Source organism: Hippopotamus amphibius, chromosome 3 (genome assembly GCF_030028045.1).
Source record: "Hippopotamus amphibius kiboko isolate mHipAmp2 chromosome 3, mHipAmp2.hap2, whole genome shotgun sequence".
NCBI classification, from domain to species: domain Eukaryota; kingdom Metazoa; phylum Chordata; class Mammalia; order Artiodactyla; family Hippopotamidae; genus Hippopotamus; species Hippopotamus amphibius.
The window spans coordinates 206,997-783,712 of NC_080188.1; the positions used below are offsets into that span (position 1 = coordinate 206,997).

The 576,716-nt window shown below is 41.2% G+C and overlaps 6 protein-coding genes across 20 annotated transcripts; 3 read left to right on the top strand and 3 right to left on the bottom strand.

Moving 5' to 3' along the window:
• Positions 1-2,705: 2,705 nt before the first annotated feature.
• LAP3 (leucine aminopeptidase 3) lies at positions 2,706-28,860 on the top strand. Its single transcript, XM_057728411.1, has 13 exons — positions 2,706-2,879; positions 5,201-5,316; positions 6,588-6,642; positions 7,074-7,179; positions 8,277-8,436; positions 9,752-9,916; positions 12,635-12,793; positions 17,019-17,143; positions 18,301-18,389; positions 20,321-20,423; positions 25,369-25,448; positions 27,724-27,833; positions 28,294-28,860. The coding sequence occupies exons 1-13, from the start codon at positions 2,778-2,780 to the stop codon at positions 28,481-28,483; spliced, it is 1,560 nt and encodes a 519-aa protein (XP_057584394.1). The 5' UTR covers positions 2,706-2,777; the 3' UTR covers positions 28,484-28,860.
• Positions 28,861-31,902: 3,042 nt separating this feature from the next.
• On the top strand, positions 31,903-44,216 carry MED28 (mediator complex subunit 28). Its single transcript, XM_057726514.1, has 4 exons — positions 31,903-32,093; positions 36,523-36,589; positions 37,203-37,315; positions 38,589-44,216. The coding sequence occupies exons 1-4, from the start codon at positions 31,935-31,937 to the stop codon at positions 38,784-38,786; spliced, it is 537 nt and encodes a 178-aa protein (XP_057582497.1). The 5' UTR covers positions 31,903-31,934; the 3' UTR covers positions 38,787-44,216.
• Positions 44,163-141,176, bottom strand: FAM184B (family with sequence similarity 184 member B). Its single transcript, XM_057725817.1, has 19 exons — positions 141,158-141,176; positions 138,805-139,490; positions 99,677-100,192; positions 98,735-98,870; positions 97,448-97,587; positions 96,689-96,895; positions 88,674-88,784; positions 86,745-86,852; positions 77,017-77,123; positions 67,802-67,928; positions 66,785-66,997; positions 59,648-59,801; positions 56,185-56,348; positions 53,374-53,513; positions 51,560-51,817; positions 49,661-49,778; positions 48,229-48,333; positions 47,183-47,382; positions 44,163-45,332 (listed from the first exon to the last, which is right to left on the bottom strand). The coding sequence occupies exons 1-19, from the start codon at positions 141,174-141,176 to the stop codon at positions 45,239-45,241; spliced, it is 3,603 nt and encodes a 1,200-aa protein (XP_057581800.1). The 3' UTR covers positions 44,163-45,238.
• Positions 141,177-156,754: 15,578 nt separating this feature from the next.
• DCAF16 (DDB1 and CUL4 associated factor 16) lies at positions 156,755-170,752 on the bottom strand. 2 transcript variants are annotated; one of them, XM_057728112.1, is made up of 2 exons: positions 170,575-170,752; positions 156,755-159,821 (listed from the first exon to the last, which is right to left on the bottom strand). In XM_057728112.1, exon 2 carries the CDS (start codon positions 159,194-159,196, stop codon positions 158,504-158,506), a length of 693 nt encoding a protein of 230 aa, XP_057584095.1. In that variant the 5' UTR covers positions 159,197-159,821; positions 170,575-170,752; the 3' UTR covers positions 156,755-158,503. The 2 variants fall into 2 exon arrangements, with proteins under 2 accessions (XP_057584095.1, XP_057584096.1); XM_057728113.1 differs by having other exon boundaries at positions 156,755-159,836.
• A 118-nt stretch (positions 170,753-170,870) lies between these two features.
• Positions 170,871-207,294, top strand: NCAPG (non-SMC condensin I complex subunit G). 2 transcript variants are annotated; one of them, XM_057726714.1, is made up of 21 exons: positions 170,871-171,139; positions 172,062-172,265; positions 173,080-173,308; positions 175,060-175,205; positions 175,486-175,570; positions 176,531-176,723; positions 177,199-177,348; positions 179,995-180,135; positions 180,726-180,849; positions 182,044-182,133; positions 182,831-183,010; positions 185,808-185,918; positions 188,675-188,794; positions 194,076-194,303; positions 201,182-201,363; positions 201,647-201,821; positions 203,606-203,770; positions 203,996-204,134; positions 204,520-204,603; positions 206,182-206,233; positions 207,159-207,294. In XM_057726714.1, exons 1-21 carry the CDS (start codon positions 171,029-171,031, stop codon positions 207,265-207,267), a joined length of 3,018 nt encoding a protein of 1,005 aa, XP_057582697.1. In that variant the 5' UTR covers positions 170,871-171,028; the 3' UTR covers positions 207,268-207,294. The 2 variants fall into 2 exon arrangements, with proteins under 2 accessions (XP_057582697.1, XP_057582698.1); XM_057726715.1 differs by lacking the exon at positions 170,871-171,139 and adding an exon at positions 171,389-171,622.
• A 485-nt stretch (positions 207,295-207,779) lies between these two features.
• LCORL (ligand dependent nuclear receptor corepressor like) lies at positions 207,780-386,782 on the bottom strand. Of its 13 annotated transcripts, none has more exons than XM_057726699.1 (8): positions 386,387-386,535; positions 337,967-338,032; positions 325,627-325,706; positions 324,594-324,723; positions 260,651-260,902; positions 239,104-239,197; positions 226,307-231,102; positions 209,649-209,799 (listed from the first exon to the last, which is right to left on the bottom strand). In XM_057726699.1, exons 1-8 carry the CDS (start codon positions 386,526-386,528, stop codon positions 209,786-209,788), a joined length of 5,574 nt encoding a protein of 1,857 aa, XP_057582682.1. In that variant the 5' UTR covers positions 386,529-386,535; the 3' UTR covers positions 209,649-209,785. The 13 variants fall into 13 exon arrangements, with proteins under 13 accessions (XP_057582689.1, XP_057582682.1, XP_057582683.1 ...); XM_057726700.1 differs by having other exon boundaries at positions 386,391-386,509; XM_057726701.1 differs by lacking the exon at positions 386,387-386,535 and adding an exon at positions 373,252-373,264.
• Positions 386,783-576,716: the final 189,934 nt, after the last annotated feature.

A 576,716-nucleotide genomic window follows, 5' to 3' on the forward strand; every position in this document is an offset into this window, starting at 1 on the left:
ACCTTTATTCCAAGCAAGTCTGACCCCTACATCCTAAGCCAAGCCAATGCCCTCCCACACACTCCTCTATATCCTGATGTCCTCCTCAACCATCTATATCCTTTTCATTCTACTGGCTCCTTTCAAGCTTTTCCTGTTCTATATGTATTATTTGAAGGCCACAAGTGGGAACTATCCTGTCCTTTATTTTTATTTATGTATGTATGTATGTATGCATGTATGTATGTGGGCTTTCCAGTGTGGGCTTTCTCTAGTTGCGGCCAGCAGGGGCTACTCTTCGTTGTGGTGCATGGGCTTCTCATTGGTGTGGCTTCTCTTACTGTGGAGCACGGGCTCCAGGTGCGTGGGCTTCAGTAGTTGTGGCACACAGGCCTAGCTGCTCTGTGGCATGTGGGATCTTCCTGGACCAAGGATCAAACCCGTGTCCCCTGCATTGGCAGGTGGCTTCTTAACCACTGAGCCACCAGGGAAGCCCTATCCTGTTCTTTAATTAACAATGCCACATTCAGTAGACCTTGATCATGCATTCATTCAAATATTTTATGAACACCTTGTATATGTGGCAGCCACAGTCTAAACTCTAGATCTAGGCACTGGGAGTTCAGAGATGAAAGCCATGGCTCCTAAGATACCTAGAGGAAACGTGGGTAAAACAGGGGTCAACATTTTGAGACAGGCTGCTTTGGAGCAAAGGGAGAACACATAACCCAAATGTGGAATGTCAGCGACGGTTTCCAGGAAGACATGGCCCCAGATCAAAGTCTTGGTCAAGCAAAGAAGGGGACTGGAATGGAATGGAAAAGGAATGGAAGCATATGCACTTATAACTGTATGAAACAGTGTCTATTTTTATATCTTTACAGTCATGATATATCTTGTTTCTACTAGATAAATGAAGTCTTTGAGGCCAGGTGTAACAGGGAAGAGCTAAAGCAGAATCCACACTGGATCTGTTTCTTTGACTTTAACCTTTGCTTTTTATTGCTTTTGTTATATAATCATACACAATGGCCTGCCCCAGGGAACCCTGCCCCTCTGCTATTCAGCTCACAGGGAGACAATCTGACCCTGCCCACCTGCGAATGGCTGCAAGAAAGAAGAAACTAATACAGCCCCTCAACGAGGCTGGTCATTCCGGGAGATGTTTGCAAGGCTGATGGCCCTTTTACTTTACTTCCACACAGCATCTCCCTCTCTATTCTGCCTTTTTAATTTATTTCCTCACTGCCTCTCCCTCTCTGATTCTATAAAAGAAACTGGCATCCAGACCCTGAAAAGATGGTTTTTTGGAGACACTAGTCTGCCATCGTCTTGGTCCGCTGGTTTTCTGAATAAAGTCATATTCCTTGCCTCAGCTCCTCGTCTCCAATTCATTGGCCTGTCATGCAGTGATCAGAGCAACCCTGGACTCGGTAACACAGGGACCCTCTTAAATTTTGTCGCACCCCATGGTTTCTAACAGAAAAACATAGTAAACACTTTGTTAACTTAGGGTTTGATGGGTGACTAAATCTTGCATCCCAACATGGTCAATAACATTATTCACTGAGGACAAAAGTTATTTGGGATCTATGACATTTATTTCTCCCTTATTCTTTTAGGCATGTGAAAATGTAAATGGTGTTGTCCTTGAAGCAAAGAGAAAAGTAAATGAGGCTATGCCCCGAAGCAAATCCTCCCTGGCAGGAGCAGCAAACAAATAAAGTGAAGGGAACAGAATCTGCTGAAAGGAGATAGTCACCGACGTAACCTACAGCTCTGCAGCACCGTCACCTCTGACGCTCCCAGAGCCCTCCTCCTCGCCACTCACACAGAACGCTGGGGACAGGTTTTAGTACATTTCTGGTTACAGAAACTGCAGCATGAGTTAAAACGAGAAAACACCTCAAAGTGAACAGAAAATTTCTCTTAAACGAACATCGGTGAATTTTGTTGCGTCTCCTCTTCAACTATCTAAAGGAAGCGGAAGTCAAAGAGGACCTACCACACCCCACTTGCCCAACCTTCAAGAATGGACAGTCAGCCCTCTGCTGCGTCCAGCCCCTGTACAGTGAGCTAGACATCCTCTCCGGCCTGCGACTGAGACCAGGACTTCGCCCACTTCAGCTGGTGGACCCCACCCAACCCGCACTTGGCGCTGAAATCAAAGCTCCAGCCAAAACTGGGTTCAGACGCTGATGTAACATTAAGGATGGCTTCCGTATCCCTCTTGGTGCTTCATCATGGTCTCCAAGGTCCATTCAACCGTGTTATCTATTTACAATAAAAACACGTAAGACCCCTCTCAAATATGTGTATTAAAACACTGAGCGCTATTGAAAAAACAGTATTTGGGCTGCCTTACCATGTTGAACGCTTGGACCCGGTGAAGTTCAAAACAGTTTCAAAAAGAGGAAATTAATAAAAATAACTCAGCAGGAGGGTCTTCACGACCCGCTTGGGCGTCGCTGTCGAGCCAACGCAGCGACAGCAGCTTCATCTCACCGCCCCCGCCCCGCCCCGCCCCGCCCCGCCCCGCCCCTCTCCGCCCCGCCCCGCCCCTCTCGGTGCAGCCCCACCGCGACCCCGCCCCTCTCCAGCGCGCGCCGGAAGAGCCCGCCTCCTCGCCTCCGTCCGCCTGTGCACGCCCCGCGGCTCTCCCGGTGCCGCCCCGCCCCCTGGCGCCCGCAGCCCCGCCCCCTGACCCTTCCCCGCCCCCTCAAACGCCGCGCTGCGGGCGCGCGCCCGCCCTCCAGGCGCCACGTGCTCGGCGGGGGGCGGGGAGCCGAGCCGAGAAGATGTTCTGGTCGCCTCTTCCGGCAGCCGCGCGAGTAGCCGCCCGACATCTGAGCGTGAAGCGTTTCTGGGGAGCCGGTGCGGCCGCCGCGGACATGACGAAGGTGAGGGGCCGCGGGCGCCCGGGCTTCTGAGGGGAGGTGCCGACGGCGGCCGCGGGGGGAGGTCCGCGCTGTGCGGGGCTCGGGCCCCGAGGCGGGCGGCGCGGCCCCGCAGAGCCCCCGGTGCGCGCCGGCGGCCGGAGCCGAGGACGCGCCTTGCTTCTCTGGCCGGGCGGCGCGGGGACCCGAGCTCGGCGCGCGGCGTGGCCGCCGCTGCCGCCTCGCCGCCTCCGGACCTTGCCGCGTCCCCGCAGGCGCCCGGGGGGTGGGGGACGGCGCCGGGACTGGTCCCCCCTCAGCCGGGAGGACGGCCGCGTGTGGGGAGGCGAAGCGTCCCCCTGGGCCCCCGAGTCGGCCGGCCCCGGCCCGGGGCTCCGCGCCGGGGCCTCCCTCCCACGCCGAAGCGGGAGGCTGGGAGCACACAGGTCCGCCGGGAGCACGCGGACTGGAAGCGTTTCTAGAGGAGGGTAACGTCTGCCTAGGGGACCGCGCTTTGCCGGGACACCCATCGGTTGGGCACCTTAGAAGGAGACGTGTCCTGCAGAAGAAACGCCGCCTCCAGCTCACTGAGCTCCACGTCGTTGTGAGGAGGGTCCCTGTTCGGTCGTGGGAGGTCTGGGAAAGGGGAGCGACTCGGTGGGAGCAGCACACGTGTGGGAGTCGTGCTTGAGGACCGGAAGCACTGTCCCTGGCCGGGAGTGCTCCAGATGGGGCTTGAGCTCAGGCCCCCCCCCCAGATCACAGATGGCCGAGGGACCGGAGGCCTGTCCCCTGCTCTCGTCAACACTGTGGAGATACATTCTACTCAGGTGACATCCGTGTCCTGTCTGATCAGCTGCCTGCTTGGTTCCCTGGCATCCCAGGCACTGGGCAGTCTTAGGAAAGTGAGAACCTGGCAAGGGTACTAACGCCGAGGAAGCCTGTTTGCTTTGTTGGAAAAGACAGGACGTGATTTGGTCTAAGTACCAGTGGGCTTCTGTAGAAAAGACAGAGGACTGTGAGGGAAGGCATCCAGATTCTTGCCCACTTCTATTGCACGCAGGCTGGTGTCAGACCAGGTTTCAGTTTCCTTATCCATCAGATGGGAAGAAGACTACTTGTTCTTTCCACCTCACAGAGGTACGCTAAGTCAGGACACATTTTTAAAGTCATGAATTGCTGTGCAGAGGGATATAGTGATTCCTAGGTTTACTTCCTTACTTCAGGTGTTTGGGGCCTGGGGCTTAAGGAGATGCAAGGATGAGCCCCTAAGTGCTGGACAGCATGTTCTGCCCCTGCCCCTCCTGGGGAAGGTGCATCCTTTTCCTCTCTTCCAGCCTGTGAGGTGGCCAGAGTACTTGCTTCCTGAAGTGCAGCCACTGGCTTCATTGGGATGGCATCCCAGAGTGTTGCAGGTTTGCATTTGAAGGCTGTAGGGGAGGGAGAACTTACATCTACTCTCCTAGGTTCTAGGGCTGCACCTCAGAATGAAATAGACATAAAACAGATTAACAAGAGAAAGGCATACAAGTTTTATTTCACATTGTTGTGTGTACATGGAAATCTTCAAAAGGGAAACGAAGACCCAAAGAAGCCTATAGGCTCGAAAGCTTATATACCTTTTTAAACAGAGACTGAGAAATTGTGGGGATGTGATAAGGCAAAGGAGTCTGAGGGCAGGCTCCTTTGAGAGACAGAGCTGGGAAATAAGTGGGGGAAACCAAGGGAAGGTAAGGGTTATTTTAGTAGGTTTGTTTGTACAGATCCATTTTGGTGTTGACTCCCAGTCTGATAAGAATGTCCTCTTCCTGGTACAGGGAGGGAAGCTTTCTCGTGGGAAATTTTATGACCAGCTTTTAGATAGAAAGCAAAGGGGGTTTGTGGGGGTGGGGGGTGGTCAGAGAGCCCTTCCTGCGTCTGCTGTTTCTCAGCTGCCTGCACCTCAAAGTAATCAATATGCCACAGTGGCATATTTTGGGGGGGCATGTTCTGAACCCCTTCCAGATCTGACTTGGTTACAAATGGAATTGTTTTCTTAAAGCACTTTTCTGCTTTTCTTTATTTGAAAGTGAAGGCAGCCCTCTAGTTGTGAAAGCTCTAGGGAGAGACCATCAAGACCAGGACAGGGAGTAATTGCACTCTTGCATTGGCAGGAATTTGAAACATTTAGGCAGGATGTGAGTATAGCTGACTGCCCAGCACCTGCTGCTTTTTTGGTCTTGTTCTTCTCTCCTTGAGGGGAACAAGGTTTTGTTGAAATGATTAGCTTTTTCTGGAATTTGGGAACCCTTGAGTCCCTCTCAGGGATCTACTTTAATTATATTCACCTTTTCTCTTGTTTTCAGGGCCTTGTTTTAGGAATCTATAGCAAAGAAAAAGAAGATGATGTGCCCCAGTTTACAAGCGCAGGAGAGAATTTTAATAAGTTGGTGTCTGGAAAGTTGAGAGAAATTTTGAACATGTAAGTATTCATCTGTGGGTTCCAGTTTTTAAAATGCCCTGAAAGTGAAAGAGAATGTCTTTTCTGTGCTTTATTGTTAGTGGACGAAAATGCACAGAAATACACCAGCTGCGACCTTAGTGGAAGTGAAAGTATGTGTCTGTGGAATGTGCACTGCTACTTTGCTGTTGAGTATAGGGTGGGTCCACAATTCTGGGAAGTCAGCTGCTTCAGCTGAATTGCAGACTTACTGTGAGAGGCTGACCCAAAAGGATCTGGAAAGTACCAGATTTCTTCAGCTCCCCCTCCTGGCTCCAGTTCATTTCTCCCCACCCCTTCCCACTGGTCTCTCTATCTCTTTATCTCCCCTTCACTTGCGGGGAACAACCTGGGCTGGTTCAAAATAGCCTGAAGAGGCTGCAAGCCTTGAGCTTCTCATATCTTAAAGGATGTGTGAATCGCCTGGGGGGTGCAGTTAGAATGCACCTTCCAGTTCAGTAAGTCTGGGTGGGGCCTGAGATTCTAACCACTCTTGGATTAGCCAGGGTCTGGGGAAGGTTGGAAGACGTTGGCATTTCCAAGTCCTTCTGAGCTCACGTTGAACAGAAGCAGGTGTCAACGTGGGCAACTGCAACTAGATATTATTTGGATTACAGATAGCCTGTTAGCATCAGATAAGTATCATCTAGTAATTAGAGTAGTTGTCTAATTATTGGATGACAGAATTTGCATCCCCTGTCAATTACCAGTCCTTCACCAGCGGACAGCTCTCTCAAGTGCCTTAATTAATTCGTTAACCCAAAAGCTAACCTACAGAACAGCCTGTCCTCCTGACTGCGTGGTGCCAGGGCATCCAGTCCTCGGGCTGTAATTGTGCATTGCCACCTGCTTTGTTTTAAATTGCCCGGTATCCCACCTGTAGATAAATCCTAAAAAACCTCCAAGTTGAACACACTGCAGTCAAGTCAGCCACTTAGCTTGGTTTCCTGCATCTTTTGTTAGGTTTAAGGTTGAGGTCAGCCTCCATCCAGTGCTCGGCTCTCCTCTGCATTACACATCCATGGCACTGCTTTCTGTAGTTGCTTTAAAGTAAGTTTGCATTAAATCTAATCTGGAAGTTTTTGAGCTAGAATTAGAAGTACTGCCTCTGAGAAGTCTGGCCTGAGAGAATTCTCTATTTGGTAGAAACATAAGTGCAGAAAATTTGCAGAAGCGTCAAGTTTGTTGATGTCACTTTTCAGTGGAGCAGAGGAAACTATAATTCTTAACACAGGTGTTTCTTCTTGTTTAAGATCTGGACCACCCCTGAAGGCAGGCAAAACCCGAACCTTTCATGGTCTGCATGAGGTATGAGATGAAGATAAGGTGTCTTATATGCGCCAAGTTCTGTGGCTGCACAGTCTGCAGAAAATTTTGTATCGGATTATGTGTTAGTTTCATCCCCATATTAAGCCACAAGTATTAGTTAAGATTGTAAAGACGTAAATCCTTGTCAGCTGTTGCATCTCTTGTATTCCTCAATCTGCAGGCTTTCCTGATTCCTCAGTCAGTGGCCCTAGTCTTACACAGCAGGGTTATCCTCGCTCTACCCTTCCAACACACTTATAAAATTTAACCAAGATAACAGGGCTTAAAAAATTAAAACAACCAGATTCCACTGTGAGCTTTGTCCTGTGAGGAGGTTAGGGTGGTTGTGTGCAAGCTCATGTATCATTTCTTGATGCAAATGGATGCTTTAAAGGCGTAATGCAGCTGATTTTGTGTATTTTTTGGACCAGGACTTCCCCAGCGTGGTGGTAGTTGGTCTCGGCAAAAAGACAACCGGAGTTGATGAACAGGAAAATTGGCATGAAGGCAAAGAAAACATCAGAGTCGCCGTTGCAGGTTCTTTAACTTTTGAAATTTAATGTTGATAAAGATTCCTGAGGATCACTCTGTAAGGTTGTGTCCCCCTCCCTTTGTCCTGTTACCATCCCCATCCCTCCCACATTCACACAAATAACTCTCAACAAATATTCCGTTGCCCTAACCCAACATGCTTGGCCTCACTTTAGATACAGAAGGTTGGCTTACGGGATTTTATTTTTATATTTCTTTAGCTTGTGTCTGGGGGTTTGAGGACCATATGTTCCCTCTTGCAGTATTGGCTTAGAGCTCCATTTTGCCAGAAAGTCCTGGGGAGTAGATTTTTTTCCTTTTTGCAGTGCAGCCCTGGTGTTGTCCAACTTTTAAATCACATGGAGTCATCACATTTGCAAATCAGAGAAAACGGATGCCAAGTGCAAGGTGCTTGCTTATCACTAATTATCACAGGTGTGTGCCTGTCCCAGTTTGTCATGTGGACAGTTCGAAAGTTGAAGTAGGTGCCATTGGGTCCCTTCAGAGCTCAGTGGCAGGACGAGGCCCTCACCGTGGAGACTGTGGTTAAAGATGCTTTGAAAAACATTGCTGAGGTGGTGATAAATAGCTTGGTTGATCTTTGGCCCCATGTGTGTCATACGTGCTTGTTAAATGTACTTTCAAAGTTCATGTTGCGTGATTATATCATAACTTTTATTAGGGAGATTTTGCTGACCTGGTATTCATAAACGCTGTGTTAATAATGGACTTTGCTCAGTTCCTTGGATATAATTTCAGTGTCATCACTTCTCTGTCATTTTTAAGCGGGCAAGCTCCTGCTGACTGGGACGCTTTATTAGGAGACCCTTGTGTTTCAGTTTCAGAAGTGATTAGCAATGGCAGCTACGTCCCAAGGGCCCACTTTGTGAGGAACCAGACCAGTCATTTTATCCATCAGTATGTCCTCCCACTACCTGTGAGGTGTGTGCATGTCCTCACTGTACAGGAGGGGAAGTGGAGGCTCCGAAAGGTCAAGTGTCAGGCCTGATGTTTTCTCAGGACACACCCCAGGCCTCTGGCCCTCTGCCCTCCAAGGCGTCCCTGACTGACTCCCGTTTTCTGGTCCCTCTGCCCCTGTGAAGCGGGGTGCAGGCAGGTTCAGGACCTGGAGGTCCCGTCGGTGGAGGTGGACCCCTGTGGAGACGCCCAGGCGGCTGCCGAAGGAGCAGTGCTCGGGCTCTACGAGTATGACGACCTGAAGCAGAAGAAGAAGGTGGCCGTGTCAGCGACGCTTCATGGAAGGTGATGGCTGAAACCAGGACCAGGTCCATTCCCTGTGCGCTGATGGCGGGGCCTTTTGGACCTGCCTGGCAGTGCCTGCCTCTCAGCATCAGGTGCTGCCCAGCAGCTTGTCTGTGGCTCTCCCGGGGCCATAGCCATTTGAGGAGTCTGAGGACTGTGCCTCCGTCTGCTCCCGGCTTTCATCCTGTGCATGTTTCCCCCTGACTCTCCAGGCCCCTCCGTGCTTGCTGGTTCCTAGGAAACCATACCTGGTTGGCCCCCACAGGAGGGGGGATCAAGATGGCAGACAGGTCCCAGCAGGTTTTAATGCAGATCATTTCCACCTACCCAGCGGGTCCTGGGCTAAACGCCAGGGGTGCGCAGATGCAGGGATCCCATCCTTGCCCTCCTGGTCTAGTGGGGAGACTCGTCTTTGAGCAGGTTTATTGAGCACCAGCTACACTCCAGCCCCATCCTGGGTTTCAGAGCAGACAGTGTGAGACCCCCAGGAGACGGTGCTGGGAGGACAGCGTGGGTCTTGGCACAGCCCTGTGGTTGGCAGCTCTGATGTAGTGAGTCAGCATGAGAGCCCTGCAACCAGTCAGCCTGGCTTTGAATCTGGCTCCCGCTTCCTGGCTGGGTGCCCTCAGTGAACGGCCTGAACTTTCTGTGTGCTTCATTTTCCTCATCCGTTGAGTAGAGCTGTGAATCGGATTTCGTGGGGCTCTTAGGATCAGAAGACAAAACCCATCCACGTGTGCGGCACGTGGTGAATTGCATAAACCACGAGTGTCGTTTTGCCCGTCCCTGTGCCGCCCACATTAATTCCTCTCGTGCGCAAGAAGTGCCAGCGTTGTGGAAGCTCCCCCATGCCCTTTATCTTCTGAAGCCGACCCTGCTCTCTGGTGGGTTAAAGTCCAGGGTCCCAGCCCAGGCAGGGGGAAGGCGGGAGGCCTTCAGTTCCCCAGCAGGAGCGAGCAAGGGGAGCTCACTGCAGTCACACTCAGGGGAGGAGGGCGAAGTGGACCTTTCTGTGGAAGCCTCTGCCGTCAGATTGGGGGGCAGATTTAGGGCTCCAGAAGTCCATGAGGCCAACCCCTTTTTCATACAGGTGAGGATTCTAGGTCTCCTCTAGCTCAGCTCAGTGGGGGTTGTGTCCTCCAGCTTTTTATTAACCATAACGGCTGCCTCCCTGGGTCAGATCACAAAGAGTAAATCCGGGTCCCTGTGTCCATCACTTCTCACTGGTTGTCTTCAGTAAGAGCCCTCCTAGCTGAACCACGGTCATTGTTCTGGAGAGGTTGTCTGACGATGACCTTGTGCTTTCTTCTGCCAGTGGGGATCAGGAGGCCTGGCAAAGGGGAGTCCTCTTTGCTTCTGGGCAGAACCTTGCACGCTGCTTGATGGAGACACCCGCCAATGAGATGACGCCAACCAGATTTGCCGAAATTATTGAGAAGAATCTCAAAAGTGCTAGTAGTAAAACTGACGTCCACATCAGGTAATTCAGGATTATGTCATAGACTCATATGATGCTAGAGCCAGACAGAGATCCTAAAATGCAGCTCTCTCAGAGAATTATTACTCAGAGAATTAACTTGAAACTAAAGAGGTGAGGTGACCCACCAGCAGCCACACGCAAGTGGGGGTAAGGGCTCAGTGTGAGGTTTTTTCCCATATATCTTGCCTTGCTTGTGAGAGAATGTTATGACTACACACTACATATTGTGTGTGTGTGTGGGGGGGGGTGGGTAGCAGCTTTATTGAAATACAATTCATGTCACATACAGTTCTCTCATGTAAAGTATGCAATTCAGTAACTTCTAGTATATTCACAGACTTGTGCTACTGTCACCACAACCAATTTTAGAACATTTTCGTTACCTTTGTAAAAAGAACCTTGTACCCATTGGCAGTCACTCCTCGTTTCCCTCTCCCCCAGCCATCAGTTCATGGACATTTGGGTTGTTTATACTTTTTGGATTCTGAATAATGCTGCTGTGAACATTTGTGGAAAAGGTTTCGTGTGGATGTATGTTTTCACATCTCTTGGGCATGTACCAGGGAATTGAATTATTGGATCGAATGGCAACTCTGTTACCTTCTTGAGGAATGTACATGTTGTGTTTTGTTTTGATAAATTCTTTGTCTTTTCTGTTTTTCACATAAGTGAGGAACACAGCACACCCACCTTGGCATGGAAGGAGAATCTCTGCCTGGTAGCTTCCTTTAGCTAGATCAGATACCAGAGCTGGTGTTCCCGGGCTGCCCTGAGGTTTATTGTCAGCAGCCAGGCTGTTGGATGTAGAAGGCTGCCCCTCCAGGCCCCGTTACCCTCCTAGGAACTCCCCGTGACCCTTTAAGCCAACCAAGTCTGAGTATTTGGGGATTTATGATTAAAGTAAATCGACAGATATTTGCTTTACCTAAAGAATCCTTTACTATCAAAGTTGCTTCTCAAGGGCACTTCCATTTAAAAGGATTCTTCACTATTGTGATTAGAGTTCACATTTTTCAGGAAAACCTCTGTGGTCTGGATAGAGAAGAAAATGTGTAATCTATAGAAAATGCAGTATTAGAGCTTGATAAAATTTCTGGAGTGGTTGCTATGTTTAGTCTCCACAAAGGTGTCTTGGTAAAGACTGTAACTTGTTTTATTTAGAGACACCAGAGCTGTGCTGTGTCAGCGGATTGTGGCTGTGCGGCCACACATCGTCAGTAAGGGCCTCTCCTGTGTGCCTAGGAACTTGGCGTACAAAGATGGATGGCGGTGGTTCTTGTCCTTAGACAACTGAGGACCTTGCAGGAAGGACTAGGCAGGGAAATGGCTGTGCAGGGGGTGCTGCAGGAGCAGAAAGCCAGGGAGGATTGTGGAAGAGTCGCAAAGGCTTGCCCATAGAAATGGTGCCTAAGCAGAGACAGGGAGGTGACTTAGAAGTGAATAGATGAGAGAGCCGGGCAGGGCATTTCGGGGCAGGAGCGTGTATGCAGTGGCCTTGGGAAACTGCAAGGCTTGAGGTGGAGCAAAGGGAAGTCGGCCGAAGATGAGGCAGGTCAGGTGGGCAGAATGTAACCCATTAGACTGGGGCAGCTGTATAGAACCTGCTCTAGCATGGGTGGGTGTAAATCCAAGACATACAGGCTGTGCTTCCAGAAGGGCAGGACTTTAATGAAACATCAATACTGGGTTTGTGATTAAAAATGCTCACATTATACAGCCTCGCTTCTTTTGAAGTGTTTTGTCTTTATTGTCATACCTTCCATTTTTATATTCTTTTCCCTCTGAAGTTGGATGGCTGTCTCTCTGTGATGAAGTCCTAGCTTAATAGTTTCAACAAATGGCTAGACGGGTGCCGGAGGAGCGTTCCTTGAATGAGGTTGTTTCTGGTCCGTCTGTAGGAGAGTAGGATTTCTCCCTTGGCCTAGTTACTGTGGCCAGAAAGCAATACAAAGCCCTTTTGTGTCCCCAGCCTAGGGGGAATAGTGATGTGGCATCTGTTTTCTGGTTGGCACTAAGGACTACTCTCATTAAATTACCCCCATTGATCCCGTGTTTATTAAGTAATAACTAGTTTTCCTACTTTAGTCAGACATCTCAAACTGTGAGAAGTAGTAGTGTGACAGCATTAAAAAGATTGAATTCCAGCAATTCTATAAAAGCAAAGAAATAGGTAGTTTAATCAATGGAGTGTAGCTTTGTTGGTTCTTTGTTTGTTGATTGGTTGGTTGTTGCTTTGGTTTTTTCAGAAATACCAAAAATAAAGCAGTGGACCCGTTAGCTGTCTTTAAGCACCCTTTGTGGTCTCAGAGCCTTGCTAATTTCATCTTAAATTAAAACTAGAATTATGTGAGTGGGTCGGGGAAAAATCAAGTAATGATTGCTTATCGACTCTGCACTATTACCTGACATTGTGCTGCATACCATACATGAATTCTCTTAGTCATTCTATGGCTAACCGTTTGATGGAGGTGTCATTGATCTCATTTTATAGATGAGGAAACAGACACAGGATCAAGTGACTGACCCAAGAATATACAGAAAGCAGATAGGAGGTGATAATTGAAGTGTTGTATAGTATATATTATATATTGTATATAGTCGAAGTGTATATTGTAAGAGCTTGTATGGTATACTTTTTTACACACAGATGAGTTTATTCTAAGTTGTTGAAATAGAAATAGCAACGTGTAGTTACTTTTTTCCTTTTCTGCCCTATAGACCCAAGTCTTGGATTGAGGAACAGGAAATGGGATCATTCCTGAGTGTGGCCAGAGGGTCCGAAGAGCCTCCAGTCTTTCTGGAAATTCACTACAAAGGCAGCCCCAACACAAGTGAACCTCCCTTGGTGTTTGTTGGGAAGGGGATTACCTTTGACAGGTACTTCTTCACTGGACCCATGCTTTGTGTTTTGGTGAATGCTGTGTGTGCCGTTGTGTTATTTGGTGTGTAATTTGCTTCAGAAGCATGGTGTTTGGTCACATCTTGTATTAACTTTACATGTACCAGGCTGCCACCTATAAAATGCCTACTGTGTGTCAGGGGCTTTATTAGGCATTTTACCTGTATTAGTCCTGATCTTATCCCTAGGAGCTAGGCGTTGTGCATTCTTCAGGTAAGGAAACCATGACTCAGAAAGATTAAATAATTTGTTCAAAGCCCCATAACTAATAGGATCGGAAGTCAAACTCAGCTGTGTGTTTAAAATGTCTTCAATTATTTCCACCCTACACTTTGATTCTCCTGTGTGGATATTAAGGATTTCCAAATGAATCATGGTGAGGCAGCTGTGTGGGACCATGCTGTCTTCCCTTTGCTTCCTTCAGGTTACTTTTTTTGCTGACTAGTCTAGTTTTCATTAATCCCCTTAAACTGTAAACATTCCTTAGTATCCGAAGCTGTCTCTGGTTATTTCAGCCAGGGAGAAGCTGATTTGGAAAAGATGGTCTGAGTCATTATTTCCCATGGAAAGCATTTTCTACTGAATACTAGTTTCCGGGATGCGAATTAAATGTGAGACTTGAAAAGGCTTACTTGATCAAAAAACTAGGTTAGATAAAACAAATTGAGTTTTTTAATTTTGTTTCAACTATAGGACTTCTTGGGGGTACAAAATATAGCATTTTTTACATTTACTTTTTTTTAACAGTAATTGAAATACAGTTGCCATCCGAATTTCCCTTTGAAGGGAACTTGTATCTCAGGAAATATGGTCCATAGAAGCTGCTTTTGGAAGATGCCGCCAGAGCGCCGTAAGCTCTTGGTGTCCCCTGCTGTGTTTCTGCACCCACTCAGGAACTCCATCTGAAATGTGAATGACTCTCTCACACACACACACACACACACACACCCACCCACCCACGGGCGTTTCTAGGCACTGGGATACCTCTGTCCTGGGCAGATCTGGCCTCCAGGGTGGTCTTCCTTGTACTAGCAGGTTGTAATGCCTGCCGTGTTTTCCATCCACTAGTTCACGTTCTCTCCTTTAAAGCATTGGTCTCCAGATGATCTTCATTATGTAGCCCATCAGTAAAAGATTCAAGCTCGTACCACTCACAGTATGCATATTTATCTGTTACATGCATATGCTGTGGTGTTAAAGTGTGTATTATAAAACACTACAGCCCTGGCGGTCCACTGGTTAGGACTTCGCACGTTCACTGCAGGGGGCCTGGATTCAACCCTTGGTCAGGGAACTAAGATCCTGTAAGCTGCATGGCGCAGCCAAAAAAAAGAGTAAAATAAAATAAAAATAAAATACTCCAGTAAATAAAAACTAGAGAATGAAAGTTGTTTTTAAGTATTTTGCTAATTGTGATGGTTTTATACTATCATGGGCTAATTTCTTAATTGAAACATTTATGCTCAGGGTGAAGTTTATTGTTCCTTTAAATCTGTATTTGAATTTTTTGCTATGGGAATATTTAGCAAGGAGGCCTGACCTAGTCTTTTGGGTTTAGAGAAGGCTTCCTAGAAGGAGTGACAGTTTTGGCCTAAGATGTGAATGATAAGGGAGGTAGTTCTGCAGGGAGTAGGGCTAGGTGAAGGCCGCAAGTGGGACGGAAGAGGAGAAATTCCTGGTACTGAAAGAATGCCAGAGTGGCCGTGACAGAGTGTGACTGCGGCAGGGTGCGAGGCACAGTTGGAGAGAGAGGCAAAAGCCGGGTTGTTCTGGGCCTGGTTAGATTTTGGACTTTGAACAGTTGGAAGTAACTGAAGGGTGTCTAGCAGAAGGAAAGAATGACATGAGGTTTATATATAAAGTTCACCCATTCATTGTTTGGTTCAGTGAGCTTAACAAATGTGTTCACCCTTGCAACAACCACCTCTATCATGAAAACAGAACATTTCCCTCATGCCCCAAAACTCCCTTGGGGAATTTTGGGGAATGCTCTTTTGCAGTCATCCTCTCCCCACGCCCACCTCAGACAACCACTCATCTTTCTGTCTTTGTCAATTAGTTTTGCCTCTTCCAGAAATTCATTTACATGGAATCTTTTATGTCTGGCCTCTTTCTCAGCATATTATCTTTCAGATTTAACCATGTTGTTGGTCATATCAGTAATCTGTTCCTTTATATCACTGAATCATAATCCATTGTATGGAGATACCAAAATTTGTTTATCCAATCACCGTTGAGGGACATTTGGGTTGTTCTAGTTCTGAGTTATTAGTAATAAAGCCAGTATTATCTATAAGTCTTCGTGTGGGTATATGTTTTTCTTTCTCTTGGTTAAATATCTAGGAAAGGAGGGCTGAGTTGTATAATAACTACGTTTAACTTTGTAAGAAACTAGCGAAGTTTCCCAAGGTGGTTATACCATTTTGCATTCCTACCACCAGTGTACAGGTTGTTGTTCTCCACACTCCCCAGTATTTCATGGTGTCTTTCTAGTTCTAGCCACTCAGGGAGTGTGTAGTGGTATTTCTTCGAAATTTGCTTTGCATTTCTCTGACTAATGACGTTTGGCATTTTTTAGGTACTTATTAGCCATTGGCACGTCTGTAGTGAAGTGTCTGTTCAAATCGTTTGCCCTTTATTACAGGAGTGTTTGTCTTACTGAGTTATAAGTTTTTTTAAAATGTATTCTAGATACAAGTCCTTTTTCAGACAGATGTGTTGAAAATATTTTTTTCCACTCTGAGGCTTGCCTTTTCATTTTTTAAGTGGTGCCTTTCAAAGAGCAGTTTTTAATTTTAATGAGGTATAGTTATCAGTTTTTAATGTTATAGCTCATACTTTTTTTTTGCCCTGTTTAAGAAATTATTGCCTATTCTAAGTCTGTGTTTTCTTTGATAAGCCTTATGGTTTTAGCTTTTAAGGCTTGATCCATTTTAAATTTTACTATATGCTTATAAAAAGCATTGAGGTTCTTTGTGGTTTTTTGGTTTTTTTTTTTTCCACCTATTTGTAAAAATTTGGTAGTGGTGTGTATCATGAAGGGGTACGACTGCTATGGGGACACCTGAATATATAGGAAGCAGGCAACCATCTGAACGACTGATGGTGGTAGCCTCAACGAGGATGCGTGCAGGAGAAGAGAAATGGATGGAATGGAGGGGAATCTAAAAGGTGAGCAGAGAGAACTGCTGAGCTTTGACTAGTGGTTATTTAGAACGAGCAGAAGTGGCCTAGGAGTAAATAGAAGGACAACACGCACCAGCGTGCTCTCCTTGCCCCATGGAGTTATCTCCAGACTTCTTGGACCAGGAGTATACTTCTTTTCTTATTCTGAGCTACTGGATAATCTTTAATTCTAGGTGTAAATAACAACCACCTTAACTATCAAGTGCTTTGGAGGTGAGTGAGAATTAGGACCCGATTTCTAAGGTGAGCAGATGTCAGAGCAAGGAGTCGACGCGCTCACCAAGGCGTCAGCAGCAGAATCCACTTAGAACTCAAAGTAGAAACCCCTGGCTCCTCGCCCAGCCTGCGAAGCCAGTCCTTCTGATTCTTATAAACCGAGAGCAGAAAAGTCACTAGCACAAGAAGTCTGTTTGGGGCAGTGACTTCGGTTTTTTGCTAATTGAAATCTTTCTCAGCTCTTCTGTTGGGCACTGTCTTGAGGCTCTGGACGAGCATCTTCTGCCTGTGGGTTGTATTTTGCCACCTGCAGGATCTAGCACACCTTGAGGGCGCCAGAACAAGTTCTCCCTGTTTTCCTAGGAGTTGAAAGGGATCCTTCCAATCTTCCATGAGCTTGTCAGCTTTCCCCAACAGCTTCGGACCTTCAGATTCAATAAGTTGATCAATTTATAAAATTTGCTGAAAAGACAAATCTGTGTGGGTGTCAGGAGTTCAGATGGGATTTGAGCAGCATTGACTGCATGATATAGTAATGTTTCCAGTGACACTGCTGAAATTGCATTCAGGTAGAAATAAAGTGAGCTATGATACCCACCTGTATTTCTGGAATTATTTCGTGTCTTTTATAAAAACCACAATATTATCTTTTTAAATGTTGAAATCATTCATATTCTCAGTTTGGAGATTTCTTGGTGCTTGTATGTGGTAGCTCACCCTCAACTTACACATTCATTTTAGGAAAGTGGTTCTGGCCCCCTTCTTTGCTATGCACATGGTGTATTGTCCTTCTCCCCGCAGCGGTGGCATCTCCATCAAGGCGGCTGCAAACATGGACCTCATGAGGGCTGACATGGGAGGAGCCGCCACTATCTGTTCAGCCATCGTGTCTGCTGCCAAGCTGGACCTGCCTATCAACATCGTAGGTGCGAGGGGGCAAGGGAGGGTGTCTTGGAGAGCTTCTGGAATCCAGTCAAATGGTAGAACGGAAACAACAAACATGGTTTCCTCTAATCTGAAAAGATCAAGAAATGATTTTTAAATAGGTTTTCCTCAAACAGAAGATGTTTGTTTAGCTGAGATAAGTGTTATCTTGTCTGCACTGGTAGAGTTAAATGTATTCTGCACGGTGGGCTATCACTAGAATTGATTTGTTTTGCTCCTGCAAAAAGTGGTTAGCAGTCAGGGGCACATAATGTCAAGTTTGCGGTTTACTCCAACAGAAAACACTCAGTGAGTAGTCAGGGTAGCCGTTACCTCAGTGGGTTGTGGCCGGTTAAATGCCTGGACACACAGAAAGTGCCTGGGACAGAAAAAGTGCTCTGTATACAGGCAGCGGTTTCTGTAGTGCAGGATGCCAGGCGCCGTGCTGGGGGTTTGCCGCGTGACTTGCCCAGTGTCGGCTCCATCGCGTGGGGAGGTGGGACTGCAGTCCAGATCTGTCCGATGCGCCTGCTCCCTCTCCTCCTCCTCTTTTGCTGAACTATTTGAAAGTGAATCACAGACATCATGACACGTCACCCCTGAATACTTCAGCTTGTGTAAGGACATTCTGTGTAATGACAATGCCATTGTCGTTTCCAGGGATTGAGGCAGTAGCCAAACTGCCCAGTTGTCAAAAAAAATGTATGTTTCATGTGTGTCTGTGCACACACACATTTATTTATTCCTGTTTGTTTTTGAAATCGTAGAGCCGCTCAAGGAGTACCCCTTGCCTGTGCTCACCATGTCTCTTTAGTTTTCTTTAATCTAGAACCTTTTCTTGCCCCCTTTTTTTTTCTTTCGTGACACTGACAGTTTTTAAAGGTTCAAGCTTGTCTTGTGATGTTCCACGATTTGGATTTATTTGGTTATTTCTTCATGATAGAATCAGGTTAGACTTATTTGGAAAGAGTGACGTGTACTTCCTGTTGCTGGTGCACATAATGTCACCCAGGTCTTTGGTGATGCTGAACTTGATCACTTGGTCAAAGTGGTGTCTGTGACTGGCATCTTTTGAGGGTCTGCTGGTGACCTCGGTGCCATGGGTGGCGTTTTTGGACCTGGCACAACCCATGTTCCTTCATATATTCTTTTTTAACAGGTTTGGCCCCTCTTTGTGAAAATATGCCCAGCGGGAAGGCCAACAAGCCTGGGGATGTTGTTAGAGCCAAGAATGGGAAGACCATACAGGTTTGTAGGTGTAAGACACAGCCTTCGGGTTCGGCTCTTCCTGAAGGAACCAGCGCAGCCACTGAACTTGCCTCGAGTGGCTACAGAATGCGGGCTCTGTGGGGAGGGCAGTGCCTTTATTACAAGTAGCTTTTCGTGCAGTCAGAAGTATTTCTTTATGGGAATTTTAAGATGGTTTTTTCTGCCTTACTGTTCCTCCTACTTCCTGTGTGCTGTATGCCGAGACCAGCTCGGCGACTCGAGGTGAGTGACGGGTGCCGCAAGCTTGAAGAAGACACAGACACAGACTGAAGAGAAAAGTGGGACCGGGGGGGCTCAAGACCTCTCGGATCAAGAGCCTTGCTGATTGATCCCACGTTGCTTTTATTGAGTTCTCGGCATAGTCTAAGGGTCTGACACTCCCAGGTTAATCCCATAAACAATCAAAGGCCTCACATGACTGGGGGCAATGATCTTTGTTTGCCTCCTGGGTCCTGATTTGAGCTGGGTGTGGAGAGCAAAGCAGCCCTGGGGGCAGGAGACCTCTCTCAGAAGGATTAAGGGTCTGTGCCCCACCCGTGTTGGCCCCTCTGTGACTGTGCCTGTCTTAGGTTGTTCCTCCCTTGAGGAATCTTACCCGTCTCTGGCTAACCAGTCATCCTCCAGGGCCAAACACGGTGATATAAGGAAGGCTCTATGCACCACCCCTGTTGGCCCCTCTGCGGCTGTGCCTGTCTTAGGTTGTTCCTCCTCTGAGGAATCTTACCCGTCTTTGGCTAACCAGCCATCCCTCAGGACCAAACAGGGTGATATTAGTCTCCATGCCCCGCACCCTCAGCTCCTCCACTGCTCAAGCAGGACATTCTGAATCCCATCGATCGGCCCACATACTTCAACATTTTTAATGTTTCAAAAAGGTTCCAGAATGTCTTCCCACAGCTGTACACACAAATTACCATGAATTTGCAGCCAGCCCTGCAAAACAGGGCAAAGCAGTAAAAGTGCAGGCTGTTTTCTGGGTACACCTTCGAGGTGATAACTTTTTCCATTTAGCAGCGTGTTTGAGTGGAAAACACGTTCTGCGTCATGGGCGCTGCACGTGGGGATGTGGCCGCAGGCTGTCCGCTGGGCACGTGTGTGCATGTACATGCTGCCCATGACAGCGGGGACCACTTGAAAGAAGAGGGTATAGTACATACGAAGTTGCTGAAGTTGCAAGAGTTCTTATGTCTGGAGATCTGTGCTGCTGCTTTGGTGTATCTTTCTTAAACTCTTTAGCCTTTTTGTTTTTAGAAATCTTGATATATTTTTCCCTTCCTGTTATAAACTTAATGGTAAAGTGAACCAGACACTTCTCTTTTTTTCAGCCTCCAAAGTCATCAGCATTTGGTCATCAGCTCTGAAACAGGGATTTTTAAATTATATTTGCTCTTCAGATTAAATACATTATTGCCATTCTAATGGTAGTGGTTTTTTAATAAATTTATTTATTTTTATTTATTGGCTTTGTTGGGTCTTCGTTATTGTGCCAGGGCTTCCTCTAGTTGTGGCGAGTAGGGATCACTCTTTGTTGTGCTTCTTATTGTGGTGGCTTCTCTTGTTGCGGAGCACAGGCTCTAGGCGCACGGGCTTCAGTAGTTGCAGTGCGTGGGCTCAGCAGTTGTGGCTCGAAGGCTCTAGAGCGCAGGCTTAGTAGTTGTGGCGCATGGGCTTAGTTGCTCCGCGGCATGTGGGATCTTCCCGCACCAGGGATTGAACCCATGTCCCCTGCACTGGCAGGTGGATTCTTAACTGTGCCACCAGGGAAGTCCGGTAGTATGTTTCTGATACTCAATGACAAACATCACATCAGCGTTTTCCTTGAAGCTGAACACTGCTGTGAGTGCCTAGATTTTATGTTCATTATTTGTAGCATCTTAGCTTTTTTCTTCTTTTGACCTCCCTTTCTGCAGGTGGATAACACTGATGCCGAGGGGAGGCTCATCCTGGCCGACGCGCTCTGCTACGCACACACTTTTAACCCGAAGGTCATCATCAATGCCGCCACCCTCACAGGTCAGACAGCGAGCATGCTTTTCCTGCTTTTGTTTGGAGAAAGTCTCATTTGTTGGCGTCGAGTGCACACATTGTACTCAGCATTATTTTGCTGAAATCTTCATTTGCATTCAGAGATCTTTCACCAAAGGAATTGTTCTGCATTTGTAAACTGCTTCAAATATTAGGTTTGTCATTTTGAGACATCCCAGGCTGTACCTTTAAAAAAAGAAATAGCAAGTGGGTCAGGTCAGCCCATCCACAGTGACATCTAAACATTACACCAAGCGATGTTTTCTATTACGATTGCCATTTGATACAGGTATGAAAAGATGAGTGATAAATTCCAAAGTCAGTAGTTGTTTTTATTAATCATAATGTATGTGATGCCTCTGAGTGTTCTCTGAGCTTTTATACTTGCGGTTACACAGAAATAAAAACACTGGGGGTAAGGGTGGCAAGATCCTCTTGTAGCGGAGGCAGGGCCGTGTAATGTGTTCTGTGAAGCTTGCTGGCTTTAAGGCCAACCCAGGGGTGGCTCCCAGCGGTGCCACGTACTAGTCTGCCAGCCTTGGGCCAGTTCCCTGACACCCTCGAGCATCAGCACCTGGGGACAAGTCTGTTTGCTTTGCAGCACTGTGAAGACTGGAGGGAGTTTCTGGAAAGCCTCTTTAATACCGCGCCTGTGTGGGCCAGGCAACACCACCAGCTCTATAGAGTAGTAATAAATGCCTAAAGGGACGACAGTGGGCGTTGCTTAATTGCAAAAACCCAGTGTTCTTTTATCCAACAGTTCTGTTTTTAAATTCATGCTGTCTTCACCTCTTTAAAGGTTAAAATTCAGATCATTTTTTATCCTTTTAATTCTTCCCCTGGTCATGTGAGCCTTTGCTTTAAGAGAAATTGGTTCATGCTTCTTTTTTATGTAGTTCTAACAATAGTCACAGGTTATCTGCTAAGAATCCAGTATTCAAGCTGGCATTATGGTATTCTTACGGTCGTTTGTCTCCCTGTTCAGTTCAGCAAACATTTCATGCTGCACAGCGAAGGCTCTGGGGCCGGTGTTTGAGGGGCGGTGCTGAGGTGGGGGTAGTGCACCCTTTCTGTAAATGAGGAATCACAGGCCTCCCCCCCCTTTCTCTTCCCCCAAGTCTGAGGGTGTGAGAAGGTGGGAAAGTTGGTTCCAGGTAACTAAGGGCAACCTGATGGGTGAGGCTTCAACTTGCTCTGGCCGTTGTCAGGCGACCAAGGTTCAGTTTAGTTCCCCAGATACTTCCTGAGCCCCTTCTTGAGTTTCAGAAGCTGGGATTCAAAGGGGAGGATGAGAAAGTGGGAAACAGTTTCCAAGCCCAAGTTCATAGCGAGAGGAGGAACATAGTCTTTAGAGGGAGAAGACCTGATTTTAAAATTTGTCCTGAGGTATAATAGCACCTCATTGGCAGGAGGGGTGCCTGTGAAAATTAAATGAGATTATACAGGTTGTTGTGACTGGCAGACACTGGACCAATGTTATTGACCTTTAAAGGACAGGCCTGTAGCAGACTCTAGGAGCAGTGGCTGCTCGAGGGTGCCATTCAGCCATGGTACCTCTCATTTTCTTTTTTCTTTAAGAATGTTTTAAAATTTATTTACTTTTATTTATTGGCTGTGTTGGGTCTTCATTCCTGCACGCAGACTTTCTCTAGTTCTGGCGAGCAGGGGCTACTCTTTGTTGCGGTGCACACGCTTCTCATTGTGGTGGCTTCTCTTGTTGCAGAGCACAGGCTTTAGGTGCGTGGGCTTCAGTAGTTGCAGCACATGGACTCACTAGTTGTGGCTCATGGGCTCTAGAGCCACAGACTAAGTAATTGTGGCACATGGGCTTAGTTGCTCTGTGGCATGTGGGATCATTCCAGACCAAGGCTCGAACCCGTGTCCCCTGCATTGGCAGGCGGATTCTTAACCGCTGTGCAACTAGGGAAGCCCCCTCTCATTTTCTTAATGCCTGTGATTTAAGATGGAACAAGAGTGGTGACATTAGCACCTTCCTTGGCGCTTTGATGTTCCTTCTGTACTCTGAAAAATTCTGGTAACATGGATGAGCTAGCACCTCAATATACAGCATCAAAAGTGCCTTGTAAAAGAAAATGGAAAGAATGCCCCCCAATTGCCGAGACCAGCTCGGCGACTCGAGGTGAGTGATGGGTGCCGCAAGCTTGAAGAAGACACAGACGCAGACTGAAGAGAAAGATGGGACCGGGGGACTCAAGACCTCTAGGATCAAGAGCCTTGCTGATTGATCCCACGTTGCTTTTATTGAGTTCTCGGCATAGCCTAAGGGTCTAACACTCCCAGGTTAATCCCATAAACAATCAAAGGCCTCACATGACTGGGGGCAATGATCTTTGTTTGCCTCCTGGGTCCTGATTTGAGCTGGGCGTGGAGAGCAAAGCAGCCCTGGGGGCAGGAGACCTCTCTCAGAAGGATTAAGGGTCTGTGCCCCACCCGTGTTGGCCCCTCTGCGACTGTGCCTGTCTTAGGTTGTTCCTCCCTTGAGGAATCTTACCCGTCTCTGGCTAACCAGTCATCCTCCAGGGCCAAACACGGTGATATAAGGAAGGCTCTATGCACCACCCCTGTTGGCCCCTCTGCGGCTGTGCCTGTCTTAGGTTGTTCCTCTTCTGAGGAATCTTACCCGTCTTTGGCTAACCAGCCATCCCTCAGGACCAAACAGGGTGATATTAGTCTCCACGCCCCGCACCCTCAGCTCCTCCACTGCTCAAGCAGGACATTCTGAATCCCATCGATCGGCCCACATACTTCAACATTTTCAATGTTTCAAAAAGGTTCCAGAATGTCTTCCCACACCCAATAATGGTAATTCTGACATTGGTGGTGGTACTAGTTCTGTAATTATGTAGGAAGTAGGTTATTTTCTAAAGTATGTAATGAAATCATCTCTAGAGCCATAATCCCTGTTGGATCACAGTAAATATTTATGTCTCCCATCTTCTCTTCCTTTAAGAGAGGCTATCACATCACATTCTTGTTTGCGGTCAGTGCTCATCTTCTCTCTGAGACATTCGAACACTGATGCAAGACTCTTACGGGGCTGATAGGAGTGTTTTGAGGATGAGTGGATAAGTATGGAAGAAGCCACTAACTTGAGATGTAAAGCATTAATGAGTGTGTATGTATCCCCGCAGTCACGTAGACAGACCATGTGCAGTGAGGAACCAGCACCATGAATGGCTGTTGACACCATTCATGTCAGCCTGTGTTTAATGGGGCTGCAGAGGTGGGTCAGGACAGAGGTAAGGTCTGCGTCCCACGGGGCCTGGCAGTCAGCACATCCTCACACTGACCAGCACAGAGGAGGTGAGTTAAAAGGAGTCCACGAGAGCCTGTGTGTCTGGAGATTTGAAAGGTCCGAGAGGTCAGGCATCTTCTCTGAGAAATGCTGCTTGAGCTGGGATCTGAAGGAGAAGGCGTCACCGAATGGAGGAGGGAAGAGCATCCCACAGAAGGCACCCCTCAAGGTGGATATGTGGGGGCAGCGGTGAATGGGACGGAGAGGAGCAGAGTGTGGCTGGGGCAAGGACGCTCGGGACCCACGTGCTGGTAGGCGGCAGTCCCCTGCTGGCCTTGGCTTGTTGCGGGAGTTAGTCTGGAGCCAAGTGCAGCAGGAAGCTAAGAGTGGGGACTGTGAGATCACATCTGCCCTGTGAAAGGGTCCCTGGCCAGCAGTGTGTGCTGAGTGCAATGGAGAAGGGCTGAGGAGACGCTGGCAGGCCAGATGGGCTAGTGAGCGGCGTTTGGTTGTTAACTCCGGCGGATGTGCAAGTGTGTGTGTTGAGGATGAATGTCTGTGTTTGGCTTCAGAACTGTTGGGTCTGGGAGCATAGGTGAAACAAGTTTGCCCGTGACTTGATAACTGTTGATGGAGGTTAATGGGTACCTGTATGTCCATTATAGTATTCTCTTTGCTTTGTGTGTATTTGAAGTTTTTGACAAAAAGTTTTTTTTTTTTTTAAAGTACACTATTACCATAGTCCAGTGGTCATGCTGAAGGGAAGTGAGTAGGTTTGAGAGGTAATTGGGAGGTAGAGTAACCAAACCCCAAGGAACAAATGACCCAGAGTTGCCCAAATGTCACGCGGAATCCCAGGTGTTTACATTTAGGCTACTGTTATGTTTATATGACACTGTGGTCTGTTATGTGTGCAGCAGCATCATGTCTGAAACGCAGTGTGCATACCTTAATTTAAAAATACTTTATTGCTGAAAAATGCTAATTAACCATCATTTAAGCCTTCTGCAAGTGACAGTAGTAACATCAAAGAACGCTGATCATAGATCACCATACCAAATAATGAAAAAGTTTCAGACAATGCAAGAATTACCAAAATGTGACACAGAGACATGAAGTGAACAAATGCTGTTGGAAAAACGGCTCTGATAGGCTTACTTGACACAGGGGTGCCACAGACCTTCAATTTGTGCAAAATGCAGTATCTGCAAAATGCAGTAAAGCGAAGTGTCATAAAACAAGGTATGCCTGTACCTTTACCCAGTGGACTTTTAAAATCATTAAGAATACTTGTAATGAATTTGTTTACAAAAGAATAAACGTTTAAAGCATGAGGACATGTACAGTATGGTCTGAATTATGGTTTTTTTTTAAGTTTAGAAAAATCTGGAAAGAAATGTTAAAAATATGTAGTGGTTATCCCTGAGATGAGATTATTTGTGATATTTGAGGTTTGCTTTTTTTTGCATTTTCCTTAATAATTGAAGGTGAATTCTAGCTTAAGAAACTAGAAAGATATTAAATATATACACTAAGGATTTCCCAACATCATCTATTTTAAAAATGAGGAAGACATTAAAATAGGGTTAAAGGCTAAAGTTTTGGTCTGTGCAGCAGCAGAGAAACCCATCTCTCTGGAAGAGACCGAACGCTGACCTTAAGGGTTGTGTCTTACAGGTGCCATGGACATAGCTTTGGGGTCTGGTGCCACTGGGGTCTTTACCAATTCTTCCTGGCTGTGGAACAAACTATTTGAGGTAAGAATAACACATACAGACCTAAATTATGGAAATGATTTAATTACTCTAGCCTTAGAATGCTATATTTCTTCAACCCTGTGTTAAAGTGATTTTTATGTTGTAGATTTCCCTTTGAAATGAAAACTCAAAGTCAATTCAATGTGGTTTTCTATAAATGTTCCAAAATTATGGGTATGATGCCACATTCCTCCTCTCCTCTAGTAGCTTCAGAATGAAGTGAAAATGACTTAAAAATATCCCTGATCTAGCAAAGGTTACAAGGACAGCTTTGTAGAAGAAGGAATGGCCTTTATATATATATATATATATATATATATATATATATATATATATATATAAATTTATTTATTTATTTATGGCTGTGTTGGGTCTTCGTTGCTGCACATGGGCTTTCTCTAGTTGGGGCGAGTGGGAGCAACTCTTCATTGTGGTGCATGGGCTTCTCTTTGCGGTGGCTTCTCTTGTTGCAGAGCACAGGCTCTAGGCCCATGGGCTTCAGTAGTTGTGGCATGCAGGCTCAGTAGTTGTGGCTTGAGGGCTTTAGAGTGCAGGCTTAGTAGTTGTGGTGCACAGGCACGTGGGATCTGACTGGACCAGGGCTCGAATCCGTGTCCCCTGCATTGGCAGGCGGATGCTTAACCACTGTGCCACCAGGGAAGTGCAGGAATGGCCTCTTAATAAATACGTGTCATGAGTCAAGTAGGAGATCATGAAATAGGATTTGCCTGGGTCCTTTAGCGGGCGGTGAGAAGGATGATTTCTACTGCTGTGCTCTGTGCCTCCTCCGAGCCCTTTCACAGCAGCCTCTTCCAAACAGCAGTTTCCCCGTCACTGCCACCCCCACACTCTCACTGCCGTTAGCTTTCCCCTGCATCACCAGTCTGTTAGCCTCCCTTAGCTTGTCCAGACGCACGTGTACCTCTGGCCTCTTGGTAACACCCTGCTCTTGGCTTCCACGATAATCTTCTCTTCTGGTTTCCTTCCTTGCTGACTTCTGTTTCAGCCTCCTTGGCCAGCTTTTTCCTTTGTCTACCCCTTTGGTTGACTTCAGTCCTGGGCCACATGCTCTTACTCTGCACAGTCCTCACCCAGGAAGCCCACCTATTCCCATGGCTTCAGCTGGCACCTCTGTGCTGATGGCTTCTGTCTCTCCTGAGCCCCAGAGCCTGTGCATCTGCTTCGCTAAGAAACAGCTCCATGTGGCACCTCATTCTTTCAACAAGTAGTTAATGGGAGCTTACTGTGTGCCAGCAGGAACAAATACAGAATGTCCCTGAACACATGCTTGATGTGGTTTAAGGTCCTAACCTTCTCTTCCACCTTAAACTGCTTCCCTTTCACCTGTGTCACCTCGCTGTTTGTGAAGCCTTCCTCTGCATCCCCAGCCTCTGGGAGAAACTCACCCCCCTTGTCTCCTTCTAGGTGTGGTGTGGGGCCTCTCCTCTGTGCCAGGCACCCAGTGTCCCTCTTTGTCACCCACAACATTATTGTTGGTTTTGATTTTTTTTTTTAATTCGAGCTTCTTTAAAAAATTAAAATTATACGTGCATAAATATTGAAATAATAGCAGTCTATACAGCCTCTTTTCCTGGAGGCAGTTACTTTCAACCCTTGGTGGGTTCACCTGATACTCAAGTCTCAAAACACAACAGCTTACATTGCTGCTTCCTGACTTTTCACTTTTGGCTCTTACCTTTGACCACAGTATATTAAAACAACCTTTATCTATTTCCTCTACCATCCCGTGGGCCCTTTGATGGCTCAGTTATTAAGTATTTTTGTATCCCCAGCACCTGTTGGTGCTCAGCAGTTCAGTAGACGATGGATGGATGGATGGATGGATGGATGGATGGATGGATGGATGGATGGATGGATGGATGGATGTGTAAATGATTACGTGAATTGATGAGGTCACCTTAGCTTAGGCGATCTGGCCTTCAGTGATACAGGCACGTGTTTCCCTTGCACACCGAGCCCACAAACATCACGAGGACTAGTTGACCCTAATCAAAACAGCAAAGCCTATCTGTGCGACAGGATACCAGCTTATTCATTTAAACTGAGGCCCATATTAGTTTGATGATTTCAGCAAATGCCCTACAAATTTGTAGGACTGTTTTACAACATTCCTGGCTTCTTTTATAATTCTTAAGTAAACCTTTTAATTAACTGAAATAATTCTGGAGTCTGTTGTATTGTGTCATGTTTTAGAGTAACAGGTCAGAACCTGCTTCATCTACTCTGCCAACTATCATACCTGTTCGTTCTCTAGGCCAGCATTGAAACGGGAGACCGTGTCTGGAGGATGCCTCTCTTTGAACATTACACAAGACAGGTTGTAGATTGCCAGCTTGCTGATGTTAATAACATTGGAAAATATAGGTATGTAAAGTAAGCTACAGAAGTACATTTTACAGTCATCATTCGTTGCCAAAATGACCATTTCCAGTTTTAATCCGCTTTCACAAAAGGCTTAGCTGTCCCGATTTCCTGTTGATGTAGTGCTCATAAGCACTAATATCTCTCTTTTATTTTCAAGGTATTTCCCATCTGGTTCTCAAAATGTTGCATGTTTTCAAATCTAAAGGTCATTTTAAGCAAATGGTAAGGGAAGGAGATGGACAGCGTGGTCATTACCATAGGAAAAGGAATTTATCCTTTATGCTTAAAGCTGTGTCAGAAGATCTTGAAAGTGATTTCTGCATTAACTTCTTAATAGGTCTCATGAGCTTGACGTTGCTGTATGGTCATAGAAGCCACTTAGCAAGAATGGAGGGTCTTAATAGAACGTGCAGTGCACGTTTCCGTGGGGTGGAATGTTGATCCTTGTCTTCCTCTTCAGATCTGCAGGAGCATGTACGGCGGCAGCGTTTCTGAAAGAATTTGTGACTCATCCTAAGTGGGCACATTTAGACATAGCAGGTGTGATGACCAACAAAGACGAGGTTCCTTATCTGCGCAAAGGCATGGCTGGGAGGCCCACGAGGACCCTGATCGAGTTCCTGCTTCGGTTCAGTCAAGACAGTGCTTAGTTCAGATGCTCTAAAATGCCTTCATTCTGTCTTAAACGGGCAGTAGGGCTTCAGAATACTTTTGAATGAATAGATAAAAATCTTTTAAGGGAAACAAAGGATGGTATTTAAAAACAGAACAAAATGAAATTTGTATGCCTTGATTTGGTTTTCATTTTATGCAGAGATTTATAAAGGTAAAGCTAATATCTTCCTTGGCGAAGATTTTTAAGATATTCAATAAAATGCTGATTTTTTAAAAGCTACCTAATCACTTTTCAGAGTATCTGTTTGTAATTGAGGAGCAAAATTGTATTTCAGATTTGTGATGCTGGGAATATGAACAAACTAAAAGTGGCTATGCAATTGTCAGAAACAATAAATCCAACCTTTTGTGCTCCCTGGTGTGGCTCTGGTACTTACTTATATATTACTATAAACTCAGTGTTGCTATAGTATAACTTGCCTCTTCTGGCTGTGTTACATGAAGCAAGTGATGAAGTGGGGACGTGGTGATACTATGTGAGGTGGTACTATTATCCCTACGTTACAGATGACGAAAATGAGGCATAAGAGAGGGTTAGTAACATGCCAACGATGTCACCAAGCTCATAAGTGGGAGAGCAGAAATGTAAACCCAGGCAGTCTGCCTCCAGAGCTGGCATCCTTTCTTTCTTTCTTTTTTTTTTTTTCAGAGCTGACATTCTTAACTGTTCCACAGTAATGCTTTCTTTCAGTTCAGGGACTTGAGTGGATGTGGAATTTATTTGAAATACTGAAAAAAGACCATAAAAGGGACTGTCAATAGGTATACTATTTGCTTACCACCTGGAACTACAACCAATCAAAATTCCATTTGTGCAGATTTAGAAGAAAGCTCTTCTCTTTTCTACATTTGTATTGGGTGAATCAAATGACCCACAAATAGGATCTTTATTTTTTAAGATGTTGAAAATGTTTGACCGTTTTTTTTTTTTTTTGAGTTATTTTTAATATTTGATATTTTAAAAACTTGACATGTAAATGGATATTATGTGTCTAAACTGACTTATAGAGAGGGATTGACAATGGACACACATATCTGTGTTAATAAATAACATGAATTTAAGTTAAATCAGAATTAAAATCAGGCAGGAATAGTGTGTAAATACAGGTTCCTCTGGGTATGCATGTCCAGAAGCTACTTCAGCAGAAAAGATGGAAACGGAGAGGTGGAATTATTGGCTTGCGAAAGGAAACTAAAAACGTTTAGATTTCTTCTGTGTGATTCAGAAGACCAAGTATGAATTTGATAGAAGCCTTTCTATCAAAGGCTTTTTATAAGTAAAAGAACAATAGAACCCTTGTGTTCACCAGAGTGTTGGATACAAGAGGCATGGCGTAGTCCTGGATTCTTGTGCTTATCTAATCTGGTTGAGACAAAACTTGGTTGCCATTGCTGGTGCATCAGACTACCAGGTATTCCCAAAACCTCCGTGGATACTTAGAATGATGGTCCAGAGACAGACAGGTGGTATAATCCGCGTCTGAATCACTACGGACAAGGCATGGCTTCAGAGAGCAGCAAACCCAAAACAGCAGTAGTTTAGAACACAATAGTGTTAAAACATAGCTGAAGTAGGAAATCCAGAATTCAAGCAGCCCTATGGCCATTGGAAACCCAGGAGTAAAATGTAAAGTGGTTCCACTCTATTTTTGGTTGTACATAATACTTAAGTTGGCTTATTTTTACATGAATATATTCTTTAAATTCTCGGTTTTAATATTTACGTATTCTTATTTTTAATTTAATAGGTAAATATTGCCCAACACATCCCACATAAACACATTTGGAGTCCGCAGTAAGTTTTTAGCACTGTAAAGGGATCCAAAAAAGTTTGCAAACTGCTGGAGTACACTAGTTCCCTCATGGCATTCTATTTTTGTTCAGTTAAATATTTATTATGTCTTTTATGCCAAGCACAGTTCTGGGTGGAGGGAATACAAGTGAACAAGACAAGCAGGCCCTGATCACATAGAGGTTGTTTTCCAGCTGGTGTGTTGTGTGCATGTGTGCATATATGCAAGGCAACTTAGTCAATGAAGAAGAAAAATGAACAAGATAATTTCAGGTAAGTGTTTAAGTGCTGTAAAGAAAATTAAACAGGGTGGAGTGGCTGGGAGTGTGGGTCCAATCAGACTGACGCTGGGAAGATGACTTTTGACCTGAGACCTGATTGGCAATGGGAAGCCTCTTTTTTCCCTCTACTTTTGCCTGCATCAATCACTCTGGCCCTGCTGGCCTTTCTGTAGCTTCTTAAATGTGCCAGGCAGGTTCCTTCTTCAATCCCCACCCCCCACCCCCCAGAAACCCTTCCTGATTTAATTTTACTCCAGCCACTCCGTGCAGATCTCAGAGAGGCCCTCTTCAATCATTCATTTCAAACCCTTCACTAGGGCTTCCCTGGTGGCGCAGTGGCTGGGAACCCGCCTGCCAATGCAGGAGACAGCCCCGTGCGCCACAACTACTGAGCCTGTGCTGTAGAGCCCGGAGCCATAACTACTGAGCCCACGTGCTGCAGCTACTGAAGCCTGAGGGCCTGGAGCCAGTGCTCCGCAACAAGAGAGGCCAATGAACTGAGAAGCCCGCGCACCGCTACGAAGAGTAGCCCTAACTCGCCGCGACTACACAAAGCCCGCGTGCAGCAGCCAAATTAATTAAACCATTAAAAAAATCCATCACTAGTCATCCCCTTACTGGGGCTTTCCTTCTTGGCACTCCTCTCTATATGACATCGCTCTGTATATGTATTTTTTATCCGTCTCTCCCACAAAACAATCACAGACTCTTTGAGGGCAGACACTTGGGGTGATCGCCCTACCCTTCAGGTCAGTAAACAGAGCCTGGGACACGGAAGGCTCCACAAACGTGCTGGACGATAACCGTAAAGTTAAAAATAGTGAACAAAACGAAACGATACATAAACGTTAACAAAACAAGATGAGCACAGCGCCTCTCTTGGATGCAACCCGAAGCGTCTAAAGCAGAGCGCTCCCAGCACGCGGACGGGGAGCCTCCGCAACAGGAAGCTGCTTCCGCGACCCGTGCCGCCCGCCCCGGGCAGCACTCGGGGGCCTGTTCCCTGTGCGTCCGCGCTGCCTCCCCAGCGGCCGCACCAGCCACGGGGCGCGGCGGGCCCTCAGCCACCGTCCGCGGGGGAACGGGCGCCGGGAGCGGAGAGGGGCGGCCGCGGGAGCACGCCGACCCGCCGGGGGCCCGCTGCCCCGCGGCCGCTGCCCCTCCCCGCCCCACGGCTGTGTGGAACTCCGCCGAAGCCTTCCGCTCTCCGGTTGAAGAAACAAACGTAAAAGCCAGGGCGCCCGGGCGGCCAGAAGGACGAGGGGGCGGTGGCGCCGCCGCGCGAGCGCGCGTCACGTGGCCCGCGGCCCGGCCCCGCGCAGGCGCAGGCGGCCTCGGCCCGGCCGCTCGGAGATGGCGGCGCCGCTGGGAGGCATGTTCTCGGGGCCGCCGTCCGGGCCGCCGCCGCCCCCGCCGGGGCTGCTGGGCCAGGCTTCGCTTCTCCAGGCCGCGCCAGGCGTCCCCCGGGCTTCCAGCAGCACCCTGGTGGACGAGCTGGAGTCGTCGTTCGAGGTAGGGCGCGACGGGAGCGTCCGCGCTCCCGCGGGGCCAGCCCCCGTCCTCCCCGCGGCGTCTCCCCCGCGCGCTCTGTCCGCGGGGCCCGCGCACGGGACCCCGGCCGGCCTCGGGCTCCACGGCGGGCGCGGCCGGAGCGCTGCCCGGCGGCGGGCCGAGGGGCGTCGCCTTGGCGTCCCTGGGGGCGCGCGGGCTCGGCGCGTGTCCGCCCCCCCGGGGCCCTTCCGCGGCCTCAGCGGGCGGTGCCCGGCGCGCCCCGGCCTCGGCCCGTCCCCGGGCGCCGCGCCCCGCGTGCTTCCCGTCGGGCTGCGCCCTCGCGCGTCGGGCAGGCGCGGGGCCTCTGGAGCCGAGGGGAGCTGCCCGGAAGCTGCTGTGGGGCGGTGGGCCCCGGGGGCCGGGGAGGGAGGAGGGGCCGGGACCCTCGCGCGCTGCTCGAGCGCTGGGCCCCGCCGCGGCGCGGGCGCGGGAGCGGGGAGGACCGGCGCTCGGGGCCGCTGGCTCGGAAGGGACCTCTGGAGCGGGAGATGGGCCGTTACCGCGAGGGAGTGAAACGGCGTGGGGGGGGAGTTACCTTTCCACCTTTCCAACCCTGGTCGTGTGACTTTCACACTGTGTATAGCAGCACAGGCGTCGGTAACTGTAGTTTGTGAACGAACGTGCTGTTGGGACTGCGAGGACTAAATGCTTTCGCTGATGGGCTGTGCTTCAGACGTTTGGAAACAACAGATTTAAAGAACAGAACTCTCTTCCCTCTGGGAGGAGGATGAGTCGCCTTTGGGGTGGGGCTAAACCGTAAAGGAAAGGGACGGGTGAACTTCGTTATTTGTTGGCTGTGTTGGGTCTTCGTTGCTGCACGCGGGCGTTCTCTAGTTGCGGTGAGTGGGGGCTGGTCTTCTTTGTGCGCGGGCTCCTCATTGCCGTGGCTTCTTTTGTTGTGGAGCACGGGCTCTAGGCACGTGGGCTTCGGTAGTTGCAGCACACGGGCTCAGTCGTTGTGGTTCGTGGGCTCTAGAGCGCAGGTTCAGTAGTTGTGGTGCACAGGCTTAGTTGCTCTGCAGCACGTGGGATCTTCCTGGAGCGGGGATTGAACCCGTGTCCCCTGCATTGGCAGGCGGATTCTTAACCACTGTGCCAACCAGGAAGTCCCGGGACAGGTACATTTTAGAGCGGCATCTAGCGTTGAGGTGAGGTGGTTCTCGTCATGAGCTCTTGCTGAAACACTGGCCTTGTAGAAAGAAGTCCAGAGCTGACCACCAGCACCCTAATACTTAAAACCCTTTAGTGGCTACCTGTGCCTGCTGGGCGAAGACCAAGAGGTACAGTGGTCTCACTAGCTCTGCATGTTCAAGTCTCTGCTCCAGACCCATCTCTTCTTACTCTGGCCACAGGAGACTTTTTCTGCATGTGTCCTTTGGCTTCTCTTTGGGCTTCCAGGTCCCTCCCCCAGCTCACGCGTCACTTCCTCATGGACCCTGCCCTGCCCCTCTCCGGTGCATTTATACCACACCAGGCTCCATGAAGTGAGAGACCACTATTTTGCCCTCCTCTCCTCTCACTGTATCAGTAGTGCTAATCCAGTGGTAGCAGATAGCAAGTGCGTGATGAATACCTGTCAAACAGTGAAGGAGCCTGTTATGTGTCAGGACCTGTCCTGGGTGCCAAGAATACACAGAAAACAGTTCCTGCCTTAAAGGAGCTCATGACAGTACAGTGAAAGAAACGTAAATGGCAGGTAGCTGCTGTGCTGTGGGATCAGTGCTCTGATAGAAGAAACCGGGGTTCTCTGAGAGCACATCTGGGCATGGCTGTCAAGGAAGGCTTCCCAGAGAACATGAAACCCAGGCAGGCATTGGGAATTAGCCAGGAGAAAGGGAGGGGGAGAGGTGCTACCTGGATCACCCACCTAGTCCTCTCCCAAGATTCGGCTCAAAGTCTGTTTTCATTTACTGTTTCCTCACGGTCTTTGTGCACCTCTATTCCACAACCTCCAGTAGCTTGTTTTTCGACTTGTTTGCCGACTTTTCATTTCTGTTTGGGTGCTTCCCCTGCGGTTTCTGGCTTTCTAGTTGCTCAGTAAATGCTCTTTGATGGAAAGAGTTTATTGAGACCATGTACATCTCTTGTGGGCGGGAACTTTGGAGACCATCTCCTCTTCTCAAGGGTAGAAAAACTGAGGCTCAGAGAGGAGAATAACTTGCCCTAAGCCAAACTCTTGATTTGTGGAAATGAGGACTAGCGCTGGGGCCTCCTGACGGTCCAATAAAGGCTCTGTTCTGGGCATACTTCTAAAAAGCATTTTCTTTTTATAGATCACCATACATTTTTCTTCTCCATACAACTGTTCAGCTGTCTTGTGTATTTTCTGTATATTTCTGAATAAATATCTCAAAAACTCATTTTCAGTTTGGTTGCATGTGACAAGTTTTAAGTCAGAATAATTATAGTCAGATGGTGCATCACTGAAAACATTGCTCCAAACAGTAACAGTGTAAATACAAAATGTTTTCTCCCTCCCACAGCCATATAGGCTACGACTTAGATGTAGTTGAGGTTATCAGTGTCTCACCAGTCTGGGAGATTTTTCTTTTTTGTTTTATTTTTTTTTTTAATTGAGGTATTATTGACATATACTAGTTTCAAGTGTACAACATAATAATTTGATATTTGTATATATTATAAAATGATTGCCACAGTTCCCCATGACTTACCAACTGGAAGTTTGTACCTTTTGGCCTCCTTTACCCATTTTGCCGACCCCATCCCCAGCCTCTGACAACCACCAATCTGTTCTCTGTATCTGTGAGCTTAGTTTTATTGGTGGTGGTAGTGGTGGTAGTGTTTTTAAGGTCCACATATAATTGAGATCAGATAGTATTTTGTCTTTCTCTGACTGACCTCAAGGTCTATCCATGTCACAGATGGCAAGATTTCATTCCTTTTTTGGCTGAATAATATTCCATTGTGTGTATATATATTGTATGCAGTACACAGACAGACACACAGACACACCCCGACAACTTCTTTATTCATTCATCCGTTGATGGACACTTAGGTTGTCTCGGCTGTCGTGAATAACACTGCGGTGAACATGGGCTGCAGGTATCTTTTGAGTTAGGGTTTTGTTTTCTTCAGCTAAATATTCATATGTATATTATTTATTTATTTTATGTATTTATTTGTATTTTTTTAAACAGAGAAGAGGGAACTAAAATTCCTGCGATCAGGTTTCCTCCCATCCTCTCTGGTGGCCCTGCTGACTCTGGAGAGCGGTCCCAGCTTTCTTTGCCAGTTTGTGACTGGCTGGCTTGCTGGATGAGCTGGTTTCCAGTAGCCACGGGTTTCACAAACCAGGTGCACCTCACCTACATCCCAAATCCAGCAGGAGTCACCTTTCACAGAATGGGCTGCCTGTTTTTCTGATTTCTTGGCTGTTACAGGATTTTCCCTGGAGAAATCCTTTGATATTTCTCTGTAAATCAAGTGGGGGTAACTGCAGTCAAGAGAAGGGCCCTCACATCTGGTTGGTGGCCTAAATTTGGACCTAGACCTGACTGCCTCACACCTAGTGTAGTTTGCTTACTGGCCACCTATGCTTTCTTGAGGTTTGAGGTTTCTCTTCTGACCCCTGCACCCCCATCCAGCTCCTGTCTGATTCTCTCTTTGGCCCTCCTGTTCTGCGATAGCCCTTCTTTGTGCACTTCCTGAGAGTTGCCCATGCACAGAGCTCCTTGGCTGATTCACAGATGAATCCAAGTCCATGACCCTTTATGAGAATCCGTCTCTGGGACTTGTTTGTCCGTGTGACACCACCTTCTCTTAGGCCGTCCAGTCATTCACATGTATTTATTGAGCATCCACTTTGTGTCAAGCAGTAAGACACACAAAATTCCCACCTGCTAGTAGGGCACAGCTAATAACAGACTAAAGGAAGGACAGGGTATCCGTTAACTGAGTGAAGAACAGTGAAGCAGGGCTTGAGGATGGAGCGCGAGCAGGACGGACGTCCTTTTGAAGGAGTAGACAGGGCTGGCCTCTGAGGAGGTGGCGACTGCCCTGAGCTCTGAACGGCGAGGATGCGAGTCGTGGAGGCATCAGAGGGCGGGGCTGCGGGCGGGGCGGGGCGGGGACCCAGGCCCTGGTGGGGCGTGCGAGGGCGTGGGAGGGCGTGCGGGAGCCAGGAGAGGGGCGGCCGCGGGGGAGCGCGGAGCCGGGGGTCGGCAGACACCGGCCGCCTCGGGGGCGGGCCGCACGGGCTCGGTCTACCAAGCTGCTTCTGTGGCGCGGGGTCTTGTCATCTGGTGTGCAAACCCAGAAGCTGTCCCCTCAGTGAGGGGCGTCAAGAGCCGTTATGTCTTACTCTAAAGTAAGGTGGTTGACGTGTGCATAATGACATTGTTTTCTTTTGTGGTATGCTCTGATCACACAGGCTTGTTTTGCTTCTCTGGTGAGTCAGGATTATGTCAACGGCACAGATCAGGAAGAAATTCGAACTGGTAAGAGTGCCCCCGTGGCTGATTTTACGGTTGCTGTGGATGTCTTTCCGTCCCGCTTGTATCCTGAGAACGTTTCCAGGGCATAAGATTTGTACAGTCCATCTAGGTACTGCTGGTTCTTTGTTGAGTTTGTTGACATCTTATGTCGCTCACAATGACCCACTTATAGTGAACGAGCTTTTCATATCGGTACGAAGACAAAGAAGACCAGTAGTGTGTACTGCTTTTTAAAGAACTAAGTTTTGTGCTTCCCCCTCCTCGCCCAAGTTCAGTCCCCAGAGAGGTGCTTCTGACCGCTTCCTACGGTGTTTCAAACGCCTCGTTTTCACTGGAAACTGCGGTGCTAATTGCTGCATCTCTGAATCGTCTTCCTTCAGAAGAACTTTTGCGTCGCAGTTAGTCTCTTATTCACCTGAGGAAGCACAGATTATCTGCTGTTTAATGTTGGTTAACACGTATGGGGTTGGGGTCAATATTATTGCTGTGGGCAGGATTAAAATCCCTGATTACATCTACAAGAAGGTGCTGTTTTGATCATCTGACTCTTGATTTGTGAGCGAGCTATATGTGTGTAGTGTTTTTCTTAATTTAATATTTTGGTTTTTTTTTTAAGGTGTTGATCAGTGTATCCAGAAATTTCTAGATATTGCGAGACAGACAGAATGTTTTTTCCTACAAAAAAGATTGCAGTTATCTGTCCAGAAGCCAGAGCAAGTTATCAAAGAGGTACAAGTTCAGTTTTCTCCCCAAGTTTAAGGAAGAGCAAATGTTGTCAAAACTCCATTTATGCTTTAACTGAGATGCTCCGCTTGCCCCTTAGGTGTCGCGGGGCTTCGTGGCTTGAGTGTGAAATGTTGGTTGTCAGTGCTCATGACAACCTGGACCTGGGGGTCGGGGTGGAAAGCGGTGCTTCAAGCAGAGCAGCCCTCGGCTCTTACTGGTTTCATACACTGGGTTTTTTTTGAGAAAAAAGAAAAAAGGTTCTACTGTTTGAAGAGGTTGAAAAGCCATTAATGTAGATGATAAGCTCATCTTGAACAGGAACTGATCTGTGTGTCCCTGGTGCCTTACACACAGCAAGGGCTCTAGGCAATTTTGGTCAAGGCATCAGAAAGCAAATGTTCTGTCCCAGGCTCCTTGAAACTCAGGATTTCATTTATCTCAGTTGTTTGAAACCAGGGTATTTGCAGCCATGTTGAGGTCATGAGTGGCATTTAGTGGGTTGGGCCAGGGCCTGCCCCCTGCAGTGCGGAAGAGGGAGCATCTTCTTGCACAACACACAGTGATGCTCCCAGTGGGAAACACTAAATTGGGGTGATTATTTTTTTAGAAGTTTTTGAAATAAGTCCTCCCACAAGCTGAGCAATTAGTCAGAAATGTTCTTTTTGTTCTTTGATACCAGCTATTGAGAAGGTGAATGGTAAGAAGTTGATATTCTTACATTTCACCATATTAGATCATTTCCTGATTTGAACAGAGTGGCAGTCTAAGTGTGTTCAAGGTCTGGTCTTAAAAGAGAGCTTTAATACTGTTATTCATAAAAAAAACCTCTGGAAAGTGAGATTTTAACATGTCACAATCTGAATGATAGGACACTGACTATGGATTCTCTTAGGACAGTTAACATGTGTATTAGCTTCTCAGTGTTTTAGATTCTTCTCACAGTAGCCTTTGGATAGAGAGACATACTGGGTGCCTGGAGACCAGGATGGGAACGAGACCGGCTTCTCTTTGGCTGCCCTTTAGTACTTTGGGATTTTGTAACGTGTGTATTACTTATTAAAAGAACATGGATTAAAAGTAAAACCAGTGTTAAGCAGGTATCTTTCATGGGAAGAGTTGCTCTGGGTTATTCAAAATATGCAGCCAAGCCAAGTAACCAGCCTAGTATGGTTTAGTTGGTTCTCTGTTTTGAACTTACTTCTTAGTGCTCTTACCTAATCAGGAACTGTGTTCATTTTTCATGAGTTTGCTCTGATTTCATTGCTTTCGTGTGTAGGATGTCTCGGAACTGAGGAACGAATTACAACGGAAGGATGCTCTGGTCCAGAAGCACTTGACAAAACTGCGACATTGGCAGCAGGTGCTGGAGGACATCAACATGCAGCACAAAAAGCCAGCCGACATCCCTCAGGGTTCCCTGGCCTACCTCGAGCAGGCGTCTGCAAACATCCCTGCACCGATGAAGCAGACCTGAGGAAAAGCCTCCCGAGCACGAGCAGGTGGCTGAGTCGGCCCAGGCCCAGTTTTGCCAAACATCACTTTCTGTAGACACGACGTTCGGGGAGGACTCTTTGCCAGAGAATGAGATGATTTTAGTTTTGTGCTCTCACCTAAAAATTTCCTCCTGTTTTTATAGGCGTTATTTCTGGAGTACTTTATAAAATGCTTATTGCTTTGGTAAACCAAGTATGTTGTCTTGTCTTTACCAAAGTTTGACTGTTAGTGTGATGTTGTGTACAGATTCCTTTTTATGTTTTGGTGTTTTTTTGTTTTGTTTTTTTTGTTGCTTGTTTTTATTATTTTTATTTTTCTATGACTTAATCTCTTTGTGTTTCCGGTTTTAGATTAGTTTGTATGACCTGAGGGGAACAGCTTGTGTGATGTGACCTGCATATCAAAGGGTGAGGATTTTCATTGCAGGCCTTTTATGATAATTTACCCATCGGTGGCAGTATATAAAAATAGGTAAATTTGCTGTTTTTCAAGACTTTGAACTACCTCAAGGAGAGGAGTCTCCTGCGGCAGTGTCATAACACTGCCAGAGCCTCAGCGGGAAGGTGCTTTGTGAACAGGCTGGAAGAGGATTGTAGTATCATAGGTTAGTGTGGTGACTGTTAACTGTATTGCAGGAACCTAGTGCTGCAGGAATCCAGTAGTCTCCTTCAGTTAATGCTGAGTTTGACTTGGGGTAAGTTTCTGTTTTGTGTAGTGTTTACTTACTTTAGGGGGTGCCGGGATCTGCAATGTGCTTGTGATGTTCATTTCTGCAATAATCAGTTTAAGTAACGGAGTGGACGCTGCTCTCAGTAGGGGCATAGGTGAAGTGTGAGGCTTAAAGCTTGCTGTGATCATCTCTGAGTTTTGAGTTTTGTTTGCTCTGCTGTTTGGAGCAGATTTTTCCATTAACGAAGGTTCTTGCTCATGGATGGTGTTGATTCCAAGGGACTGAGGCCTCGAGGTGGGAAGTTGACTGCAGGGTGCATGGGAGACTCTGTGTTTGGGAAGATGTTTTCCCCTCTGTCAGTCACACAGGCCACCTCAGATTCTCTGTTGGACTGCTGTTGAGAAATGCAGACCAGCATTGTGCCTGGTCTCCTTGGATGAGGCTTTGCTTTCTCTGCTGTTTACCTTTCCTCATGAGGTTACACCCCTTCACGCTCAGCCAGTGCTGCACTGTCTTCTGAACAGGCAGTACTTCTGTGACTCAGTGTCTTGGCGCACTTGCTTTTCTCCAGCCTTGAAGGCCCTGCCCCACCCACCTGGACATCCACTCAAGTTCCCGTCTGGCCTGGTCGCCGCCTGCTCTCTGCAGCCTCCAAAGGCCCTCTCTGCCATGACCCCGGGGACACAGGACTGCTTGTCTCTTCTGCCAGCCTTACCAGGTTCTCCCTCTGGGGTTAGTGATCTGTCTCTTTGTTCCTTGTGAGAAATAGGCATTATTCTCCTCTGAATATACAGGGACCACTTACTATTTTTTATACATAATAACTTAGTACTTATTTTTGTTTGTATGTGTATGGTACACAGGCGGAGGCCAACAGATTTGCTCAATCAGGGTATATAGTTATAGCTTTTAAAAGTTGTTTTTAATCACATTATCTAATTTCAAGGTTGTTAACCTGGTCATCTTGTACCAATCAGAAGCTCTGATTGGCAGCTTTAGATTTCTTGATTAAAAACCTAACTAAACTGATTACATTTTAGACATTCTTTCAGTAATAAAGACATTCTTAGTGAAAAATTCAAAAACTATTCTGTTTTGTGCTTGGTAAAAATATTTTGAATTAACATGTGTACCAGTTATATGCCATTTCTTTACTAAATTCAAAAGTTTTCTGCCAAATAAATAACATTTCACTTTTTTCTGTTTGTATATATCCTTTTCCTTTTTAGTAACACTTGGTGGTTGACAAACAGAAGACCCTCTAGGATGCCTTCTCCTTCAAGGAGAAAATAATGAGCCATCTGCTGGGCTTTACCTCACCTTCCCTCTGGGGATGACCCCGCCCCCCACATCTTCAGGGCATCTTTATTCCCGTCCTGTTCCATCTGCTGAACCCTTCCACGAGTGATCTGGCTCCAGGCCCGTTGCCTTCTCCAGGGCTTAACCGCTTGGGAGCCCTCCGCCGCCTGCAGCGCGCAGAATTCTCAGTCTCCCATCCTCAACGTTCACTCTCGGGGTGCCTGAGCGCTGCCCCGCTTCCCGGCCCCTCATTCAGTCTCCAGCTCCTCCGCGTCCACTCCCCCCACAAACCCCAGGCTGTGATGTGTGGCTCCACAGCTCCAGCCGTGCTGGCGACGGCTCCTGCCGCTTCACCGTGACGCTTTGTCGTCATCTTTATTTGAGCTCACTCTTTAACACATCTTCCCTTCCTTTCTCTTTCCTCTTCTGCCCAGTCTCTAAATGTTGATGTTCCTGAGGGTTTGCTCCTGGGCCTCTGGGGGCCACGAAGGAGCCCTGCTCAGTTATCGCAAAGGCCGTGCTCTTCCTAGGTGTAACCAGGCACGGTGGGGATACTGGGGCTGTGCCAGTTCTGCCCAACACGGGCCCCTCTAACGGGCAGTCCTTGCTCTGGAGCTCTTCGGCCTGGCCAAGGCTTTTTCTCCAAGGTCTGCTGCCGTCTCGGCCTCTTGCCCAAACCTCCCTTGGCCCTCTCTGCGGGTGTCAACTCTGCATCAAAATCTGAAGGCTCTTCCTGCCTCCTGCTTCCTCCCCTTTATTCAACACAGGTGTTCCCCCTGAGGAGGGGGGGGAGACCTGCCCTGACATCAGATGCTGACCCAGCACTGCTTGGCCATGGTATTCTCCTGTGGGACAGGAGCAGTCTCAGGGTACCAGCCTCGCAGACAAAGCTGCTCTGAGGCCATGATAAAGCGAGATGGACCAAAACCACTGCACAGCTTTGTCTAAGCACAGGAAAGAAAACAAGGTCACTGTGCCACCCCCCAAATACCAGACATTCTCCTGGCTAAAAAATAATTGACTACTTTTTTTTTTAACCATTTACAGCTTTATTTCTGATCTGCCTCCCTATAGATAAGATTTATTAAGATACTCAGTCATAGAGTTGCCCCTACTTTCTGACAGCACCCAATCTAGAAAGAATCCCTGCTTCTTTAGACCCTCCTTGAAATCACCCAACCAATGCCAAAATCTTACAGTAGGTTCTTTCTAACACCCTCCTAATGAGAATCCCCACCAATCTTTTTTTTTAATAAATTTATTCATTTATTTATTGGCTGCATTGCGTCTTCGTTGCTGCACACGGGCTTTCTCTAGTTGCGGTGAGCAGGGGCTACTCTTCATTGTGGTGCGTGGGCTCCTCATTGCAGTGGCTTCTCTTGTGGAGCACGGGCTCTAGGCGCATAGGCTTCAGTAGTTGTGGCACACAGGCTCCGTAGTTGTGGCTCACGGGCCCTAGAGCACAGGCTCAGTAGTTGTGGCACACGGGCTTAGTTGCCCCACGGCTTGTGGGGTCTTCCTGGAGCAGGGATCGAACCCGCGTGCCCTGCACTGGCAGGCAGATTCGTAACCGCTGCGCCACCAGGGAAGCCCCTCCACCATTCTTCATAACGGACATCTCCCTGTGTCTAACAAGTAATAAACCCAGCTCAGCTATAGGTGGGTTTCTCGTGGTCTGTGCCTCCTGCTGTCTCGAGGTATGCCTCCTGGAGGGCCCGACTGACACGCTGCTATGGACGTGGTCTGAGAGAGCGGGCAGGAGGGTGGGGTTGGGGCTGGCTCCCTCACTGTCCAACTGGCAAGGAAGGCCCATCCTGAGTGGTATGTGAGGTAGTCAGCGGCACAGGAGGGTGGCCCAGTTATTGAAGATTCCACCAGTGGTGCCCTGGGCAGTGTCCCATGGGAGGGAACTTTGTCCGTGCACGGATTCAAACATTTGGAAGGTAAGGGGGAATGTTGCAAGTAAGAATGGTGGAGTTGGCCGGTTATCACTATACTGTCTCAACTCTCAGCAAAGGGACAAAGACAAAATAACTTTAATGCTCAAAGGTGACTATGAGTGCCTGGGGCATCTTTGGTTATCTCCTGCTGGGGGAGAACAGACAGCTGAGGAGCGAGTAGGAGGTATCAAATCAAAGTCAATATTGCATCTTGGGGATGATGGTGGAGACTAGTGCTATTCTGAGAAATCTAAAGGATGCTAGGAAGCTGGTCCCTAGCACAGCTCCATTTACTTCCCCAGCCTTGCCCTTGCAGAATCCAGATAGAGGCTAGAGAGTGAGTATATACCAAGTAGCCTCAGTTGCAACTGCTGTGTTGGATGTTGTACTGATACTAGAGCAGTAATAAGGGCTCAGGTATGCAGTGCACACCTGCTGATTGGGAGAGTTCATTCTTTCCTCCCCAATTTGCAGCAATGTTCCTTTGCAGTTTTGCTCCAGGAATGTGTTAATTCCTCTCCTCTGTCATAACATATATGCCTAAAGAGATTTATCGTCAAATCCTATTGTTTCTACCTCCTGAATCAGTTTTGAATCAGTTCATTTCTCTTCATGTCTGCTGTCACCTCCAAGCCGTACTCATCATCTCTAGACCACTCTGCTCTTGAGAGATGGCTGGAACCAGATTATGCAAAAGAAAACAATGTTTTATCTCTCAAATTTCCATGTCAATATTATCTAGGGTGCAGAGAGGTAGAATTTCATTCACTGCTGGTGAAGGTGTAAATTGCTAGAAACTTTCTGGGAATTTGGTAATGTCACACAAAAAGCCTAGGCATATCCTTTGATGCTTTACTTCGATAAGGAATACATCCTAAAGACAAAATGATAGAAGCGTGCCAAGATTTACTTAAAGATATGATTATTTGTGTATAATGTAGAAATTTAACATGATCTTTCACTTATATGCAACAAGAAAGGAGTCAAAACAGATGTGGGGTCTCAGTAAAATTCTATCCCTGCAGCATGTGTTATGCGGAGTTTCAAGACAGTAGGATAAAGCGCAGCCTCCTTTGTTAGTCATCAGGAGTCGCACAGCGGTGGGAAACTATCTCAACCAACAGAAGTAGAACTGCCTGTATGCAGCCTTTAAAACACAAAACACAAACATTGTCCTCCAGTGCTCACCCTAAGCAGGAAACAAAACTAAAAAATACTTGATACTGAAAAATAACATGGCATGTTACATGGACGGTAACAAGTATTTGCATTTAAAAAATTGTCATTGGGCCACGTGTTTTGATTACGTAGTAAATTTACTTTTAAACTGTGAGTCTGAGTTGTATTTCTCTCAAAATGACATGTGTGTGAGCAGCTACGTTTTATTGAAGATGATCTGGCTGAGGTTAATGTGAACTTCCTATTTCCAGGTTCAGCCTTCATCTAATTTCACCTTTCTTTGGAAAATCAATACAAGTCACACCCATTTTTATTGCTCACTTGTTTAAAGTTTTATTCAAAGAGCAAAGATTTGACTGCATAGAATAGACAACTGTTTATGGGCCACCTGCTGGGCCAGCACCAGAGTGCGGATGTGTTTTGCCCACTAGAAGTTGTATTGAGTCTTGTCAAATCGCACTGCCCCATCAGAGGGTCAGACAACTCAGCACCGTGAATGGCCATTCCCAGTTCCCTTTAATCTACCGAGGGTCCATGCAACGGGGAAGCAACGCACCGTGAGGCAAAACTAGAGGTTCAGTTGATCTTTGACTTCAAAGAACAGATAATCTAGAAACCTTCACCAATGACCAAGGTGATGCTACAGTTGTTGAAACGGAGATATATGACGGGCAAGGCTCACCCACCAAAAAATCTTGCCGAGGCTTAATTCCAGTCCATGATTAGTATCGTTACCCATATTTTGCTTAAACCTCAAAAAGCCCCTTTGAGGTATGTGTTATGCCCTCTCTAATTTTCTTCATGTCCCAGACCTAGGAAGTCAACATACTTGACCCAAGTATGCCAAAGTTGGCTATAGTCCATTCCTAGTAGTTTTGTTCTCTTTGTTTTGTTTTTTAAAATTGGCTGTCCTGGTTATTTTGAGCTTTGTTTTATTCTTCTACCTGTTGAGGTTACATGTGCATTTTGGAATTAAATCATTTACACAGAAATACTTCACCAGCATCCTAGGAAAAATGAAACCACTTTAAAAGCAGACCATGGAAATCACAATGTCTGATATTCCACAAGGCGGAGTGCAGTCTTCTGGACACTGGAAATATCACGTGTAGGCCATCAGTAACAATAATATTTCCCTGTGGGTGCTTTCTGTTAACACTGGATCGTTTTAATGTCACAGTGAAAAGTATGACATGTTAATTGAAGAATTTTTCTTCGCTATATATGTAAATCATATTACAAGCAAGTTATTTGGTTGGTTGGCTTTTTAGTTCATTCCTTCAGTCCGAGGTTTCAAAAGAAATGTTTTCCAAATATCCTCTTTATGATATCCCAAGGATCCGTTTAGAAAGAAAAATATTTGGTAAACCATTCCTGGTGAGCGGGGCCCTGCTTCTGCTGGACTTCTTTGGGTTGGGCTGGTTCATCATCTTGTGTTCTAAAAACAAACAAAAAGTCTTCTTAGATGGTTTTGAAAATTATCCAACAAACAGCTTAACTCCACCATCTTGTCAGGGAAAGGTAAGTGCTTCTTTGCTCTTAAAAAGACCCTAGAACATGATGGGCCCCTGTTAGTAGCTGGAAACAAGCTGTGAGGCGTGGGGATGGGGAGGGAGCATCTGACTGCAGTTTTGAACACAGAAGGTTCTCCACTGTTTCGCGTAACACTGACGAGGCATGCTCCACACCACGTCCTGTGTAATTCTGGGACAAATTCAACAGTAAACTCCCTCCAAAAATGTCACAGAAGAAACGGTTAATCAGGACAGCATTACACTTTATTGCTTCTTCCAAAGTCATCTAATGTGCTCTGGCATTTCAGTGAGGTGGTGAAATTAGCCTAATAAATTGAAAACAGGAGACGGTAAGTAAGAAAGTACAGTGTACACCTGTCTGAATGGTCTCCTCTATCTGCATTTGTGAAGCTTCCTATAAAAGAGTGGGCACACAGCTTTAAACAGAGGTGTGTGATGATGAGAAACGGTGGCCAGAGTCAGGCTGGCTCTGCAGTTAAGACACGTGTGCTTGGGGCTCCAGACCTCAGTGTCCTCAGCGGTGACACAAAGGGCTGGACTCATTCAATGACTGACGGGGTCCTTCCAGCTCCACACTCATATTTGTCCAAATAGCCTTAGGCAGACAGGACCTCTGGAAAAGGAACATTTCAGAAGGGGCCCTTTCTGAAATGCAAACTTCGAAGCCCAGGATTAAAGGTTTTGCTCTGAATGGAAGGCTGGACAAGAAAGAATCACTAAAGAAAGGAACAATCATGCATTTCTAGAAGAGGAGCATGCTGCGAGGGCTTCTGGGAAAATAAGGCAGTGTCAGACACCATCCTACGTGACCAACCAAACCCACCGATAAGAGGCCCTAACATCCCACGATTATACAATGAATCCTGAGAAGTAACCTTGAAAATAATAGTGGAAAATTACTGAATGCCTTTGTGCCAGGTCTTGTGCTAAGCATGTACTACAGAGTAATTCTTTCAGTCTCACATGAGTCTAATGAGGTAGGTGCCGTATTATCTTCACTTTGGAGGTGAGGAAACAGACTCAGAGACGTCAAGTGAGCTGCCCCAAGCCACAAAGCTAAGGACGAGGAGGACCAGGATTTGAATCCAGACTCAAGGCCAGGTGATGAGAGTCCATCTGCTGTGTGACCCTCTCTGAAGTGGTCAGCTGAACGATTCAACGTGCCCTGTCTAATCATCCATGGGGGGGAAAAAGAAGGCTTTCTGGAATTTGGTGTCAGGAATAGTACCTCTTCTATACATGTATTTCTTTTTTTTTAATTATTTTATTGGCTGTGTTGGGTCTTCATTGCTGCACACTGTCTTTCTTTAGTTGCGGCGAGCAGGGGCTACTTTTCACTGTGGTGTGCTGGCTTCTTATTGCCGTGGCTTCTCATGTTGTGGAGCACGGGCTTTAGGCGTGTGGGCTTCAGTAGTTGCAGCACATGGGCTCAGTAGCTGTGGCGCATGGGCTTAGCTGCTCCTTAGCATGTGGGATCTTGCTGGAGCAGGGATCAAACCCATGTCCCCTGCATTGGCAGGCAGATTCCTAACCACTACGCCACTGGGGAAGTCCAGTACCTCTTCTGAAGGATGACCTATTTCCCTTCACTTACACATCTTCCATTTTGGCTGGGCTGTAATTTGTCCAAGGCAGGGCTTGTTTTGTTACTCTTTGTATCGGCCCAAATGCTGGGTTTTTAACAGGTACCAGAAAGGAATTCTAATTTCCCTCCTGTCTATGGGAAAATGGAATCATAGCTTTGGCCCCCTACCTTGTGGCGGTTTTCGCATCTAGAGATGGGCTGGGTTTGTAAGGCCGGCCACAGGTGGGGCCTGGGTCCAAACTGGGTGACTTAGTTATTGGAGGGGCACTGATCCTGGAGCTCAGGTCGCCACTCAGAAAATTCTTGGCATAGGAAGCAAGGTTTGGCACACTGACCACTCGGCTGGGCACTTCCTCCATCACCTTCTTCTGTTGGTATTAAAGGAAAGGCCTGTTAGCATCACCCAAGAGAGTCATTATTGTAAACGTAGATAAGGCCTGCCCAACCGAAATTATATGAGCAAGGAGGCAATACTTTTATTTATATACTTACATGTTATTTTTTAAAGCATGTTTTTTCACAATCCACTTTGTGCTTTAAAAAACATACAGACTCACAATCTCTTATCTAAAACTTCTGGCGACAAATGTGTTTTTTAATTTAAAAATCTTGTTTTAGATTTTAAAAGGCTATATAACACCCCCAGCAGAAGCTGGACGCACCTTGTCCTCAAACACATTAATATTTCTGGAGCGAAACCTACATTTTGCCACACTAAGAGGGATATATAAAAATTATAAATGAGCTCACATGAATTCAGCTTCGGTTAGGTTTACTGTCCTGAGTTACCACAAAATACAAATTTTTAAGCACTTTTAGGATTTTGTGATGGCAGATGAAAAATCTGGACGTGAATATTCTCACTGTAATAAATTCCAAAAATGTGAAAGGAAAAAAAGTTAATGTGAAGGATTCTTGCTCTTCTCTCTCTCCTTCCTGTCACCCAGATATAGCCATTATTAACAGTGACACATTTATATACAAAAAGTTTGGAAAATTCAAAAAACTCATAAAAATAAAAAATGCACATAATCTGCCTAGCCAGATATAAATCCTGTTTGTTAATAATTTGGACTATTTCCTGGGGGTCTTATTTTCAATGAATATTCCTCTAAATGAATACCAGACAACTGGTAAATAAGCTGCCATTACCTTTGGGAAAAACAAAGCCAGCAGAATTACGTAATGCATTGAAACCAGTAGGATCAATTTACCTTCATGGAAGGGGTCAGGTACCCCGGGTGAGGATTGAAAGAGAAGGACCGATTCCGATGGGACACTGCGCTGGGGAAGGCTGTGTAGTGAAATCTTCTCTCCTTCTGGAAAACAATACGACTGAGTCTAAATGAACCTAACTGCACAGCACGTGCAGTGGGGTTTGAAGGAAGATGGCTGTGTGAAAGCAGACCTCAGAGAGGAGGAAAGACCACGGGAGGGAGGGGAGCTCAGCGGGAATCGAGCTGCCATCCACTGAAGCTCTGAGGAAGCACCTTTATCTCTGGGGCCTTTGTGGCCCCAATAAGGGCAAGCTTATCTGGACTGGCTTAGGGAAGCCAGAGATCCAGGTATTCTTAGGATCCGAGAAGAGTCTACTGCAGAAAGTTTATTAGGCAAGGCAAGGAAAAAAACAAACACACACGCAGGCACAACCACCATGTAGCCAGTCTTTACCTGTCTCAGTCTCACTTTTTTCTTTCCTGCTGTATTGTTTTTAAAGCAAGTTCTGGTTGTTGTATAATTTCATCCGTAAAAACACTGATAAGTATTTCTAAGACTCACAGACTCTTTCTAAAAAAACGTAACCACAATACCTTTGTCACACTCAGCAAACACGCAGTTCCTCGTTGGTGCCGCTCCCTAGGCATCAGCTTGTCCCCATCACCTTGACGTGAAGCGATGTGACTGGGGGCAGGAGGGTGCACACACAGGCGTGAGACAGCGTGTGTGTGTCGTGGGAGGACACGTGGCCACTATACGACCATGGATTTTACTCTGAGGACGGGGAGCCGTGGCAGGTGCTGAACAGAGCTGTGCCGTGATCTGACTTACATTTTTATACGATTACTCTGGTTGCTGTGAGGTCGCGTGGGGTGAGGCTGGAGTGAGTGGGGAGGCCAGGGGCCTCTCCATCATGCGTGAGAGGAAGCAGGGCCTGGACCGAGGTGGCGAAGGTAGAGACGGTGGGAAGTGGCTGGGCTTCTGATGTAGCTGACTTGCACAGGCCACGCTGACAGGAGAGAGCGCATCACCCAGTGTCCCCAGAGCTGAAGGTAAGCCACTGGGAGCTGACTTTCAACCAAAGTGTGGAGCACAGGAAGGCTGGGCAAAAGCCCAAAGCAATGGTCAAAGTGTGAGGAGACACAGGTGCGAGGTGCAGACCAGTCTAGATTTTCCCAGATTCTGCAGGTTAAAAACACCAAATCAACACCAACATCAGGCAGATGGTGTGGACCTTAAGAGGACAGCGATTTTTTTTTTTTTTGCCTTCTACTTTCCTGTGTTAATTTTTTTTAGTGAGAATGTACTTTTCATATAATAGGGGAACAATAACCAAGGACCTGTAAAGTGGCTCTAGGGGTATCGGGATTACAGTTTCAGGCACCCAGGGACGTGCCAGGCTGACGCGAACGCCCCTGACAGCCTCACCGTGAGCTGCTTGATGACCTCCTCCCTCTCCTTCAGGCGGGTCTGCAGACGGCCTATGAGCTGAACGTCCTCCGGCATGGACGCCCCCTTCCCAGGCTTCTCTCCAGAATCTTTCCGTCTGTTCCGAGGAGGGAGAAGAGGCGCACGCGATGGGGACGCTGCTGTGTGCTTGGCCTGGCCGGCCACTCTCTGCTCATCAAAGGGGAACCTGAGGCCCACAGAGCTTGCCCAGGGCCACCCAAAGAGCTGGTTGCAGAGCTCCAGCTGGAGCCCAGGACCCCACCTCTCCGTCTGACACGTGTCAGCTCCCCCAGGGCCGCAGGGCCCAGGAACCAAAGGCCTGTGTGTGCGCACAGACGCCCCATTCAGTGGGGCTTCAAGAACCACGGGCGTTTGGGGAAAGAGGCCTCCGCAGGCAGGGAAATGTCCCCGCCCCCGCCGAGGCCCCCCGCAGGTGACGCTCATACAGACGTGCCTGGAGCCACCTGCGAGCGCGGCGGGAGCCAGCTCTGCAGAGCTGCGGGGCAGCTGGTGCCCACAGCCCTTCCGGTGTGACGCTGGAGAGGAAACCCGCGGGATGGTGGGGAGGGTGGGGGAGGGCTGCAGGCGACCCGCTCCCTGCCGCTGATAGGAGGCCCGGCCTCGGGCTCGTATCCCAGCTCTGCTTCCTTCTAGCTATGTAACTTCCGGCATTTTGCCCTTGAACCTCAGTTCCTTCTTTAAAATGGACGTGAAACTGGGTGGTTGTGAGGATTCCGGGAGATAACGCATGCCTGGCACCTGGTAAGTACCCATTAGATGGCAGCGGGTAAAACCTTCCACTCCAGATTTTGGGTGATGTGCTTTTTATTGGAGACAGCAGAGGGCAGTTTTTAAGAGCACAAGTTAAGGGTCAGACAGGTGACACACTTAGGGCTGCCTGACCTCTCCCTGTCACTAACCCTGATCCCCGGGGTCTTTTCTTCTGAGCGGTCAGAAGTGACTCTGTTAAAAGGTAAGTCAGACTGTGTCACCTGTGCGCGAGGCCTCGCGAGGGCTTCCCAGCGCGCGCCATCCGCACACGCCCAAACCCCTGCCCGCGGGGCGGTGTCTCCTCCATCCCCCCGCGACCCCGCCGACCTCCGGTCCTACCATCGCGTTCCCACTTGTTTCACTCACACCTGCTGGCTGTTTGGTCTCGGGAAGCGGGCCTGGGGCCCCTGCACTTGCTGCTCTGTCTGCCTGGAAGGCTCTCTGTCCAGGTGGCTCTCTCCTTTCCTTGCCTCCTTAGGCTTCAATGCCACCTCCTTGCCCGCCCCGGCACTCTAGACACAGGTCCTGTTTTCCTCCTAGCACCTGACAGGAAGTTAAATATTTGCTTATCTCCTTGTCAGAATCCCCACCTAGAGTGTGTGAGTGCTGTGAGAGCACAGTCTTTGCTTTATTCCTGCTGTAACTCCGGAGCCTAAAACAGTGCAAGGTACACAGGAGGCCCTTAACAAATGTTTGCCGAATGAATAAATGAATGCCTGCACGAGGGCGCCTTGATTTCTTAATCTGTCCATGGGAATGACCGTTTCCACCCTGAAGAACCGCTGTGAAGATTAAATAAGATGATGCATACTAGAAAGGGAAATGCTCATAAAAAGTAACCCTGTTCCTTCCGATTTCTCCTGAGTATGAGTGTCAAACCGTGTTCGTTCCTCCCCGACCCCCAGTGCCCTGCACGAGACGGGAATTCACTCTCACAGAATGACGGGTGACCAACCATTCCAGTTTGCCTGGAACCGAGGTGCTTCTGGAACTCTGGACTTGTAGTTTTAAAACTAGGAGAGTCCGAGGGGCTTTGGGATGAGCTGGGCCCCTAATAAAATGGTACATCCACGAGCCCCCCGCCCACGGGGCCGAGGCCGCACTTACTCCGCTTCCAGGGCAGCCAGCCGGGCCTGGAGCCGGGCTTGAGCTCTGCTGAAGTCGGCCACCATGGACTGCACCTCCTGCTGGTGTTGCTGGCACAGCAGCTCCACCTCCCGGGCCCGCTGGGCTTGCTGGCCCTCCTCCAGCAGCCTGCAGGGAGGGGCAGGGGTGTGGAGGCACAGCGGGGCTTGTCCAGGCTCTAGGGTCTGAACCTCCAGCGCACTGGAGTTTCGCCCCGCTCTGCTGGGTGGCCTGTAGAACCTGAGGTCAGGACACAGTGCGAAGGACCGTGGGTCTCTGATGAGTTGCGGGGCCAGGATAGACCCAGCTTGTGGGACCCCGTCTCAGCACGTTCCACCCCAGCACCGCATGAAGGAGAAACCTGAGCTCAAAGGGCAGCCCTCAGGGGGAAGGGGTGGAGGACAGCTAGGCAGAGGGGTCCCAGAAAACACTCCTTTCACTTGGGGCAGGTGGGGAGGCCTGGAGGCTGAGATTCTGCATCAGAGTTACTGAATGCGGGTGCCTCTGAGAGCTGGGAGACCAGCAGTCCAGGGTGGAACGGCAGGATGCGAGAGGGATTCGAACAGCGTTTAGAGGCGGGCTGCCTGCGTCCATCTGCGGTCTCCCCCATCACTTCCGAGCTGTGTGACCTTGGGCAAGCTGCGCTCTGCTCAGTTTCTCCACCTGACAACACGTGGCTACCTTACAGGGTTATTGCAAAGATGAACCACGTTAATCCACGTCCAGAACAGCCCGTGGCACAAAGCGTGTGCTCGACCATCACATCATTTCTCTCACGCCTGGGGTGGGGCCCTAAGGGGCCCTCAGACCAGCCTCAGGGGCCTGACGCCCTCTGAAAGGCCACGCGCGTTCTGCGTGATGGCCTTCGCCAGGAGAGGGACCGCTGCGGTCCTCACCTAGAGGGGCTGCACCCAGACCCAGAAACGGTGAGGAGCCCCTCCTCTGGTCCCGTCTCCTTACTCCAGTGTCGCATGGTGAGTCCTAACTGAAGTTAACGTGCTCCACCTCGGCCAGGCGGCTTCGTGACGGGTTCTCAGGTGAGCCTCAGGCCTACTTTCACTTGAACGTTATGCCCGGGGCTGGGACATTCACACCCTGGGATGAAATGGACACACGCCTTCAAAGATACAAACTACGAAACCTCGCTCAAGAAGAAACAGATACCTTTAAAAGTCCTATATCTATTCATGAAATTAAAGTTGTAGTTATAAACGTTCCAGCGAGGGAAAAAAACCACGAATTCAGGACTTGACAAAGGGCTGTCCGACTCGGATAAGGAAATCAGTTACCAACACAATGTACCAAGTGCCAGGGTCAGTGCTAAACATCTTCATATACCTTTCACAGCATTCTACAACAGCCCTGCGAGGGGGTGGTGTTTTCTACATTTTACAGGGAAGGGCAGTGTCTCGGAGGGGTTAGCAGACGCGCCCAAGGTCACACAGCACTGTCTCAGCTATTCCACTGCACTGTCTCCCTAAGGCTGGTTTTGAGGACACTTTTGGCACCGTTAAGTTTGATTCCATAAATACCCTGATCTGTAGGGAAACAGGGTACCTCCCTGCCCCTCCCCACCCCATTCCAGGGCTAACCCTCTGCAGTTCTGAAATCTAGAATTTCTAGACCACTGATCCACGAATCCTCTGCCCGTGTCAACATCAGTGATGCTGACATGCTAGGGAGTCTTTTCTTTGGGAAGATGCCGAAGGTGCAACCCACTCTTCCATCCCGGAGGCTCCTCAAGGGGCAGAGGAGGGGGTGGGGGGCAGGAGGGGAGCGCAGACCCGCAGACCCACCTGCGCCGGTCGCGGAGCTGCTGCACCTCCGCCTGCAGCAGACGCACGGCCTCCCTGAGCTGCGTGTTCTCCTCCTGGAGGCCACATCCGCCTCCAGGCTGCTGCTCCTGGGCGCCCACGCCCTCCGGGGAGCCGCTCTGCTGGGGAGAGAGCAGCCAGGAGAGCCGTTTGCGGGGAGCGCAGAGGCAGGCGAGGGCACGGGCGTGCCGCGACAAAGACCCAGCCTGGCACCCGCATCGGGCCCCCGATTCAGGGGCTCAAGTCTAGTCTCTCGGTTTTCTGCTCTGAGACTCGGCCAGATCCGGCCCTCAAAGCCTAATGATGCTGGAGAGCCAGGAACGTGGCTTCAATCAAAACAAGCCCAACACTCCACCTGTGTGGTTGGTGGGGATGTCTCCTGTGTCTGCTCCTGTAGGGACACCGATTCGCCGATTACCCCTAAATCCTGTCGCACCGGTGATCGGGGCTTCGGCACGTGAAGCGGGGAGACACCACACGGGGCGGAGGCAGGGCAGCGCGGGCGTTTGCTGAACAGTAACTGTCGGGCCCACCACCTCCCGGGGTTCTGACGGTGGGTCTGGGGACGTCCCAGCCCGTGTCTTCTGAGAACGCCCAGCTGACCGAGGCCCCGCGGCTAGCATCCACTGCCGCGCACGTGTCCTTGCCCAGCTGTTTCCCTAGGGCGCCTCCCACACCCCATCATGCCTGCCTGGGCAGCCTTCTCGGCCCCTCAGGGCAGAGGCGGCAAGCCTTCTCTCCTCTGAGCTCCGTCTGTGTGGAGGGTAAGCTGAAGCGCGCGGACGTGTTGAAATGCTGGTGTCCTGCTCCGGGAAGGAACCATCGCCTCTTCATCCTCCCAGCCTTACAGCACCTGGCACAGTGGCTGGGACTCGGCGGATGCCAAATGAACGCTTGCTGTGAAATGATGCTTGAAGGCCGACGGTTCAGACAGAAATACAAAGGTTCATGTCCAACATTAAACGGGGTCAGGGTTAACCCCCAATGAGTGAATGCAGCAGTTTTCAAATCCACGCAAATGTGCCTGAAGGTCTGTGCATCTGTTCCTTCCACGCAAAGACGGAACAGCATTGCACAGGGAGCGTGTGCGGCCCAGGCCCCGCAGCTCCTGCTTCCAGCCCTGCGGTCTGCGTGGTGTGGGACGCCCATGGGCACCGCCCGGCACGCACACCTGCGTGACCCCAAGAGCCTGGTTAAGCTCCTGTGGGGCCACCCCTGACTAGTGGGAGAGACGCTGATGGATAAGTGCATCCCCTCTGCCCCTGGCTGGGACAGATTTGGGAATTGTTCCATGGGGCTCCTCAGACGATCCCAGCGGATGGAACAACCCTTACCTGCGGCGGCGGCCACCCTGCGAACGCATCCTTACACTGCACCCCCCCCTTCACTCCTGCTGCCTGGGGCTGTGCGTTCTCGTGGATACATTGCTTCTCTGTGTGTGGTATCACCCAGGGCCTTGCTGTTCCTCCCGCAGGGTTCAGGGCTTCCCTCCAGTGAGGTGCAGGTGAGGCCGGCAGGTGGAGGACCAGGTACCGTCTCATCCGCCCAGCCCAGGTTGTATCCACAGCCCTCGGGCAAGCCTGTCATTCGCTGCAGAAGCCCCACCCTGGGGCCGCCAGCCGCCAGCATCCCACACCTCCCACCTCCTGCATTGGCCTAGACCACTTAGTAGGTCCGGTTCTGGTTTCCCTTTGCTAGACTTTCCCAACTGCGCTGAGCTCACTGTGATACACCATTCATTAGTAATTCTCATTAAACACAGAAATTGCCTTCAGGTTCTCAGCACCAGAAAAATCTGGAATGAACGATCCCCACGTTCCTGTGATCTTCAGCGGGGCTGGGACGCCAGCTTATCGTGGCCACGCGCACACCCTGGTGGAGACACCACTGTGCGCAGAGCGGGGCGGGGGGCCGAGGTGAGGCAGACACAGCTTGTTCTCGAAGGAGTCTCAGTCCAGCCCAGGAAACAAGGGCACCCGTGAAGTGACAGCTCCCTAACAGGACAGGCAGTAGATGCCGGCACAGCGCAGATATGGCAACAGGAAGTGCTCCACGAGAGGTCACGGGCGTGCAGGGGAGGCCCCCAGCGTGCAGGGCTCAGCCGGGCCCTGAAGAGGGAGGAAGAGGTCCCAGGCAGGGGCTGGGTACCTGCGAGGGCACGGAAGCAGGAGGCACAGCCCACATTTGGGCAGATGCGGACACGCAGCTGGGGGTGAGGGCTTCTCAACATCAGGCTGACCACGCGGAGCTTATTCCGATGGCAGCAGGGGGCCACAGCGGGCTTTACACGGACGTGCTTTAGATGAACACCTGAAGCATGGTTGGTGGGCTGGGGAGAGATGCCTGGGTTGTTAGGGGGTCCCTGTGTTACCCAGCAAGGCAGGAGTTATGGATGGGCAAGGAGGGGACGGATGGGCCACGTCTGACCAGAAAGGTCAAGGAGAGTCAGCACAGAGCTATGGTGACAAGCAGGCAGCCCCCACTCGCGGGGACAGGGAGGTCTAGACAGGGGGTCTGGGGAGGGGTTCTGAGAAAGGCTGCAGGTGCACAGGCGGGACCCAGACGGGCTGTCGCTAGGGCCTGTCCGGCACCAACACCCTGAGATGCCACTGCATCTGAATTCAAAATCACACACCCTACTTAAAACCTGTTTTTGCTTTTCAAAGGTGGGAGCCTGCAGGTGTCCCCCAGGCCGGCAGAAGGGGAGCGTCTCCCCCACTGCAGACGGGCGTGACCGAGCACCCTGACGCTGCTCCAGCAAGAGTGCGGCGTGGGCGGGGCAGGGGTGCTGACCTCTGCGGGGCCGGTGTGGCCGTCGCTGTGCCCTGGCCTCTGGGTGACGGCCTGTCGCCGGCCCACGCTGCCCTGGGCGTCCAGCTCTGCCGGCAGCACCTCCGGGTCCTCCCGGTGCTCGGAGCAGATGGCTCGCTGCTGCGCCAGCTCCTGCCTCAGGGACTCTGCAGGGGAAGAGCGCCAGGAGGTCAGGGGCACGGTGAAGCCAAGGCTCCCCTGCAGGGACGTCTCGGGGCTGCGCTGGGTGGGGAGCCGCTGCAGGCGTTGGTTCGAGTTCCCCAACTCACGTATGTCAAGAGAACAGCAACACCACCACGTACAGAGCACTGAATGTGCTAAACCCTTGAACACGTCTCAGTTGAGCCCTGCAGCCACCCTATCCAGGGTTACCCCTCCCCTTCTGTGATGCGGGAACAGAGCCTCAGAGGAGCTGAGCACGCAGCCCTGAGCCCTACTGCTAGTAAGCGGTAGTCGGGGTTCAACATTCCCCGCGGTTCTCCTTCCCTTGGGACCACCCGCTTAGCCAGTGCTGATTGGTAAGGATGGGTGGTGGGTCAGGGTGGGACAGCCTGAATCCAGAGCTGAACCCCGAGGCAACACCTGGCCTCAGCACCACGTCAGAAAACTAAGAAGGACAGGGAATGAGCAAACGACCCAGTGGCCTTTCCTGGGGGTGCGGGTGGCAAACAGGAAATGTTGACATTCATGCCAACTCTTAAGGAGACAAAACAGTCTCAGGTTCTGCTTCTCACGGATGCAAGGTCCTGCTGGACTGTGGAGGCAGCAGATGGCAAGTCAGCCCACCAGGATCCTGATTAAAACCAGAGTCACCCAGGAGAAAGGCACACGCCCTCCTTAACTCAGGGACCGTTACAGCCAGAAACTCGAATCCTTCTCTAAGCGTGGCAGGCGATTTCTGATAGTGTAACACTTCCCATCATGATCAAAAGGCAAAGGAAACAATCATTTCAAAAAGAGTATTTTCTGATGGAGTAGACATTATTCAGTGAGCTATTAATTTTTAAAGAGAAGATGATTTTCAAGTGCTAGTAAATTTGATATTTATTTTCTATCAGGAACTTTTGAGACTCTATATTTTAGTTACTGCAAATTACTTTTGAAACATTGTTTCAATAATCCTAGAGGCCATAAGATACCCAGTACAGGCCTTAGTGCAGAACAAGTGCTCAACATATATTTGTAAAATAAATAAATGTTTAGCATGGGAATTAATGATACTGTGAAAGCGTATCAGTTATAAAAGATTTCCCATAAGTTTACTAAGCTTCTCTGAAAAGGCCAGTATTTAAGCACAAATAAAAGTTTAACATATTCTGATGCTATTATGTTGAAAACTTTATTTGATCATCTTCATTCTCCTCCAGGATTTTAATAGAGTGATTTTTATAGCTTAAACACAACCCAATTTCTGAAATCCCCTGTCACAAAATATGTGCAATAAAACCCTTTAGCAACGCGTGAACTACCGATGGTTCATTCATCACCTGCCCCTCGTCTCTCATGCTTTCCAACCATCTATCCACCCACCCAGCCACCCACCCACCCATCCATCCATCCATCTACACACCCATCTATCCATCCATCCACCCACCCATCCATCCACCCATCTACACACCCATCCACCCACCCACCAACCCATCCATCCATCCATTTACACACCTATCTATCCATCCATCCACCCACCCATCCATCCATCCACCCATCCACCCACCCACCAACCCATCCATCCATCCATCTACACACCCATCTATCCATCCATCCATCCATCTACACACCTATCTATCCATCCATCCACCCATCCACCCATCTGCCCATCCATCCACCCACCTGCCCATCCACCTATTCATCCAGCATGTCTGGGCCCCGCCCAGCGTGTCAGGGAATCTGGTGGACACTCACCCCCTTTGCCCCTCACACACTGACCTACGCTGCAGGTCAGGTACGTCACTCCCGGTGATGGAACAGGAGTAACTGGGACCAGGAAGTTCTCATACCACCCTGTGGTGGTCTGTGCTCCCACTTGCCCAATGCCACCCACAAAGTCTACAGTCTGCTGTCATCATACAGAGTCCACACAGACCCTTCTTCCTGGGACTCGTGCTGAGCAACCCAGTCTGTCCCCAGGGTCCCTCCTGAATGTTGCATCTGGCTACGGGCCAGGCTGCTGTGGGGTCAGAGGGGCCACGGAAGGGGCAGCAGGCACTGCTGCCGTGGAGGGTGGGAATCGCCAGGGGACCTCAGTCGGGGGAGTCTTGCTCCCGAGACGTGTGGCGCAACCTGGGCTTTATCTTGTATAATGCGTCTCCTTGAGATGCTGCCAGCTTTAGCACACCTCACGTGGCAACCTCCACTCCAGGGTAGCTGCTAACCGGGAAATCTGTGGGTCTCTCTCTCTCTCTCCTTCATCTGGAAACGTGCAGAGCTGACATGCTGACATGCAGGGAACAGGACATCCTGCATAACTGAATACTCAACCAAGCAGCAGGTAGATCTTCGTCGCTTAAAGAGGTAAAGAAAATGCTCTTCCCAGAATTCTCTTAAGGATAGCCCTGTCTGGGTTTGCAGAAATACTTTAAAAAGATCCGTATGGTCTTTGATGCTAGGCATGAAATAAGGAGTGCACTGGTCTTGCTCTTAAGAGTAAGAGAGAAGATGAGAGTAAAGGAGAAAATGAGAGAGAGAGATGATCTACAAAAATGGAGAGCGGCCCTTAGAGTCAGCCACGCAAAGTTGGAATATTCAGCAATGAGCATTTACATAGCACTTACCGTGTACCAGGCTCCATCCTAAGCACTTCCTATGTATGTCCTCATGTAATTCTAATAACAGCCCGATGAGGTGGATACTATTACTATTCCCACTTTACAGATGAGCGGCGGAGCCCCAGAGCGGTTAAGCAGATTGCCTGAGGTCACACAGCTAATGAGCATTGGAGTCAGGCTTCAAGCCCAGGCAACTTGGCTTTGGAGATCTTCACTGCCTCTGGAAACTTCCAGAATGCTCTGTGTGACAGGTTTTGCTGTGGAAACTGAAGAGGAGGTGAGTTTCACGGTGAGGATAATGTGGGGGCAGGGAAAGGAAGCAGAGGAACACCCAGGAGCCGGGGATCCTAAGTCCCCAAGTTTGCAGAAATCTTCAGAAATGAGCGTTGGAGGCCATCTCATAAAACTGAGGGAGGCTCAGAGGTCTGGCTCGTGTCCAGTGTGTAGGATGATACCTGCACTCACTAGGCTCATGTTATATGCTAAGCATCTTACACTTAATATCTCATCAAAACCATGTAGCATTTCCACGATGGAAGGACACGTGTAACCCCACTTTACAGAACAGGAAAGTGAGGCTGAGGGCGACCTGCGCCACATCTCACAGCTGGGTGGGGGCAGAGCCAGGAGAGTCCCCCTGGCCCTCACCCCTGGGCCCTCACGGCCCCTGGTTTGCATACCTAGCAGCAGCGCCTGCTGAGCCCGCAGCCTCTCCAGCTGCCCCTGGAGCTCTTGCCGGGCCTTTTCCTCCAAGGCCTGCAGCTCCAGCTGGTGTGCCTGGTGCTGGACCTGGAGGCTGTGGCTGGATTCCTTCTTCAAGCGCTCCTCTGTGGCCTGTGCGGGCAAATTGGGAGGGAGGAGGCATGGAAGTGAGCACAGAGGAGAGACCTGTTCCCTCTGCCTAGCTCCTCCTCTGTGGCGGGGTCTCCCCTGAGCACTCACCACTCCCCAGTGGAGGGCTTATCAGGCCACAGGGAATGCTTCCCTAGCCATCTGGAATGACAGTGATGGCCTGGCCACAGCAGCCATTTTGTGCTGTGTGAACCTAACCCCTGTTCACAGCTGACTGGACCAGAGTGGACACCTGTTCCAAACGGGCCAATCGTTGGGAATTTGGTGTTAGGAGGCTGGGGAGAGAGAGAGCAGGAAAGAGACAGGGACAGGTGGGGGCAGGATTGTAGCCCATGGGCGGCAGTGTCCAGGGCCCAAGCCCTACCCACGGCCTCACACAGCCTCCAGGAACCACGAGGAACAGGACTGCACCAAGTGCAGGAGGCGCCCACCAGGGGAGAGCAGACAAGGCAGCTCCCTGAAGGCTGTGCGTCTTCCCTTTGCTGCTCCCGAGATAGGGAGAAAGGGTCTCACTTCTCTCATGGGAAACTCAGTCATCCCCTGGTGAGTTTATTTAATAAGACAGAAAAGTCTCGCACTTTTCAAACTCTCCGATACTCTCCTCCTCTTGCACTTGCTACAAGGTTCAGAGAATTCCAACTGGTGACATTTTTATCCCCAGGAAAATGTGAATGGAGAGCCTGAAGCAAAGGTTTGCAAAAGATGGAGCTGAACTCCCTCACTCTGACCCGGCCTCTTCAGCTCGGCCCGGCCTGCCTTCTGGCTTAGAAGCCCTTGGCAGTGAAGACCCCGCAGGGTTTAGCGGTCAGATTTTTTATCAAGTCAGATACCCGTCTCCGGCAAACTGCCTCAGCCTCTCGTTTGCCTTGCTCTTGCTGGGACTGGTCTGGGCTCTCCTAAGGGGCCCAACTTCACCCCCAACTCTCCACGCTCCATCCTAGATAAAGTCTCCTGGCCCTGTGCTCCTCAAATACCGCGGGCGGCTGTCTCATGGCTCCAACCTGCTGAATTAGAGCAACCTGTCTGAGTGGATGCCTTTCCCCGAGAGGTGAGCCCCATAAAGGCAGACTGTGAATCACCGCCTGAGCCCGGCACGACGGGGCTCACGGTGAGTGCTCGGCGAACCCCTGCGGAATCCGGGAGTGAGTGAGTGAGAAGAGTGACTGAGCTCTGCTGTGGGCTGTATGGTTGTGTTCCCCCGCCCTCAGCGTTTATATGTTGAAACCTACTCCCCAATGCGATGGAAATGGGGGTGGGGAGGATAGGTTCCAAGACATGCATGTTGAACACCTAGGTTTTCCCCTAGGAGGCGGGGCCTCTGGGAGGCGCTTAGGTCGTGATGGCAGAGCCCTCACGAGTGGGATCAGTGCCCTTATACAAGAGACGTCAGAGAGAGATCCCTTCCTCCTCCGCCCGTGAAGGTTATAGTGAGAAGACGGCCATCTATGAGCCTGGAAGCAGGCTCTCGACGGACCCCAAATCTGTCGGAGTCTTAGACTTGGACGCCCAGCCTCTCGAACCGCGGGACATGAGTTCCTGTTGTTTATAAGCCCCTCGGCCCGTGTCACTCTGTTAGAGCAGCCTGAGAGGACTAAGACAAGCTCTCAGTCGTGACCTGTGCTCAGCCCTTTACGTGGACTGCCTCCTTTGATGCCGTCCGCGGTCCCGCACGGTACGTGCCGTTAGCCATCGTTTCATGAACGAGGAACCTGAGGCACAGGGAGGCCTAGGCGCCTGTCCTCGTAAGTGGCACACCCAGGATTGGAGTCCAGGCACCCCACTCCTCATCACGGCCCTGTGTCAGGCACGACCACGTGTCTGCCATCTCCAACGGGGACTGCAACCTGTCTCTCTGGTCTCATTCTGGAACCATCCCACGCAGACTGGAGCCAGCGATGAAGAGCCCGTGAATCTGGGGCAAGGGTTACCAGGGACCGGGGCTTAGACCACAGGGTCACCCCCTTGGGCCGAGCACCCTCCCCCTCTCCCACCACCAGGCCTCAGATCCTCCTTCCTCCAATCAATCGGAGCCCCTGGAACGCCTCCCCCGCAGGGTGGGCCAGGCCCCTGTGCTTCCTCTGCCTCCCGCAGGGGGCTGGGGCCTCCAGCCTGCAGGGGAAAAGCTCAGGCCAACACCAAGGCCAGCACGACTCAGCAGCAAACACCCTGGGAATCTCGGCCGCCTGAGCTCTTGTAGATTGCAAGCCAAGCTGGAAAAAGATTTAAGAGAATAAAAGAAGAAAAGGAATTTCCAAATTTTGAACACCTACGAAGTGCCAAGCAGTCCACATGCATTATCTCATTTCTTTTTTCTTTTCTTTTTTTAAAAAGCCTATTTCATCATTTTTGTTGGGGCAATACATGCACAGAGTATTAGTAATAGAGTATTTCCTGCTGTATCAGCAAACAAAGCATCTCACAGCCACCACGATGGTGAGCTGGTGAGCCCTGAGGGAACTCAGGAAGGAAAGGATCCCTGCCACCCTGCCGCCGTCGGACTGCAGCCACTCCTGACGGTGAGCCCTGAGGAGCTCAGGATGTGGAACCACAGGACACTGGCCCCAGATGGCTGAGGTGCAGATCAAAGCCACGATCTCAGTGAGCCCAGCCTCCTGCACCTTCCCACACACAGCAAAGAGCTACATTCCTTAACTTGGGCTATCTGCTTTTCTTTAAGTTACAATAAGCTTTTGATTTTCCTGACTCCCTGCCCTTTGTTACAAACATCTATATAACCTGGCTCCGCCCCTCGCTTCCTTGGAGCAGTTTTCTTAGGGTTACTTGAGATGCTGCCTCCGGGCTTGAAGTCCTAAAAATTCCTGATGAATAAAACATAACTCTCAGTGTTCAGGTTGTGAATAATTTTTTAAGTTCACAATACAAGGAGCCAAATAATATTTTTGAAAAAGGAAAACCAGCACCTCCTAGCCCTCTTTCTTCATCCTGTCCACTGGAGGCAGCCACTGGCAACTCCTTTAGTTCTTTCTTCTGGTATTTACCACCACTAGCAAGACAGCATCTTCCTTCTGCTCTATCTTGATTATTTTAGAAATTATGAATTGTCTTCCCATTGTGGTAGATGAGGATTCTGGTCTCATACATTCTGCCTCTTCCAGTCCTCCTATATAGTTATATTGCTTTTTAAAATACAGTAAAATATGTTCAATCTTTTCCTTCTTGTGAGTAAACACCATTTACTGCTGAGCTAAATAATCTATAATTATTAAAATCTACCTTATACAAAGTTTTGTTTTTCCTTGCATTAATTACTACTGCATTTTTAACTTGCTTAGTTTTCTTTGGATATTTGGCTAAGTCTTCCTACAACCTCTAAAAGCTCTGTAAAACGCTTCCACTACAATGCACGTGGCCAAATTGATCAGAGACGCCATCAGGTCTATTTGTCCCCGGAGGCAAGTCTTCCAGACTCCTTGGACCTCGTGCTCCAGTCTAGACTGAGTTGTTCCAGTCAGCACTATGGCTGGGCTCCTAAAACCTTCCTTCTCCTGCATCCTAGATTTCTTTTATTTCCTCTTTCTTGATTTGCTCCCTTGTTTTGGTGGGACATTCTTGAAGGAACTTCCTAAGGAAAAGCGTGTGGAAGATGTATGGGTCCAACAGGAGACAGAAACCATACAGTAACTTAAACAAGGGAAATTGAATCTAAAGAACTATTAAGCATCTGATAACGATAAAGATGCAAAGAGAGGGGCTTCCCTAGTGGCGCAGTGGCTGAGAACCCGCCTGCCAACGCAGGGGACACGGGTTCGATCCCTGGTCTGGGAAGATCCCACATGACGTGGAGCAACTAAGCCCGTGTGCCACAACTACTGAGCCCACGTGGTGCAACTACTGAAGCCCATGTGCCTAGAGCCCGTGCTCTGCAATGAGAAGCCACCACAGAGAAGCCTGCGCACAGCAACAAAGAATAACCCCCACTCGCCACAACTGGACGAGAAAAGCCTGCACGCAGCAATGAAGACCCAACTCAGCCAACACAAAAACCAAAAACAGCAAAGAGAACTCTGAGGTATCCTGAGGCTGAGGGAGACCACTCAAGAAAGGGGGGGCGTGGAAGGGGGAGCCCTGCCCCCGCCTGGGATCCAGAGCTTGCTGGAGCAGGGGTGGCGGCAGCTCACTGATGGAGGCGCTCAGGCCAGAGTCCAGCAGGAGCAACCCTCCACAGTGCAGGCGAGCCGCAGACGAGCAGGCGCCCAGGGGCAACGGTGGCACCGAGGCAGGCGTGAGGACTGGCGGGGACAGGGTCTGCCTTGGGAGGGTGGCAGGAAACAGACTTCTGGGGCGCAGGCCACAGCAGCCGACGGGCAGGAGCCCAGAAACAGTCAGGCTGTGCAGGCATGAGGGTGGGGTCTGTGGTGTCCACCCTGGGAGGCCCCGGGGAGGTCGTCACTGGGGCTTGCACCAGGGCTGTGAGATCCCCGTGAGGTCGCCGGGGCAGAGGCTCTCCCGAAGTCCTCGCACACCCAGGACGCTATTCAGCTGTGCAACAGAAGCCAGAAACGGAGCAAAAATGCAACGGCCAGAACCGGGAAGAGAAGCCTCCTTCCTCCTGCCGGGTGCCTCCAGCACCCTCTCCTGACAAGCTTCACACCGCGCTCTCTGTGAAGGAGGAGACGTGCTTAGAGACTCCAGACCATCGACGCAAGCAGGGACTGAGGGCAAACTGAGAGCAGGGAGGCGCAAACTGAGAACAGAAGGTAGCGTTCCTAGTACTTCATAGGTCTGGTAATATTTTCCTCGGCTCTCGCCTCTGTCAGTGGTTTCAGCAGAATCTCCCGGAACTGCTTCATCGCCCTCTAGCTTCCCTGTTCCTGCTGAGATGTCTAATGGCATCTGGATTCAAGTTCTTTGAGGCTGGTACCGATTTTCCTCACTGGGAGCTGAGTTTCTACTGTTTCCCTGGTGTTCTGGAGTCTCAGGACGAGCCTGGGTCGGGCCTTTCTCATTTCCTTCTAGGAATTTCACTCTGTTATTTCTTTGACAATCTCCTCCCCTCCATGACCTCTTTCTGGAACTCTATGTGTTAGATATCAGCCTCCTGGACTGTGTTTCTACACTTCTGTTTCCTTCTCTCCCATCATCCATTTCTTTGTCTTCTCACTTTGCTGTCTGGAAGGTTTCTTCATTTTCTATATTTCAACTCATTTACTGATTTTTAAGATTTCTGCTGTTCTATTTTTTATTTAAAAAGAGCTCTTTCTTGCTCTAATTGCCTCCTCCTTTGCAAATAACATGTTGTCCTTGTTTCCTGGATGCAAATCTAATCTCTTAATTTTAAGGATATCAATCTTCACTGAATTCTTTTTTTCTGTTCCCTGCATTACCCATTTCCTCTGAGTTCATTCTTTTCCCCTTGATTATCTTGGATTCCAACTCTCCCATTAGAGACTTCCTTGAAAGTTCAGTCATCTTCTGCTGTCTCTTCACATTTAAGAGTGGGCACTGAAGGATAATCAGGACCCCCATCGGTGCCTGGGATGGCAGGGCAGGGGGGCATCTGTTGGACGGTGAGTTCCCCTGGGGATCTAGGTTCTAGCTGCCTGCTTTCTGGAGCTGAGCAGAAGCAAGCATCGCTGGGGTGTGATAGAGGTGGCTGCAGCCCATCTAATAGTTCAGTTCACAGATCTTCACCTAAACCCATTCTCAGATCCAAGCCTCATCCCAGCCTCTGTGACTGGTACGTCCTAATTCAGAGTCTCTCTGGCTTAGCTCGCCCAGGGCTCGCGGCCTCCCATCCCCACCCCCACCTCTTGTCCTTAAATAAAAGAGGCTTGATTGTGCTGGGTGAAGTGGGAACCTGGGCTTCTAGGTGTTTTAACTGGTGCCTCCAATCCCTGGCCTCTCTGAGTTCCACTGTCCGCTTGATTCTCATCATTGTCTGTCTTCAGGCACTTTGGTTTGAGCCTCTCCGTTCTGCAAGGTCATATGCTGTATCTCCACTTGTTTCCTGTCCTCATGTATTGTGGTTCCAGGATACAGATGTCTCCCAGCTTCATCTGAACAGAATATGTTTCTGCTGTGTGTCTCTATTGTTTTTTTTAGAGCATTTCCAGCAGGAAAGAATTCAAAAGTCTTTATTCTGCCACCTTAAAACCAGAACTCCCATGTTTTTTCACGTAATCATCTTGATATCTCAAAGACGTGGGTCTCAGTATCCCCAGTTTACAGAAGGGGAAATTAAACTTGAGGTTTTAATGCCTTGACTACCTAGCTACTATGATCTGGGAGAAGATTCAGTAATGAACAGGCAGAGATGGTTCCTGGCCTCACGGGGCTTCCAGTTTGGTGAATTTGATCATATAAAAGATCATATAAAGAAGGAACTCGCACGTGAAGCCCACTGTGACGGAGGAAGGACCGTGTGCTGTCTGTGGCAGTCAGAGGAGGAGCCCATCTCCAGAGAGAGCAGGGAGGGAAGGCCTTCTGAGAGAGCAGAAGACAGAGGGGACAGGTGAAATGTGCCTCCACCTCCCTGCTGACTGCCCATCGCCGTGGGCCTGCCTCATCACTGCTTTCCAAGCCCTCCGGAGGTCTCTTCTGCTGAGCTGGTCCTTCTCAACTCTGGGATGCCCTCCCCTTTGCAGCTGCCAAGCTGAGCCTGACTCCTCAGGACACATCACACGTGACACTGCCCAAGTTGTGAAAGACAGTTGTTCTTATGGTACCAAGGTCACGTGCAGATGGGGAAAAGGAGTATCAGAAGCTCAAGGGACCGGAGTCTAAACCCTTGTCTTGCCACTGACTAGCTGTGTGACCCTGAGCAAGGTACTGAACCTCTCTGAGCCTCTTTCCTCATCCAGAAAAACAGAATATGATAATGACCCTGTAAGGTGATTGTGGGGCCTGGAGGTCCCGTCCAAGAGGCACCTCATAAAGTGCCACGCAGGGGCCTGCACAGCACGTGCTCAGCAGCAGCTGGCGGACGTCATCGGCAGCAAGCTTACCTTGACGTCCTGGTGTCTGGCCTTCTCGAGCACGCGGAGGGCTCGCTGGTGGGCAGACTCAAGCTGAGCTTTCGCCGCCTGATGCTGCTGGATGGTCTCCTGGAGCTCGCGCTGCAGCTGCTCCCGCTCGCGGTCGGAGAACTGCTTGAGCTCCCGCAGGTCCTCCCTGTAGCCGCTGGCGCACTGCTCCAGGGCCTGCTGCAACTGCGAGACCTGCCCGCCAGGGCGTCTGACCTCAGAGTGGGCCCCTCACTTTGCCTGGGATCTTCTTTAAAAATAAAAGCGTTCCGAACGTCTCTGCAGCCCAGCTGAGCCTCCTCTACCCGTGGGAACTCTGAGGGGGGTAGCAGCTGCAAGCTTGAAGAACCTGGGGACAGCCAGCTCTCCTGGGGGCGCCTCAGCTAGAGCCACAGATGCCAGGGAACAGGGGAGAAGGGCTGGGACGTACACCATCCAAGAGAGATCAAGAGGGGACCAGAAAACCCTCCAGAGACCGACACAGCAGCCTCCCTCGTGTGCCCCACGTGCCCAAATCTCGCTTTCTTGCAGAAGCTTTCCTTGACAATCCTATCTGGTGTTACACCCACCCCCTCGTTACCAGACAGCCTCCCAATCTCCTTTATCCTGCTCTGTTTTTTCTTCTCCCTGAAGCCCTGAACATCTTCTAATATACCATGTGCTTCATGTCTTCTTATGTCTAGTATTTATGGTCTGTATCCACCTCCTCTGCTAAAATACAAGCCCTTCCTGCAGGACTTTCGTCTGGTTTGTTCACTGATGGTATCCAAGCACCTAGAAGAGTTCCTGGCTCACAGCAGGCACTCAGGAGCCACAGCAGGTGTTGGATGAATAAATAAACAGGACCAGGAATCCCACTTGCCCTGGACCTAGAGTGCCCTCCCCAGCTTGGACAAGAATCAGGCCCTGCATGCATTTCCAAGGTTGTCTGCAAGAATGAGGAAGAGGCAGGGTCTCACTCAGCATGAGGGTACCTCCCCACCACGGCTGTCCTTCTACCTGGGCTTGCAACTTGGCCTTCTGTCTCTGCCACTCCTCCTGCAGACGCTGGATTTCCGGTGCCTTCTCCTTCTCCTCCTCCAGTGGAGGCTGCAGGTCACTTCCCTCCTTGAGGGGCACTTCGATCCTTTGAAGATATGGAGGCCAAAATCACAAAAGATCCTAGGCTGGAAAGGACACGGTCACCCAGATAACATTTCAGCCACGTGGGCTGGAAGAAGGAAGCTCCGACAGTGGCTAGTGGAATGAGAGACATCTCCCTTGGATTTAAAAAGCCACTTGACATATAAATTCTAAGTGCTATTGCACTTGGGATACTGTCAAGATTCAGCTGGAATCACCCGATGTCTGTTTCAGTGGGTGTTTAATAAATAATGATCATTGTCAGAATGACGGTAAGCTTAGAGTTACTGATATGAGGTCCCTGGGAGCTTCAAAAGACGAGGTCTCTGCGGTCTTATTTCACAACTTTTCCTGTATGTGGAAAAAAAATAACAAAACAATCATGCTTTACTTGAATGCGGTACTTTACACTTTTCAAAGCACACTCACAACTTTTACTGGCTATTCCCAGGTATACATAGGAGGGTTATAAATAGGCCTTTCTGTGTATGTAGCAGGAACAAGACGATGCTGGTTCAAAGCTGCAGTAGTTTCTGCATCCTAGAAGAGATACTGACACATATTTTTGAAGCGGAATTTCCTGTACTCAGTTCTGAGCTTTTAAACCAACTGAGGAATTCAAATGTGATTGGTGAGATTATAAAGTTAAGTATGCAGCCTGTTTAACAGTGTAAAAGGATGCCACACAGTGGGCATCTCTGCGGAGACTGCTGGGATGTCAATGACGTTTTGATTCCTCTGGCAAAGACATCAGGCTAGAGGACCAGAGGTTAGAGAGTCAGGGCCCTGGACTGTGAAGAAAGGCCATGATGAGAAGGACTCTGGCTTGGCAGAGGTGAAAAGGCCCAGCGACATGGACAGAAGGGACCCCTGAAAGGAAGCGCAGTATACGAGGAGCAGCACAGCAAAGGGGTCAAGAGCCTGGACACAAACTCCAGCTCTGCTGCACTGGTCACGTGACTTTGGCTGAGCTCTTTGAATTGTCTGCGTTTCCTCTTCCATAGCGTGGGTTTAATAATAGCACCTTTCACACTGTCTGTTATAAAGATTAATACAGTAAACGTCTTAAAAAATGCTTAACACTGTCTGGCACATAGGAATAATCACATTAAAAATAAATCAAACATTTAATAAAGTGAGAAGATTTCTTTCTCTGCATCCTAATTCTCTTAGGTTATGCTCAAACTTAAGGAAGCGCTGCTAAACACAGCCATGTTTAGGGAACAATTAAAGGGAGATACCCTGGTCTGAGCTCTGGTTAGGAGACAGCCAGAGGCGAGCAACAGCGAAGCAGCTTAAAGCAAGAATGACAAGTGACTGCCAGGCTGGAAGTGTGGAAGAGGTAAACTTTCCCTGGGGAGGGGACCAGACTTTCTCCCAGGGCTCAGTTATTATTTTTGAAAATGTTTTATTGAGGTAAAGTTTACAGTAGTGAAATTCACAGGCCTTATGTGTACAATTCAAGTACACACGACCATAAAAGCAACACCCCAATCAGAATATAGGACGTTTTCATGACCCAGAAACTTCCCTGCACCCTCTTCCAGTCAATCCACCATCCACAGGCAGCCAACACTGACTTCCATCACCACAGATGAGTTCTGCCTGATCTTAAGCATCACACAAACAGAATCACGTGGTATGTACTCTTCTGTGTCTGGCGTCTTTGCTCTACATAAAGTCTCTGGAATTCAACCACACTGTTGCAAGTGTCAGTAGTTCATACTTTTGGATGCTGAGTAGCATTTCATTACATGAATATACCGCGATTTGTTTATCCATTTTCCTGCTGATAGACAACTTTTCAATTGTTTTCACTTCTGGATTAATATGAATAAAAGCTGTTAGAAATATTCTTGTACAAATATTCTTGTGGATATGTGTTTCCATTTCTTTTGCTTAAATACCTAGAATTGGAATTGCTGGTAGGCATATGCTTAATTTTTTTTTAGGAAACTATCAAATGGTTTTCCAAAGTGGTTGCACCATTTTACACTCCCAGGAGAAATGCATGAGCGTTCCAGTCGCTCTACCTCATTGCCAACATTTTGTGCTGTCAGCCCTATAATTTTAGTCATTTTGGTAGGTGGGAAATGATATTTCCTTTTTGTTTTAAGTTGCACTTCATGGATGACGAATGGTATCGAGCACATAATCATGTGCTTACGGGTCATTCACACACCTTTTTTATGGACGTGTCTGCTCAAGCGTGTTCTCCATTTAAAAAATGTGCTTGTCTTTTTGTGGCTCTGTGGTTTGTCTGTTCACTTTCTCAAAGGCATTTTTTAATGAGCATAAATTTTAATTTTGATGAGGACCGAGCTATCAATTGTTTTTGATGATTAGTATTTTCATGTCCTAAGAAATCACTTCCAACCCCAAATTTTCAAAGATATTCTCCTATGTATTATAATTTTAGCTTCTATGTTTAGATCTATGAAACATCTCAAATTAATTTTTATGTCTGGGGTAAAGTAGAGGTTGAAGTTAATTTCTTCTCACGTGTTTATTTCAACAGCATTCGTTGAAAAACTTTTCCTCTCCCTATTGAATTGCCTAGCACCTTTAACAAAAATTAATCTAACATCTTTGTGCAGTTCTATTTCCAGAAGCTTCATTATTTTTCATTGATCTATTTGTCTATCTGTACACTGATACCACATAGTCTTTGTTACTCCAGCTTCATAATGTCTTGAACTCCGAAGCCTGAATCCTCCAGCTATGTTCTTCAAGATTTTTTCTTTTATCTAGGTCTTTTGCTTTTCATATCAATATTCAGAACAGCTTATTTATTCCTACAAACAGGGTTATTGGGATTTTATACAGGATTGAACTGAATCTATAGCTCAGTTCAGAGTAAGTTAAGATCTTAACAACATTGTTTCAATCATGATCATTCTGTCTGTAAATAAAGGCACTTTTATTCTTTCTTTCTAATTTGTAGCTCTTTTTCTTGCTTTATAGGACTGGCTTGGACCTTCAGGACGATGTTAAGTAGTGAGAGCAGAATTTTTGCCTTGTTCCATATTTTAGGAGGAAGCTGTTCAACATTTCACCATTAAGCATGTTTATCATAGTTTATTATAGATGATCTTTTTTCAAGTTGAAGAAGTTCTCTTCTATTCATGGATTGCAGAGCTTTTATCATGATAGGATGTTAACTTTTGTCTAATGCTTTTGTGCAACTATTGATATGATTATTTATTTTTTCCCTTTATTTTTTAATGTGATGAATTACACACTTGCCATTCAAATGTTAAACCAACCATGCATTCCTGAGATAAATTCTACTTGGTCATGATGTATTATTCTTCTTATATATGGCGTGATTTTATTTTCAAACATTTTGTTGAGGATTTTGCACTCAGGAAGAATATTAGTTTGTCTATAGTGGTGAATGTTTCACATGCCTTGAAAAAAAATTCATTCTGCAGTGGTTTAGCTTGTGGTCTATAGGTATCGATGAGATTACGTTAGTTAACAGTGAAGTTCAAATCTTCTCTGTCCTTATTGACATTAGTCTAGTCATTCAGTCAAATACTCAGAAAAGGGTGTCAGAATCTCCAAATGCGACTGTAGATTTCTCCCTTCAGTGTGCTCAGTATCTGCCTCATTATTTTTAAAGCTCCGTTATGAGGTAATACAGATTTAGGATTGTTGTGTCTTCCAGATGAATTGACCCCTTCACCATTATAAAATATCCCATTTTAATCCCTGGTAATACTCCTTGCTCTGACGTCTGCTTTGACATGATGACAGCCACATCAGCTTCCTCATGTGCTGTATTTGCATGGTATATCTACGTCTATCCTTTGACCTTCAAACCTACCTGTGCCTGTGTTAGGACTGCCATACAAAATACCAGACTAGATGGCTTAAAAAGCAGGAATTCATTTTCTCATAATTCTGAAGGCTAGAAGTCCACGATCAAGGTGTCAGCAGGTTTGGTTTCTTCTAAGGCTTCTCTTCTTCTGAAGCTTGCAGACAGCCAACTTCCTTCACCTCATGTCCTCATGTGACTGTCCCTCTGTCTGGGTTACCAGGGTGCTAATCTCAAGGACATATTGGGTGAGGGCCACTCTAATGACCCCATTTAACTCAATCACCTATTTAAAGCCCTATTCACACTCTAACACCTTGGGAGTTAGGGCCTCAACGTATGCATCTGGGAGGCGTGGTGCAATTCAGCCCAAAGCAGTCTCTATTTTATACTTGAGTCTCTCCTGCAGATAGACAGCACGTAGTAATGCCTTCCCTTTTTATTCTCTCTTGCAATCTCTTCAGCTGAAGTCTCTGTTTCATTTACGTGGTAATTACTGAAATGACTGGGTTTAAATCTACATCTTCCTATTTGTTTTCTATTTGCCCAATCCTTTCTCTTATTGTTCTTCTGTTCTTCTTTTTCTATCTTTTTACCTGACAAATATTTTTTAGGTTTCCATTTTAGTTCTTTTATTGGATTTCTTTTAGCTCTTCTTTGTATTAATGTTTAATGTTGCTCCATGGATTACAACTTGTATCCTTAATTTATCACAACCTACTCAGATTTAATACTGTATCTCTTCATGTAAGATATAAATCCCAAATAACACTATAATTCCATTAATCCCTGTTTGTGCTAGAGTGAGCATATATTATTCAACTACATACATTATAAATTTGATAATACAATGTTTTATTATTATTATTATGAAGCAGTTAGATGTCTTTTAAAGAAATCCGGAGAAGGAAAAACAGTAGTTTTATGTTTACCATTTCTGATGCTCTTCGTTTCCTCTTCCAGATCCAAGGTTAAAGTTGGTGCAATTTCCTTTCAGCTTTAATAAGTTCCACTGACGTTTATCATACTGCAGCTCAGCTGGTGAAAAATTCTTTTAACTTTTATATACCTGAAAATGTTCTGTTGCATTCTCATTTTTGAAGGATATTTTCACCGGACTTAAAATTTGGACTTAACAGGCTTTTTGTTTTTTGTTTCCCCTTTTAGTACTTCAATGACATAGCTCCATAGTTTTCTGGCTTTCAGAAGAGAAGAAGGCCGGAAGGCTGATGAGAAGTTGACTGTCATTAGTGTCTATGAAAACCCGACTGTCCCCTGGATGTAATTTGTCTTTTTAACAAGCTGACTGCCTGTAAGATTTTGGAGGAATGTATTTTGTTTTCAGCAGATTTTCTATGATGTATCTAGGTACTGTGATCTCTGAATTTATTCTATGGGGAGTTCACTGAGCTTCTTGAACATGTAAATTAATGTCCCACACCAAGCTGGGGGAATTTTCAGTCATTATTTTTCCAAATATTTTTTCCTGCTCCATTTTTCTTTCCCTTTTCTCTCCTGGGCTCCAAATACATGCATATGAGACCATCTGATATTGTCCCACAAGATCAGATGTCCCACTAAGAATCTCTTCATTTTTAAAAAAGCTTTTCCCCTCATTCTATGAACAAGACAGTTTCTACTGATCTGTCTTCAAGCCACCAACTTTTCTTTTACGGTTTTAATCTGCTGTTAAGCCCATCCAATGAGCTTCTCATTATGGATATTGTACTTTACAGTTTTAGAATTTCCATTTGTTTCAAGGTTTTCATTTCTCTGCTGAAATTCCCTATCTGTTCACTCATTATAACAATCTTTTTCCTCTATGTCCCTGAACATAGCTCATACAGTTGTGTTCATGTCCTTGTCTGCTAATTCCAGTATCTAGGTCCTTTTAGGTTTTATTGGCTGTTTTTTTTCTTGATTACAGGTCACATTGTTCTGTTTCCGTGCATGTCTCAATGTTTTCATCAAATGCTCAATGCAGCGGATAATACAAAGCAGGGAGTCTGTATTATGAATTCCTTTCAAAAGTGTTGAGGTTTGTTATGACAGCCAGTTAAATTACTGAAGGCTCTTTCTGATCCTTTTATGCTTAGATTTGTCCTTTGTTACAGCAGGTATATTTCCACATTATCCTTTGTTCTAGGGTGTGGCCCTTATTCTGCAGGGTATGTTCCTTACTTTTAAAGTGTCACCTTTCTGAGATCTCGACTCAATGCTCAGAGAGCTCAGAAAGGGCTGGGGCTCCAATGTGTGCTCATGCTGTATCTCCGGTGTCTTCACTTTCTCATTACCAGGGCTGCAGCATGCTTCCAGGCCTCGTGGAGTCTCGTCTTGTACATGTTCACTCAAGTCCCTGGCAAGGACCTACAGAAAACGCTCATAGATTTCTGCCCTCATAGGGTCCTCTCTTCTGGCACCCTACCTTACAATTCCAGCTGCTTTAGCAGCCCTGGGCCCCAGTATCTGCCTCCTCAGCTCGGCTTGCCTGCACATGTCTGCACTGTGGTGGACACTGTCCCCAGGAAGAGTGGCAGGAGCAAATGTGGGGTGATTACGGAATTCGACTCGTGTTTCCCTTCTGGAGAACATGGTCCTTCTCTGTATATTGCCCTATTTCTCAAAAGAGCTGTCTCGTGTTCTGTTCAGTTTTCTAGTTGTTTACAGAAAGACAGCAAGTCTAGTACCAGTTACCCCGTCATGGCTGGAAGTGGAAGTTTCACTCCTTATTATTGAGTATTAAAGGAAAAAGTGACCTTGGAAAAGTAGAAACACTGTGGAACTTCATGCAGCACATACGAACAGCTGCCCTAAGGTGAGATGTCGTTAAAAGCATGAGTTCTGGAGCCAAAGAGACTATCATCTGAGTTCTACCATCTACTGGCAGTGTAAGTAGATGGGCAAGTTATCTAACCTCTCTCTCTTTCAGTTTCCCCCATCTTTGAAATGGAGTGCTTCAGTGATGGTATCTACCTAATGAAGATTAAATGGGTTAATCAACACTTGGTAAATATTTTCCCCTCTTACTCCATTCTATGGCCCCAGATTCCCTCACACCCTAAACAGCTGATCCTATCCTACTATCGCGCACAAAGCAAGCCAGAGCTGCCTCTCCTGACTCCCTCTGCTCCCTCTGAAGTCGATTCTGACCTGCTACCCCTCACCTTAAATCAACAGCCAACGGAAAAGCCACCTTCCTTTTAGAGCCACGATGCCAAAGGTCCCCTGACACGCATCAGTCAAGGGGTTCACAACTGAATGTGCAACCTCACCCCTTACAGAAACCAACGCGTTTGCTCTGTCCTGCAGCTTCTAACTTAGATCTCTCTATTCCTTTCTCATTACTGCTTAGTCTTTACACTCCCACTAAAATCCCCAGGAAAGAAGCTCACAGACCCCACACCTCCTCATTTGCTTCTATAGTTGAGGAACCCCCTCACCAACATAGCTACATGGGAGAAAAAGACAAGGCTGTTGTGACCACCACGGCTGTTGATGTGCCCAGCATCTTCTCCTTGGGGATCTCCTCCTTCCATGGTGATCCTGCTGCGTCCACAAGGTTCAGGTGCAGCTAACTCTGCCCTCATCCTTAGCGGGCCCCAGGAAAGGGCATGTGACACACACCTGGCCAATCAGAGCCAGGTATCTCTTTGGCCAGAATGATTGGCTCAGGGATGGACATGTGACCTGAGCTGGGCCCCTTAGAAACCTCTTTGAAATTCCTGTATTTTCACAGGAAAGACTATTTCTTTCCTCTGGAATTGTGAGTTTTAAACAGGACGAGATTTGTGGCTGCCAGGGGTAAGTGACAGTATGAGGATTTAGTCTGCAGGCCTGACTCTAGAGTCTGTGCTCCTTAACTGTGGTTAGCTATGGCTGAACACCTCATCGACCCTGAGACAGAACCTGGAGGCAGCTGTGGAAGTATTATCAGCTGCAGAGTTCACTGGACTACAGGGTACCTGACACTGCCGTTGATATTAGGGGTGTAGGCTCTGCTTCCTCAACGCTATGTTATAAATGCTTCTGTCTCCTCAAAATTCATATTCTGAAGCCTACTGCCCTATATGATGGTACTGAGAGATGAGGCATTTGGAAGGCGATCAGGTGATGAGGGTGAAACACTCATGAACGGGATTAGTGCCTTTATGAAAGAGGCCCTAAGCAGCTCCCTTGCCCTTCTACCTCGTGAAGACATGGTGAAAAGACGACTTCTATAAGCCAGAAAGTGAGCCCTCCCAGACACTGAATCTGCCATCACCTTGACCTTGGACTTTCCAGCCTCCAGAACTGTGAGAAATAAATGTCTGTTATTCATAGGCCACCCAGTCTATGGAATTTTGCTAAGAGACCTAATGGACAGCTAACTACTTGAAGAGCTACCAGATGATTGATGGATTCCATGTCACCTGTCAGGACCCCACACAGCTGTTCATTAGTGCGGGGCAGTGGATTATAACTGTGGGGGCTGAATCACCTGGGAAGCTTTCTCAAAAGACACAGGGCTGGGACGTCCCCAGACCCACTGTCTCAGAACCTTCTGAGGTGCTGGGACAGATCATTATTGTTCAGCAAACGTTCACTCTCCCCTGCCTCTGCCCTGTGTGGTGTCTCCCCGCTTCACATGCTGAAGCCCCAATCACCAGTGGTGGTATCTGGAAATAAGGCCATTGGGAGGTAATTAGCTCATGAGAGTGGAGCCCTCATGGTGAGATTAGTGGCCTTATAAGAAGAGACACAGAACATTAACAGCTGACTCTCAGTCAGGAGCCAAGCTCATATAAGACCAGCAGAGCTTGGCAGAGCCAAGAATAAAGACAGCTGACCTACAAGCTAAAATCATTGGTATTTTGGGAATGGTTGTTACAGCAGCAAAAGTTGACTAATATAGCTGATAAAGGTGGGAGATTTCCTCTCAGTGACTAAGCTCCCTCGTCTCCCTTACTTAGTTAAAGAACACTTGGAAGAACAGGGAACAGAGGTTTGAGGCCAGCAGGTCTATCTGAATTTGGGGCAGTTTATTAATCTTATTGAGTTTCAGGTTCTTGATATATTAAATGGCCCCTCTGGGTTGGTGTGACAATTAAATAAGATAATTCAGGTACAGTCCATAGCTGTGCTGGAGGCATACAAGACATGTCTGTTCCCTCCCTAAGCATCATGCAGGGGACAATGATAAATATGTGAGGACAGAATGAATGAACGAATGAGTCCTTCCAAGTCTGAGTCCTCATTTACTGGAGCCCTTGGAAGCCTGCCCGTCCTCCTGTACCTTTCCTCTTCATCGCTGCTGGTTCCTTCTTCAGCTGCTAACTTATCTTGATACTCTTCTTCTCTGGGCAGAGTCTGAGAAGGTTCATTCGGCCTCAAGCACGGATCCTAAGGCAAAAACAGTTGCAAGATGAGACGAAGTACAGTCTGTGGTTTATCAGACCACAGAGCAGAGGAGAAAGAGCCCCTGGCAACCCACTGTCAGTGCCCAGCTTGCAGGCCCGTGGTGATTCAGTGCTGAGCCCACTGCCTGGCTTAGGAGCAGTGTCAGCCCTTATCCCTCTATCCTGTTTTTCAGTCCACCAAGCATGTCACACGGCTGATGAAACTAAAGCACAAAGAGAGAAAGTCGCTTGTCCAGGGCTCCCATCAGTGAGGAGTGGAAATGAAGTGCAACTCGGGAATGTGACCCTGGGGCTGTTGTGGGGATCAGAGAACAGGGCCAGCAACAGCCACTGGTCTGTAAGTGTGAGAGACGGGTATTATTACTACACCCATTTTACAGGCGGCAGTCTGCTACATCCTATCCCTTAGGATTAGAAAACATGGAACTCGATCAGAAGCCTTGAGAAGTGGGGTATGGCGGGAGGAAAACATGAAACCACGCGTTAACAATGAGGCCTCAGAATTTTCTATGAACATGTTATCATTTCCCCTGTCTGCAGAGAAAGGTGAAGAAAACTTTCATATTGTGATTCTTCTACTTGTTACAGTAATCACTGTCCACGAAAACCAGTGTAAGACAGGCTAGGACAGATTTCTTTGTTGAGAAAATTCATTAAATAATAATAAATTGCAACCTGGGCTTTCTGCTAACTATGTGCCTGGCCTTGAGCTAGTCTTGTGTTTTTTCTGGACCTGAGCGTCATCAGCTGTAAAACAAAGGGGTTGGTTACATCTGTGGTTTTCAAACTGTGCAGCAGGGGCCCTGGGAGATGCCCTCTGTTGGCGGGTGAGAGGAGCAAAGCTGAGGCTGAAAGACGGGGCCTTGCGCTCCCCTCCCCACTCAGCACAGAATGAAACTGCTTTGATTGCCTTCCATGTACTACAATGTCTATGAAAGGCCACCAGTGTCAAGGCCAATGATGTCCTCCATACTGCCAAATCCAATGGTCACTCCCTGGGCCTCAGCTAACTGGACCTCTCTGCAGAACTGGAAATATCTGATCACTTCCCCTCCATGCAGCCCCTTCTCCTGGGTTTCCTCCTCTCTTGCAATTGCTCCTTCTCTGTCTCCTCTGCTAAAGCCTCCTCCTCTCCTGCCCTAGACCTCAGTCCTTGGACTTCTCTTTTCTCTCTCACTCCCCAGTGTCTCATCTAATTCCATGGATCCTGATGACAAAAAAATTCATCTCTATTTCCAAGTTTCTCCCTAAAGTCTGGACTTGTATACCCAATTGCCCTCCAGATATCACTCAGATGCTTAATGAGCTTCTTAAACTGTAACATGTCCAGAACTAAACTCTTGGTCTCACCTTCTCCAAACAATAAGGCAGCATGTTATTACCTGCCTCAGGGCCTTTGCACTGGTTGTTCCCACTGCTTGCAATGCTCTACCCTGTGATATTTACATGCCTTGCTTCCTCACATCACTTACCACAACCAGGAGACCTTCCCTTGTTTAAAGCTTGGGCTCTGGCAGCAGAATGCCTATGTTTAATCCCAGTTCTTCTCATTAATGATGTAACTTTGGGAAAATTACTTAGGTTGTCATGAGGATTAAATGAATGTAAATGTAAATAAACGTAAAGTCCTTGGAACAGTATTAGCTACACAGTAAGCACTCAAAATAATATTCCCCAGGACTATTCTTTGACCACCCTTCTCTAAAATAACACCCCCATCACTTCCTTTTTCCCACCTTGCTGTATGACCTTGCTGTTTGTTTTCCTCTTTGTTGACTTTTTTATTCTATTTCCCTCACTGGAAGGTAAGCCCCAGGAAGGCAGGGACTCTGCTCTGGTTCCTAGAACAGTGTGTGGCACATGATTACGCTCAGTAAACATTATGTAAACAAACCCAAATAACTCACAGGCCGCTTGAGGACAGCAAGAGGACCGTTTTCTCCTACACTCAGCCCACACTCCCGTCATGTTCCTTGGAAGGCAAAGGCTGGGACTAACTGCACTTCTCATGAGAAATCCGCAGGGCACACGGCTGGAGGCTCGAGGTGTAGAGATGGCTGTGGCCCAAAGTCTGGGTGTTTTCCCGCTCTGTTCAGGAGCCCTTAGTGCTTTTATGACTCTTGAGGTCAAAGAACTTTGTGTTGTCTCTACGTGGGGCAAAATATTGATACCATGTGATGCTGGACCCCTCACTTCCAAAGAATCAGGGTGGAGGTGGCATTTGGGAAGTGCCTGCCCAGCTCTGCCCAGAGGGCCTTTCAAGGGTGCCCAGCAGTATGGCTTGTTAGAGACTAACAGGGCACTCTGCCTCCCACAGCCATTCTACCTAAGCCCTTGTCCTCCCTTCGGGGGTGAGGTGTTCTGAGTCAACTTAGTTGTCAGAACTACATTTTCCAGGATTTCCTTCCCTGCATATTCTGGGCCAGCTGACTTTGCGCAAGATCTGGAAGATGGACACAAAGCTGCAGTCTTTATCTTTCTACACCTCTGGATGCATGATGCTAGGCACCAGGTGTGGCCGGAGCACACGCACGCTGTCAGCGATCTGCTGGCTCAGTTCGGTGGACTGGACAGTCTGGAAGCTCTCAGCTCTTCCACCTCCTGTGGACCATCTCTAGGCTTCCCCATGTCCTGAGCCAAGTTGCCTATTTGGCTTTATGATGAAGGATGCTGGACTCTCCCACAGGTCACACGTATTACCAAAGCTGGATCTTCAACAGCCTCAGTTTCAGGGCTGCAATCATCCTTGGTCTTCCCCAGTCCACATCGGTCCTTCTTTCCTTCAGGCTGCCTGCCCTGCTTTAGGCCCACTTTAGGCCCCATGCCAGATTCAGGAGCAACATAAAGTATTTAACTGGCTCCCACAATTATGCCAGGTGAACTATGCCAAAGTGAATTCCATAGTCTATATCATTTCTAGTCATTTGTTCCTCTAATCAAACCCTAATGGATGCACTCTTTAATCTCCAGATCCCACTTATCCTTCGAAACCCTACTCAACGGTCACTTCCTTCATGAAGCCTTCACAATCTCTTTTGTTGCAATTATACTCTTTCTTCTCGAAGTTCCCATAACAATTATTTTGGTACCATAATTTGGTACCAACAAATATTTATTGGTCATTTCCTATGTTCCAGGCACTGTTTCAGGATACAGCAATAAACAAAATAGACAGAAGTTTGTCTGCTTTCTATCAGCTACAGGAGTGTTCTCTCTCTCCCTTCCTGGAATATAAATGAAGGTAAAAGTAATCCCAGACATAGTTTTCAAATTGTTATAAGTCCTAGAGCCGGTCACTGAGAATGTTCAGCATGGCCATTTTCCATTTCCTGGATGCCTTCCCTTCAGTGTTTGTAACTGGACACTGAAGTCTAACTGGGTGACATGTGCTAGCTGCAGGACCCAGTGAGTCTGCTTCATTGCTGTGCACTTTCAAAAATGATGTCACTGACCAGCTTACAACCTTCATGTGGACCTGAAGCTAAAAGGCCCACTTTTGCCTTATACGTTCAGGTATTTTGCGCATTGAAGTATTTTGGAGATCTCCAATTCTTATAAAGCCCAGAAGCAAAGATCAGAGTCTAAGCAAAAGAGCTTTGTGAGACAACTTTTATAAACACATGTTCTGTATAATGTGGGGAAAACTGCACTGTGAATGTGGAACAACAACCAAAAATCAGAATAGCATGCTACTATGCTATAAATATATACATGATGATCAAGGTTAATTAGGTGCAGGTTTCAAAAGGAACACGGAAGGTTACAAAAAAATTTTGGTAAATAGAAAGCACAAAATATGTTGGCCAAAACAGTCCCAATGGTACCAGTAATCACAGTAAACAAGAACTGGCTCAGTTCAACATGAATATCTCTACCTTGGTAAAAGGAATCATTCACTAGAAAGCTCTAATGACAAACTTGTGGGCACCTAACAACAGAGCCTGAAAACAGAAGGTAAAATGCTTGTAAATGTAGGGAGAAATGGCCAAATTTACAATGGGAGATTATAAGGCACACCTCTCAGAGACCCGTATATCAGGTACACAAAATAAGCCAGGATATGGATGATTTGAACAAGATTAATACGCTAAAACAGAACAGAAATCACTGCTGTTTACATGATGCTCAGGGCGCACCAGGCCCTCAACTGTGAGGTGGGAGTCATTCCACTTTAAAGGTGATGAAACTGAAGCAGGAGAGGATATGTACCTTGCCCAAGGTCATACAGTGAACATACAGAATTAGAATTCAAATATATACACTTTAACAACCAAACTGAGAATATACTTTTTTGCTATCACATAGGAAGCATTTAAAAAAACTGACCCCACAGTGGCTACAAAGCAAATCTCAACATAGTTCAGAGTGTTGACATTCTACAGACCCTATTATCTAATGACAATGCAATAACCTTAGAAAACAACAAGAAAGTGGGTTTAAAAAATTAGATAAACTTCACAACCACAATCACGCGGGGACACGGGAGCCAGGCAAGCGGATTAGCACTGGAGCCCACTCAGGCCTCTTCCTCTCACAGCTTCCCTTTATTTAAACATCACCTCCAGTGCTTACTTCCGGCCGAGATGCCCCCTCCATTCTCAAGGCCAGACTCCTGTAACCTAGGCTCCAGAGTTAATTAGAAAAGAGATTCTGAAAAAAAAAGCAAAACAAAACACATATCCATTCCAAAGGGTGGGAATCCCCGAACAGAAAGGATCAGATGCGGGTGATAAAGATTTGCTTTGCCTTGGAACTGACTGTTAAACGGCCTTCATTAAGCTGCAGCTTTTTTCTACCCAGGACCTCTCCGATAAAGCTATTTGAGATCTTAAAAAAAAAAAATTAGATAAACTTCAAAATTCTGGGATACAGCTAAAGACATACACTTAGAGGGAAATGTATAGCCTTAAATATATTTATTAGAGAACATTTAAGAAGTTAGAAAAAGGATAACATAATAAACCCAAAGTAAGTAGAAGGAAAGAGGTATGAAAGACGAAATTAATGACAGAAAAAGATCTGACCAACACATCTGAAAGTTGGCTTTTTGAAAAGACACATCAAACTACTGGTAAGACTGATCAAGGAAGAAGGGAGGAGGAAGTTAAAGCAACATGAACAATGGACAAAGATCTCATGACAGCTTTTATGGAGATGAAAAAAGGATTTCAAGTGTACTCTGAGCCACTGTGAAGACTGCAAAAGAGAACGTGCAGGATGTAATTTCTGGGCCACCTTTATCGACTACTGATACATTTAAAGGCGTCCCGGGCTGGAGTCCAGAAACAGGAGTGAACGGAAAATGCCTGAAAAGGCTGATGATGCGCTCGGGTGACTGCACCGGCTCCCACCACACAGCACTCATCCATGTCCACACGTTAACTTGTGGATGCCTGCGACTCAGCGAGGCAGGCAGGAAAGACACCCCCGTCCTTGTGTTACAGAGGGAGATCTAGGATCAGAGAAGTCCAGCAACTTGTCCCAGGTCACACAGCCACTGGAGAACAGCACAAGAACGGACGCCTGGGTGGTCCCACTCCCACTCGCGTCATTCCACATGACTGCACTGGCACTCGGCTGTGCTGTGTGAGCGTGACCACCAGCTGCCAGCGTCAGGGCCTAACGGGGTGAGTTCAAACTGGTGCAAAAGCACTGCTGAGAAGCATCTGCAAAACAGACACTCAAAACCAAGCCGAGAGATGAAGGCTGTTTCCCAAATCCACAGGGAGATAAACTCAGTACTCCTTCCTACCTCTGTTCACTTGTTTCCAGCCCCCATGACACCAGAGACAAGAGCATCCTTCCCAAAAAAAGCTGAATCCTCTCCTCCCAGCAAGTAACTGAAGGACCCCAGTGTTCTTCTAAATCATCCTCCGGCCAAGGTTAACCTTTGAAGGCGTTCCTAATCTAACTCACAATGCACCCTTAGTCCCACTCATTCAGCTGCCATGTCATGGGGCAACTCAGGCACAGGGAGGCGTGAACATCTGCCACATGCAGGCGTGTCTGCTGCTGGAAAACAGAAAGACTAATAAGACACAGTACTTGATTTCAACAAACTAATGGTTCAGAGGGGACCAACAGACAACATAAGTGGCAAAAACATTCTCCTCCTTCATCCCCTCACCTTCTGTACCTGGTGTTTTGGGGTCAAGGTGTATCACTCAAAAGGAGCTGGGGTGCCATCTGAATATTTCTCAAATGGTCTTGACGGTGGAAATGAACAGCTGGCTGAAAGAGCACCTTCAAGTCCACCAACACTCATTTCTCTGAATTCCAAATGGAGCAGACTCTCTAATGCCCCTTTTCTGTTTGCTTGCGATCCCAGTCAGTCTCTCCCAGCACCAAGCCGCAGCCACTGTGGGTGTATCCTGAGTTAACTGCCCCTAACTCACACTCCTGGGTTCCCCATCAGGCATTTCTCAGGTTCTTCCCAGGGCTTTCTCCTTCACTAAAGTGTGCACAGAGAAATAAATAGCTCTGCTTCTCCTCCAGCCATCCACTGCAAAAGCCTCCTCCCAACTCCTCCCAAGCAAATGGCTGGTTATTTTAAACCCACGCACGGTCACATTAGGTCTTCATCTTTCATCTTCCAGGCAGTGAACCTCGTCTGGATCGCTTCTATTTTAAAGGAACACCCATGCCCAGGAAGTCTCCGGGAGGAAATACTGAAAGTCATTCTCAAGCTCATTTGACAGTCTTTCAAAGGTAGCACTATGTACATCCTAAAATAAATAGAACACCTAATGCAATGGGGTTCTGCTAAAATGATTACAGGGACTGTAACAGACACTACAAAGTCACCTTACATTTACAGACTCTGTAACAGTTTTGAAAAGTGCCTTCACGTGCTTTCTTCCGTTCATTACAAGTCTCTGGGGGATGGGCGGCAGAGAGTGTGTTAGTAAAGTATATGCCACTTTACTAACGAGAAGCGGTATGGAATCTTGGTTTGGGCCCTGGTACTGCTCTTTTGGCCTCAGTTTCCCTATCTATAAAGCGAGGATAATAAGACTTGCATCAGGACTTCCCTGGTGGTCCAGCAGCTAAGACGCCACACCCCCAATGCAGGTGGCCCGGGTTCGATCCCTGATGAGGGAACGAGATCCTGCATGCTGCAAGTAAGAGTTCACATGCCGCAATGAAGATCCCGCATGCCGCAATGAAGATCCCGCATGCTGCAACGAAGACCCAGTGCAGCCAAATAAACAAATAAGTAAATATTAAAAAACATAATAACACTTGCCGCATAAGGTTGCTGTGGGACTGTGTACTGCACTGCGTTCTTGGTACTTGGTCTGTGTTTGCCACTAGGAGTAGTGAGGTAACTGATCTCAGAGAGGTAATTACGTAACATCAACTTCCTGCATTTGAAATGGAGCTCTCCGAGGACCAGGACTGGGCCTTCCTCACCTGGGCATCCAGCCCCGTGGCTCGCATGGGGACGGCACTCAGAAATAGTTGTTGAGGCAAAACAACTTGAATAATAATGACCACAAGTGACCCTCCTTTTTCTCCTGGAGATGGTGCAGGCAGGGATCTATGAAAACCTCCCCCATTCTCTGCCCTCAATTCACTGTGACCCAGACACCAGAATCTTCCAAAGAATAAGTTTCCTTTAGAATTATCAAGACAGACAAGACTTTCTGGAAACCAGTGAAGAACACTGTGACCCTAAGAGAATCATGGAGACTAGACACGAGAGACCGGGACAAAAGGCTCAGTGGAGTCCCAGCTGTCGACGGTGGGGACAGAGCCACACCCAGGGCTGGCAACCCTCCCCCTGCATATTCTGGGAGTGCAGTGAACCGCCTACTCTCCATCGGCCTTGTTATTTACATCTCCCCTGACTCACTGAAACGCCCTGGCAAAAGAGCCAAGCGCAAGCTCTGTCGCGTCCCGCGTGTGCGCAGGGTTCTCCGCGCTGCAGTGTGCTGCTTGCGCGCCGTCCACACGAGCCTGGACTTTGTCTCGGCAAAGCTTCGGCTCACTCGGCTCGTGCAGAATTGGCTTACCGAACATATCTGAACTAAATTATAAATTCTCCCTGACTAAGTTCAGAAAGGCGTGTAATCTGCTGTGCTGGCAAGGCTGTGGGGAAACAGGCACTTGCACAAGCTGCCATGGGGGTACGCGGGCAACCCTGATGGAAGGCAAGGCAGGAAGTCTGCCAAAGTCAAAGCCGTTTCTGCTGCTGGACCCAGGAGATGCTGTGACGCTAAGAGTGAGCCCCGACGGAGCATTTACCCGTGCTGGGTGCCGTTTCCATCACTGCTTATGTGTGAACTCCTTCAGTTAGTCCTCCTAACAACCTGGGGAGGCAGGTCCTAGCATCAGACCCCTTTTACAGGTGAGGAAGCTCAAGCAAAGAGACTAAATCATTTGTCCAAGATTCCCCAGCCAGTAAGAAACCCGGCATCAGGTTCAGAGCTCGCTTACCCACTGTGCCACACTGTAACCCTCTACAGTGTTATCCATTTAAGTATCAACTATAGTGAAAAATCAGGAACAACCTAAAAATCCATCATAAGGGAAACGGTCTATGTGTTACAGTTTTTCTGTTCAAGGGAACACTAGACAGTTGCTCTTTTTTTTAAAAAAATGAAAGTGATATGGACATGTACTGATGTGTTATGATCTCCGAGCTATAAAAATTGAAGTTTAGAAAAAGCAGAGTGCAGGAGAAAACTCTATCATTTGCAGAAAAAAATAATATATTCATAATGATGGCTGCACATGCACAGTACCAAAGGAGATACAAGAAGAGGTAAAACAAAAGAAAGACAGGGAACTGGGGGAGGGGGCATGCTTTTCACCGTATACCTTTGTATGCCTTATGAATTCTGTGCCTTGTAGGTAGGTTATCTTTTTGAAAAGAAAACTCAGTTTAAAAGAACAAACTATACCTGTAAAGTGCATAACAGCTGCCTAATAGAAAACACAGCACTAGATGTTTAATTCTATTACTAAATGTCCACATCGTCTTAAAGCTCTCTTATGCACATTTCTCCCGTCCAGCATCTAGCTCAGAGGCTGGCACTTCTTAGGGATTTCACAGATGACTGCAGAATGAATGAATAAGGTGCATGTTGAGCTGAATCAAGTGGAACTGATACTCATCAAGGTTCCTCCTGCAACTCTATGTAGGAGGGTCTGTACTTCCCCCTGGAACTGAGCTCTCAGAGGGTTCACAGTCTAGACCCAGGAGGGTGGGATGCGAGCCAGGCTTCACGGGGAACCAACCCACGGTTCTCAACACGCACTTGAGGGGACGTTATGATTACTGTTACGCTTCACGGTGGGCAGAACCAAAGACTCCACTCTAGTCCAGGGCCCCTTGATTCCGCTGATAGAGAGGGAGAGAAGATTCAGCTTGACAAGCCTTGTTCTTCTACAAACCATGCAGATAATTACTCAGAAATCTATTTTCTCCGTGGTTTTTGCACATTGATTTTGTAATGATTTTTTTTTTCAGGCATTTTGGCAGCTCTGAGGGGGGGAATAAAAGAGCCCATTAATGCCAGCGTGTGTCAGTGGGGACAACAAAGTGCTGAAAAGGAGAAGAAAAATATCCTTAATTAAAGCAGAAAAAGCTAGAAGTTACCTGGGTCTCTACAATGTTGCAGTGCTGGCAGTCCAGTTCCTGGGCCTTTTCATCACCTCTTGTGGGATGTACCTTATTCTGTTGGATAAATTCTTTCAGCCTTAAAACCTAAAACAGAAGAATAGAAACATTCAGCAATGAAACCACGTCCTATCACCCAGCTGTGGTCATTAATCTGGGACCCTGTTCCCTTGGGCCCATCGGTCCTGGGGACAGTGGGCCACTAGACAAATCCCAGACAGGCTTCTAGAGAGGCCATTTCTAATTAGCTAGTTGCTTAGTCTCTCCAGAAGATAAGTCTGGCAGGTTTACAATATTCCACACTTCCCTTCAAATTTTTCATGTCCACATAACTAAACCAGAGCTGTAGCATGGTTTTCATTGGTTTTCATACCATTCCTGGCAGGCCACCCTATTTCTCTTTCACAAAGTTAGCTGGTAAAAAAAAGGGAACAATCTTTAAGAAGTGCACAGATAACATGAGAGAAGAGTGGCTAAAGGTGCTATCAAAATGTGAAGCCTTAACTATGATGATGATTATTAACCAACTAATTGTAGCAGGTCAGTTAAACAGACTGGTTCCCCTGCTCTAGACTTTGAGAAGAACAAGGCCAATAACCATACGGAAAACCCAGGTGCCGCTAAAATGGATGCTCCTCAGGCATCATGCGGGGTACAGGTGGGGAGGAGAAGGGACAGAGAGAGATAACAAAGTATCTTCCCTGCTTTCAAGGAGCTGTCATCTTACGGGGGAAGCAGATGCATGTTTACAATCACAGCAACATTTAGCAGACACAGGTACAAAATAATAAGAGCATCATTAATGGTGTGTTTGCTCTGTGCCAGGCACAGACCTAAGCATTTTACAGTGTTAACTCCTATAATTCTGCTAACAATTACTAGGAGTAGGTAATACTGCAGAGAACGGACAGCAATAAACTCTGCCCAGGGAATTCTAGCACGGTGTTAAGGGCACAGAGGATGAACAGGAGTCCGTCAGTGGCAAGTTCTTCTCCCCAGTGACACTGTCCACAGCACTTTTAAACTCTGTGAACTTGGTCCCTGGGTGGTTTGGACAAGTGGGCCCAAGAAGAAAACCTCATCATTCAACTGGTTTACATCCAGTCCCTGCCCTGCTCTCCTTCCTGCCTCCAACACGGAGGCCTGATGGCTAAATCCTTGCTTTCCAGGCTGCCACGTAGCACAGATACTACCAATGGAAGCAGGAGTCAGCGGCGGGCTTCTGTGCACGCTTTTGTTTTCCTGATGAAGTGGGTAGGCCTGGTCATCCCTGTCCCTCCTTGTTTCTGGCTCTAACTTTAGACGTGACAACTGGAGCAGTGACAGTCATTCTCACAGCCTAGAGGAATGGGAGCCAACTTCTACGTGCAGTGCCAGGAAACTCTGATACATTTAGGGGCCGTGAAAAGGTTTCCATTTCTTTCAAAATCAGAAGAAACAAAATGCAGCCTGGTCATTTCATCTTTATGGCAGTGCAGTTACAAATTACAATCTTTAATTCTTTTTGATAAAGAAAAGAGCCCAGGAAGGTGGAATTATCTAGTACCCAGGAAACTGATAACACAGCCAGGGACAGGGAGAGGGCGAGACCAAGAGGTCTGCAGATTTTCCGGGCCTGATGTCATTCAGCCACAGAATCAACGCCGACAGCCTCCTGCCTCCTTCTTTTACGCGTGACATTAAGGGCCTCTTTGTTAAGCCTCCACAAATTAGGCTCTCTGTTACTTGCAGCTGAATTTATGCCTCTGAGACAGGCTTCCCGTCAGGCTGAAGTGTTTGTCTTCCTTCCAAAGATGCTATATGTAAGGAAGTCAGGCAAGTTTCCCAAGATTCCTGGCATCTCAGTTAATCAAAGACTCCAGAGCCCAGAGCCATCACCGCCAAGCACAGCTGTTATCTGGGGCTTACCTCCAGCAGTGAGTCCTGCAGCTTCACGCTCAGGGCCGCTTTCTCTTCTTCCAGCTGCTTTATTTCATTTTCTGATTTCTTCTTCACTTCCTCCAACTGTGCTTCTACTTCCTAAATGATGAATGGAGGCATTAACCACACAAGCCACGAAAACACGGACAGGACACACCCTGCCTTACTCCCAAAGGGGTTCAAGGAAACTCACCAGAGTCATAAACTACTATAAGAAAACATAAATTAGAAATACATGAGAAAGTCCAAAGAAAACAGGTGTTACATTCATACCACAAAATCTGATATATATGGGGGGTGGTGTCAAATAAGAAAAGAGAATGCTTGTTACTGATACAACTCTCACAGTTCCACAAATCAAAAAGCCAACTAGATCCAGACGCAGGGAAATGTCAAAAGCAGAATGAAGTTTCCTCTTTGGTCTTCTCGACAGCATCCTCACTTCAGTCAGCATGATGGGATTCACAGGGCTTCTTCCTGCACAGTCCCTCCCCACAGCCTCACAGTCTCAGCACAAAGCAGATCCAGATAAAAGGACATTCTGGAGCCCATGTAAGTGGTGCAGCTGCATTTTAGCTGTGTGATCTTGAGCACATGTCCTAACCTCTCTGTGACTCAATGCATTACTTACATGCTTAGCATGGTTCTAGGTACGTAGTAAGGGATCAATACATGGTACGTAGCACTACTCTTATAGATGCCTACCCTTTCCGATCTAGCTTAGTATCTGGGGAAACTTGGTAAGTGTCTAGAGCAATGGATGAAATATTCTGTTCGTCTTCGCTGAATTTAAGAGATAGTAAGTCATTTATTCCTTCAACAAATATTTATTGAGATCTACCATATGCTTGGCACTGTTCTTGAAGCTGGGGATAAAAATAGACAATATGCTTACTCACCAGGAGCTCACATTTGCGTGAAAGAGGCAGCAAAGTCAACAGCTATAATGCAGTAGATATCATGTTGGATGGTGACAACTGGTTACAGACCTTTATGCTCTAATTGCGAGTAGATGGACATATTAGCAGCTGACATTTACTGGGTGTGTACCATTTTCTAGGTGCTTTTCCCAGATCATCTCGTTGATCCTTATGAAAACCCTATGAGCTAGTAGTATTGTTAAAGCTCATTATACAGATGAAGAAATGAAGCTTGAAGAGGTTAAATGACGTGCCCAAGGTCACACGGCCAGTAAGTGGAAGAGTCAAGATCTGAACCCAGGAAAGGATGACCGCTTGGCTGTGCTTCTTCCCTGCCTGCACGGCTCCAGTTATACATGGACATTCTTCAACAGTAAATACTACAGTACTACACAGTCTGTGGTTGGTTGGACCCAGGGATGTGGAGGAACTGCAGACAGGAAGGGCTTACTACACGTTATACTTGGATTAACTCCCATGTTGTTCAAGAGTCCATGGACGTTATGGCTGATTGAATGTGAGGGATGAGAGAAGTTACGGATTCCTGACTCCTGGATGTCTAACCTGAGCATCTAAAAAGATGCTGCTACTAATCACCTGGGTGACACCTTTACACTTCCTGTGGGGCCGACCCAAGGCCAGACCAGTGGCTCTGGGGTGGCACTTAGCATCGTCCCTGGGGTCGGTCATTTAAAAGAGAAGAAAAGAGGGATGTGATTAGATTGCAATGGTCGCATGATGTGGACACTTAGCCAGCGTATAGTGTCTTCGGTAAATCCAGCGTCTCCTTGTGCGGGGCTTGTTGTTTTGGAGAGTTCATTTTCTAAAGACCGTAGAGAAACTATCTTTTTGTATAAAACAAGTCGAGATAACTTAAGCGACCATCAGAAATAAGGCCTCCCCTCGTCAAAGGTTCTGATGTCTTTGGCTTCACTATTTAGCCGCTCATTCACAGAATCTTCTATTGAACAAAATTTTTGTTTAACGTGCTTATTGGTGCAGACACTCGCTAACTCTGCCCAGTGCAATGAAACCCCCCGCGGGAAAGACTCAGCATAAAGCAGGAGCTATTTCTCATTTGACACAGCCTGATCTCCTAGGGTACACGTGATCAATCACAGCTTCAGCTGTTGCCTTGACAAATGGACCTAAAGGGAAAGAAAATTCCCCACAGATGGAAATAACTGATTTCTGCAGTAATTTCTGGCATCAGTAAGCCACATTTTAGGTGCAGAATAATGTGGTTTACTGTCAGAAAACAAACAGCTGTGGGTCCCCTGCAGAACACAGACTTGAAGGAAGCATGCCCACGTCCAGCTCATTCCAAAGCGACCTTGAGGATTTCAACAGGCAGCATTAACATCCTCTTCCTAACTCAGGTAAAGAGAAAAAACAGCCACAAAGACAAGAACATGAGGAAAGAGATGGAGATGAATGCTTTCAAACATATACACTGCTGCATCCCACCCCGGAAGAAGGCTCCATGGGCTATTAATTTACAGGATCCACAGGGCACTCTGACAAGCTCTGTTCTCATTTAACTCTCAAAACACTCACAGAAAAAGGTTTTACTGCATCCATCTCACATGGCACACATCCAATGGCTGGTAAGAAGCAAAAGCGGGACTCCCATGTCTGGACCGTCCACAGTTACTGGCAATTTAAGAAAATACACATAAAGGAGACACTGTGATGGCAGCAACAAATAAGCCACCAAAGGACATCAAGCAGAGATGTCAGCTGGTATTTCAAAGGGAAACGTTAACTTTTTTCAAGAAGAAAAATTATTATTTGGTATGTATTTATAGTAAAGTTAGTTCATGGTGCAGCTGAAAGAGTAAACCAGTACGAAGTCTGAAATGTCACTCAGAACAGGGAGGCAGAAGAGATAAAGATCTTAAAATTTCCAAACTGCATAAAAACTATAACCCACAGCACAACATTGCAAATAAACTATACCTCAATTAAAAAATATGAATACAGGAAAACACTACAACCTATAGACCCAAGACATCCACTGAACCCCAAACCAGAAAATATAAAGCATATCACATCATGGCATATCACAATCAGATTGTGGAAACCAATGATAAAGAAAAAAAATCTTAAAAGCAGTCGGAAAACAAAAAAATACACTATGCACAGGGGAAAACAGATAAGAGTGGCTACCAACTTTTCATTTGAAGAAAATACAAAAAAAAAAAAAAAGTTGAACAGCATCTTTAAAGTGTCAGAAGAAAAAAAAATTGTTAACCTAGAATTCCATATCCAGCAAAAAAACCTTCAAAAATGAAAGCAAAATAAAGACACTTTCAGACATATAAACACTGAGAGAATTTGCTGCGAGCAGACTGACACTATAAGAAACATTAAACGAAGTTCTTCAGGTTGAAAGAAAATGATGCCAGATGGGGCACTTGAATATGCCAAAGGAACGAAGAGGGTAGAAATGGTAAATCAGAAAATATAAGAGACTTTAGTTTTCTCATTTAAAAATCTTCTCTAAAAGATAAACGACTATTTAAGGAAATAGAGAAGTAATGTAGGGTTTATGACATACATAAAGTGAAATGTATGACAACAACTGCACAAAGGCCATTGGAAGGGGTAAATAAAAATGTGTTGTAAGGTTTGTGCCGTGAAGTACATGTGTATTATATAATAGTAGTCAATGGCAGACAATGATAAAGACACGTTATAAACCCTACAGCAACCGCTGGCATACCATCCCCTCCCCCAAAGAAGGATATCTAACAAGTCACTGGTGGAGATGAAAAAGGGAATATCAAAAAAATATATATTCAATTAATCAAAAGTAAACTTAAAAAAGAGGCAAAAAGAAAAAAGATGTGACAAATAGAAAAAAAAACCCAGAAATATGGTAGACTTAACGATACTTACATTGAATGTAAATGGTCTAAATGACCCTCAAAAGTCAGATTGTCAAGCCGAATAAAAGAGAAGGCCTAGCTATATTATTTGGGTTGGCCAAAAAGCTCATTTGGGTTTTTCTGTAACATCTTCCCCGAATGAACTTTCTGGCCAACCCAGTACAAAAGCACTTTGAATAGAAAGACGCAGTAGGTTAAAAGCAAAGAAATGGATTAAAAAAGACTGCGACCCTAACCATAAAAACGATAGAATGTCTATATTTTTATCAAAGTAGACTTCAGGACAGGAGTATTCCATAATGATTAAAGGGCCAATTCATCAAGACATAATACGCCTGAATGTGTACGCACCTCATAAGCAAGTTTGAATTTATATAAAGCAAAAGCTGACAGAACCAAAAGGAAATACATAAAAACGGACAATTCAAGTTTGAGATTTCAATACTCCTCTCTCAATAATCAACAGAACAAACAGAGAAAAAATCGGTAAGGAGAGAAGATCCTTGAACAACACTGTAACCAAGGTCACCTGATTGTTGTTTCCGAACCCCTCCACTCAAGAGCAGGGGACCCACGTGCTTTCCAAGTGCAGCTGGACCCTCCCTCAAGACAGGCCATCTCCGGGCCACGCAGTAAGATGAGCGAATTGAAAAGCAAAGAAGTGACAGAATCCGCTCTGATCACCAGGGAACTAAATCAGAAATCAACAACAAAGAAATATCTGGAATGGTTCCAAATATTTGGAAATTAAGCAACCTATTTCTAAATAATGAGGAGTATATTTGGAGCTGTTAGAAATAAAAAGTTGACAAAAAATTTGAGAAAATCATTCGCACTCCCACTGTTACTGAAATGAGAGAGCTGAAGCCTAGAGTTGTTGGGGTGACTTATTTAAGGGTTGACGAGGAGGCTGCTTCCCCAGCACAGCGCTTCTTACACACTGGCTCGACCGAGGACGCGAGTGCCTGTCTCGTTCCTCCCACCAGACTGTCAGCTCCGTGCGGGCACAGCTGATTCCTGTATCCCTGCATGGCTCCAAACACCAACATGCATTCAATGCATGATAAATAAACCATAAATGGATACTGGCAGGGTGAAGCCCTGAAGGCTGCTCTCCAAGGCCCAGGACAATGGTTGTTCTGTCCTGCTACACAGACAGAGGGCAAAAGTCAGTGGCTTTGGAATCAGGCAGCCCTGATTCACATCCGACTCATGTGATACTCACGTGACTTCACTTCCCAGGTTCCCCATCTGTGAAATGGGAAAACAGACTCTGCCTGCAGGGCCAAGGTAAGAATTAAATCATGGAGTGGAGAGCTGTCATTCCTTCTGGCTGCCCAGCATCCGATCCTTCTCTGCATGTTTGGGAAATTCTCCACCTGATACAACAGAGCCCTCCTCCCACCACAGAACCAGAAAATGTCAGACTTACCCTCCCAGACTCCCTGGCAATGAGGGCACGGGCACGTGACTGAGACACTCCCACCCCGGATTTCGAAGCAGACGCCATCGACGCATACAAGCTGGAGTCATAAAGGATCTGGCAACGGCACTTCCCAGGGGCAGCAGGGCCACCCATCCTACAGCAGCTCCGACTGAAGGAACTCTCCCTGACGACGAACACGTTCTCAAATACAATGCAGCTGACGCGTAGAGACCGCTCAGCACTGTGCTATCCAATCTGGGAGCCACTAGCCACATATGGCATGTGAGCACGTGAAATGTGGCTAGTTCCACTGAGGAACTGAATTTAAAATATTATTTAATTGTAATTGATTTAAATGTAAATAACCACGTGTCAAGAGGCTACCACACTGCACAGTGCAGTTCTGCAGGCAACATCCAGGGCCCAGTGTTGGGGGTGCCAGCTGTGTAAACGGCAGGTCTGGGCTCAGAGGTGGCAGCAGGGTCTCCTTGTCACTGGCTTAGCTGCCAAGCCCAGTTCCCTGGTTTTCCAGAAAGCTTTTCATTACCGTTTACTAAATTCCTTTCTTGCCTAAACCACCCAGGGTGGGTCTGTGATGCTTGCCATCCAGAATCCAAAGTCATACAAATGAGGTGTAGAACGCAGCAGCATCTAGCACAACTCAGTGGGGGACTCAATAAATCTTTCCACACTTTTCTAGGAATCGACATGGGCAAGTGCTAATTACGGGATGTACACTCTGCTCTGTCTGTGAAGATTAAAAGGTAATATCATCTAATCCCACAGACAGGGAAGGCAGAAAGGCTGTCTGGGTCACTCTAGCCCACCTCCTATAGCGTCTTTTCCAGGTTAAGGTAGCATTCAGGATACACAGCACATTTATACTTAAGAGCCCAAAGAAATGGTGTGCTCTTAACTCCAGAGGGGAAACCGGTGTCTATTTTTAGTCCATGAACACCAGATTTGGGGCCACTTCAAGGTTTAACCTTCCTCTAGTCTGCATGGCCTCATTTATATAATTTATATCCTCTGTTTGTAGAAATGACCATAATTTTTAAAAAGTAAAAAACAAAAACAAAAACAGGAGGGAATGCAACTTATTTCTGCATGATTTCCCAAATGGGTCCATGCCCCTGATGAAAGCCGAAGCAGAACGTCTACCCTCAGAGCCAGGCTTGGCTGACAGGTCACCAGGGCAACCTGTAGCTCCGGGAGCGTGAACGGTCCCTCCCACTGATTAGGGCTCAGGATGGAAAGTGGGGTCAGCGATGTGAGGACTGGGTTTGCGCAACCAGGCGCTGCTCACGGTAGGCGGGTGGGGGGGGTGGGCTGCAGCACGTGCTTTCACTACAGCTGCTCCCCACCCTGGGCGGGGGCAGGAAGCCATCGACTCTGGGAAATTCTCCCAGCACATCTTCACCCCGCACGCCTTCCTCTGGAGCCAGGCTGTCAGGGTTTAACGTGGCTGCACCACTCACTGTCTGTGTGCGTGGATATGTAACATCTTCGCGCCTCCGTTGTCTCATTTCTGAAATGCGGATATGAACACTTTTTGTAATCCTGCTGGAAGATTATACGTGTTCATAAGAATAAAGTGCTTTATAAAGTACAGTGGGCACTAAATAATATCACACGTGACGTCATCCAATGCACGTGGTAACTAATCACAGCCACCACCTATCAAACTTTTACTACATGTTGTGCACTAAGAGTTTATATAAAAAACCATATTTAATGTGCATAACAAGCCCCCAAAGTATTTATCCTTATTTTCAAAATCAGGTTTCAGAAAGGTTAAGTGACCTGTCCGTGGCTGTGAAGTCAGTGAAAGAGTCAGGACCAGGACTCAGGACTAGTCTTTCCCGAGTCCCTTATTCACCCAGCACATATTTCCCGAGCATCTGCTCTCCCCACCACCGCACACTGCACGGCTCAGTGATATGCGGTGACCTCTCAGGAAAAACACAAAGCTTCTTTCTTAGGTTAGAAAGAAGTCTTCTTATAATAATCAAAGCACCACCTTGCTCATAATAATGCTGACTTACTTCACTCTTCTCCCTAAACATTCATGTGCGTATGTTATTTGCTTTCCTCAGCAAATGTGAGGCATAAGGCTTTGCATTCCTTCTCGGCAGAAAGCACCCCCTTTGGTGGGAAGTTGGCACAGTACTCAGAGGCTGAGAAACTTCTCTCCCGCTGAGTAATTAATCACCTGCATCTACCTGGTGCCCATGACGCCACAGGCACGCTGACCTGCTCTGGTTTCTCATATGCATTACCTCGAGTAATTCTCGCAGCTACTCTGTGAGGTGCTATTACCACCATCTGTTTCTATAAATGAGGAACCGGGGGCCCACGGAGTTTCCCTGTGAGGGGCCCAGGTTAAATACCTTGCCGTGCTCACAGAGCTGGAGGGGGCAGAGCTAGGCTTTGAATCCAGGCAGGTCTGCCAGGCCTGCGCGTTCGCTTCATGTTATTTCTGTTTTTCCAGAGTAGACGACTTGACTTTTCCTAAGGTAAACACTCAGATGACACAATTCCACCCCATTCAATGACTCTAGGCCCTACTGTCTCATGGTCTTGGGGTGCCCTGTCTTCTCCAGAAGACTCTGAACTCCTTTTGGTCAGATCTCATACTCGTTGAAATCTGTATACAACAGGGGCTCAGTAAATGTTTGAGGAAGGAAAGAAGAAACAAAAGAGGAAAGGAGGGAGGTAGAGGCAAGGAAAAACAAATGGAAAGGTATCTCTGAAAGGGGATCCCACCTTCTGCAGCCTCTTCCTTTCAGCTTCCACTAACGAGCGAACTGACTTGATTTCTACTGTGTGCTTCTTCACCAAGTCTTCTAGATGCCTCACCAGCTGGTCTTTGAGATGTTTCTTCTCCTCTTCTGTCTGATGTTTGATTTTACGAAGGTCTTCTTCATATTTTTGCTTCATATAGTCTGTCTCAATACACGCCTCTTTCTTCGTCTGTAAAACAGAAAGGGCTTACAAAATTGCCAGGGTGGGGAGAGGAACAGGAAATCGCCATTTCTCTTCCGTGTAACTTCTACCACACTCATTACTGATTTTAAAGCATGTATCACAAAATACAAGGTTTATAGAATGACATGTTTGATATCTATAAGAGACTTTACTTTATCCACCATTGGAAAAGGGCTTTTTGGAGCCGTGTACCTACTGTCATAGGATCAGCTATTTCAGCCCATACTACGGTGGTTTCTAAAAAATGCTTTGTTTGCTCTGACTGGGAACATATAGCGGGATCTTAACCAAATTTCCGGTTTCCCAGGAGCTGATGATAAGGAGCTGGGAGAGCCCTGCTATGTTCTCACTCTCCTAGTTTTACATGGCGTGCAGTTAGCAGGACGTTGGCTGGAACTCCACGCATCCACCCCTGAAACTATGGGACCTGCTGCTTCCAAGTGGACCCGTCATGGTCTGGGGCTGGCCTCCATCTGAAGCTCATTTCAGCAGAGACCCTTGTGACTGCTTGATCCCCAGGGCTGGGTCAGACACTACCTGTGTATCTGTGCCTCCTTTCGTGCATGGACACTCCTTGGGAAAGTTCTGATCCTGCTGAGGATGGAGACGGCAGGCTTCCAAATCATCCTCTTTCTCTAGGACTTCATTCTCTGAAATTCTCTCTGTCTTCATGTCATCTGCAAGTACAAGTTTCAACATCATTGGGAATGCCCCTGGTCTTGGCCTCATGCCTGAGGCCTCTGCAGTCAGGTTGCCATTCTGCTATTCAACAATTTTGCCCTTGACTCCCCCATGCCATCCCTGCTCCATGGCCCTCTGGCCTTAAGCACGGTCAAGGTGGTGGCGGTCACCTTTGCCCAAGCAGCATCTTGAGTTCAAATAGTTGCCCTGCTCTCCCTTCTTAAACTAGTCATCTCCAAATTTTTTTCATAGGTGAAAAACATTGAGTATATTCCTGGATATATGTCCACTAAAAGGATTTACATTTAAAGAGATTTCAAGTATAAGACAAAAAATAAATACACCTTAGAACTGCTCAGTTTCTTCCCGTATGCCCTACTTCTGAGACCACTGTTGTAAGCCCTCCATACCCTCTGGTTCCAACTCACACTTTTTAGCCCGAGGTGACTTCCTCTTTCCTGGACACCTCATTCCCCTGCTGCCTGGGCCACACCCATGATACCAAAGCATGCTGTGGGCTGTGAAGGAACAGTCCCATAAGCTCCCTGGAGGCACAGCCTTGTTCTGTGTCTTTGTTGTGTCTCCCAAAGTCAAGCTGATGATACTGTACATACTCAAGAACATCCTGATGAGGAAGCTTAGTGGAAAGCACCTTCAAGTCAGATAATCTGAGATGCAAACAGCAGCTCTATCACCAGCCAGGTGGCTGCCCTTGAGCTAGCCATGTCACCTTCTCAGCCGCATTTCGCATCTGTGACATGGGATGCTGACAACACCTGACTCACAAAATTACTGGGAACACCCAACGACATCACTGTGTGAATGATGTTAGCGCATGAAGTGTGGTCTAAGTCTGGGGAAAAGCCAGGGCTGAGAAGTTCAGGCACTGTGGTGGACCCAGTGGGGAACTCTCCGGCGGCCAGAGATCCTTTTGCATCATGCCTTTTAGATACCTGGCGTGCGGCGGCTCTGGGTGTCAGCTCACCTGTGCCCTGGACGGACTGGACTCGCCCATCAGGCAGGTCAGATCAAACAGCCCTGCCCTCCACTCTGCTCCCTCAACAGTCGCAAGGCTGCAGGCAGCGCCAGGCCAACCCGGCGGCCAGCCTTCGCTGTGTAAGGACGTCACCCGGGGCATCTCACCGGTCTTCTGTGTCACACGACACTCCAGCAACATCAGCCTGTCATTGGCAACAGCGAGCTTCTCCTCAAGTTTTTTTGCGGTGCTTTTCAACTCTGAATTCTCCCGTCGAGCCTCCTTGAGCTGCACATCCAGGTCCTAAACCGACAGAAAGGGTCTCGTTTCTCTGGTTACAGTTCTGTGTAGAGACATGCTACGCATATCAGATCTGAAAAGTGGGTACATGCACAGCATATGCCCTGACTCCCTGGGATGCAGCGGCTCGGGGTTCCTCAAATCCCTACTCATCCTCTGACTGGCTGTGTGACCTTCAGCAAGCTACCTAACCTTCCTGTAGGATTAAATGAGATGCAGTGCCTGGGGCAGAACACACATGCTCGGGGAGTGTGCGGGGCACCAGCCGCCGTTCCTTTCAGAGACGGGGCCCCGCCAGTGTGTGGACCCCACGGACGGACGCGTCGGGCGGGCCCTGCACCCCTACCAAGCCCCGGGGGTGTCAGGACGCGCGGGTCGCGCTGCGCGGGCGGGGGCTCCCGGGCGGGGCCGCGCGGAGCTCGCTCCGCAGCTGTGCGCCCAGCGGGGCCCGGGCTCCAGCGCCTCAGTTTCCGTTTCATCGCCTCACCTGTGAATGGCGAGGCTCTCCGCCCTCAGAGGACGCCGCGCGCCCCCGCCCGCAGGCGCGGCCCGGCACGGGGGAGGCGCCCCGGGAACACCCGCCCCGCGCTGCGGCCGCGCCCGCCGGGAGCTCGAGGCCCGCTCGGGCGGGAGCGCCTCGCCACGCGCCACGCGGCCGACGCCGGGGGCCCCGCCCACGCCCACGCTCACGCCCACGCTCAGGCCCACGCCACGCGCCCGACGTCGGGGGCCACGCCCACGCTCGCGCCCGACGTCGGGAGCCACGCCCACGCCTCCGCCACGCGCCCGACGCCGGGGCCCCGCCTCACCTGCGCGCGCTCCCTCAGCTTCTGCGCGTCCCTCTTCAGGTCGCCGACCTTGCGGCCTCTGTGCTCCAGCGCCGCTTCCAGCTTCCGGACGCGCGCCTGCAGGGCCGCCTGCTGGGCCTGGGGCTTCTCGCGGAGCTCGGCCTCCTGCTCCCGCCACTGCCGCAGCGCCCGGCTCGCCGACGGCTGCGCGGCCCGCCGGACGGCCTCGGCCTCGCGCGCGCAGGCCTCGCGCAGCCGCCGGGTCTCCGCGCGCAGCCGCTCCGCCTCCAGCGGCGCCGCCCGCGCGTCGGGGCCGCGGCCCGGCCCGGCCTGGGGCTCCGGGTCCTCCCCGGGGAGCGGGGGCTCCGGCGCGTCCGGCGAGTCCGGGCCCTCCTGCGCCTCCTGCGCGCGCCTCAGCCGGGCCTCGGCGTCGGCCACCGCCGCGCGCAGCGCCTCCAGGCCCGCCTCGGCCTCGTCCTGCCGGGCGTGGAGGCCGCAGATCACCTGCGGGGAGCCCACGAGCGCGTCAGCGGGAGGCTGTGGGGGGGGCGCCAGGGGCCCGCGACAGGCCGGTCCCCACGCGCCGCATCCGAGGAGGGGCCCGGAGCGGACGGGACTTGATAGGACGTGTCCCCGGGAGGACGGGGCCGGAGCGCCGCAGGGACCCCCGGGCGGGCCCTGGGAAGCCAGCGAAGGGTCTGAGACGCCTTGGGACACCGAAGAACCCCTCAAAACCCAGCCAAAACAGATACAGCAGGACACGAGAAAACGGAATTCAGCGATGTGTGAGAAGGACGACACACCATGAGCGCGTGGGATTTATCCCAGGAGTGCAGAATTGATTTCACATCTGAGGTTGGGGTGGACGTACATACGCTGCTGTGTGCAAAACATAGCTAGTGGGAGCTCCGCTTGCTGCTCTGTGGTGACCTAGGTAGCAGGGAGGTCCAGGAGGGAGGGGACACGTGTGTACACATAGCTCATTCACTTCTTTGCACAGCAGAAAATGCAACATTGTCAAGCAACTATACCTCGAATAAAAGAAAGAGAGAGGGAGAGAGGAAGAAAGGAAGGAAGGGAGAACAAGCAAGCAAGCAAACCCAACATAGAAAAAAAAATCAGTTAATATGACATACCACATGAATAGCATAAAGGACAAAACTCACAAGATTGTCTCAACAGACACAGAAAACCATTTGACAAAATCCAGTACCTCTTCGTGACAGAAACATTGACCAAACTAGAAAGAGACGGGAACCCAATAAAGCGTATCTGTGAAAAACCGACAGCTAACATCGTACTCCATGCTGAAAAAACTGTTCTCTAACTTCAGGGCTAGGTGCTGAATACACATTCAGAATCTCAAAATTCTCATGGCAACCCTGCAAAGTCAGTATTTTTCTCCCCATTCTAAGAATGAAACAGAGGTTCAGAGAAATTAAGCAACTTCTGCAAGGTCACAAGGGATGCGGGATGTGACTAACGCGTGCTCACTGTGGTATTGCACTGTGGTACTGCGAGTCCCACTTGAGCATTCATTCATTTATGCATTTACTCAGCACCTCAGATGTGCCATGTTCTGTGCTGAGCACTAGGAGTACGTGCTGATCAGTAAGGCAAATGACATTGTGATCTCAAAAATATTATAGTTCAGTAGGAGAGCCCGACCAGCATGTGGTCAGGTCCAGTGCGCTAAGTGCTGTGAGAGGCATCAGCACCAGGCAGGAGGGAAACAGAGTGCGGGTCCAGCAGGAAAGAAGACTTCCCCGAGAAAGGGAGCCTCACCCCTTCATCCTTGGGGGGGACCAGTTCCCTTTTACATGTCAACCTCCGCGTGGGCAAGGACAATGTGACTTCTCTGTGTTGCCTCAGAGCACTTGGTACGGAGTTGAGCACACGATAGGTTCATAATAAGTATCTATTACAACACTTGCTGGTCATCAAAGATTCATGATTTCTTTCCACTGAGTTGCTTCAGGGACCAGCCCTCAAGCAGAGGCCACATTTCCTAGTCTCCTTGCATCTAGATGGGACTATATGACTAGTGCTTGCCAGTGGAATGTGGCCAGAGGTGGATGTGTGTCATCTCAGGGCCAACGTTGGGGTTAAGGTTAAGGGGAGGGTTAGGAAGGAGGCACGTCCTTTCCACGGTCTCTTTTTCCACCTGCAAACATGTTGTGGAGTGCAGGATGAAAGGTGCCTGGGTCCTCAGTGACTGAGTAGGAGGCCACCCGCCCACCGGGAGCACTGGCCTTGATCTCTGCACGAACGAGAAGTAAACTATTGTGTTGAACCTCTGAAGTTCTGACATTTGTTTGTTAGAACAGCTGTGATCACCCTATGAGAACTCGCAGGACTCGGCATATAGTCGTAGTCATGGCCATGATTCACTATAGAGAAAGGATACAAAGCAAAATCAGTAAGCGGAAAAGGAGCTTGACAGTGTGGGGGTGGGGGGGAGCCTGGAGGAAACAAGGCAAAAGCTTGCCAGAATCCCCCCCATGTGGAGTCACACAGGACTTGCTTCATTTCCCCAGCAAGGAGTTCTGATAACACATGTGAAATACTGCCCACCAAAGGAGCTCATTGAAGACTTAGCAAGTTTTTTACTGGGGGCCAGTCCGGTGGACAACTTCTCAGCATTACGGAAATTCCAGACTCCCAGAAGGAAGGAAGCACTCACCTAAATCATATTGTTTGCACAAGCAGTTACGGCCTGCTGAGACATTCTTATTAATGTGGGTGGTGGGAACCCTCTGGAAATCCAAGTTCCCAGATGCCAGCCAAGGGTCAACTTTGCAAGCAGGCCATTCTAAGCAAAAGCAGTCTCAGGTGTGCTATGTTAACTTTTCTGCAACCTGACACCCCAACTGATAAAAAAGACTGATTTTTCTCTTCAATGGAGTCAAGCTGTGCCAGATCAAAGCTTAACATAAGTGGGGTTTTCCCATGGGGAAGAACAAAACAGTCCTGTAAAGTTTATTCCAGGAAAACTGGCTCTGGTGATTTCACTGAGAATAAAATAAACGAGTGATGGTGGCGGTGATCATGGAGACTGGGGTTCCTACATTCACTATCCCTGTACAACAGAAAACTCTGCTGGAGATCCAGTATATTCTGATGCCACAAAAGCACTTAATGAAGAAAGAACCCAAACGCTGTACCCATTTGAGTGAGAACCAGGTCCCCCTGATCAGAGTCTAAAGGACTTTAGCTATTTCCAGCATTCGCTTACGTGAGTCTGCTCTGTCTGTGAAAACACTCCCCATGGGCACACCCTTGAGTTAACACAGGATCAGATTTCAGGCTGGAGGCGGCAGAGAGGGTCTCACACTGGGCTCAACTTCAGGGCACTTTGGTATGTACACATGTATTCGTGGTGTCTGGCAATTAAAGTCCCCAAGCAATTCCCACCAAAGCCCTGCCCAAACTGTTCCGTTAGGCTGAGAGCTAGTTATAGAACTTCTGGCTTTCTAGGGTGCCAGACCCACCGTCCCCTGCCCTCCCTTAGACGTGTATTCCCAGGGTATGTGTGCATAACCTGGAAAGTATGTTATTACTCATAGCATGTTCATCATCCTTTTTACACACATGTACATCCATGTGCACCATGATATTTCTTATGTCGTAGATATTTTGGAGATTATGCCATTTCTGTATATAAAGAGATTCCTCATTTTGAGTTTTGGCTGCTTCTATGCCCCATCATAGGGATGGGCTATAAATTATTTCTCCATTACCTGCTGATAGACGTTAAGTTGTTTTTCTGTGGAAGATCAGTGGTATAAAATAAAATTTTCTTTACTCCTTTTTTTTTCCATCCCTGCTGGTAACCTTGAGGTCTGCTTTTTGCTTATAAATGCATCTAATAAAATTCCTGAGCTTAGTCTTAAAAAACTCATCTTTGTAGTTAATACAGACTCCTGGGAAAGAGAAGAGGTGTCTTCTCTCCCAGTTGTAGGGAGTGGAGAGATGCCATTTTGCATCATGAAACTCATTTCCCTGAACAAGATGGACACGTGTGTGAATGTTCACAACTGTCCCCATGGCAGGGCACGCCCGGCACTACTCCATTGGGTCATCTTGCCAGTTCTCGAGTCAGTCTCATCTTTTTCCACTCTCTCCACTTCCTCACTCTCACAACCTTGATCTCTGAGCTTGCCCTCCTTCTTCTCCTAGCCCCACAGTCTCTTTCACCTTCGCGTCTCTCCTTTAAAGCCACAATCCGTCATTTCAACTACCTTCTTATTGACATCTTCAAATCACCCTCTCACCTCATCTTTAGCCTCACAGCCTTCATGTTATGAACACCAGATCAACCCACCCACCTCAGCTCTTGTCAAATAATACCAACTGGTACTTAAGATTTTTAACCTCATCTGTGTTCTCCATGCGGATACCATTTAATTGAGTTGTCCTAGCAATTCCCTATTCTTTTTTTCCACAAGGGCTATTTCAATTTTCTACCTTGCTTCTTAGGGCTACAACCCTAACTCCTGGCCCACTCCTACTCTCCTAGCATATAGTTATCTCCTGTTTTTTTAAGGAGTAATGATTAAGAGCTTGGACTCCAGAACCAGCCAAACTCAGCTGCAGTCCTAACTTCACTGTCTCCTAGCTGGTGACCTGGGTCAGATGATCCACCTGTCTGGAGCTCAGTTTCCTAGCAGTAAAACTGGACTGACAATAGCCCCAGCCTCCTCGGGCTGAAGTGAGGGCTGCATGAGATGCTGCATAGAGACACCAGATATCCAATAACTACATAATGAATATTACCTTCTATCCAGAGAAAAAGGACTTGGAGTCTTAACTGCAGGCTGGGAAAAAGCCAGAGTATTTGGTTATTCTTGGTGTAATGTTGGGGGCAGAAGCACGCTGGTGTGGTTAAAGAGAGAATGGGGAGTGCGGAAGGGAAAATTAAGAACGTGTGTTATTCTTCCCCAAAACCACTGGTGAAGGGAATAGGGATAGAGCGGGCAGATGACTAGATGAGCAAACAGAATCAAATAAGGTGGAGGGCACTAGAGAAAGGCAGATAAGAAGAAATTAGTAGAAAGGAAAAGAAGCAAGAGAAATGGTGTAACTCAAGATAGATGAGTTTAACTTGGAACAACTGGAATGTCACCTCCTATGTAAAGTGTCCTTTAGCTCCCTACAGATAACAGAAATATCCCATTAATCTGTCCTCCAGTGCACTGTGGACCACTTGGTCGTTATGGCCCTTTCATATCATATTATGGACATTTAAGTGCTGGATGTCGAAGTTAAACGTGAGCTTCATAGGAGCAGGGACCTCAGCTAACACATTCTGTCATTCCCCCAGCACTTAGCACAATGCTGGCCCGATTCAGACTCTCAGTGTGTTTCCTGTTAGACTGAACGAGAACTTTGTAAGGGGTGGCAAGAGATCAAAAGAATAGGATTCCAGAAGAGAGACCTGCAGGAGCAGAGGCCCTGAAGTGGGAACACGCATGAAACAGACCAGCATAACAAGTAAAAGACTAGGCTTTGGAGTCTGCACTGCCTGAGTTCAGATCCTATTTGCCATTGCATGGACGCCACACAACATATGGATCCAGATGCTGTCTGCTCTCTGCGTGACCTCGGGACTGCCATATAATCTCTCTGGGACTGTTTCCTCCTTTGCACCAAGGGGAGAATAAAGTTCCTGCTTTGTGAGGTTACTGAAGGATTAAATGAGATAATGCTCTACAGCACACGCCGTAGTGCCTGGCTCACGGTAAGCACCTATGGGACCTGGCTGTTCCTATTGTGGCTGTCCACAGGGCTCTTTCAGCCTCATGGAGATTTCTGTGGCAATGCACTTCTCTTAAAGAAGATAGTATAGCAGAACTGGTGGAGCAGGGGTCCTCTGGAGTGAGAGAGACCTGGATTTAACTTCCTCGTAGCAGCCATTGCTGATGGACCCAGTATCTGTCTCTCTCCTTCGTCCTTAGAAACAGAACCCTTAACTCTTCCGTGGGCACACTGCCACATTCCTCAGCCTCCCTTTTCGCGCAGGGCAGCTAAGTCACCAAGTTTTGCCCAGTTGGATATAAGCAGATGTGTCATTATTTCTTCCGGGATGAATCTATATTTCCGAGCGGTTATCTGGAACCTTGAAGGGGACACCACAGGCTAAGGCTGGCAGAACAATAAGATAAGAGGAGCCAGGGTCTCTGACAGGGTGGAAGGCCGTGCCAGCCCTGCAGTGGTTCCAACAAGACTGCATTTCTGTCATTCACAGACAAACTAATTCTGTTTGATACACATACTTCTCAACTCTGATCTTTTTAAAATTGTTCATTTCGCTTCTCAAAGCCTCTGTTTCTTGCCTGTAAAAGAGAGAGAACCCAGACCTGTTTTGTTTTTTTTTTGAGGATCACATAGGATTACATGCTTTAGGTGTTGGCACATAGTGGGTACTTATTAAACATCTTTTTCTTCTCTCTTCTCACACTGCGCCCTCAGAAAGACACGCCCCTTGTTTTTGGAGATACGCTGTGCCCCGCCCTCCACCCCACCCCACCTTCAGCGTCTGAAATAGCTGAGCAGATTTGGAGCACACCCACCCTTCTCCTGGGCCTGCGGCCTCGCAGGTCACTTGGCAGCCCTTCCCCTGCCCCCTGCTTGCTTTCTTTCAGTCACCAGCTACTCAGCTGAAACTTCAAAGCAAAGGGACTGGCCCAAGCCTCATTTGTGAATCCTCCCCCTCTGGAGACGCTGACTTCAGAATCCATCATGGGACACGAATAACGCAGCAGCCAAGAGAAATACTGAGCAAGTTGCGATGTCTTCCCAAGGGTTTTAGAAATCCACTGCTAATGGTTCGATTGCACAGAAACTTTCTGCAGCAGGCCTGTTAGGGTCTTAGAGGTTGAGTGTTGTAGGTTTAGCAAAGTTATAATTAATGGCTTCCAAGCATCAGATCGTAAGGAAAGTCTCCATTGAGTCTGGCAGCAGGAGTCAGAAGTGAAATGGAAAACAGGAAATAACATTTATTGAGTGCCCGGAGTGTAACCTTCTCTGGCCCAGGTAATATACATATTATTTGTCAGTAAATCTAACAGTTTTACAAGGTGGACATTCTCATGCTTCTGCCTGTTTTACAGATGAGGAAACTGATATTGGGTAGGGTTAATTTAACATCTAGGGGTGATAGAGCATGGTGCTTAAAAGGAGGCTTTGGATCCTGCTGGGCCTGGGTTCACATGATAGCTCCACCTCTCTCTAGCTGTGTGACCTTAAGGGAGTTATTGAACCGCTCTGATTCTCTGCCACCTCATCTATGACATGGGCAGAGCAATGACTACCTCATAGATTCGTTTGGAGATTAAAATGATGTGTGGAACCTAAAACCCTTAGCAGCATTCCTAGCACAGAGTAAACACTCAAGAAATTCTGTCTGCTATTATTTTTACTATTATTGCGAAAAGAGAATGCTAAAAATAAATTAAAATATTAAAAGATAAGGCTAAAAAGTGCAGATGCTGGGATTGAAATCCCAACCCTTTTGGATCCAGAAATTAAAAGAAGCAGAACAATAAGCTTGTTTAGGAAAAAAAGCTGGTGATCTTCTTTCATTCAATGTTTTTATAGCATTTATTACATGCTCAGCATGGTGCTAGGCACTAGAAAAACAGAACAAATAAGATCATTCTGTTGAGGGGCTTATAGATTAGCAGAACGTGGTAGATTGTACTGTTTTTCCATGTTGCTGTTGTTTGTTTTTTTTTTCCCTTCCTTGCCATGGCCCTTCCAGTCTGTGGATAGCATTTACATTTCTTTCCTTTTGGGTTTGGCTGTGACTTGCTTTGGCCAATGGAATGAGAGTGAACTTGTTTCAAACAGAGGCTTTAAGTGTGTTTATGTGCTTTGGCTTGCCCTTTTATGCTTCTAGAAGGGTACATTTAGGGTAGCCACGGGTGCCAGAATGAGAGACACGTGGAACAGGCTGGACCCCAACCCAGAGGCTGAGAGAGCACCAGAGAGCAGCTGTACAGCAGCCAACCTAAGCCGGAAGTAAAGCACTGCTGCTGTAGGCTGCTGAGATTTTTTTAAGGTTGTTTGTTACACAGCATTATTGCAGGAAAACCTGACTAATACACAAAGAGAGAGAGAGAAAGTAAGCCAATTAATACATTTAGTGGTATTTGCGGTGCTTTGCTAAAAATCTGCTAGAGAAAGGCACAAAGGCCACAGGCAAGGATCACATTGCTGCAGTGACTCTCCCCCTTCCTTCCTGCATTATCCTCAGTGGAGCACTCCCATCAACACGGAAACGTACTATAATTTTTATCATTAACAAAAATCTTTTTTTTTTGATCCCACATTCCTCGTTTTTCTGCATGTCTTTATAGTAAAGTCCTTAGATAGTTTGTTTATACCCACTGTCACTAATTCCTCACCTCCCCTTCTCTCCTGAACCCTCTCCAATCAGGCTTTCAACCTCACAAATCCACCAAAATAGTTGTCACTATTTCACTAATGACCTCTAAGTTGCTAAAGCAATAGGAAATTCTCAATCTATCTATTTAACTTTTGACATAAGAAACCACTTCCTCCTCCTCGAAACTTTGTCTTCACTTGGCTCCCCTCCTACTGACCACTGACCACTCCTTCTCATCTGAATGGCTAGTTCTTCCTCATCTCCCATCCTTCAAATAGCAGGGCCTCAGAGCTTAAGCCTCAGACTTTCTCTTCTCTACACTTTCTTGGGATCTCATTGAATCTCACAATTTTATGTATACTTTTTTTGGTTAATGACTGTCAAATTTATGTGTCCAGGCTGGACCTTTCACCTGAGTGTCAGATTCATGTCCTATTGCTTACCAATATCTCCACTATCTAACATGCAATGGGATTTTTCCTTCAAGACCTGCTCTTCCACATTATTCCTCATCTTGCTCCATGGCAACCCCCTTCTTCCAGTTGCTTAGGTCAAATTTTGGAGTCTATCAATAAACACATGAAAAGACGCTGAACATCACTAATTATCTGGGAAATGCAAATCAAAGCTGCAATGAGAATCATTTTTTGTACACCGGAGATGAACACAATATTGTTAATCAATTACACTCCAATATAAAATAAAAAGTTAAAAAATTTTTCTAAACCCTGCAGTGAGATATCACTTCATGCCCATTGGGACGGTCATCATCAAAAGTGAAAAATAAGTGCTGCGGAGGGTGTGGAGAAACCGCAACCCTTGTGCATCGCTAGTAGGGATGCAAAACGGTGCAGCCGCTGTGGAAAATGGTACGGTGTTTCCTCAAAAAATTAAGCCTAGAATTACCATGTGATCCAACAATTCCATTCTGGAATTTCAATTCAAAAATAACTGAAAGCAGGAACTTGAATAGATATTTGTACACCCATATTCACAGCATTATTTACACTAGCCGAAAGGTGGAAACAACCCACGTGTCCATTGATAGATAAATGGATAAACAAAATGTGGTATATACCTATGATGATCTATTACTCAGCCTTAAAAATAAAAAACTCTGACACATGCAACATCATGGATGAACCCTGAAGATATTAAGCTAAGGGAAATAAGCCAGTCACAAATGGACAAATATGGTATATGATTCCACTTATATGAGGTACGTAGAGTAGTAAAATTCACAGAGATAGTAGAATGGTGGTTTCCAGGGGCTGGGGGGAGGGGGTACTGGAGGGGTAGTGTCTAATGAGTGCAGAGTTTTAGTTTGTTTGGGTAGATGAAAAAGTTCCAGAGATAGATGGTGGTGATAGTTGCCCAACAACGTGAATGTACTTTATGTCACTGAACTGTACACTTAAAATGGTAACTTTTATGTTATTTATATTTTAAAACAATAAGAAAAAGGTTAAAAAATATTTAGAGCCATCTCTGTCTCAAATCTGTCTCTGACATCTGACGTCTACTCCATCAGCCAGTCCTGAATCTCGCCACTTCTCACCATCCCATCCTAAGCTTCATCTGAGTCATAAGCACCTGTCCCTTGGACCGCTACAGTGGCCTCCACCTTGTTTCTACCTCGCCATCTCAAGGCTGTTAAAAGTCAGTCGAAGCATGTCTCCCCACTGCTCAAAACCTTCTGAGGACTGACCACACAGGCAACGTGAGAGCCTTACAACAGCCAAAAGGGAGATATGGGTGCGGGCTCCCCGTGACCTTCCTGAACGCATCTCACCCTCTTCTCTTTCTCACCCCCTGCGCTCCAACCACACGGACATCCCTGCTGTGCCTCAGCCAGGCCGAGCACACCCACCCTCTCACTGCCTCTCCGCGTGTATGGTCGCCTCTCCGCGTACACGGTCACCTCTCCTGGGACGACCGCTCTCCTTTGGGCTTCTGCTCACTGGCCACCTTATCAGGGAGACGTGCCCTGAATACCCCCCAAATCATTGCTCTCCCCATACATTTTCCTGCTTTATTTTTCTCCGTGTCACCTTTATCTGACATATCACACGTTTTACATGTTGTTTGTTTAAATTTTCTTGTCGGTCTTCCTCTCTAGAATATGAGTTACATGCAGGTAGGTTCTTTTATCTGTCGTGTCCACTACGAGATTCCAGAACAGGGCCTGATGTGTGGGAAAGACTCTGTAAATATTTAAGTGAACGCAATCTCTCTTTATCCCGGCGGAGCGGCGCCAGAGTGCAGAGGGTACTTGAGCTGGGCTTGAAGAGATGAGCAAACGTCAGCCAGGCGAAGACGAAGGGGAAGCAAACACGGGTAAGGGGAGTATCGGGAGCAAGAAGTGGCATAAAGGCGTGAAACACGGGGGCCTGGGGGGAACACGCGAGGGGAGGCTTCCTGGCCAGAGTCTGGTGAGGGGCATTGGCGGGAGGGGAGGACAGCATGGCCCAGCACCAGGTGGTGGGCAGGGCTCAGACGCTCAAGGGCCCAGCACCCATGTTAAGGAGTTTGTTAGACTTCATCCTGTTTACATAGCACATGGTGATCACGCAGACTGCCACACCTTGCCCAGAGATCCTGATGTGGTAGGTCTACGGCAGGGAGAGGCCAGGACCTGCATTTTTTTTTAAGCTCTTTATTGGAATATAATTGCTTTACATCGTTGTGCCAGTTTCTGCTATACAACAAAGTGAATCAGCTGTATGTATACACATATCCCCATATCCCCTCCCTCCCACGACTCCCTCCCACTCTCCCTGTCCCAGCCCTCCAAGTCATCACCCATCACCCAGCTGATCTCCCTGTGCCCTGCAGCAGCTTCCCACTAGCTACCTGTTTTACATTTGGTCGTGTACATATGTCACTGCTACTCTCTCACTTCATCCCAGCTTCGCCTTCGCCCCCACCGTGTCCTCAACCACTGTAGCTTTTTTTTTTTAAGAACTTTTATTGAGATACAGTTAACAGACAATAAACTGCATATATTTAGAGTGTGCAATTTGGTGTCCCAATTTCCCAATTCATCCCCCCCAACCCTCCCCGCTTTCCCCACTTGGTGTCCATGTGTTTGTTCTCTACATCTGTGTCTCTATTTCTGCCTTGCCAACCGGATGATTTGTAGCTTTTAAGATCCAGTTGAGCTGTTGTTTACACCCCTCACTTCTTGAAATAACACACATAATCTTGCTTTTGGAAGAGTCCTGATGTCAGGCTGGCCTCATTGTTTGGTGACAATAGACAGACAAGAAAGAGTGGCAGCTGCCCAGCTGGAAGCTGGCTGGGAGCATGTTTTCACGATTATATTTATTTAATATTTATAAACAATAACTGTCATCAGGGACCAACCTCCAGGCTCCCAGGTACTTCATATCAGAAAGCCTTGTGGGGGGTTTCTGTTTTATATCACGTATTTCTTTTTTATCACAGCAGCTTTTAGTGTCAGCTCCGCACGCAAAGCACGCTGCAAAGCCACATGGCCCGCTGTCCTGGGTTTTTGTAGCTAAAGGGAGTGAATGGCCAACTCACTGTTTTTCTTAAAAATATACCCACCACCAATTTCTTTTTTTTAAATTGAAGTACAGTTGATTTACAATACTGTGTTAGTTTCAGGTATACAGCAAAGTGATTTGGTTATACATATATATATATTCTTTTAAAATTCTTTCCTATTATAGTTTATTACAAGATATTGAATGTAGTTCCCTGTGTTATACAGTAAATCCTCACTGTTTATCTGTTTTGCATGTAGTAGTGTGTCTGTTAATCCCATACCCCCAAGTCATCCCTCCCCCCGCCTTCCCCTTTGGTAACCATAACTTTTTCTACATCTGTGAGTCTGTTTTTGTCTTGTAAGTAAATTCTCTTGTGTCGTAGTTTAGATTCCACATATAAGTGATATCATATGGTATTTGTCTCTTTCTGTCTGACTTGCTTCACTTAGCACGACAATCTCTCGGCCCATCCATGTTGCTGCCGTGGCACTGTGTCATTCATCTTTATGGCTGAGTAACACGCCATTGTTTGTACGTGCCACATCTTCTTTACCCGTTCATCCGTGGATGGGCACCCAGGGGGCTTCCATGCCTTGGCTACTGTGAACAGCGCTGCTGTGAACACTGCGGGGCGGGTGTCTTTTCGATTTAGAGTTTTCATCTTTTCTGGACGTACGCCTAGGAGTGGCACTGCTGGATCACATCACCCACCACCAATTTCTTTTAAAGAGAAAGAAATTACCCTTACGAAGTAAAATATATCTCTCCTTATGCACACGTCCCCCTTCCAGTCCATCATTTAGTGCATATCCCAGGCACCGCGCTCAGCGTGGGGGAAAGCACGCTCCAAACAGACCCAAATCCTTGTGCACGTCAAGCTGACACTCTAGGGAGAGAGTCAGACAACAAACGTGAAATAAGTGAAATAAACAATTTGTTAGGAAGCAATAAATGCTAAAAAAGAAAAAAAGAATAAAGAGAGAGGAAGGAATATGTGGGGGAGATGGAATTAAAATTTTACACAAGGCAGTGAAGGAAGGCTTCGTTGAGAAAGTAACATTTGAGTGAAGAGCAGATGGACACGAAAGAGAGAAGAATGAAGGGTGTCGGGGAAGAGCACTCCCGGCAGAGGTTTACGAGCAGAGTCCTAGAGGCACAAGGATGTGCGCTGGGCTGATGGAGCAGCAAGTAGGCCAGCGTGGCGGGGGCAGAGTCGGCGTCGGGGGCACAGAGCAGGTGGGGGGTGACAGGGCCGGGTCGTGGAGGTCCCATGGCTCCTTGAAGAACTTTGATTTTTACCCTGTGAGAGGGAAGCCCTGGAGAGCTCAGAGTGTGATCTGATCCACATTTTATACAGATCACTCTGGCTGCTGTTGAGGATGGCGGAAGCAGGGAGATTCATCAGGAGACGTGTCTCTTCCGGGTCCGACCATCCTTTTTCCTTCCTTTCCTCCCTCTTCGCTCCCTCAGCGATCTTCCTCCCCAGCCCACTTCAGAACCAGGGGCCACTGCATGCTCCCTCTGTCCCCATCAAAGTGTATTTGGGGATTCTTCTATCACACGAGTTAACAACAGCTGCTCGTACAAGCCGATTCATAACCAAGAGGAGCAGGGCGAAGAATAATAGTTTGCAGAGCCTCCACTGGGTGAAGGGGCTCCCCAGTCTCCCCCACTGTTCAGTTGGGACTTCTTCAGGTGTAGGCAAAACAAATTCAAGCGTGCTCATTTTCTGCTGTTGATAAAGAAATGACCACAAGCTGACAAGCATGGTGTGGCTAGGTTCTTGCTCAAGAGCTGAGTGAAATCAAGGTGTTGCCTGTTGAGTTCTTGTCTGGAGGCTTCAGGAAGAAACGTCTCTCCCATCAAATTCAGGCTGTTGGCATAATTCAGGTCCTTGTGGTTGTAAGACTGTCATCCGGGATTGCTCTCAGCTCCTAGAGGCCACTTGCATTCCTTAGTACACGGTTCCTCCATCCCCCTCACTGAGCTTTTCTCACACTTCAAATCTCTCTGATTTCTCCATCTGTAATCTCTAGACTGGACGTTCAGGGCTCATGTGATTAGGTCAGGTCCACCTGGATAATCTATCTTAAGGTCAATGTACTCAGAACCTTAATTACAACTGCAAAATCCCTTCCAGAGAAATCTAGATTGGTGTTTGATTGAATAACTAAAAGAAGGTGTGTATATACCAGGGGCTGGGAATTTGGGGCCATGTTAGAATCTGCCTAGTGCACCAGGTAAAACAGAGCACATGGACCCACGTGTCTGAAAAGGACCTCCCAGGATGGAGGGAAGAGGTACAGGAGACAGGCAAGGCCTCAGTGTGCCCAGGGCTCACTCACACTCTCTCTCTACTCACCTCTCATCTCTGCTGACTTCCGCTCACCTCCATTCTGCAGAGTTCCTCTCCCCGTAGAACCAGAAAGACCACTATCAGTTGCCCTAACTCCTGCAATCACAGTTTTGCTATTCCAGCAGATAGAGAGTTTCTTTCTCCCAGTGTTTGAATATCAATCCAAAGGATTCCCCCAACCTAGGTCATGTGCTCCTGGCTGGCACGGGAAGTAGAGCACCGAGATTAAGAGCCCTTCGAGAACCATGTGGAAAGGGGGAGGTGGTCTCCAAAGGAGGGAAATGGAAAGTTTGCTGGACAGACAAATGGACCAACTATGACTGTGGTCAGCTGTCTCACTCTTGCCCACAAAGACCTTAAATCCCCTCTGCATCTCTCCCTTTCCTTTTCTTACTTGACCGGTTGGTCTTGCCTTCTCCACCTCTCATGAGGTGTAGTTGTAGAATCCACAAGGTTAAGTTCAAACCTGCAACAGCCGGGGGTGTGGGATGCAGCTGGGCGCTAAAGGAATGCTTTGCAGAATAATCCAGCAGGGATCCTGGGCTGAAGCTTAGTCTTTGTTCTGCACTGTGACGTGGCGCGTGTGGCCGGGGTCCGCTGTGCAGGTCTCTTCCCGAGAACCTAAGGTGAGGAGCGGAGCCAGCTGGGACCCTTAGATTCCCTGTGACAGTCCCACCAAGGCGACGCGCCCCCCAAGCTGCGTCTAGCCAGCGACCCCGCCCACTGGGAGGAGCGCGGCAGGGCGTGTCTAAGCAACACAGGGCTCCGCTAACGCGCCCTCTCTGCCCGGGAACCCCTCGCCCCCCTGGCCAAGACCCCTTCCTGGCGGGCCTGCGGCCTGTGGGTTCTGCTACCCAGCTCCTCCTTCCGTCCTGCCGCTCGCAGGTGTCAGACCTGCAGCGCGGTCCGCAGCGGCTCCCTGTCTACTCCTCTTCCCTCTCCCGTTACTCTTCAGACACGTCTCCCGGGGAATCTCTCGCACAACTAAATTCGTCTTGTTTAAGTTTGGAAGATCCAAACTGACACACGTCGACACTCTATTTCTCACCTATACCTTGGACGGGATTTCTGGGATCTCTCCTAGCTCTAAAATGTCACCTATTTCGGGGATTCTACAAGGCTCGGAGTGGGCAGGACTGAGCCTGGAGGTGGCCAGTACCAGTAACTGGGGGCATCTAGAAGAGGCAGGGGCGGAAGGAACTAGTGCCACCATGCCTTGCTGGGAGAAGAGGATCAAAGTACAAGAGAAAGAACAAGGGTTTGGGAACTGGAGTTTCAAGAGAGATTTCGAACCATGTCTGATGTGGGTGGATAGGTGAGTGAATGGATAGGAAGGTGGGGAGAAGGGCAGAAGGGTGGAGGAGGGGCTGGGCAGAGGCTGCATGGGTGAGGACGTGATGAAGAGTATGGATGGGAGGGTGGATGGGTGAGTGAGCGAATGGGACAGGGGAATGGAGGGGCAGTGGGTAAACTAGACAGATGAACAAATGAATAATAACAACTCTTGGGTTCTGTATTGTTCACGGAGAACCACGTTCTTAAAATGGGGAGGAACCTCTAGAGACCTCAGCAGGCCACACTCCCATTTTAAGTGTGGCTCCATTTCACAGGCATCCCCGCAAATCACACCTCAAGAGGATGCCCAGGGTATCCCAACTGTCTACGACATTCTACCTGTGAATGTTATAAAAATAAAAAGAAATAAAGACACCTTCTACAAGTCAGGCATGTACATGAGAACTGCAAATAAATTCCCAAGCTGATACAGGACTGCACTCATAAATCTAACATCACTGCAAAAAAGCTTTGGCCTGGACCAAATCCGAGATAGCTGCACTTGCGGAAATTAAAAGAGCAGTGAAGAAGAGAGCAATGCACATCTTTTCCATTGGCAGGCGGTGTGACTGACTTCTGAGTTCCTCTCTTAACCTCAGCGATTTTCCCTTGGAGGGAGTAGCTACTACTAATTTGCTTGCAGGGTCTTAATTTGCTAGTTCATCCTTCAGTGAGCAAAACCAAAATGTCCTTTCAACTTTGGCAGCTGGACTTTTGGTGCAGTTCCCGCTCACATCTGTTTGACCCCCTGCCCTGACGTTTTGTCCTCCCCCACCCACTACATAGGGATCCCTCCCGCGGGTTTCACTGAACCCTACACAGGCCTCCAGGGCCTCGTCCGTTATGTCACCCCCATCAGAATCTGTCTCCTAACTTATCAAGGGTCCCATCAGGTTATTCCTAACCCAGTTCCTAGCATAAAACGGAGCTCAAAATGTTTTGGGAATAATTGAATCAGCTTGAATTTTTGGCTGAGTTTTATTAAAACAGACTTTCAAAACTGCTCTGTATGTATATTTTACTCAAATAAAAAGTTTAAAGATGTATTTAAATGGAACATAGCATTATTTTTAAAATAAGGCAATTTTCCCACTTCCTAAAATCTGCTCTCTTGTTGTCAATAATTTCTACAATCATGTAATTCAGAGGTTATTAAAAGCTGGGATTGGCTGCCTAGAGAGCTTTTTGGCTGTCACCCCCTGGAGGCCTTTAAAAATTGACTAGGATTAAAATATGTGATGCAATAGTTTTCCCAATTATAAAAAATAACCAGCTGAAAAAAGGTTAAGGAAGAAAATATTCTATGTACAATAGGAGCAAATACACAGACACGCACAGTGGAACAAATTAAGAAATGTGTAGCATTTAGATCTAGAAAACTTTAAAGCTGTGAGATATAAAAGAGTAAATGAGAAGACCTACTGTATTTTTGAATAGGAACACAGTACTGTAATATGTAAATTCTCTCTAAATTACCACATAAATGCAAGCAATCCCTATACAAATATCAACAGGACTTTGGGCAGAGCTGGACATGCTGATTCTAATATTCACATCAAAAATTAAATAGGCAAAAACCCAGGACAACTTTGTAAAACAAGTGTAATAAGAGTGGACTAGCCCTATCACATATCAAAGCCTATTATAAAATTATAATAATTAAATAGCTTGGTCCTAAACTTGAAATAGATAGATGACTAGGACAGAGGAGAGAGTCCTGATTGCTAAGTTCATGGTAAAGATGGAATTTCAAGTCCATGGGGAATGGCAGAATTATTCAATAAATGTACAGAGCAGTGGCTGACCATCTGAAAAGGAATAGAGCTGGACCCCCACTTCACTTTTTGTATCAAAATTAATCCCAGACAGAGTAACAATTTAAAATAAAAAATAAAACCATGAAAATGTTAACAGAAACCATGGGTTAATTTAGTTTTATTTATTTTATATATTATATTAATTTATAATTCTGGAGAAGGGTAAAGGCCTTTCTAAGCTGTGATTTACCTACTGTATTAGTTTCCTATTGCTGCTGTAATAAATTACCACAAGTTTAGTGGTTTAAAACAACACAAACTTATTATCTCACATTCTGGGGCTCAGAAGACTTAAAATCAAGGTGTCAGAAGGACTGCATTCCTTCCTTCCAGAGGCCCCAGGGGAGAATCTGTTTCTTGGCCTTTTCCAGCTTCTAGAGGCCACTTGGAAGGTTCTGTGGTCTGTAGCCCCCTCCTTGCCTCCCTCCAACCTCTGCTTACATCACCATGTCCCCTACTCTGCCTCTGTCCCTTCTTCCCCCTCTTAGAAGGACACCTGTGAAGTTCACAACACTTTCTATGAAGTTTTCTTATCAAACATTTCTTATCAAAACCTGAATCTACTTGGTCTTGCAAATGGAAGCACCAACTCATAGGAAATATGTGACAGAAAACATGTTAAAAAGCGTTCAAGGGTGCGATCAGCAAAATCCGAACTGTTGGAAACGTTAGAACAAATAACCCAGTTTCTTCAACAAGTAAATGAGGCGGGGGATGGGGGTGGGGGATGTTTCTGTGTGTGTGTGTGTGTGTGTGTGTGTGTGTGTCTGTATATGAAACTATAGATCAAGAGTAACCTAAAAGACATATCAACCAATTGAATTGCAGTATATAAATCCTGATTTGAATCCTGATTTGAAAAGAAGGTGGTGCAGTGGTTAAGAATTCATCTGCTAATGCAGGGGACACAGGTTCGAGCCCTGGTCCAGGAAGACCCCACATGCCGTGGAGCAAGTAAGCCTGTGCGCCACAACTACTGAGACTGCATTCTAGAGCCCGCAAGCCACAATTACTGAGCCTGTGTGCCACAACTAATGAAGCCCTCACACTTAGAGCCCGTGCCCTGCAACAAGAGAAGCCACCACAATGAGAAGCCTGTGCACCGCAAGGAAGAGCAGCCCCCACTCGCCACAACTAGAGAAAGCCCATGGGCAGCAACAAAGATCCAATGCAGCCAATAAATAAATAAATAATTTTTTTAAAAAAGAAAAGATTGTAAAAATTTTATGACAATGCTATGAAACAATACAACAACCAGAAGAAAACAAGGATTAAATGTGAACACTGACCAGGTATTTTGTGATACTAAGGATTTACTGTTAATTTTTTCAGTGTGATAATGGTATTAAGGATAAGCTATAAAAAATAGAATACTTATCTTCCAAAGATAGACATTTAAATATTTATGGATGAAATACTTCTGAGATTGCTTTAAAATAATATAGAAGTAGGGAGTAGATACGGGTCCAAATGAAGCAAAACTAGTGTATCAGTCATTTTTGAAGCTGGGCAATAGGAAAACAGTGTAATGAAATGTTATATACCAGTACTTGGCATTTTCATGGCAAAATGTATGAAAAAATGACAATAAATGTCTTGTTGTGGAGCACGTGATTGGTATCACCAGAATCACATCAAGAAATCCAGTTGTAAGGAATTCTGAGAAATACAATTCTAAGCTTTCCAACCTCTGCAGCACACGTCAGACTCAGGGTTGAAATATGTGTGAAATGTTCAGCATTGTCCACCCTCAAATCTATAGCTCAAACCCTGACCTTTCTCTTAAAGAACCATCAAAAATATCCACCTGCCTCCTTGACACCTGACTGGGATGTCTCACATGACCTCCGAACTCAATACACCAAAAGCAAAACAAATGATCTCCTTCCAACTAACCCTCCCCTCCTACGAACCAGCTGTGTGACCTGGGAGAAGCCCCTTAGCTTACCTAGTCTCCAGTGCGTGAACTGGGAGATTGACTAATCATCTCCAGGTCGTTGCTGGGTCCAGGAATGGTCGGGACTAAAGCTTGCCCCCTTTAGAAAGTACTAATTGAATTATGCTCTGTATTTAAATAACAAGCCGTCCTGAAAGGGACCTGGCCTACACATAGTTAGCAGCAGCAGTGTAGCCATCCGTGATCATTTATGCAACGCTGGCGACCGCAGCATATCTGACTGAAATTTCAAATAGTCCATGATTGCTATCGGTATGGGCACATGTGTCCTCGAACCCACCAGCCAGAAAGCTGCCTGTCCGTAGCCAAGGAGCTGTCTGTTGCTGGGAAGATAACTCCGAAGGCTGGGGGGTTTTTTGTACCTGTTTCAGAAATGTGACAGGTGCAATTTTTTCCAAGGCAAGAGGAAGAGATGGCTTTGACCTCTAGTGCCTGTTGAAGCATCTGCAGGAGGGGCACTTGTCATTGTTATTGCATAAGTGAGGGTGCGTCCACAGCGAAGTGAAAGGGGTGATAAATAAGATTCTTGGAGGCCGTTACATGGCACTTAGTGGGAGGAGGCCTGCGTGACGGCCGCGCGTGGCGCGGGGACCACAACAACACGCTTCTCCTTTCCGAGGCTCCCTACGCCGTGCGCTGGGGCTGCTGCTGGACTTCATTTTCTCTCCGTTCAGATGCTTCACCTGATTTAAGGGAGTAAAAATGTCAGGTAAGCTTAACACAAAGGGGAATAAAAGATAATCGGAAAAAGGTGGAGAAAAAGTGGCTCAGCCTCTTTTGGCGGATTCAGAACCTCCCCCGGGGGTAATAATAATGCATTTTAAACTCAGTTTGTCTTTTGGTTTTTTAAATGAAACTCAATATTAAGTAATAATACAAGTTCCAGAAGAATATGCCATTTATATAAAATTTTTAAAAAAGAAGAAACCCAGATAGTGTCTACTAGTGTTTAGAGAAATGTAAATGTAGCAAACCCTAAAGAAAAGCAAGAAAATGACAAATGCAAAATTGTGGTCAGAGGTTACCTCTGGGGAGGAGGGGAAGAAATGCAGTTGGGGGGGACACACAGTTATCGACAGTGTCTTTAGCTGAATAGCAAACACGTGTGTTCACTTCATCTTTATTCTTTGTACGCTGCATATAGGTACTATGTATTTGTATATGCGTGAAATACTTCATAAAACTGCCACGGTTCCACACCAAACTCTATTTTCAAAAGCATTGCCATGAAATTGGTCAACACTGCTCTGTATTACAGAGAGGAGACAGTTTTGGAGACATTGGAAATATCGGAAGGAAGGAATGGGTTCATCTGAGTTCTAGCACCTTCTAGGGTAAAAACACTTTAAATGTGCAGGGGACACAAAGCTTCCGCAGCAGTGTGAACGGTAAGTACCACAACCACCACGGCATTGGGGGTGATTTACAGAGCAAACCTCCGAAGCTGTGACTAAACTCAGTTCATCTTTCCACAGAGGCAATATAAGCCTGACATCAGCTTGGGCATCCTATCCTATCTTCTTTTTTAATTGAAGTATAGTTGATTTACAATATTAAATTAGCTTCAGCTGTATGATACGAGTTGCAGTGTATTTTAATAGATTGTACTGCATTTAAAGCCATAAGACATTGGCTGTATTCCCTGTGCTGTACAATATATCCTTGTAATTTATTTTATACACAGTCGTTTGTGTCTCTTAATCTCCTACTGCTATCTTGCCCCTCCTCCCTGCCCTCTCCCCACTGATAATACTAGTTTGTTCTCTGTATCTGTGAGTCTGCTTCTGTTTTGTTATATTCATTTGTTTGTTTTAGTTTTTAGATTCCACATATACGTGATAACATAAAGTATTTGTCTTCCTCTGACATTTCACTAAGCATAATACCCTCTAGGTCCATCCATATTGTTGCAAATGGCAGAATTTCATTCTTTTTTATGGCTGAGTAATATTCCCTGTGTGTGTATGTGGGTATACCACATATATATACCACACACATACATATGTACCATACACACCCCCCCCACATCTTTATCAATCCATCTGTTGACGGACACAGGTTGCTTCCATACTATCCTGTCCTTGAGAGCCAAAGTTAATGTAACTTGAACCCCCAGTAAACATACAGTGGGGGTCCCAGCACCACCCACCTTCGGGGTTTCCAGGGGGCTGGCTTCTGCTTCTCCCAGTCCCCTCTCGCTCCACATCCCTGCTTCCGCTGGGCTCGTTCCCTCAGGGGTCAGCTCACTGTCCTGATGTGCTGTCCTGCCTCTGCGGACATTGCCAAGCAGCGGACACTGCCTGGACACTTTTCCTTTCCCAAGGACCATCTCTACAGGGATCGGAGCAGCAGACAAGCCTGCAACATTGGGAGGAGTGTCCGCTCAGCAAGGAGCTTAAAGTTGGATATCGGGCACCTAAGTTCTTAAACTGAAGAAAATTTTCAGCCATTCGCTGTTGGTTTTACTTCCATTTGTTACATCATTTAGTTGCCATCTCTATACACCAGGGTGAGCACTGCTTACAAAAGTCATCAGGTGAGGGATCTAAGGGATCTGTTAGATAACTTTCTAAGGCTCCAGGCAGTCTGTGGCAGACCCATGATGTAAAACCAGACCTGGCGGACGGCAGAGCTAGGGCTCTTTCCCCACATCACATCGCACCCTGTAAACATCTCAGAGTTTCATGACACGCTCAGTTCAGAAAGAATGCAGATACAAATTCTGAGAAGCCTCTCTTCCCAAGAAGGACAGATGGAGAAGGCAACCAGAAACAGCAACAAAGAGGCATGAAAAGTCAACACAAAAACAGATGCCCATCCAGGACCCACAGGGAAAGAGACGATGGGGTTTGGTACGGGTGGTTACCCAGGATCCCTTTTGCAACTAAGTAAACCTTGACTGTACCCCTGACATGCCCCAGAGATACAAGGAATTTATTTCACTTTCTCCCTGCAGCAACCTTGAGGCAGGTAGGTGAGGTGGCCGCTGTGCCTTTTAGATCAGGACAGGGAGTCCTGGGGAAAGTTCAAGGGGTGGTCTAGGCAGTGGTAAGGCTGGAACCAGAACCGAGTCTCCTGGTGTTGTTACGGACTGAATTGTGTTCCCTTCCAAATTCCTGTGTGGAAGACCTAACCCCCAAAGTGACTGTATTTGGAGGGTGGGCCATTAAGGAGGTAATTAAGGTTAGATTAGGTCAAAAGGGTGATGTCTTAATCTGAAAGGACTGGTGTCTTATAAAAAGAGGAAGAGACACCAGAGATCTCTCTTTCCACATGTGTGCAGAGGAAAGGCCATGGGGGTGGGGGCAGAGTGAGAGGGCGAGGTCTACAAGCCAGGAAGAGACCCCTCACCCAAAACCAACACTATCGACACCTTGATCTTGAACTTCGAGCCTCCAGAACTGGGAGAAGATAAATTTCTGATGTTTCTCATGGGGTCTGTGGCATTTCGTTATATCAGCCCGAGCTGACTAATACAGAAGCCAACACATGGATCTCCCAACCCTGTCCCGTCACTCTAACGACACCCAGGCCACCAATGACCACTCATAATGACCTTTTCTAGGCCTCAACCCATCTTCCCTCTTTGCATCAACCACCAGGCAATGTTCCCTCTTGAAGGCTTCTTCTCCCAGATGAAACACCACCTTCACCTGTGTCTCCTGGCACCTCTACAGAAGGCTCTTTCTTAGACTCTTTTTCATGGGCTAGCTATCCCCAATTTCTTACTCTGCAAATTCTCCCTGGGAAAGTGGCCAGGAGACCTATTTCCGTGAGGATCTTGGACAATCTCCTCCAGACCAATCAGTAAGTACCCAGCCTAGAACCAGCTTGTACTAAATATTTGCTAAGTGAATGAGTAAATAAACGAGGAAACAGACTATCCCCTATGAGCTGATAATTCCTTCCAGCCCCACTGTCTTAGTCAGGGACTACCCACAATAATGCTGTATAACAAGCTACCCCCAAAACTCAATGACTTACAACAAGCATTTATCCTCACATAGTGTAACTGTGGTTGGGCTTGGCTGAGTAGATCTGCCCTGTGTCTCAGGTCTCGTGTTGCCTACACTTGGCTTGAGGCTGTGAGCTGGATTCAGGTCTACTCACTCGCACGAGGCTGTAGGGGCAGAGGCCAAGCAGCACGTGCTTTTCTCGTGGTGATAACCAAACTGCCGAGCACATGTAAGGCCTCTGCCTATGTTCACACTCTCTAACGTCCCACAGACCAAAGCAAATCTCAAGGAGAAGCCCATCATCGATGGGATGAGGACAGACTCTCTGCTCTTCGAGTAGGGGAGGGCAATAGGAGCGAGGGAATATGTACTGAACAATAATGCAAAATCCAGTCAAGCACAACTAGACATCAAATGTCCTGCAAGACATCTCCTCCCTGAATGACGTACAAGCTCCTTAAATGCTGTGTCGTTTGCCAAGAACCTGGCACTCTGCCCACTCCCTCCTATAGAGTTGAGTCTTCATGTCTGGCAGGGCATGCTGCTGAATCTGGGCAGAACATCCACTTCCGACTGGCAGCTCTTCGGGATTCTGAATCATCCACCTTCTGGAATCCCTCACTGTCCCGCCCCACATGGCTGACCAGCTCTCCCACGGCAGACATGTGCCTGAGTCACTCCTGGGCTTTCTGTGCTTTCTGGATACTGCGTCCCTGGCTACTCTCAACAGGATGCGTATTTCACAGCTCCCACTCGTGCAGCGCTCGTTCTTCCCCACCCGTCGCCCCGAGCTGCCAAGGCCCACCACGCCCTGCGCATCAGCGTGTCTAGGTCATCACGAGGAGACTAGGCACCGGATGGTCCTTTCAAGCACTCGCCTCCTACACGGGAAACAAGCTTCTTTTTATCTGCTCCTCTCTGGGGACAGTACCGCATGCACTTGGCCATGAGCCACCTCTTGCGGAACTGACATTAGGACACAGCAAAGGGGAAGAGGTCGGCGAATGAGTTTCTGACTAACTTTTGTGTTCCTGGTTTAGATTATATGCAGGATGTGCATGCACGTGTGTGCCCGTGGGCATACACACACACACCCACACCCCCTATACTCAGTTCTAATCTCCCTGCTCATGTTTATTTAGGCTGTCGCCAGATAATTTGATAGGCTTCCTCAGGACAAATGCGCCCTGCTCCAGGGGCCTGAGGACAGGAATAGCAAGTCTGGACAGACGCACTTTGGCCGCATGAAGAGGAAAAGCTGTGCAGGATGAATGTCACAGTATTGTTGGCTCTTGCTTGCTGTATTAATTTCTCCCTTAGAAGAAAGCTGACCCATTTTTTCCAGACCACAGCCCTAATGGACTCTCATTCAGAGGCCATCCTTCTCCCACATAACGAGCTGTATTGTCCCTAATGATAAGCCTTTTAATGGAATTGGCTATTTCTGGTTCTCTCTCTGGGAAATGGCCATGAATGAGCTTGCAAGTGCAAGGAAAAGCAGGTGTTTAAAGGATATGTTTCTCAAGGGCAGACCACCGTGGGAAGAAAATGGATGGAACCCAGTAACAGGGTTTCACTTCCTTGAAATTGGTCTGGCTTAACCAAAACTATGATCGAAATAAACTTTGTCTTCAAAATATGAAGCTCTCACTCCTCATGTTATCCACCCCCCACATCCTACCTGCATGATCCCACCATACCCACAAACGCTCCCGTGACCCTAATCCTAACAAAATCATCAGCAGACTGCAAAGCTAGCCCGAGGCGTGTGGGTGAACTAGCAGGCCACCATGTCACTCCTTCAAGCCAGTGACTGGTCCATGTCTGTTTAAGAGACTGAATGCAACACGAGGGGAAGGATGGAGCAGAATTACTGAGGGGAGATCAATCTTTCTTGTACTGTCTGGAGCAATTCAACTCTGACCCCAAACCTGCATACTTACTCAGCAAACCGAAAACTGGAGGATGACCAGTGGTGCCCTCCTTCACAAAGCAGCTTATTGTTCACCTCACGACCTCACAACCCCTTGCAAGTCACGCCTGCACCTAGAAATAGCCATCGAGGCACGCGCAACGCCTCTCTTAAGGGGGTTCTGCCGTCTTGGCATCCTTCTGCATTTCCTGCGATGTGCTGGCACCCAGGGATGCATTTGCATCCCTTATAGGTGGTAATTTTGCTGGCATACCCACCCTTTAATATGTCTCCTACTGGCACCCCCCTGTGTCCTGGCATTAATGGAGGTGCTAAAGATATATTTAAAAGGTATAAGGTGAGGTCCTTGTCACTAAGGGTTTAACAGTTCAAACTAATTCAACTCATATTAGTAATACTATTGAGAGCAGGGCATTATACTGTAAGTTGCTGGAAATTCAAACAGGAGGAAGGCAAAATAGAGAGCCCTGATGATTCTAAAGTCTTTCTCAAACTGCAGTCCAAAGCAACACCTGAGTTTGTTTAAAATGCAAATTCTCAGGCCTCACCCATGAACAACTGACCAAGAAATTCTGCAGGTGGGCCTAGCGGTTTGTGTTTAATACTAACATTTGAAAAGCACTGGCCTAAAGACCTCCTGGAGAAGCAGACGAAATAAGACAAACACACAACCTCTCTGCTACCAGACAGAGCAAGTCCAGGGCCAGGCAACATACCTGGACATATGATGCAGACCAAAGGCCAAGGACCTGTGGCGGTGATATGAGTCAGGCTAAAGTCACAGTCATCAGTGGAGTGTTTAAAATGCATAACTGCCTGAGCCCCACCCAAAGGTTTTAATTCACTGGTCTCAATTTTTGTTAACAATGTGCACTAGTTGATTCTGACAATTATCAGAGGCAAGAACCTCAGTAGGGGTCTGAGAAGGAAGGAGCCCCCGGTAAGGATGAAGAGGATGTTGTGAATGTTAGCCAGTGGACTCATCTCCCCTGGGTGCTATAACAAATCGCTACAAACTTGTGGCTTAAAACAACAGAACTTTATCAATGGTGAAAAGCTTTCAGTTTTTCCCCTACAATCAGGAATAAGACAAGGATGAGCACTCTTGCCACTTTTATTCAACATAGTATTGGAAGTTCACTAGCAATTAGGCAAGAAAAAGGAATAAAAGGCATCCAAATTCTAAAGGGAAAAAAAAGCCATCATTATTTGCAGATGACATTATACTATATACAGAAAACCCTAAAGACTCCACCAAAAAACTGTTAGAACTAATAAATGAATTCAGTATAATCACAGGATACAAAGGCAATCATATACAGAAATCTGTGGCCTTTCTGTACACTAATAACAAACTAACAGAAAGAAAAATTAAGATGACTATTCCATTAACTACTGCATCAAAAAGAATAAAATACCTAGGGAAAAATTTAACCACGGAGATGAAAGACTTGTACACAAAAAACTATAAGACACTGATGAAAGAAACTGAAGAAGACATAAATAAGTGGAAAGGTATTCCATGTTCATGGATTGGAAGAATTAATATTGTTAAAATGTCCATACTACCCAAAGCAAACTACAGATTCAGTGCAATCCCTGTCAAAATTCCAATAGCATATTGCACAGAACTATAACAAATAATCCTAAAATTTATATGGAAACACAAAAGATCCCAAATAGCAAAACAACTTTGAGAAAGAAGAACAAAGCTGGAGGTATCACACTCCCTGATTTCAAACTACACTACAAAGCTATAGTAATCAAAACATATGATACTGGCATATATATATATAATATACATACATACATATATGTATACACACACAAAATGGAATGTATACACACACACATACATGTATACACACACATACACACACAATGGAATACTATTCAGCTATAAAAAGAATGAAATCCTGCCACTTGGGACAACATGGATGGACCTTGAAGGTATCATGTTAAATGAAATGTCAGATGGAGAAAGACAAATACTGTATGATTTCACTCACATGTGGAATCTAAAAAAACAAAAACGAACAAACAAAATAAAACAAAAACAAACTCATAGGCACAGAGAACAGATTAGTGGTTACCAGGAGAGAAGGGGGTTTGGGGGGTGGAGGGGTCAACTGTATGGTGATGGATGGCCACAACCCTTGTGGTGTGATCACTTGGCAGTGTACACAGATGTTGAATTACAATGCTGTACACCTGAAACCTAATTTTTTTAAAAAGAGCTTTATTCTATCAGTCCTGGAGGTCAGAAGTTCAAGGTGACTGCAGGGCCACACTCCCTCCTGCCGCTTCCAGGTTTTGGTGGCTCCAGGTCTTCCCTGGCCTGTGGCTGCATAACTCCAGTCTCTGCCGCCATCTTCACTTGGCCTTCGCTTCTTCTGTGTCTTCTCCTCTTCTGTCTCAAACCTCTCTCTGCCTTTCCCTTCAAAGAACACTTGCCATTGGATTTAGGGCCCACCCAGATAATACAAGATGATCTCATCTCAACATGCTTCATCTGCAGAGATCCTTTTTCTAAATAAAGTAGTACTCACAGGTTCCAGGGATCTGATATCTACCAGGGGGCTATTTTCTGGTCTACCACGGCTACTATCAAGAGAAGACAGCAACTGCCAGGTACACAATTAGCACAAAGCTGTAAAAGACTGAGTGATCTCTTGGGCTTGTATTTTAACAAAACAAGAGCCTGAAGTTCAAGGGGTAAAGCTATCTGCTAGCTGGTCAGGCTTCATCAGGCAGGCGCATATTTTTTCAGGAAGATTTTTCGCTGCCATTCTGCCTCAGCAGGCTGGGAACAACAGTATGACATCAAAGACTCACCAGCAGTTCTTTCTGCTTCGTGTTATAAGTGTCCACAGCTAAGAGAAAGGCTTCCTCGTGAGATCAGGAATAGATCAGGGAGAACTGCCGGTGTGCTTATTGGTTCTACTGGACCCCTGAACCGTGAGAGAGCTGCTTGTTTCTCTAATGCCTCGAGCACCCTGGGAGCATTTTGCAGGTGTATCCTCTTATCCTGGAGGCTCAGAATATACTGAGTAACTTCAAATAGGTCTATTAAACAGCCATAATATGAGCCGACCACCTGGGCCTGTTACAGCCACTGTGGTTTGAATGCAATGACACCGTTTTCTCTGTAACTGAGAGTTGCTCCTACGGAACTGCTCCAGTGTTTGGATTATAGAAGAGAGTTGTAGTAAATGTGTTTTAGAATGGCAAGCTTTGTAGTTAACAAGTCAGGGCCTCTGTATATCTTGTATATCAGATTTCTTCTTTTTTTCTTTTCTTTTGGCCGTGCCACACAGCTTGCGGGATCTCAGTTCCCCAGCCAGGGACTGAACCCAGGCTAAGGCAGTGAAAGTGCAGAATCCTAACCTCTAGACCACCAGAGATCTCCCTATTAGATTGTTTGTAATGAATCGATAAATATTTTCCCGGTCTCTTTCTTCCAATTTCCCTGATACTCTTTATGGGAATCTACCTGTAACAAAGGTAAGTTTTGCTCACAGAAATCTATCTCAAGGAAACAATCTAGCAAGAATGCGGGGACAGAGTCTTAAGAACGTGCATCACAATATTGATGACAATGAGAAACTGGAATCAACCAAAAAGTCCACCAATGGCACACCCTATGCATCTCGAGGAGCCTTTCTTGATCCCTCAGGTTGTTCAATGTTTTTGTACGTGCTACTAAGTAGCATCAAAACTGTATTTATTTTTGTATGAAAACAGCAGAAGCTGTTTTAACCAGTCTCCATTCAGTAAACACATGGATAACTTCATACGCGCCGTCCTTTCTCTGGAAAGCGACCACACTTGGGCTCACACTAATTGTCGCTGGTTTATGCCAGCTGTATTTTCTATTGTGATTATGTGATTTAACACCACACTAAGTCAGTTATATATGAATGTAAAGAATAAGTTGTTGTTCCAATGAAAACTGGACTAAATGCTTTGAAAAGATTCAACAAAGGCAAAATGCTAGAGGAAAAAAAAAGTGATATTCAATTAGGTATGACAGAGAAGTGAAACGTTTTAAAGGTTTAAAGGATTCTGAACTCCGATTGTTTCACATGTGTTTTAGATCCTCATTGTCCACTTTAAAGACGCCAGAATGGGAAAAAGTACAGATGCGTTATGGGCAGAGCGACCTTACATCTGGTCAGGCCAGGACGGTGCCTGTTTACACCTGTTGTTTCAGCACACTGTCTGGTTTAGCCCCCGTTCATTCTCAGAAGTGTCCCAGTTTGGATGATAAATTAAAGGGTCACTCTAACTATGGGTATAGATTACACAAGACAAATAAGGTGAAATGCCAATCAGCAGGCTGTCCCAAAGAATTGAAACTGAACCTCACAGGAAATGATTAGTGAATGAGTGTTTATCTACATGTTTTAAATGAGGGGTCCTCACACTTTTTTTCTGTGAAGGGCCAGGTAGTAATCATTTGAGGCTTTAGTCATTCTCTGTCACAGGGATTCACATCTGCCATTTTAGCACAAAAGCAACCCGAGACCATCTCTAGATGGATGTGCACGCCTGTGTCCCAATGAAACTTTATTTTTGACACTGTATTTGAATTTCATATACTTTTCATGCGTCACCAAATATTGTTCTTATTTTGCATTTTTTCCAAAATGTAAAAACCATCCTTGACTTGCAAGCCATACACAAGTGGGCAGTGGACTGATCTGGCCTGGGACACAGTTTGCCGACCCTTTTTGGGGGGAGGAGGGGGGGAGGTAGAAAAGAATAGCTTCATTGCTTTGCCGGCCAAAGGGGGTTACAGAAGGCTGACGCTCTCACAACTGTGCGTGCCCACCCGGAGCGCGCAGTGAGCAGCTTTGCAGGAACGGTTCACAGCGGGCGTGATCAGCCGGCGGACCCTCCTCTGAGCGGCTGGTGCGGAGGTAAGTGGACGTCAGCCTCCGCAGCCTTCCGGTCGCAGCCGGGCTGGGGTCCACGTGCTGGGGGGCAGCGTGCACGTCACTTCTCCCACGGGTGGCAGCTGCGGGGTTTGCAGAACAGCTGAAAGATACTGCGCGCGCATCCCTCGCGGCGAACCGGGACCCGCCCCGAGGCTGCCCTGCGGGTCCTCTCGACGGTTCCTCCCCTTCCTTCCCCAACTAACTACTGTTTGAACCTGCCCCACGGACCTCCGTGCTGACCCTGTTTTAAGTTTAAAAAAAGTTATATATGTGTTAGGTTTTTTCTTTTATAGTTTTCATTTTCAATCATTCAAATGTTCACATGACACTGAATAAGAGGACTTCTATTGTATTTGAGGGCTTCTTTCTACTTCTCTTACCTGTAAGGTCCGTGAGATAAGGGATTCTACCTGGCACATAAAAGGCACTCAGTAGATGTGTCATAAATGAAAGACGTTAAATCATGCGACATGTATACAATGGACTATTGACACAACCATTAAAAACTGTGTTGGAGGGTTCTAGATGTACTGTGAAGGGGGAAAAAACCCAGGTAACATAATAGTTATGTGGGATGTAATTCTGTTTTTTTAAATGACATGTCTATATTTGTATGGGAAATCAGATAGTAGGCTACACAAAAAATGGTATTAGTTATCTCACTGTAGTTCTCATGGGTTTGGGGATACCTTAAAATCTCTTTCTTTTCGCTTCCATTTTTGATTTTTCTAAAATGGGTATGATTTCTGTGGATGATTAGTCACTGTTGTTTCTACTTTACCTCATAATTCTGGTGTCCTGAAAGAATGCGGATCTGACCACACAGAGGCACCACGTTCGTCCAACCCCGCGTCTGTGGTCCGGTGCTGGCAGTGACTGTCAGATGCTGGCCTGGGAGGGGACGGGGAAGTCCACTTGTGTCACACATGCCAGGTCTCCATTTGCGCTCAGAAAACTAGAAATTAGATGCCAGCACCTCCTGAGTTCTGGCCTTGAGAAAGGGGCCTCCCCGCTCTCCTGTGAGATGAGTGTACCTTGGCCTGAAGGAAGCCCAGCGTGCCAAGAAGACGATGCTGAGACGCAGACAGCAGCCACCTCAAACTTACTTTAGGGGAACAAAGTTTATTCCAAGTGAAATGAGAAGTCACTTGTGGGTTTTAAAGGGAAGAATGGCAAGCTCTAGTTCATACTGTGTAATCCTTGCCGCAGTGGGCGGGCGGCAAGGGTAGACCACGAGGAGGCCACAGGTGAGAGCGGCTTGAACGAGGGTGGAGGCGGAAATGCAGACAGAGGTGGACTGACTCCTTACGTTGATGGGGTAAAGTCATAAGGACTTGCTTCAGAACTGGATTTGAAAAGGAGACAATTCTGTTTGTTTTTGTTTGTTTTAATGTTAACAGCTTAATTGAGATACACTTCTTGTGACCATGCAATTCACCCATTTAAACTGTACAATTCGATGGTTTTCCGTATATTCACAGAGGTGCATAACTGTCACTAGAGTCAACTGAAGACTATTCTCAGGACTCAGAAAGAACCCTTGTATCCCTCAGTCACTCCCCCCAGTGCGCTCTGTCCCATGTTCACCTCTCCAGTCTTCGGCTGGTGGACCTGTAGTTTATTTCCATTTGCGGGGCTATGATGAATAACGCCTCCCTGAATACTGTGTGCAGATTCATCTCTCTTGCGTGTAGACCTGGGCATGGAGTTGCCTGTCCACATGCTAACCCTCTGCCAATTATCTGAGGAAGCGCCAGACTGTTTTCCACAGCCGTGCAGGAGGGCGTGACTCAATTTTAGCATCGCTGTGGCTGCTGTGTGTGTGGGGGGCGGCTTCGTGCAGAGATCAGAATGGTTACACAAAAGTGGAGGCACCTTAGTAGGGTTCAGAGACACCCAACTTAAGGGGTACTCCATCCTGCTTAATGGCAAAAAGATTTCTGGGAGATAGCCATCTGTACACCATGAATCACTTTGTTACATTAAAAGATTCCAGCAGAGAGGGCTTGTTAAAACAGATCTGCAGTTTTCAAATCTAGAATCCTAAAGTGACTGGTATGGAACTATTTAAACATCTGTCCCCACACACACTCCTGAAGGCCAGAAGGTATTTTCAGAGAAGCTAAGGGAGTCAGTGGGTGCGATAAAACTTCCATGCCTTCAAGCCACGAAATCACAGGGCTCAAGCGGCAGCCTGTCGCTGAGGACGTGTGTGGCCGCAGGCATCACTCCTCCTGCCTGGGACACTGCCGTGGCCTCTTAGTCCAGAGAAGGGCTGCCTTGGTTTCCAGCTGCTGGTTCTGACACCTGGGCAGCGGTCCTGCCCCTCTTCGGTTCTTCTGGCTCAGGAAGGGAATGGAAACCAACGTCTATCAAGCTTGCAGCAGTCCCTCCCCTGGGCGAGATGCTCCACGTACATTCCTTAAGTGAGTGAACCCTCACAGCAAATTACCAAGGAAGAAAGGACTGTTTTTTTCAATTACAGATAAGGGAGGTTGGCCTCTTTGGGTTGGAAAGTCAGAAGAGGTCTCTCTGAAGAGACAGCATGTGAGCTGATATCAGCCATGCAAGGATCAGGAGAATAACCCCCAAACTGTTAGCTCTCCAGGTGTCCTCATTTTTATTTACTTTTAATTTTCATTTATATTCATTAGTATAAATAAGAGTCAGAAGCAACCCTCTAGAGATAAATCAAGTTTTAATACATTTAAAAGATAACCTGGAGTAGGAATTATAGTTCTTTTTCCCTTAATAGTTCTGATTTTATACTCAGGGACTGTTCTCTAGAACAGCATTCCACACCCCATCCCTAAACCACCACTATCTCTCCCCAACATCCGATATGACTGTCTCTGCTAACGTGTCTCCGTAGACCTCAGTAAGTTTCTGGAATGTGGGAGCGTTCCCTTCATATGGCCATGCTACTCTGCTGGGAGTGGTGACTGTGACCTCCAGGACCTCCCATGGAAGGAAGGAAGGATCTACGGATAAGTACTACACGGCCACTCAAAAGTCGCCTGCTCTCAGTTAGGATGCTTTTCCCAATGACAGAATTCATTTTTACCACAACACTTTACCAAATTCCTCAAAACGGAACTCATCCTAAGGTCTGTGAGGTGGGTCTCTAGGAAAGCCCAATAAACAAAATCCTTCTTCCTCACTGAACTAATTGAAATATAAGACCAAGGTGCAAGGCTGTTTTGAGACCAAATTATCACATCAGTGATATAATATTAGAGAATGCCGCTTACATCCACAGGCAAGCTTCCCCCACCTGGTCACAATACTGGGCCAGGGCAGCGCTTCCTCCCAGAACTGCACCTACCCCTGCAAAGCCGAAGGCACGGCCGGCAGAGCAGAACGTGTGCTTCCATGGGCAGATCACTCCATGAGAAACGAGGGAGAAAGAGGAATGCGCTCTGCAGACCCAGCTCCGGCCCTCGGCCTCACTAATTAGATCTACATCGCCCCTCGCCTGGGACAGAGCGCTAAAGGTGATTGAGAGAGGTTACGGAAACGCAGGGATGACCAGGGAGGAAGCATCACCCATGTACACACCTAACACTGGGTTCTGGGTGTCCTGGTTCTCTCACTACATCCTAATGTGACGTCAGGCAAGAATGCTGACTCTTCCTTGGGTCTCAGATATTCATTCTCTCAGTCAGAGACGCTGCTCGTCTCCCTGCCATGCAGAACTGCTGTGCACACAGAGGACGGGGGAGTACGTCGAAGGCTTTGCGAAGAACGCACACTCCAGGGGATCATAAGGTATCACTAAGATGCAGAAGTTGCAGGTACCTGATTCTGCCATGGCTATCACAGGGTCTTCCAAGATCCTGGCAGACTATCATTTAGGAAGGGTGTCTGAGAGGGTCTCTCGGAGTTCTCTTACTCCTTACACTTTCAGCCTGGCAGCTTCTGGCACTAAGAGGACTGCTCATTGCCTCCTGGGTACTTTTCCTCTAATCGCTCCAGGTGAGAGGTGGTCCCATGGGTGTATGGAGTCAAACTTGTGGGCTGGGTCCCCGAGAGTCAGCCTTCAGTTCAAGGGGTGGTTTACAGAGAGGGGACACGTGCTTTCCCACTCATTTTCATGTTCTAATACAAAAGGGTCTTCGCTGAACTTGTATTTGGGGCAAGACACTCCATCCCACCTTGAAAACAGGGACTGGGGAATCTCTGGGTATGAGGATGTGGAGAGAGCTACAAAAGCAAAGGCAGCTGGAGATTTCTGGGCAGGTGCAAAAGCAGAGACTGGCTGAACAGGCCCAGGGGCAGGGCTGGGAAAACCTGCCTAATGCTTTCAAGAGCAAAGCATCCCACAGGCTTTAATGGGAAATGGATGTGGAACCTCCTGTTCTCCCAATTCGCTCCCCTGAGCCCGCGCTACTGTCTAAACCTTCAGTTGTTCTAAACTGGTGGTTGGCAGCCCCGTATGAACACCAGAAGTCTTAAGGGGCTTTAGAAAATAGCGGTACCTGTCACCTCTTTCTCCTCTCCTTGTAAGACAGAGCCTAGGGCCTTGTATTCCTTGTGTTTCATTTTAACTTTTATTTAGAAATAATTCAAACTTAGGGGAAAAACTGCCAGAAAAAGAATAGTACAAAGACTACCACACACCCTTACCCAGATTCACCTATTCTTAACATTCTGTCCCATGTTTTATCATTTGCTCTGTTTCTATTTTTTATTTTATCCATTTTATTTTTAAAATTCTTTGCGAGTAAGATATCACACTCACCTCCTTAAAAGTAAGACACAGTTCAAGGTGCATTTTCTTAGAATGGGATACTTCTCTCGCGTCGCCACGGTGTGCTCGTCAGCGCCAATGAATCCGACACTGATACAAATACTCTGTCCTCATATTCAATTTGCCAATAGACTCAACCATCTCCCTGTAGCATCTTTCCCTCCAGGACAGAATCCAGTCTAAGAACAGGCATTGCATTTAGCTGTCCTCTCACTGGTGTGTTTTTAAAAGCTCTCCAGGTGATTTTAACGTGCATCCTGGACTTTGGACCACTGTGTAAATGAATACTTATTTGCTACACTGACACATAATGAGTGCTTACCAGGTGCAAAGGATTGAATAAATTAAGGAGCTTATTATCTTAAGGGACATACGGTATACAAATCTACTGTAATATCAGATGGACAAGCGTGATGAAAGAAATACTAACCAAATCCATAGGAGGAAACTTTACATTTAACAAGCTTCCTGAGGGTCTACTATGTGCCAGGCATTGTACAAACTTCTGGAAAAACAGATTAATAAGAAAGAAATAATGAATACCAATTAGTGATTAATGAATACATGATTAATTACAAAAGTGAGATTTTTCTCAAAGGTTTTTCTTGGGGCAAGTGAAACAACAGAGAAGTAGGCTTCAACTTATAGAGATGAAGTTATTTCAGGAAAAGAAACATCAGAGGGAAGTGAGTGCACAGTGAAGTAAGGGGAGAAATATACTTCACTGTGATTTGAGAAGTGGGTGCCTTGGGTTGTACCAGATCCTCCTGGAAAAGTAGGCTGGAAAATGTAAGGTGGCACCGTCGCTTCAGAAAGTCGTTTGGCAGTTTCTTAGAAAGTCAAACATAAACTTACCATACAACCCAGAAATTCCATTCCTAGGTATTTACCCAAGAGTAAAGAAAACGAGTGCACAGGGATGTAACGAAAACGCCAGCGCAGGGATGTAACGTCTGCAGCAGCGTTCTTCCTATCAGCCCCAGGGTGGAAACAACCCAAGTGCCTATTAGCTGGAGAATACAAGCATCAGAAAATAGTGCATCCAGACAATGGGATACTGTTGAGTAATGAAAGGGAATGAATGAGTGACATATGCTATAACAATCAATGAACCTCAAAAACATGATGCTGAAATTTCGCAACTAAGGGAAAAAAGCCAGATGGAAGTACATGTTGTATCGTTTCACTGATATGAAATGTCTGGAAAAGATAAATTTATAGAGACAGAAAGCAGATTAATGGTTGCCTGGCATTGGGATGGGAACAGGGACTGACTACAAATGGATACAAAGGATGGTGATAGAAATGTCCTAAAACTGGATTATGGTTATGGTGCAATAACTCTGTAAATTTACTAAAAAATGTTGAATTGTATGCTTAGATGAATTTTATATGTAAATTATACTTCAGTACACCTATAAAAATTAAGAAGTTATCAAAATCAGACGGAAAGGAAGCAAGAACAGCAATCTTAGAAATGAAAAATGTAATTCTAAAACTTAATAGATGGGAAAAATTCTGGGTTAGACAAATTATTTAGAGGATTGGCAAATAGTAAGACAGGGTTAAGGAATTCACCAGGGGACAGCAGAGACGAAAAAATTTTAAAAACATTTCAGGATATGGATGGAGAGGCTTCCTTAACTCACCCAATGGCAGTTCCAGAAAAGTGAACGCAGGCAATGGCAGAGAAACAATATTTGAACACATAATCATTGGTCATTTTCCAGAATTAAAGACAGCACCTGAGTCTTCAACAGAAAGTACCTTCAGTACCAACTAGAGAGTTCTAATGAAACTGCTAAACATCAAAGTACACACACACAGATGCTACCAAGAGAAAAGACAGGTTATCTACAAAGGAATGAAAATTTGATTGCCAGTAGGATTTTTACCAGCAGCAATAAGTTCCTGAAGACAATATAACACTATCAACACTGTGCTATGGGAAAATAACTATTCACTAGAATTTTATACCCAAATAAACGACCATCCAGCAGTGAGGGCAAAATAAAGACATTTTCAAATATAAAACAATTTCGTCCCCCACCAAGACCCCTACAGAAGGAACTATTAAAAGATGAACTTCAACAAGAAGAAAAGTGAACCAAAAGAGAAGGTTATGGATTCAAGGAAAAAACCGGGAGTAGAAAAACTGGCAAAATGTCAGTAAATTTAACTCAACTATAAAGATGATTTAAAATTTTAAAAGGTAAGACACCCTAGACAACAATGACAAGATGGGAAAGGGGAGGGCTGTTACACGGCTCACGTATGCAAAGCTCTTTCACAGGAAGAATTACGTAACTTCGTTAGAAAAACTATAGTTATATGTATGTGGAAAAATAAAAGACAAGGATGAGAAGAATGGGAATAATGCCCTCAAACCAGCAGCGGAAAATGAGGGACTATAGATCATTGAGCTAATCCACGATGGTAAATGAAAGACACAAAATATGACGGAACAGTGCGGCCCCTGTGTTAGTAATCACAAGCACATGCTCAGAGAAGCCGCTAAAATGAAACGTAGAGAAAGACTAAACGTGAAGCGGCGGGAAATACTACATACAAACAGCGGCCAAAAGAAAGGCGGCATTTCAGTATGAAAGAAGACAAATTCAAACAAGGAGCACATGAAAACTGGCAGAGAGGCACCACGTAAGAACCAACTGCGGTTGCTAACGCAGAATATACTTCGAGAAACACTGCCTACTGTGTGCTAGGGATCATGGCTGCTTTCTTCACCGCCGTATCTTCCGTGCTTGGCACATAATAATTGTGCCAAAATATCAGTGCTAATGGGTGGAACGACCACCATTACCGCATTATACTGAAGTGATCTGTTTCTGCATGTGTCACACCACAAGGCCAGGGTTCCTGTCTTACTCAGTTTTATGCCATCGATATTCCGCACAGTGCCTGACACACACTCCCTAAATTCAAACCGAGTTCAAGGTTCATCTCTTCCACAAACTCACTCCTAACTGTTCTTACCCATAATGACTTATCCTTTGTTTCTACTTCCAAAGCACTCACAACTGGAAATACCCAATTTAGCTACTGATTATAGAGTAGTGTCTTCTAGTTTTCTCTCCAATCTTGTTTCTCCAAAAATATTTTAGATTCTTTGAAGATAGAGAAGATGGCTTACACTGTGCCCAGCCTGAAATCAATACTTTTTGGGTCGATGTTACTATTTGGATGGCTGCAGATTAGATCAGTGCTGCCAAGCAGCACACGCCAAGGCCTCCAGGGAGTACCTCCATTCCCTCTTTTCCACCTTTGACCAAAAGAGATCACTGTTTGGAAACAGGCTCATTTGCAAAAAATGTGGAGAAGTTAATGGGAAGGGCAGGAGAAGACAGCTAGTGTCCAATATCAGGTCTCTGTGCTCCCTTCCTTCTTGCAAAATAGTCAGGGAGGAAAATACCGTGATCGCACAAAAAAAAGCGGGTGTGGGACGCAAGACAGAGATAGTGGGGGAGAGGGCATGTCCCATACACAGGACATGGACCTGACGTTCCACTAGCAGGCATGTTATCAGATGCAATTATTATGAGATCAAAAGGAAACCCCAAGGCACACAGCTAAGTTCAGGCACTTAGGACCTTGTATAAAAGACACCGAGGGATGTTGTTTTCCATCTGCACAGCAGGCACAGGAGGGGAACCTACCCCGAGGAGCTCCTAACTGGGAAGCTGCAGGGGGCTAACAAAGGACAGGGTGGCATCTTCTCGCTGGTCCTCATAAGGAAGACATCACAGTCCCTGGGCGTTCAGGTAGGGCCCTGGGATGAGGTAAGGAGATGGGCTGGCTGGCCGCCCAAGGTCCTTCCTAATCCCGTAATTAAATGGTGACGTGTTCACTTTCCCATGTAGGCTCTGCACACGCCTGCACCCAGTTTGACAGTAAGTCCCCTGGGCTGCCTTCCAGGCTTACTACGGTACCACGCGCGCTGCCGGCGCTCAACGAATGACTCAAATACTTGCTGAATGAAAGCATAGGCGAATCAAATGTTTCAATAAACCCGCATGACCTCCTCCCCGCCTGTCAAGCACGAAGATGAAATGAAATCACAATATTCCAGGCACGATCATTTGAGTAGAGCTTGCAAAGGAACGCGCGCGCGCACATACACACACACACACACACACGCACGGCACTGATCCAACTCGAGTCACACTCCCATCCCGGGAGCACCGACCCCCTGCTCAGGCTGAAGGAGCTTCCCCGGCAAGGCCCCCTTCTCTCCGCCGCTGCAGGACGGCGCCCCAGAGGGTCGCCGAGGCTGGGGACCGCTCCCCTGCGGGCCGGCCCCCGGGACCCGCTCCGGCGCGGGTGCTCCCTCCCGGCCCCCGGCGCCGCGCCTCACCTTGGTGAGCTGGGCGATCTTCTTGCACATCTTCACGTGCATGTCGGGGCCGCAGTCGGCTCTCCAGCCGGCGCCCCCGCGCGCATCGGCTTCGGGGCCGGGCGCAGAGGCCATGGCCGGGACGCAGCGGCGCGCGGGGCCCTGGGCGGCCGGGCTGCCCCGGGAGGGCCCTGCCGTCCCGCTCTCCGGCGGGCTCTGCGGGCGCCCGGCCCCGGCCCCGGCGGGGAGGCGGGGAGGCCCCGCGCGCGGCGCCCGCACCCGCGCGGGCTTCGCCGGCCACGAGCGTCCGCGACCAGCAGCCGCCGGCCGCGCGCGGGGCTCCGGGACGCGTGGGTGGCGCCGGGCCCCCGGCTCAGCGGCGGGCACCGCGGGCGGGGAGGGAGCACGCGCCGGCCTCGGCCCCGGCCGCGGGGCGGTCTGGCCTGGCGCGGGCACGAGCGCACGGCGAGGGGCGCGGGGACGCGGGGCGGCGCGGGGCCCCCTCCCCGGGCTGAGGGCGGGAGCATCCCCTCCCGCATCTGAGGGAGGAGCGCGGACGCTGCGGGAGGATGGGGGGGGATCACCAAAGGGGGGAAGCCAGAGGGGCCGCGGAGGAGCTGCGACCGAGACCGGGGACGCGGGGGCGCAGGGAGCGCAGGGCGCCGCGTGGTGCGGGAGCGCAGGGCAAGTGTCCGAGACGCGCGGAAAGGACGGTGCAGAGGACGGTGCAAGGGACGGTGGAAAGGACGGTGCAAGGGACGGTGCAAAGGACAGTGCAAAGGACGGTGCAAGGGACGGTGCAAAGGACGGTGGAAGGGACGGTGCAAGGGACGGTGCAAGGGACGGTGGCAGGTGCGGAGGGCGGAAGCAAAGAGCGAAGGAGGCGGAGCCGAGTAACAGATGGAGCCCACCGTCTCAGTAAGCCGACCCCAGGGAAGGTGAAGGGACCCACACTCACACCTGGCCGCCGGCCGCCCGGAGCCGGAATCCTGCCAAGCCCTTAGAGTACGAACCTGCGTGTTTTCAGTTTGCTCGGCGCGTGGAGGGCTTAGCGGGCCGAGTTTCCTTGTGACTCGCTGTCTCTGGCTTCCAATAGTGGGCTTTGCGGAAGGAACAGCATCCTGGCAAGCATCTCCTAAAGTGCGAATAGCATCGTCACAATCCTAAGCAATTTGCATGGTTAATGTATTTCATGTTACAAACTGCTTTCTATCAGGAGTTTTAATCTTGGGAAAAAAACAACAAGCAAACCTCAAGGGGTCCCAGGACCCACAATCCCGTCCCTCCACACTGCAGGTAATAATACCCGTTTTTACAGATGAGGAAGTAGAGAAAATTTGTACCAAGTAAGGCAATCACAGGTAGCAGAGCTGTGGCTGAAACGGAGATATTCCTAAATTCCTTGCTTTCACCCCAATACGTTATATTGCACAGGCATAGTCAACCTGGGTTTTGGTTCCTAGTTTATTCTCTTAGGGTCCCTCTCCAGGACAACTACCCCCTCCCCCAATTCAATTAGAAAACAGAATGCCTGAATCAGAATCACTGCCAGGAGGTTGACGTAGACTCTTGGTCCTATCTTAGAGTCTGTAAGTCAGAATCTCTGGAGTTGAGTGTCCAGCATACACATTTTAAACGAGCATCCTGGGACTTCCCTGGTGGTGCAGTGGTTAAGAATCCGCCTGCCAATGCAGGGGACACGGGTTCAATCCCTGATCTGGGAAGATCCCGCCTGCTGTGGAACAACTAAGCCCATGTGCCACAACTACTGAGCCTGCACTAGAGCCTGCGAACCACAACTGCTGAGCCCATGTGCTGCAACTACTGAAGCCCACATGCCTAGAGCCCATGCTCCACAGCAAGAGAAGCCACTGCACTGAGAAGCCTGCACACCTCAAGGAAGAGTAGCCCCCTCTCACTGCAACTAGAGGAATCTTGCACACAGCAACAAAGACCCTATGCAGCCAAAAATAATTAATTAATTGATTAATTAAAAAAATAAACGAGCATCCTACTTAATTCCAAATTTAGAGTAGTTTCTGCAGGGTCTTAATACGTGCTAAATTTTACAGGAATTCAACCACTTGGTAAACTACAGAAAAATTAGCCTTTTTGATTCAGAACTTTAGCAAAAGTTGTTCATCTCTGTGGAAAATCACATCATCAGTGGCTTTGTGGCTCATATTTGTTTGCTGATACAACACACCTGTAACTGCCACATTCATGGTGGGTCTGCCAATACGTGCAAACATCTGAGTACTACATTATGTCATAAAGTTCATCAAGCCAGAGCATTTCCATATTGAAATACCTATGATTTAATTGTAACTGCTTTCCTATTATTTCTCCTTCCTCTTATTGTCAAGAAATTATACTGACTTTTTAAATATGTTTACTAATTTAAAAAATTATCTATGAATTTCAAGATAACATGAACATTATAGAAAAGGTGATGTTGGGTGTGAAAAGGGTTGAGAACCACTGCTCTTGATGACCTTATTCACACTAAAGTTTAGTAATAATGCTAACTCCAAGTTCTGGTTATTTAATTATGATCTTATTAAGTCTGGCGGCCAAAACATTTTCCGATTGGATATACTATACGTTATAGTGGCAGACAGTGGGGAAGGCAGATTCTCTTATCAGGATTTGCTGGACTGCAGTTACTATAATTGAGGTACCACAAGCTGGCCTGTCTTGGAAAGAGTCCTTTGCAGTTTGCTAGGGTTTTCTAGCACCGTGACTAGTAGAGCAGAAGAGGATTAAGGGCTGGGTCTAATACAGAGCATTTATTAGCCCACTAATGTGATCCTAGCCTTGTGCTATGCTCTTTCCACATGTTCTCACCCCCACTAAGGCACTTATTATTCACATTCTACTAGGAAATTGAAGCTAAGGGAGGCTAAGTACCCAATTTTATACAGCTAGTACACGGATCTGAATCTCTCCAACTTCAAAGGCTGTTCTTCCCAGAGCACAGTGCTGGCAATCTGAAACTTTTTAAAAAAAATTTATTTATTGGCTGCGTTGGTCTTTGTTGCTGCGCACAGGCTTTCTCTGGTTGTGGCAAGTAGGGGCTACTCTTCATTGCGGTGCGCAGGCTTCTCATTGCGGTGGCTTCTCTTGTTGCGGAGCAGGAGCTCTAGGCTCACGGGCCTCAGTAGTTGTGGCACATGGGTTCAGTAGTTCTGACTCATAGGCTCTACAGCGCAGGCTCACTAGTTGTGGTGCACGGGCTTAGTTGCTCTTCGGCATGTGGGAGCTTCCTGGACCAGGGATCAAACCCATGCCCCCTGCATTGGCAGGTGGATTCTTAACCACTGTGCCACGAGGAAGTCCCCCAAAACTTTTCAAAACTACAATCAATTTGTTTTTTTCTTTAGATTATAAACATATAAGCTTCTTGTAGTTACCCCTCTGCTCAATCTCACCTGTAATAATACAAAAAAGGAGCATAAGAAGAAAGCAAAAATCACCCAAATCCCACACTCAAAATTGCTGCTAATATTTTGAAGATTTTTCTAGACATCTCTCTGAAAACACCCAGAAAATGTTAAGTAGTACATACATGTATTTTAAAATAAGCAAGATACTGTAATAATGTTTTTGAACCGTATTCACTCAGTCTTATTTTTCTTTTGCCAATAACAATCTATGTTCCCATTTTAAACAGCCAGTATTCCATTACATACAACACATTTACCCCATCTCTTATTGAACAATTCTTTTATTTTTTTATATTTTAAGCAAAATGCTTCATATATGTTTATAGCGTATGTGTGCTGTATTATGAGAATATTCAATTCTGTTCTAAAGGACAGGAAAAACAAAAAGGATATATGAAACATGTTGAGTAGAATTCTTACAATGTGTTAAGTACAGACACTGTAAGACAGGATAAAGATAGAATGGAATGTATGTAAGAAGGAGGGAACAAACAAGAGTGTTACTAACAGGTGGGAAAAGATGGAAAGGCCAAAGACCCAAGATAAAGATGATGCCCCCTTCAGGCTAGCAGCTATATCATCCCTAAAATGGCATCGTTGTTGACACTCATTCTGGCCCCGTGAATGTTCTGCCCCAGAAACACAGATAAAAAACATGGCTCTCAGCAGGCCGTTCACAAGGCATACTTGCCTCCGCACATTTCTTTTCTTTTTTTTAAATAAATGTGTTCCTTTGAGAACACAACGTTTATCTTTTTTAAGATCTTTTATTGAGATACAGTTGACATACAATAAACTGCATATATTTACCGTGTACAATTTGATATTGTTTTCTTGTTATAACGTATGTATGGCCATCCCCATCTCCCACTCCATCCCCTCCGCACACTTCTAACAGAGCAGGCACGCACTGACTCTAGCCATCCTCCGCCTGCGGAGCCCCCTTTCAGTTTCAACCGTGGTTCTCAAAACTGCATGTCAGAAGCCAAGGCTACGGAAGCAGACAGGACAGCACTGCATCACCCGGACTTCAGGCCACGCGGGCCTCCCACCTCCCCAGCACCTTATCTTAAACATCGCACCCTTCACTACACTTTCCAGGTGAATTCTGTTTAAAAGTGATTCAATGAACCATGGGATCTGAGCATCTTAACTTGGGCTGTAAGGATTTCCTGCCCGTGACATCTGGGGTCGTCTGCCTGGTAGTGTATTTGGAGATTACCATTGCGTCAGGAAAACTTCCTACACAACGGATCTTTGCACAGATGTACAAGTATTTCCATAGGAGTAAATCCTAGAATAAACTGGTTTCAAAGAGTATGCAAATTTAAAATCTTTATATATTTTCCTGTACTGTTCTGCAGAATAGTCATTCCAAATTATACTCACTAATAGTGCACAAAAATACATGTTTTCCCATGCTAGTGATCTTGAAATATCTTCCAATTTAAAGGGGGAAGAGTGTCTCCCCTACACCATTTGTCTGATTACTAGCAGGGCTTCTAAAAACACCTTTCCACAAATTGATCAGTCGTTGGAATTAAACTTTTTGTGCACTGTTCTTGCCTGGCTTTCTTCCATATGTTGAAATACTTTTCTAGACCTCAGATGGGTCTGCTACTGGGCAGGGTGCCAGTCAGCAAACCAGCACCTGGGTAACTTCTGTGTCCCTGCATTGCTCTGTGTGACCAGAAACACAGTGTATCCAGTCAGTCCCCAACCCAAGCCAAACAGCAAGCCAGCTCTGGGCTCTGTACTTAGTTCCTTGTTCCTTCTTACTCCAGACATGGTTGACTAGGTGATTCCGACCAGTCAGATATTTTCTATTTTTCTCTCCCTTGTTCTTTGGTCTTCACCCTGTGGCGTTGCTGCCTTCCACTCCATTTTATTCCACTTCATAAAGTGCTGAAGTTTGTGTCACCTAAATTGTTGTCTTTAATCATTTTTAACACTTACTACAAGATCTTTCTTTGTTGGGGCTTTTCACACTTTGCTTATCATACATATTGCAAACATTTCCCCCAGTTAGTAATTTATCTTTCTTATGCTCTATAAACATTTTGAATTTTTATGTAGGTAAATCTATTGATCTTTTCTCTTGCATTTTCTGGCTTTTGCATCATGTTTAGAAAGGCCTTCCCCATCCAAGATTAGTTTCTCATAGCACTATGATGGTTTCATTTTTCTTAAATGTTTAAATTTTTGATCTAGCTGGGATTTGTGTTGATATAGGGAATGAGATTGGAATCCAAGTTTATGTCTTTCCAGATGGCTAAGCCGTTGTCCTAACAGGTATTGAATAATTCATCTTTACCACACTGATTATCTAAGTGCCGCCTTAGGTGATTTCTTCAGTAGACATTTACTAAGGTAATCTTTTATCCTTTGCTTAGTAATTTTCTTTCCTAATCAGTTAAGCAGCATGGGTAACTCTATTGTTACCATAACTGCTCATCTAAAAACAAGATCACATTCCTGAGTATTTCACTTAGCTCCTTTACCTACAAACCTATTTCCCCTACCCTGCCTTATTCCTACTGATATTTCAGACTAGTTTGCATGTCTTTAAAATATGCTCTCATGGCTCTGCATTTCTGTGTAGCACCTATGTTATATTTTATTTTTAAAATGTAAGGTTTTTTTAGGTCAAATATCCCCCTTGTTTTTGAGGGAAGACTGCAAGAAATGAACACAATTTAAAACTGGCACTATGCTTTTATTGTCATCCTAATACACATTAACTAGTAGCAGGGTTTCATTAAAGGCAGTCTCAGATTTTCCATCTCATCTCCACAGGAGAAAAATAAAAACAAAAACCCCTTGTCACAAAGTGGCAACATTTGCACTGAGATTATAGTATATCAACATAACACTATGGAAGATGACATTTGGGAATAAAATGTTTGGTGGCAAAATTTTAGCCAGATGATATTCAATATTAGCATGATCACCATGAGTGCCACAAATAGTTTTGGAAACAGCCTGTGGGCGATATGAATCTAGGAGTACTGGCATTGGTGGTCATTTTTCTCATCTTCAAACCTTTAAATCCTGTTAGTGTTAACAGAGGTGTGAAACACATGCATAAAAGAAGAGTTGAGTACACGGGCTAAGAGCAGTTAATCACACACGCAGTCTCTCCAATACCCGAAACGTCTAACAGCCAATTTGCCAAGCATATTTGACTTCACCTTAAACAGGCAGAAAGTGAATCTGGCAGCTCAATACTGTTGCGTTTCTGGTCTTTTTCTAGAGTTTACAGGTGACTAAACAATAGAACTCTCCAACACTAGAAAAAGGAATGGAACTGACACAGTCAAATTCTATTTATTACACAGCAGTAGCGTGTTCTCTACTTAATGGAAACGAAAATGTTTTTTAGCTGAATTAAGTATTGGTAATAGAAATAACCTACGCTTGAATTTTTCAACCTAGCCAAGTCGTTTTTCAATTTTCCTTTCTGGAACTGACCACTGTTTTTGTTTGCTTTGTTTTGTTTTGTTTCTTTTTTAAGATCATCTATTGTGTCTCTGCAATACAAATCCAAGTATTGCCTAGAATATGTACATGGATTTAGAATTTCTTAAATTTTGGTAAACAAAAATTATCATGAGCTTGATGATGAATAATTCTGACTCCCTACATCAGAAATTTTGACTCAGGTCTCAGTAAGGCTTTTTAAACAATCACTCCAGTGATGCTGTTGTGGATGGTACCAGACCCCAGTTTGAGAATTGCGTTAATGTCCCAAATAAGCCGTGACAGTTCTCTCTCTGTCATCTTGCTTTATTACGTCCTCCTCATCCTTTCTCCTATTCACATCCTATCAGCCTTCATGTCTCAGCTCAAGTAGCACTCTGAGGAAACCCTGACCCTACTACTCCAGTCAGAGATGCTCTCTCCGAGCTCCCGTGGCAGTTGGCATACAGCAGACATCTCTAAATTTTAATTCAGCAGCAACTGGTCAATAGAAACTTCTTGAGTATGCATTCCCAATAATGTATTTTTTAACCCATGATTCAGTATTGTACTGTACTAACATTTTATATACACTATAAAATATACCCCAAAGAGAAAGATAACAGATGAATTAAAGAAAGTATGACAAATTATTATTAATTTGACAAAAATTTTGGTATGTATTATTAACATATTGTGATACAATATTATGATATTTTAGATGAAGCAATTTGATTATGCTTTAACATTTTAAAAAATCTTATCATTTTAGAATATTGTGATTCAGAGGTCGAAGTTCAGTTTATTTCAGCACTGATTTTTTTTTTTTTTTTTTTTGGGGGTACACCAGGTTCAATCAACTGTTTTTATACACATATCCCCATATTCCCTCCCTTCCTTGACGCCCCCCCCTCGAGTCCCCCCCACCCTCCCTGCCCCAGTCCTCCAAGGCATCTTCCATCCTCGAGTTGGACTCCCTTTGTTATACAACAACTTCCCACTGACTATTTTACAGTTGGTAGTATATATATGTCTGTGCTACTCTCTCGCTTCTTCTCAGTTTCCCCTTCACCCCCCGCCCCCTCCCATACCTCGAGTTCTCCAGTCCATTCTCTGTATCTGCTTCCTTGTTCTTGTCACTGAGTTCATCAGTACCATTTTTAGATCAGCACTGATTTTGATAGCTGCTATAACTGAAAACACATGAAACTTACCAGGTTCAAGGGATGGATACCATTACTAAAATTATGGTTACCAATTTTGCAATCCCACACACCAATTTTCATAAAGGATTTTGCTGAAACCTTGCTGAAATTCAGTAAAGTTATATCTTCCCTGTTACCAATCAATTCTCACAAGCTAATCATAAAATGTTGCATTTTTTAAATGTATTTTTAAATAGGTAATTATTCATATGGTACAATATTCAAGAGTGAAAAGATGAAAAGACTTCCTTCTACCTCTGTTTCTAGTCACTGGTTCCACTCCTGCAGAAGCAACAAATTCTATTCCTACATGAGCACAAAAAGCCTGTATATATTTAATTTCCTGACGCATTTTACACTTACTACCATACTGAATGAGGAAGAATGTGGCTTTCCTACACCATATGCCTTTCACATTCCTCATCCTATGTTATCAGAATTCCACATTCCTCATCCTATGTTATCAGAATTAGTAATCACTTAACATAATAACTATGTAAATATGCTTGATGGGCCAAAGTGAGCTCAAAATTACTCCTACTTTCTTTATAATCCCCCTTTGTCGTTGTCGCCTTCTTTTTTAGTTCACTAACTTCTAGGGACAGGTTTACGTTTGTGTTGGTTTCAATATTCAGCAAAAACCTGCTCTGAGGCATTGGCCTTGCCCTTTGGGAGGCTGCATGGCTGACCACCTCTTTCAATATCATTTTGGGCAACTCTGAAATTGTACCAGATCAATGATAATGGTTCTTTTTCCAAATGAACATCATACCGATTCAGATTAACAACATATATATTATTAACAAGGCATATATATTAGTTATGGTAATGTTAATTGCTAAAATAAACAAACGCCACATTTCAGTAGCTTAACACAGTAGAGTTTATTTTTTTGCTTACATGAAAGTCTGAGTTATTTGTCTTTGGACTCCCTTCCTATCTAAAGTGAATCAGCAGTTGGCTGCTTCTATCTGTGCTCCAAGATCCTCCAGGATCCAGCCAGCGAAAGGCAAAAAGAATACAGAGAAGGTATATCCACTTCTAAAATAGCTTGGCGCCTGGAATTGACACACCAACCCTATTGTCATTCTACCAGCAAAAACTGCTTATAGGCAAGAACTGACTAAAATATAAGGGGTCTGGAAATATAATTCCTGGCTGGGTAGCAATTTCTCATAAGAACTCTACACTGTGAAAAGGGGAGCGCACACACTATGATGGACACAGAATTATCTATTACAAATAATTTGGACATTAATTATTGTTGATATCTGAATAGTCACTTTCTAGTGCAGATAAACATTTGGGATATAAACTGAAGTGAAAAAATCAGACTTAAATGTAAGCTCCATGAAGGCAGAAATTTTCATCTGCTTTGTTGACCGCTAAAGTCCTAGTGCTTAGAATGATACTTGGCACTCTGTAGGTGCTCAATAAGTATTTGCTGAATGACCAACTGAGTGAATGCATTTTATGCACTGAAATTCTATTGGTCAGCCAAAATGTTACTGTGTATGTGCTGCAGAAGTAAAGTGCTGCAAATAATTGATTTGAAAACTGTTAATTTTATGTACAGAAACAGATATTGAGAACTTTCTGGTAGCTGAACAACAGGGAAACACATGAAACATGAACATTAGATTAGATAACATCTAGAAGAATACCTTAAATGTATAAAATGTATAAAAACATTTAAATAACAGTACATGGCACAATAATAGAGTAAATTGTTTATAATTCCAATAGCTGTAGAATTGGTATACTAAAATTCAAAATTTTAAAGAACTGTTATTAGATTTTAGTTAATTTATACCATTTAGATAATTAATTTTCAAGAAAAAGTCCAATTTGGGAATTCTTTAGTCTTTTGAGGATAAATGAAAAATAGAATGTCAACTCTTCCTATGTCAAGTTTCATGAAAAGGACACACTCCAAAGATATATAAACTACGTCTATGATAAACGACCTTTAATCTGGATAAAATAAAGAATACAAAAAAAAAAGATAGTAATAAGAGAAATGAGATATCTAAAATACTGTTCTCAGTAATTAAATTTCAAAATGTCAGTTGTAGTAAGAAGATTTTAATAAAGACAATTCCTCTTCTATGTCATCTCATACAAAAAATTAACTTGAGATGGGTCACAGACTTAAATGTGAAAGCTAAAACTACAAGCCTTCAAAAAAAGCCAACACAGAAGAATATCTTCATAACATTCAGGTTGGCAAAGATTTGTTAAAGCACTAACAATAATAGAAAAACAACCTGATAAACTGATTTTATAAAAATTAAAAACTTCCACTCATTATATACCATTAAGAAAGTAAAAGAAAAGGCATAGACTGGCAGAAGGTATTTGTAACACACACATATATATCTGACAGACAACCTTCTCTACAAAATATATAAAGAACACATCATTAAGAAAAAGATAATATAATTTACAGGTGGGCAAAAGACTTGAATAAGTACTTTCAAAAGACATATCTGAATGGCTAATAAGCATATGAAAAGGTACTCAGTATTGCAAATCATGGAAATGTAAATTAAAGCCACAACGAGATACTACTGTACAATACCAAAATTGGTAGAATTAGGGACTGACAATAACAAATGTTTGTAAGGATGTGAAGCAACTGGAACTTTCATACATTGCTAGTGAGAGCGTAAAATGATACAGTCACTTTGGCAAGTGTTTGGCAGTTTTACTCTATGACACAAGCAGTTTGGCTCCTAGGATCCAAAGAGGAATGAATGCATACACCCACAAAAAACACAGAAGAGTGTTTATTGCAGCTTTATTTGTAATAGGCACAAATTGGAAAGAACTCAAATGCCATCGAGCAGGTAAATGAATAAATGAATAGTGGCATATTCATACAGTGGGATAGTCTACAGAAATTTTAAAAAATGACACATGCAACCACTTGGATGAATCGTGGAAAAGATGTTGATGGAAGAAGCCAAGTGTAAAATAATACATACTGGATGAATCCATCCACATAAAGTTGAGACCAAGCAAAACTAACTGATCTTTAGAAGAGAAGAACAGTTATTTCTGGGGGAGGTATAAAGAGGGAAAAGGGCACTAGGGAATCAGAAATTGTTTGTACTTTAACCTGAGTATATACCTCTTAATATGAGAGTGTGCGTTATGTGAAAAATCAGGTACACGTGATTATTGCACTTTATGTATTCTACTGTAGGTATCAGTATCCCTTACTTTAAAAGAAAAAGGCACATGGACAAATTGTCTTGGCAAGGTTTACTCAAAAGATCTGATGACAGAGAAAAAATACATCACCACACATAATTGCAATTAGATCAAAATTTATTCTTAGGTCATGTAATATTAATATAAACAAAGTATAGGGAAAAAAAACCTCAATCATAATACATAGGAAAAAAATCTAAAGCATTGTATGGGAATAACTATATCTTGATAGCAAAAACCGTACAGAAGATGAAAAATAATATGAAATTTCGGAATATTATTTTTAAAGAAGTAAATAATTCCTTATGCTTTTGAGTCTGCAGAGGCTAAAATTTAAACAAAATACTTGTTGAAATTATTGCTGTTGTTATGCATCATCCTTTAAATTAAAAAACTCTTGAGATTTGCCTAAGCAAGGGGCATAGATCCTTTTACAACACAAGTTATTGAAAGTTTTTCTGAAAAAAATCTTCTGCAGTGCACATCTTATTGAAGGTGAGCACCTGCTGCAATTGTGGAGTATGCCTGAAGGAGCAATCTAATCACTGCCAGTCCTACAGCTTTCCTATATTTTAAATGCCAAACTCCTAAAATCTGACTACCAAAATTGTAATAAAATGATTACATTTTAAGAAATAAAATTTCAGATATATTTTTGTGAAACAGAGACACTTATCCAAAAATATGTATTTGGTGTACTTCTAATTGCTTCATTTTATCATTATTCTAGTTACCCTTGTACTTATCTTTTTTTTTCCCTTGCCCCAACACCTGTGGCACCTTTTACACTTTCCATGTACTCAAACACTTCCTTCCAAGTTTCCCAGAGACCTACTTCCTGAAACTCCAACCCTACTTACTTGACACAGTAGTCATCGTGGGACTTTTTTTCATTGCATTCCTTTGTGAGATCTTATATTTTCAGGATCTTATGCCTTCTTACTTAGATTACTGCTTTGTTTTGGTGAAGCACATCCTCCAGCAGCCTCCTAAGAAAGCGTACACGATAAGACAAAATTTGAAGACCATGCCAGCCTAACCTTTATTTTAGCCCATACGTGATCGGACTGTCTATAATTCTAGACAGAATACTAGATTGGAAATACTTTTTCCTCTTAGATCAGAAGACCTTGCTTTCATAGTCTTCTAGCATCTTCTAGCGTTGCTACCAAGGAGTCAAAATGCCATTTTGAAAAACATCCTTTTATGTAACCCTTGTTTTCCCCCTGCGGAAACCCTTAGGATCGTCTTTAACCCTGGCATCCTGTAATAACGTCATACGTCTCTGTGTGTGCATGCGCGTGCGGGTCTGTGTGTGTGTCCATGTGCGTGTGTGTACATGCTTGTACGTGCATGTGTATGCGTCTGTGGTATGTGTGCATGTGCATGCGTGTGTATGCGAGTGTGTATACATGTGTGCACATGCGTGTGTGTGTGTATCTCACTGTACTGTGCACTCGGTGGATCCTTTTAATTTAGGAGCCACATGTCCCACATTTTTGGGAGACGTTCTTTTTTATCCTCAGCTCCTTTCTCTGTTATCTCATTTTGGAGATCTTATAAATCAGATCTTGCATCCCATTCTGATCTTCTAATTTTCTTTTTTGTTCTTTGCTATTTTTCATCTCTGCTTTTTTGTTCAATTTTCTGAAATTTCTTCAACTTATCTCCCAACACATCTATTTCATATTTAATTTTCGTTCTATTTTTTCAATATTCTTATTATTTTCTGATTGTTCATCTTTTATAGCATCCTGTTCTTAATTTTCATGGATGCAATATATTGTATGTCTCTGAGAATATTACAAGCACCTTTGGGAGCTTTATGTTTTCTGCCTCATTTTCAGTTTTCTTTCAGGTACTTTTAACTGTTCCAGTCTTCCTCTTTCATTATTTTTTAATGTCTAGTGACCCTTGGCTATCAGCTTATCATGATTTCAAGGGACTGAAAGCCACATGTGAATGAGCAGGGCTGGGAACTCTGCCTTTCACTGTAACAAATAATCAAGTGGCAAGCTGTTTTTTAAATCGTTCATCTTTTTAGATGGGCTGGGCAGGGCTGAGGGTAAGCCCAGCTGCCAGATTCTGTAGTGAGGAGGTGAAAGGGTACCGAAGGCTTATAATGTTCAGAATACTGACTGTCTCTCAATCATCCTGTTTTCAGTGTAGACCTCACTACCACCACCATTCCCAGTGCCCCCCTGCCCCCCACATATACCCACTTTGCAATGTGGAATGCCTTGGCTGTGGCCAAAATTAATGCTTTCAGTTACTATAGGAACTTGGATTCTCTAGTGTGGTCAGCCCCTTCATCGTGTCACCAGAGCTCTGCCCCTCTATCAAGCCATTTTGGTTGCTCAGGGTGCAATCATAAAGCCAATCTAAGGTCCTTTTCTGATGGACTGTTCCAATTATTTGCGCATCTCCCAAACAAAGTTGCATCATTGCCTGGATAATACAGAGCAAGACATCAGTTGATGTACTGGAGTGTCAGGTCTCATAAGCTGACATCATGGATTGAAGGATAGTGTGAAGCATGGGTTTAATAGTTAACCCAAATATAATAGTTAACCCAAATATAATAATTTCCCCCCAATAAAATATTACTCGCTCCTTAATTTATAAGTTGCAATATTTTAAGACTGCTTCATCTAGTTTCTATTGATACCTAATTTGATACCAAACTTGCTCAGTTTCTGTGTATACTAGGAACTCAGTTATAATCTTGTTAGATTGGCTGGGATCCTGTCTCCTAGATGAATACTGGTTATGTCCTACTCTAGGGAATACAGTATAACTTTCCAAATGATTTCAGGAATTTTCATATCATGTTTCAGGGTCATCTATTTCTTTCCAAATAAACTGCCCAAATTCCAGACAACTTACTGTTTTATGTTCCAACCCTAAGCTCTCGCTAACATTTTTTTGAGTTTATTTTCACTGTACAATTTCATATACAATATCATGTCTTAAGTGGGTTAAGATTCAAATATTTAAATATTTTGTATTGAATTGGACAAGTCACTTAATTTTTCTCATCTTCAGATTTCTCATCTCTAGAAATTATCTAAAAGTATCTTTCCATAGTGTCATTCCAATGGTTGCTATAAGATTAAAAAAGAAGAAAACAGATGAACATTGGTTATGACTTTGGTAAATATTGCCTGACTGTGGAAGGTCACTTCCAGGTTTATAAGGAGCTGGTGTCGATGACAAACAAGCAATGATCAACCACATGCAGAAGCTGCAGGGGATGAGGGGAGAGGTTCCTCACAAAGGCTTATGCTCCACATGCATGGGAAACAAAGGCAAAAGCCAAAGTGTTCAGGTTTTAGAAGGAGGTAGAGGATTGGCTTTCACCAATGCCCAGCTTCTGCCTCAGTTTCAATGCTCGTTGCCTGCAGACGTGCTCTCTCTGATTCAACCCAAGCCCTGAAAGTGGTCTGTGAGATGGGGTAAGATACCATTTTGGGGACTTCTCCTTGTGGTGAAGAATCTGCCTGCCAATGCAGGGTGTGGGAAGACATTCTGGAACCTTTCTGAAACATTGAAAATGTTGAAGTATGTGGGCCGAGCGATGGGATTCAGAATGTCCTGCTTGAGCAGTGGAGGAGCTGAGGGTGCGGGGCGTGGAGACTAATATCACCCTGTTTGGTCCTGAGGGATGGCTGGTTAGCCAAAGACGGGTAAGATTCCTCAGAGGAGGAACAATCTAAGACAGGCACAGCCGCAGAGGGGCCAACAGGGGTGGTGCATAGAACCTTCCTTATATCACCGTGTTTGGCCCTGGAGGATGACTGGTTAGCCAGAGACGGGTAAGATTCCTCAAGGGAGGAACAACCTAAGACAGGCACAGTCGCAGAGGGGCCAACACGGGTGGGGCACAGACCCCCAATATCTGAGAGAGGTCTCCTGCCCCCAGGGCTGTTTTGCTCTCCACCCCCAGCTCAAATCCACACCTGCTCAACTCGGACCCAGGAAGTAAACAAAGATAATTGCCTCAGTCATGTGAGGCCTTTGATTGTTTATGAGTGTAACCTGAGAATGTTAGCCCACGAACTCAATAAAAGCAACCTGGGATGAGTCAGCAGGGCTCTTGATCCTAGAGGTCTTGAGTCCCCCGGTCCCATCTTTCTCTTCAGTCTGTGTCTGTGTCTTCTTCAAGCTTGCGGCACCCGTCACTCACCTCGAGTCGCCGAGCTGGTCTCGGCAGCAGGGGACATGGGTTTGAGCCCTGGGGGGGGAAGATTCCATATGCCATGGAACAACTAGGCCCACAAGCCACAACTACTGAGCCCACGTGCTGCAACTACTGAAGCCCGCACGCTTAGAGCCCGTGCTCTACAAGAAAAGCCACCGCAATGAGAAGTCCACGCACTGCAGTGAAGAGTAGTCCCTACTTGCCACAACTAGAGAAAGACCATGTGCAGCAATGAAGACCCAACACAGCCAATAAAAAAAAGGTATTTTTGCATTTATACATAATATTAAAGGATTTTTTTTTTTGACCTGTGTGAAGATGTGAGTTGAAAGGGAGGATTTTTACACTATGCCACAAAATAGTTTGTTTTTGAATATTTTAGAAATTAACAAAATTCTCTTGGAACTAAATGGATTACATTTTATGTTATGTGTGGGCTGGAGTAAAAGTGATTAATTTCAGAATTGACATTCTAAATGACACATGTATATTCCTAGTCCACTTGATGATGGGTCTTCATCAGAGGCTACATTTTAAACTAACTCCATAGTTTAGAAGCAACAACTCTAGTATTGCCTGCCTGCTACTTTATTTTAAACTATTATTTTTAAATCAAGTCTTCCTTTTCCGTGCCTTATTGAGAAGGGCTGGTCATAGCTCTTACAGCTAAGAGGAGCTGGGTAGATGAGATCACTGTGATGCCTTTACCCTCTCCCTTTCCTTAGTCTCACTTCCAAAAATCTTACAGTACATAATCCTACTGCTGCCACCAACAGAAAGAGCTTAGAAGATTGTACACAAGCATCACACTTAAACATGTAGCCATTCACTAAACTTTGTTCACAACTGGCAAAGATATACCAGAGATTTTCTTTTTGATAGCAGCAAGTAGACACAGAAGAAATACCTGGTGGTTGGTGTCAGTGTAGCTCCTTCAGTTTCCTTTGGTCCAATGGATACCGCTCATTAGTAGAACTTCTGTATCAGCAACTTGTACAAAGTTGTCTCATGAAGTCTGAGTAGTCATCCAGACGTTCTGCGCTTTTATATATACTCCAGCCATATGAGCAAAACACTTCTGGTCCTGATCTTTGTGTGACACTGCCTCGTGTTGTCTGTGCATAAAGTACCTATGCACACATTCCCTTAGCCGACTGCCTCTTGTGGGGTGTAACTGTTGGAGTGTGCTCCCCATGCGCACTTCCACTACACTTCAATGACTCTCATTTTCAAATGTTTAAGGGCCAGTGTAAGGAGTAGGCTTATTTACTGTGACCAGTAAATGAACATCAATGGCCAAAAGCCTTGGGGTAATTCACTCACATTGGTTCAATTTATTTTAAAATTGATTTCTCATGTAAAACATGTGATTTAATTTTGCACTCCCAGGGAGTGCCTGGATTATAGTATGCACTCCATAAGGTTATTAGATGAATCACTAAATTTCTATTTAAAACTAATGGGCTGCTCCAAAAGACAGAGTTCTCTAACAATGGAGCCAAAAGTAGAAAATCACTTATTAAAGATGTAAGAGAATTTATATTTTCAGTAAGAAAACAATGCAGGTGACTTCTAAAGTCCTAACTGCTTTAAGAACCTCTTCTAACATAGATCACTGCTTTCCCCATAGAGAAACGCTTAGATGGACAGTTGTGACTGGAGGCCCAGGAAGGTAACTTCCTAAAGGTGACCTGACACCTGTCCTCCTCCTGCCATGTCTGGATTTATTCTTTCTGTTAGGAAGCTGATGGGCTTAAAAAACATGATTATGGTCTTCTGGGCTCAAGGTATCTGGACTCTTTCAACAAAAAGAGACTGACTTATCTGCACCAAGAAAGAATAATACCTTTCAATAACACTGATGTCTGCTGGCTTAGAAATCCTGTTTCCTTACTCCTTTGATAAATATTTCTATAACTAGGGAATAAACTCTTCCTTTATCCTAATTATGGTGAAAGCAGTAAATTTACCCCTCACCCCACACCCATGGCATACAAAAAGAAGTGAGGGTTTAAGGCTTATTGAGGTACCTATCATTTTGTACAACCTGGAATTACTTACATACAAACAAATGGGTTCAAATCTGGGTCTTGACTGACATCTGACACTTTCTTCTTCAAGCATGCTTCTTTTCTAGAACTGCCAAATCACCTCCTATCAGACACGCTGTATCTCTATGGACTCCATTCAGCACTTCGTGAATGTTCAATACACCTTAAGTAAAGCAGAATCTATTTCATTTGTTAAGAACAAATGGCCATACTCTGTTCAGCATGTACAAAACTGCCAGTTTATTCAGCGGAGAAGCTGGGGAAAGGCTTCCTTTTGGAATGAACAGCAAAAATGTGTTCATGAACAAGGCACTTTTACACACACACACACACACACACCCCCACACCCACACAGAAAAAGGAACATATTATGGTTACATAAACATCAACATATTTTAATTTTCAGACCTCCCTACCTCTTCCCACCTTCCCCTTTAAAAAAAAGAAACATGTTTTTGTAACATTTTAAAAACCAATTTCATAGAATATCTACATAGGAACAGTTACTGATACATTGTTACACTAACATTATAAGGTTTCAATTCAATAATTTTCTATTAACAAATATTTTTTTCTATCTACAATTCCCTCCTTTTTTTTAAGAGGCGATAACTAAGTCTCAGTGGAAACTATTCATTAGGTTATAAACATTCTTCTCTCTCCTTAAAGTTGCTATACATTTATAGAATTTGTGATTCCATTAATGCTTCAATTTTTTGATGTCACACTGCATATAGCACTTGATTATGAAGAATAGGAAAAAGCAAAACTAAAATAAGGAAGGATATATATCTTTAACAATCTATTTTCTGATTCCCTTCAGATGCCCAGCCAACCGGGACCACACAAAGGTTTCACTCTTCATCGAAGGTGTGTGAAAAGACTTACTGGTCTCATGCATTTTATGTATGTTGATTTCTATGTTTTGACTCGTCTAAATAAACACAGCAAGACTCATTTACAAGGGTACATACACTTTCTATTCAGCCAGAGAAAAAAAAACCTAAAGCTAGATGTAGAAAAACGATGCTAAAAACCTCTTCAACTTCAGGTTGTGTATCAGGCTGAGATTTTCTGCAGTAAGGTTCTTTAAAGTTAGAAGCGTTCCTGAAAAGTTTGCAATGGATGTGGAAAGTGCATGACATACTGCTCCAGGAGACATCATACTGATGAAATACTTTAATCCATTAGCATAAATGCTCTCAATTTTTTCCCATTGGTCTTTTGGAATGGGTTTTATTCACTCTTGACTAAAGTCTGGATGCCAAGATGCAGGAAATATATTCCCTATAGAACAGTGTCTGTTTAATCCCCATGTATGACCTTATAAGCCGGTTTAGCTAGAGACAGCCTGCTGGGAGCCTGTGTTTATGCTGTAACTGCGTGTCCCACTATAGGTCTGGAGTAGCATAGGCTACTACTACACTGGTGCACTCCCTCCCCCTAGAACAGGAACCCCTAAAGAGCGCCATATGTAGGTTTACCAATATAAAAACTGGGAGATACATCTATATTCCCAGCATTTTCTCTTATCTAGTTATTCAATTTAATTCAACTACCTCCTTAGAAATGAATATCAGAGAAAGGCATGCTCAGAAAGGTGTTATTGGGAGTAGCTAACCACTTTCCACATTGGCTATTCTGAAGGTTGGGTAACAAATGGAGTAATGGCCTCCTTTTCCTTCCCATTAATAATTAGGTGTCTAGTTAAGTCCATTAGACAGGCAGAGAAAATTGTGGGAAGAACTAAGTGTGGAGAATAGTTAACTTATCTTGTGTAATAAGGTCCCTCTTGACTTATTCTCTATTGAGGTTCTCATTTTGTCCAGTCTTTCAAAGGGAACGCTCACCATACACAGGACTCCTGGGTATACATTCAGCACTTGATCATGTTTTTTGGTTTATCAGGACGGGGCATAGTTTGGTGGAGAAGACAGTTTCTCAACTGTGGGCTGTGTAAATGTATTCCCTTTCTCAACTGGCAACGCGAGAGACATGAGAAGGAATGGTGGATCTTTCTAGCGATGCAGTTAGGAGTTTGTTAACAGCCTTTTGGAAGTCAGTGTAGGAGTAAGTAGTGTTGATAGGTTCCGTGCGGGTTGTTTCCTTAACTGTTTTAGTTAACCAGCCACAGCAACAGCCAGAAACACACGAATTAGGAATTTGTTTTAGGTATTCAGGTAGGGGAGTGGCTCTATTCAATGTTCGGCTTAGCTGTTTGGTGGCAAATTGCAGGGCTCCATTTAGAGTGGCATGCTCTCTAGAAAGCTGGCTGGGACTCCTAAGGGGCTTTTGAAAAGGTGGGACTCCACAAGAAGCCAGCGGAGGCCACTCAGGAATTGGTTCCAGTTTGGGTACACAGTGGGAGCAATGCGAGAGTCTTAGACCTATCTCTCGAAGTATATGGACTGGTGTGCTAGCATCCAAGAGTTTAGCATGATACAACCAGGAATTAGGATTTAAAGGTTTCCAAGTTGTAGAATATTTTAAAAGGCACTTAACCTGCCAGGCAAGACTCTCAAGAGGTGTTAGGTTGGGCACCACAGGGTCCTCTTCTTCAGAGGAATCCCACTCTTCCCCAGAACTCTCATTTAGGTAGTTAGCGTTTTCCTCGTCCTCACTTTCTGATTCTGATAAGGGGTCAGGAGAGGGATTTCCAGGACCCATTAGAATAGAGCAACAGTATAGAAAAAAAGCTACCAGAAGAAGGTAACAATCTAAGCCAGTAAAACACTAACACTGGCAAATAGAAGAAAAAGATGAGAAATCCTCTCCATAGGGTTCATTTGTCTGTTTCTCAGTCTGTTACACACACACAGTATGCCTCTGGCTCGCACCACTGTGCAGTTCTTCAAGATTATGTTGTGTATTCTTCACTTACAAAGAAGACAGCTCAGTTCTCAGGACCAGTTCACTGTGTAAAAGTTAGTCACTTACCAGTGTCACAGGTCAGAGTCTCTCCTTGAAATCCTGGCTACCCAAGAAGAGAAGGGGTCCTCATCTAGGCAAGCTGATTTTCTTAGCGTGGTCTCAACTGGTCGTCAAATTATGAAGAGACACTTTGTGTACTCTTTTTGGTTGGCAGGGATATTATATCTATTTGGTAATGAAAAGAAACTCAGTGGTCGCCTTCTTTGTCCGCTGGTGCAGCAACTTTTGTGCAGGGAGACGGTGGGATGAGTTGCCAAGGATCTGTCTGGTGTGCACGGATCTGATGTTTTCCATAGGTGGTGCAAATGCTCTTGGAAACTGGTGACTTAGCTGTTGGACTATCTGGAAAGGTAGCCTTAACCTGTAAATGAGAAGACTAGAGACATGATATTAAAGCCTGAAAGCACTGGGTAACATTATTATCCACCTAACTTCATAGAGTATCCAAGCACATTGTTGCTGAGCAAGAAGCTTATTGGCTTTCCCATCTCTAGCACATATGTTTAGATAGATTTTCCTACTGGGAATGGCTCCTACCAGGACAAAATTACGAAGGAGAGCCTGGGGCCACTTTAATCTTTGGTTGGTACATACCTGGGCTAGTTTGTTTTCAATCATGCAGCTCTAACCCGGGAAATCTTCTGCAAAAGCAGATCCCTGATGCTCTAAACTCCAAATAGGGAGCATAAAAGGTATCTTTTTAATCTTTAGAGGTGCTAGTTGGGATTAGTTTTAGGGGAACTGTCCTGGTTGTAGAGCTTCTAGATGTTAGAACTCTTGCTGGGATCCCAGAGGTTATGGTCCTATGACCATACTCTATAGACAATGAGGGAAGATGGTGGGTATAAATCTTAATAAGGAATTACAATGAATATAAACAGCTTAAATTCACAATTAAAAGGCAGATACTCAGACTGGATTAACAAAACAAAACAAGGTTTAACAATATGCTGCTAACAAAAGATACTTTAAAGCAAAAAGACCCCCAAAACTAAAAACATGAAAAAAGATATATCAGGTAACTATGGACCAGAATGAATCTGGGATAGCAATCTTAATATCCAACAAAAAAGATTTCAAGCCAAAAAATATAAGGGACAAAGATGGACGATAACACTGGTAAAAGGAAAAGAGTGAAAGTGATACATTCATCATAAACATCTATGACCCTAAAAACACAATCTCAAAGTTTCTCAAGTAACACCTAATAGAACTGATGGGGGAATATAAGCATGGATATAAGCATTCTGAAAAAAGTTAAAATATAAATATACTTTAGGTATTACACTATTTAAGTATACAAAACTCTATACCAAACAGAATAAATACTTGAGTACACACATATACACATATACTACAAATAGTTCATGCATTAGGTTATAAAGTATAATAGATTCCAAAGGGTCAATTTCATTTAGACTAAATTCTCTGAACATAATGCATTAAAAGTGGATATTAAAGTTTAGTTAAAAGTAGCATTATGTTAGGAAGCTGAATAACTCATGAATTAATAAAATGGAAATCATAAAAGATATTAGATATAAAACTGAATAATAATATAACCCTAAAAAGCAAAATTTGTGAGGTATGGCCAAACTAGTACTTAGAAGAAATTTATAGCTTTGAATATATGGATGAGGAAACAAGGAAGTTTAAATACCCATAAGTTAAGCATTCAATTCAAGATAATGGAAAAGAGCAACAGCAAAATAAACAGAAAGGAAATAATGAAGGCAGAAATTAAACAGTATATAAAAGAATAATAGTGATAAAACTGAAAGATGGTTTTCTGAAAATATGAATAAGAAAAACAAAACTGGTGAGACTTCCCAAGCAGATTTAAAAATACCCTCCCAGTTAAAAATAAAAACATAATATATTCTAAAATGTGAAAACCTAAATAATATGGCTATATTCTAGAAGAATACAAAATACTACAGTTCGTACAGGAAGAAATAGGTAACTTGAATAAAACAGACCAGTATTAAAGAAACTGGAAAGGTAACAACCTCCTATTAAGAACACCAGGTGCAAATGGTTTTATAAGAGTTCCACTAAATTTCCAAGGAAATTAATACATATTTTATATAAACTTCTGGAAAAAAGGAAAAAAGCATAAAACTGACTAGCTCCTTTTATGAGGATAATAAAATATTAATTCTAGATTAGAGATGAGGCAAATAAGAAAGGCTCATTTCACTTGCAAAAATTTCAACTACTGCCTAACAAAATGTAATAGTGTATTAAAGAAAAAAAGTCATGAGCATGTAGAGCTTATCATTGGAAAGCAAAAATATCTCAATTTCTTTTTCTTTTTTTCTGGTTATAGAATTTAATTGAAGAAAAACCAAGCAACATGTCAAAGGTATAAATCTGCATTTCCCTGGGGTCCCAATTGAGTGATTCAGCTTTTTTTAGTTTAGGGTCAGAAAACTGTTAACCCTACAATGATTTTGTTCAACTGCATTCAGATGGTACATTTGTTTCTTGAATATCTTAAAAAACAAGCATGTTAAGATTGTCAAAGTTGATGTTAACCCAGTATCAAATTGCTTTGTTTATCAACCACAAATAATGTATTTATTTTCTTGATTGAAAGTCTGTCCTTTTAAGTAGTAACAATACTGTTTGTGGCTTTACTTTGAAATGTTGTGTTTTGTGTTGCACAACTCTGGTACAGCCAATACAGTGATATCATATAATAGGGAGTCTCAAACAGAATAAACCATTGCACTTCATGGGGACAAATACAGGAGCTGACAAATTGGTTTTGTGGAGAGAGAACTCAGGTTTAAAAACATAAGCTGTGAGTCAGCATGGAAGAGCTATTTTTTTTCAATTGTGGTAAAATTCATATAACATAGAATTTACCATTTTAACCATTTTTAAGTATACAGTTCAGAGGCATTAAGTACGTCGTACTGTTGTGCAACCCTCACCAGCATCCAACCATAGAACTCTTTTCATCTTGCAAAACTGAAACTCCATACCGTCCACACCCACTAAAATACTAACTCCCCATTCCCTTCTCTCCTCAGCCCCTGGCAACCGCTGTTGTACCTTCTGTCTTTATAAGTCTGACTATTCTAGGTAACTCATAAGTGGAATCATACAGTATGTGTCCTTTTGTGACTGGCTTCTTTCGCTTAGCATCATCTCCTCAAGGCTCATCCATGTTGTAGCATGTGTCAGAATTTCCTTCCTAAGACCAAATAATATTCCATTGCATGTACATACCACATTTTGGTTATTCATTCATCAGTTGATAGACACTTGGGTGGCTTCCGCCTTTTGACTAATTGTGAATAATTCTGCTATGAACATGAGTGTACAAATATCTCTTTGAGTCCCTGCTCTCAATTCTTTTGAGTATATACCCAGAAGTGGAATTGCCAGATCATATGGTAATCCCATTTTTAATTTTTTGAGGAACTGCCATGTTGTTTTCCACAGTGACGGGAGAGCTATTTTTTTTTTTTTTTTGCATTTGCTTTTATTTTTTTTTTGACATACAATAAACTGCATATATTTAAAGTGTACATTTTGATTTTTTTTCTTATTAGTAATGTATATATGGCAATCCCAATCTCCCAGTTCATCCACTCTCCCCCCCCCCCCCTCCCGCCTTGGTGGCCATATGTTTGTTCTCTACATCTGGGTCTCTATTTCTGCCTTGCAAACAGATTGATCTGTACCATTTTTCCAGATTCCGCATATATGTGTTAATATACAATATTCTTTTTTCTCTTTCTGACTCACTGCACTCTGTATGACAGTCTCTAGGCCCATCCATGCCTCTACAAACGACCCAATTTTATTCCTTTTTATGGCTGAGTAATATTCCATTGCATATATGTGCCACATCTTCTTTATTCCTTCATCTGTGGATGGACATTTAGGTTGTTTCCATGACCTGGCTATTGTAAACAGTGCTGCAGTGAACACTGGGGTGCATGTGTCTTTTTGAATTACGGTTTTCTCTGGGTATATGCCCAGCACTGGGACTGCTGGGTCATAATGTAATTCCATTTTTAGTTTTTTAAGGAACCTCCATACTGTTCTCCATAGTGGCTGTATCAATTTACATTCCCACCAACAGTGCAAGAGGGTTCCCTTTTCTCCACACCCTCTCCAGCATTTATTGTTTGTAGGTTTTCTGATGATGCCCATTCTAACCAGTGTGAGTTTTGATTTGCATTTCTCTAATTAGTGATCTTGAGCAGCTTTTCATGTGCCTCAAGAATATCTCAACTTCATAAAATTTATAAATATGTCACTAAAGCAATAAAATAAAAAAATCAGATACTTTTATTAACTTTGGATATTTAACTGTTCTTAGTTCTTGATCAACACCTATTTATGCTTTAAAAAACAAAATGTTCTTATCAAACTAGGAAGAGAAAGTTACTTTCTCAACATGGCAAAAATTATCTACCAAAAACTTTCAGCAAATATCCTAAATGAGAAATTTCAGATATATTCCCTTTAAAAATGAAATTAAATAAGGATGATAAGGACTGGTATTGTGTAACAAAGTACCGAAGTCCTAATCAATGTTATTTTTTAAAAAAAGGTGTGAGAACTGGAAAAAAAGATACAAAACTACTAATTTACAGATGATATGGTCATCTAATATTAAAAAAACCTAACATATAAACTATTAGAGCTAATAAAAGAGCTCAACAAAGTTCCTGGATCTGAGATTAACCCATGACTATTCACTAATTTATTTATATAGCACTTACTATTTGCCAGGTACTACTCTAGGAACTGCACAAATGTTAACTCATTTAAAATTCTTCTAAAAGGCCTATAAGATAGGTACTTTTATTGTCCCCATTTTATACATAAGGTTTAAGCTACCTGTCCAGAGTCATGTATCTACTGATAGAATTTGACCCCAGGCACTCTTAACACCAGCAACACTAACCATAAAACGTATTACATACATCACTTTCACAATAGGGGGGAAAAAAAACCTATAAAGGATTAAAAAAAAAATCAATAATATGCAAGACCTCTATGAAGAAGACTAAAATTCTAATCAAGGACATAGATGATTTAAAATAGACATTCCACGATCTTGGATGGAACAAATGAATATTATAAAGATAACTTTTTTCCAAATTTATTTATACAATCCCAATATGTTAAGAATAAAATTCCACACATAGCTAAACCAACTACTCAGAGAAAAGAGTAAAGTAAATATCTTGGCCTACAGGATATTAACACATGTTATTACACATATTACAGAAGCCATAGAAATTAAAATAGGGTGGAGTTGGTAAAACAACAAATAGTCCAATGGAACAAAGCTCAGAAAGAGCCACATAAAAGTTAGAATGTAGTAGACAGTAAAGTTGGCACATAAATCAAGGGGGAATGAATGCATTTAGTACATAATATTGGTAAAACTGGCTCATTATATGAAGGAAAATAAAACTGTATACCTACATAATGCCACACACAAAGGAGGACTTATGACAGATTAAAGACCTAAATGAGAACTGTAAAACAATATAGTTAATAGAATATAATGCAAGAGAATATCTTTGGCTTATGGCCAGAGAAGGACTTCTTAAAAAACATAAAGCATAAGACCAAAATGTGATGAATTCAATCACATCAAAGTTAATCACTTTTGTACTGAACTAAAGACATCAATAACAAAGTTAACTACAAATCAACAACAACCAAAAAGGTAGCAATCTCAATCAAGAAATGGGCAAAGGACAAATATATTCAATTAACAGAAGAGAAAAACTACAGGCCATTAACTATATGAGTAAAGAGATATCACATTACTCTATTATTCTGGTAAAAATTAGCTGGACAATGCCAAGTGTTCGTGGGGGGACGAAAGGAACTCCTTTGGGAACCAGCACTGCTGGTGGGACTGAAGGCTGGGGTAACCTTTTTTTTTTTCTTTTTAATTTTATTTATTTATTATTTTTTTGGGGGTACACCAAGTTCAATCATCTGTTTTTATACACATTGGGGTAACCTTTTTAAAGAGCAATCTAGCAGCACTACTTTGCCAAACTAACTATCTGCACAACTCATGATCTAGGAATTATACTCTTGGGTATATATAGCAGAGAAATTCTCCATAAGACCTACATGTACTCTGAGGTGTCATCTTTGATGGTAAAGAATTAGCAGCGTTCCAGTTTTCCATCACTGGAGGAGTCAATAGGTAATGTGGTAAAAGCACATCAGAAGTATACATAGCAACATGCGTGGACTAAAGGCATAGGTATGAATGACAAAAGCAAAACCAAAATATCAACATCCCACTTATGCCATTACGTAGGAATGATTTCCAGAATGAAAGCCAGGAACACCTCTAGTTTCAAGTAAACACTGAGGTGATATGGCCTGGCTTTGTGTCAATGTTATTCCTCTAAAGAATATTTGTCTGGCTTCTACTCATTCTTTATCTAATTTAGTTCTCAGCAGTGTCTGACGCGTATTAGTGGCTTAGCAAATTTTTTGAAAAAATTAATGAGAGAATGATGAAGGCCTGCTGTAAGTAACTATACAAGCATGTTTTAATTTTATTCAAGGGAGACAAAAATTCCTAAATAATATTCAGGTGGTTTGGTAATGTTGTACAAAGACAAATGAAGTAATTTTTAAAACAAAGATAATGCTACTAAAGCAATATAAAAGTCACTGCTTATAACTTTGTCTTTAAGAACACGAGTGCAAATACTTTTAAAAGTTTATAATACTACTATCTACTTCAATCTGAAAACAAAAGAAACATTTAAAACATACAATAAGTATTTTATTGAGACAGGTGTTAGCTTTTAATTATTCTGTCCTCGTGTTTTTACTATTTTCATTTCAGCCAGATTCCATTTGCAAGATTATTAATTGACTATACTTCAGTAATTGAGTTACTCAAAGCATTCTTTAAGACTCAGTCCATTTTTTTATTTTTGGTAGCAAAAATAAGACAAAGTTTCTTTGAAGGCATGTGTACATTCCAGAGCGAACCTATGACTTATCTCTTTACATTCCATGAGTAATAATATCCTCATATCAAAACTGAATTAACCACTTACTCGATATACTCCTATGTATAATTTACTTTAAAAGAACGATTTATCTGTAATTTCAGAACTAAATAGCCTTACTGCACAAATTTGTTAGTTTGCTTAGTTTAGTGACTACAATTTGTTCTTTTCCCCATAGTATTAAAAGAAAAATACACAGGTAAGCTAAAGGCAGTGAGTTTAAGCTTACTATAGCATCTTTTTTCTTTTTTTTTACCAGTTTTATTGAGGTACGATTGACAAATCACATATATTTAACATGTACAATGTGATGTTTTGATATTTGTATGCACTGTGAAATTACCACAATGAAGCTAATTAACATATTCATCACCTCACAGTTACTATTTTTTTTTGCATGTGAACACGAGATCTATTCTCAGAAAATTTCAAGTATACATAATTAACTATAGTCACCATGATGTATATCAGATCTCCAAGAAGTCTGTACACTTTGACATCTCCCTATTTCCCCCACCTGCTAGCCATTGATAACTCCCATTCTACTCTTTGTTACTATGAGTTCAACTTTTTAAGATTCCACATATAAGTGGGATCATACAGTACTTGTCTTTCTGTCTGGTTTATTTCACATGTCAGAATGTCCTCCAGGCTGACCCATGTTATTATAAGTTGCGGGATTTCCTTCCTTTTAAAGGCTGAATTGTGTATGTATATAAATGTCACATATTCTCTATCCATTCACTCATTGATGGACACTTTGATTATTTCCATATCTTGGCTACTGTGAATAAGGCTGCAATAAACATGGCAGTGCAGATATATCTTTGAGATAGTAATTTTAACCTTTGAATACATACCAATAAGTGGGAATGCTGGATCATATGACAATTCTATTTATTCTTTTTGAGGAACCTCCATATTGTTTCCCACCAGTGTGTGTAAGGGGTCTCGTCACCACCAACACTTGTTATCTTCTGAGTTTCTGATAACAGTCATCCTGACAGGTATGAAGTGACACCTTATTGTGGTTTTGATTTGCATGTCCCTGATGATTGGTGATGTTGAGCTCTTTCTCATCTACCTGTTGGCCATTTGTATGTGTTCTCTGGAAAAATGTCTATTCAAGTCCTTTGCTCATTTTTTCATCAGGTTATTGTTAATGTTTTTGCTATTGAATTATGAGTCCTTATATATTTGCTTTTTTTTTTTGGGGGGGGGTGCACAGACTTAGTTGCTCCGCGGCATGTGGGATCTTCCTGGAGCAGGGATCGAACCCGTGTCCCCTGCACTGGCAGGCGTATTCTTAACCACTGCGCCACCTAGGAAGCCCAAGTCCTTATATATTTGTGATAGTAACCTCTTATGGGATACATGGTTTACAAATATTTTCTTCCATTCCAAAGGCTGCCATTTTTGTAATCTAGTATCTTTTTTTTCAAACTTTTCAGATAATGTTCCAAAAATACTGAACAAAAACATGTTACTAATCCTCCTCCCCACCCCCAACAAAGCTAATAAAAATACAGTTAGGCTGACCTCTGGTGGCCAGATGCCTCATCCTTCAGTAACTGACAAAATGGTATGAAGTCACTTTTCATTTCTGAGTAGATAACCAAGTAAAATATGGTAAAGGAAATATTGTTAGAAACTTCACAGTTAAACAAAGCAACAAAGGTAGCAGGCACCCAAAGTACAAGGAGAGGTGAGCAATTAAAGGCCACAAAATAAGAAGAATGCCTCCACATATTAGTTTGTTCTAACTTTTAGTTCACCAGTTGATTTTATATGAAAAACAAACAGTATATTCAGTGGTTCCCAAAGTAAGAATAATTCTACACTATCTAATTCTGTAGCCAGTAGCCCCAATGTGTCTACTGAGCACTTTGAAATGCAGCTAGTATAAAATAATTCCCAATTTCAAAGATTTAATAAGAAAAAAATGTAAATTATCCCATCAATAATTTATGTTGAATACATGTTGAAATGATATTTTGGATATACTTGGTTAAAAAATTAATGCCCTGTCAACTAAAAAAAAAAAACGCACAACGTGAGAATCACGAGTTAAGTTTCATTTGGGGCAAAATGAGGACTGCAGCCTGGGAGACAGCATCCCAGATAGCTCTGAGAAACTGTTCCAAAGAGGTAGGGGGAAGATCAGTATACGTGCGATTTGGTGAAAGAGAAAAACATGTAATCAAGCACACATTGTTTACAGAAGGTTTCTGCTAGTCTCGCGCAGGCTACGGCTAGTCACAAGGAGCAGACGTCACCATGAAGGATTTTAGTGTTTTTCTAGATATGAGATACAAGAATTGGGCTCATAACGTTGGCTCCTGAAAATATCTGACTATCTAAAGACCTGTTCTGCCAGTTTTTCCCAGAGCACAGAGTGCCTCATTTCAGCTCTCCACCCAGAACACCTTTCCAGGGGTGCTGACAGTCAGCAGCCGCAGCAGCAGCAGCACAAGATTTAACCCTTGTAGAGGTAGAGGGCAGGCGCCAATGGCGCGTGCCAATTGTAGCTGACAGCTCATACTATGTTTCTTTCACAAGTGCGTAGGCATTCTACATTTTAGCTATAGGGAGATTACAAATGTCATCAAGTATATTCCATGTACTCTTACACCTCTATGCTTTCCCTCCAGCTGATTAACCTAAAATACCCACCCCTCTTGCCTTTTCAGAAATGAGACATCTTGATAATTTTGAAATTATGGGCAACCCAATTGCTACATATTTACTATTTTAACTAGCATTTTAATACCTACGGTGTTTCAGGAATCAGGACTATGAAGTAAGAGACTAGATGAATAAATTACAGCAAACTCATACAACAGAATTCTAGAGCAACCTACCTGTACCTCAGTTTCCTCCTCTTAAAAACGAGAGAAAGAAGCTACAAGGGTTGTGTCTAACAATTAAATGAAGTAAAGTGCTTAGAACAGTGTCTTGGCATATAAAGTGATGAAATAAATTCACATTTTATGGCAAGACAACAAAAATTTAAAATTTTTCTCTGCCTGTTTGGGCCTACTCCCTCCCCTTTAGTGTGTGTTGTGTATCTGCACTAACCAGACCTTAGTCTGGTTAGGAGATAACCTTCCTTCTTAATCTTGTAAGGAGTCAAGATGACCCACAACCTCCTACTCACTTTGGACCCACACATCTGGATTGTGTAAACTATCAACAATACGTCATTCGACATATAACCCTTTGTCTCAAAAACATGTATTACTATGCTTAAACCTCTAAAGGACAGTTCTCAGAGCTTCTTGAAAGACTATTTCACATCTTATAACCCTCAGGTTGACTTTAATAAAATTTTCCATTTCTTTCCTAGGTCAACAATTGGTTAATATTTCCTCCACAAGGGGTCCAAAAGGTGTTGTTATTGTTATGAAAATATCAATATGAATAAACCTCAAAAATAGTGAAAAAAGCAAGTTGCATGATTATGCATACAATGTGAGAACATGAAAACAATACAATAAACTTATTCAGAGGTTTATTCATATATCAGTAATACATAAAAATTAACAGTAAATTCAGAAAACCCATTACTGCTGGGGAGGGAAGGTAGTTCAACAGGAAAAAGACATACAGGCTGCTCTGTAACCTGTTTCTCTAGCTGGCTGTGGGTAACGAGATGTTCGTTTTTGTCTGAAATAATTCCATAAAAAAGTTTAAAGACTTGGTTCCTGCCGGAAGGCACTCCGAATTGCTTCATCTTGCCATTACCCTAAACGCTTTTCCACTCTGTGTTGAAAACAATGCCATCACGCTCCTTTGTGAACAGGCCTCGAAAGCCGGCACAGCTAGAACAAGCCGTATCTGAAGTCGCGCGCGACTGTCCCCAGACTGCCTCCCACGTCCGCAGACCCTCCAGCCGCGGCCCAGGCTTGACAGGACTGCGGCCCGCCTTCCTCTGGAGACCCCGGCACCGCCTCCTTCTCAGAAGACGCCGGGCCGCGGCCCAGCGCTCCCGCAAGCCCTAGCTCTCCCTTCTCGACGGCCCTCCGAACGAGCCGCTCCTCCCCTTCACGGGAGCAGGCATTCTCCCCCTCCGCAGACTCCCGTTCTCACCCATGGGGGATCCTTTCTTCTTCCTCGCCTCACCCCCAGCCGCGGGACCCGACTAAGCCTAGGGCCACCCGCTCTGTCCCGAGAGGCGCTCCTCCGCCGGGCTCGCGCTGAGCGGGACGCCACTTCCGGGGGCGCCAATGACCCCTCCTCTTCGAAACGCCACCTCCCGCTCGGAAAACGGGTTGAAGGGCCCTAAGCGCAGGCGCCAAATCTGTGGGCCGAAGGAGGCGGATCCATCCGTTCGCATTCTCGCCGCCGTCCGCGCTCGCGGCAGTCTCGCGGTATTTCCTTCTCCCGCCGCAGCGATTTGAACGCTCTGGCGGTAACCGCGCGCTCGGCTGTCGGCGGGCGGCTGGCGGGAGTCTGAGGCTGCCTGAGGAGACTCCGACCGCGGTCAGTCCGGCGAGCTGCAGCCAGGCGCCGACAGTCTTCGTCTCGATCGGGTCCCGACGCCATGCGGACGGAGAAGAGGCCGCTGCCGATCAAGGAGGCCTTCCAGCTGGCGCAGCAGCCGCACCAGAACCCGGCGAAGCTGGTGGTGGCACTGAGCCGCACCTACGGCCGGGTAAGCTCGGCCGCCCGCGGCCCCGGGGCCCGCCCGTCCGCTCGCGGCCCGCGCCGCGCTCTCCCGGGGGCTCCCCGCGGCCTCCCGACGCCGGGCACCGCGACTCCAGCCTCCTTCACCTTCGGGACCGGGTTCGGAGCGGAACCGCCCCGCGCCTTTCCCGGCGGCCTCCGGCGCGGACCGTTGCCTCTCTGGCGGCGCGCTTGGACGAACGCTTGCGAGTCCCCGGGCCGCCTGCCGGCATCTGGGGTCCTGGGCGCGGCGCTTCGGCGGCTGTTGTGCCTCAGGTCACCGCCGCGTCGAGTCACTTACATCTCGCCCCGCGGTTAAACTGCGTCAGGTCCCCAGTCGGCGTAGTGATTGTTGGGACCTGGCTCTTCCTAGTCGTGTACATGCTGCTCGCTTCGTTTCTGAGTGAGGCCTTGAGAAGAAGAGAACAAAGAATTTCGGGAAGATGAGTTATCTTGGGGTCCGAGAAGAATTGTGAGTCAGTACAGCGGGGCTTGAGGGTATGCGATAGGATGTGCAAGTTACACCAAAAGGCAGTTGCTGTGTAATAGGAAAGGGAGTACGATGAAATGCAAAACCCGTTGTTGATTTTGGCTTGTTCATGAAGAAGCAGATTTTTACTAAACTGGTACCAAAGCATCACACTGCGAATTCAAGGGTGTTGGGGAAAAAAAAAAAATCAGAGGAAAACCTTTCACTGTCCAAATTTATGTTTATTTTCTTCCTGGGAGAAATAAATTTCTCTGAAGAGAAATTTGTGCACATATATTTCCCCTTTGATGGTTTGGATAATTGAGAGTTTACTAAATGATTTTAGTTTGAGTTAGGGCTGCTGTTTTCAGCGTGTTAGAGTCATGTTGAGAAAAAAGGATTTTATCGGTGCAGTTTGTGAAGGGTTTCTTTTTTCTTTCAGCTGGATGACAAAACAGGTTTTCATGAGGAGTTTATTCACTACCTTAAATATGCTATGGTGGTCTATAAACGAGAACCAGCTGTGGAGAGGGTAATAGATTTTGCAGCGAAGTTTGTTACTTCATTTCACCAATCAGATACGGAAGACGACGACGAAGAGGAAGATGGTGGCATTTTAAATTATTTGTTAACTTTTCTATTAAAGGTATTATATGAAAAGTAGAATTTCGGGGGAATATTGTAGAAAGTTTTACTATTTTAAAAGGGCCATGGGAGTTTGTATATCTTAGAGAATGAATATCTGGTTATTGAGAAAATGTCAGAACGAGTCTGCCTTTTATAGGAAATATTAGAACTGTTATTAAGATTAAAAACTGAACTTTTAAAAATAACTCTAGCGTTAAATTCTGTGATCATTCTAAACCAATTCTCCCATACATTTGTTTGAAAAGGGTTCTCTGTTTTAGAAGTTAAGTAAGAGTTCCTACAAAGAGGAATATGCTCTTATAATTTAGCAAAAACTTTAGACTATGTATATCTTGAGACTTATATAGTGTGTGTTTAGTATGTGTGTTTAGTATTTATATAGTGTGTATTTAGTATGCATATGGATCAAGGTAGCATTATAGTTTTTCGGCCAGTAATGAGTTATTGTTATACATTTTTTAAATAAATTTATTTATTTTTATTTATTGGCTGCTTTGGGTGTTCGTTGCTACATGTGGGCTTTCTCTAGTTGCAGAGAGCGGGTGCTGCAGTGGCCGGCTTCTCAGTGCGGTGGTTTCTCTTGTTGCCGAGCATGGGCTCTGGGCGTGTGGGCTTAGTTGCTCCGTGGCATGTGTAATCTTCCTGGCTTAGGGATCAAACCCGTGTCCCCTGCATTGGCAGGCGGATTCTTAACCACTGCGCGCCACCTGGGAAGTCCATAAATTCTTGAATTTTAAACATATAGAATTCAAATGGTATGTCATTATTTAGTAATGGTATGTGACTTGGAATAAATTTTGTTTCTATTTTAGTCTCATGAAGCAAACAGCAATGCAGTTAGATTTAGAGTGTGCCAGCTCATAAACAAGCTCTTGAGGGGTATGCCAGAAAATGCCCAGATTGATGACGATTTGTTTGATAAAATTAATGAAGCCATGCTTATTAGATTGAAAGATAAAATTCCAAATGTAAGGATACAGGCAGTTCTTGCTCTTTCACGCCTTCAGGATCCCAAAGATGATGAATGTCCGGTGGTTAATGGTATGTATAGCTCCCTAAATCCTTTTTCAGTTTCATTGACTGTGTTAATTCTCAGCAGATGAATTTTCTTATTATGAAATATTAGGGAAAAGTATAGTTTATGTATACACAAGCACATATAAAATATATAATTAAAAAAAAAACCCAAGAAGCCACCATCCGGTTTAAAAAAAAAATAGAGCATCATCAATACCTTTGAAGTCTGTCTTATGTCCCTCTCTAGTTATATCACTCTCCCTCTGAGTTAATGAATATCTTGAATTTTGGGTTACCGTTTGTTTAAACAGTTTACTACATGTGTATACTTCTAAATAATTAAGTTTTGCCTTTCATTTTTTGTTTTGTGGATCATACTATATTTTTCTGTGCTCTCGACATTATTTCTAATTGTAACATTCATCCATGTTGATATATTACTGATATAACATTCTGCTGTATGAATGTAAGACAATTTTTTTCTAATATTGACTGATCTTCTAGCTGTTTCTAGTTGTTTTCCTCTTAAAATAAAGTGTTGTTGCTATGAACTTTTTTATACAGTACATGGCTTCTGGTGCACAGGTTTTCTAGGATATGTACCTAAGGGTGGACTTGTTGGGATATGTGCATTCAGCTTTATTAGCTAAAGTACAAGTGTTCTACAAAAACAGTTTTTCAATTTATATTTCCAATAACTGGGTAAAAGTGTTCATTGAGCCAGCGTTTGGTGTTGTCAGATTTTTAAATTTCTGTTAATCAGGTTGTGCTTATCATATGTCATTGTTATGCACCTTTTCCATATATTTAACAGCCAATTTTATTTCTTCGTGTAATGTCTATTAATGTGTTCCACTCATTTTCCTGTTGGTTTGTCTTATTAATTGGAGTTCTTTATATATTCTGAAAGAATATATTATATATATTCTTTATATAATCCTTGGGTTATATGAATTGCATATCTTCCTGTTTTAGCTGGATTGTTTCACTCTCTTCACTGTGTCTTTTGTTGAACAGAAATTCCTAATGTGAGAATTATCAATCTCTTCCTTTATGATTTGCGCTTTCTTTCATTCAAGAAATCTTTCTCTACCTCTGGACTCATAAAGATAGTCATATTCCACTTTTCCATATATACTTAGGTTTGTTATCTGGTTTGTTTTTCTCTTTTTCGCTGTTACTAGCTTTATAATTTTGATAACTGGTGGTAGCTGGTATTTTTTGGTGTTAAATGAGGGACATGATATGTAAAACATATGTTTAATATATGTTTTAATCAAGTATATATCAACATATACTTTATTATAAAGCTGGGAAAAATCTGAGAAATACAAGTGAATAAATATTTAAATACAGGAAATGAATTTTGTTCAGTTAGCAAACCAGAAGTTATTTCTTTTTAGGATTCATTAAAAATCAAAATAGCTCTTTATAAAATCACATCAATTTAAAATAAACTGCCTTCCATCCTAGACTTTTTTCTAAATCTTGAAGAGTAGCAAAGACATCATCTCAATGATGGATTTTCCATTATCTTTAGGGTTATTTGTTTTCACTTTTAGCCTTCCTGCCCAGTCCATTGGCTAGTTTTTTATTCTGTCCTTTTTAAGGAACGTTGACAGAAAAGAATCTTCAGCTAAAATTAAATGTGTAGGACTACAAAATGGTATTTTTATCATTTTAAAGATTAAATATCAAAATGTGGGCTATCCTATGACTATGGCTAACTAAAGAATATTTTCTTAGTGTACTAAAATGTATTGCTCTATTTTTAGCATATGCTACTTTGATTGAAAATGATTCAAATGCGGAAGTTAGGCGGGCAGTGTTATCGTGTATTGTGCCATCAGCAAAGACTTTGCCAAAAATTGTAGGGCGCACCAAGGATGTGAAAGAGGCTGTCAGAAAGCTGGCTTATCAGGTAAATAAGTCCAGTATCTTGTATAGACATATTCTTAAAAGACAAGAAGCCGTATTCTTAAAATACTTTTGAGAAATATTTGACACATAATAATTCAATTGAGATTTTTATGGACGGAGAGTATAAATAATTTAGGTAGAATCTTATTGCATTAATGTGTTACCAGATATTAATTTTTTTGGAGATTCTGGATAATTTTCTTAGGTGAAGGAGATATTACTAGTTAAAAAATACATAAATTATATTGAGTTTAATGGCCATTTTTTATTATCTCTTTAAGGTTTTAGCTGAAAAGGTTCACATGAGAACTATGTCCATTGCTCAGAGAGTAATGCTCCTTCAACAAGGTCTTAATGACAGATCAGGTAAGTTAGACGTCTTTATAGATAAAACATTAGTAGATTTTGAGGTTAGATTTAAAAGGTTTAGGAAAGAGTGTCTTAAATTAGGTCAGGTAAGCCTATCATTCCCGTAGGCTGTCAAAGTTTATCTACATGTAATGAATGTATAGAGTACACTTTCTAGGGTTAAAGGTATTGGTACATAGAAGTAGAACAGTTTGTTTTAATTTCTCTGTGTTTTGTATATGGAGAAACTAGAGCTTCAGGCTATAAAAAAATGTCAGAAGTAGGGCAGGATCTCTTTTTCAGCTCTCTCTCTTCCTTTAAAAAAGTGCTATCTTATCCCTTTTGTGTATATCCTGCTGCGAATGTGTTCTGTGCATCCGAAACGATTAGAAATGGTCAGACCAGTATAATTTTCCTTGCTTTTTTCCCCCCTTTTCTGTTAAAAGTGGAGAATCGAGTTACAGCAATGGTATGAAGAATGATATATTTTAAATTTCCAAACCCCATGAGAAGGCTAAGATGGCTTAATTTTGCTATAGTAAGAAAACCTGAATTTGAAGGACTAATGACTAGAATGACTTCAAAAACTGCAGTTATCAATCATGTAATAAATGAGTAAAGTCAGGCAACAAGTGAAATAATAGGGATCATATATAATCTAGACTAACATCTGAAGCCCAGTGAACTTGGGGGAGAAGGAATGCAAAAATATTCTTGTAGGCTGTGGTAGTGGTTGTGTATTTGGTTCTGACCTTTTCCATTTTCACATGGAAGTGAGCCTTATAGTGACTTTTGTAATATCTTTGTACTTTTAATTTTTTTTTTAATGCTCTGTTTTGCCTCTGTCTGGTTCCATTTTTATATAGTAAATGTCAACTTAGTTAACATTGATCTGATAAAAGTTAATTAAAACAGACAAAATATAGGAAATGGAAGCTAGAGGGAGACTGTTCACCTGTGTTTCAAATGACTTAACAGATGCTGTGAAACAAGCAGTGCAGAAGCATCTTCTCCAAGGCTGGTTACGTTTCAGTGAAGGAAATATTTTAGAGTTGCTTCATCGGTTGGATGTGGAAAATTCTTCTGAAGTGGCAGTCTTTGTTCTCAATGCCTTATTTTCAGTGACTCCTCTTAATGAACTGGCAGAAATCTGTAAAAATAATGATGGCAGGTATATAAAGTATTCATTATTTGAAATATGATAGTGATGCACCTCTGCAATTAAAGTTAGTCTGCTTTCCCATTGCTTAAGATTGTATCAGTACCTTTTATCTACACCTCTTTTCTTTTCTTTACTCTGGTGGATGTCTTTTTTTCCCTTTTTTCCCTCATTGTGTAAGAACTCACTACTTTATCATAGACTACTTCAGCTGTGTTGTTTGTTTTGTTTTGCTACTTTGATTTTTGCATTAGCCTACCATGGAAAGTCCAGCAGCACGCATCCCTATTGTCTTTGCTCATTTGAGTCTTTTTTTTTTTTTCATCTGGTCTAAATATTTTCATTCTGTTTTGTATGGATAAGTCAGTAACTTCGCAGTTAAAATGATGGTGGTTGTAAATCAACTCTGCTTATTCCCATTTTTCTATTCAGTTCAAATTTTTACTGGATATTAAGATGTATTTTATTGTCTCTCTTTTAAATGAAGGAAATTGATTCCAGCAGATACATTAACTCCTGAAATTGCTTTGTATTGGCGTGTCCTTTGTGAATATTTGAAATCAAAAGGAGATGAAGGTGAAGAATTTTTAGAGCAGATTTTGCCAGAGCCTGTAGTATATGCAGAGTATTTACTGAGGTAAAAATTTTTCCTTAGGTTTGGGCTGTACTTGTGTTGTACTTGTGTTATTGTATTGGTTGATTGAGAATAAGTTAAAAACCATTTTTTTGGACTGGAAAGGATAGATAGGTATACAGTTCTCTTTGTATGAAATATAGTGTTCTGCTTTTGCTTATAGTGGCCTCACATATAAGGTAGGGAGCAAAGCTAAGAATGTTGAATTTTGTATGCAAAACATTGAATCCATAAAAATCTTACATGTGATAAATATCTTAAATGTGAGCCAATATGGAGACTTAATAGCTTGAGCTCATAGTAACATGAAAAACATGGGAATCTACTTAAAGTTTTAATGGTAATTATTTCACACTTTAATAGTTAATTGGAGTAATCATTATAATGCTGTTTGGGCCATGTTGAAATGTTTCCAAAAGGAATGAATTTTGATGCAATGCTTAATGATGTATGTTTATATAAAAGTAATGTGTTCATAGAAGATTGAGAAAATGTAAGAAAATATGAGGAAATGTTAAATATTATGTTTAAATAACACAGGAGGTGCATCTCCTCAAAGATTGCTTCACAGATTGATTAATTCTTAGTTACTGAAAATTGACGTGTAAAGAGCTTGGCTCCTCGGACTTTGAGAGGTCAGGGATTCTTATATTTCCTTTGTCACTTAATCTGTGAGTTAAGAGAGTTACTTGAATCAACTTGTTTTTTTCACTTATATATAGGAAAACTTTAAAAATCATATTTAATTATGGAAAGAATACTTAAGAAATAGGGTGATTTTCTTTTTGGAGCAGTGTCACTAGATAGGATTAGTTTTCTCAAGAAAAGAAGCAAAATTAAGTGGAAAAATTGTTTCTTGATAATCTCAAATATATTCTCAGGCATTTTGTAGCAGGAAGAGTTAGTGACTCGGAATGCTATGAAACAATTTCCTGTTAATTGAGGTATTTACATAAAGAGAGAAATCAAGAATGTTAAAATGAGGCTTATCAAATTTGAGTAGGAAAAAGGGACACCAGTACAATTTTTAGAAGGCTACCTTAAATTCTTAGAGAGTTTTAAAAAAAGGCTTTCTTGAGTGGTCTCTTCATTGTAATGACTACATTTAAAAATGGTTGAAAAGAGATGATTGCATGGTAATTAAAACTGGTTGGGCCCATTTTAAGTTGTTTATGTAGTTCAGGATTTGTAATTATTAATGAAACAACTGCTCTTTGAATTTATTTATTTATTGGCTACGTTGGGTCTTCATTGCTGCACACGGGCTTTCTCTAGTAACTGAGAGCGGGGGCTACTCTTCATTGTGGTGCGAGGGCTCCTCATTGCCATGGCTTCTCTTGTTGCAGAGCATGGGCTGTAGGCGCGTGGGCTTCAATAGTTGAGGCACATGTGCTCAATAGTTGTGGCGCACGGGCTTAGTTGCTCTGTGGCATATGGAATCTTCCCTGAGCAGGGCTCGAACCCGTGTCCCCTGCATTGGCAGGAGGATTCTTAACCACTGCGCCACCTAGGAAGTCCTGAATTTATTTTAAAAAATACCCCAAATCTTGATGCTATGCATTGTGCTAAAGCTGCAGTGGAGACGTAGGAATTCAAAGATGAGTGAAGGTTTTTTTAGCTTGTCAGAAATCAGTAACTCTACTGATTTATTGATTTTTGATAATTATCAATTTTGTAACTTTTATTTAGTTTCCTGCTAGAATCCAAAGGGTGGCTGATGCCCTTGAAGGTCCTAATATCATTGCCAGAGATTTATGAGCTTTTTTCACTCTTGGCTGTCATTTTATGAGTCAGTTCATTTATTTATTATTATTCTGCAGTGTTTATAACTTGATTTTTGTTGAAAATTTAAAATGACATTTTTCATCAGGATTATCATTTCATGTATTATTTCCAACCTAAAGGCACCTAATTGTATAAATTTAAACTCTTAATTCTACTTAAACTCTCAATTTTGCTTTTAAGTAGCCTTTTTTGTTCCACACAAAAAAGGAGACCTTCTGGTAGGTTTTTGAATGTTATCTAGGTGAGGGTTGTAAAAGGCAGTGGTAGTAAAAATAAAAGGGTAGTTGATGGTGCTTGCTTAGTAGCACCTACACTAAAACCAGAACAATATAGGGATTCGTAGGGCCCCTAAGCGAGGGTTATACAAATTAATGAAGCTATCTGTAGTTTTCTGATTTTGTTAAAAGGTCATTGTATTCATGGATTACTTAATATAATTACTGTTTCTATTACTGTTTTTTTTAATCAAAATAATGGTTAATTAAGGAAGATGAGGGAAGACTAGCTCTTTCTCAATAATTGGATTTTTGGAGAAGGGATTTAGAACTTTATAATTGAGAATATTAGTGACACTGAAATAGTTATTTTGAGAGATACAAATATGTACCTTTTGAAAATTTCCCATAGGAAATTTGAATCTTTAATGAAAATATATTTTCCAAATTCTTTTGAATCAAGCCAGTAAGTTAACGAAAGTTCATGACAATAACAGAGTTTACTCTGTAGATCAGATTAATATAACATAGTATAAATATCCATATATTTGGACTGAGATAAGCAGAAAATGACCTTTTTCTGGTTTACTGGGGAACTGTTTAATGTTTCTTAACAGATTCTACATTTTATTAATTGTGCTTGTTTTAGTTACATTCAGAGCATTCCAGTTGTTAATGAAGAACAGAGAGGTGATTTTTCCTATATTGGCAATTTGATGACAAAAGAGTTCATAGGTCAACAATTGATTCTAATTATCAAGTCTTTGGATACCAATGAGGAAGGAGGAAGGTACACTTAAATGTTAACCCTTGTTCTAATTTGCTCTTCTAATTTTATGTGTTGAAATACAGTCTTGTTACAATATGATTATATGTATTTAACCTAGCTCCTTGAAGTGTTATATGAAGTTTCTCTTTCTTCTTTTATATAATATATATGGAGTATATAAGAGGAAATATACTGTCTGTTTCTCTCTCTCTCTCAATATGAATATATATACACATATATATGGAAATATGAGTTTCTAATTTAGTTTCTTCAGAATTAATAAAATTGCAGATTTTTGCATAAAAATTTTATTAGTATTACTAGTCCTCTCTATAATAAATACAGTCTAAAAGATTTGATACACTCTAGTATTTTGTCATTTCATCATGTTGATTTATGAAAGATTATAGGGTCATTTATAAATTTTTTTTTCAAACTGTGAATTTTGGTCTAAATTCTGTACATATATTTTTGTACCAATAGCGATAAATATAAAAAAAGACTTAAGACAAATTAAATCTGTAATTAAGTCTGCAGAATAGGTGAAATGTTAGAGATATAATGTGTTCCTACTGTCATATTGAAATTAAAATAGTTCTATTTGAATTCAGGAAACGACTGCTGGCTATTTTACAGGAGATTCTTACTCTACCCACCACCCCAATATCCCTAATTTCTTTTCTTGTTGAGAGACTGCTCCACATCATTATAGATGATAGTAAGAGAACAGAAATTGTAAGTAATTTTTTTCATTGTTGATAGAGGTAAAAGATTTTGGTCAATAACATTGAGGGTTGTCTCATTTTCTTTTCAGAACTTTTGGCTTTATTTGTCTTTAATTACTTTTAGTTTTATCTCTTAATATCAAGTCTTTAAACGTCTTTAAACCAAATATCTCTCATACACAAGTTTTAAAAAATATCTCCTTTCTTCTCTTACCATACCTATCATTGTGTTGAGTCAGTTTGAAATGGAGCAGGTTAGGGAAGAGGTGACATAATAGGCATTGGTTGCTAGGTGGTTTGAGGGCGGATTAAATTTATATATACCTGGGTTCAAATCCCCTCGAACGCTTTCTGGATTCGTGACTTTGCTCAAGTTATTTAATTTAGAATTTTTACCTGTCTGCAAAATAGGAATAAGAGCAAAATTTATCTTTCATTGTTCAATGAAGTAATGTTTATAAGGTGCTTGGTAAATTCAGAAATAAATATTAACTATTTTATGATATTCAATTGTTAATTTCCCTGGAGTAGCTAAAAAGACAAGCCTGTATTGTTGATTTTCATAAAATTATGTAGTCTTGGAGTTGCAAGTTAATTCACAGGTTGTCTCTTCTAACCCTTCCTTATACAGATATACATAAATTCCTTTTACAACATTCCCAGTTAGTGGTTATCCAGCACCTGCTTAAGGAACCTTCATTTGGGATGCAACATTTTCCTGAGTTGGCCAACTCCAATGCCCAGTGGCTCTGGAAGGAAAGTGTTTAGTTTGCGTCATTATTTATGCCTTGTATACCCAAAGGAAGAATAAAAGAATATTCGAATTTTTTTGTATTCCAGTCCCATCGGGGCTGAACAAGGGAGGGAGCTGAGGATGTTAGGCAGAAAATTTTAGTTGTATGGTGCCTAAGATTAGATGCTATTTTCATTTTTTCTGTTTTAAAGCACTATATGAAAAAGAATTTATCCTCACTGTCTATGTGCCTATTTACCTTCCTATAATCTTAGAGTTTTTAGTCAGATGTATTGTTTGGTCTTTTTTTTCTAAAATTGTCTAACAAATAGAATGTGTGCCATTTTTGCTTGTATATTTTGCTCTATCTTTCAAGAGATTGTGCATACTGTTTGGGGTTTTGTATAACAGTTTGATGTCATTTTCTGATATAACATATTAAAGTATGTATTCTGAATTATAACTTATCAGGTTACAGAAATTATCTCAGAGGTTCGGGCACCCATTGTTACTGTTGGTGTTAATAATGATCCAGCTGATGCAAGAAAGAAAGAACTCAAGGTAACTCTCTTCTAAATTAAAGAAATGCTTGAGTATAGTGTAGTTGTGCAAGTCTTTTCTTTCTTTTTTTTAAAGATTTATTTTACTATTATTTTATTTTGGCTGTGTTGGGTCTCTGTTGCTGTGTACGGGCTTTTTCTAGTTGTGGTGAGTGGGGGCTACTCTTCGTTGCGATGCGTGGGTTTCTCATTGCGATGGCTTCTCTTGTTGCAGAGCACAGGCTCTAGGCTCGAGGGCTTCAGTAGTTGTGGTGCATGGGCTCAGCAGTTGTGGCTCACAGGCTCTAGAGCACAGGCTTAGTAGTTTCAGCACATGGGCTTAGTTGCTCTGCAGCATGTGAGATCTTCCTGGCCCAGGGCTCAAACCTGTGTCCCCTGCATTGGCAGGCGGATTCTTAACCACTGCGCCACCAGGGAAGCCCAAGTCTTTTATTTCTTATTGTACATTTTCAAAATTGCTTGCACTAAGTGAAAATATTGGTTAACTATTAAACTATAAGAGTATCTAGAATGTTAATCAGATCATGTCAGTCTGAAAGACTTGCCAGTCTGTTTCAGGAAGACTACAACTTTTTCTTTATGTGCCTGACTGCTTATCTTCTAGATAATTGAGATGTTAAATAATACTCTTTAGTTTGCTACAGATTTCATATTAATAGTTTTTGTTTGGTGTTTACATAATTTATATCTTTTCTTAGATGGCTGAAATAAAAGTTAAACTTATTGAGGCAAAAGAAGCTTTGGAAAATTGCATTAACTTACAGGATTTTAATCGAGCATCAGAATTAAAAGAAGAAATAAAAGCATTAGAAGATGCCAAAATAAACCTATTGAAAGAGACAGAACAACTTGAAATTAAAGAAGTCCACATAGAGAAGGTATAGATAACTTTTTCATATTAAGTTTCAGGTGCTATTAATCATTTCAACTAAACCTTGTTTTCTTATATAAGAAAGAAATCTTATATTTCTTCAGCTGCCAGAATATATTCACTTTGGAGGGATTTTTAACAGTACCATAAACTAATATGAAAATAATATTTTTCTGCCTGTTCCTTTCTATTTTGGACTTTCAAAGGCTTTAATGAACTTTAATTATTGTAGCTAGGACTTTATTTGATTTGCTTCCTTGTCATGCTAATCCCTAGAATCTGAAGTCTTTCTTCCTTGCCAAGGAAACCTGCCTTCTAGGGGTTTCCTTCTCTTTGTTTTTTGTTTTTGTTTTGTTTTGTTTGTTTTGAATGGTTTAGAAAAGGAAAATGCCTCTTTCCCTTATTTGTGGAAGACTCATGACCTTTCCACTGCTAGGAAAAGAAATTTCTGTAGTAGCAATATCATTATACACGTATTTTTCAAAGTTTAATTAGTTTGGTTTTTAGAAAAAAGCTAAGTAATTTTGTTATTTTAAATTAAATACTATATGAAATAGGTAACTAATAAGAACCTGTCCTGTAGCACAGGAAACTCTACTCAATACTCTGTAATGGCCTATATGGGAAAAGAATCTTTTAAAAAAAAAAAAAAAAAAAAAGGAGTGGATATATGTATAACTGATTCACTTTTCAGTATACCTGAAATTAACACAACGTTGTAAATCAGCTATACTTCAATAAAAATTTTTAAAAAACACCAAAAACTAAACTTCTGTATCTAGCAACATTTAAAGCTTTGTTTCAGTCTTTTTTTAAATAAATTTTTATTTATTTATTTATTTATTTATTTATTTATTGGCTGTGTTGGGTCTTCGTTGCTGCACACGGGCTTTCTCTAGTTGCTGGAGCTGGGGCTACTTTTCATTGTGGCGCGTGGGCTCCTCATTGCGGTGGCTTCTCTTGTTGCGGAGCACGGGCTCTAGGCACATGGGCTTCAGTAGTTGTGGCACATGGGCTCAGTAGTTGTGGCTCACAGGCTCTAGGGTGCAGGCTCGGTAGTTGTGGCACACGAGCTTAGCTGCTCCTCGGCATGTGGGATCTTCCTGGGGCAGGGATTGAACCCATGTCCCCTGCATTGGCAGGCGGATTCTTAACCACTGTGCCACCTAGGAATTCCCTCACAGTCTTTTTTAATTATTTAGTTGTATTTGATACACTGATCTTATTTTAATGTAAGGTAGGATTGGTATCAATTACTATAATATTTGCTATTAACTGTGATTCAGGAGGTCTTTTAGGATCTTGCCTTTTGTAGTAAACATCATTTTTCACTGTAGTTTTGCTTTGGGAAGTGCTGATTATTCTCATAAAGAGAATGCTGGATAGGGAAGAGTTTACCATATAGGAGAGTTTTGTTGGTTATGTTACGTCCTTGAGCTCTGTAGCCGTACAAGTCCCTGCTCTAACACCCCACCTTCTTAATGGATATGCCTGGATTTTATTTTCATAGCTAGCAGGTTATTTCATTTGTTTGATAAAGTCAGTGGATCATTATAGGCTTTTAAATTTGAGGAGCAAATTTAAAGTGAAAAATGAAAATATAAACAGAAAAATGATATAACTGCAGGTCTGAATTAGGAAAATTTTAACTAAGGTGATTAATATTATGTTTAACTTTACTTGCTTTGACCATTTATGTGTTCATTTGTTCTATTTAAGGGTTATAAATCTATTACAGTATAATGGAGAGGGTGCTGTTGTCTTCCCCAGAAGAAGAAATGTTTCAACCTGAGATTTGTATAAAAATAATATAAGCTAATAGTTACAGGATCCTTTTTTTGTGGTAATCACAAGTGTAAATTCATTTGATTCTCACTATGACCTAACGGAATTGGTATAATTATCCTTACTTTATAGAAGGCAAGTAACTTGCCTGAAGTTATACAGATAGTAAATGGAGGCAGGATTCAAACCCCAGGCAAGTGGCTTTGATTGTGCTTTTAATGCACTCTGTGTTGTCTCTGCTCGATGAATTAAGGGAATGTTATAGGCAGATGGAATGACGTTTATGAAGGCCCAGAAATTAAAGAGTGCCTGTTGTGTTTAAAAATTTAAGGTCCACATGACTAAAGAATTGATGGGGAGAGGTAGGAGATAAATCTGGGGGAAAAAATTAAGGGCCAATTCATGTAACGCCTTGTATAAACAATATTTTAAGAATTGTCCCTTACCCAAAGGTCATGGTAACCACTAAAGATGAGATTTATGTCTTACAAAGATCACTGTTACTCAGGAAATGAATTGCAGGCAGGCATATAGTTTGAAGAGTGGTACAGTAATGTAAGATTCAGATGATTGCAGTCTGAACAAGATAATGATGGTGGATATGGAAAGAAGTGATGGATTTGAGGACTATTTAGGAATTAGTAGCAAGGAGAAGAGTGAGTCAAGAATGTATCCTAGGTCTTTTGGTTTGGATGGCTGGGTAGATGGCAGTGATATTTACAGAGGCAGTACAGGAGGAGGGATGTGGGTAATTATGAGTTAGTTCCCTTTTGGCCATTTTGAGTTTGGGAAGCCTGTGGAAGATGCAAGAGGAAATGTCGTATGGCAGTTTTATGTATGAATCTGAAACTTAGAAAATAGTTGAACTAGCTCATATATAGTAAATCGTGTGACTGAATAAGGTTGTGCAGGGAACGTTTATAGAGACAGCATGTCTTAGGTGAAAAGCCCTGAGAAAGTAAACATCTAAGGGATGGGCATAATCTTGCTAATGCTGAGCATTTTGTGTTTCATTTTAGAATGATGCTGAAACGCTGCAGAAATGTCTTATTTTGTGCTATGAACTGTTGAAGCAGATGTCCACATCAACAGGTATAGGTGCAACCATGAATGGCATCATTGAATCTTTGGTATGTCGGTGCCCTTTGAGGCTTTATTTTAGCTCACGCCTCCCTCATTTTATAAGTAATGTGTTCCTTGGGGTTTGAAAGGATAAAAAGACCATTTTAGACATCTGTTACATATAAATGGTAAAGAAGAAAAAATAATATAGTGGCTGCTTCATATTGTGAGGTTTAAATTAAGATAAAGCATGTAAAGGACCTGGTATATGTTATAATTATTCTTTTAGAAAGTTTGAAAAAATTATTTTATGCTGGAAAGAGGTGCAGAATATCTTCATGTTTTTAACAGTAAGAGGAAATACTGAGATACGTAAGAAATATGTACCAGAATCTTGCTGTGTAAAAAGACTATGAGAAGATTACATTGTAAGCCCTGTGAAAGGAATTTTTTTATTATTATATATTTAAGGACTTTACTAAAGTAACCCTTCATAGGTAATCTCCATTTTACTGACCAGAGGGTTATAAATACTATAAGCCTTTAGAACCACATCATCTGATAGAAATATAATGCAAACCATATGTAACTTTAAATCTTCTAGTGGCCACATTTAAAAATTAAAAAGAAATGTGAAATTAATTTTAATATATTTAACCCAGTATACCCCAAATGTTATAATTTCATTGTTTACTCAATGCTAAAATTGAGATATTTTATATTCTGTTCCTCATACTGTCTTTTAAAAGTTTTTAATTGTATTTATTTAATTTTTAAATTTTTGGCTGCATTGGGTCTTTGTTGCTGCGCATGGGCTTTCTCTGGTTGTGGTGAGCAGGGGCTACTCTTTGTTGTGGTGTGCAGGCTTCTCATTGTGGTGGCTTCCCTTGTTGCGGGGCACAGGCTCTAGGTGCATGGGCTTCAGTAGTTGCAGCACGTGGGCCCTAGGGCACTTGGGCTTCAGTAGTTGTGGTGCATGGGCTTAGTTGCTCCACAGCATGTGGGATCTTCCCAGACCGGGGACAGAATCTGCATCTCCTGCGTTGGCAGGTGGATTCTTAACCACTGTGCCACCAGAGAAGTCCCCATACCAGGTCTTAAAGCACATCTCAATTGGGACTAGTCACATTTCAAGTGTTCAGTAGCCATATGTGGTTAATGGTAACAGCATTAGGCATGCAGCTTTAGAGTATTCTTTTTAGTAGTGCTACTTATCCAAAGCAAATTTTGAATGTATCCAAGCTCTTCTAGGATTCTCCCCAAATTGTTTTTATTTACAGTTAGTGAAAAACAGCCAATGAATGTGATCTACAATCTAGTTCCTTGGATTGTCATGAGTTTCTAAATGTAATAAAGAAGACCGATTATTGCTTACAACATTCTAGAGCTGATTAAAAATCGATCTATTAAACCATTAGAATTTAGTTTTATTTTTAATGAAGCAGATATCTCTAGTGAGAAGTCATGCTTTTAAAGTTCTGCTTGTATACTTTATGTCTGGTTCTATTGCAAGAGAATGGTAAATTATGGTATAATTAACTACACAATTGAAGTAGTAAATATGAAGACTTATGTGTATATGTGGGAAAACATGCAATAATGAGGGAAGAAAGAACACAATTGAATGGTCATAATGATTTTAAGTATATAAAAACAATCTTTCTAAAGATTGAAAAAGACTATAGAGGGATGTAAATGAGTCAGGTATTTAGATAAAGGAGTTATACTATAGTAATGAAATTACTGTGCTTTAAATAAAAATCATAAATTAAGTGAGCAAATATTTATTGAACATCTACTATACACTCAGTGCTGGGGATAGAGTGTACATGGTGTGCAAAACACATGTAGACTGCCCTTTTTGGATCTGCTGGTCAAGCGAGGGGGGACATCAATCAAATAAAGAAGTGAAAGCTTAGGCCATTGATAATTGCTATGAAGAAGAGCTTTATGGTCATATGTGAACTTATGATAGTGAGATTTCACCTATTTATGGAAGGTGACCTTGAGGTGACATTTGAGTAGACATTAAATATGTGAGAAAGGCAGGGAAGAATGATCTAGACCTACTCTCTTCAATATGGAACCTCCAGCCACGTGGATATTAAAAACCTGTACCTATTAAATCTAGTCCAAATATATATATATATTTTATACATATTTATAAATGTAAAAAATACATTGGGTTTCAAACACTTAGTACAAACAACAGAAATTAATGCAATTTTTTTATAAACAGCTAGAAAAAATTTTTTTATAAACAGTAGTATAAACAGCTAAAAAAATCAATTTTCAATATTGATTACATGTTATATTGATAATATTTTGTTTATATTGGGTAAAATAAAATGTATTGAAATTAGTTTCATCTGTTTGTTTTTATTTTAATGTGGCTGCTAGAAAATTTAAAATGACTTGTGGCTTGCATTATATTTCTAGCGGACAGCACTGAATGGGAGGCATTGACATCAGATCAATTGAATAAACAAAGAGCAAGGGATAGCATGGTATAAGATGATACTGGGAAAGACTACACAATGAGGTATATCATATGTCTTGTTAAGGAGTTTTATCTTTTCTGTGAGCATTGGGAAACCATTGAGGGAAAGTATCTCATGATCAGTCTATGTTTTGCTCTGACTGTATTTTTCTGTTCTAGTGATTTAATATTTACCTTTTTTTAAATCAAAAATTGGCTTTTTTTGGGTTAATAGACTGCATGGAAATGAAGTAGGTCTACGAAATCATACAGAAATTTTCATTTTTTAAAAATGTTATTGTAAATTTCTTATCCTAGTCAAAATTAATTTCTAATTCATTTTAGATTCTTCCTGGAATAATAAGTGTTCATCCTATAGTAAGAAACCTGGCTGTTTTGTGCTTGGGATGCTGTGGACTACAGAATCAGGATTTTGCAAGTAAACACTTTGTGTTACTATTGCAGGTAGGATTTATCTTGTGATTAAAATCTTGATTATACTTCCTGAGATAAATACTCAGTCTGTGGTGATTATGCTCGTATTATAAGTATAATCTATTCCAGGGCTTGTTGATGATGATTATGGATGACTTTTAGGGACTCAGTTTTTAATCTTTTGATTTTTTTGTTATTATTTCATAGATGAAAGACGAAATATCAATTATTCAAGGTATTTAAAAAGTTAATCCTATAGCAAATATTTGAGTGTATGTTATATGCCCAGTATTATTCTAGACTTAGAAAAAATAAGTTAGGTAATGAAAAACACGATGAAAGTTGCTGTCCTAATGTAGCTTACATTTTAGAAGAGGAAACACACAATGAAAAGTAAACAATATGTAGTATGTCAGATGGAAAAAAATAAAGCAGAGAAGGGGAATGAGGACTGGAATTAGGGAAAGGGAGCAGTTTGGTCAAGAAAGACCTCACTAATAAGTAGAAATTTAGGCCATTACCAGAGGGAAGTGAGAAAGAACCATGTAGATCTGGGTTAGAGGTTTCCGCAGAGAGGGAAGAGCAGGGGTAGGGGCCTTGCAGTAGAACTTTGCATCACATGTTCAAGGAGCAGGAGCTCATATGGCTAGGGAAGACTGAGCAAAGGGGAGAATAGTAGGAGAAGTGGTTTGCAGGCAACTGGACATCCATGTCTTCTAGGGATTTCTAGTCTGTAAAGATGTAGCCTTCACAGTGAATGAGATGGGAAGGAAGTGGAAGATTTTGAGTAGAGGATTTTTATGCTCTGACTAGATATAGTGTTGATTAGACCACAGGTTGTCAAACATTTTCTATAAAGGTCTAGAGAGTAAATATTGTAGACTTTGCAGGCCATATGGTCTGTCTCAATACTACTTTGCTAGGATAGTATGAAAACATCTATAGATGATACATAATTGAATAAGCGTAGTCGCAGATCAGTAAAACTTATATTTATGGACACTGATATTTAAATTTCATACAGTTTTAGCATGTAATGAGATACTTTTTAACCATTTAAAAAGGGACAATTATTCTTAACTTGCAGGCTGTATAAAAACAGGCAGTAAACTGGATTTGGCCCATGAGTCATAGCTTGCAGATCTCTAGTAGTAACTATAGGGATACAAGTATGGAAGGAGGGACACTCATAAGGAAGATGTTGCAATCTAGGAAAGAGATGATGATGACCTGGACCAGTGTTGTGATTATTGGGGTCATGAGAAGTGATGGTAATTTAAGTTTGAAGACAGCATATGTAGAATTTGCTTATAAATTTCAAGTGGCACGTGAGAGAAAGAAGTGGAAGAAAACAGGATTTTGGCCAGAATAACTGGAAAGATGGAATTGCCCTTTCCTGTGATGGGGAAAACAGAATAACAGGTTTTATGGCAGGTAGATGAGATAAGGAGTTCCATTTTGGACATAGTAAGTTTGAAGTTTGACGTAAAAGTGGATATACTGAGTGGGCATTTGTATGTGGCTTTGGAGATAGGAGAGAGGCCCAGGCTGAGGAGATGAATCTGGAAGTCTTTACTCTGTAATAGTATCCAATGCCTAGAGACTGGATGTTACCTGACAAATGAGTGTAGTTTGAGAAGAGATCTCAACTTTATAGTTCCCTAGGGCTCAGGCAACATTTAAGGTAAGGGAGATGAAGAAGAACCAGAAAAGACCAAGGTAAAGTAGATAGTAAGGGGAGAGTGTGATGTCCTAGGAGGCAAGTGAAGATAATATTTTAAAGAGGCCAGGATGACCCAGCTGTCTAATGCTGGTGACAGGTTGGTAAGGATCCGTAGTTGACCATTTTGGGCAAGTAAAGAAGTGTTTGGTGACTTTCATGAGAGTAGTTTATGCAGAGGGCAAAGCTGTTGGAGTGGTCCAAAGAGAGAGTTGTAGGAGAGGAATTGGAGACAGCCAGTGTAGACTACTCTTTCAAGATTTTATTTTGTTAGGAGTAATGGAGAAATGGAGTGATAGCAAGAGAGGATATGGCCTAAAAAGAAGAGTTTTTGGTTTGGTTTGAATTTTTTTAAGATGGGGAAAATTACAGCTTGTTTGTATCCTAATGAGAATGACCTATTTGAAAGGAAAAACTGACAATATAAGGAAGAGAGAGCAACTGCTAGAGTGCTATTGAGTAGACAAGAGGGGATTAAGTTTAGTGTATCAGTGGAATGCATTTGATTTTTTAATTCCTTTGGACATCTGTTTTTAACATTTGGGCCTAGCTTTGCTTGGAAAATATAGTTCCCTCCACCTTCCTATGTAAAAAGACAATGTGATTCATGTAGCATCTTGGTGTTGTCAAATGTAATGGGATAAAAAAGCTGCAAGGAATTTTAGTGCAAATTGCTCACCACCAGGTAAATGAGAGTGCTTTGCATGTTCAACTTGAAAATAATACATGACAATGTGGATTATCATTTTTGTGGAGATTATTTTAAAAGACTCAACCAATAGTTCAGTTTTCCCCTAACATAAAGTCCTTATCTTGAAGCATCTTTTAATGTTGCATATGAAATTGCCAAGAAAAAGAAAACACGGGGAGAACTTGGGGCAGTCACGTGTTCTAGAAATGATCAAACTGTTTGTAACTTGTATCAAAGGAAGAAAATGAAAACCATACTTTTGTCAAAAGGCAGTCCTCAGGAATTTCAGGATTTTGTTTTAATTTCCTTTTTGGAGTACTTGGCATCTATATCAGCTTATTTAATGTGCAGGGATTACATTCCTGACAGTGCTTTGTTTATATTTATCATCCCATGCTTGTTATCAGAGAAAAATTTCTATTATTGTGAGATCCTTTTGGAAACTTAGAATGTCAAGTATTATCTTTAAAATAGTGTACAGTTTCTTTTCAAACAAACTGGAAGAAAAATCTTGGTTCTTTGTCCAGGTGAATCATTTATAGTGCTTGGCCATACATCTGGTTTTGCTCCAAGATGTAGTATGAATCTCCCTGTGTTATGCAAAGTCATTACTATTCATATCAACAGGTACTGGTATTAGTGATTCTACTAGTAATTCTAAAGGGATCCTTGTTTACTATCATGAAATTTATAAAATCCTACATTTTCAAAGAGGTTTAGCTAAGAAATTAAACCATTAAGTTCTCTACTTCAGTCTCAAGGCTTTCTAGAGGATGGGTCATGAAGTGCTAGACTGACCCCTGGTCATTACTTTTTTTTTAAGTGGAAGAAAAATCTTACTAGAACATTTGATAATGAAGGGTTCATTTATGTCTAGCTTATTAAGTATAGTGGTTTTTTGGCTCTAAAAATGAGGTAAAACATTCATTAAGATGCCCTATATACCATTGTGAGTGCTTCTGAAAAATTGATAAGTTGTTGTTTTCAAGGTGAAACTCTGATAGAGGAGATTGGAGTTAGACAAATAAAATTTCTAGTAGTGCAGCAAAAGAAATACCATAGAACTCTTTCCAGAGATACATAAATTTACTTGACTTTTAAAAATGAAATGCAGATTTTGATCCTTTTCATTTTTGCTGACATAACATCAATAATAAGTGTTTTGGTCATTTCAGACAGAAGAAATGTAATACGAATTAATGCTTAAGAGTGGTATGGAGCATGAGGAAGTTATTTAATGCTAACTCATCCCCCACTTGACCATCAAGGAACCTTGATACTGTTTGCACCTATATAATTTTCTGTAGTGAAAAGGAATTATCAAAATCAAGTTCATGTGAAAAATAAATGATGTTCCTTATCAAGACCATTCCATGATTTTACCTTAATTTCAAATTAAAACAGTTAATAGCAGCCTTGTTATGGAATTAAAATTTTTAAAAATTAAAGTTTATCTTTTTTAAACTTTAAACAGTTTTGATCTCTGCACTGCTTTCAGGGACTAGCTATTAATGTTTGAAAAAAAAAACTAGGTATAATTTTTTGTACATTAAAAATGTGAATGATACCAGATACAGATGCAGTAAAGTAAATTGTGTGTGGAATTTTGCCTGTGTTTTGAATGTTATTCTGGGGTGGGCTTTTATTACATCCTCAAAGAGTTTCCCAAACAAAAGAATTTAACCACTGAATAGATTTAATTATTTATCTTTATAAAGGTATTTTCAGAACTATCATTGGAAGATTCTAGATTAAGGGAAAAGAGTAGTATTTGGGGGAAGTAAGAAATCAGTTGTTTTTTTAATCAAGTTTTAGTAATAGAACTTGATTTAAGAAATATATCCATACTTGTTAGAAGGGCAGGAGAGGGAAATTATTTCATTTAAAAATCTTTTTAAAATAAATATCCAAGAGTTATTGCTAGCCAGTGAGGAACTAAGAAGGGCAAGGAAAACCAAGATGCTGTTGAAGGAGTAGCATGGTTAGAATTTGTAGAGAATAGTCACGACAGTACATTCTTATAAATAAGCATTTGGCTTTGACAGATTTGCAAGTCTTGCCATTAGAAAATATGTAATAGATGTGTCTTGAAGTTTCCTTCAAAGTTTTGTAATTTTGAGCCATTTTTCTCGATTCATTTATTTGACCACCTTGTGGGTGATTTTTCTTCATTCTGTGAGCTAAGCTGTATAGCCAAGTAGTTTATCAGTGACCAAATTTAAGTGCATTAAAAAATATAGTAAACCTTTTCATAGTAGAAATATTCAGTTCTATTTTTGTTATGGCTTTGAAATTTGCTATGTAGGAATTTGGTTTTCTTAACTCAGCATAGACTCATACAAACTGCTGGGTTTTATGGTTCACTTCCTTTTATAAAGAAGTCCAGTTCAGTGAAAACTGAATTCACTATTAATGAAATCTGAATTTATTGAGCTAATAAGAGAAAAATTTCTTTAATGAAACTTGACAACCTAGAAGAATACTGTATTCCAGTGAATGCTTTTCATTAGTTTAGAATGTAATGTTTTTGTCTTGATAGATGGCCTCAAACAATTGCAATATTATTGAACAGTTTTTCTAGATATTAAAAAAATAGTAAAATCATAGCTAAACATGTACTTTTTTATATATAAAAGGAACGAATAATATAATTCAGCTTGACTTTAGTTCAGGGAATTTTTTTGACTGAAGATGAACTTTTTCTGAAGGAAATACAACTCTTAAGTGTCATGGTATAAATAAATAAAAATAATAACTTTAAATTTTAATTACATTTAAAAAAATATTTATGTAGACTTGACACTGTTGTTGCAGTTAGACTAAGATATATATTGATTTTATGTGGCATAAACAGAATAAAAGTATACCTAATTTGCTTTTGGTGGTATGTCTCAATTTAGGTTTTGCAAATTGATGATGTGACAATAAAAATAAGTGCTTTAAAGGCAATCTTTGACCAACTGATGACATTTGGATTTGAACCATTTAAAACTAAAAAAATCAAAGCTATGCAAAGTGAAGGTGTAGAAATAAACACTAATGAAGAGCAGGAGTCCAAAGAATCTGAAGAAGAGGCTGATACAGCCAAGAATGTTCTGAAACTACTTTCCGATTTCTTAGATAGTGAGGTAAGAAATAATCGTAGCCCTATTATTGTGAAAGGCCATTTTCAGCATGTATATGTTTATGCTCTTTTTATTTTTTAGGCTGAAGTTTAAACTTGGCCGTTTTGTTAAAATCTGCCTTTTGAATATCATAATTAAATCCTACTTTCACTTCTAATATACCTAATTTCTCATTATCAAATTACATGTGTAGAGAATTGAAGTGTAAACAGAAATGAAATGACTGTTGGGGTGGGGGCTTGTTATTTTTTCATCTTTTTTCTCTGTCTTTGTGATCTATGACTTACAAGTTTTTTCCCCAAGAGTCTTAAGAAATAATTAATAATCTGACATTGGGTGAGTGGAAGTTCTAAAATATGGTATGGGATTAAATCTCTTTCCTTAGGGTACTCATGAATTATGTTTTTATAGCATATGTAAACATATAAATTATAAAATTTTTATATCTTTTTATTGAGGTGAAATTGACATAACATAAACTAAAAGTTTTAGAGCGAACAATTCATTGACATTTGGTACATTAAAAATATAGTGCAACTACTGCCTCTAATTTTTAAAACATTTTCATGTAGTTGCTCCCTGTTTCCCCTACCACCAGCCCCTAACAACTACCAATTTGTATTTTGTCTCTGTGTATGTAACTCTTCTGGATATTTCCTATAAATGGAATCAGAAAATATGTAACTTTGTGTTTGCTTTCTTTCCTTTAGCTTGTTGTTGTTGTGGCTTGTATAACAAGCCTTCTTATGGCAGAATAATATTCCATTTTATGTGTATACCAGAATTTGTTTAGCCATTTATCCACTGAAGGGTATTTGGGCTGCTTCCACCTTTTGGCTGTTGTGAATAATGCAGCTGTGAAGATGTGTTTGTCTGAGTACCTATTTTCAATTCTTTTGGGTATATTTCTAGAAGTGGGGTTACTAGGTCATATATGAATTCTGTTTTGCTCTTTTTAGGATGTTTGCCCCTGCTCCTGATCCCAGCTAGTTACTTAATATATCTTCACATATTTACCTTTTTTTTTTTTTAAGTGAGAACATTTAAGTTCTCTCAGCAAATTTTAGTAATACAATAGCGTTATCAGCTAGTCACCATGTTTTATATTTGGTCTCTAGAACTTACCCTTTAAAAAAATTTTTTTTAAAAATTTTTTGGTGTAATAGAACTGAAAATATACCCTTCTAACCAGCCTCTGCATATTTCCCCCATCCGCCAGTCTGTGGCAGCCACTTTTCTACTCTGTTTCTGTGAGTTTGACTTTTTAAGAGTCAACATATAAGTGATACCATGAAGTATTTGTCTTTGTCAGACTGCTTCACTTAGCAAAATGTCCTCAGGGTCCCTGTTTGTTGCAAATGGCAGGATTTCCTTCTTTTCATGGCTGAATAATATTACACTGTTTATCTCACATCATCTTCATTCATTGATGGACACGTAGGTTGTTTCCATATCTTAGCTCTTGTAAATAATGCTACAGTGAACATGGGTGTGCAGATATCTCTGAGATTCTGTTTTCTTTTCCTTTGGATATATACCCCAAAATTGGATGGTTTAATCATATGGTATTTGTGTTTTTAATTTTTTGAGGAACTTCATTCTGCTTTTCATAATGACTGCACCAGTTTACATTCCCACCAACACTGCACTAAGGTTCCCTTTTCTCCACATCCTTGCCAACACTTTTCTTGTGTCTTTTTGATAAAGCCATTCTAACAGCGTGAGGTGATATCTCATAGTTTCGATTTTCATTTCCCTGATGATTAGTGATGTTGAGCATCTTTTCATGTATCTGTCAGCCATTTGTATGTTGTCTTTGGAAAAATGTTTATCAATTCCTCTGTCCATTTTTTAATCAAATTGTTTGGGTTTTGCTATTGTTGTATGAGTTCTTTATATATAATTTTGTATATTAATCCCTTATCGGATATATAATTTGCAAATATTTTCTTCCATTCCATAGGTTGCCTTTTCATTCTGTTGATGGTTTCCTTTGCTGTGCAGGCTTTCAGTTTGATACAGTCCCACTAGTTTATTTTTGCTTTTCTTACCTATGTTAGGAGCTTACTATCCTGTTTTTTGTAGGAGTTTCATGATTTCAGATGGTAATTTTTTTAACTTTTTGAGGACCTGCCAAACTGCTTTCTATAACAGCTGAAACATTTTACATTCCCACCATCAAAGAACAGGGGTTCCATCCTTATCAACACTTATTATTTTTAAACAATTTTATTGTTTTATTAGTAAGAAAAAATTGTTATTAAACTTTTAGCCATCTTAGTAGATTATATTGGTACCTCACTGTTGTTTTGAATTGGTACCCCAATTTGATTTTGAATTGCATTTCCCTGATAACTAATGGTGAGTATCTACATGTGCTTTTTGGCTATTTGTATACCTTGTTTGAAGAAATATCTGTTCAAATCCTTTGCTTATTTTTAAATTGGGCTGTCCTTTGGAGATCTTTATATATTCTGGGTAGTAGATCCTTATTAGCTAAGTGATATGCAAATATTTTCTCCTATACGTTGTCTTTTCAGCTTCTTAATAATGGCCTTAGATTTTTAAAAGTTTAAATTTTTGATGAAGACTAATTTATCTTTTCCTTTTGCTGCTTGTGCTTTTGCTGTTATATCTAAGAATCCATTGCCTAATTTAAAAAAATGAAAATTTATCCATTTTCTTCTAAAAGTTTTACTCCTTTAGCTTTTAATTTAGGCAGATTGGTGCATTTTCAGCTAATATTTGTATGTGGTGTGAGGTAAAGGTCCGACTTCATTGCTTTGCCTGGGGACATCCAGTTGTCTCAGCAGCATTAGTTGAAGAGATTATTCTTTTCCTATTGAGTTGTTTTAGCACCATTGTGGAGGATCAGAGAATCAATTGATCATAGGAGTATGGGTATTTTTCTAGACTCTCAATTCTTTTCCATTGTTTGTGTCCATCCTTGTGCCAGGACCAGACTGTTTTGATTCACATAACTTCATAGTAAGTTTTGAAATCAGGGAGTTGAGTTTTCCAAGTTTGGTTCTTTGTTTTCAGTATTGTTTTGGTTATTTGGGGTACTTTGTAGTTCCTTATGAATTTGAGCATAGGCTTTTCCATTTCTGGAAAAAAGTCTATTGGAATTTTGATAGGGATTGCATTGAGTATGTAGATTGCATTGGGCAGTATTGTCATCTTAATGTTATGTTTTCCAGTCCTTGAACTTGAATGTCTTTATGTTTATTTAGATCGTCTTTAATTTCCTTCAGAAATGTTATGTAGTTTTCAGGGTACATGTTTTTTACTTCCTTGATTGAACTTATTCCTATATATTTTATTTTGGATGCTGTTGTAAATGGAATTGTTTTCTTAATTTCCTTTTTGGATTGTTCGTTCATGTTGTATAGAAACTCATCTGCATTTTTGTGTGTGTGTTGATTTGATCTTTGTATCCTGCAGCTTTGCTTGCACTCATTTGTTAGCTCTTGTACAATAGTTTCTCTCTCTTTCTCTCTCTGTGTGTGTGTGTGTGTGTGTGTTTTGGAATTTTTTCTGTAAGATCAGGTCATCTGTGAAGAGACACTTTTAATTCTTCCTTTACAATTTGAATATCTTTTATTTCTTTTTCTTGGCTAATTGCTCTGACTGGAACTTGCTGTACAGTCTTGAATAGCAATGGTTAAAACAGGCATCCTTATCTTGTTTCTGCTCTTAGGGGGAAAGCTTTCAGTTTTTAACCATTGAGTGTCATGCAGATTCTTCATAAATCCCTTTATCGTTTTGAAGAAGTTCTCTTCTATTTTTATTTCTCTTAGTGGTTTTTTTCCAATCATAAAAGCATGTTTGTTTTTTTCAAATGATTTTTCTACATCAGTTGAATTTGTTAAAGATTTTTACGTCAGTATTCATATGGGAAATTGGTCTGTAGCTTCCTTGCATTACCTTTGTCTGCTTTTGATAATACTGACCTCATAAACTGAGATAGGAATTGTTTTCTCCGCTTCTATTATTTTGGAAGACTTTGAGAAAGATTGGTGTCAGTTCTTCTTTAAATATTCGGTAGAATTTACTAGTGAACACACCCGGTCTTAGACTTTTCTTTTGGAGAGGTTTCTGATTTGCTTATTCAATCTGTTTATTGTTATATGTGTGTTCAGATTTTCTGTTTCTTCTTGAGTCTGTTTTTGTAATTTGTGTATTCTAGGAAGTAGTTCATTTTATCTAGGTTGTTTAATTTGTTGGTATTCAGTTCTTATTTTTCTTTTATCATTTTTTTTATTTCTGTAAGGTCAGTAGTAATGTCCCTGCTTTCATTTCTGAATTTAGTTATTTGCATCTTCTTCTTTTGTTAGTCTAATTAAAGGGTTTTTGGTTGTGTTTATCTTTTCAAAGAACCAACTTCCAGTTTCATTGATTTTTCCCCCTCTAATTTTGTATCTCTTTTTTTAGTTCTTTAAGGTGTAAAGTTATTGATTTGAGATTTTTTTTTTAATGTAGGCATTTACTTCTATAAATTTCCCTCTAAACACTGGTTTTGGTGCACACCATAAGTTTTTGTTTGTTGTGTTTTTCATTTTTATTCATCTAATTAAATATTTTCTAATTTCCATTTTGATGACTTTGACCTTTGGTGTGTAAGAAGAGTGTATTGTTTAATTTACATTCTTGTGAATTTTACATTTTATATCTGTTATTGCTTTCCAGGTGTATTCCATTGTAGTTAGAGAAGATCCTTTGTATAATGTTATTCTTTATGAGTTTATTGAGACTTGTTTTGAGCCTAATATAGGCTCTATTCTTGAGAATGTTCCATGTGCACTTGAGAAGAATGTGTAGTCTGTTGTTGGGTGGAGTGTTCTATATGTTTGGTAGGTCTGGTTTGTTTGTGATGTTGTTCAGGTCCCCTCTTTCCTTATTGGTCTGTCTAGTTGTTCTGTCCATCTTGGAAAGTGGAGTATTGAAGTCTTCAGTTATTGTTGCATAACTGTCTGTTTCTCCCTGCAATTCTGTCAATGTATGTTCATATATTTTGGGGCTCTGTTGTTTATTGTATATATGTTTATAATTATCTTTTTGATGAATTGACCTTTTTAAAATCAATAGTGAATGTCTTTTGTGTGTTGTAACAGTTTTTGGCATCACATTTTGACTGCAAAATGGTGGAAATAAGTCTTTCCTTATCAATATTTTCTTAAATTTTGGGTTATTAGCCAAGTGATAGACTACTTCTTGTTGAGAATTGTCCAGTGCTATGGGCTTGCTGACATTGCATGGATGGAAAACTTTTGAACATGAAAACTGTTTGACAGTAGATGAAAGAGTTTTGTTTTGTTTTAGTAGTGCAGGTACATTAATCTCTTTCTTGCTGAACTAGATTCTGTGGCTTTGATTTTATTGTTGTCATAACCATTAAAGAATCTACTTCCTTGACTGTCCTTTGGGCCATAAATAACAGTTTTTCACAAGCTTTAAAGATGTGCAGTCCAGTCCCAATTCAAATTCCAGTGTTAGAAATTTTAAAAAGATGGAGGGCATGCAGCCTTTGGAGTTGGAGACTGACAAACTTGTGTGCTGGTAACGTCTGTGAATCTTTAATAAGGTATTTACTGTCTCTGGTCTGTTTCCTTATCTTTAAAATGGGAATAATGATGCCTGTTCAGTGCGATGGTTCTTTAATTCAGTCAACAAATATTTGAGAGCTGCTTATGTGCCAGTCACTATATACTCTTGAGAGTGCAGCACTGAGTGGAACAGTCTCTGCCCTCATTGTTGTTGTGAGTCCTAAATGAGTTTGTATGTGGAAGATGCATGCCAGTACCCTGGCACTTACTAATCTTATTGACCTCTATATTTTTCTTATTTTTGAGTTTTGAAAAAATTTCTAAAATAGTTTTCGCCTTGTATTTGCTCGTTCCACTGTTTTCACTCCTGTCCTCTCTAGTTTAGACTTGGCTTTCATTCCTCGATTATGATCTGTCTAGATAATCTTCCTGAAATCTCATTTAAATCTTGTCTTCCTACCCTTTCAAAAATCTTCAACCATATCTTACCTCACTTAGGCTGAATTTCTTTACCTATTCTTCAAGGTCTCTCTAATCTGATCACTGAGTAAACTTACTTTCCATCAATAATAATAAATTATCACTGCCATTGGTTGAGGATTTACTGTGTAGATAGCACTTCTGAGAGCTTTACATGTATTATTTCTTTGTCTTTTGTGATAAGTACTTTCGTATCCCCTTTTTGTGTATGAAAACAGTGAGGCACAAAGAAATTTGGTAACACGCACTGGATCGGATCATGCAGCTCAGCAGTGTCAGGGTTGAATTTAATTCAGGCTCAATAACCAGTATTTTTAACTGCTGCTCCTTGATACCTGTACCTCCGTTTGAACACCACTACATCGTTTCCATTTTTCTCTCTAGGTTTATTTTGGTGTCTCTTTCTAGGAATGCCTTTTTCTACTTGTGCACCTTCTGTTCACATTTTACCCGTTATTCACACACGTTGCTACTCCCATCTGTGGAGCTTTCATGTACAGGCACCTTCTCTGATGGCAGAGACCATTACTGAAGGTTTTCTATACTTAGCACCGTGATAAGTGTTTAATACATATTGTTTTGATTTCTGGTTTCACAATATTTTACGATCTTTTGGTTTTTCTAAAGTGTTTAAAGGGAGTTGAAGTTTTCAGAGCTAGACTAATAATTTGTCACATAGCCTTAACCTAAAAGGAAAAAACAAAATCTTTTTAATGTGCCTTTAAAAAAAATTCATAGTAACATGAATGATTTTGGATAGTTCATATAAAAATACTGTAGGACAGGCTACGATGTAAGGCTTAAAAAGGAAATACAAATGAAAACATTTCTCTTAATGAAAGTCATTTGTAATAGGTGTCTGAACTCAGGACAGGAGCTGCAGAAGGACTAGCCAAGCTGATGATCTCTGGGCTTTTGGTCAGCAGCAGAATTCTTTCTCGTCTTGTCTTGTTATGGTACAATCCCGTGACGGAAGAGGATGTTCGACTTCGACATTGCCTAGGCGTGTTCTTCCCCATATTTGCTTATGCAAGCAGGTATTTAGTCATATCGCTAAATCAAAATCTAACTTTAAGTTAAATTTAGGCTCCCCATGAGTCATATCTATAGTATTTCGTTGTTAATTTTCTTTTTCTTCCGTGGTAAGTGAGGAAATGAGAAGAACTTACCTAGATCCTATCTACCTCAGTTATTTGACTCTTTCCTAGATGAATATGTACTGTATTTTGATGGGGTGAATTTTATATATAATGTTGCTGTTTTTTAGAGAATCATGTTTTTTTTTTTTTTGCCAACATACCTCAAATTGGTTTTCAATAGGACTAACCAGGAATGTTTTGAAGAAGCCTTTCTTCCAACTCTACAAACACTGGCCAATGCCCCTGCATCTTCTCCTTTAGCTGAGATAGATATTACTAATGTTGCTGAGTTACTTGTAGATTTGACAAGACCAAGTGGATTAAATCCTCAGGGCAAGAATTCCCAAGATTATCAGGTGGGTGAGTATGTTAGCCTGTGGATGGTAAGGATGGTAACTAGCATGCAGGTCACTTTGTTTTGGTAAAATAATCCCTCTCATAGACTCTTTGAAATAGAAGTTACATGTTGCTCTTGAGATTTCTCGTTTATATGGTAGCACATAACACAAAATAAGAAAAGAAAAAGATCCTTTGCAACTATGTGGGTGGACCTAGAGGATGTTATGCTTTGTGAAACAAGTCAGAGAAAGACAAATACTCTGTTAAGACTTACATGTGGAATCTAAAAAATAAAACAAATGACTATAACAAAACACACAGATATAGTGTATAAACTGGTGGTTACCAGTGGGGGGGGAGGGACAAGACAGAGATAGGGGATTAAGAGGCACAAACCACTGTATAAAATAAACTACAAGGATTACTGTATGGCACAGGGAAGTGTAGCCATTATTTTATAATAACTTGAAATGGGGTGTAATCTATCAAAATACTGAATCACTCTCTTGTGCACCTCAAACTAATATAATGTTGTAGATCAAGTATACTTTAATTAAAAATATATTTTGGGAAATGGGGGAATAATCACATAAAAATAGAGGTAATCACTGCTAACCATTTTTGCTACTGAAAAGAAGTTACCAAAATCCATCATCCTTACCGTCCGCTCCCCACCAGTGCTAGTTGTTAATCATTCTGAATAATGACCTGTTACACAGGACTCATTGAGTCCTCAGTTATCGGCTTACCTGCTCTGTTTCTGATATAAGGAAGGAGAATTCAAAGAATGAAGCTCACCTCAAGCTTAGTTTTGTTTTTAATTCGAAGACGATACAGTAAGTGCATACTCTTCCACAAATTAAATGTAAGCTGGTTTTTAACCCTTTAATGTCATTTGATTCACTATATTGAAAATTAATGTTATTAATTCAGATGCCAGCTGATTAAGTTGAAAATGCTGGTCTTCTGTTTTAATGTTTAGTGATTGCATACTTTATTTGAATTACTATGTTACATGTTATTGGGAAGAAGATTATAAAGGATATTAAGGCAAAATATAGTAAAGGTCAGTGATATAGCTACTAAATGCTTGAGCACTTTAGAAGATGGCAAGTTTCACGTGGTACAGGTGGTGAGTACCACATTACTAGCTGTAAATATCACTGAGCAAAATTCACTTGGGCCTTGTTGGGATTTGGGGAGTGGTTTGGATAGAGAAAAAGACTTCTAGTAAAGGTGATTAAATGTAGCTGATGGTACAAGTATGGGTAACAGAAGACCTCCAAGAAGCTGTTGATGTCAGGGCGTACTCTCATGATGAGCATCTGGGAGGGTGAGGGAAACGGATGGGGCAGAGGAAGGAGTTGGACTGTCATGCAGTCTTAGGGTCCCAGCTGATCGCACAGGACGTTCTGGAACTGGGGTAGTTCTTTGCTTTGTCCACAATTGAAACAAGGCTGGGCTGTTGTACCTGTACATCTACCAGCTCCTGAATGTGGACTGACCCTTGGGGAGGAGGTGTGACCTGAGACAGAGCCCATTGTCTTCATCCTGGGTCAGTTCTGCACCTGGGAACTTTTAGCTCCAAAACTCATGGTAACCTGAAGAATGAATGATTCGGTAGTAAAGCGGATGGATCTGGGCCCTGTGCCACGGCATCCACTGTAAGAAGGAGAGCTCACGTGGGGAGAACTATATTAATTTTGTTTTAGACATTTTGGGATTATGTCAAGATAATTAGTTGGACTTTATTGTAATCATGCCATTTCAATTTACAAGGATTTTTCTCTTGACTTTTCAGGCCTTAACAGTTCATGACAATCTGGCTATAAAAATTTGCAATGAGATCCTAATATGTCCATATTCACCAGAAATTCGGGTCTATACGAAAGCCTTGAGTTCTTTAGAACTCAGTAGCAGTCTTGCTAATAAAGATCTTCTGGTTCTGTTGAATGAGATTCTGGAGGTAAGTAGTTTCTAGTTACACTTATGTGTATAAATTTTGATCAAAGTAGAATTTATATGATCCTGTTAATTTGTGCATACATTAGTATGCTATGACTTTGCTCATTTGAAGTAAATATTTCTTTCATAAATTTAGGAGAATTTTTAGAATGTTTTAACTTTATCAGTATATAGCTTTTTTGAAAGATTAGAAAATGCTGCATTAAAAAAAAGTTTTCTGTTACAGCAAGTAAAAGACAGAACATGTCTGAGAGCTTTGGAGAAAATCAAGATTCAGTTAGAAAAAGGAAATAAAAAACATGGTGACCACGCTGCAGCGGCACAGGATGACAACACAACTACACCTGTTTTTCAGAGTGAAGATGGTAATGACATACTAACCTGAGTACTTACAAGATTCTGTGCTTTTCATCTTTACTGAGACACATTTTTTCCCTCTAACGTATATGTGATTGGATGTCAGAAATGGAAAAGTTTTTCTAATTAAATCCCCTTAGGAAAGTGTATTACAGATAAGCATATATTGTATAGTTTCTTTGTATATTTCTTACCATATGACCATGCATACTATGTTCCTAAAAGTTTTGTTTGCTTATTTTCCAGTATTCACATTTTTTTGGAAACACTTATTTATGATAAATTTTCAATAACGGGTATAGGGACTGGTTGTCATTGACTTGATCATTTAAAATATTTCATGAGGATATCATTAATTTGTTTAATTAATAATTGTAATATTTCCTTTAATAGAAAAGAATAAAGAAGTATATATAACTCCCATCAAGAATGTAAAAGCAACCCGCGCGAAATCCACTCAGCAAAAGGCCAACAGAGGTAATATATATGGATTGACTAACTTCATAATAAAACTTTTCAGTTTCGTTATCCTGTGAAACACTTTGTTTCCTTAGGTGTGAAGAGTTTTCATTGTCTTCGGTATCCTTAACTTTCTTTTTGATTTGTTTCAGCTGATATTAGGTTTTGCTTTATGTCTAAAAGACATAATCTCAGTGTTGCTTCAAGTGCTTTTGATAGAAAGAAATGTGATGCAAAAGATCATACTGCAAAGGACTATTTGGGTTAAATTAAGATTTTTATTATCAAATGATGAATGATGTTTGTGGTCAGTTATATTATCAGTTGTTTGTGGTCTGTACTTTATGATTAAGCATTTTTGTCCCTTTTATCCTCCTGGTATTTTTCTGGGCTTCTGTTTTCCGTTTTATTTCATATTTTCCCAACATAATTTATTTTCCAAGGGGTATCCAACAATAGGGGATTTGTTGGAATAAAGTAAATGTTGACTATTAGCGGATCACTTAGAAAAAAATCTGAAATTCAAGATCTTTTTAATCTTTTATTATTTTCTTATTACAGAAGCAATGCATGCTTATTACAGAAGAATCAGAAAACACATCCAAGCAAACTAATCTAAAGGATGCTAATAATTCCACCCATGAGCCAACCATTATTTTAATCCTTGAAAAATATTTTTTGAGGCCCTTTTCTATGTAGAGTTAATTTTTTTCTAAATGAAAAAAAAATATTGTTTTGTAGCCAGTCATTTATTTAAATACTAATTGCTGGACACTGTTCCACATTAGTCCCATATTGTTGGATGCTTTCTTGGGGATAACTGCATTAGAAGTTTACAAGCAAATATGTAAGGTTGGAAGAGAACAAAAAGGTCTCACTTGAATAAGTAGGGTATATAAATTTCAACCAAACAATCATACTGAATAATTTGGTTTTGATCAGATTGCTTTTTTGTCAGGTATACCATAAGAACTCCACCTCTTTTTTTAATAGCTCAAACATAATTTATATATGCTGTTTTATTTATCAGTGAGGAGCATCGTAGACCACTTTACTTCTTAACCTTGTGAATTTCTAGCTAGTAGAATTTTTGTAACCCTCCAACATTTAAAGGCTTTTTTATACTGAAATGTTTTAGAACACACATTTGAATTGACCATGTATATGTTTGAATATTTTACAAGAAACCATACCTTACTGATTAAAGTCTTTAGGACCTGTTTTATGGGTTTAACCTATCTTTTTAACCGTAGTTTTCATGAGATTTTTCCATATAGCTCTGCTGTAAGAGGTACTTTCTTTATATAGCATTTTTCACATGCTTCTTTCCCCCAAATAAATTTAACAAAATTTGCCTCCTTGTAACTCAGTCTCCATTTTTTCCTTTGCCTGGTTTCAGAGTTTACAAAAGAAATTAGTAAAATTTTAATCTTACTTGGGTTCCTTTTCTCTGTGGTGTTGATAATTTGTATCAAGGCGGCTGGGAACTAGGAGAAAAGGGTGTTGAAGAGGGGAAAATAAAGGCTTTGGGTAGCCCAGAAAATAGGTTAAAAATGAGCGATAAATTTTGATAATGAATTATATACTGTCTTTAAGGACGGAGAAAAGTGATAGCTTCGACTGTTGAGGCTGAGGCGGACTCTGAAAGGTATGCCATGCACATCTAGAATACGTAAAGAGGCTGATCTTCATTTAAAAAAAAATTTGTCTAGAAGTAAAAAAAAAAAATTGTAGTTTGCTTATACTGTGATTATATAACAAGATAACCCGTGAAAACTTACTGCTTTTTGGATTATGTATGCAAGAGCACTTGACTCCCTCTGGCTTGTGTGCTTTTGCTATTTGCTACATGGCTTTTAGTACTGGGTAGTTATCTTTATGTTCTTTCAAATTGTATTTCCATGTATTCCTCTAAGATCATGTATGTATGACTTCTCTGAACTTGAATTAGCAAACTTGAGATTTAGATTTGGGTTCTCTACATTTATAGTGATAGAATAATTCTGCCTATAATTTGGATATTAGTGATACACTGTTTATTTTTGGTTTCTGCCAATAAGCCATTGTTGGAAGCTGAATGTTTACAGCTGTCTTGCATTCATTCATTCATTGGTAAAATGTATATATTTTCAGTGTATAATTTTAGATTGTTTTGATTAAATTTAAAATATCTTTTGGGGAAACTTGCTGTTTACAGTGTTTTAGGAATTAATTGCCTAAATAAATAGAACTTATTTTTTTACTACTTGAGTACCCCAAAAATCTCTTGGACAGTTGTTATGGTTCCTGTCTAATTACAAGCTTCATTATAGAAGTTTCGGTTTTTGTTTTTTGCTTTTTTCCGTATACTGCCAGCTTCCATGTAGATATATAAAAAGAAATTAATTAGGTTTTCCATGGTTCACTTTGCTGAATAGCCAATTGGTGTTTTTTGGTTTTGAGATTTCAGTTTTAAGCTTAATGGAATCATGATATCAATCACACACTGATAGAATGACAGAAACAAAGTTTTATTTATAAATAAATGGTTTTAAAGCTTGTATTTAAATTGGTGTATTTCAACATCTGTTTAGTGACCATGACGTTCCAGAGCCAGAATCAGAAATGAAGATGAGATTACCAAGACGAGCCAAAATAGCAGCACTAGAAAAAAGTAAACTTAACTTTGCAGTTTTTCAGTGAAGATGAAGATTAGGAGAATATGTGATGGAGGTGGAGTCCTTTGAAAAATGCCTTTTAAAATTATGTTCAGTTCTTTGCTTTAATAAAGTTACCCTTGTATGAAAATTAGAAAAAGTCTGATTCTTGTAAAACTTACTACTGTGCGATTATTACTTTAGCCTGTTTTGAAGCAGTAAGACAACATCTGTCAGTGTGATCCACAGACCATCTGTATCAGTCATGGATTTAATCAGAATCTGAGTTGGGCCCAGGAACCTCCTTTTTGCAGTCCTCCCAGGTGATGCTTATGAATTCTCACATTTAAATCCATAGCATTATAGACAACTTTTAAATGCAACTAGCTGGTAGCTTGCATTTGAGAAATCTGACATAGATGTGGCAGATCCAACATAGATAAAAGCACCTCAGAACACATTTTAAAAACGACATCTTAAGGGCAAATGAAGTATCACAAACTGGCTAGAAAGGAGCTTACTTCCAGGAAAGACTAGTATAATGAACCAAAGTCCCCAGCATCCGGTTTCAGCAGTTATAATTTTGTGATTCTTACACTTAAAAAATTTCAATATTGCTATATGCATGGATAATTTTTTTCCTAAAATGTTTGCATATGAGAGCCCGAGTTTGCTTATGTTATGATAGTTCCCGGGTTAGGGAGATGTTCATAAACATATATTAGCCATGGAGGTCTCCATTTCTGACATAACAAAATGTTTATTGTGGGTAATAAAAAATACTAGTAGGAAGAGAATGTGACAGGAAGTCCACTGTATACTAATTTATGAGCACTATTTGTTCACTGTAAATTTACTTTCTGAATAAAACTGGCACTTGCCTAAGAAACTTATACTGTGTCAAATCAGTCCCCCTTCCTTCTGTAACACCCAACAAAACACCTTTTATCCCTCTGATAATCATCTCTATTATTCAGAATAGACATACCCTAACATTGAATCTGTTTTAATAATAATTGTGCTTTTTTGGGTTTATTCACCAGAGGCCATATATTTAAGGTGATGATCTAAGAGGGAGCTAAAGTAAGAATGCTGTGCTTTTGTGAGCCAAATTGCTACATTACGTACGTATATGTGCTTTATAAAGCGTAGAAATATAAAAGGAGTCTGGAGGTTACAAAGAATGCTTACTAAGTGAAAAGGAAAAGGCAGATGTGGTGATATAAAACAATGAAAAACAGATGAGTTTTTCATTCTGTTGGCTCAGTGTCTTTTCCTGTGCTTCAGGTTCCTTATGTAAGTAAGCCTTTTTGTTAAATCCCTGTCTTTTTAAAAGTAATTTGGGGGGGGTGGGGTAGGTAGGGAGAAAAAAGGACTTAAAAGGTACACAAAATGTGTACCATAAGTGAGTCTTTAGAAACAATAAACTGAATCCCATTTAACCCAGAGCCAGGTTCTCCAAAGGGAAGGAGCCATGTTCCTGCAGATTTACATGGCCCGCCACACTGAAGCTTGTTTTCTCTGGCGTGGGAAAAAAAATGTAAGCACCAAACTTTGAGTATTCTTACTATTCAAGTTTTAGACACAATCACATAAGCCAATGATGAAGCTATGCTTTTGCACTACTAAAGGAATATTATCCTCATTTTAAGACATCCCTTTACACTTTAAAATAAGTGGCTAAAATACAATGAAGTCAATAGCTGTAAATCCATTTACCATTTTTCATTCAAAACTGATAACTTACAAAAACCAAACCGTATTCTTATCTGCAAGAGGCACAGATTTGCTGAAGAGGGAACATGCAATTGTGCCACTGCTCTTAAGACCCACAGACTGCAGGTTTACAAGTACAGGGAAGTAATGGATCAGCTCAAATTCTCCTTATGAACAGAAACATGCTACTTGATAAACTAGGATCAAGTTTTCTATACATATATAACTTTGAAAGAGATATACTTCTAAGAGATACCTTTGCCTTTTACCAATTTGCTTCGAGGTAGTTGGTATCCACCTGTTATACAGCTGTTTACGGGTCCGGCAATCACAAATCTTTACAACACTAGCCTTCTAATCTCACAATGCATTATATATTAAGACTTTGTGCACGGAAATAAAACTGGGGACAATTATATATTTAAACTTGGTGTAAAAAATTCACAAAATACTATTAAAAAGAGAAACATCAAAAATCCATTTGTACTGCAAAATTCCACAATGGTCTGATGTAAAACATGTAAAAAACATACAAAGAATATAATCAAAATGATTAATGCTAATGATTTAATATACAGACAAGTCACAAGACTAGAAATATCTCAAAATCAATTGATAAATGCTTATCAGCAGAAAGAATGTTGACAAACAAACTAAGGATAGTGCAAGAAGAACTGCCATCTATTTCTCTTCGCTTTTGAGATTTTGGTTATGAACTGTACAGCTGGCTAGAGATGCTGCTGTCAGACTCAGGTTCCACTCAATGGGACGATTAAGGCACATCTTAATGGGGCTCAAAGGGCAACTTGCTGTATTCCCATCAGACAAATTCAGTTTCTCGTCAGTTTTCACTTGTAGCATGCTGGAAAAAAAAGTGTAAAGCACTTTAGTTTTACTTTAATTTCAAAGACATTATCAACCTTGTAAAAGAAAATTCATCAGTTTTATTGTTTGGACCTCTAAACATTAGATATTTGGGGTTTTTTTAAGCTCCTGCCTCATTAATGAACTGAATACAACACAGGTAATTGAGAGGTCGCTCAGATACCACTGGACAAACAATGCATATGCGGATTTCATCACTATACATCAGAAAGGATATTTAACCTACTGAGCTTGGCCAGATTCAACCCTTTTCACACTTCCTTTAACCTACCAGGACCACAGCCACTTTGAGACAAGAAGGAATTAACCTTTGTCGAATGCCCACCATATTCTAGGCATATTCACATGCATTATCTCAAATTTTATAACCACCGACCAAGGTTGGTATACTTGTGAGCGCATAAGAAACGATAAAAGTGAATCACAGGTCCAGTGCAAATAAAGTCAAGTCACGGGCTGGAACTGCAGTACAGTCCTTGCTCTTTCCTTTACGCCTGTATACCAGCTCTCTGATGAGAGTCTTCTTTAGAAATCGCAGAAACTTGATAGTCCAAAGGGTGGCTAGCCACTCCACAGGTGATGCACATGTAATCCCAAGTCTTAAGTAATATTAATGAAAGTCATTTCACATCTTCAGATGTGAATCCTTATGTTAGAAATGATTTACTAGTTTGCTATACATTAGCTCATTTGACACAACTGATTAGTTCAGTTGGGCATCATTCCTAAGCTTTCTCCAGCCGCAGGTCAATGGTTCTTCCCATCAGTGAAGAGGAAGCGGAGCTGTGTGGTATGTGAGTGGCTTTATTAGGGTTGGTAAGTGGCAGCAGCACCCAGACTTCTGTAGCATTTTCCCGATCTCTCCTTACAACTTCAAACCACTGGCTCACTTGCCATTCAACAAGCCAGAGATTTAACCCGCTAAACCATGTTTTAACAGCTATCATATTTTCTCTGAGTTCTCCCCAAATAGTCCCATTTCCACCAAATGACATGGTTTCAATTTTTATAAACAGATATGAAACCAAATGACAGCTTAAAAGATTACTCATCAAAAATAGTAAATCACTTAAAAAAAGTCAAAACCTAGAGAGATGATTAATAACAGTAATGTTTTTCCTTCCTCCAAGGACTGCTAGTCTTCATGTTTTTATTTGTATTTTCAAAACAAAAAAGCCTGATGTATGACTCTGAGAAACTCTAAAGCTATAAAAATACAATTATATTAATTGAGGTAGCTTTGTAGGTAAGTATATCAGGTATCAAACTCCAAAATAAGAAAACAATGGCATGGAGCAACAAATCATGGTCCTAAAAACCATTTTTTTTTTCTGTTTTCTGTTTGCTATTGGTTTGACAAAGGTGTATTCATCAGAGAATAATAATAACTACACTACTGTTCTTTTCAATAGTTTAAAGACAGTTTTTTAAACCGAGCGAAGTCAGCCAGAAAGAGAAAAACAAATACCGTATACTAACTCATATATACGGCATCTAAAAAAAAGGGTACTGATGAACCCAGCGACAGGGCAAGAACAAGGATGCAGATGCAGAGAATGGACTTGAGGACACGGGGTTGGGGGGGGTGGGGGGCGAAGGGGAAGCTGGGACAAAGTGAAGAAAGTAGCACAGACATAGATACACTACCAACTGTAAGATAGCTAGCTAGTGGGAAGTTGCTGTATAACAGGGAGATCAACTCGATGATGGGTGATGCCTTAGAGGGCCAGGACGGGGCGGGGGGGGGGGGGGGGGAGTCGCGGAAGGGAGGGGATATGGGGATATGTGTATAAACACAGCTGATTCACTTTGGTGTACCTCAAAAATTGGCACAACAGTGTAAAGCAATTATATTCCGATAAAGAGCTTTTAAAAAATAAAAAATAAAGTTACTTTTCCAGAGAGTGTGCTCCAAATTTGGGAACACAAACTCCAGGGATGCACAAAACTATACACATGCATGGAAAGAAAGTATCAGTCAAGGAACAGAACTAAATGTTAGTACCAGTATACAGACTGACATGTTTAATTCATAAACATATACCTATAAAAAAACTAGCTGGTGTTTGCAGTTTGGGCACCACTGATCTTGAAGTGCTAGAACCAGAGACATTAGAACAACAGAGCTAGAAGGGACCTTTCTAGTCACCCCCACGCTGGAAAACAGAGAAATAAACCGCCCTCTTTCAGAGTGTCCTAACCAGATGTATGAGGACTAATATAAGAACCTGGATCTCTAATTATAGTCCAGTACTTACCAGAGCAATTTTCAATTCCATCTTCTATACCAGCCAAATTATTTAACATTTATTGAGTACCCATCAGAAAGCACTTTGGGGATGCAAAGATGAGGAAGATACAGTCCATGCTTTCAAAAAATTTGCAACCTACAGGAATTTTTAACAAATATTCCTTTATACTTGGAAATTAAAATTTTGACTAAACTAGTTAGGTTTAATGTTAGAAATGTGTCATATAATCACATACATTTGTACCAAGTGAAAGATTAATAAATGCCCAACTTTTCTTGATGTGTTTTTTAAGCAATGATTTTTTTCATGTTTTAAAAATAGGTAATAAATTTGCAAAATCAAAAACAGATCAATCACTACAACATGTGACACAGCGAAGGCTCTCACTGCTCCTAGCCCCTCGTCCAGGAGCAACGACGGCTGCCAGTGTCCTGTGTGTTATTCCAGACAGTCTCTTCATATTGAGAGAGAGACATCCGCTTCAAACGTCTCCTTTCCCCCTGCACAGGTCTGTATACTGTTCTGTATCTTGCTTGTGTATTTTGGAGACTGTTTCGTATTTATACAATGAGTGCCTGATTCCTTCACACAAAACTCCATTCTATGGCTATGTCAGAACTGGCTTTGCCAGTCTTCCACTGATAAACTTTCGGGCTATTCCAATCTTCTGCTTAAAATATCAACGTATTGAATATTCTGATATGTGTCTAAGGGTATGTGCAAGTACATCTTCAGGACTGACATCTAGGATTGTCAAGGCTGGGTCAGCGGGTGCTTTAAAAGTTTTGGTAGACCAAAATTCCCTTCACAGACTGTGTACCTTTTTACACTGTGACCAACGATATATGAAAACGTCTTCCCTCATACTCTTATAACAACGTGTACTAAAAAGGGGAAACAAAAAATGGTATGCCCGTGCTTAATTTGCATTTCTCTTCTGAAAAGTTAAATTTATTTTCATATCTTAGAAACCACGTATATTTCCTTTTCTGCGTTGCCAGTTGAGACCATGACGTTTCTTGTGGACAGGCAGTTAAGGACCCTGTGTTCTGGGCGGCTCACAATCCCACCCCCTCCCCACCCTGCCGAGCACACTGGTTGTTTGTATCTTCTTACAATGATTTTGTCATGAATCCACTTTAAATTTTGTATCATCAAATTTATCCGTCTTTCACTTCATGGCTTCTCTGCTTTACGCCATGATTAAAAAGCTTAAGCAGCAGCATCTGAATCATCTGATGAAGTGGCTTTGTATTTCTACATCCAGGATTCGAATGACAGCTCAGCAAGAGTGTACCCAGTGACACTCTTGGGAGTAAAGAACTGAGGAAAAGAATGTGAGGACCCAGGTTCCAGTTCTGACAATATTAACAGTCAACCTCGTGCCTCCTTCAGCCTCACCTTCCTCGTCTGTAAGAGCAAAAATGAAATGACATCTTCCCTGCTTACACGTTTCTGACGATCTAATGAGAGTCAGTTAACGTGTTTTAAAAACCATACGCACCTATAGATAAACGCAAAGGTTCAGGTCAACACCCCATACTTTGGTGAAAGGGGGAAGACTCTAGAAGAGAGGTACTTATCCGAAGTAAGGCCACTTCTCTCTCGATCAAACTAGGACCCCAGGTGGTGAGCGAGGCCTGAATAAGGGCGAGGGGGGCCTGCTGACAGCTCAGCCTGTGTCCAGCGCGTCAGCAATTCCACTCGCCCTAAGAAAGAGCCCCCGCCACCATCGGAATGAAAGTTTATAGAATGTGGCATTTGGAAAGTATAACAGATAAAAATCATTTGTGAGTTATGAAAATCCAAACAATGATCATTTGCGATTTAAATTAATGATACGGATAATTCTCCTTTTAACAAAAATAATTTTTAACATATGCAACTCATAATTTAAACTTGTTTTACCTATTACTGTGATGGTTCATTTCTGTCATACAGACAATAGCTTTAAGCAAGTGAGCCACACTGCAGGAAATAAACTTTAGTGTGACCAAGGCAGGTCCGAAAATATCATTTACAGAGCAGTTGCTACATGCCAGGTACTATGCTAAAAGCCCTTTTTACATTACCCAATTAAGTTCTACCAATCACCCACCGAGGCTCAAAGACATAAAATGACCCAACGTCACACCACTGAAGGCCCATGATCTCTTTACACTGTGCTGCACACTGGGTGTCACGATCTTGGGTTGTGATTCTGCCATGATTCTCCCTTCACGTTAACATACATCACGTCTGGTCTACGGCCATAACCTTATCCCGGAGATCTGTATGTTTAGAGCATGAATTTCCTTTAACTAAAGAGGGAGCTGCTAGTCATAGCCTTCAATTTCTCAGTGGGAAAAAGAAAAAAACTGTTAGGGCGTAGACGGACGTAAGAGCTACCATTATTCTTTAGGTTAAGAGTTTCAGGGAACACAAGTTTATCTTTTCAAAGGGAGAAAGAAGTCAGCTGTATGCATGGATGAACAATTCTGACGTAGGATTTGGAATCTGAGTCGTTACTATACTGTCCCTGAAACCATCAAATTTGAACTTACTTAACACCAATGGGTGACTGGTTTATTTTCCTCTGGATCTAGTGTCTTCTACTGTTAATTTGGTAAAAAATGTACTGAGTAGTTGTTGTAGCTCAGTCCTGTCTTTGAGCCTGATGTCTCCACAAACCTGTCAAATACCATGATATGGTTATCAATTCGCAAAACCAGAGCAGAGAACCTTCATGAAGTAGACAAGTGTATTCCCATGTTTTTGATGTAATAAGTTATAAAAATGAAGTCATTGGTCTACTGGACTCTAAATGTGATGGTTCCTGGGTTTCAGGAGGCCAGTACAGAGAAAGCTGCCCCAGAGCATTTTGTCTCAGTTATCTCTGGAGCTGGCATCAGTGTTCTCAGCCAGGTGTGCTGGTAAGTTAAGTTACATCCTTAACCAGGACCTACCTAATGTATTAGGAATACAAAAGAGTGTAATGGTATCTGTCTTCAAGGGTTTACAGCTTGGTAAGGAGACAGCGGGGGGAAACGTATTTATAAATAAGCAGTAAAAATAAAAGGAGTCACGAAGGACAAAGGGATGCCAGAGAAGGGAAAGATTAACCCCAGAAGGGGGGAGATTGGGGGCAAAACACTTGAAGTAGGTCTTTCAGGATGAGGAGTCAGGAAGTTGGCCCAGAGGGAGACTTCAGAGCCTGCGTTCTGATCCCGAGTCATCACGCACCTGCCGAGTGTGCACTCCTTAGCCTCCAGGCTTCAGTCTAACGGGATAGTGACGCGAGAATACCACATCGTAAGGGTAATGTGGTTACTAAATGAGCTTATGTAAATAAAGCACCTGGCACCGAGAGTGCATGTGATGTGCCTGCTGGACACATACTAAGGAGTCACTGTGAGTTAATATTAGTACCAATAACAAAAATCAAAATCAAAAATTACACGTGTGGGGGTAAACCATGGCAGGCGTGTGAGATTCGTTTCCACAACGCTCACCAGGTTAGTTTGTTCCTATAATCTGTATAGTCAGATAACAATACAACAGTTTAATTTTGCATCTCTGGGCTTAAAGGGGATGAAACGTGACACAGCAACAGGAAGCAGCCGGTAAACAGGGTTCACTAGTGAACCATGAGGTCTAACACGACCAAAGAAATCCTTTCTCTTGTTGGCAAACTCTCTAAGAGTTAGGTTGTACAGGTTTTTTTTGTTTTGTTTTGTTTTTTATAAAGACTTAATTTATCTCAAGAGTCAAATTTCCCTTTGGTGAGCTACTGATGAATTTGAAGGCTTTGCCAGATTGCTGAGTGGGAGATTTTAAGTTAGCCATTTTTCCTGACTTGCTTTTGATTATTTGATATGGTTATCTGGAGGAGCAGAAAAACCTGGCGGTTAAGAGCAAGACTTTGAAATCTGATAGTCTTGGATTAGATTCCTAGATTTGCAACTTACTGCAACCACTTTTAGGAAAATTACTTTTTCAATAAAAGCTTCGCACATGGTGCGTCGTATGTGCTTACTTAGTAAGTGCTACCATGATTATCAGAGAGCAAACCATGGCAATCAAGAATTCAAAAGAAAACATTTAGAATTGAATCATTTCTACTGAGAAATGAGATAAATGAATTTTTAGTTGAATGGAATGAAGGAAATTGTAGTCGGATCAAAGGTACAAAACAAATTCTCTTCGGGAATCCATGAACAGTTTGCACGGCTATGTGACTTAGAAGTGAGTCTTGGCCTTGTAGGGAGCCCTGAATTTCTTAGTGAACTTGTATATTAAATTAGTACAACACAACTGTGCCTCAAGCAGTACCGTATCTTAACAGGTATTCAAATATCCAGTAACTATATGTGATTCAGATACCTTCATAAAATAAAATAGAAAATTTCAGTATTAAATTAATATGAAAGTAAAAACAAGTTGTGTATCTAAAATAATGCAAACTAACTGTAAAAGATCGCAGAAGCTGGCATGATTTAAAACAAATGGTTTGGACTCTGTTCCCAAAGGCCTTCTCAGGAACTTGTCACGGATCAGGACATCAATGATTCTGACCCTCTTTTCCTTTTTAAATATACCGCCTGTGGCAGATTAACTGTATTCATAGCCTCAGCTCTCCACCCGTCACGGTACTCACTCTCTCTGCCTCCACACTTTACACGTCCTCTCACTTCTGCCTCACTTACGTGACTTGCTCTGGCTAACGGGACATGAGCCAACGTGACGCGAGCTGAACCGGAGGAACTGTGCTCGTTTCTGTGCCCTCCTACACCTCTGCTCCTGCCTCGCGGACACGCCCGGGCTGGCCTGCCGGGCGGCTAAGCCGTCCCACTTGAGAGCCACGAACCCCAAGACACGTGAGGGAGCCCAGCCAATAAGCAAAGAACCTCCAGCCTCATCTGCCAATCACTGACTCATGAGTGAGATAAACGCTTATTTACGTCAAGCTAATGAGCTTTTGGGGTGGTTTATAATGTAGCATTGTTGTGGCAACAGATAAACAACAGACCATCTCCTCTCAACTGGATCCTCACCAGGATGTCTAAACAAGCGCAAGGTCTCTCATCCCTTAAAAACAAGCCTTCACGCAATCTCTTATTTTCCTCAGGTTAGTATTTTTAGATTCAGCTGACTAATGAGTTGTCCCATAGCTGCTGTCACCATTCTCTCTACCTCCTATTCTTTAACCTACTCCGGCTAGCTTCCAGGCCATTCGCTCCACGAGAACAGCACTGAAGTCACCAATGAAATGATAACTCTAATGAGTGATCTGGACTTTTCGCCTGTTTCAACACTGCTGCCCGTTTCCTCTGCCACAGGCTGGACTGTGGCTTCCTCACCGCACCCCCACACCCCCACCTCAGGTTTATATATTAAGAGATAAAGGGCCTTTAGGAAGGAAGTAATTAAGGTGAAATGAGGTCACAAAGTAGGGCCATAACCCAGAAGGATGGGTGTGCCTATAAGAGCAGAAGGAGAACAGGAAAGTGGCCTGCAAGCCAGGAAGGCAGCTCTCACCGGAAACAGAACCCTCCAGATCTTGGACTTCCTACCTTCCAGAACTGGAGACAAAAAACAAATTTCTGCTGTTTAAGTCACACAGTCCATCTTGTTTTGTGACGGCAGCCTGAGCCGAGTAAGAGAGCCTCTTTCCTGAGACACACTTTTTTTGGCTTTTGAGACAAGAGACAATACTGGCTTTCCTCTGCCTCTTCCTGTCTCTACACGTCACCTCACTCTACCTGGAGGACATGTTGGCACTTCTCAAGGTTGTGTCCCAGGCTTTCTTTTCTTCTTCTTCTATACTCTCCCTTAGCTCTAATCCATACTCAGTTTCAGTCATCTCACATCCTAGATATCTCAATTTCCTGAGTACTCAACCTAAAGCAGCTCTCCCTAAAAACTCCTTGTACCATCTAATCTCATTCACACAGAATTCACCCGTGCCTTCTGTTTTATTGCGCGCCCCCAATGAAACACAAGTTTGATGAGAGTATAAATTCCTGTCATCTTGCTCAATATATTACTTTTAGCACCTAGCATATAGAAACTGGATAAATATTTAAAAACAATAAAACCGGGATATGTTTTTGGCCATGATGAAGTAACAAAATGAAGTTGCCCCCTCACTTTAAACAACTTTAAAACACCCACGAAATATATGAAATAATGTTTCTAAGATAACGGATGACAGGAAGTACAGGACGGCAGCGATTCCTGAAACATGGGAAACGAAAGGAGGTAAGTCCTAAAATTTGCTCCGTCTTACTGCTTGGAGTTTCCAGGCGGCCGTGCAGGGGGAGCCCCGACAGAGCTGGGCGATGTTCCTGAGAAGGGAAGACAGCGTCTGGAGGCGAAGGCGTCCCAGGTGACTGGAGCGAGTGGAGCGGAATCCAGGAGCCGGGGCTGTGGCGAGGGCCCGTCCCAGAGCTCCTCGCGGGTCTGCAGGTGCATCCTGCCCCGTCCGTGACTGTTCCCCAGGGCTGGGACACCACCCCTGAGAAGGACCGGGCGGGAAACACCTCGCGGCCGCACAGGGCTGGATATAACGGGGGCTCCCACTCCTCGCACCCGGGGCACGCGATGCAGTCCTCACGCAGGTACTGGTGCTGCCGGCCTCGTGGGTGAAGTGAGCCCCTGAAAGGGTGTAAGCATGGCTTCTGAGACCCGGCATGGTCTTTCGCTGACGCCCCAGTCTTCACACAGCTGACATCCTGACGCTTCCCTCTCTCCCGACTCGAGCCGCCCCAGCCGTGTCCGAGCCCTCTGGCCTGCCAGGAGCCCCGCGCCTGCGGCCCTCTCCCCGCACGCCCTCGTCCCTGCCCCCGCCCCGCGCTCCGCCGCGCGGCCCGGCTGCCTCCCCCGCGCTCCTCCTAGGCGCGCTCACTCGGCTCCCGGCCACCCCCCCCCCGAGAGGGCTCCCCGCACCGCCCGCGACGTGGCAGGACCTCCCCGGAAGGGACGCCCGCAGCGCCGCCTGCGGCTCAGGAGCTCGCGCGATCTGGGGGGCTTCTCCCGACGTCCGCCTCTGCCGACAAAGCGGAGCGCGAGGGCGCGGGCACCCGGCTTCGTGCCCATCCTCCCGCACGTGTCCGGCATCGGCCTGGCACGCGGGAGCGCGCCGAGAGCCTGGCCTCTGAAGCCCAGCGCAGACGCCAAGGCGCCAGCGGACGCGGCTGCCAGGCGGCCTGGACCGGCAGCTGGGGAGGGAGGAGAAACGCAGCCAAGGTCTTGTTCCCGATGAAAGAAACGCAGGGAAGAAAAGCGCTGGCGGGATGGAGCCGTGCAGAGCCGCCTGTGGCCGGCCTCCGCCGGTGGCTGCGCAGGGGGTGCCTGCCGCAGGCCCCGCACCGACAGCCGCAGGGCACGCAGCTCCGGGCGCTGCTCGGGGCGGCCGGGCGGGCGAGCGCGGCGGCCGGCCGCGCGGCACGGAGGCGGCTGCACTCGCAAGTGAAGACGCGGGAGGACAGAGGCGTAGAGGCGGGAAGAAGCGCACGTCCGAGGAACCGCCGTGCGGCGGGGCGCGGCCGGCGGCCGGCGGAGGAAGAGCCGCGCGGCCCCTGAGCTCGCCTCAGGCCAGCGGGGCCGGAGGCTGCAGGGAGGGAGGAGGAGGAGAGGCAGCAGACAGCGCCGGGCAGGCGCCCGCGGCCCTCCCAGCAGCGCGCGGCGGGACGGAGCAGGTCTCGGGGCACAGAGAGCAACCGACGCCCAACCACCGCGTGCGAGGCGGCGGCGGTGCGGCCGGGCGCGCGCCGGCCACGGTCAGCTCGGGCTCCTACCAGAGGCGCCCGTCTTGTTCTCTAGGCGCACCCCGTCCGGCTTCTAGAATCGGCGGGCCGCGCGCTTCTCCCGCGAAGCGCCACGCGGCCCACGGCGCCGGCGGGCGGGGCCCCACCGGCTCTGCCGCCCCCGCTCACGGCAGCGCCACACAGCGGGCGGGCGCGGCGGCGGCCCCGCAGGCGCGCGCACGGACGGACGCCCCGGTCCGGGGCCCGGCGCACGGACGCCCCGGCGCGCCCGAGGCGGCGCCGCCCCCACAGCCCGCGGCGGGCCGCCTCTCCGGGCCTCGGCGGCGGCGCGCAGGCCCCCGAGCCCCTCCGTGACCGCCGCGCCCCGCCGCGCGCGCCCCCGAGGGAAGAGGCCGCCGTCTCCGCCGAGGGAGCCGCACGCGGCTGCCTGAAGGACCCCGGGCCATCCCCGGCGCGGAAGGCGCTGCGACGGCTGGCAAAGCCGCGGGCTCTGCGGGCGGGGGAGGAACTCCAAGAGGAAAAATCAAGGCGAGGCGGCGCCGCAGCGGCTGCTCCACGGCTCCCGAGGGCCGCGGCGTCCGCACGCCTGAGAGCCCGGCACCCGCCCCGCACTCGGCTCCTGTGCGGACGGCCGTCACGGGGTCCCCAGCCGCACGGGGAAGGGCGGCTCCGACCCCATGAGAATACTTACGGTGACGGGGGCACAGTTTCAGTATGCTTACCGATGGCACTGGTGAGTAACAAAATACGAATACGAAGCCCAGGGAATAAGGACGAGCGCAGTGTATTTATTATTTTTTACGCTCACATATCTGTCTGGGTGTCATCCAGTGCTGACCAAATGAAGCATGCGGATTAATGAAGACGTGAGGAAACACGGATCTCTTATGTTTTCTTAAACTCATATTTTCTCATGGTTTGTAATCCAGAGAGAAAAGCCACCTGACCTGACTGCTCCCACAGCTCTTCCTTCCTGAACGCATTATGAAGTAAAATCTAGTATACAGAACGGACTGATCAAAATGGGATCCGTTTGGCCTGTAGGTATGTACCACAGTCTCCTTTTAATGGCGCATCTTAGTAAAGCACCTACCATTTAATGCTGATTTCCCTAATAAGTGATGTACAGCAAGAACAAGCCCGGTGCATAAATGGACTTCTGTCTTTACCGTCATGGCGTGCTTCCTGAGGACATCACGGCAAGAACAGAGAAAACTGCGTAGAGCCCTGTTTCCGAACCCGCGGCCCACCCCGCGTCCCGTGGGCCACCGAGTCTGCAGGTGCCGCCGGACACGCTCGCAGGGCGCGGGGACGCCGGGAGCCCAGGAGGCGAGCCGAGCGTCTCCCAGTGTTCCTGGACCGCAGAACCTCCGCGCACAGAGCACCTCGGTGCACCGGCAGTTCCCGGAACACACCTCGGGACGCCTGTGCAGCGCACGAGACTAAAGGGGCGACGTCGTCTGGAGACATTTTTCTGTCAACATGAAATTTAGAAAATCATCTACCCTGCGCTCCACAGCGTCGCCACTAGATAATGATTAGCATGCTGACTAAGCACGGGAAGGGACTCTAACTCGCAATCTTACTTTTAGATGTTAAAGGATATTCTGTGCCAAGGACTGCCTCAACCATACAAATTCAAAAGAATATCTTGAGTTAGGACTCAACGAATACTGTGAAATGTTCATGAGCAGGACAGAGAAGGATGCGTGGCTCGTCTCAGGTTTAGGTAGTTTAAGGAGTGATCACCCATCAGTTATATACCTGAGTGAAAACCAGAATCCTGAATGGAAAAAAAAAATGTGTATATTTATAGTCATTTTTGAGGAGAGATGACAAAACAGGACAAGCTGACAAACTGAACTTTTTTCAGTCATCTCAGAATCCAATTCAACGTTGTCACCTTGAGTTCTGAACTTTTATGGGAAGATTTAACAGTAGGAAAAGTACTGTGAGGATAGTAGCTTTAAGTACACACCAGGTTATTCTAGTCTGAAGTCTCCTCGGAGGTGTCCAAAGTCCATTTATCACATCCAGATACGTACCAATTAGGAAAAGGCACACATTTGCTTTAGGAACTCAAAAGACGCTGACATGAAAGAGGTCTATATTATTATTTTCAGTAGTTACACAAAATTTTAGGCCATTATCACTTCAAAAATCGTCTCTTACAATTAGCCCTTCACACCCCCTATTCTGCCCTCTCCTCAAATCTACATCATGTGCAACTATTAGAAAAAGACTCCTTAGAGCTATACCTAGATCGTGTAGTTTATCACAATTCACAGAAAGAATTCTGGGTTTCATCTCTTTTCCTTCTGTTACACTCACCTGGTGAACCCCAATTACTATTAAGATAAGGGCCCACCTCTCTCCAAGCTTACATGCTGGCAACTGAGATAAAGTCGCCAAACTGTTCAATCCTGTTATTTCTTGAGACAGTATTTCAAACGTCATCCACAGAGCTCAATACCTGCCATACTGCTCTTAGATTACCTCTTGATTCGTAGAAAAGAGGCTCTACTCTCCTCAATATTCTGCCCATAAACTTATAAACTGATTTGCATCCTCAAATATCGTTCCCACTATTCTCATGTTTTAGGAGACAAATGAGTCTGCTGGCCAAAACCAATCTCTCTAATGATGCCCCAAGATATCCCATAATCAGGTCGGGCTTCACTCCATTCCCCTACCTGCCCTCTCATTTTTCTATCTTCAACCTTTCATTTTCCAATGGCTTCTTCCCATTGGCATCTAAACATCCTTCAACTGGGCTTCCTCTCCCTACGTCCCTATTTTCTCTCCAATCACAGCCATTCACATTTTTCTGTGCTAGTTTTTCTTCATTTCCTCTCCCGGCATTTACTCAATCATACGATTTCTGGCTCTATTAGTCCACCAAAACTGCTCTCTCCCAAATCTCTAAAATAACCTCTTGTGCTATATTCAATGAAACATTTCAAGGCCTAACTGACCTCTTTTTAACATTTTACTCTGCTGTTTTTTCCCCTCTTAAAACACGTTTCCTCTCACCACACTCTGCTGGCTTTCCTCGTGCCTCCTGCCTGCTCTCATCAGTCTCCTTTCGCGCACATCTTTTCTTTTCTCCGTGTCTTTGGGGCTCTGAGACCCTATGTTCTTCACATTTTACACTGAACAGTCTCTTCCACTCTCGCGGCTTCGATTATTTGCTGACCCCCAAATCTCTGTCTCCAGCTCAGACCTCTCTCCTGAGCAAGAAACCCGTATTAACTAATTGCTTCCTAAACGTCTTTTCTTGAATACCCCACCAGCGACCTCAGATTTCTCATATCTACAACTGAACACCCTGCGTGTTCTCTCACATCTCAGTGAACATGACGACCAGCCATCCAGATGCTCAAGCCCAAAACCTGGATGTTATTCTTTATTCCTCTTTTCTGTAAGATTGGCTCTAGTTCACAGATCTCTCTCAAATATATCTATTCTTCCCTATTACTGCCACTATTAGGGCTCAGGGTGTATCTATTTTTTCACTAACTGATGTTGACCTCACAATTCGGGCTATGCTTCCCTCAGCAGCTTTATCTTCTGCTGTTTTCCCATCTACCCCCCGCCTCATCCTTAATTCCTGTTTTGTGTCTCAGCTATACGAACCAAAGTAATTAGTACTCCAGACAAGCCTGCTCTCTTCTGTCACCCAAACTTTCCCCACGCAATTTGCTTCTGCCTGAAATACTTTCTGGACTTCTAACGCTTTGTCGTCCTTCACATTCCAGCTTAGAAGCAGGAATTCTTGCCTAATTCTCTGAACCTGGCTTCACTTTCCCAGCTATGTGATCCTGCAGTCCATCTCTCTCTCCCATCACAGCACTCACCTTTCTACCGGAGAAGCCTATTCACTACCCTCCATGAGATGATAAGCTCCTCGAGAGTACAAACCATGACTTTCCCCATGTGATCCCCTTAAAACATATAATGTCCCACTTAAAACATAAAATACACCCTATATATTAGATACGTAAGCGATACAGATCTTGTTTTCTCACTTAGATGGAAAAAAGAACGTTTTGAAACTTCTGCAGTGCCTAAGAGCATATTTGTAGGCATTCACTAAGTATTTGTTGAAACAAGGATAGAACTGCATTTCTTTTTCTTCCTTTCCATGTCTACAGCCGATATATAGCAGTACAAATATCGTCAGGTATAACTTCTGAAACTGTGTATTAAACTATATCTGGACAGTTAATCTTGAAACGTTTAAAAACGAGACCTTCGTGGTAGAAGCAAAACTCTTCATCAACAGAAATATTCCATTAATTCACTAATAGACATTGCCCTAGGGATTTTCCCTAGAAAATCCTGTTGTTAGAAGTCTACCTCAAATTTCCAGTCACTAGTATTCTATGAAGAAGAACAACACATATAAAACTAATAATGAATTTTAGAGTCACCTCCGAGAAGGCAAAAAAGCAGTATGGAATATCAAGAATAATGAGAAAAAAACAACACCTTCAGAAACATTTAAAAATCAGGTAATATAACAAATATTGCTATAAATACAACTTTATAAAAATAATGTCCTTGTTGATTACATAGAAAAAAAAAAGAATGTTAAAAAACAAAAAAGGAAAGTTATCAGTAAAAGATAAATAAAACTTTAAGCAGAACAGGAACTACTACTAGTAATTTATTAAATGAGAAAAGGTGAAAAACAACTCTTAATATGACACTAAAGTTTTTTTAAATGTCACAAAAAGATCTGAAGTTGATTTGAAAAAGTAATAATTAGGCATCTTCCATCTTATTTTTCTAGGGTGATCTCATATTTAGTGAGGTAAAGAATCATATTAAAATGAATTTACATTTATACCATAGAAAGATACAATGGTTAAGAAGCTGAAAGGAACAAAATACAGTGCTGTTGAAAAATGACAATGTAAACTACCTTCAGTATGAAATGAGGATGGTATAGAGAGTTAAAAATAAAACACTACACTTTACTCTCCATTCATGGAAGTCTTTTAAAAATATGTGTGAATATTTTCAGGTGAATTATAAGTTCCTTTAAAAAAAATAACTATCAGACTCCTTCCCTCTTTTTTCCTGACATACTATTTGCTGTAATATTATTTTTGGTTATCTTTATGGCAAGAAACAAAGGGCATTACTTTTAGATTGGATTCCTCTTTCATAACGGAGACTCCAATTTGATCCCCTTTAAAGTTTTAACCATATCACGTTAGTTAAATGTTTACTCACTGCATGTTAGATATACTGAAATAGGTATTATAAATTTATTAAGTAATTGAATTTTGGGGGTCATAAAAATCTTCTAACCTATTAAAACAAGTTTAATTACTGCTTTTAGTATTTTAAGACCTGAGTGTTCTTTTAGCTTTTAAAAAAGTTTTTTAAAAAGGTAACAAAAATAAAACCACCAATACCTCCCAGACCCCACAAAAGGCGCCCCTAGAATACACAATGTAACGATGCAACTATATGATAAAATATCCTTGAATTTCCACATGTAATCTGGTACTTTTTCACATCAGGGAAGTCCTCAACAAGCAGTACCACACTCTCACGCATCCTAACTTGTCTAGCACCTAGACAGAAGCAGAGTTGCAACTGGCCACGATGGCAACGACAGTGTTTACGTCACATCTTTGCTAGGTTCCGGGGTAACAGTCTCCCGCAGGCACCAACGTCAGGTCAGTATAACTGAGTGAAGCCCATCACTACTTCCTAAAGTAATTTCAGTTTGCATTCTGGATTTAGCGTTACCTTCAAGTTACCTGTATGTGACTTTCTCCCTTGCTCGGCTCTGGATTACCTCCATAAAGAAACCCTCAGCTTTGTATCCATGGAATCTAGTTCAACGTCTGACAGGAAAAAGCTACTCAACAAGCTGCTGATTTATTGGAAAAAAATTTTGTTCCTTGACACTCTTTGAATAAATAGAATCTTAAAGTGGTTCCCCAAGCAGTACCAAAGGGCCTAACGCCTTAATGGTGAGTGTGAGACTGATACCCTAGGATCATTACACATGTTATAGTTTGTATGGATTTAGCCATGAGATAGTTTTTACTTCTTTCCAGATGGTCTCAAATCAAGACAATACATATATCTTAGCCTGTAGTGTAGTAGTTAATTTTTAGGTAGCTACTTGGGCATGTTTATTTGTCAAACTGTTTTCTATATTTTATACTAGATCTATCAGACGCAAAAGCAGGCAATGTTTACATTAGTATTTTAGAAGCTTTCTATGTCTCAAATAGGCTTTAACTGGCTTGAAATCCTGGACACGTTTAGATGTGGGGAAGTGCACTGGAACATTTAGCAGCACCTAATTTCATGAGTTTCATACTAGGTGCCGAGAAATTAGATTGTCCAAATATTTTGGAAATACAACTAAATCAGCTGTTCTTTTTCTACCCATTATCTCATACTTTACTCAAGGCACCTACAATGAAACTTTAAAATTAAGTAGAGAAAAACTTACCTAGTTGGGATTTTGAATAATAGTTTGCCATTTGTCCACTGTTGCAAGACTGTCGTTTATGTCTTTTGGTTGACATTTCTGTGGTCTTCCATGGTGGTCTTTTTCTTTTGTTCAATTTGCTAAGAACTTCAGAATTATCGGAAGGATTCCTGTCACAGTTAACACATTTACTTAATTTACTATTGTCAAGTTGGCCAGGAACTTTATCGCTTGAAAGACTATTTGCTTTAGTATTTTCTATCTCTATAGACTGCTTTTTAAAAGAATTTTGCCTAGCAGAATGGGATCTTAAGGTAAAGCGCTTTGATTCTTCTATGTGAGTTTGATGACTACTCCCACTGTTAACAGATTCAGGAGAGTAAATGATTGTATTTAACTTAAAAGTATTTCTGTGTTCAAGACAGTTGATCTTCCTCAAAAATATTCTACAATCTTTTAAGGTTTTTGACCTCCAGTTGTTTGGACATACATTTCCTAGTCTTGGTCCCTTTTCAAAATCTTTTTGGCTGCAGTTTGCTCCATTCTCCTTTGCTTCTGACTTAAATTTATTCTCTAAACTAGCATGTGTTTTGAAGTCAGACATTGCCACCCTCGGTTGCAAAAAGTCATCCCTGATCTCAGGTGGCAAAATAAACTGATTATCTACGGTGTTTTTTCCTTGGAGTGGGATGTCAGCATTTGTTCCCCCCTCAGTCTGACTCAAAAACTGGTTCTGGCAAAAAAATCTCAAGTTCCTGCTTTTAGAGATCCAAGAACCTGTTCTTCTCCACCTTTCACGTCGCACCCTCTTCAACTCAGTTCTTTTTAACCTAGTTAGTGTTAAGTTACTTCTCACATTTAAGAGTGGAGAGCTAACCATTTTATGCAGTATATGCAGCTTCCCTGCTGATTTTGAAGGAGACGATAGTGCAAATTTCTTAAAGTGCTTTCTGAAGGGGCTGGTGTTAAAATCAGAGAGCTTGGTGCCTAATTTAATCCCTCTGGTGTTTATTACTTCCAAAGGGTTTCGTGCATTTGCTTTTCTAACTAGTGAAAGAGACTGTGTTTCTGTTGTTTGCATAAACCAGGTACTGAGTGCACTCAAATCATACTTCTTCTGAAAAAGCATTTTTACAGGTGAAACTTCAAGTTCTAAGAGACAGGTGTCCAAAGGGCTTGCTATTTTGAAGTTATGTTCAATGTGTTCTCTTTTTTTATGAATACAATTTTCAGCTTCATCTCCACTCACGGGCACCCAAGCATTTGTTATTTGCTCAAATCTATTGTTTAATTCCTCTAATAAGGAATCGTTTGAAGTAGAAGCAGCCCACCACCTGAGCAAAGGGTTTGATGAAATTATAGGGTCCAAGGATACTTCAGAGATGGGTATTAAGTTGTCTTCCAAACGCTTTTTCGCCTTCCTTGAGTTTCCAGCTCCCGGGGCACGTCTGGAAGCTATTTGAATCCTTGCCTGCTTCTGTCTGTCCTTCTGGTGTTTACCTTCCTGCAAGTGGAGTTTACACGACCCGTGGAGCAGAGCATTTCCATAAATAAGTGAGCTGGAAGATGCTAATGAATGTAAGAAATGCAGAGAGGGTTTTCGATCCCTAACAGAGTGTCTCAGAGGTACAGCAGCGACCACACTCTTCGATCCATTCCTACACGCGTCCGCTTCAGGGCGCCTTGCATCCACGATGCCCTGCCGGTCACACTTCTCTTCAGGCGGATTTTTTTCTAACGTGTTCTCTTGTCCTAGAGGAGGTAAGCAGCTGCTAATACTTACTTCTCTCTCTTGAGGTGAAATTCTGTTAATAGTCACAGATATGCCAGAGATTTTCACTTTTGCAGGTCTACCAGGCTTCCTAACGATTGCCAAAGACTTCTGATTTGGTCGAATAATGTTCTTGGGAGGTTGAGGTATCACAGACTTGTTCTTGATAGGTCTAACAAATTCAAAGCCAGACCCCAAGATCTCACTTTCAGTAGTCACACTTGAAATAGCACTTATTCTTTCACCCGAGTCAATTTCATATTCTCTAATATTTCTGAGACTGTTGTATCCTGTTGGGAAATCAGCAATATTATCATTTAAAGACACACCACTGCTTATGTTTACACTTCCTTCAGAAACATGCCTTTTAGTTCTTCTTGACCTTCCATAAATAACAGTGACCGTAATACTTTTTTTATATACACCTTCTTTTACCTCTGATGTGAGAGATTCCGGGCTTTTCTTTTCAGTACTAAAGGACTCCTTTTGACAAACGGTGATGTCCGTTTGGTCCGTTTTAGGTTTTGGTGGTCTTCCAATTGGTCTCTTAATCTGTTTCACAACCTGGGGACCTATTTTTTTAGGCCGACCTGGTTTTCTCTTAAACGATGGATCCGCAGCACTGCCTGAATACCCTTTAAGCCCCCCGTGCGGCTCCTCACCACGCACGTCGTCTGTAAACGCTGCAGAGGATTCCGCAGTTTCTTTTGCACAATTGAACTTGTTTAGTTCTTTCTGGAGAGTGTCACTATCATTAAGATTAGAATTATAATTTTCGAAGTTATTAGAATTTGGGATATTCTCATTTGTTTCCTTTTTTTTCCCATTTACCTGACGAGGTGGTCGTTTTTCAGAAGAAGGAAGGTCACGATCTGATTCGGAATTACCGACGGACGTTAAAGTATATTTGACTCCTTCACTGCTTTTAACCTCAGATAAAAACATGAGTTTGATAGGACTAGAATAGTTGGCAAAAGAAGAGCTTTCAATGGCTTCATATTTTGTTGGTACATTTTCCATGCTGGAAATCAAGCTGCCTGTTTTCACGGGTGACTTTTTCTGGTTATCAGGTCTTCTGTGATTCAAATCTGTTGTAGGTGCATGACTGCTTTTAACACTGGTGGGTGCTACTGCGGACTTTGATAAACTCTGCTCTTTGCAGGCCATTCTACTTACAGTAGGGGTCCCATTTCTACCAGCAGGTTGATCTTTACCATCAATCTCTATCAACTTCTTGGATGCTTTATATCCTTCCGATAACGACTGCGTATTCCAGGACCGTTTGGCCATATTTATTGTGTCTTCCAAACGTTCCACAACAACTTGTAAATTAGAATTCATGGCAATTTTGTTTAAATCCATATTGTGTGAGCTTTCAATCTGAATATTTTTTACTGGATCTTTTTTTTTTGTAGAGTCAGACACTTTTTTGGCCTTTGGGGATTTTTTGAAAACATAATTATTTGTTACGTATATAGAATACCACCCTGGGGGGACAATGTTTCGTTTAGCTCTGCTCAAAAGTTCAGGCATGTCACTTTTCAAAGGAGTTTGAGTATTCGCTAATTTTGGATTCTCCTTATGATTTTGCAAAGAAACTTTTCCAGCCACAGATTTCTCCTGTGATTTTCTCATGCTCGTTTTCTCAGGAGAAGTTGTTTTAAAGCTTTCTGAGAATGCATCAAAAGCCAAGTTAGTTTCTAAATTAAGAAGAGGTAGTTGCAATGACTGTAACCCACAATCCAGTGAAAATGTTTCTGCACGATTATTATTGTGAGGGCTTTTAGAGTTTTGTAAAGAAGGCCCTTGGCAATGATAGAATTCTTCTTTGTCCACTGAAAATAGTTCATCTTTGTGCATAAATTTCCTTGGATTTTTTTCAGTGTATTTTTTTCTTGTGAAGTTTTCATCAAGACTAGCAAGTTCTCTTTTTATCTGTAAAGACTGTCTTCTAAATACGGGTGAGTCAGGAGAGTGGTGCATGGCAAATAAGGTTTCTTGACGCTTACGAAATCTTGTCTGAATAATTTTATTTTCCACCTTTTTATCATGTTGACTTAGTAATTCCATAAAACTGTAGTCACTGGCCTTTGCATTTTGCAAGAGAGAGGTTATTAAGTCTCTCAACTTTAAATCATTATCTGTATTACAATCACTGCTAGAGAATTTTATAAGGTTTGTCATATCTATCGTTTCTATTGATTTTAATTTTTCATTAATACGATCCATTAAATCTTGAAAAATTACAGTAGTTTCGCCTTTTTCATGATTTGTAGTACAATTATTGCTGTCTTCCAAGAGCAAAGAATCAGAGTTACTGGGCTTTTCAGTTTTATGCGTTTTGCCTTCATGACCGTCTCCGTCATTGTTTATCTCTGCTGGTGTCAGAGACGGAGGCTGGTTGACGTTGGTTTCAAGTCTGTTATTTTCTAAGGCGGAAAGCTCTGAGATGACACCTTTCAATTTCTCAAATCCTTCCGTCTGTACAGGTGATAACGGTGGGGGTGAAGGACTCCGAGATCTACAGACATCTTTAAGACTCACTGAAACGTCACAGACGTCCCTCGATGAAAGAGGAGTCTGAGAGGCTGATTTTGCGGAATGAATGCTTGGTAACAGTCCAGAACAGCACCTGTGAGAATCATAACTGTTCCCAATTCCTCTAGTCATTACTGTCTTAATGTGGTCAACAGTTACAGTCTGGCAAGATAAACAATGTAAATCTTTAATACAGACTGGCAGAGGCACAAAACCAGGGCTCTGTCTTTCATCGTGTAAACACCCTCTTTCTGCCAGCCTATATTCACAACTACAGAACAGACCATCTAACTCATCTTCAGTGAGGGGTTTTTGAGGTCCTGAGGACACAGGACACGATGTGGTACAACAGCAAAGAGAAGCAGCACTCTGCGCCTGGACTAGGCATCTCAACACAGCCAAAACTTGCTGCTGGTGCTGTGCGCACAAAGACGCCCAAACTTGGCTTAATGCTGATTTTCCTCTTTCCATTTTAGTAGCTTCCTCTGATTTTGCATCAACAGTTGAACTAAAAATAAAAATCAAACAAACAATGAATTACAGCAAAAATACTAATATCATAAGGAATGTTAACAGAGTTTGAACAAAAGATATTTTGGTATTGCTGGACTCCTAACTCCTATGGAGAGCTGCAATAGTGACATCCTGATTATTGTTGAGCAAAAATATAACGAAGCACTGATGATAATTAATTCCCTGTGACAAAAGACGCGTCAAAGCAAAGCCCTATTTTTGGTGACATAAAAGCAGCTGCGGATGGTCGGTATGATTGTATTTCAGAGCTTGCTGATGTTTAGTGCTCTGGATATATTAAGAATATTTAATGGTAAGTGCTTCAGAAGGAGTTAACGTTTTTGTAAAGTAGACATTTTATAAGTTATTTTGATAGTTATCAGTTCATATTAGTACAAATAAGAAAAGATGTAGGAGAAAATCCTTCTTATCTTTATTTAAAATAGATATTTTTCAAGGCAGTGAAGATAAATTAATAAAAAAGTTTTGCATAGCCACAAGGAAAATTAAGGGATTTAGAGTTCATATAAATAACAGAATGTCTTTTCTCAGATTAAACGGAAGGCATTTTAACCTAGTAAGAAAATAAAAATTTAAGCTATTTAAAAATGAAATCTATTTTTAATTGATTTTAAATACTACGTTAATTACATCAAAACTAAAGGCATTACTTACCTAATTATTTCATTTCAAATGCTGGAAAATGTCCCACTGCAAAAACTAACATACATCTAACGTTAACTAAAACCCAGGATTACCTGGCAACCAATGTAGAAGTCTACAAAAAAAGTCTTTTTAATCCAATACCAGCAGCAAGAAGAATAAAATATATTAAAAGAATTCTGTTTCAGAAAAGTATCTATTTAAATTAAACATATCACCAAACTCTGTACATGAAAATAGCCTCCCACTCGTGATTTCTTATGCTTGTTGTTAGTTCCTGGTTTGTAGAAATTTTATTTAGGGCTGGAATTGAAATATCCTGATTATGAATTGTATAGAAGATTGTATTTTGTTTAAATAAAGGGTTATTATGTTCATGAATATTAAAAATTAAAGATTTTTTCTTTTAAAATGAAAAGTGAAATTTATTTTAAAAATTTTCCTCCCTAAAACTGGCTTAACCTGTTTCACAGATAAGTATCCAATATTTTTTCTACATTTTATAAAAACTACGTTATTTGAGTAGCAAAAACAGCAAATTTTGCAAATTAGTTCAAAATTTTCCTAGAAAAAGATAACTTTACTGAGATTCACCAATGTTTCACTGCTAAAACTAGCATGTGATTTGACACAAAGTAGCTACCAAACAAAGAGAGGAGAGATATGAAATTAAAATAAAACTTTTTAAGTCCAATGCCACCTCTAGACAGATGAAGATAAGACATGACCTCAGTATTCATTCCTTTCTGAAAATAGTTTTTTGTAAATGTTTCCATGGTTGGGAGTGTAAGATAATTGAACTGACTGAAAATTCACTATTGGATAATTCAAAAAACATATGTAGAGAACAAAGGCAGGAGTAAATGTTAACCATCAAATAAGAAGATATAAGTGATATTATACTCTTTCGCAGCAAATTTAAAATTATAATGTTCACCTAAGCAAAAGAAAACTCCAAAAGTTCTGATGGACACATTGCCAACAGGTTTCTTTAAAAGTAAAGTTATGGCCTATTAAACACATCTGTGACTAAAGAGAGATTTTTACATGTTTCTCAGAAAAATACATTGCACTGTATTTTAAAGATTAACATGCTTTCATAACAGTTTCTGAAATGCTCAAATGATTTTTTCAGTTAGTAAAGTCTAGAGTAGAAATAAAAATTAATGACTAGTGTTAACTATTCTGAAAATCACTGATTTTTATAGCTCCCTTTTAACATTCCAAGGAAGTTTATACTTGGGTTTCTTATTCAGTTTATTATTTTTAATAATGGAACTACAAAAATCTCAGAAATACCACAGTGGCCAGTAATTTTTATCTAATGCCATGTGAGGAACAGCTTTAAAAAGTTACTAATTAGATATTCAGGTATTAAGATCTTTTATATATATATATATATATATATATATCAGATAACAGATAACTAAGTTCTCAAATTGTAAAACTGCACAATATGATTATTTGGCTTCAATTTTTTTTCTTTTCCATATTTCCTGTATGTCAGAATCTCAAAGAAAAACCTAATGTATGAGTAAATAATTGAATACACGTAAGCCTCCAATCTGGAATTTATTCTCAATTGACTATATAAAGATTCTAAAATTGTGTGTTTCACAGCTTGCTTGTTTTTCTTGCTAAAATTTTTTCTAACCTTTTCCTCTGATTTATAAACAAAAACGTTCTGCGTTTTTTTTTTTTTTTTTTTTTTGGTAAGTTTCTATCCATTTTGCCCATTACAAGTTTTGTTGTTGAAACTGCTGTCTCTGGAGAAAGTTAATTTCTAATATTAATATTAATAAAACTGCTTCCTAAAGTGAATCAAAGAAGCCAGTGTAGTCAGTTTTTTTTCTTTTCTTTTCTTTTCCTTTTACTGAATGAGTAAATCAATCACACACCAACAGTGTTGTAAATTTAAGTGCAAAAGCATTGAAGTGCTTTACTACAAATTACAACCTAGAAACACGTTAACTGAACAATTAAAATTCATACAATCAGATTTAGATATATAACAACACAAAGTAGAAACAGAATTACAGTACATTTACAACACAAGACAGATACATGAATTCATTAGAAAATATTGTAATAAATAATTCATGAATTATAGTGCAATTGATTTATGCATAAATATAACTAATTGCCTAACAATCAGTTTATATTAACAAAATCTGTCAAAATCAAGGCAGCCACAGAGTTTTACTAAATTACTGCGACAATGGAAATACTGCAATTAAAAAACAAATACAAGTATTTGTACTGTAAACAACTAAAAAAAAATCAGTCTCACTAAAGTTAGTATACAATTTAATATAAAATTGTCATTAGCTACCAGAAATGGTTTAAACAACTTTACTGAGCAGTAGTTTTCTAAAAACAGAGGCACTGTTTTTTCTTTTCCTTCTTTTTTTTTTTTTTTTAATATAAAATACTTGAACATTCAAATAAGTAGAAAGCACATAAGGGTTGCTTTCACCTTCATTAAAAGTCTGCTGAAACTGGGTTTTTCAGAAAATTGTCAATTAATAAGTAGTAACTGGTAACTAAATTTATAAAGTACTTTGAAAGTTTGACATAAAGAACATCTTAATAGAATCACTGGGGAGAAGGGGAACCCATAAACTTCCCTGCCTTTCCTGGTTTGTATAATCAAAAGTTAACTCAATAATTAGAAACATTTTGTTTCTTTTAAAAGTTATGGGTTGATCATTACCTATAAACTATCAAAAAATATTTAATTTACTATTTCTGACCAAAAATAAATACAAGTACTAAAATGCTGCAAATTAACTATAATATTACCTATAAAACTACTGATCACTGTGAAGTCAATAGCAAAATGATCCCTGATTTTATGAATCCTGTAAAGTTTTTGGTCAGGTCATCTTTTAAATGATATAAAAGTGTTCTGTAAGTATCCCTTTACTATAAACTTCTCAATCAATTTATTAATGTAAATATAGTGTGAGGAATAAAAAAGCTCAATACAATATAAATATTATGTAATGCATTCAAGCCCCCAAATTTTTGCAAGTAAAATTCTGTATAAAGAGGTCAATAAAATTGTTTTGAAACATTTCCTTTATCTTTTACTTTGTTTTTCAATTGGGGGGGGGAGGGGAAATATATTAAATAATCCAAGTCCTGGCCCTCACAAAATATGGCTTAATTCTTTAAAAAGAAAGATGACCCTGACATCTGCTGTTCTGCAATCTACTATGTATACTTTCTGGGGGGAAGAAAGAGCGAGAGGATTCATACCCTAGTATGCAGGTAACATCAATGCCTGAAGAGGGCTCAGCAGAGATCCAAGAAACCAAATAACTACTTGGTTGTGTAGTTTCCCACTCTTCAGTTTCTTTAAACATATGTAAGCAGTTTTTAAATGTAATAGCTGAAAATCTCTTTAGTATTACATGTATATTGGATTATTAGATACACACAAACACAAGTGTAAAAACACATGTATTTGACAAGGTGCACTTACTTTTTAAATTCAGCTTTAAGTATTCCTTTTGGACTTAGGAAAACTAGCTTAGGAAAAATGGTCAGAACCTGAATTTTAACAGAGAAAAGGGGCACTCGAAGAAGTCTGAATTAATGAAGCAAATCCCCATTCTTTCTAGGGAGGCACATGCTTTGAGACATTTTACCACTAAAACTGCATACTCCATGAACCCAACGTGGATACTCTGAACCACACTTTAAAACTGCTATATAAAATTAATGGTCTCTCTTACGAGTCTAGTAAAAGTTAAAATGCACTGCCCAGCTTCTAACTACCCAATTAGTAGAGAGTTTACATTACTGAAAGTTCAAAACAGCTTCAGTGTTAAATATCTGTAAATCTATTCAAGACCCTGAACAAACTGCAAATTTGGTTATTAGCAAAATGATAATGTATCGCCCACCAAAATGAAATCTGTAATTCATTTTGATAAACTGAAAATGTTTTGAAATGTCACAGCAGCAAATATATTAAAGTTACACTGAGGTTTTTCAATAGCAGGAGTGTGTCACAATCCTTAAAATTTAAAGTAGTCAAAACATCAACTAACCAGCACATTTAAACCAAAATTATCATTCTCAAGCTTTTTCTGTGCACATTATAAACATGCTCTAAGTTGCATTCCAACTTTCTTTTCTAACCTTACACATTAGCTTATTTTTCAAATGAAAAACAAAATTAAATTATTTTAATAATTAAATTTAAATTACTTTTTGTTCTTAGTATTCCATCTTACATTAAAAGATTCTATAGCTGCTGGGGTTACCTATGTGTCAGTGTTTTTTAAAGTATATACCTTATAAACCCCAGCTTCCTGCTAAATCAACTATTAAATGATAAATATTAAATTTCATTATACATATCATTTAAGGTTTTCTTTTCCCTTCCTGGTGGATGCACTTGAGTGCATTTCATATTTCATAGAATGCACTGTAGTGTACTAATACTGTATATATTAATTTTTATTAGTGTGGAGATAGCTGTCTGTGTAAACTTTGATTGGTTGTTTGATATACTTACAGTAAATGTAAGTACATTATGCAAAAATGTTTACAAACTATTAATATCATATTTCCACTATGAGATGGTTCGACTGAATGGCTGGAGTGGTCTTTCACCAATAAAAATGTTTCACTTGACAATTACTTTGTTTTCCCACAACGCTTTATGCTACTGACTACTAAAGAAAACCTGAATCTTTTTTCACCTATTATACAAGGATTAAATACAAACTATCAGAATTAAGTAAGCAACTATAGAATTCTGTCCACAGTGAAAACCCTGAATAAAACTTTTTTTTTCAAAAGGCATGTAAGTGGTTTCTGAACTGTAAAATTTCATGTCTCCTGTCAGAGTGAGCATCTGTTAATTCCCACACGTGTGTATACAGACACACAAATACACACCTGTGCACATACACGCACGCAAACACACACGCACGCACATACACACACACACATTTTCCTAACAAGTAATCTACACAGGCTTGCTGCTGGTTTTGCAGCTGCCAGTCCCTGAATCTGTCATGTTATATAACCCAGTGTCTGGTAATCGGAGTTTCTTCTTCGGAGGAGTCTTCAGTGTTCCAGATCTTTCTTTTACCTTGTATTCTAAAGTGCTGTGAGGTACCCCATAAATTCCTTGTGCTTTGGAAACACTCATCTTTCCGCTCATCACCATGGCGATAGCCTCTTCCATGATCTCATGATCATACTGCCGGTAACGGCCGCGTTTTTTCCGGGGCTGCTTATCTTTTCGATCCAGTCCATCTTCAGTATTTTCAGAGGTTCCATCAACTGTTCCATTTTTAGAATTAAGACACAAAGGAGAGAGGTCCCCATGTAGAAAATAAGAGTCAACGCTTGAGTGAGTTACGGGCCCAGAACATTCTATTTTGTTCTGTTTAGGGAGTATATTTTTCAGTTTTTGGAGAGCTGATCCTTCAAGGACTGGAGAGGTTTTGGAAACTTGATACATAACATCCAGCAGACCAGGACCATCAGGCTGTGGTTTTGGAACAGAACTTACTCGCAGCTGAGGAATTTTTAACTGTACAGTAGGATGTGTTTCGTATTGTAGGCTTTCATTTTTTTCTTTAAATTGAGTAACCACTTTCTGTAGAGTTAACTGATGGAGGTAACTGGAAGCTGTTGGGAATTTTAATTCTGAGGTTTCAAGTAGATTGAGTTTACTTTTTTCTGTGCGCTCTGCTTGAGCTCTTGCCCACAAGGCTACTTTTTGCAGCACTGCACAAGTTTCTTTACTGTCTTTATATGAGTAACTATCACTGAAATCTCGAGTTTTGTTTTTAAAAGATGCAGGCTTCCCTGCTGGTAAGGCTTCTAAGTGGAGAAGTAAAGTTTTTTGAGGTATGCCATAAAGTATGCCTGCTTTATTTACGTCCAGTGCTCCAGACTGAATGTCTTTCAAAGCTTTTGAGAGCAAACCATCTGCAAACTCAGCACTTCTTTCCACATAGTCCTCTCTGTTTCTGTGTAGTCTCCTGGATGGATGGAATGAAACGATGGTAAAACTGATGCATGAGAGACTCTCACACAGCTATGGAAGGGGAGGGTCCACTCCTTTATTATACTCCTTGCTTAGGTAACATCACTGCTTATGACTCTTTTAAGTCTGTGAGATGTAGTAGTTACTCCTTATCAAAGCAAACGCTACAGTCCTGGTAGGACAATGTGTCAATTGTACGGTGGCCTCAACGGGCAGACCTTCCAAGAACATAAAATCCTATCTCAGTATTTGTAAAATAGTCTCATGATGTTGCTATTCCTCTGAGAGATGCTTGCAGAGCAACACTTATAATTTTTTACAATTAGAGTTCCATTATATAAAATACCCAAATCCTAAAGGAGTTTTTGTTAGTAGAAACGTGACGTTACCGCTAAACAAGTAATAAAAGAGTCAACCCCTTTAAAGGAAATTTGTAGCAGCAAGAATATTTCCAAACACAAATACCCCATATTTTCACAAGACTAATTTTTCTCTAGATAAAAATTTTAAATCTGAAACAACTAGATAAGTTATATTTGGGTAAAATACTTTTAGATTTTATACATGTTATTTCTATTTCAAATGTATCATTGTAACTCTCAAAGTTTCTTAAACAGAAAGCTCACTATACCTTACTACTCAGAAAGCTATTACAGCCTTAGTTGAAACAAATTACACTCTACTTCTGAGATTTAAATGTTACTAAAAAGCTTCCTATGCAGTTTGTTAATGGGAAGATGCAAAAGTTACAAAAAAAAAAAAAAATCCAAAAATCCAACAGAACAGCATTCCACTATTAATTATTTATTTAATTAATTTAACAACAGCTTTCAAAGCATGAAAGGACTTTTTGTGGCGATTACTATATATATTAAGTAGTCTGCCACCACACCTAAAACACAATGAAAAAAAAATCTAAGCACTGTAAGTTAGTTATAAGAATTAGTAAGTATAGTACTTTTAAAAGTGGTTATTTTAAAAAATTATAGTGCAATTACATATTTCCCTTAAAATTGCCTCCTAAATATTGAATTTAAAATTCTCTTCACTCATCCTGCTTCTTAGTGTGTATTCTACGATTAAGCTGGTAGTTCATTTTAGTAACATGAACTAAAGTTTGGTGATTGTTCTGATAACTTTTCTTTAACAGAAAGAATAAAAAAGAAAGAGAAAGGACACATGAAAGGTATGAAAGACACACACTTATGAGTGACAAACATTCTGGAAGAAAACTATACATGTCAATCTATTCAGAGTGGTATGGAGCGTTCTCTGCATAATTCCATGTTAATATCAAGTTTCCTCGATATAGCTTACCCAGCCACTGAATTTTCAGAAGAAGGATCACATATGGATGACTCTTCAGCGTTTATGCTGGTTTTCTTTGTAGAGAGATCTAACACTCCATCCCCTATAATTTTTGCAAGAGAAAAAACTTTATATTTGTGACAGATAGGTAATCCTTACATTTTAACATTTCATATTTTGATGATCTCCTAATTCATGACCTAAACATTAGCACTGGTATTTGATATGTGGCCATTACCAACTCCTCTTGTGGCTTCAGCAACAGCACATGACGGCGAAGGCACTACACAGGAAAAACGGGCAGAGAAGGAGCGGGCGCTGCCGAGCGTGGGAAGAGACAAACGGACTAGGTATAAAACGTTTAAAATCCACCCTTGGTCATTTCCTCCGCTGTTCTGCAGGGAACAGTCACTGACTGCTTGTTCAATAGAAACACGACTGTTTTCTAGTCCAGGATGCCCAGACGATGCTTTGGGAAAGTAGGAACAATGCACGTTGAACAGAACAGAGCGCACAGGAAGTACGATGATGAGTAAGAGAGCAACAACGAGCCTCCGCTCGGACCAGCGACGCGCGGAACACATGCTTTAGCCGACCCGTGACTCTGTGTACAACCAGCCTATTTTTTAGAACTCAGTACAAAATTCTACTATTTTAAATAACTGGAATGTACAACAGTTGAATCACTGCCTATGTAATATACTGTGGTTATATCTGTGATTGGATGAAGACACAACCATATAACTGCCTATGTATTTGTTACTAAAATATGGTTATTTTTATTACTATTATGTTGAATTTATATAGATAACATTTCAATGATTCAGATATGTTGTTAATCTGATAAACTTCAAAATAAAAAATAAAATGAATTTCAAACAGCAATACATACTGTGAATGTCTCTACTGATAGCTAAAAAATTTGAAAATGAAGGCTATGAGAAATCATTTTAAGAAAATCCATGTTTAAAAAATATACTAAAAAATTCAACTAGGTTTAAAAATAATTCAATTATGTGCAAAGCACTGCTTTAGGGATCTGGAGGGCAGCATCAAAAAGGCATAAAAAGCACCTATCCTCATGGTACTTACGATCTAGTTAGACAGTTCATACACCACCACCACCAACAGTCACATTTCAGGCTGATAAGTGCTACTTAGGAAAAATAAAGGAGAGTGAGCTGATAGAGTCATGAGGGTAGGGCTAAGGCAGCTGCTATTTTATCGGGTATTAGTACAGGCCTCTTTAACTTAAAGTCCTGAACAAAGTGAAGGTACCACCCAAGCAGATTATCTGGGGGAAAGCTGGCAGAAGGAGCCGCTTGTGCAAAGGCTATGATATGGAATCATATCTGGAATGTTTAAGGAAGCGCAAAGAGGCCGGGGTGACTGGAGTGGAGTAAGCAGACTGAGATCAGAAGTGAGGTGGATCACACGGGGCCTCGCAGGCCATGGGAAGAAAGTTTATTTTGAAAGACACAAGAGGCCACTGGAGGACTCTAAGATACGTCTGACACGATTTCAGCTTCTGTTTTTAAAGGATCAGCCTGCTGTGGGGAGAATGGACTGGAAGGCGCGAAGGAGGAAACAGGGAAACCTGTTGGGGAAGTGCCACGTGTTTCTCACCGCTGGGCTTTTACACTTTCTGCCTAGAAGTCTCAATCCTCTCCTCCTTCTGTCCCTACACGCATCCTGATTTTTACCAAATCTTACTCATCATTCAATCATTCAGGACACAACTTGAACCTGGTTGTCATTATTCTAGGTTCCTATACTTGCAACACTTACCTATAATATTTAGCACTTAGCAGGCTATATTCTAGTTGCTTACTCATTCACTAGTGTTAGCCACCAGATTATAAACTACGTGAAGGCAGAGATCACGTCTGTTTTACGTACTGAGGTATCCCCACTGCCTACAAGAGTGACTGACACACAGTAAGTGTTCAATAAATATTTGCTGAAAAGAATTCAGAAGAACTAGAAGAAATTCAGTTATCGCTTAGAGGTTAGAATGCCTAGACTGAAAGGGCAAAAAGGGAGACTGGACAAATAAAGTATATGGTACCTACTACCTTAAAAAATTATTAAATTAAGTGTCTTGCCCCAGTTTATCCATCCAGCCCAATCTCATGCTTAGTCAACGAGCCCTCTCAACCCTCACACTTCCTGTGCACCTAAACCACTTGCAGTTCCTCAAATATGTTACGTGGTGTCAGGTCTGTCAAATTGCAGTGATGGGTCTCTCTGCCTGAAATGCTCTTTCCGCTTTTCAAATGCCTCATCTTTAAAGATCCAGATCCCCCCCAAGCAGAAGCTTAGTGTCTCCGTTGGCATCCTATAAAACTTCTGACACTCTCGTGCAGTTTTTAGTTTACGTATCTTCTTCTTCCATGGGACTGAATTCCTCAAGGTCAGGAATCCTGACTTACTCATTTGTATTTCATAAACAAAAGTAGAGGGCTATACCCTACTAAAAGAGAATGAAATGCTGTCTTCTCCTTCACTATCTCATTTCTCTCCTTCAGCAATTAAACTTTCACAAGACCATGTTCAAAAAAATCAGTACTACCCAATCCATATTCAGATGTATCACTGAAGTCACTTCTTAATTCTGCTCATTTTATGCAGTTTATAGCCTATAAAACACACACTTTGTGTGTTATTCCTTCTCAATGTTACAGAATTAATGAATTTCTCCAATTCTAAACTCTAGATTTTTGACACGGTTGGTTTAAGGTTAATTATTCCACAAACCATAAATAAGAAAAGGAGGTACAGAGAATTCCTTCTCTCTGTCCTTTACATTAACTATGCAAACTAGGCTGTAGCTCCCTATCTAGGACAATAAAGGTATTCTTGTCGTTTTTGGACCACTCCTTGATTGCTGGTTTGACGGCTAACTTCAGTCCTGAGGATGAGCTAGACTTAAGCCCTGTTTCATTTTTAAGAGAACTATATCAGGCCTATAATCCTCATTCTTCTTCTTTAGGAACTCTGAATAGTGGCCCAGGTGAGAAATGCTTTTATCTTTTTTCCATAACCCCTTCTCCATACCTACACTGCCCATGTTATCTATTAAAAAAAAAAAAACTCACTTTTTGTTAGTGATTTTATCACCTATATTAAAGTATTTAAGTATTTTGCTGGTATCATGATTCCTTTTCCATCATAAAGGCTGTAGCTCAAGAGCTAGAAAAATCATAGTTACCCCTAGGACTGCCTGTCTCATACAGAGAAACAAAAACAGTAAGAGAAGGGGAGAAATAGCTCGGGAAGTAGGATGGAGAAAAAGAAAAAAATCAGGAATGGCAACAAGGGCATCTTCTTGCTCCTGCTGCTGATCTGCATCTCCCAGCAGCACTCCTTCACAACGCAGACATCACATTACAAGCAGACTGTTTTGTGTGTATACATTTTCAAAGTACTAATAGTTACCTTGATGGATAAAAAGTGAGCACTTATTATGCTAAATGCTGCAGGGCAACAGAAGATAAGTAGAAGACAGCGAGACACTGAAATTTATTTACCATTCACCTATTGGTAGGTACTTAGGTTGTTCTAGTTTTTTTACTATTATGAACGATTCTGAAGCAAAAATCCTAAATGTTTTCTTGTGTTCATATATAAGAATTTTCCTAAGATGTACACCTAGGAGTGTAAGTGCTGGACAGCAGGGTATACATTTTGAACTTTTGTAGATATTACTAAATTTTTTTCCCACAACCTTGACAACACTTGGTGTTGTTGAGATTTTTGACTTTTGTTAATTTGATGAGTAAGAAGAGCAAGTTGCAGGACTAAATTAACAAGAGTGCATTTGGTGTGCATTTATCTGAATCTCTAAAGCGCACAACACTATTTTGCTTATAGATGCATAAATAGGTATTATCAGAGGTTGCTTTCAAGGATAAACGAGAGGATGTGACAGTTCCTTAAGAGAAAACATATTAGAAGCAGATGTGACCAAATAACACATTTATTAGTTCTGGGTGACAGGAGCACGATTAGTACACTGCATTCTGCTGCACATATGAACATTTTCCAAATAATAAAAGCAAACTGTTTCCATTTGCTGGCTGTAGACTGCGCATTAACAACACGACTTAATTACTTCTTATCAAACACTAGTGCAAAAGATACAGAATTAAAGAGAGGCTGGTGTAATCTATCAACAAAGTCAGGTAATCGTACACAGGACACTGCCAGATAACTTTAAAAATGGACTGGTGTTTGAAAAATTGAAACCGTGACCAAATTAAGCAATTTCTTGACTATCAACATTTTATTGGGTTAACTTTTTTGAGAATTCGCATTCCAAAACCCAGATTTGGATTTCTGCTTACAAATTGATCTCAGTTCTGTATTCTCCTGCAAATTCCTGACAAAGAACCTATTAAAAGCAGACACATAGAACCCTCATAATACAGAACTGTCTTTCACTCCTCCGAGGGCACCATTCTTTCTCATTTCTTACCTGGCCTCTGTCCATTCTTCAAAGTATGCTCTGTGCTCTCTTGGCCTGGCTTACTTTCACACATCCTTCAGGACTAAACCCTCAAAGAAGGTTTTCTTAATGTCTCCCGCCACGTCCTTCACATTCCCATAGCACTCTCTGTATTCTTCTATACTGTGTTTATGATGTGTTACCGTAATTTGCCTAGTTTAGCACCGGAAGCCCAACAGTAGTGTGGGGAATTAGCAACTATGTTTAGAATCTATTTACGATTTATATCTCAGCAAGTATACTTACTTGGCTGATTCTCCCACAAGACTCACTTCTAAGCAAGGGCCTGAAAGGAACAGCACCTCAGTAAGGCCCAATTCACTGACTCATCAATGACTTGCTCAGTTCTGTCACACAAGCCCTTAGCACACAGCACTGCACACAGCAGACCCTGACTGACGAAGTAATCGTGAAACCAGTGAACTTTGTTCAGCTAGTCAGAAAATGACAGCACAGTCAAAAAGCTGACATCTCCATGGCAGAGAAGTCAGCTTCACAGAGAGACTCCAGGTTTAGTTCGAGGCTAAGAATGATTTTCACTCATCAATGTTTATATTCATTAGGTTCTGATAATAACACACATTTTTCTTCAGAGATTTCAAGCTTGATGATCACTAACCACTTAACTGAATATGAATACTAAGTGCACCGAAGCAGATTTATTAACTCCAGTCGCCACCCGAGACAAACCCATCAAGCTCCGTCCCTACCTGAGCGTGAACACAAGCTAACAGGCCCCGAGGACATACCGCCTGTCCTCAGCGCGAAGCATGCAGCTGTCCGTAAGCTCCGGCACACGAAGGCCAGCGAATTTTAATGACAAAATATCACATACATTTTCTGTTGTTTGGACAGGGGGAAAACATTCCAAATTAAATTTCATAATAATGCTAATCCCTAGCAACAAAACCTTCATCCGCATCAGCGCACTTTAACATCTCGTGATGTTTGACGCAGACCTATGTGAACAGTTGTAGTAACTCCTTTAACAGTACTTCCGCTTCATGCCTGATTGCCTCTTCTCTCTCTGCCTCAGTGGGTCTCCCTGTCTGTCTTTCAGCCCCTCCATGTACTGTTCTAGTCAGCCTTCAGCTCTTTCTCGTTTTCCCTACTGTACTCTCTAGGAGAGTCCCTGCTTTCAAATACTATTTATATTTAACTGATTGCTAGGAAGTAGAACTTATGTAAAAATCTAAATATATAAAACTATATAATACTTTTCTAGTGTGCAGAACACCACTCTAAGAGCACTGTATGTCTTAACACTACGTAGGGCTCACACAAACCAATATATAAATAGGTTTTACTAATTTGCAATTTTTAATGATAAAACTGAAAGCAAAGTAGAGGTTAATTATCTTGCCCAAGATCACACAGTTGTAAGTAGTGAAATGCCTTTCAAACTCAGACAGTTATTCAAAAAGACTCTGTATTCAAAAATCAACTACAATTCTAATCTGTGTAATGTTTTAAAAAGTCAAGTTAACAATGTTGGTAATGGCGTAATAAATTTGCCACCGTCACACATTACCAGTCTAGGAACACAACACTTTCGGAAATAATCTAGTAATGTGCTACCAAAAGTCTTAAAAAATGTTCACGCTCTTCTAAGCATCTATCTTAACAAAATAGTATTTAATATGAAAATGGTTTTATGTGCAAAGATATACCAAAGATTTCAGTATTCCTGATAAGCACAAACATATATAAATATACAAAGTTAATATAATCTCACTAATTTTATGCTTTCCCCAAGTGTACCATAATGAAGAAATCCCACAAACTCATTAACAAAATAATACCAAAGTATAAAAGCAATCGCTTGGGTTTATCCAAAATTTATTTTAAAATTGTTTTTGTTACCAGTTTAACCACTGAGTTAAAGTTTCACACTCATGGAGGAAATAATACAATATCAGAGTAGCACATCAGTCATGCTCTAACACTGGTCCTTCCTTCCTTCGCCTTCCTCTGCACGTCAAACACTTTTTTAAAAGGGAAGAGTTACTGCTTTCTTGATGTGTTTTCACTTAGTGCACACACAGCTGAAATCCCACAGAGTTCATTCACCGACTGTTTACTAATAAATAGGAAATAGTACATTTTGAGAAGGGACAAGACAAATCAGTGTGAAGTGCTTATAGTAAATTTAGGGTGTAAAATTAATAATACTAAATTTAATTACGAAATATTACTGGTAAAATTAAACAAGGTTTCAGCAGTTCCACCGTATGCCATTTTAGAATTTCATTGTAGTTTTTTCCTTCTTCAGTTATTCCTACAAGTACTGAACTAAAGCAAAGTTTCAAAAGGCTTCAAGTCAATACCTTGAAATATATTTTTAAAAACACACTCTCTTTTTTATCCCATGTATTGTACTGTGTATTCTGTACGTTTCAGTTTCAACCAAACATTTAAGTTGTGAGATGTGCACTTATTACAACAATATCATATTGGAAGACTTTAGATTTGCTAGCCCTTATCATGCTCATCCAAAAGTGATTTATGAGTTTTAAAAATCTTTTTATTGAAATACAACACTCATAGCAAGAATGAACATAAGTACACAGGTTAATGAATTTCACAGACTGAACATGTTGACGTGAACAGCACCTAGACCACCACCGTCAGCCCCAGAGCCCCCATCACATCTCCTCTGTTCACTCACTCACACCCACCTCCACGACCTCTGGCTTCTAACAGCTTTGTGCGTACACGTCTAGGAATATGTCCTAAGGTAAAAATTTAAGATTGAGTGCAAAAATCTCAGCTCGGGCATGTTTACTTATATATCTGAAGATATGAAATTAAGTATAATGTGATCCTCCCACAAAATAGACTACCAGCTAAGAAAATCGATTTAACTATTGAAATGGATCTGCAGAAAAATAGTAACATGATATTTAAAAATATTTTAAAAATACAAGTTACAGAGGATTATGTAATGAATGATGTGTGGGAATGCGCTCTGGGAGGAGAGTGTGAGAGTGTATACGTGTGTGTGTGCTTATTTTTTTCCAGAAAACGATTTGGAAGGATTGAAAACTGAAGCAGTTACTTCTGGGTGGATGAATAAAAGATCAATGCACAGCTCTACAGTTCACTCATGCGGTTAATAGTTATTGAGTGGTTAAATATGCCAGTCGTTTTTCTGAATGGCACAAAGAAAACAGCAGGGAGCAAAACAGAAAATGTTCCTGCTTTCATGGAATTTACCTTCTACCAGAACAAAGAAAAAGATAAATCAACAATAAATTAATTTCACAAGGTGATAAGGCCTATCATGAAAATAAAACACAGTGACAGGACAGGATAATAACAATGGCAGGTGGGAAGAGGTTACTATGCTGGAATAAACAATCAGGCAAAGCCTCTGAGAAGATGACTTGCTCATTTTTTAAGGAAGAAATTTTATCAGGATACATTTCAAACACACAAAAATATAGTGATTCCTTCTATCTACTCTTCAGTTTATACAATTACTTAGATTTTTGCTACACCTGCTCCATTTATCCTTATCTACTTAAGTATTTTAAATTCCAGCTGTCACATCATTTCTATATTCTTATGCATCTTTAAACATATGAACATTTTCATATATAACTACAACAATTCCTTGCTATCACCTAATACTTAGTTTCTATTGAATTTCCTCTAGTGAGTCCAAAATGTCTTTTTACAGTTTGTAAGTTCAAATTAGGAGCTAATTTTTCTGTTATACTTAATGGCTACGTCTCTTAAAATTTACAGCAGCCCTTTCCCTCACTGTTTAAAATAATGACACTGACTTTTTGAAAAAGCCAAGTCATCAGTCCTACTAGAGAATGTCTTATATTATGGTTCGTTCTTTTTACTCTCCTGTGGTGTCATTTACTTCGTTTTTACTTTATTTCCTAATAATTCTGATAAACTTGGAATTAGCTCTAATGCAAATGGTTCTCAAACTTTTGGATCTCACCATTTCTTCACTCTTAAAAATTACTGTGGACCTCAAAGAAATTTTGTTGAGGTGAGTTGTATCCATTTATATACATATATATATATACATATTTTTTTAAAGTGAGAATAAAACATACTATTTATTTATTTATGCTCTTTATTGGAATGTAATTGCTTTACACTGTTGTGCCAGCTTTTCTTCTGTACACCAAAGTGAATCAGCTGTATTCATACATATATCCTCATATGCCCTTCCTCTCATGTCTCCCTCGCACCCTCCCTGTCCTAGCTCTCTAAGGCATCACCCACTATAGAGCTGATCTCCCTTTGTTATACAGCAACTTCCCACTAGCTACCTATTTTACAGTTGGTAGTGTAAATATGTCAATGCTACTCTCTCACTTTGTCCCAGCTTCCCCTTCGCCACCCCACCCCCCGCCCGTCCCGTGTCCTCATGTCCGTTCTCTACATCTGCATCTTTATTCTTGCCCTGTCACTGGGTTCATTAGTACCATTTTTTTTAGATTCCACATATATGTGTTAGCATACGGTATTTGTTTTTCTCTTTCTGGCTTACTTTGCTCTGTATGACAGACTCTAGGTCCATCTACCTCACTACAAATAACTCAGTTTCATTCCTTTTTATGGCTAATATTTCATTGTATATATGTGCCACATCTTCTTTATCCATTCATCTGTTGATGGGCATTTGGGTTGCTTCCACGTTCTGGCTATTGTAAATAGTGCTGCAATGAACATTACGGTACGTGTTTCTTTTTGGATTATGATTTTCTCTGGGTATATACTCAGTAGTGGGATTGCTGGGTCATATGGTAGCTCCATTTTTAGTTTTATAAGGAACCTCCATACTGTTTTCCATGGTGGCTGTACCACCTTACATTCCCACCAGCAGTGCAGGAGAGTTCCCTCTTCTCCGCACCTTCTCCAGCATTTATTGTTTCTAGATTTTTTGATGATGGCCATTCTGACCGGTGTCAGGTGATAACTCATTGTGGCTTTGATTTATATTTACCATATTGTAAAGTAAACTAATTACAAAAATTGAAACATTTGTAATTGATAACTCTACAAATGTTAATGTTTATAAAAACATTTTAATGGAAAATAACATTTTCAAAATAAAATGGTAACTTTAAAAAATAATTTTGCAAATCTTTTAAGTGTCTAGCTTCTAATTTAAGCTTCTAGTTTAACAGAAGACAGTTGGATTCTCATCTATGCTTCTGTATTCAATGTGTTCAGAAATCATCCATCAGCCTCTGGCTGACTCCACTACGCACTTATGAGAGAATGAGAGTAAACAAGGCAAACAATATATTATTATTATTATTATTAGTTTTGACCTGGTGTATCACCTGAAAGAGTTTCAGAGACACTGAGGGCTTCCTGAACCACATTTGAGGACCTCTGACCTAAAAAACTGCTTCGTTTCATGTTCAACATTTCTAGCAAGAATGCTTCACAAGTGATGTATAAAGTCTATTTCCAATGATGCTTAAGTGATCAGTGTATTGTGATGACAACAGCCTGACCGCTCCACTGCCAAGTGCCCCGCGCAACCTTTCCTCTAACAGTTTTATCTTCTGATGATGCTGTTTGATTCAGTCATCTTATCTGGTGCTGCAAAATAATATTTTAAGTCTATCATGTCTTCCATATTTATTAACTGAAACTCTTCTTTAAAAATCTTCCTCAAAGGCTATCTGGTTGTCCTGAGATACAAATTATAAAAGAAAAGCAAAATAAATGCTTAACTCTTTCCTCTAATTGCTTATTTTCAAAGTAAGGAGTTGGTATGCTATGTTTCTCCAGTTGTAAACTAATGACTTTGAGGGGCACCTTTTTTTTTTTTTTGATGATCATGAATTAATGGATTTTTAAAACATTCAACACATTTCAATGGAAGCTGTTCTTCCTTTTGATGCTTACATGTTCTTGTATGTGGCCAACTGGAACCCTTAACATTGCCTTCTGTATTTGGTTGACAAATTAGTCTTTGGCAAGTCCTTGCTTGCTGGCACAAGATGTTCCAGGCTCATCTTTTATATTTTCTGATCCACACCTGGATTCCAAGCAGGTCTACTTCCCCTTAAAGGAAAATAACGGTTAGAGACCACAATCTTGGTCTCAATAATTTCAATGCCACTGGGCTGTCATGTTATTGCTTTTAGAATATTTCAGCAATTACACTAAGAAATGCATATTTTTGGAAAGAAAAAAAAAATCCTAAGTTTGCAATGACATTTCCAATCTACATGTATGTAAAATTACAGGGCTTTTACTTTGATCTTACACTTGTTTTCTTCTCTTACCCTGAAAATCTTGGTTTCGTAAAACAATGGTAACATGATTATATATTTTTGATTTACTCTACAGAGTCAAAATAACAAACAGCAGCAATATTATTAAAAGAAGTTTAGGATTTCTTTGAAGCACTCCTTTGTCCTTAGAATATATTCCACCAAGAATATATAGTCAAAATATTGGGTAAAGTCACCTGACATAATTCTTTTCTCAGTGTTAATATATTACTAACTTGATGCAGCTATGTTCATTTGTTACATTCTTTTTCAAATTTTAGGGATTGCTTTAATTTAAAAAAAACACTTAATCTTTGGGATCTGTTGAACATTTATATAGAACTACATAACAAGGTCCATTCACAGCACTTCTATCCTGCCTCCTCCACCTCATTTACTTCATTCCCTTATAGGTTTTACCTTTCCTGCTTTGTTTATACAAAAAGAGAATATATATACTGTTCTGCATCTTGCTTTTATCTCCTAACAATAAAACCTGAAAAAGTCACTATAAAGGGATCTTTCTCACCCCTTTTTTTCAAATGCTCAGTTTCCCACTGTGTAGGTTTACAATAATTTAGTTAACCATTTGGGTTACTTCTAATCCCTTGCTATTATAAATAATGCCCCACAATGAATAACCCTGAATATATATCATTGACATTTGTATAATTATAAGCTCAATGAGACTGCTAGGCCAAAGAGTAAATGCATATATAATTTTAATAGATATTGTCAATTCCCCTCCATAAGGATTCTACCAGTTTGTATTTCCCTAGCAATGCATGAGAATGCCTGTTTCTTCACAGTCTCACCAGATGGACTATGCTGTTAAACTTGAATTCTTATCAGTCTGATAGGTGTGAACCATATACGACTACATTTCCTATGAGTTTATAAATGTTTTCCTATGTTTAAAGGCTTTTAAAACGTCTTATTCTATGAATTGACAGTAAAACAATGCTCTTTTTTCTATCAGTGGTTTATCTTACACTTCTCAATTTTTTGAAACTCTTAATGATTGGATTATTAGTCCTTTATTTTGTAATAGAAATTATAAATTTTTTTTACAGACTACTATTTCTCTTTTGATTTTTCTAACAGTGCTTTCTTCATCACCCAGAAGTTATTTTTATACGCTGGAATTTATCATTCTTTTATTGTTAAGGTGATATTCTAGTTGAGATATAAATGATGAAGAGGGGCAGGCCAGAGAAATAAGAAGATCTACAGGCAGAGTAATCTAGAAAAGCGATCAGCAAGAATGAAGGCGCAGAAGTGAAGCGAGCTTAGCATGTGTCAGAAACAGACAGACAGTGTGACTTGCACGCAGTAAGCCAGGGAGAGAGGAAGAGGAATAGTCCCAGGGGGTGACAGGAACAAGATCTCAGCAAAGCCATGCAGGCCATGGAAAGAAAACTTCAGTTTTGTTCTTCATGTAACAGAAAACTAAGAGGAAGATTTAAACATAGAAGTAAAATCAGCTTTACTTTGTCCATGCCGATATTCTGAACCCCATTTTGGCACACTGATAACTTCAAAATTACATGAAGGTACACATTATGCAAGCTGTATTTGGAGGGAAAATACATGAAAAAAATTATAAGGGAAACAAAAACTCAATGAATTGTCACTTGGAAACCATGTGATGATGGACTAGCCAATTTTATTTCAAATCATAACAAATATTCAGGAAAAATGCAATGGCAATAAAGAAACTGATTTCTTTCTCTTTCTCTTTACACTTCATGCAGCTAACTAGGTTAGTCAAGTGATGGTCACATGCCAGTATTTATTTATGGAACTTATGAATTTAAAGTGCATGGCTTTTTGTAATATTATTTACAAAATAGAAAAAAGAAAAATGCAGTGTACATATACCATAACAATTACATTTCTTGACACTCTATACTCTGACTTTGTGGAAAACGCTTTGACGAGTCTCTTGACTTTTAAGTGACTGAGATAATCTGCATACAGTTCCTCAAACACACCTGATTGGCTCCTGCCTTCTTTGATTTCTGATATTTTTGTCTGTCTTTGATACTTCTTCTGCCTGGGATGCCCTGCCCTCAGATCGTCATGTGAAGGACGACTTCTCAGTATTCAATTCTCTGCTCAAACTCATTTCTTCAGGGAGGCTTTCCTGACCACCTTACCTAAAATAATCCTCTCAAGTCACTCTTGATATCTTGCTTATTGATTCTTTTTGTAAAAATAGGGGCACGCTGACAGGCATATTTCAAAAAAGTAACAAATAACTTCTGGAAATGAAAAAATAATAGCAAACTAGAAACTCAAGACAAAGGTTAAACAGTGAGTAGAACAGCTCAAGAGAGAATCAGTGAACTTGGAGACAGTTCTACATTAACTAATCAGGATATAACTCAAAGAGACAAAGAGGTGAAAATATGAAAGATAAGGTAAGAGATAGGAAGGATAGAATGAGAGGATCCAAAATATGTCTCAGTAAATTTTGACAAAAGACACCACTCCTGGGCATATACTCTGAGAAAACCATAATTCAAAAAGATACATGTACCACAATGTTCACTGCAGCACTATTTACAATAGCCAGGACATGGAAACAACTGAAATGTCCAACGACACATGAATGGATCATGAAGATGTGGCACACATATACAATGGAATATTACCAGCCATAAAAAGAAAAGAAATTGAGTTACTTGTGGTGAGGTGGATGGACCTAGAGTGTCATACAGAGTGAATTAAGCCAGAAAGAGAAAAACACCTTATGCTAACGCATATATATGGAATCTAAATAAGCGGTACTGAAGAACCCAGTGGCAGGGCAAGAATTAAAGATGCAGATGTAGAGAACGGACTTGAGGACACGGGGAGGAGGGAAAGGGGGAGCTGGGACGAAGTGCGAGAGTAGCATAGACATAGATACACGACCCACTGTAAAACAGAAGGCCAGTGGGAAGCTGTGGCATAGCACAGGGAGATCTACCTGATGCTCGGTGATGACCTAGAGGGCCGGGACAGGGAGGGTGGGAGGGAGTCGCGGGAGGCGGGGGATGTGGGGATATATGTATAAACACAGCTGGTTCACTTTGGTGTACAGTGGAAACTGGCACAACAGTGTAAAGCAATTATACTTCAATAAAGATCTGAAGGAAAAAAAAAGAGATAAAGTGGAAGCTGTGCTATATTGAAAAGATAATGGCTGAAAAATCACAACTGATAAAAGAAATCTGTCCTCAGTTTTAGACATGATAGGACTCCCCAGCAGAATGAAGAACAGAAATCTGCACCCAAACACATCGACGACAACTTGCAAAACAGAATAAACAAAACAGAGGGAAAGTCAGAGGTGATAGAAGTAGTGTGTGAAGATTGCTTACAAGGAAAAGACTATTTGCTGGGCCGTCACAGCAAAAACAGAAGCCAACACACGATCATGGTAGCAGTGCTAAGAAAACAATAATTGTCAGCCTAGACTTGCGCACCCTGCCAAAAAAAATCTCTTTTAAGAACAAGGTTAAAAAAAAAAAAAAAAAAGAATAAGAAGAAACTGAAAAGAAAAAAAAATCCCGAGAGTTTACTACCAGCAGACCTGTATTAAAAGAATCTCTGATTCCAAAAAAAAAATTGAGACATAGGAATAAATAATGAACAAAGGAAAAGGAAATCATGTATGTAAATCTAAACAAAACTTGATTATATAAAACAAATAGTTACAATGTTTTAATTGTGATGTCATAAAAAGAGAATTAAAGCATTGATAAAATGGCTACTGTGGCAGGGCAGGTAAGAAGTTAAAATATTTCCTACATTAACTGTTGAGTTAGCTAAGCATTAAGAAGTTTCTAGGGTAACCACTAACAGAACAGCAGCAGAGTGTATAACTTCAAAATTAGCAAAGGAAGAAGAGTAAAACAAGAGAAAAAATGCAATCTAAAAGAAAATAACAATGGAGGAAAAAAAGCTTAACAAATGCGACAAACAGAAAGCACAAAGTAAGATGGTGGAAACAATTACAAGGGTGATAAGGCTACAAAAGAACACCGGATGCTTTGGGAAAATATAATAAGAGACCCAAACTCAATTTTGGTGGTAATTAATAAGAATGCACGTGTATGTCTGTGTGCATCCAATTTAGGAGGTGTGGGGGAGGTTTTCTTAGAGAAGTAATGTTTAAAAGGAGACCTGAAGAAAAATCAAGTAAGATTTATTTAGAAAAAATTGGTGGGGGTAGGGAGTGGCTTCTACAGAGAAACAAGAGCATGTACAAATGTTCCAAGGCCAGAGTATACGACATTCAAGAAACAGAGAAGACCAATACAAAGACTAAAGAAAAGTGCAAGATGAGATTCAATAGGTAGGCACGGTCTGGATCTTGGTGAGTTTAGGATTTTAGACTTTATCCTAAGAACAATCCAAAGCTGTTAAAGTGTTTTAAGCAGAGGAGTGGTATGCCTTGATTTGGAATTTTTAAATACCACCTGTTTCATCTATCCTTAGAGTCAGAGAAGGTTAGATCAGAGGGGACATGGATCATCTAGATATGTTTTATCATTCTTCAGGTTTGCTAAAATATGGTATCTTCTCAAGCATGGGACGTAAAGTTTTCTTCTATATGTCTTTAGCCTTGGAAAACAAAAGTCCAGCATAGAAAAACAAGATGGATAATTTTATTGCCTTCATTAGTAGATACAGAAATATCTTCTGAACTGAACTTAAAAAAAAGAACAACCAACTATTCAATATTTTCCTAACAGAGTAACAACAGACTTCATTTATAAGTAGCATAGTTTATAATACATGATATCATAAAATGATACATTGCTCTTTTAATTACAGTTTAACATCTCAGCTGACAACATCACCTACCTTAATCTCAGCCAAGAAACCTGCCTAGAATGGTGGCAGCAGCAGCAACAAAGGATACTTGATGACAATTAAACGTATCACTGAAATGTATACATTTTATTCAATGCAATCTCCCAAATGCTCACTTGAAGCCTAGTTTATATTAGCCTCCTACATCATTTGTTTTTTAAAAACATCTTACTCAATCTAGGAGATATGATTACCAAAGGTTAGCCTACTGATAGCAACGTGAAATAATAATGTCTTAAAAATTTTTTTAACTTAATGTGTTGCCAATTAGCTTAAGGGAAAATAATTCTAAAAATGTCATTACAGGTCAGTGCAATAATTAATGTTCAACATGACACAATGTTGCATATGTTGTTTAAGAAAGTATACAGATATTTCAGGACAATTTCCATTCAATATGTTCAAAATAAGAAATTTCACTGCTAGAAAATCATAAACCCCATGATCAAGTATCAACAATTCTCAGTTTAGCTGTCAACGGCATTTGAAAATAGGGAAGATTTTTAATCCAGTAAATCCAGTATGTCACATATCACACACGCAATGGGGATACAAAAGTGAACAGACAGGTTCCTGCACCCAAAGGCTGACTACAGTGGGGAGATACACATGGAAACAATGACAATGAAGTGAGAAATGTAGTATAATGAAAGGTCTCCCAGAGGATTCACTGGACCTCATGGTAGACAACGACAGCAATAAGGCCACTGAAGCACTGCTGTTTCATCTCTGCCCACGTTTGGTCTTGTTTTGTACAGAACTGATAAATTCTTCATGGCTCTCACGATAATGACAGAGGTCCATAAGCTGCAAATTTCTTCCTGTACTTTGGAATTCAGGAGAGCTTGTACGTTGGGCCCAGATTAAAATCGGAAAAAAAAAAAAATTTTTTTTTTTTTGGTTTACACTAATGTTATTTCTGTTTTTTAAGTTACTGCTCCAGGATAAAAAAGTGTATAGCTTTCTCCCAGTTTCTGAGGCTCAGAGTATTTATACAAATCTGCAGAAGTGAAAGTGCACAAAGAAATATCTCTAATATTTGAAATACCTGGTTAGAAAGTACAATGGAGAGGCAAACAGGAATGTTTCTCTCAGGGTTATAATATTTTAAGTCAGTCTAGAGTTTGTGGAAGAGAGGACAAGGAAAATCAGAAGTATGAAAACTGATTTATGAAGAACAATTAGAGAAGCTATAAAGATTTGCATGGAAAATAGAGGTTTAGACAGACAAGATAGTTTCAACAAATATTTACAGCACTAATAATAAGAAAAAGGAATAAAATTTCTCATATTGTTGCAGATGGAAAAGAAACCCCAAAACCCTAAAGGTTAGCATGGAAAAGAAAAGTCTGGAGATATAATAATTTCTGCAAATATTTACAGTACTATTGAGTACTGTAATAACATTTTATGAGTAAAATGTTATTACAGGTGGAAAAAATATAAAATGAAGGGTGGATGTTTCAGAGATATGAGCTTAATTGTCAGAGCTGTCAAACAAAGATTTTTTGCACCTTTATTGTAAATCAGAGGTTGAATTACCATCTCTTACATGACAGAATAAAAGAACCCTATATTGAGATAAAAGCTGAGCAGGATATTCTTTTGAGCATCTTTTACTTTGCTGATGTGGCTACACTGCTATCTTCCGATAACTGTTTTTGCCTGTTTTTCTATGCAGTCATGTTTTGCTCGTTGGCTGTAGTTTTGTTTGATTAGTTGAATGGCTGTTAGTTATATCAGTTGTAAATACTGTCTCCAAATTTGAGACCTGAATTTTCACTCTGTTCATTCACAGTGATGTTTACAATACTTAAGTTTCACATTTTAGTACAGTCAAATTTACACAATTGCTGTATGCATTGTTATTTCTGCATCTTAAGAAATCCTTCCTTATTTTAAATTCAATAAGATACAATCCTTTATCTTTTCTAACTTTTGGTTTTGGTTTTGACATTTAGCCCTTTAACCCAAATGAAAGAACTTTTGTGAGCGGGATAAAGTAGGGATCCATTTCTCCCCCTCCGTGTGGGTAACCAACTGCCCTGGAACTACTTACTGAACAGGTCATAGTCCTAACGATTTATAATGCACTCTCTTCTGGGCTTGCTAACCTGTCCTCGTGATCTGTACATGGCCCACAGCACCCTGTGTGAATTGTTATACAAAGTCTTGATACGTTTCAGAGAAGTCGCCCACCACCTTGACTTGGTAATTCCTGGCTCTTTTAAGTTTTGCTTATAAGTTTTATGATTGGCAAGTCATTTTTCACAACAAACCCTATCAGAATTTTGACTGGAATGACACTGAATTTTTAAGTACATTAAAGATGAACTGCTATCTTTTAGAGTCTTCCCATTCATTTAAAATACAATCACTCATTTTGGGGGTCATCTTTTATAAACTTCAATAAACTTTTACAATGTCCTCCATAAGGTCTTAAATAGTTTATTAGTTTCATTCTCAGGTATTTTAATGTTTTTCCTGCTTTTGTTGCTATTGTAGAAGAGATGTTTTTAAAAACTGGATTTCCTAACTGGATGTTATAATACATACTAATCTTCTAAGTAGTACTTTCTCTGATCTCTTTCATCAGTTCTAAACTTCAGGTAGATACTCTTTCATATTCTCTATGTACAATCATACTGTTTGTAAGCAACCACAACTTTGCTCATTCTTTCCTTATAACCCATTACTCATTATTGCTTACTTTCATATTTCTTTTTTTTCCATCATGTTACATGAGTCAAGACCTTTCATAAAATGTTGAAAATTAGCGTGCATTTTTGTCCTGTCTACCACTTTAAACCATTTGGTTATAAGTCCCTCATAGCAGAAGTGCTCATCTATTCTTGGTGTGATAAACATTTTTTATAATAAATGTGTCAGCTTTTGTAAATTTCTTCTGTTATCTATTGGGATGATATGGTTTTTCTTTTTCTTTCTTTTTTTTTTAGTAATATAGAAAAATCATAAAGGTGTTTCAAATGCAGAATCATCTGTGCTTCCCCAGCCATTATTTATGTTTTTACACTTCACTATATTCAACTTGCTAACATTTGTTTAGAATTTTTGCACCTAGATTTGTAAATAAGCCTAGTTTGCAAATTTTCTTTCTTTTGCTATCTGTGCCTTGTTTGATACAGATTATATCAATATTTCTTTCTTTTCTATTCTTTAAAATAGCCTGTAAAAGATAAGAATTATCTGTTGCTTTAAGGTTATATAAAGTTACCTGTAAAGCCATTTGGGATGAATAACATTACAGGTGAACAGGTCAGACAGCCCATAAATCATCTGCATTACTTATGGCTGAACTGCCCACTGGGTTCACATATTACAGCATCTAACTAAATGAACAAATGACTTAAATGAGTATTGTTGCAAAATTATAGAGACTAATGTGAAAAAAGTCAGCACTAGCAAACAATAGACAAAGGAAAAACTAGCACTTTATTAATTATACTATAAGGTTACGAACAGTGAAGTCAGTCCAAATTCTTTTTTTAGTTCTTAAGAAACCATTTGAAATAAGAATTTACACCTTGCATTATTACTAATGAAACGCTGCAATGTCTACATTGTGTGATAAGATACTGGAGGTGAAGTCACCACAATCAGCAAGACATTTAAAAATTGTTTATAACATCTTTATTTCAACCTTAAAAATTTTAATTTGTGGACATATGCATACATATGAGGTACTGCTGTGTATATACACATGCATGTGTACGCACATATGCACACACAAATGTATCAAAGGTTTTGTCCTCCATTTAAAAAAAATTGGTATGCATGGAAGCAAAGTTAGAGCTTACCAGTCTACCACAGAAGAATAGTTTTTTAAAAGAAAATCTGATTTTATTACCCTCTGCCTAAAGAAATTCAGCAAGCTTTCCACCGCCCGAAGTCAAAATCGTTAACATTTCCTATATGGTTTTCTACCTATTTCTTTAGCCTCATCTATTACCATTCTCGGCCTTGCTCTCTATACTACAAGCCACACTAAACTAAATGATTTCTGTCCTGAAGTAAGAACACCGAAATTTCATGTGACAAGAAGTCATTCCCCAAAATTAAAATCATCAAGAAGACTATTTAAAGTATAGATTTATATCCAGCATCATTAATCTTTTCAGCCTTAGAATGTTCACATATATATTTGTGCACTTTGCCTAAAATATCAAAATAATTTAAGTGAGTAACTACATTACTTACTTTCTACATATACTTGGGTCTGCCTTATCACTTAAATTCATAGAATCACAGCATGTAAGGACTGTAAATTTACCTTGAGAATGCCATCCATTCCAATCACTCTTCTGATCCTTTTGCGTGCCTCTAATGATAAAGTAACCAGGGAACCATTTTCCCCCTTCCCCTTTAAAAAAATGTCTGATCCTTAGAAATATTCTTTCTTACATGGACCTGAAATCTGTTTCCATCTAACTTCTAGGTAGTGATCCTAAGCCTACTCATTGGCCCATTCAGAGAAAGTTCAGTCCTACTTTAGTGGAGAAGCCACACAAGTATTTACAGACCGCTATGTCACTTCCAAGGCTTCTCTTCTGTGCTGGTAAGGAACAGGAGGCAGACAGCAGATAGAGACTAATGTTTGAATATCTATTATGAGTTGGTTACTTTATATTTAACTTTCATATTGCTCCAATAAATCTGTTATTATTATTGCCAAGTAACAAATGAGGAAATTAAAGCTCTGATAGGTCTAGTTAACTATTAATGTAACCTAAGTAGCAGAGCAGGGATTTCAAGCATGTCTGTCACAGATACCAACGCCAATGTTTTAGTCTCTTTAGAACACTGAACTGCCTCCCACAAAGGAGAAGAGATGTAAGAGGGTGCAAAACATGGAAAAGACAAAAATTCTAAAAATCCCATGCTTTCTAACTTCCAAAATTCAACGTGTTGATATATTTTTGTTCTTAAGCCTTGTATCAAAATCATCTTCAACATTTCTTACAAGCTGCCTGATTATCATCTCAAATTTCTCAGATCTTTCTACATAAATAAACTCATATAACCAAATATTAGGGAAGCAAAAAGAGAAAAATATTTTCATATTTCAGTTCACTCAATTTTAATCTGTCTTACACAATGAAAAGATGATCTTCTTTAAATACTGACTGGTGTACTCTTCTTCAGAGCCTCAAACACCACACTGCCTTCGACAGTCAAACTTAATGCTGACATTTTTCTGGCTCTGAGGCCTGACAACACTATCCTTAACTTGTACTAACAAAAGCTACTTTTATTAACAAGAGCTTCTCTCTTCTTCAGGCAAATACTTGTTTGGCATCCTCCATAAGCACTTTAAGGCTCTTCCTTCTTTTCCTCTGAGAATCACAACTCTTCCTTCAATTAACGATTAGGTAAGACCAATACAGCTTCATCATTCATGCTTCTTGTGCAAGATGTATCTCCGTATAGTTAATTACATCATACTTATCACCTGCATTAACTTTTCTCATTCCCTAGTTACAGCACAATTGAATATACATTAACTATTTCTTTTTATTTTTCACCTAAGTGCAAAAAACTGAACAGCAAGTGCTTAATGCATGTTCTCAGCCATACCTTACAAAAATACATTTTTATCATTTACATCCTTTTATTTGTATACTTTCCTTTTAGGTTGCTTATTAGAATTCTCTCACCATACACTTTATTGTGAGAAGAGACTGAGAGAAACTCTCACTTCCTCTTTCATAAACAAAGTCAAATGTAATACACTTCTCTCTAGCCCATACTACATAGGCTAATCACAAGCACTATTGCTTCTAAAGTACATCTGTCTGTGAATATGAAGTTAGGTACACCTTTAAAACATAACATTATGTATCACACACATACCCCCCCCCCCCCCCACCATGTGCGCGCGTGCACACACACACACACATCTTACCTTGCTGAGTATTTTGTTCTTGCATTCGATTCACAGTGAGGTCTAAGGGGCCTTCCTGCTCTTCCTGAAGGGAGTTTTCTGCTTGATTCATTTGGATACTTTTACATATTAGACTTGTTCCAATTGAACCATTTCTATTCTCTTGTATTTTACCACTTTTTGAAATATACTCAATTGCAAACTGACGTATCATCTTTTTCATTAATTCCTGAGCAACTAGGGGAATGTTAGGATCACAGTTCTGAGGAAGATCTAGGGAAGAAATAAACAGAAGAAGAATTAAAAAGAGAATGCAAAATACCAATGTTTAAACTTATCTTAATTACAGATTAATGATTTTTGAAGTCTCTTAGAGTCAGTCCATAATTGCGAATGGTTTCTAGGACTTAGCAATAAAAACCTTGTAGATTTAATTAGTATTATGAGAATATATCAACCCCAAACTTGGCATTTTAAATTATTATTTTTTTAATTTATTTATTTTTTTTGGGGGGTACACCAAGTTCAATCATCTGTTTTTATACACATATCCCCGTATTCCCTTCCTCCCTCAACTCCCCCCAATATATCAACCCCAAACTTGGCATTTTAAATTATTTTTAAAAAATAAATATTTTTGGTCCCAAAACAAAATATAAAGAATTAGACATAAAAGCGGACAGCTTATTTTTAGAGTCTTAACTCAAATGTGTTCTACAAGATATTAAAACACTTAATATGTGAACTTAAATTGTATATATAAGTAACCAAGCAATTTTTAACCTAACAGAGTAGGTACACATTAACTATTAAAGAAAACATCTAAACTCTATAACTATTTATAACCATTAATTCTTCAATTCTGTCAAATGTGCACTTCATATATAGTCTAAATGTCATCATCAAGGATTTTTTTCTTTTCTCAACTTTTCATATTGAGAAATTTCAATCATAAAGAAAAAAATGAAGAACTCTACAATGACACAGACAGCCTCTACCAAGATTCAAGAATTGTTAGTATTCTGCCACATTCACCTTCTTTTTACTTTTTTTGGTTTGCAGAACTGCTGAAACGTAAATTGCAGAATTATGGCATTTCACTCCTAAATATTTCAGCATGCATCTCTTAAGATTCCCTTATAAAAACAGCAATGCCACTATTGAGGGTCTTAACCAGTCCTTGATCCCAAAACATGTTGGTCAGCTACAACCAAAATAAAGGTCAGCTGTCATATATAATTCTGCTTGAAACCTGTACAAGAGGTAAAAAACAACTGAATGATTTTATAGTTAACAGCTATGGAATAAAGACAGACCACTTACAAACACAGTATATAATAAGTAATAATGAGTTTTGATATTGGGTGGTGGTGGTGGTGGTGGTGGCTTTTTCACACACACTCCATCGGCCTCATCCCAATCCTTTTATTTACTTTGCTCCTGATTCAGAGGCAGAACGACTGGTGAACTGGGAAGGATGACTAAGTATACTTGGTTAGGCTCCATACGTCTTCCTCTTAGAAGTGGGTTCCATCTCTTCTTCTAGAGATATTAGGTTGGCCAAAAAGTTAGTTCGGGGTTTTCCATAACATCTTATGGCCAACCCAATATTAATTCTCTGCTCCTTAAATGACTCAACTCTTACCCAGGCGGATCAGAGTTGTGTGAACAAGACTGCCCTGATCCTGGGCTGTCTGAGATGGAAGGGTTGAGTCTCCTTAGTTTTGGGGTTCAGTATCAACTGGAGCAATTGTCTAAGACATCTGAAGGCAAGCCCTCCAACTAGCATCTATTTTTATAGACCCATGATTCTAAAACGCAAGAAGGTTAGAAAACATACTATTTAAAGGTGAGGAAAGGTAACAAAGTGCCTCCACCATGACCACCACCATATGTGGTAGCAAAATGTGACCTAAGCCACCATCAATCTCTTTATAGTCCTGCAGAAGTATCAATATATTTGATCACAGGGTGCTGCTCTGGACCTGCTAGAGATGTTACATAATAAACATCTCTGCTACATTAGCTCCTTCAAAACAAAGAATGTTGAATTCTGAAAAATATTTGAGAAGGGATCACAGGCCTATAAAAAAAGGAACATTTTAGTCCTCACATTTATTCTTTGTTTAGAACCCAGTAGGGGAGAGAGGCACTGTTTGTTTTTGGGTACTAGAAAGAAAGGCATGGCCATACGGCTGACCCTTGAACAGCGTGGGTGTGAACTGCTGGGGTACACAGACACGGATTTTTCCCAGTAAGTACACACCATAGTACCATGCAATCCACAGCTGGTTCAGTCTGCAGATGCAAAACCCTGAACAAGGAGGGCCCCCTGCAAAGTTAGACTCATCTCTGACTGTGCAGAGGGTCAGTGCTCCTAACCCCTACATTGGCCATGGGTCAACTGCATATATTACATGCCTGTGGCTTATTTTTTTTAATAACTGGAGGTTTGTACCTCTTAATTTCCCCCTTCACCTATTTCGTCCCCCAACAACCACCTGGCAACCACCTGTTTGTTCCCTGTAACTGAGTCTGTTTTTTAGTTTAGTCTGTTTTTGTTTTGTTTCTTAGAGTCCACATATAAGTGAGAATATATAACATAAGGAATATGGTCGATAATATTGTATTAACTTTGTATGGGGACAGATGTTACTAGACTTATTGTGGTGATCATTTCATCATGCATGCAAATGTCAAATCACTCCATAGTATACCTGAAACTAAAACAATATATGTCAATTATGTTTTAATGAAAAAAGAAAGACTTAGCTATAGATTGAAATCTTGGCCATCTTTATAAATTTAGGTTAGTTACAGATCCCTCCATGTTTTAGTTTCTCTGTTCATAAAAACAGAAATGATAATAGAACCTTGGAAATCATAATAGGGGTTGCTCACAAGATATTTTAAAGTTATATGAGATTGTAGATAAAATACTGAACCCCTGTACTTATCTTAATAGCTGCCATTTACTCCACTGTTATCTTAGGTTATAGTGAAAATAACAAGAGAAACAAAAAGATGCAGGGTGAGCAGTTATATTTTATTTAAATCATAAAATGTCAAATAAGTAAGAATATTAACTAGGTTAATATATGAAATTATTAACTAGCTGGCAAAATACAAAGGACATAACTTCTAAGCCCATGTGATATATTTTGGTCCAGAATATATAGTATTAGTACATGTAACCTAAGTAAAGTGAATTATATCAAAATAAGAAATTTCCATGTTACATATAAGGATTCCCAATTTATACTATTTCTTGATTATTACCTCCAGGAATCCTTGAAAGCATGCTGATTTACTTCTAGGTATTTTGCTTAACTGTCCTATAATTTATTGGCTAATGTCACTTTATAAATTCAAAATAGTTAAAATTCATTAAAAAAACCCAGAAATATGATCAGACTCCTATCATGTGACTAGGGCTATACTTTAGGGTTGAGTTTAGAGCTAAGTTTAAAGCAGAATAGATAATGCTATTTTATTCTATTCATCTACTCAGTTTTTGTTTGTTTATATTGGGAATAAGACCAAAGGACTTGGCAACAAACAAACAAGATAAAAAAGAGAAAGAAACACAGAAAATGCTGCTCAGCTGCTGATTAGTGAGCCTTCTAGAATACTTGCACAAGTTGTCACAACTATAAAAAAATAAACACATTAATTAAAGACCTAGGCCAGCGATATAACTCAAATGGTTTCAAAAGTCAGGCAATTAATAAACACTGGGCTAGAAGAGAAAATATGTTGCCATGTGGAAATGGTATGCCCCTAAGAAGACAGAAATAATTTATTTTTGCCCTATCTCTTCATTTTTCAAATTTAACTAATTCAAGAGTTTAACAAGTTCCTGTGGCAGCCGGTTTCAAGATGGTGCTTAACGATCCCCACTCCCACCTCCTGGTCTCCAGTGTTGTGTAGTCCCTTTCACACGGTATCAAGGGTGGAATGTGTGATTAACAACAACATACTGCAGAAGTGTATGCTGCTTCCAGGATTAGGTCATAAAAGAATATGTTTTCTACCCTGGACACTCTGAACGCTGGTGTTCGCGTCACCCCCACTATCCTGTCCTCTTGCTCTCATCACTCACTCTGGAGAAAGCTGTAATGTGAGCAGCACTGAGGAGGCTCACAAGAGGAGGAACTGAAGTCTCCCACAAACAGCCGAATGACTGAACTTGGAAGAAGATGCTCAGGACCAATCAACTCCCAAAAGGCTGAAAAGGAAAACAGCATACCAAAAGGTATGTGATGAAGCTAAAGCAGTGCTTAGAGAACAATTTGTAGTGATAAACACACATATTAAAAAAAATTCGACTCAATAACCCAATAACCTAACTTTCCTCCTTAAGAGAAAATGAATTGAAAAGTAAACCTAAAGCAAGCATAAAGAAGGAAATAAAAGGTTAGAGCAGAAAAAAAAAAGAGAATAGAACGACAACAGAGAAGAGCAATAAAACCAAAAGTAGGTTCTTTGAAAAGATCAAAATATTTGACCAATAATAAAAACCAGAGTAGGGGCTTCCCTGGTGGCACAGTGGTTAAGAATCCGCCTGCCAATGCAGGGGACACGGGTTTGATCCCTGGTCTGGGAAGATCCCACGTGCCCATCCACCACAACTACTGAGCCTGTGCTCTAGAGCCCGCGAGCCACAACTAAAGATAAGCCCACACTCCGCAACTACTGAAGCCCGCACACCTAGAGCCCATGCTCTACAACAAGAGAAGCCGCCACAATGAGAAGCCCATGCACCACAACAAAGAGTAGTCCCCACTTGTCACAAATACAGAGAGCTCGTGTGCAGCAAAGAAGACCCAACACGGCCAATAAATAAAAATAAATTAATTAAAAAAAATAAAGAGTAGATTAAAGTTTATAAAATCAGAAATGAAGGTAGCGATATCATCACTAACATTAAAGAGACACAAAAGGTGATCAAGAAGTACTGCCAAAAAAACAAAAACAAAAACCCAAAAAAAATATACATCAACAAATTAGAGATCCTAGATGAAATGGCCAAATTCCTAGAGAGACACAAACTATCAAACTCACTCAAGAAGTAATAGAAAACCTTAACAGACCTACAAGTAAAGAGACCGAATTAGCAACCAAAAATCTGCCGCAAAGAAAAGCCCAGGGACAGACAGATTCACTGGTAAATTCTATTAGACATTTAAAGAAGAATTAAAACAAATCCTTCACTAACTCCAAAGACAGAGTTGAGGAAGGAACACTTCCCAACTCATACTATGAGGACAATACAAGCCTGACACCAAAACCAAAGAAATCACATGAAAACGACAACACCAAATGAGAACTATCCATTATGAATAGACAAAAATCCTGTTGACCCTTGAGCAACATGGATTTGAGCTGTTTGAGTACACTTATATGTGGATTTTTTCAATAATAAATACTACAGTACTACACAATCCGTGGTTGGTTGAATCCATGGATGTGGAACCGCAAATACAGAGGGCTGATTGTAAGTCATACACAAATTATCGACTGCGTGAAGGGTCAGCCCCTATCTACCGCATTGTTCAAGGGTCAACTCTCCTATCACACAGAACCCAGCTACAAATAAAAAGGATTACACGTCAAGACCAAGTGGGATTTATCCCAAGAATGCAAGGTTAGTTCAATGTATAAAAACCAATCAGGCAATGTAATATAATATATTAATAAAGGACAAAAGCCACATAATAATCTCCATAGATACAGAAAAGCACTTGATACCTTTTCATGATTAGAACTCTCAACAAACTAGGAATAGAAGGAAACTACCTCAATCTAAGAAAGGGCATCTATGGAAAATCTACGGATAACATCATACTTAACAGTGAAAGACCAAAAGTTTCCCGCATAATATCAGAACAAGAAAAGGACATATGCTCCCACCACTTCTATTCAAAAGATACTAGAGAGTCTAGCCAGTGCAATTAGGCAAGAAAAAGAAATAAAAGTCATTTGGATTGAAAAACTAGAAGTGAAACTCTCTTTATAGATAACATAATGTTGTATATAGAAACTTCTAAGGAATCCACACACATAAAACTTTAGAACTAATAAGTTCAGCAAGATTACAGCATGCCATATCAATATACAAAAATCAATTTTACTTGTATACAATGACACTAAACAATTCCAAAAGGAAATAAGAAAAGAATTCCATTTACAACAGTATTACAGAGAAGAAAATACTTCTAGGAATAAGTTTAACAAAACATAAATAAACCAAAATATGTCTTGCGTTCATGAACTGGAAGACTTACTATTTTTAACTTGATAATACTCCCCAAATTGATCAACAAATTGAGCACAATCCCTATCAAAGCCCTAGCTGACATTTTTGTAGAAACTGACAAGTTGATTCTAAAATGCATATGGAAATGCAAGGAATCCAGGATAGCCAAAATAATGTTGAAAAAGAACTAAATTGGAAAATTAGCAATTCCTGATTTTAAAACTTACTATAAAGTGTAATAATCAAGCCTAGGTGTTAATGGCATAAGGACAGACATATACATCAATAGAGTAGAACTGAGCCCCAAGATAAACCCTTAATCTATTTTTGATAAGACTACCAAGACAATTCAGTGGGGGAAATAACTGTCTTTTCAACAAGTTGTGCTAGGACAACTGGGATATTTACACGCAAAATAATGAAGCTGGACCTCCGCCTCATACCACATAGAATAATTAACTCAAAATGGATCAATGACCTAAATATAGGAGCTAAAACTATAAAAATCTGAATGAAAACATAGGTGTAAATCTTCATGACCTCAGATTAATGCAATGGTTCTTTAGATTTCACACTAAAACACAACCAACAAAAGGAAATATAGATGTAATGGACTTGATTAAAATTTAAAACTTTTGTACTTCAAAGGACACTAAGTGAAGAGAGTCCACAGAATAGGAATAAATATTTACAAATCACATGTCTGATAAGGGTCTACTGTCCAAGTATATAAAGAATTCTTATAACCCAACAATAAAAAGACAAATGCCCAAATAAAAAACAGCAAATGATCTGAGTAGATATTTTTCCAAAGAAGATATTATTAATGGGCCAGTAATCACATGACAAGGTGATTAACATCATTAGTATTTAGGGAAATGCAAATTAAAACTATGAGATATCATTTCACATCTAGAAGGAGAATTATAATAAAAAATGCAGGTAACAAATGCAGGAGAGAATGTGAAGAAACTTGAGCCCTCATACACTGCGGGTGGGAATGCAAAATGGTGCAGCCATTGGAAAATACATTAAAAAATGTAAACATATAACCACCATATGACCCAGCAAATTCCACCCCTAAGTATATAACCAAGAAAACTGAAAACATGTTCAATCAAAAATGTGCGTGAATGTCCACAGTGGCATTGTTCACAATGAAACAGGAGGGAAGGGGGCAGGGCACAACCTTTGAAAGAATGACACAGCCCAAGGACATGACATAAACTGATTAGAACAAAACCAGTCCAAGATGGAGAACAAGCCAACTTCCAGCTGCCGTGACAGTTCCAAGGCTGACCATGAGGATCACAAAGTGGGTGTGGCCCAGTTCTAGAATACTCCGCCCACTCATTAGCCTATGACATCACCCATCCTTACAGAAACTGACAACCCCCATACCCTGGTGCCTTTCTCATCTTCTGAGTTGGCCCACACTCTGTCTGTGGAGTGTGTGTCTCTCCAAATAAATCTCTAAATAAACTTCTTAACCTATCAGTTTGTCTCTCACTGAATTCTTTCTGTGATGAGACATCAAGAACCTGAACTTCATTAAGTCCTGAAACCAGGTGTGTGATCTCAGTTGGAAGATCTTGTGTTTTGGCCGTGTCTGAGTCCCAGCCGTGTGGGTTCGAGTCCCCACCTGGGTTTAGGTGGGGTTCCAGTCCTGGCATGTGGGTTCAAGTCCCAATCTGAGGTGCATGGTTTCAACAACAGCCAAAAAGTAGAAACAACTCAAATGAATATCAACTGGTGAATGTATAAATAAAATGTGGTATATCCATACAACAGAGTATTTTTCAACCACAAAAAGAAATGAAGAACTGACACATTACAACAAGAATGAACCTCAAAAACATGCTAAATGAACGCTGCATATAGTACAATTCCATTTACATGAAATGTTTAAAACAAGCAAATCTAGAGAGACAGAAATCTAATAGATTAGCGGCTGTCAGAGCCTGAGAAGAGTAGGATAATGATGAGGAGTGAGTGTGAATCTAGTAATGAGTTTCTTTTTTAGGGTGAAGAAATGTTCTGGAATCAGAGAGCAGTGATTGCAAAACTATCTGCAAGATGGTTGCAAAACTTTGTGAATAAGTATATTAAAAACCACTGAATTTTACACTTTAAAAAAGTGAATTTTATAGTATGTGAATTATATCTCAATTAAAATAAACAGGAAGAAAGAATAAATTAGAGTGGAACTCAGAGCCCAGAGGGCACATTCAAGAGCCATAAAGAATTATTCTTCAAGATCTAATCAAATAACTTCCAACATTTGCCCAGCTGGATTTCAGAACTGCTATGGAACAGTGACACCTGTGTGCACCCTATTTCCTCATTTTTGGAACAAGAGTGTTTACAGTGGTTATCCTATGCCTGTCCTAACATTGTATGTTGGGTGTGTATGGGCAAGTAATTTGTCTTTTTACTTTTAAAGGTCTACAGATCAAGAGAAGCTATATTTAAAGTGATATTCCAAAGGAATTACATCCAAGGAACTTCATTTGTATCTGAAACTGAGTGAGATAACAAGACTTTGGTCTTTGAGATGATACTGTCATGAGACTTTTGGAGATCTTGGGCAGGGATGAGTGTCTTTCACATATGGGAGAGATGCGAATCATGAGAACCAAGTGATTCCAACTTCCTTGTATTCACTCCTTTGTTTAGTATTCTTCCGCACTGATAGCACATAATGTTATTATTTATCTAGAGAGGTAGTTGCTCTTAGGATCAATCTAAGAATATCTGTGTAGGTTGTCTCAATTATGAGACTGTCAAAATGGCAAATATTGGTCACTAATCCAACAAAACTTTTAATGGCCAGGATGATGGTATTTTTGTTATCTTCTCTTTCTCCAACTTCATTTCCCTTCTCTCCATGTTTGACATGTATTAACAATTAACATGTATTAACAACAATTAACACTGATACAGCACTTTACATAACATGAAGAACTCTGACATACACTGATATCATTTAATGACAAATGTCACAGTGCAGACAATGATATAATGAAAGGTAAGAAGGAAAGCAAAGTCCTACAGAACCACTTACGGTGTACAGTTCTTGCCCTTGCCTTTTATTTCTCCCCCAGTATTTTATTTCTAAAAATTTCAATCTACAGAAAAGTTGAAAAAAGAGTAGAATGTACTTCCACAAAATTTTACCTCTACAGATTGAACAACTACTGACATTCTGTGTCATTTGATTTACATATATACTCACACACACTGGTTATTTATGGGTGAAGCATTTGAAAGTTGCAGATATCATGAAGTTTTAACTCCACTTGAGAAATAAAGAACAAGAACATTATGATACATAAGTATGGTGCCATCACGCCTTTCAAAAAATTTAACACAAACAGTATTGTCCTCAACTTTCCCCATTTTCTCCTTTATAGCTGTATCCTCTCCACTCTCAGGCTGCAATCTAGGACTACACATGGTATTTGACTGTCCCTAGTCTTTTTTCCTGACCTTTTTTTTTTTTTAAACTTCCGTGCCCTTTATCTTGTAGCATGTCCCAAAATTTGGATTCGGTTACTTATGATTTAGGTTCAGGTTAATCACTTTCAACAGGGACGGCACACAGGTGACAGGCCTCCTTGGTGGATCGCACCAGTTCGTCCCAGCATTAGTGATGCTGTGGATCACTAGCTTTAAGGTGGCATCCAACAAATATTTCACTGCAGAGTTACCTCTTGTCCTTTGTAATTAGTAATCTATGTAGTAATACTTTAATGTGATTATCCTCTTCCCAAACAATCTTGTATTTATCCAAGGTTTTTTACTGTTGATTGATAATTCCTGCCAGAATCAACTGGTACACTAGTGGTTACAAAAAAGTAATTTTCTTAATTCCATTATTCGTTCTCTATTTTTCTGTAGCATTCTTAAAAAAATAAAAAAGTAATGCTTTCTCTTCTGTGACCCTTACCTTTTATTTTTTGTTTCTTATTATCACTATGAACTCATAGATTGTTTCTTGCTACTCAATATGTTATCCATGACTTCATTATTCATTTTAATGCACAAATTATTCTAAATCTGGCAAGTGGAAACCCCTTCATGCTGTCCTTATATCCTTTTGATATACCTTCTGTTTCTGAGGACTTCCTTTTATTTTTTTTTCTTAGCATATAAAAAATATTCCATGTCCACTTTCTACTTTTCCTGTCCCTGACTTGGAAATACCCTATTTTTCCTACTTGTGGCAGGGACTGATATTCTGGTACTCAGGCATCAAGGTCTGGATAATAAGTGTGGTCACTGTTACGGTGGTGTCATTGCTTCTAGAATCTTACAGTAGGCAAAGTTAATAAATGCTAAAAATATATATATTTAAATCATGAGTTCATACTGGGACCTCTGTTACCACAGAGTTCTTCTCTTTCTTCCCTCATTCCATATTTTCATTCCCTTCTCTTACAGTAAAAACTCACAAAATTACTACATCAATACAACTGCTGAAAAATGTTTACCCTAAAATATACCCCTCTGAGAGTACAGAGTACTACATTAGTTATTTGAACTAATTTCCTGTGTTCTGCATTATCAATATGATAGAGTTAAGTTTGTTTTTGTTTGTTTGACTCAATCACAGGGTTTCCTCCCCCATCCTTGTTGATTTAATTTTATTTTTAAAAAAATGCACAAAATTAATGTCTCAAAACTAAAAACTATACCAGACTCAAAGAAAATTCACTTATTTTATTTTCCACTACTACCAAAGTAACCGAATTTCAATAGTTTGTAGTTTATCCTTTTGTGTTTTTGTATAAAAATAAGAAAATAGATTCACACATTCTTTTCTCTTCTTTCTTAAAAGTTAACATACTACGAGGGTGAGTCAAAAATTATCCACACTCTGGCTGTAGGATTTAATTAACTTTTAGAAAAGACAAATACATCATTTTTCGACACAGTCTCCTTGCTTTTCAATACACTTTGTCCATCTATCCACAAGCTTTCGTATTCCCTCATTAAAATCTGTCTTAGGCTGAGCTGAGAGCCATGAATGCACCACTGTCTTCACTTCTTCACCAGAAGTGAAACTTCATCCTCATAGGGCTGCTTTCAGGGACCAAACAGGTGAAAGTCTGATGGAGCAAGATCAGGACTATAGGGAGGATGCTTTAACACCTCAAAACAAAGTTTTTGCAGAGTGTCACTGTGGGTGGAAGTGTGTGGACGTGCATTGCCATGCAAGATCACAGCGCCCTTAGATAGCAGTCCTCTGTGTTTAATCCAAAGCTTAGGCTTCAGCTCTTCCATAAGCATCTCACTGTAACGAGCACTGTTGACTGCTGAACCTTTGAGCCATGGCTGATTTGCAAATGATTTGCCACATAATCCACTGTCACTCGTCTATTTGACAGAATCATTTCATGTGGACGCTCAATGCTGTATTCAGCCATGGACGTGGATGGGCATCCAGCTCCTTCTCGATGGCTGACACTTGTGCGACCTTCCTTGAACTTCTCTATTCATTCACACACACTTCTCTGAGACAAAACACTTTCTCCATACTGTGCACAAAGTCTTCGATAAATAATGGTACCAAGTACACCCTCAGACCACAAAAAACGAACCACTGCATGCTGCTTTTCTTTCGTGCACATCACAAGTAGAGCATCCATTTTTGCTTGCACCACAGTTATAAATGAACTGATGTAACACATTCACACCTGCACAGCAGTGACTGGGGAGACAGTAGCCTTGAACGGAAAGCGGAAAGCGCTGATAAGACAGTGCAGTCAACAGAAGTTTTAATATAACCAGAGTGAAGATACTTTTTGACTCACTCTTGTATATATCCTTTTTTCCTCTTGCTTTTTTCACTTAAAAATATATACCAAGTTAATCCTTCTTATCAGTTCATACAGATGTTCTTGAAAAAAAATTTTTTTAATGAGGTACAGTTGATACACAATATTAAACAAATTTTAGATATACAACAGTGATTCACAATTTTTAAAGATTATATTCCAGTTATAGTTACTAAAAATACTGGCTATATTCCCTGTATTGTATAATAATACATCCTTATAGCTTATTTATTTTACACACAATAGTTTGTACCTCTTAATCCCCAACCCCTACCTTGCTCCTCCCTCCTTCCCTCTTCACACTGATAACCACTAGTTTGTTCTCTATATCTGTGAGTCTATTTCTTTTTTGTTCTACTCACTAGTTAATTTTTTTAGGTTCCACATTTAAGTGATATCAGACAGTATTTGTCTCTCTAACTTATTTTATAAGCATAATACGCTCCAAATCCATCCATGTTGTTGCAAACTTCATTCTTTTTTTATGGTTTAGTATTCCATTGTGCATGTGTGTGTATATGTACACACACTCTATCTATCTACCTATCTATCTATCTATCTATCTATCTATCTATCTATCTATCTATGTCATATCTTCTTTATCCATTCATCTTTTGATGGACAATTTAGGTCACTTTATTCTACCCTATAGCTCCATGAGTAATCCACTGTTTCCACCATGTGATCAACCTGTCTCCAATGGGTAGCATGTGATTTCTAATATTTTGCTATTATAAATAATGCTGCAATAAATAATTTTGCGCATTTCTATTTTCATGTTGTTAAGTACCATCAGGTAAATTCTAAAAAGTGGGATTATTAAATCAAAGGATAAATACATATGTAGCTTTAATAGATATTGCCTAATACCTCTTTGTAGGGAGTGTATCATTTTGTATTTGTCACTGCAATAGATGAAAAGTGACTGTTTCCTTATAGGTACCCTTGACAGAGTGCTGTCAGGCTTTTCAATTTTTGCTAATCTAATAGAAGAGAAATGGTAACAGCCTTGTTTTAATTTGAACTTCTAGCATAAATTTAAGAATCACTTAAATATCTTACTTTTCTGTAACACTCTGCTCACGCCATTTGTCCATTTTTCTATTAAGCGTTTGGCCCTGTTTGTTTTTTTTTTCCCTCTTAATTTAAAAAAATCCCTTATGTACTAGGAGATTAACTATTGTAACATACAATGCAAGTATTCTTTCCCAGTTTGCCTTTGTTTTTTAACTTTGACTACGGGGCTTTCTTGCTAGATGAATTTTTTTCTTTTTAAGATAAATCCTTTAAATGTAGTCAATATTTTATTTTATTTTATTGCATCAGGACTTTAAGTCATATAGAAAGCCTTTGTCCCCTATTCCAGGTTACAACAGAATTCACTGATATTTTCTCCTAGTATGTACATGGTTACACTATTTTATATTATATGTAAATCTCTTATCCAATTTGAAATTTATTCTAGTATACATATGAGATATGGATCTAATTTTACCTTTTTCTGATTAGTTTTCCAGTTATCCTAAAATCAGTTATTATCCTAAAATCAGTCCCTCATTTTCCCTGTGATCTGAAATGCCACCTACATCATACATCAATTTCCCTGGGTATGTGGGTCTATTTCTCAATGAGTTTGTCCATTCAGGTAACAGTACTACTGGTTTAAGTATAGAGGTTTTAATAACTGGAAGAGCCAGTACTAACTCTTTTTTTTTTTTTTTTTTTTTTTTTTAAATTTTATTCAAGTTGCGCCAAGTCTTAACTGCGGCATGTGGAATCTTCATTGCGGCATGTGGACTTCTGAGTTGCAGCATACAGACTCTTAGTTGCTGCATGCATGCGGGATCTAGTTCCCTGACCAGGGATTCTGTGGCCCCTGCAATGGAAGCTTGGAGTCCTAAACACTGGATTGTCAGAGAATGTCCATTTTGTGATGTTTTTTCCTAGCTTTTTTTTTTGATGGAAATTTAACTTATTAATTTTTATTGATAAAAATATTAAAGGCCAAATCTTTTTCTAATTACTGTTTTAATTATATTCCCTAGGTTCTTACATGTAGTTTTTTCACTATTAGTGTATTTTTTTAATTAAAAAATTTATTTATGTTATTTATTTTTGGGTGCACTGGATCTTCGTTGCTGTGAATGGGCTTTCTCTAGTTGTGGCAAGCAGGACTACTCTTCGTCACAGTGCAAGGACTTCTCCCTGTGGTGGCTTCTCCTGTTGTGCATGGCGCATGGGCTTCAGCAGCTGCAGCACGTGGGCACAGTGTCTGTGACTCACAGGCTCTAGAGCACAGGCTCAGCAGCTGTGGTGCACAGGCTTCGTTGCTCCATGGCATGTAGGATCTTCCTGGACCAGGGAGCGAACCTGAGATCCTATACTTTTTTCCTTCCCTGTCACACTAAAGTTGTTTAAAATAATGTTTACATTGTCGGTGGATAGGACTTAATTTTTTGCTGCTGTTATTCATTTCTATCTATTGCATTATGATAAGAAGACTTTTTTTTTTGGTATTGTCTCTACTTTGTGAACTTACTCAGGATTTCTTTTTGACTTTGTATATAAATTTTTTGTGAATGTTCCATGTACACTTGAGAAGAAAGAATAGTTTATATTATCTGAGGATAGAGTTCAATTTATATCCATAAACTATACCTTACTATTATTTTAGGTCTTCTACTATATATCCTTGCTTATTTTAGATCCACTTTACCAATCTTGGAATGAAAGTAACATGTTAATACTCCTGAGTGTTTGTCCTTTACTCTGATTTCTCTCAAGTTTCTGTTTTATGAAGGTCATTGCTATATTATTTGGCACAGAGATACTAATAAATGCTATTTATGAGTTAAGGCCCTTAACAAAGTCCTTTGTCCTCAAGACAACTGATGTAATTTGGTAAGCAAGAGAAATATTTTGAGTACTTCACATTTAATTGTATAGAATAAGTTTTTAAATGTCTAAGCCAAGGGTTAAAATTTCTTAAATTAAAACAATGTTATTCCTTCATCAAGGGCATTCTTAAGTGTAATAGCACCCCCCCCCCCTTTTTTTTTTACTACAATGTGTGTGGTGCTCAAGAACACAAAGCACTACTAGGTATAGTTAATTGCCACTGGCGTGACGCATGCTAGCATACCAGTAATTTTAACCAACATTGCTTTTGCACCATCAGTTTTAATGTCAACACAGCAACAGTGACAAGTAACATCTTAGAATTGTTTTTTTAAAGTTTTGACCCTGAGATTCCTTGAATGAGTCTCAGAGACCTAAGAGTTCCATGTATCACACTTGGAGAACCACCAAACCTAGTGTATTTTTACCCCATAATAAATCGTATACTGCAAGGCAATATAGAAAAAACAGTTGGAAGTGCATCATTGTAGTCAGATATACCTGGAATCAAATTCCAGCTCTGCTGATTACAGGCTGTATACCACTGTGTAAGTTACTTCATAAGTCATAATTTCTTTACCTGTAAAAGAGGTTCTACTAACAGCGTCTAAAGGAGTTGCTTCAGGGATTAAATGAACTAATGTATAGAGAGTGCTTACCCAGTGCCTATCACATAGTCCTCAAAAAGCAATAGCCAAATTATATAATTTTTATATAATGCATCTATTTTCGAACAACCTCTATCAGAAGAAAAAAAATCAAAGACAATAATTTGGGAAATCTCCCAAGACCAAAAACTTTAAAAAGGAGCAAAATCCTAGAAGCATTAAATTCCTAGAATTTTAGAATGTAAAATTTCAGGTACCAGCATACTGTGACTTTTTTAAAAAATTTTTTAAAAATTAATTAATTAATTTTATTTATTTATTGGCTGCGTTGGGTCTTCGCCACTGCACACGGGCTTTCTCTAGTTGCTGCAAGTGGGGGCTACTCTTCGTTGTAATGCGCAGCCTCCTCATTGTAGTGGCTTCTCTTGTTGTGGAGCATGGGCCCTAGGCAAGTGGGCTTCAACAGTTGTGGCAAATGGGCTCAGTAGTTATGGTTCACAGGTGCTAGAGCACAGGCTCAACAGTTGTGGCGCACGGGCTTAGTTGCTCCGTGGCATGTGGAATTCTCCCAGGGCAGGGCTCGAACCTGTGTCCCCTGCATTGGCAGGCAGATTCTTTACCACTGCACCACCTAGGAAGTCCATATTGTGACACTGTAACTTCAATAGCCTTTTTTAAAAAACTGACCTTTTAACTTTCTCTATCTTCTCTGTTTTATCTTTGCATTTTATTTCACAAGTTTTGTTCATATCTTCTTTGCCTGCCTTTCTCCTACTTATTTAGGGTTACTTAAAAAAACAAATAAACAGGAGAAAAAGATGGCGGCGAAGTAGAGGGACGTGGAATGCATCCTTCTCCACTGATGCATTGGGAATGCACCGAAGGACGCAATAATTCCCACAGAGAACCAGCTGAACACCAGCAGACGGCCTCGGACACCAGAAAGGACCGCAAGGAGCCCGACATAACCTGTAGGGAGGCATCTACGATGGCTCAAAGAGGGTGAAGCAGCGGAGCTGTGGCGGATGGGAGGGAGTGAGAAACACACGGAGGGTCTGCACCACAGCTCAGTGTTCCCGGACCAAGACGTCGATCCACAGCTGAACAGAGGGTCCAGGAGCAGGAGCGTGGGAACCGGAGAGCTGGTTCAGGGTGAGAAACTGTTGCCAGTAAGGTGACGGACCAAGAGGACAGGAGGGAAGAGGTCTGTGGCGAGGAGTGCCTGCCCCTGAGAGCTGCCCGGCCATGATGGCAGCTGGAGGCTGCAGGCTCACGGGCGGCGGGGAGGAGTGGCGGGCATAGCCACTGTTTCTCTTCCGGCACCTCTGCAACAGGCAGTGGAGAGATGCCCTGTGGGCCACCTAAGGCGCTCAGGGATAACAAGGACCCTCAGGCACTCGGGCGGGGCTAGATTAAAACCCTTTGGAAAGCAGCAGCAGGGAGGCTGATGAGAGAAAGAAAAAAAAAAAAAAACCCGAGAGAGGCCCAACTCTAAGACTTTCTGTTTACACCTGAGCCACCAGCGTCCCTCTGCAACAGGCACCTCCAAGCCTGACTGAAACAACAGTGCACCACTGCTCACTCACTCCCAGGGGAAGAAGCCACTATTGTACCCTCTCCCTCCCCACACATCGACGCTTACAGACGAACAATAAAGGAACCTCTGCTGGTCACAGCATAATGCAAAAAAATCCAAGTAGAAGGACACTTACAGCTGAGACTCTAAGGAAACAGAAATGTTAGTATCAATCCTATTGAACTGGTCCATTCTGGGATCAGTTCTGGATTTTTTTTTTCCTTTATGAATTACGATCTTAGTACTAAGGGATCTACAAGTTTTATAACATAATTTTTTTAATGATATTTTTTATTCTATTTTTATTTTTTTGCCTTTTTATATACTTCTACATCTAGCTAAGTTTTTGGTAGTACGGACAATATATCTCTCATACTTTCCTTTAATTCATATCTTTTATACATTTCTATTCCTTTCTTTTTATTTGCATATTTCCAATCACACTACGCTCTTCTGTTCCCCTTTCTTCCAGCCATTTTAAGTTTATTTTATCTTAACATACTTATAAGCAACACTATCAATCTGCTCAGACTCCTTGCTCTATTCTCCAGATGACGCACCGCCTTGGTATTTAATATTAGGTTTTTGTCTTTATCTTAGTTCTTAGTACAATTGTCTAATTTCATTCTGAGAATCTCCATTCTGTCTGGTGGTAATCTAGCTCTTTTCTATATTTGATCCTAGCCTACAAAATCTCCCTGGATTAGTGTTTGTGTGTGTAAGGTGTTATTTGTATCTTTGTTTGCTTTTGCTTTTATGTCCGATTTGTTCTGTTTCAGCTGTCAATTTCTGTTGGGTTTCTCTCTGAATATCTGATAGCATACTGGGGTTCTGTCAGGTCTTTCTTGAGCCTTATGTCCTAACGGATTCAGTAATTCTGTGTCTTATACATGTATGTGTTTCCTAGACTTAGTATTTGTTTAATCCAATATTTGGACATTAGTCTGAGGCTTGGACAGTCTCCTATAAACACCTCTATCGCCAGGACAAGTAACCCCAAATGGCTGGACAACCATGAGGAAACAAAGAAACACCATGCAGGCAAAGGAGCGGAAAAAAACCCACAAGACCAAATAAATGAGGAGGAAATAGGAAAAATGCCTGAAAAAGAATTCAGAGTAATGATAGTAAAAATGATACAAAATCTCAATAACAAAATAGAGAAAGTACAAGAAACAGTTCATAAGAAGTCAGAAAAACAAACAGCAATGGATAACAAAATAACTGAAATTAAAAATACTCTACATGCTATAACCAGCAGAATGACTGAGGCAGAAGAACAAATAAGTGAGCTGGAAGATAGAATGGGGGAAATAAACGCCACAGAGCAGGAAAAAGAAAAAAAAATAAAAAGAATAGAAGACAGTCTCAGAGACCTTAGTGATAACATTAAGTGTAACAACATTCGAATTATAGGTATTCCAGAAGAAGAAGAACAAAAGAAAGGGTCTGAGAAAATATTTGAAGAGGTTATAGTGGAAAACTTTGCCAACATGGGAAAGGAAATATTAACCAAGTCCAAGAAGCACAGAGAGTCCCATACAGAATAAACCCAAGGAGAAATACACCAAGGCACATATTAATCAAACTAACAAATATTAAATATAAGAAGAAAAAATATTAAAAGCAGCAAGAGAAAAGCAACAAATAACATATAAGGGAAAACCCATAAGGATAACAGCTGACCTTTCTACAGAAACTCTACAGGCCAGAAGGGAATGGCAGGATATACTGAAAGTCCTGAAAGAGAGAAACCTACAGCCAAGAATACTCTACCCAGCAAGAAGCTCATTCAGATTTGAGGGAGAAATCAGAAGCTTTCCAGACAAGCAAAAGTTAAGAGAATTCAGCACCACCAAACCAGCCTTACAACAAGTGCTAAAGGAACTTCTCTAAGTACGAACCACAAGAAAAGGAAAACACCTACAAATACAAACCCAAAACAATTAAGAAAATGGTAATCAGAACACATATGTCAATAATCACCTTAAATGTAAATGGATTCAATGCTCCAACCAAAAGACACAGACTGGCTGAATGGATCCAAAAACAAGACCCTTCTATATGCTGCCTACAAGAAACTCATTTCAGACAAAAGGATACATATAGACTGAAAGTAAAGGGATGGAAAAAGATATTCCATGCAAATGGAAGCCAAAAGAAAGCTGGAGTAGCAATACTCATATCAGACAAGTTAGACTTGAAAGTAAAGACTATTACAAGAGACAAGGAAGGACACTACATAATGATCAAGGGATCCATTCAAGAAGAACATATCACAATGCTAAATATCTATGCCCCCAACAGAGGAGCACCTCAATACATAAGGCAAATGCTAACAGCTATAAAAGGGGACAACGACAGTAACACAATAATAGTGGGAGACTTGAACACCCCACTTACATCAATGGACAGATCATCCAAACAGAAAATAAATAAAGACACACAAGCTTTAAATGATGCATTAGACCATCTCGACTTCATTGATATTTATAGGACATTCCATCCAAAAACGACAGAATACACCTTCTTCTCAAGTGCACATGGAACATTTTCCAGGATAGATCACATCTTGGGTCACAAATCAAGCCTCAGCAAATTCAAGAAAATTGAAATCATATCAAGCATCTTCTCTGACCACAACGCCATGAGACTAGATATCAATTACAGGAAAAAAACTGCAAAAAATACAAACACATGGAGGCTAAACAATTCACTCTTAAACAACCAAGGAATCACTACAGAAATCAAAAAGGAAATCAAAAAATATCTAGAAACAAATGACAACGAAAACACAACCACCCAAAACCTATGGGACGCAGCAAAAGCCGTTCTAAGAGGGAAGTTTATAGCAATACAGTCCTACCTTAAGAAACAAGAAAATGATCGAATAAACAACCTAACTTTACACCTAAAATCATTAGAGAAAGAAGACCAAAGATACCCCAAAGTGAGCAGAAGGAAAGAAATCATAAAGATCAGAGCAGAAATAAATGAAAAAGAAAGGAAGGAAGCAATAGCAAAAATTAATGAAACTAAAAGCTGGTGCTTTGAGAAGATTAACAAAATTGATAAACCATTAGCCAGACTCATCAAGAGAAAAAGGGAGAAGATGCAAATCAACAGAATTAGAAATGAAAAAGGAGAAGTAACAACGGACACCTCAGAAATACAAAAGATCATGAGATACTACTACAAGCAACTATATGCCAATAAATTGGATAACCTAGAAGAAATGGATACATTCTTAGAAAAATACAATCTTCCCAGACTGAACGAGGAAGAAATAGAAACTATGAACAGACCAATCACAAGTACGGAAATTGAGGCAGTGATTAAAAATCTCTCAACACACAAAAGCCCAGAACCAGATGGATTCACGGGCGAATTCTATCAAACATTTCGAGAAGAGCTAACACCTATCCCTCTCAAACTCTTCCAAAATATTGCAGAAGGAGGAACACTCCCAAACTCATTCTATGAGGCCACCATCACCCTGATACCAAAACCAGGCAAAGATGTCACAAAAAAAGAACATTACAGACCAATATCACTGATGAATATAGACACAAAAATCCTCAACAAAATACTAGCTAACAGAATCCAACAGCACATTAAAAAAAATCATACACCATGATCAAGTGGGATTTATCCCTGGGATGCAAGGATTCTTCAGTATACGCAAATCAATCAACGTGATACATGATATCAACAAATTGAAGGACAAAAACCATATGATCATCTCAATAGATGCAGAAAAAGCTTTTGGAAAGTCAACATCCATTTATGATAAAAACTCTCCAGAAAATGGGCATAGAAGGAAATTACCTCAATATAATAAAAGCCATATATGAAAAACCAAAAGCCAACATCGTTCTAAATGGGGAAAAACTGAAAGAATTCCCTCTAAGAACAGGAACAAGACAAGGGTGTCCACTCTCACCACTATTCAATATAGTTTTGGAAGTTTTAGCCACAGCAACCAGAGAAGAAAGAGAAATAAAAGGAATACAAATTGGAAAAGAAGAAGTAAAATTGTCACTCTTTGCAGATGACGATATTATATATAGAAAATCCTAAAGACTCTACCAGAAAACTGCTAGCACTAATTGATGAGTTTAGTAAAGTAGCAGGATACAAAATCAATGCACAGAAATCTCTTGCATTCCTATACACTAACAACGGAAGAGCAGAAAGAAAATTAAGGAAACTCTCCCATTCACCATTGCAACAAAAAGAATAAAATATCTAGGAATAAACCTGCCTAAGGAGGCAAAAGATCTGTAACACAGAAAACTGTAAGACACTGATGAAAGAAATCAAAGACGACACAAACAGATGGAGGGACATACCATGTTCCTGGGTTGGAAGAATCAACATAGTGAAAATGACTGTACTACCCAAAGCAATTTACAAATTCAATGCAATCCCTATCAAATTACCAATGGCATTTTTCACAGAACTAGAGCAAGAAATCTTACGATATGTATGGAAATGCAAAAGACCCCGAACAGTCAAAGCAATCTTGAGAAGGAAAAATGGAGTTGGCGGAATTAGGCTTCCTGACTTCAAACTATACTACAAGGCCATAGTGATCAAGACCGTATGGTACTGGCACAAAAATAGAAAGGAAGACCAATGGAATAGAATAGAGACCTCAGAAGTAAGCCCAAACACATATGGGCACCTTATCTTTGACAAAGGAGGCACGAGTATACAATGGAAAAATGACAGCCTCTTCAATAAGTGGTGCTGGGAAAATTGGACAGCAACATGCAAAAGAATGAAATTAGAACACTTCCTAACACCATACACAAAAATCAACTCCAAATGGATTAAAGACCTATATGTAAGGCCAGACACTATAAAACTCCTGGAGGAAAACATAGGCAGAACACTCTATGACATTCATCAAAGCAAGATCCTTTTGGACCCACCTCCTAGAATCATGGAAATAAAATCAAGAATAAACAAATGGGACCTCATGAAACTTAAAAGCTTTTGCACAGTGAAAGAAACCATAAACAAGACTAGAAGGCAACCCTCAGAATGGGAAAAAATAGTTGCCTATGAAACAACGGACAAAGGATTAACCTCCAAAATATACAAGCAGCTCATGCAGCTTAATACCAAAAAAGCAAATAACCCAATCCACAAATGGGCGGAAGACCTAAACAGACATTTCTCCAAAGAACACATCCAGATGGCCAACAAACACATGAAAAGATGCTCAACATCACTCATCATCAGAGAAATGCAAGTCAAAGCCACAATGAGGTATCACCTCACACCAGTCAGAATGGCCATCATCACAAAATCTGGAAACAACAAATGTTGGAGAGGGTGTGGAGAAAAGGGAACTCTCCTGCACTGTTGGTGGGAATGTAAGTTGGTACAGCCACTATGGAAAACAATTTGGAGGTTCCTTAAAAAACTACAAATAGAACTACCATATGATCCAGTAATCCCACTTCGGGGCATATACCCAAAGAAAACCATAATCCCAAAAGAAACTTGTACCATAATGTTTATTGCAGCACTATTTGCAATAGCCAGGACATGGAAGCAACCTAAATGCCCATCAACAAATGAATGGATAGAGAAGATGTGGCATATATATACAATGGAATATTACTCAGCTATAAAAAGGAATGAAATGGAGCTATATGTAATGAGGTGGATAGAACTACAGTCTGTCATACAGAGTGAAGTAAGTCAGAAAGAGAAAGACAAATATTGTATGCTAACTCACATATACGGAATCTAAAAATGGTACTGATGAACTCTGACAAGAACAAGGATGCAGATGCAGAGAATGGACTGGAGAACTCGAGGTTTGGCTGGGGGCGGGGGGTGAAGGGGAAGCTGAGACAAAGCGAGAGAGTAGCACAGACATATATATAGTACCAACTGTTAAATAGATAGCCAGTGGGAAGTTGTTGTATAACAAAAGGAGTCCAACTCGAGGAAGGAAGATGCCTTAGAGGACTGGGACGGGGAGGGTGGGGGGAGGATTCGAGGGAGGGTGGGGGGGGTAGTTGAGGGAGGGAGGGAATATGGGGATATGTGTATAAAAACAGATGATTGAACTTGGTGTACCCCCCCCCCAAAAATAGAAACTTGAAAAAAAAAAGGAAAAAAAAGAAAAACAAAAAATGAAAACAAATAAACAAAAAACTCCTTCACTTAGATGCTCCGCTCATTAAATTTCCAATCTTTTTCTTAAGTAATATAAAAAATTAAGGCTATAAATTTCTTTCTAACAAATCCTGTAAGTCGTATAAGCTTAAAATGTATTTTTAATATCATTTAGTGCCAAATATATTCTGATAGCCAGCAGGATTCCTTCTTTACCCCATAAATGACTTAGAAATGTCATAAAATTTCCATATGCATAAACTTACTCCTTTAAAGTTATCTTTCTGTTATTGATTACCATCTTAACTGAACTGTATCAAGAAATATGGTCTGTGTGATATCAATTTTTATTTGTTGATAACTTCTTAATGGCACAGAATGCAGTCAGTTTTTATAAAACTTTGAGTACACTTGAAAAAATGTTTACAATGTTTATATATTTGCAAAGACTGGGTTCAGGGTTCTATGTATGTCCATTACCTCAAACTTATTAACTATGTTGTTCAAATCTTCTTTCTTCTCATTAACTTTAAGTTTGTTTGACTTAGCTAACATCTTAAACTCTCTATGATGTTCTCCTTGTACTTTTGATAATTTTTGCATCATATTTTCAGGCTATGTTATTCTGATACACATATTCACAACTTCCATGGTTTTCTGGTGAACAATACCTTTTATCATGATATATAAATCCTATTAATTTTTAATATTTCTGTCTTTATAAGTCATTATGCTTGAAGTTATACCTTGTTACTCATATTTTTCAGGCTTTCACTAGTGTATGTTTTTTTCCAGCCTTTCACATTTTCAAGGAATCTTTTATAAAGAACAGACAGATGGATTTGAATTTTTAATCTACCTAATAATCTATGCCTTAATTGGAGAATTCATACTACATTTATTAAAATATACTAGTATTGCCATTTATTCCTATTTCTTGCTTTTATAGGTCCCAACTTAACTTCTGAAAATTTTTTCTCCATATATTTTTCCTTTTCTAGTAGTCTGAAACTAGTATCCCTAGAGTTATTCTTTCATTACTTAGCCCAGAAATTTTCACATGCATTATTTTCTTGCTTGTCAAGGAAAGTCTCAAGTTAATTAATATATTTGCTCTATTAAAAAGAGCTGTACAATGCTTTGATTCCACTCACACCACTCTAGACTTACATGCTTTTGCTGTCAGGTATTAACAGCATTTATTAAATCCCACAAGTGGATATTATTTTTATTATTTTATGCAATCAGTTTTGCTTTAGATTTACTTCAATGTTTACCAATTCATACTTTCATTCCCCCTTGCATTTCAGACTTTCTTTCCAACATTGTTTTGTTTCTTCCTCAAGTATAAACCTCAGAGGGTTTTTCAGTTTTGTTTCTAAAAAGGAAGCCTATTGGAGGTAAAGTTTCTATTTTCTGTTGTTGTTGCTGTTTTTAACCTGCAAATAAATTTGTTCCTTGAAAGAGCTTTTACCAGAACATAAAATCCTAAGTTGATAGTCACTTTCTTTTGTTGGAGTCCATTTCTGCTTAGAAATCAGCTGTCAGTCTGTTATTCGACTATAAGTAATCAGTACTTTACTTCTGGCTGTTAGCAACATTTTCTCTTTCTCTGCAGTCTTCAACTAATTCTGATGTGAATTTATTTTCACTCATCCTGTTTGGTAACACTAGGATCCCTGAATATGATTCACATCTTTCATAAATTCTAGAAAATTTTCAGGCAGTATCTCTTTAAATATTGCCTCTTTTAAATTCTCTTTATAATCTCCACCTTAAATTCTGATTAGACACACAACTCATTTCACTACATCTCCCATGTCTCTTAGCATCTTTCAAATTTTTCATTTTGTTGCTGCGTTTTTTGTGACTTCTTCAACCTTCCCAATTATCATTCACCCTCACACCAAAGGTAATTGGTTATTTAAAACTTTCATTATGTTTGAAAATTCCATTATTATATTTTTTATTTTTAGACATTCTATTTGGTTATTTTTTATACATGTTGGGTAGTTTATGAAGGTCTCTAGCTTTTACTCATGACAAATTTTAGACTTCATATTTCTTTAAATAGATTAAAATACAGTCTTTTCATATTCTTATCTTTTAATTACAGAATCCATAGTCTTTGAAGGTTGGTCCTGGTTCTTTATTATTTCTGCCAATTATTACAAACAGTTTGTTTATGTGTTTTATGATTTATGTTATTTTGGGGGAATGAATTCATTTTTTAAAGCACTATATTTTGAACATTTTGAAAAACAAAACGATTAAAATATTTTTTTTTATTGTAGTAAAATACATATAACATAAAATTTACCATCTTAATCATTTTAAGTGTATAGTTAGTTCAATGGTATTATATACATTAATAATGTTGTGCACCCTTCACTATCATCCATCGCCATAACTTCTCATCTTATAAAACTGAAACTACACCCATTAAACAATAATCTCTCATCCCCCCCCACTCACAGCAATTGCAATTCTACTTTCTGTCTCTATGATCCTGACTACTCCAACTACCTCATATATAAGTGGAATCACACAGTATATCTCTTTTTGTGACTGGCTTATTTCACTTCCTGTAATGTCCTCAAGGTTCCTCCATGTTGAAGCACATGTCAGAATTTTCCTCCTTTTTAAGGGTAACTAATATTCCACTGTATATATATACTATGTTTTGCTTATGCATTTGTCTGTCCATGGATAAGTGGGTTGTTTCCAATGCAAGATGATTTTAAATTAAAGTCTAGATTTTTCAATTAATTTGCACTCAGATTCTTAAATCCTGGTCAATGACTAAAAATTACCAGGGGAGATTTTCTCCTTTTGGCTACAGACATAGACTCTTGTTCTCTGTGTATTTTAAGTTTTGATTTTTTAATCTAGGATTTTTCACTGTTTCTTTAATTGTCTATACTTCCAGAATCAAGAAACCAAATCTTCCTTGGTTATAAGATTCCCTGTCATATCAAAAATAAATACTTCTTTAAAAATTAACTTAAAAAAATTATTCATATGCCTTACGTTTAAAAGATAAAGTTAATGTAAAGACACAGAATTATATCTTTAGACAGTTTAAATATACTAAGGTGATTTATGATATCTACCTTCAATAACCTTTGAAGCTTAATGACATAGTGAGGCATTTAAACTTCCTATGGGAACATTCTGAGCAGCTTTAACCCTGTGGAAAATTTTTAAGAGTCTAAATGTAGAACAATAAGCAAAAGAACAAATGATTTTTCATTGTTGTCATATCTCATGACAATTCCTGGAGACTTAGTGTTGAATTCTCACAGGAAAGGATGGAGTTAGTTAAAGCCCCACAGTAACTCTCCTTGGGGCAGTGCTACTCATCCTGACAAAGAGCACCTATCTGCTACCTTTTGGATATGCCTGTATCTTTCAGAGCTAAGTAAGATCCAAAACATCTGTGGGAACCATAAAGTAAAAATCAGATTAGGGGAAAAAACCTATGATATGCTTTCAGAATCTTTTCTTCCTTAAGAAAACTGAAAAGCAGATGATATCAGAGAACTTTCAAAAGAAGGAATCCAGTATACAGTCTATACCTTCTTAAAAATGAAGATCAGCTGGTTCTTTGAAAAGATCATTAAAATTGATAATCTCTAGCCACGATACCAAGAAAGAGTGGAAAGACACAAGTTACAAGCACAGAAATAAAAAAAGGTCCATCACAACTGATTTCATGAGCATCAGAAGGATGATAAATGTTATGAACAACTTCATACCCACAAATATGATAACTTACATGAAACAGACCAATTTATTAGACACAAGCTAGCAAAACACACACAAAAGAAATATGTGACATGGGTAAGCTTATACCTATTAAAAATGAATGAATAATAACTTTTCAAAACAGAAAGCACCAGCCCAGGTGGTTTCACTGGCAAACTCTCCTAAGCATTGAGGAAGAAATTATACCAATATCCTACCATCTCTTCCAGAGAATAGAAGAAGTGGGAGTACTTTCTAATTCATTCTAAGGTCAGCATTATAGCAATGCAAAGGCAGATAAAGGCAAAACTGCAGAGCAATATCTCTCATGAAAATAAATTAAAAAATCTTTGCTAAATACTAGCAAATCAAACTTAACAATGTATAAAAAAGGATGATACACAATGACCAAGAGGAATTTATTTTAGATTCAACATTTGAAAATCAATTAATGTAGTCTAGTACATCAACAGGCTAAGAAGAAAAATCATACGATCACCTCAACTGATGCAGAAAAAGCATTTGATAAAACCCAATACCCATTCATAATAACTCAGCAAATCAGGAACAGAGGAGAACTTCTTCAACTTGATAAAGAACATCTACAGAAACCTACAACTAACATCATACTTAATGGTGAGAAACTATATATTTTCCCCCTAAAATCAGGTACAAGGTAAGGATGTCCCCTCTTATCACACCTATTCAGCATCATAATGGAAGCTCTAGGTAACATAATAAAAGGCTCTAGGTAACAAGCTCTAGGTAATAAAAAGCTCTAGGTAACAAGAAAAAACAACAGGTATACATATGGGGAATAAAGAAATAAAACTGTCTTGGTTCACATTTAACATGATCATCTAGATGAAATAATCAACAAAAAAATTCCTGGAGATGAATACAGTGAGAAGTTTGACAAAGAGTTACAAGATATAAAAAACAACATGAAGAATACAATTTAACTGAAATGAAAATTACACTATTAGAAGAAATCAACAGGAGATTAATGACACAAAGGAACACATTAGTAAGCTGGAAGACAAAAGCAGTGGAAATCACTGAAGCTGAACAGAAAAAGAAAAGAAATGAGGACAGTTTAAGAGACCTCTGGGACAATACCAAGCATACTATAACAGTTCCGCTATAGGGGTCCCAGAAGGATATGAGAGAAAGAAAGGAGCATAAGACATAACAGCTAAAAAATTCACTAATCTAAGAAAGGTCCAGGAAGCACAGAGAGTCTCATACAGGATCAATCCAAAGAGGACCACTACCAAGACACACTGTAATTAAAACAGCAAAAATTAAAAATAAAGAGAGACTATTAAAAGCAGCAAGGGAGAGAGAAAGATGGCGGCGAAGCAGAGGGACGTGGAATGCATCCTTCTTCACAGATGCATTGTGAACGCACCAGAAGGTGCAATAATTCCCATAGAGAACTAACTGAACACCAGCAGATGACCTCAGACACCAGAAAGGACTGCAAGGATCCCGACATAACTGGTAGGGAGGCATTTAAAATGGCTCAAAGAGGGTAAAGCGACTGAGCTGCGGCAGACGGGAGGGAGTGAGAAACACCCGGAGGGTCTGCACCACAGCTCAGTGTTCCCAGACTGAGACGGCGATTCACAGCTGAACAGCGGGTCTGGGAGCGGGAGCATGGGAACCGGAGAGCTGGTTCAGGGCGAGAAACATTGTTGGCAGTGGGGAGACGGACCGAGAGGACAGGAGGGACGAGGTCCACAGTGAGGAGTGCCTGCCCCTGAGAGCTGCTGGGCCATGATGGCAGCTGGATGCTCCTGGCTCATGGGCGGGGGGAGGAGCCGCAGGCATAGCCTCTCTCTCTCTCTCTCTCTCTCTCTCTCTCTCTTTTGACACCTGCAACGGGCAGAGGAAGGACCTCTGTGGGCCAAGCTAAGGCACTCAGGGATAACAACGGCCCTCGGGCGGGACTGGCTGAATGCCGGCAGCTCAGAGCAAAAAAGTCAGAGAGAGGCCCAACTCTGAGACATTTCTGTTTACACCTGAGCCACCGGCATCCCTCTGCAACAGGCACCTCCACGCCTGACTGAAACACCGTGACCCAGACAGTGAGCCACTGCTCACTCACTCCCAGGGGAAGGAGCCACTATTGTATCCTCTCCTTTCCCACAAATCAGCACTTACAGACGAACAATAAAGGAAGCTCTGCTGGTCGCAGAATAATACAAAAAACCCAAGGCGGGTAGAAGGACACTTACAGCTGAGACCCCAAGGAAACAGAAATATTAGTATTAATTCTATTGAACTGGTCCATTCTGGGGTCAGTTTAGTTTTCTTTTTTTTTCCTTTATTAATTACGATCTTAGTCCTAAGGGATCTACAAGTTTTATAACATATTTTTTTATTCTATTTTTTTATTCTATTTTTATTTTTAGCCTTCTTAATATATTTCTATTTCTAGCTAAGTTTTTGGAGTGCTGACTAAATATCTCTCCTACCTTCTTTTCACCTCTTTTATACATTTCTATTTCATTTTCTTTTCATATTTCCAGTCACACTACACTCTTCTGTAACCCTGTCTTTTATCCTTTTTTAGTTCATTTTTTCTTAACATACTTATAAGCAACATTATCAATCTGCTCAGTCTCCTTGCTTTATTCTCCAGATGACACACCACCTTGGTATTTATTATTAGGTTTTTCTCTTTATCTTAGTTCTTAGTATAATTGTCTAATTTCATTCTGAGACTCTCCAGTCTGTCTGGTGGTACTCTAGCTCTTTTTTATATTTGATCCTAGCTTTCAATATCTCCCTGGATTTGTGTTTGTGTGTGTGTGGTGTTATTTGTTTGTTTTTGCTTTTCCTTCTGTTTTGGTTTTGAATTTCTATTGGTTTCTTCTTTGAATGTCTGATAGCATACTGGGGGTTCTTCTGTCAGGTCTTTCTAGTGCCTTATGTTCTATTGGATTCAGAATTTGTGTGTCCTATACACGTATGTGTTCCCTTGATTTAGTATTTGTTGACTAAACACTCTGCCACTAGTTTGGGGCTTGGAGAGTGTTCTTTAAACCCCATTACTGCCGGGACAAGCAACTCCTGAAGTTTGGACTACCATGAGGAAACAAAGAAACACCATGCTGGGAAAGCAGCAGGAAAAAACCCCACGGGACCAAATAAATGAGGAGGAAAGAGGAAAAATGCCTGGAAAAGAATTCAGAGTAATGATAGTAAAAATGATATAAAATCTCGATAACAAAATACAGAAAACACCAGAAACAGTTAATAAGGACTCGGAAGAACTAAAGAACAAACAAACAGCAATGTACAACAAAATAACTGATATTAAAAATACTCTAGATGGTATATACAGCAGGATAACTGAGGTAGAAGAACAAATAAGTGAGTTGGAAGATAGAATGGGGGAAATAACTGCCACAGAGCAGAAAAAAGAATAAAAGACACTCTCAGAGACCTTGGTGATAATATTAAGCACACCAACATTCGAATCATAGGCATCCCAGAAGAAGAAGAAAAAAAGAAAGGGACTGAGAAAATATCTGAAGAGGTTATAGCGGAAAACTTCGCCAACATGGGAAAAGAAATAATTAACCAAGTCCAAGAAGCACAGAGAGTCCCATACAGAATAAACCCAAGGAGAAACACACCAAGGCACACATTAATCAAACTAATGACAAACACAAAGAAAAAATATTAAAAGCAGCAAGAGAAAAGCAACAAATGACATACAAGGGAAAACCCACAAGGATAACAGCTGATCTTTCTACAGAAACTCTGCAGGCCAGAAGGGAATGGCAGGATATACTGAAAGTCCTGAAAGAGAGAAACCTACAGCCAAGAATACTCTACCCAGCAAGAAGCTCATTCAGATTTGAGGGAGAAATCAGAAGCTTTCCAGACAAGCAAAAGTTAAGAGAATTCAGCACCACCAAACCAGCCTTACAACAAGTGCTAAAGGAACTTTTCTAAGCAGGAAACACAAGAAAAGGAGAACACCTACAAATACAAACCCAAAACAATTAAGAAAATGGTAACAGGAATACATATGTCAATAATCACCTTAAATGTAAATGGATTAAATGCTCCAACCAAAAGACACAGACTGGCTGAATGGATCCAAAAACAAGACCCTTCTATATGACCCTTCAGACCAAGGGATACATACAGACTGAAAGTAAAGAGATGAGAAAAGATATTTCATGCAAATGGAAGTCAAAAGAAAGCTGGAGTAGCAATACTCATATCAGACAAGTTAGACTTGAAAGTAAAGACTATTACAAGAGACAAGGAAGGACACTACATAATGATCAAGGAATCCATCCAAGAAGAACATATCACAATAGTAAATATCTATGCCCCCAACAGAGGAGCACCTCAATACATAAGGCAAATGCCAACAGCCATCGAAGGGGAAATCAACAGTAACACAATAATAGTGGGAGACTTGAACACCCCACTTACATCAATGGGCAGATCATCCAAACAGAAAATAAATAAAGACACACAAGCTTTAAATGATGCATTAGACCATCTCGACTTAACGGATATTTATAGGACATTCCATCCAAAAACGACAGAATACACCTTCTTCTCAAGTGCACATGGAACATTTTCCAGGATAGATCACATCTTGGGTCACAAATCAAGCCTCGGTAAATTCAAGAAAATTGAAATCATATCAAGCATCTTCTCTGACCACAACGCCATGAGACTAGATATCAATTATAAGAAAAAAACTGCAAAAAATACAAACATATGTAGGCTAAACAATACACTATTAAACAACCAAGAAATCACTAAAGAAATCAAAGAGGAAATCAAAAAATATCTAGAAACAAATGACAACGAAAACACAACCACCCAAAACCTATGGGACGCAGCAAAAGCCGTTCTAAGAGGGAAGTTTATAGCAATACAGTTCTACCTTAAGAAACAAGAAAATTATCGAATAAACAACCTAACCTTACACCTAAAATCATTAGAGAAAGAAGACCAAAGATACCCCAAAGTGAGCAGAAGGAAAGAAATCATAAAGATCAGAGCAGAAATACATGAAAAGGAAATGAAGGAAGCAATAGCAAAAATTAATGAAACTAAAAGCTGGTGCTTTGAGAAGATTAACAACATTGATAAACCATTAGCCAGACTCATCAGGAAAAAAAGGGAGAAGACGCAAATCAACAGAATTAGAAATGAAAAAGGGGAAGTAACAATGGACACTGCGGAAATACAAAAGATAATGAGAGACTACTACAAGCAACTATATGCCAATAAATTGGATAACCTAGAAGAAATGGATACATTCTTAGAAAAATACAATCTTCCAAGACTGATCCAGGGAGAAATAGAAACTATGAACAGACCAATCACAAGTACGGAAATTGAGGCAGTGATTAAAAATCTCCCAACCAGGGGCTTCCTAGGTGGCGCAGTGGTTAAGAATCCGCCTGCCAATGCAGAGGTCACGGGTTCGATCCCAGCTCCAGGAAGATCCCACATGCCTCGGAGCAACTAAGCCCATGTGCCCAAAAAGAAAAAAAAAAAATCTCCCAACCAACAAAAGCCCAGGGCCAGTTGGATTCACAGGCAAATTCTATCAAACATTTCAAGAAGAGCTAACACCTATCCTTCTCAAACTCTTCCAAAATATAGCAGAAGGAGGAACACTCCCAAACTCATTCTACGAGGCCACCAACACCCTGATACCAAAACCAGGCAAGGTGTCACAAAAAAAGAACATTACAGACCAATATCACTGATGAATATAGACACAAAAATCCTCAACAAAATACTAGCTAACAGAATCCAACAGCACATTAAAAAAATCATACACCATGATCAAGTGGGATTTATCCCTGGGATGCAAGGATTCTTCAGTATACGCAAATCAATCAACGTGATACATCATATCAATAAATTGAAGGACAAAAACCATATGATCATCTCAATGGATGCAGAAAAAGCTTTTGACAAAATTCAACATTCACCTACGATAAAAACTCTCCAGAAAATGGGCATAGAAGGAAATTACCTCAATGTAATAAAAGCCAGATATGACAAACCAAAAGCCAACATAGTTCTAAATGGGGAAAAACTGAAAGAATTCCCTCTAAGAACAGGAACAAGACAAGGGTGTCCACTCTCACCACTATTCAATATAGTTTTGGAAGTTTTAGCCACAGCAATCAGAGAAGAAAATGAAATAAAAGGAATCCAAATTGGAAAAGAAGAAGTAAAACTGTCACTCTGCAGATGACATGATATTATACATAGAAAACCCTAAAGACTCGACCAGAAAACTGCTAGCACTAATCGATGAATTTAGTAACGTAGCAGGACACAAAATTAATGCACAGAAATCTCTAGCATTCCTATACACTAACAATGAAAGGGCAGAAAGAGAAATTAAGGAAACTCTCCCATTCACCATTGCAACAAAAAGAATAAAATACCCAGGAATAAACCTGCCTAAGGAGGCAAAAGACCTGTAACGCAGAAAACTGTAAGACACTGATGAAAGAAATCAAAGACGACACAAACAGATGGAGGGCCATGCCATGTTCTTGGATTGGAAGAATCAACCTGTGAAAATGATTGTACTACCCAAAGCAATTTACAGACTCAATGCAATCCCTATCAAATTACCAATGGCATTTTTCACAGAACTAGAGCAAGAAATCTTACGATGTGTATGGAAATGCAAAAGACCCCGAATAGCCAAAGCAATCTTGAGAATGTAACATGGAGTTGGTGGAATTAGGCTTCCTGACTTCAAAGTATACTACAAGGCCATAGTGATCAAGATAGCATGGTACTGGCACAAAAACAGAAAGGTAGGTCAATGGAACAGAATAGAGAACTCAGACGTAAATCACACACATATGGGCACCTTATCTTTGACAAAGGAGGCACGAGTATACAATGGAAAAAAGACAGCCTCTTCAATAAGCAGTGTTGGGAAAATTGGACAGCAACATGTAAAAGAATGAAATTAGAACACTTCCTAACACCATACACAAAAATAAACTCCAAATGGATTAAAGACCTACATGTAAGGCCAGACACTATAAAACTCCTAGAGGAAAACATAGGCAGAACACTCTATGACATCCATCAAAGCAAGATCCTTTTGGACCCACCTCCTAGAATCATGGAAATAAAATCAAGAATAAACAAATGGGACCTCATGAATCTTAAAAGCTTTTGCACAGCCAAAGAAGCCAATAAACAAGACAAGAAGACAGCCCTCAGAATGGGAAAAAACAGTTGCCTATGAAACAACGGACAAAGGATTAACCTCCAAAATATACAAGCAGCTCATGCAGCTTAATACCAAAAAAGCAAATAACCCAATCCACAAATGGGCAGAAGACCTAAATAGACATTTCTCCAAAGAAGACATACAGATGGCCAACAAACACATGAAAAGATGCTCAACATCACTCATCATCAGAGAAATGCAAGTCAAAGCCACAATGAGGTATCACCTCACATCAGTCAGAATGGCCATCAACACAAAATCTAGAAACAACAAATGTTGGAGAGGGTGTGGAGATAAGGGAACTCTTCTGCACTGTTGGTGGGAATGTAAGTTGGTACAGCCACTATGGAAAACAGTTTGGAGGTTCCTTAAGAAACTACAAATAGAATTACCGTAGGATCCAGTAATCCCACTATTGGGCATATACCCAAAGAAAACCATAATCCCAAAAGAAACATGTACCATAATGTTTATTGCAGCACTATTTACAATAGCCAGGACATGGAAGCAACCTAAATGCCCATCAACAAATGAATGGATAAAGAAGATGTGGCACATATATACAATGGAATATTACTCAGCTATAAAAAGGAATGAGATGGAGCTGTATGTAATGAGGTGGATAGACCTAGAGTCTGCTATACAGAGTGAAGTAAGCCAGAAAGAGAAAAACAAATACTGTATGCTAACACATATATATGGAATCTGAAGAAATGGTACTGATGAACCCAGTGTCAGGCAAGAGCGGAGATACAGAAGTAGAGAATGGACTTGAGGACACGGGGCTGGGGTGGGGGGTGAAGAGGAAGCTGGGACAAAGTGAGAGAATAGCATAGACATATTTACACTACCAACTGTAAAATAGATAGCTAGTGGGAAGTTGCTGTATAACAAAAGGAGATCAACTTGATGATGGGAGATGCCTTAGAGGGTCAGGGCAGGGAGGGGAGGAGGGAGTAATGGGAGGGGATATGGGGATATAGTATAGATAGAGCTGATTCACTTTGGTGTACCTCAAAAACTGGTACAAGAGTGTAAAGCAAATATATTCCAATAAAGAGCTTAAAAAAAAAAAAAAAGCGAAACTGGAGAATCGATACTACCAACCTCAAGACTTACTATAAAGCTGCGGTAATCAATACAGGATGGTAATGAACACAAATGGGCAGACAGGTGAGTGGGACAGAATGCAGTGTCCAGAAATAGGCCCACACAAACAGGAGTGAATGGATCTTTGATAAAGGAGCAAAAGTAACCAAATGGAGAAAGGACTGTCTCCAAGAAATGATGGTGGAACAACTGAACAACCACATGCAAAGAAAGAACCTAGACACAGACCTTATATTTTTCACAAAAATGAACTCAAAATAGGTCACACACCTAAATGTAAAACACAAAACTATGAAACCACTGGAAGACAGCATAGGAAAAACTCTTGGTGTCTTTGGGTTTTACAAAGACTTTTTTGATAAAAAAACAAAAGCATGACATGAAAAAAACTGATAAGGTAGGCTTTATCAAAATTAAAAATTTTTGACCTGTGAAAGATTTTGTTAAGGGAATGGAAAGACAAGCCATAGACTGAGAGAAAATATTTACAAAACACTTACCTGATAAAGGGGTCTTATGTCCAAAATATATAAAGAAGTCTTAAAACTCAACAATGAGAAAATGAAAAATCCGATTAAAAAATGGGCAAAAGATCTGAACAGATTATCTCATCCAAGAAGATATGCAGATAACAAACAAGTATATAGAAAGAACAACAAATTAAGGAACTGTAAATTAAATAAAGAGATACCACCACACACCTATTAGAATGACTAAAATCCAAAACACCAACAACAGCAAGTGCTGGTGAGGATGTAGAACAACAGGAATTCTCATTCATTTCAGATGGAAACGCAAACTGGTACAGCCACAATGGAAGATAGTTTAGCAGTTTCTTAACAAAGCTAGAGTCTTACCACAGGATCCAGGAATTGCACTCCTAGGTATTTACCCAAATGAGTTGAAAACTTATGTCCACACATAAACTAGTGAATGTTTATAGCAGCTTTATTTTAACTGCTAAAAACTGGAAGCAAACAAAAAGTCCTTCAACAGGTTAATAGATAAACAAATCGTGGTATATCCACAGCGTGGAACATCATTCAATAATAAAAAGAAATGAGCTATCTATCAAGCTACAAAAAGATGCATGTTGCTAAGTGAAAGAAGCCAATCTAAAAAGGCTGCACACTGTATGATTCCAACTATATGACATTCTGGAAAAGGCAAAACTATGGAGACAGTGTTTGACACAAGCTGGGGCGTAGGGTAGAAGGACGAATAAATGGAGTACAGAGGACTTTCAGGGTAGTGAAACCACTGTGTATACCACTGTAATGGTGGATACATGAAATGATACATTTATTAAAACCCACATAACTGTACAACATACAAAGAATGAACTTAATGTAATCTATGGGCCTAATTAATAATAGTTTATCAACAATGATTCATCACTTGTAACAAATGTACAACCAGCAATGAAAGATGTTGATAATAGGAGAAACTGAGTGGGGGGAGTATATGGGAACACTCTGTACTTTCTGCTCAACTTTTCTGTAAACCCACAACTCCTCTAAAAAATGAAGTCTATTAATTTATCAAACCAAACAAAAAATTGGATTAAGTAAAAAATCCATTTGATTTCACATACTTTTCTTCCTTTAAAAAACTATTCAGTAGGTGGCACCAGAGATCCTTTAGAATAAGGAATTACAGACGTACTATTCATAATGCATATTTTGATGTTGATACATACTTTGAGATTGTACTTATTTATTAATGAATAATATGACTGACACTTTTGAAAAAATGTGTCACAGACAATTAAATTTTGATGCAAATTATATTATTCCATAAGTAGGTAAATATCATGAAAATCTAGGAATGCAGATCTGATGAATTATGGAACAACAGTAATTCTACACTATGGGTAAATTAAAAACGTGCTATATTAAGCCATTTAAAGACCAAATTCCAACTCACATTTTGACAGCTACAGAGCACATCCATTTGACACTTCTTGACTACTAGTGAGCAAGCATCTCATTAGTAAATTGTTTTTCTCAGCAGACTAAAAGCAGTCACTAAAAGTGGCATCAAGGCATTTTAAAATTCATTTTCTCTTCAAGCTGGGACAGAAAAAGTATTATGTTTTTCTGAAATGCAGAGGTTTCTGAAAACATGTTAACTACCAACCAAGCAACTATTGCCTGTCCACCCACTGGGATTCAAACTGACATACTCAATATGTAGTTTTACAGAGGACAAATGAAGTAGCCCTGACTTATAAAAATTTATATCACTTTAAAGTGATCTTATACAGGTCCTCAGGAATCCTGTATTTTACCCATTAATGGAGACCGAACACCATATACCGCCACTTTGGTGGATACAGGAGAGAAGAGGTAGTAGAAAGGAGGGAATCAAAGAGTTATCTGGAGAGAACAGTAAAACAGTAGATTTTCCAAATTTAGAATTCAATTCTCAGAAAACAAATTATCAACAAGGCAGCATGTGCCTGAAACAGTAATAAAAACAAGTATATTAACCTTTAATTATCATTATAGAGTCTGTACAATAGTAAATTGCTATTTAACATTTATTTCCAATAAAAAATACTACTTACTGTCCCAAATGAACTAATCAAAATTTTAGGACATAGTTTAACTGTACTTGCAGAACAACAGAAATGGAGGGAAATTAAGTCTAGGTACACAGTAACTGAAAACCAATCTTGGAAGTGAATCCCCTGAAAGTCTACTACACGTTACTAGGTAATACAAAAACATGGCCACCGATGGATCTCTGATTTGTCTGTAAATATGTGTATTAATCTTAATTTGTAAGAGTAAACTATGGTCACTTACACCTTGGGAAATGCTGGACAATACATAGCACAGTGATTTCCAATCTTTCATAATTTAATTCCCTATTTAATTAAAAGACATGCCAATAAGAGGTAAGTTGTTTTGTCTGGCAAATTTTGTGAAGAAAAAGTAATAGCAATTTGAACCAAATATAAAGAAATTTTTTTTGTTTGGTTTACAGTCTTATTGCAAGTAAAGATATGACTTTTTCTGGCTTTTTAAAATGCCAAAAATGGCTTCTGTACTTTTTAGCAAGTTTCAGGACTATGAGACTTCAGGATGTACCAGGTGAGATAAAATCTAATTCAACCTCATAATTTTACAGAGAAGGTGGCAGAAATTTTACATTATTTTGTAATCTGTCATAATTCATTATACAAATTTTATAGCAGTTCATAATTTACACAGAAGGTAAAGAATTTATAAAATGACACACACTGTACACCCTCCTAATTCCCTGAACAATTTAGGGTACCCATCCTCCTCCTACCCTGGGTCTCCATTCCCTGCACCTATGGCTTAGTGCCAAACTAACACTGCTCTGGGATAACGTCCTGATCGTTTTAAAGTTTTCAGACAAATTTTGCCAACACTCTATTGCAACTGTTTCTAGCAAGCTATATAACACATCACCACTACCAGATATATTTCAACAAAACAAGCTCTAGCATCCGTACTATACAACAATTGGAAAAAATATCTTAGAAGGGGGGTCTATTAATAAAGAAATGTTGGGTCTTCCCCAGTGGTCCAATGGGTAAGACTCTGCACTCCCAGTGCAGGGTCCCGGATTCCATCCCTGGTCGGAGAACTAGACCCCGCATGCCAGCTGCAACTAAGAGTTCGTACGCAGCAACTAAGAGTTTGCATGCCACAAGTGAGAAGTCCACATGCAGAAATGAAGATCCCACAACTAAGACCCGGTGCAGCCAATAAGTAAGTAAGTAAATAAATAAATAAATAAAAAGTTAATAAAGAACTGTTATCTTCTGCAATCACTGAACTACGTTATTAGGAAAAGATAATTCCTCAGTATAAATAGTAGTATAAAAATACATCTTTTTAAAGCATGTGTAAGAAAAGAATGAAAGAACAACATGGGCTAACTGCATCTCTCAAATTAAAAAACAAACAAACCTGCTTCTCATTAATAATTTAACCTTACTTTACTGAAAATCTCTTGTGACAGAGGCAATAAATGGAAAACCTTACAGACTTACATTTCTTCTTTTCCTCATCATTCTCTAGGGAAAGATATTAGCAAGTATCACACTTAGAACACCAGAAGACAAACAGCAGCACACACTCCTGCCTCCACAATTACACCACATGAAAAGAAAATTCCTAAGTCCTTATATTAACTATCAATGTATCAATTGATAAGACTAGTTACACTTTTCCCAAATAAAAAGAGGAACTAAAGAGTGCTAAACTGGAACAAAGTCTGGTCTAGTTTTATGTCTAGCATAGAAGCAGCCAGGAAGAGTCATCTGACCTGGGTCTCACATTTGCAAATTTGTTACATATTTATGATTTTAATATCATCTTCAAGTGAGGTTATATATATGCAGCAAGGCTAAAAAAAAAAAAAAAGCCTACAACTTCAAATTTCCATCCCTCCATTGGACTTCCTGGATGTTAAAAATTAATATGTTTTGTAGATCTAATGATCTTGTAAATACAATTTTATTTCATTTTGTAAATGTGTTTAAAGCTTAATTTGTCATACAAAACTTTAGAAACATGCAACAGTCTGCAAAGCCCACTTCAAAAAAGTGAAGTCGCCAGGCCTCTCTCAAGTTTTCAGAGATCCCCTTTTAATATGTGTAGTTTTCCTAGTCTCAGCTTAGTTTCGTGTATGTGTCTAGTGAGTTTAGCTGCCACATGGAGGGCTATCAAAATTACACCTTCTACCTCGCAAGGCTGCACAAATTAGGAGGTATAAAGGCACTTCAACAAGGTTAAAGCCTTGCTTAACAAACACAAAACATTACTAACCATCTTAAAAAAGACTTGAATCCAGAATTAATAAAGAATACATACAAATCAACAGCAGAAAACAAACCATCCAACTAAAAACGGGCAAACTGAACACATCTCTAACACAGATCTACAAACTGAAAAAAGCACTCAGCATTATTAGTTATCAGGAAAATGCAATTAAAAGCAAAATGAGATGCCATTTCACACGTGCTGGAGCCGCTAGTAACAAAGATGGGGAACAGTAGCTGCTGACGGGGATCTGGAGCAGCTGGAACTCCCCCGCATTTCTAATGAGTCTGCGAAATGATAAACTGGAGAGAATGACTTGTCAGTTTCTAATACATTTTAAATATACATTGATGCTATGACCCAGCAATTCTATTCTTACAGATTTTCCAAAGAGAAATGAAACAGATGTCCAAAGGGCATAAGAACGTTCACAGCAGCCTTATTAATAATCCCCAGTGACTTATTAACAACCACCTTCAGAGGAGGTTGTAAGAAAGAACAAAGAATCAAAAATGATTCTTATATTTTAATCCTGAGTGAGTGGGAAGGTGTCAATGGCACTAATTAATGGGGACCCATAAGAAAACGAACAGGCTTAAAAAGGAAAATAAGTTTAGTTTAGATTCACTGAACTTAAAATTCTTCCATAATATATATGTGGAGATGTCTAGAAAACAGCATGGAACTTGGAGGCTGTGGCTCTGAATATTTTCAGAGAAAGAAAAGAAATCACAACTGTATTTACACTAATTTTTAAAATTCATCCCTATTAGGTATCCCTTAATAACCACCATAACCAGAAACTGCCAAGACCACGATCATTCCACGTCTCACACACTCCACTCCCAGCCTGCTTCACCCAGCCATACCGGCTCCTGATGCCTCCTGCCAAGGCACACCAGGGTCAGGAGAGATGAATAACAATGGTACAAGTCTTTCAGCTGGCCTCACTGCTACCCGAGAGATACAAAATAATTCATTACACTCAACAGGAGGGGTAAACCATTTTCCTCTTAGAGGGATGCAGTCAGGCACGTTACCCTATATACATTATCCCAACGCTTATGTCCCTCTACACAATAATCTGTGTTGCAGTGAAAATCTGACAGAAGATTATTTGGAATGCTGAGTCATCTCCCATGACAGACTATCTTTTTTTCTCCCTCCTCAGCAGCTATGACACTTGCTGTTAACTACTACCAATCTCTGACCCGACAAAGTAGTTGTTTAGACAACACCTTATTCCTATCACAGTCACCCTCAACAGAGCTTGGAAATTACTGTCCAGAGGTTATTACTGTAGGGGAATTACGGCTGAGTGTGCCACAAGTGTCTGTAGAAGCTACCACCCACCATAACCAATGTGGCACGCAGAGAGACACCAACATCTCCAGAGAAGCTGTTAGGTCTGGTAAAGTTGGGGCATTCCTGGGAATAAACAGAAGACAAAATAAAGGTGTTAAAAATCAGGCTCCCTATCAAAGGAAATCTAATACTTTAACAATATAGTGAAGCCCAAATAAGGCTGTAAAAATTCTATTCTAAGTGAGTTGTGTGATAAGGACTCCTGTAGGATTTAAATGTACTGTTTTCTGGACATGACAAGATCATGGAGAATATCTACTGGCCACAGTAACAGGTAGAAAGGTAAACTGAGGAATGAGGGCTTAATATTCAACTAGCAAGACAATTACTATTGCTCTGTCCTGCTTACTGAACGTGAGCCATAAAAGCTCCTCCCAAATGTTGTTTTCTTACTTTCTTCCTTTCAATTTTAAATGGAATGAGTTTCTAAACAAAATGCAAATAAATTACTAATAACAAGCATTAAAATTTTTTTATGTAGAAAATAATGGGATAGCTACAGAGGCACAGAACTATCTTTTAACTGAAGATCTCCTTTCATTGTTATAAGTAAAGTTATTAAAAACCATTTACCAAGACTCTAATATAACTATGATACCTGCTCAGGGTAATAAAAGACACTAAGAAAGGATACATGTTTTCTGCTCTCTAGGAGTGAGCAATCCAGTATGGAAGGATACACTGTAAAGACTGTATCTTTCTTGGAGGAGGATGGTGAGGCTCATCTGGTCTTCAATTTCAACATTCCTGAGTAGAGTACAGGAGGTTGAAGTGTGAAAGAGAATCAAGAGCACACGAACTACTCTCTTCTGTCTCCACTGTATCCTACTATGTAACATGCCAGTGTCCTTCTTGAGACAAAGCACTGTATCTCACTCATTTACCTACTCAGGGATCTACAATGGTACCACAACAAAGTAACTCAATAAATTTCATAAATTAATGATTCTTCACCCTTCAAAGGGAATAAAGGATAGCATTAACAGCTGGGCAATAAGTTACTCTCTTTTGGTTTTGGTTCTTTTTTATTTTCATTTTTTACAGGGCACAGAAAAACAAGAATGAGAAAACATTCCTTTACTTGCTCACACTTTACACAAAAGGTTTCTGAACAGTCACTGAAAGGAATCAGAGAAAAATGATTCCTTTTTTCTGTACGTCTTTTGAGATAGTTGGTTCAAAGGCAGACAAGAATGCAGACTTAGACACTGCTTATGTTGCTTTCACTATGTCACTACCGAACATACACCGCAAAGGACAGATACAAAATCAAGGATCAAATGAGTGGACATGGGCATCCTGAAACTCCTTTTTATTCCACAGATTTGATGATCTCAACTGCCCATGTAAAATGAGGAAACTGCCAGGCCAGAGGAACACGGAGAATACGTAACCATAGGGTCTCTGCCTTTTATAACATTTTAGGTTTCTTGGGGGGGGGGGGGGGTAAGGGGGATAAAATCACGTTATCATAAGAATTCACGCCAATATCATAAAAGGAAACTTGCGGCACCCCAGCTACACTTCCGAGTTTCATTTCTGAACGTCTACAGGAGGCTTTGGTAAAAGCCGTGGCCTACTACAGCTTAACGCAGCTATTGAATTCTCCTGCCCCTCCTCAACCTTCCTGCTCCTCCTGTCTTCTCGCCTCTTTAAAGCCATGATCTGACCACCGCATGTGTGAATCTACGAGTCTTGTTAAAGCAAAAGTCTAACTCCCCTGTGACTACAACTTTCTCTATTAGACTTTCTAGCAATTAAATATTCTTTGTAAGTTCTGCTCACCAATTTTGGACTTTAGAAGAATCAGTGTCTAAAGTATACCTTTAGAACAGAGTTCTTCACATCTTGTTGGATATTCACTCATCGATTAACAAAACAGAGAATGCACCGTAAAAGTATGTTGTTTATTTTTTATAAATTACATAGTCACATTCTTATTATGAGCCAAACATTTCAAAGTACAGCCTATACTTGGAGGAGGGTTCATTAATGATAGAATCTTTAAATGCCACTTATCTGTTTTCAGACTTAATTCAGACGAAACTACGTAGTAGAATATGCATGTCCATTTACCTGGGCCATCAAAAAAAAACTACACTGTATCACAGCACTCAGAATGGAAACCAAAGAATAAGGGCTCCATTATCAATCCCTCCTCGTCTGAGGGACTGAACTCTCACGCTTCTCCCAAAACACTAGGTCTCCTTCATATGACAAGGGACTTATGATATAAAGTCCAAGTAAGGGTGCCGCTGTTAGTCCACCCAACAAAGACTAGTAACAGTTAACTTATTTTTAGTATGTTTTAAAAAATATTTTAAATTTTAAAGTAATTTTAGACTACAGGAAAATTTCAAAAGCAGTACAAAGTTTTCTTGCATATTCTTTTCCCAGTTTTTTCTTAATGTTAACTTCCCATACAACCAATGATCAAAACCTAGAAATTAACACCGGTACAATACTATTAACTAAACTGTAGGTTTTATTTGGAATTCATCAATTTTTCCACTAATGTCCTTTTTCTGTTCTAAAATCCAATCTAGGATCCCACATTGCATTTAATTGTCATGCTTCCTTAGTCTTCAAGTTCCTCAGTCTTTCCTTGTCTTTCATGATAGTAGACATTTTGGATGAGTACCGGACAGTTATTTGGGAGAATGTTCCTCAATATATCTGATGCTTTCTCATGATTAGTTCAAAGTTACACATTATTGGCAAGAATACTACAGAAGTGATGTGCGTTTCTCAGTGCATCATATCAGTGCACCAATAAGACTGGATATGTGTTACTACTGGTGATGCTACCCTGGATCACTTGGTTAAGTTGGTATCTGCTGGGTTTCTGTACTGCAAAGCTACTCTTTCTTTGTAATCAATATATTGGGGGAGATACTTTTAGAACACTCACATACTCTGTTTCTTATCAAACTTTTGCCCACTGATTTAAGCACTCCTTGCTGGATGTAATAACTGTCACTGTGATGTTCTAAGGGTGATTTTCATTTCCTGCATTACTTCTCCATTTTCAAATTGGAATTCTGTAAGATAGAATTGTCTCATATTTATTTACATCAATATGAAAAAATGGATATTGATTTTATTCTATGGGTTATGTTGTTGTTTATGTTTTTGCTTAAATTGTTCCAGCTGTGTCCTATCAATCTACCTTTTTTTTTGTTGTTGTTTTTGAGACTTCTTTACTTTCTGGCACATAAAATGCTCCAAATTCATTTTATATGTTCTCAGCCCAGCCATGGAAGCAACCACTTCTGCAAGGAAGCTTGGTTCTCTTTATTGGAGAAGTCTTACTTTATTAAGGATGTATATCAATGTATTGGGTTGGCCAGAAAGTTTGTTTGAGCTTTTCCATAAGAGCTTATGGATCGAATGAACTTTCTGGCCAAGCCAATAAATAGGATTCCTGTGCTCCAGTGGATCATCTTGCTTAATCCCTGACTACATGCACACATGATTTTGGACAGCACCGTTTTACAGCACTGCTCCATGATGGTAATTTGTTTGTTTGTTTTTGCTCTAACAGACTATTCAATAGCAATGAAGGAATGCTCTCTATTAATAGTCTAAAACATTTCCAGGGTTAACAAGGATTAAGTCAAAGAAATGGATGTAATAGGAAGAATCACAGACTTGTCAATATTATCCATAGCTTTATCTCTGCAACCTTCTAGACACATGTAAAGTCTGCAATTCTGGAACTCCAAAAACTCCAACAAATGACAATGTCAGAGGTACATAAACATACCCTAATCCAGGTAAGCAGTGACCATTTACTCCACCAAAGAGTGAGTGCTGCTTTTACAAACAAACCTCAACAACATCAACCAGTACTGCCAGAACAATAAGTGTGCTTTTTATAAAAGCAAAAATGGATAAAGACTCCCATGAAAAAAAAGCCACCATTTAACATGGGCTCACAGATGGTTCTGTAGAATTCTAGAGTTGATTTTAAGTCTTAATTTTAAGTTGAAAAGTGAAATAATGTGCAAAGTAAATCAGGAGCCACTAGGCCATAACATACCCAAAAGGCTTCAGAGTTCAAATAACACCAGAATATTAGAGCATATGATTAGACTCATTAGCATACTTGGCTAGTATCATGGCTCCAGGGGCTCATTAGAACCCAAACACTGGTAGCCTGACTCAGTGTATTTAAGACAGAAGCACCCTAAGGCAGGCCACTTTAACATGCTGCTGGCTTAAATAAAAAATAATTTTTTCAAAATACATATAAAAGTATTTTAACACTTTCAGTTACTCTAATGTATACTCTTCATTACCCATATCTAAAGAAATAAAAAGTAATCTAAAATAATAAATAATTCTCAAATAATTTATATTTTGCTTTAGAAAATGGGACCTTTCATTACACAAATATATTCACACAAGATTTTCATTCTGTTATTACTTAATACTTTAAAATTAGCTTTGGTTCTCTGATCACTCAGAACATGGGAGGAATAAGAAAAATGGCTAGCAGGATTAGCCAACTTTTCAAACTACCCATGCTGAAATTTTACTTCAAAGTGTCTCACATGATTATTGAAGGCTGGCTGGTGTATATGCCTGCTGAATAATTTTTTTCAAATATTGCTTTACCTTTGTTTCACTTCCTTAATGCTACAAAGGCTAACAATATATCAACAACCTTTGGCAAAAAATTTTCCATTTTATCAACTAAGAAACCAAAGCACAAAAGTGACTTTTTATTTGTATGAAATAAACACAAACAACATTATAATTTGTATTCTATTTACCCGACAACTCTACTCCCCCAAAGTATCCAAAGAGTACTACTGATACATTTACTGCCACAGTTCTCCAGTATTCCTACCCACATTTGAGACTGTGTGATACCTCACAGCTTGATGTTAGTTAACTCATGGGCTTCTAAGGACAATCTTCCGAATGATTACAAGATGTTAACTTGAGAACTAAGCCCTATGCGATCTTCCTGTCTTGATGTAGTGCCGTTCCAAGTAACTGATGATGACGACAACACGTGACAGCAGCAGCCGCTACAGACTGCAGAGCCCTCACACTGCCTCCTCTTCCCACCCCTCCCCAGCTCCACGGAGGGAGAATCAGCACACAAGGGAAACTGCACATAAATAATGCACAGGCTTTGGTGAGTTTGGATGCATTATCTCTTCTAATCATCACAATAATCCTTTTAAGAATGCCAGAATTATTCCCATTATACTGAAATGGAAACTAGTCTTAAGGAGGTTAAAAAGTTTGTCTAAGGTCACACAGGGCTGAATACATAGTAGAACCAGGACTAGAATCCAGGTCTAATCCAAAATCTGACCTCTTAACTACTGCACCACACTATGACTAGAGCAGGTCATTTTTAGATGCCAGTGCCTAGTTTTCTCACCCTCAAAGCAGAAAAAAACTAGTGCAACCCACCACAGGGCTACTCTTCACTGGATGCCTGTTATACACATGGCACTAAGCTGGATGTTTCTTTACATTATATTAATTTTCACAATGATACAATATCATCAAGTTAAGTACCTTGCCCTATATCACAGCTATTTAATGGGAAAAAACAAAGAAACAAACAAAAAACAGCAAGCAACCCATCTAGGTTTGACTCCATAGCCCATATTCTTTTTTCCACCAGAAGCTGTTACTGAACACAAGCATACTTATCAATGACTAAAACACTAAAATCTAAACTAGTATCTTCTGTTTTAATGAAACTATTTTCTGGGGGGTGAGGGCAGAAAAGAGAGTATAAACATCCACAATAATGATGCCTCTTGTGCATATGAGAAGACTAAGTCACATAAAAGGGTAAGTAGTTTATCAAAACTATGTAACTAGGGCAAGATTTGAATCCATATTTGATGATAAAACGTATGCCTTGCCCCTCCCATTGACGATGGAAACTTTTTAGAAGACTTCATTAAAAACACCTTAAGGGAATGGAAAAAGATGGCGGAGGAGTAAGACGTGGAGATCACCTTCCTCCACACAAATACATCAAAAATACATCTACCTGGGGAGTGGCTCCTGGAGAACACCTTGCGCATGCCGGCAGGAGACCTCAGACGGCCAAAACGGCAAGAGAATTTCCATGGAATTGGGTAGCGCAAAGGAAAGGGAAAAAGAGAGACAAAGAATCCCGAGGAGACCAGCCCCTCGGGGAGGGCACAGTGAGGGGGGAGAGGCTCCCACACACAGGGGCGCCCCCTCACTGGCGGGAAGGAGAGGGGGCGCCTCAGAGCCCCCAGAAGAGAGAGCAGCGGCAGGTGTGCCCCGGGCAGAGCGGAGAGATCCCCGCACGGAGGAGTCGAGCAGCGCGCGCCAGCCAGAGAAGTGAACCTGCTCGCCCACGGCGGCCGCGGGGGCCGGGCGCCGAGGCTTGGGCTTTGGGGAACAGACACGGGGGGGAGAGCTGGGGCTGGCTGCACGCGAGAAGCCTGGGGGGCACCGGCTAGCGAGGAGGGAGTCTGGGGAAATCCTGGGCCGGATGGAGAGGCAGGGGACTTTTGTTTCAGAGTGCTTGGGAGGAAATGCCTTCTCTGAGAACGCGCAGGCTGTGACGCTGTGTCACCTGCAGCTGCGGGATCAAAAGGCCGGCCTGCCCACCGCACACCGCTCCGCTCCCCTCCCCCGCCGGGTGCTGCCGGGCCGGCTGCTGCTGCCAAGGGTCCCGGGTGTCAGGCAAGTGACCGGCCACACCCTCCCGGCAGCAGGGGAAGCCCACCAACACCAAGGGTCCCACGATCAGGACCAACTTCCCTGGGAGAACGCACAGCACACCTCAGGCTCATGCTGACATCGGCTGCTGCAAGCACTCCCGCAGGTTCCAGTTAAACGGCCGTATCCCTCCGACCCCGCCCCGACCTGACGTTGCACGTGAGCCCCAATCACTCTCTTTTGCCCCCACTTGCCTGGGTGGGGAACCGACATCGGAGAGCAGCCCACACACAAATTAGGGACCAAAACCAAAACTGACCCCCGAGGTCAGCAGGACCGGAGAAAGAGAAACAGCCGCAGGAGGAGCACATTTAATGCCCACAATAGGCCTGAAAGAACCTGCCTCTGTGGATCACCTGAATAGAGGAGTGATTCTACAGCAGAGTCTGTAGACATAGGGGGCAACCGGGGACTGTGGGGACAAATACACACAGGACTAACACCACCTCACAGTCTGCGCTCTCCCCAGTCCTCTCCACAGTAGGGGCAGAGCCCTACCTAGAAGTACTGGAGGACTTCTTGGTATGTTTGCCTTGTTTCTGGTTTTGGGTATTTATTAGTTAAAGCTTTACTATACATATTTGTATGTGAATTTGTTTGTAATTGGTATGAGTACTCTCTTCTTTCTTTTCCTTGCTCTCTCTTTTTCTCTTCTCTTTGGTTTCTTTTCCTCTTCTCTTTTTGCAAGTGCACGTGTGCACATCTCCTTGTGTGATGTTGACGGATTAGAGTTGCTTTTACCACCAGTCTTGGGGATCGGTCTGTCCTTTCCCCTTCTTCCCTTTTTTCTTCCTCTTTTTCTTTGCTCTCCTTTTATCTCCTTTTTCTCCGTGCTATGCAGCTTCCAGGGATGGTGCCCTGGCCAGGGGTTCAAACCTGGACCTCTGAGACAGCAGAGTGGAGTCCAGGACATTGGACCACCAGAGAACTCCTGATCCCATGGGATATTAATCAGCAAGTGCTCCCCCAGAGTCCTCATTCTCAACACCAAGCTCCAAATCCTAGCAAAGGCCAGCAAGCTCCAGTGCTTGACACCTCAAGCCAAAAAGAACAGAGATAAGAGAAATTTCTACTAGGCAGCAAAGGGAAAGGAGACAGCAAATACTATAAATTAGACAACATGAGAAAACAAAGAAACACCTTGCAGGCAAAGGAGCAAGATAAAATCCCACAAGACCAAATAAATGAAGAAGAAATTGGCAAACTGCCTGAAAAAGAACTCAGAGTAATGATAGTAAAGACGATCCAAAATCTCGATAACAAAGTAGAGAAAATACAAGATACATTTAATAAGCACCGAGGAGAACAAAAGAGCAAACAAACAGTAATGAACAACACAATAACCGAAATTAAAAATACTCTAGATGGTATAAACAGCAGAACAACCGAGGCAGAAGAATGAGTAAGTGAGCTGAAGATAGAATGGGGGAAATAACTGCAAAAAAGCAGGAAAAAGAAAAAAGAATGGAAGACAATCTCAGAGGCCTCGGGGATAATATTAAGTGTACCAACATTCGAACCATAGGCGTCCCAGAAGAAGAAGAAAAAAAGAATGGGTCTCGGAAAACACTTGAGGAGATTATGCTGGAAAAATTCCCCCACATGGGAAAGGAAATAGTAAACTAAGTCCAAGAAGTGCAGAGAGTCCCATACAGAATAAACCCAAGGAGAAACACACCGAGGCACATATTAATCAAACTAATGACAATTAAACACAAAGAAAAAATATTAAAAGCAGCAAGAGAAAAGCAACAAATGACATACAAGGGGAAAACCCATAAGAATAACAGCTGATCTTTCTGCAGAAACTCTGCAGGCCAGAAGGGAGTGGCAGAATATATGGAAAGTCTAGAAAGAGAAAAACCTACAGCCAAGAATACCCTATCCAGCAAGAATCTCATTCAGATCTGACGGAGAAATCAAAAGCTTTACAGACAAGCAAAAGTTAGGAGAATTCAGCACCACCAAAACAGCCTTACAACAACTGTTAAAGGAACTCCTCTAAGCAGCAAACACAAGAGAAGGAAAAGACCTACAGAAACAAACCCAAAACAATATAGAAAATGGTAATAAGAACACACATGTCAGTAATCACCTTAAATGTAAATGGATTAAATGCTCCAACCAGAAGACAGACTGGCTGAATGGAGACAAAACCAAGAGCCTTCTACATGCTGTCTAATAGAAACCCACTTCAGACCAAAGGACACATACAGACTGAAAGTAAGGGGATGGAAAAAGATATTCCAAGATATTCCATGCAAATGGAAGTCAAAAGAAAGCCAGAGTAGCAATACTCATATCAGACAAATTAGACCTTACAGCAAAAACTATTACAAGAGACAAGGAAGGACACTACACAATGATCAAGGGATCAATCCAAAAAGAGGATATAACAATTATAAATATCTATGCACCCAACATAGGAGCACCTCAATACTCAATTTGCCTTATGGACAAATGCTAACAGCCATAAAAGGGGAAATCGACAGTAACACAATAATAGTAGGAGGCTTTAACACCCCACTTACACCAATGGACAGATCATCCAAACAGAAAATAAATAAGGACACACAAGCTCTAAATGACACATTCGACCACCTTGATGTAATTGATGTTAATAGGACATTCTATCCAAAAACGACAGAATACACTTTCTTCACAAGTGCACACGGAACATTCTCCAGGATAGACCACATCTTGGGGCATAAATCAAGCCTCAAGAAAACTGAAATCGTATCAAGCATCTTCTCTGACCACAGCGCCATAAGACTACATATCAATTACCTGAAAAAAACCTTCAAAAAACACTAACACATGGAGGCTAAATAATATGCTATTAAACAACCAAGAAGTCACTGCAGAAATCAAAGAGGGAATCAAAAAATATCTAGAAACAAATGACAATGAAAACACAACAACCCAAAACCTATGGGATGCAGCAAAAGCAGTTCTAAGAGGGAAGTTCATAGCAATACAGTCCTACCTTAAGAAACACGAAAAATCTCAAATAAAGAGCCCAACCTGACACTAAAACAATTAGAGAAAGAAAAATTAAAAAACCCCAAAGTGAGCAGAATGAAAGAAATCATAAAGGTCAGATCAGAAATAAATGAAAAAGGAAAGAAGGAAACAATAGCAAAGATCAATGAAACCAAAAGCTGTTTCTTTGAGAAGATAAACAAAATTGATAAACCATTAGCCAGACTCATCAGGAAAGAAAGGGAGAAGGTGCAGATCAACAGAATTAGAAATGAAAAAGGATCAGTGGCAAACGACACCACAGAAATACAAAAGATCATGAGAGACTACTACAAGCAACTATGTGCCAATAAATTGGATAACCTGGAAGAAATGGATACATTCTTAGAAAAGCACAATCTTCCAAGACTGAACCAGGGAGAAATAGAAAATATGAACAGACCAATCACAAGCACTGAAATTGAGACTGTGATTAAAAATCTCCTAACAAAAGCCCAGGGCCAGATGGATTCACAGGTCAATTCTCTCAAACCTTCTGAGAAGAGCTAACACCTAGCCTCAAATTCTTCCAAAATATAGCAGAAGGAGGAACACTCCCAAACTCATTCTACGAGGCCACCATCACCCTGATACCAAAACCAGGCAAAGATGTCACAAAAAAAGAACATTACAGACCAATATCACTGATGAATATAGACACAAAAATCCTCAACAAAACACTAGCAAACAGAATCCAACAGCACATTAAAAAGATCATACACCATGATCAAGTGGGGTTTATCCCTGGGATGCAAGGATTCTTCAGTATACGCAAATCAATCAACGTGAAACATCGTATCAACAAATTGAAGGATAAAAACCATATGATTATATCAATAGATGCGGAAAAAGCTTTTGACAAAGTTCAACATCCATTTATGATAAAAACTCTCCAGAAAATGGGCATAGAGGGAAATTACCTCAACATAATAAAAGCCAGATATGACAAACCAAAAGCCAACATCGTTCTAAATGGGGAAAAACTAAAAGAATTCCCTCTAAGAACAGGAACAAGACAAGGGTGTCCACTCTCACCATTATTATTCAACATAGTTTTGGAAGTTTTAGCCACAGCAATCAGAGAAGAAAATGAAATAAAAGGAATACAAATTGGAAAAGAAGAAGTAAAACTATCACTCTTTGCAGATGACATGATATTATACACAGAAAACTCTAAAGATTCTGCCAGAAAACTGCTAGCACTAATCAATGAATTTAGTAAAGTAGCAGGATATAAAATCAATGCACAGAAATCTCTTGCATTCCTATACACTAACAACGGAAGAGCAGAAAGAGAAATGAAGGAAACTCTCCCATTCACCATTGCAACAAAAAGAATAAAATACCTAGGAATAAACCTGCCTAAGGAGGCAAAAGACCTGTAACGCAGAAAACTGTAAGACACTGATGAAAGAAATCAAAGACAATACAAACAGATGGAGGGCCATACCACGTTCTTGGACTGGAAGAATTAACCTTGTGAAAATGACTGTACTACCCAAAGCAATTTACAGATTCATCGCAATCCCTATCAAATTACCAATGGCATTTTTCACAGAACTAGAACAAGAAATCTTACGATGTGTATGGAAAAGCAAAAGACCCCGAATAGCCAAAGCAATCTTGAGAAGGAAAGACGGAGCTGGAGGAATCAGGCTCCCTGACTTCAAACTATACTACAAGCCTACAATGATCAAGACAGTATGGTACTGGCACCAAAACAGAAATATAGATCAATGGAACACAACAGAGAGCCCAAAGAAAAACCCACGCACATATGGACACCTTACCTTCGACAAAGGTGGCAAGAATATACAGTGGAAAAAAGACAGCCTCTTCAATAAGCATTGCTGGGGAAATTGGACAGCAACATGTAAAAGAATGAAATCAGAACACTTCCTAACACCATACACAAAAATAAACTCAAAATGGAATAAAGACCTAAATGTAAGGCCAGACACTATAAAACTCCTAGAGGAAAACATAGGCAGAACACTCTATGACATAAACCAAAGCAAAATTCCTTTTGAACCTCCACCTAGAATAATGGAAATAAAATAAAGAATAAGCAAGTGGGACCTCATGAAACTTAAAACATTTGCAGAGCAAAAGAAACCATAAACAAGACTAGAAGACAGCCCTCAGAATGGGAAAAAACAGCTGCCAACAAAACAACGGACAAAGGATTAACCTCCAAAATATACAAGCAGCTCATGCAGCTTATTACCAAAAAAGCAAATAACCCAATCCACAAATGGGCAGAAGACCTAAATAGACATTTCTCCAAAGAAGACATACAGATGGCCAACAAACACATGAAAAGATGCTCAACATCACTAACCATTAGAGAAATACAAGTCAAAGCCACAATGAGGTATCACCTTACACTGGTCAGAATGGCCATCCTCCAAAAATCTAGCAACAATAAATGCTGGAGAGGGTGTGGAGAAAAGGGAACTCTTCTGCACTGTTGGTGGGAATGTAAGTTGGTATAGCCACTATGGAAAACAGTTTGGAGGTTCCTTATAAAACTAAAAATGGAACTACCATATGATCCAGTAATCCCACTACTGGGCATATACCCAGAGAAAACCATAATCCAAAAAGAAATCTGTACCACAACGTTCACTGCAGCACTATTTACAATAGTCAGGACATGGAAGCAACCTAAATGCCCATCAACAGATGAATGGATAAAGAAGATGTGGCACATACATACAATGGAATATTACTCAGCCATAAGATAGAAGGAAATTGAGTTATTTGTAATGAGGTGGATAGACCTAGAGTCTGTCATATAGAGCGAAGTAAGCCAGAAAGAGAAAAACAAATACCGTGTGCTAACTCATATATATGGAATCTAAAACAAAAATGTTCTGATGAACCCAGTGACAGGGCAAGAATAAAGATGCAGATGTAGAGAACGGACTTGAGGACACAGCGTGTGTGTGTGGGGGGGGGGGCGGGCAAAGGGAAAGCTGGGACAAAGTGAAAGAGTAGCAGTGACATATTTACACTACCAAATGTAAAATAGATAGCTAGTGGGAAGTTGCTGTATAACAAAGGGAGATCAACTCGATGATGGGTGATGACTTAGAGGGCCAGGACAGGGAGAGCGGGAGGGAGTCACGGGAGGGAGGGGATATGGTGATATATGTATAAATACAGCTGATTCACTTTGGTGTACCTCAAAAATTGGCACAAGAGTGTAAAGCAATTATATTCCAATAAAGAGCTTTAAAAACAAACAAACAAACAAACAAAAACACTTTAAAGGCGAAAACAGACACACACACAAATATACATCCATAAGGAGAAAGGTGGGGATGATTGCTACTTAGTAATAACAAACCAATTAGTTCTAAACAATAGAACAGTCTGAGCAGGCTGTGAATGTAATGGACAACTAGCCAACAGCAAATAGTAAACTGTAACTCACAGTTCATAATTACATGTAAATTAAAAATGGTGAGATGGTAATTAACGAAACTAATTTATCACATTTCACAAGTACAGCATTTGATCAAACACTCTGCTAGAATCCTAGACTTCTTATATCTTAGTAAGAGAAATTCAGAAAAAATTAATCAGCCACTGAGGTTCCAAAGTGCCACAGAAAATAAGATTATTCAACACAGAATTATAACAACAGCATGTTAGATGAGATAGAGAGGAAAGTTCATGTGTTAGAGCATATTTAACAAAGTGCTATTTCTACAAAAACTGCATTAAAAAAAGATCTTTATGTGAGAGTTAAGAAACTGAAAATATCAGATTCAAAATTATGGCAAGACAAAACTTCAACCTTTTATTAAAAAATTGAGGTGGTAGATTGATTCAGTGGCTGGCTTATGATTCAGGGGTCTTTTACACTAGAGTTTATCGTCCATAAGACTGCAGTATATGAAGAAAACTATCTGGGAAAAAAACAAAACAAAACAAAAATAGTTGACTAGTAACATACCCCTCCTCTCCCTTTTTGTTTCAGTTCAGAACACATGAACTATTTCAGTCTTTAGCTAATTTCCTTAAAAGATCCTGATCTTCGGATTCTAATACCACCCAATCCAGTACATTGGGCTGTCTTAAATTTGCAGGCAGACTACAATCACGTTTAAAGTCTTAAAGCTAAAATATCAAGAGGAAACATTTTTAAGAACCCTGGATTCGTTTTAGACGTATTATTTACGACAATGAAAATTTTATATATGTATGCTTCAAAAGTACATCTTAAAAAGAAACTAAGCAAAAAGAATTGTCATAGTAGTTTTTAATCTAAAGTCATCTAACAACCTGCTGTTTTTAGGTATCTAATAACAGAGATAACCACCCTTTCAAAAGCATACAAACTAGCAAATGTTGTAGTTTAATCTAAAAAATTTTAAATTAACATGAAGAAATTGAAACTTGAGAGACAAAATTTGAAAAGCAAAAATCAGAGAAAAGCAGACCTCTAAGAAATGCAGGCTTTCCAAGAAGTTAAAAAACAAACAAACCCCTGTTTTCACAGCATGGAACAAACACACACAACTTGTGGCAGGAGGACTGAATGAAATATGTAAACATCAGTTCTCATAAAAGCAAACAAACAAACAAAACCCTCATCTTAGAAACACAGTATTTCATACAGCAAAACTTTAAGACACCTGAATAACCAGCAACTGAAAGCAGGAAACTGCTTTTTCATGATCTTTTGAGCAGGTTTCTCCTGCACTTGCTTGGCTGCTTGCCAACACTCCTGACCCACGACCCACGGTGCTGCTCGGAACCCTAAAATCTGTGCAGCGGCTGAGCCATATCATTCCACCACACACACGCATGTACGTAGTGTTCTCACTTTATCCTTAAAATGCATAGTTACACATAACTTGAGCAGCAAATACATATTACATGTTGAAGAGTATCTTCTGTATTTTTGACTTATGTCTTTGACCAAAACTCTATTCAAAAAACTATTACTTCCACATAATTTTTTCTAATTCAGTACTCTGATTATTTTGAATAGCATATATAGATTACTATGTTCATTTAGATGCAGGCTAATTTCACTACCTGCCACATTAGAGCAGAGCATAGGGAAGAAATATTACCCAGGGACAGATGGTAATTCAGAAAATAGGGTCCCAAATAGAATTATATCTCTTCTGAGAATTAGGTCTTCCCTCTCACCTAACAGACTACATTTTCTCAGCTGAATTAGAACATGCAAAGAAATAAGTAGACAACTTTTAAAGAACTATATAAAGATAAATGGAAGAACCAGTGCATCCCTAACATTTAAGTTGTGTCCTCAAAAGGTTATCAGGGTTGTGTAAAACCACTGAAAGAATAATTCAATGACCAAACATTTCTGAAAGGAATTTCGAATCACTTATATTTTCATTGTTTGGGCTGATTCCTAGAATGTCTTAGAACATTGAAACTTTCATGTTACATGCAAGGACTCATTAAAGACTTTGCCAAGCGAGCTAGCAGAGTACAGCTGTAAGTCACATTTTTAAAAAACTTGATAGATAATCACAATTTTAAAGTAAACCATGTCCACTGCTACCACCCTAATCCAAGGCACTTCAACTCTGGCATATACTACTTAAAGCGCCTCCTAACTGGTGTGTCTGCTTCTACTTTTCTCTTCCCTACCAATTCATTTTTTCTACACAGAAGGCAAAGTGATATTTCTGAAGCCTAAACCAGGACGTTATTCCTCTGCCCAAAAGCTTCCAATGGCTTTGCATGTCACTTAGAGTAAAATCTATCAAAGACTTGATCTACATGGCCTACTTCTGCCTCCTCTTTAGCCACATCTCTTATTGTTCATTCTTTTACACAACAGTAATTAATTACTGTTGATCTTTAAAATACTCCTTTTCGAGATGCTCTCAATTAAGTTACTGGGTTTTAACTGTACCAGGTATAATTCTAGGTGCTGGGAATATAGCAAAAGAGACGAAATCACTGTCTTATTGTTCTTATATTCTAGAAGTGGTAGATAACAAACATATTAAAAGAGGAGTCAGGGAAACAAACAAACAAAAAGCAGAATGATGGGGAAGAGACTGACTGAAAGAATGATCAGAAATAGGGTGGTTGTGCCAATGAGTGCTCAGGGCCAAGGGTAACGTTTGGCAACACGAAGGAGTGCAATGCTCTGGTACAGACAAGGATTCCAGACAGAGGTGACAGATGGGGATAAGCTTAGCATGTTTGAGGAAAAGCAAAAAGTCAGAGTCTGCAAAAGAATGAACTATAAGAGATGTGGCTAAAGAGGAGGCAGAAGTAGGCCATGTAGATCAAGTCTTTGATAGATTTTACTCTAAGTGACATGCAAAGCCATTGGAAGCTTTTGGGCAGAGGAATAATGTCCTGGTTTAGGCTTCAGAAATATCACTTTGCCTTCTGTGTAGAAAAAATGAATTGGTAGGGAAGAGAAAAGTAGAAGCAGACACACCAGTTAGGAGGCACTTTAAGTAGTATATGCCAGAATTGAAGTGCCTTGGATTAGGGTGGTAGCAGTGGACATGGTTTGAAGGTAGAACCAATGGGAGTTGAAGACAGGTTGAATGAGGGTATAGAGGATACTGAGGAATCAGGAAAAGCTCCTAGTTTGGGGGGCTGACCAACTGGGGTCAAGAGTGATACATTTTACTAAGACAGGAAACGCTGGGGCAGAGGACAATTTGAGGAGAGTAAAATCAAGTGTTCTGTTTTATACAGGTCATTCTGAGATGTTTACTGAATATTCAGTGAAGAATACCAAGTAGACAGATATAAGAGAATAAAGCTAGAGAAAAGATAAGGATTACATACAATCCTATAACATTCAGGTGTCATCGACACACTCATTGAAATTAAACCCACTGGATGAAACGATGCCATCAAGTAAGAGAGGGCACATTGAGAAGAAAAGACAACTGAGGACTAACCTCTGGGCTCTTCAATATTTAAAGGTAAAAAAGACAAAAATCAGCAAGGAGCATGTGAAAGAAGGAATTTGCAAGATAGGGGGAAAAAATTAAAAGAATATAATTTCCTAGAAAGCAGAATTAAGGAAGAGATCAGCCCTATCAAATGATGCTGAAAAGCTCAATAAGGTGAGAACTGATAACTTTCTTCTGAATAGTACAAGATGGAATTACCACTGAAATTGATAAAACAATTTCAATGGAGTATCAGGAAAGAAAGTCTAATTGTGGGTTGAAAAGAAAAGGGAGTTGAGAAGTGAAGGTGATAAAAGTACAGAAAATAAATATCTGCTATGTGTCAGACGCTTGAGATATCTCAGTAGGCAAAAACACAAAGATCCAGCTCTTCACGGCGCTTATACCCTCGCAAAAGGGAGAAGACAGCGAACAGTAAGTGCAGGACGTGTAGATTATACAATACGTTAGAAGGTGACTGTGCTACAAAAAGGAAGTGTGATTTTTAGTTGTGACGGTTGAGGAGAGGGATATAAAATACCACCTGTAACAGAGGACATGGACTAGGTGAGACTTAGAAAGTCAACATAATTGGGTGTTTTACTTTAGTCTAGTTCAGCTGTTCCAGGGCATGTGTGTAAGATATGGGGAACAGGCTTAAAACACAGATAAGGCTCTGTGTCTTACTTGACAAGCACATATAACAAAGGAAAAGAGAAACAGGGAGTTAAGATTTTATAGAAAGATGATTATAGTGATCAAGCACAATATCTGAGCTGAGTAAGGAAAGACGTGAAGTCATGAGACGAACAGTGAGAAGTGGTATGGTCAACCAGAGCGGGCTTGCAAGGAATTTAAAAAAATGTATTGGGATGACTAGTGAAATGAAATGGTAGTCAGAAACAGGGGTGGCTGAAATTATATTTGGGAGGTGGCAAAGGTCTCGGGATGATCACAGGAAAAGCGGCTGCAGTGAAATGAAGGAAAAGATCACTGGAAATGAAGAGGTCAAGGAACTGAGAGGCCAGAACGTTGAATGTATCATCTACAAAGAATGTGAAGTCACCAAGAACTGAGATGGGATGAAGAAAGTGAAAAAGCTGGCAGAGGCGTGCAACATGATAATATGGATGCAATACTTAGATACTTCAAATAAGCTCAGGCTTTTGAGTGAGGTCAGCAAATAAATGACTGGAAAGCAGCTATAAAGATCTCAGAAGTTGCTTGTCAATTTCATCACCCCCCGATTACATAAAGCAAGGAATTAAAAACATCCAGCAAGGGAAAGGTCTACAAAAGCATCTTTTATGAATATATAGGTTTCACTTAAAGCAGTAAAGTAAAGGGAACATGAAGAGAAAAGACTGAGGATATAGGGGACTGCTGATGAAAGATCACTAGTTCCAAAGGACACAGTGGAAAAGATCTGGATGCTTACAAAAGTATAAATGACTAGGTCCAAGTAGAGATTAAAAAAGACAAAAGGAAATAAGAATCCAAGTGATGATGAATGAATGACCCGAGAGCCGGCCTTTAATTCCTGCTGTGGATGGTGTTGCAGGCAGAAAGGTGATTTTAACAGAAATGCCTAAAATCTTAAATCCAGTTATAATTTTAAGTGTGTTCTTAGAATTTCATTCATATCCTCTATCTATATGGCAAAATAAGAAAAACCTTTTCAGGAACATTTCGGGATTGTGGCTCGTAATGGTATGTGGATTATTTTATGACACTCACATACAGTTCCCTGAGAGTTCCAAAAAGGCAGCCCACATATAAAGAGAAAGTACGACCACATGGTATCAGAAAAGGCACATTTGTATAAGAAACACTTAGGGCCTGAATGAATCAGGTTAAATATACATAGTCATTCAAAGATACCTGCATTTAGAGAAAAGCAATCTAAAAGATAACACTCCTGTTTCTAAGAAAGCAAATGTTTTAGGATCAGTCATAATCCAATTAATTAATGAGCAGTATTAATATTTATTTCATGCATTATAAAGCTTAAAAATTAAGAGTTAAAAAAGGAAAAGGATCTGTGTTCAGAAAAGGCATGAAAATCTTTATATAAAACCTGGCTACCAATTAATTTAAGGGGAAAAGGTTGGTTAATAAAAGCTTTCAACTATATATCAAGAAGGTCTTTGAAAAGAAAAGGTCAGGATAGTAGTTACATGAATGCTAAATGTGTGTGTGTGTAGAGGGGGGGAAGATAAAGTAGGAAAAACATTATATATTGATGAAGGAAGGCTTTATTTTATTATATACTAAGCAGTATGATTCATTCAGCTACAATGTGCATACTATCTGTCCAATTTAGTCAAGTAGCTTTCTTTAACTAAAATAAAAGATGAGATAGCTTCCTGAATTGTAAGCCAGTGATTTACATTGCTTCAAGGGATCACAGAATGCGAAGCCTAAAGTCAAAGTAATTTAGGTCATATCCTACAGGGATAACTTCAGAAAAGGCATTTTATATCTATATGCCTATGTTTATCCACATTTCAAAACAAATAAACTGACTGATATTCAAGCCATACGCAGTAATAAACTTCAGCACAAAGTAGAAGATATTATACATACATGCTAAATAATTTTGTTTTTCAAATAAAACAAATATGTACTAATACCACTGAATATGTAGAGAAACTGGAAGATACCTAGACAGTTTATCTTAGTACTCATTCATTCATTCAGAAATATTTATTGAAGATTTAAGGTGTGACAAGCACTATTCCAGACACTGAGGATTCTGCAATTCACCAAAAAAAGTCCCCACTATCACAGAGGTTTCATTCTACGCTAGCACTCTAGACAACTGTCTAGCTTAACCTCTAGAAGGAACTCAATTTTGAAACATTTCTAAAGTAAAGAATATACAAAACTAATTAAAAGTTCACCTCTGCACTAAAATATCCCCCTCCCCTGACTGTCCTTATTCAATCCTCTAAGAGTATTTTTGACGGGCTCCTAATTATAAGGGATTGTCCAAACTGTATTTAGATCAAGTAATGAGCTTCCTCCAACTGTTAAATACTATAAGGGAGCTAATCACTACAGCTGTTCACAGTTCACATGAAAGAAACACGGAATGCTCTGCGCGCCTCGCAGATCCTCTCCTGCTGAAGTCCCTTAAAGCAATCCTAACTCTGGGCTGCCGAGCAGCAGAGAACAGGAAGGCTTTTCTACTTAACGCTTAGAATCTAAGCGTTCCTCACACACAACATCGTTGACCTTTTTAAAATTTTTCCAAGGATTCAAATGTTCACAACACAAGACTTAAATTCTCTGAGCCTCATTGTTTCCGTCTGTTAAAATCATAACGAGAGTACCTATCTCCTAACAGTGTTTTGGGATTAAATGAGGTAAGGCACAAAAAGGGCTTAGCATTCAATCATAATTGATGACATCAACCATCACAATTATCCCAAGTGTGAGTTCTCAATAATAGCAGCTTACATCATCAACGTCCGCAAAACCATAGTTAAGACAGATAATAAACAAGCTAAAAAAGGCTATCTAAAGATTTCTCTGTTTTGGCAAGATGATCACATGCTTATGTTCCTCAAACTTAGCAACAGAGTTGAAGTATCAGTAACACCAATGTTACTAATATCCAGAATTCCTAAAAACAACTGAGTTTGAGAAATCTTCAGGAATCAAATAAAGGTTTCACTACCAAGATGCTTTATTAGCATTTTATTTGCTTTCAAAGACTCAGAACTATTTCCTATCTTTAAAAATACATTTTTTGCCTTTTAGTTCAAAGCAGAGTTTGAAAACTTACTAAATAAATAAACAAGTACACAAAGGAGTTAAGACCATTTAAAAGATACTGTTACTATCTTCTAGCCTCATCCTGGTCAGACCATATTGGAAATCTCAAAAATGATTTCATTCAAAGAAATTAAAAACAAACAACAGAAACAAACCCAAGTAAACAGGTAAAAAAGTCCTTATGTTTAATTAAATCTGGAAAATGATGATGGTCTACAAATAAAGAAATTAACAAAGACAAAAATACTGAAGACCTGAAGTAAAGCAAAAACACTTCTAGTAAGAATCTTTCATTTAAAAACTCTGTGATCCTTCAAAGATCTTGAAGAAAACCAAAAAAATCCCCAAATGGAGAGGTCACTAAATATCCATGAACACTCACCCAACCATTGGTAGGAGACCTCTTGGAGACCCAGATGCTTGAATCAGCTGAAATAGTACCAAGTTTTTACTGATTACTCTTAATAGGGCAATGGAGCACAGGCTAACTCCATACTATCAAATATTAAATAGTATTATTATTGATTAATTTCTACCTTTACCATTACAAATTATTCAAAGGAGAAGGAGACTGAGTAATGAGTCCTAAGGTGAGTGAAACTTTCTGCATGCATGTGTGTAAATGCATACATTTCCTTCAGCTCTATTCATGATGTAAATCTGATAACATAGTTCTTCTTGTAAGCGTAAATACACAAGCAGAATAAAATTTTCTAAATTAATATAAAATTCTTAAAGAAAGCATGTAAAATATTTTTGATATTGGTTCATATAGAAAATTTTAAAAAAACAATTTCTTTTTTAAAGACAATGCCAATTGCTCAATACTAAGTACTTCAGTAACACACAGGAAAAGATTTTCAGTCCCCTGCACTTAAAAAAATATACAGTTCTTAACTTTAGCCTTTTAATATACTAAAGATTCTTCTAATCAGAGGATTTTCATATTTCAACACATAAAAGAACTCATAACAGTAAGACTAAACAAAAGCCTCCTTTCTCAAAGGTGAAGACTATATTCAACATTATAGATTAAAATCTAAAGTTACCTATTTAACAGAAAAATAGCTGATGTTACCTAATTCAAAAGAGGAGTAAAAGCACTGTCAATACTCAGATGAAAATACAGTAATGTCCTCCTCATTCTCGGGAAGCTGACAGGTACGGTGATCCTCCCACCACCACCCTGCATCTCCCCTACACCATGACTTACTCCAAAGGTCTATGTGGTAAAAATTAAGACAGTCTACTACTGCAGAAATGGGCAAGCACAAAAAATGGAAGGGTCTATAGTTCTGTACTCTTCTCAAGTAACTTAAGATATAAAAACAACTTCTGCCTGGTATGTGTGTATCAAGCAAGGAAACAAGTGAAACAACCCTTATTTGGATTAAATGTTTAGATAGAAGACAGGAAACAAAGAAGAACACTGACATTGTAATGTCAAGTAAGCACATTCAAGCTATCAAAGAAACAGTGACATCTCAAGCCAGCAAATATACTACCAATCTGGCTGATAAATGATTTAACGTTTACGTTTCTAAAAACAGCTTTGCAATATTTATATCTATAACTTATTGAACACGAAAGAACTTCTGAAGTCTTGAGAACAGAAACAAAATAAGGAAGACCAAAAGCATATAAAATTTCTTTTGCCTGTAGTAGATTAAGAAAATAAAGTCAGGGAGAGATTTGAGAAGAGAATGGCGAAAAGGAAACCCTAATAGAAGGCTAGCTCTACAGTGATTTCAAATCCTAATGTCCCTAAAAATATGAAGAAAAACTAAGGATAAAGAAGGAAATAATCAACAAAGGAGTAGAGACTGACATATTAAAAACGTGTGTGAGAAAAATTCAAACATTTTGGATCCCTATTGCAAATTTTAAATGACAAAGTATATCAATATTACCTTTCTTTCGAAAGAGTGCATTTAGGTAATTTTCTGCTTGGCATTCAATCTGTTCAGTGTTGGACTGGCCCTGAGATGACAGCTCCTCTGTTGGTGTCGACTGTGAAGAACCAAGAGGTGGTGTACAATCCTGAAACCAGAAGAGAACAGCATGCAAAAAAGCTACTTTTTATTTAAACATGGGACTCCGTTTAAAATGTCAAAAAAACTCTCAATGTTCATTTGTTTATCTGTTAAATAAATTATATACGGAGCATACAATTTGGGAAAGGAGTCAGGAAAAAAGATTTATTTTTGATAGAGGGCCATATCAGCCTCATTCCTTAGCAAAACTATTGTCCAGGGGGATGGGGGGGTGGGGGGCAGGGAAGAACAGATAAAATATACTGTTAAATGAGTTCACTATCTACAGCATGCCAGTAATGAGAGTTTTAAGAACAAAGCAGATATGTTTACCCACGAATCTGACCAAAATGGATTCAAGTTCTCAAGTTCCCATGTCTTCTCAGCCCTTCTCACAATAGTACATAAAGAATGAGGACTTCCCATCTTACAAGATGCTGCTTGTCTAGTTTATGCCCTGTTTACAGTAGGAACTAATAATTAATCATTTCACAGGAGATAATTATAACATCCAAAAGACTTCATGAAAAAGTAAAAGGCTAAAAAGTAGTACTAATTTATTCTCCAACCACTGACTCCTAAGAAATCAGACTATAGGGTGGTCTCAGACCAAATTAGGCTCACCCTTATCTACCTAAACACAAACAGATCTAAACTGAACTTTAAGAGTCAGGGAGCTTTAAGAAAGAGATGTGAAATAAGCAAAAAAGATAAGTATGTTGGGATTTTCACCTGCAAGTTAAGCTAAATATTAGACTTCTAACATAAGACTTTAAAATATTCTTCTCATTACCAAAATCGAGTATTTAAATTTCACTAAGTCACAAATTTTCAGAACAAATTAAGTTGAAAAAATTGTGTTACACTTGTGCAATTAGTTTAGAAATAATTTCATAGCACTAAAACTTACACTGACTGCTTCTCTCTGTAGGTTACAAAATGAACATTTTTCATCCATAGACCAGTCAGTCAGCTCTTCTGGTTCACAGTCTTCAAAAGAGGGAAAAATATAGATTAAATACACTAACTTTATTAAAACAAATAAAATGACCACTCTCCATAGCAATGGCTCATATAAAAAAGCTAACTACTAATAGTAAGGGGAAAGGCCCCCCCCCCCCCAAATTAAACTGATGACATCCAAAAAGAAATACGGAGAGTAATTTTGCACTATTATGGGACAAAGTAGCATGAACAATGAGTTGGTTATAAATTAATTTTCCAACAACGGAGTTTTAAGTATCATCTACCCTTCTGAAAGATCCAATTTATCACTGTCTATTAATTTTTATTTTCACTATGAAAGAAATGAGAACAAACATGAAGATATGGGGATAAAGGAATAAATTTTTGTACATCATGAAATACAACATAAAACAGAGAAATGGAATAAAGCAGCAGAAAAGCCCACAGACTTGAGAAAATGCAATGCTGTTCCAAGAAAAAAGTAGAAATCCACTGCTAAAAAGTCAGATCAGATTTTTATTACACTGTTAAAGGTTTTGTTGCAAGAGAGCAAAAAGCAAGTAAACAAGTTATATTATTCAATACCATACATGGATTTTTTTCACAAGAATGTTCCTTATAATCCAACTATTGTAATATATTAGAAAGTTCGTGGAAAACATTTTCTAATGAAGCAATTTTATGACGATATAATAATACTGCCACCCTAACTATACTTGGTATAGATAGTGATTTTCCAAACTTACTCTGTGCAATAGAAACTGCCTCCAATTTCTTTTCCCAAATAAATTGAATCACAGAACCTCAAATACATAAAACCATTATCATCTGAGGCAGCTATATTGGAACTGATTTGAAAAGCACTGGTGTACCACAGTAATTTCTCTTACACTTCTGAAACATATAGTGAACTTGAATACATGTTTTCTGCTAAACTACAAAGGAAATAAACCCATCTTTCTGGAAGGACAATGAATAAATGCTACTTAGGGTTAGCCCTGAGGATACTTTTGCATTAATCCAGATACACAGGTCAGAGGAGACAATACTGTAATTTGTTGGAATATAAAGAGGGTAGTGATAGCTTCCTTTGATTTTGGCAGTGGTCCATAAATATTCCTATTATTTATTTAAACTTGGAAAAAGTAGGGAATGGGAACATAAGATCCAGAAGGAATAATGGAAAGATGATTGGATTTGAAGTCTCCAAAAATCTGGAATGGAACCTACCAGTTGTAGCCTTACCAAGCCACAAAGGTTTTGTTTTAATTTCCAAATCTGTAAAATAAGGATCCCACCACTTAACTTATTTGTGATTAAGTTTTAAAAATATGAAAATACTTTTTAAACTACAAAATATCATGCAAAGGCTGATTATTAAGAGGTTAAGTCACTAGTCATTATTTTTTAAATCCTGTACTATCACACATATAGGTTAGTTTGCAGAAGACAATTTTAATTGAATATGTGCTTAAGAAAACTGTTCACTTTTTGTAAACAACCTGACAAATCAAAAGGTTTATATAATCTAAATTAAAAAACCAGAACTGCAGGTTCATAATTTCTTCCAACCTTTCACTCAGTCACTACAACAGAATCACAGATTCACACTCTTGAATGTAGGACTGTACAGCTCTCTGACCAATGAAATGAATACAGAAGAAGCAACAGTATACATTCTGGCAGAGGCTTTAAAAGGCATGGCAAATTCCTGCAATTCTCTTGACCTTCCCCCATCCAACATCAGAAGAACCTGCCCCATGAAGCTATTATTCCTTCAGTGTGGAACGTGGAGTCCTAAGGAGATGTGATCCCTGTCCACAGCCCAGACTCCAATGAATAAGGCCACCCATGAGCATGAAACAGACTCTGCAGCCGTTTGTTATGTAGCAGTACTGAAGCAAAAACTTGACTCATAATTTTGATAGATCAAGGAAATCTTACTGCTTTTAAAAATTATGGCCTCATGAATAGGGAATATGAAAGGAATCCAGCGTTGGAGATTTTGAAAAATAGCTGGTAGGTCTGGAAAAGGTATTTTTGAAAAATCATTGAAAGGTTTCATGAAGTTTCAGTGATGAATATGTTGACTCAAGGGACAACAACTTTGGGTTAATTAAGACAATTAGCAGTTGTAAAATAAAACTGGGCATGCTGAGATCACCCTCATTTATTTATTTTAGGGGAGTTCTTCAAGGAAATTTAAAATAAATACCTACATAGTTAAACGAATGGCACGGAATAAACAATGATTACATAAATGCCATTAAATGTTACTGGCTTCAGAAATTTATGAATTTACTTAAAAATATTTAGTAATTACCCTTTATATAGCAACTTTTAATTTTCAGTGCAAATAAATGATGGTGGTATACATTTTTTATATATAGGAAAAGCGATTTTGAAAAATCACCTGGAGGCCAGACTTCTCCCTCTGTCCAGGTTGTCCTTTCAGGTCATAAAAATTAAATAAGCACTAAAACAGAACACATTCGTTTTATCTCTCAAACAAAATTTGACAATGAATCAGATATTCATCTCTAAAATAAGTTGTCTCTCATTTTGAAACTTTAATACGTGAAGGTATAAGCTCAAAAAGGGTCAAATTATGTACCTTATACACCTAGCCTTATTAATAAAAAAGGCTGCGTCACATACAAAAACTGATAGTAAATGAATGATAAAAATCAACCTTTCCACCATGTATACACATTCTTGTGGTCAAAGTCTGGCTCCAATCATTCACCTAATCTACCTGGGAAAGAAAACAGACTTTGAAATTAGAGAGCCTTGTTCTGAACCATGGTCTTTCTACATACTATTGAGAGATGTAGCCACAGGCAAGTTACTTTCTCTGAGCTTCAATTTCCTTATCTGTAAAATGAGGATAATAATAACTGCATCTTAAGGTTGTAGTAAAAATTAAATAAGAACATACGCAAAACACAGAAGTCCAGTAGATGTTACTTTCATTTTCTTTTAACTAATTACACTTCTTTTGAATGCTTTTCTCTTCAGGACCCTCAAGCCATAGAAAATAAATCAGGAGTTTCTAAATCTAAAGCTCAATGAAAAGTGAAAAAGGAGAATGCTGAAACTAGATTTTTCATTAAGGTCATAAAAAAGTGGTTATAACTATGTTAATTTTAATAAAAGATACTGAACAGTAGGCAAAATAATTTAAAAATAACTTTTCATTATGAAACTACATATTAACTATACTGAAGTATGAAGCAGAAAAGAAAAACTATTGATAATCCCATCATCCAGAGATAATGATTAACATTTTGCCATATATCCTTCCAGTTTATATTCCATGCCTTTTAAAAAACCAGGATCAGGACTTCCCTGGTGGCGCAGTAGTTAAGAATCTGCCTGCCAAAGCAGGGGACATGGGTTCAAGCCCTAGTCTGGGAAGATCCCACATGTCATGGAGCAACTAAGCCTGTGCGCCACAACTACTGAAGCCCACACACCTAGAGCCCGTGCTCCATAACAAGAGAAGCCACTGCAGTGAGAAGCCAGCACACTGCAACAAAGAGTAGCCCCTGCTCGCTGAAACTAGAGGAAGCCCGTGGGCAGCAACGAAGACCCAACACAGCCAAAAACAAACAAACAAACACAGCCATAAATAAATAAATAAAAATTAGGAGCAGTTGACTTTTTAAAGATCAATAAAATGATCAACCTCTACCCTGGCTAACCAAGGAGAAAAAGAGAAAAAACCAGAAATGAAAGATGATCCTGATCATTAAAAGAATAGCAAAAGAATACTATTGACAACATTAACTAATCTGGATAAAGTGGACAAATTTTTTGAAAGATACAAGCTACCAAATCTCACGTACAAAACAATACATAACCTCAATATACATTTATCAATTAAAGAAATTATATCAATAATTAATAGCCTTCGAAAACAGAAAGCATCGGCCCAAATGGTTTCTCTGTAATCTCTTCCAGAAAACAGAAGCAGAGGAAATATTTGGTAACTCATTCTTGACTCCAAAATCTGTCTGAACAGACACCTCACCCAAGAAGATACGGAGACAGCAAATAAGCATGTGAAAAAGTGCTCAATATCCCATGCCATCAGAGAAATGCAAATTCCTATGAGATACCACCACACACCTACTAAAATGGTGACGTCCAAAACGCTGGCAACATGAACTGCTGGTGAGGATGTAGGACGAAAGGAACTTAAATTCACTGCTGGTGGGAACATATATTAGTACAGCTGCTCTTGAAGATAGTCTGTTTCTTACAAAGCTAAACCGTCTTTCCTTTCCAAAGGATCCAGCAGTGGTGTTCCTAGGTATCTAACCATGAGTTGAAAATGAATGTCCACACATAAACTTGCACACACTTTTATAGCAGGTTTACTCATAAATGCCAAACCTAGGAATGACCAGGAGGCCTTTCAAATAGGTGAATGGATAAGCAAACTATGGTACATCCGTACAAGCAGTTTTTATTGTTTTACTGCACTTTGCTTTATTACACTTTGCAGATATTGCATTTTTTATAAATTGAAGGTGTGCAGCAACACTGTGCTGAGCAAGTCTATCAATGCCATTTTTTCCAACAGCATTTATTCATTTTGTGTCTGTGTCACACATTTTGCTAAGTCTCACATTTCCAACTTTTTCATTACATTTGCTATGGTGGTCTGTGATCAGTCATCTTTGACATTACTATTATAATTGCTTTGGGGTGCCAAGAATTGTGCTGATATAAGATGGCAAACAATCAGTCCATGCTCTGTATTTGTTCTTTTTTTTTCTGAAGTATAGTTGATTTACAATGTTGTGTTACTTTCTGCTGTATAGCAAAGTGATTCAGTTATACATATATATATTCTTTTTTAGATCCTTTCATTAAGATACTTGTTTTCTTCTTCAAGGCTTAATACTGATTTTATTTATGTATCTTTTTTTTTTCTGATATCTTTATCACTCATTAAAATATTGAATATAGTTCCCTGGGCTATACAATAGGACCTTGCTGTTTATCCATTGTATATATAGTGGTTTGCATCTGCTAACCCCAAACTCCCAACCCAACCCTCCCCCACCCACTCCCTCTTGGCAACCACAAGTCTGTTCTCTATGTCTGTGTGTCTGTTTCTATTTCATAGGTAAGTTCACTTGTGTCATATTTCAGATTCCACATATAAGTGATATCATATGGTATTTGTCTCTGACTTCACTTAGTATGATAATCTCTAAGTCCATCCATGCTGCTGTAAATGACACTGTTTCATTCTTTTTTATGGCTGAGTAATATTCCATTGGGTATATATGTACCACATCTAACCCATTCATCTGTTGATGGACATTCAGGTTGCTTCCATGTCTTGGCTATTGTGAATAGTGCTGCTATGAACATAAGGCTGCCTGTATCTTTTTGAATTATAGTTCTGTCTGGATGTATGCCAAGCAGCAGGATTGCAGGGTGATATGGCAACTCTATTTTTAGTTTTTGAGGAAGCTGCATACTGTTTTCCATAGTGGCTGCACCCAACTTACATTCCCACCAACAGTGCAGAAGGTTCCTTCTTCTCCATACCCTCTCCAGCATTTGTTACTTGTAGACTTTTTAATGACGGCCATTCTGACCGGTCCTGAAGTGGTACATAATTATAGTTTTGATTTGTATTTCTCTCATAATTAGTGATGCTGAGCATCTTTTCACATGCCTGTTGGCCATCTATATGTCTTCTTTGGAGAAATGTCTATTTAGGTCTTCTATTTTTCAATTAGGTTGTTTGGTTTTTTGTTGTTGAGCTGTATGAGATCTTTGTATATTTTGGAAATTAAGCCCTTGTCGGTCACATCATTTGCAAATATTTTCTCCCATTCTGTAGGTTGTCTTCATGTTGCTTATGGTTCCCTTTGCTGTACAAAAGCTTATTAGGTCCCACTTGTTTATTTTTGCTTTTATTTCTGTTGCCTTGGGAGACTGACCTAAGAAAACACGGACACGATTTGTGTCAGAAAATGTTTTGCCTGTGCTCTCTTCTAGGAGTTTTATGATGTCATTTCTTGTATTTAAGTATTTAAGACTTCTGGGGTTATTTCTGTGTATGGTGTGAGGACGTGTTCTAACTTCATTAATTTATATGCAGCTGTCCAACTTTGCCAATACGACTTGCTGGAGAGACAGTCTTTTTTCCATTGTATATTCTTCGTGTGTGTGTTCTGATTGCTCCACCAACTGGCCTGTCCCCAATCTCTCTCCCTCGTTGGGCCTCCCTATTCCCTGCAACACAACAATACTGAAATTAGGCCAATTAATAACCTTACAATGGCCTCTAGGAGTTTAAGTGAAAGGACGAGTAGTAAGTCTCTTGCTTTAAATCAAAAGCTAGAAATGATTAAGCTTACTGAGGAAAGCACATCAAAGGCTGAGACAGGCTGAAAGCTAGGCCACTTGCACCAAACAGCCAAGTTGTGAATGCAAAGGAAAAGTTCTTAAAGGAAATTAAAAGTGAACACACGAATGATAAGAAACCAGACAGTTTTATTGTTGATATGAAGAAAGTTTTAGTGGTCTGAATAGCCAGCCCCAACATTCCCTTAAGCCAAAGCCCAATCCAGAGCAAGGCCCTAATTCTCTTCAATTCAGTGAAGGCTGAGAGAGATGAAGAAGCTACAGCAGAAAAGTCTGAAGCTAGCAGAGATCGGTTCACGAGGTTTAAGGAAGGAAGCCATCTCCGTAACACAGAAGTGCAGGGGAAGCACAGCGCTGGTGTAAAGCCGCAGCAAGTTGTCCAGGAGGTCCAGCTGAGATGATCAGCGAAGGTGGCCACACTGAACAAGATTCTAAATGTAGACAAAACAGCCTCGTATTGGAAGAAGATGCCATCTAGGGCTTTCATAGCTAAAGAGAAGTCAATGCCTAGCTTCAAAGCTTCAAAGGACAGGCTGACTCTCTTGCTAAGGGCTAATGCAGCTGATAACTTGAAGCCAATGCTCATTTACCACTCCAAAAATCCTAGGGACCCCAAACCCACACTATTAGTGCTCTATAAATGGGACAACAAAGCCTGGATGACAGCACATCTGTTGACAACATGGTTTACTGAGTATTTTAAACTCACTGTTGAGGCCTACTGCTCAGAAAAAAAAAAAAATCCTTTCAACATGTGAATGGACTGCTTATGAATAATGCACGTGATCACCCAAGAGCTCTGATGGAGACGGACAACAAGATTTATGCTGTTCTCATGCCTGCTAATACAACATCCATTCTGCAGCCCATTGATCAAGAGTCATTTCAACTTTCAAGTCTTATTATTTAAGAAAAACATTTCATAACGTTATAGTTGCCATAGACAGTGATTCCTCTGATGGATCCGGGCAAAGTAAACTGAAAACCTTCTGGAAAGGAGTCACCATTCTAGATGTCATGAAGACCATTCATGATTCATGGGAGGAGGTCAACGTATCAACATTAAAACAGGAGTTTTGAAGCAGCTGATTCCAGCCCTCATGGATGACTCTGAAGGGTTCTGGATTTCCAGGGAGGAAGTAGCTGCAAATGTGCTGGAAACAGCAACAGAACTGGAATTAGATGTGGAGCCTGAAAACGTGACTGAACTGTTACAAACTCATGATAAAACGTCAAAGGACGAGAAGCTGCTCCTTACACATGAGCAGAGACCGTGGCTCCCTGAGATGGACTCTCCCCTGGTGAGGATGCTGGGAGATGGCTGAGATGACAGCAAAGGGTTTAGAATATCACATAACCGTAGCTGATACACCAATGGCAGGTTTGGAGAGGACTGACTCCAATTCTGAAAGAAGTTCTACGGTGCGTACTATGCTATCAAATAGCACTGAATGCTACAAATGGTTTGTGAGAGGAAGAGTCAATCAACGTGGCACACTTCACTGCTGTCTTACTCTAAGAAATCACCACAGCCATCCTAACCTTCAGCAACCCCACCCTGATGAGACAGCAGTCATAAACACTGAGGCAAGATCCTCCCCCAGCAAAACAATTACAACATGCTAAAGGCTCAAGTGATGGTTAGCATCTTTTAGCCATACAATCTTTTTTAACTAAGGTATGTACATTTTTTTTAGACATAATGCTTTTGCATACTTGAGAGACTACAGTATAGTGTAAAAATAACTGTAGAAAGCCAAAAATTTACATGCACAGGGAAACCAAGAATTCATGTGACTCACTCTATCATGTTATTCTCTTTATTGCAGTGGTCTGGAGCTGAACCCGCAATACTTCTGAAGTATACCTGTACACTTGGAAAAGTCTTTGTGTACACGTTGAGAAAAGCTAATATAACTTACATAACTGACTATAAAATAGTATTAGATTCTCTGGTTTTAATATAAATAATCATTAATTCATGTTAAAAAACTACTCATTTTTTTAGTTAATACTAGGCTATGCGTTCCTAGTGGAAAGAGAGCCTACGTGTTCATTTTTCTTTCCTCATTGCTCATCGCAGTTGCTACCACAAAATAAACATTCAAAATCTGTCATCCAATAAATCTGATTAAAAAGTAGCTTTGTTTGCTCCATCATCATAGTGTTAACGGTTCGAAAAAAAAGGATATTAAGCCAAAAATACTAAATGTTTGTCAGTGGTATAAGTCAGGGATTAGCAAACCTTTACCAGAATATAAACAACAGTCAGAGAGTAAATATTTTAGGTTTCGCAGGACATATGGTCTCTGTCACAACCATTCAACGCTCCTGCTGAAGTACAAAACTAGCCACAGACAACACGTCAACAAATGAGAGGGGCTGTTTCCAATAAAACTGTACTAACTGGGTATTCAATTTGAACTTCATATAGTTTTCAAATGTTACAAAATATTAAATCTTCTTTTGATTTTTTTTTTCAACTATTTAAACATTTCTTGTATTTATTCTGTTTCTGAGATTTTGGATCATCTTTACTATCATTACTCTGAATTCTTTTTCAATCAGTTTGCCTATTTCTTCTTCATGTATTTGGTCTTGTGGATTTTTATCTTGCTCCTTTGCCTGTAACATAGTTCTCTTTTTACTCGTTTTGTCTGATTTATAGTATTTGAGGTCTCCTTTCCCTAGGCTGCAGGGTCATAGTTCCTCTTGCTTCTGCTCTCTGTGCCCGGTGGTGGGGCTGGCCCAGTATCTTGTGTAGGCTTCCTGAAGGGGGTGCCTGGTGCCTGCGTTCTGGTGCATGGAGCTCAGTCTTTTCACTCTGAGGAGCAGGGCCATGTCAGGTGGTGTGTTTTGGGGGTGTCTGTGTTTTCAACTATTTAAAACCATAAAAACCATTCTTAGCTCATGGGCCTTTCAAACCAGTCAGTGAGTGGGGTCTGGCTGCCAACATGCAGTCACTTGCATACCTCATATAATTCCTCTCTGAAATGTGGACACAGCTAGACAAAAACCAATAAGGCTCTACCAGCCACTTTACACGTGACTACTGTACTCTTTTCATATTTTTGTAAACATCCATAGTTAGGGCAAGTAAATCAGATGATCCTATGAATGAAATCAGTTCCCCAATAAGACATGAGAAACAACTGACTAAAGCAGAAAACAAGAGTGAATTTCCGCCTAAGAGTAATGTGACAGTGAGAGAAGTGAGTTTTGGGTTGGTAGAAGAGAGGCACAGAGTATGGGGAACTTTTCAGGGAGTACATAAAAATTCATGACATTCAAAATTTCTTTGGAGACTTTACTCCAAAGAGAAATTTGTTTTCCTCAAAAGGACAAAAAGTCCTGAGAACAGATCAAAGAAGACAGAAAGCTAGGACTTTTGCTTTGTTTTCAACAAATTAAAAATTAGCAACACTCAAAAGCTTTTGAAACCATTCAATCTGGAGGCGACTCAATAGATTTCAAGAATTAAAATACAAACTTCCCCAAAACACTAATATAGATGATAAAAAGCCTTAAAATTAAAAACACACTGTGTGCCAAAGTTGACTTTTAAGGTAGCATTATGAAGTTTAGAATACATTTTTCCACAGAAACGGTAGGAGATTGGCAATGCAGTCTATTTAACTTAAATGTATTATAAAGTAAAAATACTATGAATTTAACTCTATAATAAAAAATAATTTAGAGTAATATACCAGGATCCCTTGCTAACCAATTCATCTGGTTCCTGAGTTTCAGAAAGTGGATAACAAGGGTTCAGATTTCCAATGGTTTATCTAAAAACACACACCCATCTATGTGATTCCTGCATACGGATGTGTATAACAAGAAATACCTACACTTGGTAGTCCAAACATCTAAATATTAAACCACTGTAAACAATGATAACAAAGGAAGCACACTTATTTAAAAAGAGGATAAGAATGTCTATAATGGACAGCTTCCACATGCCTTTTCAAAAGCTCTACACTTTGATAGCACTGTTGTAACTTTCCTTCAAAATGTATGGCTATCTTTATCCTTGCACAGATACAGATTTATTACTACAATTAATGTTAACCCTCTTAAGCCTGCAACTTTGATTAGAAGCCTTTTTTTTTTAATTCAAAAAAGCAAAGAAAAGGGGGAAGAATATACCTAAGAAAGCTGGAGAAGTTAGGACATTTGGGATGACAAAGGGCAACATCAACGTGCGCCTGTGTGTGAGAAAAAGACTGAGTTCCAAAGAGGATATAAAGTACAAGAGCTATCAGAATTAGAAGAACAAATGGAATGAGGTATAAACAACAGGGTATTAAATTAATTAGTTAACTATCACAGATCTACAACGTAATACTGCCCTGCGATGAAGAATGATGATCCAGAACTCTGTACATCCAAATGATACACTAGTGAACAAAATCCATAGGCACAAAAAGCTGTATACACTGTATATACAGTATGTACTACTTTAATAAAAGAACAAACATCCATACACATATTATAAATTTATATAAAATGGTAAAGATTATCTGTGGGTCATGGGGCTAGGAGTAATTTTTTTCTTTTTGATTTATTTGTATTTTCTAATTTCCAAAAACAAACATGTGTTACTTGTATGCTAAGGAAATACTAGTCTAAAAATAAAATATATGAACTTATTTCATTAGGACATGCTGCCCTTGATATAATACACTAATTTCTGATGGAACATTAACACATACATATACAACTACACATAAATAAACAAAAGCTGGGAAAGCAAGATGCTCTTTAGAGTTACAAGTTGCAACTTGGGTTATCACAAGGCAATTAAGTACAATGCTGACTTATGATCTGAATGAGGACATCAGGTAAAAATATTTAACACAGTGTTAAACTATGATAAAACCAGAAATGAGTAAAGTTGAGAGAGAAAAAAAGCTCTTCGCCATAAGAATAATAAAACACTAGAATAGGCACATTTTGGAGTCTCCATCCTAAAAGTCATGTTCTGCATGGATGTTATTCATCTGACTGAATGATGTGTCATAGACACTTTCAGTTCTATAATTCATAACTCAATTATCCAGCTCAACAGTATTTAAAAAAAAAAAAAAAGAATGAGAAGAAAACTTTTGATTGCTCCTGCCACCACTATCATTCCCTCAACTCAAAGATTTATTCGTACATGATACCCTAGGTCTTTGCAGGATGGAAAGTACCAGAGAAGAATAGAAGGTAACAGTTAGCACATGAAACTGAACAGGTATGAAATTCAGAAATAATTATATGAAAATCAAAGTAGAAAATGTATACTAGCACTGCCCATTTTGTGAAAGAGCTGTACTATAAAATTTCAAATGTCTACAAAAATGTTCTTTCCTAGTGCTCTACATTTCCAAGCAAGCAATAAAAAAACTAAACTATATCACAGCAATTATAGCATAGATCAAAATCTTCCACCAGAATTTATGCTAGAGTGTTTGGAAGAGGAGGCTATAATAAATAACAAATAGTATTAAAACTCTGAACACACACGGCAGGATATCTCAGAGTGACAACCTGAGTTCCAGGCTACCTATATCATAAGCAACAGGAGATATTTATTTCATTGAACCCCCTTAAGTCCTCTTTAAGAATAAGTCAGGGCACATGATTGTTTAAAACAACAAAAATTAAATTTTACCATTAAGCCAAAAACAAGCTTTGTTTTCTACTTTGATCAGTGTACTAAAAGTTTTTAAAATATTATATAATAACAAATAATTTTTTGGATCATTTTATTTATTTAAAAATATTTTCTAATTAAATGAGATCACAAATTCAGTTTACTATAAAGTTAGTAAAGAACAACCATTTTTCATTTGTAAAATGGATAGAAGATGAAAAATTTTAAATAAAATTTAAAGAAACATTACCTTCAAATAAACTGAGGTCTCTTCGTAGCCGTGGTCCATAAAGCCCTTCTAAAATACTCTCAAAACCTGTGTTATTAAAGAGAGAAAAGTATATTAACTACTAAAAAAGCTTAATTTTACAATAATCAAAAACCATAAACTCTATATGAATCACATAATTATAAATTTAACATACTCTGAGGTGTCATTTTTCCTTCAGATGAATTAAGTTGAACTAGGCAATACATACAACACAGGAAGAAGTCACAGGATGACTACCAGGAATTACATGATTGTAAAAAATGTAAATATTCAAATGTAAATATTTACTTCTAAAACAAGTAAAACAACTTTGTCATTTAGAAATATTCCCAGGTTAAAATAATGGGCAGATTTCTTTTGCAATGATTTTGTAGAGAGGAAAAAGATAATTAGAAGAGACATGTATTACAATCCTGTTTATGCTGATTACAAAAAATGGTAACTTTAAAAAAAGTAGCATCTTTAACCTCAATTTTAAACGTGAGTAAATGAGTGTCAATGGGGAGAAATTCTTGCTGTGAAAAGTATGATATATAAAATTTAAACCTACTTGTAAAAATTAAAACACAACAATTTTGCCTTGTTTTAAGGGAAAAAATTACTGAAAATCTTATTAAGTTAAAACTCTAGTTCATGAACTCTGAGTATTCTACTTTCTGGATAAACTAATTTTAAGATTTTATAATTTTCTTTTTGAAGTCTGCATCGTATTTGGTATTAAGCAGGTTATTGATAAACCACAAGGCATCCTGGAAAATGACCAGGATGGCAAAATAACTGGGAAACTAAGAAAAGGCACTAATTTAAGGATGCTTAAATTACGAAGGAAAAAAACTAAAGGAAGCATGACAGACCTGAAAAATGAAAGATGAAGTAGACTTTCTCAGTAGTATTTCTAAATTGTAAAAGAGTAGAAATACAGCTGTAGAAATGTTTCATAAATCGTAAAATGCTTTTAAAAAACATCTAGAAACCTCTATACTCAAAATGCATGTTAAAATCAATGGTGTGTCCGTAGAAAAGTGACATTTTTTAATTTAGTAGAACATGAAGAAATGACGCAACTTACAACTGATGATGTCTTCAATTTGACAAAGTAACGTAGCTATCATGGTACTTGGTAAATACGTACTGAATAAAATCTCTGTTAAATGATTCAGTACTAGTTCCCATGAGTAGAAATTTCAGGCAGAAAAGTGAATGAACTCCCACCAGAGGATGTTTTCAAGAATGCTACAGAAGAGACTTACTATTAAGATAAAGACTCAGACTGAACAAGCCCCAAAACTCTATTACCAAGATATTCTAACTCCATTTTGCTATGATCAATTTACTCCAAAAATAATATTGCAAACAACTATTTCAGGAGGTTATTCTGTGGTATTTTGGACAAAATGTACAGCCCCTCCCTAAGTAAGCCGACTGAATTTAAACAATGCATATTTCCTAGATTTAAGCCTGAAAAGAAAGCAAAAAGGGACTTGCATTTTTGTTCTATTGGGTTTCTCAACTCTTCACTAGATGAGACCGAGGTCTCACATACAGTCTGTTAAGATTTATCCATACTGCATAGCGTTGTGCTATTGTAAATGATATCTTTATTTAAAACTTTTTGTTTCTTGTAGGCAATATATAAACATCAAACACAACTGATGTTTGTATATTGATTTTGCATCTAACAACATTGCTAAACTCTGTAATAATTGACCTGGAAATGCTTTACATACATAAATATATCATTTGTAGATAATGGTAATTTTGTTCCTTTCTAATCCTGATTGCTTTCTTTTTTCTTGCTCTTGCCTTATTGCCTTAACTAGGACCTCAATTATGATGTTGAAAATTGGTGGGGATAGTGGGCATCTTATAGATGGGGCAACTTATACCCAATCTAAATGGAAAAGCATTCAAGTTTCATCATTAAATATGTTTGCTGTATTCTTTAAGAGAAATACTCTTATCACATTAAGGAAGTTCATTCTATGTTTAGCTTGCTAGGGGGGCTTTCCTGCCATGCATATGTACTGAATTTTACCAAATCAATCAGTTTGTTTATATTTGATTTACAATATTGTATTTCAGGTGTACAACACAGTAATTCAATATTTTTACAGACTACACTCCATACAAAGCTAATATAACATACCGACTATATTCCCTGTGCTGTAGATGATAACTTGTAACTTCATACCTCGCAGTCGGCACCTCTCAATCCCCTGCACACACTTTGCTCACCTTCCCACCCCTCTTCCCTCTGGTGACTACTAGTTTGTTCTCTGGAAGTCTGTTTCTGTTTTGTTGTATTTGTTCATTTGCTTTATTTTTCAGATTTCATTTATAAGTGAAAACATACAGTATTCTTCTCACTCTGTCTGACTTATTTCATGAAGCATAACACCTTCCAGGTCCATCCATGTTGTCACAAGTGGCAAAATTTCTTATTTTCTTTTTTTATGGCTGAGTACCAAATTCATTTTGAATTTGAATTTATTGAAATAACCAAGTTATTTTTCTCTCTTAAATCTCTTAATACAGTGATACAGTGAATTACATTGAATATTAAACCAAACTTCTTTCATTCCTGGGAAAACCCAACATTATCATGAGACATTTGCTAGGTTTCTTATCTTGATTAGTCCTTTCAAATTTCAGCATCTATGTTCACTAATGAGACTGGTCTGTACATTTCCTTTGTGCTTAAGTTTTTAATATCAAAAAATGAGTGGCAATGTCCTTTCTTCTTCTATTCTCTGGGAAAATATTAGGAAATGTAGGATGCCCTGCTCGAACATTTTAAAAGAACATGCCAGGGATGCCAAATGGGAATAAAGTCTTTCTGAAGTGCTTACTACTGATCAAATTTATTTAACCGTTAAAGGATTTTTCACATATTCTATTTCTTACGTTAGTCATAGTTTTCTGGGAACTATTCTATCTAATGCCAACAGTATCAGCAGTCATGTCCTTTTTGCTTTTCACTCCATACTTTGGTTATTTATGATTTCTCTTTCTTCTCAGTCAAGCTCAGTAAAAGTTTCCCTCTCTCTCCCTCTTCTATTTAGATTTAAAAAGAATCCTTTTTTGATTCCTTGATCTTCTCTATTGCATGTTTGTTTTCTTATCCATTAATTCCTGTTCCTGCTTTTATTACTTCTTGCCCTCTATTTTATTTTGCCCTTATTTTTTTCTTCCTGAAATGGATGTTTAGCTCAGTAACTTTTAGTCTTTCTTCTTTTCTAACATATGCATTTAAAGTTATTGATTTCCATCTAATAAACTGCATTCCCCAACTTTTGATATGCCATATTTTCTCATCATTCAATCAAAATATTTCCTAACTTCCATCATGACTTCTTTTTGGATTCACGGTTTTTAGAAGCATATCTCTCAATTTCCAAATATATATGGGTAGTCTACCTTTTTTTTTATAGATTTCTAACTTAATTACAATGTAATAAAAGAAAATGCTCAACATGATTTCAATCTTGAAATTTTCTGAGACTGTCTTTATGGCTGATACACAATTTTTGAAAATTCTCTACGTATGCCTGAAAAGAATATGTACTCTAAAGTTGCTGGATGTAGCACTGTGCTCTTAACCATCCTTATACACTTTTGGTTTATTAATGTCTTTTTTTTCCCATCAATTGTTGAGAAAAGTAAGCAAAATCCTCTGAAACTGTGGCTTTGTCTATTTCTCTTTACTTTGAAATTTTCCTTTATAAGTTTTTGAGGCTACATTATTAAGTGCTTATGATTTTATAATTGTTATATCATCCTGGTGAATAGAACTTTATATAATTGTGAAGCAAACCTTTTTATTTCAAGCAATGATTTTTGCATTCGACTATATGGTCTTATGTTACATACCTATAAAACATTTTTTGTTATTGTTTCCATAAGGTCTTTTTCAATTATTTGTTTACAACCTTTCTGTATTATTAAATACCATGGAATCTTTTTTAAGACACTGTGACATTTTTTCAAAATTTAGTGATTTAAATTTGAAAGAGTTTATATGCGGGTTTAAATTCCTTACCTGTTTTTGTTTTACATGTATCGAGCTTCTACTACTCTCCTTTCTTGCAAACTGTGGAATTCACTGAATATATACTGTTTAATTTTGTTTCTTCTCCATCAATATGAAAATTATGCCCTCTATTTCTATTCTTTTTGAGGTTATCTCAGAAATTAGGATATAGATCTAACATTAATCAAAATCTTTACCCACCCTTCCACAACTTAGAATCGCTTCCTATTTAGGCTATTGCTCTATATACTTCACTAAACATTATCTTCTTTTATGTCTGCACACACATTTACCATGGTCTCTGCTCTTCATTACTTCACATACCTCAGAGCACTCCTCTAAGAAACCCTGCTTTCTGCCTAAAGTATCTCCTTTAGTGAATATCTGTTGCTTTTCACATCCTTCCTAAGACTCTAATCGAAAAGATTTAAGTTCTCATAATATACTTCATGCTGCTCTCTCTCCTATATTTTACATTTCTCTTTTCTTAACTGCATTTAGTTCATTTCTTCTACTATATATATTCTACTTCACAAATTCCCTCTATTGCATAATCAGCTGCGAAACACATCCTCTGATTTTTTTAAGTCAATTTTAGAGATAAAATCGTCATACAACACCATGTACCCATTTTTAAAATAAAGTTCATTAAATTTTGACAAATGCATACTTTCATGTAACTAAGAACATAAGCACAGAACATTTCTATCAACTCAAATAGTATCTTTGTGCCATCTGAGTAAATTTCCTGGAACAACCCAAAGCCCAAAGAAACACTAATCTATTTTCTGTCATTATAAATTAGACTTGTCTTTTCTATGATTGCATATAAATGGAATCAGAGCATATACAGAGCATATACTGTGTCTAGAAGCATACACTGCTTTTGCTCAGCAACCTGTTAATGAGATTTATCTATGCTGTTGCATGTATCAACAGTACTTTTAGTTTCTGAGGTGTAGCCCCTTACATGGATATAAGAAAGTTGTTTATCAAGTCTTATATTGATGGACATTTAAGTTGTGTGAAAGTCTCTGTGAATTTATATTATCATTTCTCTTGAATAAATGTTATTGCTGGGTTGAGTGGTAAGATTGTTTTGATTTGTTGTCAACATTTTAAGGAACTGAACAGCTGTTCTGCAAAGTGGCTTTACACTTTTACATTCCCAACAGTAACATGTAATAGATTCAGTTGCACCACATCATTACCAGCATTATCAATCTTTCTAACTTTAGCCATCTATGGGTATGTAACAGTGGTTATAATTTGCAATTTCTTGATGACTAATGATTTTAAGCATCCTTTCTACTGAAATGTCTTTATTTTGTTATAACTGGATTACGCTTGCTTCATAAAGCAAACTGGGCAACTAACCATCCTTGTCTGTGTTCTCAATTTGTGTACAGTAATATTTATGCACCAGCCGTAAACCAGGCATGGAGCTTTCTTTATGGTGAGGTTTTAAATTATGAATCCAGTTTTTTAAAATCAATGGAAAACTATTCAAGTTATCTATTTCTTAATTGATCAGTTTTGGCTATTTGTATCTTATAGTATTTGTTTACATAAAGTTGTTCAAATAATTTTCCTACTGCCCTTTTAAGTCTGTACAATCTGCAGTGATATCCCTCCTTCATGCTCAGTATCAGTTTAATTATCTCCTCTACTTCTTTATTGATCACTCTGGCCAAAATTTTAGCAATTTTGTTGATCTTTTCAAAATACCATTTTTGGTCTAAATAATTTTATTGTCCATCCTTTAATATGTTTTTTATATCTGCCCTACCTTTATTATGTTCTTCCTTATAATTATTTCTTGTTCCATTTGCACTTATTTTTCTGAGTTTTTAAGGTGAAAGCTTAGAAAACTGATATGTGACCTTTGTCCTTTTCTAATAAAAGCATTTAAAGCTATAAATTTTTCTCTATTCACTACTTTAACTCCATCTCGTAAGTTCTGATAAACTGACTTTTCATTTTCATTCAGTTCAAAATGTTTGTAATCTCCCTTATTTTGTCTTGTTATGTGCCTAGGTTATAAATGTGCTGTTTATTTTCCAAATACTTGGGAATTTTCCAGAAATCTGTTACTGAATCACAACTGAATTCCTTGTGATCATAAAACATGCTTTGTTAGGTTGCAATCATTTTTAAATCTGTTGAGATTTTATTTACAGGTGGCATATGCTCTACTATGTTGGTGAATATTCCATGTATACTTGAAAAGAATGTGTATTTGCAGTTACTAGGTGGAGTGTACTCTGTCATTTAGGCCTAGCTGATAAAGTGTTCTTTAAGTCTTCTATATTTCTACTGGTTTTCTGTCTTATCTTTCTTCTATAAGTTCTGTCAGTTTTTGCTTCATGTATTTTGAATCTCTGCCATTAGCTGCATATATATTTTTATACTATGTCTCCTTTGTGAATTAATCTCATCATCATTAAAAAACGCTCCTCTTTATCTTTGTTCTAAAGTCCTATTCTTTAGCCTGAAGTCTACTGTGTCCAATGTTACATCAGACACAGCAACTTATTTATTTATTTATTTATTTATTTATTTGCTGAGCTGGGTCTCTGCTGCTGCGCACAGGCTTTTCTCTAGTTGCGGCGAGTGGGGGCTACTCTTTGTTGTGCTGCGCAGGCTCCTCATTGCTGTGGCTGCTCCTGTTGTGGAGCATGGGCTCTAGGCGCATGGGCTTCAGTAGTTGCAGCACATGGGCTCAAGAGCTGTGGTTCACGGGCTCTAGAGTGCAGGCTCAATAGTTGTGGCGCACAGGCTTAGTTGCTCCACGGCATGTGGGATCTTCCTGGAGCAGGGATCGAACCCGTGTCCCCTGCACTGGCAGGCGGATTCCTAACCACTGTGCCACCAGGGAAGTCCTCACCCCCCCCCACGCCAACTTTTTTATGATTAGCATTTTTTTAACACAGTTGACCTCTGACCAATGTGAGTTTGAACTGTGTGGGTTCACTCATGTGGATTTTTTCCAGTAGTTAACACTATAGCACTAAATGATCTGCAGATGGTTAAATCCACAGATGCTGAGCACAGATATGCAGGAACCACGGATAGCACAGGGCCGACTCTTAAGTTACAAGCAGATTTTCAACTGTGTGGAGGGACGACATCCCTAACCCACTTGTTGTTCAAGGGCCAACTGTACATGTTTTTCCATCCTTTAACTTTTAACATAAGTCTTCATATTTACATTGAGTTTCTTGTGGAAAACATACAGTTGATATTTACATAGTGTAAATATCTGCTTTTTAATTGAAGTGTTCAGATGATTAATTTTAATGTAATTATCAATATGCTTGGGTTTATATCTGCCATCTTGTTACATGTTTTCTATTTGCTGCATCTGTTATATGTTCCTTCCCTCCACTCTCACCTCCCTCAATATTCTTTTGGATTGAATAAGGATTTTTTTCATTATTTTTTCCTACTATTTGCTATTATTAGCTCAACCTCTTTTTAGTTTTTCAGTGCTTGCTACTATGGGGCTTATAATGTTCATTTTAACTTCTCAGTCTACCTTCAAGTATTATAGTATGACTTAATAAGCAACGATAGGAGCAGTATATATCCATACTCCACCCCCATTACTGTGCCATGGTTACACATTTCACATCCATATCTGTTATAAATCCCACAATACATTATTTTTACTCTAAAAGATAAATTATTTTAAAGAAATTTTCAACAGGAGATTGTCTCTCTTACATTTACCCACATATTTATAATTTCTGTAACCTTTTTTTCCTTTGTGTAGACCTTATGTCTAAACAATTTCCTCCGTTATTTATTGTACTAAAAGCTTGCTAGTAATGAATGCTTTCAGTTATTGTTTTTCTGGGGGAAAAAAAAATCATTCCGTCTTCATTAAAAAAAAAATGTGTTAGGTATACGATTCTAGGTTGACAGCTTTTGATGCCAGTACTTTAAAAACGTCCTTCCCTTGTCTAACGGTTTGCAAAGTTCCTGACTGTCCGCAGTCTTTCTTCTCTTCGTTCCTCTGAACGCAATGTGTCTTATTCTCTGGCCGCTTTCCAGATCTTCTCTTTATCGCTGACTGTGAGCAATCTGACCATGATGTGCCCTGGGTGGCGTTCTACTTGGGGTAAGCATGCTGAGCTCCCTGGACCTGTGCAGGGTAACAGCTGTTATCAACTTTCGGAAAATCTTGGCAATTATTTCTTCCAATAGTTTTCCCCTGGCCTCTTTTTGCTCTGGGATTCCCATTACATATTATTAGACCACTTGATATTGTTCCATAAGTCACTAAGGCACCTTCTTCCCTAGGTCTTTTTCTACCTGTTTATTTTGGGTAGTTTCTGTTGCTATGTTTCAATTCACTGATCTTTTCTTCCACAGCGTCTAGTTTGCAGACAGGAAATCAAACGTTTAAGATATATAATTTGAAGAATTCTGACACATGCATATACCTATAAAACCATTACCACAATAACAACAACAACAAAAAAACACACAAACTCTTGCAACATTTCCAAAAGCATGCTGTACTCGTTTTTAACCCATCACTCCCTCTACTTAGAACCCTAGGCAAACACTATAGATTAGTTTACATTTTCTAGAATTTCATGAAGATAGAAACTTACAGTACATATTTCATCTTTTTTTTGCCTGACCGTTTTTATGCAGCGGAATGATTTTGAGGTTTATCCACACTGTCACTTGTATCATTGTTATTTTATTTTCTAGGATACTCTATGGTATGGAATTATCCAGTCAGATGTCAGTGGATATTTTCATTTTTCTTGCATATATAATTAATAGTGAAATGGATGGGTTATATGATAGGTTTATGTTTAGCTTTTTTAAATTAATTTATTCTTTTAATTGAAGTACAGTTGATTTACAATGTTGTGTTAATTTCTGCTCCACAGCAAAGTGATTCCATTATACAGATATATACATTCCTTTTTATATTCTTTTCCATTATGGTTTATCCCAGGATACTGAATATAGTTCCCTGTGCTGTACAGTAGGACCTTGTTGTTTATGTAATCACATATACGTAATTGTTTGCATCTACTAACCCCAAACTCCCAGTCCATCCCTCCCCCATTCCACTCCTCCCTGGCAACCACAAGTTGTTTAGCTTTTCAAGAAATTAAAATGTTTTCAACAGGTATTATATCATTTTATGCAAAAATCCTCAACAAAATATTAGCAAACTGAATCCAACAACACATGAAAAAGATCATATATCACAATCAAGTTAGATTCATCCCAGGGCCAGAGGGATGGTTCAACATACACAAATCAAGCAATGTGATAGACCACATCAACAAGAGACAAAAACCACATGATCATCTCAATAGATGCAGAAAAAGCATTTGATAAAATTAAACATCTATTCATGATAAAAAATCTCACCAAAGTGGGTACAGAGGGAACATACCTCAACATATTAAAAGCTATTTATGACAAGCCCACAGGTAACATAATACTCAAAGGTGAAAAGCTGAAAGCCTTCCTGCTAAAATCCAGAATGAGACAAAGATGCCCACTCTTCTCACAACTTCTATTCAACACAGTATTGGGAGTCCTAGCCACAGCAATCAGACAAGAAAAAGAAATAAAAAGTATACAAATTGGAAGAAGTAAAATTATCATTATATGCAGATGACATGACACTATATATAGAAAACCCTTGGACTTCCTAGGTGGCGCAGTGGGTAAGAATCCGCCTGCCAATGCAGGGGACATGGGTTCGATCTGTGCACCAGGAAGATACCACATGCTGCTGTGCAACTAAGCCCGTGAGTCACAACTATTGAGCCCATGTGCCGCAACTACTGAAGCCCATGCGCCTGGAGCATGTGCTCTGCAACAAGAGAGGCCACCGCAATGAGAAGCCCGTGCACCATAAGGAAGAGTAGCCCCCACTCGCCGCAAGTAGAGAAAGCCCGTGTGCAGCAACGAAGACCAATACAGCCAATAAAATAAATAAATAAATAAATAAATTTATATAAAAAAAAAGAAAAGAAAACCTTGAAGACTCTACATAGAAACTACTAGAACTGATAAAGGAATTCAGCAAGGTAGCAGGATACAGGATTAACATACAGAAATCTATTGCATTTCTTTACACTAATAATGAAATACCAGAAAGAGAAAGTTTAAAAAAAAAATCCCTTTTAAAATCACATAAAAGAAATAAAGTACTTAGGAATAAACCTGATCAAGGAGGTGAAAGACATATGCTGAGAACTATAAAGCACTGATAAAGGAAAATGAATATGATTCAAGGAAATGGAATGATATTCCATGCTTCTGAACTGGAAGAATAAGTATAGTTAAAATGGTCATACCACCTACCCAAAGCAACCTACAGATTTAACGCGACCCCTATCAAATTATGCACGATATTTTCCACAGATCTAAAACACATAACCTAAAATGTGTATGGAACCATAAAAGACCCAGAATTGCCTAAGCAATCCTGAGGGAAAAGAATAAAAGCTTGGAGGCATAACCCTCCCAGATTTCAGACAATACTACAAAGCTATAGTAATCAAAACAGCATGGTACTGGCACAAAAACAGACATATAGAACAATGGAACAGAACAGGGAGCCCAGAAATAAACCCACACCCCACAGTCAATTAATCTTCAACAAAGGAGGCAAGTATACAATGGAGAAAAGACAGTCTCTTCAGCAAGTAGTGTTGGGAAAGCGGAACAGCTGCATGTAAATCAATGAAGTTAGAACACTCCTTCACACCATACATAAAAATAAACCCCACATGGCTTACAGACTTAAATAGAAGACCAGACACCATAAAATCCCTAGAAGAGAACACAGGCAAAACATTTCTGATGTAAATTACAGCAATGTTTTCTTAGGTCATTCTGCCAAGGGAACAGAAAAATAAAAAGCAAAAATAAACAAATGAGACCTAAAAAATACTTATAAGCTTTTGCACAGAAAAGGAAACCATAAACCAAACTAAAACACAACTTATGGAGTGGGAGAAAATATTTGCAAATGATGCGACTGACAAGGGCTTAATTTCCAAAATATACAAACAGCTCAAACGACTCAATAACAAAAAAACAAACAACCCAATCAAAAACTGGGCAAAAGAACTAAACAGAAATTTCTCCAAATAAGACATACAGATGGCCAACAGGCACATGAAAAGATGTTCCGTATCACCAATCATTAGAGAATTGTGAATCAAAACTACAGTGAGGTTATCACCTCACACCAGTCTGAATGGCCATCATCAAAAAGTCTACAAATAAATGCTGGAGAGGGTGTGGAGAAAAGGGAACCTTCTTGCCCTGTTGGTAGGAATGTAAGTTGGTACAGCCACTATGGAAAACAGTATGGGGGTTCCTTAAAAAAACTAAAAATAGAGCCACTATATGAGCCAGCAATCCCACTCCTGGGCATCTATCTGGAAAAGATGAAAACTCTAATTCAAAAAGACACACGCCCCCCAGTGTTCACAGCAGCACTATTTACAACAGGCAAGACATGGAAGCAACCTATATATATACATGTATACACATATATACATACACACAGACACATATACATACAGTGGAACATTAGCCATTTGCAGCACATGGATGGATCTACAGTTTATCATACTATGTCAAGTAAGTTATACAAGAGAAAGACAAATATATGATACCATTCATATGTAGAATCTAAAAACGAATACAAGTGAACTTTACAAAACAGAAACACTCACAAACATAGGAGAAAAACTTACAGTTACCAAAAGGGAAAGGGAGGGAGGGATAAATTAGGAGTTTGGGATTAGCAGATACAAACTATTATATAGTAAATAAACAACAAAGTCTTACTGTACAGCACAGGGAACTAGATTCAATATCTTGTAATAAACTATAATGGAAAAGAATATGAAAAACAACATATATGTATAACTGAGTCACTTTGCTATGCAAGAGAAACTAATACAATGCTGTAAATTAACTTCACATTGTACAGATCGCCAGCCATGTCCAGATGGTACATTGCAGCTTCCCATCCCCAACATCGCTTGATGTGGTCAACTGCGTGTTTTTCTTTTACTTTTTTTTTCAACCATTCTAATGGCTTAAAACCTTTCTAATGTCATGACACCTCACTGTGATTTTTATCTACATTTCTCTGATGATTAGTGATGTTGACCATCTTTTTACATGCTTACTGCCATTCATGTATCTCTGTTCAAATATTTTACAAAATTTTTTAATTGGGTTGTTTGACCTCTTATCATTGAGTGGTAAGAGCATTTTTGTTTTGTTTTTAAATATTTTCTGGATACAATCCTTTTGTCTGATATATACGTTGTAGCTATTTCCTCCCAGTCTATGGCCTGCCTTTTTGTTTTCCTAATGGTGTCTTCCAGGGAATAAAATTTAATTTTGATGAAGGTCAATTCACCCATTTTCTCCTTTATGGTTATTGTTTTTGGGCTCTAAGAAACTGCCTTTACACCAAGGCTGCAAAGCTTTTCTCTTAAAAGTTTTAGAAATTTAAGTTTTACATTTAGGGCTATGGTCTATTTTCATTATTTTTTGTGAATAGTGTGATAGAGCTGATGTTCTTTTTCTCTATATTGATATCTATTTAACCCAGCACCATTTGCTGAAGCATTTCTTTCCTTTTTACATTCTCCATTTTCCTCTTCATTATGTTCACGCTATCTTTTAATCCTTGAGTATACTTAGGAAATTTTAATAGTTTTCACATCCTTGTCTGCTAATTCTATTAATTCTGGTTCTAATTCTATTGACTGATGATGAGCTAAATTTTCCTGCCTTTTTTTGCATGTCAAGTAATGTTATTTGGATGCCAGACATGATGAATTTTATATTATGAGTGCTTTTTCTTTTTCCCCCCTGAAGAGTATCACACTTGGTTCATTTGAGAAATTAAGTTGTTTAAAGATCATTTTGAGGCTTTGAAAAAAGGCTTTAAGTACAGAAGCAGAAAAGCCTTTCCACTACTACCTTTAGCCTTCTTGGATCCCCACTGAGTACCTCTCGTATTCCATGATTGTTCTGATTCTGACTGGCTGGAACCTAAATGGTTGCCAGCCCTGTGTACGTTCTGAAAACTGTTCAAATTACAGCCCACTGCAACTGTCCTTTCCTAAAGGTGTTATTTATCAGGCCTTGTAGAATGTCATCCTACATACACATGCACTGACTCTCAGCCAAAGACTCACAGGCACCCTATGCTGGTTTCTTGGGTTCTTTCTCCATGTAGCTCTCTCCTTTCCAGTACTATGCTCCACAAATTCCAGCCACTTACACACAATGCCGTGAAGGTTGATTTTTGTTTTCTCAAGTCAGTGAGATCACTTTTTGGGTCAATCCTGCCTGTGATACAGTCTGGAAACTACCTCCAGGCAAAAAGCTGGAGTGATCATTAGTTTCCTTTTCCTCAGAGACCACAGTCCTGTGCTGCCTGTCTTCCAATGTCTGAAAAAATTTTTTTAAATAAAGACTCCAGTTTCCTAGCTGTCTATAATGGAGGATAAGTCCAAACCCTCTTACTTCCCCATAGTCAGAGGTAGAAGTTCTGACTTGCTATTTCAGTAATTTTAGCTAAGCAAGTTTTATAATGTTCTTTTTCAAATATTTAACATCTTAGTCACAGTTCCCCATTTCTTAAAGATACGTAGGTCTGTCATTCCTCTAAACATGGTAAGAACAGTCTTTTAAAAAATTAGTATCTGATCATTCCAGTATCAAATTGTATGGGCTGGTTCTGCTGTCTGATGGATCTTGCTCTTCTGGCTTTGTTTCTTTGTGCACTTCATTCAGTACTTACTAGCTTTCACAATCAAAAGCTTAAAAACTCCCTAAGGCCTAGGATGGATGTGTCCTCCTCCAGAGATGCTTATTGTTTGCTTCCAGAAAGCATCCAAGGGCAGTGTCAGCTAGAAACCATCTTGTGGTAAACAGAATGGTGAATGGCTGCACAGAGGTATCCATGTTCCAACAGCCAGTATCCATAAATGTCATGCTACATGGCAGGAAGGAATTAAGGTTGCAAATATTATTAAGGTTCCTAATCGCTCACCTTAAAATAAGATTAACATGGTAGACACCATATAATCACAAGGATCTTTAAATTGGGAAGAAGGAGGCAAAAGAATCAGAATGAAAGATGGCATTATGAGAATGACTCAACCGGCCACTGCTGGTTTTGAAGATGGAAGGGACCACAAGGCATGGAATGCTGGCAATCTTTAAGTCAGAAGATGCAAGAAAACGGATTCTGCTCTGGAGCCTTCCAAAGAAACACAGCCATGCCAACAACATGATTTTAGCCCACTGAAGCCCATCTCAGGCTTCTGACCTCCAGAACTGTAAGATAATAAATTAACGCTGTCTTAAGCCATAGAATCTGTGTTAATTTATCACAACAGCAACAGGAAACTAATATACACTTGTCTGAGTCCATTCAGGCTGTTATAACAAAATACCAGAGACTGAGTGGCCTATAAACAACAAACATTTATTTCTCACAGTTCTGGAGGCTGGAAGTCCAAGATTGGGCTGCAAGCACAGTCAGATTCTAGTGAAAGCTCTCTTCTAAGTCACAGAATGCCAACTTCTTTCTGTGTCCTCACACAGTGGAAGGGGCAAGCTAGCTCGCTGGGGCCTCTTTTATAAGGGCAGTCATCCCTAACATGAGGGCTCCACCCTTATGACCTAATCACTTCCTGAAGGTCCCACCTCCTAATACCACCACTTTGGCCATTAGGTTTCCAACCTAGGAATTCTGGAGAGACACAACATTCAGACCACGACAACACTTCAACCAATTTCATGGCCTGAAGTTCTTCGACTGACTCAGGGTACAGATCTCCCAGAAGGTCAGTCTGTGAAAAGTTCAATCTCAGATATTTTTCTCCCTTTACTTTTTCCTTTTCCTGCTTTGATCATCGAGCAACCTCCTGGATCTGCAGGTAAAAAAGATAATATAGGTCTGGTTGCTTTTACCTTCAAGGCACGGTCCTCTGAAGTCCCAGCTTAGTTTGGACAGGACACACAAGGATATCTGCCTTGAACAAGTTATAGGACTTGAATTCTGATCCTCTTGCCTAGTCAGCCAGGAAGGCACAAATAAAACAAATGACTTCGAGCTTAAGCAGTTTTTGACCTCTTATTTTCTTCTTACTTCTAACATTAGCCTGTGTATTCCCAACTATCTTTTCAGCTCTTAAAAAAATTTTTTTCATGTAGCATTTTCCGTTGTTTTCAGCAGAAGGATTGATCCAGATAACTTAGATCACCCTTACCAAAACCCCAAACTCCAAGTTCATTCTGTTTGATTATAATATAAAGGTCATTTATATAAACACATGCAATTTATCCATTTCTCTATTGAGAGCTGTGTGACTTTTCACTGTCTTTTGTTATTACAAACAGAGCTGCATTAGAAATCTTTATAAATGTGTGATCCTGTTCAAGTGATAGACTTTCTTTTGGGTAGAAATCTGTAAGCGGAATAATTGGCACTAAAGTATGAACATTTTCAACTTTACTAGATACTGTATTATATGGTTGAATCATTGTACAATTCTAACAGTAATGTTTAACAGTTCCTGTTCCCCACAGATACTCACCAGAACTTGGTATTATCATACTTTATGTTTTTCAAACAAATGAAAATAAAATCACTTATTTTAATTTGCATTCCCTACTTATTACTAAAATTTAGCATATTTTGAAATGTTCTATTTTTAGATTACCCTTTTGCCACTTTTCAACTGAACGTGTGGCTTTTCAAAAATTCAGTTAGTTTTAGTATTCTTGATAATAATTACCAATTTCACAAATTGTACTCCTCCCCCCCCCCCATTTATGGCTTGATTTTTCCTTTTGTTTTCTTATAATAGAAGTTTTGCAGGCAGCTTTTTGAGGTACAGTTAATTTACAATATTTTTTTCAGAGGCTTTTTTTTGGGAGGGCTTTGTTTTGTTGTAATGTAGCATAAACAAACTTTTTTTGTATCTTGTGTTATGGTTTGTACATTTTTTTCACGTATAAAAAATTTTTTGAAAGTCATAGATAATTACTCTACATGTATGTATAAGATTTCGAAGTTTTACTTTACAAACGTAGCTCTTTAACCCATCAGAATTCATTTTTATGAAGAGTCTAATATAGAAATTTAATTTTATCCCAAGCACCATTCCATCTCAATTGATTAGTAAGGCTATCTTGATGTCCCATGAAATCCTCACATGTTAAGTCTGGATTTTTTTTTTTATTAATACTTTATTAAGATATAATTTCCTACCATAAAATTCACTCATTGTGAGTATACCATTCAATGACTTTAACACATACAGAGATGTACAATCACCACCATTCTCTAACTTTAGAACATTCTATCACCTCCAAAAGAAACCTTCTGCCCATTTAGAGTCTCCTCATTCCTACTCCCAACCCCAGGTACTGATTAATCCACTTTCTGTCTCTATAAATTTGCCTTTTTTGGATATTTCAAATAAATAATACCATGTAATATGTGCACTTTCGTGTCTGGCTTCTCTCACTGAGTATAATGTCTGTGATGTTCACATACTGGTATCTCATCACATGTGCATACCCATTTGACAGCTGATGGAACTGTGGGTTGTTTCCACTTCTGGCTTACTGTCAGTAATGCTGCTGTGGACATTGTGGACATATATTACCATTTCTTTTGGATAGGTACACAAAGAAATGAAATCTTTGGGTCATATGGTATTTTTATGTTTAACATTCTAAGAAGCTGCCAAACTGTTTTCCAAAGTAGCTGGACCATTTTATATTCCCACCACCCATTTCTCCACAATCTTACTAACACTTGTCTTTTCAATTATAGCCATTTTAGTGAGTATGAAGCAGTATCTCATTTCCCTAGTGACTAATGATATTGAACATCTTATTATGCTTATTGGTAATTCACAGATGTTCTTCAGTGAAATTTCTATTCAAATCCTTTGCTTATTTTTTAGTTGAGGTCATTTGTCTTCTCATTACTGAGCTATAAAAGTTCATATGAATATAGGTCCCTTTCAGACATATGATCTATCTGCAAATATTTCCTACAAGTCTGTGGGTTGTCTTTTCATCTTCCTGATGATGCCTTCTGAAGCACAAAGGTTTATAACTTTGATTAAGTCCAATTTATCAAGTTTTTTTTGTGGATCTGTTTTTAGGCTCTCCATTGACCTGTTTGTCTTGTCTGCTCCTAAGTGAATACCACAATGTGTGAAGGATTACTATTTTATTTTATTATTATTTATTTATTTATTTTATTGGCTGTGTTGGGTCTTCGTTGCTGCACACGGGCTTTCTCTAGTTGCGGCGTGCAGGGGCTACTCTTCATTGTGGTGCTCGGGCTTCTCATCGTGGTGGCCTCTCATTGCAGAGCGTGGGCTTCAGCAGTTGTGGCGCATGGGCTCAATGGTTGTGCCTTACGGGCTCTAGAGCGCAGGCTCAATAGTTGTGATGTACGGGCTTAGTTGCTCCGCGGCATATGGGATCTTCCTGGGGCAGGGATCGAACCCGTGTCCCCTGCATTGGCAGGCGGATTCTTACCCACGGCATCACCTAGGAAGTATAATCCCAAGGATTACTATTTTATGATTTTAAAAAATATTTTTAATACCACTCAATGATTTTCTTAACAAAGGTCCAACATATTTATTGGAGTTACTCTTGCTTATAGTTTTTATGGCCAACTAAAAATGTTAACTTAAAAAAAAACTTGTTTCTTTTTGGAATACATGGATGTGGCTAATTTATATCTGGTAAACTTGCTAAACCCTTCTAATAGTTTTAATAATATGTCTATAGATTCTCGTACATTTTTATATACAACCACCTGTGGGAAGTCACAATTGTAATTCCTTTCTGAAATCACTGTGCTCCAAGCCCCCTCCCTAATTTAATTGTTTTGACTAAGGCCTCCAGTTAATGTTGAACAGAACTGGTAATACCCTAAAGTACATACACAAGAAGAGAGGTGAGAATTACAGCACACTTCACATTCAAAACTATGCAACCCAGAACAATGGAATGACACCTTTAAAGTGCAGAAAGAAACTATCAACTTGGAATTCTATACTCAATAAATATATCCTTCAAAAATGAAGGTGAAATAAAGACATTTCAGACAGACAAAAACTGAGGGATCAATTATCAGAAGACTTGCACTACAAGAAATGTGAAAGGAAATTCTTCAGGCAGAAAAATATGTTCCCACTCAGACATTTAGATTTACAGAAAGAAATGAAGAGTCCCCCAAAAGGGTTAAGATGAAAGAAAATATAAAAGAAATTTTCCCATTTGGGGACCTAACCCAACTTGAAAGCTTTTGCACAGCAAACCACAAACAAAATGAAAAGACAACCTACAGAGTGGGAGAAAATATTTGCCAATGATGTGTCTGGCAAGGGCTTAATTTCCAAAATATAAAAACAACTCATACAACTTAATAACAAAAAAACAAACAACCCAATCAAAAAAATGGGCAGAAGACCTAAATAGACAATTCTCCAAAGACACACAAGTACCCAATACAACCTGGAAAGCTATGCATGCTACATCTTAGCAGGTACTTTAGCACCTTCAGAAGTCAATTTTTCTAGGCTGATTCAGTGAGGTACATAAATATAGTTTTGCTTTTGTTTATAGTTCCAAGTCAACTGATTTTCTTGTTTAGTGATGAGATATAGAGCAATGCTGAGCTAAAAAAGAAACTCTGCTAGGAAAGAGATCCAGTAAAGGCACTATTTCCATTACCCAAACTCTACCCAGTAACATTTCTGGGAGGAATAACACAAAAACAAAAACTAAGTGACCACTTTAGTTACTTAAACCTTGTTTCCCTTTTTGGTCTAAAGCTCATATGGTGTTCTGTGAGAATTTCTTCTCCTTTTCAATATATAAAAATCACTTTTCATCTTGTAATACAAGTCACCTGCACAAAAACATAGGGCTATTAGCTGAAAGAATTCCAGTTTAAAAAAAGAAAAGAAAAACAAACAAACAAGGAAAACAGTACAGAGGATCCTTAAAAAACTAAAAATAAGGCTACCATATGATTCAGCTATCCCACTCCTGGGCATATAACCAGAAAAGATGAAAACTCTAACTCGAAAAGACACATGCCCCCAGTGTTCATAGCAGCACTATTTACAATAGCCAGGACATGGAAGCAACTTAAGTGTCCATCAACAGATGAAAGGATAAAGAAGATGTGGTGTACACACACACACACACACACACACACACACACACACACACACACACACAGAAATATTACTCAGTCATAAAAAAGAATGAAATATTGGCATCTGCAGCACATGCATGGGCCTAGAGACTATCATAAGTAAGTCAGAAAGAGAAAGACAAATATCGCATGGCATTGTTTATATGCAGAATCTAAAAATACAGAAGAATTTAATTACAAAACAGAAACAGACTCAAAGACATAGAAAACAAACTCAGGGCAAGGGAAAAGGGGAAGGATAAATTAGGAGTATGGGATTAACAGATACACTACTATACATAAAATAAACAACAAGGATTTACTGTATAGGACAGGAAACTATATTCAACATCTTATAATAATCTATAATGGAAAAGAATCTGAATATATACCTACATATATATACACACACACATATATATCTGAATTACTTTGCTGTACACCTGAAACTAACACAATATTGTAAACTATACTTCAATTACAAAAAAAAAAAAGACATTTCCCCAGTTTTAATTGCTCTAAAAGATAAATGACTAAAATAAAAATAGTAGCAATACTGGTTAATAGCATATGTAAAATTTTTTGCAAACAATGAATTTAATTTAGAATTTGTATCTAGAAAATACAAAGAACTCTTAACAAACCAAATTAAAAAAAAAAAAAAAAAGTAACAAATATGGACACATCACCAAAGACAAATGGCTAGAAAATTAGCAAACGAAAAGGTATTCAACATCATTTATCATTGATATGCAAATTAAAATAACAACCAAACATCACTACAACCTATCAGAATGGCTAAAAAGAAACTGCTAATACCACATACTGGTAAGGATGCACAGCAACTGGGTTTCTCATAAATTATAGGAAGGAATGCCAAGCGGCACAATAACCTTGGAAAACAATTTGACAGTTTCTAATTAGCTACATACATAAAACCACACACTCCAACAATCCCATCCTAGATATTTAACCAACAGAAATGAAAACTACATTTATACAAATACCTGTACACAAATGTTTGTAGAGTTTCATTCACAAATTATCCAATGTCCTTCAACTGCTGAGTGGATAAACTGTGATACAAGGGAATGCTATGCAGCATAAGGAATAAACTACTGAGACCAGCAACAACATGGATAGACCTGAAATGCATGTTGTTACATGAAGGAAGATGGACTCAAAAGAACATACTGTATAGGATTCCATTTATATAACACTATAAAATCAAAATCAGAACAATGGTTGCTAGTGCCTGAGGAGGGGTAAGGAGATGCCTACCAAAGAGTATAAAAGAACTTCTGGGGATGGTGACACTGTCCTATATCGTGAATGCTGAAGAGTTAGTTATCCAACTGTTAAGTGTGTCGGAACTTACAGAACTACACTCTGTAAATTATACCTAAATAAGCCTCGCCAATGGGACTTCCTTGGCAGTCCAGTGGTTAGGACTCCACACCTCCACTGCTGGGGGCATAGGTTCAATCCCTGGTCAGGGAATTAGGATCCTGTAAGCCACGTGGCATAGCTTAAAAAAACAAAAACAAAAACCCTTGCCAAAAATTTTAAATACGGCATAACATGATTTCTGAAGCAGACAAAAGTGAAAGTCATTACTGAGAACTAGATGAACTGTGAGGTTAGACAGCTTGACGGGTTACCCTTGTGAAAAATAAAGTCAACATAAATGATGTCAGGGTTTAGAGTAAAGGCGGAAGCCTGAAAATTAGATGTCACACTCATCAATGAGTGTGGAAAGGTAACTTAGCTTTCTGCATGCTCATGGCATACTAAAAATCCCAAGATCTTCCAAAATAAAGACTCTTTTGAACAGAAGTAGAACAGTGATTTGGAAGCAAAAGTATGATACAAGTACACACAGAAAAACTATTTTCAAAAAAAGCTTTTGAGACTAAAAGGATGAGAAAGCAAATATTAGGTGGGCCAAAGGGTTTGGTTTTTTTCGAAAGATGGTTCTAGAGCACTTAAATGTCTTTTAACTTCATTCAAAACAGTTTTGTTTGATTGTATGTGACAGCTGTCATATCAGGGTGCATTTAAAAAAAGACATCAAAATCCGTAAATTTCTGTGTAGCCATTTTAATATTGAAGATGGAAGAAAAAAAGCAACATTTTGGGCATATTATGCTTTATTTCAAAAAGGTAAAAACGCAACTGAAATGCACAAAAAGATGTGTGCAGTGTCTGGAGAAGGTGCTGTGACTGACGGAACGTGTCAGAAGTGGTCTGCGAGGTTCCATGCTGGAGCTTTCTCGCTGGATGAGGCGCGACAGTCAAGCAGACCAGTTGCAGCTGACAGCGATCAACATGAAACAATCATGAGAACAATGTTACACCACGTGGGAGACAACTGACATACTCAAAATATCCAAATCAAGTGCTGAAGATCATGTGCACTGGCTTGGTCAAGTTAATCGCTTTCATGTTTGGGTTCCATGTAAGTTAAGCGAAAAAAAACCTCTTGACCATATTTCCACATACGATTCTCTACTGAAACCTAATGAAAACTTCCGTTTTTAAAACAAATTGTGACGGGTGATGAAAAGCGGATACTGTACAACAACATGGAATGGAAGCGATCATGGGGCAAGCGAAGTGAACCACCACCAACCACACCAAAGGCCGGTCTTCCTCCAAAGAAGGTGATGTTGTGGTTATGATGGGACTGGAAGGGAGTCCTCTATTATGAGCTCCTTCCAGAAAACCAAGCGATTCATTCCAACAAGTCCTGCTCCCAGTTAGACCAACTGAAAGCAGCACTCCACGAAAAGCGTCCAGAATTAGTCAACAGAAAATGCATAATCTTCCATCAGGATAACGCAAGACCACATGTTTCATTGATGACCAGGCAAAAACTGTTACAGCTTGGCTGGGAAATTCTGATTCATCCGCTGTATTCACCAGACACTGCACCTTTGGATTTCCAATTATTTCGGTCTTTACAGAATTCTCTTAATGGAAAAAACTTCAATTCCCTGGAAGACTGTAAAAGGCACCTGGAACAGTTCTTTGCTCAAAAAGATAAAAAGTTTTGGGAAGATGGAATTATGAAGTTGCCTGAAAAATGCAGAAGATAGGGGAACAAAACGGTGAATATGTTGCTCAATAAAGTCCTTGGTGAAAATGGAATTATGATCCTAATCCCTTCCCTGATAGGTGGAATCTGCTTCTATATGTATAGTCCATCCTCTGTTCTGGCCCGGTGTTCTTACCCTGTCTCAACTCTATTCCTCAAACACTCTACTCATTCCTTTTCTTTTTTCCTCTACAGGCTTCTACTTCTTGTTCTTCTCCATTCCTTCTTTTGTCTACTAAAGCCCAGGTCTTCTGATAAAGCATCCCTAATTAAACTATTCCTCATTAATATCTGTTTGTCTTTAAATGCCTGTTGTACTTATTTGTGCCACACAATTTAAATACCTAAGCTATATCAATGAAGCCTTTTCAAACCCAAGTGTAACTGAACTCAACTGAGTTCAGGAAACTGGGGTTCTGGTAGTTATACCTTTTATATTTGAATAGTGAATTCAGAAATATCTTGAGAAGTCTATTGTTTCCATAAGCCATAAAGCGGCATGCTAATATTTGGCATCTAAACCTATCCCATGATAGCCTCATATTTTTAGATAGATTAACAAAACCCAAAGCAAACAGAAACCAAAACAAAAAACCCACCTCTCTTTAGAAGATGCAGCCAGGTCTTTGGCTTGGAAAACACAGTCACCAAATCTATTATAAATAAGCAAGAAGAAGAATGGGTCTTTTGTCCCTTTCCTAGAACAAAAGACAAGCCCTGGGCAAAAATTTGAAGTCTTCCCCCTCCAAAATGTCACATTTTCCTTTCTTATGTTCTCTCTGGCTCACTAATACCATTTCTGAAGGTCTAAAATTATGCTGAAATTAATCTTTCCTCATCTTGGTCAAAGAGAGGTATATGTGAACTAACGATTACAGAAGTGAAACGTAACAAGTGATAGTGAGATATGGGGAGTAGTAGGTAACTAAAGTAGAGCAGCACTAAAACTTGCTGATGGTAAGTAACCATATGATAAACTTGAGTGAGCTAGGTACCCATACTGATGCTTTCTGCATTCCTCACTCTTATCATAATGCTGATTACTAAAGTTGACCTGATACCTATCAATTTAATATAGTATCTTTGTAATTAAAATACACCTGATACAATGTTTTCCCATTCATAAATTTACCTTCAGATAAATTCTTGAGTTGCTAGACTCAATTCTATGTTTTAAAATCTAATTTAAAAAAATAGAAAAAAAATCTGATTAGATGTATGTAATTATCATTCAAGTAGCAAATCTGAAAACTTTGACCTACGTAACATACAAACTATCTTTTCCTAAGGTCACACTTATTTAATGAAGTGCTTCTGCAGTAAGTACTCAGATGATAAATCTATTTAAGTGTATCTTTACTTCCATGGTGGTAAATTCATGCACCACACTCAGTATAAAACAACGACTAAAAACTATAATTTATACAAAATTTCAATACTTTGTTATTTGCTAGAATCCTGCTTTCAAACATTGACTCCTGAAAAAATACATACATACATACATACATACAATAAACATTAAGGCAAAAGGTAAGAATTCAGACTTTGGAGTTGGAAGAAACAAGAAAAGGTGGTATCATGAACGGTTTTCCAGAAATCAGGACATCCCGCTGAGTCTTAATGGAAGAGTGAGAGTTAGCAAGGCAAAGCAAGGAAGGGCACACGGCACATTTAGCGCAAGAGAGCAGCATGCCTAAAGAGATGGGGAAAAGAAAGCTCGATAGGCCTCGATACAGCCCACCCAACAGAACTCTGTGTGATGACAGGAACGCTCTGTGCTCGTGCTGTCCAATACAGGGGGTGAAAAACTGATTTTTAATATTAAGTTTCAATTAATTTAAGCAGCATGTATAGAAGCTGAAAAAGTATGGTGAAAATACAGAATGTGATGTGAAAGAAGGGCAATTATAAAAGACTGGAGCGACAAGCACGACACGGATCCTGAAGGGCTCAGCACATTTTGCCAAGGAGTTGATTTTTATTCTGAAAGCCAGAATAAGCTACGGTAGGCATTTCAGTAGTCAAGAAACCGGATGAGCTTTGCATTCAGAGAAGATCACTCAAGCATCAAGTGGCACACAGACTAAGGTGGGGAGATGAATAAAGCTAGAATGGTTAGGAAATCAGCAGAAAATACAGCAGAGAGAAAACAAGAACATAAATTTAGGCAGAAGTACACCTAAGAAAAAAGAGAATGGCTTTGAGCCATGTACTACAATTAAATTGGAAAAATAATTAAATGGTGACACAGTTTCATTATTTTCAGGTGGGAGTGAGAGGGGTAAAGATTTCTGGCTTGAAAAATTGAGTGTATAAACATTCACTGAGACAGAAAATCCATGAAGTGTTTTTTTCTTTTGTCTTATATGATTGGTAGATACAAAAGGAGTTCACTTTTGGATATGCTAACTTGGATGTGTGGGCATAAATTAAAACAAAAACATCTGCAGGTAGAAAAACAGACTTAGAGATCATCAGTACACAGATGGAAGATGGAGTCTCATTTTCTAATTAATTAAAACAAGTTTCCATCAAGTATCAGAATCAAAATATTTTTAAACTACCATTTAAAAGTTTTTTTCTATTTTAGTTGCTAATATTGTAATGACGTTATTGTTTTTACTACAAACGTTCAGTATTTCAGCACATAAATGAAGTCAGTATGTCATCTGGTACCACGCTACCCACAAGCCCCCTCCGCAAGCCTGCCAACACTCAAACCCTAAAAAAAGCCACACTATATCCAACTCAGGCATTCACACGAAGTTGTTCCTTTAGCCTACAATACATTCCAACCCCCAATCTTGCCCCCAAACATGTCTAGATAACTCCTACTCATTCTTAAAATCTTGGTTTTAAAGATCACTGAAATCCTAAAACTCCTAGAAGAAAACACAGGGGAAAAGCTCCTCGACATTGGTCTTGGCGATAATTGTTTTAGATATAATCAGGCAACAAACGTAAAAATAAACATGTGGGATACATCAAACTAAGAAGCCTCTGCAAAGCAATGGAAACCAAAATGAAAAGGCAACCTATAAAAATATTCGCAAACCATGTATCTGATAAAAGGTTAACATTCAAAATATATAGAGACTCACATAATTCAGTGGCAAAAAAAACTCATTAAAAAAAATGGACAGAGGAACTAACTAGACATTTCTCCAAAGAAGATATACAAATGGCCACAGGTTCATGAAAAGGTGCTTAACATCACTAATCATCAGGGAAATGTAAATCAAAACCACAATGAGCTATCACCGCACACCTGTTAGGACGGCTGTCATCAGAAAGACAAGAGATGAGTGTTGGGGAGGCTGTGGAAAAAAGGGAACACTTGTGTACTGTTGGTGGGAATGTAAATTGGTGCAGCCACTATGGACAACAGTACAGAGGGTCCTCAAAAAATTAAAAACAGAACATATGATCAGGCAATTCTACTTCTTGGTATAAATCTGAAGGAAACAAAATCACTATCTCAAAGAAATATCTGCACCCACGTGTTCACTGCAGCATCGTTTACAATAGCCAAGTATACTAAAGAAACAATCTCAGTATCCATCGGTGGATGAACAGATGGAACATTACTCAGCCATGAGAAAGACGGAAATCCCGCCACCTGCAACAACGTGGATGAATCTAAGGACATTACTCTAAGTGAAATTAGCCAGACAAAAACAAGTACTATATGATCTCACTGATATGTGCAATCTGGGAAGAAAAAAAAAAGTCAAACTCAGAGAAACAGAAGGTAGAGTGGTGGTTAACAGGGACTGGAGTGTTAGGGAAGATGGAGCCATGCTAGTCAGAGAGTATTAAGCCTTCCGCTATAAGATGAATAGCTCTGGGGAGCTAACGTAAAGCATGGTGACTATAGTTAGTAATGTTGTGTTGTGGACTTGAAATTTGCTAAGAAAGTAGATTTTAAGCTTTCTCATCACACACACCAAAAAAGTTAACTATGTTAAAAGAAAAAAAGTTAACTTTGTGAGGTGACAGATGTGTTAATTAACCTGACTGTGGTAATCACTGCACAAAGTATACACATGTCAAATCATCACATTGCATACTTTAAATATATACAATCCTATCTGTGAATTATACCTCAGTAAAGCTGGGGGGGGGGGGGGGGGGAGAATCACTGCCTAAAATTAAAGCTTCATATAATCTAATCTAGCTTTAGACTAGGTTAGACCCACTATTACATGCTTTATATTATATAATACTCCCTTTGGAGCACCTACCACAATTCTAGTTAATCATGTATAATTTCTAAATGTCACTTCCCAACTAATCAATTATTCATTTAACAAATATTTGCATGTCTATCAAGTGTTCCAGAAACTGAGGATACATCAGTGAGTAAGAAAAGACAAGAATTCTGCCTTCAAACCTGGGGAAGAAGATAGGAAAAAAAAAAAAAAAAAAAAATCACATAAATAAATATTTGCTATTTTTATTCAATAAATGCCACAAAATTGTATAAGCTCCAAAAAGGAAGGACCATGCCATCTTGCTTGCTATGATAACACTAGCATCTGGCCCATGCAAGGCATTCAAATACTTGTTGAATACATGTTTGAGAGAAAAATTTCACTCTGAGACCAAAGATATTCATTCTCAAAACAATTTTTAAAACACAGCCCAATCTGTAGGTTAAAAACTTAATAATTATCTTTCCCCCATCAAGTATCCTTCTGAAATTCACAAACATTTATTTACTTACATCCTACCTTGTTCTAAGAACCCATATTTGCATCTTGCTTAGTTTAGTGCTTTTTCTATTTCTTGGACTCTTAAGACACTTTAGCTTCAATGTAACCACTGCCTCTCTCTTCAGTAGTTTCTTACTATTCTGTTCCTCCTATAAGCATATGTCAAATATTTTTTCCACTCTGACCTAAGAACTGTCCTGCCTCTATTAATGAAAGTGTCTCTGTTACAAGGCCTTAAAGTCTCCCTAATCCCAAAGCACATAAATGGAACTACTGATATCTACAGGTATTAAGGATGCTGCTAAACACCCCACAATGCACAGGACAACTCCCCACAATAAAAAATTGTCTAGCCCAAAATAGTGCCAAGGCTGGTTTGAAAGTCAGCAATAAGGGAACTGGGTTCAACATGTCTGAACAGACACTAGAAGAGAAAAACTCAAAGAAAACCTTAATTATCCGCCTCCTTCTCCAATTTACATTTATGCAACAAATGGAAACCAAACTAGTCATAAGGAATTACTGAAGAATAAGTACACGTATAAGACAGTTACCCTGTTTGAGACAAGGTTGATTCCACACTAGAATAATTATTTTACTGTATTTAAATTCTTCTTAGTCATTGTTGGAAAAAATGGTCTCATCCTCTCATTAAGAGCTGTTAGCATTCCCTGATTTTTATATCTGAGTCTGTTTTGCCCTCTCATAAAATAGAGAATGATAATGAACATGGAGTTAAGATCCATGCTGGAGTCTCAAATTCGCAACGACAGCAGCCACGTGACCTTGGACATATGACATAACTTCTCTGAATCACTAATCCTTCTTCCATAAGACTTGGAATATCATTAACACTTCGTATGTATGGAATTTCTTAATAAAATGTAATAAATCAATAAATAAATGCTAAACATTATTAGAAGCTAGAAACACACAATTCAGGATCTGAACTAGATTTTACTCCTGAGTACACAGGCAAAAATTCAGGAAACACATTCCAACCAGGTTGTGTTCATATTATTTCACTTTATCTTTTACTAAGTTTGTAAGTTACTCTAATACTAGAATATTCATATTTTATAGCACTGATAATGTCTCATTTCAAGCAAACCTAATAGGTAAAACAACTAGGTTTATATACAAATGAAATGATAATATGGGATGATAATATGCCTTGGGAAGAAACAATAATTTACACAGAAGGTTTGCTGAGCATCTAAAACAAACACAAAAATTCAATATGCAATTTTTATGAAAGATACCTAGTACATAAAGCATATATGACTCTAACACTGAAATAACCTATAGAAAGTAGACTATGAAGGCTTTACGGAAGACTGACAGCAAGAGAAAAATACATACCTCCAAGGTGGAGGAAAGGGAATGGGATTGGTAAAAGATGAAAATTTCAACTTCATCTGTCATGTTTTATTTCTTAAGACAGAAGGTACATGAATATATATTATATTCCGCTGTAAATTTTCTGGAGGTATGATATAGTTCATAAACTGAAAAAAGTTTTATGGTTTCAAACATTACATGTGTTACCTTAAAGATTTACCTCTACTCAACATTATTCTTAGCAGTACAGAAAATGTGAAGTTTACTGGAGTATCTCTGATTACCAAGGCTCTTATAATGAATACTGAAATCACTGTTCTAATCAACTTTCACCATTTAAAAGAACAGACATCTATACTAATTCTGCTTAAAATTCTTCGATGGGTCTCTACTGCTTACAGGATGAATTATAAATATTCTAGGATAGCATATATGGCCTTCCCTGATCTAGCCCCTGCCTATTCACCAACCTCATTTTATACAAGTCCATTATAATTAATATGCTACTTATAAGAAACAATCAACCTACTATGTTATTTACAAATCTGAGCTTTTGCATGTGTTGTCTCTCTGAATGTTTTTCCCCATCTTTGTTCATCTGTCAAGTGTCCTGTCTTCCATACTAACCTAAAACATTTTCTTCCAACTTTACAACTAGCTGAGTAATTAACCATATTAAGCAGCAGTTTGTTCATGTGCAAAACACAAAGATCTAGCATACAACAAATGCTGTCCAAATGGTATCACAAAGACTTTTCCAACCTTACTTGTCAGAATTCACTGCTACCAGCACCACGTTCTCCCAAGTATGTTCACATACTAACTTGAGACTTTTTTTTTTTTTTTGAGAAAGGTAGCTAGAATGTTTAGCAACTTGACAACCGTGACAACATTACTGCCTTTGTATTAACCCCAGAATCTATCACAGTGATTCACCTAATAAATGTAGTTGAATTCGCCTAAAATGCAGCTGACAGAGGATGTGGCTGACAGGAGAGAGGGACCGTCTACACTTAGTAACACGATGCTTTTCCAATAAAGAAGTAGAAAGCTTTTAAATAATAAGAAAGATTACTACTGTAAAAATGAGCATTTGTAGCAAATACAGTGTTTTAGAGAAGACTAAAACAGGTGACAAAGTCTTCACATAGTCAACATTTTTATTAGACTCCGAATAAACACCTGCCTTAAGGTCACAGTTTAATGGGGAAGAAAAACAAAAGCAGGCAAGCTCAATAAACATAATATAGACTTCCTGAGATGAGCAAGAAAAAGAGTGCTAATGCCAAACAGAAAGTGAGAGAAATAAGATGGTAGAAGGTACGTTATCTTTAGTATCTGGGGGGTTGGTGTTAGTAATGCCATGGTGGTTAAAGCAAAGATAAAAATTTTGATTTCTGAGAAGACAAATGCAAGATGAAAAAGGCTAAAAATGAAAAACAAAACACTTACAAATTAAGGAAATAATGCTCAAGCATAAACTGAGTACAAGATAATAACTTGCAAAAGTAACCAGCTTTTAAGGCACAAGAAACTCCAAAGCAAACTATACTATAAACTCTGGCTTATCTCAATGACTTAACTCTACCTGAATTCAGTGACTTAACTCTGTTAAAAGAAACAGTTTTCAAAGCCACAAGGGGATGGGGACAGGGGAGAGTCTCTGTTCCCTGAAATCTCAACTCACTTTTGATACAGTGTATCACTCATAAAATTATTGTCTTGGCTCCAAGTGTCTTTTGGCTATGTCCAAAACAACAGCACCTTCAAAGGGCAAATAACATCATCTGCCACAAGTAAGGTTATTAAAAGTGCCACAAATTATAAAGAAAATTTCCAAAGAGACTTTGCATGATAGCTGTATGGTAGAACAAGAGTACAAAAGGGACAACACAGATGCCTGACAAAGCAGAAAATTTCAACATAACTTGCTAATAATCAATTTTAAGGCAAATTTATACACCTAACTGAAGAGAGTAAAACAAAGGCAGAAAGTATATTCCCCGATTTTCATTAAATTTATGCTTGTTTATTTTTTAGCAGTGAAAGGGTGAATATATTGAAAAAACTCATTCACTCAACAATTATTTAAGTACTCAGTTGGTGCCAAGAAAACAGGCAAGGAGAAAACATGTTTTTTCCTTTACCCACAGACACACACACACACACACTTTTTACTTGGTGGGGAATGCAGCATAAATGTTTATATGACAGAGAAAGGAGCGTGATTCTCAGTGCATTCAGAAGGGTACCAAATACAAACCTGGAAAGGCTAAGAAGAAAAGCTTCCTGGAAAAAAATGAAGTCTAATTAGCCAAAATGAGACAGAAAAATAATCCAGGAGTTGAAGCAAAATTAAAAATGTATAATGTATAAGAATGTCAACTGTATTGTTTGTCATAATGTAAACTGGAAACAGCCCCAAATCCTTCAAAACAGAACAGATGAAGAAGTTACCACACACTTACATATTAGAGTATTACAGAGCCGTGGAGATGAGTGAACAAGGAATGAGCCCTATCTGCGGTGGGCCACATGAACGAATCTCACTACCATAATAATTTAAAGAAGCTACACACAAAGAATAAATGCCATATAATTCCATTTAAGCAACGTTTCCCAAAACAGTCTACAAAATGAGAATACTATTCATATTTGACAGGAGAGAGATTAGTGACTGGGCGGGATTATGAGGCGACCTCTGGGCAGGTTCTATTTCTTAATCTGTGGTGGTTACAAGAGCATGTTCATTCTGTTCACTGAAGTGTAAGCATATAATCCATATACTTTTCTCTATGTAGTTATACTTTTAAAAAAAGTTTACAAAAAGAAGAAATGAATAGCAGCTATTGGTAATCCACAAAGAAAGAAAAAATGCAAAAGCCCAAAGGCACAGTGCTTGATGATCCAAAAAGGGTTCAGCATGGCTCCTCTGTAAAATGCTAACCACGATATCTATACTCAGGATTACTGTAGGATTAAAGGACAGAGTATGTGCAAAGCACATATCTGGCACAAATATTTATAGGTGTTTAATAAACGTCAGCTGTTATTGTTACTATACTACTGTTACTCTGCTACTGATACAGCTCCTTGACGGTAGTGTGCCCAAGACAGACAAATGACAAAAAGCCTAAACAACAGAGGTGGCAGGTTATGACAGGCTTTTCTAAAATATATTATGAATTTAGACTTTATCCTAAGGTGGCGGGGAACCAATGAAGAATTCTTCACAGAGGGTAATATCACATCTGAGTTTAGGAAAATTGTCTAAGAAAATAAAATGTGAAGCTTAAAAAAGGATGTTAAGAAGAGGCTGTCAACAAATCGTACAGAGAGGTCCAGTAAAGAGAAAAGAAGAAAGAAAAAAAGCACTGACTAGAAAGTCAATACATAAAAACTTTTGAGAGAATAGCTTATTTTCTAAAGGTTACAAAGTTAATAAGCAACACCTAGAATAAATGATATTCTAAATTCATAATTTACTACAAATATCTCAATTTAATACTTTTTATATAATTGTAACTTTAAGCACACAAATGTCAACAGGACATTCTCTTCAACCATTCATTAAAATTAAACTAAAAATACTTTTTTAAAGTCTCTTGGAATCATCGTAATTATTACTAATGACAAATTACACATACATGTGTATAGACAGATGGATACCTATACATACATCTATATCTCTGTATATATCTATCCATATCTCCTAAAATTCAGATTTTCCAAGTCATAAATTAATTTGATATGGCTCTGAATAAACACTCAAGACCAAATTTTAAGTACCAAACCACCATGAGTGCTAACAAATATTGTAACACTAACATGAAAACATTTTTAGTCAGTTATTGTTATTTCAGCAACAACCAAATAAGATGAATGAACGCTCTGAGACACCTTACCTATAGCTCTGTTAATTCAGTGGCTCTATAAGATGGAAAACAATGAACTGCTCTTCAACATGTTCAATGAATCTATTAACAAGCAGTACCTTCTTTGACTTGCTTGATGAATATAAAATGTCAGATCGATCCAAGACATAAGCAGCAATGGTTTACTGGTTTAACAGTCATTCAAAAAAGCAGAACAAAAAGATGGGGGGGGGGGGCTGTGAGGGAGGGGAGGGTAGAAAAGAATACGCTTCTGGGGTCTAGAACTCAACTTTTCTGGCTCATAACCAAACCATAAAGAACCAAAAATAGTTTATATTAAGCCTAAAAGCAAGTAGTAAGATATCTTAAATGTCATGATGTTTTTCACAACTCTGGCATAAATCCACAACTACTGCCAAAAATGGGTAATCTGGCTTTGTTCACATTAGAACACAGAATGGACTGACTGCTGCATTCAGACAACCAGTATATAATATGCTTTGTTCTAACAAAAATTCTAATATTAAAAATTAGTCCAGAACCTAAAATACCATCGTTAAAGCTGCGTCACAGAAATATAGAAATTCATTATGTTTTCTTCTTTTTTTATATATTTAAAATTTCCCATAATGATTTTTATAAATTATTTCCAAACTTTCAAATATTCTCCTGGGAGAGCTACTTTTGATTTCCCCAAAGAAAGAGTAATCAGTGTTTGCAGAGGGCTGGTATAAAACAGAACTGCAACAGTAAATTCACTGAATGGAATGTGGAAAGTGGCACCCCTGTGAACTTCACCACTTAAAAGCAAGCTAACAAAAATGTCATTTGACACCCAATTAAGTATCAGAATAAGCACCAGTTCCTTAGGAGGGGGAAAACACAATCTGGCTTCAAGTCACTTTTTATACTCTCACAGTTTCTGCCACATTGCAACTTTTGGGCATGCTATAATAATTTTCCTAAAAACAATATATCAGACTTCCATGGTTTTGCGTCTGGTGCAGAAGAAGTCATTGTTGGGTTGAGAAAAGAGCAAATACTTCAGCAGATTGTTGTCTGTAGGATAGAAGGTTAAACTAAAAAGTATCAGAGCAGAAGAGGGGAAACTTAAGAATTTGTGCAGTAGCCCAGGCAAAAAAGTAAGGTTGACTTGGATCGGAGTGGAAATAGAGGGGGACGAATGGACTTAAGATATAGTTGGAAGCATAATAAATAATAACTGGTGAACTGGGTATAGGAGAGGAGATGGAGAGTAAGTGAAAGATGACTTTCAGGTCTCTGACTTGTGAAACCAGGTACAATGAGATGAAGAAAACCAGAGGAACAGATCTGGTATTTCGTAGAGGGAGATCAAGAGTTCAGTTTCAGATATGTTATATTTAGGCTACCTGAAAGACATACAAGAGGAGAGAGATCAAGTAAATCAAATACTGAGAGAGGCTAATAACTGGGAGGAGACAGAGAAAATGAGGGTCACAAGGAAACAGTTAAGGTTTTATTTAAAGAAGTAATCATACCTCAAAGCCAGGGAGGTCTAAAACCTAGAGTGAACCATGTTACATTCACCCTACTAACTTCGACACAGTTTGTGAAAACTGACTTGAGGCAGTCTTTTCAAATTACTTCTAATAATTATAAAGCTATTCACATACCAAACAAAAAAATACAACATAAAACTACTAAGTCTATCTAGGCTATATTTTTCTGACAGATAATACAGGATAAAATTTGAGGGGGTGGCAGCAACAAAACACCACACAAAGTCACCCCCTGGACCTACCATGGTTACGAACACAAGAATGCAGAGAGGCCACATCATTCCTGCAGCAAAGCTCTGCGCTAAGAAACCTCAGAGTTCCTACTCCACTATATTCCATTGTACAGCTGGTTTCCTTAGAGGTCTTGCTGCACACAGGCTTGCAACAACTGGCTTCAGGCCAACGACACACCCTAATGGTTGGTCCTAGATACTGATATGCCTATTTATCTCCAATATGGAAACTGCTCTGTGTCCCATCCTGGGTCACGGTCCCGCAATCCAACAGGCCTCTTAAAGAGAAGCCTGGACATGATTCTCTGTTCTTCCTCCTTTTTCTGTATGTTCATAGCTCATCTGTGACTAAAATCTGTTGATTGTAATGACTCGTATCTTTTGAATTCTTCTCCCTTCTCCATTTCTACCACTCCTTTTATTTCAGACTCTCATGATTTCTTGGTTGGGCTATCTTGACATTCCCCTGATTGATCTGCCTGTCCTATTCTCCTATTACTCTATTGGCAGAGTCATCTTATAAACCACAAATTAAACTATGTCACTCCCATGCTTTAGAACCCTTCCATGGTTTGCTATTACCCATGAGTTACTCAACTTCCTTATCTGTAAAGTGGGGATGATAAAAATAGTTCCTACTTATGTGACTGTTGTGAGAATCAAATGAATTCTAGTATAATTAAGCACTTAATGCCTAATGAACTGTAAAATAAAATAATTTAAAATAATAATAATCACTATTATATTCTGCTTAGATGTTTCTCCATGATTCAGCTTCTATTTCTCTTTTCTCTTCTCATGCCCCACAATCATTCCTGGACTCAGACAAAGAAACCTCATCACTACCGTCCTCTATACGACAACTTTAATGCTGTATATGCTTCTATTACATACCATTTACCATACTTTAGAGGAGGAGAGGCTTATCTTCACTGCAAGACTATGCTTCACAAAGATAATCTAATGTATCTGAATCACCTAGCACAATGACTGGCTCATAAATATTTACTGAAAAAATTATGAAGAGAAAAGAGATGTATGAAAGGATTACAGCAGACGGCCATGCTTCCTTCAACACTGAAAATCCAATCATTCTTGATAAAAAATAAGAAAGCAATTTTAGAACAGGTCTAAAGAATGAGTGAGTCAGCAAAAACTCACTCTGTGACAGGGGATGAAAGCACCTGTGGGTTCAGACTGAGGAGAAAAATGCAGATACGTTAGTTAAGTAAGGTAACAGTAAGATAAGTTAGGTGAGTAAACTAATCTGTAGCCACAGGGAAATTTTACTTCATTTATGAGTTATGCTGGAATAGAAATATTAAAAGGTCAAATAATAAAGCAAAGGAGGAAAAACAGATAACCATTAGGCTGATGCCATAACATCAGTGTGTTTAAAAAATTAAAAAAAAAAACCCAAACATTTTACCAGGGCACTACTTTCCTATACTACATTAAATGGGTATAGGGGAGCATAGACAAAGGATAGTTAAAATGAAACAATAAATTGTCACCAGCTATTTCTATTTGATCACTTGCTACTCTTGGGAAAAGTTCGAAAGGGATGGAAAGGGGATGGCCATCATTCTTGGAATTGGGATAGAGGGTTAACTGTGTATCTTTACATCAAGACCAAAACTTAACACTGACAATCCATGCTGGGAAAAACCCTTGCCCCACTAACTCCATATTTTTACCTCTCCCTAGTCCCAATGTTAAAACCAAGAAAGAAATTTGGGTATATTATTTCCTCACTAACCCATCTCAAAGGAACCCTTAACTCTAATATGTGCATTCAAATACAGAAGCCCCTGGTTCTCTCTTATTCCAGGACCAGGAACAAAAGGCCAAGGAGGTCTAGACTCAGGATACTTCTCCCTACTCCTGAATTCAAAGTTCTGCAATAAAACAGAGAACAGCTCTATTACTAAAGTTTTAAATACAACTATCTGATCAGGAAGCAGAAAGGATCAGAGTTGCTAATTTTTAAACTAAGTTTCACCAAAAGAGTAATACAGACTTAAATGTGAATTCTATCTTCATTTTCTAGATAAAAAGTCTTGGGCAAGTCAGCTTCTCTAAGCCTTGGTTTTCTCATCTATAAAATGAAGATAAAAATTGTACTATTTCACATGTGAAAATTAAATGTGATTAATACAAATAAAGGCTTATTAGCACAGTGTCTAACACACGGTGGTAAGAGCTCAACAGATATTAGCTATTACTATTTCAAAAGGCAATTCTTAGTGTTGAAAAGTCTGTAAGTCAGTTTATATATTGTCAAGTATGAGAATTTAAGGGCTGAAAGTGATTTATTCAAGAGGATGTAATATTTAGACTAATGACATTGTTACAAAATAAAAATAAATACTTAAAGCAATCAAACTTACAGAAAATGTTTTAAGTATGATAACTTTTACTTTTCCAACTATTTGAGAGCAAATGGCCTACGCGATAACCCATCACCCTTGTGTTCTTTAATAAGGATTTCCTACAAAGACATTCTCTTACAAACACGACCATGAGACTCAGGAAATCAACAAGGAAGCACCACGCTCCCAGCCGCGGGGCGTCACTGCTCCCAGGCCCCTTCTCAGGGAACCGTTCAGGGCATGAGGGTGTATTTCCACGTTCTGGATCTACACGTGACAAACACCATGAATCACACCAATCCCCTCTTCCAACCCAACGCTACGCAACGCATTCTAGCTCTGCCCGCTTCCCTGATGGTGACTCCCCTCTCAGACAGGGACAGGTTTGGCTCCCATCATCCTGGGTGTTACTTATTTGACCAGCATCCCTGTATGTCACCAGCCTCCCACCACTGTGCCTGCTTCCCTATTCCCACATGGACACTCGCTTCACCCCTCTCTGCCCCAACATCCCACACCTCCTCCATGGAGTATAACCTCCCTTATTTCTCGCACTTGGCCCTCCTCCTACAAGAATATCCTCCCCATCTTGCTTAGGCACTAACATCCCATACTGAGCTGACCTTCCACTGGGATGTCTTCCTCTCCCCACCCTCAGGATCTGATCTTGCACTCCGACCATGGACTCCCACCTCAACCAACCTGAGGCTCAATACACCCATACCAGGCTCCCCGCCCACACAGATGCCTTTCTGCTGCCCCTCCTGGTCCCCATCACCTCCAAGCAGATGCCCTCCTCATCCTCTTACCCTGTACCAGGCTACTTTCCTCCACAAATACCAATCTGACCCTGCTTGGGCTCCAACACCTTACACATGTGTCCTCCTATGCAGACTGCTCCTCATGCCTCCAGCTCCATCAACACATGGGGACCCTCCTCACCCTGCCAGGCTCTGACACACCCACTCCTTCAAGAGGGACATGCCCCCTCCCCCATATACCCCAACCAGTGTGGACACTTACCTTTGTTTGGTTCCATCTGATGGTTTCAGTACTGAAATGTTCAGAAAGGAAAGAAGGGAACAAGGAAGAACAACTGATGACATTTAAAAAAGAGAGAGACCACTGAATAAACTGCATAAGCACCCATAATCTAAGCTAATTAAAAGGACAATCTATTTGCCAAAGTATCTGCTTTTTCCACTTAAAGAAACAGAGGTCGATTCTTTTATACTAATTCCTTCTAAATCTAAAAAGTCAACTGAAAATTGATAAAAAAGGAAGTCTTGTCTTTCTTTTCTAGCCAAATATGCATTTTATTTAAGTATCCTACATAGGCCTGTAGAAAAATCTATTCGTTAAAAAAAAAAAACTCTACCAATTTTGAGTTTAAAAAATCTGAGTGTTTCAAACACTACAATTAAATACTTTAAAAAATATTTAGAATATGTAAGTTTGACTTGTTTTCAGTATAATGACAATTGTATTTCCAGCACTTATGCCCACATACAACCCTGCAAAAATTAGCCTCGATCATTACAGGAGTAACAGCTTTTCCTTGCTCCCTGCTTCTATGAGGAAGGATGTGTCATAAGCACAATCTGAGCCTCTCTTCACTCCTAGGGAAGTGAAGTGACTGATCTGATTGGTGATTTTATAAAGAATAACTGGGTAGACCCTTGGGAGGAGCTATCTGGAGACCATACCCGCAGAGAGCTCATACTCTAGGACTGAGTGGATAAACCGGCCTATGCCAGAACACCCGATGCTCCCACCAAGCTACTTCTCTAACCTGGCCACTATCAGTAATAAAAGTGATATTCCGCTTCCATCTTTCTCCTTGTTTTAATTTTCTAGTTGTTCAGAACTCAAGCGAAAAAGAAGGGTGCAATTTGAGAGTACTTTAGCAATCCAATATTTTAATTAATTTATTGAAGTGGAGATTGCTCATTTTCCCAGCTTTGACTTAAAAGGGCTGCTTCAATTTGAGCTTCTTAAAACTATTACAAACAAAAAAACCCTCAAACCGGAACCAACAGCAGATGTTCAAAATGAAAATAAGCGGACTTATCTGATCATGCTTACTACCCATTAAAAAAAAAACTTCGAAGGCTCATAATTTCCTCCTTATAGATGCCGTAATTCATACTTTTAGTTTACTTCCTACTCCCACCCTATACCCTAATGACACTAGAGTGCTGGATATTTTCAGAACATACAAGGGTGAGCCAAAAATTATCCGCACTCTGGCTGTAGAATTTATAAAAGTTTTAATATAACCAGAGTGTGGATAATTTTTACTCACCCTCATACATCATTTGGACTTCCATACCTTCGCTTATACTGTTCCTCAACCTGTTCCTTCCACCCTACTTTCCTGCTGGATCATTTAACTTAGGGATGAGCAAACTATGGCCAGCACACCAAGTCTGCCTGTTTTCGTAAATAATTGTGTTACTGGAACACAGCCATGTTCATTCATTTATACACTGCTTTTGCACTACAGCAATAAAGACCATATGGCCCACAGAGCCTACAATATTTACATCCAGCCCTTTACAAAAAAACCTGCAACCCCTGCTTTCACTCAATCCTTTGAAGCCTAATCACTTCAGATTCTTCAAATCAAAATTAACTGCTCTCTCCTCTGTCTTTTCATTATATTATGCCTACTCTAATACTTAACATCCCTGATAGCTGTGAGCTCTTTAAAAGCAAAGAATTTCTAGCGTAGGCATTAGCTTTTTTACCCAACTCACAGTCCCCACCTCTCCCAATACTTTCCACATGTTTAGGGGAAGTATTCTGGAAGAAGCTTCTGCCCTTTTCTCTACTCCTTATGCATCATACCAAAGGAAAGCGGAATGACTAGTACTGGCAACATCCTAACAGTTGTTCCTAGTGGACTGCACCAACGTGGTAAAGGTCATTTTTCATACATGTCCAAGCCTACAGCTCATTCTGCCTAGATGGTCCTACCTAACATAAGCAAACCACATGGGGCAGAGCTTCCTTGTATTTTAGAAGAGGTCTGCAGCCCCAGCTGCTCTGTCTTTGATAGGTTGGTAAATTCAATTCAGGATGACACCATCCTAATTCTGACCTCAGTTACAAGCCAGGTTCTTCAATGCAATTTTACCATCTAAAAAGCTAACATTTTGATCTGATTCCTCAGTCTATTTCCAGTTCAGAACCTAGTTAAGGAAGAAACAAGGTATTACACTCGAATCAATAGGCACCCAGTAGGACTCAAGATATCTGATGACTGACTGACAGCAGTAAATTAACTGGAAAAAAAAAATCAATCTTTTAAAATGTGTAACACTCTAATGCCACACATACCATATCTTAGTTGATGAACTTAATTAGGAAAATATGTTTTGAAGGAAAAAAGAAATAAATTTAGAGTTCACATTCAGTGATTCAAACCAAGCCCATCTATTTATCTAATTTACCTCTCAATACTTTGTTGCTATCAACTCTCAGTTTAATTAACGTATAAAGTAATCATGGATATTCTCCATTCAAAAAAGTATTCTCCATCTTATTATCTATCTACAAAACAAACATTCCCTAGATCCCAGGCCCTTCCAATTACTGCTCCATTCATCTGTTCTTTCTCAAAATGTAACTTCTCAAGTGTTTTCTCCTCTTACGCACATCTTACATACTTTCTAACCTATTACAATATAACTTCCACCCCCACCACTCTACCGAAATTTATCCAGTTAAGGTCACCAAGAACTTCCATGCTGCCAAAAACAACGCACACTTCTCTGTTTAATGGTGCTTGACATCTCATCAATATATAACAAACCCTCCTTATTTTAACACTCTTCTCTCCTCTTAGATTTGGTAATACCATCCCTCCTGGTTTTCCTATTTAGCCAATGGCCTTACTTTTCAATGTAAAAGTCCAGTGGCCTTCCTTTGAGGCTCCTCTTCCTCCATCCAAGGAATGTTGATTCCTTAAGACATAATACTGAGTACACTACTCCTCTCTAGTTATACTATCCCTTACCCTCAGGTGGTCTCATCCATTTCCACAGATTTAAATATCATCTTTATGCTGGTAATTCCTTAATTTATATCTTTAGCCCAGAAACCACTACTATTTAAGTATTATAGCACCTTTCATAAAAATACGAAATAGTGAACATTTAAGGACAGATATTATCCTAGTTTCACAGATTTCCATCTGTGAAAAGTGAAATGACTTGTGCCTAAGGTTATATTGGTAGAAGCTAAAAAGGAACTGTGTTCTTTCAATACTTAATCCTTTTAACCATTTGTGAAGACTTAGCCTCTTGTCCCTAAACTGTTTACTTTAAATATGAAGACTACTGGACAAAGCTTCATCCCTGTATACACACCTTACACACAACCCTCAGAAAAGAACTAGCCAATCTGAATTAACAGAGAAAGGTCTCAAACTAGTTTTGCAATAAATACTATAGAAAAGATTCTAGGATACAAATAAATTTTAAAGGTGATTGGGGATGCAGGGTAGCTGTTATGATTAATGAGCAAGGTGTACAAAACAGAAGTAAAAGCAAATGGAAGTCGCTGGGCTGTCTAAAGAAGAAACTAGGCAAACACAGGGAAGAAGTCTGGTGGACTATGATCAACTAATTGTATATAGTTAGGAGCTTTTATCTGATGAAAAAAGACAAACAGGAGATACTACTGCTTTGTGAACTACAAAGTCAAAGTAGATATTCCAAATAATGATTTAATATAGGTTAAAAGCTAGACTGAAGGACGGTAAAATCAGTGATACAGATGCTGATATAAACTAGAATCTTATCTCCATCCGCCCAAGTGTTTACTACTTCATCAGAAAAACTGAATCCAAGAGATATTTGTAAAGAAAATAACTTGGTAATAGAGCAAGGTAAAGAAATAAGAAAAGCAAAGCAAATAAAAGTAAGCAGGGTTGTTGCCAATTAATGGGAAAACTATATGAAAAGAAAGACATAAAAAAGTGATTCTTCATTGTAAGTTATCTTCTAGGAAACATAAAAATTCTCAAAACAATTTTTAATTTAGCTTTAATTAAAAGCAAAGTGCCATTCTTCAAATACAAATATGGCATTATTTTGTTACCTTAGTTTCCTAATGGTAGCAGTAGGTTGGTGTGGGCCTATTCACATTCTCTTATCTATATTCTGTGGTGAATAAAATACACACCCCACCCCCAAAAAAGAAGAAATATTATCAAAAAAGAAAAAGATAGGAACTCTAAATCTCAATAATGTATGACATTATAATTGAAAAACTGGATTTACCAAAAAGGGAGAAAAAACTGCATATCCCAAAATCTACATGCTGGACTTCCCTGGCTGCGCAGTAGTTAAGAATCCGCCTGCCCATGCAGGGGACATGGGTTCCATCCCTGGTCCGGGAAGATCCCACACGCTGCGGAGCAGCTAAGCCCGTGAGCCGCAACTACTGAGCCTACGTTCTAGAGCCCACGTGCCACAACTACTGAAGCCTGCGCACCTAGAGCCAGTGCTCCACAACAAGAGAAGCCATCGCAATGAGAAGCCAGTATGCTGCGAAGAAGAGTAGACCCTGCTCGCTGCGACTAAAGGAAGCTCTGGCGCAGCAACAAAGACCCAACGCAACCAAAAGTAAATAAATAAATAAATAACAACAACAAAAAACCCTCGCAAAAATCTACACGCCTTTGTTGCTCCTCCCAAGACTGCACTGTGGTAGAATTAAACACCAGGATTGAAAGACAAGTCAGGAGAGCATGGAGGACACATAATAGCTATTTCTGACATAATAGGAACTTTTCACAGTACCAGCCAAACAGAGAAGTAGCACGGACAGGAAGAGACAGCACCACACAGAAAGGAGAAAACATATATGCTGAAACCAGCATACAGCCTGTTTCTAACATTTGCAAACATACAAAATTCATACACTGCTTGGACCCAAGGATGGAAGAACTTCCAAGTATACAATAATCCAAGAGTATGCAGAATTTCAAATTTTACATGCAAAATTCACAATACACCTATTTCACGGAGAAATTTGGATATGTGTCTTTAACACCCAACTACTCATGATCATCAGAGATCTCATTTGCCTGATACATATTATTAGATAGTGCTTTAATTCACATCTTTTTTCAACGGACAAAAAATTTGCTAGTGCTTGAAAAAACAGTTGTACAGTCAAAGCTTTTGGGTAGCTGACCCATTCATACCAGTCCTCATCAAGTCCAGATTTCTAAGTAAATCTACTTTTTTGGAATTTACACAGCAATAGTGACAAAATGAGGTAGAAGTTAGTGGAAAAATAAAAGCATAGGAGGCAAGAAACAGCCAGAAAGAAGTGTCAAGTTGATTATCTAGAACTTTATTCACCCTGGACTACCCCACGTTTAAGCGTTATATATAGCTCTACGAAGCGCTCCCATAACTTCTTCAGAGCTTAAAAACAGAGGAAAAGAATATCCTCTGACCCTGATACTGCTGAGTACACCTGGGGCAGGCAGCTTGGAAGAAAGTCTACTCTGCAAACACGTGCAGAGCTCTAAGACAGTGATGCAGTTCACAGGGAGAGTACAGAGAAGAGGTACCAACAAAGAGTAGGTTCAAGATGATACAGTATGACAGGTTTCTTTTTAATGAATTTAAACTAATTTCTTGTATTCAATTACTACAAAGCCAGGACATTCTTCATAAGGTAGGACGGCATCAAATGTCTTGCTCTCCTCATACATAAAAAGCCAAGATTAAGCTAAGTGATTATACTGATTCTTAAATCTCACGACTCCATGTCTCAAGAATACCCTAGAATACAGATCTTCCAAGCCATTACTTTTTCTCTAACATGCCTCATGATCTTTTCATTGTTCATCAGCATTCCCACCAAAAAGAATCTATTAGCAAAAACATAAAGCTCAAAGCTGCTAATAACCTGTATAAATCAATAATAATGACAGCTCATGTTTATGGAATGCTTTCTATATGACAGACACATATTAACATATATCAACACAATTTTCAAACAACCTCATTATCTTCAATTTACAGGTAAGAAACTGAAGTACAGAGAGGTTAAGTAACTTGTCCACATTGGTGGGTGGTAACAGCCAGAATTCAAACACAGGTAGTCTAGCTCCAGTGCCTATATTCCCACTCTCCATATTACATTATTAAAATAAAAGATTCAGGGACTAAAAGATCTGAGGAAAGCTATCCAGTTTGGTTAGTATCAACAGATTTGAAATAAGTGTTACCAAGGTAATCAAGACTTGGCTGGAGTTACTACACTATAAAACTGTGCTGTCCAATGTGGTAGCCATTTGCCACATGAGGCTAGTAACACCTGAAATGCAGCCAGTCCAAACTGAGATACGGGATAATAACTGATTTCAAAGACTTAATATTTTAAAAGGAATGCAAACTAACTCAACAATTTGATACGGATTAATGTTAAAATATTTTTAATATACTAGGCTAAATCAAACATGCTTTTTTACTGTAGCTACTAGAAAATTTTAAATAATATATTTGGTATGTTGGAAAGACACTGGAGTTTATATAATGATTCTAATCAAATCTTCATTGTTTTATTGCTGCAACCTTAGGCAAATGAGTTACACTGATCATTAACTTCTATATGAGAAAAATAAAGCTTAAAAATAGCCCTGACACCTCCTGTTCAGATTTTGGTATCTAAATCCATTTTCCACTAAAAAGAATGGAAGGCTCCTTGGAAAAACAGCTGATGCCAGGGCTGGGACAGGTAAAGTACAAGACGAACCTGGAATATCTTGTTTGGACAGGAAAGAAGTGCTCAAAGTTAATCACTGGGCAGGAAGGGGTTGGGGAGACATGGAGACATGGGATTTGTCAAAAAACACTGTAACCAGCTTGATGAGGCTTCCAAATGGCCAAACCTGGGACAATTTGGAAATCAAAATAATGACAGTAATGGATTTAATGACTGAATAAAATAAGAATCCATGAGTTCATACTGGTGAAAATAACTAACAAAATAAATAAAGGAGGAGATGGGATATACTGCTTTATAAGAGAATATCAACTACTAGCTACAGAATGATAAGGCTAGAAAAAGCATGAATGGATGTTAAAACCTATGGGTAAAGTTTTGATGAGACTATGTAAATATCCTGTTCCTCAAAGTATTTTCCCACAAATTACATATGAATTATAAAAGGACAAATGGTAACTTTCAGTGAGAAATATGGAAAATACCACATTAACAAAATTTTCAAAGCTACCATTACCAACACTGAGACAAACCAACATCATGAACCTCAAGATACGATGTATTAAGAAGGACAGAACATCTCTTCAGAGATATTCTTACCAAAAATGCATAACCAATCTAACCATGAGGAAACAACAGACAAATTCAAACTGAGGGACATTCTACAAAATAACTGTCCTGTACTTTTCAAAAATGTCAAGGTCAAGAAATACAAGAAAGGCTGAGGATGTGTTCCAGATTTGAAGAGACTAAAGAGATGTGACAACCAAATGCAATGTATGATCTTGGCCGGGGGATAAAGCTTATAAAGTAAAATAGATAAAATCTGAATATGGATTATGAATTCATTAGTAGTATGTCAATATTGTATTTTCTGGTTTTAATAACTGTACTGTGGTGAGGCAAGACAATGTCCTTGGTTTTAGGAAATATAACTGAAGAATTTAGGGGTAAAGAGGCATCATGTCTCCAAATTACCCTCAAATCGTTCAGGAAAAAAAAATAAAACATGTAGATAGATATAAGGCAAGAATGATAAAGCAAATACTGCAAAATGTAGTACAACTGGTGAATGTCGGTAAGGGTATAGAGGAGTTCCTTGTACTATTCTTCCAACTTCTCTTGTAAGTTCAAAATTATATCAAAATTAAAAGTTAAAACAAAAAACCTGCCTTATTTCCCAGATCATATATCCTAATAGACTATACAAGTCCTGATAACGTTTAAAAACATACTAATGCATTTCTTTTATCCTAGACTTGACTTTGCTTTAAATGTTATGACTTATCAGATGCTAATTATATATTCCATAAAATCCAGGACTATATCTGTTATCACTCAACACCATGCTGAGTACTAACATACTATTTATTATATCCAACAAGTACTCAAACATGTTAGAACATACTCAAAAGTATAGCATAGTATAGGATAATTACAGAAAAAAATCAAACTGTAAAAAGCACCACACTGGAAATAAAGCTATTAATTGGGACACAGAGCTTATAGGACAATTCTTCAATTATAAACAAAGAAAAACCAGGATTAAATCACGGAGTAGTCATAAATCTAACCTAAAGAGATCAGTTCCACAAATAGAGAAAGGTAAACATCATTTTCCATATCAAGAGTTAAACATCTTAAAAAAAAAAAAAAGTTAAACATCTTAGCTAACTACACGCAGTTACGACAAGTAAAATGAAATTTTTCGCCCATAAAATTAGACTAGTTATATATGTTATTTAAAAAATGAATGAGATTATTTTAAAGATGCAGGATAAGAACTAAGATTTTAAAACTTCACTACTGGCTCAGTACTAATCTGCTGTTCGGCCCTGAAATGCTACTTACAATTTCCATATCTCATTTAAAAATAAAACTTGTGGATCATTTTCTTTCCCAAAGGCAGAAAGAATATTTTATAATTTCAAGCAATGAGAGCACTGAATATTCAGTACAGAAGTACACATATATATCCACACACATACACACATGCAAAGTAGAAAGAATACAGCTTTTCTGCAAATACGTTTACCAAGTAATAGCAAAAGGTAACTTAAAATAATTATACGAAATACATTTAATCCCAACTCACACTATAAATAGGCGCTTCACATACACGCTACTGAAAAAAACCAATCAACCAGAGTATATCCTGCTGAAGAGAATTTCATTGCTTATTTTAAAAACAATCGTAATAAAAAATTAATTAAATAAAAAATAAAAACCACAATAAAAACAAAGTGTGAGATGGATCTTCCTAGGTCTCCCGACTAGGACTGGGACTGTGGGAAATAATTCTCAAACATAGAGCTCAGGAAAAGATTTCCTTTCAACTACCGAACAAGTGTATATCATGTTTAAAATGTAACACAGACAGTGCGCGTTAGACACACAGCATTAACTCAGTTTTCAACGCCTTCCAATCCTACTTGAGTATCCAAATAGGTAAGACAGAAAAATATCTTATTTGCCTCCTTCCATCAAATCCAACGAATTCTGTGTTTAATTAAAACGTGACTACTTTCCAAAGGCACGTATATTTTCGTGAGACAAAGCCGTACTCGATGCATCTAAACCAGCAAGATGAGAGAAGAGAAAAAGCCAAAGTATTCCAAGATACACAAATTGTTCAAAGACCCCGTCGAGTCACGGTGCGCCTCGGCAAAACACGCTCCCCCGCCGGCGTCCGCCCGAGCAGACGCAGCGCTTTCACACAGGCCGTCGGGGCGGCCACCTGCCCGCGGGCCCGTCCCGCACGCAGGGCACCCTGGCGGCCCTGCGCTCCAAGCGCTCACAGCCGACCGAGCGGGCGCGTCACCCCTGCTTTCGAGGAGATGAAGCCACTCCGGGTGTGGGACCGCAGCGACCGCCCGGAACGGCCCCTCAGGTAAGGACAACGCGCCGTGGCGAGGCTGCGACGCCGGCCGCGGAGACGCCGCGCCAGCGCCCCTCCTCGGCGCGCGCCCCCGAGCTGAAGCTGCGCCAGCGCCCCGCGCCGCGCCCTCCCTGCCTCCGGCCGCCGCGGGCAAGACCCTCCGGCGCCGGCCCGGAGCCCGCGAGGGCGGGGAGAGGGCCGCGAGGTGGCGCCCGCGCCGACGGGGACAGCGCGGGGCGCGCGGGCGGCCGCCCGCTCTCACCCCGCCGCCGCCGCCGCGCCTCCCGGGACAAACGCGCGTCCCGTGCCGTCCCGTCCCCGCGGCGCCCACCCACCCGAGCTGCCGGACAGCAGCTCCGCGCACGCGTCTCACTCGCCCAGACGGCGGCGGCGGCGGCAGGCGGTCCCCGCGCCTCCCGCCACCCGCGAGCCGCGCGCAAAACAGCCCGGAGCCCAGAAGTTGGGAGCGAAGCGCTTCCGACCCCACCGACACGGAAGACGAAACGGCAGGGCAGCCGGGATGGGAGGCGGCGGGCGCGCCGGGCGCGCCGGGGCCAGGGTGGCTGCCCCACCGCACGGGGGAGCGGACCCGAGCCGTCGGGGCGCCCGCGCGGAGGAGGGGCGCGGGGGTGCCGTCGCCATGGCGACACCCCCTCCGTCCGGCTGCCGAAGGGGGAGGAAAAACTTCAAATCCCAACCGTCAGCGCTCGAGCGGCTCCTCCTTAAAGGGGCACACACCGCGCCGCCGCGCGCGAGAGGGCAGCGCCGGGCGCCCCCGCCCCTCGGGCGCCGCCCCCGCCGCCCCTCGCCCCCCGCGGCCCAGCCGCCCCGCCAGCTCCGGGGGTCGCGCGGGCCGCCGTCCCCGGGCGCCCGGCCGCGGCGGCAGAAGGGGGTGTGTGTGCGCCCGGCGGGGGCGCGGACCGGCCCGCCCTCCCGCCGGCTCTGCCCGCCGGCCGCCCTCCGCCCGGGCGCCGGCCCGCCGACAGGACGGGGAGCACGGCCAGCGGCCGGGGGGCCGCGGGGACGGCGCGAGCCGGCCGTTTCCCCGGGGGCGCGGCGAGCGGGTCCGGGCTCCCCGCTCCCGGGCAGCCGAGGAGGGGCCGGAGCGCGGCCCGCGCCGGGCGAGGAGCGCAGACAAAAGGCGAGCGCCGGGCCGCTGCCGCCGCCGCCCGCGCCGCGCTCGCCCACGGAAGCGACCCGAACGGGAGGTCCCACTGGACCCGCCGCCACAAACTCCGCGGGCTGCGGCGGCCGTCGCCGCGCGGGGCCGGGCGCCGGCCCGCGGCTCTCTTACCTACACAGTGCATGAGGCGGTGGCGCCAGGAGTCGAGCTCCCGCCGGAACCCTCTCCTCTCCGCCGCGCACCGCGGGCTGCGGCACGGAGCGGCGGCGGCGGCGGCGGCGGCAGCGGCCATTCTCTCCCTTCCCTTGTCCATCTGCGTCCCGCGTCACGCGCCCTCATTTACATACGGGCGGCGCAGGCACGAGGCAGGGGCGCGGGCCCTCGGCGCGGGCCCCGCCGCGCGCGCCCCCCGGAGAGCTTGATTGACACGTGTCACGCGGCCGCCCCTCGGCCCGGCCCTCCCCACCCCGCGCTCCCTCGGGGGAGGGGGGGGCGCGCCGCGCGGCGGGGAGGCGGCGGCCCGCGGCTCCCGCCGACCCCGCCTCCCCATCGCCGGCGCTCTCCCCGCCCCCCGGCGTCTCCTCCAGCGGGCCGCGCCGCCGCCGCCCGCGGACGCCCTGAGCGGGAGCGAGAGGCTCGGCGCCCCGCCGGGGACCCGCGTGCCAGGGGAACGGACGGCGGCGCTCCCTTCTGCCTCGGCGACGCGACGCGCGGCGCGCGGAGACTTCACTTCCCAGGCCCCTTTGCGCCGCGGCGCGGGGCCTGCCGGTCCTCGTAGTCCCGCGGGCGTGTGCGCGTTTCCGCGCCCTCGGGCTCCCAGCCCGGCGTCCGACTCGGCGGCGCCGAGCCGCGGGCGGGTCCAGCGCCCAGGACCGCGCGCCGCGGGGCCCGACCCGGCCGCCGGGACGGTTCCGGGGCCCGCGGCGGAAGGGCGGCCGGGGTCTCGGAGGCTGGGCTGCGCCTCGCGCTCTGAGCGCTGGCGCCTCCGGGGACCCCGGCCGCCTCGTCGGTGCCGCGAAGGAGCGAGCGCGTCTTCCCGCCGCGTCCGACGTACCCGCCGCCGCCGTCTGGGACAGCGGGGGCCTTGGTGGAGCGCAGGGGCCGCTCGCGGGCCGGGATGTGCGGGCGACGCCTGCGGGGCCGAGGCTTCGGGCGCGCCGGGGGCCCCTCGGGGAGAGCGCCCGGGCTCAGGCGTGCGCCCGGGGGCGCGTCCCGCCGGCTGTGCGCGCGTCCCCGTGTGCGGGCGCCGGCCCGCCGCTGCACGCCCGCCGCGCTGACAGGAGCGCTGCGTTACGGGGGCCGTGGGTGCGGGGCGGTGGGGGACGGGTTCTAGCGCTTCGTGGAGACTCCTGTGCCTCCTGCGTTCCGTGCCCGCCCACCCCCCGCTTCGTGGCGTATCCTGCCTTATGCGCTTCTGGTTTCGTTTCCACGAGAAAGTCGTCCTTGCTCGTCCTTACCTCCTCAGCAGTGAAGACGGGGTTTTAAATTTGCAAAAAAATTTTTTAAAAAGTTTGAAATCTCATAATCTTTTCCAGAATGGGCGCACCTGGAGAAGCAGGTGAAGTAACTAGTGGAGGTCCTTTTGGAGTTCTCAGTGGATGGTTTCAGTTGTGGATTCTGCTGGTGTTGTGATTGCGAAGATGATCAGCCTCTGGAGCTTTCCTTTGTCAGTGCGCTGCATTGGTTAGGATGGGCTAGGTTACGGTGCAGGAAGAAAGGATCCAAAAGCTTAGTGGCTTAAAAACAACAACAAAAGTTATTTCCTGCTCCTCTGTGTGGTCATCTCTGGTAGAAGGAAGGGAGAGGGTTGGGAGATCTCACTGCATGAGATTCTCACCGAGCAACCAGATGGCTTAGGGAGGCTCCAACCAGTCTCTGGAACTTCCCCACTTGCATGATGGGCAAAAGGAAGAGGAACGGCAAGCAAGTTCTTTCTGAAAGTGGTAAAAAGTCAATTTCACTCGCATTTCATTGACAAAGGCAAATCATATGGGCGTGCTCTCTTCAAGGGAGAAGGAAAGTGTAATCCTACCATTCGCCCGGAAGGTGAATTAACCCAGCTTTACTGGTGAACAGCACCAATGATTACTGCAATTCATCCTTCTAGTCGCCAATTTACAGATCACTCTCCTTACGCTACAATATACATTCATTCCTATCACAAGTGAAACAGTCCAGAAGTTCTATTCAGTAATGGCATTAATCTCAAAGTCCGGCATCTCTGGGTGATGCTTGGGAGTCCCTGTATCAGAACAAGAAAAAAAAAAACTTCTCGTTATAAAGACCTGAAGAGACAAAGTATCTATCCTCCCTGCTTACATTCTCTCTCTCTCTCCCCCTCCCTCTCTCTCTCAACAAACAGTGGTGGTACAGGAACAGAATAACCGTGGTAAACATTTCAGTTTAGAAAGGGGAAGAATGGGAGGCATGCGTGGATAGTTTCCGCAAATATTTTACCACAGCCAGCATGGATTGCCAACTTTCCAGCCTCTAACAACAGTTTCCTTACCACCACCCACTGAACTTCTAAGTCATAACAAATATTTCAGATTTTCTATCATAACTGTACTTCCTTCTGGGTACCAAATTCTACATTAGTCGGAATGGCCTGGGTTATGCTCCAGTAACAGAAACCCAAAACCTCAGAGGTTTAATACAAAGATTTATTTCTTGGTTAAACTATATGTTCTCCAAAAATCGGTATTGGGGAGGGGAGGGAGAGCTGTTCTGTGTCGACTCAGGGACCCGTGTTTATGGGGCCACCATCTGGAAGTTCCACCGCCAGCGTGACAAGAGAAGGAAGATGTCAAAGCACAGTCCAGCTCTTACAGACCTGCCAGAGATGAAATATTTCACCGGGTGAAGCAAATCATATGGCTATGCCTGACTTCAAAGGAGTGACGCATCAGATAGCTTTGAGGGCGTGGCAAACTACCTCAAAACTTAAAAGCTTATCCCATCCACTGTTTGTTTCGTTCACGATTCTATGGAATGGCAATTTGTGTCAGGCTCGGCCAGACAGTGCTTCTGGCCTGGCCTGGGCTCACTCAGGTGTTCGTGAAAAGCTGCTTTGTCAACAAGGCAGCCCTGTTTCTGAGGGTGAGCTGTCAGCTGGGAGGACAGAGCCGTCAGTTCAGGTATCCCTCATCATCGGGGGCGAGCCTTGGCTTGTTCACGCGGTGGCAGTCACAGGGTTCTAAGAGCAGCAAGAGAGCAAGCCCCAATGCACAGGCAGTTTTTAAGTTTCGGCTTGAGTCACGTTTGTTCTAGGTCCATTGGCTAAAGTAAATCACATGGCCAAGCCCAGTGACAATATGGGAAATAGATCCTACCGCTTAACGGGAAGAGCTGCAAGACACATTGCAAAGGGGTATGGAAAGAGGGAAAGAAGTAATTTGTGCCCACGTTTCAGTCTACTGCATGAGGGAAGTGCAGTGCTACCATGTTCCCCCAAAAGTAGGGGAAAGAGAAGTATTAATGAACAGAACTAATGAATATCATATCTATAGAGCTTCTGGGAGAAGGGGAAGATCATGACCAAATACAGTGAAGTACGCAAAGAGAGGTAACTCTGGAATGCAGCTTGACTGTGAAGAGCAAAGACTTTTGCATGGCAAGTATCACAGAGTATGTTGTAACAATCCAATAACCTGACTTTCATGTGAGTTCAGTGAACGTAGTGATAGGCGTCTGGCTGATTCACCTATGTATTTTCAGCATCTAGTGCTGTTCCAGGCACCTAGTTGATGCCTAATGTTTATTGATTGATTTGATAAATGTTAGGGGTATCTATAAAGCCAAGGATAGAGAGGGGGTCATATCCAAGATTGTCTCCTACACTGAAAATCTAGTTACTCACAAAGGAATTTTAAGATACATGATATGAAATGTTAATGTTCTTTGGAAAGATGTTTTTGTTCTGTTTATTTCTGAAGATACTCTATCATTGGTTCATTGCTCTGTAACAAACCAATCTATAGCTTAGTAGCTTAAAAGAACAATCATTTTTTATCGCTCAAAAGTCTATGGGTCAAATGGGCAGTTCTGCTCATCTGGTGAGGCTCTGCTGGTTTTGACTGGGATTTCTAATGCTGGAGGCTGTGCAATCTAGGATGGCCTCACTCTGCTCTGGAGTTTGGCTCCCTGTTTGCTGGGGTAAAAGGAATGACTGAGCCATGCATCTCATTATCCAGAGACTAGCTAGAACTTATTTATTTGGTGGCAGCATATAAAGCACAACAAGAGGATAAGCACTAATGTGTATGTACTTTTCAAGTCGTTGCTTGCGTTATGTTTGCTTGCTACTCTCCTGTTAAACAAGGCAAATCGCATGACCAAGCCCAAAATCTGAGCGGGAGGATACTAACTAATGGCATGGGTACAGAAAGGTATCACCAAATTAAGGTCATTACTTCAATCAACCCACTATAAATATCCATCCAAGTTCACTATTATCCACTAAAGCTTATAAGCACATCTATAGAGTATCAAGTATACACATAAACTGCTGGGAAAAAAATTACATTTCTTAATTTATGTGATCACCTAGCAGTCAATTCCCAATCTGGAGTACATTTTAGGAGAATATGATATAAACATACAAATAAATTGGAGTAGTTTGAAATACCCATGTTTCTGTAGTAAAGAAATGTAAAATCACAGAGGTATATGACAAGAAATGCTTTTTGAGATACTAACCAGAAATGAAAGCTATTCTTTTACTTTGCAACAAAAATAAACAACCCAATTGTAAGATTGTAAAATACCTATTCGGTAATGAATTATTAACATATAACATAAAAATAATACACAGTTTATAATTTAATAAAATATAAACATTTTTGTATGAATTAGATATTTGGGAATATAAGGCATAGCTATTAGATGCCTTAACTACAACTCATAATTCTGAGAAGCCATTTTTTGAGTAAACTTTATTAGCTGCTTTAAAAATATCACACTTTACTATATTTCCTTTAGTTCTGAGCTATAATTCACTGCACCAATCAGAGATATAAAAATCGAAGACAAATGTGATCAACCAACTATTAGGACATGTTACATAGCCCCTTCCAGAAAATTTCTGATCAGCCACATAATCATGTTATGCTAAGCTTTATGCAGACATCTTAGATTCATCCATGTCTATGAGCCAAAGACTTTTCAGTATTTTTTTCTTGGGGGAGTTTGGACTCTAAGGACACCGTTACCTCAGATATACATGCTGGTGCATTTAATTGCAATACTGTAGTTAAATAATTAGTTAAGTAGATGGGTGATTTTGTCTTGACACATTTCCAAATCTTATCAACATCTTTTTTTGTGCATTTTGTAGAGAACAATAATAAGATTCCAAAGGAGGGAATAAAAATCGAAGGAGCAGAAATATAACGATGATGCATTGCATTTCGTATACTGTGATGTCTGCTTCCCGTCCCCACACTGTCCCTAGTGTACATGTACTGTGAGGTCTGCTTCCTGTCCCTAGACTGCCTTTCGTGTACATAAACATGGTTGTGGTGGTTGGCTCAGTATTGTCACTTACCTCAGGCAAGTATCTCAGATTTTTCTTCTCCATGTTCTTTGTTTAGCTCAACCACTGGGTATGTTTGAATACATTTTAAAAGATTACTATGACACCCTGTAACCTCTGCATATTTAAATACCTCATAGTTGGATGCCGTTTTCTCTGTATGAGGAAGACTCAGTCCTTAAACCATCAGGATAACCAATAGTGAAATTAGGATGAGCATGTTTTCTTTTCTTTTCTTTTTTTCTTACAAAATCATACAGCTTTGAACTTGGCATCTGAATTAAATGAATTTACCATGCATTTTCTCTTACATCCGGGCGATGTTACTAGGATCCGATCCATCAGTAGTCTTTTCGTGTGCACTTGAAGTCACTTCCCCAGCCTCCCTCATTGTTATCACTTTCATTTTTCAGCCTTTTGATAAAATTTCAATGTATTGCATGCTTAATGGTGGCAGTTTAATCCAATTGCATAGTTCAGTATCAAAGTCAAATAAAAATGTCACCTATAGCCCCTAGTCTATTACAGTTTAGGGAGAGTAGAGGTTGCCTAGGTCAATCCCCTACTTTTTCAGATAGGGATACTGAGGCCGAGAGAGAATAAGCAATTTATGTAGATTACACAGCTTATAAGCAGTAGTACCCAAACTAAAGATCAGATTTCCTGATTCCTAATCTTGACTTTTTTGCAATAATAATAGCCATGAGTTTTTGAGCATGTACATATGCTGTTAACTCATTTAACCTTTCCCATAAGCCTGTGCAATAAGTACTGTTATTAACATCCACATATCGCAGAGAAGGAATTATAGATTGGCCCAGAAAAGTTCTTGCCCCACATCACTCAGCTAGTTAGTGATGGAACTGGAATTTGAATTTGTCTTTCCACATTTAATGACTGCTTTACACTGGGAAGCAGAAAAGGAGGTGATAATGTTGCCTTGTAAAAAGTCAGAAATTGAGGAACCTGGACTTTCTGTGATTTTCATGAGGGACCCCTGATTATTTGAGGGAACAGAGGGACACAAACACAAGAGTATGGTCCCCCAGTGTTTCATATATCATTCGGCCAAACTGGGGCTTTTGCTGCCTGCCTTCTGATGTTTCCATGCTGTCTGCTCTCAGGGAGCTTGTCCGAGACTCCTTTCTGTGCTCTGAAAACACGTCATGTGTACTTTTTCTCATGGGTTTTTATCGTATTCTTCCATGTATTATAATTATTTGTGGATATATCTTATTATTCCGCCCTATCACCATGTTGATTGTGAAGTCAAGGCCAGGGTATTCATCATTTCTTTAGACCTGTATTCTACACTTAGTTGGCACCAAAGAGACTTTTGTTAAGTTGAAATAAAAGGTTAACAAATTGGGGTTTTTGAAAGAAAACATGAAAGATATAGGACTTCTTTCACCCCCACCAACATTCTCAAGATCCATTCATAAATCCAAACTTATTTTTCACCTCATGTCAAGACAGTGACAGAAGGGGGTGGCATGTTTGCATTTTACAGAAGTTATGTTTCAAACCAAGAAATAATCATTTGGCCTTTCAGTGTGTTGAAACTCCTCATGCAAAATAAACCACAGTGTCTTGTGTGAATAAAGCAAATCACTGTACCTGCTAAGATGCCGTAGGGAGCAGAAACGGGAGCAGCCTATGAGTCTGAGAAAACCTTTGCGTGCTGTTGACAAGAGCTAGGATGGAGTCCTCAACTTCAACATATAGAAAATATTTATGTATCTTGATATAAAAACAGTACAAAATACTAATATTTCATGGTAAACAGACCCAGCAATAAAGCTCTGAAGTAAAATCCAGTGGATTGAAGTTTATTTTAAAATATTACTATAAAGAAGGTTTATTTAACCAGTGAAATATGGCAGTAGTGCATATTAATATCCACCTAAAGAATAGGTGTGAAATAAACATAGAAAAGAAAGCAATTAAATTATACTATGATTTCCCCTTATAAAGAAGAGATATGAATTAAAATATGAAGTTGATAAAACTTTAGTGCCTTTTAACGTAGTAGTCAATGTCAAAATTATATAATATTTGATGATTTAAATTATAATAAGATTTAAATTATAACTAATAATCACTTATGCAACAGTAGAAGGAAAAGAATAGTCTAACATTATTCTATTGTAGACCTTCAAATTTAATAGGCGAAATCACCTGATCTTACTAAGATACACTAAAGTCATTAAGCTTGAAACCAGAAGCTTGAAAGAAAAAGAAATCTAAATATAAAACTCAGAAACTCTTTAGAATATCATTGGTCTCCCCCAGTCTCTGTTTCTCCATTGTTCTCAGGAAACGGAAGAATCGCAAGAGAGAGGTAGAAGTGAGAAGCTGGCTAAAAAGCCTGGGAATTGGTTGAAAGAGCGTGTAAGGAGTGCTGAGAATCACCTCCTCCTCTAGTCTCTTCCTCGACCATGCGTGTGCAGCCAGGCCTTTTTATCCCAGCTCCTACAAGAGACTGGACATTCACTCTTTAGAGAAATTGGACCAGAAAGATTATGGATGTGAGGACATCAAGTGTAGTAGAGGGAGGGGCTAAAGTTGCAGACTGAACACAGATTATTAAGTAAAATCTTGCCATGTTTCCCCCAACTTGCTCCTAGAACACCCATAACCAGTTACACCTGTTAGCAGGAAATTGGCGATCTTTCTCACAGAAAATACTTATAGATGCTGCCATTTGAATATTTCCTTAATGTAAAGCTGGCCTTCTGCTTGATCACACTTCAGTAAAGCCCACCAGTCATAAGGCTCACCCATTTACACAGAGCATCCAAAAAATGTTTAAGGGTTTCGCTCATAAACGTGCATTGGCTGCTAAGAGTCCTTAGATATTTGAGGAAAATATCCAACTTGGAAGACAGAGACCAAAACAAGCAGATAAAAGGAATTCAGAGTAGAACAGAGACAATGCAGAGAATAGAAGAAAGCTTCCAAATGATTATAATTAGCATCCTCAAAGAGATAAGAGAAGATATTGCATCATGAGAACAAGAATTACTTTGAAACAAGATACTATGGGAACAGGCTGATGAGGAATCAGGAAAGAGCTCTTGGAAATTAAAAATATTTCAGATGAAATTAAGACAAAATTCCATAGAAGTGTTGAGAGGTGAAGACAGAGAATTTCTTCAAGATAGCACCCAAAAAAAACAAAAAAGAAAAATATAGGAACAGGCAATAGAAGATGTGAAAATTTCAAGATCAATCTGGGAAGTCCAATATCTGACCAACCTGAGTTCCAGAAAGAGATTATAGACAAACTGAAGGGAGGGTATCATCAAAGAGATGATAAAAGTTCCCAGAACTGTGGGAAATGAGCCTCTAGATTAAGTGGTTTCACTCTAAGACATATAATCATGAAATTTCAGGATCCCAGGAATAATGAGACAATCCTAAAACCTTCTAGAGAGAAAAGGTAGTCCGTGTACAATGAATAAGGAATCAGAATAGTAAGACTTCTCAGCATGTGACAATGGACAACCTTCAAAATTATAACTAAAAATGACCTCCAATCTAGAATTCTAAAATCTCTTGACCTATCAGTCAATTATGGGAATAGGGTAGATATTTATAGCTTGCAAGGTCTCAAAACATTTACTTCCCATGTATTCCTTTTCAGGATGCTGCTTTGCTTCTCCAGTGTCTATTACAGTGCCTGGCTTGGAAGAGGATCTTACCGTATGGATCGATAGGTGAATGAATGAATGGATGGATCAATAATGTAATAATAATAATGATGACGATGACTTCGCGCCTTCCTCCACCTGACAGTTCCTTGAACACAGATAAACCTCTGTGAATGCTTATGGAATTTTGTGAATGCATGTTATTAATCATTTACTAATCCCTTTATATTAGTCAGATTTCTGAAAAACATAAATTAAATTGAAATTTGTTTGATGAAAGTAGGGAATTTATTAAGATTCTGAAAAATTCCGGGTGATACCTTTAGTCATAGAATGAATCCAGATATTCAAAAATAATCTGCTTCTGTCTTTTACCACTGCTTTCCTCTTGGTTGTTTCCATCCTTAGGTCCGATCTCCCCATGTGCTCGGCCAAGGTAACCACTAGTAGTTATAGACCTAAACCCCCAGATTAGCAACACCTCTTTTTTATTAGTTACTCCAAAATACACAGCTTATTCAAAGTTGACCGCTTTTATCGACTTCTTGAGCCAATTATTGTGGCCAGGGGAATAAAATATTCTGATTAGTTAGGCCTGGGTCACATGACCAACTCTAGAACCATGGGTCAGCCTCATCCAAACCACACAGACTCAAAGTCAGGGAGAGAGAGTTCCTTAAAGGGCACTATTACCAGAGAAAGGGAATGTAGATATCCAGACAGGCAAAACCAAATAGCTACTTTATTGAAAAACATTCATCTACTTTTCCCTGATCTCTGTTAGAGAGATGAGCATTCCTCCAAATGAGCCTTTCAAAACAGGAAATAGCATTGAGATTGCTTGCTAAATATGACTTTGCATCTCCTTATACCTCATCTCTGACCTTTCTGACTTCTTGGCACACAAATTGGTAAATTGTAGACCAGCTCTGTTCCATAGAAATATAATGGGAGACTCAACTGTAAGCCACGCACACAGCTTTAAATTTTCTCGAAGCCATATTTAAAAAGTAAAAGTGAAATTCATTTCAAAAACATATTTTATTTAATCCAACATGTCTACAGCGTTACCCACATCAACATGTAATCCATATAAGTGTTTTAATGAGATACTTTGCATTCTTTTTTCTGTACTCTTTGGGATTCCGTGTGTATTTCACACTCGCAGCACATTTCAGCTCAGATTAGCCACATGTGGATGGAGGCTACCCTATTGGACAAAGCATTTCTGAACTGTGAAAGCTTTTACATTTTATTAAGTAAAGTCTTTATTCTTTCCCCCCGCCAACCAACTTCCTCTCTTAAAAACCTTCTCTTTCCATTCTAATCACCTTTCTCCCTCCAATCAAATAGTACAACGCGTCAAATAGGACAACGTTCATGAATTCACGGTCTTATGATTTTGAAAAGGGAATGAAAAGAAGTGCTCACATATTTTCTACTTTTCAGGAATGAGGGCTGACATAAAATGGCAAATGGCTGTGGTGCTTTTATTCAGCATGAGTTAAAGCAATGTGATAGAGATGATCACATCTTGATGACAATTACGGTACTACTTGGCAGGAAGAAGTGAAGAAGGAATTTGGCCTGGTACTATTAAATAGCTGCCCAGATAGGTTCTACAAGGAATAGAAAGAGTGAGAAGAATCAAATTACCCACATGCAGCTAATGACGTAGTTGCAGCATGTTATTGGGGGAATCTCAGTTGCTAAGATAGAAGGTCGGCTGGCACACCTTTATTCCTCAGAGAAGTCTGATTTACACATACTCGCTTTTGAGGATAAATCTTCAGATGTGCTTTTTTGTACATTTAAAAAGCAGGCTCTTTTTCTATTATGAATCCCTTGATCCAAGGGTTTATTTTGGCACCTTGAGGATTATGTAAAACTTATTGCGAAGCAGCATTTTCTTTTAAAGCATTGGTTTCCAAGCACTCTTTAAGAAAGATAAAAAAATAAAATAAAATAAAATAAAAAGCCTTCCAAAATGTCAACTACTTTGGGATGGATTTTACATGATTTTCTCAGTTCAAACAAAACTGCAGTATATATAAAAAATGTGACAGAATTTTATTTTGCAAATTTAGTATGATTAGAATTTACATGCAGCTAAAAAATACTGTTCATTTTTCTCAGAAATATCTTAAACAACTTGCATTTGTATACACTGGGTAATTTAATTTAAAAGTGTCAATACTTAAGATATAGACCTTATCATAAAATATATCTTTTAGTCAGAAAGCAATACCCCACACATGAAAACTCAATAATCATCTTGAGCATCTAATGTTTTTCAAGTGCAACGTTAGGCTCTGGGCTTCAAGGATAAGTCACACAGTTTGCTCCCATGATGACATATATCTGTAGTGGTTTTTTGCACACTATTTGTAGGCCTTGCTTTTAGAAATCAGATCTTAATTTTCCCCTGAAGACCATTCCCTCTCCTATCCTCAGTTTATTCACTTCCTATGGAATTGACTGTTTCCTGACTGCAGACTTGAGCAGGTGAGTCAGAACTGGCCACTCAGAACGTTGCATTCCCTGACATAGTGACTGGCTCAAGGACAGACACAGTACCTAGTCAGGCCAGTAGGACACAGTGAAATTCGGGAGGGAATTCTGCTCTTTTCCACTACATGTGCTACAAACATTTTGCAACCAAGTGCCTGGTGTCTGAGGATGAAGCCACGCAGAGGAACAGCGCTCACAACAGGAGAGAGGAAAGTCGAGTCCTGCAGCGAGCTAACCTTGGACAAGAAGAAGCAAAGCAGAGAATAAGCTCAATGAAGGCAACGCATTGGACAGGGGGCACGTCAGATTTTAGTAGGAGAACGAGCCTTCCGGCCAGATGATACATGAGTAAAGGCAGCGACAGCATGATGAGAGGGGAAAACCTTCAACAGTTAGTTTCGAGAGGACATAAAATAACAATAATAGAGTGATCAGAGAAGAGACTAGAGAGGCAAGGGACAGATCCAAGATCATATCCTCCAGGCTAAGGACCATCACACAGAGGATGGTAGATCACTGACATGTTTTAAGCAGGGGAGTGACATGGTCATATTTGTTTTGTAAAAATCATTTAAAAAGTGCTTTATTTAAGCAAGCACTTGAGTTGGAACAAAAGCTGCAATAAGAAGTAGATTATGTGGGGACACATTTTAATAAGTATCAGATTGTGAACTCATGGAAGACAAGGTCATCTGCATCATATCACATTCAGTCTCTGATGAAATCACTGATATTTGAATGTGTCTGACCTATAAAAAAAGCAATTACATATGGCTCAGTTCAACAGAAGTATATTATATCCTTACATGATAATGGTCAGAAAAGAACACTTCTAGTTTTTTTTTTCTTCCATACAGTTTCCTTGATTTAGAATCAGTTTTTTTAGGAGACGTTTTTGTTTGAGACAGAACCCTCTAGAGGCATTGCAGGATGGGTTGGAGGGTAATAGATGCAAAAAAAAACATTTAAGAGACTTTACCACAGTCTATTCAAGAGTTAATAAGGTTTGGAAATAGAGCAGTGATGGGGCGAAGGCAAAGAAGAAATGAAATGTTTATTTATTGAAGCTAAATTTTTTGGGAATCAAACGAATGGGTACACGTGACTTAAGAATAAACTAGTACTGAGTGATTTTTAATGAAAAAAACAAGTCTGCCTTGCCCTTCCTCGACTCCAGTCCTGTTCTCCACAGGTAACTGCCTTTAACTTTCCAACTGTTCATGTTAATAGTTGTCCGTGTGGTCAGTCAGGACCTCCATATTCAATTGTACAACTTGCCCTAAAATAGCTCCGTATGTCTCAAGAGTGTGTGTTTACCACTAGTTCTTGACTTCAATTTTTGACATTATCAGACTACCTATTTTCCCTTCTTCTCACCTTTCAATATAGTTATATCACCATTGGAATACACGTTTTTAAACACGTGGGAGCTTGTTATAGGCTGAAATATGTTCTCCGAGAATTCATATGTTGAAGCCCTACCCACACTGCCTCAGAGGGTGACAGCATTTGGAGACAGGACCCTGAAAGAGGTGATTAAGTTAAAATGAGCCCATGAGGTCAGGCCCTAATTCAATCAGACCGGTGTGTTTATTTGGACACAAAGAGACACCAGGCGTGTGTGCACAGAGAGAAGGCCGTGTGAGGACGCACGGAGAGGGCAGCTATCCTCAAGCCAAGGAGAGAGGGTTCAGAGTGAAATCAACTCTGCCAATGCCTTGATCTCAGACTTCCAGCCTCCAGAAATATAAGAAAATAAATCTGTTGTGTAAGTGACCCAGTGTGCAGTACTTTGCTAGGGCAGCCCTAGCAAACTAACACAGTGATTAAAATTTTAAAGAATATAGTACACTTGGAGTGCTTGTTTCATCAACGGTAGCCAATGTATTTGATTCTCCATTTCTCCAGGTGGAGGTTTTTAGCACCCTTACCTTTCCATTTGCTCTTTCTTTCCCTTTCGGTTTTCAGCTTCATCACCTGCATCTCACATCAAGTTGGGTAACGTTCACAAGCTACTCTGCAACCACATTTAAACACTGTATACTTTCTCTGTGGGTGGCCCCTGAAAACATCATTAAACGTTGTCTACATTCGGTGACTCGGTTCACGGAATAGCCAAGCAGTGTAATTTTTATTTTCTGAAGTGTTTCTCTCTCTCTCTCTCTCGGCCTCAGCTGGGCGAACCTGTGGGTTTTCTGGGTGCGGGCAGGCTTAGCTCCGAGCTGCAGGCAGGGCTCACGTGCACGTGCCCCGTCCTGGGAGCCGTGGCTCCTCGGGGCCTGCTCTTCTCGTGAAGATGACAGATGGGCACAGGGGTGAGCAAGACGACGTGAAACATTTAAAGCTTCTCCTTGTGTCACATTGGCTAACATTCCATCTGTCAAATCAAGTCACCCTGTCAAGTCCAGAGTCAATGGAAGGGATGTGTATTCTGCACACGATGAACCACGGCAAGACGCTGGGGAAGGGAAGGATGATTTGTGATCCAATCACGCAATCTGCCACAGGCACCAACGGCTATTGAGAACCATTGAACTTTTCCCTAAATTATTTGCTTAATTCCTTTAGAGAAGAACACTGCTTTTTTTTTTTTTTCCATTTTTTCAAGCAAATACCTGACTTTTGTTAAAGATCACATACATTTAAGAAAAAAAGCCCATGTAATAGAATAATAAAGCAATACTATCTAGTAGTGCCTTATATGAAGCAAGCACTCAATAAATGAGTGAATAAGTAGATGAATGAATGAATAAAAAGAAACTGGTTTTTGAAAAGGGAGCACTCACATCAGTGAGTTTAAAACGTATTTATCTTTTATTCTTCCAGATCCAGATAGTTGAGACAGTTTCAGAGTGGTGCATGGACATGAACCTTCTCTGTCCTGTGTTCGTTCTCCTGTTAACTGAAGTTGTTCAGCGAATATACTTAATTTCCATCTTCAAAATACACACAAGGCTAATTTAAAATTGTTTTTTTAAAATTTTTTTAAAAAAATTGTTTACTGCATTAAAAATACCTACCATGAAGGATAAATTGCTTGAAAAATTTAGGATTTCATAGTATAGCTGCTTTAGAATTTAAATGGAAGATATTTCATATTGGTAAGTTTCTAACAACAAATTCTTATCAATGATCTCGCTTTGAAAGAAAAAGGACTGGCCTGAAATACAGAAAAAGCTCAGCCACAGAGGTGACTTTTTCCAGTCTTTGTGGGGCTACTTTTAGCTTCAATTTAAGCTTGGGTTTGCAAACATTCTTGAAGTAGAAAGTATTTTCACAATTATTTTTTTCTAAAAAGTTTTAAAATAATTATTAACTAGTAAATTTTGTTTAAAATAACTTATTTAATTAAGCTCTTTGGCAAAGATGAAAAAGAAAAAAAAACATTTGGGCTAGCACCACAGATTCTATTCATGAAATGAGGCCAACTGCACAGCTGCATTGGTAACCTTGGTTTGATTTCTTTCCGAAAATGGTGAGTTTGGTAATCTAGTAATCTCTGTAATGTCAACGGAGTGCAAGTTGGTACTGGGGGTAGCATATCTATTCTAAAGTGCTCAGTTTGGCTCTACCATCTTTTTTATTTATTTAAAAACTTTGCTCTGTCCGCAGTTGGGAGACTCTTATTGGAGGCTCTTAGTGAAATCTATATTCGCATCTTGGTCTGAATACACCTGATTGTCCCCTTGGACATCAATACCTTCGTATTTCAACCAGCTATTCTTCCCCCCAGGGTGCCTATGACTGTGGGAGGATCACACAGACAGGTGAAGAAAGTTTGTGTTGTCACGGAATGTTTCGGGTGTAGGAAGCTTCCATTCTTGAGAGTTTAGATCTCTTCATACTTTGCCAAAGCACGTTTGTGACAGCTCTCAGCATCTAATCTCTGGATGTATTTTGAAAAGGTAAGTCTATGGAGCAGGCAGCAAGGGAATTTTACATTAAGTCAAATTTCTAAGATTAAAAAAATGATTCCACAACCTATGATTTTTTGTACAGGCGCAGATGCCAGAGATCAGCTGTCACTGATTGTGTAAAGACAACCGCCTTAAATTGACTACAGCTTCTGCCTTGAACTCAGAGACTTCTATCTGGCTAGGAATAAAACTGGATGAAACAGGGGGAAAGGTACATGCTAAGTTGACAGTAGGCAGGGTATTTATTTTGTGTGTGTGTGTGGCAGGTGGCGGGTGGAGTGTTCAATCAGCCTCATCTGATAAAGTGAAACGATACTAGGGATGCATATTGGTTTCCTAGGGCTGTTGTAAAAAGCACCACAAACTGGGCAGCTGAAAACAACCTAAACGTATTACCACACAGTTCTGGAGGCCAGGAGTCAGAGGTCAAGGTGCTGACAGGGCCGTTCTTTCTCTGAAACCTGTAGAATTCTCCCTTGCCTCTTCCTAGCTTCTGGGGGTTTGTTGGAAATCTTTGGAGATTCTTGCTGGCAGCTGCATCACTCCAATCTCTGCCTTTTTGTCACATGGTGTTCTCCCTGTGTGTCTCTGTCCTCACAGGGCTGCCTTATAAGGACACCAGTCATTTTGGACTGCAGGCCCACCCTACTGCAGTATGACTTCACTTTAACTTAACTATTTACATCTGCAATGACCCTAGTTCCAAATACGGTCACATTCTGAAGTAGCTGGGGGTTAGGGCTTCAGCATATTTTTTTTGTGGGGAACGCACATCAACCCATAACAGAATATAAAGCGGAGAGTGAACTCAAGCTCTGAAGTGAGTCCAGTAAGAAAAGGACCTCTGTTAGCCTGTGATGGAGACCGTGTGAATTAGGAAAGATGGTCCCTCTGGGTGGATGCAGTCACCATGCCAGGGCTCGCAGCTGGAGAGAGAGCACAAGCTGGATTTCAGCCCCCTTTATCCCCTCAGCGTCGTGTCTTTATGCAGTGCACAAACAGCCCAGACTCGCAGCGGTGCTGAGCCTGGAAGCAGATGATGCTGACGTGTGGACAGGGAGAATGTTGGCAAGGACAAGCTGATGAAAATGGAGTAATCCGACGGAGACTAGGGAGCAAGCAGGGAGGGCAGGTGGCATTCCTGGTCTCATCTCACCGGTACTGACTGAGCATCTGCTACCTGCTAGGTGCTCTGACGGTGCCTGGTATACAGCACAGGGCGGAATGGAGTAGCCCTCTTCTCTGTCCTTAAGAATTTGCATTATCTGTCTGGCGTAGGCCAGTAATGAATAAATGGACAGCAAGCACATTATCCAAAGTCGTGGAAAGGGTTCTGAAAGAAATACGGAGGGTACAGTGAGAGAAGAAATGGGGGAATAGGGTAGATAACCTTTTTGGATACAGTGATCAGGAAACAACACTTTAAAGTGATATTTAAATGCGGACCTGATGGATATGACTTAGGGCTGACATTCGTTAAAGCTGGATCTGGTGGGGTGGAACATAAAAGATACCTAACCTAAACATTCTTTGGCTCACTGATTTTAGATCTTTGTATCTTTTTCAATTTAGACTTTTTATATTAATTCTCTTTTCTATAATTATAGAATTTATTATTTTGTTGAGTTTTTAGTACTCTCGTGTTGGAAATAATTTCATAATACAACACAATTTTATCAGTTCAAAATTTGCAGCAATTTTGAAACGTACACATTATTATCCAAGAATTTTATTTCCTCCGAGAACTGGAGCCATCCAGGTTTCCTATGAGGCCCAATGATTCTCCCAGAACTGGGATCAGTTGCCAAAATCTCTGGAAGCAAAACTGAAGATGAATTTGTGCTTGAAATGTTCAAAGTTCCCCATATCTTGGGCATCCAGACTGGTCTCAGTCATCCTAGGCAGGATATTGGGTACCAGTTTAGTTACAATTTGCATCTTCTGATCACCACCTTCCAGTTCTGTATCATTCATTACATTTGAGGTTCAAGATGCAACAAGGAAAATAGACTTCTTTTAAAATAGTCAGGGTGAGCTAGATACACACTTGACATATTAAGGTGTTTTTTTCCATGTTCAGATACTACTTTCAAAAAAATTGGGTTTGAAGTATCAGCAATACAGAAGTAAGAAATTAAACATAAACTTTGGTTGTTTATGGCCAAAAGGAATTTCACGGCTGAGACGTGCATACAGTCCTCTAGGTGGGTCCTTCCCACTATGTAGACGTCACTTGGTGTCACATCCCCAGAGACCTGGGAGTCACTGAGTACTCTGTCATCCCAATCACTCTTCTGTCTTCTTTTCTGCACAGCACTTATCAATATCTAAAGTCACCACATTATTTATTTGCTTACTTCCTGATATCATACAGTAAAAGTGCAGCTAGATCCTGTCTTCTTCACAGCTGTACTCATGGTACTTAGAACGTAACATACAGCAAATGCTCAATAAATATTTGAGAATGAGTGTGAGAAAGAATGAAATTCAGGAGTAGAGAAACATTCCTACTGACAAGAGCACTAAGACCTTATATATTCAAAGGTGGTCAAATGTTTTTATTTTTTAAAATTTTATTATTTTTTGAAATAAATTTATTTATTTATTTATTGGCTGCATTGGGTCTTCGTTGCTGCACACGGGCTTTCTCTAGTTGTAGTGAGCGGGGGCTTCTCTTCATTGCTGTGTGCCGGCTTCTCATTGCAGTGGCTTCTCTTGTTGCAGCACGGGCTCTGGGCACGCAGGCTTCAGTAGTTATGGCACGTGGGCTCAATAGTTGTGGCTCGTGGGCTCTAGAGCTTGGCTCAGCAGTTGTGGCACACGGACTTTGGTGCTCCACGGCATGTGGGATCTTCCCGGACCAGGGATTGAACTGGTGTCCCCTGCATTGGCAGGCGGATTCTTAATCACTGTGCCACCAGGGAAGTCCTTGTCAAGTATTTTTAACATTAAATGATTCTCCCACGGAAACTATTATATTACGTAAGTCACTTATATTTAACTAATTCATTTAAAATATTGTTGTGTACAAATTCATACAACTAAACCATTAAGGAGACCGTGACACTCTTTCTCTTGAGTTCAAACTATTATTTATAGGTTGTTTACTCATGAGGGTAGAAACCCCTTCTAGCATTCAGTTGGCATTTCTCTGTAGTATGTATCACGCTGCTTTGCACATTGCACATAATAAAAACAGTAATAGTAATACTAATAATAGCTAATATTTATTGAGTACTTACTACATGACACTTTTAAGTGTTACTATAGACATTTTATATGTATCTCAAATAATCCTATAACTTTCTCACAGTTACGTAGTTAATAAGTGGCTGAGCCAGAATTTGAACCAAGGAAATCTAACTCCTGAACCTATCATCTTAACCTCAATCACATGCTAACCATACAGTAAAAAGTTGTTACTATAAAACAGTTAAGCCAATTACTTAAAATATATTCATTGAGTGTTCTTCAGATCCTCACTTTTGTAACTTATGTATCTTTGAAAGACTTTTGGTTGCTAAAATTTTTTTAAAAGACTAAGATATGTCATCAAATGAAAGCTTATGATCAAAGCTCAGGAGGCAATTATAGAGTAATTATCTCCAAATTGTCTTGCATAATCAAAGAATGATTGGAAAGGGATATAGGTTCTTTTCTTAGAGTTTCTTTATTTGCAAGTAGCAGAAACCCACACAAAACAGTTTAACATAAGGGGCAATTTATTTGAAGTAAACAAGGATATCCTGGAGAAACCCAGATGCAAGAAATAGTACTGTGTTTTGTAAATCTAGAAATGGGATTTGACAAGTATTCAAAACCTACTTTCTCTCTCTCCTTCTGCCTCAGGAGCCACAAAATCCATGTGATTTTTATATGTGAATTGTTAATGATCATTTTACCTCCCTCTTTAGTTTTGCCCCCTTTCTGTGCACATGGTGAGGGGGAGGAGGGGAGAAGATGGCTGATCAAAAACTGGAGCTCCAGCCCTCACACACAAGCTCAGCACCTGCGGATAACTGAAGTGTGTTCCTTACCTCAGGTTCCCAATTACAAATTCCCAGTAGAGAGAGCTCAGTAGTCCAGCTTGTGTCTGTGGCTATTTCACTGTGGCTGGGCAACAGAGTTGACCGAGTACGAAGGCTCAATACCTTGGGTGAAGTGGTATGGGTTTGGGAGAAGTCCTCAGAGAAGGAGAGCAGGAACTGGGCATATGTCCCAGAGGTGTTTTCTATAACTTTCAGGGTGACAACCTTGAGGGAGATGGTCATTTATTTAAAAGAATATGTTCTTGAGTGTTTGCTTTAGAAGGTAAATTTAATTTCTTTATAGTCACCTGACCTTTACAATTTGCAGAATTTTGACAGATGGAATGGAAAATGATGGGAGGGCTACTTTAGTGTGGAATTCAGGAAAGGCCTCTCTGATGAGAAAATACTTAAGCTGAAACCAAAATAATAGTTTGTTTATGTATCAAACAAACACTTTGACCTTATGTCAGATCCTGTTTAATATGATTTACAAATATTAACAGTTAGTTTTCACTGGCTTTCTTTCACCAGCAATGGGAAAAGTTCAGATTAATACAAATGTCAATTGTTCTCAAATACATTTCCAATCAAATTTCCAGTTTTGTCAAATTTAATTTCCAAAGTCTATAAAATATGTCATTGTAATACAAATTCCAAAGGACTTATTTATTTCACTTTATTTTTATTTTTTAGAAGTTTGGGATAACATGAAATAGAAAACCAACCAAAAATATGGAAAATAACAAGTAATGGGGGGAACTTACTATGTAAAAATTAAAATGCATTATAAATATTGTAATTAAAAATTATTGCATGGAAATGCTATAAGAATAGATAAACTGATCAGTATCAAAGTATAAGTAACCTGGAAACAGGATCTTGGGGTATATATGTATAAGAACATATATAATATGATGAAGGAGGCATAAAAAACTAACTGGCAATGGGAAGAATTATGAAATCAATTAAACTTGATAATTAGCTAACAGTGATAAGCAGAATTCCAACATGACCCCCAAGGTTTGTGGCCCCCGGTGCAGACACACACGCTCCCAGTTACTCAGTCGAGTGTTAATGTGGGTACGTCTGTGAAGACATTGTGCAGATAAAACTAAGGCCCCAAATCACCTGGCCTTAAAAATAGGGAGAGGCTCCAGATGGGCCTGCCCTTATCTGGGATAAACCCTTAAAAGAGATAAGCTCCTTCTGCAGGGAGATTTGAAGTGTGAGAAGGATTCCATGTGAGAGAGAGTCTCCCTTGCTGACTTGGAACATGTGGGAAGCCTCTGGGAGCTAAGCCCCCCACCCCCGACAGTAAATATGCACCTCAGTCCTGCAACCACAAGGCCTGCAATTCAGCCAGTAATCTCCATGAGCTTGGAAGCAGGTTCTTCTCCATACTCTCCAGGAAGAAAGACAGCTCAGCCAAAACCTGGGTTTCAGCTCTGTGAGACCTTGAGCAGAGAACGCAGTCACATCCCGACTGGACCTACAGGACTAGGAGCTAATAAATTGATGTTTTAGGCTGCTAAGTTTGTGTTACACATCAATAGAAAACAGATATATTAACTTTGGGGCAGGGGAGTGAAAACAGAGAACCACCTCTTTGGAATACACCACCATAAACCCCGTAAGTATTAATGCTCTCAGTGAAAGGAATGAAACCATAACGCAAACCTATCTCATCTCAAAATGTGACATATTCCTTAATTTTTTATTATGTAATATTAGGTGCAAAAAAGGACACACGCACTACATATGTAAGATTTGATGCACAATCCTGGAATGAACACCTCGGAGCCCACCGTTCAATTTAAGAAATAGAATATCACCAGTGCTGTTGAAGCTATCTGTGTTCTTTTCGGATCCTTCCCTTCTTTTTCTGGGCCTGCTCTTCTCTATTCCAACCAGATAAACTCTGTCTTGAAATTTATGTTTCTCTTCCTTTGCTTGTGTTTGTATTAGCAATAAATTCAATATGTGTATGTATCCTTAGGCTGTATATTGTTCAGCTCTGCTTGTTTATGAGCTTTATAAAAACTGGGACTCAGCTTTTTTCTGCTTAAGGTTATGTTGTTCACATTTTATTCCTTGTTGCATATAGTTTTGGTTCATTCAATGTTACTGCTATATAATAATCCAATTATCCACACATTATAATTTATTCAACCTCCTGTTATGGGACATTTTGGTTATAGTCATTATTTTTCTTATTAGAAGTAACACTTGCACGATTATTCGTTAACGTGTTTCCTGGTTTCTCTGAGATGTATACTTAGGAATTACATTGTTGGATTCTAGGTATGTGCATTCTCAACTTTACAAGTTAATGCCAAATTCTTTTCTAAAGTAACTGTGTCAAACTGTCAATATTTATTGTTGTTGTATTTCCTAATTTCTGCCAATCTAGCGGTTATATCATGTGCTTCTTTGTGTTTTAGTTTACGTTTCTATGTTATTAATGGAACTGAGGGCATTTGCACATTTGTCAGGCTGTTGGCTTTTTTTGTAATGTGGTTGTTGTCCACATCTTTTGGGCATTTTGCTACTGAGTCATTTGACTTTTTCTTACTGATTCACAGAAGTTCTCGGTGTCTTCTGGAAACTAATTCTTTGTCAGTTATTTGTGTTGCTGTTTTTCTCAATAGTTTCTGGTTTATCTTTTCATTTTCTTTATGGTGTCTTGATGAAAAAAAGTTCTTAATCTTATTATAATAGAATTTATGTCTTTTTCTTAATAGTTTGTATCTCATTTAAGATGTAATTTGCTATCCCAAGGCCTGTAGGATACTCTCCTAGATTTTGTTCTGAAAGTTTTAAAGTTACTATCATGTTTTGTTTCTAATCCATTAGAATTTGATTTTTATGTATGACATAATGTATGGTTTCAATCTATTTTTATTTTTTTCCATGTGGATAATCAGTTGTTTCAGCATCATTAAAAAAAGTTGTTTTTCTTCTAGTTGCTTGTAGCGTTGTCTCTGCCAGGTACCAAGATGCCATAAATACAGAATTCTCTGTTTTGGCCCTGTAATTGGTCCATTTCTTTATCTCTGTGCTTATGACACTATCTTAATTAAAATAAATATATAATAAATCTTTGATATTTGATACGGCAATTTCCCACATTTTATTTTATTTTCCATGTTGTTTAAATCTTTGGCCATATAAATTTTAGAATCAGCTTGTTAAATTCCTAGAAGAAACCTGTTGGGATTTAGAAAAAACTTTTTGTCACAAAAAATTTCAAGTGTACATAAAAATAAGGAGAATGATATAGTTATTCATTATTTTACTGGAGAAAATTATTTTTGTAAAGGAGTATGGGGGTTAAACCCGGAAAGATGGTGTGCTAGTTTGCTAGGGCTACCAAAACAAAGTGCCCTTAACGTGGGTGGCTTAAACACAATAGGAATATATTGCCTCAAGTTTCTGGAGGCTAGAGATTTGAGACCAAGGTGTTTTCAGGGTTGGTTCCTTCTGAAGGGAGCTGGTTCCACACCTTTCTACTAGCTTCTATTTGCTGGCAATCTTTGGCGTTCATTGTAGATGGCATTCTCCCTGTGTCTTCATATCATCTACCCTCTGTACATGTCTCTCTTCACATGAGGTTCTTTTTATAAGGACAGTATTAGATCAGGGGCCTACCCTACTCCAGTGTAACCTCATGTTAACTATATCACAATGACCCTATTTCCAAATAAGGTCACATTCTGAGGTACTGAGAGGTAGTTAGGACTGCAACATGAGAATTTTGGGGACACAATTCAACCCAAACTATAATGCATAGTTTGAGGCCACACAGTGTGAAAGCGTTGGAGGCCACATGGAGAGCACGTGAAAGGGTTTCATATTTGTCCCGTGGGCGGCTTTTGAAACGTTTTGAACAGAGTAGTGCTTTGATTAAAGAGATATTTCTGAAAAACTGATTTGACAGCAGTGTTTTACCAAAGTTATGGTTGAAAGGTAACTTAAGCTCAAAAATCATCTTTTTTGGAGGGAGCAGTACATAGGAACTCACAGAGCCAGGCCACTAGCACTGCTCTGGATGGGAAACCTAGAGAATCAGACTTTGAAAAACATAGGGCCAAGTACACTCTAAGGTCAAGTCAGAAGGAATTGCTCTATGGAACTGTCATGATGCCTTGGCTGAAATAAATTAGGTCTGACTGTTTTCAGTCTTTGTACTCAGTCAACATTTGTATTCCAAGAGGAAGTACAGGATGGTCTACCCTGGGTCGTAGATCTGCTGTTAGGAGTTGTAGGTCAAGTCACCTTGTTGAACAGTCCCAGATGCCATGGAGGAGACGTAATTATCCAAAAGAAAACTGGAGCATTGTAACTAAAGAGCAAATGGCCACAAAAAATGTGTAAGGGAAGAACCTAGAGGCAGGGAGCCAGTGAAAAGATCATTTCAAAAGCACCATTTGAGGTGGTGAGATAATGGACCAGGGTGAAGGAGATACTATGAAGGAAGTTTGACGGTACCCCCAAACTGATTGATGGTGAGGTGGAGTTTGCACATGGTGATTTGAAGGTGATGACAAAAGCAGTGTGGCCAGGAGGGCACACAGGTTTTACAGGAAGGTGTGGAAACACTTCTACTTTCTGGTTGTGTAGCATCTAAACATTCTTCATATTTTGGAAAGATTCCAAAATAAGGAGGTAGACTCCTACTTTCTACCATGGGAGCCAAAAGTATGTGTATAGGAGCAGATAATCTCCCTCCAAGCTTCTTCATACAGAAGCTAAAGTGTAGGTAAGCCACCTAGGCTGGACCATCACATACACCCATCTGAAGCTTTGGTTCTTGTGGGGGGGATGGAAGAGGGCAGTGGACGGGCAGAGATTTTTTTTTTGGTGGCGGAGCTGTGAGTCCAGTAGCATAAGAGTAACTGTTCAGTGGTGACGACATAAGGGCAGTGTCCTCAGCAGCCTGGGACTGTGGTGGGGTGTGGCCGTGTGTTGGTTTCTGCTTTTTTTTTTTTCTTCTTTTTGGCCGCACTGGGTCTTTGTTGCTGCACGCAGGCTTTCTCTAGTTGTGGAGAGTGGGAGCTACTTTTCGTCGCAGTGTGCGGGCTTCTCAGTGTGGTGGCTTCTCTTGTTGCAGAGCACAGGCTCTAGGCACACATGCTCAGTAGTTGCAGCATACAAGCTCAGTAGTTGTGGCACACGGGCTTAGTTTCTCCGCAGCATGTGGGATCTTCCTGGACCAGGGCTCAAAACTGTGTCCCTTGTATTGGCAGGCGGATTCTTAACCGCTGTGCCCCCAGGGATGTCCTCTGCTTATTTTTGAGGCTAGTTCTCCAGTCCTCCCATCAATCCTGTGACCTAGCCTCTATAGACTTCCAAACAAGTCATTTTCTACGTAAGTGGGGAGTTTGTTCCTTTGTTTGGAAAGCTGGATGATGATGTACAGAGGCCACAGCAGGGTTGACAGTGACTGGCGTCTTAGTTATGATGAGCGAAAGCAAATAGCATGACTGTTGCACAGAGAGGTTCCGAGTAAGCTGGATATGGGCAAGGAGTGCCTTCGAGGAGTAGTGGAGGCAGTGTTGGTTGTTATCCACCTAGATGTGGTTAAGGCGGTCATGACAGCGGGCGAACTTGTTGGGGAGAGAGAATATGGAGAGACAGAAGTAGTCTCTGGACTACAGCACAGTGGGAGGATAGAGGAAGAAAGAAATAAACAACAGCAATCACAGAGGTGGCTGGAAAGACAACGCAGTTCAATCGTATAGGTCAAGGAAGGAGAGAAGCTCAAGGAGAAGCTGAAGAGTCAAATGGGTGATGACGTGTTCAAAGAGAAGGGGCAAGAAGTGTTCAAAGAGAATGAGAACTAAGTATAATTTATTCAGTTTGTCCCTGTTGGCATTTAAAAAATTATGGATATCAAAGCAAAATACAAGCTACGTAGCTAGGTAGTGCGAACACGCATTTGAATATGCACCATGTGGCAGCTCCCGTGATGAGCACCGTGTATCGCACGGGACGTAGGTAACAGCATTTTCTGCCTTATGTACATAAAGAAGCTGAAACTTAGTGAGCTGAGGTAATATGCCTGTGTTCACATGGCCAATATGTTGCAGATCTGGCGTAGAAACAGGTTTGTAGGATTCAGTGGCCATGTTCTTAACCACTCCCCTGTAGTTAGTTAATAAGCACGGTGATACAAATGTATTTTAATATACAACTTAAAGCTGAGTCTGGGGCTTCCTTGGTGGCACAGTGGTTAAGAATCTGCCTGCCAATGCAGGGGACACGGGTTCGAGCCCTGACCAGGGAGGATCCCACACGCCACAGAGCCACTAAGCCCGTGCACCACAACTATTGAGCCTGCGCTCTAGAGCCCACAAGCCACAACGACTGAGTCCACGTGCCATAACTACTGAAGCCCAGGCACCTAGCGCCTGTGCTCTGCCACAGGAGAAGCCACTGCACTGAGAAGCCTGTGCAACACAACAAAGAGCAGCCCCTGTTCATCACAACCGAAGAAAAGCCTGCACGCAGCAACGAAGACGCAATGCAGCCAATAGATAGATAAATAAATAAATAAATGTGTAAACAACAACAGCAAAAAGCTGAGTCTGCCAATCCTTTTTTTAAACCGTCTGCTACAACCCAGCAATCTCTCATTCTCTTTCCTGTTGATTCGTTTGCACCTTGCACCATTTTATAATTTCATTCTGTTGGATCTTTGCCACTTATAAATGCAATCAGATTCGGCCCAGTTTTTAAAATGGACTGTGATTATGTGTGCAGTCTTTGGATTTGAACAATTCTCAGTGCCAGAAAATATATTGGACTTTCATAAAACATAGAAGCCTCTCTTCTCATAATTTGGTTGTTTTGACTTAAGAAAAACAAATGTGTATTATCCTCAATGGTTTCCTTAAAATTCACCAGAACACTGATGAAAATCATGTATGCAATGATTTATGTGAATGTATGTATATGTACATATATCTAAAGTATATCTTTATCTTTAATACAACATTTTAATTTTCGCCTACAAGAGGAAAACATTCAGAAGTCATCATTTCCCTTGCTTTTTCCCTCTCCTTCCCTTCCATTTTCGCATCATAATTCGCTCTGAACACTTGGCTATGTCACTCATTAAGTACTTGGCCCTAGGCGAGGTATTCAGCCGCTCCAACTCTCCATTTTCTCACCTGGAGGTGAGGACTGTAGTAGCACCTGCTTTATTGGGTTCCTGTGAGGACTCAGAGGGATACGTGGTACAAAGCTAACAATGATGCCAGACACCGGTTGCAGAGGGCAGGGAGCCTTGTTGGCTGGTCCTGGCGTGTAGTTGGTTGAGAGCATTCAAATGTCTGCTCCCATCCCTTCTTCCCACCAATTGCCTTCTCTGCTTCATCCTTCCATGCCTCCCACTTGTCATGAAAATATTGTTTAATGTGGCCCTTCTGACTAACCTTACATGTATGACCATTTCATTCACTCAAGTGTTTTCTCAACTTGTAAGTCAGTTGTTTCTCACTGTTCCATCAATTTGTACAGTTCCTTTGTATATTGTTATATGTATTTTCAAATTATTTTTCCCACTCCTATTTTTGTGTGTGTGTTGTTGTTATGATGTGACAGAAGGTTGTGTTGGGAGACAAGTTACAGTTCATGCCCTGATACTATCTGTGTTGCTTTGGACAAATCCTTTATGGTGTCTGGGTCTCCATTTTAACTTCTGGAAAATAGGGAATTGAGCTAAAAATAAAAGATAACATTGAGTGTTTTCTGTGTGCTGGATACGTTTCCGTAAGTTTTATAATAATCTGTGAAGTAAGCTCTGTGGTTTGCCCATTTTACATGAGACCACTTGGGTTCAGACTGCTAGCTAATTTGCTTCACTCGAGCCAGATCTGTTTAACATTTCAGTTTGTACTTTAATATCTGTAATGATCTTAGAAGGTAATGAACTTCTTGGAATATAGACTGATATTCAGTTTTTGTTTACATAATTTTTAATGTATAATTTTTGCACAAAGCAGGGCCAATAGTCTTGATTACCTATCCACTTGAAAACTAAAATTGTTTAGATCCACTTTGAGGAACTGTAGCTAACCAAACTTTGGGTAAGTTAAAAAAAAAAAAACCCTGATACATGCATTATCAACATTTTTGAAAAAAAATTCATTTAAAAAGTATTTGGTTTCAGAAAGCTTTTAAAAATATAAAACTCAGACTTTTGAATTCAAAATTCTTAGGGGATTCTTATTTCTTTCTATGCGTGTAGAACTAGGTCACTGAGTAGTGTATAAGATCTTTTTGTTCTTAACCTTTAAGAGTTTATGTTGACATTGGAATAAAGAGTTGTATTTTTATCTCAAAAATCTGACAAAGATGGTAAACTGGTGTTTACACAGTTTGAGGAAAATAAACCATTAGAGAATCCAGAGCTAGGCCAGCTCCTACAATTGAGCTTGTTAATTTTCCCATAATTTTAGGAAACTGAACAAATTTTAAAAGATTCTAAGTTCTCTACTTTGTTCTTGACTTCCTCCCTCTAATGGGAATTATTCAGACCACTGGATAAGAGTATGAGTGTGTTTAGGGAGAGTCAAGATTCTAGAGAATTAAAACAAAATGTTCTCTAATCTTCAGAGCAAGCTAGGTTTTCTTTTGTTTGATTAGCAGGCCCATCAACGTTTCCTAGAACGTGACCCATGAAACACGATTTCTTTGAAAAAAGGATTCTATGTTCAGATATATTTGGGTAACTGGGGTGAAACAAAACTGAAAAAAAATGTTTTAAATTGTAGTTCCTTTCAGAGTATTTAATATTGGGAATGCACTTAATTTTTTGGTTGACAAACACCTTCAAGGGCCAGACACTGTACTAGTATCTGGGGCATAGCAGAGGCACAATTCCTGCCTTGAGTGAAGTAAGAGCTGGGGAGAATCTCTTGTCATTCTGCAAACAAATGTAAGGCATGCAGTTTCTCTTACTTTTTAAAAAAATTAATTAATTAATTAATTATTTTATTGGCTGCGTTGGGTCTTTGTTGCTGCCCGGGGGCTTTCTGTAGTTGCAGTGAGCAGGGGATACTCTTCATTGCAGTGGAACGGGCTTCTTATTGTCGTGGCTTCTCTTGCTGTGGAGCATAGGCTCTAGACACGCAGGCTTCAGTAGTCGCGGCACACGGGCTCAGTGGTTGTGGTGCACAGGCTTAGATGCTCCGTGGCACGTGGGATCTTCGTGGGCCAGGGCTCAAACCCATGTCCCCTGCATTGCCAGGCAGATTCTCAACTACTGCGCCACCAGGGAAGCCCTCTCTTACATTTTTGACCACAGGAATCTTTTCTTCCTTCCTTCTTTTTGGTGGAGCATTTCTGGAGACTATCTTTCTGAGGAACAGGCTTTGAGAAAACGTAGGACTACATTTACTAATAGATCCCCATGATGTGACTTTTCGTAGCGTTTTCCCTGAGAAGCACAGACGCTAAAGAACAGGGCCAGGATGAGCAAGGAATGAAGTAGATCCAGCGGATGGCTTTACGCACCTAGGCTCCCTAAGTGCATTCAGCCATGGTGAGGTCAGCCCTGGGAACCCAGGGACCAGGCGGCACACAAGTACTCCAAGGTAGTGAAGTCTTTCAATGGCTTCATATCAACAGGGATGGGAGGGACAACATTTATGTTGGGAATTTTTCAAACTATCAAATATCAGTTTGAATTCTAACCAGAGGGTGCATTACCTTCTTTTCTTCCTGGGGGTGGGAAGATGCCAGCAGGAGATTACTTTGTGCTCAGAGGATTAAAGAGCTCTGGGTATCTTTCCTTCATGGAGAAGAACCAAGGAGGCAAAGGTTTGGGGTGGTGAGAGCAAAGGTGGTGGGTGAGGGAAGGGCATGACTCAGGAACGTAACTGGGAGACCTGAAGTTATTTCCAACCATCCTATACACTAGTCACTCTGTAGACGTGTAGAGGGTTCTGTGGGCAGCAGGTCTTACATTTATATGTACGATTTTACATGTAAATGTGTAAGACCTGATGTCCATGGAATGCTCAACACTGTTTTACAAAACGACTAGTTTGTAATACACAGATGGTATCAGGAAAGGACAAGGCTTTCGATGTCAGATAGGCCTGGATTTGAAACTGAGCTTCTTCGTTTCCTATCGCGTATCTGTGACATAATTGTTATTCTCTCAACTATGTGCAAAGGGTCTATGAAGGTTACAAAGATGGTGCAAGCAAGAATGGAATGGGAGATAAGGTGTGTACTTTCACCCGTGACATAAGGTAGGAAATGAATAAGGGTCATAAGAGGTGATGCCGTACTTTTCAGCCCTATATTTTCGGTTTACAATTTCATTCCTTTGAAATAATAAGGGCATTTCGTTTGCATCTGAAGGCTGTATCATAGTGAATCTAATTTCTTAAGAAAGAATGCTTTGTTGCCAAACATATCAAAATCACACATATTTTTACTTTGCCTGTTTCTAGCAAGTTTTGCTTTTATTTGTTAAAATTAGGCAGTAGTTAAACAGATAATGCTATTTCTACCCATAAACAATTAGAATAATTTGTATAGTGCTTTCTAAGTTTCAACCTGCTTTCACATCTATTTTCTCATTTGTTCCTTGTGATGATTAGATGTGGTAGGAAAGGTACTAGCTCTTTTCAACTGATGGAGAAACTGAGGCTCAAGATTATTCAGTCATTTACCCAAGTTCAGTAAATGAAGTAGAGTTGGAAGTAAAACCACAGTTAATTGGTTCCTATTCCTGTGTTCTTTCTTGCAGACTGTGGTCTGCCAACTTTTGGACTTCAGAATCTTAGAGAGGCTTCAGATTTATTCCAAGAGATTAACGAATCCAAATATATACCAAAAATTAACTATAGTCTAAAGAAATACCTTCTCACACGTGTTCTCCATGCAGTTAAGATGCTATTATGACAAATATTACGTAACCTTAGTTAAAAATGTAATCAATTCATATTTTTTTGTTTTGCATTTTCTTCAACTATCATAACCAGTGTCCATTTATTATTATTATTAACATGGAAAAGGAATCCTTGATACCTACTCCTCCAGAATGAAAATTACCAACTATTTTAAATAAAATGCAAATCAATCAATTGAAAACAATACTGCAGAGGAAGATCCTCCCTTCCTCCTTCCTTCCTGCCTGCCTGCCTTCCTTCCCCCTTCTTTCTTTCCTTCTTTCAACTTCCTGCTGGTCTATGCTTTGGAAGTCTGTGGTTTCTTTGTCCGAAGTGCTATTTTTAGTCTGCACCCAAAGGCCTGGCATTCTCATATTGACACAGACGCTCAAATTTTCCTCTCAACCAAACTATTGATGAGAGAGGATGCAGAAGTCTGTTTCTACCTTTATTTTTGTAATTACTCAACATCTTATGAGATATTCTTTTCTTAGAATATTTATGATTAGGTGATCCAGAAAACAGAAAATTTATCTTATAATTTTATATCAGATTAAACTAAAAACTGGTTTTGCTACTGTTACATGAAACGATAAAATCTTTCCATTTAAGTCCTTAATGAAAAGAAGCAGCTTCCTAATTGAGATTTAAAAAACAAACAAACAAACTGCATTATCGTAGTCCTGGAAAAGAACAAAGGCGGACAATAGGGAAGAAAATCACACAAGAGAATGGTGACATTGGAAGGAGGATCATATCAGCCCCCTCTCCCCCTCCCCCTCTGCATATGTCCCTCACTGCTAGAACACTTGATGGTGAAAGAACGTGCATTAATAATTACGCTGTTATACGCTGGACAGTCTGCCCACAGCCACCTGGGAATCTCCATCTTTTTATTTATTACAACGAAGCCAAACAATTAGGAATAGGCTTCAGTAAGGTATGTTTTAAGACATTTGAAAAATGTTTGAATTCCTTTCCCACTCTCTCGCACTTGAACTTCCACTCCCTGTATTGGCGTAGTGGCATGCAAGCTTAGCTTTATTGTTCAAAGACAGCAAAAATAAAATTCCCTTTAAAATAGGTTAGAGTCGTACTCCCATTAATCCTTGTGTTTTAGTTCTTTCCTAAGTCTTAGTGGCTGACAGAAGCAAGTCTTGTCAAATATACAAATAAGGAAGAATAATTTAAATCTTTCTACTTAAAAATGAATGTGTTCTATTTTTTGAGGAAGTAAAAAAGAAATTCAATTCAAAAAGATATTTTCTAAGAATTAATATGAATATAAATTTTCAGTGTTTAACATCTTTTTCCAGTTTGTCTTTATTAAGTTCACCATTTCTTATACTCTGATTTTTTATATAAATTTATCTATTTATTTATTTCATTGGCTGTGTTGGGTCTTTTTTGCTGTGTGCGGGCTTTCTTTTAGTTGCAGTGAGTGGGGGCTACTCTTCATTGTGGTGCGCGGGCTCCTCATTGCCGTGGCTTCTCTTGTTGTGGAGCACGGGCTCTAGGCGCGTGGGCTTCAGTAGTTGCAGCACGTGGGCTCAATAGTTGTGGCTCTAAAGCTCAGGCTCTGTAGTTGTGGCGCACGGGCTTAGTTGCTCCGCGGCATGTGGGATCTTCCTGGAGCAGGGATGGAACCGTGTCCCCTGCACTGGCAGGCGGATTCTCAACCACTGCACCACCTAGGAAGCCCTATACTCTGCTTTTTGTTCCATTAATTTAATTTGTTTGTGCATTGCCACTTCCTACTGGTTAATTATTGGCTAATTTATTTTAAAAAGATGAAACTGCTTGACTATTCTAAAGATTAAAAAGCAGATTTCTCCCCCTCCTAAAGCGGGTGATGTGCAGAGGCTCTTACAGAAATTCCAAGCAAAATAATTCCAAGAAATTCCAAGAAAATAATTTGTAATTACTTTTAAATAAAGAGAAAACGCAATGTGCTTTAATACCCAGAAAAGATGGATGACATAATCACATCAATATTCTTACCATCTTTTCAGGAATTTAAGAAGACCAGTACTGGTAGATTATGTTTAGAGCCTTTTTGATATTGCAAGGAGAGGGAAGGAACCTGGTAAATTTTAAAGAATGTAGTTGGAAAAAATTTTTTTTAGGCTTTTAGATGGTTTAAGTTGCTTTTTATTTATGCAAAATATGATACTTTAAAAAATTTTCTGCTCTGCTTGCAAACAAGTTTTCAGTCAACTCTCGTTATTCATGGTGGTTGCTTCTATCACGTCACTGTGAATACCGCATTAGTGAACACCGAAGCGCCGCTCCTACTGGAAATATAGTTCCCGTGAACCTGTGGTCACAACATTTTTATCAACTGATCAATATACACCCTTGTTTTTATGGGTGTTTCTGGTTTTTTTTTTAATTTTTTATTGGAGTATAGTTGCTTTACAATGTTCTGTTAATTTCTGCTGTACAGCAAAGTGAGTCAGCTATACATGTATATATATTCCCTCTTTTTTGGATTTCCTTCCCATTTAGGTCACCACAGAGCACTGAGTAGAGTTCCCTGTGCTAGAGAGTAGATTCTATCAGTTATTTATCTAATACATAATGGTGTATATAGGTCAATTCCAGTCTCCCATTTCATCCCACCTCCTCTTCCCCACCTTGGTATCCATGTTCCTTTTCCATGTCTGTGTCTCTATTTCTGCTTTGCAAATAAGTTCATCTGTATCATTTTTCTAGATTCCATATATAAGCAATATTATACTATACTTGTCTTTCTCTTTCTGACTTACTTCACTCTATATGACAGTCTCTAGGTCCATCCACATCTCTCCAAATGGCACAATTTCCTTCCTTTTTATGGCTGAGTGATATTCCACTGTATATAGGTACCACATTTTTTTATCCATTCATCTGTTGATGGACATTTAGGTTGCTTCCGTGTCCTGGCTATTGTAAACAGTGCTGCAGTGAATATTGGAGTGCATGTGTCTTTTTGATGATGGTGTTCTCTGGGTATATGCCCAGTAGTGGGATTGCTGGGTCATATGGTATTTCTATTTTTAGTTTTTTGAAGAACCTCCATACTGTTCTCCATAGTGGCTGTGGCAATTTACATTCCCACCAACAGTGTAAGGGGGTTCCCTTTACGCCACACCCTCTCCAGCATTTGTTGTTTGTAGGTTTTTTGATGATGGCCATTCTGACTGGTGTGAGGTGATCCCTCATTGTCGTTTTGATTTGCATTTCTCCAATAATCAGTGATGTTGAGCATCTTTCCATGTGCCTGTTGGCCATCCATATGTCTTCTTTGCAGAAAAGTCTGTTTAGGTCTTCTGCCCATTTTGATTGGGTTGTTGTTATTGTTGTTGTTGTTGTTGTTTTTTGATATTGACCTGCATGAGCTGTTTGTATATTTTGGAGATTAATCCCTTGTTAGCTGCTGCGTTTGCAAACATTTTCTCTCATTCTAAGGGTTGTCTTTTCATCGTGTTTATGGTTTCCTTTGTGTTTCTGTTTAAATACACCTTATTTAATAAGTGTTGTTGATTAACATTGAATTCATGCCCGGTGGCACTATGAGTCATGCCTGAACCAAGCTTATCTAACACACATATTTTCTCCACAAGGTATGTGCTTAAGAACACCAGACAGCACTATACCATTATGCTTGGGGACCACCTTAAACAGCAAAATCTCTTCCTTACTCCCAAAAAAGGGCAAAAAATGAGAAAAATGAGGTACTAAATAGATTATGGAACAGAACACTTGTTTACACTAAGAGAGCTGATATGAGAAGGCAGAGAGTTTCCTTGTTTGACCTCAGTGGGAATGTTGCCTCACATAGGTCGACTCAATTTTTTCCAATCTGTGCAAGCCTACAAATGTGCTGTGAGTATGGGTTCGTGAGGAGGCAAATGCAGGACACATGAATGATGAGAATGGACTGTATCCTGCTCAGTTTTGTGTCACGGGTAACTACAGTGTTGCCTGGCACGTAGTTGGAGCTCAATATATATGTCGAATACATGGAAATAGTGTCCCTTAATTTTTGAATGAACCCTAGTTGTATTGCCTTACTCTGTTTTATGCTCTTACACAGTTTGTGGTATACTAATTTTGTAAAGGTGAACATTTTAGAATAATATGAATGCTTATTTGAATAGGCTCATAATTGTTTCCCCTTGGAACTTGGAAAATCTCTGGCATCTAAAATTGATAAAAATTCTGATACCAATCTAAATCTCAGTCCTTCATAGTGTACCTGTTAATTCCTCCACTCTGTGCCCCCTTTGGAAGCTTTTAGGATTTTTTTCTTTTCCTTGGAAAAATGAAAATTCATATATATTTGGACTTTTTGAATTGGAACATTTATATCTTCCTGTAGTTCTGGGAAATTTTCTTCTTTTATTTCATTGGTTACCACTTTCCCTCCATTCTCTCTATTATTACAGAAGTCCTGTTAAATAGGCTCTAAATGTCTGAATTTACATGACACGTTTCTTTACATTTCTTTTATGCATTTAACACATTGTCCTTTCATACTGTGTTCTTGGAGTGTAAGTTGGCTTAAATTTCTAACTCAAATATTTATCTTCAATCGCGTCCATTATGCTCTTCAGTCCATGTGTTGAGTTTTAGGGAAAAAACCTTACATAGATATTCATTTTGAGTTAATTTTTATATGTGGTATAAGGGGTAGGGTACAAACTCATTCTTTTGCATGTGGATATCAAGTTATTCAAGCACCATTTGTTAAAAGGATTAGTCTTTCCCCATTGAATTATCTTGGCACCCTTGTTGGAAATCAGTTTCCCTTAAATGCAAGGGTTTCTTTCTGGACTGTCAATTTTATTCCATTGATCTATGCGTCTCGTCTTATGCCAGTGTCACACTGTCTTGATTATTGTAGCTTTGTATTAAATTTTAAAACCAGCAAGGTCTCCAACTTTGTTTTTTTTTGAAGGTTGATTTGGCTTTTCGGGGTTCCTTGCATTTCTCTATGAATTTAGAATCAACTTGTCAATTTCTGCAAAAATGGCAGCTGGGATTTTGAAAGGAATTGTACTGAACCTGTAGATCAATGTAGGGTGTATTAAGATGTTAGCAATACCAAACCTTCCAGATCTATGAATGTGGGATGTCTTTCCATTTGTTTAAATCTTCTTTAATTGCTTTCAATGATATTTTATAGTTTTCAGTATATAAGTTTTACACTCCTTTTGTTAAATTTATTTTAAGTATTTTACTTGTTAGAACGCTATTATAAGTGGGATTATTTTCTTAATTTCATTTTTGGTTTGTTCATTGCTAGCATATAGAAATAGAAGTGACTTTTATGTACTAATCTTGTATCCTGGCAACCTTGCTGAACCTGTTTATTAATTCTAATAGTGTGTGCGTGTGCATGTGTATTCCTTAGGACTTTCTATACACAAGACCATGTCATCCGTGAATGGAGATAATTTCACTTCTTTTTTTCCAACCTGGGTACCTCCTTTTGTTTATTTTTCTTGCTTAATGCCTTTGGCTAGAACCTCTGGGACAATGCTGACTGTGAATGAAGAGAGTGGAATCTTTGTTTTAATCCTCATCTTAGGGAGAAAGACACTCCATCTTTCACCATTAAATATGATGCTAACTGTAGTTTTTTATTTTGTCAAGGTCGAGGAAGTTTCTCTCTTTCCCTAGTTTGCTGAGTGTTTTCTCATGACTGGGCATCAGATTTTGTCAGATGCTTTTTCCCCATCTCTTGAAATGCTGTGACTGACTCCCATTAAAAACCTTGGACTTGGAGACTTGGGTGAGCTTCCCTGATTGATAGCACTCAGTACATGTTATCACAACCATTGCAGGGAGAGTTCGCATGACTCTGATGGGAAGAAAACTGAAAGCCTCTGCCTTGTCTCTCTTGGACTCTGCCCTTTGTACTCTTTTCATTCTGATTTTAATTGGTATCCTTTCTCTGTAATAAAATGTAATCATGAGTATAACTTTCCTGAGTTCTGTGAGTCTCTCCAGTGAGTCATGAACCTGAACATAGTTTTAGAGACACTTAACACAAGCTGACTTAAAATCTTTGTCTAGTAAGTCTAATGTGCAGACTTTCTCAGGGACAGTTTCTACTAACTGTTTCCTCCCCACCATGTGGCCACACTTGACCGTTTCTTTTCATATCTCATAATTTTTGTTGAAAATTGAACATTTTAAATAATATTAAGTGATTATTCTGGAAACCAGATTCCCCACTTCCTCATGGCTTGTTGTCCTTCTTGTCTATGTTTGTTATCATTACAGTTTGTTTGCCTAGTGATTTTCCTCAACTAATTTTGGAAAGTTAGTATTTTTTGTCATGTGTGCCCACTGAAGTCTCTGGTCAGCTGGCTTAAAAGTCAGCTAGTAGTTAGACAGGGATTTCCTTGAATGTTTTGAATCAATAATTCTCCTAGCCTACACCAAAGGGTTCTTGGTGCATGTTTGACACTTTTCACATTCTGCTAAGTTACAGCTCTGCCTTATCCTTCACTTCCTGCCTGTACAGAGCCTAAAGTTCAGTCAAGGGTCAGAGACAAGAGCTTTCTCAGGTCTTCACTGAGCATGCACTTTGCCTCCTAGATTCCAAGGAATGTGTTGGCTCTTTCTCAAAGCCTTCTGTGGACATCTCATTACTTAAAAAAATTTTAGTCAGCCTCTGGTTTGCCCCAGCTGTTAATCTTTTTCTTTTTCTTTTTTTTGATAGGTAAGGAGTTCATTTAGAGATTTACTTAGAGAGAAACACACTCCTCAGACAGAGTGTGGGCCATCTCAGAAGATGAGAAAGGCCGCAGGGTATGGGAGTTGTGAGTTTTGGTAAGCGTGGGTGTTCATAGGCTAATGAGGGGGCGGGCTCTTCCAGAACGGGTCACGCCCACTTTGGGATCCTCATGGCCAGCAGCTGGCAATCTTAACTCAGGCGGGCGTGATGTTGAACTGTCGCCACAGGCATTTTTCAATAAGTGCCCCATGGAAAAGGCTGCTCACAGTGATTGCGTTCTAAGTCAAATAACGTTTGAGTTCTAAGTCAGGTCAAATAAAGACAAGTCCTGTGAGTGGGAATTTCCAGGTGTTTAAAAATTATACCTGAGATTTACCTCATAGAGATGTGAGTGAGTGATGACATGGAGAGGCCAAGGTCACTGAAAGGGGGCACACCACACCACACCATGCAGGACCACAGGGTAAACACCAGGTTTGGTTACACAGAAGCAGGAATGAAGGGAAGGCCTAGTTCAGAACATTTCTTGGGTTTTCTGTGGGAAAGACAGCAAAATAAATAATTGGCCAGTTTGAATAATTCAGATGGGCTTTGGCCTGTAAGTCTGGTCTCTAGTTGTCTAATTCCGGGCCATGCAGTAATTTAGGGAGGGGAAATATTGGCTCAGCGTGTGAGAGGCAGATAAGAAGGCAGGTGTGGGCACAACCCTGGATCTGCTTATGAATGGAGTTTTAGGCAGGCTGACCTGTAGGAGAGGTAAGCGGTGGCTGGGAGTTTGGCCCTGTGATTAATGGATGCCAAATAGACATACAGAATCTAAGAGCATGGAACACCAACGTGCTGCCAGACGGGCCCGATAATGATGGTTCTCTTGTGATGGAGATCTTGGGGGGATTCTAGTCACGTTCCATGCCTTCCATTGACTGTGGGCTGCTGGTTCCCACATGTGTAATTGCGTGGCTGTTGGTTTTTACGGCTACTGTGGAGCTGGGGTAAGGCGATGGAAACAGGGCAAACTGAAACACCACAAAGCCCCCTGTTCTTCCCGAGAATCAGCCTAGTTTTCCAATGAACACACCTTGGATTATTTCAAGACTTTCATTAGTTTCCAGAGTTCTGAAAATGTTGATTCAGGTAATATTTTGCCAGGGTGCTTGTTGCTTTTATAGAGAAGCAGATTTCCGGAGATTCTTTTCCTGTTATTCCAGAACTATTTTCCCTTCTCTTCTGTTTTTTGTGTGTTTGTTAGTGTTGTTTAGAGACTCTTGTCTGTTCACCTTTGTGTTTGAGAAATCCTCTTTGCTTCGCTGTGGATGATACTTTGCTTATCAAATTTGGTGATGGGCTTCCCTGGTGGCACAGTGGTTAAGAACCCACCTGCCAATGCTGGGGACACAGCTTCGAGCCCTGGTCCAGGAAGATCCCACATGCCGTGGAGCAACGAAGCCTGTGTGCTGCAACTACTGAACCTGAGCTCTAGAGCCCACGAGCCACAACTACTGAGCCCATGTGCCACAACTACTGAAGCCCACACACCTAGAGTCTGTGCTTTGCAACAAGAGACACCGCCACAATAAGAAGCCCGCACACCGCAACGAAGAGTAGCCCCTGCTCTCCGCAACTACAGAAAGCCTGCCTGCAGCAACGAAGACCCAGTGCAGCCAATTAAATACATAAATAAATAAATAAATAAAATTAAAAAAATTGGTGATTGTGGGTGAGATGTATAGACAGGTAGGGTAGGCTGAGTTGATGGATGTGGGGGCCTGGGTGGAACGAGCTACTTAGGGCACTGCTGTAACTCTCCATCACAAGTACTTCCATTGGCCAAAGCAAGGAATCTGCTCTCGGTTACTCAGCGTGAAGGTGGGCGGGGAGGAGCGGACCTGCACGGCTGCGCTGATTGCCGCCCCGCAGCTCACCGCCCTGACGAGAGCCAGCTGGCTTCTCCTGCTCCTGCTCTGACTGTACCTGGCCTGGGTGCCAGTGGGACTCCCACAGCGCTGTCCTTCCGAGTGTGTGTGGTGTCGCGATGCCCCGTGTGCCTCTGATCCCTTTGCTTTTTATGTTTCGGGGATTCCTCCGCACTTCCGGTCCACGGACCACGTGCTTACTGAGAACAAAGCTATTCTGCATACTTTCCTTTTTCTTCTCCCTTTTCATCTTTCTCTTCTTCTTCACCCCCACCTTCTCTTCTCCCTCGTCCTCTCTTCTTCTTATATATTTCTTCCGTCGTTTCTAGAGATTGGAGCGGATAGGAGGGGAAGCTGGCCTGGTCCACCATCTTCATTCAAGTCCGAGCACTATGTATAATGGTGAACTATAAGGAACAACTAAAATGAAGGATTTTGAATGAAATTGCAGTGCACCTACATAACGGTACATCAGGCAATCATAAAATATACATGCTCAAGGGATGCTCACGTCCATGCAAAGTGTGTGTGATTCATCAAGTATAAAAACAAGACTTAAGGCTCAGTGGAATATGCCAAAATATGTATCAAACATTGGTCACGTAATTTAAAAATCTGTGTCCTATCATCTGAAAGTTAATGGCTAGTGGTTAAGCCAGCGCCTGTAACTTCTTACATGCTCTGGTCCCTAGGTAATCTGTCACTTCCTTTCAGACTATTTTCTTCTCTGCTCTCTCAGCTACAGCCAAACTAGCCTCCTTTCGGTTCTTTGACCACATCAAACTTCCCTCAGGACCTTTCTCTTTACTGTTTCCTGTGCATGGACCATTATCTCCCCAGGTATTCCCATGGCTTAATCCCATATTTCATTCAGCTTCGGATCTAATTTTACCTTACTGGACCATCCTATAAAAAAGTAGCACCCCTTTCTGTCCTTTTATGCTGCTTTTTCTCTATAAATCATTACAGCCAATGTACTCATTCATTTCTTTCTGTACTACAGTATGAATGCCATAAAAGCAGAAACTTTGTCTTGCTCACTGCTCTATCTTCAGAGCCTAGAACAGCGTTTGGCACATAGTAGGTACTTCATAAATGTTTGTTAAATAAATAACTTTGTTGAGGCATGTCTGGCATATAACAGGCAATCTGTCATTTTAGTCAATCACCTCACTTGACAAAATGCATCTGGACCCTAACTTCCTATTGACGTTTGCGGAGTTCATATGGTGCGTGAAAATAACAATGCTTCAAAGTGTAGATGTTTCCACTCGGCCCTTACAGATCACACTTTGTCTAAGAACTGCTGGCCATGCATGACGCGTTCATGTGATTACAGGGTTGACTTTCTGATTTGCCAGAAACATTAAATAAGATAAATGAGTTTATAAGCATTTGCTGAGTACCCACTGTATTGTGTTTTATAATCCTATTAATCATTGCTGCATGTTAAGCAGCGATTACTAGCCCCAATTTTCCAAGGAGGAAGCTGAGGCCAAAGAAGATAAATCATTTGACCAATGGTGCAGAGAGATAAGGCACAGTCTGAATTCAAACCCAGCTCTTCAAACTCTAACTGCGGTGCTTTCGCCACAGATTGAGTCATTAATTTAAAAAATGTTCACTGAGTAGCTACCATACTCCAGGCTCTGTGTTTGCTGCAGGGTGTACAGCGGTGAATAAAACAGAAACAAAATCCTCATACTTTGTTGCATTCTAGTGGTTGTGGCAAGAGAGAAAAATGACAACACCTTGACAAGTAGAAAGTCTCTGAGGGGCCTGATTAGATGGTGGCTGGTGCTACAGAGAAAAGGAAGCGGAGAAGGCGAGATGGAGAGAAGGTGCCCTGGAGGGGGTGTCGAAGGTGGTGGAGTTAATGTTGTGAATCAGGTGCTTAGGGAGGACCTCGCTGAGAAGGGGACATCCCATCTGCAGTCACCTGGGGGAAGACGCGGAAAGGCTCTGAGGCCCCTGCGTGCTTGTGAGAGTGAGGAAGAGCAGGGGGCTGGTGTGGCTGACGTCGAGGGAACACGGTGGAGAGTGACAGGAGATCAAGGTCGGGCACGTGATGGGCAGGGAATTCAATAGGCAGCATTTTGCAGGGCTTTGGTTTTTACCATGAAGGAAATAAGGAGCTGTTGGAGAGTTTTGAGCAGGGAAGTGAGGTGATAATTTATGTTTTAAAAGGATCTTGTGATTTATGTTTATTGAAGAGATTTGGCTTGGAAGACCAAAAGTGTAGTTTTCCCCATCTTAAGTTTGAGATGCCTGACAAATCGAATAGAAATGTCGAGCAGGCAATCGGATATAGAGTTTGGAATCCAAGGGAGAGGTCTGAGCTGGTGATATAAATTTGGAAGTTGTCAGCAGATTGACGGTATTACATCTACAAATGTATTACAAAGCACACTTGCATGAAAGCACCCAGGGAAGGAGGGAAGATGGGGAAGATGTCCAAAGACTGAAATCTGCACAGGAGACGGAGAAGGAGCACCCTGTGAGGCAGAAAGACAACCGGGAGAAGGAGGTTGTCCTGGAGGCCGAGAGCAGCAAATGTGGAAAGAAGGAGGGAATGGTCAATTATGTGAAACGGTTCAGAACTGGCGTGTGCTGCAGGGAGAGAAGAGAGGAAAACACTGTGGATACGCGCTTTTGTTTCAGCTAAGAAAGTTTCCTTCCTCCCCACGTCCCCTGTAAGGTAGCCATGTGGTGACGTGAGGTGATGGGCTGGGCTGGGCGCCGTGGCTGACTTGCTTTCGGGGTGCGTACTCCCCGTCCCTCCTCTGCCCAGATCACTGACGCTCCTGGCGGGGAACACGTCCACGGGGATGTGCGCATTTGCTGTGTCTGGCTTGTAGACAAATAAATACAAACGCTGCTTTATCAATTTACAGTACAATTGCTTAGGGGCCAAAAGCAGAGCTGGACGTCTGCCTCCAACTGTCTTCAGGATGGAGGCCAAACTCCTTAGCATGCCATCTCAGGCCTCACCCGATGTCTGTATTCCTCTCCGTCCTCCCACTTCTCCAGCTCCTCCACCTTGCCCCACCCTCTCTCCTCCACCACGCAGTGCGCGTGCTGCACTCACCCCGGACTTCCGTTCTCCTCTAGACACAGTGCGCTCTTCTGCGCCTCTGCCTCCACACATGCTGTTCCTTATACTGCAATGCCCTTCCCTGCTTTTGTGCTCAGGAAGGCGCTGCTGGTCCTTGGAAGCCCAGTCCATGTGGAACTTCCACTGTGAAGTCTCCCTGATCCTTAGGCTGGAGTACTTATTCCTTTCTCTGCTCCCTGCACCCGCTGAATTTACATATAGCGTTGAAATTGTTTACATTTGACAGTTCTCAAAGGATTTTCAAGGTTCTTATGTATCTCAGTATTCCTTGCTTTGGCTGGCACAGAGTGGGTACTTGATGATAATAATAACTTAAAAAAACTCTATAGGATGCTTGTTTTTGTGCTAAGTGCTTTTGCATATATTTTCTCATTTTATACTCATAACAACTTCCTGAGGTAAGATTTATTATTTTCCCATACCATAGATGAAGAAACTGAGTTTCATAGTGGTTATGAAATTGCCACTAGATTTCAAATAGGTTATATAACTTAGATTTCAAATCCAGTTGATTGCAGGATCTGAGTACTTAATTTCGTTCTGTACACTTAAAAGAGAAAAGAATAGAAGACCCCCTCCCCCACCGGGTCCAAAACTCCCGTATTTTCGTCTTTCATTAATTTCTCAATGAATGTGCCTTGCACTGACCACCTTTCCAAACAGTTGCGTGGCATCCTTTCCCCCTTCACATGTGTCACAATAGTCCTGTGTGTTTATCCAGGAAGTGGTCAGTAGTGATCTGTGCACTGGGCACACCCAGACAGGCAGCCACAGCCCCGTCCAAGTCCAGGCAAAGCCTCTGTGTGGTCAGATGTGGGGGAAACGGTGAATAAGCTGGGCTTCTCCATTGTACAAGTCCTGGAGGAATTCATCTCATTGTGATCTCGTGGTTTTGTTTGTTTGCTTTATTTTGTTTCTTTTTTTTTCTTTTTGGCTGTACTGTGTGGCATGTGGAATCTTAGTTCCCTGACTAGGGATCAAACCTGTGCCCCCTGCAGTGGAAGCATGGAGTCTTAACCACTGGACTGCCAGGGAAGTCCATGATCTCATGTGAATGGCGCACTGAAGGCAGATGGTAGAAAGAGATGGGTGAGTTTGACGGTCAGTTGCATGTGTCTAGGCTGTAATCCCCAGTTATCAATCAAACACTCACGTGGGTGTTGCTGTGAAGGTATTTTGTAGATCTGTTTAACATCTACAATCAGTCCACTCTAAGTAAGAGGAGATTATCCTGAAAATGGGCTAGATCCCATCCGTTGAAAGGCTTTGCGAAGAGAACTGAGGCTCCCCTAAGGAAGAAGACATTCCACCTGCGAACTGCAGTGTCGGCTCCTACAAGAGAGCTTCCAGCCTGCCCTTCCTGATAGCCGGCCCTGAGGATTTCAGACTCGCCTGGCCCGCTCCTACAACTGTGTAAGCCAGTTCCTTGCAATCAGTCAATCAATCTCTCTCTCTCTCTCTCTCTCTCTACCTCTGTCTCCCGTTTCTTTACATATATCCCCCATTTGTTCCATTTTGCTGGTGGAACCCTGTCTGACAACAGAGAGCAAATCGAAAAGGTGTCTCTAGCAGAAATGAGAGAGGGAAAGCGAGAGGAGACCATGCTGGCGTTATCACAGAGAACACAGGGAATGGTCAGCGAGCGGAGCTGGGGGATTCACCGTCATCCTTTAAGCCTGAGTGCTGTTGCCTCACCCGCTCCTCCGTCCTCCGCCTCCCAAGCTGCGCGGTGACTGGCACGCTGTCTTGCCGACGGCCGTTGCGCAGGGTGTCCTAGCTGCGAACTGACACGGAGGTGTCGCTGCGCTCTCCTTCTCCATCCCCTGGGATGTGCGTTTTGAGACTCAGGGTATAACTCATCTCTTTATCCCTGGCACCTAGCTTAGTTCTTGACTCATGTTAGGGGCTGAGTAAACACGTCTTGATAAGGGAATGAGAGCTCACAGCTTTAGGTGCTCAAAGATGCCCCACCCAGGCCATTCCGTGGACCAGGGAGGGCTTTCTGGAGAAAGCAACCTCTGAGAACCATCAGAAGGGAAACTCCAGCCAGTTTTTCTGGCTCTGTTTCCCTCTATCCATTTGTCGGTGCCGTCAGGAGCACACAACGTGCTGGGCCGCCGTTCCTGCAGTGTGGCCCTGTGGACGTATTTCTAGCGCCTCGAGGAAATGGCAGTCAGTGCCTCTTACTTGACCGTGCTTCATTGAGAGGCCCACTGGCCACTTGACACACACCGGCACCTCTCACAAGGGCATCTTGGTATCTTGAGGGGCTTGTGGATATTTTCATCTACACCAGAGGCCTTTCTTGGGCTCCTTTTATCCTTCTCCTTCTTGGCACCAGAGTTTAAACCATTCCCAGAGGGCACAAATGTGCTGGATGGTGTCCTCTCTTTGCAAAATGAGCTGCAAGGACCTTTCCCTGCGGGAACGAGAGAGCAGAGGTCATAGGGATGCTCTGAGGGGGTCCAGGTGGTGACTTTCTCCTGCAGATGGACTTTCCTCTCTGAGTCTAGAAGTGTGACTCACCTCCTGGGAACTATAGGGAAAGTAATATGTGAAACCCTTCCTTCCTTCCTTCTCTCAAGGATCTGCATCTTTTGAACTTATTTTTTCAGTGTGTCTGCTTCTTGTCTCTTCTTTGTCGGAAGCAAAAGCAAACAGGAACCTCATGCTTATTTATTGAATAAAGAATTGTTAAAAAATGAAAATCGATAATAAAGATGAAACTATAACTGGAGAAACGGCTGATTCTAGGAGGGGCAGGAAGCAGTACAAGATGAGCCTGGCGTGTCTTGCAGAGCCCCCAAACGAGGAAGGTCTGAACAAGCAAACAAACAAACAAAGAAACCTGCATTGGTTTCTGTTACGCCAAAGGTGGACAGGAGTCAATTAAAAGAGGGGCCAGGGCCAAAGCTGGAAAACTTTGAGCAGCAAAATAGACAAAGAGGTATTAGATCATAACCCTACGTATAAAATAAACACGCGTGAGTCCACAGTGATACGCGACTGAATAAATAGGTAACCGGGGGAGAAGAGAGAAATCTCCCACGCGGAAGACGTCCAAATGACGTGTGCAGACTCGCCACCCTGGGAGGTGGGGTGGGCGTAGCTCCTCACTTCTTCAGTGTGGGTTGTACACATCGCCTTCCTTGAAAAATGCATCCAGTACGGAAAGGGAAAAGCAGAGTCCCTTGAGAGAGGATAAACCTGACAGTCGCCACTCTAGCCAGGTGACCAAGGTCAGCTTCAGCAGCAGTACGCCATGCTGACGGTGTGCACCCCTGATACGGTTGTGGTAGAAATGACCCTTTACCCTTGTCATCTTCCTCCCCCTCCCCTAATCCCAGCGTGGACGAGAGAAAAACATCAGACAGATTCCAGCAGAGAGCATCCTGCAAGGCACCTGACCAGCGCTCCTGAAAACTGTCAAGGTTACTCAAACAAAGAAAATAGACCGCTAGTAAGGACCTGCTGTACAGCTCAGGGAACTCTACTCAGTGCTCTGTAATGACCTATATGGAAACAGAACCTAAAAAAGAGTGGATATGTGTATATGTGTAACTGATTCACTTTGCTATATGGCAGAAACGAACACAACATTGGAAATCAACTATACTCCAGTAAAAATTTAAGAAAAAAAAACGAAAAAAAACAAGGAAACTCTGAGAAACTGTCACAGCCAAGAAGAGCCTAAAGGGACATGATGACTAAATGTAATGAACGTGGTATCCTTGTAGGATCCTCAGAGAAAAGACAGAAGGTAAAAACAACAACAACAACAAGATATTAATAAACTCTGGACACTAATAATGCTGTATCAATATTTGTTCATTAATGATAACATGCAGCATACTCATGTAAGATGCTAATAGTAGCGTGTGCCGGGTGAGGGAAGGTAAACGAGAACACTCTGTACTCTTTGTTCAGTTTCTCTGTAAATCTAAAACCTTTCTAAAAGGACTCTATTTAAAAAAAAACCGAAACAAACCTTGGGAGAAAAAGAGGGAGAAAGGCCTGAGGGCCTGCTCTGGTGGTGCGGGTGTGCAGAAGCAAGTGCCTGCACGCTCACAGACACAGAGCAGCACTTTGTGGCAGCCCGCTAACAAGAAGGCTAAGACATCGCCCAGTCACTATGATGTGTCACCGACCTCCTACCTGACACATCATCCTATGGAGTCGTTGGCTTTGCTTGCTTATTGATTCTCATGGCCATGATCTCTTGGAGAGAGAGGAAAGGGCGATGAAAGGGGTGCTGTGCCTACTTGGAACGCGTCCCCATCTTCTTGAAATCTTCCTGCTATTTAAGGTTCTATTTATTCTGGTTAAGATAGTATGAGGAAAGAGTACAGACAGAGTAAGTGGTTCACACGCTATCCTAAGAACGCTTAGGATCTCCCAACGATTACTCTTCAAATTCACAGTTGCCTTGGATGAAGAGGAGATAGGTACTCTGCTGAAGGAGAATATGATTCCACGTGAAGTTTAATACGCCCTCTTGACACATTCTGTTCAGTGTGATCCAGCAATGGTTCCAAACCCTAAAAATGTTAAATCAAATTACTGAAAACAAAAGTTTGACAAGATGTTCAAAAACAAACAAACAATAAAATGAAAGGGGACATTTGGGGACTTTAGTTTCAGGGTCAGCTGTGCCTAAATTGAGAGTTAATAAGAACTGAAGGGATGTTGAAGAATATACCAGAAAACAAATAAATAGTTTATATGGACACATATTTTTTAGACCAAAGTCAGGACCCAGGGCTGGCAAGTATGAGAGAGTTTATGGGACAAAGAGAAGAGCACTTTCAACTGATGCCGCCGTGGGAAATCTGGGTCACAGAGTCAGTGAAAAGCGAAGAGCTTAGGAAAAGGCAAAGACAGACGAGTAAGTAAAGGCCAACTAAGCTGTCGATCCTGCAAGCCCTGCTTGTCTTTTGTGATTGATGTGCATAATTTCCAAGCCAATATCCTTTCTTTTCTCAAATTAACCAAACTCCTATTTTATTGTGTGGAAACATGCCTCGCTACAAAAGGCTTTTCCTTGACTCCTTTTCAGCTATGAGTATCCATGTGACACAGTTCTGGACAATGCGATGTAAGCAGAATTTCCTGGGAGAGGCTTCTGAGAAATTCTTCAAAAGGAACAGGATTAGCTGCTCTTTGTCCTTTCCCGGACTCAAAATTTGATATGGAGAAACAGTCTTGGCACAAGGAGGCAGCATGGGAAGGGAAGACACAAGGAAAGGAAGAATGAAGAAGAAGGAAAAATTAGGAAGAACCTAGATCCTCGAGGCCGTCAGGGTGTTACCATACCGTTCTTGGATTGCCAAATTCTGGACTCCTTTTATGTGACAAGATGAAGCCCCTGAGTTGTTTAGGTTACTATTTTTATGGTTTTGTTTCCAACTGACCCCAACTTTAACACAGAACTCTTAATGGGAGCATATTTTTGCATATTACCAAAATTCTTCTATGCAATTTACTGAGAGCAGGAACTGTAATAGGATTTCTGCCCTACGCCATTCAGAATATAAATCTTCCTAAGTAGACATCAAATGAAGTTGGTGCTGTCATTTTGGTTTCTTTCCTGCTGAAAATGACAGCCGAGTGGCTAAGCGGCAGTACAGTGGACTTATGTGTAGCAAACATTTAGTCTCCATCAGCTTGTGTAATCTCTGGCAACTCTCTTAAACATTTTGTACCTGTTTCCTCATAAACTAAATGGGGTTAGCAATACCTACCTCATAGGATCGTTCAGAAAATTGAATGAGATACGTTGCGTATAAAATTTAGCATGGTTCCTGACTCATAAATACTCAGCAGGAAATGGTGGTTATCATTTCAATATATTTTTGTAAGCTGTGCAAATTGTGAAGAGTTATACAAGTATGTTATTCCTCTGATTATAACTGGGCCAGTTATTAAGCTATCGCCTTTCAGCTCCACAGCATCTTTCTAGATTCAGCTCGGCAATGTTGGAGCTGGGACTCTGCAAAACACATCCAGCTTTGCCGCCAGTTCCCTTCTCCTCTTCCATCAGGGGGCACTCGAGGGAGATGGCCAGGCCAGAGGAGGAAGCCATGCTCCTTCCCGTCTGCTTCCTGTTGGCTTCGGATCACTTCCTGTTCCTATGAGTTGTGCCCCAGCAGTGGTTTTCCATCCTGCTGCGTCAGTTCCTTCCCGAAGTCAGAATTGAATTCCGTTTGCAGTTGCTCCAATGCTTTCAAATATTGTGCTGCATTTCAGAGTCACCGGCACCAGCCACACCTCCTTTTTGTTTATATACGTGTGTATGCATGCATGCAGTTATTTTTCACACTTCTCCGTCAGGTTTATTTATTTATTTTTTGAAGGAATGGATTTTGAAGAGAAAAAGCATGGGGAGTAGAAAAAAGTTACACACGTAGGTTGCTTTGCTAATTGTTTATAACCATAAGAGATTAGAATGCCCTGCTCAAAATGAGACAATAAAAGTTCAAAGATCGCGGTGTTCCCTTAGGCGAAGATTTCAGTCTCTGGTATTTGCAATTTAGGCTGAAGTCCTTGTTTTCGGATAGATCATTGGGTGTGCGGTACAGTCCATGTTTCTAATCAGATTTGAACAGAAGAACGGCCAGTTGGCTCAGGTAGAAGTGGATCCAGGGTGCCGTCACCGGTGTCACTTAAGCACCGAAGTCCCTGCCACGATGCGGTGCCCTGTTGGCTTCTGCTCGTCGAGTGCCCTTCTCAGCGATGCGTTCCTCCAGCGCCTGAGTGTCACAGCCCCGCTGCCTCTCCGCGACACCCCTGCGTTGTTGACCACAGCCCTCCGCTCTGCACGGTTCCCACGGAGCGGAGGCTGCCCACCCTGCCGGGCGCCTCCCCCGGGCGACTAAGTGTCAGGAATTCCAGCCTCTTCGTTCCTCAGCCACCGGGGTGTCGTGGTTCCCTGCAGCCTCTGTGCTGCAGCCAGCCCACGTTGGCTCACAGAGTCTAGGGTTACGTTTTCGGGATTTCTGCACGTGAGATGGTAAACTGTGGGTAGCTAGGAAACCTGCATGGTGCGAGCGTTTATACCATGGACATCGGCAAACGCTGCACATCAGACTTCCCCGACCAGAGATCTGGTTGTAAACAGTTAGCCTCCCACCACTTATTAGAGTTCTCCTTTTATTCCCTTAGTTACCTGGTTAATTTCTTTGCATCTACTTAAGAATACTTTATATTTATTCCTCTCTATTCAATTAACTAGTGTGGTTTCTGGATCCTGGATGGACCCTGACTGATACGTTACCTTATAGACCTGTGCCTCTCTCCATCCCAGATGTACTCCAGGATAACTGGTAAGCGTGTGTAGTTTTGTCTTGACAAATATCTTCTGTAAAAAGTGCCTAACACCTAGAATTGTGTAAATAATCAATTCATCTAAGGTGTGTTACTAACATTAGTCAACATCAGTAACACGAGTTGATGCTGGTTCAGAGTCTCCAGTAGGCATGTGGAAAGCTATTTTGCCTGTGTTAGGAGATAGTTTGTAATTCTTTTTTCTGTATAGAAGAGAAGGAGATATAGCCAATAACCACATTTTTGCTGAGCAAAGAAGATGGCATGTTTTTTGAAAAAAACAAATAAATAAAGTCTTGCTCTCAACGTGTTAGGCTAAAAGAAAAAACGTTTCCTGTTCTGGCACTTGCATAGATTGGGTCAGATTTCTAAAAAACAAGGTATATGCTATCTCTGATTCGTCGAGATATATGTTCTGGCTCTTGACGATACGCTTTCGGCTAAGGTTTTCAAGCTCCGTTTTAACTGCATGATTTTGCTTATTAGCCTTGGAGCAAGCTTCCGTCGGCTCTCCAAAGCTTTGATCTTGCTTGACATGTGTCTGAGACTCCGCAAAGTTATATTCTGAAAAGAGATGCCAATATTCCAACATAATTTCAAAATAACTTGTAAGAAAAAGCAAACTTTTCACACAAATCCTATATTTAAAGATGCTTTCCTTCCAATAACATTCATTAAGCGACCATCTGTTTGCCTTTGATTATCATCTGGACCACTAATAAGCGAGTTTCATCTGAGCAGTGTTATTTGCACGCTACTTCTAAATTTAGTGCCTTTCAAAGAAGTCAGCAAGGCTGGCCTCCAGGAAATATTGCCTTTGATGTAACATCTGGTTTTCAGGGAATTTTTGTGTCGTGCCCAACCAGGGGGTGGACCAAAGGTCAAAGAGAAATCAAGTGACTTGCCCAGAGTCATGTAATTAGTGAATGACTTAACTTGGATTACCTGCAGTTCCTATCAGTGGTGAAAAGTCCCAGCCTGCTTTTTGTCTATTCTCTCTGTCATATAGATACTGTACATGTGGACATGGCCATGGCCATCCCCTCCACGCCACTCACGAACAGATAAATGTGTGGATCTGTAAGGCTAATTATAGATTTATTGATATTTATTTGCATCTTTCTTTTTGGTGTCTCCTCCATATTTTGTGAAGAAGGGAAAATTTCCTGCATTATCCACTCCTTTATTAAAAAAATGATTCGAAGTAACAGTGAACTGTTTTTGACTGCAAAATCTTCTCTCGAAGTGAGCTGATCTTTTTCCTTGCAAGGAAAATGGAGGGTTAAACTGTATGGAGAGCTCCTTGATGTGAGAGCAACTGGAAGGCATCATCACAGACGTCGTCAACATTGAACGTTTTCCCTTCTCTTTTGTCTTTATTCTTCCCTCTTCTCCCCTTCCCTGGGCTGGAGACCACAGAGCTGTCGACACCTTAAATGCATGATTTTAAAGAAAGTTCAAGGTTAGGATGCTTTATTATAAAAGCAATTCTTTTTGTTACTTTACTGGGTCAATACATTTTATAATCAATATGTGATTTTAATATCTTGGTACTAATTATAAGATAATATATTCAATCTAATTAGTGCATTTAGCATCAAAGGCATTTTCACATTTATGGTTTATTTTAAGCTCCTCAGGTTTTTATTATACAATAGTTTGTATTTTATGTATGCTTAGAAGTGTTTTTCCATCACCCAAAGGACCACTCCAGTGTTTGTACAGCGAAACATAACAATATTTTATAAATTAAAAAAATTAAAATTTTAATCTGACAAACTGGAGTCTAAGTCTCAGCTCCAGTGGCTAGGTGACCTTGGGCAAATCACTAGATCTTTCTAACCTTCAATATCCTCGTCTGAAACACCTCATAGCATTGGGAGGATGAAGTGAGATTACATGTAAAGCTGTTAGCACAGTGCTCTGATATACATTAAGATGTCAGGGAATAGTCCTCAATTTTCTTTCTTGTTCTTCTTTTTTATTTCTATAAAGTACATTAGTTTCCTTTGCTTGTTCCTGCCTGACTCTTAGAGATTCTATGAAAACCACAGTCACATAGCGGAGTGAGAGAGGACCTTGGGAAAACTGCAAAACCTTGAGGAGAGGGTGAAATGAGATGGTGTGCTAGAGACTTGTGCATCTGGCTGGACGAGAGCCATTCCCTTTGCTTTGGTGGATGCCACCCGGATTCCCTTTAAGGGAGTTCTTTTTGCTCTTTTTTGTGTAGTCTTGGGATACAGTCAGAAGAGTGACAGGCCTTCCCTCAGCCAAGGGCTGAGCATGAGACCGAAAGCACGGCAAGGGTGCCACCTCTGTTCTCAGGACTTTGAATCCTGGTGAAACAACACAAGGGCAGGAAAATTGTTAAAGTCACCTGGGGCCTTGACGTGACGACCTGTCAGAGAGGTCATAGCACGCTGAGTGACGAAGAGCAGAGACTCGAGCCAGGCAGCCTGGGCTCGGACCCCTCACTGTTACGTGACCGTAGCTCGGGTGTGTTACTTAGCCCTTGTTTTTTAAACGTGTGAATTTTATTTCTTTGCCCCAGACTCCTCTCCACTGGCTACACTCCAGGCTTTTTATCTTGAAAAACTTTATTGGCTGATTCCTTCATTCATATATTTGTTTAATCAGTAGACACTCACCGAGCATCTATAATGTGCTAGGAGCCATTCTAGATCTTGGGGATGTGGCAGTAACCAAGGCATTGTCCTTTCCTGCAAGGAGCTTTCATCGCCAGTGGATTTATGCTTACAGAAATGTAATTATAACAGCATGTTACACAGTGATGAAAACTACCAAGGCTACGGGCATGGAGAGGGGAGGTTCTTATTACATAGGGTGTTGAGGAAGCAACATTTGAACCCGGAACTGAATGAAGTGGAGGTGGAAGCCCTGTGAATATCTGGGGGAGGAACAGTCACTGAGAGGGCACACGCTTGGAATATTTGAGGAAGAGCCAAGAGGCCAGTGCGGCTAGAGGACAGCAAGTAGGAAGAACGGCAGGAGCTGAGGGAGAGCAGGGGCGGGTCATTTACGGCTCTGAATTCACATCAAGAGCTCTGGGTTTTTTCCAAGTGTGGAGGTGACCGTGATGTCTTGGAGCCCATTTACACTACGCCTGAGATCAGACTGTTAGCATCTCTTCCCAACCTTGTGTTTGGTGATTTCACACAGGTCACGAAACATGGACCAGCATACACCTGGATGGGAAGCTCGTGGACGGTTAAGAGGAGGAGAGCGGCACAATCCCACCTGTCTTTGAGAAGGATCGCTCTGGCTGCTCTGTGCAGAGCAGTGCGCGGGGGGCCAAGGGTGGCAGCGAGGAGACCTGCCAGGAGTCTGCCGCGGCGGTCCTGGGAGTGCTGGTGCTGGCTCAGAGTTCGGGAGTGCTGGAAGCTTGTGCAGGAAGTAGCGGGATGTAGGACGTGTTTTGGAGACAGGGTGACAGTAGAGGCTGAAGGATAAAACAGGGGGCGTGAGTGAAAGGCAGGCGTCGAGAAGGACCCCAGACCCGTGTCCTGAGCAGCCGGCTCAGGGGGGGTGCTGGCTGCTGGGACGGGCAGACTGGTGAGTGGCCGATTGGGGTGGTTCAGATCTCTGTGTCCGCAGTAGAGAGACCTGAGCAACAAAGAACAGTGACTACTGGGAGGAGGAAGCATTGTAAAAAGGCCGTACAAAGAGGAGGTTGAAACTGGGAAGTTGTCCGTCGTGCAGCGTACTGCTGGGCATGAAGAACCGTGACTGCCGTCCTCGAGGGCGGGTACTAGCCTGCCAGACAAGGGGGCAGTCACCGCGTTCTCACCCATAAACAGGTTTCTACCTAACGCTAAAAATGTATCTCTTTCATAAAGACGGCGGACAAATGTATATAAAGAAAAACATTTAATTAGTTTTTAAAAATTAATTTATTTATTCATTGGCTGTGTTGGGTCTTTGTTGCTGTGGGGGCTTTCTCTAGCTGCAGCAAGCAGGGGCTGCTCTTCACTGCGGTGCGCAGGCTCCTCATTGCCGTGGCTTCTCTTGTTGCGGAGCACAGGCTCTAGGCACGTGGGCTTCAGTAGTTGTGGCATGCAGACTCAGTAGTTGTGGCACACGGGCTTTGTTGCTCCGCGGCATGTGGAGTCTTCCTGGATCAGGGCTCGAACCCGTGTCCCCTGCATCGGCAGGTGGGTTCTTACCCGCTGCGCCACCGGGGAAGTCCCCATTTAATTAATTATTACCTTTCTAAGCCTCAGCCAGAATCTCTCAATGCCTAGAGAAATTACAAATTATCAAGTTTCTACTGAACAATTCACCCTGACTCTTTGGGCCACACTATTACAGTGGTGAAAGAATGGAATAATAGTTAAGAGAACAGGTGCTGGAGCCCGCATGCTTGGGTTCAAATCTCAGCTCTGTTCATCCCCAGCTGTGTGACTTCGGGCAGTCCCCATCTGCAGCTTTTGAGTCTCTGGGCAGAGCAGAGATACACACGGCTAATCATGTGTTAACTCTTAAAACTTCTTTTCAAAGGTGACGCATATGACTTTTGCTTGCACTCCATTGGCCAAAGGCAGTGATGTGGTCAAGCCTGACCTCAACAGGCTAGGGATATTTAATCTTCTCACAGAGAGAGCAACAAAAATCCCAAGATCAAGCCTGACTTCAGTCTCCTTCAGAAAGTGACAGCAAACACTTTGAGCAATAATACGGACCGCTTCAGGGCGATACAGGTGCAGGGCAATACGACGTGTGGACCTCACCTTTAGCATCTAATGGCTTGTGGTCTTCAAGCTCTGGTTCCATGTTTATTACTACTGACAGCATCAAGATTCTTTTCAAAAATCAAAAATCCTCGTTAACACGTAGAAGGAACAGACCCGAGAATCATGTTCCTGGCAGCTAATTAAAACGGAAGAGCTTTCCCATCTTGGGACTTTAGATTGTGCATAATAGTAAATTTCTTTGGAGGGCCCGTGTTTCTGTGCGCTCAGTGCCCGGAGTTTAGGATGGCCAGCTGCGGCTTGGAGGGCTCCCCTGGAGGCGCGCAGGATGGTACAGCAGCTCCGCCACTCCTCCCACCCCCGGGTCGCATCGTTTTTCTGTGAAACAAGGTAGACCAGTTGTCATCCTCTCGACTGACGGTCACGTTGTGGGAATTAATGGGTCAAAGTTTGTAAAATGTCTTCAGCTACTGAAAGGTGAAAAATAGAATGTGTAATTATCGGTGTTTTCCCATCTTTATTTCGACTTGAAAGGCTTTCCTAGTCACCTTTGAGATTCTGACATAATCCGGCTGCTGTGGTGAATTTCATTTGCTTTACCTCTCTCCCGTTTGACATTTTCCTACCCTCATCCCATCACAGTGACTTTAAAGAAAGAATGTCAACCTTAACCTTTTGTGTCTCCTGCTGAGATTTTTGACTTGCCTTATTGTTATTTTGTGTATTTTATTCTACCACGTACGAGACTGCGCCCTCAGACCTGCGCTGTCGGCTAAGTAACACAGAGGCGTCCTGGGCAAATTGTAGCTACGTGCTTATTCTCTGTAGCGCCTGGTAAGTTCAGAGGGTGGCTCGGTGATTAACTGACATTGTCCACACACACAGGCTTCCCGTGAGTGCGCTCTCCACTGGAAAGTCTCATTACTAATTTAAAATAGAGTTCAAAACACATGTTTATTATTAATATAGTCAGCACATTACCATGTAGGTATTCTCCACCCCTGGCTTTGAGCAGATTTCACAGAGAGAGGAGCAAGTTGAGAGAGGAATATCCTGTGTGGGTGTTGTCCTTGCAGGGGTGTTGTTTAAGTTTGCACTGTTGTGTCTGCTGTGATGTTGCCTGTGGAATACAGGAGTGCACGGTGACGCCTCTTTAGCCAGGCAGATTTGGTTTCTCTCAAAAACGTGCATAGAGATGGCTTCCATTTTCACAGATTTTTGCTTGTTGCTTCCGTAAGGGCAGACCCCCTGCAGATTCACGTTTCACCTTTAAAACTTGTTTCTGAAAAACGGACTTGCTTTAGACTAACTCCAGTCGTGAGTATGTTGGCTTTCCTTTAGCACTCATGCAGGCAGGATGGTATGGTGGATGATACCATTAAAGAGCTAGTTTATGTAAAACCCTATTGAAGTAAAGTCCAGGAGTTACACGTAAAATATGAATCAGAAAATTAAGGGTTCAAGTTTTGGCTTATTCCTATATCCAGTCAACAGACATTTATACATTCCTTTTCAGAAGTCAGACGTTACGTTTGGTGCTGGGTACATTGGGCCCCTTGACCAGGGTTCTCCTTTGAGCAAATCACTGCCGCTTTCAAGCCTTGTTTTCCTATCTGCAAAATGGGAATAATGCACTTCATCCTGTTAAGAGGACTCGTTTCAGTTTTCTTTTGGTTGCAAGTTCCAGAGTCCCGTTATTCCTGTGACTTTAACCCAGCCATTCACTAACTTAGTACTAACATGATGAGGCCTCAAAATTAAATCCTTGGGGCTTCCTAGGTGGCGCAGTGGTTGAGAATCTGCCTGCCAATGCAGGGGACACGGGTTTGATCCGTGCACCGGGAAGATCCCACATGCCGCGGAGCAACTAAGCCCTTGCGCCACAACTATCGAGCCTGCGCTTTAGAGCCTGTGAGCCACAACTATTGAGCCCGTGTGCCACAACTACTGAAGCCCACATGTCTAGAGCCCGTGCTCCGTGACAAGAGAAGCCATGGCAATGAGGTGCCCGTGCACCACAACAAAGAGTAGCCCCTGCTTGCTGCAACGAGAGAAAGCCTGTGTGCAGCAACGAAGACCCAACACAGCCAATAAGTAAATAAATAAATTTGTATAAAAAAATTAAATCCTTGAAATCTTTTGCTTCTTACCCACTTTGATCCTTGACTCAAATTGTTTTCCTGCATTTTCTGTGCTCCAGATCTTTTCGTGTCATCTAACACTGTTGGCTGTAAGTAAAATCCTTGGAGTAGGTTTAAGATTTGGCTCCTTGGGTTGACACTTGGCTTTTCCTCTTCGTCACTTCTGATAACCTTGGTGCACCAGAGAGGCGGGTCAGACCTTGTCTGGTCCTGACGTCCAATCCTGCAGTTGACCTGCTGGATTTTTGACTTGGTTGGGCCTGCCCAGGTCTGCTTTAAGGGGAAATTTCATAGATGTGGTCTCAGCCTCACTGAGAGTGGACCAGCACGTGTTAGTGCGGTCAGGCAGGACCCCAGGTCTAAGGAAAGAACTGGAGTCCTATTCAGAAGCTGCATCAGAACCAGTCACATGGTTACTCCCCAAAGCGTTAAGACGATGCCATGACTTGGTGGGCTTATGAGAGTCTAGGGATTGTTTTCGTATACTGGACCTGAAACCCGCAGGGCTCGTCTACTGTCTCTGTTTGTCGTTGCATCTTAGAGTGGATCCGAAAATAAGCGGCTGTTAGACCACAGGCTGGAGTGTTCAAGGTCCCTGCCGAGAGGGACTAGGAAATGCAGGTGTTAACATTTTGTGAACTATACAAATGTGGGTGTCATCCGTATCAACACTATGTGGCAGAGAGCAGATACGCAACAGGGATTTGCTACATAACATCCATTACTTTTATGGCTTAGTTTTTTTAATTGATTTATGGGTTAGTGGCTTTTATGTTTATTAGAAAAGGTTCTTATGTCTACTACACATTCTTATCTTACCTCAAAGCCTTATTTTTTCTCTCCAGAGAGATCTGGCCACGTTGCCTGGTGCTGGTGGTGTGGTGCTTGTACCGTGAACGAGCTAGTTCATGTGAAGCCCTAGGCGCGGGGAGGCTCAGGGAGTTCCATGGACATTTTTTTAATTGAGGTATATGTTACCTTTAACATTTGAATCAGAAAGTTGGGGGTTCCAGTTTTGGCTCATTTCTCTATCCAATCAACAAACGTTTATAAAGGGCCCGTTAGGTGTGGTCCTGTCTCCTGTGACAGCCAGTGCCGTCCCGGGTCCCCGGGTCAGTGTGTCTGACTGGGTGTAGGAGTGGGAGAGGCCGTGGTGTCCCTTCATCAGTCATCTGTATGTGGTGTCTACAAATAGCAGACTGGCCATGGCTTAAGTCTTCCTGGGAGAAAGTAATTTAATATATGTTCATTTCTACCTCACAAGCACTTTTTGAGAGTCAGAGATTATATATGTGGTGGTAACTCTGTTTCCTAAGGGTGACTAACTGCTTTCGTTCCTTGGCTGGAAGGCTTGTTTAGAAGCTGAACGACATTCATGGCAATGTATGTCACGCCTCATTACTCCAGCTTTGATTAAGCAAGTAGTCTAAGCTGCTCAATGCATTATTCTGTTTATACTTCTAAAACCCTCTGCGATTGATCTTGGGCAGGTTAGGAACTTTCTCTGAATCGTAATTTCTTTCCCTATTCTGTGCACGTGGCCGTGGTTACCTTTCGGGATTATCATGGGACTAAATGAAACAGCGCATCCCCTGGACAGCTGTTTGCTGAGCACCTCCTGTGTGTCCGGCACTGAGCCAGCTCCTAGGGATACTGTAATAAAGTCAGTTTGACATTGTCCCTGCCCTCGTGGAGATTACAGTCTAGGGAGGGAAACAGACATTAAATAGTACAGATTGTTTCTTAACTACAGTTGTGACCAGTGCTACCGAGGACCAGGGTACTGTGAAAAAGTATTTCATTGAAACTGACCAAGAATGTGGTGTCAGGGAAGGAAGTTTCTCTTGGGAGAATGTGTGAGGCCTGAGGATGAGTAAGAGTGAGAGGTGGGGAGACCCGCGGAAGAACACTATAGGAAGAGGAAGTGCCCCGCAGGGAGGGGAGTTTGGTACCTCAGTGCTGTGGTGGGATTTCAGTGGGCAAGAGTGAAAGGGATGTTTGCGAGCTTGGGGGATTGTTAGGGACCTGAGGGTGCAGGGCTATGCAGGCTGTGTGAAGAATTCTGAATCTACCATGAGGATTATAGAAACCCTTGAAACATTTTAAGTAGGTTTGAATTATATTTACTTTTTATTGACTCTCATAGCCCTGCGGAGAAAAGTGTAGAAGGAGTCCAGAGTGGGTGCAAGGAAACCATTAGAAGGTTGCAGTAGTTGTCCAGGTAAGAAATGCTGGTGCTTTGGGCCTGGGGGGTGTCCATGGAGATGGCGAGAAGGGATGCCCTGGGTGTGGGAGGATAGGGAGAGAGGCATTAAGGACAGTGCCCACGTTTTCTGGTGCAGGGCACTGAGTGAAAGTTGTTAGTGGTGTCTTTACTGAGAGAAGAGACACTGACGGAGGAAAAGGTCTGGAGCAGACGGAGAATACTAAGTTCATTTTCAGACACGTGAAGTTGAAGGTGGCTGTGAAGACATCATGTACACAGACAAAATATAAAGGTTTAAGCCCAGGAAAGACATCCGGATGGAGAATAGGTTTTCTAAAATTGAAGTATAGTTGATATACAATGTTGTGTTAGTTTCACGTATAAGGAGAGCAGATTTTGATGTGGGAAGGATGGCAATTAAAGTCACGGAATGGACGAGGTGGCTTAGGGAAAGGGTGTAGGGTAAGAAGAGAAGCCCATGACCTAGGCTGTAAAGACCTAGGACTAGGCTGCAAGGAATATCAATATGTAAAGGTTACACAGAGTAGGAGGGACAGGCCACGGAGGCTGGGTTAGAATGGGAAAAAACACAACAGGGAGATTAAGAGTGTGCTGTCACAGGACCAAAGCAAAGGTAGCTTTTTAAGAAAAAATGCATAAGTGGGCCCGTGCGTATTTTTGGAATGATGGAAATTGTTTTAGAGTTGGACGGTTGTGGTGATTGCTTGATTCTGTAAATTTACTAAAAGAATTGAATGTTATGCTTAAAATGGATGAACTTACAGTAAGTAAATTAAAGCAGAACACGCTGTGAAGAAAAAAAAAGAAAGAAGGCGTGGTCACCATGCTGACAGTCGAAGAGGGACTGAGACAGATGAAGACTGAGAAGTAGGTTTTCTTCGGCAACCAAGGAAGCAGTCAGTGGTGAGGTCCTGAGGCAGAAATGTGCATGTCAGGTTTGAGGAATCGCGGGGAGATCAGTGGTACTGGAGAGTGAACGGGGTGGAGAGAATCAGGGCGCTAGATCAGAGGGGCAGGCGGGGTCAGAGAGCCTTGTGGGTTATAGGAAGGGCTTTGGATTTTATTCAGATGTGAGACACCATTGGAGCACTTTGAGTAGGGGAATGACATGATGTGATTTACGTTTTAAAAGATCACCCAGACTGTTGTGGGAATAACAGACGGTGAGGTTTCATGGGTGGATACAAAGAGTCTAGTTACAACACTAGTGTAACTGGTCACTCAAAAGACCACAGTGGATCACCACGTGGTCCAGGAATTCCACTGGTAGACGTATGTTGATACGTATAAACCAAGGTTCACAGCAGCATTCTTCACCATAGCCGAAAGGCTGAAACAACTCTAATGTCCATTGACAGATGAATGGATAAATAAAATGTGGTATAGACGTGCAATGGGATATTATTCAGCCTGAAACAGGAAAATGAGAATTTGATACATGCTGCAACATGGATAAACCCTTAAAAAATGCTGAGTGAAGTGAGCCAGGTATAAGAGGACAAACCCTGTATGATTTCACTTATATGAAACACCTAGGCGAATCGGATTCATGGAGAGAGAGAGTGGAGGAGAGGTTGTCAGGGACTGGTAGGGGCGCTGGGAAATGGGGAGTTACTGTTCCCTGGGTTCGGGATGATGAAGAAGTTCTGGATGTGGATGGTGGGTGGTTGAACAACATGATGGATGTACTTAATTCCACAGACTCATATGCTTCAAAATAGTTAACGTGGCAAGTTTTATGTCTATTTTACCAAATTAAAAAAGGTGATAGAGGCTTGAACTAAGAGGCAGAGAAGGAGGTGGTAGGAGGCATTGGATTTTGGATATATTTTGAACTTAAGGCAAGAAGATTCTCTGGCGGTTTGGATTTTTATGTGGGAGAGCAAGAAAAGAATCACTGATAATACCAAGTCTGTGGGCCTGAGCAGCTGGAAGTGTGGAGTTGCTGTTTCCTGTGATGGGGGAGAATGTGGGAGGAGAAGGTAAGGGAATCCAGGAGAAGATTTCAGATGTATTAATTCTAAGATGCTTGTAAGACATCCAAGTGAAGATGGGGAGTTACCCCTGTGCCAACCACTGGTCCCTCCAGCTAGCCCTTCCCTTTGGAAATCCATTAGGACCTTGTCACAAGGAGTATAGCGCAGGGTCTGTTATTTACAATAGATCACTTATCTAACAATGGAACACTACTCAACCATAAAAAATAATGAAATGATGCTATTTGCAGCAACATGGATAGACTTGGAGGGCACTGCACGAAGTGAAATAACGTCAGACAAAGACAAATACTGCATGATGTCACTTACATGTGGAATCTAAGAGATACAAGAAACGAGTGAACATAACAGAAAAGAAGCAGACACAGATAGAGAGAGCACGCTCGTGGTTATGGGCAGTGGGGGAGAGACCACGTGGGCTGGGGGAGAGGCAGGCACAGAGTCCTGGGAGTAAGATGTGCCCGGGGATGCATTGTGCAACATGGGAAATGTCGCCAGTATGTTGCAATAACTGTAAATGGAGTGTAACCTTTAAAAATTCTATAAAATTTAAAACACAAAAAATCAATTACCTGTCAGATTTTACTTGAATGTATCATATGAAACATAAACAGATAGATGGATAGATAAATAAACACGTGAATGAAATAAAGCAAGCCAGCTTTCCAGGACAGTTGAAAACGAGATGTGGTGTTCTGCCGACTCCCTTTAATGCAGAGCTTGTGGCTGTGTAATCTGGGGCTAATTGCACTGTTGAAATCAGTACGTCGTGCTCATTATCTTTTATCATGAGGTGGCCTTAATTCACTTGGTGCTTCACATAAAGTTTAATGGAAGAATCTCAGAGTCACCTTGATCTTCCTTACCTGACAAATTAGGGTAACATAGAACCCAAATTTAACCTGAGCTCAAAGTTGTTAAATACTTTAATTTTCATCTGTCTTTTGTGTTGGAAAACAATTTTAATATTAAAGGACAGCTGTAGACTGCTAATGACTTGAATACAGTTTGACTGTTTTCATGAAGTGCTCTGTGGGATGTCAGAATATTTAATTCAGGATGTTAAAAACATCCCAAAATGTCACAATAATTATATCACAGCAGGCAATTAAAACACTGGAAAATGCCAACTGACTAAGAGTGTTCCTTGTTATTTAGGAAACTATTAAGAACCTGACATATAAAATAAAAAACTCTGGTTATAATTTTCCATTTCAATAGACAATTTCATCATCATATATGAAACTGACACTTGATACAGTCAGGGTCATGTTAAAAATGTAGCTCAAGGCAGAGCTAAGGAAGAGATCTCTACTTGATCTTTAACTTTATAATTTCTATATTCAGGCATTATAAAAAAAGTTGTCTGGTTTCACATATCATACCATATGTGCTGCAATACCCTCCATGCAATAGTTGTGTTAATTAAATCATATGTTGGCAGCCTTAATGGATCTGATTTTGCCACCCTAAATTACGGGCAATGGAATTATTTCCTCGTTGTTCAAATTGTACTTTTGTAAATCCTAAAGGATTAACCATGTAATGCTGAAGACCAAGGCCAGGGTTTGCTTAATCCCCGAGGATGAGCATGTCATTCTCAGTGGGGACCTTAAGCACCGACGACCATGAGCTGGAAGGGAAAATGCTCAGGCAGGTGAGGTACAGAAAACAGAGTGTACTAAAGTCCTAAGAGTTTAACGCATTTACAGCAGGTGGTTATCTTGAGTATAAATGAACAGTTTGCCCGTGCAACCGTAACATTTGGAAGTCCGTATTTATGAACAAAGAACCCACAGTTTACCCGAAGCTGCATTTTCGGGAGCTATGTCCAAGTTTAAAATGGATCACCTGAAGGGTTAAATGTTATTTTTAACCAACACACTTAAGAAGGACTTGAGATATGACAACATTCACAGAGAGCAGGACTTACTACAACCAGCGTTTATTTTTGATTTGGGGAAATATTATGGAAAACAATTGTCCTGCCTTCAAGAAACGTATTTAATTAAATGAGGGAATGTCACGAAGCACCAGATATGATGTCCACCAGAGAACAGTTGCTTAAAACATTTCAGTTCCTTCTTTCCTTTGTGAAAACAGACATCAGCACAAAGAGATATGGCGCAGAGCTGGCATTAAAGGATAGATAGACTGGATGGAAGAGGAAGACAATGTCTCAGAATAAAGTCCAAACTCAGGGGCAGATTTCAGTGTTTATACAATTTGGGGGTCCTCTTTAGGAAAAATAACACAAGATTACCAATACAAAAATTAGGAACAAAGTGAATATTGAAGAATGAGGAAAAAAAACACTACAAAGTATACATTTTAAAAATCTGACAAATACCACTGATATTCTAAAATTGAGAAAAACAATATTTTATTTTTATTAATTATCTGTCACACCACTGGGATACCTTCTTTTCTTCACTTCTTAGATGCATGTGTTTTGATCGTGTTTTCACGTGATAGCGGTTTTATAAAATCTTCTATAAAGAGTATAGGTTGATAGTTCAATATTTTCTTTAAAATGGTAATCAAAATTTGATGTTTTTACATTATTGATTTTTTTAAGAAAAGTTTTATTTTTAGAAGAGCTTCATGTCTCATTATTAATATGCCACATAACTGTCTAAGAATATTGTCAAATTTGGGGAAACCTCTATTAAATTTCTCCCAAATATGAGCAGTAAGATTTTATGGCATCTCAAATTTTCTCATGAATAATCTTCAGTGACTAATCTTCAGGACCAATAGAGGTGGTGACCACGTTCAGCAATTAGTTGTTGACGCCCGCTCCGCAGTGGAGTATTGAGTTAACTGTCATGTTTGTTGACCTGAGTGTTTTCTTTCAAATTGGCAAGAATTTTAAGTCTTTTCTCAATGTGTTCATGTGACTCACTCCTCGGCCTTAATTGGATCATCAGAATATCCAGGTGCCTATTTATTACTTCTATTCAGAATTTATTTCCTCCTCTTAATTAATCATTTTGTTTGGTATGATCTGAAAGCTTATTGTTACAATTTGCTTTTCAATGTTAGAGTAATTTTCATTGATTTCAATTCTAATCTCTACTGCATCTATTTCATATTTTCATTATTTTAATCTGTAATTTATCAGCTAATTTAAAAAATGATTTAAAAGTGATAAAAGAGGATGCCTATTGTGGGCACTCACGTTAGGAGTCTTTAATTCCTGACTTGTTTTATGGCTGTGCCTCCCAAATGGCAATAAAGCTGTGCATTTGAACATTAGCAAATATGCCATTCCATTAAAAACAGAAAAAAGCCTTTCTTCCACTGAGATGGCTTGCAGTAATTACACCATATCTGGAAATGGTTGTGAACAGTAAACCCAGACTGATATATAGTCAACCCTCCTTTCCACAGCTAGATCCCCCCAATGCCACAGCCACTTCAGGGCCAACTGACAGCACAGGAGGTTTAATGGAAGGGAAGGCAGAATGGAATCGACAGCTGTCTTTCCCAATTTCAGTGGAAAGTATCTTTCCTTTGCAAAACTGTGAATATACGAACCCCTTGCTAGGGCCCCTCCCAGGGCCTTGGAATGGTTCCATGGGAGTGGAGGGCTTCATTAGCTTTAAGGTAATTCTGCCTTTGTCCAAAAGTCTTAATACAGCTATTTATGATTTAGCTTCTGCTAACTTCTCCAACTCAGTCTCTCACCACTTTTGCTCCTTGCTTTCTCTTCCTGAGCCTTATTCGCTTTCTTCCAGTGCCTTGACTCTGCCATGGTCTCCCCTGCTCCGGGGAGTTTACTAGTACTACTCTTTGTCCGGCTAAACCTTTATCCTCCACATGTCACTTTAGGAGTCACTTAGCTTTCCCTGACTACCCAAATCTGTGATAAATGTCTCCTGTATTTGCTGTCATGGTACAGTATATCAGTCATAGTAATAACAGCCAGTAATTAATAATTCCATGGTATGATGTAATAAGAACAATAACTAAAAATCTGTATCATGTCCAATTATTTTGATATGTATGTTCCTATTACCATTTTCTTAATTGTTTTGTTTATGTTTTTGTAGGTCCTTTTCTTCTCTTAATTTTCCTGCTCAGAGAAGTTCCTTTAGCATTTGCTGTAGGGCTGGTTTGGTGGTGCTGAATTCTCTTAGCTGTTGCTTGTCTGTAAAGTTTTTGATTTCTCCCTCGAATCTGAATGAGATCCTTGCTGGGTAGAGGATTCTTGGTTGTAGGTTCTTCTCTTTCATCACTTGAAGTATATCATGCCACTCCCTTCTGGCTTGCAGAGTTTCTACTGAGAAATCAGCTGTTAACCTGATGGGAGTTCCCTTGTGTGTTATTTGTCATTTTCCCCTTGTTGCTTTTAATAACTTTTCTCTGTCTTTAATTTTTGTCAGTTTGACTAATATATGTCTTGGCGTGTTTCTCCTTGGGTTTATCCTGCCTGGGACTCTATGTGCTTCCTGGACTTGGGTAGCTATTTCCTTTCCCATGTTAGGGAAGTTTTCAACTATAATCTCTTCCAATACCTTCTTGGGTCCTTTCTCTCTCTCTTCTCCTTCTGGGACCCCTATAATGCAAATGTTGGTGCGTTTAACATTGTCCCAGAGGTCTCTTAGGCATCTTCAATTCTTTTCATTCTTTTTTCCTTATTCTTTTCCACATCAGTGATGATCACCATTCTGTCTTCTAGGTCACTTACTCGCCCTTCTGCCTCAGTTAACCTGCTATTGGTTCCTTCTAGTGTATTTTTCATTTCCGTTATTGTGTTGCATATCTCTGTTTGTTTGTTCTTTAATTCTTCCAGGTCTTTGGTAAACTTTTCTTGCAACTTTTCAATCTTTGCCTCCAGTCATTTTTCAAAGTCCTGGATCATCTTCACTATCATTATTCTGAATTCTTTTTCCAGAAGAGTGCCTATCTCCTCTTCATTTAGTTGTTTCTCTGGGGTTTTAGCTTGTCCCTTCATCTGGTACAAAGTCCTCTGCTTTTTCATCTTCTCTATCTTCCTGTGGCTGTGGTTTTCAGTTCCACAGAAGGAAATACTGCTGATACTGCTTGATCCTGCTGTCTGCCCTCTTGTGGAGGAAGCTGTCCGTCCAATTATTTTGTACGCACTTGCATTCTCGCCTGTGTCCCCCATTAGAGGAAAGTTCCGTGAAGGAAAAGACCATGTTTCTCTTCTTCTTCATTGTAACTCCATTTTCAGGCACAGTCCTTAGAACATTCAGTAAATGTTTATTGAAATGAGGGAGGCAGAGTAGTCTGGGCTGAGGGAAACATATCAACAGAAATAGAAGCTTAAAAGATAGTATAGAATAGCGGTTGGGAGTATAAGCTCTGGACCAAGATGTCTGGTGTTTAAACCTCAGGCCCACCCGCTGCCTGACTGTGGGCATGCTTCTCCACTTTCCTGTGCCTCAGTTTCCTCACCTGTGAAATGAGGACAACAGTAGGACCTACCTCATATGGTTTTTGAAAGTTAAATAGTTCAAAACATCCAAAGTGCTTAGAACAGTGGCTGATGCATAATAAGCCCCCAATAAATGTTAGCTATTATTAAAATTCATAGCTTAATCCCAGTCAAAAAGTTTATTTATTTTAGACTAATCACCCCTCAGCTTGCTCATCAATCGGACGGTTACAAGACACGAGGTCCGTTTTGAGCTAGTCGACCTTAGAGACTCCTCATTTTACAGAAGAGGACATGAGGGCACAAAAGCCAGCTGGGCAGTGCCAATATTAAAACCCAGTACCTGCCAGATCAAGCTGGTGACAGCGGTGAGTCTAGACCCAGAGGTGTGGTGACACGTGGCTTGAAGCATGGAGGTTAAGGTAGCTGAGCTGCTTTCTGGAGATGGTGGTTGTGTTTTGCTGCTGCAGGAGCTGTGCATGCGTCAAGGATTCCGTGCTACTCATTACATTTACCAGTCTGGGTATTAAGACTCTGGAAGAGCCACAAAAAGGTCACAGTAAACTTCTGACTTGCAATCCAGTCCTTCCTGGTGCGATGGATGGAAAGCCAGCAAGATGATTCTGGATTCTGGCTCTCAGTCTTTAGGTCAAGAAGCTGCATGAATATACCCTCCTTAAGTGCATCTTCACTCTACCGCTGCGTGCCGAGACCCCCAAACAGGACATGGCAGCGTCTTTGTGGAATTCGGCACAGAGGCATGTGGAATTCTAGGAGACTGAGTATCTCAGATTTTAGAGCCTGTGTGCTTAGAGGGACACTACACACACAGAGTTAGAAAGAAGCAGTTTTTTCCCTCAGTGTCTGGGTTAGGTGGCCAGCTTTAAAATGCATCCTAATGTCCTGTAAGGTGTTGCTCAGCCATGATCATTTATGAGTAATTCTGTTAGGAGGACTGCTTATCACTTCTGCTCAAAGTAAGTGATAGGACCTTAACTACAAACCTAGATTTGGTCCACTGCTTTATGCTATTTCTCTTTAATAATAACTTTAAAGGGCCACCTTTAACTCAGGTCTTTGAAGGGCTAAAGACTGGTTGAGAAATGGACAGTGAGGAATAAACTATGCTTATTTTACTAAGCTCATAAATATACCTGGGACACAGCAAATAGCACAAAGATAAGATAGATATAGATAGACAGATGACAGATAGATGACAGGTAGATGACAGATAGATGGATGGATGGATAGATAGATAGATACATAGATACATAGATACATAGATAGATGACAGATGACAGATAGATGACAGATAGATGACAGATAGATAGATGACAGATGACAGATAGATAGATGACAGATAGATGATAGATAGATGACAGATAGATGGATAGATGGATGGATAGATAGATAGGTAGATAGATAGATGACAGATGACAGATAGATGACAGATGACAGATAGATGATAGATGACAGATGACAAATAAATGACAGATGATAGATAGATGACAGATAGATGATAGAAAGATAGATAGATGGATGGATAGATAGATAGATAGATAGATAGATAGATAGATAGATAGATAGATGATAGATAGGTAGATCAGTCAGACCAAGGTGGGTCTGGCTCTGGTTTTCACTTATTTTCAGAGTACTTGTTGGCAGGCAGTGCCTCTGTTAGAAGGGGTAACACAGTGTCTTTTATGCCATTCCAGCTCTGCTCATTGAAGTCAAGTATATTTTAAAAAATAATTAATAAACACTTACTATGTGATGGAAGCTGTGCTCTGCTACTTATTGTGTAGGTAAGGGTAACTAAGGTGTAGTTCTTGTCTTCAAGCAGCTTTCTTTTGAAGCGGGTTGGTGGAGACCCTGTTACCTCACCCAGATAGGAATTATTTCTTGGAGTTATTTTGTGTGTGTGTTGTGTTGTGTTGTTTTGGAATTGTCCTTCTGTTTCCATGTTGGTTTCTCCACCAGATTAATTGCTTCTTGGTATCAGAACGTTTTTCCTCAGTATAGAGCAATGCTGGTTGGTTAGTTCAATTTTTCATCATTAATTAGAATACAACTACTACATATTTATTGCATTAGTTATTCTTGTTCTGACTTGCTGTTGTACAAATCTAAGCCATGCCAGAAGTGACAAAGTAAACAGATGCTCTAAATAATGCCTTTTGCCTGTGACTGCTGAGGTGGGAAGAGGATTATACTCTGCTCTGGTTTGGAGCAGGAAAAAAAAATATACTCCGGGCTGGGTGTTGCCTAGAAGACTACTCCCTGTCACTCTAAAGTCCTTCGCTTTGGGAGTGTTTCCTGACTCCTACAAGCCACTACATTCCCTCTGAAATAGACAATATTTAGAACTAAGATCTGTACCTTGTGAAAAAAATAAAGTGCTTTTAAGCTTTTCCGGTTTAAAGTCTCACGTATTCTCTACACGAGTTACACCTAAGTAAAGGTGTATGAAGGCTGATCTGTGACTATAAAAACTAGGTCGTTAATTTGGTTTGCTTATGATCTAAAATATCTTTGCAAAATTCCCACATTTATACCATAGGGCTGTGTGTGTACCCATGTGCATATTTAAATCTTATGTTATTCTTATGTTAATATTTTTATCAACTATGAAGAGAGCTTTTATATCTTTCTCTTCTGATCTGCCCAGTGTTGTAGCTGGGGTGTGTGAGATGACGACCCAATTACAGATTAGGAAACTAAAACTCAAATAATTGACTTTCCCTAGGTAGCGTGAAGTAAGGAGCAGAAATAGGTCTAATCAGGTGTTTGTCTCTCTAAATCCCTTCCCCTGTCTTTCAGTGATAATTTCCAGGTTTCACTGGGGAGCCATACCGTCCCCATCTTCTGTCTGTGTGGGCTGGGTGGGGCTCCGTGCATGGTTTCAGGGCTGTATCTTACCCTGAAGTCCTAGGAGGATAGCATTTCCGCGGTCTGGCCCCCGTAACAAGATGAATTCAGGGTTGGCAAGGGACCGACCTGGGTTCATCGGGAGGAATCCTAGACTTTGGGGAGAGCTGTGGGAGATGGACCCTCTTTTCCTCTCAGCTTGGTGTTGGGAGAGGGTGGAGCTAGAGCTGCTCACCCCTACGTGGAGCTTTGGAAGAAAGCCAAGAGAGCAGAAGGCAACGCCAGGTAAGGAGGAAAAAGAAGCTGTGTGCCGGTAACATCATTGACGTAGGTAAGCACCTGCATCAGGCCACACCTCAAATTCTGCCTTACCTTTGGACTTTTAGTTCAATGAAAAACCTTTTGCTGCTCCAGCTTGTTTGAGTTGGGTGTTTGGTCCTAACGGGTGTAACTTTGTAGGTGAATAAACCGCGGTTCCAGCTTTCAAGGACCAGGATTTCCCAGTGTAGAAAGTGAAGGTGCTCTTCTAGCTTGTTATGGCTCTGAAGCCATGATTCCATACTGATTCTCTAAGGGTCATCTCAACAGCACGCTGAGGACACTGCACAGTCTGTGATGTCTGACAATGTGTGTTTGCTCTTGGGTGGGGTGTTTCTCTCCCTTTGGCAAGTAGTTGATTTTCCCAAGGCTAACAGAGGCTAGGAAAGATTTACTGTAACTCAAGATTTTGATTCAGAAATGGCTAGGGTGTTATCCTTTAAAATATTAATAAGAACATTGAAGAACTTAGTCAAAAGTTGATACTAGCTAAACTATATCCAGTCTGACAGAAATCTATGTGCTAAAATGTGTTGTTTTGGCATTAAATAATTAGTGTTAGTATATAAACAGAGTAAATGCCTTCCATGATGTTAAATGTGTTCCTAAAAATTTAGTCATGAAAATTGTGGTACTTTGTCGTTGCAATGTTAAACAAAAATAATATACATTAAAATATATTATTCCAATTTTTGTGCACAGGAAGAAAGAAAAACATGTTTTTCATTTATTAGATGTATAGGAAATAGACCAATTATTACAATCAAAATGTGGATCACATGCTAAACTGAAAAATGCCTGAACGTTGGGGGCAGAGTCACTTTTAACCCCACCCCGCTACTCACAGAAGATAACTAACCCTTCAAAGTTTCCAAAATTGCCTGCTGAGGCTGCTAAATGGAAGATTGGAGTAAACTGCCAGTTGCTTTATGACCATATTTGTTGCATAGTGAAGTTTTACTGTTTTTGAAAAGTAGCATGAATACCCTATTTAATTAAATGTTTGGGGGTTTCCAGAAAGCAACTACTTATGGTTCCCTGAACACATCAGGGGTTTTTGTATTTTCATGCTTTTGCATATGCAATTCCCTCAGACTGAAATGCCGTTCCTTGCCTTCTCCACCAAAGAAGTCCCTGCATGCCTTTCAAGACAGTTCAAACACTTTGTTTTTCCTGGGCTTCTCCTCTAGGCATTTGAGTACTCTGTACCTTGGTCTATGATTCCACCACTACCTTAGCTATGTTTTTTAAATTGTAGAATCAGTTAAAATCCATTGCACTCATTTTTCTGCTCTCTGTCTCTGCCACTGGACTTCGAGGACCTTGGATAAAAAGACTTGCCTGACTTTGCAAGGGCCCAATACATATTTGCCGAATGAATAGAAAACGTTAGTTTGTGTAAACCTTCTAACCGCGATTGTAATGGCTATTCATTTTGAATACCTCATAAGGGCCAGACAATTTACAGACATCGTAATTTGTTGTAGTTTCATCTTTAACCCTGCCAAGTGTGTGTTATCCCTCTCCCCATTTTGTAGATGAGAAAACTGAGGCTCAGAGAGGTTGAGCGTGTTGCCCAAGATGTCACTAGTAAGTAGTAGTGTAGGGATTCAGTCTGTACTCGTTACTTCACATAATATCTCCAACTTTGTTTGAAATAGTTATTTAAAAAAATTTCTAAAATGCTTCCTTTCAAACATTCTCTGAATATTCCCTTGAGGGCTCTGTTTCCTGCTAGATTCCTGCTACCTGCTTCCGTCTGCAAAATCAAATAAGCCACTTTATGCAGCTCCTTCCTCAGGAAATCTGGAAAACGGAGCTGTTCTTTCTAGGAACGCCAGCAATCCATCTCCACTTACTGGCCTGGCTTGTGATTTTCAGTTTAACCCGTTGCAGCTCCTGCTCCCTGGGCTGGGGTTGTTGGCATGATAAGTCTAAAAAAGTTGTAATTCCCAGCAAACAGAATCAGGAAGCGGAAGCAGATTTTAGGAAAGAAGTTATTTCAGTAACTGAAGCCAGACAAACATTTTGATTAAAATGATCTCATTCCAGTTCTTTGCTTCACTCTGCCAGTGTAGGTCTGGTCCACACCTACTACACTCCGCGGTGCACTTTACGCTGGTGATTGCTGAACGCTGGTTTGTGAATTCGACCTGTTTCAGGTTTTGATGAGGTTTTCGTTAGTCTGAAGAGAAATCAGAAACAAAGAGGAGCTATTATATGTGCATCTGAATGTATATATGTAAATATGAACAACACACACACAATCATTGCTTCCCTTTTTGGTAACGATTGTTTTTCATTCTGAGGTGATTTCTATCCATCTACTTTTGGAATAAAATATCCTTTTTCTTGATAAATTAGGGGATGAATAGAAGGTAGATAATTTTCTTAATGCTTCAACCTTCATGAGAAAGTAAAAATGTCTTAAAGAGTCCTATTTCTCTTGATTTTTTAAACAAAGTTTATAGGACCACAAAATTCCAGAGTCCTGGAACCACATCTCACTTCCTTTTTTTTTTTTTAATTGGCCATAAATAGCAAATCTGCTCCCAAAGATGGAAGGCTAATGTTTTCAAAATGGTTTCCTCCTCTGGACTCTGGTCTCTCCTGTTGTCTTTACTCTTCGCTGGCAGTTAGACCATGATGCCTTGCACAGTGAGTACAGACATATCCTAGCTAGTAAAATAGATTGTAACCACACTTACCCAAGGTAGGAAGCGTCACTTTCTTTCCACGTATTGCCAGAATCTACACTTAATAGATGCCCAGATGTTTTAAAATAGGTTTAATGTCAGGACCTTGGGGGAAGCAACTGGAAATTAATAAGATAATAACAATAGATTAAAAATGAATATTTATTAAGTGCTTTCTATACATTAGGCACTATTTTAAGTATTCCAAGTATATGCCTTGTTTAATCTTCCTAACAGCCAAAAGAGAGAGGTTTTATTACAATTGCCTTCATTTTACAGGAAACAGAGATAGCAAAAGATTAAGTAACCCGGCTAGAGTCACGTGGCTTTTACTTGGCGATGATAGGATTTGAGCCCAGTTGGGTTTAGCTCTCAAGCTTGACATTCCTAACCACCACACCGTGCTGCCTCCTGCAAGACAGTTCTGGCAGCTGCATTTAGAGAAGAATGACAGCAACAGCAGCAGCAATTGCAACGACTAGAACAACTAGATGATCCCAGGGCTGAGTGGATGCTGAGGGATTTGTATGTAGTGTTTCATGCTCACAACAACCCGGTGCAGCCTAGGCTCCTGTTATTCCATTTTACAGATGGGGAAGCTGAGGCACAGAGGTCTTGAGCGACTTGCCCAGGACTGAGAAGTGGCAGAGTCTGAACTCAAGCACAGGTTTGTCTGACTCTAAACTCCATGGGCTACGATGGTGTACTTGGATGAGCTCCGGATTCGGGGCAGGAAAATTTCATCTCCAGCCTCTCCCATAGTTGAGCGGCCATGGCCGTGACACTGGGCTCCCTGAGACTGTGCTATCATCTATAAGGAGGAGGAGATGTGTGTGAGATGCTTAATAAAGAGTAGTGTGCTGCTTAAATGTAATTTATTTACATATGTGGCAGATGTCTGTTACATTTGCTGGTCCTCTGAGCATCTCTGGAGAGTCAGAAAGCTCACCGCCTTTCCTCTTTCCTTCACTTGCTAGCTTCCCATACCAGCAGGCGCCTCAGAGAACTTTAGGCCCCTGTTGTGAGTAGCTACAGGAAATATATTTTGAGTCGCCGATCTCCTCGAGCCACAGAAAGAAAATCAGGGCTGACAAGAACCATGCTCATTAGGCAGACGCTCAGTTTCATCCAGCAGCAAAGATGTTAGGAAAAGATATTTATAGTTGACCTTTCAAGACTAATAATTCCCGTGAAAGAGAAACTGTGGTATTCAACACAATGAAAAAAAAAATTCTGAGTATTGAGGGAAATAATTATTTTACTGTCTGTAGTACAGTTTGTTACATTTATTAAAAACTTAATAAAATGCATATCTATCACAGTTAAAAGTCACTAATAATGTAAAGTCAGTTCAGTTTGCATCTTTAAAATTGGATGTGTGACATTCTTAAGACTTTTAATTATTTTGATATTTTCCTAAAAATATATGCATTAATCTTATAATTTGAAAAAGTAAAATTCCATAACAATTAGTTAATAAGAAACTCAAGAGTGGATCTTTTAGGCATGTTAAAATCAAATGCTAAAGCATTCATGATTTTAAACGTTAGGAAATAAAAACAGAAAAATTAACAGAAGTCAGCATGTTCCTTTTCCTTAACTTCTGACCTTCCCTTATTCTTTCCTCTGACTCCACAGTAGTCTGACAACTGATCTCACGTGTAGGCAGCGTCTGTCTGGTGAAGATTTTCCTGGTTTATCTCATCGTTCGGAAGAGGCAAGAATTAGGAGAATCCATTTTGCCGCCAAATAAAATGTATTCTCATTGAGGCAACTTCAGCTGAAAATCCTTACACCATAAGTAATTAAATGCTCTGTGCTTTGAGCATTAAATGTGCGGTGCCCTGGGTGCCAAAAGCCCCACAGTTTCTCTAAAAGGGAGCGACTTGAGTGTTTGAGATGGGGAGGGAGAGGGTGCGGGCCCCCAGGACACAGTGTAAGTTAACATTGTGGGAATATTTACTTTAGGACTCCATGCTTCTGGTTTGTTGTTTTTAGTGCAAGTAAAAAATTATGTTAGTCTGAAAAAATTTAAAATAATTTTGTAAACATAAAAGCATTTTCTGAATAGTAACACCATCCTTTCTTTTTGAAATGGTAAACTATGAAAGGATTTTAAAAAGATTTTTATAAAATAGTGGTCACTAACACATCATATAGGCATTTTTTATTACTTTCCTTTAAAGTATTTTTTCACATATTATGAGAATTTTCAGTTTTAGATTATTTAAAACATTTGAAATGACATTACATTTACTCCATTATTATCATTATGAAAGTCTACACAGTACCTGATTTGGTTAGTCACTACTTATTTAACCATTTCCTTGTTTTTTTATAATTAGGTTTTTGTTTATTCACTTCACTTTCCTAGAAATGGCAGCTACATGTTCTAGGTTTTCTAAATGTTTTGTTCCATTATCCTTATAATTTTCTTTGTAGTTGTGTATCTTGCTTTTTGCTTTAAAAAAATGTAGTCTTGATAATCATCATTAATAATACAATAAGCCAAAATACGCCTACAGGATTTTTTCCTATGGTGAGTTATTTCTTTAGGACAAATTTTCTTTTCTCTGCTTGAGCAACTTTTTTTTTGCCATAATTTGTGAAGTCTTATTAATTATTTATAACCCAGCTTAAATATCTTTTTGCTGAGGTTTTCATTAATATTCTCTAGCAGTGTCTGTTACTCTGTCCTTTATACATTTCCTCTTAGTAGCAGAGAGTACCTTGTAGTACAAGTACGTTTAATTAAAACAATTTACTGCCCCTATGACACAGTGAATTTGTTGAAGCGAGGCCGTGAGTGTATTTTGTACATCATCCCAAATTCATAGAACAGTTTTGGACAAATTCAGTGTTGATTAAATAACTGATTGAATTAAATAAAAGCTGACCAGGGCCTAGCCGAGTGGAAGAAGAAATAAAACGCTGCATTAAAGGAGTTCAGGGAGAAGAAAGACCATTGAGGGCTGGAGGAGGAGACGGCAGGAAATCTATTTCTATTGAGCTTTGTTATGGACCAGGCACTGTGCCAGGTGCTTTACATACCTTATATCATTAACCCTGAGAACAACTCTGAAGTAGGTTCTGTTGCTATCATATTGCAGATGCAAACAATTAATGTTCATGGTGTAACTCCTAACATTCACTCAGGAGCTGGAGGAGAAAAAGAAGGGACGTTCCACGGAAGTTCAGAAGAAGGGATGGGTGGGCAGATTCTGTAAAGGCACACGCACAAAGCACAGAGAGGAGTGATCAGCTAGTGCTACAGGTGAACGGAGGGGGCCGACCTGGCTAGCCTGGAGAGTCTGAACGGGGCCAGGAGACTGGTCATCTGTGTTCATGGTATCACACACTTTAAGAGTCATTAAGCTGTTACGGTCATTGGCAGAGTACAAGGGGTTAAGGTTCTGGTGAAGGGCGTGTCTGTGTAAATAATGGTTAGACTAGGTGCCCTGGGCAACTCCCGGTACCCAAGGCAGGTCCCATTCTCACTACTGCTCTGTTACAAGAGGATGAAGGCTGAGCCCACAGAAATTAATTTGCATTGCCGAGAACCTTTGGGAACACTCAGCTGAAAGTTTTAATGAAACAAAAGAGATAGCTGAACTAAGAAAAATAGTTCAAGATAGAAAGAAGGCTCTGATACTTGAGGGATTATATGAAAAGTCAAAATGCATTATTTAAAAGGGAAACAGGATTAGCAAAAGTTGGTATTTAATTTTCTTTTTTCTTTTCAATAGGACACTTGTGAAATGAAATAAAACGTGTAGGCACAGGTGGTGTCTTAGCCTGCTCTAACAATAATATCATACACTGGGTGGCTCATAAACAACAGGAGTTTATTTCTCACAGTTCTGGAGGCTGGAAGTCCAAGGTCATTGCATCGGCAGATTCGGTAACGGATGAGGCCTGCTTCCTGGTTCTGGCTTTATCCGCACATGGCAGAAGGGGCATGAAAACTCTCTGCGGCCTCTTTTATAAGGGCACTAATCCCATTCATGAAGTCTCTGTCCTCATGACCTATTTACCTCCCACAGCCCTTCCTTCGCATACCATCACTTAGGGATATGAATTTTGAGGGGACACAGATATTCCACCTATAGCAGGTTGTATGGGCACCTTTCTTGTCAGTGCTTTATCTCTGTGTTTGGGGTCCTCACCACCACCACCATCACCAAGCCATCGTGTTGTACACCTCCTGAGGTACAACGCTGGACACTTTTGTGTATACTAATGGACATAATGCCCAGTTCCTGTTCTTGAAGAGGAAATGGGATGTACAGGGAAGACAGTAGAGGAACTAACATTTACTTAGCACTTCCTATGTGCCATCCATTTATATCAAGTATATACCATGAGGAGAGACTGCAAAATATTGCTATCTTGACAGCCAGCATCTCCAAAGAGTTATTTTAGGAAGAGAAGAGTCATTGTTTAAAAAACTTTGTTACACTACTTTGGTGGCGGAAAGTAAGGCTTGATGACCTGGTGTGAAGAAGATGTGCTGTAAGGAGATGGCAAAAGTGGAAATTAAACATTCGGGGCAGAGGTAAACAGTGAGAACCAGGTATGGTGCCGCACATTGGTCGCTGCTGGAATGAGATACACATGAGCTTGACCGGCTTAATCCAGGCTCCATGCTAATATAAGCTTATACTCAAACTTCCTAAGCAAGGAGGGCTAGGAAAAGGGGTTTTGAGTTCTAGCTTGGAGAGGTAAGAATTTAGGGCATTTTCAAGATGGGCATTTCAAGAATTTAGGGCATTCTTCAAACATGTGAAAACTGTTCAAAAGATGCTGGGAGAGCCAAAATATTATGGGCCCACTATAAGTAGAAATCCTCTTTTGAATGTATTTCCATCTCTCCTTTTTCGATTAGAGAGACCCATGAAAAATAGTGCCTGGGCTCACTGTACACAGAAGTCCTAGCTGTGCACTGCGTGACCCCTCAGGGCGTGCCGTTCATGTAGACTCTGATGTGAATGGTTCCTTTAGAGTCACGCAACTTGGAAGCCCTAAAAGTGCCCCTTGCATTTACAGAACGAATCAACATGAGAAAGCATTATAGAAGGCTTACTGTGATTCAGGTACTCTCCTGCTGCAGGACAATGGAATGGTCCAGAGCATGGACTTTGAGGCCTTGGCTTTGAATTTCATCTCTGCCACTCACCAGTAGTGTGGCCATGGACAAGTTGTCTAAACTCTCAGTATCTTCCTTTCTTTGTCTAAAGTGGAGGTGCCAGTGTTTACCTCATCATGTTGTCATGTGTGCCTGGTCCAGGGGAAGCATGTGGAAATGGTGGCTATAATTATGCTTTACAAGCATTATCTCATTTAATTCCCACTACAGTCGTATAATTTAGTTCTAATTCATGGGGAAACTGAGGTTCAGAGAACATAAGACTTATGGAAGGTAAGATATCTGTAGGGTGGCAGAGCAGGAATTCACACTCATATTTGGGAACCTGTGCTCATTCTACATTGACAGCTTGATTTTTACCTATTTCCAAGGATAAATCTTCAATTTAAAGTCCTTTTCCTCCGAGCCTCTCTTGCCATGTCCAACATAAATATTAATGCAGCTACCATCTGCCACCATGTAAAAGCACTTGGTCAAAGCTATTTTAGCAAATGAAGTAAAATTGCCTTTTGTTTGGTTTAGTGTATGAGTGTGTATTAAGCTTTCTTGTGACTATCCAGTCCGTTTCTGAAGTGGAGTCTTGGTTACCTAGGGAACTGGAATACAGTACTGCTAAATGTTTTTATTTTTAAAGAGATGCAAGTTCAAAGTGGCTAGAATTGTTGGCTGAATTTCAACTGGTAACCTCTGTATTGACTGGAAAGTAACATAATTTTACTTTTTTACATAAAAATAAAATTAAAAGTGGGAGAAAATTAAAGGAGTTGATGAGAGTTGAAAAATAAGTCAAGCTGCAGACATTCTACTTGCAGTTCAAAGTTAGCTAATTAATATCTTTATTTTAGACTGTATTATTTGCACACTTTTTTTTTCACTTTGGGACAAGTTTTATACATTTTAAATGGGACTACATTCACATGCCATATTATAGGAGCTATGTGGGCACTGATGGTTTTAAGTTCCTCTCTGGTATGGTACTATTTAATGTCAATAGCCTCTTGCTAGACTTTTTTGCCTTTTTAAGGAAGCCTGGACTTAGTTCACAAAATAACTTAGTTCAAAAAACTCTTACAAATGCACCCTCATTATAAAAATAATTGAAATTAAAAATGAAATAATTACCCAGAGTCCCTTTCTCTGCTTCAGCGACCACAACTTGTAAAGACAAGGCCATTGCAGAGAGATCCGACCTGAAGTGACAGAGGATTTTGGGAACTAAAGGCATAAATCAAAGCAATGTTTGTTGAAGAAATCTGAGGCTTCTCTGCCAAGGAGAATACCACAAGTGCCAACCTGGAGGTCTGGAGGGATGGAGTTATAAAGATTTAGAATGAAAAGTTTGGAGCAGATAATGACTCAAATGTTATGAGCCTGAATTGCAACTGAACAAAGGGAAAGTTGGGTGCTGTTTGTGTTTTACTTTAATGGTGGCAGGTGATTAAAACTTGGATTGGTCAGCCTATGTTAAGAGGCCAGTGTTGGGGCAAACGTGTCCTCACAGGGTGTGTTTCAGTTTTTCCATGTTTTCCTTTTATCTTTTATATGAATCAGAGTTACGTTTGCTACGAGGGACTCTCTTCATTCTGGTTTCCTAGAAGCAGAGCCTGAGAAGACGGAGCCAAGGGGAGACACGCACAACTCCAGGGCTGAGGTTGGAATCGAGAGCCAAGTGTATAACTACCAAAGTGTTCATTTTAATGGCTCTGGGCAGAGAGGTGATCAGTTATGTGGTAGGAATCAGAGACTCCAAAACAGATCAAGCAGGATGGGAAAAAAAAGGCAGAAGGTGCTCTGAGGTGCTGGATGTAACCACAGAGGCATGTTCTTGAGTACTTGTTGCTGGTCTGTAAGGGCTAGAAAGGACATTCTTACAGGCAAACATCCATGTAGACTCATTGGACCTTGAAGGATAGGTAGGATCAGATGGAGTGATGTAAGGAAGGGTGTTTCAGTGGAAGTGTGCTCAAGATGAGGCCACATGGGAGGAGGTGTTGAACTATTTCATAGATCTCTTGCACCCGTTCCCCGCAGCTGTGTGACACCAACATCATGCCATTTAATATGTACTTTTGGGGTACATCTGGGCCCTTTCAGTTGAGCCCTTACCTTCGCAAATACTGAGATAATAAAGCCAGCTGTTGGAGGTGCCATGAGTTAGTTGGGTGGCCGTTGTTCTAAAGCACCTCCTTGCCACTCCTAATAATGTTATTGCCTGACTACCGGTTCCTGTGAGTATAATAAGCATTTTATCTTCTTTGAGGTTGACAAAATCATCTAGTATGTATAATGTGTTATTCTCAAGCATGTTCCCTCTTTTTTTATAAAGCTCTTTATTGGAATATAATTGCTCTACATTCCTGTACCAGTTTTTGAGGTACACCAAAGTGAATCAGATCTTTTGATACATATATCCCCATATCCCCTCCCTCCCATGACTCCCTCCCACCCTCCCTGTCCTGGCCCTCTAAAGCATCACCCATCATTGAGTTGATCTCCCTTTGTTATACAGCAACTTCCCACTAGCTATCTATTTTATAGTTGGTAGTGTATATACGTCTATGCTACTCTCTCACTTCATCCCAGCTTCCCCTTCACCCCCCGCCCTTCACCCCAGCCCCGTGTCCTCCAGCCCATTGTCTGCATCTGCATCTTCACTCTTGCCCTGTCACTGGGTTCATCAGTACAATTTCTTCAGATTCCATATATATGAGTTAGCATACGGTATTTGTTTTTCTCTTTCTGGCTTACTTCGCTCTATATGACAGTCTCTAGGTCTATCCATCTCATTACATATAGTTCAATTTCATTCCTTTTTATGGCTGAGTAATTTTCCATTGTATATATGTGCTTCATCTTCTTTATCCATTCATCTGTTGACGGGCATTTAGGTTGCTTCCATGTCCTGGCTATTGTAAATAGTGCTGCAATGAACATTATGGTTCATATTTCTTTTTGGATTATGCTTTTCTCTGGGTGTATGCCCAGTACTGGGATTACTGGGTCATTTGATAGTTCCATTTTTAGTTTTTTAAGGAACCCCCAAACTGTTTTCCATAGTGGCTGTACCAGCTTATATTCCCACCAACAGTGCAGGAGAGTTCCCTTTTCTCCACACCCTCTCCAACATTTATTGTTTCTAGATGTTTTGATGATGGCCATTCTGACTGGTGTGAGGTGATACCTCATTGTGGCTTTGACTTGCATTTCTCTAATGGTTAGTGATGTTGAGCATCTTTTCATGTGTTTGTTGGCCATCTGTATGTCTTCTTGGGAGAAATGTCTATTTAGGTCTTCTGCCCATTTGTGGATTGGGTTATTTGCTTTTTTGGTATTAAGCTGCATGAGCTGCTTGTATATTTTGGAGATTAATCCTTTGTCCATTGCTTCATTGGCAAGTATTTTCTCCCATTCTGAGGGTTGCCTTTTAGTCTTGTTTATGGTTTCTTTCACTGTGCAAATGTTTTAAGTTTCATTAGGTCCCATTTGTTTATTCTTGATTTTACTTCCATGATTCCAGGAGGCGGGTCCAAAAGGATCTTGCTTTGATGGATGTCATAGAGTGTTCTGCCTATGTTTTCCTCTAGGAGTTTTATAGTGTCTGGCCTTCCATGTAGGTCTTGAATCCATTTGGAGTTTATTTTTGTGTATGGTGTTAGGAAGTGTTCTAATTTCATTCTTTTACATGTAGCTGTCCAATTTTCCCAGCACCACTTATTGAAGAGGCTGTCTTTTTTCCATTGTATATTCGTGCCTCCTTTGTCAAAGATAAGCTCCCCATATGTGCTTGGGTTTACCTCTGAGTTCTCTATTCGGTTCCATTGATCTTCCTTTCTATTTTTGTGCCAGTACCATACTGTCTTGATCACTATGGCCTTGCAGTATAGTTTGAAGTCAGGAAGCCTAATTCCACGAACTCTGTCTTTTCTTCTCAAGATTGCTTTGGCTATTCGGGGTCTTTAGCATTTCCATACAAATTGTAAGATTTTTTGTTCTAGTTCTGTGAAAAATGCCACTGGTAATTTGATAGGGATTGCATTGAATCTGTAAATTGCTTTGGGTAAGGTAGTCATTTTCACAATATTGATTCTTCCAATCCAGGAACATGGTATGTCCCTCCATCTGTTTGTGTTGTCTTTGATTTCTTTCACCAGTGTCTTACGGTTTTCTGCATACAGGTCTTTTGCCTCCTTAGGCAGGTTTATTCCTAGGTATTTTATTCTTTTTGTTGCAATGGTGAATGGGAGAGTTTCCTTAGTTTCTCTTTCTGTTCTTTTGTTGTTAGTGTATAGGAATGCAAGAGATTTCTGTGCATTAATTTTATATCCTGCTACTTTACTAAATTCATCGATTAGGGCTAGCAGTGTTCTGGTAGAATCTTTAGGGTTTTTTGTGTATAATATCATGTCATCTGCAAAGAGTGACAGTTTTACTTCTTCTTTTCCAATTTGGATTCCTTTTATTTCATTTTCTTCTCTGATTGCTGTGGCTAAAACTTCCAAAACTATGTTGAATAGTAATGGTGAGAGTGGACACCCTTGTCTTGTTTCTGTTCTTAGAGGGAATGCTTTCAGTTTTTTACCATTTAGAAAGATGTTGGCTGTTGGTTTGTCATATCTTACTTTTACTATGTTGAGGTAATTTCCCTCTGTGCCCATTTTCTGGAGAGTTTTTATCATAAATGGATGTTGAATTTTGTCAAAAGCTTTTTCTGCATCTATTGATATAATCATATGGTTTTTATCCTTCAGTTTGTTAATATGGTGTATCACATTGATTGATTTGTGTATATTGAAGAATCCTTGCCTTCCAGGGATAAACTCCACTTGATCATGGTGTATGATCTTTTTAATGTGCTGTTGGATTCTGTTTGCTAGTATTTTGATGAGGATTTTTGGTCTATATTCATCAGTGATATTGGCCTGTAATGTTCTTTTTTTGTGACATCTTTGCCTAGTTTTGGTATCAGGGTGATGGTGGCCTCGTAGAATGAGTTTGGTAGTGTTCCTCCTTCTGCTATATTTTGGAAGAGTTTGAGAAGGATAGGTGTTAGCTCTTCTTGAAATGTTTGATAGAATTCGCCTGTGAATCCATCTGGCCCTGGGCTTTTGTTTGTTGGGAGATTTTTAACCACAGTCTCAATTTCCATACTTCTGATTGGTCTGTTTATAATTCCTATTTCTTCCTGGATCAGTCTGGGAAGATTGTATTTTTCTAAGAATGTATCCATTTCTTCTAGGTTATCCAATTTATTGGCATATAGTAGTCTCTCATGATCTTTTGTATTTCTGCAGTGTCAGTTGTTACTTCTCCTTTTTCATTTCTAATTCTGATGATTTGCGTCTTCTCCCTTCTTTTCCTGATAAGTTTGGCTAATGGTTTATCAATTTTATCTTCTCAAAGAACCAGCTTTTAGTTTCATTGATCTTTGTTATTGTTTCCTTTTTTTCCTTTTTCATTTATTTCTGATCTCATCTTTATGATTTCATCTGCTCCTTTGGGGTTTTTTTGTTCTTCTTTCTCTAATTGTTTTAGGTGTAAGGTTAGGTTATTTATTCGAGATTTTTCTTGTTTCTTGAGGTAGGACTGTATTGCTATAAACTTCCCTCTTAGAACTGCTTTTGCTGTGTCCCACTGGTTTTGGGTCGTTGTGTTTTCATTGTCATTTGTTTCTAGGTACTTTTTGATTCCCTCTTTGATTTCTTCAGTTATTTCTTGGTTGTTTCATAGCATATTATTTAGCCTCCATGTGTTTGTATTTTTTACAGTTTTTTTCCCTGTAATTGATATCTAGTCCCATGGCATTGTGGTCAGAGAAGGTGCTTGATATGATTTCAATTTTTTTGAATTTATGAAGGCTTGATTTGTGACCCAAGAAGTGATCTATCCTGGAAAATGTTCCATGTGCGCTTGAGAAGAAAGTGTATTCTGTAGTTTTTGGATGGAATGTCCTATAAATATCAATTAAGTTGAGATGGTCTAATGTGTCATGTAAAGCTTGTGTGTCCTTATTCATTTTCTGTTTGGATAATCTGTCCATTGATGTAAATGGGGTGTTCAAGTCTCCCACTATTATTGTGCTACTGTCAATTTCCCCTTTTATGGCTGTTAGCATTTGCCTTATGTATTGAGGTGCTCCTATGTTGGGGGCATAGATATTTAGAATTGTTATATCTTCTTCTTGGATGGATCCCTTGATCATTATGTAGTGTCCTTCCTTGTCTCTTGTAATAGTCTTTACTTTAAAGTCTAATTTGTATGATATGAGTATTGCTACTCCAGCTTTCTTTTGACTTCCATTTGCATGGAATATCTTTTTCCATCCCCTTACTTTCAGTCTATATGTGTCCCTTGTAGTCTATATGGGTTTCTTGTAGACAGCATATGTAAGGGTCTATTTTTTGTATCCATTCAACCATTCTGTGTCTTTGGTTGGAGCATTTAATCCATTTACATTTAAGGTGCTTATTGACATGTGTGTTCCTATTACCATTTTCTTAATTGTTTTGGGTCTGTTTTTGTAGGTCTTTTCCTTCCCTTGTGTTTCCTACTTAGAAAAGTTCTTTTAGCAATTGTTGTAAGGCTGTTTTGGTGGTGCTGAATTCTCTTAACTTTTGCTTGTTTGTAAAGCTTTTGATTTCTCCGTTGAATCTGAATGAGATTCTTGCTGGGTAGAGTATTCTTGGCTGTAGGTTTTTCTCTTTCAGGACTTTCAGTATATCCTGCCATTCTCTTCTGGCCTGCAGAGGTTCTGCAGAAAGGTCAGCTGTTATCCTTATGGGTTTTCCCTTATATGTTATTCATTGCTTTTCTCTTGCTGCTTTTAATATTTTTTTTTCTGTTTAATTTTTGTTAGTTTGATTAATATGTCTTGGTGTATTTCTCCTTGGGTTTATTCTGTATGGGACTCTCTGCACTTCTTGGACTTGATTATTTCCTTTTCCATGTTCGGAAGTTTTCCACTATAACCTCTTCAAATATTTTTCAGACCCTTTCTTTTTTTCTGCTTCTTCTGGGATGCCTATGATTTGAATTTTGGTGTGCTTAATGTTGTCACCAAGGTCTCTGAGACCGTCTTCCATTCTTTTTATTCTTTTTTCTCTTTCCTTCTCTGTGGCAGTTATTTCCCCCATTCTATCTTCCAACTCAGTTATTCATTCTTCTGCCTCAGTTATTCTGCTGTTTATAGCATCTAGAGTATTTTTAATTTCAGTTATTTTGTTATCTATTACTGTTTGTTTGCTCTTTAGTTCTTCTGAGTCTTTATTAACTGTTTCTTGTATTTTCTCTATTTTGTTATCAAGATTTTGTATCATCTTTACTATCATTACTCTGAATTCTTTTTCAGGCAATTTTCCTATTTCCTCTTCATTTATTTGGTCTTGTGTATTTTTACCTTGTTCCTTCATGTGTGACATATTTTTTTTATTGTCTCATTTCCCCCCCACTTTGGATGGGTGGGATTGTGTTCCTGTCCCAGTGGGTGTTTGGCCTGAGGTTTCAAGCACTGGAGTTTGTAGGCTGTTGAGTATAGCTGGGTCTTGGTGTTGAGGTGAGAACCTCTGCGAGACCTCACTCTGATGAATATTCCCTGGGAACTGGGTTTCCCTGTTAGTCCAATGTTTTGGACTCAGAGCTCCCACCTCAGGAGCTCAGGCCTGACCCTGGGCTTGTGAATGAAGATCCCATAAGCCATGTAGAGCAGGAAAATGAAAAAAATTAAAAAAAAAAAAAGTAGGAGAACAGCAGAACAATAGCAAGATAAAAAATATGATAATAGGAAACTAACAGATGTGTTAGAAAGAATTAAAAAAAAAGATAGAGCAACAACTGGATGGTAAAATAACTGCAATAGCCTAAATGAGGAGGTGGGAAGAAAAAAAAAGGAAAAGAGAAAAAAAGCCAGAAAATGCCTTTGCTGTGGAGGCGGGGCTTAGACAAGGGCAGGGGTGGGGGGTTGGGGGTGGTTAGGCAATGGGCAGGGCCTATGCTTACAAAAGGCCCTGGGGTGGTGGGGAATGGGGCTTAGGCCCAATGAGGCAGAGGAGCCCAGGAGTGCCTCTGGTCCTGGGAGCAAAGGACCCAGCGGCTCAAGGTACCCAGCAGGCTCCCTGGGCTCGAGTTGGTGGGAGAAATGCTAGGCACCTCCCCTAGTCCTCCAATCTCAGAGGGTCCCTCCCCCTTGGGTTCTCTTTTTCCTCACCCCATCCCTCCTATTCCCCTACGACCCTCACAGCTGCAGGGGGCACTGGAAGGCAGGAGACCAGACTCTGACATCCAACAGGCTTCCCAGGGCCAACTGGGGTACGGTAATGCCTGTGGCACTTCCCCAGATCTCCCAGTCTCATAGGGTCCCTGTCTGCCTCTCTTGCTTTCCCCTGCCCCCCACTCTCCTAGGTGCCAAGCAGCTGGAGGGGGCCCTGGAGTGTGAAAGACCAGGTCTGTGATCCTAGCAGGCTTCCCAGGGCTAGTGGGCAGGGGAAATACCTTCTCCGCCTCCCTTGATCCTCCAATCCCAGAAGGCCCCTCCCCTGCCCGCCTCTCCTCTTCTTGCCTGCTTTCCTTCTACACCCCTAGGACCAGTGAGACCTAGATGGGCCCCTGGAGGACGGAAGACCAGGCCTGGGGGTACAACAGGCCTCCTGGTGCCAAGTGGTTAGGGAGATTTCCTGCAGTGTCACCCCTGATCCTCCGGTCCTGCAAGGTCCCCCCCCCACCGCTGTCTGCCTCTCTTCCTCTTCTCCCTCCCTCCCATGCCTGTATAACCCACAAAGCCAGAGAGACCAAGGGACCAGACTCGGGAGCCCAGCAGGCCCGCTGGGCCCAAGTGGGCAGGGGAAAGGTCCTCTGCACCTCCCCTGGTCCTCTGCTCCTGGAACGTCCCACCACCAGTCTGCCTCTCTTCTTCTTCCCCTGCCACGTGCCAACATCCCCGGGACCAACGCATCTGGGAGGGGACCCTGGAGAGTTGGAGACCAGGCCGGGGAGCCCAGCAGGCTTCCTGGGCCAGTGGGCAGCGGAAATGCCTTCCGCTCCTCCCCGGATCCTCTGATCACAGAGGGCCCCTCCCCCCTTCCGCCTCTCTTCTTTTCCCCTCACCGCTTCCCTCCTGTGCTTCTAGGACCAACAGCCAGGAGGAGCCTTGGAAGGTGGAGGACCCGCCCAGAAGAAATACTCAGCGGCGCCTCCCCTATTCTTCTGACCTGGAGAGATTCCCTTCCCACCCCCACTGTCTGCCTCTCTCCCTCCCCCCTCCCCCCCAGGACCCTCATGCCAGAGGGGGGCCCGGAGAGTGAAGGACCAGGCCTGGGAGCCCAGTCAGCCTCCCTGGCCAAGAGGGCAGGCGAAACGCCCTCTCACCTCCCTGGCCCGGATCTCAAAGCCCCCACCCCCACCTGTCCCCCTCTCCACCTCCTCCCTCCTTCCCACACCTCAGGACCCAGGCAGCCCGGAGAGGGCCTTGGAGGGTGGAGGACCCCTCTGGGGAGCCCAGCAGGCCCCCAAGCCGGGGAGCTCAGCAGGCCTCCTGGCCTCCTGGGCGGGAGAAACCCAGTTGCAGTTTCCCGATCTCCCCAGCCCCCAACTGGTCCCTCCAGGCGGGAACCTCCCCGCTCACCCAGCCACCCCCCAGGGGCACCGGTCTCGTCCGCCCCCCTCCCCCCTCCGCCCCCCAACTTCCCCCAGGTCCTACCCGCTTGCTCCGGGGTTCCTGCGGTCTGCTTGGGCCTCAGGTCCCCTGCTGGCCTCCGGCCACTGATCTCTTTGTGGGGAGACGCCATCTCCCCCTCTTCCCACGCCACCATCTTGACTCCACCTACCAGCTCCCACGCAGGACACCAGTGGGTTAACAAAGTACTTCAGTGTGAGTGGTGAACAGCCACCTGGGTTCACGCCCAGACTCGATCGTTTCTCCTAATTCTAGTCTATCTGTAGCCTTATTTTCTGATGGGAACAAAAGGGCTTTGGGTATTTACTTGTATATTTGAAATAAAGACTCTTTAATGTAATAGATTTGTGTATAACTGTAGACAAGCTGCCTACTCTCAAAAACACTTCAATTTCCAAGTGCAGAAAGGTGTAAATTTAATGACAAACTTCTACAAAGAAATCACTTCATATATGCTTGCTGATCTATGCATATACAGTGCTTTCAGGAACAAAAAGAAATGGACTTAAATGTTTATATGGACATCTAAGTTCTTCACATTCGAAAAATATGACCAAGGACATGAAAATATTCACAGAGGCCCCTTTTCAGAAGAATTGACTTAAAACTTTTTCTGCCTGTAACAGACTGTATTTAATTGTTATGAGGAGGACTAGAAAAATTGATGTCTTTGTCCCTCACAACAGGTGCGAAGGCTAGTGCTCTGCTGGAGGGCAGCACACTTTTAAACCTGTTCTGAACGAATTGCTGGTACATTATAAATCTTCTGGAAGCACTGAATTATTAGATTTAAAAAAGCAGGCATGCATAGTAGTCAAGTAAATTGTTTATAATGTAGTTATAGTTACATATGGTGTTATTTGATAATCTAAAAAGCATGGCATGGAAGCATAAAAATGCATCTTTGAATAAGATGCCAAGGAGAGAAAACCTTGACATCACTGGTTTTAATATTTCTGCTTTTTTCAGTATTTCCGAGTGACCCTGGAAATCCATGGAATGGAATCGTTTGCCATTCTGCTAAGGCACATGTAGCATGGAGCTTATTTTAGTCAGACAACTTATGTTAATGACTTTGTAAATTCTTTTGTTTCTGTACCTATGGAATCTTTATAAACTGGCAGGAGGTCAGTTGAAATTTTTCACTAGTAGTTACTGCATTTTTATAGGAGAAATCGTATGTTGTAATGACTTTTTAAACACTTCCTGGATGTTAATGGCTATCGTATGAATAAAGGTAATGTTAGAAACACGTTTCCCTGTGTAAGAGGAATCCTGAGAAAGAACAGAACCTGAAAACTATTGTTAGTGCACACATGTGGGTGGTCCAGGAGTGGTGATAAAGAAGTTATGTACAGCTATAGCTGTTCTGTGTTATCGCTTTGATGTTTAATTCTTAAAGAAGAAAAATTATTTCGAGGAGATAGGAAGGCCAAAAATGAAGGTCATGTTCAAAGAGCAAGGCAGGATGGAAGGCAGTCGGCAGCCCAGAGAGTAAAAGCATGGAGGACAAGGACTGAAGAGAGGGCAGAGGTTCACAGTAGCACATGCAAGCGATGTAAAAGGAGGAGGAAGACTGCAGGTTGGTCATATTGCCTGGAATAAAAATCTCTAGTTTTCTTAATAGGTGGCTGTCTCATCTCCTTTTTGAATACTGCCTTAGAGACGGGACACGCTATCTCAGGGTCGTTCTAATTTTCTAAAAGTTATCTATTACATATCGAACACACATCTTCAGTGTCTTTTTATTCCCTGGTGTTAGATACCTTCCAGATACCTCACAATTCTTCCTTTGAGTAAATATTTCCTGAGGACCTGCTACGTGTAGGCCCTGTTACCCGCGCTAGATATGCAATCTTGGCAAGACAGACAAGGTCTGACGACGGCGAGCGCACATGCAACGCGGCCAGACAAAACCATTCGAGTAGATAGCGAACACACGCACGCACACACACGCACACATACACACACACGTACGCACGCACACACACGCACGCACACACACGTACACACGCACACACACGCACGCATACACGCAAGCACACACGCACGCGCACGCGCACACACGCACACACGACACCAGAGTGACGCGGACCGCGCAGGCTGCTGACCGGGGGGGCGCCCTCAGCACTGACTGGGAGGCCGAAGGAGACGCCTCCGGCAAGGCAGCGAGCCTCCGCCGCGCCAAGACGAGGGCCGCGGGCGGCCGGCGCCTCGCTCCGGGGCCCAGCGCGCGGGACACCGGGGCGCCCGCGGCAGGCGCCTGGCCGAGGCTTCGCGGCCAAGTGCCGCCTGCGAGGGCCGCTCGCCCGGGCGCGGGCGGGAAGGGAAGCGGCGGGCGGGCCGGCCGGGGCTCCGCGAGCCGGCTGAGGGGTCGGTGTTCACGTCCGCTGCGATGGAGCGTCGCGCGCGGGTGCCGCCGGCCGCCGGGTGGCGAGGGGCCGCCGCGGCAGGTCCGGGAGGGCGGCGGGCGGCGGACCGGACGCCCCGGAGGCCGGGAGGCGGGGCGCGGGGCTCAGGAGAGGGGCCGGGGGCGCCGCGTCCTCGTGCGGCGCGCGGCGCTTCTGGGCCTCGAGGGCGCCCGTCGTCGCCGTCCCTCTGGGCTGAGGCACCGCAGGCGGCGCGGCAGGCGAAGCGCGGCCCCCACACCCCGGACGTGCGGCAGAGTCTGAGGCCGCTCGCAGGGGCTCGGGGCTGACAGGACGCGCCGGCGTCTCCCGGCCCGGCGGCCTCGCAGGCAGCACTTAACAAGGAAAAACACGACACGTTTTAGAAGTTATAAAATAGTGTGAAACGTGAACAAGTACGTGGCAAAGAAAAGTATCTGGGGAAGACGCTTCGACCGACACGACGGACGAAGGACGCACATCCTTCCTCTCGGGCGAGCCTCACACGGCGGCGCCACAGCCCAGGCGTGCCCCTCGGGCGGGCGCACGCGCACTGGGCAGGCGCCGGGCGGCCCTGGGGGCCGGTGCCGCGTGAGGAGACGCCCCCGGGCGCGCGGGGCCGGACGCGGGGCGGGGCCGCTGCGAGAGGGCCGCGCGGTGATCTGGCGCGCGCGCGTTTCGGAGGCGTTCACGGCCGTTGCGGAGCCTCGCCCGGCCCGAAGCGCGGAGGGGCGCGGGGGCTGCGGTCCCGGGTTGGGCCGAAGCCCCAGGCCCGCAGGCCGCCGGGGAGCCGCGCAGGGCGAAAAGGCGCGTCGCGCGGGAGAGGCCCGCCGCGTGAGGGCGCGCCCGTCCGCCCTGCAGGCCCACCGCGCTGAGGGGACGCGGCCCGAGCCGGGGGAGCGCGCTCTGCACGCGGGCCCCGCGGGCCGGCCTCCCGTCGGCCTGCCTCCCGCCGGCCTGCCTCCCGCCCGCAGGCCGCGTGCTGGCCGAGTGGCCTGGCGGCCGCCCTGCAGGTGAGGGGGCGCGTAGCGCTGCGCTGCTGAGAAGGGCTCCCGGCGCCTAGCGAGGGCTCCGTGAGGTTTTAGAAGTTCTGCTCCTGATTAGGGTCTCCTATCTGGTGTCTCATTACTGCTAAATACTTATAAAATGACAATTTTAGCATTGGCTGCGTGGGGAAAATGGGTATTTTCATACACTGTGGCTGAGACCGTAAGTGGGTCCATTGTTTCTGGAAAGAAATTTTATGCTGTGTCTCAAAAGTCTAAAGTAAATAACTTTTATGAAGAAATTCTGCTTTTGGGAGCGCAGCCAGTGATCTGGGTAATTAGGTGTTCATACTTACGATGGTAAAAATTTAGAAACAGGCAAAGGGGTGATTTAAATGTATATGTTTAATGTCACCCATTCAACTTCATTAACGCTACAATAAAAAGGTTAGATTTTATTTAGGTGAAATTCATATACAGAAATATATACATTTTAAAGTGTATAATTTGATGAGTTTTGAGAAATATATGTTACCTGTGCTACCAAGCTCCCAATCAAAAACATTTCCATTCCCCTGGAAAGTTCCCGTATGTACAATTCCAGTCAATTCCCACCTCCTGAGGCTGTGCTTTTCATATTTCTTTCACCATAGATTAGTTTTGCTTGTTCTTGGAATTCGTATAAATGGAATCATGCAGCATGGATTCTTTTGTGTCTTGCTTCTTTCATTCACTAATTCTGAAAAACCTGTTCTTGTTTTACTACCATTTACTCCTCTGTATTCTTTTTTTTTTTTTTTTTTTTTTGAGATTTCATTTATTTATTTATTGGCTGTATTGGGTCTTTGTTGCAGTGCTCAGGCTTCTCATTGCCGTGGCTTCTCTCGTTGCCTGGCACAGGCCCTAGGTGCGCGGGCCTCAGTAGTTGCGGCTCATGGGCTTGGTTGCACCGCGGCATGTGGGATCTTCCTGGACTAGCGATGGAACCCACGTCCCTGCATTGGCAGGCGATTCTTAACCCCTGAACCACCAGGGAAGCCCACTCCTTTGTATTCTTATATCCTTTATTTCTTCATTGCTGAATAGTGTTCCACTGTTTGAATATGCTAGAGTTTATTTTCCTATCGATGTTTTTGTTTTTGACTATCGTGAATAATGTCGTTATGAACACGTCTGTGCAAGACTTTTCGTGGTCATGATTTTCATTTCTCTTGGGTAAATTCTTAGAAAATGAGTTGAAGGGTCATAGCGTCAGTGTATGTTTGACGTTATAATAAGCTGCTAAGCAGTTCTATGCAGTGATTGCACAATTTTATACTTTCACGGGTATGTATGTTGTCTAATGTGCATTGCTCCGTTTCTTTGCTTGCATTTGGTATTGTCAGTTTTTAAGTTGGAGCTATTCCATTAGGTGTGAAGTGGTGCCTGACTAGTTATATTTTGCATTTGTCTGCTGACTAGTGACGCTGAGCACCTTTTCATGTGCTAATTGGCCATTCACACGTCTTCTTTAGTGAAGTGTCCATTTTGATTGTAAAGATACTCCTGAATTTTCTTCTGGTAAGCCTTATGGTTTTAGTGTACAGTATTGCATTTCAATTTGTTGCACTTCACAGATTTTGCAGTTTTTACAAATTGAAGGTTTGTGGCAACACTTTATTAAGTGTATCAGCATCATTTTTCCAACAGCGTTTGCTCGTTTCCTGTCTCTGTGTCACATTTTGGTAATTCTCGCAATATTTCAGGCTGTTCCATTACTGCTATATTTGTTACAGTGATCTGTGATCAGTGTTCTTCAGTGTTACTATTGTAATTGTTTTGGGGCATCATAAACTGCACCCATATAAGAAGGCAAACTTAGTGGCTAAGTGTTGTGTATGTTCTGACAGCTCCACTGCCTGGCCATTCCCCTGTCTCTCACCTTCTCCTTGGGCATCTACTGTGGTGGTCTGGAACCAAACCTGCAATATCTCTGTGGTGTGCCTGTATAGATTTAGGTTTATGATCTGTTTCAAAGTAATTTTGGTGTATGATGTTAGATAGAGGCTGAGGTTCACATTTTCCAAATTTTTTTCCTAGTTCTTTCAGCTTGATTTATTGAAAAGATGTTTCTTTCCTCAATTGTTATCTTGGTATCTTTGTTGAAATTCAATGAAATGTACATGTACAGTTTTTTCCTAAACTCTACATTATGTTACATTGATCTCTTTGTTCACACTTATACTAAAGCTACAGTCTGGATTACTGCAACTTTATACTGTCTTGAAATCAGTTTTGTGAATGGTTCACAATTTCTTGTTTAACATTTTGTTGACTATTCTAGATCTTTTGAATTTCTGTATAAGTTTTAGAATTTTTAGCAACTTTTCAGTTGCTCCCTGAAAGCCTAGAGATGTATTTGCACACAGCACAAAAACACTTAGACACAAGTCTAAGGATATTCATTGCTGTTTAGTTAGATTTAGCAACTGATTGTAAACATTCTGAATGTTGACCAGTGAGGAACTAGCACAATATACCATGTCACATCCACACAGTGGAATTTTATGCAGCTATTAAAGAATAATAAAGTAGATCTATAAGTGCTAATATGGACATTCTACAAATGTGTTGTTAAGTGAAAAAAGTCAGTATGTGGAGCACTGTATAGAATATGTTCCCATTTGTTTTAGAAAATAAGGATATAGATACAATATATGCTTTCTGTGTAGTGTGAAATTAATTGGTTAGTTTAACTGAAAAGTTTAGAGTTGAATTGTCCTCAGATAGACTGGATCCAGGAGCTGATAGGCTATGCTAGGTTCTGCCTCTTGCTCTGTAGCTCAGTTTCATTTTTCTCTTTTTGGCTTCATTGTCAGGTACCTTCTGTGCCATTGGCAGCTCCAGGCTTCCATGAGTCTCACAGTGCATAGGAGACATTATCCTTCTCAGTGTTCCTTTATTAAATCTGATAGATTTGGTCTGGTTTGAGTTACAGCCCATCCTGTGGATCAGTCACAGTGCATGGAGGGATGAGGAGCCTGGACTGGCCAAGTGGATCATGTGGTGCACTTGTAACTAAAGGAGAGAAAGTCTCCGTGGGGAAGGAGCAGTTCAGTGAAAGGGCTGAGGTGCAAATTAAACCGCATATGCCTATGTAGTGACCTTAATAGCATTTTTTCTGTTTATGTACGGTATGGCGATTTTTCTATAAAAAGTAGCTAAAATTGTTTTCCTGCATCTCAAGAAATTCTTTCATGCTCTCTGCCTCTCACTCTCCAGTTTGGACACTCTCACTCTTTTCTGGTTTGTGTGGTTCCCAGCTTGTGGGCTCTTTTCTGTTTCTCTCATTTAGCCTAATAACCTGCTTGTGATATCTGCCAGGGATTGCTTTTGGTGTCCATCTTTGACCTTGACCCTCAGATCATACAGTTTGTTTTAATGCACTGCAGTCCCTGGGGAAAATCTTCTTTGCTCCCTGTGATTAGTCTTATGTGAGTTCAGTCTGTGGGCTCCCCCATGTTTGGGAAGGGGGGATCAGACAAAATTATATGGACTGTTGTTCTGGTTGTTTTCTTAGTCTTTAATGGGTCGATTGATCTTTCGGCCTTTCTTTCTCTGTCATCTATCTATCTATCTATCATCATCTATCATCTATATCATCTATCTATCTATCTAATGGATTTGCCAAAAGGACTACTTTCATGCTTGTATTTCCCTGCCAGGTACTCTTGACTCGTAAAAGCTTGCTTGAGTGGACACTAAGCTGGACACAGTACCTGATCTCCTGCTTGTTTCTAACTAGGAATCAGGTAATATTGATGTGTGATCATAGATTATAAAGAATTAAATTATTTTGCAAGCTTTTGCTGTTTTATAGTTAAAATAAGTCTGGTTTTTAGTCCTCTGTTTCTGGATAGAATAGTTTCTTTGTTATAGAATAATTTATTTATCTGGAATTGATTTGGATTAAAACTGTTCTAATGTGATTATTACTGTCTAGAGAGGAGGGTGAGATAGTGAGATAAGAATGTGTTCAGATAAAAATGAATTGAGGGATGATACCATTTCTCAGCCTCCCTGGTAGTTTAGTGCTATGGCCTGAATGCCTGTGTCCCTCCAAAGTTCATGTTGAAATCCTAACCCCCAAAGGTGATGGTATTAGTTGGTGAGGCCTTAGGTAAGTGATTAGGTCATGAGGGTGAAACTCTCTTGAACAGGATTAGTGCTCTTATGAAACAGATCTCCACAGAGCTCCCTAACCCTTCTTTCACTTGAGGATATAAGGAGAATTCTTTGCAAACAAGAAGAGGGGTTTCATTCAACCATGCGGGTGCCACCATCTTGGACTTCCAGCATCCAGAGCTGTGAGAAATGAATTTCTACTGCTTGTAAGCCATCCAGTCTGTGGTATTTTGTTCTAGCAGCCTTAGCTAAGAAACTTGTTATGACCATGTTCTGACTAGTAGGATAGGGGAACTGGTGTGTGCAACTTCTAGTGCAAATCCTTAAAAGGAAGCTGCTTACCTTCCACTTTCTCTTTCACCTTCTCCTTGCCATGAAAAGAAGACATGGAGATAGTGAGCCAGCTTTAATCATGTAGAAGAAGATACCCTGGGGATGGGGGAACAACTGAATAGAAGGATCTAGATCTTTGGATTACTGTGTAGAGCAGAGCTGCCTACCTGCAAAGAGTGAATAGCAGCTATCATGAAAAGGGAAAAATAAACCTTCCATCTTGTTTAAACCACTGTTTTTGTCAGAGCAGCCAAATTAATGTTCATGTTGTATGTACTGTTTTTTAAGTTCTTTTTAAAATTTACTATCATGTTGAAAAATACTTTTATCATTAAAAATTTTAGTGGTTAAGTAATATTCAAGGTACAGATATGTTATTATTTATTTAACTAAGCCCCTATCACTGGGTGTTTAGGATTTTCCAATTTTTTATATTGTTATTAATACTGGAATGAAAATTCTACTGCTGTAAATCTTACACACAGTAAACACACACATGTATATGTATATGTGTATATGTGCACACACAGAGATATCTGATTGTTTCCCTAAAATAAATTCCTATAAATAGAGTTACTTGTTCAAAGGCCTTTCATATTTTTAAGATTCATTATCAAATTGACTGCCAGTATTTCTGCATTAATTTACCCCACCACTATAGATTGTATAGCAATCTCTATATATGTATTCTTTACATTTATAAAAATGTTTTTGAGGTATAATTTGCACAGAATAAGTTTACAGATCTTAAGTGTTCAGTTCCATAAGTTTTAAAAATTGTATACGTTCATGTAACTGCCATACACAAAAAAGGTATAGCACATTTCTGTTTCCTAGAAAGTTATATCGTGCGCCTTTCCTTAATCCCCATCCCACAGAGGCAAGTCCTGTTTTGATTTCTAATTTTGCCTATTTTTGAACTTCATGTAGATGGAATCATGCATAAGAGGTGTTCTTTTGTTTCTAGCTTCTTTGCTTTCGTTTTTGAGATTCATCCATGTTGTTGCAAATATCAGTAGTGTTCTGTTGTATGATGTTACTGCATTAAAACAAGTCTGCTCTCCGGTTTATAAATATTTGTGTTGTTTCCAGGCTTGGGCTATAAAGAATATGACTTTTTGTGAACATATGTTTTTAACTTAGTCTTGAGGAAATACCTAAAGTAGGATTGCTGGGTCCTAAGGTAGATGTGTATTTAGCTTTTAAGGGAACTGACATGTAGCTCTCAAAAGTGGTTGCACAACTTGATGCTTCTACCAGCAGCAATGTGTGAGAGTTCTAGATGCATTATATTGTCAGTCTTTTAGTTTTTAGCCATTCAGGTGGCTATGAGAATGTTAACTTGTGTTTTGTTCTTGACTAAGGATGTTGAGTTCTTTTGTATATGCTTATTGGCTATTCATATATCTTCTGTAAAGGATTTGTTCAAGTCTTTTGTCCATTTTTACAAATCGAGTTTTCTTTCTATTATTGATTTATAGGAGTTCTTTTTTTATTTTGGGCACAAGTTCTTCATCAAATATATGTGTTGTGAATTTTATTTTCTAGAGTGTAGTTTTATAAGCAGAAATTTTAATTAGGATAAAGTACAATATATCAATTTTTTTTCTTTTGTACTTAGTTGTTTCTTGTGTATTCTGTGAAATTTTTACCTACTACAAGGTTACAAAGACATTCTCCTATATTTTCTTGTAGGCTTTTTGGCTCTAATTTTTCCAATACAGTTTATGATCTGTCTCCGATTAACTCTGTTATTGGAATTAAGTAGGTGTAAGGTTCATTTATTTCCTGTTTTTTACATCGTTTTCCAACACATTGGTTAAAATAACTTTCTTTTAGTTTTTGCCAATATGATAAGTATATATGGTATTTTATTGTTGAATTTTATGCCCTAATAAACTTTTGAATTTGAATATTTTCCTGAGTTTCCATGTACTTGCACTTTTGAGTCAGAGCTATTTCAATAGCCAACCCTGAAGGGTTAACTTTTTGACTTCAGTAAAAAAAATCTTATTTGATTTTTAAGAGATGTGAAATTACCTTAGCAGGACTGACCTAGTGACGTCTTTGTCAATCAAGATTAGAAAATAGGAGAATTATTATTGGCAACCATCAATCTGCTTTAAATTAGTTAGTGTTTAGACCGATTTAGGAAGCGTTAAGATGGCCATATTCCTATGATGTTGCTCGACTGGAAGAGGTCGAATTGCTCAACATGGGTTAACACATAGGAAAAGACTAATTATACCAAATACTTAGAATAGTATGATAACTGTTGTATCTGTAAAGAATGAGCTGTGCTTCCTAGGGAAATAGAAAAAACTTGTTTTAAATATGCTTGATATAAAGGAGAACAGAGAATACATTTCAAGGAAGCAGCTTATGCTGATAAGTTAAATCAAATTGCTTTGGTGATTTTGCCCTTAGATTTCTGACCTACAGAAAATAGGAGCCATCGACCTGATATCAAAACCTGAGTTCCTCAGAAAAGGGTAAGTCTCAGCCCCACTGAGTTTTTCAGGGATTATCCCACACATAGATGGGCTAGAGCCCTGAGGAGAGTAGAACATTCACATTCATTTTGGAGGGTTAATGTCTGAGAAAATTGACTCGCTAAGCAGCTGTAATAATTCCAATAGAGAGTACATTTACATTTTTTAATAATACAATTCATGTAATTCTTTATGCCACATGTCTTTTCCACACACTTCCACATATTTGGCTTCTATAAACTCTATTACAAGTATAAAATGAGCTCAAATTTTCCTTTTTGCTGATATTTTTCTATCAGTTAACTTCTTCCCATGACTTCTAGTAGTGATGTTGTGTCGTTTGGACTTAGAACCCTAAATAATTTTTACTCCATTCTCTCCATATTCTTTTCTGACAAGTGATAAGGATAATTATTTAATTATCTAAAAATATTTCTCACACATATTCTATTGTAGTTTGTATTTTGTAACTCACCACATCCTAATTTCTTATTTTCTATTTGGTGACTAAAAAATGAGGCCAGACTCAATACAGAGGCAAGTAATTGCCACAGAAGAGCGTTGTCGTAATTTCCCCCAAGGAACTCCATCTTGTTAACTGTTTAAAATTGCTGAGAACATATTTCTTAAGGGATTTAGCATTTATTTCTTCCAGTACTTTTATGCTGCTAAAAAACTATTTTATGTATTGAGTGAGTTCCAGTAATATCTGTGACAGCAGTTCTGTCAAAACACTTGAAAAGTATGTTCACTCATCATGGAAATTTTGAAAGCCTCTGTCCCTTCAGAAATGTATGTTTTGCTTTGGAAGCTATGCAAAACAGCTTAAATTTTGGAACAGCATTGGGAGCAATCCTCAGAGAAACCATTTTAGTTTTCTAATGAGGGAATCAGGGGCAGTGTTACAGGAACCAGTGTAGACAACATCACTTTATCTAAAACAGTTCTACTGACACCTTCTAGGAGATTCTCTGCAACAGCAAATTTTTTATTTTTCAGCATTGCCTTAACAATGTATCAGCAGCTTAAAGAATTAAAGACTTGCAGTGCCTTAAATGCAAGGCATTGAACATCCAAATCCTCTGAGTTGATCTTTTCTGACAGAGGAGCAAGGCCAGTAAGCCAACCCCAAATGGTGCAATCAGGAGAAGTGCATAATTAAAAGCCATCTGCATGTCTTGTGTACCCCTTTCTGTATGGGAAATAGGGCCAGCACTATGTGAGCACTTAAAAGCTCCTTTCAAAAAATTTAAAATCCTTATTGAGACATTATCCTACAGTGCAGAGAATAAGACAAACCAAAGTATTCATGACCAGCACCTCCCACTTCTTATTTTCTTACAATATATGTGAGTGATTTACAACAAATTTAACATAATGCCATACCACCAACACTAGAAATGTGTATTGTAGATTTAAAAATATTCTATGTTTCGTGAAAAGAAGTTAAGTCGTGGGAGCTAAGAAAATAACGTTGTTGTGTGTCTCTATTGAGATTATAGTCCAAAGTTCATTCTGAATTCCAATGGAGGCTGTGTTCTACTCCCACAAACAAATGCTAGTTACTAAGCCCTCAGATGCAGAGGTTTTATTTTTTCTTCTTTAGGATGAACTTGACTTCTAATCAGATATCTAGTATGTTTCCTTTAGTGGGAATTAATTGGTAAAGGAGCCTATTCAGTAGTTCTTGTAAGAGAATTGAGTCATAACTAGGTGATGCTTCTTTTAATCCCATTTAATTTCAGATGATTGATTCATCCCACATAGGTCATCAGTACCATCTAGGAACACATTTTCTTGTTGTGGTTTTATGCTTTGGGATGTTATATAAGGGAAATCTGAATTGTTATAGAGGGGAAATTGGTCCTGATGCTCTCATAAATCCCTTCTAATCCTTAGATTTCATAAGTTTATGAGTTTTAGTTTTAGAATGCTATATTTCAATAGTCAGTGAAAATAGGTAGGGCTGTTGTGTAAATTGGTAAAAGAATATTCAAAGATCAAAAATTTAAAAATGTTTATGTTTAAAAAAATTGTTTTAAATGATTTTGCTTCCTGCATATCATACCTATAGAATTTATATCATTACACTCTATTTTTTTTCATGATATAGAATTCTTTCTTTTGAGACTTCAAGCCTAACTTCTCAGAGCTTCAGTTTAATACTTCTTTCCAAATGTAACTGGTATGTTCAGGTTGGAATATAGTGATTGATATTCCTAAATGCAACAATTCTAAATTCCCAAAGGTTTGTATGTTAGCAGGCCATACATCCAGCCTTTCCTTAGAGAATCTCTACTGCTATGTCCTTTAATCCCCAGGGGCTTAGGGGGGCCTAACTGGTCCCTTCTTGTTGTTTTTTAATCTCTCACAAATGCGGCCAGAACTCAGTCTCTGATTCTTTTGAGGTCAGAGGACTTGGTAATTTCAGAATTCATCTCGTCTGTGTGTCTCTTATTGTTTTTACCACAAAACCCCAAAGCCTCACAAAACCACCTGGTTTCTGTGTGGTTTTATGTGGCCAAGAGATTCAGTACTCAAAGTGGGCCAGGCCTCTGGAGCTCAGAGCCTTTGTCCAGTTAGTTTTAGCTCTAAACAGAGGAAGATGTCTTTCTATCTTCCAGTATGTAGATTCTGTTTTCTGGTTTAGGATTAATCTTTTCATGGGATGATGGAGAGGAAAGATGTATTCCCTGCAGGGAAGTTCTCATCTTCCATTTTGGGAGTAGAAGTGTGGTCTGGCTGGACCTGACGGTACAATTAGTAACTAACCTAATTTGAGTATCAGGGTTGTATGGTCGTTTTCACTGTCAACATCTGTTTTTTCCCTTCAGAATTTTTTTTTTAAATTGAAGTATAGTTGATGTACAATATTATTTATGTTACAAGTGTACAGTGTAGTGATTCACAATTTTTAAAGGTTATACTCCATTTATAATTATTATAAAATATTGGCTATGTTCCCCGTGTTGTACAGTATATCCTTGTAGCTTATTTTGTACCTAATAGTTTGTATCTTAATCCCCTACACCTGTATTACTCCTCTCCCCTCCCCTCCCCTCCTCGCTCCCCATTTGTCATCACTAGTTTGTTCTCTGTATCTGTGAGTCTGCTTCTTTTTTGTTATATTCACTAGTTTGTTGTATTTTTTAGATTCCACATATAAGTGATATCATGCAATATTTATCTTTCTCTGTCTGACTTACTTCACTTAGTGTAATGTCCTCTAAGTCCATCCATGTTGCTGCAGATGTCAAAATTTCGTTCTTTTTCATGGTTGTGTGTATGTATGTGTGTGTACACACGCATACATCCCATGTTGTGTATCCATTCATCTGTTGACAGACACTTAGTTTCCTTCCACATCTTGGCAATTGTAAATAATGCTGCTATGAACATTGGGGTGCATATATCTTTTCGAATTTCATTGTCAACTTTTTCAGCCTAGACAGTCTAATGAAGGGACTTACTGAGTTGACATTTACATGGAATTTATTGGGAAGGAAATGCAAGTGTGTTAAATTCTCTTTTTTTCCCCCCACATTCAAGACTACACTTTCTAATTTTTAAAAATCCCAGTTCCCCCAATTTTTATATCTCTGTAGTAACTCCCAGTTCTAGCACACTCTCTTATTTAACAGTGATTATTTAAATGGCACTTAGGAAAGAACAAACATAAGCTTCAAACTTATTCAGCAATAGTTTTGTGGTTCCGTTTACCAAATGACATGTACGTGGTATCACACACATTTCATTAATCCCATAAATATTTATTTCATGTCTACAATGTGTCATCACAGTTATGGATTCTCTGGAGACCGTGAAGAGTACAAGACAACTCTGAATAATATTGTTTACATTTGAAAGCCTGGGAGTAAAGTGGTCTTAATAATTAACCACAACCAAGAGTCAAGAGCTATAGTAATAATAATATGAAGCAAATGGTTTATTAAAGAAATTGCTTTCAAAGAAGTATAATCATTCTATGGAAATATGGATGAAATTCACAATTATTTCAGAAGCTACAAAAATTAGTATGCCAAAGAATTTGAACACTCTTGCTTATACAAATAAATTTAAAAAGTAATTTTCTTAGAGAGTTTCTGCTTTCTTCCTGGCTGTGGAAATATGTTGCTGTCTTGCCTGTTTTTATTTCTCTCAAGCTGTAAGATAAAAACAAGCCTTTTATCAAAAGAACTAGAGATGCAGTGGTTCAAACTGATGAAGCGAAGTCTGTGGATGTAAGTGGTGTTTTACATAATTGGAAGATGTGGTTTCAAGGTGGTTGGTACTGAAGTAAGATTTTATTGCTAATTTCATTTACATCTATAACTACAGACACTAAGCGATTAACTCTTTTATTAAGAAGTGAATATTTGTTGCTTTTTAAAATCATGTTTTGAAACATGTAATAGATTAGAGATATTTAACTTAATGTTGTCACCAGAAATGACAGGGAACTAACATTTTTTTTCAAGTCACATACTACTCTATGCTAGACACTTTCCAAGCATTCCTTTGTTTAATCTTACAGCTGTAGGGGAAGCTGCTCTGTATTCATCTACCCATCCATCCATATACCCAACAGATGTTTATTAGATGTTTACTACGTACTGACCGTGATGATGGGGATAACAGTAAGGACAAGTGTGCCTTGTGGCTAAAGGGGGACGTGCATGCCCATGATTTGAGTAATTGGAAGGAGAGGGCTGGTTCTGGACCTAACACATCACTGATGCTAAAACCCTTCCGTGTCCCAGTCCCCTGGGAACTATTGTAGGAGGCAGCGGTGAAGACCATTATCAGGAATTTGTTGGAATTTCCCGGAATGCCTGGGTTTGGTGTCTCTACTGTATGGACAGTTAGCATCAGGGAAGAGGTCCCTTTGCAGAGGCTGCTGGTATTCTCTGACAGTTTTAAGTGGGATTTTGCTGTGGACAGAGGAAGCAGCGCTTGTAATGGAGGGAAGGTCTAGAAGGAGTATGAATTGAGATTCACAAGGTGGGATTTGAGATGTACCAGTTTGGATATTAAAAGAGGGATGTTGCTTACTATCCCAGAGTAATGAGATTGTACTAATGGTTTATGTAAATATGAAGAAAGTGAAGCTTTGAAAGTCATACAGGCAAGAAGCAAAGATCCTGAGATTCAAACCCAGGTTTGTACACCCTCCTTGGGCAAGTTTTTAAACCACTTGTAGATACTTACTTGAAATGTTTTCCTTGAAATTTGTCTTTGCTACTATTGCATGAAAAAAGGCTGTATAAAGTGGAACACTTTTTGTCATAGCAAAAAGGCTTCAGTAAATAGAAAGTCATTCTGAGTTGTACTCTGACTTTCTGTCCTTTGTTCAAATGTACTATTCACATATTCAGAGACCGAGTGTCTCTATGACTTAATTATGAGGAGTATAATAATTGAAAATAGGTGGTTATATTATGCCAGAGGAGATAATTAAATGGGGAATTGCACTATTAGCTTGGCTTTTAGTACCATGCATTATCCTTATGAAAGATGATATTATGATTCCATGGTACATTGCTCAGACAAAAAATATTTACAGAGTCAACACTTCAGATCAGAGGGCATTAAGACCTATATTAGATATAGAAGGCATCCCAGAGATATAATTAAAATACTTTGGAAATTTTATAAGCTTGAATACAGGACATTGACTTCCTCTTCGACCAGTAGTTTTATTGTAAGTAGGATTGGCAATTCTTCTCGCACCTACAGTTTCAGTAGAAATAGATTAATCATCAAAGTGGATATGATAGGAAAATAGGCAGCTTAGTTGTAAATCTTACCACTTTTTTCTTGGAAATCATAAGGAGAAGAGAAACAAAACACATTTTTTTTTTCTCTAGAAAACAGAGAATTCACAAACTCTAGGTTACATTTAATTGTGACCCAAGCAAATGAAATCACCATCAACTTCATGGAAATGATGGGGCTTTGGGGGCTGGAGGTGGGAGGAAGAATTTGGGAACATAAAACAGGTTAGCAGTGGTGGATGTTAGAAGTCAGAAGCAAATATTTACTCCCAGAAGGAGCAGACCCATCTCTGAATGGGAAGTGCTGTGAACTGGACTGAGACAGAACAGCAGGTCATGGCTAAGGAAGGCGGGTAAAGAAGTTGCAGAAAGCATCTGGGGCAGTCAAGAGGTCACTGACATATCTCAGAAAACTCCCTGTTCCAAAAGGGAGTGAACAGTTTGGAAGGCAAGAGATATACCCCCTTGGTATCAGTGATAAGCAAAGCATCCAAGGGAAATTAGAGTTGGGGGTAGAAGCTCTTCTGAACCAGGTTAGGTGCTAAGTGGCAAAGGAGCTGTGGACTGTATTCTAAATAGTCTACTACTTTAGCAAAACCAGTGAGAACTTTGGAAGAAAGAAACCTAGAGAACTATTCACTGGGTCTCTTGTTAATAGCTGGTCTAGGGAAATTCAACTCACTTAAATATGCATAACAAAAATGGGTTACAGACAGCATCCAAACACAAAAACAATGAGAAAACTGTGCAAAGGAGCACCACAACTCACCTATATAGAAAGAAAGCTCATTGAAAAATGTTGCATGAAGCAAATGAAAATTATAATCCAACATTTCAATGTGAATTAAAAAAAGTAGTGCAGCAATTACAGCTCTCAATTTAAACCGTAAATCAGAAATATAAGAAACCAGGGAAAAGCTGGACAGTCAACAGAAGGTGTCAGCCAGACTGTTGGAGGAGTTGAAGCAGAAAGTGGTATATTTCAGAGAAGAGAAAGAAGAAAAAGAAAATAAATAATTTAGAAGTGAAGACTAAATTTCAAAGTGTAAAATGGAGAACAGATATATTAGGAAGCACAGTAATGGACATAGGAGAAAGGAATGAGAAAAAACAAGTAAATGAAATATAAATAAGGAGATACAATGATTAGAGAGAAAAAGCTAGGTATAGAATAAAAACAAAGGAGATCCAACACATTTGCAATTGGAGTTTCCAAAGGGGGGAAAAACCCCAAATGGTATAATAGAGCAATTGTATAAAAATACAATTTATAAGATCTGTCCTGGAAAAAAGGAAAATCTGAAGTTACATATTAAAAAGCATTTTAGGCAGTTTCGGCTGCTGTAACAAATTACCAGAGACTAGGTGGCTTAAACAACATTTATTTCTTATGGTTCTGGAAGCTGGAAAGCTCAAAATCAAGGTGCTGGCAGATCTGACTCTGGGGAGGACCCTCTTGGTTTGAAGGTGGCTGTCTTCTCATGGTATTCTCACGTGGTGGAGAGCAGAGAGAGCTCTCTGGGGTCCCTTTTATAAGGACAGTAATCCCATGATTAGGTAGAGCTGTCCTGATCTAATTACCTTCCAAAGGAGCCACTTCCTAATACACTGAGAGTTAACAAACGAATTTGCCGGGGATGGGGGGCGGCTGGAGGGTAGAGGGGGTGGATACAGACATTGAATTCATAGCAAAAGGGTGTGTCACATTCCATGCAAAAATGACCCAGAATATAGCAGATCAGGCTGTTAAATATAAAGAAAGAATATATTGGACAGTTAAAAAGATTATGTCACTTATAAGGGAAAGAAAATCATACAATTATCAGACTTTTCCACTGCAACGTTGAATTTCAGATGACCGAGGAACAACACCTACAACTTATTCAAAGAAAAATGTGTGAGTCAAGAATTTTAGATTCATGCAAGTTCTTTCAAGTATGTAGTATTGAACATGCAAAAGCTAAGGGTATATTGTTCACATAAGCCCTTCTTAAGAGAATATGCTAGTGGACAAAGTCCAATCTACTAAGAGATAGAGGAAACTTCTCTATCTCACAAAATAATTAGTGAGCATTGAACACATTTAACTACAGTTCTAGGATGAAGTCATAGGTAAGATAAGGGTGTCAATATGGCATGTTAATATTATGTACTCTGGCAGTGTAAAAATATAGCTACAAAAATGGTTGGATGAGAACTGAGGCCTCTGTCCTTTAAAAGCCTGTCTAAAGGGCAGGTCCTTGGCTGGTACTTAGGAACTTGGATTTCAGGAGGGTTCCTACCTTTCAGAACATAAAAGTGGCTTACTGTGCCTGTACTGTTTGTACAAACCTGTGGTTTATGCTAAACACCTGCTTTCCTTCTGGGGGTCTAGAATTCTGCTGCATGCTAAGCAGAGGGTGCCTGTGTGACTAGCTCTTAATAAAAATCTTGGGCACTGAGTCTCTAGTGAGCTTTCTAGTAGACAGAATTTCACATGTGACATCACGACCTGCGGCTGTGGGAACTGAGCACATCCTGTGTGATGCCACTGAGAGAGGACTCTTTGAAGCTTGTGCCTGGTTTTCTCAAGACTGCCTCGTGTGCCTCTTCCCTTTTCATCTTGCTCGCTGATCTTTCACTGTGACAGATCAAAGCTTGTGTGCAGCTATACCTTGTGTCCTGTGAGGCCTCCTGTTGACCCGTTGAAACTGGGGTGATGTTGAGGGCTCTGAGCACTCTCTGAGGGTAACCAGTGGAACAAAGTACAAACCTTCCGGAGTATCAGAGCTGTGAAGAGACAACATGTGAAACCACACAGTGAGGGCTTCCATCTGTTCCCTGTCCACCCTTCTGCCTATAACATGGCAGAACTAAAACCAAAAACTAATGCTTTTTTTTTTTTACAATAATTATAAATGGGCTTACCTCATTCATTGAAAGAAAAAAGGTCTTCAGATTGGATCACTAAAAAAAGCAAATTCTATGGTGAATTTGAAAGATACACAACACAAATTAAAATGAAATGTTAAAAATGAAAGGATAAACAAATGTATACAGATAAATGAGAAACAAAAAAAAGCAGGGATTGCAGCCTAAAATATGACATCAAAATATTTAGTCCCAAAATCATTACATGAGACAAAAAAATCATTCAATTTGCAATGAAAAATGACAATTACATAGTGTTGAAGGATGCAGTTCACAACAAAGATGCAACTGTCATAATTATCTTTTCACCAAATAACAACAATTTCATGAAAGAGAAAATAGAGGCAATTATTAAAGAATAGACAAAAACACACTGCTAGTAGAAAGCTTTCATTCATCTCTTTAGTGTAAGATCAATAGGACAGAAATAGGTATGTAAGTAACCTATACATTATAATCAGTAAGATAGCTCTGGTAGGATATATACCAAACTCTGTACCCTGACAATAGAGGATACATTTTTTTTCAAATATCTTTAAAACTGTCATAAAATTGACTATAAGGTCACAATTCCAAAATGAAGAAAGAGAATGGACAACATTATCACAATGCGGTAAAAATAGAGATTCATGGCAAAAGCACAAAATGAAAAAGATTTTTCTTTTCGAAAAAACTTTTTAAAGCTGTATTAAAGGAAAGAAAAAGAAAAATTGAACAGAAAATGCAGAATTTATTGAAAATAGTGAAAATACTACATATCAGAATCCTAAGCTATGCTCAGAAGTTAATTTATAGCCTTAAATACTTAGTGCAGTAAAAACAAACCGTAAAAATATGACACAAGAGACAGAAGAAGAACAGAATAAACCAAATGAAAGTCAAAGGAATGGATTAAAAGGAAAAGGTAGAATGGAAGGCGAGAACATAAACAAAAAAAACCAAGTGATTTGAAAAAAATTGGTAAGTGGTGAGATAATCTAAGAGAAAAGGAAGAAAGTACATATATACAAGAGAAATGACATGAAGAGAAAAACAGGAAAGTAAAATATAAGAGGGTATTTTGTGCAATTCTATCAAAATTTTAAAATTTGAATATCTCTCAGAAAATATGACTTAAACATATGACATATACCCATTATGACAAAAGTACCCAGAAGAGAAAGGAAATCCTAACAAACCAATTTCCTTGGGGAAAAAAACAGTGATAGAGAAATAGAATCTGGCTTCCCCATCCACTGCCTCTGAGCTCGAAGTCCGTCTTTTTCAGTGTTGTACTCTGATGCTGGAGTTGGGCCTTTGCAAACTGCAGTTCACAGTCTCCTTTGTTCGCTCTCTCCTGCAGGTAGGGAGCACTGAGAACGGTGAAAGGCAGGAGCTCTAGTGAATGGGCTTTCTTCTGATTTGTGGCTGTTTCTGCCTGTCACCCATCCTTCTGCTTCTGAGGGGATTTCTGGAAAGAGCTTCGTCATGCCTCTGTGGTCAGAGCCTCCATGCCGCTGGGCTCCTAGGTTCCTGTAATTCCACTCTCGTCCTTTTTGTTGCTTCACCCCTAAGAGTGGTACCAGCCTTCTACGGTGGTTTTCTTGCTTTGCCTCAGTGTTCACTTCTTACTCCGTTAGCGTTTCAACACCTGTGTTATCAGCGTCCTGCACTGGATTCCATTGATCAGAACGTGCAGTGTCCCCCACGCCCTGATTTAACCTCTTGCTTCAGTTTCTTCCGCTGTGAAGTGCAGATGCTGATGGCGTGATGATGATGACAGCAGCAACCCTTAGCCCATCAGGTTGCTGTGAAGGTGGAATGGGCTGATACATGCAGGTTCTTAGAGCAAGACCTGGCAACGCGTAAAGCCTGTGTTAGATTATTGCTGGTATCGAAAAGATGTACCTCCCATCCCACAAAAAACAGAGCACTTGGCCTAGACAGATTTGTAGAAAGCTCCTATGAGAACTTTGATGTGCAGATACTTTCCTTTCTGTTTTATCGACTCGAGACCATGGAGAAAGAAGGAAAACTTCTAAATCAGTTCTTGTGATGTACGTACAACACTGATAACAAAGCTTAAGAAAAATTTTACAAAGAGAATTCTAAAACTATCTCACTTTACAGATAAAAATGAAAAATACTAAATAAGCCATTAGCAAAGAAAACTTGGTAGCACGTTGAAGAATAATACAGCATGACCAAGTCAGAAGTGAAAAGGCTTAATATTAGAAAATTTAGTAATGTAATTTATCATGTTAATAGGTTTAATAGGTGTAACAATGTTGGCGGCCCTAGGGTTCAGTCTGTGGTCCTCTTTCCTCTATCTGCATTTACTCCCTTGGTGATCCCAGGTTCTCCTGATTTCATATGTTATCCATGACCTGTTTTTGTGCAATTCTCAAGTTAAGAATGGTTTTTCATTTTTAAAGGCTTGAAAACAACCAACCAACCAACCAAAAAACCCCCCAAAAGATAGAGATGGTATCGCATAAAGCCTGAGATGTTCACGATCTAGTTTTTTAAAGAAAAGATTTGACTGCTCCTCAGATACAACAAATGGCGTTTGGAATAGACTGAATTCTAAAAGATTTAAAATTCAAGTACAGTGCACATTCAGAAAAGTGCACGTGCCCAAAGTGTACTACTCCATGAATTTCATACACTGACCATACCTGTGCAACCAGCACCCAGACCAAGAAACAGAATATTCCTCGTTTCCCAGACACCACCTCGTCATGGGACTGGCCTAGCTTCTGTTCTTGCAGGTGCACATCCTCATTTTCAACCCATGGTGATCTTAAGAATACAGATTTTAAACTTGTCTTCCATATTCTTACTTCTCCCATTCCCAAAACTTTCCTTCTCAACAGAAAGGAAAATATCTTAATTTTATTGTTATCTTGCCCTATTTCTTTTGAACAACTTGAAAACTTTAGCAGAAATCAAAACTACATTAAGCCAGACAACGTGAAACTAATGCAACAGCATCGTGTAGGATGGCAGTATGTTTTTTTTCTCTAAACAGACAGAAAATAACACCGAGAAATAACATAGTACTTCACTTTGATTAGAGTAGAGAGAATGATGCTTTGTGTCTTCAAGGTAGCATGTACACAGTCTAATGCCAGAGTTGCTATGGAAACTATTGAATGATAGAGAAAAACAGTTGCATAAAATCTGTATAATTCATGGATTTCTGAGAATTTTCAGATCTAAGTTTATAACACACAGAACTTCTTACCCAAAGGGATATTTACCTATTGGTAAACATCTTTATTTTGTCTATATATGCTGAATTACTTTTGCTATTGATTGAATTACTCTGAAAAACCTGCCTGGATTATCAAAATTCTGTTTTGAAGGCTTAAATTTGTGAAATATACTTGTTTTTTTTTAATAAATACGTACATACATACACATTCTTTACTTATATATACATACATATATATATACATACATATCTATACATACTTACACATCCTTTACTTATTTAAAGAATCAATAAAGTACCATGAACAATTTGTTACTAAATAAAGGCACTCTTCAACCTTTTGGAAATTTAACATGGATGAGTGATCTGTGGGAAAATAAAACTGATAATCTAGAAAGCAATACCTTACAAAGACTAATTTTTGACTCCAAAGTGGATCTGAACCAAGTTTAGAAAAGATGGTGGGAATCTATGTCATAGATTGTCACACTCCTATGGATATTTTCACCCTCCTTTTGAAAAAAAAAAAAAAAAAAAAAAAAGGAACAGGAATTGATTACTTCAGCAAGCTTTTATTTAAGCCTTCTTTGTTTTCAGCATTCTTCGAGGTACTGGGGATACCCCAGAAAATGAGACTTTAGGAGTACAATCCCTGTTCTCACGAGGCTTACATTCTAGCAGCGGTAGACGGGATGCTAAACAAACAAAAATATTAGCTAGTAATGAGTGCTACAGTGACAATCAGTTAGAAGGGCTATTTATTTTACTAGTAGGTGGTCAGGGAAGTTCTCATCAAGGGGGTTCCCTTTGGTGTAAAACCTAAATGGCAAGGAGGCAGGTGGGTGGAGATGTGGGGAAGCAGCGCCCAAGTGGAGGACAAGTTGAGGCAGACTCTAGGACACGGATGAGTTTACTTCTCTCTCCTAACAACTGCAAGCTGCTCCTAGTACCCAGTACCCACGTCCAAGTGAAATTTAGAGATCGCTGTGTTGTTTGACATTGGGGTGATATCAAAGGGGAAGAAAAGTTTGCCGTTTTTGTCGACTACCTTCTCTGCACTCATGACCTTGATGCTTCAAAGTGATCTCCTCTTGCTGCAGACAGAAACAAAGATTCAACAGCAGCGTTCCAGCTCAGCACGCACTCTTTTCCTTTTATGTACATCTTCTCTTTTTCCTTTTCTGCCTCCTTCTTGCCGGCTTGTCTTCCCTTCTCTCTACCCTCCCTTTCTCCATCCTTCCCTTCCTGCCTTTCTTCCTTTATCCCACAAACATTTGTGAAATCCCCAGGATGTGTGTATATGACAAAGGCACAATAAAAGAAGTTTCATGGGAACAGATTCATTGGTTGGAGTTCACCGAGAACAGGTGGTCCCCACGCAAGGAATTCAAACGCACAGCTTGCTTCAGCTTTGGCTGATTTTCTGAGGCAGAATTTAAAAGTTCCAGATTCCCAAATTTCAAAACACAATAACCTCTTCTGTTTGTTTTACTTATTATAGCAAATGTCTCTCATTTGTGAGAATAACATTTTTGGCTTGAGCATGTGGAGGTGGGAGTGTGGGGGAAAGTGTTATGCCAACAGTCAGGGGGAAAGGAAACTTTGTTCTCTTTGCATGAAAATAATGACTAATTCCTATACATGAGGGTTGGCCTTTGGGATATTGGTTTTCAAAAAATTAACTCATTGGTGGGGGGGAAAACCAACAGATATGCAAATGAAGCCATAAAACAGTGCGGAGTGGACTCTGTGCTAAGGGTGAACATTCATGCAATAGAGCTATTGTGTTGTGTCATGTAGCACATCCAGACGAGAGTATATTTTGGAGCCTTTTATACCATTTTTATATGTGGATTAGGCAGAATTAGTTATCTGTGTTACCCACGCTGGACTTCAAAACTTTGAATGCAATTGTTAATGGAGTCAACATCATTTGGGTATTGTTATTACGGTTATTATTTTAATTAACAATATCTGAGGAGGTTCTTTCACTAGAAACTTTATGAAGATAATTAAAGGGTTGCTAGCAAATGAAAACTATGTACAGTTTATTTACTATATATGTAAGACCTAACCATAATTGCATTTTAAGTTTATTATAAATAACTAGGTAGACCCTCCTGTCTCTTCTCACTAAGAGCTAGTGCAGCCCTTGGCCTTGCATTGCCAAGGGAGGGTCCCTGCTCTGGACTGACTGGGATTCCCCCTTCCTTTAGTCCCCGTTCTTCCACATCCCATAGCAGTTGGCCATGGAAAGCTGCTTCAGTGGATGTGATGGCTAATGGTGTGTGTCAACTTGACTGGGCTAAGGATTCCCACATAGCTGGTAAAGCATCACTTCTGAGTGTGTCAGTAGGTTGTTTCCAGAAGAGATTAGCATTTGATTCAGACGACAAGAAGATCTACCCTCACAAATGTGGGTGAACATCATCTAAACTATTGGGGGCCTGAATGGAACAGAAAAGTGGGGCAGGGTGAGGTCTGTCTCTTCTTGAGTGGGAAGTCTATCTTCTTCGCTCAACAACAGAGCTCCTGGTTCTTGGGCCTTGGGACTCTAGAACATATGCCATTAGCTCCCCTGGTTCTCTTCTGAATTGGATGGAAATATACCACTGGCTTTCCTGGTTCTGTAGCTTGCAGACAGCAGATTGTGGGATTTCTTCTCAGTTTCTACTTCTTCAATTTTTTGGTGCTTAAATGTGCTATGGTCTGAATGTTCTGTTACCCCAAAATCTGTGTATTGAAATTCTAACCTCCAAGGTAATTGTATTAGGAAATGGAGTCTTTGGGAGGTGATTGGAACATGAGAGCAGTGGATGGGAGTAGTGCCCTTATAAAAGGGACTGCAGAGAGCTCTCTCACCCTCTTTTCATGGTGTGAAGATGCAATACGTTTGCAAAATACGAAGGAGGTTCTCATCAGAATCCAACCATGCTGGCATCTTGATCTTCGACTTCCAGGATCCATAAACGTGAGAAATGCATTTCTGTTGTTTATAAGTCACTCAGTCTCTGGTATTTTGTTACCGCAGCCTGAACAGACTAAGACGATTTCTAACCACAGTTTCTTGTTGCTTTTCTTCGACGATCTTTTCGAAGCATCGCCTGCTCAGGGCTGCTGCTTTGTGGCTCTGTGCTTTCAGCAGCATCTCTCCTCTGCTCTGGATCCCTCTAGACTTGGGCACTGGGGGGTGGGGAGCGGGAGGGGGCTGTTCATCCATCCTGACGTGTGTGTGTGTGAAGCAACGTCTTGACTGGATCAGAACGAATAAACCGTCCCCTCTTCCACGACTGTGTGCGCCTGTGAACCCTGTTGTGCTCCCTGATGCTGCTGACAGACACCCTGTGGCTCAGGTTCTCACCCAGAGGCTCGGATCTCTGTCTAGCTAGGTAGCTACCTTCTTCTGTTACCCCACTCTCCGTGCTCCAGATGCACTGGACTGTTTTTAGTTTCTGGACCCACCATATTCTCTTCTTGTTGCAGGGCTATCTTGGATGCTCTTCCTTCTGCTTTGTGCCGTGATCAGCCCTTTAGCCTGTCCCAGCACCCTCTCTCTCCTTTTGCTAGCTGTTTCCTACTCATGTCCCAGAACTCTGTTAAACACCTCTGTGGCAGAGGTGATGTCCTTGACCATGTAGTCTACATTGGACTTATGTACAGTGCAGTCTCTGCATTAGTTAAGGTGATGCTAACTAATTTAACTTCCTAATTTCAGTGGTTTTATGCAGTTTATTTCTTATTCATTGTATTAACTTCCCAGGGCTGATGTAACAAAGTACCAAAAGCAGGATGGCTTAAAACAACAGAAAATTATTGCCTCACAGGTTTGAAGCCTAGAAATCTGAAATCAAGGTGTCAGATATCCTCTCTGATGGCTATAAAGGAGAATTCTTTCTTTGGGTTTTCTAGCCTCTGGTTTTTGCTGGTAATCCTTGGTGTTCCTCGACTTGTGGTTTCATTACTCCAGCTACTTGACCATTTTCTTCCTGTGTGTTTTTATATTGTCTTTCCTGTGTGTGTGTCTGTTTCTGTGACCAAATTTCTCCCTTTTTTAAGGACGGCAGTCATATTGGACTAGGACCCACTGTAATGACCTCATTTTAAATTGATTACCTCTGTAAAGACCCTATTTCCAAATGAGGCCACATTCTGAGATATTGGGAGTTATGACTTCAATATAATTCAGCCCATAATACACAATATAGGTGATTTTGGTCAGTGAGCAACTTTCCTATCCATGATGATTTAGGAATTAGACTCCTCTTACGTTAGGGCTCTACTGTCCCTCAGACTTTGGCATCATCTGTGTGGAGCTGATGAGGGAAGGAAGAGAGTGTGGGAAGGCATCATACCTCATTCCAGTGTTGGTGCAGAGGTGGTACACATCCCTTCTCCTCACACACCACTGGGGGGCTTTGTCCCGAGACCGCATAGACACAAGAGGAGAATGGAAAGTGTAGTCTGCTGTGTTTCTTGAGTCATCTGAGGTGGGGAGCTGGTACTGCTATTTACAGTCCATACAGACCAATGCTTTATAAGATATAATAAAATGTATTTAAAAATGAATTTAAAACATATATACAAGATCTTTTTATTATTAAAATTTAGCAGACATAAAATTACTTTACCAGAATTCTGCAAGTTGCCAAACAGGTAAACTCGCAATTTCTGTCTCATCATGACTGATAGGTAGCAGATGGGCACCAGGTCATGGCCTGTGCTTTGAGTAGCACCGCCTCACACAGTGGGTGGGAGTGTTTTTGGTCAGCTCTGGCTGCTGTAACAGAAATACCACAGACTGGGTGGCTTAAACAGCAGACATTTATTTCTCACAGTTCTGAAGGCTGGGAAGTTCAAGGTCAAGGTGCTGGCGGGTTTGGCTTGGTGAGGGCCCTCTTCCTGGCTTGCAGATGGCTGCCTTCTCCCTGTATCCTCACATGCGGAAGAGAAAGTGAGTTCTGGTCTCTCCCTCTTCTTGTACGGACACTAATCTGATCTTGGGGGCTCCACTCTTACGACCTCATGTAAACCTGACAACCTCCCAAAGGCTGCACCTCCAAACACCATCCCATTGGGAGTTAGGGCTTCAGTATGACTTTCTCTGCCTCGCTCCAGTAACTCCTCACCCCGTCGCTACCCTTTTATTATTCTATAATTAATTGTTTGGCATTGTCTCTTCTGCTCACCCCCTGGACTCCGAGCTCTGCAGGGGCAGAGACCACGTTTATCTTAGCACTCTTTTGAGTGCCTGGCATAACGCTAGAGATGAATAAATACTTGTCAACATTCTGTTTCTGGTCTGCACCTAGAATAATCCCTAAAAATATGTTTACCTGAAATTTATGGCATTAATTCACTTAACAGAAGCTTTGTTATTTTCTTCTGCCTTTTAAATGTTTTCCTGATGCCTTGTTTATCACTCATGCTCTAAGTCCATGTATAGTGAAGGAAAGAAGGATTTTCTGGAAACAGTGGGCCTAATAAAATGATTCGTGGTCAGCCTGGGTGGCTGGCCTGAATTAGGGCAACAAGAGTGTCAGTAGTTGTAAGAGCTCTGACTGCACGTAGGGAGCATCATTTGTAAGCAAAATAAAAATATTTTGCTAAAGAAGTAATTATTGAGAAAAAGGAGGCCCAGCTAGTAACCATAACCAGTGGGGACTCTTCTAGGACAACAGAAAAAGGAAATTATAGATAACGAAAGCTGGAAACATGCAGCCACGGAGAATGGAATGTTGCTGAGTTCGGCAAAGAATAAATTTAGTGAGTATTCTAAATGCCGAGTTCAGAGGTGGCCCCGCAGTCAAGCGAGAATCTAGGAAAAGACTCGAGCAGGGTTGTGTGCAGTGCTTTCCTCCAGTGGCTGGAAATGTTATTATTCTTTAGGAAGGAACTTGGGTGGACTTTTGCCTAAGTTTGTATCTGAGTCCTTCTCAAGAGTTTAGTTGCTACATACAGAAAGGCACGACTGCTTAGCATGTATACATTAAATACAAATAGCTAACAGTTGTTGAGAGGTTACTTATGTCAGGTACTGAACTCCGTACTTCATATGCGAACTACGTACTTCATATGCATTGTTCTTTTAACTCTCACAACAGCTCTGCTTGGTAGATTCTATTATTTCCTCCATTCCATAGATAAGAAAACTGAATCTGTAAAAAGTTAAGTGATTTGCCGGAGTCCCAGAGCTTATAAGTGGAGGGATATCTACTCATTTGTTAATAACTTCTTATTTTAATACCAAATTCAATCATCCAAAAGTCAATCTTTCCCCCAGGGGCAAATCACCATAGATGTCTTTTAGTTTTAGAAAGAATGGCATCTTGTGTAAGCATATTTTTTCTTACTGAAACTATGTTATGTTATATTACAGTATATTGTAATACCATATTGTATTATTAATTTTTGGTGACAAAGATTTTCCTAACTGTAACTGTTTCAATATGACATCACACCTAATCTTCAGAACTAATATAATTCAAAGTCAGAGAAACAAGAGAATACATGGGGATTTAGATTAACAATACTAGGATTTCATAGGCAACCCACTGCTTTCATATATTACCCCCTGGAGAAACTCTTGAGGTATGGAGAAAAATGTTAAACTCTAGTGACAGACAGACAGTAAACCAGCGAAATAATATGTTAAAAGAATGTTTATTGAAGATGCCATTCTGATGGAATAAAAGTTATTGCTGCAAGAAAGGAGATGATAGCAACTTTCAGTGACTCAATTTCTTTCTGGCGGTTAAAATGTGTTTTAAACCCTAAGCTTCTGTATTACTTGAGTTGTCTGCTTAGCAGTCTCTTTGATTTAGTGTGGTATGGCTTCCCTTTGCTTCTTTTTTTTTGTTTTTTTTAAGAACTTTTATTGAGACATAGTTGACATACAATAAACTGCATATATTTAAAGTGTACAATTTGATTTTTTTTTCTTACTAGTAATGTATATACGGCAATCCCAGTCTCCCAATTCATTCCCCCCCTGCTTTCCCCTCTTGGTGTCCATATGTGTGTTCTCTACATCTCTGTCTCTGTTTCTGCCTTGCAAACTGGTTGATTTGTACCATTTTTCTATATTCCACATATATGTGTTAATAGATGATATTTATTTTTCTCTTTCTGACTCACCCTTTGCTCCTTTAAAATTGACAGTCGGCTCAGGTTGTGTGTTCCTTCTCTTCCTTTCCTTTGTGTCCTCTGGCTTGTGACAGATTTGTGCCTCATTGGTGTGGCAGGCATCCTGGGAAGGGAGCCTGGAAGGCACCGTGCTTGGCTGTTGTCTGGGATACAGTAGATCGTGATACAACATGCTGTGTGCTCTCGGAGTATGAAGTGTAACCTGCTCTGGACACACAGTGGGAGAGTTAGTTGTATTTATATGGGGGAGGGCAGGCTTGACAGAAGAGGAGAAATTCAAGCTGGATTTCTGAATGCACCCGACCAGCAGCTCCATGAAGGCAAAGCTTAAATCTATTTGTTTAGCACTGTATTACCAAGAGCTTATGGCCATTACTGAAACATAACAAGCACTAAATAAATATTTGCTGAATGAATGAATAGATGGATGAATGGTTGAGAAACCACTGAGAAACCACTGTGGCATAGCCAGAAAAAAAAAATTTAAGGACTGTGGAGGTGAATATTCTAGTTTGTTTCCTTCCCAGGTGTGCTCCTCACCAGCTGTGTGGTCTTAAAGTCATCTAACCTGAGTGTGAAAATGGAGATAGTAAAGCAGATGTTTAGAAATCATTGTGTGGGAACTTCCTAGGTGGCGCAGTGGTTAAGAATCCATCTACCAATGCAGGGGACACGGGTTTGAGCCCTGCTCCAGGAAGATCCCACATGCTGTGGAGCAACTAAGCCTGTGCTCCATAACTACTGAGCCTGCGCTTTAGAGCCCGTGAGCCACAGCTGTTGAGCCCGTGTGCTGCAACTACTGAAGCCCATGTGCCTATGCTCTGCAACAAAGGAAGCCATGGCAATAAGGAGCCCATGCATCACAACGAAGAGTAGCCTCTGCTCTCCGCCACTAGACAAAGCCTGTGTGCAGCAACGAAGACCCAACAAGCAAATAAATAAATAAATAAATAATCATTGTGAATATTAAATGAAGTAAAATATGTCAAAATGCAAAAAATAGGCCATTAATACATTTTAGGGTTTTTTTTTAAAATACTGAATTTATAAAGATTTATTTAATGATATACATTTAGACATCCTCCATTTTTACAGTGGCTCTTTCAGATTTTCTCAGAGTTTATTTCCAAAGCATTTTAAGAAATCTTTGGAGCACAAATAAACTTAATCACCACCCACTGTTGTATAAGTGGTATATAAAAATATGAACTATTTCCTCTCATAAGGACAAATATCCTTCTTTTTTGGCTCTACATAGGCAATTCTGATTATATATAAAAATGTTCAGTCATTTTCTAAATGCAAATATTAATGTTTCCCCTGTATTGTATTTTTTGAAAGGATATAGTCAGAGCGTAATATTACAATATTTGAAAATAGGTTTTCAGAGACACAAAGAGCTGTCACAAGTTATTCATCCTTTCCCATGGTAAAGACCTAATATCCATGAAATCTCTGTGTTTCTAAACCCCAAGACCCAGTGTTTGGTTTTCTAGCAGTGTTAATAAAACATAATTTGACAAACTTAAGTAAAAAAGGAGTTCCATGCTTTACTCTCATTTCTAAAAAACGTTAAAAGGATTCAGACATACAGTGCAACAGGCAGTATTTCAAGATGGCGCCTAAGATTCCCACTCTCTGGTTTACATGTTTTACGTAGCCCCTTTCCCTTTGAGCATAGATGACACCAGTGAATATTAGGTTACTAATCAGTTGACTATGAGTTAATCAAAGGGGATTATCCTGGATGGGAATGACCTAATCAGATGAACTTTTAGAGGCAGTGGTGGTCTAGAAGAAAGCAAATTTACCTATGTTGTGAACAGACTATAAGATGTAAGGCAAGAACTGTGGGCAATTTCTAGACACTGAGTTTGGTCCCCAGCTACCAACAGCTAGAAAATATGGACTTTTTCAGTCCCACAACCACAAGGAATTGAATTCAGGCAACACTGAATGAGTGAATGTGCTTGGTAAAGAATCCCATGCTGCAAATGAGTACTGCAGCACAGCCGACACCTCGACTGTAGCTTTGTGAGATGCTGAACAGAGGTCCAGTTAAGTTGTGCCTGGACTTTTGATCCAAGGAAACTGTGAGATAAATTTTGTGTTGCTTTAAGTCTCTAAGGTTGTCAGTTAGTCATGCATTAGTAGAAAAACTAATAATACAGTTTTTTAGAATTCATTAGAATCCTCTTTCCTCTTCTTTCTTTTCCCTCATCTCCATAGACTCACTCAACTCATTCTTCAGTTCTCTGAATGTTTCTTCCTATTAGTCAGGTCCAGAATGACTACCTTTAATGCGCATTCTTCCCTTCTAACTCCCACTCAGAAATTTTTTAGGAAGGTCAGCTTAGGTTTCCTTTCAGCAGAAAAGAGTCTTTCCTTTGTAAAAGAAGTGAGGAGGAGGGCCAGACAGGCAATTTCAGGCAGTTCTTGCACCTGAAGAGGAAGTGGGGTAGCCTGTGAATATGCCTTTGTTATAGTTTTTGTGCCTACATGCACACTTTTAATCACACACACACACATATGATGAGGCTTAATCACTTGCTTTTGACTCTTGAGTGAAAACAGCCTGTTTAGCTTACCTAGGTTTTTTTCCCCTAGACACCCAATTATGGCTTATCTTATTTCTTGGCAGACATTGAAATGTCTTCCAATATCTATTCATGTTCTTCCTTAGTAATAGAAATTTTACCTTGGGCCCATGGCCAGCCAATTAATAGAGTCCATTTTCCAGCCTCTCTTGCAGCTAGGTTCAGGTGTAATGATAAGAGAACATATTCCTTGCAGTTTCTGGGGCATGCCCTTAAAAGGAAGGCAGGTGCCATTCCTGTTGGCTGGAAAGTGGCCACAATGGCAGGGGACTGTTTACCTCGTTGAGTGATGAGATGGCAGTCACATGATGACAAAAGAAGAGCCGCAGGATAGAAGAAATCAGAATTCCAAGGAAGTTAAGGGTGGTGTTTTTGTGATAGAAGCTTCACAGTTGTCCTCAATACTTAGTCTCCATTTCTTCTACTTTTTAGCATTGGACTCCATGCCCCTAGACTTATCTAGACACGTAGGCAACTAGCTAGATAACTCATTTCCTAGCCTTTCTCGTAGCTAGCATGGCCATATGACCAAGTTCTCACCAGTGAAATATAAGCAGAAATGCTCAAATTCTACCTTTTCCTAATCAAAACATGCTCACAGCCCTTTTGGTATCTTTGGGTTAGAAATTAGGTCAGTCCAATCCTGGAGATACCCAAGGTAGATTACTTAGAATTTTTATATCAGTTGTACAAATCACCTAGCCTCCTCCACCAGCGTGTAGTATAACAGCAAGCAGACCATTTGGTTTAAATGCCCTTCCATCAGGCTTTCTTAGCTGAACTTTATCAAAGTACCTGTGTTTTGTGTCAGTCTCAGCCTACTGATGATGATGTTGTCAGCTAGGAATACCTGAGCCACTCACCTGGTTACTACTACTGCTGCTAGCTGTGGTGAGCCCTCACAGACATTTCCCAGACCAGAGCCTCTGGTGTGGCTGGATTGGACTCTGTGGTTCTTATTATGATTGCAAGACATACCTTAGCAATAACCATCAGGGACTTTAAAAAACAAAATTTATGACTCATAGGACCTGGAGGGTACGGGGTATGCCTAAGATCAAACAGGGAGGTCACAGGGGGGAGAGAGAGAGAGAGAGAGAGCGTGCGCGAGAGAGTGAAGAAGAGGGAGAGAGCAGATCTGGGGTTCTGCTTTTTTGGGGGGTCAGGTGTGAGGTGCCTACAGTTTTGCAAGTTCACTGTTAATTGCTGAATTTAAAACAAAAATGTGAGAATTAAAGTGCAGGAAGGGAAAAGCAGAGTCTAGTGGTCCGTTATCTAGGTCACCCAGGGTTTCCAAAAAGGGAACTTCATGGGTGGGGCAGCCTGGTTCTTTATCCAGTTGTGTAGCTGTCAGTGTGTTTATTAGAGAAACGGATGCCTTGGCAATCAAAAGCTTAATGTCTGGCGCTTACGTTACTATCAAAAAAGCTAACTGTCAGGCACTTACACTACAGAGTTGCTTTAGTTGTCTGTTTTATCTGCTAGGTTGTGATTCCTGGAAGATGAGGATTGGCTTAATAGTTCTCTGAATTCCCAGTTCCTGGAATAGGTCCTGATATACAAAAGGTACCCCATTGCTGTTTGCTTAACAAATGAATGAAGATGATGTCTGATGGTTGTGGGAACTTGGAAGGGAATGATGGAAGGGTAGTCTGAACACAGAACTGAGAATTAGGAGTTGGAAAGAAACTTGAAGAGATTATTTTCAGAGCTCTGATTGGTTACATAGTTGATTAGTGACTTATCCAGAATATGAATAATGTTGGCTGACTCCTCGTCTCTGCTTTTACCACACTCACGTAGCTGCAACTATATCTGAGTCGGGAGATGTTTAGGAAGGACATCTTAAGGAGAGGCCACAGATGAGCAGGAGACAACAGAATAGTAGTGTGTTTGTATGTATGAGGATTTGTGTGTACCCTTGTGATATTGTGATGTATGATACGACACATTTGGTTTTCCTTTTGGTTTCTGGCACAGAGCTTCTAAAACTGTTTTAATTTCCTGTAAGAGCAATAAGAGTCTTTTGTTGTTCATAATACGTCGCTTTTAACCACACCTGATTTTATATTAATGAGGTGATTTTTGGAAAGCCCTGAAGGGTGGGGCCGGTTGCTAAGGGAACTAACCCTGTGATTGGACAGTTGGAATGTCCAGCTCCACCCCTTGACCTCAGGGGAGGGGGAAGAGGCTGGAGGTTGGTTTAATCACAAATGACCAAGGAGTTAATCAATCATGCCTATATAATGAAATCTGTATAAAAGTCTCTGAAGTATGGGGTTCAGAGAACTTTGGGGTTGGTACTGGGAGAGTGGTGCACCAGGAGAGGGTGTGGAGGCTCTGTCCCGCTTCCTCCGTACCTTGCCCTAACCGTCTACATATCCTTTTTTTTTAACTGTTTTTTAATTGAAGTATAGTTAATTTACAATGTTGTGTTAGTTTCAGCTATACAGCAAAGTGATTCAGTTTATATATATTTTCAGATTCTTTTCCATTATAGGTTATTACAAGATAGTGAATATAGTTCCCTGTGCAGGTCCTTGCTGTTTATCTATTTTATATATAGTAGTGTGTGTATGTTAATCCCAAACTCCTAATTTATTTCTCTGCCCACCACCACCATCCCCTTTGGTAACCATAAGTTTGTTTTCTGTGTCTGAGGCCATTTCTGTTTTGTAAGTAAGTTTATTGGTATCATTGTTTTAGAGTCCACATATAAGTGATATCATACAGTATTTGTCTTTCTCTGTCTAATGTATTTCACTTAGCATAAAAATATCTAGGTAATCCATGTTGCTGCAAATGGCATTATTTCATTCTTTTGTATGGCTGAGTAATATTCCATTATTATATCTTTATCCATTAATCTGTCAATGGACATTTAGGGTGCTTCCATGTCTTGGCTATTGTAAATAGTGCTGCTATTAATATTGGGGTGCATGTATCTTTTTTTTTTTAAATTTTATTTATTTATTTATTATTTTTTTGGGGGCACACCAAGTTCAGTCATCTGTTTTTATACACATATCCCCATATTCCCTCCCTCCCTTGACTCCCCACCCACCCTCCCCGTCCCAGTCCTCTAAGGCATCTTCCATCCTCGAGTTGAACTCCCTTTGTTATACAACAACTTCCCACTGGCTATCTCTTTTACAGTTGGTAGTATATATATGTCTGTGCTACTCTCTCGCTTCGTCTCAGTTTCCCCTTCCCTTTTAGTACCCATAAATAGGGTTTGGCCCTGATTCTTCCCTTCTCTGTGTATCCATGCGCATTGTATGTGACTTTGCAGTTTATCCCACTAACGAGGCAGAGTGTATTTCCCCACTCTTTTATTTTGGGTTCAGACACATGCTTTTGCCAATGGAATGTTAACAGGCATGACATGACCAAAGGCTTGAAAAGAGCCTGCGTGATTGAGCTTGCCCCTGTTACCAGGAGCAGGATGATAGACAAATGGAGCAGAGACAATTTGCTAGAGTTGAGCCCGGTCTAGGATCTGCTGGCCCCTGACAACCTGCAGAGGCGTAAGTGAGCCCAGGTGAGAGCAGTAAAATTGCTCAGCTGAGCCCAGTGCAAATCAGTTTACCCACAAGCCATGAGATAAATAAATCCTTATTATTGTGTGCTACTGAGATTGTCATACAGCACTGTTGTAACCATAATTAACTGATAGAGGATTATTGCTAGAAATAGGTAATATAGATTACAGGGGAGTGATGTCAGTAAGGTTTTCTTGAAAAGGAATTGTGGGAACTCAGGATTGCATTTCCGTGGGAGGGCAAAGCCAGTGAAATGCCACATTTGCATGTTAGACTTGTAGTGGTGTCCTCATGACAGACATTTAAGTTTTAGATGGCAGTATTTCATTCTAAGAGTGATTAAATTATTTTCATTTTACAGAGACTAAAGGGTCATGAAACAGCATGTTTTCTGAACTTGTTATGAAGACTAGATACGAGTAAAATAGAAATAAGATAAATATATATCGCCTTTATTGCTGTATAGTTGAAAAATTAGGTGAAAATCCACTTTATTAGAAAATGGGGAGCTCAGTTATTTGTATTATTTGCACAATAAAGGGCATTTGCTTTATGGGGAGAGATGCCACTTTACTTCGTCAACACATTGCCTGTATAATTAGAGAACCCACCATTGCCAAAATACACTATTGACGTTATAAATTATGGCAGGAAAGTGAAATAGTTTTGGCTAGGAATTTTTCAAATTCCTCTTGATTTAAAACAAGAGACTCAGGAATAGGCACACTCTCTCCTCTTCCTTCTTTCCTTCTTCAGCTGCATCGTTAGATTTCTTCTTTTTCATTTCTTTGTGTCTGGCTAGGAATTTCCTTCCTTCAGCTTTAGTATTATCACATTTTTATGCCTCTTTTTCATAACTCTTCCCACATCTCTTTTGTTTCAAGAAATATAAAAAGTTTAGGTGGGTAAGCACAAGGATCCCCAATTATCTGAGACGACACCATGCTGCTAGAGCAAGGAAACCCCAATCTATAAAGGCTCAAGTAAGAGACAAGTTTATTTCTCTCTCACTTGGTGTTCCAGAGGGAAGGAGTAGTCCAGGAAAGGAAGATGGCTCTGACTTACAGGGTCAGCCAGGAACCCAGTTACTTTAATCATGGTGCCCTGCTATCAACTAGGGTGTTGTCCACATTGCTTCCATGTCCTGGCTATTCTAAATAGTGCTGCAATGAACATTGGGGTGCATGTATCTTTTCGAAGTATGATTTTCTCCGGATATATGTCCAGGAGTGGAATTGCTGGATCATATGGGAGCTCTATTTTTAGTTTTTTAAGAGACTTCCATACTGTCCTCCATAATTGTTGTGTCAGTTTACATTCCCACCAACAGTGCAGGAGGGTTCTCTTTTCTCCAAACCCTCTCCAGCATGTATTGTTTGTAGATTTTTTGATGATGGCCATTCTGACTGGTGTGAGCTGATACTTCATTGTAGTTTTGATTCGCATTTCTCTGATAATTAGTGATGTTGAGCATTTTTCATGTGCTTTTTGGCCATCTACGTGTCTTTGTAGAAATGTCTGTTTAGGTCTTCTGCCCATTTTTCAACTGGGTCTTTTTTTTTTTTTGATACTGAGCTGCGCAAGCTGTTTGTATAGTTTGGAGATTAATCCCTTGTTGGTAGCATCTTTTGCAACTATTTTCTCACAGTTTTGTTTTGTTTATGGTTTCCTTTGCTGTGCAAAGTTTTTTGTTTTTTTTTTAATAAATTTATTTATGTATTTAATTTGTTTATTGGCTGTGTTGGGTCTTTGTTGCTGCACACAGGCTTTCTCTAGTTGAGGCAAGCAGGGGCTACTCTTCATTGTGGTGTGCGGGCTCCTCATTGCAGTGGCTTCTCTTGTTGCGGAGCATGGGCTCTAGGCACGTGGGCTTCAGTAGCTGCAGCACACAGGCTCAATAGTTGTGGTTCATGGGCTTTAGAGCGCAGGCTCAGTAGTTGTGGCACATGGGCTTAGTTGCTCCGAGGCATGTGGGATCTTCCCAGAGCAGGGCTCAAACCTGTGTCCCCTGCATTGGCAGGTGGATTCTTAACCACTGCGCCACCTAGGAAGTCCCTGTGCAAAAGCCTTTAAGTTTAATTAGTTACCATTTTTGTATTTTTGTTTTTATTTTCTTTACTCTAGGAGGTGGATCCAAAAATATGTTGCTGTGATTTATGTCAAAGAGTGTTCTGCCTATGTTTTCCTGTAAGAGTTTTATAGTATCCAATCTTACATTTAGGTCTTTAATCCATTTGAATTTAGTTTTGTGTGTGGTGTTAGAGAATGTTCTCATTTCATGCTTTTATATGTAGCTGTCCAGTTTTCCCACACCACTTATGGAAGAGACTGTCTTTTCTCCATTATTTATTCTTGCCTCCTTTGTGGTAGATTAATTGACCCTACGTATGTGGGTTTATTTTTGGGCTTTCTGTTCTGTTCCGTTGATCTATGTGTCTGTTTTTGTGCCAGTACCATGCTGTTTTGATTACTGTAGCCATATTTAGATGCACGGGAGTCTGGGAACTGTATTAGGCAATTGGTTGGCTGTATTCATGTTCAGCCTTTTTTAGGGGGAATGGAATATCAAAAGGAAGGAGGAGAGACTAGACATTAGGGTCAGTTAGCAGAATCTGTCACAAGGAGCTACTCTTAATTTTCCTAGAAGTGCAAACATATTTATTTCATGAGTGCCTTTTTTTGTAATTGTAAAATTCCTTAGTGGAGCTGAGACTAGTAAAATTCCTTAGTAGCTTGAAATGACTTCTGCTTCCATACTGTGAGGAATGGGAAATGCTGTAGAGGTCTTCCAATGCGATTTTATGGTCTTCTGGTGCTGTACCCATGAGCTAGGTAAGCAGTAAACTGTCCCCTTCTTCACCTGAACCTGTCAATACACTACTTAAAATGAAAAAAAAATGAAGATATTGCTATACTTATAAAATTTATAGGACAGAATTATGGAATGTATTTTTCTTTTTTCAGCAATACTATTTTGAACAATACTGTTTTGACAAATATTGTTTTGAACAAAGTTTGTCAAAGCATATCTCATCTTTAATTCTCTGCCACCAAATACTAAAGCATACTGAAGGTGTTTTTCTCCTTAAATAATTATGCAACAGTAAGGCCCCAAATCGTTTTCTAGTTTATCTGGAAAGGCCTTTTTTGGGATTTCAGAGATGGACCCTTTCCATTTCATTCCATGCCATTTGTTCCTTTCCTTTTGCATGCTGTTTGACTCCATGCTACAGAGTTTCTTTTATTCCACTCTTCCTTTCTCCCTCCCTTCTTCCCTTCGTTTCTATCCTAACAATCCTTCCAGTCAGCAAGCAGAAATCATTAAACAAATTTATTGAAGTATTATTGACTTACAGCCAACTGTGCGTGTTTAGTATATAAAATTTGATTTTGTAACGTGCATACACCTGTAAAACCATCATCACATTCAAGATAATGGACATCTTCATCACCTCCAACAGTTTCCTGTGCCCTTTAATAATTCCTGTCTCTCCCTCCACCCACCCTCTGCCTCATCCTCAGGCAGTCCCTCATCTGTTTTGTCACTGTATATCAGTTTGCATTTCCTAAAGCTTGATATAAATGGAACAATACAGTATGAGTTCCTTTTTTTTTCTGTCTTCTTTCATACATCATAGTTATTCTGAGGGTCATCCATGTTGTAGCACGTATCAATCGTCCATTCCTTTCTGGTGCTGAATAGCATTTCACGTGCAGGTATAAAGATACACCACAGTTTATTCAGTCACCTTTTGATGGACATTTGGGTTCTTTTCAGTTTTTGGCTATTATAAATAAACTGCTGTGAGCATTCATGTACAGGTGTTTGAATAGAAATATGCTTTCATTCCTTTGGAGTAAATACCTAGGCTAGAATGACTGAATTATATGGTAGGCAAACATTTAACTTTTTGAGCAATTGCCAAACTGTTTTCCAAAGTGAATGTATGTTTTACATTTCCAGCAGCCTTGTATGAGAGGTCCAGTTCCTTCACCTTCTTACCAATGCTTGGCACTGTCAATTGCTTTAAACTTTCGCCTCTCTGGTAGCTTTCTAGTGGTATCTCATTGTGAAGATACTAACTAATGTTGCACTTTCACTGGCTTATTTGCCATCTATATTTCTTTACATAGTCTAGATATAATTCCTTTATCAGATATATGATTTAAAAATATTTTCTACCATTATGTTGTTTTTCTTATCATCTTCTTAACAGTGTTATCCAAAGAGCAAAAGTTTTAATTTCTGATAGAGTTCATCAATTTTTTTCTTTTATTGACTGATTACAAATGGATATCCAATTGTTTCAGCACCATTGTTGAAAAGAATATCCTTTCTCCTCTGAATTGAATTTGTATCTGTGTTGAAAATGAGTTTTCTATGTATGTGTGTGGGTCTGTTTATTCTGTTCCATTGTTTTGTTTGTCTATCTTTATGTCAGTACCACACTCTCTTAATTACTCTAGCTTTATGATATGTAATGAAATCAAACATTGTTAGTTCTCTACCTTTGTGTTTCTTTGTCAAAGTTGTTTTAACTATTGTAGGTCATTTGCATTTTTACATGAAGTTTAGAATTAGCTTGTCAAATTTCTACAAAACAGAAGCCTGTTTGGATTTTGATTGTGATTGCATTGAATCTATAGATCAGTTTAGGAAAAATTCACATGTTAACAAAATGGAGTCTCTGTTCCATGAACATGATATGTCTTTCCATTTACTTATATCTTATTCAATTTCTATAAGCAATGTTTTGCAATTTCTAGTGTATACATTTTTCATGTATCTTGTCACATTTATCTCTGAATATTTTATGTGTTTTGATGTTGCCATAAATTGTTTTACAATTTTAATTTTGAATTGTTCAATGCTACTATTTAGAAATATACTTGTTTTAATCTATCTCGTATACTACAACCATGCTAAACTCATTGATTATAGTAACTTTTTATAGATTTTATTGGATGGACCCTGTCCATAAATGATTATGTTGTCTGCAAATAAAAGTATTTTAATTCTTTTTTCTATTCTACATGTTTTAAATTTTTAAATATTGCTTTCTTTCACTGGCTGGAAGCTTGAGTGAAATGTTGAATAGAAGTGGGGAGAGCAGACGTCTTTCTTTGTTACTGACCCTGCAGAGAAAGTATTCGGTCTTTCCCCATTAAGCACGATGGTAGTTGTCTGGTTTTTGTGGATGTTCTTTATCAGGTTGAGGAAGCTCCCCTTTATTCCTAGTTTTCAGGGACGTTTTATCAGGAATGAATGCTGAATTTGGTCACATGCTTTTTCTGCGTTTGTTAGAATGATAATGAGGCTTTTACTTTTTAGTTGGTTAATATGTTGACCTTGTTAACAAATCTTGCCTTCCTGGGATAACTCCCACTTTTATGTATAAAAATATATTTTGTGTATCATTAGGTCATGATATATTATACTTTTCGTGGATTGTTGGATTTGAGTTTCTAAGTTACTCAATAGCTTTATTGAAATACAATTTGCATACCATAAAGCTTACTTATTTCAAGTATAAAATTTAATGGTTTTATTTATAGTACAGATTTGTACAACAATCATCATAATCTAATTTTTTCATGACCCCCAGAAGCAACTCTGGTCCCATTAGCAGTCTCCCCTAGGCAACCCGCTCACCCAGCACTAGACAATTACTAATCTAATTTATGTCTTATAGATTTGCCTATTCTAGATATTTCATATATAGAATCATATAATATGTGGTCTTTTGTGTCTGGCTTCTTACACTTTACGTAATGTTTTTAAGGCTGAACTGTTTTGTAGCATGTATCAGTAATACATTTCTTTTTATTGCCAAGTAATAGTCTGTTGTATACATATATCACATTTATTTATCTAGTCAAATGATGAGAATTTGGGTTGTTTCCATTTTTTGGTTATTATGATTAATGCTGCCGTAAACATTTGTGGACACTTTTTTGTGTGGACACGTTTTATTACTTTGGGGTAGATACCTGGGAGTAGAATTGGCGGTGTCATATGGTAACCCTGTGTTTAACATTTTGAGGAACTAGAAACTATTTTCCAAAGCGGCTCCCCCATTTTAAATTCCTGCTAGTAATGTGTGAAGGTTTGATTTGATAAAATTTGTTCAGAACGCATTCATCTGTGTTCATTAGAGGTTATCTATCAGTTGTTTTCTTGCAATGTCCTTCCCTGTTTTTGTTCTCAGGGTAGTGATGGCCTTAGTGACTTAGGAAGTAGTCTCTCCTCAGTTTTCTGGAAGAATTTGTGCAGGTTGGTGTTATTTGTTTTTTAAAAGTTTAGTAGAATTCATCAAGGAAGCCATGTAGACCTGAATTTTTCTTTGTGAGAAGGTCTTTAATTATAATTCATTAAAAAAAATAGGTATATGGCTATTCAGGTTATCTATTTCTTGTTATGTGAACTTTGTTAATTTATGTCTTTCAAGGGATTTGTCCATTTCATCTAATTTGAATTTAGTGGCATATACTTGTTCCATCTCAAAGAACAAGTTTTTAGTGTCACTAATTATCTCTCTTTTCCTATTTCATTGATTTCCACTCTGACCTTTATTATTATTTTTTTGTTCCGCTATCTTTGAGTTTAATTTGTTCTTACTTTTCTAGTTTATTAATATTCAAAGCTTTTTTTTTTAATTTGAGACCTTTCTTCCTTATTTAGATAGTCACTTAATGCTATACATCCCTTCCTAAATGTTCCTTTGTTTGCATCCCCCAAACTTTAATGTGTTCTCATTTTTATTCAGTTCAGTTCATATACTTTCTACTCTTCCTTTTAAAATCGTCTTTGATCCATGGGTTATTAGGTTGTTTACATTTCAAATGTTTAAACATTTTCCAGAAATTTTTTGTTCTTGAGTTCTAATAAAATTCCACTGTGGTCAGAGAACATACTCTTAAATTCATTGAAAACATTTTAATGACCCAGAATATGACACATGCTGGTAAATGTTCTGTGTGCATTAGAAAAAAAATGTTTATTTTTCTGTTGTCATGTGGTATTCTGTAAATGTCAATTAAATCAGGTTTATTAAATGCATTGCTCAAATCTTCTCAGCTTTACTGCTTTTCTGTTTAGTCATTCTGTTGATTATTTCTATGGACTGAATTGTGTCCTCCACAGACTTATATGTTGAAGTCATAACCCCCAGTGTGATGGTATTTGGAGATGCGGCTTTGGGAGGTAATTAGGTTACACAACATCATGAGAGTGAGGCCCTCATGATGAGATTAGTGTCCTTTTAACAAGAGACACCAGAGAGCTTTCTCTGTCTCTCTCTTTCTCTGCCATGTGAGGACACAGCTAGAAGGTAGTCATCTGTAAACCAGGAAGAGAGCTCTCCCCAGATTCTGACCTTGCTGACACTCTAATCTCAGACTTCCAACTGTGAGAAAATAATTTCTGTTGTGTGCCGTCTAGTCTATGACATTTTGTTAAGGCACCCCAAGCTGATGAAGATAATTATTGAGAGAGGGTATTGAAATATTTGATCAAAATTAATTTCTTTCTTTCTATCTTCAGTTCTGTCAATTTTTGTTTCTTATGTTTTGAGGCTTTATTATTGGATGAATATATCTAAATACAAAAGCTGAAAATTAAAACTTCTAGAACAAAATATAGAAGTAATTCTTTATGACCTTGGGCAGGCAAAGATTACTTAGGGCACAATGGTCATGAGTTAGAAAGGAAAAAACTGATAATTTGGAATTCATCAAAAATTAAAATTTGTTCTTTGAAAGACACTTACAGGAACGAAATGGGAAATCATAGACTGGGAGAAAATATTCCAGCACATAAACCTGATAAAGAACATGTATCCATAATATATAAAGAACTCTTATAACTCAATAGTAGAGGACAAATTATCCAATTAATAAGGTGGCAAAATACATGCTTTACAAAAGAATATATGTGAGTGGCCAATTAACAATGAAAATATGCAAAAAATCATTAATCCTTAGGAAACGCAAATCAAACCATAATTAAAAACCCTGCACACCCAGTGGAATGACTAAAATTAAAACACGGGGGACTTCCCTGGTGGTGCAGTGGTTAAGAATCCACCTGCCAGTGCAGGGGACATGGATTTGATCCCTGGTCTGGGAAGATCCAACATGCTGCGGAGCAACTAAGCCTGTGTGCCACAACTACTGAGCCCACGTTCCACAGCTACCGAAGCCCGTGAGCCTAGAGCCTGTCCTCTGCAACAAGAGAAGCCACTGCAATGAGAAGCCTGCGTGCCACAACGAAAAGTAGTCCCCATTTGTCACAGCTAGAAAAAAGACTGCACAGCAATGAAGACCCAATGCAGCCAATTAAATAAATAAATAAATAAGTAAATTTATTAAAAAAAAACCCAACAACTGGCCACAGCAAGTGTGGATCAGGATGTGGAGGAACTGCAACTTGCAAACAGTACTGATGGAAATATAATATGGTACAACATCTTTTAAAAATAGTTTGACACTTTCTTATAAAGGTAAACATACAATTACTCTATGACTCACCAGTCCCACTACTAGGTATTTACATGAGAGGAGTGAAAACATATATCCATTCAGTGACTGGTGCATCAGTATCATAGCAGTTTCATTCATACTAGTCCCACACTGCAAAAAAACAGTTATCCAACAACAGGTGAGTAGATAAATAAGCTACAGTAAATATATACTAAGAAGTAGTTATCAGCAATAAAAATAAAAAAATGACTGATTCTCATAACCACATTGATGAATCTTGAAGAAATTATTCTGAACAAATGAAGCCAAACACAAAATGTACATCTGCATGATTTCAGTTTTATGAAATCCTTATAAAAGCAAAACTAGAAAGTAGAAAACAGATCATTTGTTTTCTGAGACTGTGGTATTGATTGCAGAGGAGCACAAAGGTGCTTTTCGGGGTGATGGAAATTATTTGTATTTTAATTGGAATAATTACATTCATACATGTCACAACTCATAAAACTATGATTAAGATGGTAGCGTTTTGTTTTATGTAAGTTAAAGCTCAGTAAAGCTGGTTTGAAAGAAAGATTAGAGGAGGGTTTTGAAATGGATTTGAAACTCTGACCTCAGTGGAAGGGCCCCAGTAATGGTACTGGTGTCACTGAGGTGATAGGGTGAGGCTGGTTCTACCAGTGTCGGGGGGAACCCCAACATGGATTCAGCTGCTGCTCCAGGACGGCATTGCCAGGGGTGAAGAAGCATTTCTAAGGTGCTGTTCACCCAGGAACAGGGAACAGACAGGATATCAACAGGAAGGAAATAAGAATGAACAACGGCCACCTCCCTACTGCAGCCTCACATTCTCCCTCTGCTGTACCCCAGGGCTGAAGTTTGGTTGCAGTTCCAATCCAAGCATCATGCAGTAAGTATAGCAGGGTGGGCTTGGAACTGAGAAACAACAGCTTAATAATTAATTAATTAGTGCACACCCACTTACGTGGCAAGCAGTGTGCTAAGCTTTACAGGATGGACAAGGATGGAGAGGCTAGTGTTTGCCCTCCATGAGCTTTCAGTTTCATAGGGCAGATAAAGCATATGCATCAGCAGCTGTACCAAAAGTTAAGATGAGATGTTGCTGTTCTGAGAGTATGGAAACAAAATGCGGATGGTCAGAGGGAGGATGAATCCCTTGCAGGTGGGGTTCAGAGAAACGTCTTTGGGAAAAGTTGTATTTCAACTGGTGATCATTCTTCTTCTTTCAGGATCTTCTGAAAGGTCTCCTCTTTTCAGGAAGGCTTCCCCAGTTCCCCCAATAGATGTTTCTTATCTTGTGTTTCCATAAAAGTCATAACTAACACTTCTTGAACACTTATTATGTGTCAGACATGCCCTGGCTTAAGCTCCAAGAAGGTGTTATTGCTTGTGGTCTTCACAGTAGCCCTGTGGAGTTGATCCTGTTATCCCCCATCGTAGCAAGGAGGAAGCGGAGTATAGATAACTTGCTTTATGGATAGTAGAAGTGCCCCAGATTCTGATAGTAAAAGTGTCCTAGATTCTGATCTCAGTGATCTGACTCCAGAACTTGTGCACGGACCTGTCACATGTGCCTGCTTTTCCCGTAAAGGCTATTTACCTTTTCATTAAAGAACTGTACTCTGTGCTTATTGTTTATATATAGACCTGTCTCCTTCGGGTGAATTTTGTAAGGTATTATTCAACTTTGCAAACAGTCTTCAGCCCAGTGTTTGGTTCTAGTAGTTCCTCAATGAATGTTTTCTGAGTAAGTGAATAAGGTTGCTTTCATAGTGCTTGGCACTGCCGGAGGGAACTGACATAGTGGGTCCGCTTAGAAGACTCAGAAATCAGGGGTGTGTATGTAGCACACGTTGTTCAGCCAGGACAACAGAATCATTAAATATTTACAGCAGAGGGAATTTAGTGCAGAGGATTGGTTACACAGATTTTAGAGGGGCTCGGACGTCAAAGGGTAATGTGGCAGCCTTGAGATTAGCGATGGCAGGAAGCCCTTACTGGGCAGAAGGGACACATGGAGGAGGTGGAGACTGAAATCATGCCAGACCTGTGCAGAGGGAACCTTGCTGCTGGATAGGCAGCCTGAGGCAGAGAGGGAGGGTGATGTCTACCCTGCTTCTCTTTTTTCCCACTTTCTAATCTCTTTCCATCACCTTGTACTGGCTTTCATAGGTGTCTAGAAACAGCCTGCAAGAGTCCGTGTCCGTGTAGTACAGAGCAGAGCCGGGATGTGGTTGGGACTAGATCTGAGGCCAACAAATCCAGGAGTGGCACGCATAGTGGGGTTTGGCATCTGCAGAATGTGGGTTGGAACTGGTAGACTGAAAAAATGATCTCTCAGGAAGTAGAGTCGTTCGCTCTCTTCTCTGGGCTTGACTCTGGGCTGGCTTTGGACCTGGGTTTGGCCAATGGAGAGTACTAAATGGAATGCAAAGAGGGGGTCAGGAGGGCGTGCACGCTAGGACTTGCCCTCTCTCGTGGTGTGCGGAGCCCCGCGCCTGCCAGGTGAGTGAGCCTGAGCTAGCCTCTGGGTAGCGGGAAGCCGCGTGGGTGAGCGTCCAGGTCCCCCAGGCGGCCCTCCGCTGACCCAGCAGCCGACCCAGCAGCCACCCGCAGACACGTCAGGGAGGCTCCGCGGAAATCAGTTGAGCTCAGCCCAGATCTCTGACCTGCCGTTTATGAGCTAAATAAATGATTGTTGTTTTAAGCCACTAAATTGTGGGGTAGTTAGTTATGCAGCAAAGCTAACTGATAGGTAATCCCAGTTCTTCTACTTACTAGCTGTATGACGTTGTGCAAATTGCTTCATCTCGAAGCCTCATTTTCTTTCTTGTGACATTCGGATAATACCAGCACATATCTCAGGACAATTGGGAAGATTTAATGAAAAAATGCATGTGAAATGGAGATACGATGTCGGGCACATCGTGAGTGCTCAATAAACTACAGCTTTTATGAGGGTGATTTCAGGCCTTTCCAGCCTGTCTGCTGTGTCTAATTGTTAATTCTGTGTGGGAAAACGATGAGGAGGTTATTGCTTAACAGGGCATGGCTCGACGCAAATGTTTTATTAAGAAGCTGTCTTAATTTCCTGCTGGCATGAGGCAAATGAAGAGGGCAGATATTTTGTTAATTAAAAATTTTGAAGTGCATAATTCTCTCCTTGGCATAAGTGTATATGTAAGTCTGCAAAGTTAAATCTCTGAAACAGAGGATATTCACAAAGGTGTGTCTTGAATAAAAATTGTGATTCATGCAGAATGTATATTTGTGTTAGAGACATTGTGGATTAGATTATGTCAAAAAGCGCAGGATAATAAATTGCTGAAACTCATTAATTCACATAAAATTGACGTGCATTGCCACATTCCAGATGCTTGATTGCAATTCTTTAATATAATAAGTTGCCAGTTCCTTTCTCTAGAGAAGGATTGACAGATTGTAATGCAATCTGTGGATGTTCTCTGACGGCGACTCTTAGTCACTGCCACCACTGCTAAGGAGCTAGAATCCTAAACAGAGGCTTTGCTGAGGGAAGCGTGTCTCAGTGCTGGGTGTTGCGGCCACTCCCATTGATGTTAGGAAATGTAAACTCTCAGCTGAGAGGGAGATTTGAGGAGCTTCAAAAAAGGAGCAGAAACTGGCTAAGATGATCACACAGAGGAGCCAACAATTAAATCACAGTGCGTGTTCTACAGAACAAGATGTCTTCACAGGAGACGAAGGGAAGCTGATAAAAATGAATTATAGGGAGATTAAAAGACCATAAAACCTTGAGTTTTTTGAAGCTTGCATCTTTAAATCTTGGGGCAGAGATGAAGCTGGGGAGAAGAGGTTTGGTGTGGCTAGGAAGGTAGGATTGCCTTGGAGATGTGTAAGAAAGATCACGAAGGGAGAAATAAGCTCACAAGTTATAATGCTATGATTTCTGCTTAGTAAATATGGTTGCTTTCAGTTGATTTTTAGATATTATTTTATTCACTCGTTATAAAAATAGTACGTGCTCATAGCCAGAAGTACGGCACAGTGGTTAGGATCTGGAGTCAGCCTGCCTGTGCGCAAATCCCTTATAGCTGTGGGATTTGGAGAAGCTTAGTTCACTTCTTCAGGCGTTATGTGTATACCAGGGACAGCAGTAATAGTTACTTCATATGCTTCTTTTGAGGGTAAAGTGAGTTAAAGCATGAAAAGTGCTTGGAACAGTGCCTGCCAAATAGTAAGCACCCCACAAGTATTAGTTATTGGAGAAAATCTGGAGAAGACAGCAAAGATAAGAAGTAAAAAGTATCACCTATCACCAGAAAGCAATTACCATTAATATTTTGATGTATTTTCTTTTGAAATTCATGTCTTTTTAAAAGGATGTTGGCAGGGCTTCCCTGGTGGCGCAGTGGTTAAGAATCCCCCTGCCAATGCAGGGCACACGGGTTTGAGCCCTGGTCTGGGAAGATCCCACATGTCATGGAGCAACTAAGCCCGTGCGCCACAACTACTGAGCCCACATGCCACAACTACTGAAGCCCTCGCGCCTAGAGCCTGTGCTCCACAGCAAGAGAAGCCACTGCAATGAGGAGCCCGCACACAGCAATGAAGTGTAGCCACTGCTCTCCACAACTAGAGAAAGCCCGCGTGCAGCAACAAAGACTCAACACAGCCAGTAAATTAATTAATTAAAAAAAGAAGGATATTGGTAACTTATACAAACTCAGAGAAGACTGGCATCTCTATTACTTAGGAGAATTTCTTTAGGGAGAAAATGGAAAATGAGATCAGTTAATTCAAATGAAAACAATTTGTATATTATAGCAGGTGGGGTTTTAAAAGAAGGCTATAAATTCAGAAGATTCATTGGGAATGAAAAACAGTTTTTATCAGCTCATGGAAAAGCTGCTTTTGGATATATCCCATATTGTAAAATGTGAAGAGTTTGATAATATCCAGGGTGGGTGAGAGTGTAGGGAAAAGGTTGTATTTAAACACTGCTTTTGAGAGTGCAAATTGATATAGCCCTTTGGGAGGACTCTTTGGCAATGTCTAATTACATTTTTAAACGTACATACTCTTAAGTCCCAGCAATATCATGCTTGAATCTCTTCAAAATGGGACATGCCTAAGGATATTCATAAAGATTAGAAACAGTCTAAATGTCTGTCAAAAGACAGACATTTCTGTCAAAAAGTGAGTGGAAATGATAAGTAATGAATTTCCATATTATGGGATACTATGCAGAAATTAGAAAGAGCGAGGCAGATCTACATGTAATGACCTCATAAGAATACCATAACATGGTAAGGGACAAAGGCCAATTGCAGAATAATACATATGGTCACATTTATGTTAGAAATAAAAACGAAGTTACAAATTTCCATGAGCAGATGATGTGAAATAGATTAGAAAATAAAAACAACAACACCTGAGAAGTGTTTGCCTGAAGAGAAACTGATGGGTCCTTGCCTTCACCTCAGGGAGGATGGAGGTGGGGAATAGGAATTCAGAGAGGGCTTCACTTTGTCTATGTTGTATGAATTATTTACAGGGAGAGGGCAGACAAGTATTTCTTCTTGGTATCATTATTAATACGTTGAAAAGATTAAAAATTTAAACAGATGTCATACATTATAGGATTTTTAAGGAGGGAAATGGCACTTTTGATTGTTAGGACTTATTTTCGGAGAAAAGCCTAATGTTGTAAAAAGCATTATAAAACATATTTCAGCACAATTTGGTAAGTTTATTTATGAATGAACAGAAAAGCACCCAAATGTAGGATAGATTTTTTTTTCAGTTCTTTTTCAGACATCCTACTCTATCTGCATTAAGGAGTTTATTTAAATTTTTTAAACGGTCAGAATTCCTGGCTTGCTTAAATTTTTGCAGGCATAAGATTTTCAAGATTTTAATAACAGTTATTTGGAGGTCAAGCATGTGATAAGTTCTTCCTTGAGAAGTAGTACAAGGGCCACATGGGTACTTTCCAGCTGGGCTCTTGCCTTGCTCATCTGGTTTGCCAATTTCTTTCTGGAATTTCTAGGAGTCCACTAGGATACAAATATACCGCAAAATGATTATCACGGTAGCATGAGCTAACACCTGTATCGTGTCACGTAATTACCATTTCTTTCTTGTGGTGACGAATTTAAGATCTACTCTCTTAGCAGTTTTCAAGTGTGCAATACGGTATTATTAACTATAATCAACTATGCTATACACTAGATCCCCGGAACTTGATCATCTTATAAATGAAAGTTTGTACTCTTTGACCAACATTTCCCTTTTCCCCCTGCCCCACAGCCCCTGGTAACCACCATGCCAGTCTCTGTTTCTATGAGTTAGTCTTTTTTAGATTCTGCATATAATTGCTGTCTTTCTTTGTCTGACTTATTGCACTTGGCGTAATACCCTCAAGTTTCATCCATGTTGTGGCAAATGATAGCATGCCCCTCTGTCTCATGGCTGAGTGATACTCGTGTGTGTGTGTGTGTGTGTGTGTGTGTGTGTGTGCACGCACACCCCACGTCTTCTTTATCCATTCATTGGTTGATGGACACTCACGTTGTTTCCATATCTTGGCTATTTCGAATAATGCTGCAAAGAACATGGGAACAGATCTTTTTGAGATCCTGATTTCATTTCTTTTGGATATATCCCCAGAGGTAGGATTGCTGGATCATATGGTAGTTCTATGTTTACATTTTTGAGGGGGTATAGACCAGTGGTTCTTGAAGTGCAGTCCCCAAAAGAATAGCTACACCACCTGGAACGGTATGAGAAATGCAGTTCTCAGTTGCCTCCTCGAAGCTGACTTGGATGCACAGTGACGTATGGAAACCATTGTCATAGACAGTAAACCCTTTGAAAGTGGGAGCCATTGCATTGCCTGGACCCTTGCGTAGACCTTAGGATGTGGTAGGTACTACATTTATTCAGTGAGTGAGCAAGTTTGGGAGGTATGGCTCTAGCAGGAGAGGTATTTGTGAGCGACAGAGCTCAAGGTGATGAACTGCCAGCCATGGGGGTGCTGATGTGCACCTACTGTGTTGGGAGGTACACAGAAAGCAGGGCAATAGATCTCTGTTTTCATCAAATGTGTGGTCTGCTGGGAAGAAAACAGTCAATATATTTGGAATATTGAGAAGCCAATAAAGGTACTATTTTCTTGTTTCTGATATTAACGTTTAGAAAAATAGGAGTTTTTGATCAGCTGAATCTGAATCGTTCATTCTTTGGCCTATTTACTAAATTGTAGCTTTGTAGATTGTTATATATTGCTTCTGGGAAGCCAATAAAGGTTAAATAAAATTAACGTATTTTAAAACAGCAATTGGACTACTCTTATCCTGCTTCAAGGTTTTTGGAACTACATGCCCATTTTACCAGTGATTTTGAGCATTAGGATTTGAAAATACAAAACTTTCCTTCAGTTATTCACTTGTTCATTTTTTCACAAGTATATTTGAGAATTTATCATGTGTCAGACAAATAATAATTTTCCAGATGTGAATAATAGTCCTCAAAGTGCTGAATTTAAAAAATGTAAATGCTACGTAATAAAATTCTTCTTTGCCTCAAGTGAAACTGCTCACTCATGTACTCAGTCCCATTATGTAGTGAAAATTTGGTGGTTATTTAATAAATTTTAGTCATGAGGTCAAGTGGGGTAGCTGATGCTGCAGAGTTGGTTTCCTGGATCAAAGGATCTGAGTTTGCTGTCCGCAGAGATCAAGTGAATGGAGAACTGCCAGGTATCCACTTCATTTTGTGTTGGGTGGACACAGCCAGAGATGGGGAAGAGAGCTGAATTTTAAAAGGCAGGATCATTTCAAAGACAGGAATAATACTGGAGCAATGACTGCAGTGTCACGTGGAAAAGCATTGGTTCTATAAGGCCAGGAGGAACTGGGGAAACCAACTGTCTGAGACTGAGATGGTGAAGGGCCTTCTGGGAAGTGGCAGAATGAAATATGTCACAGTGCCTGGTACGCAGTAAATGTTCCACAAATGTTAGGTGTTATTTTGGTAGTAGATACTCTGTTATCCATCCCTAGATGACTTGATGGCAGGCAGTCATGGGAAGTCGTTGCTGGAACTTTGAAAGTTTGATTAATGAAATCAGAACATAACAGATGAGAACAGAGCCGTGTAGTTTGCTCAAAAGAGACAATGTCTCCCAGGCTACCAAAATCTGATCATAGCTTAACCAATAGGATGCCAGAGTGTGAGGGTGGAAGAGCAGAGGTCAGCAAGGAAAGACCAAAAAAAAAAAAAAGATTTTGAGGACTTCCTAGGTGGCGCGCAGTGGTTAAGAATCTGCCTGCCAGTGCAGGGGACACGGGTTCAGTCCTTGCCCCAGGAAGATACCACATACCACGGAGCAACTAAGCCTGTCCGCCACAACTATTGAGCCTGTGCTCTAGAGCCTGTGAACCACAACTGTTGAGCCCATGTGCCACAACTACTGAAGCCCATGTGCCTAGAGCCTGTGTTCTGCAACAAGAGAAGCCACCACAGTGAGGAGCCCGTGCACCACAATGAAGAGTAGCCCCCCTCACTGCAGCTAAAGAAAGCCCGTGTGCAGCAATGGAGACTCAACACAGACAATAAATAAATAAATAAATAAATAAATAAATAGATAAATTTATTTATTTATTAAAAAAAAAAAAAAGATTTTGAGATGTAACATTTGCGTCTCTGCACCCAGTACTGTCCAGGGGAGAGGGTGACCTTGCCTGCTTGGGCTCCTGTCTGGGTGCTTGGAGGGTATGTCAATTCATGGTTAAGTATGACTGCATAAAATCGGAGTGTGATTCGCGTGGGTTAACCTGGGGGAGGGTTTACTCTTCTCTAGTGTTAAGGTTGGTAGTGGATCATCGGTGGCTGCTGCCCCCAAGGACCCTGGCTCCTTCCATGTTTCTGCTCTGCTGTCCTCCGCTGTCATCCTCGTGGTAACGTGGCTGCTCTTCCTCTGTCCTCGCAGCTGTATTCAGGTAGGAAGAAGGTGGAAGGCGTAAGAAGGAATGGCATCTATGTTTGGAAAGGAAAATTCTTCCACAAATTCCAAGCAGACTTCTGCTTACATATCATTGACCAAAACTGTGTCACTAGGAGCTATTAAAAAGGAAAAAAGCACGGCAGATAGATATCGAGTAAGCAGTTTTGTCCCCCTAGATCCACTCTCCGACCTTCTCTGCCCCTTCAGCCCTGGAAGCTGACCTACATGGATTATATCAAGTTCCTGGAATTTTGACTTCCAGTTCGATTTGGCCAGTGGGAGCACAGGAAGGAGGCTGGAGGGAATGAAGCGGGGAGGGGTGGGGTGGTGGTCAGGGTATATTTATTTCCTCAGTTCCCTTCTTAAGAACTTACCCAGCAGTATTTGTGTCCTTGACCAGAGATCACAGCTCCTCTGAAATAGCCCTCAATACAGACGTATTTTCTGGGTCCCAGCGGCCATCTCCTCCTGCGTGTCTTTAGGCTCATTGGGTTGTAACAGCCCCAGGACGATGCACTTGCCCTACATCATGTCCACACATTTGTAAATAGTGCTTTTATGAAACCCTCTTTAAGTCATCCTGGTTTGCATGTATGCCATTAGCTTCCAGATGGAAGCTGAGAACAGGCATCCGTGTCTGCCTCACTGTGGTAGGAAGGAGAGCATGAAAGCCTTGTGGTGAGTGCCATCATTCATTTAGCAGATGCTTATTGAGCATCAGTGTACCAAAACACGGTGCTAGATGAAAATCCAGTTCCTTGCCCTCAGGTGGCTCACAGTTATTTTTTCCCCCCAGGTATTTATTGGAGTATAATTGCTTTACACTGTTGTGCCAGATTCCGCTGTACAACAAAGTGAATCAGCTGTATGTATACATATATCCCCACATCCCCTCCCTCCCACGTCTCCCTCACACCCTCCCTATCCCACCCCTCTAGGTCATCAACAATCATTGGGTTGATCTCCCCGTGTTATGCAGTTACTTCCCACTAACTATTCTACATTTGGTAGTGTATATATGTCAGTGCTACTCTCTCACTTTGTCTCAGCTTTTCCTTTCCCCCAACTTGTGTCCTCAGATCTGTTCTCTACCTCTGCGTCTTGATTCTTCCCCTGACACTGAGTTCATCAGTACCATTTTTTTTTAAGATTCCATATATATGTTAGCATATGGTACTTGTTTTTCTCTTTCTGGCTTCCTTCACTCTATGTGACACTCTCTAGGTCCACCCACCTCACTACAAATAACTCAGTTTCATACCTTGCTACAGCTGAGTAATATTCCATTGTATATATGTGCCACATCTTCTTTATCCATTCATCTGTTGATGGACATTTAGGTTGCTTCCATGTCCTGGCTATTGTAAACAGTGCTGCAGTGAACATTGGAGTGCATGTGTCTTTTTAAATGATGGTGTTCTCTGGGTATATGCCAAGTAGTGGGATTGCTGGGTCATATGGTAACTCTATTTTTAGTTTTTCAAGGAACCTCCATACTGTTCTCCATAGTGGCTGTATCAATTTACATTCCCACCAGCATTGCAAGAGCGTTCCCTTTTCTGCACACGCTCTCCAGCATCTACTGTTTGTAGATTTTCTGATGGTGCCCATTCTAATCGGTGTGAGGTGATACCTCATTGTCGTTTTGATTTGCATTTCTCTAATAATTAGTGATGTGGAGCAGCTTTTCATGCAAGCTATTCTTAAATTAATGGTCATCTCTTGAGAGAATGTCTGTTGAGTTTCTTACATGCAAAGTTTAGGAACAGATCCTGTTTGTGCTGACTTCCTCCAGAAAATATTACCAGGAAAGGCTCTCTCTGGGCAGCCTACAAGTTAGTCTCAATCCTCTGCTTTGTTTGAGAATGCATCCACGTTGACAAGAAAGTCCCAGTCCTTGAGAGTCTGGGGTCTGGAGACTAGGGCAGCTACTCTGGTTCTAGCAAGTGAGATGTAGAGTATTCAGGTTGAGGACAGGTTGGCAGGACCAGACAGAAGGTCTAGGGCCAGGCAGGCTCCAGGCAGGGGGCTATATGAGTTCAGGCGAGGCAAGAAATGAGGAGCATAGATGAGCTCTGTCCAGGGCAAGGGAATTCAAGCTTTAGGGACAGTGAAGCTGGGCAGGAGACACCACAGTGGAATCCTGACTGCTTGCTGTCTGCAGTCTTCTATGTTTTCTGGGCTGACATAGGCAGGCGTGTTTAAAGATGTGTGATTTTAGTCTGAGGAATAGAATTAAGAAGGTATGGTTAGAGTCTGATCAAAGCAGGGAGAGAGGATTTGGGAATTCCAAAAGTTCTTTCACTAAGACCTTGATTGGTTAGAACTCTGTTTTGAAAGAATCTAGAAAGAGTTTCTTCCTGTTTGGCTATTGAATTCATGTAATAAAAAAGCTGGAAATAATTCTAAGAGTCTCTCATCACTAGGAATCCCCAGAATAAACAGCATTGTGCTGCTAGTCTCTTCTGTGGTTCTGATGATACATTGTTTCTAACTTAATAATACCTTATGACTCCACAGCACATTACAGTTTTCAAAATGTTTTTACTTGGATGATCTAGTTTAATCCTTATAGTAACAATGTGAGGCAGTTATTATTAATTATTATTATCGCTCTGTTGTAGATTCAGCTCCGTTCAATTCCATGCAACATTTATTGAGCACCTACTGTGTGCCTGGCATTCTGCTAGGGGTTGGGGTATAATGTTCTTCACACAAAAGTGAAGACTACACAAATGAGAATAAGCAAAGGTTTTTTTTCAGAGCTTGCTATAGCAAAGGAGTCAGTGCCATCACTTGTGTTTGGCAGAACTAGAAGGCAAGCAGAGGAGCGGGAAAGTTTTGTAGTGAAAACAGAGGAAGGTTTCAGCTATGCCCTGATGGTAAGCTGCTGTCATGAGGAACTGGAGGTGAGCTGTCTGCTTGCAGAGCAACCTCTGTTATTGATTGGTGGAGCGTAATTGGCTTTTTCTAGTTGGTCCTCAGTTGGAAGAGGGGCCCACACTTAGGGCAGCTGTCAGTTATTAACCAAGTCCTGACTATTGTGGGTGGGATGCTACGGAGGTTGTGGTTTGATTTCTTGGACGGGTCGCTGTGGAACTTGTTGATCAGTGTACCATTACTATCGATGGTCTGTTTGTACATTCAGGCCCCCAGTAGTATGGGTGACAAACACATAGCAACATGACTATGAATTTTGAAGTCACACAGATGAACATCCAAATGAACGTTGTAGATTTGTAACCTGGAGCAAGTTACATCATCTCTGTGGACCTGAGTAGCCTTATCTGAGGCTACTCATCTCCCTGAAGGGATGAAGAAACTAGGGCAACCAGATCTTTAACCAGCTCTCCTGGAGTCATGAAAAGTGGGGTGAAGAACTGGAGTTTAACCTGGGTTTTCTAACTCTGTTCAGTGCTCTTCCTGGTTACGACTTTGAGAGTTTATAATTCACTTTGGGGAAGAAGTGAGCACAAGTCTTTCTCTTAGTATAGGAGCTGTGCACTTCTGAGCGTGATTAAACACTTCCCCTTGCACTTGTTTTTTTTTTTTTTTTTTCTTGAGATCCTAATTTTTTTTATTTTTTATTTTTTTAAATTTTATTTATTTATTTATTATTTTTTGAGGGTACACCAAGTTCAATCATCTGTTTTTATACACATATCCCCATATTCCCTCCCTCGACTCCCCCCCCACCCTCCCTCGAGTCCCCCCCACCCTCCCCGTCCCAGTCCTCTAAGGCATCTTCCATCCTCGAGTTGGACTCCCTTTGTTATACAACAACTTCCCACTGGCTATCTATTTTACAGTTGGTAGTATATATATGTCTGTGCTACTCTCTCGCTTCGTCTCAGCTTCCCCTTCACCCCCTGTCCCCCGCCAAACCTCGAGTTCTCCAGTCCATTCTCTGCATCTGCATCCTTGTTCTTGTCAGTACCATTTTTAGATTCCATATATGTGAGTTAGCATACAATATTTATCTTTCTCTTTCTGACTTACTTCACTCTGTATGACAGACTCTAGGTCTATCCACCTCATTACATAGAGCTCCATCTCATCCCTTTTTATAGCTGAGTAATATTCCATTGTGTATATATGCCACATCTTCTGTATCCATTCATTTGTTGATGGGCATTTAGGTTGCTTCCATGTCCTGGCTATTGTAAATAGTGCTGCAATAAACATTATGGTACATGTTTCTTTTGGGATTATGGTTTTCTTTGGGTATATAACCAGTAGTGGGATTCCTGGATCATATGATAGTTCTATTTGTAGTTTTTTAAGGAACCTCCAAATTGTTTTCCATAGTGGCTGTACCAACTTACAGTCCCACCAACAGTGCAGGAGAGTTCCCTTTTCTTCACACCCTCTCCAACAATTGTTGTTTCCAGATTTTGTGATGATGGCCATTCTGATCGGTGTGAGGTGATACCTCATTGTGGCTTTGACTTGCATTTCTCTGGTGATTAGTGATGTTGAGCATCTTTTCATGTGTTTGTTGGCCATCTGGATGTGTTCTTTGGAGAAATGTCTATTTAGGTCTTCCGCCCATTTGTGGATTGGGTTATTTGCTTTTTTGGTATTAAGCTGCGTGAGCTGCTTGTGTATTTTGGAAGTTAATCCTTTGTCCATTGTTTCATAGGCAACTATTTTTTCCCATTCTGAGGGTTGCCTTCTAGTCTTTTTTATGGTTTCTTTCACTGTGCAAAAGCTTTTAAGTTTCATGAGGTCCCATTTGTTTATTCTTGATTTTATTTCCATGATTCTAGGAGGTGGGTCAAAAAGGATCTTGCTTTGATGGATGTCATAGAGTGTTCTGCCTATGTTTTCTTCCAGGAGTTTTATAGTGTCTGGCCTTCCATGTAGGTCTTTAATCCATTTGGAGTTGATTTTTGTGTATGGTGTTAGGAAGTGTTCTAATTTCATTCTTTTACATGTAGCTGTCCAATTTTCCCAGCACCACTTATTGAAGAGGCTGTCTTTTTTCCATTGTATACTCGTGCCTCCTTTGTCAAAGATAACGTGCCCATATGTGTTTGGGCTTACTTCTGAGTTCTCTATTCTATTCCATTGATCTTCCTTTCTATTTTTGTGCCAGTACCATACTGTCTTGATCACTATGGCCTTGTAGTATGGTTTGAAGTCAGGAAGGCTGATTCCACCAACTCCATTTCTCCTTCTCAAGATTGCTTTGGCTATTCGGGGTCTTTTGCGTTTCCATACAAATCGTAAGATTTCTTGCTCTAGTTCTGTGAAAAATGCCATTGGTAATTTGATCAGGATTGCATTGAATCTGTAAATTGCTTTGGGTAGTACAGTCATTTTCACGATGTTGATTTTTCCAATCCAGGAACATGGTATGTCCCTCCATCTGTTTGTGTCGTCTTTGATTTCTTTCATCAATGTCTTAAAGTTTTCTGCATACAGATCTTTTGCCTCCTTAGGCAGGTTTATTCCTAGGTATTTTATTCTTTTGGTTGCAATGGTAAATGGGAGAGTTTCCTTCATTTCTCTTTCTGCTCTTCTGTTGTTAGTGTATAGGAATGCAAGAGATTTCTGTGCATTGATTTTGTATCCTGCTACTTTACTAAACTCATCAATTAGTGCTAGCAGTTTTCTGGTAGAGCCTTTAGGGTTTTCTATATATAATATCATATCATCTGCAAAGAGTGATAATTTTACTTCTTCTTTTCCAATTTGGATTGCTTTGATTTCTTTTTCTTCTCTGATTGCTGTGGCTAAAACTTCCAAAACTATGTTGAATAATAATGGTGAGAGTGGACACCCTTGTCTTGTTCCTGTTCTAAGAGGAAATTCTTTCAGTTTTTCCCCATTTAGAACGATGTTGGCTTTTGGTTTCTCATATCTGGCTTTTATTATGTTGAGGTAATTTCCTTCTGTGCCCATTTTCTGGAGAGCTTTTATCATAAATGGATGTTGAACTTTGTCAAAAGCTTTTTCTGCATCTATTGAGGTGATCATATGGTTTTTATCCTTCAATTTGTTGATATGATGTATCATGTTGATTGATTTGCGTATATTGAAGAATCCTTGCATCCCAGGGATAAACCCCACTTGATCATGGTGTATGATTTTTTTTTTTTTTTTTTTTTTTTATTTATTTTTTTATTTTTTTATTTTTTTTGGGGATACACCAGGTTCAATCAACTGTTTTTATACACATATCCCCAATTTCCCTCCCTTCCTTGACACCCCCCCCCCTTGAGTCCCCCCCACCCTCCCTGCCCCAGTCCTCTAAGGCATCTTCCATCCTCGAGTTGGACTCCCTTTGTTATACAACAACTTCCCACTGACTATTTTACAGTTGGTAGTATATATATGTCTGTGCTACTCTCTCGCTTCTTCTCAGTTTCCCCTTCACCCCCCGCCCCCTCCCATACCTCGAGTTCTCCAGTCCATTCTCTGTATCTGCTTCCTTGTTCTTGTCACTGAGTTCATCAGTACCATTTTTAGATTCCGTATATGTGAGTTAGCATACAATATTTGTCCTTCTCTTTCTGACTTACTTCACTATGTATGACAGATTGTAGTTCTATCCACCTCATTACATATAGCTCCATCTCATCCCTTTTTATAGCTGAGTAATATTCCATTGTATATATATGCCACATCTTCTGTATCCATTCATTTGTTGATGGGCATTTAGGTTGCTTCCATGTCCTGGCTATTGTAAAGAGTGCTGCAATAAACATGATGGTACAAGTTTCTTTTGGGATTATGGTTTTCTTTGGGTATATGCCCAGGAGTGGGATGACTGGATCATATGGTAGTTCTATTTGTAGTTTTTTAAGGAACCTCCAAATTGTTTTCCATAGTGGCTGTACCAACTTACAGTCCCACCAACAGTGCAGGAGAGTTCCCTTTTCTCCACACCCTCTCCAACATTTGTTGTTTCCAGACTTTGTGATGATGGCCATTCTGATTGGTGTGAGGTGATACCTCATTGTGGCTTTGACTTGCATTTCTCTGATGATTAGTGATGTTGAGCATCTTTTCATGTGTTTGTTGGCCATCTGTATGTCTTCTTTGGAGAAATGTCTATTTAGGTCTTCTGCCCATTTGTGGATTGGGTTATTTGCTTTTTTGGTATGAAGCTGCATGAGCTGCTTGTATATTTTGGAGGTTAATCCTTTGTCCGTTGTTTCATAGGCAATTATTTTTTCCCATTCTGAGGGTTGCCTTTTAGTCTTGTTTATGGTTTCTTTTGCTGTGCAAAAGCTTTTAAGTTTCATGAGGTCCCATTCGTTTATTCTTGATTTTATTTCCCTGATTCTAGGAGGTGGGTCAAAAAGGATCTTGCTTTGATGTATATCAAAGAGTGTTCTGCCTATGTTTTCCTCTAGGAGTTTTATACTGTCTGGCCTTCCATGTAGGTCTTGAATCCATTTGGAGTTGATTTTTGTGTATGGTGTTAGGAAGTGTTCTAATTTCATTCTTTTACATGTAGCTGTCCAATTTTCCCAGCACCACTTATTGAAGAGGCTGTCTTTTTTCCATTGTATACTCGTGCCTCCTTTGTCAAAGATAACGTGCCCATATGTGTTTGGGCTTACTTCTGAGTTCTCTATTCTATTCCATTGATCTTCCTTTCTATTTTTGTGCCAGTACCATACTGTCTTGATCACTATGGCCTTGTAGTATAGTTTGAAGTCAGGAAGCCTGATTCCACCAACTCCATTTCTCCTTCTCAAGATTGCTTTGGCTATTCGGGGTCTTTTGCGTTTCCATACAAATCGTAAGATTTCTTGCTCTAGTTCTGTGAAAAATGCCATTGGTAATTTGATCGGGATTGCATTAAATCTGTAAATTGCTTTGGGTAGTACAGTCATTTTCACGATGTTGATTCTTCCAATCCAGGAACATGGTATGTCCCTCCATCTGTTTGTGTCATCTTTGATTTCTTTCATCAATGTCTTAAAGTTTTCTGCATACAGATCTTTTGCCTCCTTAGGCAGGTTTATTCCTAGGTATTTTATTCTTTTGGTTGCAATGGTGAATGGGAGAGTTTCCTTCATTTCTCTTTCTGCTCTTCTGTTGTTAGTGTATAGGAATGCAAGAGATTTCTGTGCATTAATTTTGTATCCTGCTACTTTACTAAACTCATCAATGAGTGCTAGCAGTTTTCTGGTAGAGTCTTTAGGGTTTTCTATATATAATATCATGTCATCTGCAAAGAGTGACAATTTTACTTCTTCTTTTCCAATTTGGATTGCTTTGATTTCTTTTTCTTCTCTGATTGCTGTGGCTAACACTTCCAAAACTATGTTGAATAACAGTGGTGAGAGTGGACACCCTTGTCTTGTTCCTGTTCTTAGAGGGAATTCTTCCAGTTTTTCTCCATTGAGAACAATGTTGGCTTTTGGTTTGTCATATATGGCTTTTATGATGTGGAGGTAATTTCCTTCTATGCCCATTTTCTGGAGAGCTTTTATCATAAATGGATGTTGAACTTTGTCAAAAGCTTTTTCTGCATCTATTGAAATGATCATATGGTTTTTATCCTTCAATTTGTTGATATGATGTATCACGTTGATTGATTTGCGTATATTGAAGAATCCTTGCATCCCAGGGATAAACCCCACTTGATCGTGGTGTATGATTTTTTTAATGTGCTGTTGCAGTCTGTTAGCTAGTATTTTGTTGAGGATTTTTGCATCTATATTCATCAGTGATATTGGTCTGTAGTTTTCTTTTTTTGTGACATCTTTGCCTGGTTTTGGTATCAGGGTGATGGTAGCCTCGTAGAATGAGTTTGGGAGTGCTCCGCCTTCTGCAATATTTTGGAAGAGTTTGAAAAGGATAGGTGTTAACTCTTCTCGAAATGTTTGATAGAATTCGCCTGTGAATCCATCTGGTCCTGGGCTTTTGTGTGTTGGGAGATTTTTAATCACTGCCTCAATTTCTGTACTTGTGATTGGTGTGTTCATGGTTTCTATTTCTTCCTGGTTCAGTCTTGGAAGATTGTATTTTTCTAAGAATGTATCCATTTCTTCCAGGTTATCCAAGTGATTGGCATATAGTTGCTTGTAGTAGTCTCTCATGATGTTTTGTATTTCTGAGGTGTCCGTTGTGACTTCTCCTTTTTCATTTCTAATTCTGTTGATTTGCATCTTCTCCCTTTTTTTCTTGATGAGTCTGGCTAATGGTTTATCAATTTTGTTAATCTTCTCAAAGAACCAGCTTTTAGTTTTATTTATTTTTCTTATGGTTTCTTTCCTTTCTTTTTCATTTATTTCTGCTCTGATCTTTATGATTTCTTTCCTCCTGCTCACTTTGGGGTTTCTTTGTTCTTCTTTCTCTAGTTGTTTTAGGTGTAAGGTTAGGTTGTTTATTCGATCATTTTCTTGTTTCTTAAGGTAGGACTGTATTGCTATAAACTTCCCTCTTAGAACTGCTTTTGCTGCATCCCATAGGTTTTGGGTTGTTGTGTTTTCGTTGTCATTTGTTTCTAGATATTTTTTGATTTCCTCTTTGATTTCTGTAGTGATTCCTTGGTTGTTTAAGAGTGAATTGTTTAGCCTCCATGTGTTTGTATTTTTTGCAGTTTTTTTCCTGTAATTGATATCTAGTCTCATGGCGTTGTGGTCTGAGAAGATGCTTGATATGATTTCAATTTTCTTGAATTTGTTGAGGCTTGATTTGTGACCCAAGATGTGATCTATCCTGGAAAATGTTCTGTGTGCACTTGAGAAGAAAGTGTAGTCTGTCGTTTTTGGATGGAATGTCCTATAAATATCAATTAAGTCGAGATGGTCTAATGTGTCATTTAAAGCTTGTGTGTCTTTATTTATTTTCTGTTTGGATGATCTGTCCATTGATGTAAGTGGGGTGTTCAAGTCTCCCACTATAATTGTGTTACTGTTGATGTCCCCTTTTATAGCTGTTAGCATTTGCCTTATGTATTGAGATGCTCCTATATTGGGGGCATAGACATTTACCATTGTGATATGTTCTTCTTGGATGGATCCCTTGATCATTATGTAGTGCCCTTCCTTGTCTCTTTTAATAGTCTTTACTTTCAAGTCTGATTTGTCTGATATGAGTATTGCTACTCCAGCTTTCTTTTGGCTTCCATTTGCATGGAATATCTTTTTCCATCCCTTTACTTTCAGTCTATATGTATCCCTTGGTCTGAAGTGGGTTTCTTATAGGCAGCATATGGAAGTGTCTTGTTTTTGTCTCCATTCAGCCAGTCTGTGTCTTTTGGTTGGAGCATTTAATCCATTTACATTTAAGGTGCTTATTGACATGTGTGTTCTGATTACCATTTTCTGAATTGTTTTGGGTTTGTATTTGTAGGTGTTTCCCTTTTCTTGTGTTTCCTACTTAGAGAAGTTCCTTTAGCACTTGTTGTAAGGCTGGTTTGGTGGTGCTGAATTCTCTTAACTTTTGCTTGTCTGGAAAGCTTTTGATTTCTCCATTGAATCTGAATGAGATTCTTGCTGGGTAGAGTATTCTTGGCTGTAGGTTTCTCTCTTTCAGGACTTTCAGTATATCCTGCCATTCCCTTCTGGCCAGCAGAGTTTCTGTAGAAAGGTCAGCTGTTATCCTGATGGGTTTTCCCTTATATGTTATTTGTTGCTTTTCTCTTGCTGCTTTTAACATTTTTTCTTTGTGTTTAATTTTTGTTAGTTTCATTAATATGTGCCTTGGTGTATTTCTCCTTGGGTTTATTCTGTATGGGACTCTCTGTGCTTCTTGGACTTGGTTAATTATTTCCTTTCCCAAGTTGGGGAAGTTTTCTACTAGAACCTCTTCAAATATTTTCTCAGACCCTTTCTTTTGTTCTTCTTCTTCTGGGATGCCTATAATTCGAATGTTGGTACGTTTAAGGTTATCACTGAGGTCTCTGAGGCTGTCTTCTAGTCTTTTTATTCTTTTTTCTTTTTCCTGCTCTGTGGCAGTTATTTCCCCCATTCTATCTTCCAACTCACTTGTTCGTTCTTCTGCCTCAGTCATTCTGCTGGTTATAGCATGTAGAGTATTTTTAATTTCAGTTATTTTGTTATCCATTGCTGTTTGTTTTTCTGAGTTCTTAAGAACTGTTTCTTGTACTTTCTGTATTTTGTTATTGAGATTTTGTATCATTTTTACTATCATTACTCTGAATTCTTTTTCAGGCATTCTTCCTATTTCCTCCTCATTTATTTGGTCTTGTGGGTTTTTTTCCTGCTCCTTTGCCTGCATGGTGTTTCTTTGTTTCCTCATGGTTGTCCAGCCATTTGGGGTTGCTTGTCCTGGTGATAGAGGTGTTTATAGAAGACTGTCCAAGCCTCAGAATAATGTCCAAGTGTTGGATTAAACAAATGCTAAGTCGGTTAATTCGGGATCCTTGCGGTCCTTTCTGATGTCCGAGGTCATCTGCTGGTGTTCAGTTGGTTCTCTGTGGGAATTATTGCGTCCTTTCGGTGCATTCCTAATGCATCTGTGGAGAGGGATGCATTCCCCGTCCCTCTACTTCGCTGCCATCTTTTTCTCTAGAGATCCTATTCTTGCACTTGTTTTTAAAGCTCATTATTGGAGTATAATTGCTTTACACTGTTGTGCCAGTTTCCGCTGTACACCAAAGTGAATCAGCCGTGTTTATACATATATCCCCCATCCCCTCCCTCTTGAGCCTCCCTCCCACCCTCCCTGTCCCAGCCCTCTAGGTCGTCACCAGTCATCGAGTTGATCTCTCTGTTATGCAGCAGCTTTCCAGTAGCCTTCTTTTTTACAGTTGGTAGTGTATATATGTCAGTGCTACTCTCTCACTTCATCTCAGCTTCTCCGTTCCCCCCTCCCCGCCATGTCCTCAAGTCCGTTCTCTATATCTGCATCTTTATTCTTCCCCTTGCATCTTTTATCTGTGTAGCTGTAGATGGTGATCAGTGCACACCTTTATTTGCACTAAAAATTTGACAAGAGAAGCCTGGTACAATAGTAAAGATGCTGTAGAGCCCAGAATCAGGTCTCTAGTTTACCAGTCCTAGGCTTCCTTTCGGGGGCTACATGACTGTTTTCTGTTCTCCTGGGGATTATCACCATTATATGCTAACCTCCTAGAGAGACTCTCATTTTCTTTTTGATTTTAATGTCTATTTCACATCTTAGACCATGCTCCTGCTGCCTCAGCCACCCTTGGAAAGTCTGACAGCTGAGCTGACCACTCTTCCGGTATTACGTCTTCACACTTTCTGTTGTCACTGCAGAATTTACTAGGCAATGACTGGGTGTCAGGGACTGCTCTAGGTGTGGGGAATACAGACAGGAAAAGATAGTCAAAGTCCCTGGCCTTGTAGTGCTAACACACTAGTGAGGGAGCAGACAAGACACAGATAAGTAAACAGATAACTATGTCAGACAGTGCCAAGTGCCAAAGCAGGGCAAAGGAGGTAGAGTGTGGTGTGTGTGCACGTAGTGGCCGCAGCTGCCTTTTAGGTAAGGTGGTCAAAGACGACGCCTCTGAGGAGGTGGCCTTTACGATGAAGCTGGAGTGGAGAGAGGGCATGAGATGTGGAAGTTCTAGAGAGGTATCATTCCAGGTAGTGAGAATAGACGTGCAGTATCTTGGAGGCACTGGTGTATTTGAGGAATAGCAAGAAGTCCTGTCCGGCTGGACTGGGGGAGTGAAGGAATTTGTGCACCTGTAGTTTAATAACTAAATTTTTAACTTGAGAAATAAATGTCGGTACAGGCAGAAGGAGAACATTTGTTTGCTGATTCCACTGGTTACGGGAGACACACACAACATGCCCACTTCTTTTTTAGTACCGAGGCTGTGTGTGGCTCTGCAGCCCATTGCTGTCCTTTTCTGTCAGGGATATCATGATGTGTTTTGCCTGAACGAGCTTTGAGGAGAGTCATTTTTTATTTTTGTTTTATTGTGTTGTGTTTTTCTGTCGAATCCTGCCTTGCCCTGACTTGTGTCATGTTCACGTACTTACGGCTACGTATTCAGTAGGGAAAGGGTGCGGGGCACAGGAAGGACTGTGACGCGAGTGTGGGGGGTGCAGTAGGCGCTGTTGGCTGGCCGGCCCGCCGCCGCGCCTTCCGTCTCCTTCTGCGGCGCTGCCCTCCCCTTTCACCTGAGAAAGCTTCTGCGCTCCACGTCCGCGGTGGGGCTCGCGTCAGAGCTGCCGTCTTTTCATGGAGGTGCCCCTGCCCCCGCCCTCAGTTTCCCGATGCCACGTTGACTGTTCAGCACGGTGGATGACCCCAGGATGGACAGTGGACGTCAGCTGAGTCAAAGGAAAATCTTCACAGATATTTTTGGGCTAGAGCTTGAGAAAAGGATTTACATCCTCTTGGATGGCAAAAACCTACAGATGGGTATAGATGGGGGCTGAGATGTGTTGGTAGCTGTGCTCTTCGGTTTGTGGTGGTTCCTTGTCAGAGAGAATGAGGCAGACACATCCACACAACAGCAGAGGTGAGGGGTGTGGTGGCATTTTATCTCTGGTCCCGTTCCGGGTTCTCTGCATCCTGGCTGAGTGCTCATTCTTCCCTTAGTTATCTGAAACTTCAGATACATTTCTCTTTTAAATTTAGGTAGGTTTGAGGTGCTGCTTTCAGTGGAGAGAGGTGTGACAAATGCAAGATACGTTTAAAAATATACTATTATGTTTTACATTCAGAATTGTTGTTATGGGACCCTGTAAGGACCCGATATAATTCTTACAGGCAAGCAGAGCATGCGTCTCAAACTTGAAAGTGCATACAACTCACCGGGGAATCTTGAGCAAACGTGGTTCTGACCTGGCAGGTCAGAGTGTGTGCAGGGGGCCTGCCTTTCCCGTGAGCTCCCAGGGGGTGTGCAGGTTTGAAGACCGCAGTCAGAGAATCACGGGACTAGACAGCGCACGTAAAGCACTTAGCACACTGGGCTGGTGGTCACAGATGTCAGCTGTTAAATACACACCTATTGAGCTGAGTGAAGACGTTCAGATTCACATTGGCCTATTGATATTGGGTAATTAAATGATGCTGAACATTGGGAAAGCAGTTTAATACAAGGCATTGTGAGGTTTACTCACCAGAAAAACACACTCCCATTTTTTTTTTTAATTTGAAAATGTGAGTAACATATTTAAAAAAATCCTTTGACAGATTGAGACCCAGTCTTTTTTTTGGGGGGGCGGGGTGCTGCATTGGGTCTTAGTTGCGGCGTGCGGGATCTTTGTTGCAGCATGTGGGATCTCTTATTGAGGCACACTGGCTCTTCGCTGCGGCGTGTGGGCTCCTCTCTATTTGCGGCATGCAGATTTTTCTCTTCTTTAGTTGTGGTTGTGTGGGTTTTCTCTTCTCTAGTTGTGGTGCGCAGGCTCCAGAGCTTGTGGGCCCTGTAGTTTGCAGCACGCCAGCTCTGCAGTTGAGGTGCGCGGGCTTCGTTTCCCTGCGGCATGTGGGATCTTAGTTCCCTGACCAGGGATCGAACCCACGTCCCCTGCATTGCAGGACGGATTCTTTACCACTGGACTACCAAGGAAGTCCTGAGACCCAGTCTTTTAGAAAGATTGCATGGTGGAGTGGAAAGAATGATTTTCCCTGAAGCCACACAGCCTGGGGCTGGAAATAGGGTTTGTTTCTTTCCAACTTTGTGTACCAAGAAAGTCTTAGTTCTTTCATTCGTATGTAGTAGGTAATTTTATGGTCAAATGTGCAAATAAGAAGTTTTCTGTTTCTCTTATAACTGAACTAAGCATATCTTTTCAGCTTCTCTGTTTCCCCTTAGAGCAGAAAATTCAATCTTACCAAATCTTGGTAAACTCACGAACATTTCCTTTAGTCCCTTTGGATAAAATTTACTCCATTCAAGATTTCTCCACCTCATTTATTTTCCTATTCTCTGCAGGCTTGTCTCAGTTCTGGAAGCTCATGTGTGGTCCAGGTGTTGGTGGGAGGCAGCCTTTCCTTCTCGTCCTTGGTCTTTCTCATTTCTGTACTGGTATCTGAAGTTCCTGTATTTATACACTTGTGCCTAAATCCTCTGTAGCCCCTGTATTTCTGGTCTCCAGGTCCTTGCAGACCATTCTGCATCCTTCTTGTCCACTGGACAACCTCCCCAGGTTAACTGACCAATTCTCAGGCACTTCCGAATCCTTCTTGGAGTCATGGGAAACTCTCAAGTTTCTCAAGGATGCATCTTACCCATCTTTAATGCAATTATTCAACAAATACCAAGTGTCTCCTGTGTAACAAGCACAGTTCTGGACACTGGCACCAATATTCTTTACCCTAACATAGTCTTAGCTTACAATAGATGCTTAGTAAAAGTTTATTGAACAAATGGATATTTCTTACAATAAAAAACTTCCTAAGAAGAAATGGAAATATTTGGATAGATAAATGTTTCTCAGAATAACAACCAATCATTCATGAAAATAAGTAGAAATATTTCAGACTACTTTATTTAATACAATCTAATCTCTCCAAGGGTGGAGTGAAAATGTCCTTTGATATTGTAACAGGGCACCGAGATGCACCTTTAGAATATATTTGATGTTCTACAGATGTGAGACTAGGCAGAATGTTCCATGGTACTCACTTGTCGTATCATTGATTTACCTAATTGGATTCTTGATTTACTTAAACCTTGACGTGTTTTTTAAAGTGTCAGTAATTCCATTACCTGGTTATTCAAGACTGTGATGGTTCCTTACGACAGCTCGTTTCCTGCCCCCTCTCCCTACCTGGGCTGCTCAGGTTCTGTGTGTATGTTTTGTGATTTAGCAGAGTTGCTGATGGTCAGCCTGCTGGGGGACGTCAGACACATTTACAGATATGGAACATGTCTAATTTTGCTGTTCTGATGTGTGTCCTGCAGTGTTTTGGGGTCTTGGAGGCTTTTGCGTGGGGGGAGGATCGGAGCTACTTAATTTTTCTTTTCCTAAACATAGCCTTTCAGCTCTACTTTGGCTCTATAGTAGATTCTTGATTTTTGAGCATGTGATGATTTAGGAAGAGGACTTCACTTGGAAGGGACTTACAGATTGCTTCTGCTCAGCAAACACATAAACCTACACGGGGTTTTATCAGCTTTCCCTGGGCCTTGGCTGGAGGACCTACAGTCAAGTCTTATTCCTTCTAATTTGCTTCCCTCCACTAGCTTTTTGTAATTTAATGTCTTTTTATTGAGGGGGAGAAAGGCTCGCACAATGTAATAGTATTCTTTTCTGAGGCTGATGTTGTAGACTTTCTTTTCCTACGTTTTCTAAGCCATGAGCTTTTTAAAGTTCAAACCCCATTTTCTTTCTTTAAAGTCTGGCTTAGATAACTTCAGCTTTCAAAACTATCTTCTGAGCTCTGGATTAGAAACAACAACAACAAGGATCCGTCCAGAGACTTGTTTCCTTCCTGGCCCTTACTTGTATGTTTTCTCCCTGTAAAGTGGTAAAATCCCTTATTCAAAAGCCGATGGATCAGAGGGCAACAGGATTGCCGAGGGGAAAAGAAACCTCATTCACTCTCCCAGAATGTTATTCCTTTACCTGTAAAAGGAGGAAAGGGTCATGAGATAGCCAGACATGGAACAGGGGTGATTTTCTTCAGTAGGAACCCTGGGACCTCTTGGGCTCCCAGAGATGCAGCACACAGTATGGAGAGCAAGAGGATAAAGGCAGCAGATGGAGACTTGGGTGGACTACCAATTTTATTGTATTTTTATTTGCTTGTAGAGGACTATTTAAGTCGCTTTTCATAGCCCTTGAGGGTACTTGTTGGTGCTTTTCTGCCATTAGGTGTCTGCAGGTAATGCCTTCCAGAAGTGCTGGGTTTAGGGAATTGTCCTAAACTGCTTGGTTGTGTATTAAGACTTAATTCTCCCCTTCCTCTCAAATGAAATCTTCCATCTTTATCAAATGGCTAAAGCCCAATCTGTCTGGAGAGGGAGCTGGCTGTGCTACAAGAATTTGTGTTTCCATCCTCCCAAGTCCCATCTGTGCCCTGGATATCACCTGGAGAGATCGTGTTTGGAAGAGCAGATCAGGGACAGGCCAAGGGCAGACGTGGATGAGTCAGTCAGGAGCCTTCAGGAAGGGGCAAGGCTTCTTGCTTGCCTTCTTGCCCTGCTCCCTGTAACGCGGGTGGTTTATTTTAACGTCCCTTCCCTGTGCTCTTAAAGGCTGCTTTCTGAGACTGCAAAAGCTTCCTGAGACCTTTAGAAATTCTGCGTGGTTACCTATCCCTGAGCCCTTTTCAGGTAGAATATTGAGACATTTGCTTCTCTTCCCAGGATTATATTTATAATTTTAAGGTTATTTCTAATGAACCGAAACTGAGAAGAAAGAGAAAAAAAAATTTTTTATGGAGTCCCCCTCCCCCACTCCACACACACACACACATGCACACACACGCACTCACGCACACACGCATACATGCTGCACATGGGAAAAGTGTTCGAAATAGAGGCAGACTAATTATCCAGGTTGGAATAGGGCCAGGGTATTGGTCATCGGATTCTCTCGTTTCCCCCACAGTTTCTTTTCCTCTCCCTTCTGTCATCTTTCCTCAGCCATCAGGTGGGTGGGTGGGTTGCTGGCTGGCTGCTGGTTGGCAAACAGAAATAGTTTAGGAGCAAGTGTTCGTGGGGTATGTTCGCTGAAGGAGGAACCAGAGCAACAAAGAATGATTTTTCTCTCCACATTCAGCCAGTTTACGTACGAGGAGAGCAGGTGGGGAGGTGTAATTCGTAAAAGACCGTAGACACAGAGATTTAAATCTGAGGATGTGACAGCGATATTTTCCAAAGTGAAAAGATGGCATGTAGAAATTAAATAATCTTGAAGAAATAGGAGTGGGATGGGAAGTGTTCTACCCAAAGAGCAGTAAATAAGGGATGTACATGTTCATCAGAGCAGACAGTAAATCACTCCATTCCGAGTGCACGAATACATGTGGATGCCTTGAAAGAGAATGGATTCCATTGTGAATTGGGCAAGAGGGTAGTTAAAACCCATGAAGCTGAAGACTCTAGAAGTCGAGCACCTTGAATGGGCCAGGTGTGTTTAGTGAACTGGCCTTTCCCTGGTGTGTGATGTGTCCTTAGTAACATCACATTGTGTGTGCAAGGAAACTGCTCACAGATTAGCGCAGTCATCAAAGATACACCCAATGAGTGCTACAATTTGTAATCTGGACTTCAAAGCTGCAGTCTGTTGATGTTCAGACAGTTTAAGAGGATTTGTTCAATAAGCAGAGATTTGTCTTGCAACAAGTCTGTTGACTTGCAACAAGTCTGTCTGGGCCACCTACAGAAAAAAGCAAGCTAAATGCCACAGACTTGCCTTTGAAACACTCTAGCAGCTTCTTTTGGGCTGCGTGATCCATTTACTGTGACCAGGCTGGTCTCCGCACCACCAGAACCACCCGTCTGCCTGACGCTGGGCGGTGTGTCTTGGCTGACGTGCTCTCTCACCTAGAAAGCCTTTTCCTTCTCCTTGGTCCATCTGGGTGCATAATTTTCCTTTGGGTCTCTCCCCTTGGATGCAGATCCTACAAACCACCTTCGTTCTGTAGTGACAGAACCTCCTGGTTGGGAGGGAGGGATCTTGAAGATTATCTACTGGAATCAGTATTCGTTGCACAGTGTGGTGGGAAGGACACAGCCTTTAGAGCATGAGCTCCACTTGGTAACGGTTGCTATACACTTTAGGCCCTGCGTTAAGTAATCATATTTATTTCTCATAAAAATCCACTAGGAGAAAAGTGGAGCACAGAAAGATTAAATAACTTGTCAGGGCTACACACTGAGTAATTAGTTGATTTGGAATTATAACCAAAATCTCTGACTCCCATGCCCAGTGCATACCGCTACTGTAATCTCCCTGGCTTGGGCAAGTTATTTGCATTTCCACTGCCTTCCAAGTCACATCTGTCATCTGTGGATAAAGATTAGAGTTTATGTACATTTAACACCTGGTACAGTGCTTGACAATATTAAATGCTTCCTACCTGGTAATTAGGTTATTATTAATTATCACGTGATTGTTTCACGCCTTGCTATTTAGAGTGTCGTCTGTGGATCAGAGCATCAGCTCTATGTGGGAGCTTGTTAGGAATGCAGAATCTTGGACTTTGACCTCCTGAATCAGAATCTGCATTTTAACAAGATCCGCAGGTGATCGGTATGCTTGCATACCCACTGAGAAGGAAACTTGTTCCCTTTTTTCTTTTTCTTTACTCTTTATTTAGAAATACTTCCACACTTCCAGAAATATGACACGAATAGTGCAAATAACTCGTTCCTTTTAGTGGAGAATGGTATTTAGAAATTAAGGTCCACCTGCCAGGCGTGCTCAAAACCACAGATTCCTTCCAGCGTCCCCACTTTTCATATTTGTAACTCCTTTTGCTGATGGTGAGAAACCTGGGATATCCACTGCCCCCAACATGTCTCTGTATTTGCTTGTTCCCTTTGTACGTCACCAAGACCAACCTCCTGACCTGCCGGTCCTCCCACCCGACAGTCCTCCTTGCATGGGTCCCGACAGCCACCGTCCCACTAGCCCTGGTGGCCTGTTTGTGGTGTCCTGAGGCAGCTCCTTCTAGTCCAGAGCGGCTCCTACAAGAGAAGTTTCTTCTCACGCGTGACTGAAGTCATATTCCTGTGGCTTCCTCTCCTCTCGTCTCCTCCTGGAGCGTGTGAAGGGTGAGTGTGTTCAGGGGTGGTGTGATGTGGCTGGAGAGGGCACGGCCTGGAGTGTGAGACGTTGTTCTACGCGTGCTTCCTGTGAGAACTGTTCACATGGTGTGATCTCTCCTTGCCTCCGTGTTTCCACTTGCAAAACTGGGGACCCCGTACCTACGTACAGGTAATCGATAAGACAAGGATGTAAATGGCTTAGCAGAGCGCCTGGTCCACGTGAAAGGCAGAGTGGCATGAGCGTCTTCATTCCTTCCCTCCCTCCCTCCTTCCCTCCCTCCTCCCCTCCCTTCCTTCCTTCTCTCTTTCCTTTCTTCCTTCTTTCTTTTAAGTAAAACATTTGTTACGTCCTTCATGTGTGTAGCATAGTAGTGAACAAAATAGACAGGGCTCCTTCCCCCACAGAGTTTACGGGACAGAGGTGAAAGGTATAGTTTAAAAATCACCGGAGTGTGCGATCAGGGGTTGTAACAAGCATATGCTGCAGGCACTGGGGTACAGGAGTGAGCTAGCTAGAGAGGGGCCCCCCTTCTCTGGAGGTTACAGTCTGGGAAGCAAGGGGAAACGTAAATAAGGGACAAGTAAGTGAACACCTAAGAGGGTGTCAGACAGTGACGAGTGCTGTGCGGGCGCACGGGCGGGGCTGCCCCTCTGCAGGGCGTGGCTGTGGGAGTCTTCTCCGAGGAGGCGGCCGTAGGACCAAGCCCCAAGAAGCAGGGAGCCAGCCACATGAAGAGATGAGAAAACGTGTCCTAGGAAAACGGAGCGGCTGGACAGAAGGCATTCATGTGTCTGGGGAGCAGAAGGAAGGCCGGTGTCACTGGGGCTCGGGGAGTGAGGAGTGGGTGGTGTGAGGCGGGGCTGGAAAGGCAGGGCCCGTGGGTCACGCGGAGCCCTGGAGGCCACAGGGGGCTGTCTGTGCCGTGTCACGGTAGGTGAGGAGTTCACTCTTTGGGGGGCCCTGTCTGTAGGAGGGGACGCTGATATTCTCCATGCTGAGTTCATGAGGTTTGCTGTGAATGTAAATCAAGGTGACGTGTAAGCATTTATAAAGCTCCCTGTGATGGTTGTGTCGTAGGCATTCCATGGAACTTTTGCTACATGGAGAAACAGAGTCAGATAACAAAGATGCAGAAGATGGCCGACTATGCTGTCTGTCTTGTCCTTCCTACAAGGAGGGATCAAGGGGCAGTTGGAAAAGGGCTGCACATTTGAGATCACAACAGGAAAAGAATTTTCAGTGGAGACATGATGAGTTTTTAGAATGTATCTTCAGGGAGGCAGGCAGATAGCGTTTAAATGGCCTGACAAAAACGTTTTCTTTAACGTGCACGCGTGAAAAGGTTAGCAGTTTGAATCTATCCCGAGGGCTCCGCGTGCCAGCCCCGGGGCCGTTTGCTCCCTTGCTTAGGGTCATCGTTGGCACACATCCCTGAGGACGCCGTGTCCTGGGCTGGGCCACCCCCCGCGCGGCGGGGCTCAGCGCGCCGGCTGTTCCTGGGCAGCACCCACACCGCCGTGCGTCTCCCCCTTTACCGGTCAGCGCCTCATCCTGTGTTGTTGAAAGCCGGTCCTCACGTGGGTCGTGGGGGCCTTATCGTGCATGATCGTGGTCTGGTGGTCGCGTGGACCCTCTCGGTCTTGGACTGAAGCCCATCTTTAATATGCCGTAAAAATACTTGCGAAACTGAGTAGATCCTGCGTGTGACAGACAGCTGTATTGCTGCTCAAGGAGCTTGGAAGCCAGCATATCCAGCGGTCTTGGTGAGCTGCGTGGTTTCAGGGAAAACCAGGAAGGCAAGGGATCTCTTCTATGATTTTGTCCCCTGCCCCCTCCCCCCCGGCCCCTTTCTTTTTAAAACCAGTGCAGTGCTGGGTATCTTCCTTCCTCCTGATACCCTCTCCGTTCTGTTTCCCTGCTCTCTGCTTCGGGAGACTGACTTACGTGGGCCACGTCCGCAGTGCTACGTTTGGTTTCTAGCTGGGCTGACTCATTGGCCCCTGGCCGGGGATGAGAGGGAGAGAGGGGAGTGCGGTTGGGGTACCTTACCTTCCGTGTAGGATCTCTTTAGACCGAGTGCGCCCCGCACCGGAGGCACTGCCTCTCAGGAGGGAATGGCCCCCGGGGCTGATGCTCCGTGACTCCCTTCTTCTGACGGCTCTGGGGCCGATTCCCTTCCCTGGTCTCTTTGGGTGCAGGGCGCTCATAGCTCGGGGGCATGATGAGCTCCAGGTTCTTGCATGTTCCCTTTGTGGTTACCGCACACCCACATTTTGTAAACAGCCGCTTCGGTAAATCAAGCTTTTTCAGCTCACCCTTCTGTGCGTGTCCTACCTGGCTGGGATCCTGACTCGTACAGGTACTGCAGGTGTTGGCTGACAGATCCTGTAAGCGTGGCTTGTGCTTTGAGGCCATAGAGTATAGCAGAAAGAGCTTTGCGTTCCACTGGACAGGGTTGGAGTTCAGTTTTGTTACTTCTACATGTGTAACTGTGGGCAGAGTTTATAATGTCTCAAAATGTATGTTGTTTATGATTGAGGTTCTCAATTATAAAAATAAGAAATATCTCTTTATAGAGTTGCTTTGATGCTTGTATAAAATGTCTGCCCATGGTGGACCCTTAATCCCTATTTTCACAAATATTCTTTCCCATGAGAAAAAAGGCCCGATGAGATGGGGAGGGGCAGGCAGGCGGGTGACAGGTTGCGTGTAGGCCAAGCCCTGAGACGCTCCTCGTCCTGTCCCCGTGTTTGTTTCTGTGCTCCCAGCAGCCCCCTTTGCAGAAAGGGGAACTGAGGGAGGGTGTGTTCCTCTCCGGGTCCGTGACACCCTGGTCCTCCCGGGAGAAGTCCTCCGCAGGCCGCGGGGCAGAGCAGGGCTCGCAGCCCAGGTACCGCCGCCCACGTACGGAGGGCCCAGGGCGCCCGGTGCTCGGCACACGGTGGCCGTGGTGTGGGGTGACTGGCTCAGCAAGTGGCGACAGTGGCAGGAGAACGCGTGGGTCCAGAAATGCCTCTTAGACTCAGAATTGTGTTGACCTCTCACCCAGCCTCCCCTCAGACGCCGCTCGCACTGGGTTTTTTCGTTGTTTGGCCAAGCTCTCCCTCACACGGCTGCCGTCGTGTGCCCCACAGAAGACGTGCGCTCCGTGGCCGTCAGAGTCGCGGGAAGCCTGGAGTGAGGAGGGGCGGCGGTCAGCCTCTCCCGCGTGAGTCGCCGTCGGCACACCGGGTTCCTGGTCCACACACAGCTGAAGAGAAGACGGACGTCTCCCACGGCGGCCAGGCGCAGCTCCTGTCACCACCTGCGTGTGCTCCCCCCGGCGCCTCCCGCAGGGAGAGTCCGGAGTCCACTGCCCCCTCCGCGCTTCCTCGACCCTGCCCTGAGGCCCTCAGCTCGCACCGGTGCCCACCCTGGGCCTCCCCGGCCTCTCTGATGGACACGCACTCGTGGATTGAAACAGCTCAGTCCTGAGTGTCTGACATAGAGCAGATACGTCATGTCTCTCTTTCCTGCGAGCTTCCAGAAAGCGACACTCAACGGGATTCAGGCTGGGAACTTTAGGGATCGTCTGTCCGTCCTCTCCTTCCCTCTTTACTGGCTAAGATGACTTCTCCTGACCCAAAACAATTTGCAGACCCTCCCAAAATGGCTGTTTTATACGTTTCCACCTTCCCAACAAACACGCATTTTTGTCCTGCATGACGATTAGTATTCACATGTATCACAACTCCTACAGGCACACAGTGATTCATCGTTTACATCGAACAAGGTATTTCAAGGACCTAATACATCAGGTTCTGTTTTAGACCCTGGGAGGTATGGTAGTCAGTGAAGCAGACGAGGGCCTGACCCTTTAAGAGCTTCTGTTCCCAGATATCATCTCTTCCCTCAGATCCCCAGGTGAAAACAAAGCCAAGCCAAGCCAAACAAAACAAAACAAAAACACAGAGAAGTATCAGTCTTTTTTTTTGAGGATAGGGGAAGGGAACCCAATCATTGCAAGTGATGGCTGGAGTGTAAAGATTAAATGCTCAGATCCTGGAGCAAGACTGCCTGGGTTCATATCCAGGATCCGTCACTTACTAGCTGTGTGACCTTAGGCACATTCCTTAACCCTTCTGTGCTTGTTTTCGAATCTGCACAAGGGAGGTATATACAGCACCCATAGGGAGTCGTGAGGATGTATGGAACCAGCATGTGGAAGCCCTCCATAAAACTTGTGTTTTAAGACCAAAAACAGAGATTCCATGGCTAATGGCTAATACTACCTTCCAGACACAGCTGCACGCAGCTGATATGTACTGAAGCTCTCACAACAGCCTTATAGATTGGGACTAGGGTTACCATGCTTATTTTAATGAAGAAATGAAAACACAGGAAAGTGAGATAACTTGCCCAAGGTCACACAGCGAACATGTGCCCACTTTGGGCCTTGAACGTGGGACATGTGGGTCCAGAGTCTTCTTTCCTCTTCATTACTCTGTGTGGTTAAGATTCTGGGCATTAGCTCAGTTAAGACAGGTTTTGGATTATTTGTAGCTTTTCCTTTTTCAATCAGAAGGCAAATTAGTAAGCGTGGCCTTAGCATCTTTTGTTGTGACCTCTCTCTGACTTTTCCCCTTTCCTTACGTAGCAAACATATTGGGACGCCTACTGAAGGTTTCAAAGGCTCTGGGATCCATGGTGAGGAGAGAAAGAAAATTGGACTGACTCAAGTGAACATGCACACGTGCATCTTGTTGGTTTTCTGACCTCATGTTTCCCTCTGGGATAATTGCAAATCTTTGTGCTGGTATCTTTTCATCAGTAAGTGTGAATTTGTGAGGTCTGGGAATGTAGTTCTGTCTCTCTCTCCTCCCTGGATGAAATGGGCAAAGTCACTTTCATCTCGCATTGTGGGGACATTCTCCTTATTCCTGCCACATTCACAGGCCTTCAGTGAGCTTGTTACCCTTCACTGGGCCTTTGTGTTTCCTCCAAAAGTATCTGTCTTTGGACGTAAAGTGGCAGAGTTGAATGCATTATACGTAAAAGCGAGGGCGCCCCACTGGCTTCTGTTGCAGCTTTGTGGCGTTTTCCATTTCATCTGTTCACTCCCTGATATAGTCCACTCTGTGCACTTTCTGACTGCTGCTGTGGCTGACTGCTGCTGTGGCTTCTGCACGAGTCTTGATTGGGCCTAGATCTTAACAATGCCTAGGCCTGTTTCCTGTGAGGCGGGAGTTAATTTAGATTTATCAGTATATGGGAGCATTCTGTAGTCTCCTCTCCAAAGTTCTCCTATCAAAATAGGAGTGTGGAAGATTAATACATTTAATTAATAGACAAGATATTCATTTGTTGCTAAGGCCATCTACTCAAAAGGGAGATAGACATTTTACAAGCTATGATTCTAATTATGGGATGAGTTTTAGTGATATTTCTCTAAAATGTATATAAGCGTCATGTGGCTGTTTGAGATGGGGTTAGTCCATGAAACAGTTCCATGAAGATGTGTCGTGAATGATCAAACAGTGTCTGTCTTTCTCTTTGTCTCTCAGTCGCGCATGTAATGCATGTACATAAGGTCAGACATGACATGTAATACCAGGCACGCACCCACACACGCACGCATAGAACTGCCGACCCTCACTCGGTAGGGCGGGCGAGAGGTCCTGCCGCTGATAGGTCTTTACTGAGTTATCCATGCCGTTGTCTCTAGGAGCTATGACACTGTTCTCTGTACTGTCTTTCCTTCTGTCTCTTCTTATAGAGATCCTTTCTTTCCTGAAGCCCAGATCAGATGCCACCTTTCCCACAAAGCCTGCCCTGGTTCGTCCAGCTCACTTTGGTTTTCACCTTGTTTCTGTTCGTATAGGATTCGTGGTCAGTAACGTACAATCTAAGGTTACAGTTTCTATCTAATTGCTTCAGGTAAATTATGTTGCCCTGGTAAGATTAGGACGTGTCCAACAGTGCCTAGCGTAGAGTAGGTTTTCAAAAATTTTAGTTGCTTCCAGTATGAAATATTAAAATCTTTTGTATGCTTCATAAACATGTAATACAATATTGGAGCAGTAATTGACATCAATAAATTTCTTTGTGTAATGCACATATAAATAAAGAAAATAGCCTGTGGTAAAACAGCAGGCTTAAAAAAAATCGAAGCATGTTTAGCATGAGATAATTGTTTTTTCCTAGAACAGGAAGTTTTTCATCAGTGTAGTTTTCATGAAGCTACATGTGCAGGCATAGCCTTTGGGGGTGTTTAGAAAAAAATTGTCTCTGAGGAGCTCTTAGAAAGTTGGCGTGAAGTCTGCATTGCTTCTGGGTTATCCTCAGCGGGGAGAAGCTGGTGAACGCGAGGGCTGGGTGACCTGCGGGCTGGGAGGCGCGTGAGAGGGAGAGCGTGTGGCTTTCCGCCTTGGTGTGAAGACTCTTCCTAGCGGCTAGCGGAGTGCCTGGCCCCAGTAGGGACACTGTAAATATTCACCGAGTTAATTTAGATATACTTTGTGGATACTTGTGTCAAGCAAGAGTTGTGACTCCTTAGTCTGTTGATCACAAATATTCATGCCAGACCGTGTTTCTGGAAGGAATTTCATCAGCATAATGTGAAGCCCAAGACAGCCTTTGGGAAACCAGCTGGCTACATTTTTGGTGTTAAGCACTGACGTGCCTAATAGATTGTTTTAGGGGCCAAGTGATTTCCTTTCCCAGGTTCAGTACCAGGAGGGAACTTGATGAAAATGTGCCGGAATCAGGACCCGTCCCTCCCTGTCAGTTGGCGATTCCTATTTACTGCTTACATAATGTACCATTTTGCTTAGAGAAAAGACTTCGAATGCGGGGAAGCTTGTAACAGGTGTAGTGTGTGTTCATGTTTTTCCTCGTAGCAGATGGTGCTGAAAGAAGATCGTCTCTGTGGGGCCATTACGGGATAACGCACAGGAATAAATAGGCACAGTGATCGGTCTCGGCAAAGACAGCCGATCTTGAAGTTGGTCCCACATTTGGAAATGGCACACGTACGATGAGCATGTTTATCTGTGAGCTCAGACAGGCTTACTTAAAACTCTATAGTTCTTGCCTTTTTGTTTTCCTCCATATGAAATTTCCTCCTACAAATCAAATGACCCTGCTTCTCACTTGAATTAAAGGTAGTGTATTGAAAAAGATCTAAATAAAGTGAGGTTCTTTGAACACTGCTTTGTACGGCAAGGAAAGAGGTAATTTTCCTTGGAGTTCCTCCCCAGCCCCCAACAACTTCTGTTTTCATTTTAATGGATTTGATGGGACCTGGTCTTTGATCTTGGCCTCTTAAAAACCGAAGGAGCAGAGGAAGGTTAATTCCAGCAATTCTGTCATAACGCACCTCTGCTATTCTGCATGACAGACGCTGCGTGAATATAACGTCACTTGGCAGTGGATTGAGGACATAATTATTTTCTCTTGTATAAACATGATTGTCATCTTTCCTGGAAAAAATGAGCCCCCATGAATATCAACTATATATACGTGATACATACATGTATACCTATACACACGTGTCTTTTCAGCAGATAGACTCTTACGTTTCTCATGTTTAAAAACACATTTAAATGTGACAGTGCCAGGGCAGTATTTCGGCAGGGCCTAGGCTCATCTTTTCCCTCTCCTTGTTTAAATTTTATTTCTTAGCATCCCAGCCTCAGCAGTATCTGAGGAACATCGTTCCCTGGGCCTAACGCAGTCTTTCCCACATGATGTATTCTTAGCCTGTCCCTTATCTTCTCTTCACTTGCTGACATTACTGTTTAGTCCATTTGGGGCTAAAATGCATTGAAAGCAAACACGTATTATTTTAACATTCTGCCTGATTCTTGTTCATTAGCAAGAGATTCTCTCAAGCAGGTTGGTTAAATGGCCTTCACTCCTTTTAAGAAAAAAGAGCAAAGAATTCTGTTATGTCTCTAAAAAAAAAAAGGTGGTGCACAGTTATAAGTTTATCAAAAATAATTCCATCTCCCAAAGCATCTGAATGTGTATATGTGTGTGTGCGTGTCTGTGGGTTTATATGTATAGTCGTGTATCCACGACTGGATTCATCTTTCTTACTCCTCAGCAGCATAATTATTGATGCTTTCTGAAATCTCATTACTGGATCAAAGACCTACTGAAGTGCTTCCTTTCCTATATTAAAAAAGTCATATTTCATGTAAGTATTTAAAACGTGGCTTTTGTATGGCTAACCTCTACATGAATACAGGCATTTGAACTGTGGTTAACCTCTGCAGGGCAAATGTCTGTGGGCCAGAGTGGGTTAATTTTTGATTGCCTTTTCCACCTGCATCCTCAGACCTGAAAGAAGCATGCACGAGAAAGAACAAAACAGACCGTCTTTGTGATGTCACATGCATCCGTGTCTAAAGTTTAGTATGGGGCATAAATGACAAGAATTGAAAGAAGAAACAGGAGAGAGTGCTCTTGAACTGGAATTATTACATTTTAAAGCTCTAAATTAATTATCCCCTTCAGTTTTTGTGGTTTCTCAAACACGGAGTGCATGTACATGAGGGGTGATGGGATGTGCAGGCAGAAGAGGACATAAAAATTGGCTGTATCTGAAGAAATCCTTTGTCATCCGCCTACCCGCTGACTCCCATTCCGCTAAACTGCCAAATAGTAACAATGACTAGGATGTAAGCAAAGTTAAGGGAGTGATCTTCTTTGGTCAAGGCCTTGTGTTTAATAGTAATGAACGTGTAGAGAAGGCAAAATTTTTGTAATGCGGATCGTAGAGACTAAGCTTGTTGAATGAAAACAATATGTTCTACAGCTGAGAATCACACAAGAGAAAAATTTCTGCTTTAGTTGGACAGCTTAATATGCATTCCTTTTATTGTTTACCATGTCTAATTAGCCTTAGCTCCGTTTCATAGGCAAAATTTAATTATTAGTATTTTTAATTTATCTTTTTTTTGAAATATTATCATCTTACCTTGAGTGCAATTATCCATTCCTGTCTAGTAGGAATAAATTTGCTCAGGAGTTACTGCAAGATAAACACTGCTTAGAAATCATGACTTTTCTATTGTATTTGTCTATTTAATAAAGGGAGGCATTTTATTTTCCCCCAGTGACCACTTGTACTTTGTTCAGTAATTGAGGAAGTAAGTCGGGGCTCCTACATTTTAGCCTTTCTGTAACCTCTGCAGGTCTGTCTGGGATGCCAGAGCCAGTTGTATTCCGGTGTTGAGTAGTTATGGAAAAGCCTAGGATGAAACCAGAGAGGATTCTAATAGTAACACCTTAAATTAGTATCAGTAATTTGATCAATATCCACTACATCAAATATTGGCTGTTGTTCTGCCTGAGAATAAGCCACAGGCTTCTCTTCAGCATGTCTTTTTCAGAGTTTTCAGAAATAGCTCTTCAGCCACAATGGAATGCTTTAAAAAATACATGTTGTCTCTATATATTTTTATGTGTACAAATGCTCGCAGGAGAAGCTGCATTTTGCTGTCAGATGAAGGTTTGAACCCTGGCTCTAATTAGTTGCATGGTCTTAGGCAAATCACTTAGCCTCTTTAAGACTTTGCTTTCTCACCGATAGAAAGAAAATAGCAATATCGCTTACTTCATAGTATTAATGTGAGGGTGAAATGAGGCATTGTGTGGTCCTAAGTACGTAATAAGAGTTCAATAAGTGTTTTAATTATTACCATTGTTAAAGTCTGTTTATATATAGACTGTGTGTTGGGCTATAAAGCTGCGATGCTGATTTTTGGATGAAGTTCATGAAATCATTCTGCTACTTTTCATTTATCAGTACCAGGCACAGCTAGAGGCCGTACTCATCAAGTGCCCTTTCTTGTTTTGTTCTCCTCATGCTTCACGTCCTCCACCCAGATGTTTCCTCTTCAGGGAAACTTCTCCTTGCTCCACTCCCTCCAGCTGCGACCTTTTCTTCTGTGTGGCGCAGCTCTCTGAACTCACCTCCGTGAAGGCTCGGTCGTTACGTGTGCAGTGTAATCATTGCTTACCCTGTCTTCTTCCCTAGAAGGTGGACTTCACGTCCTGTTTATCTTGGCAGACACACTGCCTTGTGCACATGTGGTTGTAGCAAGAGATCAATAAAGGTTTCTTCAATAAATAAATGAAATAGAAAAGACTGTTGTCTATGTATGCAAATAAATAGTGATCTTTTTTCAGTGATGTCCTTCCTTATGTTATTTTCCCCTTATATTGTCTTTAACCATGTTTTGGTTTGTATTCAAGTCATCTCAGAACTTGTGACACACCATGTAGCATTTAGGAGAGTTACATGTCATTTTACGTAATCCTCCAGGATCCCATGATGTAGCTATTCAGCTGGGTGTGGAAGCAAACTTTTCTGAAACCATTACATTTTTAACTGTTTTATGTATGTTGGCATACTAGTTGTTAAGGCTAAAATGAGAAGAGACTAGAGGAAGTGACATGAAAGTGAACTTGTCATCCAGGGATGGCATTGTTCATGGAGTTTGATTTGCTACTTGCCCTTAGCACAGGCGCCAGAACTCCAGATCAGACCCATGAATGGCGCGCTGGCTCAAGGCGAAATCCAGCTACATCCCTTCCTGGGGCTGGGGCTGCGGTTGCTGAGTTTGCCCTTCCGCATCTGAGGCTCTGCGGGATCATGTGCTTGCTCAAGGTTGCACGCGCAGCATGGAATGCTTGCAATTCAAGGCAAGGCCTTTCTGACTTTAGTCAGGATGCAGACTTTCTCTGCACAGCACCTTCAAGGTTGAAGCTACCACTTCCTTTGCTGGTGGGGTCAGTTTAGCCACTCCCCCCGCGTGCCTGGCTGGCTGCTGTCTGAACATCCCATGTAATGCGGATGCATCACCAAGCCGGACCCCAGAGGATGCCGCCCTATGGTGAGAACCTCTACGATCTTGGCTGGGAAGGTCAGCAGGGCGCAGAAGCAGGGTGGGGTGAAGAGGCAGCTGTTGCGGAGCTGCCAAAGGTGCTGACCTTGAAAGGGGCAAGGGTGTCTGGAATACATAAACAAAATACAGTGTTTCCTCTCTTGTCAAAATAGGCAGTAAACCCTGTGTGTGCTTTTTGTGTATACACAGATGTGTGTGTGTTTCTCATCATCTGTCTTCTCAGATGCATACATAATAGCAGTGACTTAAAATGCTGAAACGTCCACGGCACGTTTAAAGCCGTTTACCAGGAATCAGGGTTCTATGCTGTCATCTAAATTTCAAACCCTTAACTATGTATCCTTAGAAATGTCCTAATTTTCACCTACCAAACACATGTAAAAAGTGGAGAGAGAACAAGTATTACACAAAAGACGTCGGGATCAGGTTGGTAAGTTTTGTCAGCACGACAGGCACCCTATGTTTTCTGCTCCCCTACCTCACCGTGCTTTGTCGTACGCTGCCGCCTTTCCTGATTCTTCATGTCTTATGAGCAGCTCTACCTCTGTTTGATTGGGAGGGCGCCATCACAGGCACAAAGACATGGGAACCCCTTGTGTCGCTGTAGTGTCTTCATGTAAGCTCGGACTTCTTTGGCACTATTATTTTAGCAAATTCTGCATATACCTTAAAACTTAATTAAAAAAAAATATATACATTTTGGTCTGGCCAGAATATTGAAGCTTATTCCTTAGCTTAAAAAAAAAAAAGGCTTCTATACCATGTACACGTCATTAAACATAGACTGTTTTATCTCCACAGAGGACCTGCAGAGCCTTCCCCCAGTATAAATGTCAGCCTGCTATTTGATGCTGACGTCTCTGGGAAACCTAGAGTCGAATCAGATGTGGCCCAAATTAGGTAATTACTTGAGTCTTCTCTGTTGCACATAATATATGAAACCAAGAAAAAGGAATTATTTGTTTTAATCATAGGTAAGCCTTTAATGCGTGTACACATTAAGATTTGAAAGATTAACCTCTCTGAAAGTTCAACAACAAAAAAAAGAACTAATGGTAACTGATTAAATATCTCAACTGTGGGGAGAAAAACAAGTACTTAAGAGTAGATTTTATGTAATTTATATAACTTTGATTATTTGTACTTCAGATTTCCTTAAATAACTTACCAAGAACAGCTGAGAACACCCTCTCTTTTCCAAAGGAGCTTTTTTAGTTTGTGGAAGAGCTTCATAGAAATCTAACGTAGTTGATATTTTGTGTGACAGAAAAAATATGTGAAACTCTTACTAGGTACATTATATTTTGAAAATTAGCTGCAAGTAAAGAGTGATGATTCCTCAGCTGCTATTTTACTTTTTAAAAAAAACATTTATTTATTTAATTTGTTTATTGGCTGCGTTGGGTTAGGTCTTCATTGCTGCACACGGGCTTTCTCTAGTTGCGGAGAGCGGGGGCCACTCTTCATTGTGGTGCACGGACTACCTTATTGCAGTGGCTTCTCTTGTTGCCGAGCACGGGCTCTAGGCACGTGGGCTTCAGTAGTTGTGGCGCATGGGCTCTAGAACGCAGGCTCAGTAGTTGTGGCGCACGGGCTTACTTGCATGTGGGATCTTCCTGGAGCAGGGCTCGAACCCAGGTCCCCTGCATTGGCAGGCAGATTCCTAACCACTGAGCCACCTAGGAAGCCCCTATTTTACTTTTATAGAGATAATATTAATGACTCCTATTAAGAGCTGAAGGGCAATAGCCCAGGCCCAGCAGTCAGGTTCCTTTGCCTCTATTCCGCGTGCCCTTGTATAGCGCTCACTCACCTGTGTTGTGCACCAGGCACGTGGAACACACTGATGACTGGGGCGTGGCCCATGTGCTCCAATTGCTTATGAATCCAGTACAGGCGAGAAGAAAAATACCCAGATAACTACAGCGCGAGGCAGAGCTTGGTAAGCACAGCAGACGAGGTCCTGGGCTGGGGGTGGGTTCCGAGCTCTGAGAGACCTCTTGTGTTTGGGGGGATTTGAGAAGGCTTCTTGGAGATGGTGGACTTAGAACTAGCTCACAGCACATGGGTAGGTCCTTGCCAGAGGCGGAAGGAGATGGGAAGGTATGTCATGCAGAGGAAATGGTAGGAACCGCTTGTGGAAAAGGACACTTTGTGAGGCAGCGTCTAAAGCCCCAGGACGTGTGCGTTTGGCTAGAGTAACAGATACACAGAAGAAGACTGGGAGGAATGTCTGAAGTTATAGGTTAGCTCTGGACCATGAAGGAACCGGACCGCATGGTTGAGGCGTGTGGAACTTGCTCTGCGGGTATAATCACAAGAAGAGGGGCAGGGTGGGCTGTGCTTCTGGAAGATTCCTCTGGCAGTGTGTGCACGTCCCCTGCGGATGTGGGGATGAGGCCCGAGTCCTCCACGTAGTCTGTGAGCGCCTGCGTGCTCCAGCCCCTGCTGCCTCTCCAGCCTGCTCTGTCCAGGCCTGCAGCAGGCTCACGCGGGGCCTCTTAGCTCCGGTGGGGGGTGGGAACCAAGCTGCTTCCTGCTTCTCCCCCGCCCCCACTCCCAGCCAGTGAGTGCTTGCTGCTTCTTTCACAGCTTCGCTGAACGTCACGTCCTCACGAAGACGTCCCTACCCACCAAGCACCCTTCCTTTTTCTTTGCATTACCACTAATCTCAGCGGTGGAAATAATAGTTACTACGTCTCTCTGCCTGTGCAGATGAGAACTTTAAGTTCGGAGAGGTTTTCTTCCCCTCCCCACAACAGAAGAGCAAAGGAGGAGGAGAGCCCCAGAATACGTATAGGGAAGCATTTCCAGTATTTAGTCGATTTTATGCAATGACTTCCTGCTCGTAGTCCTTGGATTAGAAAATATCAATTTGTCCTCTTCCATAATAACTGACCATTACAGGGGTTTATAATTTTCCTATCCACGTGAATGTGATCTTCATATCTTACGTGACCTCCTAGCAGTCCTGGGAAGTGTGCAGAACTGGTGTCACCTAGTTTCGTAGACAGTGCAGTCCAGGACAGAGAGGTGGCTGGCCCCAGGGCGTGGCTATTCAATGACACCTGGGACTTAATCACCTTTAACTTTGAATTCTGATCTCTTTGGCTGAGTTATTTTTTCCTTTCAAGTAGAATATTCTGAAGATATATTAATATAAGAGCGGAAAATGCTGTGTAACGTGTAGCATAAACAGCCAGTATTCAATTAACATACGGAGAAATGGCAGGAGAGCAGAGAGCCTAGCAAAAGAATGGAATGATGTGAAATCTGACGTCTTAGGTTTCATACCTAGGGTTGATGACGGGTTGATAGATTCCCTCCATTTCTTTGTGTGTGTGTTTCACCCCATGAACAGGTGACTTTTGTGAGAAAGTATGCCTTAAAACTTTGGCAGTTTATAAGAAAGCCTTAAAAAAAAAAGAATGGAATGGAGTCAGATTAGGGCATTGACGCACTTCCAACTTGCTAGAGAGCAACATTTCTTTAAGTCAAATTGAAGAATTGGCTAGGCAAAAAGTATTTAAATCCTGCCTAAATGACCTCAATTTCTATTCCAATAAATTGCCGGTCTTCTTTGCCATGAGTCATCCAGCTTGTCAACCATATGAGCAGAGGATTTCATTTCTGTTTCAGGCAGTTCTGTTGAGCAGATGAGCAGGCTGCCCCTGTCAGACCCTGGCTGTGCTTCCAGGTAATGGGGGGGGGGGGTGCTGGTGGAGGGGAGGGGGGCAGAAGCTAGGATTACCATCTGCAGAAATTTCCTTATTGTTCAGTCAGCTCTGAGATGATATCAGGCCTTCTAAAATCTAGTTTTAGATGCATTGCTTGGAAGTTAAGAGACTTTTTCCTATTGTTACGTCTGGCTCAAGGCCAGCTGGGCAGAGGGGAAACCAGACTGTGTGCAGGTTTAGTCCTAGAAAGCACGGAGGGCGTGTGGCTTAGTGCATCGTCTGCGAGGCGGGTTCTTGAGTGGCAGCCAGATTTCATTACTCGGAGGTCACGGGAAGGTGCTGTGATCGGAAGCGGGAGAGGGGCTGCAGATCAGAGCCCGGGGAGACAGGAGCAGGAGCTTGCGGTGGCGGACGTCGTGGACGCAGAGGGATGACTGGTCCTGCCAGGCCGTGTTGCTCTTGCCCGGGGTGACGTCCCTGGACGGTCGCAGAGACGTGCCTGTGGGCGACACAGGCAAGGTTTCCATTTGGCCTTTTATTTTATCTATTTATCTATTTTTAAGATTTTTTTTTGATGTCAAGCATTTTTAAAGTCTTTATTGAATTTGTGACAATCTTGCTTCTGTTGTTTTTATCTTTTGGTCTTTTGGCCGCCAGGCATGTGGAATTTTAGCTCCCTGACCAGGGATTGAACCCGCACCCCGCTGCATTGGCAGGCGAAGTCTTAACCACTGGAGCACCATGGAAATCCCTGGCCTTTCCTTTTAGATTAATGCAGTAACCTCTTAACAGGTCTCCCTGTGTCTACCCTTACTTTGCTTTAGGAATATCTCAGTATGGCAGAGTGATTTTGTTAAAATGTAAGTCATATCCTGTCATTTCTTTGTTCAAAACCCTAGATGACTTCCCTTTTTCCTCAGAGCAAAAGCCAAAGTCCGTAATATATTTGCCTCCTGGTCCTTCCTTGTAGGATCTTATCATCCGTTGTGGCTCTTCCCTCCCTCCGTGGCTCTGGCCCTCCTGGCATCGTTGCAGCTGCTCACGTGCGCCAGACGTAGTGCCACGCCAGGACCTTTGCACTCGCCCTTCCCTGTGCTTGGACCCTCTTCCGCCTTGCGTGAGTCTCTTCTTCATCACCGTCGACCCTTGTGAGCAGGCGCCTCATCAGAGAGCCCTTTCCCAGCCACCCTGCTCAAAAGTGCGGCTCCTGCCTCACCGTCTTCCTTCCACGCTTTACTTTTCTAGCATACCATAGCCCTTACTTAATGAGTTTATTGTCTTGTTCCTCCCTAGTATGAAGTTTCATCAGAGCAGGAATTTTTGTCTGTTTTTAAAAATTTTAATTTGTTAGCGCTTGTGTCCCCAATGACTAGAGCTATGCCAGACATGTAGCAGGCATTCAATTTCTAGTCGACACATAAATACCCTTATGTTGGGCTGGGGTCTCTGTGTTCTTTCGCTCATCCCTTCAGCCAGGCAGCCACCCCTCCCGTCACTTTTGATCCAGTCACTCATCCGCGCCCTGCAGGACCGCTTTCCCCTTTCTCCCGTGTTCTCCAGTTTCACTTTCTTCCTTCTTGCTTCCTCATCAGTCCAGATTGGTTCCCTCCTGAAAGCCTTTGCCCTCGCCCTTCCTCGTGCCTGGAAAGCTTTTCCTTCAGATCGTCTCACGTCACTCAGATCTCGGCTCAAACGTCACCTCCTTAGAGACGTCTTCCCTGAACACCCTGCCGAACCCCTCCCCTGTCCCCCCATCCCAAGAACGCCACTCACCGTCTTGTTTTCCTGTTTTGGTATCATGTTTGGGATGAACTATGACTGTTTAAAATTATCTTGTTTATGTATGTATTTGTTTGTTGACGCCTCCTGTTTTGCCCCCTGAGAGGATGTACGTTCCATTAGAGCAAAGATCCTGGTGGTTTTGTTTCCCATTGTATACCCAGTATTTGGACCAGAGCCTGGAGCATGTTGGATTCACAACAGATATTGTTGGTTGTGTGAGTAGGATTGTGTTCCCTGGAGTGAACCATCTGCACTGAAGCCCCAGCTTCCCACTCGCTCCCTATGGCTTGGGGACAGCGTTTGACGTTTCTGTGCTTGAGTTTCTTATCTGGATGTGGGCGCCGTGATAGTACATCTCTCCTGTGATTGTTGTGGGGATCAGGGGTAGAGATGACGGGCGTAGCCATAGCTACCTTTATGGGTCCGTCACTGCAGACCAAGCACGGTTTTAAACTCTACCTGTGTTTCATTACTTAATGCTCATCACAGCTCTGTGAAGGGGGCACTATTTTAATTCCCACGTTTCACATGACTCTGGTTTTGGAAAGGCAGATCCCATGTCGTTACAAATAGGTGGAAAAGGGATGGAAACCAAAGACGTTTGGCTCAGAGCCTGTGCTTTTACATGTGCTTGGGACAGAGAAACCACTCAATACATGTCAGCCTTGTTATCAACTACATCACATTTGTCAATGAATACACAGCAAATCCTATTATTTTCCCAAAGATATCAGCTGTGAACCTGGCAGCTTCATATTAGATTCCTGGAAAAGTAAGAGGAAATTCACACTGATAGTAGAATATAATTCAAAAATACAGATCCTTTTGTTACATAGGGAGTAATTAAATACATAAAAAGGAATATATTTTATTTAATTTGATCATTAAATTTATTGAAGATATAACATGTGCTGTATTATACTGGCAACGGACATCTGTTAAAATGAGCTTCCAGAATGCCAGTTTGGCTTAGGTAGTTTTGTGAAAGAGGTTCGACATCTGTGTTCTGGATAATTCCCCAATGAAAATATCTTGGCAAACGACAACATACAGGCTTTCAGATTTGCTTTTGAATAGTTAAAACTGAGCTCCAAATCCTCAAATGTCAAAGGAATACTGTGGGTTTTTTTTGTTCTCTACTTTGTAATTTTCATTATGGACATTTGTATACTCGTCAATATTTACTAAGCTGCAGTATTTTTTGAGAACAGGTATTATGTGTTCCTTTTTTTTTTTTCACACTGTATTTATGCCAAAGACTTGCATTTTTTTGCAGGCAGTTAAAAACTTTTACAATCCATAGATAATCATTGTTAACTTGAGCATATTTGGGTTTTATATTTCATATTCAGGGAAATTGTTTTTCCTAGAATTAAATGATGACATTGAGTGATTAAATGTATATACATGTCAACTCTGCTTTGTAGGAGATACAGCATCTCTGTTCAAATGGAAGATTTGTGTTTAGATCTTCTATAAGGGCAGTGGGTGTACTCAGTGAAGGCATTTAGATAACAACAGGATTTTAGAGCTGGAAAGAACATTGGGAGCCTATAATCTAATTTCTTCCTTTTATAGATGTGAAAACTAAAAACCAGAGAGAATAAGTGACTTGTCTAAAATAACCTAGCTAGTTAGTACCAGAACTAGAGCCTGGACACAGGTGCTCTAATTCCTGCTTTAATGTATTGTCAGAGGGAAGGAATAATACACTCCAGGAGTTTTGCTTTCCTGTTCTAGACAGTAGAACTCAGAAAACCTAGATGAATGAATAGTCAGTGTGTCCATTAGACTGTCTCAAAAACAAATGCTTTAAGAAAAATTGTCATGAGACTTTTAACTGAATCTATTAATCAGAGTCTGTGGTGAGTAGAGATATATATTTTAGTTTTACTAAAATGATAGATTTCTCTGATTAAAATAGTACATATTCATTTAGAAATTAATAATATACAAAAAAGCATGAAAACAGAATGAGTTACCCATCATTTTGCCAGTCTTAGACGACCACTGTTAATTTATGGATGTTTGGTTTTTGTATTTCATGCTATATGTGTGTATAAAATATATAATTATATATAATATAGGTTTTATCTAAACATATATTACATATTAATATATATCAATACAGGCCTTTATTATTATATGTAATAAATAACGTATTCTGTAATTTTATATACATACAATTATTTGCTTAATTGGGGCCATGTGAAACATTATTTTAAAATTTAAAAGCTTGTTGGAGACTGTTCTCTCTTTTATTATCCTAGAGTTTTTTTAACTTTAGAATTACTTCACTCTTTGGTAAAACTCACTTTGGGCAAAATGATTTTGGGGGAGGGTAGATTTTAAGCTACTAATTCACTTTCTTAAAAGAGATTTATTTAGTATTTCTATTTCTTCTTGAATCATTTATGATATGTGATAGTGTTCAAATACATTGGAATAAATTTGTTCATAATATTCTAGTTTTGAAATGTTTTGTCTCTAGTTTTGTCGTGTTGACCTAAAAAAATGCACAACGTGAGCGTTGCAAGTTGAGTTTTATTTGGGGCAGAATGAGGACTGCAGCCTGGGAGACAGCATCCCAGACGGCGCTGAGAACCTGCTCCCAAGAGGGAGGGGGGAAGGTCAGCATATATGTGATCCTGGTGAGGGAGGCCTACGTGCAACCAGACACACAGTTTTGCAGAGAGTTTCTGCTCGTCACGAGGAGCAGACATCACCATGCAGGGATTTAGTGCTTTTCTAGATGTGAGGAGATGCGAGGATTGGCTCACAAAATCAGCTCCTGAAAACATTTAACTGTCTGCAGACCTGTTGCACCCGTTTTTCCAGAGCAGAGTGCCTCATTCCTGGTCTCCACCCTGAATCCCCTTCAGGGGATGTGGAGGTCAGCCGCTGCAGCAGCACGTGTGATTTAATCCTTGTAGAGGTGGACGGCAAGTGCCCATGGCAAGTGCCAATCTGTAGTTGACAGTGCCATTTTCATTTTTAATATCTTTAAGTTTTTTGTCTTCACCTTTACTTTTCGATCAAGCTTATCAGATGAAAGTCAGTTTTATCAGTTATTTCAAAGAACCAGCGCTGGTGGACACAGACCTGTGCTACCCAGATGCTTCTTTTAGGATGTCCTTATTGTCCCAGCTGCTGGAAGTGCTTTCAGTTACAGGGAACCACCTAGTCCGAGGCTGCACCCTTATCCTGGGGCAGCTCCCGTACCAAGACTGCTTGAGGGGTGGCTGTAAAGGCTCGTCATTTTGGCCCCGTGGGGCAGTTTTCATGGGTCAGTTCAGCCTCAGAGCCCCCCACAGCGTCTACTGAATTTCTTTAGCGTGCGTTGCAAACCATCTTCTCCCTCTGTTTCCTCTCCCTCTTCTATAGGTGTTAATCCCAAGAACAAGTCCGAATAAGCATCCTGAATGCTAAACTCTGTCTCAGAATCAGCTTCTTGAAGAATGCAAACTTCAGCATTTGGTACCAGGAGTAGGTCAAGAAACCAGCAGTAAGATGAGTTTTGGAGTTGTATCATTCACTGCCCAGTGGGCAGTGAGGATCCCATCACTTGGTGGCAGGAAGAGCACAGATAGTCCCTGACAAAAGGTGATGGTCCAGTCGTGAAAACTTTCATGGGTGATGATTTGGGATATTTTCTAGAAGGCAGTGCCCTAACTAGTGTGAAGCACTAGGCATTTGTAAACCATGATGGACATAGTAAGTAAAAGGATGATGGGATTAGGTAGCTCTTTCTCTGCTCTACTGAAGTTCTGGAAAAAGAAAATGAACAACTGGAAATGAATAGCAGGCAATGAAAAGCCAAATGTGAAGGACGGAGGGCCTCTTTGGGAGTCTTTAAAAAGGACGGCATCCCTTGTAATGGGAGGGGAGAGGAAGCTGAGGACCAGGGACTCCATCAAAGAGTATTTGAGCTCCTAAGCGGTTAAACATCCAACCAAGGCACGTCCCCTATGCCAAGGTTCAACCTCATTCTGTCTCCCTCTTATAAGCACTTGTTTTTGTATTGGGCTTCCCTAGGTAATCCAGGATAATCTCTCATCTCAACATCAAAATCTTTAGTGTAATCGCTTCTGCAAAGCCTCCTTTACCATTTAAACTAACATGTTCACAGGTCCCAGGATTCAGACACTGGCCTCTTTAGGGGACCGTTATTCAGCCTACCACAGGCAGAAAGGAACCTCCAAGATCATTATGTCAAATGCAATTATATTATCCCATGAAGAATGCTAGATTGGCAGGGAATCTGGAACATCTGTTTTGTCTTGTCGTTAACCACCAGAGTGACTTTAAGCAGGTCCCTTCATCTCTCTGGGCCTCGAATTCTTCCTTCTTTCCTTCATATATTAACTCAAGGAATATTTTTCTGAGTATTTCTTATATACCAGGTGCTACTGCAGGTTCTGTCACATGGCACTTTTTCTTGTTTTAACAGAATAAGAAATAATATACCTAAAACATCTAGTAAGATGCCTGGCATAGAGTGAGAATTTAATACATGAAAACCATTATTGTTAGCATCATGGATTGAAATAGAAAACTAACATATTTAAATCGCAGCTGTGTCTTCAGACGTCGCGTCCAGGAGATCAAACATTCCGTCAGCGCGTGTTTGTGTCATGCCTGCCGAAGACGCATAAGCCCTGGGCCCTGCTCCTGAGGAGGGGGTGTGCACCTGAGTGACTCTGCACAAGGCGGAGGGCCATCGGCTCTGTGATGGAGGGATGGAGGGGGTCCCAGGAGCACAGAGATGGAGCCGCAGGAGCGGCCTCTCGGGTGGGTCCTGGCCTGACTCCCAGAGGCGCAGCTCGTGTCCTCACGACGTCCGTCCGCCTCAGGAAGGACCCGTCGCGGAGCGGCCCCACGTGTGCGCTGTCCTTGCCGCTCCCAGGCCCTTGTGCTCCGGCCGCCCCCCGTCCCCTCCACGCTCCTGGGTGTGGGTTTACCCTCCTCTTGTGCGTTTTCTCTGTCTGCAGGTCTGTGATCCGGGAGGCCATTCTGCCCTGTGAGATGAAGATCCCATTGTCGACAGCCTGTTTCTTCACTCCCTGGGGAGTCCAGTTCTCTCCCTGTGGGGTATTTTTTTTATGGTGCCCCTGGCTCTGAACTCTTTTCTCATCGGAACTCTCTGTTATTTTTGCCTCATGTACACGGTGCTCTTTCTCTTCTTCTCTGTGACACACTCTGTATGACTTTGTTTTTGTTCTTTTTCCATGGATTTTCTTTAAACTTCAGGACATTTGTGAAGACATATGAAATGGATGGCAGTTTAAAGATGTAAGATACTTCAGTCTGTAGCGATGCACACAGATCAGAATGGACTGTTGTTCATTTATGACTTTGACTCCTTTGGCGCATCTAGTGTACAGGTTTCTTATCGGTTCACTTCACAGGGTCCATTTGCTGTGTGTGTTGTTCTGCTCTCTCTTCCATGGTTTCTACTACCACCACCATTTCTGTTCGTTCCTAAGGCAGAGAAGATTAGCACTCTCAGTATCTGTTCCCAACTCTTCCTCTTAAGGTCTGTTCTTCTTTGGGCAAGCTTTATAGGACACTTCCCTCATCAAAAACACTTCTCTCCTTAAGCGAAAGCTGGTGGCAGCCACTCATTCATCAATATGAACTCAAATGTCACCTCTTTTGGTTAATCTTCTCTTATCTTCCCAGGCAATTTGTATCTCATTCCACTGAGTGCCCATTGCTTGTAGCACGTATTACATCATAATTTTTATTATTTTTTCATTTCTGTCTTTCCCATTTAACTTGTGCTCAATGCTAGAGAGGAACCAAATCTTATTTTCTGTAAAATTGATGTGTTATTTTTGCCTAGTCCAGAGTAAGTGTCAACTGATGAGTATTGAATGAATGCGTGCCCGCAGGATCCAGGCGGTACCAGAAAGCAATTAGAGGGCCCGTGGAATTGGCCTGATTCCCTTTCTCAACACTTAGAGCTCCTCACATTTAGGGCTAACCCAGGTAGGATGTGTTGCCTGTTCTTTTTGTCCTTTAGCCCATTTGCATTATTTAATAAACATGTTCTGTGCGTTACCTCACACCATCCTTAAAACGACGCCGTTGTGGGGTATCAATATCCATATTTTAAACATGGAAAGTAGAGGCTAAGTAACCTGCTTAAGATCATGGAGTTACAGAATGTTAGAACCAGGGTTCAAACCCCAAAAGCCCAGGCTCATTCCACTGCGTCACATGTGTCACACGCCTGAGCGCTGCAGCTTTGATGGGATCACTTGGCTTCTTGTGGGCAGTAGGCTGAGCAGTGAGGAGGCTCAGTGATGATACCACCGGGGGGCTGGCGCCATGATGTCGAGAGTTCCCGATGTCAAGGTGATCCGTGGCCACTCTGAAGAAAGGCCAGGCTGCTGGGTATCTCTTGGGTTAGCAGAACACTGGTTTTTCTTACAATAACACGGCTGGCCTGGTTGTTTGAAGCGGTGCTTTGGTCTGTCCTTATCGCTGTCCTGCCGTCTGCCTTGCTTATGACTTGCTGCTCTCACCTACCTTTCGGTGGTACTTTACACATCCCAGGGTGGCCAGTGCAGCAGTGGGGCCCATCTACTGGGAGGATGTTGGCCGCTTTTTTCACTGGCAAATGCTCCTGCTGTATTGACTGTACTGGAGGGGATCTTAACTAATGTTTCATGATGCTGATGGTGTTCTTGCTTTGACGATGGGAGCTGCACTGTTGGAAGATGCATTTGACAGTCTTTGAAAAGATAGATGGGAGTTGGAGGGGACAGCAGGTAGACAAGCCAGTCACAACATTAAAATTGTTCGGGAGGAAAAGGATCAGACCCACAACTAGAGTAGCAGTGGAGACATGAAGTAAAAAACATGCAGAAGACACTGGGGACATAGCTGAGGTGACAGTTGATGTAGTTCCAAATCTAAGTGTACAGACGTCAGAGCATTGCTACTCCGTTATAACTCTTGGGTCTCAGATTCGGAGGATCATAAGTTCAATGTAATTCAACAAGTATTTGCTGAGCACGTGCTGCATGCCAGGCATGCCGTTAGAAGTTGCGAGACCTGCCTCCAGACATCTTACCGTGCAGTAAGGTATACAGATAAGTGGTGAAATATGGTTCACTTGAATTGTGAGAACTGGGGAAAAGTTTTATGAAACTGTTGGCAGTTGAGATGGGTTTGACAGATGGATGTGGTTTTTAACAGGTGGTGATAGGGGAGGAGAGAGAAGGTGTTCCAGATGGAAAGAGATTGTATGGGGGTAAAAGAGGTGTCAAATTTGGAATAAAGGAGTCTGTAGGAGATAAAACTGGAATCTAGGCTTTAACCACATTTGTAGGGTGAGGAATTTTATTCCACTTACTAATAGAGAGCCATTGAAGAGATTTATGCTAAACAACATAATATAAGCTTGATTTTAGGAAATTAGAATCTAACAAACATGAAGTGACATGCTATTAAAAAAGAATGTTGAATTTGAGCGGTGGTATACTTGAGTCCTTGGTCTAGCTGTTTTATTTACTAGTTGAGCTGCCTTAGATTTGTCATTTAGTTTTTCTGAATTAAGATTTCTTCATGAACAAGGGCAGATAATAATCTCCGAGTTCCTCAAAGGTCGTTGTGAGCACCGAACGAGAAGTGGGTGAAAAGATTTAATAATCAAGTAAGACTCAATCAAGTTATTTTAAAAGATGGGAATAGGATTATGAGTTCAGGGAATATGATCACTGTTTGAGGTGATAAAGAGGAAGGAGGGCATCAGCTGAAGTGAAAGTAGAGGAAATGAAGCAAACAATTTAAAAATAACACCTTCAGCATTCTTATTAAGAGATGTTCTTCCAAGCACTTTGTATACATTAATCCAACAACCCCATGAAGTAGGAAGTGTTATTATCTTTACTTTACAGTAAGGTTGAAAATCTTGCCCAAGTTCATTCCATTGAAAATGGCTGAGATTTGAACCCAGGCAGGCTGACTCTAGAATTTCTGTTTTCAGTGTTATGATACTAACTTTCAATGTTGTAGAGGAAGCTTTGGTTAGCTTAGAGTTTCTGTATTAGTTTTGCTGTTAACACGTGTGTGGGGGAAGATATAGAATGATGGTTCAGTGTTTAGACCTGGAATCAGACAGTTTGGGTTTCCATTCCAGCTCAGCTAGTTTTCTTAGCTCTGTGAGCCTTGGTTTTTCCACCTATAAAATGGGGATTCATGTAATACTTAACTTCTAGGGTTACCATGAAAATGATTACAGATAATCTGGTGAAGCACTTGGTGTAAAATTGCCCAATCAATCTTAGCCGTATTTATTTATTTTTATTCTGAACCTGTTTTTCAAAGCATGACTTCGTTCAGGGTTACGCTTCCTGGTTGATCTTTTTGCTGTCTTGTGTGTTCCGGTTTCACGGCCGCCGTTAGCAGCTGAGTTCCACTGAGCGCTGCACTGTTCAGTAAAAGCCCTGCACTGCTTTTGAAGCACTATTGTCTTTGATTTGCTGTGTGACTTTTGGTTGTACGCTTGACCTTTGTGGGTTTCAGGTGGCTTCTCCAGGGAACATTGCTTACTCTTCCACAGAAAAAACTCAGTTCGATGGAATGGAGTCAAGGTGGTTTAATCCTGGATGAGAACTGTGTCAGAAGGGTTATGAAAGTGTTAGGAGACTGATTTCAACTAAGAGGGAATGACGGATTGGTCTCTCTCACTTAGGGTTCCCGGCCTACAGGAGAAAAGATACTGGTTATGAGGGAAATGAGCACTGGAGGATGTGATTAGGAGCTTCGGACAGTGAAAAGAGGCTTCAGGATCACATAAACCTGAGTTGGAGTCCTAGCTTTGCACTTACGTTGTGAGCCTGTGACTTGATCTCTCTGACCTTTTTTAAAAAAGTATCATAAGACTAATTATAACCTCATGAGGTTACTGTGAGGATTAAATGAGATAAAGTATAGTGGGTCCAAAACAGAGCATATACTTAATAAATGCTGTAATTGGTTGCCATGTCTGGGCTCTTGATAGAGGAAGGAATGTATCATCATGTTTCTTCGTTTTTTTCTGAATGACTCCAAAAGCCATAACTCTGTCTTCTGAAATGGGAGACAAGTTTGAGAGCCCTTCCTGTTCAAAGGTGCCTAGAACCTCTGAGGCCATTCATCTTCATCTCTATTAAGACCAAGTTATTTTGCAGAGACAGAGCAGTTCCCTCCTAACCAAGTGATCAGACAGCACCACTCGTAGCAGGGGCACGCTGACGCCAGGGTCTCCTGACGTGGTGCCGCAGCGCGTGGACTTGCCCAGGACGCGCTCTTGCTCAAGAGGCTTAACCTGGGTCTGAGGCAGCCTCCGCGCCTCGCCTCCGTTTACGTGCTGGTACAGGACTGGGGATGGAGATGCGTGTCGCTGGACAGAGGCCGTCCAGAGCGTGCGGCATTCCGAAACGCGGCTGGTCCGGGCGCTTTAAGGAGTCGATGCCGCAGGTAAGAAAAGGCAGAGAGACTATTTTAGGTTAAAAAGAGATCAGAGATGAACAGCGAAGTGCAACGTAGGGACGGAAACAGGGTCCTCAAGTGGAAAATAAAGGAAAACAGGAATAAAGCACATTTTGGGGCAGCTGGTGACATTTGAATAATCACAAGTTGAATGTTGAGGACACACATGCTCGACATCCCACCTTCCCATCCCCCCCATTCTCCCTGCCTCCCCCACCGCTGCCCCCGTGTTCTGAATCAGTCATTTAGTTGGTCTGTGATGGGACCAGGGCATCAGGAGCTAGTGAAAGTTCCGCAGGTGATTTCAGTGAGAACCACAGCCTTAAATAACTCCTGTCCCTGTGCACCAGGAGACATACAAGCTATTTCATAGCAGCACAGCTGGTAACGTCGCAGAATGGAAACCACTTACGTGCCTGTCAGCAGTAGAATGGTAAACGGTGCCGTTTATAACGAAGGACTATGATGGTTTTAATGCCTGATAGTTGGCTGTTTGATCTCCTCAAGTTGAATTCCCAGTTTCCATTTTAATCTACCCTCTTCTACCCCAGCTTTAGTTGTATATTGTAATAAGGAGATTCCTAGACATTGCCTTAGGAGCTGTCTTTACCCTTAATTTCTGGAGATTTCACTTACTGGTTATCAACTTCTCTAGGGTGAATTTTGCTAACGTGCTGAGATATATCATTCCCAGATTTCAGTTTGTAGTTTTCGGAGAACGGGAACTGGCTTTCTTCTTTAAAAGCCATTTGACTCGTCTGCCTGTAATTTAAAATTTTATGTCTCATTCCATCAGTCTGTGTGACATTACCCCATCTGAACTTAGCTAACTAAGCTAATGCATAATCAGCATCTCTCTCCACTCATACCTTTGCCTCCCTTGTGAACTGGGAAGTACGTTTTCACAGTGTGTACTGGGAAGGAAGACATGTCTGGAATGACTTTCGGAGGTGCTGTTTCCTCTCTCTTCCCTGTAAACACCCACGTTGCTATTTTTGTTACCATTTTTAAAAAGTTTCCCTGTAGCTGATGGAAATATTTAATAAACAGATCAGGTTTGTGGTTCCTCATACGCCCAAGTTCCCGGCGTTCTGACCTTCACTCTTAACTTAATCAACTGGGCCTCTCCGGGTAAAAGTAGCAGTTGTTTTATTTCATACTGTTGAGGTCTGTTAACGACTCATCAGCAGGGTATTAATGTTCATTTTCATCCAACAGGGGCTGAAGAGACACCTTTCACAGTTTATTGATTTTAAGGTTCCCTGGATTAAAATCATCTGTGAGGGTTAGAAGCCTCTTAAAAATTGTAATGCGCTTATTTGGTTTACGATAATCGGAGCCTGTGTTTGTTTTGACAAAGGGATGAAGGTGTGTGATCAAGGTAAACAACTTTGTGAGCTTCCAAGATAATTCTAGAAGCTGTCACTAATTATAAATCTAAGATTCAGATACACTTACCTTTGTGAGAAAGGGATCTGTGGTAAGAACATTTGGATTTCATTTTTAAAACATTACGGGTGATAATATTGTTGCCTAAGAGAGTAAATTTAGAAACCATGAGGTCTTCATTTTCCTAAGGTTTTTTTTCAGAGTATGGAGTCAGAACCTTTCAGTTAGTGGATGTGTCAGTTAGTTTTACTTTGTGATAAACCACCCTAACATTTAATGGTTTAAAGTGACAATCGTTTCTTTCCTTCACAATTCTGTGGGTGGCCGTTCGGGCTGGGCTGAGCCGTGTGATTCGTTTGTGGTCTCGAATAGAACTCACTCACACGTCATTAGTAACCTGGTAACTGTACCAGGTTGGTTTGGGGCTGGTTGGTCTAGGAGAGACCTCAGATGGGATGGCTGGTCTCTGCTCCCTGCTCTCTCACGTCGTCCAGGAGTCTAGCTTGGGCTTCTTTACGTGGTGGTGGTCACAGGGGACCCAAGGGCATCAAGAGAGGGCAAGTCCAGGGACACATGCACTTTTCAAGTCTCTGCTTGAATTGTGTCTTTGGTGTTGTCTTATTGGCTAAAGTGAGTCCCGCAGCCAAGTCCAGAATGTGTGTGTGTGTGTTTGCAGGAGGGAGTTAGTAAGGGCAGGGATACAGTGAAGTGTGAACGGGTCAGAGTGAGGTAGAAGAAAGATCATTTGTCTAACTTACCGTAGACAGTATTTCCCGAGTGGACCCTGAGATGTATTCAGGGACTGTGTCCATATGGTGCTGAAAGAGGGGTTCTGAAGTTACGGAAGGCTGAGCAGTGCTGGTTTAAGCACAGTGAAAGGGGTTTCTTCATTGCAGGACGTCTTATAGTTGTTAACACGCTGAGGCTCATCGTGAATCTTTCAGAGTAGGTGCAGAACTTCCCGAACTTAGTTGACTACAGAACTTCCTCTTTCCCTCCTCCTGCCGTGGATCTTCTGTAGAGATACGTGTTCTTTAAAATATATTAAAAATACTGCATCACCTTGGTGTATTTTTTGTTTTAACCTATTTCCCTAGCAGTAGCGAGTAAAGTTGGCTGTCAATTTTCTCAGGAAGAAAACTAAACAAAACAGTGAGGATGTTTTGTGATAAGAACCAGTTGTTTTGTGATAAGGCTGGTTGCATTCTCCATTGGTGTCTCAGGAATCCATTTATGTGCAGTTTTACTATGATTAGATTTTTGAATACAGAGATTTTTCTGTGGTATGAACCTTTAGTCTAACACTTTTCTCCTGATATCAACTAGGAGTCAAGATTCAGGGGTAAATAATCTCCATATTTAATCCTTGGGTGGAATTGGCAATCTGTTTTCCATCATTTAATCTAGCATGTAGGCAGTTTATTCAACCAGTGATGAAACAGGGAGGAACATATGGATGTTGAAGTCTCCATTTAACTCTTGGACTGGTCGGTCTTCAGCTGTATGGCTTTGATCATGGTTCCCAACGGCGCTGAGATTCAGTTTCCTGAGATATAAATACGACAGTATTCAACGTTCGCTATTTAACTGTCTGAGGATTCAGTGAGATCATGTGAGTCTTTTTTTTTAATCACAATCCTTGGAATACAGCAGGTGCTTCACATGGTAGAGATTGCTACTGGGAAAGGAGTCTTGCTGTTGAGGAAGGGATGGCAAAAGCTTGGGGCCTTGTTATGAATTGGGTTCCGCCTAAAGCTCTGCATTTGCAGGGTTCTGATACAGAGAATCTTTTTCTAGCCCTCAGACAGGCCGGAGCTGGCTTTCACCCCAGGGCCTCTGACGTCGGTGCACCTTTTGCCTGAGGTGATGCTCTTTTGAAGCCTTGTACGTGGCTTCATGCCATTTAAGTGTCATTTCAAAAGTTGGTTCCTCAGCCCTTTTCTGACCACTAACTAAAGCAGCCCTTTCCTTCACTTAATTTCTCCCTTCCTAGTCTGAATCCCAATACACAATTGCTTTATCTTATAACACTTAGCACTTTCTGTTACGACTCTATGCGTTGATTTGTTTATGTGTTTGTCTGCTCCTGTCCAGCTAGAAATTAACCTCCACGAGAGCAGAAACCTTACATGCCCAGGGCCTAGAACATGGTCTGGCCCATAGCAGTGGCTCAGTGAATATCTGTGATTGGACGTGTAATAAGAGACCAGACAGAAAGTTCACCGACTTGACAGTGAAGTTTTCACAAGGGGCAGCCCTGGAGTCCAGCCATCCTCCCTGTGGTTCTGGATTTTAGTGCTGGAAGCCTGATCACACCTGGCATCTCCAGCTGAGGGAGAGGAGATCTCTGATACACAGCACGTCACTCTGTGTGCCAGCTCAGGACCTGGAGCAGGTGGAGACCTCTGGGTAGAGGTGGACACATCTTTGAAGATCCAGGAACAGCAGAGATGGGGGAGGCAAAATGGAGGAATGTCCTGCATCCTCCCAAGGAGGCCAGGCTGCTTCATGGCTCAGTGCCTTTGCTCCGGAAGCAACCTGCTTTTCTTTGCAAGGTGCGGCAAGCACCTACTTATCTTTTAAGACCAAGTTCACGCATAAAGGAGCCTTTCCTGATTTCCCTCCCATAGATGGAATCAGCCGCTCTTTCCCTCCACGTCCTCCCGTGTTCTTCTGCACATGCTTCCCTAACCTGTAACACTTTTGGCACTTTGGTGTGCCTATAGCTGTAGAAGACGTGTATAGTTTGTATCTGGACAGCATCCGTGTGTCTTTTGTTTGGTAACAGCACCTTGAATTTTTGACTCACGTTCTCAGTTCATGTGGTGTAAGGGGCCCTGGCCACTCTCCTTGCTTGGTGAGGAGTGGGGGATGAGTGGCCCACTGGCGGTGCCATCTCCTTGACCACATTGAATGGTTCAGAAAAAGACGCATGTCACACGCCTGATGTGTCAGGTCAGTACTTGTGGCAGCATTATTGGAAAAGAGACTCTCCCTTCCCACTGGTTTTGCAAGACTCGTAGGATATAAGCCTGGAGTGACTGAAGGCACGTGTGCCACCAAACGTGGAGAGACTGACAGCAACAGAGATTAACACGGAAGAAAGCAGAGTTTCTGATGGACACAAAATGTATTGGACGGTTGAATATCTGAATCGATGGACTTTCCAATGCAATAACCGTTTCTTTTTGTCTGTTTGTGTAGGCCATTTGGGTTGAAAGTAGCCCCTTTTGTAGTCAGTGTCCTGCTAGGGCAGTACTTTTTTCCACCACCAGAGCTGGAGCTCCTTGAGAGCTGGGATGGCCTCTGTCATCTTGACATCCTGCTCTCTGCTCAGAGCCTGTCTCCTGACCTGGCTTAAGTGATCTAATGAGTTAGGGAGTGAGATTAGGAGGCAACTGGTCACGTCTTTAATGGCAAACTCAGGATTTGGGATTTTTGTCATTCTTGGTTTTCTCTCATAATTCCCTATGTCCTGGTCCCATGTCTACTGCTGGAAGTATTATTTTTTTCTGGCTTCTTTAAAGTGTCCGTTAGCTTGTTTCACTGTCATTTGATTCTCTGTCTTTGTGCGGAGAAGCAGGGGATGCAAGTTCCCTTTAATTGAGGTTCTCATGAGGATTTGCATTATTGCTTCTTTTTAGCAAACATGATAGTACAGAAGCTGGTGATTAATGTGACGGGAAGGAGTGTACCTGGTATATGAGTCATTCCAGTAGATCCAACGCGTGTAATGGTCTGTTATGCTGAGCAGAGAGTAGCAAGGAGGCTGCTGGGGGAAGGACAAGCCAAAAAGCCCGGAGACTCTATTTTC

Excerpts from the sequence above, each read along its gene's own strand:
- MED28 (XM_057726514.1), top strand. The coding sequence starts at position 31,935 with ATGGCGGCGCCGCTGGGAGGCATGTTCTCGGGGCCGCCGTCCGGGCCG. Across the intron at positions 36,590-37,202 it reads TCAGGAAGAAATTCGAACTG|GTGTTGATCAGTGTATCCAG; the intron begins GTAAGAGTGCCC and ends TTTTTTTTTAAG. Across the intron at positions 37,316-38,588 it reads CAGAGCAAGTTATCAAAGAG|GATGTCTCGGAACTGAGGAA; the intron begins GTACAAGTTCAG and ends TTTCGTGTGTAG.
- FAM184B (XM_057725817.1), bottom strand. Across the intron at positions 97,588-98,734 it reads TCGTGTGACACAGAAGACCG|ATGACATGAAGACAGAGAGA; the intron begins GTGAGATGCCCC and ends TTGTACTTGCAG. Across the intron at positions 86,853-88,673 it reads TGCAGGACTCACTGCTGGAG|GTTTTAAGGCTGAAAGAATT; the intron begins GTAAGCCCCAGA and ends CTTCTGTTTTAG.
- LCORL (XM_057726699.1), bottom strand. The coding sequence starts at position 386,528 with ATGGACAAGGGAAGGGAGAGAATGGCCGCTGCCGCCGCCGCCGCCGCC. Across the intron at positions 325,707-337,966 it reads AGACCTCAGTTTATTTGAAG|ACTGTGAACCAGAAGAGCTG; the intron begins GTAATGTTTCTT and ends CCTCTTTTGAAG. Across the intron at positions 260,903-324,593 it reads TGCACTCTTTCGAAAGAAAG|ATCTTCCTCAGAACTGTGAT; the intron begins GTAATATTGATA and ends TTTCTTCCCTAG.
- LAP3 (XM_057728411.1), top strand. The coding sequence starts at position 2,778 with ATGTTCTGGTCGCCTCTTCCGGCAGCCGCGCGAGTAGCCGCCCGACAT. Across the intron at positions 8,437-9,751 it reads TCAGCGACGCTTCATGGAAG|TGGGGATCAGGAGGCCTGGC; the intron begins GTGATGGCTGAA and ends TTCTTCTGCCAG. Across the intron at positions 12,794-17,018 it reads AAGGGGATTACCTTTGACAG|CGGTGGCATCTCCATCAAGG; the intron begins GTACTTCTTCAC and ends TTCTCCCCGCAG.
- DCAF16 (XM_057728112.1), bottom strand. The coding sequence starts at position 159,196 with ATGGGTCCTGGAAATCCCTCTCCTGACCCCTTATCAGAATCAGAAAGT.
- NCAPG (XM_057726714.1), top strand. The coding sequence starts at position 171,029 with ATGCGGACGGAGAAGAGGCCGCTGCCGATCAAGGAGGCCTTCCAGCTG. Across the intron at positions 175,571-176,530 it reads AGGTCTTAATGACAGATCAG|ATGCTGTGAAACAAGCAGTG; the intron begins GTAAGTTAGACG and ends ATGACTTAACAG. Across the intron at positions 180,136-180,725 it reads ACCAATGAGGAAGGAGGAAG|GAAACGACTGCTGGCTATTT; the intron begins GTACACTTAAAT and ends ATTTGAATTCAG.